Source organism: Neocloeon triangulifer, unplaced genomic scaffold (genome assembly GCF_031216515.1).
Source record: "Neocloeon triangulifer isolate White Clay Creek 2 clone unplaced genomic scaffold, ASM3121651v1 ptg000017l, whole genome shotgun sequence".
NCBI classification, from domain to species: Eukaryota; Metazoa; Arthropoda; class Insecta; order Ephemeroptera; family Baetidae; genus Neocloeon; species Neocloeon triangulifer.
The window spans coordinates 214,983-681,742 of NW_026775559.1; the positions used below are offsets into that span (position 1 = coordinate 214,983).

General features: G+C 37.4%; 5 protein-coding genes and 1 long non-coding RNA gene across 12 annotated transcripts; 3 read left to right on the top strand and 3 right to left on the bottom strand.

Annotated features, from left to right (window-relative positions):
• Positions 1-38,544: 38,544 nt before the first annotated feature.
• Positions 38,545-40,404, bottom strand: LOC132203502 (uncharacterized). Its single transcript, XR_009442443.1, has 4 exons — positions 40,228-40,404; positions 40,022-40,170; positions 38,914-39,071; positions 38,545-38,848 (listed from the first exon to the last, which is right to left on the bottom strand). It is a non-coding gene; the product is annotated as an uncharacterized LOC132203502 (long non-coding RNA).
• A 99,244-nt stretch (positions 40,405-139,648) lies between these two features.
• On the top strand, positions 139,649-266,850 carry LOC132202997 (ephrin type-A receptor 4-A). Of its 3 annotated transcripts, XM_059630402.1 has the most exons (17): positions 139,649-139,904; positions 199,302-199,490; positions 229,460-229,539; positions 250,108-250,533; positions 250,904-251,192; positions 253,871-254,026; positions 257,707-257,867; positions 258,484-258,735; positions 258,848-259,043; positions 259,106-259,217; positions 259,278-259,348; positions 260,059-260,109; positions 260,509-260,900; positions 261,386-261,595; positions 261,646-261,824; positions 261,882-262,040; positions 263,130-266,850. In XM_059630402.1, exons 2-17 carry the CDS (start codon positions 199,355-199,357, stop codon positions 263,395-263,397), a joined length of 3,138 nt encoding a protein of 1,045 aa, XP_059486385.1. In that variant the 5' UTR covers positions 139,649-139,904; positions 199,302-199,354; the 3' UTR covers positions 263,398-266,850. The 3 variants fall into 3 exon arrangements, with proteins under 3 accessions (XP_059486385.1, XP_059486386.1, XP_059486387.1); XM_059630403.1 differs by lacking the exon at positions 260,059-260,109; XM_059630404.1 differs by lacking the exon at positions 253,871-254,026.
• Positions 266,851-267,206: 356 nt separating this feature from the next.
• Positions 267,207-271,237, top strand: LOC132203012 (chitooligosaccharidolytic beta-N-acetylglucosaminidase-like). Of its 2 annotated transcripts, none has more exons than XM_059630428.1 (6): positions 267,207-267,359; positions 268,035-268,131; positions 268,609-269,056; positions 269,105-269,257; positions 269,634-270,097; positions 270,331-271,237. In XM_059630428.1, exons 2-6 carry the CDS (start codon positions 268,049-268,051, stop codon positions 271,031-271,033), a joined length of 1,851 nt encoding a protein of 616 aa, XP_059486411.1. In that variant the 5' UTR covers positions 267,207-267,359; positions 268,035-268,048; the 3' UTR covers positions 271,034-271,237. The 2 variants fall into 2 exon arrangements, with proteins under 2 accessions (XP_059486411.1, XP_059486410.1); XM_059630427.1 differs by lacking the exon at positions 267,207-267,359 and adding an exon at positions 267,875-267,922.
• Positions 268,228-272,020, bottom strand: LOC132203013 (UPF0235 protein C15orf40 homolog). Of its 2 annotated transcripts, none has more exons than XM_059630430.1 (5): positions 271,699-272,020; positions 271,474-271,601; positions 271,289-271,407; positions 269,094-269,264; positions 268,228-268,543 (listed from the first exon to the last, which is right to left on the bottom strand). In XM_059630430.1, the coding sequence occupies exons 1-3, from the start codon at positions 271,910-271,912 to the stop codon at positions 271,312-271,314; spliced, it is 438 nt and encodes a 145-aa protein (XP_059486413.1). In that variant the 5' UTR covers positions 271,913-272,020; the 3' UTR covers positions 268,228-268,543; positions 269,094-269,264; positions 271,289-271,311. The 2 variants fall into 2 exon arrangements, with proteins under 2 accessions (XP_059486413.1, XP_059486412.1); XM_059630429.1 differs by having other exon boundaries at positions 268,229-268,548.
• Positions 272,021-272,203: 183 nt separating this feature from the next.
• LOC132203014 (RNA polymerase I-specific transcription initiation factor RRN3) lies at positions 272,204-274,457 on the top strand. The gene is made up of 2 exons (XM_059630432.1): positions 272,204-272,361; positions 272,446-274,457. Exon 2 carries the CDS (start codon positions 272,496-272,498, stop codon positions 274,284-274,286), a length of 1,791 nt encoding a protein of 596 aa, XP_059486415.1. The 5' UTR covers positions 272,204-272,361; positions 272,446-272,495; the 3' UTR covers positions 274,287-274,457.
• Positions 274,458-276,796: 2,339 nt separating this feature from the next.
• Positions 276,797-466,455, bottom strand: LOC132203252 (zwei Ig domain protein zig-8-like). Of its 3 annotated transcripts, XM_059630891.1 has the most exons (8): positions 466,342-466,455; positions 466,070-466,136; positions 433,746-433,817; positions 342,933-343,099; positions 304,561-304,638; positions 304,080-304,212; positions 282,986-283,282; positions 276,797-276,932 (listed from the first exon to the last, which is right to left on the bottom strand). In XM_059630891.1, exons 3-8 carry the CDS (start codon positions 433,780-433,782, stop codon positions 276,814-276,816), a joined length of 831 nt encoding a protein of 276 aa, XP_059486874.1. In that variant the 5' UTR covers positions 433,783-433,817; positions 466,070-466,136; positions 466,342-466,455; the 3' UTR covers positions 276,797-276,813. The 3 variants fall into 3 exon arrangements, with proteins under 3 accessions (XP_059486874.1, XP_059486873.1, XP_059486875.1); XM_059630890.1 differs by lacking the exons at positions 433,746-433,817; positions 466,070-466,136; positions 466,342-466,455 and adding an exon at positions 458,051-458,787; XM_059630892.1 differs by lacking the exons at positions 433,746-433,817; positions 466,070-466,136; positions 466,342-466,455 and adding an exon at positions 416,580-416,706.
• Positions 466,456-466,760: the final 305 nt, after the last annotated feature.

Here is a 466,760-nt window from a genome sequence, read left to right on the forward strand (position 1 = left end):
TCTCTCCGGCTTTCTTTATTTTCCTTTCACGCTGCGTGTGCGATTGATTTTATTGCGTCAATTGTTGATTGCGGCATTTTCGGCCTGGATGCAGGCGGGGAGCGGAAGAAACTAAGGAGAGCGAGCTAGGGTGCCTCTTCTCGCACCGACTGCTGCGAATAAAGCATTTATTTAGCTGCTTTATTTTGTTTCTATGAGCGTGAAGAAGAGGAAGCGAGGCTGGAACTAACTTGGCCGGAGTGTAAAAAAGGCTTTTCAACCAGGGTCGGACTGCCAACTGAAGCAGAAGAGGAAGGAATTATAAAAAAAAAAATCGAGTTTAAAAGCAAGGTTTGAGTGTAACTTTAAAATTTGTGTTCCAAATTTATTTTCAATATGGGCATTTTTTCAACAAAAATTTTAGTGTTTGAAAAAAAATTACAACATTTACCCACAGTGATTCAATGCATAAATTCCACAATAATTTCACATAAAATTTCACAAAAACACGACTTTATGTTTCTTCATAAACGTTACTTTGTGTTTATTAATAAACACAACTTAGTTTTTTTTTATACACGCTCCGATTAAAAAATGATTCTGTAAAATTTTTTTGTCGAGATTTCTTTCTCCTACTCTATTTTTTCCCCAATGACATGCAATTTTTCAATTTCAAAGAAAATCGTCTTTAATTTAATCAGTCTGGAAATAGCCTAGGGATTTGAAATGAATATCCGTTCCTACAAGCGTATTATGTACTGTGGAAGACAAAGTTCGAGTTTACGGTTTGGATCAGGAAGGTCGAGTTTTCCGAAGGCAGTAGAAGAAAAAAGATGGGCATTAAGGTTGGCGTGGGGTGTAAAAGGCGAGGCCAATTTCCGCTGCAAAGACCTCTGATGATGCTGCTGAAGTAGCGAAGCAAAGCAGGCTGAGGCACAAACAGGGTGGCCTCTAGCCCTTGTCAGAATCCGGGGATAAGTCGAGAAAGCCGTGACTGGGCTGATGAAATTCCGCAGCTTAAAAAAGCGGCCCGCTCTGCTCATTGCCATTGATATTCTGCACCCCTTCTCGCTCCAACATTTTGATTTAACCGACCGAGCTGAGCAAATGAATTTTTCGGCTGCTCTCCTTTATATCTGCATATTTTAGCGTCTTTCATAATGGTCCTCTTTTGCTTTCGTATATCGCCTGAGTTTTGTTTGTTATTGATTATTTTCATGAAAAGGAGATGGTATAGCGGTTGAATCATTTTTATTTTCGAGAGAGTAGAAGAAAAGTTCCTTTATATCATCAGTTTTATTGAACGCAAATTTTCTATGCACGCGTTCTTAGAACGCCAAGTGAGAGGGATGGAAATTTCTTCTTCCGTTGCTTGGGATTACGTACCTTTCTCATGCAAATTAATGCAGAATATCAATTTATTTTCGGGAGATGGAATTCTTTTCGTTTCGGCAAAAAGTTAGAGAATCTCCATAACGTTGCAATGTTCATAAAAAAAGTTTGGTGGACTAACGTTTTAGAAAGAAAATTATCCATCCAGCCGAGATTACCTTAAAAGTACGGAGGAGCCGTCGGCAAGTTTTCTTCAAAAATTTCCTCATCGCGATAATGAGGGCGCATTAAACGAGGCTGCACAACATAATACCTCCTCGCCTGCAGCCAATTTCTAACCTGGATATGAAACTTGCTTTATGGAAGCAATTTTTCCGACCACGAGGCGTGTTAATAACTTTGAAAGAAAATCCGAGAGAGGCATTAAGGGATAATATACGTATATTTCCTTGAAATAAGTCCAGCAAAGGAGATGAGAGAATGAGACGCCTAAGTTTCAGAACAATTTTTCTTTCACCCTCAGTGATTCCGAGTTATTTTGCATGCTGATTTTCCAAGGTTATTAGACGCGGAGGGTGTAAAAGAGAGTATCATCATAATAATTTAGTGAGAGCGAAAGGGGGAGCGAAATTTCTACTTTCACTGCCGCACATCAAGGATTCTCGCCTGCCTACCTGCAGCTGGAAATGAGAGCCAGTTTAAACCGAGTTTCCTGCTCGCGCTTGCTGCGTTGTAAAATTAATCGCCGTTTTTAATGAAAGTTTTTCGCCTCTGCATAGCGGGTGCAGGCAGCGGCTAGGGGCTGCGAACGTGCTGCATGTATTATTAACTCGAGTTTTATTATTTCCGTTTACTTTAGATTTTTACACGCGCGCTCGTTGGCATTAATTAAATTAAGCAAATAAAATTTAAACTTCATGAATAAAATTCTGCTGAGAAGATGGGGTTGGGCAAGAGTGTTGTAAAAGTGCACCGTCTAAATATAAGAATAGTTCTACAGTAAATGTTTTTCGCCGAATTAAAAAAAAAAAAATAATAATCAACATGTAATGAAAAAATACGTGATAACAAAGGAATTCTTTTAATTCACAAAGAGAAGTAAAAGATTGTTTTAGCAAAATATTTATTTTGGTGTTAAATTATTTTTTTCATCCACCTTAATTTTTTTTTTAATTTTTTAAAAAGGGAAGTTAAAAAAATATAGTGCCAACAATAATTTTCTTCTCATTGTGTTTTTTAAACAAATTGCTTTATTTGTTTTACCTTGTATTTTATTTTTATTTTGTATTAAGTAAAATTGCCTAATACTTTACATGTTAAATGAATTTTTAAGAATACGTCATCAATGCCCAAATATCATTAAAATTCCATTTTTTGCTATGAATTTATCAGAAATTATCATCATTATTACAACTTTTGTCTGGATAAAATCATCCGTTTAGATGTAGGCATTTCTCAATGCGAGCATGCTCACCGTGTTGCATATCCTTACGTACTGCAGGCGCTCGTGTCTGCATTGAATATAATAGGAGTAATAGGAGTCATTAATATAATGATTTTTTTAGAAAATTATGCTAAAAATACTGTGTAATAAGATGAAGTGTTAATTAAGAACATATCTTTTTTTACCTTTAGACTATTATTTTATTAGATGAAAGAAAAACATTTTAACAATTTCCAGCAATTTTCAGCGATCTTTCTATAAACTCTAGCCAGAGATGAATATAATTCTGATTATAGTTAAACTGCATTAGCCATAAGCAGACGCCCATTAATTACACTATTAGTCTTCACTTACCTTGCAGCGATGAAGAGGTGAGCCTGTTAAGAGGAGAACTTTTCCGCGCAAATATATAGACAAGATTAATTGAAGCTAATGAAGTTGCAATTGGAATGAAATCAACGCGCGCAGAAACCTACAAAGTTTTAACAATAACGAACATGAGCGAGACTAGCTTTGATATTCACGCGCGCTGAAGAAGTTTTCCATTTGCATTAGTTCAGCTGACTAGCTCTAGGAAGGCTCTTTTCAATTGGCGCATCAGCACAGGATTCGCTCAGCAGTCAGTGAGTATCTGTTACACCATCGCAGCCGATTTCTTCAATACGCAACCCCCCGGAGAGAGCGCCTCGAAAAATATAAATTAGTTTAGACTTTGCTGAATGTGCTTCGCAGAGTTGGCGGAGAATAAAGTTAAGGAAGAAGAAGAAGAGAGCGAAGTGAGCGGGTGGGCGGGCGGGCGAGTCAGTCTTAACAAGTCTTGAAGAAAGTAAAGAAGCCGATGCCGGGGTATCACACACGCGTTCTGTTTCTCGGGTTGCGGAAAATATTTCACTATCCTCAATTCGACCAACAGGGTAAAATATTTCCATTTATTGAACGTCGTCCTAAAAAATTAATAAAAAATATTTTTCATTTATTCCCCTTCTGACCAAAAATGAATATTTTTTTCTGATTAGAATCGTAAGATACCCAAATTCAATACAATAAATAAATAAAAACTACATTTAGCCAGGAAGATTAAATATTTAAAATTATATTTACTGAAAAACAATTCACTGATTATATTGATTGCAATGTAAAAATATAATTCACACGAGTGAAAATTAAGATGACCTAAATTCCAACACCCCGTGAAAGCCAGTCTGTGATTGAGTTACCTTTTTGCGCTGATGCAAGTTCCGAGAGAGCCAACTATCCAGATATATGGCTGGGGGGCCAAGGTAAGCTGGCTTTGGTCGGCGCTAGATCAAATTTGTAAGCTGATTTCGAAGGCTGGCGTGGAACGAAAACTCTCGGTGGCGCGCCCGGAGAATTTATCATTTGCCGCTGCGTGATAGATTTACTATTGAATCAACACTCACTCTCGGCTCATTCGTCTTTCGTAGATGGCGGTGAAAAATTTATCCCATTATATTTTATGGCTCATAATAGAAGTAGTGAATTAGACCGCAACGCTTGTAGCGCCGAAATGAATCAACCAATAAAAGGAAAATATCCCACTCCATTTCCTCTACAATTTTTATCGGTGCTGTTGTTTGATAAATATATAGACGTGATAACGGATTGTATTGAGTTTAAGAAGTAAAAAATAAATGGAGTAATAAACTTCACCAAAAATATTTTCATCCTGACCACAATGTGGATTATTTTTCATCATAATAAAAATTACAAAAAGAAAAATTCCAAATTAAACAACTGATTCGCAAACGTAGAGATCATTCAATATGGAGGATGCAAATGATTGAAATTACTTCAACAGACGGCAGAGAATTTTTTTGTGATCGTTTTAATCAGATAGAAACACAAAAATTTAAAGTGTTTTATTGTTATGATATCAAAATTGTATATAAAACTCACTCATCATTCCAAAGTACGTATTTAAAAATTCTTTGCATTCTTTTATATCATAAAGTAAAAAAATGAAACGTTAAAACCCTGTTACAAATTATTCCACCATTTAATAATTTAAAAAATATTAAATACATTAATTTAAAATTTTATCTTTTTCATTTTACGATAATGTAACTATCCACTTAAGACCTTGTAGTACTGAATTCTCAGTAGAATAAATAGTCCCAAACTCGATTTATGCTTCCAACTCGCCGCCCTTTCGCTCTCTTCAGATGGAGAGAGTTTCCTTTTCCCTCGCATTTGAGGGGCAGCAACAGCATTTTAAAGCAATTCTTCTAGCAACAAGAGCGTGCATTATAAATTCCAGCCGTATACGCTTGGTCAATTGTGTTCTGTTGCGCGCGTGGTGTGTAAGCAAGGCTTTTAGTGCGCGGCGGAAAGGAGGGCCATTGTAGCTCGACCGGCCCTTGCAATCGCCCGAAGAAGCAAGGAGCAGAAACACTCGGCGAGAAGAGAAGTGCCACATAGTTGTTCTCTGGACAACAATCGACGGCCGCGCTCCGCTTTCACTGTCGATCAAAATGTGCTCAACAAAGTGGAAGTTGAACAGCTCACTCTGCTGCCTTATTCTCTCCAAAATAATAATGCGTCCTTCTAACGGCGGCCGCCAGACAAAAGCCCAAAACGACCTGTCGCCAACCTCTCTCTCGCTTTCACTTCATCTCCGCAGAACCGATGTTGCCTTTCCAAGTTATTTTATGCCCCTCCTTGCAGACAAATTCCGTGCCTTGATCTCCTTTGACGGCTCTCTTTTTGTCAAAAAGGGAAGACCACTTTGTTCCTAGTCTTTGTCATAAGTCTTAATTTTATCCAATAAGCTTGATTCTCCAGCAATATTTTTTTAATATTATTGTCCTTTGTCAAGTCTAAAAATATTTCTAAATTAAAAAAAAAAAATCTAAAAAAATCTTATACAATAGTATTCGACTTAAATATCAGTTAAGCAATAGGATAAAAGAAATTTCTTTGGAATATAGCATGTCAGCTTCGTTAATTAAAATCAATTTTTCTCACTGAAATAATTCCTAAATCATGATGAAATAATAACTGCTATTTTTATTTCTGACTTTGACCATGTCTCCTAATTTTATAATTTTTTACATTTATTTATTTCAATGGAAAATAAAGGCTCCCGAATAAGAAATTTTTATAATTTAAAAAAAAAACATTATACTTTGAGTCACTTGGCAACGGCGAGCGGCATTTTCATAATAATAATTAATTTTTCTTGCCGTCTGATATTTAGGGTCTCTCAGCTTTCCTCATTTCGCATTTCGTGAGACGAATCTAGGTAAGGTTTCAAAAGAGCGAATTTCCTTACACAGAACTCGAGGGCACAAGTTAAATGTTTAACTAGTGATGCATGTTGATGTTGGCGGCACAAAGTAAAAGCAAGTGAGTGCTCCTTGCCTCCAACTTGGCGAATTGTTCCCCAATGGATATTTAGAGCAAAACTTGCGCCGGCGGCAGCTTTAAGAGAGCCAAAAGTTTACTTGCGCACTGGCTGGCGAGACTAGTTCTTCACCCATTGCGCGTCGCCTTTGTTTTTATTTATTCAGCATCGGGGGAAAATAATAATAATTTATGGCCGTAAGTTAGGAGCGCATAAAGCACTCGTAAAAATCAGTGAGTCGGCGCGGCGCCGCCCGCTCCAGCTAGACCGGCTAATTAAAGAATCCGTCGTAAAAACGCGGCGTTTTTTCACCTGGTCGCTCGTGCAATATTAAAAGGATAATGCCCCCGAGGTTCCGAAAGTGCAATAGGTAATAAAAACGGCGGCAACCGCCTACCGCGTGTCCGCCCCCGAGTAATGCACTAACCTTGCTACGCCACCCCGGTAATATTTCCACCCTCCTCTGTTGTGCAATATTATTGTGTTGGGTGAACGGAGCAGACCCTTTAATAAAGTATCGTAGTACAAGGTATTTTTTGTTTGTTTACCCATTATTTATGGGCTATTTTAATTGGTTTATTATATTTTCCAATGATTAAATGTGTAATCAACGTTGATTTATTGCGTTGTAAAAATTAGATGTAATTAATCCAACTTACATAATGGTTCTCTCATTCAAACTAGAAATACGAGTACATACCTGAAATGAAATTTAGAAAACCAAATTTGAGAAAAGAAGAAGAATGTTAAATTAATATCATACAAGCAAGCCATTTTATTGAAATTCAATTAACAAAAATTAGAAGTATCCAAAAAAATTTATTAATCGAAAATTAATTACAAATAATAAACATAATATTAAATGCTTTTTTTTTACATTTTTTTTCATGAAGATAATTTTTAAGTTCATAAATAAATAATTTTTTTATTATATAATTTGCATTCACATTTTATGAAAAACTAACTTTGCTGACGGTAGCCACAAAAAGTGTATAAGAACAGATGAAAAATTTCACCATTCCACCCACCTAAAAGTAAAAAGCCAGCACGACGCAGGGGAAATTTTGTACTGCGTGCGGTGGTTTTATTGCAAAAATGCAACGCGAGGGCAGAGAATAGACCCATCCGCCCCATCCACTTATCTACCCCCCGCCTGCCGTCTGCACCCTTCCCACCTATGTAATAATATTGCGCGTCTGCATGGCTCTCTCACTCTCTGTGTATTCTTATGTACATTTATCAGCTCTCCAGAAGCTCTCAAGCAGTCTCTACGCCGAGCTGAAAAGTCGAGAGAAGAAGAAGAAGCACTTACCGATAATAACGCAAACCAAAGAGTCTAATAATATTATTAATGCTCCACTCAGTCAGATTTCTCAGAGTAATCTGCGAGGGGAGCATCCGCGAATCCAAACAAATCGGGTTTATCTTCCGCAGCTATGGGGATTTCGCAATTTCACAGGGGAATCAAATGTCATTGCAACAAAAATGAAATAAACCTGATTTTTATATTTGATTGATTTATTCTCATCAAAGGAAAATTTTTCTCAAGCGATTTGAGGTATAAGGAAAGTCGAATTCATTTAAAAAGATATATATTTTTCATTTAAAATTATTGGGATGGGGGAATATTCACGTGCTAATTTAGCATGTGAATATCCCCCATTATTTTTAGCAATGGATAAATTCCAAGGACACACCAAGGAAAGTTTTTTTTTACTTATAGTTTCTAAAAACTCGATGATTCTGTTCAATTGTAACATAAATAAAAATGTAAGTCTTAATGCAATAAGAATAGTTTAGTAATACAAAATTTAATGGAAGGGCTATTATTATTTATAAAATTTAAGGAAATTAACGGCTAGCTTTTTACGATTGTATAATGTAAAGTTTAGAATAATATATTTAAAAAAAAAAATGAATTTTTGATTATAAAAAAAAACATTAATAATAGACAAAGATTATATTACTTTTTTTTAAATTCTTTGTCCATTTTTATCTCAAAGTTATTGGATAAAGTTTTGAACTTGTGCGTAGAACAGACATTTGACTGATTATGAGCAAGAGTTATATTTTCCATTCTTTTATTGACAGAAAGTAACTTTCATAAGCCGCGGTTAGGGTGGAAATCAATTGGGAATGCTCACTTCATACATCACAATTTGACATAATTCTTGACCTCCAACGTTGCGTCGCGGGGATAGCTGCGATTTGGAATTCAGGAAGTGTCTGCAATGCAGCCGAGCGAATACAAAACGCAATATTCGAAACCACCGCGGGGGTGGAGGGATTAGGTCTGGATTCCAATATTAAATGATCAGCCTGACAGAAGTTGACATGCTGTGAAAGAAAAACTGCTCTCTCGTGTCCCCGGCAGGAGAGAGAACAATGAATGAGAAAAGTTATTTTTCCGTTCCGTTCCCGTGAGCGCGTGGCTGTTGTTGCAATTAAAAACTCTTTCCTGCAACTCCAGCAAGCGCAGTCGGCAGCCAATGCGTTCTCTGTCCTTTCTGATGGAAATGGAGTAAGTCTTGAAAAGAAACTTCTGGCCTCGCTAATTGTAACTACGGCAAAATAAAGACGAGAGAGCTTTTTATAATGGCAGATCTCTCTCTGCTCTCCTAATATTATACGCGGCTCCCCCTTTTCCTTGGAATTATACTTGGAAATGAATCATTGCGTTGATTAAAATTCTGTCCATCCGTCACTCGTCTCTGTTGAATCGAGAGGGATGCGTGGCACGTGCTTGCAGCACGTGTGAGAGTTTGCGAGGGTGTGAACTACAAGTGTTAACGCTATTTTAATCATCAGTTTGTCAGAAGGAAGAAATTAAATGTGAAAACAAGAACTTTATAATTAAAGTGAAGTTAATTATACAAAGAAATTTGTATAATTATAATTTTTATTGTTTATTTGCTTGTGCTAAATTGTTTGAATAAATTTACATAAGAAAAAAAATATTGGACAAAGAGGCACCATATGTTTAATAACTTCTAAGAGAAAAAAGATCCCATCAGCAAGTCTCAGTTGACTTAAAATTAGTTGGCAATAAAAATTTAGGGAAAAAATAGATTATATAAAAAAAATTAAAATTTGCAGACAGTTTTAAAATTCGTGTGGGCTCAATTTTTTGAAGAGGTCTTGAAGTACTAGGGTCTGCGTAAAATGAAAAAAACACCATTTTTCTGAATTATTATTTTTCCAGTAATATAGGTTTTCATTTTTCATCAGAAATGTTTATGAACAAACCAATGAATGAAATATAACAATGTTTTCAGCGATGCCGAGTCTTTCATTTTTTTTTAATTTAATTCTTTAAAAAAAATTATATTTGTTATGGCGTGTGCATATATTATGTACTCAAGTAAATACACCACTGCAATCCAGACGCAGACAGGGCAGTCGGTTGAAGTGTTGGAAAAAATAGCCCTTCAGCATACGCAACTCATTTGAATTAATTAAAGAAAAAGCACTTCGTGCTGCAGTGAACAAGTTAGGGTATTATACAAGATTTCTCGCTCTAATTACTCTTCATTCACTTGACTTGCAACATCACCCTCGCTCTCGCGTTTCCACGAGGTTGTATTTTTATTTGAAAAAGCAGCTCAACACATTTCGCCCGGAGAATTTCCGAGCCGCCGGTTATAAAGATTACAAATGGCGCGTCAGCAGGCTGCTGCGGCTCCTTTACTTTATTACGCACACCTACCTTATTCTCGCATTGTCGCCGGGTGATGCATATGAGCACTCAGGCCCACCCTCGGGGGTGAGTCTCACCCTCGTAAAGAGCGAAGGGACGTGTTGTGGTCAGCCATTCCGACTCCAACAAGGCCCGCGCATTTGAATGCGGCGAACTTGTTTTAAAATATAAAAAAAAGAGCAGGGAAAGAAGGGAGAGGCAGAAGAACATCCTGTTGGCGTGCATAAATGTTTTAAAAACACTATTTTCCGGGGGTAGCCTTGTGATATTAGAAAATAACTGAGAGCAGCATAATTATATTCTTCTAGGCTCAAATTAGTTAGTTTAAATTTGAATTATTTTAATAATTTTATTATTTAATAATTGATATTCATTTTTTTTTAACTTACCTCATTGAAGAATATTCAATTAAAAATTTTATAGTACATATTATATTTTTTATATCTTGTTAAACAATATTATTAAGAATCATTTTATTTTATTTTTACTAAAACTTATGAAAATTTTGCAATTCCATATTGATTTTTAATGGTTCAAAAATTTTATAATCAACTATTAATTTACATGCACGGTTCTATCATTTGAATATCAAATTTAGAATTAATTTCAATTATTTTTTTAACCTCAAATATTCATCGTCCAAATGAGTTTCGTCTCAAATCTCAAGTTTTCACCATTCCCATACATCGATCATCAATCATTCTAATATATCCCTCTGAAATATCAATTAATTCCCACTTTGTAGATTTTTGCAAAAGAAGGGATGCCTTGTGTGCCGTTGGCACGGGCGTAAGAGTCGGTGTTTCGCTCACAGCAAACACAGGTCTCAGGAGGTCGCGGCAGCGACTCGCCCGCATTTATATTCATTTGCCGGATAAAGTTGCATCGCCCGTGCTTTTAATGGGGAGCACGGCTAGGTGCAAAGGGGCGCTTGTGAGCCAGAGGTACCCTCATAAACGCATTGATCGCGCCACAGCCAGCCTGCTAATCACTCGACTGGCAAATCTCGGCAATCGCGCCGGATGGATTTGCCGCCGTCGCCCGCGGCCACACACCTTTAACAAGATAGCTCGCTATGGTTATTTAGATTTGTGCTGCTCTGTTTGCAGCACCGTGTTCGCCCTTTTCCGCCCTTGCTGCGAGTGCGACGGCTGGCGTGTCCGTCGCGCGCTAATTTCCCATTACGCCTGCTTTGTGCTGCCAAACGCAATTTGCCGCTCCCATTTGCCGAATTTGCATTTTGCAGTACTGCGACCATTTCGGCCCTGCTGCGGCGAAAAATAGCCATAGCGCTTGACAGTGTACCCTGCTTTCAAAGTTATTTAACTCTTTATTTGTAACTAAAAATAGCCTTTGAAAATAACCAAGAATTAAAATCTTCATGAAAATATTTAAATTATCCAAGAAATACTTAATAGCTTTATACAAAATAATATTTTTTAAATAACCACTTTAATGCCAATTTCACAATTAAATTTTTTTTATGCCAGCAAAATTAATTTGGAAAAAAATAATCGGTAAATTACAAACAAATTTTTAAGAAAGTATAATCGGTTCAGTTTGAGTGGTGAAAAATCTACCAATAAAATATAAATAATTATTCTGCATTTTTTCTTACAAATAATATAAGACATAAATGATATCAAAAGTACATGTAGTTATTTCCACATTGAGCTGATGTAGAAATATATTTCGACATTGAGCTGATTGGGGCTGATGTTGAAATATATTGACGTAACAAGTATATTTTTAATTATTGTAGAATTTTTATTCATTATTTGCTTTATTTTATGAAAAAAAAAAAAACAAAACTAAAACTTTGAATAATATATATTATTGCTTCTATTAAATGAGTCCCTTGTTATGAAAATATATATTTTATAATAGTAAAAATAGATTTCAATAATTACAATTATTTCATTAAATTAGGCAGTGTGAAGACCAAGATAAATGTTATAAACAGGTCATGTAACTCATTATAAATAAAAATTATAAAATATAAAAAATTAAAATTTATTGTGTTTATTAAATCGTTTTAGAATAATGATAAACATTTTGTTTTATATTTTAATTATAAATATAAACAGTTGTAAATCCTGGCCCAGCCTCAAGCAATTTCTTTTGGTGAAGTGGGAAGTAATTAATTTTAAAACACATTTTGTCACAAGGAAAGAACATTTTTTCCGCGTGTCCCTCTTCGCTCGCAATTCTCGCAAATATAAATAACACAAAACTGCTAATAAAGAAACAAAGTGAGAGCAAGTTTGGCGCACACGTTTTCATTTAGACGCGCGACCTGCAAGTATACAGTGGCAATTCCAAGCGAAATATATATAAAGCTCAGTGAGTGAAAATGAAGAAACTTTTCCCATCTTTCAACTTTTTGCTCGCGCCTCGTGCTAACTAACCAACTGGCAGCGCCGTCGGAATGATAAAGCCCTTTGCTTTGCTTTTTCGGTAGATATTCTTTGTTGCGAAAATATAAAAGCGCTCGGCTACAATAACAAAAATTCATTATTCATTTCGGTGAAACGGGTGGGTGGGCGAGTAATGGAAAATAAAAAGCATCTGCCTCCTAAATAGTTCTGCGAGAGAACTCTTTAATTACTGAGAACGCGGGGCTGCGAGTAATTATTGTTATAGCTATTGACGAGAGAGAGAGGGAAAGCGCATTAGGAGATATAAAACGAAACAGACCGTGATGACGGCAATTATTTGCAAGAACATTAATGGCGATTTATCTTTCCAAAGACAAATGATTAATATAGAGCAGAGAGAAAACAAACAAAGAGCTCCATCTTCTTTTGAGCAAAAAAATGGAAAATCAGAATTCTCGACGTACATCTTTCCGAGATAATTTTTGTCCCCCCAAAAGTGAAAGAATCTTCCCCCAGACGTGCAGAGATGAAAAAGAAAATCTCCTCAAAGTGAAGTATAATGCGGAGGTGACGTTGATTTAAGTGTGTAATGCCGTCGTAATGCAATTTAAGCGGCCTAGGTCTGGTTTCACGTCGCAGATTTCTCTCGCAAGAGAAAGAGAAAAATAATAAAAATGCACTCTGCTCTCCCTCCACATAATATGATGATGATGATGGCTGCATACATACAGGGGTTTTGCACACTCTGTCTAGCTCGGCGTAGTGACGGCTAGGGCTGCGGCGGCAACACCAAAATCCCCTGCTTGCTCTCCACACCGCCTTTTTCATATCCATGCAGATCAGCCAATCAAAAGGCAATCTAAATTCCAGACAAATTTCATTCCACCTCGAGGCTTTCTTGACTGGCATTTTTCATCACCATCGGCGTTGAGCATTTCGCACGCCGCGCGGAAATATTGATCTAGATTGCGATTGCCTTCATTAAGCGCTCTTTGTGGCACACACGCCCGTAATTAATCAAGTTCAATTGTAAGAAATTTTTACCACAAATTACAATAATTTAAAAAGACAGAATATTAACAGAAAATTAATGATCGTCAATATGAAAATTCTTACTTGAGATGTTAATAAATATTCAAAGTAATGCAGAAATAAATAGTAAATCTTCAATTTTTTATAAAAGAAGCCCAGAACATGTCAACTATAGATCTCAAACTTAAGACATCAATCGTCGTCTTGGTACGCAGCAGAACTGCGGGCTTTGATAAAAAGTGACTCTTTTTGTGCCAAGTGAAGCGTGCGATAGCTGCATGATCTATTTCTCACGAGTGTCAGAGTGACTGCTATATATTTCACTGACATCTGAATGACGACTCTTGATATTTCTCGTCACTTTCCAGGCACACCACATATCTCATTCTCCGTCCAGTATATTATGAAATCACAAATTTCCCAATTTTCCCCTTGTCCAGTTCCGTCTCTTGAGAAAATAACAGCTTTTCGGCACGAAATTAACCAACGGGCAATGAAATTTTATTATTCCACCCTCTTAATGGCTAGTATGTGTCCTAGTGACCCCCACCATTTGAAACTGACCGTCAAGGAAACCTCAATTTTCCACCAGACTGATCTCGAAACTAATCACTGAATAGTTGCCAAAGTTGTTTCAAAGTACAATTATTTCTAATTAAACCGGCTGAATCCCCAGAACTTACGCACAATAGAGTCAAAGTAACCTCCCCTAAAATTAATGCATCTTTTGTGCACCCCCACGTGCTGAGCGTAATTGCAAGCAGTGGCATATCCTCGCCTAGCCGTGTTACCCCGCGAAATCCATCTCATCTCATCAACTATCTATCATTATTAGAGAAGTTGTCGGCAGCCGAGTTTGCATTACAATTGCTGCGTACTGCGCTACGGAGGTTGCTTTTTATCCAAAGTTCTGCTTTGCCTCACTAAGAGCTCCTTTCTTTGACTTGAGAAAGGAATTGAGTGAGATTAATTCCGCCTTTATGTGCTAACATGGAATAACTTGGCATTACGCCGACCTTTCAATCACGCTCGGCGAGAGAGCAGCTTGCACTGATGGAAACATTTTGACTCGGTGGTCAAGTCGAACCATATGGCTGATGAGAAAAAAAATACAGGAATTCTTGGAGTTTGCTGTGATTATCTAAAGAAACCATTCACTGACAATTTTATTACCATTAATTGCTGTAAATAATTGAATATTTTAAAAGGATCACATGTAATTGAAGCCAAAATCTTAAGGCCATAGAAAGGTAAAAATTTAACTAATTACTAGTAATTTTAATTTTTAATCCATATCAAGATAAGATTTGAAAATAATTAAAACGCATAAAACATCACTCCCTAAAAATTTGAAATTAAAATTTTTATTCAACACTTCTAAAATATTCAATACTATATTCAATGTAATTAATAAATTTTATCTGTAAATGTAAACTGATAATATGTATGTAGCATATTAAAGTGAAACTATGATAAGAAAGACATGCATTTATTTTTTTTATAAATTTTCTGCTTTTGAATTCACTGTTTTATTTTTTGGGTCATTTGAATTGATTACCAAATAAAGAAACTAATTTCCATAAAAACGTGGTTAGCAACTGCGGAGGTAACAAGGGGACCTCATGAATGCAACATTTACTGCGTAGACGCCTCCGCACATTCATTTTAAGACCCCAACTTTTGCAACCGAATTAAGGCACGCAGATAAAACGCAGCCGTTAAGTTGATATTTATTTGCGCGGTTTTCACCCAGCAGGCAAATCCAAATGTGGCGAGACGTCCACTTTTTCCACCGAGAGGGAACACGGACCAAATTAAGAGAGGAGAAGGTCGTTTTAATGTTTCTCTGTGCTGTTGTTGTGGAGATAGAGGAATGCGCGAAAGTAGTCGGGCTAATGCGACGGTTTATGAAATTAGCTTTGCCCGCGTACATGTGCATGTGCACACGGTGTGTTGCTGCTTAATGAAGTAGGGGGTGGTGGATAAAAGAGCACGCGGGGTGCGGTAATGGGTCGCCTTCCGAGAGTAGACGCCGCCGTGCACATTCGCTCTTTGTGCTGCATGTTCCTCTATGCTCTCCGTATGAGAAGAGCGTGTGCCGTAATTACTCTCTATTATCACAACGGCGAGAATTTGAAAGCAGCTCGTCTCAAAGAGTCGCGCAAGATGAGAACTTTTGCACTGGCTAACAAGATGAGTGAATTACCTGCAGGCTGCAGATATTTTTTGAAAATATTAATTTAGTAAAAATTAAATAATTCAAGAACGCAGAGATGAAAACAGCGTATTTTTCCTCTCGCAAGAATTATTGCAGGAAATCTTGAGAAATGTTCTTAGTCAAGTCAAAAAGAAAAGGGGAAAATCTCGTCGCTAAACAGCTTAGCCTAACGAACCGCACAGTGGCGCAGGTTTTACAAGCAGAGAGCTCTCTTTTTTATTATACGCTAGAAGAGAATCTTCTCTGATTTTCCATAATACAGCCGCGGAGACGTGATTAAAAGTTTTCACGAGATTGATCTCGAGGAAGCGCGGGCGGAAGGAAGGTTTTTCTACCTGATGTTGCGGCTGCCTGATTAGAGAGAGCTCAGCCGCGTTCTAGTTCCTCCTAGCCTGCATTATGGAGCCGGTGTACTTCATTATTGATGGAGCAAACGGCGCGGTCGACAAGTTAAATCAGGCCTGTTTGCCGTTGATTAGGGACAGAGGTGGTTTGTGCGGCTTGATTGCAGACCGCTGAACTGACCTGAAATCGGTCCTGAAACCATCTCAATTTATCGAAAACAAGGCGGTGTCTGCGCCGTGTGATGCACCGCCTTTGTCGTCAATTATTGATTTGCGGAGGAATTGGATTATCTGAGAGTTACGATTTATTTTACTTCAACAGGCTGGAAGTTTTATTTGTATCTGTAAAACTTTACAAATTTATTGTGATTCAAGAGAAAAATGTCAACGAGTAAATTAAATTCTATTTTAAAATTCATAATTTTTGTTAAGAAAGGTAATTAATGTTCAAAGAAACATCCTGTAACATAATGAATTCCCATAAACTGCTCATCAACATGGAAAAAAAATAAGGATGTAATATCATGATAATTTGATACGTAAGAAGTAAGTTCACGACTTCAATGTTTATGAACAATTCACATTCATTTGTAAACAATTTAACTAATTTTTTTTGTCAAAAATAGGTAGCCGTCAATAAGTCACAATAGGTTAAAAAATTAATTCCACGGCAGCTCCATAATATGGTTGTTGCAGTCAGTCGGCACTTTACAGAAAACATTCTTTCATGTATTCAAGGCATTTTATTTGTTGGCAAAATTCGATTGAAGAGTAAAAATTAAATTTTCAATCAAATCTTGAAAAAATTATTAAAAATTTATTTTCATTCATAATAATTATCTTAAATTCGACTTCTTCAAAGTTAGCTAAAGAAAATTTTGACGGCATTGCCTTGTAAAAAAAAGAAAGATAATTTAATGGGCGAAAATTTTCTTGTTATGAAACAATAATTAAAAAAAAATCTACAAAATGCATAAAAACTCTGCTCCAAAAATATAAAGTTACGCCACTTTCAACAGGCGCGATGCTATTTTTATTTTTCTGCCTACCTTTCGCGATACATGCGTCTCTCATCTCCGTCCTGACTTGTTCGCTCTGGTCTCTGCAGGTCTTCCAGCACCGCAGAGGCAGCAGCAGCCGCCGCCAGCAGGGTGGAGGGGGACAGTGTGTGCAGTGCAACGATAACAAAAGTCGCCTCTCGCCCGTATCTTGCCGAATTTGAGCCGAAGGAGGACTTTGCCGACCTGCCGAGGACCCCGAATGACCCAGGGACTACCGCCATGACCCCAAGGTAGGGAATTCAATTTTATGAAGCGCGCGCCGGGCTCATTTATTTGGCTTTCCGTGTCGCATCGGCCCGCAGGCACATGTGTGGCCCCTCTGCCCCCTCTGCCCCCTCTCACGCTTCTGCCTGCCGAGGCCTGAGACTGCGTTTGTCTGGTTCACAATTCAATTCGCTTATTCTCTCGCAACAGGTCAAAAAAGGATATTTGCAAAATCACATTCAATGAGAGAATTGCCAATTGGCAGCCAACCCTAGTAAACAACTTACCAAAACTCCTAGACTTAATTTGAAAGAAAAGCCGTAAAATGGGGAGGGGGGAATATCTCAAAGGGTCACATAAGTATTCACTACTCACTACAATATGCAATTTTAAACTGGGGAACCGAACAACTTTTCAACGCAGCTGGCCAGGAAATTCCTCTGATTTGCGATTCTAAAAGAAAAAATTGAGTGGACCAACAGGCGTAACCGCAGAGAAAGTCAAACGCCGATTTTTACAATTTAATTTTGGATTGATGAGCGCCAAATTTTCAGTCTACCAGCTAAATGTTTTGTTTGGACTGCGTTAAAACCATACAAAACTTTGACTTCAGGGTCTCTTTAGAAAAAAAAACAATAACTTATAATGTACTACTATTACAAAAAATTAATTTTTTTTTATTAATTAGAATTATGTGTAAAGCAATAAAAAATTTGAAATGTTACAATAATTTAATAATATTATCCATACTTATGTTTAATAACTTATTTGAATAAATATTTTTGGTTGATAAGACAGTTTACATTGAAATCAAAACTTATTATATTCATTATTGACATTCTCGTTGAATTAAGCTAGTTCTGTATTGTTAATTCATTGGTATTCTAACAAGAATTTTTAAATTATTCCGAAGTAAATCAAAATTAATAATTAAAGAAATACACATTATGAAAAAATCAAGCAACTGTATTGAAAGACATATATTTTCCGTCATGCCAGTGGCTCATGTTTTAATTTTATTCGAAATAAATATTTTCAATAAGCCATAGAAACAAGGTAAGACTTCAATTGATGACAGAACACAAATTTATATTATTAAGACGCATTTTTTTTATTACATTGTATTTATACAAATCCTGAAATCCTACTCAAAAGTCGAATTCCAAACAAATGGTGCCAGATTTTACGGCGCACGTGTTTCTCAGGATTTCAGCTTCAAGGACATCAATAATAATCCTTCCCCGCGACACACAAAGAAACTCTTTCAGAAAGTTTGTCATCACGAAATGAGAAAAAGCTTCAGTGAGAATGTGCCTAGCGCTGCTGCGACACCAGAGCATTTTTTTTCTTATTTATTAATGCGCAGCGCACACATTGAAACGGCCAAGTTATTAACGCAGTGTGAATTCATAAGCAGTTTTTAATTCAGTGCCCACGTATTGTGCCGAAACGCGCAATATTTCTCTCTTTTTCTCTCTCATATTTGCCGGTTGCTCAAATTTTAGCGTCTTTTTTAATGAATAACTACGACGAGAGAGGGAAAGAGCGAGAAGGAAATATAATGGTATAGAAAAAGCGGCGGCGACGACGAAAGCACACGTAGTCCGTCGCCTGCTCTCTTTCAAATTTTTTTCCTCATTTTTTTTATACATATATTTCGCCTTTTAGAAGCAGCGTTGGCTGCGAGCCCTTCGGAGCGTGCTCTATTTATTGAGAGAGCAAAATAATTATATACACCGGCATGTAAGCGCGAGAACGCAAATTAAGGACGGCACAACAGCGCGGATTAAAAGTGGTGCGCGTGGAAAAGCCAGTGGTGCGCTCCCGTCGCCGCGCCACCAAAAAGGCGCGCCTGCCTAGGTCGGACTTTGAGGTAGACGAGGTCACGGTCGACAGGTCAATCCAACCCACCTGCACACAAACACTTCTCATTAATATTGTTCACTCTAGTTCACAAAGACGGACTTTGTGCCCCTGCGTCGGCTAGAACCTAGAAAAAGGAGTTTAATTGCAGAGGGCAAAATGCAAGAGGTGAGCAAGATAATTAAATGATGATTAAAAAAATGATAAATTAATGAATTAAATATTTCGTAATATAGACATATCATGTAAATAATGTAATTATTAAAAAAAATGATCAATTTTGGAAGTCCTTATAGAAAAATAATTTTTTTTATTCCTTTCAATTTCTTCACTTCCATGGTCATCTCTTTGAGTACTAATTTTTTCAATCATAATCAATATTTTATTGATTGATTCATTTAATTATTAAGCTACACTCGGATATATTAAAATAACACAACATCTTACATAAATAATATTTATATTTTATAAAATAATCTGGCCTTTTCGAGATGCTTCCAGCTTCAAATGTTCATTTGGGGAGTGTCACGAGGACTTGAATTAATTTCGAAAATTTAAAAATCAATCCATTAAATTTCCTAACAATTTTGAAACTATTTTGTCTTACAATCAGGAAATTGAAAATTACAAATTTTAATCAAAACTTTAAATATTTTTCTCAAATTTAAAAAAAAAAAAAATAATAATTTGTTTAACGATTACTTTTTTTAAATTATCCGTACCATTCATTTGTAACAGAGGGCACGTCTGTTTGCTTTTTATTCTTCCGTTCTGTTTTATTCCTCATCAGAGCAAGCTAAAGAAAAGTAAATTATGTCCGTTCTTTCTTCCTTTCTGCTCCAGCTCAAGTGGAGCGCTGCAAAAATTCATTACCCCTCTAATTTGTATAAAATATACTTTAATTAAAAGATAAATTTATAAATGCTCGTCGAGAGATAATAACATTAATTAAAGATCTCGCTCTGGCTGGCTGGCTTTTCAGCCAGCATGAATGCAAATGAAGTGCCATTTTCTCCATCTTGTTGATTCAAATAAGGGGCGCTCTCGAAACTAACGTCTCGTCCAGACAGTTGTGATTTGCAGAATAATTCGTTCTGCACCAGATTGTACACGACTCGCTCTCGCTTCCAGCGTAATACTGACAGCCTAAGGAACTCATTAGTGGATACTCCATTTATCACATAAAAATGTGAGACGCAGCATTGAATTTTCTTTCTGGAGCTCTCATTTATATTTTTCCTCCAAAAAGCATTTTTGATAAATACGTCGGATGGGATGAACAAAATAACATTTCTGACATTTAATTTAAGTTCTTCTCTGCAATTTTGGTAAATTTTCATGGATTTGTAATGTAATATTAAAACACAAATTACTTAAAACTTGAATGCTTGAATGTTAAGTTAATAATAATATCTTATTATTTGTTCTTTAAGTTCATGCAATTAACACGATTTTTTATTTTCAGAAAACATGCAACTGACTCAATAGAGCCACTAAATCGTCAATATTATTATTGTGAAAAGTGTTCGGTAAAGCTGGGCAAAGCCAAATAAACAATAACTTTGCTTCATTTTGAATTTTTACATTTAAAAAATATATAAAGACTTGAACGTTGATTAAGCTTATTCCTCCCTGCCAGAAATGTTTGAAGTAGAAGCCATTAAATTATTTTTGGAATTTTCCGGTTCAAGGGATGCTGGCTGAAGTGGGAGAAAAGTGACAAATGCGAGGTGGTATCGGTGCCGAAGGAAGTGAATTAAATCGATGTGCGCACACGTGGGTGAGGCGCTCGCGTGTGAGTGGATTCGGTGCGGTTGCCGGCTTGCTGAGTACGCATAATGAGTGCCGAAGAGTGGCTTGCGACTTTTTAAGAAGCATTCAAGAGAAGCATCAGACTATAGCGAGACGAACGACGTCCGTAATGAATGCACGGCTGAATGCCTGATGAGAGCGCCGAGCGCGCGCGAGTGCTCCACGGTGTTGTTGTTCTCGTCGAGTGTGCCCGCCGAAAAAAAGAGAAGAATAAAAAAGCGAGGCGGGCAGGTGGAGGACTTTAAGCTCCAGAGGGCGCGAAATAAAAGAAAGAAAGGACGAAGGTCGACGAACCGCTGACGTCATCGGCGCGTGGCCTTGATGACACGCGTACACCGAAAAAAATCATCCCGCGTCAGGGGAAATAATGAGGCCGCAGGAGCGGGGGCGTGTGTAATTCAGAAAAATGAACCCCAGCCTAAGAGCGCCCTCGCCGTTTCATTATTCGGTGCACACGCAAATAAATCGCGCCCTTCACGCTCCTGGTGACTAAGGATTTTTTTTATCAATTTGCGACATTGCCCTACCCCCTAGGGAATGAACTTCAACTTGTGGCTCTAGGGCCATATTGTGTCGGTGGGGTTGACAAGCTACAGTGGCAGTAAAACATCTGATTTATATTAAAAAGTATTTAGAACAAAAATAACTATAATCGATAGTTTCAGGTAACTGCTGGTTTAATGTATCAAGGAATCAAATAATAAATAAATAAATAAGGAATCTTGATTTCAACCAAATACTGTTTTAAAAAATTTTGCGTTATAATTACTGTTATCGTTTTTTTTATAAACTATATTTTTATGTTAGAAATATTTTTAACATATTATATAATTATGCTGACAATGAAAGTAGAGCTAGCTTTCAATTTGGAAAAATTTGGAAAATTTAGGACTACATTTTTTAACGTTCAATCCTTAGTCGAGCAGACCTGTTGTTTTAAATATCGATCTTGCATTTTTTTCTGCATCATTTAAAATAATGTAAGCCCATTACATGAATTAGCTTCACATGTATAGATCTACTACTGAAATATTTATTGCATTATGTAAATACAACTATAACTATTTTTGAGTATTATTAAACTAGATAATGCATCAACATGAATTAGATAAAGAAATTAAATATTTTTTTTTTACCAAAAAAGTTGGTTTTACTTTTGAGAAGTTTTGATTGAATTTTGAAATAAAAATGTACAAATGTCAAATTAAAAATTAAATGAACATCTTTATTTCAAAGAAACCGCTTATAAATTTAAATTCAAACGAAAAAAGTGCTAGTTTGAACTTTATCTTATCATTGCCATGCTTGCTATATATTTATGAACACAAATATATGAAAGGATTACATGACCAAGATTATCTCTTAAATCAATGGATATTGTAAATAATTAAAATTTGATCCTTGACCCTTTAACTCAACAATCCATTGGCACCATAGAAATCGTAAATAGTCTCCTCTCCAGCCTATGACCCTCAACCGCCCCTTATGCAAAGCTGGGCCAACCCCAGCAATTTCAATTTGAGAAAAATGAAGAGTGTGCCGAAATTTATATCTGCGGCAACAGCACACGCAGATAGCGCAAATTATTTTCGCCTCACTTCACACGCAGAGAGAGACATTTTTAATAGCGAGAGAGAGAGAGAGAGCAAGCGATGCGATACGGGAAATATAAATCTACAAAAAGGTGTTTTAATGACTGAAAATTCTCTCTGGTGCGTTTGGTAAAAGGCTGCTCGAGAGTAGAACGGCGTCGCTCTCAAAAACTTCATTTCATCATCATTCCGCCCGCTATGTCATACAATACCACGGAGCTGGAAAAGCCGCCACGGCATGGAAGTAATTTTCGCGAATGATTTTAAAAATATATCTCTCTTTCTCTCGACTGTTCTATGTGCTTTTCCTCTGGAGCGCGTATTGTTCGGTGCCACTAGCACGCAGAATTTCGGCTCTTTCCCACTCGGCTTGTATTGTTCTCGTCGTCTTTTTCGCCGAGTAATTTCAGTAATTACAAAAATCTTTAGAAAACGAGCGCAGCCGTCGAAAGCCGCCGGAATTTTTTTCTCGGTCTCGTCACACTCGCTGCTTTTTGTGCGTACACGTGGGCCAAATCCGCGTCTCCGCAATTGCCGTGATCGATATCTGACTGTGAGTGCGCCGCGCGCTAAATGGGATAATTCGCACCGTGTGTGTGACGCTTTGTAAAATATGCAGCAGTTTCAACAGATGTGCTCGACAAAAAGCCTATCTCTCCCTGGCGGCAGATCCGTATCTAAGCAGGGGACGCAGCGGGCGAAGCGGCGAGTGCGAGCCGCCGCCGCGTGACGCTTCGTTGACGGGAATTTAATTAAATCTGAAAGTAAATGTAACTCCGAGGCGGGCGTGAAAAAGCCTCATGTGGAGATATTTCCTCACGCAAATGACAGACGGTCCTATTCAAAAGTAACTGATTAATTCCAGAATTCTAGTAAAAAAATATATATTGACTTTTCTACCTACAATTTTTTTTTATTAAAAATTGATGTCATTTAAAAATTATTAAATAATGTTCTTAAAATATTTCCAAAAGTATAAAATAATATAACAATTTGCATTCTAAAGTTAAATTATTTATATTTACAATAAAATATTATGTTTTAAAAACATAATATTACGTATACAAGCATTGAGGCATATTACAAGTTATAATTTACAACTGACGTTTATACAGAATATATCAAGTGAAATAAAAAAATTAGTTTCAATGGCAAGTTGACAAGTATAAATATTTAGCATTGAAATTGAAATTTAATTAATAATATTAAAAAATAAGTTAATTAATTTCACAGGAAAATTTAAATGTTGGTAAAAAGTTCAAACTGCGATATTTTAATCATCTCGATCTTCGTGAACAAATTACATAAATTTATATTTACTTCAATTGAATTTGGATTAAAAAAATATATATTTTCTTTCCACAAATCCTTAAGCCCTCACTGATATTTAATATCATAAAAAATGTATAAAAAAGTCATTTTAATATTATTAATATAAAAAATTATATTTCTCTCTCTTTCAGTTCGCCGTTTAATTATCCCGCCCCCTTTATTTTTGTGCGAAAAAAGTTGATTAAAATCCAAAGATTTTTAATATTCTGAACATCTTTACGTCAACTTCATCCTTCGAGCATTCTTCCCCTTGAGAAAAATGCACCCTTTCGCTCGCTTTAATAAAAGCCTGTGCGATTTTGAACTCAACCCTGTTAGTCCATAAATCAAAAGGGTGAGGCGAAATTATGCCCCTCAGGCGCCGTAGCTATTAGGAAGTGTATTTAGCCGAAAGTACTTGAAGAATTCAAGAGGAGTAAATGAGCCGCTGCGGCGCTCCGTGCACACAGCAAGGGCCATCATCTTATTGCGGCTAAACTTTGACCTATCATAATAATAACAAATTCACCACGGAGCGGAGAGGAGCGAAAATTTGCCGGCGAGGAATTTCCATCTCGCTCCTGATTATTACCGAGTGAGGGAGAGGAGCGGAGGCAAAACTTTTACTCTGTAGCCATCGCACAACTTCCTTCCTTCACTGCGGTGTCTGAAACCTGCTCATTACGGACGGTGCGGCGAAAAAAAGAGAGTCTTTGGGGTGCGCCGAAAGGAAGGCGAGCGAAATTATGCATAAGACGGAATTCGCGATTCATTGGTTCATTATTTTTTACGAGACGGTCGTTGTCAATTAGAAAATTCCACCTGAACACTTGAGGTTGGCGAAAAGTTTTCTGAGAGAGGCTCAACGTCGTAATTGCAGAGGAGGGCGTTATTTTTATCAATGTGGTGCTGCGGATTTTTGATAATTTACTTTTCATCCGCTCGTAGGAATATCTTTATATTATTTAGTTCCTTTTACATGCATATTTAATAAAATATTGAATTAAACAGGAAGCTAGAAGATCAAGAAAAAGCTTTATTTTAACAATTAAAATCTGGATTCTGGATTGCATGTGATATTTATATAATATGTATATTATTTTATAAAATTTGATTATTTTCCATTTCAGCACATTGCAGTAAAAAAAAATCAGAATCTGTTTATGTAATTTTGTTAAAATGTTGAGACATAAATAAAATTTATTTGTAATATTTTAAATTTGATGGAAAAAAAATTATAGTAAACCAACTATTTAAAACAAATAATTTTTAATTGTGTTTTTTTATACCATTTAAAATGTGTAAATTTGGTTATGGATTTTATATTTACGTCATATTTATTAGTTTAAATTTACTATGATTCAAAAGATTCAAAATCTAAAACTGAAAATTTTCCTCCAACGATTGAACGTCAATTTCTATCGTCCGCACCCCTGCAATTCGATTAGTGAAACTAGAGCAGAGGGAGTATCCACAGAATATAACATTTATACTGAAAACACACACAGCGTTCCGGAGCAAGTTCCACAGAGCTAAGCGCCGTCAGTTTACAATAGGAATTAGACCAAGTTATATTATTTAATCTTCACGTTTGGCTAGCTGCGGCACCAGCCAGATAGTTGGGCACCACTTGAGCCTCATTTGCAGCTCGGATGCACACACTCACTGCAAAGCAGATTTAAAAGTTGTTATTTTGTTTATGGACGCGGAGCGCTCAGCTGAGCCGCGCCAGCGTATTTAGCTCAGTTAAATGGATTAATTCGCCGGTCGTTTGTGCATTTTTTGCGCCACACCCGACAAGGCTGGATAAATAGTATAGGGAGTGGATAGAGCGCTGGCAAAAGGTCGAGCTAACGCGGCTCAACTCGTGCGAGCGAGTGTGTGTTCACAATTAAAAGGCCCTCGGTGCCTGACGAGCGCGCGTTCACGCTCAAAAGTTTTGGCGGCCGATCGGTTTGGAACTTGGTTTTTCCGATCGCAACAGCGCACCGGTCAAGCCTGATTTGCCTTTGTGAGTCGCTCGCGCGGGATCGGTTGATTTTCAACGGCAAAAAGTAATTAAATCCTAGAGTCGCTCCTTTCTGGGGTAGGAAAAGTTTGATTTACTTTTAAAATAGCTCAAAGCAAGAGTTTTCCCAGTTACAAATAAAGTCGTTTTTCAATTAAAACGCGCCTCAATGTGTTTCCTCTGCAATTTGAAAAATTGGTTATAACCAATTTTTATTATTAACATAATTTATAAAATTCTCGAAGAGTGCTTTTTGAACACTCATATTAATTTTTCAAATGAATTTAAATTAGTTAAATAAAACAGTAACCCAATTAGAAAATATTTGTAGTTGATTAATTTTTAAAAAGGCAATTTTTTATTTAATTAAATTACAAATAAATATTGGTTTGTGTTTCTAGCCTCAACATATTTCAGCTTTTTCTGTTTTTATGTATTTGTTTCAAATGGAGAATAAATTAAATGAAATAAATAAATAAAAATTTCCATCTACCCTTTTTTGGGGTGAAACTTTGTCTAGTTACATCAGTTATATTATCAAAGAAAACTGAACTATTATATAAAATTCAATATCCAGAAAATTAAATGTCTTTAGCACTACATTTAATATAATCTTATCTTATTATCCATCAGAAGCCAAAATTCAGTCAGGCATCAAAAGTTATCATCGGTTTTTTTCACGATCATTTTAAGAGATAAAAAGCAATATCCTGGAATAGCTTCAACATTTGCGTAAACAGCGCCATAAACACCATCCTCACTTTGAAGTCCGCCTTCATCTACTTGCGTTGTGGAAAAACGGATCCATTCTGTAAAAACGGTAGGCGCTGCAATAAAATTGGATCTCGTCCATTATCTGCTGTTGCTATGCATGGTATTTCGCCCGACACCAAGACGAGGGCCGCTGGCAAAACTTTGAAGAATGTTTTTAAATAGTTGGCTGTTAATCTCAAATGGCCTATAAAGACAGGGCTGCCGGCGAGCAGAGATAATAGTAGTGTCCCTTGCTCTTTCTTCCTCGCTGAGCCGGCGGAGATTTTCGGTGTTAAAATGAAGTGTCGGGTCCATTTAGCTTTCCTCCCTGCGTCTTGTGTGCGCGCCGCGTTGCACCACCACCACTTTGCGATGCTGCGTTGCAGTATCATAAAGTTTGCAGGTTGCTGCACTACAAAACAGCAAAACGAGTACAATGCTCTTTCCAACTAAATCGAATGGAGATCTGCACAGCCAGAAATTAGTTTCAGCCAAATTTGCTCAGCTAGTTTCATCTGAAAAAATTGTCTAGTATAGTAAAAAAGGAAGTTTAAAATAATTTATTTATTTATTATCATATTATTACACAAGTTTAATAGAAAATAATGCATTATTTCAATGATTTAATTAAATTTTCAAATATTTCTGCTTTATTTATTTTTTTTTGTTCTTAAAAAAAATTATATTAAAAATTCCTACACAGTTTACGAATCATTATACTTGATGTATTACATGGCTACAATAATCATATTAAAATATTAAAGACCATTCTTGCAAATCACAATTTTATGACAAACAAAAACTTTGTAATGCATATATTTTGTGCACATTGGAATGAATAGTGTCTTAATTAATTAAATATGTTTTAAAAAATTAGAATTTTTACCAATTTTTATTACGATTTAGATTTTAGACAATAACTTGTTGTACAGCTATTTATTAGGAACCTACAACAATTATTTGATAGAAAATCTTAATATTATAATCCATGTTCTTGCAGACCTCTACTCAAATGCACAACGCAAGTGCATCGGTTTTCCAAAATAGGAGGGTTCATCTTGCCTTTTCTCACTCGCGCCTATCTTTACTCTTCCCTGAACACTCCTCTAAGCAGATGAGTCTCCGAGGAGGAGGTTTTCTTAAGGGGTCGCGCAGACATCAGAGGGTGGCGGGCCCAATTTCCCCTGGGGCGCCACGTGAAGATACCTCAAGACGACACACAACTTTCGCGCAACTAACTCTCACACCCACACTACACAATGCAGCCCGCATTCGCCATCATCCGCGTGCAGTACCAATCAAAGTGAATTTCGCGTCCGCCGTCGGAATACAAATGGACCTGTTTTCCGCCAGCGACGTGCGGGGGTGGCTTCATTTGCGCCGCGTAATCAAGTTTTAAGGGCATTTGACTAATTAGAGAGCCGCTCGCTTCAAGCCGAGATTGAGCATGAATGTTTTTGTTATTAATTGAAGGCGGCGTTCAATTAGCACGGAGTTCGTATTTAATTAATTTCAAGATGGTTGGTCGGAACTTGTTACGGCATTATTCACAGCAATCGAGTATGATGGCTTTAATTTTTCATCCCAGAGGGATATAATTCCATATATATTTATCTTTTTTCTCATTTTCCTCCAGTGTTGGATAGCTGGCAGTTCGGAGAGCACTTTGATCGACGATCGTAGCGGCGAAACTAATTAGCCACCATCAGCAGGACATCACTGACAATAAACCATTAAAAAAGTGCCGACTGCAGCAATTTGCCGCCGCTCACCGATACGCCCTCATCATCATCTTTCCTTTTATTTGATGGACCGTAATCTGATATTTATTAGACTTTGTATTTAAATATGAGACCAATTTGGGAGGATTTCCAGCTGCTATCAGCGAATTGTGGCGAAAAATATCAGCGCCAGCGTTTTTCTTGTTCGGAACCCTCCTGATAGTATGAATGATAATAATGCGTTGGCGATAGTAAAAAAATATTATCTCCATGAGAAATATACACGCGCAGTAAAACATTTTAATGCCACGACCGTAAAGTGCAGCCTTTTTGTTACTCTCGAATTATATCCACGTGCTCTTTAAAGTTTCATAATCTTTCCTCTCCCACGTGGAGATAATGCAAAATATGAATATAAAGCCCACGGAGAGCTCAAAATGTTCCCTGACAAACAAGGTTTAAATGAAAATTCGCTGTAATTCATTGGCAAAAATATAAAATTTTTGTTCACAGTTTGCAGATTTTTGAATCTTTTAAGTACATTAAATGTAGCTTTAGATTACAATTAATAATTAAAGCACTAAATATGAAAATATTCTTTGAAATTTATTTTCGAATTACAAGTTGCCATTTGAAAATATTTTTTGTGTTTTTACAATAGAAAAAGATAATAAGCCCGTATTAAGAATAAAGCAAAAATAAAAATTTATAATTATTGTAAAAAAATGAAGACTTTTTGGTTCAATCAATTAATTAATAGACTTTTACTAAATTTCATTTTTTTTAAGTTTCAAAAAGACTAACAAAATGAACTTAATCTTGTTTATCATTGAAACCAAATTTCATTGGCTTTACAATTGCATGTGATGCGCTTGACAGACGATTCAAGGATAAAAGTCAGGCATGCCAAAAGTCGAAATTGCATTCAGCGCGAGTAATGAGCTTTGCGCACAAGTCTAGGGGATGATTTGTACATTTCCATCACGTACAACACGCGAAAGGAGGTGTATGTGCGGCACCGAGAGCCAATATTCCTGTCATTGCATTCGCCACCACCCTAATAAAACGCGCAAACCCCTCGCCACCGTCAAGTAGGCAGCGAAGAGTCCGCTGCTGTTTTTTTTTCATTTCCCTGCTCGCCTCTCCCTTTCGTATTTATTAGCGACGTTTGTGCGCCAAGGCGAATTATTCAGCGGCGTAAAAATTTTCTTTCCTCTTTGCATTTTTGTCACACCGCGCCATTATTTGCCCCCGAGGGAATCGCGCCTTTGTTTTATTTTCGTTCTTGCGCGCGCGTGAGGCAGTCGTTATTAACGCGTTCGTGCTTCCCACCAGCGATCTGCTGCGGGGAAGCCTCGATTTTTTTTAATGATCTGCACTCGGGAGTTCTTCTTCCGGAGAAATGCAACTTTAAAAAAATTGAAGTAAAAATGGACATCCTTGTTCAAATTTATCCTCAAATGAAGGAAAAAATACGGCGCTTAAACTTTCAGATAGGGTTTGAAAAATCAGCAAATTTGTAATTCCAAAATTTTTACAAAAAATGATATTGTTTTAGAAAATCAATAAAAATGAATTATTCATTTCTATCTAATCTAGTTGAATAAAATTACTTCTCTCATTATCTTGATTTAGAAAATATTAAGTCTAGAATTGACCCCTATAAATACTCATTTTTTCACAACATTGATGGCAATACAAGATTAACATATTTTCAGAATTTAATATTATGTGCTAATGTTGTCTCAAAAAAAAGTAAACGAATAAAAATTATTAAAAGCATCTAGTATTAAAAAAACTAAATTACTTTTTTTTCCGCTCTTGATATCATTTAATTAATTTTTAGTATTAAGAAAGGAGCTCTGATATTCTATTTTTTTAACTTTCACCAGCAAACTTTCTTCTTTCCGGGTCTTGCCGCATAGATTCTTTTTTTCTTTATACTCTGCTTGCAAGCAGCCAGTCACGTTTTCATATCCGACCTCATAGTGTCTGGGGCAGTTTTTGGTTCAAAGAATTGGATATTTCATTTAGCCTGACAGAGAATAAGAGCGGTGCGGCAACCGCGGCTCCCATTTTTCCGTCTCTGACCCTGCGTCTTTTCCGCGTGTGTGCGCCGCGTGTGTGTTTTTGGTACAAATGAATCTATGCCCTACGTACGTACGAACACACATACAGAGAGCGAGAGAAACGCGGAAGCAAGGAGGAAAACCTCTAACAAGAATAAAACGTGACGGGATTACGAAAATGTCAAATGCGTAATGCCAGCCTTGGCTGTATTAGTTTTTGCTCGGTGTCTCCGTCTTTTTCAATATTGGCCAAAATGATGACAATTTAATATCTTCTCTAATCGCAATGCCATGTCCTGTGTCCTGCGTACATAAATAGTTTTATGAATTTTTTTATCATTTGTGTTTTAAGTATTCAAATATAATTTGATTCGATAAATACCTAAACCACATTATACTACTCACAATTTTTGAATTGGCATCATTTTTTATTTAAAATAATGTGCTAGATGTTTAAAACATGAGGGTGTTCTAGCACAAAATTTTCATGAAAGAACACCCTATATTATGATTTTTGAAATGTTATTGTAGTTGGTTGAGGCAAATAAAACATTAAGCAACATTAAGAAATAAAAATTTTAAATTTTCTTCTAGATTTATACTTATTCATAAGAACTAAAATTAAAAAAAAAAAGTATTAAAAAATTACTTTAAAAAAATTGACAGTTTTTGTAAAGGTTTAGCTTTCAGTTGTAACAATATAACATATAACACTTAAATTCCAGTCAAATTAAAAATGAAAAGAATTTAAAAATTATGCCATATTTTTAAAAACCAATTCCAGTTCATTACTCATTACTTTCTGTTTGACTTTTATTGACTAACTTGAGCATGAAGTAAATAGCGAAATTGAACATCCACCCTAAAGCCTCGTGTGTGCGCAGAAGAAAAATATTTAGTCTGAGATGACCCCATTGAGAGCGACCTGCCTTTCCAGCGACTGCGCGTCCCCTTCTCAATCAGAAGGATATTGGCCAGCAATAAAAAGAAAATCCCGAATTTCTTTCCGTCCGACCGAGAGAGAATCAAATTCGGCACTCCCCTTTTTGCAGACATGCAGGGGAGCCGCCGGTGTCGCAGATCAAACAAACATTACATCTCGGGAAATGTTACACTTGTCTCTTTTCTTGCTAGCTCTCATTACTGCTGGCCCGTCTGCTCAAGTTCAGTGGCGAAGACGTCGATTGGTCGTGTCATGTGTCTGACACTTCTTGTCAGAACGAGCTATTTGCTTTGCCGCGATTAATCAAGGGGTTGAGTCTCGGCGGGGATGCAACTTTGATTCGGAACAAACAAAACTAGCTCTTCCCCGACTGACGAACAAACAATTATTTTTCACCGGGAAAGGTGCGGTTAGCAGCCAGCTGAAGTTGAAAGTGGCAAGTTAGTTGTTGTTAAGGATTAGGGATCATGCAAATGGGCGCGCCCGAAAGCTGTCCGGGACTCCGTGGGGTTTACTCGGGAACAAGCCAGAGACGCGCCCGAGACGCCGTAATGGCCAAGGAAGGAGGAATAATTCAAAAGTGCATTTTTATTACGGTGCGCGCCGCAGCCACGTGTCTCTCATATTTTGATGTATTCCACCACTTCAAAGGTCGGGAAAACGGCGCATGGGGAGACAAAACAGCATTTTTATGCAAACTTTTTTGTGGCGCCGCATTATTTATGACTTCTTGTATAAAGATACCTTCCCGGCCTGTTGTTGTGAGTCACATATATTTTACAGAAAATATAGAAAAGAGGCAAAGGCACCCCGTTTTTTTTTTACTCTTCAGATGGAATTTGTTTGAAAAGCTTGAATTATGTGATTTTTTTATTTTCTTTATAAGACTTATTTACACTTAAGTAGTATTATGTATGTATTTTATATTGTCTTTAGTTGATAATTTAAATTGTTTATAATGCTGTGACATCTCATACAAAAGACCATTGTGATAGAGAGGCAAGAGTGTATTAACTATTTAAAAGAAAGTTGGAAGAATATGAAAAATAATGAAAATTAAGTTCTATATTTACCAATCATTAATTTCATACAATAAAAAAACTATGAAACAGTTCAAAAAGAACTTTATTATTAATAAATTATTATAAATTATAAAATAATTCTAAAGCAGCTATATATAAGTTATTTAATTTTTAATGTTGTTATAAACAAAATTTAACATAAATCTGAAAATCGCGACGGAAAGTTTGCTTTCTTTAGCGTTGAAGCATTTGAACTTTCGTCAATTTGGTCAATATTAATATCCAGAAGTTCATGATGCCTGTGGCTAACATTAGTATGAATAAATGTCTGCTCAATAAACATAATTGGCGAGCACTGCTTCTCTGCCATTTAGAGGTGCAGTTTATGCAAATCGCGGCTTCAAACTTCAAACAAGAGGACAGCCAATTTCCAAGTGTTTGGCTTCCAAATTAGGGCAAACAATCGCGTCAGCTCATTGAGATGTGAGCTGCGACAACACAGGTCTTGCTTCTTGTGTCGGCACTTGTGCTCAGCGCAACAACAACAGCAATAATAGTAATGCACCGCCGTCGTGTTTGAGCAAGGAAGATGAGCCAGCAGCACTCACTGCCTGCCTACACACGGCAAATATGTATCCACCCGCACTGCTCTGCGGGAGGATTTCGTGGGAGGCTGCCGAAGATGCATTTGCGACACACGTGTTTGCGCTGCCTCGCTCGTTGTTTGCCAATTTGTGTGCATCCACTGTTCTGACCCACCTGCTCAACCCCTGTAATGTATGCAGCCCGAACGTGTTTGTCGAATTGACATGCAGTGTCAGCAGCAATATAAGCCCCACCTCGGCAGCACTCCCCGTCTAAATTGATTGAGAGCAATTAGCATAAGTAGTTTGGAATGCTCCCGTTTGATTTCTCTCCCTGCTCTGGTGGTGCTTAGTGAGAGATGTGATGCATTAGGGGTGTTTAATCTTTTGTTACTCAAACCACTTTTGTGGAAATCATTTGAGATTCGCATTAAAATAAATTGGCCTGAATTGGCCTAGAAAGAATTAATTATTTTCCATGCATAATGTTGGGACGAATAGAAGATTTTACTTACAGATGCAAAATGTGTTTCTTAAATTTAGTGTTTTAGGCTGTATAGAGGAAAAATATTTAAAGCACGCATTTGTCCTGAAAATTTGAATTTATGATTTTGGGTGAGCGAAGTTTTATGTTTCGACAAAGGTGCAAATTCGCAGTACATATATTATTTTGGATTATCTACAACCTCAATTTTATCACATTTTTGCGTGTGCTTTATTGGCACATTGAAGTTAATTTATAATAAAATCGCATTATCTACCATGAAATACAACAATGAAAACTTATTCTTTCTGAAGTATTTTTATTGATTTTTTGCACTTGTTTCTTTCCAAAGAGTAAATTTGCTCACCCACCAAAAACCTGGAATTTTACACAGTTAAATGCAACAAAACCTGAAAAATTTATGACTTCCTTTTCATGCATTGATATTTTCATAATTCTGTACCCCTGACAAATTCATGTCGTGAAACATTATTTATAAATTGAAACTTCAGCACTTTTCATTGTCAAGAACTAATTGTAAGTTATTGATTGCTTTGATATGTGGTTTATAATCAGTATTCCATCAACAAGCTGTAAATTTTCCAATCAGATTAAGCAAAACCGCCGACAGCTGAGCCGCCTTTCATGTCCAATTATTAAAATGAGGAGCATGTCAATGAACTTGCGCTCGACTAATTTCAATAATTGATCGTAAAATTTACGACACAAAACGATCATTAAAGTGAAAAGACGAAGAAGCGAGCAGAGATGAAAGGCGCTCGCGTAAGTAGCAGTCGTAAAACAGGGCGTAGATATGAGGAAGGGCGCTCGCGATAAGAAAAGAAAGAAGGACCGTGCGCGTGTGTTTTGCGGTGGCGCCTTTTCTCATCTCGGCCTCCATTCTAGGTGTCGTAAATATCGGTGCACGGCTAGATGAGAAAAGTTGGCAATGCAAAGGTTAATCATGAGAGAGGTGGTGGCATGCACTTTATTACAGCCAGGAAATGATGTAACAGCAGCTGCCGGCAAGCGTTTTTGCATTCGGTCGACAAAGCGGCGGCAGATTGAAGCCGCGCCTTTTATTGGCATCCTCAATCAGACGCGCGGGATTTTCATCGCCGTGGCCGTAAAAAAAACAACTCCCGAGACAAGATTGAATTTTTATAACTCTGTTGATGCTGCTTCCGAATGGAGACGCGACTCTTTGATTATTGCTCGTAGCACTTCAGTTTTTCTTTTGCACACAACCGTCCGTTCACCAGACGCAATTTTCTTTCCTCAAATGATCGCAGCTTTTTTTTTACTTTTTTCTAGGAAAGTTGTATACCTGGAAAATCCAATACGATAACAAAGCGCGAGTGGGAAAACTGGAAAATCCTCCTTTGACATTGCTTGAAGCTCAAACATGATTATTTTTTATATACAATATATTATTTGTTTTCATTGTAGGAGATTTTTTTTTTTAATAAAATTTTCATATTTAAAGGAATCTAACTCAGGATTTTATAACAGTTAAAATTTTAATTAGCTAAATATAAGTAAAGTAAATGAAAGTTTATTTAAATTTCATTGTTTTTATTTCAGAGACTCTCAAACTCCCTTCTGAATTAAAAATTGCAAAACTTTTTTTAAATTTAATAGGTGTACAGAGTCATCAAATAATGCATATTTGAATATAACTGGTATATTTTACAAATAAAGTGTAGAAAATATATTTAAAATTACTTTTAAACTAAAATTAAAAATGAAGTGATTATTGATTTTTTTCCCAAATATAGGAACTTTTTTGAAATTGAAATCTTTCAGTTAAAATTTCCTCTGTCGCTGACTGTTTTGAAACAAACCTGAAGTCACTAAGTGTAACAAATCCCGTTTCGCAAAGTTCTAAATACATAGAGATTGCACTTCAGGATAATGGAACAAAAAAAATCTCCAACGTTTGTATTCACACACAAGGGTTCTCTACGACCGTGCCGTACTACATGTGCCTTGTAAAACAGAGTGCACTGTTCCATTTGCCCCAAGCAAAATATGTGAAAATGCACGCAGAAAAAATGTATAAATATATTTCCTTTCTCTCCGGTCCTATTCTCTGGTGGGAGCTGGGAAAATTGAATTTACATACACATGCACGAGAAGTATTCTCTGCAGCAGTGTGTGTATTTTTATGAAGAGACGCGGCACCGTTACCATAGCACAGCAGCACAGAGGAGACACCCACGGCACACGACTGGCAATTTCCACGTACTGCACGCGAATATCTATATGCCTAGCATAAATACGAACCGCGAGCGCGTTTTCCGGCAGGCCGAAGAGCAATGAGAGAGAGCAGCCGTTTTTTATTGCACTCGCCGGGAAATGGAAAAATAACAGAGCCGGAAAAACGATTCACGAATTGATAGGAAAAACGCAGAAACGTTTCATAGAATCCCCTGCTATAGAAATTTGAATTTAAATTTTAAAAGTTTTTATGTTGCATGAAAATGATAGATATTGGAAATTAACCTGAATTAACTTATCAAATTCATTCAGGCAATTTTACATGCAAAACTAAACTCGCACATCCAAAATCACCACAGAACTGAAAGATTAATTTTTATTTATCTTTATACTGGAACCTTCCGCCTTACATGTCTTTGAATTTTAACTTGTAAAATATAATACAATCATAAAAATTAAGTAATTATATTACAAGATTGGTCACGGCTTTTTATTTTTTTTTTAGCTTCATTTCTCTTCCTACGCACAGAACGTAAAAAATGGTACAATCTACTCAAGAGTTTGATTTATATTCTCCTGCAAAAAAGAAACTTTATTGAATCTGATTGATTACTTTCTTCTTCTGCTCGTGCATATGTTGAGTCAAGCGCGATATTGACACAAAGTGTCTCGGCATCGTTTCCTCTGCACAGTTAGGGAATCTACCCTTCTCGTTGTAGAGCGGGCGCGGCTGTGGAAAACTCCCGAAGAGAAACTCTTGCATTAGACGCGGTTTTCAATTCGGGGTTTCCATTTATTATTCACGACTGCAGCACCAGAACATTTAGGCGAGTGATTTCTTTTTTTAAAGATCGGAAAGCCATTAAATATACTATCTTGAGAGATGCTCCCCTGCAAGCGGAGGAGGAATCCATTAGTCTGAACGCCTTCCGTCTTCGAAGATGCTGTTATTTGGAGCATCTTGACACTGAGTGGCAGCCGCGCAAATAAATTATCGCAGTAATTATTGTCGAGCGATCGTGATTTCGGAGCTTTTCCAATATTTGGCCAACACTCTAGAATTCAGAATGAGCTCCAGTTAATGAAATTTATACAAAATTGAGGCGTTGGAAAGCTTGATATAAAGATTTTGAATATTAAACGAGAAGGTCAAAATTAACATTAGAAAGTTTAGTCAGTCCTTTAACAAAGCATAAATTTTTGAAAAATTGAAATTACGACTCTAAATACGGAAATCTTATTTGCACAAACTCAGGTTACTTTAGTTCAATTAGAGTTCCTTCTGAATTTTAATTATTAAGTGTAATATTTTTTTATTAAATTCTTAGATAAATTTTTTTCTTTAAAAATTTTGAATCAATTAATATCAACTCAGTGACTTAAAGTTGGATAGCAAGTCAAATAAACGTGGTCCCATAAAAATAACATTTTTTTATTGCAGTAAAATAATTGGAATGAAAATTAAATGCTGTGCCCATTATTAATAGGTATTACCATAAATGTGTATCATGATTGAACGATATTTCTGTAAGAGTCATTAAAGACATTCCGAATAAAAAAGTTGTGCGGGATGATGCAAATGAAGTTGGCAACTATGAGCCAAACGAACCTTTTGAACAAACTCCCAAGCTCTCAAACTCTAGCATGAATTTGTAATATCATAGGCGGCAGTCATTGCTCGCCTCTGCTATATGCAAATAGATACAAATCCCTGCAGAGTAGACACTCGGCCTCTTTCTAATATCAAAAGTAAGTACAGTGGATAATTCCAGCCAAGTATAGTTATACAAGCGTCTGCTTTGATTAAAGCCGGCCCGGACGTGGATTGCATACGCCGTTGAATAATTCAAGAAGCATCTTCTATGATTTATTGCAATTTCCTATGTTTGCAAAAAGAAAGTTTGCCTCGTCGGTTGAAACCTGTTCAAACATTATTTCTATAGGTCATAGATTATTGTCACTGGATTTTTGCCCTTTCTCGGTTTATAAATAATACAAAACTATGTTGGTCCCGTGCCAGATTAAATTATAATTTCTGGGCTCGTACATCCGAATTGTTCAAAACTTATGCAGCCAAAGTTTGGATTTACTCTGCAGATTTCTCCTGAGATCAAATAATAATCCCAATATCCAACCCACGTGCATATTTGAAGCGCATTTGCCGAGAAGATTCCAAAGTTTGTCGGAAGACCAACAAAACAAAAAGCACGCTTCATTTGGACGTGAGTAAACACAAATATTTCCCTTGCAATGCAAATGCGGCCGCGTTCTTTCCAAAGCCAAATTGTTCTCTTTTCCACAGTCCAAACAAAGCTCTCGCGCGGTGTATAAAAATTTGCTTTCGCCGCAGCAGTTTAGAATAAATATTTATCCAGCTCCGGCCGCCGCTGACGAAATGATTAAATTGCAACTTTTCGAGTTGCGCGGCGCATTGTTAAGACCGACGCCGCTCATCTGGTATGCTCGGATGGTTTTCGGCGGGTGTGTGACGAATAAGAATTTGAGAGTGAGTGCAAGTCGAACACGCGGAGCCTTGGGAAATCGGTCGCGCTGCAGAGCAAATTTAATCCAGCGAACTGCTGAGCTCTCGAAAGTAAGCAATTGCATTTCTCTTGCTTGCAGTCTTTCTACGGAAATTGCACTTCCGAAGAGAGAAGTGAGCGACGAATGCAAGCAGACACGTGATCACAATCTATTATTTTTACCGACAAAAAAGATGAAAAAGTCTGCTCTGCTGCTTATCTAAAGATTATTTTATTTTTTTATCATAATAAAAATATACAATGAAAATGATTGAATTTATGATCGACGTATTTGGGCCGGTATAAATATCATTAAATATAATATGAAAAAAAACCTCTTGCTCTTAAATACTGTCTAAGTTGTTCATGAAAAATTTTAAATTTTCAATTGTTCCTTATATAAACTATTTTGTTGAATTTTTATAATTTTCGTTTCAAGTCAATGGAAAATACGTCTCGAATTTGATTGATGTAAATTCAAAAAAATTCACAAATTTTATAATAAAATATTAGTCATAACTCATAACCGGAATTTGAAAATTCTTAAAACGGAATGAAAATACACAAATCTTGGTATTCTTTGGGCGTCGAATATCATTTTTATTTCTTGGACACCGAATTGTGATTTTTAATTTTATTTATTTGCAGAAAAGTGGCAGAGCATAATTTCAAACGCAAACATTTGACAGGGTGCGCGTGTTGGATGCAAATTGCGCTGCGACAGGTTCCGGGACAAATCCGCGCTAATTCACGCGCGGGGCTGTGACCGGGCTAGAATAATATGCAAATTGCTCGGCAGCACCAGCGGCATGTTAATGGATCAACATCATCATCAGCCGCGGCGGCGGCAGCGCGGTCGCGGCCGGCACACACGATGAAATCTCTGGTGCGCTGTAAAGAATTAAAAATTTATATTGGAGGGACATACATAGCGAATGTGCTCGGTGAGTTATTACCGTGTTCACCGCACTTTCTGCCTGATACATCATGAATGAGCCATCGAAAATATTCCGCAGCGCCACTTTTTGAGGGGTTGACATAAATTGAGCTCGCGTTGATGGCCGCGCGCTCAATTTGCGGTTGAGTCGCGTGACCAAAATTGCAAATAGTAAAGCTGTGGAATAAAGGGAGATGTGATTGCATTTTCGTCTCTAAATAAGATAGTTTCTTCCATTCCAAACATCATGTTAAATGACGCTTTAACTTTTTAAATAAAAATCTTTTAACAAGATAAATTAGAATTTTTGGTGGAAAATCCTTCATTTTGTACCAATTAATTAAAAAGCAAATGGAAAATTATATTTGAAATAAGTTCAGTTACCAGGTAATATCATAAACAAATGATTGACGAAACTATAATAATTTAACATGAAATTTTTCTGATCTCTGCGGCTGTGGAAAATTATACTAAAAACTGATTTTGTTGTTAAAATATTGATATAAATACTAAGGTAACTTAAAAATATATCATTTCTTAAATTTCTGATTATTAAATCAATAATGAATGATATTCACGCTAGCAATTTGAATCAAAATCCAAGGGATAATAAAGAGAACTATTTGATCTAAAATGTATTAGTTTAGAAACAAAAAATACCTCATTAGTCTGCATTTTTCCTCAGACAAATTTGCAGCTAGAGGAAAATCTAAAAATAATAAATGAAATTTAAAAAGAAATGCAGATATCATCGATTTATGTTTTTTTTTTAAAATCCATGAAGAATTAAAAAAAAAATCATAGGCCAACCAACTGTATCTTGTCCTGGCCTTAAAAGTACCCTTGGAAAAACCTCTCAGCTTCTAACAATTATACTTCCATATACGCCAAATTTCAAGTGTGGCAAGAGTGTAAATTAGGTTCCAAATTAATATCATTTTTCAGAGGGGAGCCTTCAAAATTAATTCAAAACGGACCTCTCGGAGAGAAAAATAAACACCACACCTTCTGTACAATCGTGAAATGCACACTGGTGGGTGAATGAGCGCCCGGCCAGTTTCGTCGAAATAATTATGAAACAAGGGTCTCATTTGGCTGGCGCTCTTGTCCACTTGGTGCGTACGTACCTGCAATTCGTACGACGCGGTCGGGCAAACATGCAAATAGGCTCATTGTTGACTCAAGAGTCGGCGGCGCCGTGTAACGAAATTCCTGCTGCTGCTGCTGCTGCTGCTGCTGAGAGAGAGCGAGCGAGCAGTTTCAATGACTCCTTTTCCTGCGAATAATAAAATATAGTAGAATGCAAACCTGCGATGAGGGGTTGAGTAATTACTCAGACTCAACAATAGCAAGCCGCGGAGTATAATTATGAATTCCTGCCGGTTCCAGAGTCGCGGATGAAAAATTGCTCGGGAGAGTGAGTGCCTGGCTCGTATTGTTTTAACTTTTTAATTAGAGCACGTTGCTCACAATCGGTTGGGCTGGATTGATGATGGCCCTCGTCTCTCCTTTTCACTGCCTGTTTTCAAAAAAATCCTACTCCTCAATTGTGATTAATTGCAAAAAACGCAGACTGTTGCAAAATTGTTTAATAACAACGATGTTTGGAAAATTTGATACACTATACAAGCAAAGTTTATTGTTTATTATTTATTCATTTTGGTCGATACCAAGTTTGTGATATTTGGCATGATTATTTTCAAATATTGTTTTATTAAACTGTAAATTATTTTCATTGTAATACCTCAGGCTTGCTAGCACTCGATATGAAGCAAAATTTAACTATTCAAAATTTAATAATAAATCAATATTTACCTTTCAAAAATTTAAAATTTATCGTTTTTCAAATACGTAAAAAGTTTTGCAACAAATGTAAAACAACAACATAATAATGAAATTATTCAATTTCGCAGAGCCCATGCCAAGAAATATTGAATTTATTAGGTCTGTTTGCAAATGTATAATTGATGTTAAAATACATTGAATGATGGAAAGGAAAGGACATTCTTGCTAGTTGTTAAGTGCAAATGCAATTAGTTTTATGGCGTAATATTTGAAAGAAACTGTCCTCTTTTGACCACATTTTAATTGGTGTCTTTTTCTGCGGAATTCTTTCTTCCCCCTCAGTGGAAACGAAGTTAATTCCAACTAACCCCTTCGCCTCTCTCTCACCACGCCATGAATTTTGAATGAGGCGTTGCAGCAGAGGACGGTGAATAATCAAATGAGAGAGTGTTGGTCGGCCTTAAAACTCGACGAGCTCGGGGAGTGTGCGGTGAGTTCTTCGCAGCAAAGAAAGACCCCGTTTTAATTGGGCTGTTGATGAGTGGCTGGAATGTCAATGAATGAGTGAATGGCGCCGGGGAAAAATAAATAACAGCAAGCCAAGCGGAGAGTGGACCCGACGGAGCGAGCGGCTTATTTTCTCAGTCAAAAATTAATTAAAACTTTCACCCTTGAGATTTGGCTGTTGGCTGCTGCGACGGAATTAGATAAGCAGGCCTTTCTTTCACACGCCCTCTCGCAAGTTTTCCGCTCTTTTTTAGAAAAAAAAGAAACGCAAAACTGCACTCTCTTGCGTCAAGCTTCGTTCGTTCCGCGGCAACAAACACAAAAACACACACGCCGCGGAGCTGAGAGAAGAATTGCATTTGTGAGCGGCGCACAATACTCACATACATTACATGCGCTACATTTCTTTCTGCTTGCGTTTAATGCATTTTCTTATTTATGTGCTCGCCTTTTCTCTCTCTGGCTGTGCAATAAAACAACCCTGCTCTCTGCGAATGTGAATAAAATGTATACGACAGTTCGCTGAGGAGGAATAAGGAGCAAAAAGCACCGAGGCGGGCAATTTGTTGCCAACTTGAGACTCTTGAATCAGATTGATGAGGTATAGTGATACAAATTGTCTTTGAAAGCTTCAACGAGATCAAAAACCTCAACAACGTGAATAAATCCAGACAGTGTTATATTAGAATTGTCTATTCCAATCATTAATTTAATCATTTTTAATTAATTTTAAGCTATTTAGATGAAGCTGAACTAATATTAAAATTTAATTTTTCTGAATTACTTGAATGCATAAATTTTATATAGCTTTCAAAGTTGAAAATAATCTGGTTATGCGCAGTATTTGTATTATTTGTAGTTGTTAATTTATAAAAAAATTCCATTTCAGTCAGCCGGAAATATGCAAAAATTGTTTATTATTTATGTTAATAATAAAATAGATAGATTTAGGTCGCGAATCTCGGCCCTATGGACAAAATCGACTTTTCTTTGTAATGTATGCAACCTGGTGGACACATATATAAAGCCAGTTGCCTACTTCGGAACGTAGACCCATAAAATTTAACACTTTTCTTTTTAGAACTGTATTTGCCGCGACACATAAAATAAATCCGTGCGTATTTGAAAGATCAGGATTCGATACAAATGGATCCCCTCGACGCAGCACGTGCAAGAAACTGCTACTGTTCCCCATGTGGCCTGTTTAAAGAAATCTGCAGCTCAACAGTTTCCTCCGCTGATTTCCTTTCACTAAAGAAACAAACGCGATGCTCCTCTTGAACTCGCAATAAATCTAATGCACGCTGGAAAAACACACCCTAAAAATGGCTGTTTCCTCAGTGCCGGGCGGGCGGACGGCGACCCCGATTCCGCTCCGAAGAGAAGGGTTAGGGCTGCTTGCTACCAGTTTCTTTCGAGGACCTCGCTCGCTCGCCTCTCTTTCTCTCCTTTTCTATATCACACATTGCCATAAATTTCAGGTCCGCCCGTTTTTATTGACTTCTATGTGTTACGTTCTCTCCATTACTCTCTTAAGCCGGCACCATATATATTCAAAACCCCTTAATGTCCTCTCCACTGGCTCGTTCTCTTTCTTGCACTCTCGCATTTTTGCCCTCTTTATCTATGCGCGCGCGTGCAATTTACAACTTTTTTCACCGCCGTAATATCTAATCACAATTGATGCGAAAAGAGTTTCGGCACCAAGCGCATATAATTTCGCCAATCTCCCCCACGCCATAAAAGTCTGCTGACTCAAATTCTGGCACCAAAGTGCTCCATCTATTTTGCTCCTTCGTCTTTCAACACTTCCAACACTTGCGATAGATTAATGCATTTCTTGCTATATTTCAAAGAAATTGAGTTATTTCTGAAAATCTAAAATAAGAAGGAATAATATAATAAAAAAGTTCCCGACACTAAATGTTAAACTAAAGATTTTATTTTCTATACTGCCCTGATACTATCCTCCGCTATTTTTTTTTAATATATCATTATAAAACTATTAAAAAATTTAAATTTAACTATATAACTACTAAATTAAATTCAGAAAAATAAATGTTTTATTGATTAAATTTGGATTACTAAATTTAAAACTGTAGCAAGCATAAAAAATTGATAGGAAAGTACTAAAATTTAATATAATAAAAATTAATTAATTGAAATACTAAGTTGTGTATAGAAAATACCATAATAATAGAAACAGATTTGTTGTATTATTATCAGAATTAGTTGTATTTTGCTGAAAATTTTAAACAAAAATTTTATGTTGAAGTGCTGTCGTTCAACTAAAGTGCCCATCGTAATTTATATTCCGCTTTCATCAGCATTTATCACGCTTTCAAATGGCCTCTCTGCTGATGAAAATTCAAAATCCCGCCAAAAAAGCTTTTGCTCTTTGCAATTCCATCAGAGGAAGTGGGACGAAATTTCGCAAGGGCAATTCCGCTCGCTTGTTTTGCCTGGTAAACATTTCAAAATCTCATATCGCACCCAGTTTATCGCGAAATGCAAAGTCTGATATGAAATATTTGCATAAAAACGACACTGAAGACGTTTGGTAAACAGTTTTGTCGCAGGAAAAAAATGTGTTTCGCAGGCTGCCTCTCTCTGTCTCTTCCTCCACCAGTTCTCTTGATGTTTTCCTCTCTCTCTCACTCTTGCAGAGAGATGCCGCGCTCAAAAATAATATTCATAGAGTTGTTTAAGTAGTTGTGTCTGTCTTATCATTTCTTGCTTGTAGCACGCGGCGTCGGCGGCACCAGCTTTTTTATTAAATAGCCCGAGGCGCACTCTGGAGTTTGTATGTAAATTCGCCGAATGGAATCCAAGTTAAATATTAATAAAGCGGCGCAAGAAGTTGAAGCTCGCTCTCTCACTTTTGTTGTTATTGTACGTCTGCAAAACATTTTTTAGTGTGAAACTTTCTGACGCCGGCGTATGCGAATATTCAAAATCAGTTTCTATTTGATTGGATGTGTTGTCCTGGTTGATTACTTGGAGTGTAAATTCATTCCACCAACTATACACGATGGTGGAGTGCGATCACCGATAGTTTGCAAGTGCCCTTGTCTGCCGGAGCTTACACATACGCAATTATGAGTCGGGCACATACTTTGGCCGCATCGGGCTTAACACAATTTGCATGCGGATCGTCATGGAGTGTCGCATTCAATCTGGTGCATTTCAAAACCAACCTCTTACATTTTGCCTGGGGCAGCGTAAAGTTGCATAAATAGAACTTTACATGATTTTTAAATTGAAAATTAATTCTTGAAATTTGAAACTTAATTTTTATACATAGTTTTAAAATAATTTATCATTTAAACTCAATAATTCACTATGATATGATGTATTAAACATTTTAATTTTAAAGATCTGTTAGTAAAAAGCATTTTTTTTTTTAACTTCTTCACTATAAGTTTTACTCTAGTCTTTTACACTTTTAATTTTAAATTGTCTTGATTTTTTTTTTAAATATGGATTATAAAACAAAATCATAAATTATCAGAAAGAAATAATTGATCAATAATTGAATAATTAATTAAATTTTAATATTGAGATTATATCCAGCGGTCTATTTTTACAATTTGAGGAAATATTATTGAGACTATGTTCAATTTAAACTTGTAATTTAAATTGGCAAGGTGTGAATTATGGTAACCGGTGACCCAACTGAAAGCTGAAAGTAAATTAGTGTGTAATTAATTGATTAAATATTTTACAAGGTTGTTGAGTTCTTTTGCTGAAGTCCATTTAATTCTGAAAATATTATGCCAAAATTGGCTACGAAATTATGTTATTCTATCTTCCTGTCATTATATTTACATTACAGAGAAAATATTATAAAAATGGAATTATTGATTAAAAATAACACCGTATGATTAATAATTTAATTAATATTATAAATCATCTAGCGATCTTTAATACTGCTTTAAAATTTTATTTGAAACTGTTTGAAGAGTGGCAATCCAGCTGAAATGAGTGATTGCTCACTGCCCCCGCTTGTTTCACGCTGCGTTTCGCAACCAGCACTACATTATTCTGTCTGAGTGTATTACAGCACTCGTCACCCAGCGAGCCGCCCCTGCGAGGGTAGGCAATGCAGCGCAGAGGCGCAGCACCGCCACCGGTGATAAATTGTGCGCCGGCTAACATAATTCATAATAAAATCAACTGCAAAGAGCAAATAATTTATGGCTGCTCGGCGAAATCTAATTAATGCATCCGAGGTGCTTTAACTCGCGGTAATTAGATTTCGCCCTCGAGTTTGGCTAATTGGCGAGACGATTGTCTCGCCCGCTCGTGCTGCACGCGCGCTCGCAAACGAGCACCACACTGCTCCGTTGATTTCCATCGGATTTGTTTGCTGGCTTCGCTAGACCGATGCACTTCTGTTGTGCAGCGTTTTGGTAATACTTATCATAAATTCAAATTTCAAACAGGTGTAATGCAAAATTTGAATATAATATTATAAATCCAAGCATAAATTAAATTAGTAAAAATATATTTTTATAAATCTTATTTGTGCAGTGCTCATTGTAGGATTGTTTAAAATACTTCAGTTTTTATTCGTAATATTTATTTCCTGCGCACTGGTATTTGGGCAGATAATAATCATAGAATGTCTCTTTCAATCTAAAATATGAGCAGGTGTGAGAAGAAAAATGGCTGATGTTTGCAAAGCACTTGGTGCAAATGACGTGATTCCCGTCGCTGCCACGAATATACCGGGCCCTTGTCTTTTTTGAACAAGCAATGGCAGCAATAAGGCACTCTTTTCGCAACAAATATGGCGTCCGTTGCAACAATAAAAAAATCAAAGGTAATTTCAATGCCGGAGAATAAAGCGGCGCACTTTATTATGTACGCAATGGCTTATTAACTCGAAGGAGCGAGCGAGATTTATGTTTACGAGCCACTTGTTCCCGATTCCAATAAACAGCACGATTTATTGAGCAGCGTCGATAGTAAATTTATAATTAAACGCGGAGAAATGAGTGAAAAATTCCAAACTGCATCGTTGGTTGGTATTATATGTGCGAGTCGTGATCGATGATTTGTTCTTTGGAGAGGCGTGAGAGGAGATGGCGCAACGCAAATTGCCCTCGATGCAATTCTGTGAGAAACTTATATTTCGCACTCGGAAAAAAAATTAAATGCATCCTCGCCAAATAAACATCTAAATGCGAAACCCACGACGGAATTCTCCTTTGGAAATTGGAAGAATTAATTAAAGTTTATCGCAAACAGCACATTATTATCGCAACACAGCAGCTGTGGAATTTTCGGCGGCGGTCGCCACTTTGAATTTATGTCCTTTGCTGGATTCCTGCGCCTGCCGCCGAGTGTGTAATTTAATTTCAATTTGGCCCGAATAATTTGGCGAGGAATGCGAGTGGCAAGAGCAGGCGCGTGCACCACATTAGACGCCACCGAATAAACATAATAAACAAACACAGCCACTCGCATTTTGAGGAAAGTAACTAGTTTGCATTTGCATATTCCTGATCACATTCCTTATAAAAATTTCACTGAAATAAATTAAAACCCTGACTTAATGTTTTCTTAAATATAAATGAGTTATAATTTTTATAATCTTGGAAACGTTATATAACTTTGTTAATTATTACTTAATAATTGTTTTTATCAATTGACTTTAAACAATATATTTGTAGCAATGTGGACAAACAAGCAACATTAATATTTAATTATTTAATCTATGTTTGAAAGTTAAATATGAAATAAAATATTATTTTTTCTAAATTAATATTAAACTTTATTAGTTTCATTTAAATATAATTAATTGAATTAATAGTATTAATTTTTTTAATGCAAATTAATGTTTTACTTATCATATGAAATATTATTATCTAGAAAATCAATACAAGTGCGTAATGCTATTTAAATTACAGAAGCACCTGTTCAAGCATCATAAATTTCTTAATAGAGACTGTATGCTTCTTTTTTCCTGGGTGGATGGTTATTATCCATGAAATTTATAAGATACCCTTAAAATTGAAATTACTTATTGCAGACTTAAGTTTCCTCTAATATTAAATAACACATTTTTGGTCGGTAAACAAAATTTTCTTAAAAAATGTCAGGTTTAAATCCTAAGACCTAAAGTTTGCATATTCCGCACCCTTGAAATCCAAGCCAATCTAGCTAGGCCTCGCCTTTCATCCCCCGGGCGCGACGCTTGACTGACTCGTCTGACTGACAGGCGACGTCGAGAGGGTGGTGCGAATCAATTGTTATGGTAATAGCTAATATCAAGGTCGAACTATTTCCCGATAGTGCCAAAAGTAATTACAAGGAGATTTCGGGCTCTAGGGGTGAAAGGATAAATATTTGGGGGCGGTCGTGGGTCTGCGACACGTCGCTGCTGAAATTCATGATCGAGTGGAGAGGCGGAAAGGATGCGAGCGAGATAAGATCGAGAGTGTCTGCAGGCTAGTCAGACCGTCTGTCTCTCGTTCTGAATGCAAGGGGTGTCGCGGGAGTCAATATTTGTGAGAATGAATACACTCGACTGCGAGCGAAACATGCATGGGTTGATGAGAGAAGACGAGCACACCAGTTCATCATCCAATCTCGATTTTCAACAGACACGTCTGCATACATTCTTACAAAAAATATTATCAAATCAGAAATTTCATATTTTTTACTCAGTTTCATATGAAAATAATAATAAGAAAATCCTCTTTGTGCCAAATTAATTATTATTGTTTTTTTCTTTCTACTTTTTTATAAGCCCACATTGTTTCAAAATGTTTTAAACAAATTAGAACATTAATTTTATTCATTTCTTAAAAGGACACCACCAATAGAATAAATTGTTCCAAAAATTCCGTGATTCTGAAACTTTTGCAACATAATTATTCAGGTACCTCTTATTTAATTAGTTTTAATTTTATTTTTTAGAGCATAATATGCCATATTATGGCTTCTTTTACTTGCTAGAATAATGCAAAATCTTATCGTTTTCCTAAACTTTAAAATTGTTATTAATAATTCCATTAATAAATTGTCTAAATTCATGAAACCTTGAGGTTTTTGGAAAATCACCAATTATATAATGAGAAATAATTGCATGTAATGCAGTTTAAAAAGTGATAATATATTATGCAGCATTACCATCTTTCTTGTTTTTTTGCCCTACAACTCAACGCCTTTTATTGATACCAAGAAATAAGAATAATTTTTTTAATTCAAAATTCCGCCAACGTTCAGAGGCAAGGTACATTTTAATTGCATGTAAAAACAAGCTCATTAAACGTATTTCACCTCTCGTTATAAGATTTAAATGATTATGCATTGAGCAAGCGGGTGTTCACTTTAAACTGCGTGACCTTCGCCGGAGATTTTATTTCCTTGCCCAGAATGAAGGAGGAGTTCTCTCTCTTTTTTACGGCAAAACGAGAAGAATTTACGAGCTTCTCAACAATTTACTTGAAATTTATGTTCATTATCTATTTACTTTGTGCTTACTTTTCAATCCACTACATAAATCTAGCAGCAGTCCTTTTTATTCTGCACGTTTAAAAGTAAATATCAACTAATTAAATAATTCCGAGTGTGCGAGAAAACACGACATAAATTTTCCCTGGGAAATGTGTAACAGTGCGCGACAAATAATTTTGCAACAACTCTCTTGGCGTTGACGAGCAGAGTGTTTATTTTGTTGTTTTCGAACCAAACAAGCGAGTCTTCCAGGAAAGCATTAACGCGCCGGAGAGTGGCAAGTGCATAAAATGAAAAGCAAAGCTCGCCTGCAGACAAAACTCTGTTGGAAGAAAAAATAAAAAAGCTCATCGCCGAGCTTCATCTCGCGGACGCCGCACTCGTCTGCGGATTTTTTTTTTGCAGGCAAACTTATTTTTCTCAGAAATCTCTCACGAGTTGTTGCACTCGCGAGTTTTCTTAATGCAAGGTGAGCGATTGCGAAATGCTTTTTGACGCAAATGCACTGCGAGGCTGCAACTTTGAAAGATGACACAACGATTCGTAGAACATTTTAACTACTGAAACCTTGTGCACTAAAAATTAATGAATATTGATTCTGAAAATTGAATTTTTATAATTATTTACATCTTAAGTGCAGATGATAATTTCATTTACTTATAGTTTTTTACACCAGTTATTTGAACTTAAAACATAAAATAAGATTAAAGTTGAGCAATACATAATTATTTTAATTACTACAATCTAATTTTAATTTAAAACTGCATAATAAAGTTAAAATTCTATCTCTCCTCCGTATTCCTTCCTTTCCCTCTAATTGAGATAACAAATCTGGACTTTTTAGGTGATAAAGAGAAAATAAACGTTGAAAATTTTACATTTTGTTAGTAGTAGTTTTCACTAATTTTCCATTTTTTCCTGCAAACCAATAGGGCAGTTTTATCCAATAGTAAAAAAAATGTTTTAAAGAAATTAATTCTACAAATAATCCGTCCATAAACTTAGGTTCTTATTTTAAAGATCACAGATAGAATGAGACACAGTAAAAAGTAAAAAGACGTGGAAAAATTGTGATGTTAGTTTGGTTTCTCTGGTCTCTGCCGACCAGTAGTGCACAATGACAATGTTACCCAAGGGTTGGCCCAACCGAGGCCATCTCTCGCTGTGAATAAATATTGCCGTCCGCAAACACGCACAGTTTCCGTCCCTCGAGTAATGCGCTTTGCAAAGTCTTTTAAAGCTGGCGCCTTTACCTTTATGTATTAGGCATAAAAGTGTCCAAAGTCGCATGGCTGCAGACTCAGGTATTTGAAATAAGTATCTAACGTAAATTTTACTGGCAGTAAATACTGACAAACAAAAATAAATTTGTTATTAAATTTTACTTGTTTATAATCATTTTTTTTTAAATTTACTTGATTAGTTAAATTTAATTTTATGTTATTTAAAACAATTGTCGCGAAACGGTTCATGTTATTAAAACAGTGAGAGGCAATTTCCAAATTATTTGTGTAATGTAATGACAATACAAATTAGTGCTTTATTATATTTGAAGTGACTCAATTTACTTAAATCAGCTTTGATCCCATCTAATATAAGTATAAATACTTTTCACGATTTTGACGTTATTTACTGTAATAATTATAATAGATATGCAGGAATTTGTTACAAATAAAACATAAAAAAAAATAATCAAATTGCTCTTTAAAGTTGTAACTTATTTAATTTTTGGCGTGTCGCAAATTCAAGGGCATTAAAATCAAACACCTTCCCACCTCCAAACAAGTTTCTGCACCCTAAAATTAGAGTTCCGAGAGTTTGGTTGAGCTTTATCGGGGCAACTTTCGGCCAACCTGTCTGCCCTTTGCAAACTTTCAAATAACTTTACGAGGCAAAGTGTCGCACAACGCGCGGTGTGGACTTGCAGAACAAAACTTGTTGCTCGGATGGAAATTTTCGGCCGGACCTTCTACAAAGATCAACGATGCGAGGAGGAAAAGTGCCGGTTTTTGGCCAAATACTTTGCTGGTGTGGTGTTTCGAGCGATATTCAGTTAATATACCCATCACACCAGGCGCGCCTGTCAAAATCTATTTTGGCGCAAGGCTAAGTTCAATCATCAAGATATAATCGCATCACATGCAATATGATCGCTCTCATTCTCTCTCTCTCTCTCGCTGCCAAAGGTATTTGATTACACGGACTGGGGGAGGCGATTGGGTAATGCAACTACATTGTAGGCGGGACACTTGCAAATTGCCCGCTTCCTCTCGAATTACCTGCCCGCCTTCCCGAGCGGGGTTTTTTTCTCGCATGTGTTCCGGCCGCTGACGGGTTTGCGAATCAATTTTGCTCGCCTGAATTTCGCAGTGGAGTTTTCCACCCTAAAAGAAGTATTCTATTTTAGCTGTCACCATCTTGCAACAGAAAATGTTTGACAGTTTTGGTGTGCAATGATTAAACTGTCATTGAAGTATAAATTAAAATGAAAGCAATAAGAACTATCAACGATGTATATATTTAATTAGCATATCATCAGGCACTAGTCCTTTCCTCTTGCACTCTTTGAAGAAAGTTGATGCTGGCTAGTCCTAGTTATTTGAATTTAAATTAATACGGAAAAATTATTTCGCAACTGTAAATTCAAATTTGGTCTAGGAATCTGTTTCTTATTGATAGTGGTACTGAAAATAGTGTTTGAAATTTGTTGGCTTTGTTTGGTAAGGGGCAGTAAAGGATTGGCAAAATCCCGTTTTAGCATTTATTATTATTATTTTTAATAGCAAATGTGAGCAAAATTAGTCGGCATAACAAAATTGTGATATTTACTAACAATAAGCAGAAATCAATGCAAAATAAATGTATGGATTAAAAGATGAATATTTAAGAGATTTTTTAAATTAATTTCCGATTCTAGCAACTCTCATTGCCACAATAAACTAGATATAAAATGCTTTTCATATAAAATTTTATCTCTTTTTATTTGCAGTCTGTACACCTCCAGAAAATAAATAATATTACCATGAAAGTTTGGTAAAAAGCAATTTTCCTGTCTTGTATAGTTCCGAAGCCATCTCCAAAGCAATATTTCAATTCTCCAGAAAACTCCCCTTGCCTTTGCGTACCATTTTTTTTCCGTCAAATTTTTTCCGCTTGTACGCCAGTTCAATTTTGAGCGCTTTTTATGGCAAGTCGTGAATTCTACCCGATCCATTCGAGGGTGTGAATTGAATTATGGGCAACAAAAATGAAACAATGCCGCTCGAGAGAGATACGTCGCAAGTATAAAATTCTGTACAGTAACAATGCCGCATGCTGGAGTTGAGAAGTTTTATGAGGTGTCGAAATTGCATTGTGGTGTTTCGCCAGTTTTCCGTCAACACAAGATAATTTATTTTCGCGGGGCATAACTTCTTATTAAAATTTCCATGATTTCTTATCTTCCAACCCTCCAGGAAATATAAATTTACTTTGGATTGACTCGATAATTTATACTTTTATATTAAATTAAAAGTCAAACCTAGAAATTATAAATTCTCAATTTTTTTTAAAATTTTTTCCACCTTTTGTTTCAGTGGTGATTTGTCAATTCACGGTTTCCCTTGGGGCAAATTCAGCATCCGGCAAATTGCGCCAGCCAAGTAACCGCAGCTTCGTTTTTCATCTACACCGACAGTCACAAGGTAGGAATATAAAGTTTTTACCACTTTGTCTGTTGTCGGCTGTTTTTTTGCGCGCGTCCAAATTATGCGGTCGGTGTTTGAGTGCAAAAAAGGCGAGCGATTTGCGCAGTGAGCCCTCCAAGGTGGGGTCCTGCGCCGCGAGTGCAAATGATGCACGTTTTCCTGCGGATTCGCCTGCGGAAGTCGCGCAAAGTGAGTTAGTTCTGCCGGAGGATTCTCCGGTCACGCTTGGCGGCGACTGACCGCACCACTCGCCCGCAAGAAAGTTGCCAGCCTCCCGCTAAAGCGCCGCAAGAAAGCTCATATAGCTCTATTTTCTGGGTTTGGCCTTTGTTTTAGGTGGAATTTATGGTTGATGGCCCTTTTTAACACTGTTAGAGCCCGATGAAGAAACATTCAACGCGTTCAAAGTTCAAACATTATTAATCAATACTCATCAACATTTATATAGAGCTTTGTCCCTATAAAATAGTACAAACTAAAATCTCTTTATTTAGTTCTGGTTTTAAAGTAATTTAATATGTATTAAAAATTGATTTTAAACATTAGAAATTAATATAAAATATTGTGTGCGTTAATTTTTTTAATATTTAATTTTTTTACTGTTATATCCATTTTTAATTTTTTTAGAGATTTTTATTGTTTTATTTGATGTATCTTATTTTCAATTCATCAAATTTTTCTTAAAAAAAAAATTTGCTATTAATTATTTTTTATATTTATATTTAACAGTTTGCATTGTTTGTTAAAATCTGCAAATATATGTTTACTCAAAAGTTTACTTGATACGAAATACGGAATTGTAATTATATACCAATTTTAATTTATATTTTATTCTGAATTCATATCCTTTGTCATTTTGAAGTTAATGTGTATTAATATGTAAGAATATTAATATTCAGCTGATAGATCAGTCTATGGCATCAATTGCAAAAAGTAAGAGGTCCAAACCTCCCGTGAATTTAAGCTGGTTTCCAGTTATTTTGCAGAGCACGGATCGAATGTGAACTCGAAAGAAGATCAATTAAACTGTTATAAATTAACACTTTGAAAAAAAAATTCTTTTACTCTGAAAATTTCAAATTAATTGAAAGTATGTGATAAAATTAAGCTAATATAAGATTTTCTGCGATGCGATTTGATTCTGTTAATTAATTTTAGAGAATTTTAATTTGTTCTTGCCCTCTCCCCCCCCCCCCTCCAAATTTGATAAAAAAAAAGCTTTTGGAACAAAAGTTTAAAGATAATAATAGCATTGCCTATTTTCTATATTATACTCGTGGAAAAATTTTGTCAACCGATTCTTCCCACAGTACATTTGACAGTCGTTTCCGTTTCGCGACATTTTGCGCCGGGTGAAAATCTCGTCACCACGGTGTGACTTGCAAGTTTTAGTTTTGGTCGCGACAACCTGTTACGCTTAACTTGCGGACGATTTGTCACTTTTTTGGACGCATCCCTAATTGAGCAGCCCCAAAAACTCGTGACTAATGTTTGTTTGCGTTGGACGGCAGTTTGTTTCTAGCTCAAATCAAGTGGCCGATTGGCTCTGCTTGTCAATACAGCAACTCCAATATACTGCCTTTTAAATAATAAAATGCCAGCGGCGCGTCACAAGAGAGTGAGAGTGAAAAAATTGATGGTTATTGAGAGAAATTGTTTCCCATGACGATTTTCTCTGCTCGTCTCGTGCACATGCAATATAATTTTGCTTTTTGTTAACATCGATAAAATTGGATGTGCAGACATGGAATGCATGAAACATCTGGAATATCTGTTTAAAAAATTTTCATTGCTAATTTTTTAGGATGAAAATTATAATTTGTTGATTTAATAGATGACAAGAACAAAAACTTATGAGGCGGCTACGGTCTTTTTGATTTCAGATGTTCTAGATAGTATGGCCAAAAATTTCATATTTCCCTTCCAAATATTTCTTATTTTTCAATAAATAAAATGTTTTGGAAAATTAAAAAAAAAATGGGAATAAAATATTTACATAAATCAATGTTATGTACTACTTTAAATAAAGATGATTAAAAATGAGGATGAGTTGGTTAGTTTATGAAAAATAAAACGAATCAGGGAAAAGCAGCGTGACTTTTTTAATTTTCTTTTAATGTTCCACTTGCATAAATAATTCTATGCGCATGATTTATGATGAATATAGAAATAAAAAATTAATCAATAATTAAAAATGACGAAATGTTTATATGTACAACAGGTTCTAAAACAAATTTTCAGAATAAATTGCAAACTCAAACTTTGGCTTTTGCTTTTTCTAGCCATTAGGTGATGGTAAATATAATCTCCTTTAAAATTTGAATATTTGAAATGATGCTAATTCTATGAAAAGTTTGTTTAAATTCATATCTCTGCTTTTTATTCCTCGTGACACTTTAATTCGCATTTTCACATTTCCATGTCAACGCACATCACGGAAATGCCATCGCAGGACGAACAGTCTCGCAACCTGCCCAAAACAATAACGAAACTGAGCCTCGCGCATATAAATATAATGTGTAAGCGGACAAAGTAATGCGAATGTCACCCCGTGGCACGTCGTCCAGGCGGAAAGGATAAAAAGCAGCGAGCAGATTTCGCGGAGCTGCAGCAGCGGCAGAAAGGGAGCACTTTGCGAAATGCGGAGAGAAGGAACTTCTCTTTTTATTTATCTGCCAAGACAATTGAAAACAAAGGCGCAGTCATAAATCTAAATACTCGGCGACAAGTGTAGGGATAAGTGCGCCTAAACCGTCATGCATAAAATATGCATGCACGCGCCTCGTGTCGCGTGTGTGTGTGTTTGTGAAAAATATCCCCATAAAAATTTTCGATTTTTCCTTTTCTCCAGCGTAAGGATGATTAATCTGCTCATTTGCACCAAGAGTTGCCGAGAATTCACACAGCAGCAGCGACTGCACGACGTGTACGCTGCTTTAGTATGCACAAATTACTGCTTCATTTGCATGCCGGCAAAATAACTTTGTCCCATTCTGGCTGCGCACAGTGAGAAAGTGCCTCTAACGTTTCACAGAGAGATGGATGATGCTCCTCTATTATTAACCAGGCGTGATAAAACCTTTGACGAGTTATTTGACGTGTTGCACAGTTTTCTTTTCATAAATTAATAAGTAACCTGTTTAAATTATATAAAGTTTAATTCTTAAAAAGAAGGAACAATTTATATTCCTTAAAGAAATAGCAAATATAATAATTGTGTGATATAGTCAACAAATTAAATATTTAAATTTATTTATGTAATATTTTTTAATAATTGTGATACATTTATTTTTAAGAATATTTTGATATTATTTTGCATAATGAGTATTTAAAGTAAAACATAAAAATATAACATGGTAAATATTTTTAAAATTAATTTTATTTTAATTAAATACAAAAATACACATTAATTGTAATAAGCAGTAATAATTTATCAATAAATAAACTTCCTAATATCGAAATTGCAATTCTTCATATATGCAGAAAGAAAATTGTAAAAAAAAATATATTATTTAGAAAAAATAATTAATGGATTTTACGGAAAAGCTGCACGTGCTCATTCCACGCACGTTGTTCATTAAAGTACAAAGGCTAGGAAATTGCAAACAGGAAACAAGAACTTTCAGAAAGGCCAGCCAGCCGCGTGTTTCGAAGGAGCTTGTCTTTGCCAGCAACCGCCACGTTTGCTCTCTGTGTTGGGGATTAAGGATTAAATGTTGTAATTATGCACGCAACACACTCTGGCAGCCGGGAAAGTGGCGGCGGGTGCGATACTTTATGGTGTGGTGCTGTTTTCTCAGGAGAATATTGCCTAATCTTACAAGAGCGAGATTCCGCGGAAGACGCAGCACCACCTTTTGTAGCCTCCGAGAGGGACCGACAGCACAGAAAGTCGAGTCGAAACCAACCAAGGGGTAGAAAATTTAACGCATGATTGCAAAACTCGTTAAGACACACAAAACGCAGTCGCGACCTAGATCCCCAAACAATAAAGTTTGTTTTGGGAAAGACGGAGAGATCCTAGAAGCGACCCCTGAGGAAATCTTCAGATCAAATTTCAAGATTTAGTAACTTTTACAAATGTTATTTGCAGAAGATATTTCATTTCAGCAACAAAGAAATTATTGCATAGAAAGTTATAACATTAAGGAATATATTAAAAATTTAGCTCTGATATTTAAAAAAGGTAATACATATTAACGGGAATTGTCATAAAATATTTTGTTATCCCCAACATTTTTTTGCCAAAATATTTTTTTTAAATCTACATTTTCTGCATATACCTGTTTGATTGATCATCTTGATCCTCCTTTTTTAATATCCATAATAGTCAATAAATAATGCAAAAAGTTACCTGTAACCCCCTCCTTTACTTTGATTGCTTTTTGAATAAATATAGGCATCATATTCTTTATGCATTATATGTCTCGGGTTTTAATATTACAATCGTAACAAGGCACGAATCTAACAAGCATTTTGCGTTGTTAACATTTGCAGGAGCCGTGGCTACACTTTCCTCGCGGCCAGGGATGACTTTTTTATTATGAAAAAAGTCCCCTTTCATATTTCATGAGGCTCGCGGAATAAAAGACGGGCGTGTGTATCCTTTTATTTCCTAGTCTGCTCCTCTAAAACTACTTGCTCTTGTCTCTCTCGCTTTCTGCTCCTCGACATGCAGCCAAGCAGCAGCCCGAGTGGGCCCAAAGTCGAAAAAAAATATAAAAAGACGAAGAAGAAGAAGGGAACCCTCTTGAAGAAGCAAACTCCGTCGCCGTCGTAATAGAGCGAAAGCGAAACGCAAAGAAACACGTCCCTGCTGATAATGCACCATTCCTGAAAGAGAGACACTATCGCTTAAAAGCACCACCATCGCCTTCTTTGCGAAAGAGAAACCTCGGCGAGGCAAAATTGGAGAGGAGCCTCTGTTCGAACGAAATTTATTAATTGACCTTTCACAGCTACAGGCTATAGCTGCTGACTTTGTTATCTTGTGCCTCAAACTATTGAACGCATACTGAAGTTGGCAAAAAATTATTTTAATTTTATTAAAGAGCCTGAAAACTTTTAATTGATTGGAGTCTAAGATTTTTTAATAAGTTTAATTCTAAAATTGTTGGAGGGACCATTTTTTATTCTATACTTCACTATATATTTTTCTAAGTTTACATCCATTTAATTGGCATACATCTTGTAACCGTAATAACAGATCTCGTATAGAATTTTCAAGTAAATAAAAATCGAATTAAACAGATTCTACAACAATGGCGGATGGACTTTGTGAGGTGTATTGAGGATAGGGAGCGTCGCATACGCTTTCTGTAGTTTGAAACGTATTTGACTTTATCTAACTTTGAGATCTGCAATCGAAAGAGACGTAAAAGTTATCTGCAAGCCCTGTTTTGCACCCAATCGCACCATTACACTCACTGGCCGGCGTCCATCCGAGCCGCAAAACGGGGTTAACTCGGCAAACACATGAAATGGAATTAGAAATTACTTTTTACTGCGCTCGGCCCATATATCTGTTTGGTTTTTATTATTTTGCAGCGGCGTCGTAAAACGCGACGATTTTTATTATCCGCGGAAAAGTAGCCGGTCGACGAATATATCCAATGCTGTTAGTGACTGACTGCATGAGTATGGAGAGTTTGGTTAAAGCTGAAGTTGTTGAACAGACAGTTTTCTAATTTGATTGAATGTAGAGCAAAGTTGATTATATTCATTACACATCCATAACTTTTTAATGTCCTGCATTTGCAGTTGCCCATTTTGTACAAAGAGATAAGTGCTAGACTTTTTCAATTATAATGTACCAAAAAGTTGGAAACTAGGAGGAAATCAATTTAATGACTAGATTTGTTTCATATAAAATTTATTAACCTAAAATCAGCCTAATCTCTTACAATTAGGCAAAGGAAAAGTTCGAGAATTAAATTAAAAAAAATAATAATAATAATAATATAAATTTTGGAAATGATCCTTGAGTTGTTCCCTAAAAATCTAAAGAAATAAAAAACCAATTAGGAAACGATAAATATTTCCTTTTTTTAATAAAAAAAACTCACTTGTAATTAAAGCTTTGATAAAAAAATTTCTAGTTGATTTGAATTTGAAAATTAAATAAAATTAAAAAAAAAAACGTCAAAATGGCCAAATTTATTCAGAATAGTGGGGTTCAATTATCGTTGAGTTTTTATCGTTCATGAATATCTTTTTATTAATGTCCAAATTCAATTTGCTTTCTGTATATGTCACCCGCATTGTTATTTAGCCCTCGGCAATACAACCAGCCATTATAAGGCTGCTATAGCCACCGACGCTGCAATAATTTCTACCTCTTTTGTTTGTAATTAACTATACAGGTGCACGAAATACTAAATATGTTTTGTCCAGCACGTTCAAAATGAAATATTATTGCAAAATGAACAGCGGTTGACGGACCGACCGGCGGCGGTGATGAATACAACGTTCGGCAAATCAGTGGACGACCTGCTTTTGAATTCATCTCGACCCGCAGCGAAATAATGTACACCGCTTGCGCCTGCTAATAAATAAAACCAACTGAATAATGGCGTGGGCGCGCGATGGCATGTTTATTATTCACAATATCCAGCACCAATATCGGCGTCATCATCACCGCGAGTGCGCTCCATATTTCGTCGCCACCGCTGCGGTTTATTGCTCGGCGCTCGTTCGAGAGCGAAAAAATTTGTACCACCCCTGCCAGCGCGCTCTTGATTGAGGTGTGTTCCATTTGCACATGCAAATCGCTCCGTGTTTCTCTCTGCACTCGAATGGATTGGAGTGCCGTGCGATGCCGATGCTCATCAGTAATTTCAAGATTGGACTCTCGCGATTTATTGCAAATTTTATCTCTGTGATCTGCCAAGCGCGACCGGATTTCACCGGGTGCACTTCCATTTCAAACGTGATGAAATTTTGCAATGACTGACGACTGAGAATATATTTTTTAAATGATAGATATATAGAGAGTATTACAAATTTAATGAAATTTAACATATTTGATATTTCCTTTTAAAGCATTGAATGTAAATGCTTCTTTATTTATATTTCATCGTATTTTATTTTTACATTTTTTAAATGAGTATTGAAGTGAAGGGAACAACAAACAATTATTTAATTGCAATTTCTTATCAAATTTTAAAAACTTTTTTGTTAGTTAAAATTTTCAATACGAGTTAGTAAAACAAAGAATACGAAGATAAGTGTCATATCACTATTATACAATGAAGCATCTTAATTTATAATTTTCATATTTGCAATTCAAGAGTACTGGAAATTTATATTAATTTATTAATTATCTTGAAATACTATTTGGTAAACTAAGGTAACTGTCCAGGCCCAGAGCAACGCAATAAATAAAATGCCATATTAAAACCAATAATTTTATTTAGCAGAGTTAAAATTTAAATATCCAAAATATTTCCATTAATATTGAGAAAAAATTGAATAATAATAGTTGCTTTAATTTCTTCGAAAAACTTTCAAAATTTTTGTAAATTTTAGAAAATTTTTGAACATTTTAAATACTAAACATAAATATCAAATCACTTTTTTTTTAAAATAAAAATCGGATTGCTTTGAATCAAGGAATTTTGTGTGATTAATGAACTCCTTCACACCTGCCCGCCGCCGCCGCTTCCGCCTGTAAAAGTTCATTCTCAAGATGATCATTTTCAAGCAAAAAGTTTCCTTTGAGGCGGTGTTTTACTCGCTCTCGCCAAACTTTTCGCCACCACCAAATTTTGTAAGTCTTCTACTTTGTCGATGGAACTGAAAATCCCGAAGTGGCAAATCGCAAGTTTGCTCATCTTTTCGGTGGCTTCGGCGCGGATTATGCGAGATAGCAAGCTGTCGTTTTGAGAGATTTTCCAATCACCACCCCATCAAGCGAACCGTCATTGTACACACGACTGACTTGCTCTGTCTGTTTAAATACGCACGCCGGGTTAACTTTCTTAAGCAGTTCCAGGCGCAATGTCTTAGCTGCATCGATCTCTGCAGTTGAGCGCCCTCATCTCACGTTTCTTCTGCTCCCTCCGAGCACCATGAGAAAGAGCTCGTTTGCCAACTTCAATGAAAAATCTAGAATTACTCACTCATTTTGCAGAAACAAAGCTGAGAGAAATAGAGAAATTTTTATACAACCCTTGTGAAGGAAATCAGAAAATCTCTTTTTTTTTGTATAAAACGAGGATAAAAACGAAGGCGGATCACATCCACTTTAAAAGCAGCAAGGTACAAAGGCAATAGTGGAGCTGGAAAGACACAAGAGGTGCCTATCCAAACACACACAGTGGAGGATTCCTCTCGACGGGCTTAAAGGAAAAGCCAAAGGTCGTTTGCCTCTCGCCAGAATTCGATTTATTTTCAGCAAATCTGAACAGAGATGAATATCCGAAACAATGTTTATTAATTACTTTCGACGTTTGGAACAAAGCACCCTTTAATTAACACCCAGACTGCCGTTGAAATTAACACTCGGCTAAACAGAGCAAAAATTGCAGGTATCGGTGGCGGTAATTAATTGTCTCTTACCCCTCGATCACCTTCGCCCTCCGCATTTTGCTCATTATATCATCATTTATCCGTGTGCACGGTGGTGTCGCAGTTATTAAACACGCCTCGCGTCGCTTCCGCCTCACTTTCCGTATTCACTTATTATTATTCGCATGCGATACTCTCTCGCTCTTGCTTCGGCACTCATTCACATTCATGCCGTGCAATTATCGCAAATATGTACACACATGTGCGCTCGTTAAAATTGTCGTCAATATCTTCCGCGGCGATGAATACCTCTGATTAAAACCGGGGTGATGCAAATTCGAAGCAACATGCATGCTTTTTGTGGTGTTGTTGCGAAACAGGAGCCGCGGTGTGAATTGGCGTGACATTATTTGAGAGCAGTGCGCATTTTTATCGCTGATTGTGAAATTGCACATTAATCAAAACAAAACTGCTCACCACTGCTCACAAACAGGAATGTTTTATTTTTTTTATTTTTTTTTCCTCTCAACGGGAAGAGATTTTTAAAATAATGATCATTTTTTCCATGATGGAATAATTGAAACTTCATTAGTGCACAAGCAACTGTCTTATTAAAATATAATGTTTTCAGACTTGATTATTAAGAGTGAATCAAAGAGTATCTTTAGACTTTATTTTTATATTTTTTATTAAATCGTAAAAAATTAATAAATCTAGTAGAACTTTTTTTTGTAATTGCGGTGCTGAATTTAGATTAACAATAAAAAGGTTTAGCTTGGTCCAGTAGTCTTTCAAATCTTTTGTAAATATTTGAGGACAAATTTAAGAAAATCAATTCATGAAAAGATGAAATTAAAATTTAACATGAAAATTGTTGAGTGAAACAGGACTGTGAAGTTTTTTAATGCAATTAAAATCATTTGCATAATAATAAGTGCAAATAATAAACATTCAGATATTGGTTAATAAGAAAGGAAAGACAAAACTGCATGTGCAAAAAATAAATTTATTAACAAAAGGGTCCAAAAGTCACAGTAGCTTTATTTACCAGAAATGTGGTAGGTATTAGGACAATTTGATTGTTAAAATATTGTGTCTATAATAATTTTTCAGGATTCCAGATATTATTTGAGTTAACTTTGAAGGAATAATTTATAATTATTGTTTTTTGATCTTCACCATCATTAAAGCACCAAATGCACTAATTTGAAATAAATAAGTGAGGTTATGCAACGTGAATGCAGATATGCTATGCGGGAAGTCTATCTACGCGATTTGACTTCTCAATTTTTCCTCGTGATTTGGGAATAAATCAGGAGCAAACAAAAACTGTCCAGCTATCAATGCGGAGCCGATCGAAAAGTTAAATTCGGTCGAAAATGATTGAAACGGGATCCAATTTTTCCAGTCTGGCGGTCTTTTTCATCCTCGCGGGATTAACTCGATCGTGCAGTGTGTCCATTGCGCATACATTGTCGGCAATCGGACCCGGCGAGCAAGCGAGAGAGCAAATCCCGGTGCTATTGGCGCCAGCAAAAACACTCTCAAACCGCTTTTGATGGCCGACAGTCCATATTGGACACATTGCGAGGGATGAATTGTCAAGAGATAGAATGAAAGCTGGACAAGAAAAAGCTGAATCCATTTATTATACGCAGGGGGCACAATCAGAGCGGAGCCATTTCCTGAGAGTTTATGCACCGAAAGCAACTCGGCCTATAGTCAGGGCGTCTCTCTCTCTGCGTGCACGCGGCGACCACCCTATCTCTCTCGGAATAAATATCGCGCTCAATAAATCACGGGCCATTTATGGCCAATGATTTGTTGCTGCGCCCGCGAAATGCGCCCGAGGACCACTGCTGTAAGGGCTGCAAAGGTATTATGAACGGCGTAATGAATAATTTATTACACGCCCCGTGACCACCTAGTTTGGATTAATAATTCAGCAGGGCTCCCAACAAATTCTTTGGCATCTAGTGCACAAGATTTTGACTCTGGCTCAAATATCCTTTAAATCTCTATAAAGAAAAGAGGACAATATGAATGTGTATATCATGCCTCAAAATTTAAATTTAGGTATGCAAATTAACGACTATTGATCGATCAAATTTCAATAACTGCTTAATTAATTAGAAACTAAATTAATTGAAAGAAGAAGAAAAACGATGATCAAATATAATAGCGCATAATTCAACTTAATTTATAATAATAGTTTAATAAAAAATATTAACTTTTTTTACTTTTCAGTAAATCTAGTAACCATTTTTAATGTATATTATGCTATAAATAATTGATTTTTTTTATATTGAATAATTATTTATTTTTTTATATTGAACAATTATTTAGTTATTTTTAATCTTTATTTTAATTAATCAAAAACACATTAAATTTACTATGACCAATATAAAAATGTAAACTTTGACTAAATTTGTTTAAATATTGTCTAAGCAGCATTACAATATATATTTTTACAATATAAAACTTTTCCTTTAGGCTTAGTGGATGTCAGAATTTATAGAAATTACTAATTTAAAGTAAATATAATGTAAATATATTAATTGAAAACAGTCAAGCTTACGTGTGCACACATCACAGTTTGGTACTTCTACATAATACCTCAATTTTGGAGTTTATTTTATTTGAATCATATAATTATCATTGCCTAGTGATATTAGGGATGGAAAAAGTATGCTGTCAAGTTGTTGAAGTAATTGATTATAAAATTAACTAAAATGTGACAGTTGAAATAGAGGTGCTTAAAGCCCCAAAACCTCACGTTGAATAAAAAAAATTACCTGTTATTCTTTTATTTTGTACGTGCCCAAAATTGCCTATTTTGAGGTTTTTCATCTTTTAAAGCTTTTTTTTTTAATATCAGCCTAATAACCTTATTTTTGTAGAAAGCTCCATTTATTCCCCATTTAAAAAAAAAATTATAATCTAAAAATCTGAGCAAACAAGAAAAAAAATTAAGAAGAGAGACACCAAATTGGCTTATTTTTTTCATTTTTTTATATAATATCACCTAGTTTCTCATTTTTATCTGGAAAAATCTAGGCGTTAATTAAAAAAAATTCACAAGCAGATTCTAGTTTGCAAACTTAAACGATAAATTTTTCATATCCCAGAATTTTCAAGCAAAACGAGTAGATTTGTATTTTTTTATTATGTGTTTCAGTTTTCTTGCCAGCACGTTTTTTTTTTTTTGTACACCACCAGCTAACTGCGGGGGCTGCTCCTGCAAAATTAAAAAGAGCCCAGGGAGCAATAACGCAGAGCAGCCGCGTGCGCGATTCCCAGTCGGGATTGGCCCAAGTCGGTTTTGTTCATGCAACGCGAGCAATAATAACTATCTGCACGTAAAGCACGTGTGCAGAATGAAATGTTGCTGGTGTAGTTTTTGCCGAGGGTCAGGACGACGAGTGGAGACTTCTGACATTATTTTTTTTTACCGCCGCTCACCGAGTCAATATTATTTACCTCCAGTGGGCAATAAACGAAGTCGCTGACTTACTGCAGCGCGAGTCTGATTTGAATTTTATAGCAGGCCCTTTCCGGACCACCCCCATTTTTATTAGTTTTTATTTGGCCCACGACGCGTCCCTGCGCAATTACATTTAAAAACGAGGGAGGTGAAAATCATCCAAAAGGGAATTTTGCACAACTTACCCAATGTTTTGCCTAAAATTCCATAATTTATGAATCTGAATTGCCACTCACTGCATTTATAATTGTCACGAGGATGCTCAAAATATTAAAGCCCGATTCGATTTTAATTCAAATTTGATTACAGCCACTCCGCGGGAAACAAGGCCGACATTGAAGTGAAAATCGCTTTATGTGACAGCCGGTAATTTGATTAAAATCCTCTCTCTCGCTGCGCAGAGTGCCATAACAATCAGAGGTATACGTGGAATGATTTTTCATCCGCGCGGAGTGCGGCGGCAGTTTCTCTCTCTGATTCGATTTTTTAGATTCACAAGAGCGTAAATTTTGCACAACACCACCCAAGAGCGGCAAAACTCGGCACGTAGTCTCTGCTCGGGTTAAATTCAGATGCATGTTCATTTGCACATTCGCGCCTTTTCACTCCGCTCGTGACTGATCTCCGTGAATGCATAAATAAGGCTGGTGTACGCCGGGGAATAAAAAATACTTTATAAAATTAAATATGATGAAGCGCACCGCTAACTTAATTTTACACAGGGAAGTGAAAGACTGAAACAATAATTAATGTCGTCATAATGTCTCAATAAAATCAAATAAAGTTTTTCATCTTAAGTTTTTTCATAATATTTTCCTTATATATTTCTTATATTCGTCAAGTGTTATCTAACAATCCAAGTTTCCAACATTTAAAAAGATCTTAGAAATATATATGGACTTTTCAAACTTTTATTTTTTATTTTTCATAAATTGAATTTTATTCTTGAAAATCTATTGATTTTTTTAGGAATCTCTGCGAAAAAAAATTAGGCATAGTTATGACTTAAACATCATGAATTTTGAGTTATTACAAGAATATGGCTAGGTAAATAGAAAAAGCTAAAATTGTTCTGATATTATATTAATTAATAAAACAAACTTAAAAATTACTCGCAATTAAAATTATTGTCCAATAAAAGTGAAACCTATTTATTTTTTTTCCAAGATTTTGAGTTTCCTCAAAATATGCGTTGAATATTATTTATTAAGATTGTATTTGCATAGTAAATTTATGGGATCCATTTTTCACTGTCCTTCAAATGAACGTCTAAAGTGAGCTTCGCTGGATTGGACGAGAACAAAGTTAATGTCGTTAAGTTAAATGGCACGGCCACAATATTCTGGCTTAATTAACAATCACTGGTAAACGACGACTTTGAATTCGAAGCACGCCCGTCGCACCGCGTTCAGTGTACGTCGGCCTACTTTGTTAATACACCCGTGTAATAATATTTATGCAGCACCATATTTAAGCGAAAAGCCACCACTCTACACACAGGGCGTAATGTTTGACAGGTGACACTGATTTTGCTCTGGCGCGCTGATGGATTTGGCGTTTCAAATATTTCACTTAGCGACAGCGTTGCTGCTGCGGTCTGTTTTGTTTTCGCTGTTGCGGCCGTGTAATTATTATCATTTATCGCGCAAACATACAGGCGAAATTCTGTGGTGGTTAAATTGACTAATTCATGGTTCACTTGTATCGTAATGAGCATAAATTTTTAATGATCAGATTTGAAAAAATAATTTTGATTTAAAAAAGAAATTTAATTGAATAAAAACATACTGAAGAGAAAATTTTCAAGAAAATTTTTAACCAAACTTAGTCTCGTCAAAAAAGCTTATTTAACAGCAGAGAGTGAATTTGCCAGAAAAGAAGCTTCTTTTTTAAAAAATTAAATTAATTAAGAAATAAATTCAAAAGATTAAATTTAAAAAATCTTTGTGCTTTAATAAACTATATCTTTTATGTCAAATAAAAATATAACATAATTTAAAAAAATTCTTAATTTTTATGAATTCAAATAAAAATCCTTGTAACAACAAATGTTGTTTTATTATAAATTTATGTAATTAATTGTATGGCTAATTAATTTAAAACAATATATCCAAAGTTAATGTGGTGTATTTACAATTTTAATCACACAAATCAAATTACTGAAACAGAATTAATTTAATCATCCGTGTAACTGTTGTTTCATACATCATTCCTATAATTTGCACCACAACTAGTTTTTATGGAAATGAACGCGTTACGATACAAGTTAATCAGCCGGTCATTGCGTTCTCCGGAATAATTCAACGCACTGCACCATTTTCCAATTAGTTTAATCCCGCGCGCACAATGGGAATCGACGAGGATTGCTCGCTCTCCCATCTTGGGCGCACCGGTGCTGTGTGCGGCGATCGTAATTAAAATCAAATTACATAAACAAGCGGCCCACATTACGCGTATGCCATGTACAACCACACGCATATTAACAACAGTTCACCAAATTGCGAAACACTGCACAGAGAGTTGTGACAGCTGAACGCAGCCAATTATAATTTCCAATTAAAGCGACGGGGAGGTGTGAGAAATTATCGCACATGTGTATCGAGTCTGTCTGCCGTCGGATTATTGTTATATTCAGTTTCATTCAATTTCAATCACAATGCACCTCGTCGCCAACCAGGGAGGAGACGCGCACGGATTAATATTTATTCAACGCGATCAGAGAGATGCACCCATATCCAGTTTCTCCTTTTTTATGTCCACATTGTTATTGCAAGTGTGCGAGACGCGCCGACGGACGATGACTCTTGTGTGTGTTCAATCACGGCTCCCGTTTATCCCATCACGCCGGACCTTTGTTTGGGGATTAAATGCAGCAGCGCAGCGACCGACTTGTTATCATTTGATTAGCATCAATACGCACATTCACACAATATAATGTGCTGCGGGGAAAGCAAATAATGTCTGATGTTGCTTGGTTGAATTCCATTCAGCAAAAAAAAAATGAAATTAAATTCATGAATTATATTAAGAAACTAATATCAAAAATTCTAGTGTAGATGTAGAGGATTCATTTTAAAACATAATTTACCAAATCCAACATATTTTAACGGTAAAATGACTTGAAAATTCTATATTTTTTTTTCTTAGAAAAAAATGAGAAGTTTTATATTTTTTGGAATATTTAAAAATAAATAAGGGAAAAGCCCGTTTTTAGTTTATACATCGCCTATTCCGGCTGTCACTATTCCTATAAAATCGCTGTTTAATATTTTTAATTAATGCTTCACTTTTAAATGATTAATAATTACAATCAATAAATACAATAAATAATTAACTGGAATACTTTTATTACAGCATAACTTGCATGACTTGCATAATAGTTTCTATTTTTCTCAAACTTATTATTCATATATAATAATTTCAATTAATATACTAGTTTATTTTAATCAAAGTAAAGTGTACAGTCATTCCACTGACATTACAGTCTCATCAGATAATTATTTCTTTAACCATGCGGTTATTTATACATTAAATAATTATTGTTTAGAAATTGTAAGTTCTAAATATGCACGCATAATTTTGATTAAAACTGTTGCATAATAAATGTCTATTAATTTAAAAATTAAATCATACAAAATGAATTTATTAAAACATAGAAATATAAAAATCTATATTATTAAATTGTCAAATATTTGGCAGTAAAAAGTTTTAATAATTTTTATTTTTTAACTAGCGGTAAATTATAAATTTTCCTAAACGGATCAGCATGCAGCACGTGCAGACAAATTACGAGACTAGCTGAATTAATTGAGCCTGTGATTAAATCTCGGTGTGTGTGCAGCGATAATATTTTGAAAGGGCCCGGCCAAATAAGCCTCGTGGCATCGCAATAACCTTTTCCTTCCATATCACCGGCGCTCGCTCGCGCTGCAAAACACATGCTGCCGATGAGACGCCGCCTGCTTTATTGCCACGCCGGAAGAATAATGGATCCGGAGGGGGGCGGACCAGCCAGGGGGCGGCTGTGCAGTTTCCGTGCCTGCTTCAATGGCTCGCGAAATTATCAAATTACACGAACACAATTAAAAAAGAGACAGCCGGCGTTTTATCCAATGGAGAGAAAGATGTGCATTATGTTCTCTACATCTTTTGAAGACTGGAAAAAAAATTCGCAAAGAAAGAAAAGGAATTAATAAAATCGGCAATGACAAAAAAAGAAGAAGAAAACATCAAGCTTTCGGAAAGAAGATAAAGAGCATCAGATAGAGAGAGAAAAAGACCGTGATTATTATTTGATAAGTTGTCCCTTTGATGTTGCTCATCTCCGGAGAGGGAAAGACACAAACGCCGATTTAAAAATTCAGGAGACGAGCGTTTACTCGCATACTTTGGGCATTCTCGAGCACAAATATTGTGCAAAACACATACGCGATGCACATTCTATTCGGTGGCTAATTAGGATTGTTGAGGGAGGAGGCGGCGGCCGCGGCTGCTTTTTTTAAAGCATGCACACAATGGGGCTGCGGCTCATCAAATAAACCCTTGCTTCTCCCCAGCTCCTTTGTGCGCCGCGAATAATAATGAATCGCATCATGTGCGCATCAAAAGGGAGTTTACCCTTTGATATATGCAGCCATGGTCATCAGAAAAAATGAGAGATGCAGCAAACAATGTGCATTCTCTGGGCACTGCATTATTATTTCGGACACGAGCATCTTCTGGGAAATTCGGTGGACAAAGTAGGGAAATTCCTCATTTGCTTGTAAAACGGCAAGGGTGCATTTTTAAAATGTTGGCTCAGCCGCCCTCTAATGTGCATTCATAATATAACTCTTTGCTCAAGTATTCATAGAAAATGTCGCGTGCTACCGGATTGCAGACATTTTCAAGTATGCTATTTACCTTTTTAATGCACCGTATTGTGCTGCGGAGGGCTCGCGAGGACAAAGAATGAAAGAGTCTTGCCAGTCGAAAATTTTATGTGCTCAGCGGAGATGCTTGAATTTGATTTAAAAGTTACTTGATGACGAAATAATAAGACACTCAGACGGTATTATTTCCGAAAGCTCGTTCACTTGAAAATGCACAATTTTTTACCGTTTTCTTTTAAAAGCAGTCATGCGCTCTTCGAACTAATTGAAATGTCAACTACGCTATGAAAAACTTACTTTTCTGTGAACATATCTCAACAAATGAATGAATGAACTTATCATAAGCTTTCTGAAAAGATTTGATTGAAGAATTGAACTCTGCAACTGATGAACTTTTGTTAAAGATTTCAGACCAAATACAAAAATATTACTTGGAAAAATAAATATTCCAAAACAATATATTCTAGAATTTTAACCCTTACGATATGTTTCTTATTTGTAAATTAGATTTAGTCTTAATTTTCAAGAGTGTAATTATTGTTTTGTCCTCTCTATGACCATAAAATTTAGAATAATTTTTGGAGTATTAAGTAAACAAATTGTAGAGAAATTGTTTATGTCTGTGATTGAATACAGAAGAAATGTTACAAAAATATTAATTTTGAGTCTTTTGGGACGGTCCCTCAATCATGGAACATACCCCTTAAAGGCAGGTTGCATAATGCCAGGATAATTTGTAATTTTGATCACAAACTATTGGCCCTGAACGATTTATAGGTAGAAATTCCATACCATGAACTCTAAAAATAGATATGAATGAGAAATGATATTCACACCATTGAAGAAATATATTTTTTAAACATATTTTTGATCTAGAAACCAATGAAAAATAATTAGATAAGCAATGTTAATTGTAAACATTAGATCTGTATGAGATATGAATTATGAATGTTATAGCGAAATTAAAACAATCCCTTTATTGATCTTTTTATTGGGTTGCGATAATTGGAACATAAGTCGTGGGATAAAAGAAGAAAACTGCAGCTTCCAAAACAAAACTGTTTAAGGCACTTTTCCCTGAAAGGATTTGCTCTCGGTAGAGGCAGCTAAGAGGCTTTGTTGCTGATCCCAAAGGAAAAATAATGGGCCGGGGAAATTGGCCGGACAGGAGCAATTTTAATTCCTCATTAAATCGGTTGTTTTGAAAAACGCTCAGTGGCAAAAGAAGGATCAGGAAAGGCGCGCGCTCGCGGTCTGCTCTTTCATCTTATCAAGAGAGAGCAGAATAATAAAAATAAAAAGCATCTCTTGAAAATACGCTGATTGTTGTCCTGGCCGCCGCTTTGAAAAGGAGCATAATGCCTGTGAACGTACGTGGTCTGCATGCCAAATGAGGCCGTGCTCGCGAAATGGTCCTTGAGTGTGTGTGTGTGCGATTTTTTAAATTGCATTTATTTCGGATGTACCCTCGCTCTTACTCAATATAACATTTAATTTGTCATCAGCGGCTAAACAAACTGCACATGCACGTCGTCTCGGTTCGGCGGCAGTGGATTTTAAGTGAGTGAATAGACTCCCTCGCCGAGATCAAAGAAATCTCGAGCCGCTCACTCTCGGCTCAATGGAAATAAAAAGGGCCAATAAGGCAGACGTCCACTACTAGCTTGGCTCGAATGACTGCTTGGAGCACCACTCGAGACACTCGAGAGAAAGAATTATTTCGATTGGCAATGTTTATGGCGAGGCAAACTAAAACTATCGCCGAGGAAGATGTAATGCGTGATATATTTATTTGGCAGGTCAGAGAGAAAAGTGGAGCGATTTCGGCCTCAAAGACTTTTCGGCTGCTCGAGCGCCCGCAGACAGGAATTAATCATAGACTAAAAGGGTTTACTGCCTTTTGAAGTGATGGGCTTATCGCGATTTCTTTGATTTTTCAGGCCATTTTCTGCCGAGCTCCTGTTCCAAAAAGATTAAAGGTTCGAATTTCTAAAATTCTTTTTAAGGCGATGGAAGTTCGTCAGATTTTATTCCGCCTCGAGAGATAGAAACTCTCTTGGCAATAATAAAGGAAATGGAAAAGTTTGGACCTTCCTAATAGTCTTGGAAAATAGTTCCAATATTGAAAATTTCGCCCCATGAAGGACGAAAGCATCCTTGCGTGGATCCGCGAGCACTTTGCCTAGACCGAAAATGGTGCTTGCAAAGTTCGCTCTGGATCATTTCAATGTTTTTGCATCGACGAGAAAACGCTGACTGGGTTGCCTTCGTAACACATAAAAGTAGCAATAAAATCCAATATTCAATATAAAGTAGGGTATTTTTTATATATTGGCATTACGAGGCAGCCAGAGAGGACGTTAAAGTGGCCGAGCGCGCCGACTCTCCGACAGAATGCTTTTTTCCTCCTGGAATGGCGAAACGGCGTGCAGAAATAACAACAATCATGTTTTAGTGCATCTTTTTGAAAGGGCCGTTGTAATATTCTCTCACTCGCGCGCGCGGTATGTGCATTTTCTTTTTACGATAGCGAGCAAGAGCTTTTTATTAGTGAACACCGGTCGGGAATAAAAACAAGCGGCGAAATAAATGCAACCACCATCAACTGCCGTTTTGAATCGCATTCTCTTCCCAAGTCCATTTGAAAAGTTCCCTTTAAACATTGCAACAGAAAGAGCAGCAGAGTGCATTTGGAATTCTTGAGATACTCACTGTTCAATGATTTTTTTCCCAGCCGTAGGAAGTTGCAGGAAATTGGAATGAGTCCATTTATTAATGGCGTCTCTGCAAAAAGTAGCATTTCTTCAGTCTCATCTAGATATAGATATTTATTATTACTTACTATCATATTTCGTGTCATTGTTGCTTATTTTTTTTTCTGTCTAGTTGGAATCAATATTAAGAATTACTAAATGTATCCTACAAATTCTGTTAATTAGAACGATCACCCATTGAAAACTACCAAATTATAAACGTACTTAAATTTAATTTAATGAGCTTTTCAGGTTGCTTAATTAATATTTCAATAAAACACAATATTATTGATTTCGTTAAATAAATAAAAAAATTGTACATTGTCTAAGCTGTTAAAATTGCCTTACGTAATTTAAAATTTTTAGAGATAACTTTAATTATTTTTTATCCTGAATTTAAAATTGATAGCTTCTGATAAATCACCAAGTTGTATTTTTTTTTAATTTAATGCAAAGGTTTAAGTGTGTTTTATGAATCTTCATGTAAAGTCATGTTCAAGTTTAAACGCGGCTACTTCTTGATTTATATATGTATATATTCTTTTAAATTAATTTACAATAACCTTAAAAGTCAACTTCATTTAAAATATTCTAATTGTATTCATTTTTTTCTTACTCTTGAGTAAATTTAATATCTAACGCAATTTGATCAGAATTTTTTAATTGAATTTTTTAATTATAACCCCAATCTTATCATAACGCCGGACTTATCGACCGATTCAAACGATACCGCTTCGACCTGAGTACATGTAAAGTGTCAGAGACACATTGACATTGGCGCAGCATCAGAATAATTGCGTCTGCTGGGGTGCGTGCAATTGTGCAAATGCACACGTCTGCTGGCGTCTGGTGCAGCCGCCAGCGTTTGCTGCAAACCGACCTCTCGCCGCACTCGCTGCATCACAAAGAGCACGCTCTGCATAAATGTACATATACGAGAGAACAAATAAATAAAGACAGACATACAACACAGGTCGGCTCGGTGGCGAATGCGGTTTTGTGCAGTGCGCGAATCTTATTAAAACCAGACAGAAGGAAAACCTCGGCGAGAAGCAGGGGGCGTGAGAGGGATTATTGTCACAGTAATTACGCGTCTGGGTGCGAGTGCGCTAGCTCTGTTGATAATTCAATTATTACCAGCGTGCTCTGGGAAAAATATTATATATTTTATGTTGTAGACGAGAAGCAGCTCGTGGACGAAGCTTGACCAAAATCACTTGGACTAGAGGCAATTAACTCAGCCTTTTAGCCAAAGTTGTTTTGATCCATGGTTTTACTTATTCAAATCTAGAACTTGCTCTGGGATATTTAATTTTTCATATTAGTTTAGATCTATGTCAAATTTAAAATACAAAAGTTAATACCATTGAAGATAAATTAAAAATAAATTAGCTAAATATATTTAAAAAAATTCATTTATCTGAATCAATCAACTTAAAAAAACACATCCTAATTCATAAATGTCACCACACTCACCACCAATTTCAGTTTAGTTGCCTTTTGACCAAAAACACGGCAGAAGTTGCTTCTTGCTAACAACATAATATTGTAACGCACACGGCAGGTTTTTGTGTGAAACGAGCCGCTTCAATAATTTTTTTCCTCGCACCACCGATGGACGTTCCGAGGAATCTGGCTGTCTCGGTTTGTCCGCGTGGTTAGCACATCACTGGTAATGACGACATCACGCCGACAAGTCGAACCTCCGCCTGACTCGCCAGATAGCAGAATTATATTTGCTCTCCAGGCGCAGAGCATTAGCCTCTTTGACAAGGGAAAACCGCACGATTCGATTCCAGGGAATAAGTGCGGCGCCGGTTGAAAAATTTACTTAAACGCTTGTCGCCTCCAATGCTGTACGGATACACATCGATTTTGTTTTCAAATTCTATTACTCATATTAAATTGAGCATAAAATGATGTTAATTAATATTTTACTCTCTTTCTTCATCTTTCCCTCAATTGTATTACCATTGGATGATTTTATAAATAATTTTTGTTACAAAAAAATGCTAATTAATTTTTATAAACCGGCTTATAAATTGATTTTCAACATAATTGAAAATCATAATTCATTGTCAGTTGGTTCAGTTAACACAAATATTTCAATGCAAACAGTTTCTAAACATATTTAAGTGTTCCATCTGTATTCTTTAAATCTTTTAATTTTGAACAGCTCAATTGAATCTTTAAAACTTTGCATGGTTCTTTCTGCTTTGCCGTATTTAAATAGAAATCTTTTTATTTAAAAAAAAAGTTTGAACCCAAAAAAAAGGATGCGCTTATAGAGAACATTGAAAGTTTTAACATGAGAAAAGCAACACAGGCATAATTAGCACCTACATGTTCATAAGCTCCATGGCTCGATTTCGGGGCCGGATACGTGGCGCCGTTAAAATTTTCAAAACAGGTATTACAAATTTTAATTTCCAGAAATTATCCACCCCGTTTTTAACTTTTATGTAGAAATTGTGTTAATTTTTATCAGCGAGCGCGATTGAGTGACACTGGAAATTATTCATAATGGCATGTGGCATAGAAACGATATGGTAACACGCCAGCAGCAGTTATGATTATCGCCACATAAAAAGAACGGCCGGGTACGTTAAGACTTGCTTTTTGTGCCGATAACTCTGGCCACTAAACGCATTAAGTGCACACGTGAATACACACGTGTGGGCATTGCAAGGGCGGAGGGAGAGCGACGGGGAGGAATTATGCAGCCCGCCGAACGCCACGTCCAATAAAGAAAGAGCTGCGGAGGGTGTCGACACGTCAAACGTTCTTATATTGCAGAGGTGGATGACTCATGTCTGCCGGGTCACTACTTGCATTCATTGCGTCGAAGGGACGAAATTTACTCTCTCGGTACTTACTTTTGGGGGCCCGCACCAAATCCAATAAAGCATTTTCAATTAAGACTGCTGCTGTCCACCCTGGCCAAAAGTAAACATTACTGGTAGAAGGATTTGTTCAAAATAATCTTATTGTCAAAGATGGTTGCGTGCAATATACATAAAAATTTGTCAGCATTATCTGCTAAATTCTTCAAACAAGAAATATAAGAGGGATTTTGTTTCTTAAGTATACATCTAATTTTGATGAATTTGAATTTTAAATTCACTATCTTAACTGAATTAGATGATGTTTCAAAAGTAATTTTTTTTACAGGCGATTAGTTGAAAATTAACTAATTTAATAATTTTTTAATTTTCTTAGGCAGAGTCAGTGCAGAGGCTAACTATTTAATTATCATATTCAATAATTGATATTGAAGATTTAGGCATGTGCATATTAATTTTTATTACCATATTCTTGGTACAAAACATTATCAAAACGTGATAGACCTTCCAGAGTTATCATATTGCATGATTTGACATTCTAGTGATTAAAGAATGTTCAATAAATATTTAAAAAATAATTGAAATAATTTTTTATGTAAGATATACAACTCTAAACATCATTAGAGCTTTGAGATGTTTTGATTCTGAATTATTTATTCTTTTTTACAATGTTAAAAATAATTTCATTCAATTTAAAATTTAAATAAAAGAGTAAGATAATATTAAACTTTGACGATGATAAAAAAAAACATGTTAACTGTATTTTCAAAAATCTTTTGCAATTGAGACAGCTTAAGCTACTTGGAATAAATAATTAGTTTTTGTCCCGTTCGTTCACTCGCTCACTTGATCTGTTCGCCCGCTTTGATTTATAATAATGTTGCAGTCAAAAACCAACAACGAAAAGTCAGTAATTTGCATATAGATATTTATTTCATTTCCACCGCCCATGTTCGGTCGGAGAACAAACACGAGATGCCCTCCCTAAATCGCGCTGCAGGCCGCTCGTCGGCACAAACACAACTGCCATAATACCTTTTTGCGTTAACAATTTTTTCATCATCATCGCTCTCGCGTCTCGTTATATGATTTGCTGTCAAGAGATTTAATATACCTTGCGCGGTGTAAGTTTTAATTGGCCCGTCGTTTTCATATTTCCCACAGTTTTACCTGCCGGCCGTGCTTGAATCAGCGTCGCTGAATAAATAAATAATAACCTCGCTAATGCCGCGTTATATGAAGACATATCGTCTGCCCAAGCAGCCGGATCGTGATGGATTTCTGCAGCTGGGCATCTCTCGGAATGACCCCGAGATTCGTATTAGAATCGCTCATCGGCGATTTTAATTACCATTCGACAGGCCGACGGAAAATTATATGTTTTTGTATTTGAACACGCAGGCTGTCGTGCGCAAATAATTTTGAGTCGTTCTTAGTGTTTTTTGTGTGGCAATTGCGTGCTTTCTTTCTTATCGCGTCGCACTCTGTGGAGTTGATTAATGAATGAGCTGCTTGTGTCGCTCCACCAGATTCTTATCGGAATTGAAATTGAGTGCCACTGCTCGCCGGTTGAGGCTTGGTGAGAAATTATAGCTCAATTTGCAGTTGGAAATATGACATGTTTTCCGAGTAGAAATTTTGTTACTTTTTAAATGTATAGTTCAAATTACTCATTTATAATCAAACCAATCCCGATTTGCAGAAGCTCAGAGCTCAGAACCTCGATTTGTTACATTAAATGTAGCGGTTTATAAAAAAACTCTGATAATAAAATTAAAAAAAAATGTTCATTTGGTTTGAAAGCTGTGAAAGCCATTCAAAAGTTTCTTATTTTTTACTGTGCTAATGGTGTTACGAATGAGAACTAGAATGAGAAAAAAATTGCACTCGGAATAAAAAAAAAATTAGAGATAATGAATATTTAACTGAAATAAATTTTATGCAATAGAACAAAAATTGTTTTCGCAATAACAAGTTGAATTTATAAAGCTATAGTTTAATTTGAACTAAAAAGTGTTCTTATTTTATTAAAAAAAAAAAACCATTTCAAAAGCTACAAGAGGTATTTTCCCTTTTTTATGAATAGTTAATTTCAAATATTATTAATTCTGATTTATTTTTCAGTCATAGCAATCTTTTGCAAGAGGTGTAAATGGCTCAAACGAGATCGAGGGAATTTAAGGCGAAACGTTGCTCGCAGTCCATATAATTTTTTATTCAAGGTGATCGGACACTTAGGTGAATCGTTTAGCTAAATTTAGACGCGATAGACAGATGTGCTCTGGCGGATGGAAACTCTGCTGCGGGCACACCATCAACATTGTCAGGAATTGTGAGGAGATCAAAGGCGTGATGCCAGCGCGGGTTATCATAAAAATCAAGGGACCGTGACCATTCACCTGTCCGGTATGCATAAACGTATGCTGTTATTATTGTAAAACTCACTTTGTGCAGAGCCGGCAGCCGGCTAGAAATTGATTTCCTCTCGACACATGCATGCACGGACTGCTAGAACAAAGAAATTTGTGTATTGCCTCTATTCGCAATTTATCGCGCTTCCATGCAGCCGCGAGAAGCGAAGGCGCTTTGTGTTTGCTGCAAAAATCTCGACTCGGCACGTCTCTGACTTGGGAGAAAGAAGACGGCAATCTCTGCATTCGTATATACAACCAATACATTTTGCAACACTATTTTCTTGTGATCAATACAAAAATTTCAACATCAAATTGCTCCTTTTCTTATAAATTTGAAATATAGAAATGCAGTCTTATTTTTCTTTGTATTTTCTCAATTGAAACATAATTAATCAATTTGCAAAAATCCAATGTCAGGATAAATTTTAAGCAAATTCAAAAACACAAAACAATTATACTTTTTTCTAGTAAAGGTAGCAGTTTTTTTTTGCATAATTCAAAACATGAGCAATTCCCTCTAAATTTTCATTAGTGGGCCTAGTGGACTCGCCGCACAAAGGGAATAATTACGAATAGAGTGACACATTTCTCATTCCGTCATCTGCAAACAAAAACACGTGCGCGTGCCCGCCGGTTTATTTAACGTGCACTCGCACTAATAACCGGCCTGCATTATTCACAAGCGACAATGAAGCCGCGCGTCGGTCACAAGCACGCGGGATTATTATATCCGACTATTAGAGAAATTTGCGCCGATCCCGTCCTCGCCGCTTTGATCTATGATGCAACCGACCCCTGGCAACCGCCCTGCACCCCCGCGAAACGTGGCCACGGCGCACCCAGCATCTGGATTCGCCGCCGGCGATATTTCGTTAAACGCGTGTGTGGATGTGATCATGATGGCTCCGTAACCTGAAGCTGAATTCCCCATGACGAGCGAACCAGAGCCGCACACTGACTCATCCCTTTTTTAGATTTAATTGGCCAACTGAGCAAGTGCACTCGTTGATCGACACGATTTGATTTTTTTTCTGTCCATGTGGAAAAATAAAAATGAGGAAATGTGTAGAAAACATAAATAAATCATTAAAAATGTTTGAATATAGCTTAAAATTGAAAAAAAATATCTTAATTAATCCAATACATTTTATTGATAAAATTTTATGATGTTTATTGTATTGAATTCAGGGAAACATATAATTTTTGTAAAATTTATCACCTTGAAATTCTTAAGTATTGTTTGAAAAACTTCAATCAATGAAAAATGCAATGTATTTTGCAAGTGGCAGATTTATTGAGGACTGTGGAAAATTTTATATGAAAAATAATTCAATCTTTTATTAAACTAATTGTCCCGTCGTCTGTTTATGATTAATTCACTTTATTATAAAGGTAAAAAGTATTTTGATTTGTAAAAATTACATACCAACTTTTTTTTGCTATTTTTAAAAAAAAAAAAAAATCTTTTGTATTCTTACGAATTTCAAAGTCAAATAAAAAAACATTTAAACTACACGATTTTGCTAAATACGTCTACATTTTGTTAAAACTTGTAGAGAGTAATGAGTGAGATCAATATCATTCCAATTAATTTTATGTAATATTTTTGTAGTTAGAATTGTGCAAAGGAATAACCATTTTTTTACATTCTTGAATGTTCAAACTTATTTCAAAAATTATATTGGCGGAAAATCAACACTTCTCCCAGCTCAAAAAAATTTGCTTCGACACCTTCAAATCTTGGTGTGATATATTTTAGAATGTAACTCAAACAGGTTCACGCAAAATTTTTAGTGCTATGGCGTCTCGGAGCCAAAATTTGCTTCAATGCTTGGTAGTTGCCCTTGTGTTTGCGTTCCTACACATAAATTTATCTCATCATCACATCTTCATGAGCATAAAACCCAACTAATGAGACAGATGAGATAAAATGCGAACCTCGTTTGCTGGCCTAGGCGGGCGGCGAGAGAGCGCCCAGGCGAAATTATTTTTTATTTTCGTTTTAAGTGTTCAACTTTTCTTGAGGAGCCGCGCGCGTTGTTGCTCGTTTTTCTCCGCGAACTGTTGTTTTATGTGCGACATGACTTCTTTTTATGGCCATTTAATAAATAAAAACCAACATGGTACCACGAGTGCAATAAAAGTGAATTATTATTTTCGCCGAAATTAACTTGGTAATTATTTCTGCCTTTCGTCGCTGCGCCACACCAGCCTCTCATATACATAATTTGCCGGTCTATGATCGTAATGAAGCGACCACTTAATGCAGAGTCCACTTTTTTTTACGAACAATCATGCGTATAATCTACATCTGGCTTTGGAGATTCCTTAATTAGACCACACGAGTTGCCAAAAACCTATTTGTTATTTACTGAGAGACGAACATTGTTTTACCCCGGCGATGACGTAATACCTGAGCAATGGCCCGTTGTTCGTTTCGTGGAGATGATTTTAAATTTTCTTGAATTTTGAAGAATGAAAGAAACGTTTTTACGCTAATTGAGGAAAGCATAAATAAAAATAATGCGAAAGTCGTTTTAAGTCTTCAATTTACCGGAGAGGATAACCAAAAATTTGGGACTAATGAGGAAAGTATATTATTTTGCAGTATTTTAATGGGCGAGGGAAATATTACAAATGCAGCGCACGGTCTCATGTATTTTTATCCACTTTGTTGGATGAATCTATCGGAGCCGAGTGAGTAATTATTGGAGAGTATCCAAGTTGCTTCAATTAGCGTGGCGAATACTTTATTATTCTACATGGTGCATTTCCTTTTTGTTATTCACCGTGCATACTTTTGCTTTGCTGAATAGCGACAGACAACCTGTTGTGAGTCACACAAGGTTTGTCTCGGGTGCGCATAAATCATACAAGACAGCTGGAGCACCGAGGAATTTGAATAAAATAATATTCTCAGGGATCTGCGAGAGGTGTTGGTTGATTGAATTCTGAGAAAATCAAAACGTGCCGCAAAGAATATAAAAAATATTTTTTTCATGTGATGTTTTCCTTTCAATATAAAAAATTCCTTCAAAGTAAAATAAATTAATAATATTTCTAATGTGGAAATCTGGAAAAATAATTTCAAAGATAAGTGAATTTAAATTATTCGGTGGTTATGAACAAAAATTGTATAATTATTCACCATAGTAAACTTTTAAAAGTAATTTTTACAAAGTAAAAAATTCAACATATATATGCATTTTTTTTTTTAAATATAATATATTAAATTTTTTTTTATTTTAATTTCATTTTTAATATATAATTAAATTATTTATTTTGTTGGAAATTTTACTTTGCAATTTTACTATAAAAGTGGAATGTTTGAAAATTATAGCTTTCGAGGCACAACAAAAATGAAATAAATTTTATACTTGTAAGACCATGAGTTTATTATCAATGGATCTCTCGATTATTTTCTTCATCCTCATTTGTCACTTGTAGTGAATTTCAAACGCATATTTCTTTTTTTTGTGGGCTATATCAACAATTTCTCAAATCCCTGCCTCACTCTAGAAGCCTCGTGCCATAGATTTCACGGGGTGGCGACGTCACCGGAATATAATCTGCTTTTGTGCGCACCAGGACAAATTCAATTTGTGTTGCGAGGCGCTCCCTTTTGGAATTCAAACAGGTATAAACTCACTTAATATCAAATCACACGCCACGCTTACCACACATAATACAAAAGTGAGAGCGCCGAAAAATATCAATTTTATTATTTGGCGGGTGCTTCGCTCCGCCGCTTGGACGGAAAGCAGAGAAATTCACAAAGCGAATTTCTGCGACTGACGAGAGAGGCGACGAGACCGCTGGCTGGAAGGAAAATTTGACTTCTCCAGCCGCACCTGCCTGGAATAAAACGTGCCCCTGAGGAAACCAATAGTGCAGTCTCGCTCGTGATAGAACTCGGTGATGTGGGTTTGCCAATCTTGTGGTGCGGGTTGTCGTGGGTGGCACAAACCGAATCGAGCAACAAAAACTTGACAAATCAAAAGAAAACTAAGCACAAAGAGCGAACAAATTTTTTCCCTTTTTAATTAAATGATAATATAACGCAGCATTTCATTGTTTTAATTATTTTCGGCCAAAAAAATTATATTTTATTCAATTATCTCTATAGATTGGTTTTAGAAATAATTATAAATAATTTTCATTGAAATCTTGTTCAAAAATAAAGCAAATCATCAACAACAAATGTTTTTAAATTCACTATAACTTACATTTACTTAATAATACAAGGTTATAAGATTAGATTGACAATCAATCCAGGATGCAAATAAATCTATAATTTCTTGGTCCATAATATCTTTAATATTGCATATAATTATTTAAAATATTTGCCCTTTCTTCAGCAGAAACTAAAAATTAATTTGTATTTCAGTTGTTCCTCTGGCGTATGCATACAGTGAGATAATAAACTATTCAGTGATTTTTTAAGTGAAGAACCAATGAAAAGAGGCCGTTCCAATGAGCTAATTAAAATTGGAAGAAACAATTCATTATTATTTGCATTATTTTTTAAAAATTGTAAAATATTATTTGAACTCTGCAAGATTTTTGCACCGATTTTTGTAGGTGCTTTTTTTCCAACCCTCCGCCACAGTCAAAGTGAGGAGCGGCAACGGCAATTTTCCTCCGATCAGGCCTCCATCATTTTCGCCTCAACAAGTTCAAAGTCGAAAATCCAGTCAATTTTCCGGCCGGAGGCCGCGTACGTTATTTCGATGGTGGCAGGAGGCTTAATGTTTCTTTTTAGTATTCCAGTGGTGCTAACACCATTCCAGAGATTCCGCTTTATATAAAAAAAGGGGCCGGCTGGCGAGCTCAATATCCAGAGCCGACCATCCATCCACTCGCCGGGCGTTCAATCGGCGGAGTCGAGAGCGATCTTTCTCCCTGGAATAAATATGCAGCGGCTGGTGTTACATTGCAATGGCCGGTTTGACGCGCAGTGTCACGCTTTAGTGATTTATGCCTCGACTGTCAGCTTTTGCAACGCGTGAGAGCGAAAGAGGAAACACTGCTGGAGGAATGAGAGTCAAAGGGAGATGCGAAATTCCGCTCTCTGCGGAAACTTTTTAAACGGAAAATGCGATGGGTGAACGCGGATTTAAAACTTTCTGTTGACGAGAACTAGAGAAATAAAGCAACTTTTGAATAAGAGTAAAAACTTCACAAAGAGAGCTTGGAGAATAAGTTAAACCCATTTTCTAGATTAAAATTTTGCTGCAAGGATACCTATTCTCTAACAAAATTAAACGTTTTTTACTGGCGTATAGCGTGGTGAGCATGATTATGTGATTAAATTTTAATTGGCCGTAGACTTAATACAGCAGGTGGAATTTATATTGTTGAAATGAATCAAAATGCTCAAAATTTTATACATTTTTTTTGTAATTTTTATAGAATTTTGGATCAAATTGACGTTTCTGAAAAATATTTGTTTGGCCTTTTTGTTTAACAACTCAATTTTTCCCTCTCAACAATTATTTACATTCAATATAAACTAAACTATAATAGACTAATCTCCAGTAAAAATCTTTCAAAAATAAAATAAGTAATGATTATTACAGTTTATGATTTCATATCTTTATCTCTAATATGAAATTCTATTAAATAATTACTGTTAAAGTTTCTTCATATTCAAAAACTTTAAACTACTTCAAACTTTAAGTCAGAAAGTTTTAAACTAGAAAGAAAATTTTGGTTTATTAGAATGGAAATTTAAATTATTGATTCTGATTGATTAAAAAAAAGAAAAAAAGGAGTATTAAAAGTTAAAAACATCAAAGTCAACAAAGGGCGAACAAGATTTAGAGAAAATTATAATTTTGTAAGGCACGTCTGTGCAAATATAAAACGGTCTCGACTCGTTTCCTGCGCGCCTGATCCAATAATTTGAATTGACAGATTTTCATTAAAACTTTGAACCCCTCAGCCAGCCGTGAATTATTGCGATTTATCCTTTTCCGACTCGCGGGGCTTAAAAAGAAACTTTTCTCCTTTTATGTTCTGGATTTTGCACAAGGAGAGAAAGAAAGAAAGTCCCTCCTCCTCGATTGAAAATGCAGCGGCGGCGCAATGCGGCGGCACACGCTTGGAAAAACCCGCCAGGAGGGGTTTTGCCGCGCACACGGTAGGCTGATTTTTCCGCTTTTCCACGTTTGCCATATTATTGGAGCTGTGTGGAGAATTGCCAGCAATCATTACATCAGAATTGATTTGATATTTATGCTGAACTCTCCAGAGAGTGAGAAATAAATTTTACTTCATAGTTCATACTCTACAATAAAAAAATATTCTAAAATTTTTGGTTAAAAATTAGCTGATATCATGATAAAAATTACACAAATTTCAATTAGTTCCTAATAATAATCAATCAATCATACTTTTCATTGGCTTCCTTAAAATGGATTATTTAAATTCAATAATATATATATTTTTATCTATTATATGAGGGCCTCCATAAGAGTTAATTTTGGCATAATACTCTCAAATTAAATATAATTAGTATTTTACTGCTCTTCAATTTGAATTGATCAAGGGAAGTTGAAGAAATATTTTTGATGCTGAGCAGATGCTGAGAATGGAAGTGTTGCTCCTTTTGACGTGTCTCTGCACCACTTTTTTTCCATACTAATTCCTGTTTTAAATTCATTTTCTCCCCACCGGCATCTTCTCTCTGTGCTAACTTTTTCATTCCTTTTTTCTCTTTTCCGCGGTTCGCCCACCAGCTCTCTCCGTTTTGATTTCTCGTCATCTTCCATGTAAATGAGCAAAAATTTATGCAGATTGAACTCCACTTTGCGCAAATCTGCCTCAAGACCGCAACGCGACGAACATTGGCCGGAATAAGAGTGCTCTTGCCGCGCGCGTATATATATTTGCAGCCAGACTACTTTGCTTTTTATCAGATTAATATAAGACTTTAAAATTACACAGCTGCACGCTGCGGAATTTAAAAATCCAACCCTGCATAGTGTGCCAACTTATGTGAAACGAATGCAAATTTGTGTTATAGGATGACTTTCTCCCCTGCTTCCCTTTATCTTTTGGAATAAAAAGAAAAAGCAAAGAAAGAGGGACGCACGGTTTGAATTTTTTGACAGGGGTTTCCTCTTTCTCGGCGTGCTAATTAAGGGCATTAATCTTCGCTTTCGAAAGAGAGAGAATGAGAGCGGTTCAGTTTCCAACAAAAATTGTCAAAAACAGCTCCCCTTCAGAATTCAAAACAGATTATTATTGTCTGCTGGCTATAAAGTGCTTAAAATGTTGTCGCACAAAAAAAAAAAAATCAAAAATCAAAATTTTACTCTCGGAGGATAGGAGATCAAAACTGTCTTTTATTAAAATGCTTATATGCATCTAAGCGTTTTCTAAAATTTCAAATAAAAATGGTTAATATTTATTAGATTAATTATTTTATTTAATGCATGATAATAATTCTGTCATGTTGCATACAGCTGATTGTGCAAAAACATTGAAATGAGTGACATAAATAAAAATCCCTGAACTCGTAATCTATTTTAATATTTTGCTGTTATTACACACGCATATCAAATTTGTTTATTCTACACAGAAGAAATTATGAATACAAAAAGTAATACATTAGAAGAAAAAAAATTAAGCTATTATTGGCAGGGTATTAGAATTAATAAAATAATAATTAAATATATATTAGAAACAGCGAATAAATTTAAATAAATAAAATTATGTAACCAAAATTTTATTATTCATTCAGTTTTTTTTTTTTTTTTTTAAATGTGTAATATTTGAATTGTTATTTATTGTCTTCTCTCTGGCGAGATAAAGAACGATCTCATGATTCGGACGGGACAAATTCATTGCAACAACAGGCCAGCAGCTTAATGTGACCAACCACCTCTGCGGCCATACATTAAGTGATAAATGCTCGGAAAGCTGCGCACCATCAGTCAGTGGAGAGCGAACTGACTAAGTAAAATATATTAAGGCTGGCCGGGTGCCATCTCAATAATGACGAAATAAAAAAGTGCCCCGCGATAATATATTAGTGTCACTCTCACGTTGAATTCAGCGGCGAGTACGAGAGCCACCTACCTGCCTGCTACACTTTTATTTGTGTGGTCTCGGAAATAAATTCCGATTTTATTAGCAGTCGTCGGGCAGCGTCTCTCATCGCGTAATTTAAACACGTCTCCCAGGCTGGCCACAGTTAAGTCCGAGAGGAAGATCATTAATTTGGGATGCTTATTTTGTCTCTGCGGCGACGCTTTTTGTGACGATTTTTCATGACCGGCAAAAGAGTTGCGCCGTTGATGAAAAATTACTGGCCCCAGTTTTAAATTTCACAGAGCCAAGAGAGACTCGCTGCTTTTCGATTAATATGTAAATGAAGCGCCGCGAGGATAAAAATTGAATTGTTGATATTGAGAGAGACAAATAATTATGAGCAAGTCTGAAGCGGAAATCTGTGGTAGAGACGCAAATATAATACAAAAGGATTGAATTTTTTGCTCGCTTCCCTCCCTCGCGTGTTGTGATTCACGCGCTTAGCAATCGGCATGTGTTTCGTTATTAATGATTCCTTTTCGAGAGGGAGAGTTTTTTCCGCATTTAATCCCAGATTAGAATTCTTTGTCATGCAGTGAATGTCATATTTCATAGATGATGTAGTAGCAATTTACCGAGCAGTCTGGAAATAAACAATTTTTTTCAGCGACGCGACAAGTTAGAGAGTGTTGGATTAAATTTCGTGTCTCCGTCGTCGCCGAACGCAATTAATATGGATTAATATTTCAAAGTCAAAATAATTAACAGCTGGTTTTATGTGTGTGGTGCGCGCCCCTCCACGTAGGAGAGCTGTCAATTAACAGGCAGTCTTCATTTCGGAGCGATAAATTATAAAATCTGATGTACGCTCTCTCTCCACGCTGAGACGCCTAATTATTCTCATAAAATGTGTACAAGCTTCTCGGCCACCCTTTGTTAATGACCTTCATTTATTTATGTGTGTATATAATCGGACAGAAAGAGAGGCGGCACCGAAACAAGTCGCCTTTTTTACATTTTGATTGGATGGAGATCAGATTTATTATTATTTTGTGGAGGAAAACAACTCCGTCTCATTAATTTCCATTTTAGATTTTATCGAGCCTAATGTGAGAAAAGGTGGCACTGCTCTTAGCTCATCACATTTTTTTATAAATTGAATTTTTATCTAAGGAAACGAATTATAGACTAATTGATGTTCTATGTACGGAATTCTTACATTTTTATTACTCGGAAGCTTCCCATGCGTCTCGTAAATATAAATAAGGTCCGTCATTGTTGTGGCTCAGTGTCTGAAAACAATTAGAGTAACAATTATGAGCCTGCATGTTTCATATAAACCACCCGGCAACTTCCGGTTTCTTCAGAAAAGAGGCGACCGAAATCCAATTATGTCTCCCAACCAGAGCTCAATTTCCTTATCGCCACTTTGGTTTGAAAGAAGAAAGGACCGATTTTGTTCATTCCCACAGAAATTACGAAATTAGACACCAGTAGCAGAACTAATCAGAGGACAAACTGTGGTATTATTCTTTGCTATAAATTAGCCCTCCGCCCTCTCACGCGACGGAAAAAAATATTAATGAGAGACGCGGAACAGCCCTGACTTTGTCCTGGCTTAATCAGCTGTTTTAGTTTACAGTGGCATAACTAATGGAGACAAAAAATGTGTTTTTACGTCTCCCGAGTGCGTGGATGATGCGAGGGTGGCTAAGTAAGCCGAATGGAAAGACGTCTCCAGAGAAATTAGGGAGGAAAATTAAACACACACACGACGGAGAGCGCACGGCGTTTACAAAAAAGATATTTATTACATCAAGTGATATACACGGAGGGTGTGAGTGAAAAATTAATGTGCATCGCCACTGTGAAACACGAAATGACAACCGAGATGTTTCCTCGACGGTGACTTAACGCATCAACCACTGGCGGAAATGCAGTTTTTGAAATATAGGAGAGAGGCGCCGAAAAATGGTTTGCAATTGAGATTTATTCTCTTGAAAGGGTACTTATTTAATTCATTATTTCTTTTTATTAAGAGTTTATTACGCTATGCTATTTTCATATTTAACATTTAACTACAAACATTTATTTTAATTATAAATTAAAATGCACAAGACATTGTAGTTTACTTTCAATTTTAAGAAAAACAAGTATTTACACCACAAAGTGTGGTATTATTTTCAACGTAATAAATGAGAAATAAATGCATAAATATGTACTTCGGTAAATACTAGTTGTGTATCTCTTGACTAAGAAATAATTCACCATTCAGTGATTTCAGTGCTTTATTTTGAATTTACTGTGATTTGTAACTAATACTTGAAGAATTTATTTTACCCATTCACCAAAATAATTTTTGGTTACCTGTTAAGTAATTACTATCCAATTTAAATTTTCAATATTTACCATTAAAATAAATGAAATTGTTCATTTCTTAATCAGGAATAAAATTACAGGAAAGTTAGTGTGATGAAATCAACCTCAATTGAAAATTGTGTAATGTAATTGAATACATATTGTAAAATAGAAATTTTCCTTCGATTACATTTGGAAACACTAATATCATATTTATGCATTTCTAGCATTTGACTCTCAAGGCGTCTCTCTTTCTGCTCGACAAACGCAGAGAAATGTAACACCACCCGGGAAATCTCTTCCCGGGGGTGGCAGCAAGCGAGGGATGCAGCTGAGAAGAAAACAAGCTGCTTCACCCAGCCAGTTGTGCGCGCCTTATGTCAACTATTACCAAGCCCCATTTCCAACAAACACACACGACAAGTAGTCTCGTCCGTGTGCACCAAGGGTTGCATATATGTGCACAAAATATTTCTCTCTGGTTGTGCTTCTCCGTCATCTGTACGTTGGCACTCATTTTATCGCCACATAATTTCTGTCTCTTTGCTTCCGAATGAGAAACGCGAGGCTCATGGCACGAATGTGCGAGCATAATAAATACACTCCGCGCCAAGTTTCATTCTGGCACTATACATTTCATGTGTATGGTGTAGAAGAACTTGGTTTATGTATGTCACTCTGTATTATTTCTCGCACACTGCGAGGGCGAGTGAAATTTTCGCTTCTTGCGTCTCTTGAAATTTTAAGACGCTCTGTTGACTTATTTAAGCAATGGCTTCTTTCGCAGTGCCGTTGGCGAATGGATGGAGCGTATGAGCAGGCTTAGCGTACGGAGAGAGAAGATTATTTTGCCTAATCCAAGTGGGTTTGCCGATGTGACGGTTGCTTATATCAAATAACGTACATACACGATGCACATACTCGCATAACATAGCTTTACCGTCTTTTGAAGCGAATGTTTTGACACTTTTACTAAATAAATTTTTTTGACGATATGAATATTTGGAAAATTTAGTTGCACAGTAATTTCAAAGTAACTGATAAAAGCATTAGAAATAAAATCTCTCTTGTAATTCAATCAAATTTAATCACCATTAAAGGCTAACAATTTAGAATAAGCCAAAAGTTTGAGATTTTGAGATTTTGAAAGCAAAAAATGTAAATTATGGCTTCACATTAGACCCCCATTTTAATGAAGTTCATCAATTTTTACTAAAAGAGTCAGACTGGAGTCGGAAAAACATATTCAAATGATAATGTGTTGGTATTTTTTTATTTATTTTTTTTATTTATTTATTTATTTTTTTTTAGTCAAAATTGGATAATGTGATATTTATAAAATTTACCACTATCACAACTTCAACACTAATAATAAAATTCAAACTCTCTCACGATGTATCTCTCTACGAGCATTGTTGTATGTTGTCATTTAAAAAATGATTAAAAGTGATTGTTGTACAATAATAAAATTTTTCATAAAATCTCCATTGTTGGTTACCAAATTCATTTCGTTTTTTGAAAAGTTCCAAGTAAAGGCCGTGATGGCAAATAGGGTAATTAAGAGAATTTTCGAAATTTTGAAATAATTTAAAATTTAAATCTAGTTCAGTGCGACTAGAAATGTGACAGTATTTGTCAGGACAATGATCGTGATGGCAATTACGGCTATCTTCATTGGACTTGCCTGGTTGCCAGACTACTGGACCCTGAGTGCCACCTTTTTGGCTGTGCCAATTTTGATGACCCTCTTCCAGATCTATAAGCAGAAAACTCGCACGGTGAGCCAGTAATTTTTTTAGTGATTTTCCCAAGAGCAGGAGATTTGCCTTGATTTTTTTAGTTCAACCGGAAGAACAAAGTGATCCTCCTTGTCCTCCCCACGATTTTGATGGCAATTCTCAAACACGATATGCTGACAAGTAAGCTAAGATTTTTTAGGAATCAATAATAAGTTCAATCTTTTCTTTCAAAAGCCCCTGGGGCCAGCTTTGACACCAGCAAAGCCATCTACATCATGGGCAGCGTGTTTTTCAGCTCCATATTTGCATTCTTCTTTTATCAGCCCTGATTCACGTTTGTGGCAGGAATATGAATTTACAATAGTTGAACAGTTACACAATTTAATCAGGAATTTTATTATGATTACAAGAAATTTTTGCTATTTTCTGTGATATATCGATAAATATCAATTGCAACTATTTTCACTTTAATTTATTAGCGAATACTGAAGCGTTTAATTTAAGTTTGTCAATATCTTCTCATTATCCATGAAAAGAAGAATTGAATATTTTTGAAAATTTAATGTTTCAAACATATTTAAATAAAAGATTTCAATATTTTATAACGTTTTTCGTTTTCAAATTTTTTCTTACTATTGTATGAATGCAAACAATGTGTTTGTAATAATGTGAACAAGAAACAACAATAGCAAAATGCTGGTTTTCAATTTTATTAAATATTGATTAAATTTGAATATAAAATTTAGATTTACTGTCAATTAAATTGAAGAATAAGTATACTTTTGTTTAAGTTGTGAAATGAAATTCAAACTCAATTAGAAAATTAAAATATTAATATATACTCACCTCAAAATTTAAAAAAAAAAAAGTGCTAATTTGATTCAATGAACACGGCTCTTAATGAAGATTAAAGTCTCTAATTGACTGCTTATCCGCCATAAAACTTTGCCAATCAAACCGAAGCGGGTTAATTAAGTGATCTGGATTCCCAGCGTTTAATTAAGTGCGGTTTGCAGCAGCTCTCCACCGTACCCAATCGAGTTCACACATGCGATGTGAGTGTAAATTACACTTCCAGCAGCACAGACAGGAACTGTATCCTCCCAATAGAATTATCGCCAGCGGTGGCAATAATGAGACGAGGCGGACTAGGAGAGAGATGGAGCCGAAATTGAATTCACATGGGATAAAAATATGCAGCCCGTGAAGTGAATTCGGGCTAGAAGCGGAAGTGGTTTGATAGTAATGAGCACCCACGCGGTCGGAAAAATGCACGAGAGACGTCTGGAATACCAAACGGCAGGACCGTTTCGACCCTTCTTGGCTTCTTCGGCTGCACTTAAAACTTATATGGGGAAGAGCGGCGTGTTTTTTTTTATACTTTTGAAAATGGCCCAAAGTGGAAAGAGCTGCGCTTTTACTTTGCTGCTGAACTTCTCGCTTTTATCTCACGAAAGTATGCACGTGTGGTTTTTATAATGATAATATATTTTAAATTTTACTGACAGCTCTCCCTGCGTTTTTCTACGTGTTCCGACGTGCTCCAAAATTTGATAAAATTTTTGATGGATTTGTGTATTGTGCCCCGCGCGTGTATGTGAGGAGAAACCGTGATGATGCGCGCTGCAGGTTGCGATGCATTTTGGTTATTCATGCATGAGGGGCGACAGACTTTGATGTTTTTTCTATCAAGTAAAAAGTTGTACCTGTGGAAAATTGAGAATTTTTCATGCTGCCTGCACCGACCGGAAATTAATATATCCAAAAGCTGTGTGTACACTTCTCGGAATGAAATTTTATTCTCTTGAAATTTGTGTAAAGTAGAGGCTAATTTTATCATTTCAGAAAATAAGAGCAGATGCTTAAATTTTGTCTGTTGATTTAACTTTTAACTAATTTTCAATAAAAAATTACACACAGTTTTTAATATCAAGGAAAATCTGTTACTGAAAAGGAAAAGATTGAATATTTGATGAAAAATTTATTTTTTTTATAAATTTAGATCTTATAATATTATTGTTTCTTTGAACGTAGGTGCACAAGTATTAAAATTGCATATTAACATAAACTTTTTACAAAGCTACAACTATTATTAAATTAATTTTATTTTTATAAAAATTATAAAAATATAATACAAATTGTTATTTTATATTTTAAGGTTTTTTTTCAATGTTTTTCAATAAAAATAATTTATTGCAACATTTTTTTTTTGCATTGAAAATGGTAGAATTCTCAATATAGGCATAACTATATTTTTATTTTTGCGATATTATATTTGTTCAGTATTTTAAAATTTTTAAAAACAGGTCTGAAGCACAAAAGTGTGTATTATGGTGTATTATTAATTTAAAATTTATATTATCGCGTAAAAACTTTGGCATGCATACAAATTCAATAATATGTTTCAATATAAATAAAAAATATTATACAGTTCGATGTTCTATTTTGATGATATACAATACAGATGTTAATTGAAATAATAATATTAATTAGAACTATTTTTTGCTCCTGCGTATTTATTATTTCTACTTTTACTTACCACTAATTTGGCAATTTTCTCCAAAATTATTGAAGAAGATGCAACAGCTTAGTTAGCCCGATCTAAACCTATCTACAGCACAAGAGCTAGATTTGTTCTTTTTTTTTACTTTGTATTACCCCTTTTGATGCTAAACACATTCATCTTTCGGGGTCCAGGCGGCAAATCAAATTACGCAATCCATAGAACAAATAATTGACTCCGGTCTAGCGTCAAGGTGTTGATTTTAACCTTCAGACCCCCTTTTTGTCTGTTGCCGCCCCAGCTTTTTTGTTAACCCCGCCGTCCAATTTAAATTAATAAAGCGCGAGCGAGGGTAATTGCGGCCATTGTGTTTGTCCGCTGGTCCTGCTCGAGCTACCTGCAGAATGAGATAATAACACACGCAACGTCGACAAAAACCGGGAGGTTGTCGCTTTTAACGTTCAACCTCGCTCAAAGAAAACTAAAGTGCAGCTGCTTCACAAAATAATCCAATCAGCCCTGCTGCTAAAATAAACAGAGCTGCTGAAAATTTCCACCTAAGCCGCCTCGAATACTTGTTAATGATTGGCGTGTTCTGGCGCGGATTTAATCAGGAAGGCGCGAGGAAAGGGTTGCTTTGTCTAATCGGAGCGGAAAGGTGTTTATTCATGGCTTACATTTCACTTGTAATCCTATAATATGCTACGCAGACGTGGAAGTCGTGGGAAGGAAATTTCTCACTAAGGAATGCTGGAAAAAAATGTTAACCTGAATGATCATCAGGAAACTTGCACTTATAAGAAGAAGAAAATTTGATTTTAAACAACCAAGAAGCTATTCATGCGGAACTTTGAGTTACTCAGCTTCTGAGTGAGTCAGAGCACTTTCAGGAAATACTAAAAATTCAATATAAAATATAAATAAATCATACTTTATTTCATATAATAAATATGCCATTTCAGAACATTGTTCTTATTTACATTTAAACAAATCTGTTAATATTTTAGTCACATTTTTATCCTTGGTAAAATTTTATACATTTCTTGGATAAAGCAATTTTTTTCAAAGAAGACGCCTATTTAAAGACCATGAAAATATGTACTGCTTCTTTTCAAATCAATTCTATTAAATTAAGTGAAAATTTAAAAAAGTGCCATTATAATTTTTGAGAGTTTGATTTTGAATATTGCGTCTCGTCCTCATTATGAGTATTAAATTTATTCTTCATTTCTAGAACACGAGTCTCTAAAATACAAAGCCTAAAATAGGTTCTTGATGAGGCGTAAACTTGTTAAAATTCTCAAAAAATTGTGATTTAGAACATTCAAATGCTAAATTAAATAAATAAATTAAATATTTTTCTTATTTAAGAGACTGTAATCAACAAAGCTAAAACCTAAATTTTGCATTGGAATAATCTGAATAATCACTAATATAAATTACATCATAATTTGAAAATTGTTTAATGCCGGTGAATTAATTAATTTACCCAAGAATTTATTCATGCAGGTCCAGAGAAAAATGTTTTGTTTAATATCATTTAATTAATTTTTATGAGTGATTGGATATGGCTTTGAGCGCCATCGGGTGGGGGAAATATATCTTCATCGACCACAGCATAAATAACAATATACAAATCAGCACCTCGCGGAGCCGCAAGTCTAATAAAGCCCTCATGTTTGTTTTATTATTTATCATTTAAATTACCAACCGAATGCAGACGATAAATCAAACTCGGGCAGGCAGCCATCATCTGGCCCGCGCACTCTGACGAAGAAAAAATTAGCCAAGGCCATTCGGAATTAATAGAGCAGCGGGCGAACGCGAGAGCAGTAATCATTTACGAATTCTTCTCAACACCTGCGGAATTGTTTTGCTGTGCCTCATAAAAGAATGATTAAGAAAGGGCAGCAGCCGTTCGCGTGGAAATTATATATTAATTCAAAAGAAGCCAATAATGAGAGCGTCTCGGCTGATCTCTTGGCTAGCCGCAGCCATCCGCGGCCGGGCGTGGTGTTTGTGTTATTAGATTGAAAAGCAGGCAGCTCTTCAAAACGCGACGGAAATGACAGGTCGAGAGGGTCATCCATCATTTCGCGTCCGCATCTCTCGCCGCCGACCGGCCTTCCATCTCGCGCGATGGGAATATCAAAATCGTATAAAACCTTTCTGATCCGCTCGCTCTCTCCAGAGATTGACCTTTCGGGCAGTGTAAAACCCACTCGATCAAAATTATTCTCCACCCAAATCTGCTGGAACTTTGAATTGCAAAAATATATAAGATTGATGTAACATATTTCCAGGTGATTTAAATAAGCTGCACGGTGATAAAAACCGGCAAAGAGCGTGTGTATAAAAATAATTGAGCTCGCACTGCCCTTGAGATTAAGACCCGATTAGTGGCCCTGCTGAGAGACAATGTGCGCCTGGTGCCTTTGAGAAAAGAGAGATGATTGCGTCTGCTTATTGGAGCTGTCTGACCAATTATTGTTTTTAATTTCAATCAGACGCCGCCCGACGGATCCATTACCAAATTAATTTTATTAAAACTGCCCTCGGTCAAACGTGCGCGCCGTGAACATTTTTTGTTTGTTGGATTGAATGACAGCTTACATGGAAATACTTGGAAGAAAAGTTCCTTCATCTTTTGATATACAATTAAGAAAGAATTTATTGATGAGGAACTTAAAAAATGTCTGATTTTCATTATTAAAAAAATATATTTAAAACCAATTTAGTGGTTGATGTAATTATTTCTAAGAAGTGCAACATTAGCGAGAAAAGTGTAAAACTGATTTATTTTATCCTTTTTATTACTACATAAATAATTTCATAAAAACTACCGTTTTTATGCCATTCTAAATATTCAAAATGTAGATTACATTCGCATACGCAGTAAACTTGCACAAAATGTTACCGAAAGCGAAATACCGGCAAAAGTCGGACAGTTCCATGAGATAGAATTTCCCTTTGCAATATCCGTCCGTAGCTTATGGAAGAACAATAATATTCATCCAACACACGACTTCCCGAAAACATATTTCCCACTGTTATCACAGTTGGCATTTGACCAAAAGCGCCATAACTTTCGCGCCACAAAAACAAAGGCTTTTAACCTTAAAGGTGCACCCCATTCGTCTCTTTGCGAGCTGTTTTTGGAGCCGATTGCTCGCTGCAGATTAGGGGAGAACGGTTTCCAAGGAGGCATTTTTTTTATCCATTTCGCAGCCAGCAGACACACGGTCAACAATAAATAAATTTTGATCGTGTGTGATTCTGGCAGCAGTAATAATAAAGCAGCTCTCTTGGTCCTCTTCGCTATCAGTTCCAATCGCGGCCCGAGAAAGGACCAAAGCAAACACCTCTTTTTATACGGAGGCGGTTTTTTCTACTGAAATGGAAAAGAAATTCGTCATTTTATCACTCAATAACGATCGCGGTGCGGATAATTATCTCCGAGTTCTCATCATTAGGGGACTGCCACCCAGCTTGGCAGCCGTCGAAGTGGATTTTTATTAATTACCTTTGTTATTCCTGTCACACACGCACAATTTCCTCTCGCTGCGGTGCTTCGGCGTCTTTGAACCACTAATTAATGAGCAGATAGCAACGCATCTTAAACGATATTTCATGTTTTAAAAATACCCCTTTAATCTGCGATTGCCGGCATGAGTAGCACAGACTGAACTTTTTCCAGCGACGTGGGGTTGTGTGTTGCTGCTGCTGGGAATAATTTTAAGACCACTCGTAAAAAAGCAGCTAAACTTGGAATGAGTTTGTGTATGCGTGTGTATGTTGCGGTCTCGTAAATTATCGGTTCGACCCTTGATATACTGAACAGTAGTCTTCCTTTAAGGGGTTAATTTACCAAGGGAATGAAATCGAGCAGAAAATTTTAAGGAAGGAGAAAAATAAATGAACTGAAAATTCTCTTTACCTATTTAGCAATAAATAGAGCATTTATTTTGAAATTTAGTTTCTGGTTGACTATTTTTTACTGACCTTCTGATCGACTTATATCCATAAAATCTGCAAAAGATTATAAAATTTTCAAGATGATCAACACCCTTTTTGATATCGTGCATCAGCGAAAACCTTTAAAAATAACAGTTTTTGTGAAAAAGCTAAAATTTTCCAAACTTTATCAACCTACCGCGTTTTTGAAGAACAGAGGAAGAACTCCTGATCATTTCTAGCCACTTTATACGAAAATTTTTACTTATTATTTGCATTCCAAACACATCTGGATTTAAAAATGGAGAGAAAATTGATTTCAGCACACAAATTTTTTCATATTTTATTGATTATATTGATGAACTTCTTAAATTACTTGCTTACAAAAAAGACAATTTTTCAAATCATTAGTAATTTAACAAAATCAGATGCTATAATTTAAATTAATTCAACCTGATTCCTCAAAATAATATCCAAACTCTCTGAAATGTATCATCAAAGACGGCAATGTCTAGCAGACAAAATTAATGCAGTAAAAATGCCTGCGCGAGCCAAATTAATTTGCACCCGGAATTCCAGCAGGAGCAGCTGGAAGTTAGCAGGCGCGTTCTCTGCATTTGGCACCTCCAGCGTCAGCACCAAACGTCGGGCGAGTTGCAAATTCGGATGGTTAATTAAAAGTTTAGGCCCATCAAACCGGGCGATACACACGCCCAGTCTGCAGCTCCTCCACGGGAATATATATCTGGAGCAGTCCCGCGTAATTTAATTAATGTAATAGTCGTTTAAGAGCCGTGCACGCGCAAAAGCTAGTTCTACTCTCATCTTGGATAAACGTGTGGGGGGCGCCCTGCGAAAACCGGCGCGCGCGACGAGCGAGGCGAACACACTCACGACACACAGAGGGTATAAAATTTATGTCTCGCCAAAGGGTAATATAACGTTGAGAGAGCGAGCGACGGTCACAATTCTCAATGAGGATGACTGTAATTTAATTACTGCCGACTGAACTGGAGACTCCTCGGTTTAAAGCTGATTGCACTTGTTCTATAAAAATCCGTTCTGATTGGAATTTTGCTTTGTTAATTAAGAATAGGTAAAAAAAAAACATGAATATTGAAAAAAGATGGTTTCTTTTTTGCCGCGTGTTTGTGAGCAAAGCCAAATATATCTGATTAATGCTTAATTTTTTTTCTTTCAATTGAAAATAATTTTGTAACATTCTGGACAATGGACTCTAAAATAGATAATAAGCCCCTTAAAACTGAAACTAGTATGATTAATGATTTATTTTTGCACAAACGGAATTTTGTTTTAATATAATAAAATAATAATGCCAGAGGTGATAACATAAATCAATATTGAAATACAATATAAAAAATTATAAAAATTGAAAATGTATATCAAAGTAAATAAATAATTGTGTCTAATATTTACAACGAAGTTCATTTCCATAATTTTAGATTTAAATTGAACAATAGATTATTTAACCTTTCCTATTACTCTGAATGATAATGTTAAGAAAAAATTATTTTAAAATACAAAAATGTACAAGAATTCATCAAACTCTGTTCCAATTTTTTTTCAAAAGATATAAAATATTTAAAATTATATTTCTGTTGCAGAAATATTAGAAACAGAAGATCCACTTTAAATACACCCAAAATGAGAGATGTGAGAGTGCTTAAAATATTAATATAGTTTTGAGAACAATGAAATTTCCAACTAGTTCTATGCCAGCGTTTGGATGTTCCATGGCAAAAAAATAATCAATGCGAGATCATTTCTGCAAACACGGCTACCTCTCTTTCTCTCAATCGGCTTGAGGTGGAACAAAAGAGAGCTGGAGAGGTGGACTATTTTTCCGTGGTGCGCATTTTCCATTGTTTTCTGGTCGTCGCTGCCTCAATTTGGACTATTTATCTGGCGCTGCTTGAAAAGTGGGTAGTCAGCACGGCACACACACAGACTATTGAGATCTAAAAGCCATAGCAGGACTGGCAGGAATTCAGCGACAACGGCGAGGATGCAGTTTTTTGCAGCGAGAACCATATGTACTCATTACTGAACATCTCCCGCTGCTAGTTTGCGCTCATGTAAGAGTCCAACGTGACTCTCGGTGCCCGTGACTGGTCTTTTATATCAAGCAGCAGGAAAAATATGTTCAACAAACCTAGCTGACTGACTGGTTGAGTTTTCCTTCCACTACCTTTCTTTCTACCTACAATTATATGCGCGCTCGCTTGTACTGAACATTACGGATGGATGCACTGCTCTTATCCGACGACGGTGGAGGTGCATTCTTAAAATAATACACATCTCTCTGCAGCGCTTTTTCGCTGTTTGCTGCTGCACTCGTCGCTTTCTTGTTCTGCACAGAACATGTGCATAAGCGGGCAATGTATGAAGATGGTCTGCCGCTGATGGTGAAATAAATGTCTGCTCTATACCGACCATGCCGCATTGTGCGCCGACAAGTTTCTTGACCCTGACCAAGAAGAGGTGAAATGGCTCAAATTTCTGCACTTTTATTTTTTAGCAGACAAAAAGCTTTTTTTAATAGTTTTTTTAATACAATACAAAATCAATTTTTATCAAACGAAGTTACTTTAAATTAACGAATTCAGCTTGTCCAAATATTTATTTTCTTAAAAAGTTTGATTGGAGCTTTTGTAAAGATACAAAAAAAAGTATGCCATAAGTGATTAAAAATTATTTTGGAAAGGTGAGTGTTTTTAGGGGGAGTTTGAATCAGCACCATACATGAAAGTCGATGACCATAAGTTTTGGTCGACTAGATCCACTTTCCATGAGTGGCGAAGCTGCTTCTTGAGAGGTCGCACTGTCGGTGCCGTGAAATATTTTATTAAAAAAGATAAAAGCGCCTCATTATTTCTATGGGTCCCGCAAAAAGAATAACTGCCGGCTACAGACACATAAATTTTGCGTTGCAGTGGCTTTAATAAGAATGTGACACGGCATATTATATTTCGCAGGCCAGCAGCAGCAGCAGCGTTGAGTGCGGCTTAATGCAGTATAGATAATGGCGGGACTGCCTTACTTTTTACTACTTTACAGCCATAATAGTAACGAGTCTCGGTGGAAATGAGTTTTCCGACCCAGTCGCTCGCCAGAGCTGATCGGCCCTCGTAAACTTGCGGTTTTCATCCGCTGTGGGGATTTTCACCTTCTGCAAACACACAACAGACAAACAAACCAGACCGGCAACTTGTCCCGGGTCACCCAACGTGGGCTCCGAAATTGATTTTAATGCTTGCTTAATTGACTCTTTTTATTTGGTTTGATGCTGACTCGTTGGTAAACAAATGGCGAAACAAATTTTTCTAAAAGCGAGATGTCAGCTGGGACTTCAATTTTTTTTAATCAAGCGCGTGTAACGCAATTCAAATTTGAATGTTATAATTGAAAGCCAATTTTGTCCAAACAAAAATTACAAAAATGATTTAAACTTTTCCCAAACTTAAAAAATTGGATATAGAAATGCTTTAGGTAAATCATTTTGGAAGCTTCTGATAAAATAAAATAAAATGGGGACAATTCTATTATTTAATGATATGATTGTTACTTGTCTTTAAACTTGAGTCAAAACTGCTTTAGTTGCAAATTGTGTTTATTGATCTATTACAAAGGCTTTATTTCATGTCATACTTGAAAAGGGGCACTCAAAATTCCAGGGATCCTTATGAAGTACCGTATGCAATCATCATTTTCAGATCAATTAAATGACAGAAAATAAATCAAACTATTCTTAAGTTTATCTTCTTTAAAGATATTTATTTAAATGATTCAACTAAAAAATTTATCACTACTTTATCAAAAATTATTATGCCTAGAACTTTTTGAATTATAATTTAAGAATATATATTTTTTTTTAATCATGAAGAATCACCTATTTCTATTATAATTATAAGATTATGGCAGAAAATTATATGTAAATTTTGATTATGCTCATTCTCCATTGGAAGTTCCCAAGGGAAAAAATTTCGTGCTGTTATGATTGAAAAAAGTATTGCACGCAGGAAGCGCGGCCGCCGGCGAAATTTGCACCGGAGGCGGTAGCAGCAGCTGGCGGTGAAGGCGGGTTTTATTGCGATTACCAGCGGTGCGGTGACACCAGGGCTCAAAATTCGCTTTGACATTCGAGGTATACGAGCGAGAGAGAGCAGATCACGACCTCATTTGCGACTTTGGCCGCCGCCCGTCGGAACAGGGGCTCGGCTCCGGCAGCAACAACTGTGGTCACTGACCTTTGCAACCTCGTCGCCGTAATTTGCACCCAGGCCAGATGCCGGCCGACCTGCGCGGCTAATTAGCAGATCATCCCTAAGCCGGCCCCACTCGCCACGCTTCTCTGCCCCGGCTTGAAAATAGAGAACTCAAACTTGCTCGCCTATTGTGAAAATGGGCCGTAAACCCTCTTGTGTCGGATGAATCTCGTGGCTTTAGAAATCACAGGGAAATTTAAAAATAGTATCAAATTGATGGTGATGGTAAATCCAAGATGATTGATTAATATTATTTCCAGCTGGAAATATTTTTCTTTGGAAATGTTAACTTAAAATTGCAAGTTTTAATTATTTTCTACTTAATGAACTCTGATTAATATATATACATTTCATTTATTGTACTTACAAACGTAGGATCTGTATTTTTATAAAAAAAATCTAGCTAATTCAGCTGCAGCTTTGCTAATCGAAATTAAAATTGGACAAATAAACAACAATAATAATAATTAAAATAATCTGTTTCGAATAAAATCAGTAGTTATGCAATTCCTAAGCAGCACTGTGGTGCAAGTTGCCTACATGTGTCTACAATAATAGAGATCTAAAATTAAATTTTATTGATTGATCAGTTTCTTTGAATAAACTGCGCTGACTTTTCAACTAATTTTAGCAAGATGTATGTTTAAGTGAAAAAAATTGCTTTAGGAATTCATTGTGACAGGCAAATAACTGCGTTTTCAACACCGTCTCACCTCTCTTTGGCGATGACGGATATTTTCACACAAGAACATTCACGCCTCGCTCTTTCTTTGAGGTTAGCAGTAAATTATGATTTTTCGCCCGCGTCTCGACAACGAGCGGCCTGACAAAATTGACATCGTATATTCACACACATCCAGCTGCGAGAGAAGCACTGAAATTGATTACGGTCCACTGCGTCTTTAATAACAGGCTTAATTATGCTTGACACTCGCTCTCAGCAGAAGCACTCGCGGTGCATTGCTTTCATGCATTATTTGCTCCACGCTCTGAAAAATTGGCTCTCGGTGCCAGTCCATCCATTTGTCTCTTGCGACATTGGTACTGTTAACTTTCGGTCATTCCTCCTGTCGGTGTGCAAATCGAGCGTAATTGCTTCCCATCACCGCCGCCGCGAGATGTTTTGCCAGACAGGAATGTTTACAGATGGGTTGGCAAACAAATTCTTCCTGGAAGTGATGGAATCGATTTTTAAAATGAATTAATTAATAGAAAATGAACACTTTCTCAGAACTTTATTGTCAAAACTTATAAAATTTTAGGAATACGAAATATTTTTAGGTATTTACTTATTTTTTAAAAGCGAATCTGAATTAACTGCAATATAAATAGTTTTTAATGTACTGAAATTAAAATTGCTAGTCTAATATTTTATGTTATATTTTAATTAAAATGATTTGAAATTTTCATATTTATCATACATCTTGAATATCATAATCATTGAAAGAAAAACTAGTCGTTAATACTTAGAAATAAATTATTTGTGTTATATTTGGCGCTATAAAGTCTCTAATTTGATTTCAAGCCAAGGTGAAGGAAACGAGTTGGAGGTGCAGCTCATAGTTTTTTTCACCGTCAGCCAGGATCAACTTTTTCACGTCTAGTTGGGTCGATCGCAACTCTCGGATGCGAGATGTGACGTGAAATGTTCCAAAACAAAGACAAGCGCGAGCATAAAATTGATTTTTGAGTAAATCAGCCGAATAAATTCCACCATCGCGACGTTTGAAGGACAAGCAAGTTTTTGCCACACGTTGCTACATTTGCGCAGGTGTTGTGCAAAAAGCGCCTGGCATTCCCAAAAGTGTGGTTCGTTATTCAATTAGAGCCCGACGAGTTTTTTTTTCGTCCGAATGCTTTACTCGGAATCCCATGTAACAAAATATTTCAAAAGATGAAATGAAATATGGACCCGTCTCGTTCGCTCAATTCGGAATACTTCATTTGATCATATTAAGGTTTTTTTACCCTCAAGCAAAACCAGATTGATTTACTCTGATTAGCCCGAATGGGAAGATTTTTCATTTTAATCCCGGAGTTAGCTTCTTACAGAGCATTTTCAACGCTTTTTGCACACGGGGTGCGAAATTAAACGCACTAAATCAGGTTTAGCCTGGTAGCGAGAAAGGCTGCGAAATTGCTCCACCACATCTCGCGGCAGTCTTTTAAGATAGGCGATTCTGTCTCTCGGGTTAGATTGCATTTGTACGTGCACGACTCGCTTGCTCTCACTGACTCCTCGGTATTAGTGGTCTTGATAGATTAGTCCCATTTATTCCTTTCACAACATATAGGCATGACATTTTGAAAAATTAGCAGAAGCGAACGAGCGGCTCGGCGGCGGTGCGGATCAACATAATAAAGAATAAAAAGCCTAAAGAAGAAGAAGACGAAGAAAAGGAAGCGACGCGCATGCACGCACACCACACACCGAAAGCCCGTCACTAAACGAAATTCCTCTTTAGCTCATTTGTCTCGGTACGGCACATCCTTTAAATTTGTTGCTTTTAACTTAAAAGTGTTTGGGTCCAATGTGTAATTTGAATTTGAAGGAAAGCTGCTTAATAAATTAAATTTTAAAATTTCATATTATTTTATATATTAAATTGCACCTAATTCTTTTAGAATACTGACCATGTTAATCATACTTTTTTGACGTAAATATGCTAGTGAAAAATACATATTTCTATAAAATTGAGGTATTAATACAAGTTGATATTTAGTTTGCGATTGTAAACTGGATTTTATTTAATATTTATTTAATTTTGCTAAACTTGGTGAATGCACTGATTATGTAAAAATTTAATTAACATTAGTTGTTTGTTAATTTCATAGAGCAAATTACAAAAATAATAAAATAATTTATAATGAAGTAAAGTAAATAATGTTATAGTTATTTAAAAATTAGGAGTTTAATAATAAATAAATTCTTACAACAAAATCCGGCATATATATATACTTTGTTTTTGATAATTTTAGAATTTTTAACTAATAAAAGTTTATAACTGATATTCTTTGTTTAGAAACAAAACTGCAGAAAATTCCAAATGAATTTATGCCCTTACTTAATCGTTTTCACCCAAACTCTAACATTATTTTCTAAACTGTTCATTTCCGTCAGAAATCTGGCACACACAAAAATGCGAAGCAAACCAGTGTGTGTGACATTTAGCCGAGGCGGTGTGCTCAGCAGGGTCATTTTTCGTGTGGACAAAAAGACGAGCTGAAAAAAGATAAGCCCTCGGCTAAAAGACCCGGGCACGGCGCGCTTTACCTTCCATCTCTGCGCCGGACCAAATGAAGTAATACACAACTGGATTATGGAAAAAGAAGAAAAAGTGGCTGCTGCCTTTTAGTGGCCTGGAAATGTCCCGCGTCGTGCTTTTAGGTCACTTTTGCTACATTGCAACTTTTTTAATCCCACATAATTTATTTAGACGTCGGAAAAAAGCGTGGCTTTAAAAGAGAGGAGGCCGCGAGCGCACGAAAGAAAGAAAAATAAGGGCCGCCGGTTGCTGCCGAGATGAAATAAATAGCTTCTGAGGTATGGGGCTGATTTATGTAAAAGAAAATCGTAGATCAAAGCGCAGGCGGGCGAGTCTGCATTTCAATTTCTGCAACCACAAAGCGGATCGGCGCGCACGTTCTGCCCCTCGCGTCCGGGAATTTATGTACAGCGCAGTGATATGCCACACACATCCCCTGCAACACATATCTCATTAGAAAAGTTCTTGAGCATGATCAATAACTTCAAATAAATCAATTTTCCCTGAAAACTTTTTCCTCGCAAAGGAAAAAATTGCATTGCTTAACTTTCTTGAGATGTTATCCGCAAGCAAGGGGGCTAGAGATTTTTACAAGACTCATTATTTAAGGATGGAGTATTTTTTTTTTCGTGAAAGTTGATTTATATTTTTTTTCAAATTAATAAATTTCTCAATTATTAATGGAACAATAAGTTTGGGTTAAAATTCTAATTGATTCTAATAATGCACATTTCAATTAAAAAAGTATTTGTACATGAACTTCAGATTGATTGATAAAGAAGGGCAAATTTTTCAATTTTTTGAACTAGGTTTCTTAAATTGTTGAAGATCCAGGTAATTATTTTGCATAAAAAAACGCAAATTTTATAACTTAAATTTGAAATGCAAAGTTATGTACTGTTCTTTTTACCTATCACGTGCTACCAAATTTTATCCTTTCTCTCAAGTTGAACAAGTGAGATTAGTGACAAAGTCTCCGGAGGCTTTTGGCTGGATAATTTTCGGCAATAATAAATCTAGTCAGCCGAAATAACAATTATCTTCAGCACCTTCTAATATGCCCGCCGTTTCTCTCTCTCGCCGCCGTGTCCCAACGCGCTAAGCTCCTGACTCATAATTAAAATTTATTTCTTAAATCTGTTTATAAAGTTTGCGGGAAGTTTGCCAAATTGTTGAAGTTGGTTGGTTGCGCCGAGAGAGAATGGCTCGTCACACGCAAAATTAAGCTCTCTCGCGCGGTACTGGAGCTCTTTCGGGGGCACTTAAAATGCTTTCCAGTATTAATCGTACTACTCCGATTTACTGCCTATTTTTTGCCGACTCGTTAAATTTTAATCCATCGAATAATTTAACAACAGTCTTGGAAATTTTTTCCATCTCATCCGGCTGCGGTCGGCGGGCCATTTAAATTAGGGGGGCCTTCAACGACCACGCGGCCTCTGAAATATTTATCGTGTGCCGTGCGGAGCTGCATATCAAATTAAAATTTTGTTTAATGAAATGCAATGCAAACAGCTGGGAGCGATGGGGTTATAAAATTACACCCCACTAAAACATTCTCATTACCCAGCGCAATGCACATATGTATATGTGTGGGTTGGATGCCTGTGTTTGTTTTTGCAAACATACATTTGAGTGTACACGAACGCAGACTCCTGAGTACACAGAGTGTTTTATGGGCGAAGTGGGTCCGTGTTTTGCAGTGGTAATCAACGGGGTGGCGATACAAATATGCGTGCATTAGAGGTCAGTTAGGGTTGTGCGGACTGTGCGGACAGAATGAAATGGAAGTGTCAATACCGTATGTACATTGAGCAGCACCGAGAAATGAAGGGTGGGAAACGCGAGTAATCAGATTTATAGAACGGGAGAAGCAGAATTAAAAATTTAATACTTAAACACTTCCAAAGTTGCATTATAGAAATTTAGAAAATGAGATTTCAGCAAGCAAGGAGTTTTGTTCATTGCGAATTCTGGAGTAAAATAGGAAGGTGATCAGTTAAAATTCATTGTTTCATTAATTTGGCTCATCACAGTTAATTGCAAATAAGGTTGAAAATATTGAAACTGTGGCTAAACTTACTAGAATTCATTTTAATTTAAGTCATTTTAATTTACTGAAGTTTAAAATTTCACTGCTCGTAACATGGTTGCAGACCTGCTTGAAATAAAGACTTATTTAAATCGAAATTTTTAAGATAAAAGTATTTAATTATTTTTTACAAATATATATTTTACAAATTTTATTTTAATCAAAAATATTTTTGAACAATTAATATTATATTTTATGTTGTTAAATTTTTATTTTATGTAAATTGGGGGTTATATACTATAATTTGTAATGAATGTAGATTATATAGTGTAAATTATTTATTTCCTAACGGAAGTTGTATCAAAAATAATTCTTAATGTTAATAATTATTTCAGCCAATTCATAGTGCGCTAAAATCAATTACTCACGGAAGAACGACGAATTCGTAGAAAAGCGCAGTGCCTTTCTATGGGGCTAAATTTGTCACTGGAGTTGAGTCGGTGCTCTCTCAGGTCGCACACACTGTTCCTCGATCCTCAGTGAGTATAAAATTCGATGCGCTGATAACTAACATCAATCAATTGCAGCTCAATGGTCCGGTAAACTGGCTGCCGTCGCGCTATAACACAGGCTGATCACGCACTTTTATTCAGCCTAACTGAATTAGCGCCGCTGCGATGGTGCGTGGAGGGCCAATCAGAATTGATTTTCGCAATCCGTGTCCTCTGGCAACTCGGCCGTTTTGATGCAAATTTAACTGGGTGCCGACATGGCGTACCGAATTACAAATAGAGCTCGTCTAACGGATTTTGCATTTTAGTTAATTTCTAGAATATTATGTAAATTTTAAAGCTGCTATCATTAAATTTTAAATGTGGCAAAGCTCTCAAATTCATAAAATTTTCATAGAATTTGCACTGTTTAGAAATTTTATCAGAAGAAGCATTTGAAATAAGGATAAAAAATTATTTTCACAATATGAATGAGCTCTGAAATTTGGCACCATTAGTTAATCGACAATTTAGTTATTATTATTATTCTTTTTTTACGAAATAAAAACTTGTTAACTTACAATTAGTGAACATGAGCGAATATATTGTTTCTGCATGAAAATAAATTTTCTGCTCAATACTAGTTTCGGCTAATGTGGATTGAAAACCTCGATTGCCAAAGAAGCCATAGAGAAGAAGTTGTTAGTTATTACGTTTAGTAATATGTGTGCTCATTTTACTGGCATTTGAAGTTTTCTATGTTTTCAATTATTCCTTGAATGTTTGTTAGAATTCAAATCGTCATTTATATAATTGGAAATAAAATTGCACGAGTTTTATTAAAACGATAAAAGGTCGAGAATTAATCGTTTTTCCATCATTCATACCAGCATTTTCCAATGTAATCAAAATTGTTACATGCAGTTCCGCAGCTTGCAAAAATAACTGAAACATACATGTAATCAACCCAGAAAGTCAGCGCAGACATTCATTTATTTAAAACGAGATATCTGTTGATTCAAGCAAACTGTTTGCTCTGCTTTTGCGAGTGCAGAGTTATATTAGAAACGAACACGTACACTCCATATTTTGCCAGCGCACACATACGCTCTGAGGTATAATATTTAGATTTAAGCACATACCCTGCGCAAAGCACATTTATATATAGTCGCAGCAGCTGATGAGAGAAAAGCAACTCGGCGTCGACGAGCAACACAGCAAAGCTCTTGTCGGTCGGAAAATTTCATTTTCTGCCTGCTTACGAGCATCTAACATGTGTGCGTATTAATTATCTAACCATGAATCATATTTTCAGACATGCGATCAATTATTCTTGAAGTGGTTGGTGTGCGCTCCCATGCTCAAAGATATTACACGAGTGGAAGAGAGGCCTGCTCGCTCGCTTGTCATCAGCTTTTCTCCTTGCTAGCTCTTTCTCGTTTCTGTCTCGAGGAGATAACGATTTATAATTGCGAAATAGCTACATGGCAACGTCCTGTGGGTAATTTTGCCCTAAGACAGCCGAGCTCTATGACTATTAAAGCCATTGGGGCTTTAAAGATGAGGCTCTATTAATTTGTATAAGTGCTTGGTTATCACAAAAAAAAAATGGAATTTAAAATTCAGACAAATTTTCAAGTTTTAGTATTTAAATAATTTTATTTAAATAAAATTAAATGGCATGAATAACCTGAAAATCTTGCGAAATATTTGTCTGCCTAATTTCATTTTTTTTTTTTTCATAAATAATGCTACTAAAATTTGAAATAAATGCCAATCTTACTACAAATTAGAGTTTTAAAATTTAACATTAATGACCTTATTTATCTTGAAAGTTTAATTACTAAAAACTTTAATTATAATTTAGCAGTTTCCATTCAATAATTAATTAAAAACAATTACTGTCCTTCAGGCGATCCAACTCGATCGTTTACTTGGTAATTAATAGCACATCTTTTTTAAAAAGGACAAAAATGAAGCTTTCTAAGATATTTATTTATATTTTCATTTCCTTTTGTGGGCTCTGTGTTTTTAATATTATATCCTTTTATAGATATATTTCATCGCAGACATTAAAATAGTGTAGGAAAAAAGCAAATGCACTATAGAAATGTACGTTTCTGTTCCACAAAGGAGTTTAGAAAATATAGCGAGCGTGAATTAGAAAAGTTGCAGGAGAAAATTGTCTTATAAAAATAAAAGCAATATCCGCGGTGGAAAAGTTGAGCGTCCACTTTTAATAAAACAATTCTATTTCCACTATGATGAATATTGCACTAGAAAAACTTTGCTTTTAAAACTTGAACTAATTATATTTTATGAAACTTTGCATAGGACAAATAGAAAGAGTCACATACAAAAAAAATTCTCACGGCCTCTTCTTTTGAAAATTAATTGAGTTGTTTGCCGACTCATACAAATCAATCTTTCCTCTCCGTCTTTAGCAACTTCTTTCTTCATTAATCTGTAATCAATATTGACCTAGCCGAAGCTGCCGATGCGCGCGGAGGAATTTTATATCTGCCTCGGAGCGAAGCAGAGACGCGGAATTTTATTCCCATTCAAAATAGAGCCGCTGATGAACATTATTATATTCGTTATTGACAGGAAGGAGGTACTGGTGGGTGAACAGCCGGTGAAAAATTTTGAGAGAGAATGCACCAAGGCATTTCTTTCGCAATTGATTATCAGTGCCGGATATAGACTATAGACTTATGGAGACTGGCAAAAATAATAATAATAAATTGCCAGCGAGGAAGTGAGCTGAATTGAGCGCCGGGCATGCGGCAAAAAAAGCGGAAATTGCACAAAAGTGACCATTTCCAAGCAGTCACTGCACTAAACTTTGAGAGAGAGCTGGAAACTTTTCTTCCACAAAGCCAGATCATAAATCAGCGCTGCACAAAAGTGAGTGGAAGCCTTTTTGTTGTGCATAGTAGTAGCTGCCTGTGTACTTTTTGATTTCTATGTGGACGCGCAAAGAAAGAGAGGAAATAACTCCGCCCGCCCTGAACTCCCACAGGAATGCACTTTATAAATAGCAATGATAATGATAATCCGCATCTCAGTCCTCCCATCACGCGCACGCACCTTTTGATGCTATGAGAACCGTGAATTGAGAGGAATTTGTCATCAATTCACAGTGGACAGAAAACGCTTTTTGTCAAATCACGTTTCCTTGCACACTAATTTATTTTTATTTTTTTTACAGCGATAACAAAAAATTTAAAAAAAAAAATTATCGTGGTCTCATGACAATTTTATTTTAATTGGATAAAAATATTCAGTGTAAAAGATTTAAATTATATTAAATTTTATTTTTCAATAATACATAGCATATCTTTTTTTGGAAATAAAGAGATAAATATAATTAATGAAAATGGGCTTTTCCTCCTTGGTACTGATAAATAAAATAACAATTAAAATAGCTTAGTGAGATAAAGCCGATATCGAGGTACATTTCACCGAATTAAAAAAAAAAAATAACTGGTTTTTATGTATAATAATAATGAGTCTAAAATTTCTTTTAGGCGGAATCTCAAAATGCGTTATTCAAGTTCATTTTTTTTTGCTGTTTAATTGAAATAACACAATTATTTTACAATAAGTGTTTAAATTTATAATGGATGTGTATGTATACCAATGGTATGTTTAATTAAAAAATAAACCTGTTGGATTATTTCATTCAATATTTTATTTTATCGCAGGAAAGGTATTTTTGCATCGATCTCGCCAATTTATACTCTTGGAATATCATCATTTTCCTCCTTTGCTCTAAAATATTAATCAGATTTTATCAATGCGGATAACTTTAATGTGACGTTTCTATTTCAGAATCTCATTTTGACAATGATCGTGGTTGTTAAGGATTCCAATTTAAAATTTAGCACCCAATTAGGATATAAAAGGCGGATATAAAAATGTCTTGTCCCGCACCCTTTGTGCTCGATGTCCCCAAGCACCTGGAGAAAAAGTGAAAAAGTTTCCCTCTTGACAGCATAGGGGCTGCTTGCAGAGGGGAGCAGCCTCAAGGCCCAGGTGATAACACGTCACTGACTGAGTGAGTGAGCCCGGCTGGAGCCCTCCGCGAATTTCACTTTCAATTACGGCAAGGGTTAATCAAGCACCATTTGTTCTCAGGATGCTCCTCTCTCTTGCTCCCTGCTTTAAACGGTGCGAGCAGAATTTCGCCAAACAAGGCCGATTGTTTTTACCCCGAGACACAAAACACAAAAGGTGGAAAGAGTTATAGAGCGCGTGAGTTTACAGCATAAGTGAGGCTAATTACAAAAATGTGCAGACTTGGGTGCGCGAGCAGAAAAGCAGCAGAGAGTTAATGCACTGTTAGCGAGATTAGCTTCTTGCTTTTGTGAGAAAAGCATTGTCATCAATTCATTATTTTGTTGATACCCCCTCACTCACTCACTCACTCACTCGCCCAGCGCAGCCAGCAGTCGCCACCGTCATTTGCTTGATTGTTTTTCCAGAGAAAATGCAAAAGAGCGTGACTCGGCAGCGCAGCCAGACTCCCACCGCTCAAAAAAATCTGTCAGATGACACTTTCTGGTGTTGTCTTTTGATTTATGGCAGGTTTAACGCGAGGCTGACGTAATGGAAACAAAAATTCATTTAATAATCAATTTTTGCATCAAGATTTGAAAAACTTGGAGCACTAATTTGCTTTGCTGTAGTAAAAACTACAAGTGTTTCTGCACCCTAATTTCATTTTAACTTTTTAAGGTCATTATTAAGATTTTATGAACTGCCCAAGAAAAAGAAACATTTAAAAGTATTTTACATTCAAAATTAATATTTTGATATTCAAAGAAAGATGATATGTATCATTATTAAATGCAAAAGTATTTGATGATTTTTAAACAATTGATTACAATTACAACAATTATGTACATATTTGATGTATTTAATTGAAAATAATACAAAAATTATTATATAAATTTAAAAAAAATAAAAAAATAACTTTGGTTGCAAATAATTACGTGTTTCTGATATTATTTTATAAATTGTTAACTTATCTTTTTAATTTTAACTATATTAAAATTTTGCTTTACTTATTGCAAAATGCAATGCTAAAGAATTATCAGTCTGGGCGTCTGTAGCACCAGAAAAGCGAGTCTTCGTTGATTACACGAATTAGGGGGAAGGAACTGGCACTGATCGCAATTGTGAGAATTGATTCTCGGAAGAATCGGACAATGGGGCTGCTGCTGATGCAAAACGCGCGCATACACACGGATTGTAATTATCTTTGAATAAAAAAGAGCAGAGAAATAGCAGGGCCACCTACATGGTTAGAAATGCGCGAATCACCCACGGCCGCGGTCGTGCGGACACCTGAATTTAACAAACGCAGTGATATATAATAATGGCACTGAATTTCAAATTCGCGCGGCCGTGCTAATTTCGAATAGGGGGTTTGTGCAGTGTACATAGCAGCAGAGGAAAGAAAAGCGAGCGGGCAGACGGACGCGGGACGGATCCGTGGCTGATAATCGTAAAATTAATTTCTCTCCGCTCGGCACAAAGGGTTTGTGTATAAACTGCTTCGTCCTCTTTTCTTCTTGATGCCTCTGCTTTTCTTTGGTCTTTCTTATTCTCCATGCCCTGCAGAGCTGCCGCTCGCTCTCGCATAAAAAATAAAATACAGCCCAGCGTGCTCCTGAGAGAGCTGCCTGCCTGCCTCACTGACTTGAGAGAACAAAAGTTGAAACATAAAGAATGAGAGAAAAATATAATAATGACGCGACTGTGATGATGATGATTCAAGAAAAGCACGGCACAGTCGCCGCCACTGCCGCCGCCGCCGCCGCCGAGACACATTAGTGGAGGTGTACGGCGTTATTAGAGAGCTCATTCCTTCAAAAATTTCTCATCTCCGAGATGGATCTCTTTTCTTTCCGCTTTTTTCCAGGGACGACATTATCCTGCGAGAGTCTGAAAAAAGGAAAGGAGAATTTTTATATGCGACGATGCAAGGCTTTATGTTGTTCCACGTTTAATTGCAATTCCGTTGCACAATTAAGCCTGCAACCCTTGACATTTCTAAGATGTCAAAGGGATGTGCATTGTTATTGTATTTTCTACTTTTTCTTACAGTCTCATGAAATTTAAAAACAATTTATTATTTAATATTTATCTTCTTTAACAGTGATACAAAAATAAGCGTTGAAATATCTCACCCATAATTAGTTATTAATTGTTTTATTTTTCGTTTGAAGAACGTTTGGCATATTGAAAATTCGTAATTGTTTTGAAGGGAAAAAATAAACATTCGTTTCAAGTTAATATTTCAATTTAGATTGTGTTCTTCAACGACCAGATTGGACCAGATGAAATAAAAATAATGAAACTTGCAAAAAATCTCATTTTCTCATTTATTTTGCAGTTTAAAAATTTATAGAAAACTGACAAAGAAAGAATTAGTTTGAAAAAATATCAGAAAATGGTGCTTGTATATTCAAATCTCCTTTTCTTCTTGGAAGTTCTAGCAAAATTTGTGTAATGCTGGTGCCATATTCTCCAAAAATTTCCTTTTTTTTATTATTATTTTTTTTTTGTCAAAATTTAAGTATAATGTTTGGATAAACCTGAATACGCCAGAACAATAATTTTCAGTTCTGAGCTTTTAAAAAAAATTCTGCCTCAATTTTCCCATCTGTGCATACCAGAATGGTCATTTGTCCAAATTAAAAGCAACGATTTTAATGGGAAATGAGCCGCTCTCACAGCACTTTTCATTCCCCAAAGCAATAAATTCGGCCGCGTAATAATTTGTTTGCGCATCAGCCATATGACCCAAATGAATCCCCGGAACAGTAATAAAACGGCGCGATTAAATCGAGCGCAGGAGTTGGCCAAACTTTTGTTTGCGCGCGTATCAATCTGCACGTGCCGGGCTTAATTTGCCGATAAAATACATAGCACCCGATATTATCACTGAATTTATTGCCTGGCGCAAGAAAGATGGGGACAAACATTTACAACCAAAACAATCCTGAATGATTTGTCGTCAGCGAGAGCAAAAGCGTTTATTTTTCTCCAATTCTTCAATATTTGCATTGTGCGGATGTTCGTGACATAAAAAGGGGGAATTTCTGTTCATCTCTTGCAACGGCATTTTCATACAATCGCACAAAAAGGACGATGCGCTCTCTCGCATTGTCAGTTCAAATATGTTCTTTATGTGGAAAGTTATGCTTTATGTAACACATCGGCAGGCGCGTTGGGGTTTAATTTTTAAAAGGCGAACACACCCATTCAGTGCGAGAGCCGTGGAGCAAACAGAAAAAAACTTTAGCGGCGAAAAAGAGGTTGCGTATAAGGAGATGAGGGAGGCATCGGTTGAAACGCGCTCTCCGCCATCGTCCTCGCCGCGAAGAACAAAAAGGCGAAAAGAGAAAAGAAGTCGCGTGCGTGCTTCGAACCGGGGACTGCGAAGAGCATCATATGCTAATTACTCCGCGCTTTAAGAGGAGGCGCGTTGACGGTTAATGGCGGCATCAGGGGCAGTGCAAGAATTTGAGGCGAGTAAATATTTTTTATATAGAGGTCGGAACACAGGAAAAAAGGAAGAAGAAAAACGACAATAAATATTTAAGAAAAAAAGTCTTTGCTTAATTAAGTCTTTAAATAATTTACTCTCTAGCGAATAATAATTGAATTTTTGTTTTTTTTTTAAATCAGTTTTATTTTTGTTCAAACTTAATAAAGTTTTCAATTTTTTTGTAACTTACCAAAAAATACCATGAAAGCAATACATATAATATATTATGCTAAATATGCATCATAACCGCAGAAATAAATTAGTCTGAAGTTAATATTACAACATTTTCGATCATTGCGGATCTGTGGAAAATTCTGTCATAAATTTAATTAGCTAAATCTGTGCCACTGCCACGTATCACTACAAATAAAAAAGTCCTGGAGTCTTTTTTTTAATAAATTTTTCTAACAAAATCTACATTTAATTTTAGTAATTTTTCTAGCTCCACTCAGATCACATTGAGAAAGTTATATTTAAATATTTACATCAACTTGCAGCTATTTTTTCTTATTCAATAATATTTGATGTTTCCACGTCTAAAAAATAGAAAAAAATGAAAGAAAAAAAAGGAGTTTATGCCTGGATTTTATATTCAGCAGCTTGAATTATCAAAGATCAAAGGGTTAATTAGGAAATATTTGCAGAGACAATCAAAGGAATCAAACAAAGCCAAAAAAAATTATCAGTCATTTTCCGAATCCACCGAAGTGTGAATTTGTTGTTTCAATTTGCGCAAAATTTTGAAAGCGCCGTGTGTGCGCGTTTCATAAAAATGATGTGTACATGCGTTGTGCACACAAAAAGTGTTTTTTCATACATACGCCACATCAGGGAGTATGCGTGTGTGTGTTTTTATCTCTTTTTCTTTTCAGCAATTTCCACTCTTGCAGAATATTATCTTTCGCTTTCGCCAGAGTCAAAAAGATTTCCCGCTTTTCTGCTGGTTACGCGCTCGCGTCTGCGTTGATTTTTGTCTGCACGCCAGTGCCGCATCCAACCCTTTTGTCTTCTTCCTTCAAAAGTTGCGTGCATAATCCTCTCTCGTTCTCTCCCGCTGTTGCTTTTCTTTTCTATTTGTTTTTTATACTTTTGCGATACGAGCGGAGACAGAAATACAATTTTTTGCCTGCCTTCTCTGGGTAAACAAAAAAATTGCCGAGCCGTTTTCGTTCGCCTTTGCTGCCTGGAGGATGCATTGTGAGTGACGAGTTTTTGTTTTAGTAAACTCTCTTCTCTCGCGCGCGCCATGAATATTTCAAGCAAACAAATAAACAGTCCGTTTTTGTTCAACGCTTACTTATTCAAATCTGTGTCTTTCGATTTATGGTGCTCTGCGAAATTGGCTGCAGGACAAGTAATTAAATACAATGTTTTGTCAGTCAAAATTAACAAAACTTTCTCTTGTTTGCTGAAGCACCCCTAAAAACAACGATGGATAGTAGTAAAGTTCAGTAAAAAAAGAATAATTGCATTGAACATAGGTGATGACTGTCTGTTTGTAATTAAATTAATTAATTAAATAAAAGTACAAACTTTTTTCCTTCGATTACGAAATTGCTTTCATTTTTATACTTTACTCTGCTTTGCACAAATACTACTTATACTGAAAACTCTGCTCTCAACATGGAAAGAAAATCCCATGCAAGTTGAATTCAAGCAATTTCAGGTAAACCCCAGGAGCATTTTTATTCATCTGTGCAAAAAGCGTAATCGCTGAGCGATCCGCAGCTTTGATAACGCAAAATGGGACCTCCGAATTCCCGCACGGAATTTCAAGCCACAGGCGGAGAGCGAGAAACGCCGGCCACGCAGTTGCGCCTCTCAAGATCGCATGATGCAAAAGCTACCGGCCCCGTAGAAAAGACATATTGCACAGTTGGGCTGCTCCTTTTTCCAATTTGTGAGCATTTCTGCGGGCAACGTATGGAAGTTTTGGCGTGCGAGCGATCGCGTATGGCATGCGAGGAAAAATGACGGGCGCACGCAACCTCACCGAAAAAGAGGTTTACACATTTGTGATTATTGTACGACGTTATGATTTTGATGGCCACTCGAGGCGTTAAAAGGTACTAAATGTATAAAATAATTGTTGAAAGTAATGTAATAATCCACAAAAATTTCACTATTGTGCGATGAATAAAATAAAAATGAATAATAAAATTCAATACACAATTCATTGTACTTTTTCTGCTTTTTGTTTTAACAGAAACTTTAAAAAAAATTGATCCGGTCTGGAAAATTAAAATCAAATGGAATCAAAATCCTTTTTAATGGAAATTTTATCAGGTACATAATATTTTATGCGAAATTAGAAAACACTTTAAAATTGTTATTTATAATTTATAATTTTAACCTTTATATTATGTTTTTGCATACTTTAATTAATATTTACCATAAACAAAATAAACAAGAAATCAGAAACAGCCACACACTTAAAATAAAAATTGAAAGTTTATCGGAGGTGTAATAATTTCAATTTGAAAGCGTCGCAAGTCCAATTCATCTGATTAGGAGAAGTGTGGTGGAGCTGCGGGTGATTTTTTGAAGCATTATATTGCGTTTGCGTGTATTGGGCCCACGTAAGCGGAGAATGATAATTGCGCTCGCAACGCCACACACAAGTACACGTAGCATAAATATTCCGTACACAGCGCACGTCTGTATAATACCAAAATACGCCTTGCGGGATGTTAAAAGGGCGTCTTGGTGGAGCCATCGCGTGTAACAAGATCCCTCTGCGTACCTCGTTGGCTCGCCAGCTGGGCAGCATTTTATATGTTAAGTATTTACCTTGGGAAAAGAAACTGACTGCCAGCTGCAGTGCATGCAGCGCATGCATTCTTTTGCAGACGGTACGTGTGCCAAACCCTTTCCACTCTGCGGAAAGGAAACGTTTGCGAGGGTGTCTATTTTAACCAACGTGCAAAGTGAGTAAAAACATTGACAGCTAAAGAGTACGTGCTGCCAAGAAAAACAACTCTTTATTTTATTTATTTCATTTTGTGGGCTGAAATTTTTTCCTTTCATTTTAGTTTTAAGGTACAGGAAATTTTATATTAAATAAATTAAAATGCCAGTAAGAAAACTTGGTCCAGGTGTATAAACTAGGATGCATAGAAAATTATTCTTTATTGTAAAATCCAACGTTAAAAATATTTGATTCTTTAGAACCGAGGACTAAGTTTTTCAAAACCTTTTCCGAAAAGCAAACATGAAAATCAAGCGATCGCTTTCTTTTTTTTTTGTAAATTCAACGTCTAAAAATGTTTCGTCCTTTTGAACCCAGGTTTAAGTTTCACAAAAACCTTTCCGAAAAAGCAGATTTATACATTATTGATTTAGATTGTTGTGGGTAGTAATAATTTGTTCTGTGATATATCAATAAATATCATAAATTATAAGATTTTTAAGAATGGATATTATGTATTTAGGCCGTAATTGTATGATGGTGGTAGTGTATATCATTACAGAAACTTTGCAATTTTAATTTTGATAGTGATTTGAATTTAATGTCAGATTTTCCTCGATGGGTTTTGTGAGTTGTTTATTCCTTAAGAAAAACAATATCCTACTCTACAATACGTTTCAGCTGCAGCCATTGAGGAAAGGCTGACTTTAAATTCAAATCCCCATGAATCAACCCTTGATCGTGAAATTCTACTAAAAAAAATTAATTTTGATGTCAATAGCTTTAGAATAGTGAAACAATTTGAAAAGTACCAGCTAATAATCGTCATCAAACAAGAATACAACTGTGAGGATGGTATTTTTTTTCTTAACAAATTTCCTGGAAAATTGAAAGTTTCCTGGTGAGAAGCTTTGTATGTAGGAGCAAAATGTATTTCTTGCATCTAGACTCTAATTTATTTATCCCGCTTTTAAGCCTGCCGAGTTTAACATACTTGAGAATCGTGATATTCTAAGAACGCTCTTGGTGCGATTTGTTTTTTTATTTGAGAAGGTAAAAATTTGCCAAGCAAAGCAGCTCGTCCGAAATATGAATCTCTTGGCTGGTGTGTATAAATAAAACTCATGCTTAAATTAATCAAAAGCGAAGGCGCAGCTCAGCCTTAATAAATCCGTCGGCGTGAGAAGCTCCAAAAACAGATGTCAGTGAGGCAAAAAGGAGATTTTTGTCATTAAAGGCACGGAACACGCGTGATAAATAAAGTAAGCAGCGGGGTTTTTGAATAACTGTGCGCGCGGATCTCATTTCACAGAGTGGAAAAAAGGAGAAAAATGTGCGAGAGCGAGCGGTGGCGGCATATTTTTATATGTAAAAATATATCACTTTATCGCGCGGCAAGCTAGGCTAAAAGTAAAAAAGCGGCACCACCGGCAGCAACGAGTTTCATACTTCATTGTTTAAGTCTCGCACACATTCAGTTTTCGCGTTTTTATTTTTTGCACGGTGCAAAAAAAGGCAGCCCGCTCATTCTCTGCCGAGCGCTGAATTATTATGTGTACGAACAAACACAAAACAGATATACACACGCCGAGCTGGAGATGTTTTAAATAAATTATTTTTATGTTTTTGATAATGTAAGCAAGCTTTTCCAATGTACGTGGCGGCAGAAGCAGTCCTGCTCCTGCTGCTGCTGCGTTTTCGCCAGATGATTATCACGGCGCTGGACAAAAAATTTAGACAATAGATGCATAAATAATATCATCTGCCAAAATTGTCTGGCACGCGGGTCAAAGAACTGTGCCCATCGCACCACAAAGTCCAGACTCAACTTTCTGAAATATTAATTCACTGAGAATTAAGCTCTTTTGCATTATTGTGCAAATTGATATAAATTTTTAAAAATAAATTTAACTTTTACATTTTTTTTACTCTGCATAATTAATCTTATTTTAATAAACACTATTTGTGAGTTATTTTATTAAAAACAATAATTATTCTTTTTTGCTCTAATATACTAACTAGGGATAAATATTTATCATTTATATCAAACTTTACATCTTTTTATTACTATATAAATTTTGAATTTAAAATTTTAAGATAAATCATTCGTTGTGACAATTTGAATGACAGTGTTGTATATTATATAAAATATAAAATAACATTCCTGAAGTTGCATTTGATGCGTTCTAGAGTGGTAGTTTGTGATAATTAGAATGAAATAAAATTAATATTTTTATAAGCGAGAAAAAATTGTAAAAATTATAATAATAAAATAATGAAACTTTCAATTGCATTATTAGCGCAATAAAAAAGAGTTTAATCTAAAAAATCAAAAATCTTAAATATGAATTAAAATAGCATTGATTTCTTTGTTTTGCTTGGATCTTTATGAATTCGGAATTTTAGCGGTGGTGCCATTTTGTACTACAATTCCTTTTTTTAATTTAAATTTTTGTAAACAAGTGAATGTAAACAATGTATTATAACAATGCTGACAATAAACAATAGTAATGAGCCCATTATTAAATTTCTATAGTAGATGTATTGATAAATTATAGGCAGCCCAAATGACCCTAAATTAGCTCAATGAAAATATACAGTAATGTTTTGCGAGACTGTTGAATTTCTTAGAAACAATAATATACTTATATGGATTTTGATAAATCCATAAATTATGAAAATAAATAAATTATCAAAAGATAAATTGCAGTGTATAATTGGAATTTTTGTTTCATTGAAATGTTTTGCCTCAAAAGCCCCTGAATCAAATTTCTTTTGACGAAAGTGTATGCATATTCTGATGGACGCAGGAATTTGAAGCTTGAAACGCTTTACGGCCGCTCATCCATTGGATTGTAGTTACCCTATGTGTGCTAGAGATTCCATTTCAAATTCGCCGAGTTCCACTCTCGACCGACATAAATGCATATCATAAGCGGAGCGAAATATTTATTTCTCGGCTGCGAGTGCGAGATTTATGTTCAATACGCTGCAATTGCCCGCGCGGATTGAATTACCCAGGCAAGGCTTTTCCAACAACCACACACCAAGCACAACGCTTTTCTCCGCAGCTCACTCTGGCAATTTATTTCACACCACTTGCGCGCCTCAGTCCGCTGCAATAATGCGGCGTAATAATATGTATAAGAAAATGTAAAAACGGAGCGCGTCTCACTGCGGTCCATAACCTGCGAGTATGTTTTAAAATTTATATTATGCCAATGTTTTGATTTATCCTCGGAGATTAACAATTTTCTCTCGTGCGAACCGTGTAAATTTCCAAAGTGTTCACCACAGTGGCCGTTGACTCTCTCTCGAAAACCGCAAATTGCCGTGCGCACCTTGAGCAAACAACGTTGAATCCGCCTTTTAAAGAGGAAAACAATGGCTAAATAAATAATTGGATGGCTTTGCGCAGATGAAAGCAGGTATTTTTTTCGGAATTGCAGTGAGAAAAAATTGGGCTGTTCTAGTAAGTTTTTATGTTTAATTGAAAAAAATTAATATTTTAGTTCTATCCTATATTTCTTTTATCGTCATTTTGTTTATTTTTTTTATTTATAGAATTTTAATTTACTAGATTTTTCTTTTTTTATATTAGATTTGTCTAATAATAAGGTTTTGTGTTTATTTTTTATATTGTATATTAATATTATACATGCCGAATTTATATTCTAATTTTATGCATTAAAAATTGCAGAAAAGTTTTAGAATTATAATATTTATCATTAAGAATAATCAAAAGCAAAAAAAAATGAAGATATTTAAAATACTTAAATGAAAAATGTAATTTACAACTACCAATTCCTGCGCAATTGTTTGCAGTAGAGTTATAAAATTTTTTGCGTGATCACAACGTCCTGGGCTTGTGTAAAACGGTTCATAAATCTGCGAGCTCTGGAAATTAAATTCAATAATACATATCAATCGTTGGCGAGCAGCTGCAATAATTCACTGGCCGCGAGATGCGGGCTCGATATATAATTATCGTGCCAGATATCTATTTTGTCGTGACTCGCGATCGGTTTTATTCTTGCAAAGCAAAGCCAAATTGTGGCTAAGTGTTTTATACATTGCACTCTTTTTATGCTTATCCCGTGAGATAGTGCGCCGCCGCGATTTCTTTCCTCTCGAACGAGGTTGATGTCATAATGGAGCCTGGCAATAATCTTTCGTATAAGAGCAGCCGTCGTGCGTTGTGTGTTTAGCGGCGTTTCTCAAAGCCCTGCTCAACCTCAAGAGGGAAATACGAAGAATTATGATCAAGTGTGCGTTCTCATGGACCGAGCAAAGCTCTGCACCTTTTGTTTAGTGTTAAATTTTTCAATTATTCATGTTTGCGATTTGGTGAGGGAAATTTTTATAAGAAAGATTTAATGAAAATGGCATATTTTTTAAAGCGTCCGTCTGCGTGCAAATCGGATCTGCGTTCGAGCGAGACATTTTTTTTTCGTGTCAGAGCATGTAAAAATAAAAAGTTTCGCTGCTCTCTCGGCGCGCGAATTATTCGATTCACACATGAACGCCTCTGCGCCATTGACAGTGAAAAAGCGTTTGATGAGCGTGCGCGCACACACATGACACTAACAATATTTTGAAAGAACAAACGGATTTTATGATAAAATTCGCCATCGCGATGTTTTCATCCAAAACATAAATTTCATTGGGCTCACACGCTTCGAATGATCCGACTCGCAATGCAATCGACTGATTTAATTAAATCAAAATGGTATGAAACAGGATGTTGGACTGTTGTGAATAATGGAAGTAAATAAAATATGAAATATCGAACCATGATTATAAATTAATTCCTGTTCAGTATTCCTAATTTTTATTTTAAACATCGATTATTGCAGATTGAATTAAAACCAGAGCATTTTATGAATTATCATTTTGCATTTTGATAACGAACCAATGCCTACAATGAGATGAGACACAATATATCAATAAAAAAGAAATTATAAATAAACAAATAGTCAAAATTACTGAACCAATTGTCACACCATAAATAAAGCATAGTACATTTCAATTAAAATAAATTTATACAATAAGTGTAAAAGAAACCATATAAAAACATTTGTAAAATGTAAATTATTGATCTGATTTATTAATAGAATTTTCATATTGTATTAATTTTTATTTTTGAAGCACACAATTTTAAAAGTGTCAATTTTTTAAATTATATAATATGTTGCCTATCATTATATTTGTGCAATTTTAATGCTATCTAAATTAGCAAAATTTCTGTCCAATTTTTTTTTACCATTATTTGACTATCACTATTTGCAATGGTCTATAGTCTCTCATGCTCTCTGTTACTTTTCAATTTGAAAGTACACTTAACACTTCAAGGCTGACAATCGAAGAAATATGTTTTTCTTGGCTTTCTTTCAATCTTTAGTAGAAATATAAAGTCAATGGGAGATGGACTCGTCGAGAATGAGTTATTCAGGAATCCGCGTACGGTTCAGCGTCATCATTTTTGATGGTGTTTTTCATTAAGCGGAGTATTTCTTTCAGCGCAGCGGGGCATTTATTAAAAATTCATTTTATTAACTGAAATATAAATCTATGTCAAAGCGGCGTGTGCAATATTTTAATTTTTACAATCACTCTTCGGCCGCGCCGCGCGCACCGTAACTAGGTGTAATTTATTATTACGCCGCTCTCTCAGCTCGCTCGGGCAGGCAACTTAATATTTTGATAGGTCGTCCGTTTTTCCAACTGTGCATGACTTCATACCATACTCTCCATTATTCGAGAAAGAGCACGTTTTTATAAATAAATTTTATTTGCCAGAGACAACATAATTCTTGGCAAAGAAGGCAACTGATGCAGGTGATTTTGTGGCCACCGCTCGGACAATTTAATGCCCCGACCTGCTCGTAAAGTAAAAACAATTTTTTAATTGGTCGACGTGTACACCTTTTAGCCGCAAGCTCAATGAGGAATGCTCTTGTGAGAAAATGAGTAAAAATAAAGTTAAGTGCCAGGCAAGTATATACCCAATATTGAAAGTACTGTAAGAGAAAGAAATTTATGCTCATTTCACAAGAAGACGGGTATCATTTACATAAAATGTTTAAAATTTTATGTTATTATTCTCCGTATAGACGAATTTCCTTTTATGATCACACAGGATAAAAATAAAAAATCGGTCGCTGGCCAAGATTCAAAACGGATGTGGGTCCTCTTGAATAAAGAGAGATGCTGCTGCGCAAAATTGGCGCTGAAAAATTGTCTGTTTAATACGCTCTGCTCGTCTCCTCTGCCATACATATCGAGCATATGTTATTGTAATATTTATGGGGCGCAGGAAAAGGTTCAATGAAGCTCTCGTCTGATATGAATGGATAAAACGGGCTTCCTCTCCGGCGCGTTTCTCTTTCTCGCAATATGGTCATTTTTACTATCGCTTTATTGCCACTTAAATTCTCTTTCTCCCTTTTATGCACGTGATTTATGCGGCGTTCTGCGAGATTATACACTCGAGATATGGATGTAGTCCTTTTACTATCTAATAATAATACATTATGCCCAGTTAATTCCGGCGCGCAGTGATGAGCGAGCGGCGTTGACCTTTTCTTCTATGATCATAACCTGCCTCTCTCCCCTTTCGGCTGGTGCACACACCTTGTGCACATATTATATACGCCGGCCGCCGGTGTGTGGGAATATTAAATTTCACTATTTCCTCCCGCGTTTCACATGCCTAGACCATAAAGATGAGGTTTAACAATAGATAGTACTGAACGTTTGAAAGGGAATCTGTGGAATTACAATGAATTAAGACGTTGAATAAATTTAAATTTTTTTGTCAATCCTTTCACCTCATTTCGTGTAAAAAGAAAAAAATTTAATAATTTAAAAAAAAAATTGCACGAGTATTTTTTTTTACTTAAATCACTGAAATAAAGAACAATTCTATCATTGCGAAACACAAATGAATTTGGCAAAACGTTTCAATGTAATATTGGTTAATGTCTATTTGTCCAAATAGTGACAAAAAATTAAGTAAAGACAAACTAGCAAATTGTATGGAAGTATTAGAAGTGGATCATTGAATTGTTGCACAAACACAAAAGTATAAAACCACTAGCAAAAATGACGCTTGAAAACTTTCAATATCAAAATGAGCAGTCAACACAGTCATCCTTTCATGTCCCAATTAAAAAGATAGTAAAAATTAATAAAAAATTTCTAAATTTTGTCTTTTTATTTATACTGGAATTTTGATATTTTAGAAAAAAGCTTTTTTCTTGGTTTTTTCTATATAATAATCTCTCCATGTTTTTATAAGGGCGTTCACGTGAATTAGCAAGGTTTGATTCTTCCCTTGGTTAGTTCTCGACTCGTGTCGCTATAGGAGGCTATGTAAATAACAAGCGGATAGCCATTAACAGTTTAAAGAGGTCTATTTATTATGATGATGGCAGGATGGCGTGCACACACACACACTGTTTCGCTTGCTTTTTGGCCCGGCGTGCGATTTATATAATAGAGAAGCACACTATCTATACAAACATACATAAAACACACTACACAAGACATGGGCGATTTTATTCTCCGGGCCTGTGGAGCTCTGGTCATGAGGGTCAAACCTCAAACTCCGCTGCGGCAACAGCGGCGGCGGCCTGGCCACCTAGAGACTTTGCAGGATGCTGCTTTTGTTTACAAATTACTCTTTCGTATTGTTCGACCAGCGTTATAAAACACACGGAAAATATTAATCGTGATGTCTTATGAGATTCTGTGCGCTTTCAAGCGAAAAGACACGTGTTTTTTTAATGACGTGCTTAATGTTTTCGATTCATAAAAAAAAAACTATAATTTATTTTTTATAATAATTTTCTTTATATACATTTTAATTACAATTGTTAGCGGTAAAATTGTTTTTAGGATCAAATTTTATAATATAAAACCTCAGTACACTGTAGTTTTTCCAGCAACATATTCCCAGAAAAAGGTTTTTATCAAGTCTATAAAAAAAAAAAATTGAAAATAAATTAAGATTCTTGTATTTTATTGAAATATTGAGACGTTGATGTTACAAAGCAAAAAATTCTACCTTCCGTAATTCTTTAAATTTTTAGTAAATTTTCTTTTGCAATCATCTTTCATTTTCAATGATGAGCTTTTAACTGTTTATGGGAAAAAAATTGAAACTCGCGATCTATGGTGCGCTATAAATTTCTCTTTTGACTTCGATCGCGTGCGCCCGCGAGCTCTCAGCGGAAAATTCGCCAGTGTTAAACCATAGAACCGCAACAGAGCGCGCTGCCACTCGCATCACGACACGCATTCTCTCGCCGCTTGTGAAATTTTCCGCTGCCCCATCTAGTGAATACACTGCAGCATTCATATAATACTTCTCCAGTCTCTACGGGCGAAATCATACAAAAATCCCTTTGTTGGTGGTAAAAAAAAAAATGTACTCAAAACAATAATCAGATAATAAATATTAAAATAAACGCACACACAGTATAAAACAATAGACATCATATAAAGCTGTAAAGCGGAAGTTCATTTAAGGGGAATGATAAAATAATTGTTGTGTAATTTTTCATTTTCATTATTTTCTATTAAATTTCCCACACAATGATTATTAAAAATTAAAATATTTTTTAAGTAAGTGTCCCCGCGAAAATGAATAGATATATTTTAAGGCTATATAGTTTATAGTCCCCTGTATATCATCAGATTCAACAAGGAATCAGTTTTTTGTTTTTGTCCTGCTAATATTCCCTAGCAGATGTAGGCAACTTAACAAAATAAAAACGCTGTAAAGTTTATAATTTGGCCATTTTTTGAAACCAAGATTGATTTAATTTAGTTTTAACAATTTTCTGCAATTTAAGAAACTGGAAATCAAAGTTATTTCAACACCTAGCGGAATTAATTTCAAATTTAAATTTGCAAATTTGTTTTGTTGGTACGTCATTATTGTTGTTCCAGCTTCCAGCTTCCAGCCCAGTCTGGCCTAAGTGGCCCAACCTTGAACCTTCTCGCTCCCGTCCCGCGTCCCGCGTCACTCCAATCAATCCAGTCCAGTTCAATCAGGAATCAGGTGAATCTTTCTTTGTGTGTGTTCGTTCACGGTTTCTCTTGAAATTTAAGACTTTCCCCCCAAGAAGTGTTTGCGGACCAAGATATTGTCCTCCCAGACCATTGGAGGTCCTTAAGCCACGGCCGTAGACGGGGTTTTGGGCCTCAAACGTTCCCAAATTCGACCAGTATCCCCCACGAGGTACATAAAAATTAATGTATGCATGACTATACATGACACAAATGAAACATGACATAAAACATTTTTGTTTTCATGGCGAAGCAAAACATTACTAATTGCGAGCCATTTAATTTCCTAGGAAGGAAAGCTGCCCCCGCAAAGCCAAACGCTGAACACCAGATGCCACAACCACAGCACATCATGCATTTATGCTAACTATATTAACTCACAATTCCTCTTGATAAATTAATTAAAATTTCGGTTTTAGTCTGTGGAGGTGCAGAGGCCTGAGGGACCAAGAGACCACGACCAAGGCAAGACTGAAGAAATCAAAGGGAACATTTTGAAGACAGCCCCCAATGAGGAACGCAAACCCCATTATCATCAGCAAGTCGGACATCAAGGAGTCGCCCTTCTCAACGTGCTCAAGACCATCCAACGCTTGACCTTCAATAAGGTCAGTCTTTTAATTCTTTTACCTATCTTTTGCACATACGATATAATATCATTTATACCGGGAGAGCTAAGTTTATTGAATCCCCCCCATTTTTCTTAACTTTTTTTCCAATCGAATTGATAAGTAATAATTTGTTAGTACATTTTTTATGTTTCTAAGAAAGACACAATTACGATACCAATAAATTATAAAAATACAGAGGTATAAAAAATCATATATATATAAATATTTAGAATTCAGGTCTGCAAATTTGTTTCTTTAATTAGAAAATTTACAGAAAAAAATTCTAATTCAAATTTTGCGCTGCCCTTCTACTTGAAATCCCACTGCGCGTAAGGCGAGGGCTGCTGCTGCATTCACGTCAAATAACTGCTTTTTGGTTGATATTCAGTGAAAACAAAACCGTGCCTGCTGCTGCGTATGCTAATGAGTTGGGCTCATATTCAAGAGCTGCGTCTGCGTTCCCCGAAATTCTGGTGCCGCGGAGAAAGAAAGAAAGCAGCGAGTTCCCTCTCGAGATATTGCGCGGCCCTTTCCGCGCGTACACTCTTTTTTGCATTACCCGCGCAGCCTCCACTCGGCGGGCGCAAGAAGAAAAGTTTCTTCTCTGGCCCGGCCGGCGTGCTATAACAGTGATTCATGTTTTAGGATACGCATTTGTTATTATTATGGCAAGAGAGAGAAGGAGAAAGAGCGAGCCGCGGCCCCGGTACTACTTATACGACGTGCTATACAAAAATGTAATTTACATAACCTTGTGGCATGTGTCTTCCTCCCGTGCTGGCCCTTTTAAACAATGCCCATAAAATCTGCGCGCAGATTGCGCTGCCGAGGCGCCTTGAATTTTTTATTAAAAAGCAGGTATTTGGGCACCGAGACACGCCGAGATCCACGCCGCTTTTGTCCCAAAGTTCACGGCCCAAAAGTGCCTGCCGTGCATGTATTTTTCATTTTTTACGTCCCTTGTTTATAATACTAATTAATTCCAAGTGGGGTACCTCATACATATTTTTGTGTACATTTTTTTTTTTTTTAAGTTTTGAAGGCTTGGGAGAATGAATTTTTGTTTTTAATAGCAGCCGTTTCTGTCAAGAACTTATTTTAAGGCAGAGTCAATTTAGATAAAAAAAAAAAAAAAAATAAGAGGCATTAATAAAAAAAATACATAAATTCCAAAATTATGTCACTGCATTGGTTTACAATTTTATCGTTGCAATTATCACTGCGTACAGAAATAATTTTCTGATTAAAGCGCAGGAAAATTATAAAGCATTTAAGTTTGTGGAATCTGGAGCAAAAATTGATCAGACCCGTTTTGCAGTGCATCAATAAAGCCAAGTTTTGAAAGCTATTAGAAGGCAATTAGAAATTCTAAAAATATATTGTTGTATGGAAAATAATTGAATAATAATGAAAGTCAATAAGTGGAAATTATCAATGATCATGAAACTTTAAACAAAAAACTTATTATGTAAAATGACAAAATATAAACATGTATAATTTTGTAATCAACAAATTATTAGAGATTTTTGACAAATTATTACATAGAATGATTAAATTTTTTATAATAACAAATTACTGAAATTAGTTAACTATAAGCTTAGGTCAATCAGTTATCAAATTTTATCAATGATTTATAAAATCTCACACAAACGAGGAAGTAGTCCTTCTCAAAGTGAAGAGGATTTCGTGGAAAATTCGTATCTTACCACAAGCAAGAAGCCATAAAACAAAAGGAAAGAGAGAAAATCCCCCACTCTCCCTCGCATCTGAACGCTTTTCGGCCAATAAATCCAATCTGGAAGGCACATAATAGAAGACACAGAGAACATAAATCTGGCCAGTAATCCCGGCACTGCTGCAATGCAAATCCAATCCAGAGCGGCGGCCGACGGTGGGCTAAGACAATGAATAATAGAAGCAAGGGCCGTCATGCAACAGCACAGCATTATTCTCAAAATCAAAGCGCACCCCAGTTCTCTGATCCGCAGCTAATGCCTGCTGCTGCATTTAATGCTCAATGGCGAAGGACAGAGGAGGTGCGCGGGACAAATAGGAGTTGTTGGGAGGGTTTGCCGTGTGGAATTGCGCCTCATTGTATTCTCTCACCCAACTTTGTAATAGATTCTAATTGGACGTCTCTGGTGGTGACAAGTCCGACCGCGCGCCTTGTGTCCTGACCACATGCAAAATCATTTGCCGGCGACCTTCCAAGATTTGTATTTCGTTCTAGGAATATTTAACGAAGCATAAAATATACAATGCATTATATTATTTATTCTTCTCAGTCATTGTGGAGCATTGAGGATGCCATGCGAATCTGAATAGTTTAAGTATTTTGAATAATGAAATAAATTAAGCAATAATATCCTTTTTCTAGAGCTAAATGCTTAAAATAATTCAGAATAAAATTTAAGCTGAAAAAATGGGGTAATTAGAAAAATGGGCAAAACTGAACATCATTTAATTCCTTATAAACATGAAAGATTTGATAAACGTTTGCTGCATTTACTGAATAATATTTCTATAACTGAATAAAATTGAAAATCTCTGCTGGATTAAACTTCATTCAAAAGACATGCCAAAAAATGAAATACTTCTTGGTTTTATTTTTCGGTTTCTTTTCAATTTTTTCTTTAATTTTGTTGTATTTAGCTACATTTGAATGAATTGCTTCTACCTTCATGAAACTCGATTAATTAATTTTATTTCCCACAACAAACCGTGGAATTTACATATAAATGTCACAGGCAAACTAATTTGTGGCCACGGTAATAAAGTCTCTCGTCATCGATTTCAGATTAGTAATGGCCATTTGAGCAGCAGAAGCATTCACGACAAACCCGGAACGTATCGCTTGAATGGTAGCCGCTTCCGAAAGGTCGGAAAATTTTATGGGAAAAGGTGATTAAAAATTTGTCTCCGCGAGCTTGGTCGCTCTCTTCAAGGCCGAACTTAATGTTCCTCCTCGGCGAAGCACTTTTCTTTTTTCCTCCGCACGTCTTTGGCTCTCTCTTATATCTACTTTTTTTCAGCACAAAAAAGACTTTCAAACCGTAACACCATCATGCAGTCCTTCTCTCTCTCGCGCGCTCACACTTTATTTACCTTGGCCGTTTTTTATCAGAAGTTATTTTCCCCGCCGCCTAATGACTGTTGGTATTAAAAAAGAATAATTTAAGGTGGTATAGCATGCAGTTCTGTGTGTGTGTATCATTACACGGACATCATTGTCCGAGCTTATCGCGTTTTGCGGTCGGCACATATGAAAGGAAAAAATGCCTATGGCTTTTCCATAGAAAAAGATCAGCATTAGTCACTCATCCCGAGGTATCGTCAATGAGTAATGAGCGGAGCAAAACAAAAAGGCGCAGCTGCGCCGATGCAACCGCGACCAGATTCGGACCGGTAATGCATTCTGATGTGGAACCACCCACGTCGAATGGATCCCTGCCTGCTCTTTTTCTTCGATTTCTTATTGCTCCGTTTTTAAATGCGCCGCGATGCAAACTGTTAACATGGAAAACAACGCCGCGCTGCTCATGCATGTATTCACCGTGATTTCACCGCTCTCTCTGTCACTTTTTACATGTATTCCGTTTTTAAAAAGGATAAAACCATCGCTCTATTTACCTGAGATTCGCTGATTTGAAGTCCATGGAGATTAAAATTATCTTGATTAAAGCTTTTTGTCGTATATGATAAAATCAATTACGTTTTTAAAAGACATGTAGAGATAAACTGATTATTCGTTCCATTCGAACAACTCAGAATTACACAAAATTGAATCTAGAGAAAAATTGTGTTCAAATAATTATGACACTGGCAGACGATGTCATCAATCATTGAAAATGTATTATGCATACTGTTTTATTCACAATATACTCATAAAATATTTAAACCAAATTTAAAAAATTATGCTATACTGAAGTTAAGTTTATTAATCGTTTCAAAGATAAGCCAATGGAATAAAGGCACAATTTACCAAGAAATTAAAATTGACTACTGTATAAAGGGTGCGTCCAGGAAAGATTTGAGGGTAAATGTTAAAAATTTTTCTTGAAAACATGCCATTCCAATTTTCAAGTATGTTGTTGGGGTGGTCAAGAGGCCTCGCTCACCAAATTTTCAAGTCAAAATAAGGGGTGCTTTTCCGGGAAATCAGATTTTTCCAAAAACAAAAAATATGGAATATCTTTGCTCCTATTGAGAAATTATTAATGATCTTTTCACTTCCAGACGTAACTTTTTACGCCCGACAACTTTTCTGTTGACAACTTTTGCGTAGGTCAAAGGTCAAGGTCACTAAATTGCAAATTTCACTTTCTGACGCAATTTTCGCAAAGAAGCACCCCTCAGAAATTTTTCGCAGTATAGGAAAAAATGTAGCCCCAAGTGTGTAGAACAACATCCTTGATTTCCAGAATGGCATTATTTTTAGCTTTTTAATTAATTTTAAATGAATATTAAAAAACAGTGAAAAATCGCTTTTCCGCAATAGAAAGTAATTTTCAAACAGCGATAACTCATTTTCTGTTAGAGATACGCAAAAATGTTATAGAACAAAAAGGATTTGTTTTGACTTTTTGCATCCAGCCATGTATTGTTTATAAAGGTCAGGTCACTTGGGGTCATTGACCTCGGTGACCTGTGACCTCTAAAAATAATTTGTAGGAAATGAGCTTATTAAAACCATTCCATAAAATAGTTCTTTTTAACTATGTGCCAAATATTCAGTAAACTGCTCTTTAAGGTCACAGGTCACTGAGGTCAATGACCCCAAGTGATCTGACCTGTATAAACAATACATGGCTGGATGCAAAAAGTCAAAACAAATCCTTTTTGTTCTATAACATTTTTGCGTATCTCTAACAGAAAATGAGTTATCGCTGTTTGAAAATTACTTTCTATTGCGGAAAAGCGATTTTTCACTGTTTTTTAATATCCATTTAAAATTAATTAAAAAACTAAAAATAATGCCATTCTGGAAATCAAGGATGTTGTTCTACACACTTGGGGCTACATTTTTTCTTATACTGCGAAAAACTTCTGAGGGGTGCTTCTTTGCGAAAATTGCGTCAGAAAGTGAAATTTGCAATTTAGTGACCTTGACCTTTGACCTATGCAAAAGTTGTCAACAGAAAAGTTGTCGGGCATAAAAAGTTACGGTTGGAAGTGAAAAGATCATTAATAATTTCTCAATAGGAGCAAAGATATTCCATATTTTTTGTTTTTGGAAAAATCTGATTTCCCGGAAAAGCACCCCTTATTTTGACTTGAAAATTTGGTGAGCGAGGCCTCTTGACCACCCCAACAACATACTTGAAAATTGGAATGGCATGTTTTCAAGAAAAATTTTTAACATTTACCCTCAAATCTTTCCTGGACGCACCCTAAAAGTAATTGTTGAGTAATTTTAAGATTATAAAATAAAGCCTAGGACGATAATGGTATATCGTCTGATGATTGGTCAAATTAGTCTCATTTATTCGATCAAGATTGAAAGACTAAATGCTAAAACTCAAGGAAGATTTCATGAAAAATTTAAGAACCTCGTACAAAATTGTTTTTTTTCCAATACTGGGAAACTTTGAACGCTTTTGATAAAAGTCATCAAATTTAAAAGTGACACAAATTGTCCTAAATTGTAAGACTTGTTTTCACTTTTCAGTCTTCTACTGCAATTTTAATTAAGAAGCCCGTCTTGCTATATACATATCAATTTTTGTACATTTTCACTGCTAATTGTTGGTTATATTTTTTTTTATAAATTGATTCAAAATTAATATAGAAATCTATTTTGATATTCATACTGCTCTGCAAGAAAAATTACAGTTTAATATTTATTTTTATTCATTGCTTCCTCATACTTCCCAAAGATAGGGTATGAAAGCCTCAAAGTCCGACAATATCAAGTGGCCGTCCAATAATCGCACCTTTTATATTCTGCGCATTTAAAAATTAGTTGGAATATGAAATGGACCACTTAATTTTCTGCTCACATGTGCATAAATTCAGAACAAGAGCCGTCTCTATTCTCTAAATTTTTTGCTCCAGTGCTCGTGGTTGAAGCTTATAACGCACCAGCCGCAGTCTGAACGTACAAAATTGTATTATGTATTTTTGATCTGATAAACTTTTTATTCAACGTGCAGTGGCGGTGCTCCGGGGATAAATATCCCTTACAGGGGCAGTTGGAGCGCACATTTCTGCCCCTGTAAAATAATGTAAAATAAGAGTATAATAATAATGGCGTGGCTGCAATTTGATATAAAGCATGGCAGCCACTCGTGATACGTGCGGAGGGCTGCTGTGCCGCCCCGCGCGCAGTTGCAGCACCAACCAAGTATTTTGTTTTCCCAGTGGGCAGTGAAGCACTACAAAATTGTTTGCTTTATGCAAATTTAAATTCGCTCGCCAAAGCACCGACGCTTTAAAATTCAAATTTCATGATAATTCCAGCAAAAGTATACAATTTTTATAAAAATACCTCATTTATGAGTACATTGTTTATAAAATTTTAAACAATATATCACAGAAATTAAAATTCCTTTATGAAGCGAATTATTTAATCAAAATTTCATTCACTGCCCTTTAGAAAAACACAAGTGGAGTGATAAAACGTAAATAGTAATCACTCAACAGCATGTGAAATTAAGTCATTATTGTTGGACTGGCGGTGGCGCGGGTCATAATGGGGTTTGCCTCTCGTTGATAGCGTTCACGCGCGGGTCTCTAATTTTTGTACCGTGTGTGTGCAGCGCAACTTAATAAGATTACATATACACAAAAGCAAAATCGATGCGTGCCGTATACTTCGTGAAGTTATTCGTTTCTTGGTTACCATTACACACCAAGCTATATGGACACAATTAATCGCGCGGTCGTGAAGAAAATTACTTTTAATTTATCAACGCCTTTCATTGCACGCAGAGTAGACAAATAAGCGCGTGATTTTCACCTCATGCTTTGTAACCTGAGAAGAAACATAAATTAATAAGCTCGGAGAGAAATTAAATTTAAAATGATATTTCTATTATAAATAAATTAGCTGGCTTTTGAGATGTGTAATTTATAAAAAAAAAATCACTTTATCTATTTGAACTCGTCAAACGTGCAGCAAATTTTGATCAAATCTGTGGTTTCACATTAAATGTGAAGATTTGAAATGGATCAAGAAATGAGAGTTTTCTATTGCCATCGAAAAAAGAGGCCATAAACGCCACGATTGACACGGTTTTGGTTGATGGAAATTTCAAGATAACCTTTAGATAGAATAGATTTTACTTTCATAATATTAAAAATCAACGCTTGAGAAAAAGAAATGAAGAATCGTTTTAATTAGAGTGTTCCTATAAATGATACATTTGGAAAAAAGATCTTCACATTTATTCCGATAAGAAACCATGCGATTTAAAATAGTAGAGGGAATTTTTTATGATTATTGTTTTGAAAAATACTCTGTGGAAAAACAATCAGTAAAATCTTGTATTTCAAATTAGCAAAAATGGACTTTGGCCACTTTGTTTTCCTAATGGCTTCATTTGCAAAAACAAATTTGCTATGCACGATGATTTTTGCGATTATGTTGCGTTGAGTGGTCCAAGCAACAACAACAAACTTAATGTAAGAATATCTATGAATACAGCATTAAGTTATGCATTAATTTGCATAATATCGGTGCACCTGATCTATGGCAGGTGGTCATATTTCCTGCGTCCTACAAAATTCCCACCAAGCTGGTAGTCAGAGAGTGAATTTTTATCCAAAATAAGGACTATAGTTTTTCTCCTTTCAGCGTTTTTAACCTAGAGTGGCATTTTTAAAATTAATAAAATTAAATTATTATAAAATATTAAATAAAAAATAACAAATTGTGCTAATATGTCATGTTTGTGTGAAGAGCGCTCATCATACTTGGGTATGCAAAATTTATATCCCCTATTTTGTGAAGAAAAATCACAAAAATTTTCTCACTTTTGTCCCCGAAATTTGATACTCTAGTTATTTCTAGCTGTTAATTAGGCATCAAGTTCATTGAATTTCACAGTTTTTAATCAGCGAGGGCCATAGTCTTTCCAAATGAAGGGCCAAAATAAATTTTTATGTGATATTCCCACATAAAATAATTTCACCAACATGCTCATTTAAGCGAGAGGATACATTATATCAAGAAGCACATAATGAGCTTTGACATATTTATAAGGGGTCAGTCGAAAGTTTTCGGGGGCGGCCATATCCTGTGCGCATGAGACACGGCGAGCAAATCCCATCGCATTATTCTTATTAAGTCATTTGCATAATAAATTAGCCAGTGTCACCGTGAAGGAGCAGGAGAGCAGAAAAACATTTCCATCCATTTGTACGTTTGTAAACGCGGCCTGTGTTTGTGCGCACGCCATGATGAAGTTGTTGTTATTATTTCTGTGAGAGAACAAAAGAACGGTTTGTACCTCTTTTGCAGCGCAGCAGCTTGGTTGCGGCATCAGAGAGTCTCGCATGTATGTATGTGTGTGTGTACGGGTTATATATATTTAAAAATTATTGCAGTGTCATAGCGATCAAATTATAAAGATGTATAAAAGTCAGTGAAATGAAACATTTCAAGACAAAGAAGCCAGTCAGATAATAAAACAATGCCAAATAATGCGAGCCGACAGGCAGACAACTGCTGCCTTTTGCAACACTTGCCCTCCACCACGGTTATGGAAAATTGACCTACATGTGGGAAAAAACTACATATTGAACTTGATTTAATAATTAGGCAGTGAACACAATTACAAAGTTGTTAACTAATAAATTTATTATAAGATAAATGTATTTTGTAAATTTTTACAAAATTTTTACAAGGATCAAAACAAGCAAATTTTTTTATATTAAAATATATATTAATTAAACTGCTTATTTTACATATTATTCAAATTAATTTTTAATTATTCTATATCGTTTTCAATTGTACCAAGGAATGATTTAAAAAAAAAATCATCTTTTTAACTACACCAATAATCTAAAATGATGAATTTACCTAAATAGGCAACTTTTTGGTTAGCTTAATGTATTTATTTATATTTTTTTTTTGCAAGCGTGCATAATTTATACTGTTCTTGCAAAAAATTAATTTCAAAATTGAAATAGAATTTGTTTTTGAAGTGGTACTAATTTACAATCAACATCAATGTTAAAAAATCTGGCCATGCCACATAAATGTGTATTTTAAGTATTGGAATTCATAAACTTTCCTCTTTGCTGAAAATTCTGTTTCTCGTAGGAAAAAAAATTATCTCCCTTGCTCCCGAAATGCTCGTTGTCACTATCGCCAGCCGCAAAGTTAATATTACACTTGAGATCGCCACTTTGCTGAAAATATTGTTCAAATAAAGGCAAAAATCTGCGGCGCAGTAGTCGATTTTGCTTGTTCTCCCTCGGCGCCGTCGTTTCCGAAAGGCCGCTTCTAATGGGACACACACGAAATAAGCTTTTGCAGCCAAGACGCGGCAGCGGCTGCCGCCTCGTATCGGCTTATATAACCCTTATAAGTGAGAATTTTTGCCGCCGCCTGACACCCTCCTTCCCACGCCTAACCGAGTATTAAAGGAAATCTAGCAGAATTGTTGCTTTCTGCCGTTGCGTCGCGTTATTATTTTCTTTCGTCTTATGAGAAATGTTTTGGAAGGGATAAACTTTGACAGGGTGCGAGTGAGCCGAGCTACTGCCGCTGGATTTTCGCTCCAAATCCCGCAACACGGCTCAGCTTGTTTGCTCATCCAGATTTCGATAATTGCCAATTATATGAGTGAGAATAAACTTTGATCGATATTTAAAAATTGACAAACAATGTGTTTAGGGAAAAAAATTATCTGAGAAAATTTTGTCCGATTTCATATAATTAAATTATTAAAAACTAAATTTGATCTTTTTGAAGAAAAGAAATTTTAGCTTTATACCTCATTTTTTTAATAATACACGGTATTTATTTTTTGCAAGTGCTACATTATTTTAGCTAATTTGTAATAAAATAAATTGCATTATTCTTCAAAAGTGGAATTATTTTTTGTATCAATATTAGTAGGATAGGAATCTAAAAAGAACTTAAAAGCGTCCAATTTATGTAATTATAATTACCAAAATTGCTTATTTTCTGACAGTCTGCGCGTCGGCCCGTCCCTTTCATATCTCTCTTCCCTCAAAGTACCCTCATTTTCCCATACCCTGCTCTTCTTTCTCGTACGTGGCATTGGATCCATATTGGCCTAACGTTTTCACACTAAAGTTTCTCTCTCATATCACGCCGATACTCGCTCTCAGGTGGCTACCTTTCATTATTATTTTTGGGCGGATGTGGCCCATTATCGGAGTGGTAGCGCTCTCTTGTGTTTCTTCTTCTTCATTTTGCCGCCGAATCGTAGAATTATATTACTTTGTGTGTGTGCGGCTTGCCCGAGAGCGAAAAGAGCGGCCCCTTTTTCTCTAATTCGGTCTCTCTGTATCACGCATTAGGCCGCGCGCATGGAGCATTTGCTTTCCACCATAGAATAAGAGTAAGTTATTTTCGTGCTGGACTAGGTAATGGCTTGGTTCGAACCTTCCATCATCATCATGTGCACTCTGGGGCTGACCACTTCCGAAATTGCTCACTTTTGAGTGAGCGCACAAAAAGCAGCAGAGGGCATGCTATGTGTGCTGTGACTAGTGCGGTTTTACATTGAATGTAGAAAAAAAAACGGAGGGGTACAAAGGATCGCTAAAACTGGTGTTTTTCCTGAGTGCCTTTCCTGGCTCCCATGAGAAAATAAATTATCTATTTTATTTAAAGACAAGCAATGATAATTTTTCTATACAATTTAAAGAGGAACAAAGTTTTATTGTAAAATTAAGCTCAAAATAATATACAACAAACAGCTTTAATACTTAATATTTTTATCGAGCCATCTGAATTTTACGGTGACAAAGTTCGTGCGGCTAAATTATTATTATCATTTTTTTTTACTGATTTGGAACCAATGATTATTCTGTTCATAATTTCTAATTTTCTAAAATAAAACTTTTGCGATTAAGCTTGGTTTTTATATAAGGAATCCAATGTGAAGCGTATAAAGTCAATTCAAAAGTAGATTATCAGCTAATATTAGGTTAATTACGTCAACACAGAGAGCCATATCCGATATTACTGAGGTATAATTGTCAATTCATAAATTTCTACAAAATATTTTAAGCCACATACAGAAAAAAAAATTAATATGCTTCTTAATTATTGCCCTTACATCAAGAAAATCGTGCACCTTCACCAATTTTAAATATTTTTACAGCACAACTTGCAACATGTTGATATAGACTTTGATAGTTTTGCCAATGGCGTCGGGTTTGATAATCGATCGGCCGTTGAAAGGGAGCCTCGGTGCTCATACATATGTATATGCTCATGTGTGGCGCTAATCTGACGGATCATTGTCATCTCTGGAGACGTCTTTTGCTCCACACCCAGCAGCCACACCATCCATCCATCCTGACTCCATTTATGAACGGAATGCTCACTTACTTAGCCCGAAACGTTGGTACATAATAGAGAGGAGCGCAGTGAATTGAGCCGGGGTTGAGAGATGACGGGGTATACCTTTATAGACGAAGAGCTCCTCTCGTTCTCATTACAAGGTTAGCCCGGCGTGTCAGCGCGTTTTGTCGCCGATGACAACCTGGGTGACACATCACCCGAGATGGTGCTCGTAGATAGCGTACACCTGCGGCCATTCCGAGTCCGCACACCAAATTGGCCGCTCTTTCTGAATTGCCACATCACGCACTTTTCCACCGCGATAATTGGGCAGGGCTACGGAATAAAACAATGGGCCATACGCACCGGTGCGTGAGCTTCGGTTCAAAGTGCAGGTGCATACAAGTGTAATTATTTTTTGAATCCCACCTTGCAATCATGCAGACATAATGACTTTATTTTTGTTTTGGAATTTTTTCTCGCTTTTTTCTTGGAATTATCCAAAGAGGATATTAAAATTTTGATAATCTATTTTATTTCCCCTGCAAAAATCTAATTAAATTGATGTTTTTATTTTGAAATTGTCATATTTTGGCCATTTGGGTAAAAAAAGAAAAAAAATATTTATAAATTAAAGCAGTTTTGATTATATTTTAATAATCATAATTTTTTTTCTACTCTATTATTATAATGTGCAAAAAATATTTTTTGTATTACATATCTGCGAGAAAATAATCATTGCAAGGTTTAATTTACATATTACCATCAAAATAATGAGATTGAAGTAAAAGATTTTTTTGGATTTGCTCCCCACGCGAATTTGTGCAAGTGTGAAACATACACTCTATACTCGCATAGCCTCCTGTGTCTCTGAGCTGGTTTTGATCTCCTCCCTCCCTTTGCTTTTGCTCTTTTTGCTTTTTCTTGCCTCACTTCTCCATACGTATATTTATTTTATCCGGCTCAAACTCGCATATCCTCATTAGCATATAGATAGTACACATAGTACCTTTCAGACTCACTTTGCTGCTTGTTGGTGGGGCACTTTCATTTGATGATCCTTTTCATGCTGGTATACGTGCGATTATTGCGCGTCTGTGTGGTATCACAGACGAAAAGTTTCAAATTAGATATGCCGTCTTATTGCTCCTGCCCCCAAAGTCGGTTTAATTTACAACAGAGGAATCCAGATAGACACAACAAATCTTTTTATATCTTTATATGCTAATAACAGCGAATTTTCATCATTGGAGAGCGGTTATAGTTTGATTTTTTTTTGTGAGTAATATAAATATTAAGATTCTCGAAAGTCGTATTGAAAGGAAATTGACCCATCTCCTCCTCCTTTTTTTATAAATAGAATCATAATCCACTTGTACGATAAATTGATAAAAATTTTGTAATTTTTGCACCGTAATATATTTTGAATTTAAATGATAATTAAACAGTATAATTAATAGAACGAAACAATTTTATACAAAATATTGCACTGCTTATTTCTAAACGCTTATCAACATAATTTATATTGGATTGTGATTACTAACGATACAAAAAAAATTAGCAAATAAAAATAAAAGACAATTAAAAAATATTTGTAATCAAACATTTAAACTTTTGTAATTAATATTTTGACAAATTACTAGAAGTAGAGTGTTCTTTTATTAAAGATAATAATTTTTAAGCGATTTTGTTACACTTGATTAGTGGCTTAATTATATAATTTCATGTATTACAATCAATACAGTTAAAAAAATTAAGTAATAAATACATTTTTCAAGAACAACTTTAACACGCCAGCATTATAGTCATTACCAGTCTCAAGCTTATCGTAGCATCACAAAAATAGCTTCCCTCGCATCAAATATCAATTTCGCGAGTTTTAATTTCGGTGTAACGAGGCATTAGTTTCGCGCGGCCATTGTTTCTGCACGGGCGAAAATGGAAAATATTCGGCAACAAAAGAGGAGGCACGGCTGAGCGGACAGGTAAATGAGAAGAAGTCGTAGATGGCTGTCTGGAGAGGAGGCAAGCAAGGTGTTCGGTCGCGACCGCGCTAGGCAGAGCAGAGGGGCACACGAAGCCCACCGAGCCGAGAGCCGAGCCGCGACCACCGACTGAGCGCTTCAGTCGCTCTCGCATTGCATGTTGAGAGATCGGCCGAGCAACATCGCATCCGCGTCTCTCCGCCTCTGAACGCCGGTGTTGTTGTGACTGAAGACGGTGTGCTTCATTTTTTTACCCCGTGTCCACGGATTTGTGTCCTTGAAAATCGAGTGCGGTTCAATCCCGATTGATTCTCGCCCAGTGAATTTTTTATCGTGTCCAGGCAAGATTTGTGCGTCTATCTGTCCGAACGGATATAACCTGCCAGCCATCATTACTCGAGGTACGAAAATTTAAAAATTGAATTTTTATTTCTATTAATTTTTTTTTTTTTTTATTTAATTACTATTGCACGCGTGCAATTCTATTGTAAATCGGCGAGCAGCCGGTTTGGCGCGTTAATAAATGTGCATAAAAAATGAGGAATGCCGGGCCCAAGTTCGGCATGCAAACCTGAAGAACGGGCGCTATTTTTCTTAATATTCAGAGCAAAAAGTTAATCGGTCGTAAGGCAAACAGACCCATCAAGCCAGAGGCTAATACTTAGATAAAATTTCACAAACTGGATTGCAATCCAAAAATTTATTCAAATAAAAATTAAATAAATATAAAGTTACAAATATCATTTTCACAAATTATAAATAAAAAATTGTATTGAAATCGGAAGGAAATAATAATAATTGAACATTTTTATTACAAAATATAAAAGAACGTTCATTGCACCTCGATAAACACATTTTTTTCTTTTCACCTTTATACTTTTTTAAACACCCAGACATCTCTGTGCTAAAAAATCCCCCTCGTTCAAAGATTGATTCTCTTTCTTTCTTGCTTCATTCCCTCTTTCAGGAGGGATGTTGGAGCAGAAACATTCACCTGCAGCCGATCCAAAAACAGAAAGGTCTTTTCCATTTTTCATTCTGGCGGCCAGGGGTTGTTCTTTCTTGCCGGCCCGTCGGAGCGTGGTGGTGTGAACAGACGCACAATGATAATAGAATCTAATTACGATCATTTTTATCACCGCCGCCGCGGCCGAGGAATTCTTTCTGCTTTCCAAGCCCAGGAATAAATTTTTTATTAACTTCCGTCAGCGGCTGAAATAAAAATGCGCTGCGCGTTATTAAAGGTCTCATTACCCCTGCCGCTGCGCCGAGGATGCTTCCCTATAATTATATTTCCACACAACACCTTGCGCCACTTATTTACATAAATATTTCGGGTCGTTTTAATCTGAATTTCGGTCTCGCCTGCGACGAATATGGACTTCGATTAAAATTCCTCAGAATTGGGTCTGTTCCTAAAATTACATTAGATTTTTATTTGATGCTACGCGGAGCGAAATTTCTCTTTTTCCTCAAAAATTTATTTTGAATCAAATTAACCGTGGGGGTGTCGTTAAGTCATTAGTGCAGGTGAAACTTTTTAAACTCAAAGCAATCTTGAGATTCCTAATGAGCTGTGTTTGCTTTGGCACGACTCTAAAACGGCTTAATGAAAATTCCTCCGATCTGAATGGAAATTCGCGTCACCACGTGTTTCTTAAGCCTCTTTGAAAGTATATTTTTTTTTTATATCTTTTTAGTGGTTCGTCTGTCGCACGAGAAACGAAAAGCGCGAGTAGCTTCTTCCTTTGTGTTGTTTAAATTAAAATAAATCTCATTTGGCTGACGAAAGCTGCTGCGTGTGCGTCGCCCGGTGTTTTATTTTTTGCCGCCGCCGTGCTCACTTGGTGGAAATTAGTCGGCGTTTCTCTCTGGCTGGACGTGAAATATGCATATTTCATGCGCGTCGGGCGGTTGCTTCTTCCTCCTTAATGCTGGCCGTGCTCTCTTTTTGCCCGAGAACAAGGGGCGGCCGCGCGTAATTTACTTACAAAAATTGCTACAATTTATGGCAGCATTCCAGCAGCTGCTTTGTTTTTTAATGGTGCTGCCAAAAGGGCTGCGAGAAGCATATTTTCACGCCAAAAAGAAAACCCAAAACCTGCAGCACTGACCAAACAAAATTCCTCAGAGGAAAAAAATCTCTCGCCTCCTTCCTGCCGCATTGTATTGTTGGCCACTTTGGAGAAGAAGAGTCGTTTATTTTGGGGTGCAGAAGTTTCTTTTCTCATATACAATTGACGGATTCAAATAGAAGGGAAACGTAAAGAAAAGAGGCACTAAAATGGTCAGCCTCCAGGCTTCGACTTGCTGGCTTTCTGCTGCGAAAACACGGCGTGACTAATTTTTTCCGCTGCAGAGAGGAAATGACGATCACTCAGGGCATTCAATTGAACTGCTCAAATTCACCACACTCCCTGGAAACGTTAAATTTCAATTAGGCCAGGGAGGAATTTAAATTAATTTTACACATGGACTCTAAAAAATATTTTTTTTATTCCATTTATTTTCCTAAAATAAATTTTATGCAACGTTCTAATTATTTTATTAACTAATTTTTTAATTTTGTTAGTAAATCAATTTCTAAAATTTACAAAATGTTATTGTTTATCCATTTTTCCTGCATCATTGCATCATTGTGCTCAACAAAAGCTTCACAGAGAAACGTAGATGTTTTTGAAAGATTTTTTAATACTAAAGCATCAAGCATATTATCATTATTTCACTTTTTGGGAACATAATGGTTTTATTTCCTCGCAGCATTGAAACCCTTTTGCCCTCTTTGATGATAAATGCCAAAAGTAATTTTTTAAATTGAATAAAGCCACGCACGTATATATCTGGTGTTCTCCGCAAGTGCGGAAAATTGATTGCTTTTTTTCACTATGGATTTTCATCGCAACTGACAGAGCGGAAATTAACCAAAACGGTCCAATCGGCGGTCGTCAATATCAAAGGACCGCCGGCCAAATTTGACATTAAACGAGCTCGCCTTTGTTAAATAAAAGCAGCGGCGGCGCGCGCGGTGGAATTTCATAATTTGAGGGAGGCACAGGGAGGAAGTCAACACCAACTGGTATCAATATTAGCCGAGGAGGGTGGCGCAGGAGATGACTCCCGGCTTTTCCTCTTCCACCCTCGAACTAATGACACGTTTGAGGTGAAAAATGATGAAAAGGAACAGCCTTCATGCTGCCAGCCAGGTATTAGGCCTGAGCACATAATGGAGGCCAGTCGGGGGAAACGAATGCTTTCTGTGCCGGGGCACACGATTGTGAAATAGAATAAAAGTTTCAGGCATGAATAGGCGCGTTTAAGCAGCGAGGGATGATATGCAGCATCGCCATATGGCGACTAAACATTCACGCTGAAGAGCTGAAACGATTTCATGCTGGATATGGGTGCAAATAGTTGGGTTTGAGCCGAAATTGCAATATTTGAGCAGCTGACCTTTAATAACAATGGCCCATGAGTATTCCCGGCTTTATATTCCCGTGGTTGTAATGTGTCCGGTACATAAAATATTTACAGCTTATGTGAATGTTTACTAGGAATGCGCACATTAAATTGTAGTGGACTGTAATTTTTTTTTTTTTTAGGCCACCTTATAAAAAAAGTTTTACTTTAGAAAAACTGTACTTTTTAAAATTTATTATGCCATGACTTGAATAGAATAATATAGTTATTGTTAATAATTTTTTTTCTTAATATATTTAGAAATATGAGAGTGGCAGGATAACAATTTAATAACGTGGTCTCAAATTTAAATCCCAGTTTCATGATGTTTTCTTCCGCACGTTTAAACATCTATGGAGTGACAGACGATCTCGGTCTTATTATTGTCTTGTAATAGGCTGGCAATTTGTCAGGGGAAGGAGAAAAACGCTACAGCTGCGCCTACATTTGGGGTATGCTAACAAATAAATAAGTTTTCATGGTCTGTTTGGAAAACTTAAAAGAATGCACCTTTAGCTGGAGCAACTGGGGTGCTGTTGTACAATGGCAACATTGAAGCATGCGCGTGTCCATGAAAATAAATTTCTAAGCATTTAGCGGTAGCTATTTTTCTGCACCGGGATAGCAGATCCGTCAGGGGAGCGCAGCTTTTTGTTCAGTCTAGTTTTGAGGAAAACTTGCGCTAAATAAAAGCTGAAAAGCATCAGTTGTGTATAATATCGCTCATTGAATGGCCGGATTGAATAGGCCCCGGCGACAATCTCCTCTCCTCAACATTCAATGAAACACCTTCCCTTTATACCAAGGTGTCGCCCCGGCAAGGGATCAAATAAACTTTTGATACCAAAGCAGGGGACAAATCGCATATTGCTTTCAAAAACCCAAAACTGCTTCACAATTTGTTGATAGGCGTCAGAGATTATGATATTTTTTGCGCTCTGCAAGCTCGGAAGCAAAAAAGAGCTGGACGTGTCGTGTTTAGCTCTATTTTTCTCTCTTTCTCTCTCACACGTATACACAGAGAGAGAACGCTTGGCTGGTTTGCTGGTGGAACAAAAATTTCCCATCTCCTCCTGTTTTTTCATCAGAGCGCTTTATCCCCGAGGATTTTACCGCAGCAGCAACTTTTGCCACTGCAGTATTGGTTGGTTGGTGTTGGGCCAGCGCTGTTTATGACAACTCTGCGATGTGGCCCCCAAGGTTCGAAAAAATGGCAGCCATGCGAAAGGAAAAGAAATGTCGATTTCTGATTTGACGCTCGTTTCATCTGTTTTGAGACAAAAAATGCAGTAAAAGAAAAATATAAAATATTTGTAAAAATTCTCCTACCTCCAATGTTCTTTTCTATTTCTCCGAACCAGTATTTTTATGCGTAGGAAATATTTTTAAATGATTGAACATAGAACTAAATTCAAAGTTTATTTTTTATCACATAGTTTATCATTGGAAATTTCATATTTTTTATGATTTTTTTGGGCAGAAAAACACATTGAGGCCCTTCAGGCAAATGTAAAATAAAATAAAAAAATGGAAAAGGAAACAGAAACAAGTTCTGGGAAAATGCTTTTCTTCCGTGTCTGCTTCATTCTCTTTCTTTCCCTCAAGCCCAGCTGTGAAAAAGCAACGAGCCAAGAGTAGTACAATGCCACGTGTTGAGCAAAAAAGGAAGGAAAGTTAGTAAACTTGGCATTGCTGGGAAATTTTGAACCGTCTTTTTGTGGTCTTGAACGACCTTACAAGACAGACATCATTTTTTATAGAGCACCGCGCAGCTCTCGAGAGCTGTTGTGGAGTTTTCAGGAAACGGCCGCTTTTTCTTATTTTTAAAAAGAACTAGGAGAATAAAAGAAACACATTTTCTCATTCCGTCCTGTGCTCATTAACATGCAGCGCGTACCCGAATTGCGTGATTATATAAAGATGAATCACATCTCCGTCATCACGAAAAGGTTTTGTTTGTTTTTAAAGAGGTCTTTTCAAAAACCTCTCCTCTTTTTTCGCGTGCCATGATCGATGTTTCGCCGGGCAGCCTCCGAATTAATTCCAACGACGTTGGCGGATTATATTTTAGTATTCAGCTGCGGGTGCATGAACTGCAAAATTGCGCCGAGCCATAAAAATTTTCATTTGCGCTCGGATGATATGGACGCGTCTCCCCGCCGTTCATTGATTGAATACAAATTCACGCAGTTAACTGGATTATGTGGTTTTGCCCCCCGTCGGATAAAATTTAGAGCCGGAGCATAATAGGAATTTGTGTTCGGGGCGCAGAGCATGCAGGGGCCTGACCGGAATCAAAATGCACTCGGGCTGCCTTGTAAGGTAAATTTTAATGATGCACAAAAGGCTGCGTTTAAAATTATATTTTACAGAAACAATGTAAAAGAAAATGCACACATTGTTCCCTGATTTTTCAAACAAAGGAGACTTTACTCTTTATTATGTATTTTGAAACAAAAAAATTCGAGCAGATCCGTGTTCTTTCCACAAAAGCACATTTAAGAAAGAGTCGCTCTTTTTCCTTTTATTATCAATTGCGACAGTCTGAAACAATTACACGTTCCCTTCTTTCATCTCGTCGCGAAATTTACGATGCATTTAATAAAGCGGCGGATCTTGAAATATATCTTTCCACTCTCTCGGTACGCCGAGAGCAAGAGCAAAATATGCAAATAATATAAGCAAATGCAGAGGTGATGTGGAACTAAAGCGGAGGAATGCGTCTGAAAACTCGTTTTTCACGTTTGTGCTCCTGTTGTGCCGGCTACCTGCACTACAAACCTTGAAAGCTCGCAGACAATAAATTTCGCCGCGCGCTTAATTTATTATTTAATTTTTAATTTAGTGCTTTTGGCACGGAAAAGTTTTCTGACGGAGTTCGTTGATCTCCGTGAGGCTTTTGAATTTAAAAATTGTGTCTGGATTGCACGCGGGGGCGTCAAAAGGGTGGCCCACAATGCTCGGCGCGAGCGACCAGATTAGCCATCTCGTCTTTCTTTCTTCTTATTTGCATGAATAAATAAAGGCCGCGACCCCGAGAGTGCGATGATACTCTCGTAATGTTCGGTGCATGTCGGCAGCACCACCTTCGAGAGAGACCGCGCACAGTGCAGAGGAGTTGGGAGTTGGAGGTGCGCGATTAAAATCTCAATTGTTTCCAGCCAGCCTGTTTTGGGCTTGAGGAAATTCCAATGCTCTGTAGTATGAGATTCACCAGAATATTGGAAATAAATTTTAAATATAATATTATAAATGGAATAAAAAAAGGAAAATTTTCAAAATCAAAATAGCAAAAATAATATGTTTTAATTGTTGAAAGAGGAAAATTTATAAATCACAAAAAAAATCGTCCTTGTTATCTAGGGACAGCAAAATTTAAATAATCTTATATCATATCATTCTAGTTGTATAGTTTTTAAATGGATACCAATATTTTTAGTTTTTTTAATCATAAATAAAAGTTGTAGCGTTTGCAGTTATTGAATTGAAAAAAACCTTCGTCAGCTGAATTTAATTAAACCATTAATGCAGCAGGTTTTATTGAATGCACCAGCAACTTTTGCATACATTCACCAATCGCACATTTGCAATCACGGTTTACCCGGCCGGCGCCATGCTATTAATATCAACATATACCAAATGCAAATAGTTTTTTCTCCTCGCTGAGCTGCTGCTGCGGCTATCGCTCTCGGTGCACTCATTGAGAGATGCTCAATGGGCGATAACAATAATAATTCCATGCCAACAGTGCATGGCCCTTTACATGCATAATGAATTAGAAAATAAAGATGCACAAGCTGCAGCCCGCCTGCCCATTACATTACAGCCTCGGCAGCATACAACATGCACTTGCATTGTTTTATGCAGATTTCGCGCGAAACGCCCTGCGCTATGGTGATACGGCACCACCATAATAATGTGTTTATTTTGCGGCCTTAATTGCCGAGCAAATAATGGGCGTACGCCTTTAACGCGTAATTGACTGGAGAGACGCTTATTTTTTTCTCATTTTATTTCTCGAGAGAGTCTTTCGCATTCCTCGAAGGATATATCCGAGGCGCACGCTTCATTCTTCTAGCGTGTGGCCCTGAATTTGTAATAAGGGGTTGAGAAGAGAACATTATCCTGCTGCGGGAAAATGCATGCGATCATAATTCGAGGTTTCCTGCCGCTTTTTATTCGATCCCGAAATCCACCCCGAGGGCGCATTTTAATTGAAAGCGGCGGCTCATGAATTCGGCTAACGCCAAGCGGGGCATTCTTTGGATATTTTTTTTTCTCCCAGCAGCAATTGGTCCAATTTTCGACCTTCGGGTGTTGATCGCATGCAATATGGTGTGTTGTGGATTTTTGAGGAAGGAAAAGAAGGGTCTTGGCTAGAAAGAGCGAACATGCAACACAAAAGTAATTCGGTTTTATACGAAGATTTTCCATATCGCCCCGAGTGCTGCTGGCCTCTCTTTGCTTTGATTGCTTCCATATAAATGTACAAGAGCAGTTCAGAGCTCCACTCATTCCGAAAATTTTAAGCTGCTGTCTATAGAGGAGCGGGAACAATCGCCCGGGGACACAAATCATCTCGCTCTCTTCTCTTGATACACATATTCAGAGAGATTTTCCCGTACACATAAATCCATCCAAGTTTTATTCTTTTGCGCCAAATGATTCGCTGCGATCATTTCAATTCATTGCACGCGGATATTTTGTCTGGAGCTGAGAGATAACAAAATAAAATGTGGCTGCTGAGGTGTGGCGTATCAAAATTATTATTCTGTTTGCCTTGCTCCATTCATGAAAGATGAGGAGTGGTGTTATCACTTTGTTTGACTTCCGTGTTTTCGCCGATAAGACTTGCATGGGAAAAGGAATCGGACGGCTAAACGTGGTAGCCAAACGTGGGTATTTAATAAATGGTGCCTCTCGGTATTGAGCATTGTTAAAATTATCAACCGGCGATCGGAGCCATCCTGATTTATGGGCCTGGGCAGTCACATGGGCATACTGTAGCCAAATGTGGGCGGTGAATTTTTTAATGGTCTCTCAGCTGTTGATTCTTTAATAATATATGCATTCCAGCGAGTAAAAATGAAACTAAATTCAACAAAATTTTTATTTTAAATCAGTTTTTTTACAAAAGGAATGTTTTTTTCCTGGAATTCTCCGCTTCCAGATTTCTCAACGTGAGATAATTTTCTTTCCTTCCCTTTTTCTCTCTCGGACCTCGAAAACTATTCAAGCAAAGGGAAAATGATTCGACATTCTTTGGGCGCATCGCAGTCAAACGCAAAGAGAAACGAGACCACCTTCCTTTCCTAGAGATGTTGTTTGTTGCTTCTCCCCGCAGCAGCAGCAGCAGAAGCTACCTGCCAAAGCTCTTTTCTCAAATTTTCTGTGTGAATGCCCAGTGAGTCTCCATACCTGCCAGTCAGCCGGGCCACCGTCTATCTGTACTTACATTTCTTTCTTTTGTGCCTTCCTCCTCCTCCTCGCCGCTTTTTCTCTTCGCCAGCCAGCAGCAGTGGCTGCGGCGTCGGCAGGAGCAACAACAATCTAATGCCGTGGCCTTGAAAGTAAGAAGCATAGCTGTGGTCTCTGAGCGCGGACTAGTGAATAAAAAACGTACATCACAGTGTATATATTACCTGAGCTTGCTGTTAAAAATTATTAATAGCTCTTTTGCTAAATGCATTTTCAGATGCACTTGCTTGGGTAAATAAATATGCACACACGCTCTCTTTCCCTCTCAGTCATGCATGCACGCCTTCGCAGTAACAATGGATTAGTATGTGTGTGGGTTAGTCAGAGAAACAATAATTGAATTTAAAATCGCTGGCCAGTCACTCATTGTCAGTCAATCAGAGGGCACAAGACGCGCTTTTATTGACTTTAAAAGGCAGGAAATCCTCCTCTCCTCTCTCACTTTTAGCTGGAAATAATAAAATTTGTTCTGACCTTGCGACCGAAAATGATTGTGTTAAGATCACGACGCATTTTTATTTCGGGGGAATGATAAAAGAAATGCGCGAGCAGCACCTCCGTCCCGTTATTATGCGCCACGGATGGTCACAATTTACGAGTTCCTTTCATGGAAAAAGTCAAAGTTGTACACAAAGGCGACGGACTTTGTAAGAATAAAAGGCTTATGCTCTGATAACAGCGAAAAACGCTCTCTAGGTCAGCGTGCTCGCGACATAATAGCGGGAGAAATTGGAATCTCTGGAAAAAATTGGATGCCATAAATTTCGTGTTGGAGCCATTTGTCAGCGGGCGTCTTTTTGTTTAATAGCTCCTAAAATATCACATAATGGCGCGTTCAGCAGCAGAGAAGAGAGAGAGAGAATAATTCCGTGAAAAGAAAACTGTTGCTTGGCTGCGCTGCTTTTCTGCTGGAGAGTAACAGCGGTAGTTGTGAAAATGGCCAATAAAATTTTATTATTGTGCCATACTGCTCTGCCACATTCGAGCAATATCTTAATGGAATATCTTTGTGCAGCTCCTTATCCGGTTGAATTAATTTTATGCAGCACGTTTGTGACAAATTAATTCGCGCCAGCTGATCAGAGTAAATATTGGCATTAACGGTATTGGCAAATTGCATTTGGCGCAAATTGCGAAATTCTCCTTACACCATATTCTGTAATTAGGTAACAGTACTTCTTGATAAAATAACAATGGCCCGGCGAAGAGAGGAAGAAGCCCGAGAAGTTTCTTCTCCTTTGCTGTATACTTTCGTATATAATTTCCACGGCAGCTTTAATTTGTTTTTATTGCACCTCTCGCTGTGTCGGCAGCAATTTCTAGCCGATCTGCTGTGCTGCATCTTTTTGTGCGCGAAGAGAGAAAGAAGCTTTTCTTCCAACTTGAAACTTCTAACGGCTCCGAATTGGGCCAAAAGTTTTGAAAGAAAATAAACTCCTCGCGAAATTTCCCGTATTGAATTTCGTTCCCCCTTCATTAGCATTTAGACGTCAAATTCAAAATTCGCGTGCACGGTCCGATGCAATTATCTTGTGCACGTCGAGATGGTTTTTGCTGCTGCGCTGCACAGACGTCGTTTTGCGCCATTACCGCGTCGTTTCTCATTCTGCACGATGGGAATGTTGCTCATTACACAAAACAAACCGAGTCGAAACAACGAAAGCAACAAGTTCGAGAAAGGGAGAATAATGCATGCCGACCTCTGACATTATAAATTACATTATCACGATTGAACTCTGCCGTGGTGCAATATTAAAGAAATAATTTACCGGCCGGTCGTGGCAACAGATTGAAAACGACGCGTGCACCCGAGTATGAAGAGTGCATGTTTTTTTCGGACGCGTCGAATTTATACATAATGAAAAAAAAATTGTAATCAAAAACGTAAGCAACAAAAAAGATAGCCGAGCGAGCGAGTGAGCTCGCCAGCCAAGAGAAAGAGAAGATAAATTAAGGAGAAGGTAAAGGTTGTCCTGCCTAGAGCCATTTTCTCTGTATTATTCAAGTTCGGGGGACTGCAGCTCCGAGCAGCAGCAGCAGCCATGATACATTCAACAAAACCAATGAACTTGTGGTGCCCGCTATCAAAGCGTCGCTACTGACGTTTTTCTGGCAGCTTGTCTTCGACTACAACAGCCACATCGAATAAATCAGATTATTTTCCTCGGACACTTTCAATTTTTATTGCCGCCGGACACGAAACGTGAAATTTGTCGGTTGAGAGACCTATAAATTTATGAAAAAATTAATTTTTAGCTCCGATGTATTCAATTAAGTCTGATTAATTTTTTTTCATTTTTTGATAATTCAAAACCAAAAGAAACCACTCGAATTGGGAAATAATTTAATTTGTAATTTTTGAATAATTGCCTTTACTTGGAATTACGTTCCGAGACGCGAGATATTTGAGACAAAACCGGTGTAAAAAAGTTAGGAAATTCCTGATGTGATAATAACAAAAGTGAATTGAGGACGAAAATATCCCAAAAATTTTTTTACACCGGTTTTGTCTCAAATATCTCGCATCTCGGAACGTAATTCCATAAGTAAAGGCGATAAGTCAAAAGTGACTAATTTAATATAATAATATTTCTGTTCAGAGTTCAATCAAATTACTTCACAGTGCAGAATAAATTTACATCTTTTTCTGTATTTTTTTTTCTGACAACTCGTGATAACGATTTCCGATACCATCAATACCCCAGTTTCTATTGACACAGCGTCGTTCTCTCTCTCAACACATTATTTTGATCAAAAAGGCAGCAGCTTTTAATAAAACATAAAATGCATGTTTTGTGTGTGCGAGCGTTGTTGCTCAGTGAACCACGTCGCTGGGGCTCGCATCACAGGCTGGATGCTCTGCCTGACTGGCTGCATATATATCCAGTGCTGCTTTTATATCGGCTGCGTCCACTCACACACAAAGGTTCACCACCAAGGCTGAAACAAAACCACCTTCTTATGTATAAAATATACGATCGGCGCGGCAGCATTATTTTTAAACCTCACAGTCTCGCTGTCACATTCACCTTGCTGGACCGCTTGTTTGGTTGTGTATTTAAAACAATAATGTAAAAAGTTAAAGAGAGAGAATATATATAAGAATAAGCGTGGTGGTTGGTGTGCATCAAAGAGATCTCGTTTTGATACTCTGCGGTTAGGGCAGTGAATATTTTTAATTTTGTTTGTCCACATTTCAAATTAAAAAAAAGGAGATAGAATTAAAATATGTCAAGTAACATATTTCTTGCCTAAAAATTTTTTCTATTTTTTTAATTCATGTTTTTGATCGTTTATTTCTAAACAAAATTAACTTTACTCCTTTCAACTTCGCTGTATTTCATACAATCCATACTTCAATGTGCCATTTGGGAAGGTTCAATTCAATGCATAATATAATTTTATGGCCTCTTGGCTTGAACGTGGTTGCAAGTACCTCTTGCGCACTGCCCCGTAAATATTACTGCTCCGCTTGTCTCACTGCTCACCCAGTACTGTATAAGATGCCCGGTTTTGCTGTGTGATGAGAAGAGCAGCTTACGAGTTAAAAAAAAAACATCACACAGCATTCTTCTGTGTTGTATTGTATTCAAAGGAGCAAGTGATTTGTATGTATATGTAGTCTGTGCACTCGCATTTCTGTGTGTGTGACTCTCTCTGCTCTGCTCTCGGCGAACACAACCATGCGAATTTTGCACTGTCTGACTCTCGCGTTTTATTGGATTTTTTGCACACTCAGGCAACGCTCTCGTGTATATATATGTATTAAAAAAAAACGCGTTGCGCTCGCACGCCGGATTTGAATATAAAAACACGCCAGAGAGAAAAGAGTGAAGAAATTGCCTGGAAGGTTGAGATTACAAAAACTCCGGGAGATTTGGAAAACGTTCAAATTCGGTGGAGCAATTTCCTCAAATGGGGCGCCAATTTTTTTTAGTAATAGAAAATAAATTGCTGCAGTACAGTAACCCACTTTGATGAAAATAAAAAGCAATTTTGAATTTACAGTTTGATCGACGCGGCCCTCTCGTCATTTCTGTAACTGTATTGACAGAATGGCCCAATATAGATTATTGAATGGTGTATGTGTGAAACGCGCTATTGTTAGCCTTTTTTTCCATTTCTCGCGCCGGCTGAGTGGAGCAGAAGGAGCGATGGCCTTGCCGAGGTCTCGACCGAAAAGTAATAATGTCCGGCCTGTTGAACTCGATCTTTACAGCTCACCATGCCGTACTGCGCATTACGCGCGAGGCAATTTTTGGCCGGCGCGATAATACCCGTTCAATTATCCCATTGTCAGCGCGGAAGAGGGACCGAGTAACTCCCACTTCGTTATGACACCCGTTTTAATTTAAAGCCCGCCGCTTGATGGGTCAATGCCTGCCACCAGAGGTGATGCTGCACCATCTGCCCTTTGTGCCTGCATGAAAATTTGGGCGAAATAAGCCGCAGTGGAAATTGGGGCTTTTGCGGTGTGATAGGAAAAGGGATGGGAATTAACAATGACGCGCGTGACTCAATTAAAACAAAATTGTGCCTCACTTTAAATTAATAAGATTTAATAATAAATAATAATATACATTTTTCAATTTCAAAAATTATATTTACTAAAAAAAAAGATAAAATCTTGCTGAAGTTTGAAATTAAACATTAATGTATTTTTCATGTTAAGGAAATTAAGCATACCATTCAGTTATTTTAAAATGAATATTAACAAAAATCTGTCTTTTTGTTGAAAGTTCATGGAAGTCTTGAAGGCTTTTGGTGCGAGTTGACATTATAAACTTTTTTAAGTCCCACTTTGCCTGCTCCTTCAAGTTTCTGATAGATATGCGGCGTTGTATATATTTATTTTTCTCCTTTTTTGGCGCCAAGTGCCGTCCATCTGCCTTGAGTTATGAGTTTATAGGCTTTCACTCACTCACAGGGGAAGCGTTAGAGGGGCAAAAAGCGCATATCGCAAAATACCATTCCGCCGTATAGTGGTGGCGGCAGCGGGGCGGAATATCTCTCGGGCGGAGATGAACCAGTCGGATGACCTCCGTTGACACATGAAAAATTTTTGCGCCTTCGCCTCTATTTTTACAAGCCACAATGGGCCAGCAGGAGCAATTTCGCCGCCGCGTTATGAGCGGCGTGTTGGTTGTCGCCGCGCCGCAAAGTAAATATATCAGAGGTTTGGTCTGGAATAAGTAACTAGGCTGCGCCGCCTTTTCCCATTTGCCCGCCGCGTCATTCCGGAATGGAAATAACAGCACCAGAGAGCGAGCGACCCCTGCCTGCGACACCGTTCATATACCGGGTTCATTTTTATGACAGCCCTATAGTCCACGTCTCGTGTACGACATACCAAAAACAAATTGTGCAATTTCCCCTTACTTGGCAGTCTCGGTGCCCACCGACCATTACATTAAAATGGGATTTGTTAACAACTTGCTAAAAGCATATTTCTTTTTTCCTCCAAAACTCCAAATTGAAGCGGTAACTCACATAAAGTTCTGCAAAGGAATTTCCTGTGACTCACCATAAAAAAACACTGTGCAGAATTTAACTTTTTAACATAAATTGCTGTCAATCATAAGTGGTAATTTCAAATCTAACCAAAATTTTACTGTATAAAATTAACATTTTTATATTTATTAATTTTTATCATTCATTATGTAGTTAAAAAAATAAAAAAAACTCTGGTCTTGTAAGTCAGAAGAGGTTGAAGCCCGGAATCTTTAAAATAATTATAATCAAAATTTTCTAAAATTTAAAATTCATTAATCAGTAATTTTTATATTCCCCGTTCCAATTTTGAGATGAAAAATGAAGTTTGCTCATCTGGCCCTTGGGCGAAAACCCAATAAAAATACTGTTTGACCCGGTCGCTGTATCTGGTGCCTGAAATACACATGATCATATATATGGGTCTTTCATGCAGGACCTTTAATATGACAGAAAAATAGAGCCCCTCTCGGTCGGGTCGGCGCACGCAGTGGCCTCTCCTTTGGCATGATTGGCACGTCGTTCGAGGTGCCGACTGCAGCACGTGAGAAAACTCGCCAAAAAAGTTTTTCCAGAGCACCACTCTCGGGCACCGAGGCGAGCGAAAGGGCGCCGCCTTCGTCAGGAAAAATGAGAGTTGATGTCTGCAGCGTTCGTTTTCCAAGCAAGTGTTGCTTTTATCCTGTTTTATCGGGCGACAGCGGCAGCTAGGGATGTGCGCCTCTTCCGCGAGTGGCAGTGAAGAATTGGCTGCTCACCAAGCAAATAACATTATTCACTCGTTTTGACGTTTCATTAAATGCTACAAACAGACGCGAGTAATTGAAAGAAGGTGTACGCTGGCAAGAAGAAAATATTGTGTTTGACTAATCGATTTTCTTCAAGCTCAGAATGTCATTGGCCGACGCGGCCTTGATTGCTGATTCCCATGAATTTTTCATAGTTTTTTAATGCGTCTTCCTTCGGCGCATCTCTCTTTTTTTTTAACAGTGCCGAAAGGAGTTTCTTTTTCGCGAGAGGTGCTCATAAAATTTTTTGCTCGGCGCGTTGAATGATGGTGGCAGCAGCCCAAATGAAACCCTATAGCAGTGCAAAGCAATTAGGCAGACACCTCCTCCGCAAACAGAAACAAATGTAAAAAAGAACAAACTGCAGAGCCGAAACGGAGCGCGCGCGGAGAGTCGTCAGAAGAAAATAACGGACAGAACAGCCCGGCTCTTTTCTTTCGTTTCTTTTTCCTGGTTTCCCCTAATGATAATGAGAATTGCTGCTCACAAAGTAGCTATTTGTACATCAATGGGTCCATTACCAGGGTATTTAACGCTATTTTCAGCCGCGAGCTTTTGAAATAATGTAAATTTAGGACTCTTGTTCTCTGTTGATGAAATGCACACACAAAACGAATTTTCATTTTAAAAATCTCTTTTAATTAAGTCCTGTGCCCGCAGCTCAGTGGCCCTTTTTTAATTTTATAGCTTCTGATTAGAGGTTGCAGCGGCACACACATGACGACGGCGCGAAGATGCATGAGGGCATGGAAATTACGGCCCTAATTTATATACAGGAACCTCAGGTCCATTTGAATACTATTATATGCGCGGCGAGAGGAAATTGTGTTTTAGATTAAAGAAGAATCTATCAGAATATATTTATCAAAAGTAGCTCAAGCAGTGTCGTTAAATAGAATATGACGTTCGTGTGAAAACTCCATTTTTGTCTAGCTCGTAAAATTGAAAAAATTAATGTATAATACAAAATCGTGCGCTTTCTCAGGATTTATGACCAGTTAATGTTTGTTTTCATCTAATTTTTTTAATACAAATTGAAAATTAATGAAAATTAGGCAGGCAATTTGCAGTGCAAAGATTTTATCTGCCCCTCTCTTGCTCCGTTTCCAATTAATGGACGAGGAAAATTCTGTGTGAAAAATAGTATATAAACGCGCGAGCGGCTGATCCGACCTTTTTATGATGATACACGGTGCGCGCACGCTGTATAAAACAGCAATTTCCTGTCGCCGCCGCCGCGTGTATGGTTGAGGGCTGGCAAATTGAGCGCTAACTATAAGCGCGGAGCCGGCTGGTGCGCCACTTAATGTAGCGCTTAATCATTTATCGTATCACATGTCGATAATAATTGGTCTCGGCCGATAAAGTGAGCAGAGAGGCGAGATCAAAATTAAAAGTACATACATACATGGCTGCGGCGAAAAATTTTATTTTATATTACCATCAGCAGAGCACGCGGTGGTCAGCGGGCATTAAAATACAATATGCAGCAGCGGAAGAGCCGAGGCGAAAAAAGCAAAGCAGCTCGGGGATTAAACGTGTTTGACCTGTAAGTTATGATGATAACCTTTTATATAATGGCAGCGTGCTCTCGCTCACTCGCTCGCTGCTTTTATAAAAGCAGACTCCTTATTTTCCGTGCAGTGCGCTGGTGTTATACGAGGTGATAAAGCGACTGCAACACCTCTCAAGCCTGCCTGGGAACACGAGACGAGAGGATTTTACGCTTTTACTTTTTTCGTCGTCGTTGTGCAAACCCCGATGAGGATAAAGTGGCAGCCAAAGGACGCTGCTCGCCGAGTGTTTTGTCCCGATGTGGACGTGAAATAAATGATCGCGCCAATAATCGAATTACTTTGGTAACAAGAAAGAGTGAACGGTTCACACCAGAGTGAAAAGTCGCAGCACTTGTTGCCGTCCAGAGATTTTTGACAAAAGCTCTTGACTGATTGTAATTTATAACTTCAGAATAGTTAACTGATAAAATTATTTGATAAAAAAAAAATGGGGCTTAAATTTATATTATTTCTTTATTTAGTGAGTTTAAGTGATCGAAAAAAAGAAGATTCCAATTATTATGGAACATGTTTTTTCGTCCTCCACTCTCAGCCAGGGTAGCCAACAATCTATTTGTGCAATAACCAATAACAAATCGCAGACTTGACCATTATCTCTGACAGCAAAGCTTCAATCATCACGTGTGCTTGTTTTGCACATTTGCTAGCTCGGCTCGATCGTTGCGAGTTGAGCGGACTGTTTTGAAATGGTTCACATATCACCGCGCCATCGACTCGGTGAATGAAGGAAGAGTGAGCGAGCGTGCGGAATAAGCAAGTTCGCACTTGCTGTTAGGCCAAGAGCCTTGCCAGCGCGTATATAGTTTGTATATTATAAACTTTATTACATCACACACACGTACATTGTATCACATCATATATTGTATACATACGTCTGCTCTTGTGTGGGTAGTTGTTTCGGTTCGCCTCGTGCTCTCTTGTACGTGTACATATATTTGTTTATATTCCGACGAACCTTAAATTGTGCATGCCGGGATCACTTTTCAGCTTCATTTCCGACAGAAGGGATGCCGAGTCGTAAAAGCCGCTCGTATAAAATTACGACTCGCAATTTTTCTCGTGAATTGTCAAATTAGCCCGAGGGATGAATTTATACACACATATTTGTGCATTTTTTTCCTCGTCGCGCGCCCATCACGCGAAATATTAAATTCACCAACAACGGCTGTAAAATTTGTGACGTTTGCCTGCCTGCTCGGTTATTTGGTTATTTGGAGAGGAATTTGGAGGACCGCAGCACCGCACGGATTATAAAACTGCGTTTAATTATGTACACAAAAATTATTACTTTTTTACGTCCGGACATAAAACCCCGGACAGGCGTGTGCATGTATTGAAAATTCCTCCCTTTTTTCCACTGGAGAGAACTTTTTTTTGGTCAGGATTAGCCGAAGTTAATTCACTTTGCCGTCGAATTCATTTTGCACTCACGTTTCTCGTCCCATGGTAATTTGGGCAAACTTTTTTTATCAAGATTTAAGCTTATGCGCCGAGTAATAAAAAGTCATTTCCACGACGCGGGGCGAAGTTTATAAAAAAATCTTTCTTTTTCTCGTCATGTTTTCTGTTGCTGTACAAACATAGCACATGCATAGGGACGAGAATAATAAAAAGCAGCGAAATCTCAAGCTTGAGTTGTGTAGGTGTAAAAGAAACGAGCTGGACGGACGGGGGAGTCGCAGAATTTTCACACAAACTCTCTCACAGAACAAACGTGCTGTTATGTTGGTAAGCTCATAGTGTGCTGTTTGTGTGTGATGAGAATGAAGAGAGCCTCTCGGCAAAAGCTAGGGTGGTTTTTGCAGATCGATCCGCCCTCCCGCTCAGCACGGCGCGCGTGCTAAAGACAAAAGTAGTGGTGCACATACATAAAGTATAAGAAGTGAGTGTGTGTTCCATAACGCACAGGCGGACATTTTCGACTAAACCCCATTCTGTCCCTTGTCACTGACCTCACAAAGCAGAGAGTATATTTTTGTCTCTAATTTTACGGCGCAAATTTATATATTTCGTAATTAAACTTCCCGCTCTCTTGTTTCTCCTCGCATCTTTATGGCGGAATGTAAATTTCGACGCCGTGCTTTATTGCCCTTTAATATCATGCCGGCGGCTATGATTGTCTTCACCCCAACCCTTTTTTATATGCCCCCTGCTCGTATAATCTGTGTGTATTTATCTTTTCCGGCCGGCGTCTTTATACATACGCGTGTCTTCGCCGTGGCAACTTTATGGCAGTCGTTGAAATTTTATCATATAAAGCATGAAAATGTTTTATGCAGTTTATTTACATATCACATCTGTGCTGCATTCTGCTTTGCATTAAAATTGTGTTGAGAGACGTCTGGCACCAAGAATACTATTTGCTCTTGCTGCGGGAGATCTTGAGGAAAAACAAAAAGAAAATAAAGACGGAGAACATAAAAGAGCCCATGAAATTTAACTGGCATTTTAAACACCTAAATTGTAGAGAAGGCAAATGAACGTATAAATATAAAATCATCTTCTCATTTCTTTAATGCTAGAGCCTTCAGAGGAAATTTATAATAAAAAAATATTTATTAGGTAAATAAGTAACAATTTTTTTTATTTGATAATAAGAGTAAGATTAATTCCATTGATAATTTATAGAGACAGAACAAAATCGCGACGGAAATATAGTAAGATAAAAAATGTTTCATAATTACAGTAAACAAAATTGTTTTCAAAACTTTTATTCGTTATTTAAAATTGCTATACTTATTGCGAAGCTAACAAATAACAATGCTCCAGTGAAAAATTCCAAGTTCCAACAAAATATTTATGTTGTATCAATACTGCAATATAATTTTTTTTTTTTTTTAATTTTTAAATTGCAATAAAAATTTTTTTCTGCTGTCAAATAATGTATAGTGTGCAGCTCAGTTTATTTAATTTTAGCAATTCAAGTCTCAATGATCAAATTGTCTCATATAAATTAATCATCCTCGCATTGCGCAATTCGGTGAGAGAACAATTATGTGATTCGCGCTTGAGAAATTTTGCTATGGAAAATTCCGTGCGAAGAACAAAAAGCAAAAGTACTTTTTATTGAATGTGTACGCGATTTGATTGCGCACAGGCAGAACTGAGGAGCAGCATTCCAATGCTGTGAGAAGTGAACAGCGCCTGCAGGGTGTGTTTCTTTCGCGTCCACCGTAATAGAGAAATAAATCATGCATATAGACCGCTAAGGATCAGTTGACCCGCGCTCCATATATTTGTCTGCGCAGAGCAAAGACCGAACGAGCAAAACCAGTACGGATGCGACTTCCATTTAAGCAACGGCAGATCGTAAAATAATTTTAATATAATGCGCCTATTTTTCTTTCTCTCCGCAGCCGCACGCCCACCAGTGATAGATTCGTGAAATCGATACCACATTATTGAAACTGTATCTCTGCTGCTCATATATTATATTCGCGCGCCCCCAGCAGCGCACATAGCAGGCGAAATTAATTTGATTTTCCAACGTGCGCGCGGCTACCGTTATTCTGCGTTTTCTTGCGCCCGAATTTTGTGTGTATCCGAATATATGCGGCATTAGCAATTCAAATTTCGGCACTGCTTTTGGCATTTGAACGCACTCGCCGGCTTCTCTCTCGTGTGTGCATGCATATTGCGCCTTGGATTTTGAGGGGGCAAAAAAGGTTTCCATACGTCAACAGTCACTTAAACATTTCATCGCCACGTAATTTTATGCAAGCTGAATAATATAGCAACCCTTCCCAGCAACTTGTCGTAGGGTGAATGGTGTCTGGCCCAGCTCGTTTCTAGGGTGGTTTTTAAAAATTGAGGCACAAAAGTCCATCTTCAGGCAAAATAAAAAGGGGTTGAAGTTATAAAAATGCTTTTGATTCAAAGCTAAAAGATTTTTAATACAAGAATTCAATGGGTTCAAATTTAAAAAAAAAAAATATTATTAAAAAATGTTGAAAACTGCCAATTAATATTATTTTCACATTTTTTTATTTAAATAATAATCCTCACTGAAATAGATTGTGATAATATTTAGGAAAAAAAATTGTAATGAAATTTTGAGTGTATTTGCAAGTTAGGATGTTTCTTGTCACAATTTATTTTGTAAGGCCGTCAAACACCCCCTGCTTGGCGGGTCATTGTATTTCTCAAAACGCTCTCTGGCTCTCTCGCATTTTTGGCTTCGCCCTTTTTAATTTCCAAACTACACGTTTGTAACCTTAAAAGTACCCCACGCGCAGTCCTCCTAAGAAGCTTAATCCCTCGCCGTGTTTCGCCGCCACCCCGTATAGTTGCGCCGCGCGTTCTCCCTGCGCTTGCTTATTAGTCGTAAAAACATTCGTAATGTCTCCGCCGCAGTAATAACGCCGCGCTGCTGCGAAATATGTCGCCGAAAAGTGCACACACTGGAATGCTTTTAGCGCCAAAACCACACTTTTGTTCACCGCGATTGATTTTTTTTCTGCAAAAATGAGCACTTTTCGATGCGGCGGTCGGGCAAAGTCAATTTTGAAATCGGCCATCTCCGTCGGTGTGTGTACAAGTTCAATTAACTTGCCTCCCTGCCAAAGGCTGATACGAATTTAATCCCTCCTTTATTCGGGCGCCGCTTTCCTCTCTCTCGTCTCTTTTTGCAAGCAGCTTTCATCGCTACACATCCACACGCGCGCTCAACTGAATGGTCGACTTAAAAACTGACTCGCCAGTTCTCTCTCTCGCCTGCTGCTTTTTCTCCAAATATTGATCCGGCGGCAATCCTTTCGGTCCCCGTGCACATACAGTGTTTATACCTTCGCAAGAGCAGCGCGCACGCATTACCACCACTTGGAAAATAAATTGGCGCTAAAAACTAACACGAATCCCATCTGTGCGCGCGGCCTCCTGCACAGCCCTTCCGCCCTTCGTTCCACCGACACGGCGAATCTTTCCCCAAATCCCCGCGCTAAAGTCAGACCGGCGTGCACCACACAAACACACAACAACCGCATTTTAATCGATCCGAGAGAGAACCAACTCGGCTTAACAATTTCTCAACCGTAAAATTCGGTTGCAATTATTTAAAGACTCGAGCTAAAGTTAGCGTGGCCAGTCAAAATAAAATATTCAGAGCTCCTAATTTGAGAACGATTCTAAATTATTTAATGGTATGATATTATTTTATAATTATAGAATAAATATTTTCACATCAAGCTATTTTAAATATTGCAAAAACCTAAACTTTCAAATTGAATTTTCTTGCTTTATATTATGCTCCATTAAGTCACTTTTTCCATTCTTATCAATTACACACTCTTTAAAAGTCGGCTTATTTATATACCTGTTTGCAGTAATTTGTATTGCTCTGTTATGATATTATAGTTTTCACGCTGCGAGTGTAAACTTGGGTCCATAGCCAGGGGTTACGTGTTGGACTAAAAAGACATGCACGACTGAGCTCGGCTTTTAACAACAATCGCATGCATGATGCTAATTCATAAAATATTTCTCCGTAAAAGGCTGTTTGTGCGCCGCATGATCTAACTCATTGCATAATACAAAATAATCCGACTTTCAAATTTCATTCTCCCTTTCAACCGGAGAGGGACGAACCTAATTACGCCATTTGCATGTCAGAGCCGAATAAAACAGACACACATACGGCTCTAATGGATGCGTTATAGCCATAATTTTTGAGTACCCCTGGCGAGTTAAACGCCATACACGCGCATTCGGAACAAAAGGGTGGATCTATCTTTTTTTGATTAATTTTCCCCCGTGAAAAGCTGAAACCATCCCTATCTGAAATTTATAATATAGATCCGAGCTCTCAATATCATTAAGCAAACAGATTTCCGTCATTTGATGATTGTATTTACGCAGGGGGCTTGGGGGAGCATCTCGAAGACACGAACTTATCCTCTTTGCGTTGCTCTCAAAGGAAATCTCTCCACGGAACGTATGTATTATATATCAAAGTGCACGCCGCGCTTTGCCGCTTTATGCATTGGAATCCCACTCGAGTGCTCGGATACATTTTGGTTATTCGCGTAATACTCGATCGTACTCGTCGGATTATTATCTTGTTTAAATATTTGCGCTCGGCGAAGTTTCAATCATTTTTTGCATTGCTCCCCCCGCGGCAGCAGCGGTTTTTAAACTTTGGCGGCATATACGGGTTGGAAATTATGACTTAATCGCCGCGAGGGCATCAAAAGCTCTCATATTTTTAATATATTCCTCCTTTTTGCAAAACGTATTACACTTTAAGGCTGATATTTGCGAACATTCGAGAGAGTGGCTTTGGATTCACCTCTTCCTACCTGGGGTATTTTTTCTATATCAAAAAGAGAAAATAATTTTGAATATCCATAAAATTAAAATTACCAGTTAAAAAAAATTCTGGGCCATAACATTGCGATTATTTTAAATTGCCTCTATAAAAAATCATGAAACAAAACTTTGTTAAGTGGAGGATAAATTTTTTCGCCCATTTGTTTTTTACAGCAACATTTTGCAGTGCCAATATATTATTTTGACTTTATTTATAAATTTAAAAATTTAATTTTTGTGGAATTCAAATATAATGGTGGTAATTTTGCTTTTGAATTTACCTCAGAGTCGAATTTAGCGCCTCCCTGGTGCAAGAATTTCGGTCGTAAAAGGTTCTGGCAAGTCTCAAGATTGCGCTTGCTCTTCAGCTTTAAAGCTTTACTCGCGGCAGTCGATAAATTTGGGATGTCAACGTTTCAGCGAAATAATGGTTTGATGAAATAATCTCATCGCTGTTTAAAAGGTTTTGCGTGAATTTATCGCCGGCACACAACGTCCTCCGTCGTCGCTCGACGCAAACCGCAAGATTTGCGAAGTTGGAGCCGCCTGCTAATCAAATGCGAACGGCGGCAGCTCCGTCCGAACGCAAATAAGAGAGAGGGAAGGGTGCACAAGAGAAATGCTGATGTGATTAAGCCGCCCTAGCTGCACTACTGAGAACGTTCCAACGTACCCCAATATATTCCAGGATATTGGAAATTGCGCACCCCCACCGCAGAGATGAAATATAAACCCAGAGCTCGCTCTCTTGAGGCTGCCGTCGGTTTGGGGCCGTTTTAAAGTAAGTGTAACCGGCGCTGAAAGACTCTCTTTTGATTTTGCTGAAGGGACACGCCAGTGAATAGGAGCCATTAGCGTAGGCCAAAATCCACAAACGCTCTCGCTATTTGCGAAACCATCATCAAGCGGCTGAGTTTTGGTTTTTCACAAACTTTCGGACGAATTTCAATAGTTCCTCTACCGCCAAGTTAAGAGTAACCAAATTCAAAAGCTGCTTTGTATTAAATTTATAATAAATGAGAATTCATTTGGTTTTTAAAAATTGAAGGTAAAAAGTGAGTTCATTGCAAAATTGGACTAATTTTTTTTGTTATGTTAAAAAAATATAAAAATAAACTGTCCACTTTGAATTGAAATTTACTAACCCTTTTTGTGGATTTTCTGCCAAAAAACAGACATTGATGTTGCCAATTTGGATTAAATATTTGTTCAGCGCAATCAAATTTCCCATATGTATTTTTTCGTTCGTCAAATGCTCGGCGTTGAATTTGATTTTTCGCTAGAGCACCTCTGCCAACGTTTTAACACGCCACTCCCCAGGGCATATGAGCGTAATTAAAACTTGGCCAAATTGCCGCAATATAAAAATTATTTAATTGGCAGCTGGTCTCGCGCTGACCAAACAATTGGAGCACAAACGCCGCATCTCCATTTGTATCCACAATTTGGCCGGCGCAGCTGAAAACGTTGGTTCTGGAGTTGGCGCTTAAATTACTTGGGAGTTGCGACTTAATGGTTCACAAAACCAGCAAACAGCATCAGAACGAAATAAACTCGGACTGTGTATTAGTAGTGCAGCAAGCTGGTGTCCGTCGCCGTTGTGGCCAGCATAATATGCTAAAATGCTTTTGTTGCTCTGCACTGAAATGAACAAAGCTATACACCCGACCCCTGGCGCGTATGCAGCACAGAAATTTTTATATACATCGGCGGACGGGAAAGCGGCGGTCGTGGCCAAATTACACGGAAAGTCGTTAGCGGCTGCCTCGAACCGCCCTACCAATATGCACACAAGCCTCCAACTTTGTAAATGAGAATGAATTACATTTTTTCGGCCGGTCGTAATTCACTGTTATAGGCTGGAGAAAAAGGAAAATGCGAATGTTTTCGCCACCATAACATACCACTCTCAACTCTCAAAAGAAAATTCAAAGGCTGCCGGCGGAAGCGAAAAACCAAAACCCATTTTGAAGCCAAATGAATAAGAAAAATATTTCAAATGCAGAGAACTTTTAATAAGAATAGTAAAATATTCCATTAAAAATAAGAAAATTAGAAATTATTTAAAAAAAAAAAATTATAAATTAAATAAATGATTCTTACTATAAAATTTTGTTTCCCATTTCTAAATCTAATACAATGGCTTTTGAATTGCCCCCAATGTCGTTTCTTTCCACGGCTGGCTTCATTTCTTTCTTTCACTCGTTTGATGGTGATGCGAGTTCGCGGGCGAAATTGTGTCACACAAGCAAGACAAAGCGCCATTAAGAGTTATGCCGGAATTATGCGTGCGGATCCAGAGAGATAGGCCGCTGCCAAGAGGAAAAGTGGATATAACTGTTTCTCTCTTGAATTCCTCCGAAGGCGCAGCACTCGTTCATATAAAAAGAGAGCCGGAGAGATATTTAAATTGAATCGGTGCGGATTGCGATTTTGGCATCGGTTCCTTTAGATGTTTGCCTACATACACGAGAGAGTGAGTGACTTTGAAATGCCTGATACATTTATGATAATATGTATGAGAAAGAGATCCGCCACTGCTTTTATACGGCTCGCACACACACATACAGATCCAACAGAAGCACTTACACACATAAAGTATGGGCTTATGGCACCTTTTCAAAAAGAAGGAGCCTCCAGATTTATATTATTTATGCGAGTGTTTTGTATCAAGGCAGGTATTCCACACCCTTGGCGGCGTTTTCGCCGATGATTACAGTTGACAAGAAGGCATATCTAAACGGCGTGACGAATATTTTTCAGACTTACTCAAAGTAATTTTAATGTGGGTCTACTTATTTGGCCATACACACCACGTGCACGAACGTGAATTACGACCGAGAGTATAAATTTCGGACAAATTCGATGTCATTTTTAAACGTCAAGACCGATTTTCGTACCGAATGTTTAATGCGATCCGTCCGCAATTAAATAATATATGAGGCAGAAAAAGGACCAATTAGCATATTTGTGCGCGCGCGTGGTAATTTATATTACAATGTCAGCCGGACTCGTTCCGAATTGTCAACACCGATCAATATAAACGGCTTCAAAAGCGGACTCATTACTCCGATTTGGGCACAGAATAAATCAAGTGCACACTCACGGCTAGCTTGAATTGAGGTCCATGAGACCGACAACGCAGCATTTGTATACAATAATTTTTCCTGTATATAAAAAACCTGCGTCAACTCGCGGAATTTTAAGAATAAATTACATTGTTTCGCAGGTTGCCTACAATTTCAATTAAGACTTAAAGATTCCAGATTTAATAATTTTGCTTAAAAATTTCATCAATAATTCTTGAAGTATGACCAATTAACATTATTTTTCCACTAAAAAACATATCTTAATTTTTACGGTGAGCAGCCTGCATGTCCGAGTACGTTGGTTTTTGTATTTCATCAAAGGTGAAAGATCAACCTAGCACGTCACTTTTGAAATACATCTTGTTTTTGTGGGCCACCTTATACAAAAATGGATATAATTTATTCCTGCGGAGCGTCCGTCCGGCCGAGGCGAGCGTGTGTGCGTGTAAATAATTTCATTTTCACTATGTAGGGCTTGTGCGTGATGAAATTTCCCTCACGTCTCTCTGCTGCATTTAAATTTTAAATCATCCCAAAACACTCTCTGTTGCTACTGCCCAGTCTATATAATTTACGTTTTTCTCGGGTGTAGAAAAGAGATCAGCGCGGCTGCGTTTCTTTTCTAGTTGTAATTTAACCGACGTGGGATAATAAAATCGGGCCTAATTAAAATAATGAAGCCCCTGCCTGAATTCAGAGCTCCTGAAAGAGAGGAAATAACGAAACGCACAGCTCGAGGTGATATATTTCGGGGATCGGTCTCGAGAAAACGAGTCTGATTGCGGCCGCGACAGAAAAAGCGCCGAGCCTGGCACGCCACTTTTGTGGACCGGCTTAATTTTTTCCACATAAGTGCCTATTATCGTTAATATTGTCATTCATAGAGGCAAAAGAACGGCCCCATTGTCTCGCAAGCGAGCAACCAAATAAAATTACGCCACAAGCCGCACCAACAATAACAATTTACAATTAAAATTCTTCCAGTTTGAAAAAGCAGCAGCATTCTCTCGGCCCTTTTTGTTGGCTCGTTACTCGGCCCGATTCGGCAGCCGGCTTGGAAATAATAAATTAGACTCTGTCTCCGAGGGTTACTTGTCGATTTTGTATACGTTGGGAAAAAGTAGCAGTGGCCCGGTGTGAGAGAAAAGGACCGTCGCACACACGCGCTAAGCTCTGTTTGGTTTGACGCTGCCAGGGTTTTCGTTTGGTGCTCTGTAATTATACACGCTTACCGATCATTACATTGTCTATCTGCACTGCACATTAAGCGCTTCAATATACAACGAACCGGAGTGCGACAAAAACGAATATATAGATCCGTGTAAAAAGCGACCATTGTACACAAGTATTTGGCTTCTTGTTTAATTAAAAACAGTGCTATAGGGCGCGTCGATATCAACACCCATATAAAACCCCCGTGCCAATTGAAACTTGCAAAAAGCGTAACAAAGAGTTAAATTATAAGCGTGTAACAAACTTTTATTTGTTGTAAGATTTATTTTAATAGGATTTTTTAAATTTTATTTAACTATTTTCATTATTTTTATAAAAATATTTTCAATAAATTTTTTTTATTCTTATTTATCATATGTTGAAACTCTGCATAACAATATTAAAAATTTTTTATACCATCTACAATATACTCAATATAACAACGCGGGTGATATTAAAAAATAAATATATAAAGATCGATATCATATTTATGTATAATGAAATTGAGTTAATTAATTTTTGGTTTTTATGTGGGTTGATTATTTTATGTTCCAACATTCATCCATATATTTTATCAAATTGTTATTGATTGATAATAAAACTATGAACTTAGAAAAAAAAGATAATAAATTTAATGTAGTATTAAGTGCAGTCTTAATTCATTTGACAGGTCTCTCCGCATGCACTCGGCAGTGAATCTGAATTCCACTTTGATAATTGGCTCGTAATTTTCCAGAAGCTATTTTCTCTCGGCTGGATGCTCCTCTTTCTCTCTTACTTATTTTTCTGTTTGTTTTCCCAGCGGTATCGAGCTGGAAGCCTTTGCTGCACATGTGGCTGCTGCGCTCTTCGTGTAAATAAATTTCAACCGCCTTATTATACGCACACGGCGGGCCGACCAGCAAAGGCTGCATCGATTTGGCGCGTGACATATTTATAACATAATAATCATAAAAAGCAGCGTACACCTTGGTGTGCCGCACCGAAAATTACATTCATAGTAAGGGAGGCTCTATATCTGCAATAACTATCTCTGCGTGGGGTTGATGAATAGAATAGAGAAGGAGGGAAATAACAATATTCCAACACAGGCGTGATGTAAAAGGAAAAGTTGGAGCTCAAAGGCTTTTGCCGGGATTTTCATAAAATTCCATTTATTTGTAATAAGTTTTCCTCGGCAGAAATTGTGTTACTCGTGAAAAGCGGTATTTTAGCTGCCCATTTTGCCGGTGCATGTGTGTTTACATAGTAACAATGTAATGTAACGCAATGAGCGAGAGCAATTTGGTGCCTTCTCTCTTTATTCTCGGCGCATAAGAGAGAAGGAAGGTTCTTTCTCCCTTTACTGCCATTTTTATGGTTTCATTAAAAGACGCACGCCAAGCTGCGTAACAAGACGTATACAATTTCCCAGCTTTTGCACGGCATTCCTCATTATACTCCCATTGTCCACTTCTTGATTTTATATTTTATTATTGAATTGTTATTTTGGCAATTTTTTAATGACTCCTTTTGTATGTTTCAGGTGAGTGCGTGTACATCTGCAAAGCTCTATACTGGTGTCACTCCCCGCATTCCGCGGTAAGTAACGCGCGCGTGTAATTGCAATCCGGCCGGACTGGATTTTTCATCTCGTTGACGAACACCGGCAGAAAAGCTCTCAGTCATTTTTTTGCCAAACTCTCTTTGCTTTTTTTGAATATACAAAAGCGACACTTTGCTGCAAAAGGTCACGTTTTAATTGCAATCTCTGCTCCGCCGACACACCGCGCAGATTTTATATATACATTCCGTTTTTATCTCCATCGCACCATATTCGTATATAAATTTATAGCAAGGCCGGGTCGCTTTCATTTCGCTCACATATTTTATTACTTCAACTTTTGAAAATCCAATGAACTTGCTACTCTTTAAATTGAGCCGATGCGCTCCGAGATATAAAAAATTTTACGAGTTCTAATGTTGAAATCTTAATTGTCTCTTTGTGAGTTTTATATTCGTATGAAATGACATTCCGCCGAATGAAATAAGAAGAGTAGCACGCTCTCAGCGACGACGACGCTTTTCGGACGCGTCTTCTCTCATCTCAACTCTGCAGTATTAAATACTTTGATATACCGTACGAGAGCAGCGCGGCGGCTCCTCTTTTCCGACCGGCGAGTGAGTATATATTGATTAGGCTGAGTGGACCACCTTTTTAAACTTGCCAGCGCGGCGCTTAAAATCATAAAATAAGAAAAAGAGCACGCAAGATTAAATATTTAAAGGCATCTCTCTCGCTCGCTCGCTCGGCTTGGGAGAAGCTCTCGTAAAATTACTCTTGCTGCTCCGTGAGTCTGTGAGGTGGGCAATAAAACGAATTTCTAAGAAAAAACGGGAAGAAACGAGATCACATTCCTGTAAAAGAAAAATTTTGAAAGACCATTTTGGGCCGATGCCCTGCCGAATCTGCACCAACGGCCACCATTTGAATAGGAAATATTTTAACCTTTTTTATCGCACCAATGATGAATAGAGTATTTTTATTCGAGAGGAGAAATTCCTGGCGTTGACCTCCTGCTTGGGCGCCTTAATTTCGGTAATGGAATCCGCTCCAGAAACCTTCCCCTTTCCTTTTTATAATGGAAAAGTAGCATAGTATAATAGAGATTGCGAAATAAAAGACTTTATGAGCCATTCTATATATCTTTCTTCCATTCTCTCTGGCGGCAAATCGATAAGTGGGAAATAAAAGTTGCTGACCTTTTAATACCTTTGTGCTTCCTCTGCAGCGGCAATAAGAAAAGTGAGCACCACAGCCTTCGAGCGGGGCAGGGAAGGGTGGCTGCGGTGCGTGTTTGGTGCCAGTCAGTTGACCATCATCTCTCGTGAAAAAGCTCTCGAGTCGAGCGCCGACGACTAAGCGAGTGGGCAAAAGAGATTTACAAAGCTGAGGCCAAGCCACTATATCATCTCTTCAGCGACCGTGTTACATGGAATGGATTGGATATTTACAGAGTAAAGGAGAGAGAGAGGTGCAGTAGCAACCCCTTTGTATCGCATGGTGTGGCTTTTATCGATTGCCGATACACCACAAGGCGAGTGCAGTGGTGCTGTTCGCGGACTTGGAAAAAAAGATGAGCATACCCGACAAAAGGACAGACTAAAGTTGACAGGAATGTGAAAAATCAGGAACAAATTGATCAATCCAAAAACCAAAAGGATAATTCAATCATTTGTCCTTATTATTCTTGCGCATTTTGAATTTAAAAAAAAATAACTGCGTGAAAAATCGTAAAATAATTTAAGCTTATTGTTGCTTACTTAACATCAGAATACCAAAAAACAGATTATTCAAATTTTATAAAATATAAAAATATTTCGGCATTTTTTTATAATCAAAACTGAAAAGCAAAGGCTCTCAATAAAATTAAATATTGAATTATTCTAATTTAAATAATATGCAATGTAATAATTTTTAGTTTCTTTTGTAGATTTTTAATAGTGAACTTAAAATCATACGCACTGGCTCGGTATTTCATAAATAAGGGATAGGATTAAAACAATATAAAGGCCCTTTCTCATTTTCCATCCCTGTCCCTCGCTCTGAAAATTAATTGAGGGGATTCCAGCGCTCCTATGAAAAGACAACGCATCGCTGACCTGCCGTCCCCGTCGAAACAAATGCATGCGATTTAACATCGGGAGGGCACATATCAAAGGTTGCGGCTACTTAACCGCACACGCACAAGAAGTGCACAAGGTAAAGGGTCATGCAGGCAGCCGACACGGTCATTAGTCAGCCGCGCCACCATGGGGGTCAGCTTGGTGTATATTTTATACAAGCGGCGTATCCGAACGAGCCCTTGTTGTACTTAACTGATATTAACCCCCGCGCTCTTTGCTCGCACACGTTAATGGTTTCCTCAAAATATATTTTATGTACAACCGTCTCCTCTTAAAATGCGCGGCGCTGATTATTTATACATGCGTGTGTATAAAGCAGGCGCGGCTTTTGTGTCGGCGCCAAAACAAACCGTGTGTGCATGCCATCGGACAATCAGGCCGATCGACGAGCGCTCTGCAAATAAAGAAGGGTCGCGCTTCCCTGCATGTGCCGCTGCTGCTTAAACACTCGAATTAATCACGCAGATTGGAGGTGATAATCAACATCGATTTTCCAGCACTGTACACATACAACTCTTAATGGCTCGGGTGCTAAAACAAATCGATACAAAAGCAACTGAAAGAGTTGAAATTAATTAATCCACGACTTGTTTGAAGTGTGACAAAATTTTCAGAAAATTAAAATTAATATATTTTTATTAAATTTATTGTTATTGCAGCATAAATTATTACAATATTATTCAATTGAAATTAAATTGAAGTATTTTAATACTCAAAGTCGGAAGTTAATAGGTGATAAAAAGAGAAATTAATTTTTTTTTTTTAAATTTTATACCAGCTTCATTCCAATCCATTGATGTTAGCCTTTAAATTTTCATCTGGAATATTCTTTGAAGTATTTAAATGTACCCAGAATGGAAATTAATTTATAGTTCATGTTGCAGAGTCTAAGGATTCATATATTCTAATATTTTAAAATAGAAAAATGTTAACAAGCGCGTATGGACGCAGCTGCCGCTAAATTTGAAGGTGACTTCACCGCACATCAGACTTTTTATCTACATAAATTTTGGAATATATGTGTGATCCTCAGCCGTGCACCGAGCAAATTAAGATTTTAACCGCCAAATTACTACCTCCGTCACACAATTTATGTGACATTTATAGAGCCACGAGCCGACAAAAAAGAAATGCCTGCGACCCAAACTGCTGCAAAAACGCCTTCTGCGTTCGCCGAGGGAAAAAGCAGGCGTAAATGAGATTTGCAAATCCATTCTAATAAATTGAATTTTTATGCTCAAACTAATGAGATTGCTGAGCGGATTAAAATTTCATCCTGCATTCTACACAGTGTGTTGAAAAATAACTCTTTCGCCGTGTTGGCTCAAAAGAATTCACGTGGCTTCGCATATGAGCGCCGAATTAAGCTGCGTTTGATGTTGAAAGTGTGCGAGTAATTTGCGAAAATGAGATATGGTCATTAGCGAAAGTGGCGCCGGGCGAAATTTGCCTAAAATAAATATATCTTTATACATGAAAGCAAGTGTGCAGGGCGTGAACCCCTCGCTGCGCCTCCAATTAGAGCACCGTGAGAAGATTGGGAAATTGTTTTATTTTTAACAACTCTCGAGCCTTAATTATTGTCATTTAAAAATACCTCTACTTAATGGAAGCTGCAGAGAGACGCGAGTTTGACACGAATTTGTCTGATAATTTTAAAGTAAAAAGCTTATTCACCTCCCCGTTTCGCCGGACGCAGCACGCCAGAAAATGAAGGTGGAAGGGACTATACGCTTTTAATACGAAAAAGAAAAAGGGTCCGAGAAAATGTGGAGTATATTATATATGAGATGAGGCTAGATAAAATCTTAGTGTGAGGTCCTCGACTCATTTGATGATGATGGTAGGCAGCCAAACCAGTCAAGAAGAAAGAGAACTTTTTTGGCTAAAGGCGAAGAAGTCATCTCAAGTTCAGCACCGCCAGCCTCTTGCTTGATAGGCTATAGGCAGCAGCTCAGCTCAGGCAGGTGCTTATTACAACAACACCGCCAGCCTGCATGCGCCAAACCATTAATGGAAATTAATCGGCCCTCGCGTAAATGGAGAAACAACGAAAACAAACTTGTATAGAGAAAGTTTGTTTTTTGTCGATAGGAGACGATTTAAGATTTATGGCGAAAGGGCAGCTGTTGTTCGTTTGGCTGTGTTTCGTTAGTTTTTCTCTATCAAAATGCAAATTTGGAGACAACGATCGTCTAGCGTGCGGGTTAATTGACTTCATCAGCATCGCCGAGGCTCGCTGATATAATTGCTTAATTAAAATCTGGCTTGATAAAACCGTGAGAATAAATATAAAATGCATCGCGGGATTTGCCTGCTGATAAAAACGTACCTGGTAATTAAGCCCTGCCCGAGAGCGTATGCGCGACGTAATTAGCAGTGCAAAATAAGTGCACTCGCGCAAGCAAACAATATCTCGCGAGCATCTAAATGGGAAGTCTGCAGCAATTTATTCATTGTCAAGAGAAGTTTTATTAACTCCTGTGTGTTCCATTTGCACCGGAGAGCGCTCCTCATTTCCATTTGCAGCAAATGAATTATTAAAAAAAGAAATAAAACCTTGGAGACGGAAAATTGAAATTCTCGGCTGCGCTTTCTCGTATAAAAACAATTATGCAAATATACTCCAAAGAATTTCAAAACTAAACAAACACTTAAAAATTATCCCAGGCATATACCTTTTGATGGCCGCGGGCTGCGACTTTTTAATGATCAGGGTCTCGTCGGTTGATTTGAATTATTTTTTTTTTATCCGAAGGGCGTACTTTCTGCCTGCTCTCTTTGCATTTCAACGAGTGCATTTCCACCGGCGGAGACAACCGCGCGTTTTTAATTAGAGAGCACATACAGGAAATAAAAAGTAAGCCGTGCGAGCATGCGGCGAACATTTTAATCATCATCTAACTTGCAGCGTGCTCAACCCCGGCGACCTTGTTGAATTATAATTTTCGTCCTCTCCGGCAGCTCAGAACCGCCGAGTGTATGTGCAAAGAGGGCTCCGTACTTGGCTGCTGGCGCAAGATCTGAATTTTAAATTGTCGTGACATTTGCCGCGCGGTGCCGACTGCCGAGAGTTATTCTGATCATGGAGCGATTTTTACTCATTAATTCTTCATGAGCCGAGACGCGCCACCCATGACAACAGCCAACCGTCAAAGATGTTGAGTTCGCCAGCACTAATCTATCTATCGATCTTGAGTAGAGCAAAAATACGGTCAAAGAGTCCTGAATTATTATAACAATAATATATAAATATATGAATTTTAAATTTTACTGCTTATACTAAAAATTACAATATTTAAATATTCGCGTTAAAATTCAAATCATTGCTTTGATTTTCAAAAGAATTCCATATTAGTATTTTAATAGTTAATCTAGTTTCAGTTTATTTATTAATATAATTCAGCGGCAGAATGATAAATCGCCTGCCTAATAAGGCTAATAACTTTGCAGTGGCATCATATTGCATTAAATCTACGCGCAGGGCACTAATTTATTGGACGCGATCGTGATGAGGGTCACCGAGGTTACATCCATGTTTTATAAGCTCGCGGGGTCAAGTCGTCCGCACTTGAAACCTTCGTCATCCGCGCCAAATCCCCTTGGATGGCGGCGCCACATAGCCTCGTTCGCCGGCTCGTAGCTTCTTGCTCGGCGAGTTTGTGCATAAATTTGGGCCAGCGCCCTGCCGGGGACTAATTTATGAAAGTTCTTCCCCCAGTTTTTGTGTGTGTTGTTCTCGGCGACCGGGATCGCGCCACCCTGGAGGAAAAGTGGCGCAAATTAGATAAACAAACTTTTTAAATATTTTCACATCCGAGACGAAATTGTAAATTTTATTTTCGCACTCAAAATTGCGCTGTTCTTTTCAATAAAAAAGAAAATACTGCATGTGAACTTCGAAAAGTTTATTAAAAGTAATATTTTATTATTCATTTTTATTTATGTGAATTTTTAGTTATAAATTCAATTTTAAAAATTGAATATTTAAACGCTTTTTATTATTGTTATCGAAATAAAAATTCTCAATTTCAGAGCGAGACGTATAAATCTGCTGTATTGGACATGCCTAATTTTATTCCGTATCGCATTTTCAGATTCCCACGGGAGATAATTTCATACCAGATTGACGTTTGAATAATCAATCACTTTTGCACCACCCGTGTTTTAGTTTGGTTTCGCCGGCAAAAGTGCGAGAACCGCTTCTCCTATTGCACAAATATTATTCGGCGAGAAAACACACAGCGCCCGTCGTGCCTTTTTTTGCGTATATCCTATTTGTGGGTGGCTAACAATTAACCTGAGCTGCTCCTCTCGATCCAAAAAGAGCACGGTTGCGCTATTATATTGGGCCCTGCTGCACATCTCGAGAGGATAAAAATGAGCTAAAGATTATCCAGGGTCATCAACTCTTGAAATAAAATATCCATATTTTTGCACGTCGAGAATTTTCCCTCTGTGTCGGGGTTTTTTTCTAGAGAATTTTGAGGTAGGATAAAATGTTACATCTCACGTCTAACTTTATGACAGAAATAAAAACATTCCGAAAAAGAAGAGAACCCAATAAATTTCGCCTCCAAAGGAGATGATGTTCCATTTGGGCGCCGTAAATTGTGGAAAATTCTGTGGAACTCCTTCAGCAGGTTATACGTCTGAGGAATATAAAATATTTTACAGCTACGTTGACATCTCGGCGGGTTTAATTTATTTTTATTTTGTAATCAGCATCTTCTCTCTCCATTATTTCATCTTCATTATTATTGCTTATGATTATGATTGTTCTGTCCTGTTTGATGTATTTGATTTATGCTCGTTGGCTACTTTTGCCTTACACTTGATGCAGAGAGACTTATGTACCTGTGTGTAATGCAGCTCTCGCTAGTTTTATTGAAGCAGAGGTGTGTTTTATGACGTAATCGCTCACAATTTGCTGCTGCGGCCAATAAACCGGCGGAATTTACAACTCGTTGCTCGATTGATAGTTCATCATTATAATACAAGAAAGTTCTTGTTAAATTAGATTTCTCTATGGCATCACAAATTGCCAGCCGATATGTGTGCCTAGAATTATTGATGCAGCCTTGGAGCCGAAGAGGTCGTCGGATCATGTGCGAGAGTAATTATTCACGACGGGATGAGAATTATTTATAAAGAAAAAAAAGAATGGAAGAGATGCGACTCGAATTGGCCGAGAGCGCAACCAGTTTTGCGGCGACACTTGATCAGCGCTGCATTTTGTCCCGAGCGACGCTAAGGGCCTTATTATGATAAATTCAGAGTGAAAATGGATAACAGCTCATTCCGCTCGCGCAGAATTGGAAAAACAACCAGCGGCGGTTGAGTGTGCGAATATTAATGGATACGCACGCTCTTAAGAGTAATCAGCAGACGAGGCACTCTCTATGTTATATGTTATGTTTTTTTTTCTTTAATTCAAAACCCTGGTCCTGTTTAGCAAAGGAAGTCTCGCCAGCTGCAATCTCTGGAGAGCTCAACGACCACGAAATTTCAGACATTAACGTCGAGTTTCGAGGATAATTTATTTTATATCTATACCAAAAAACAGATTGTTTGCAGAATACACACGAATTTCCGTGCGTAAATTTTATTTTTACATAACAGTAACTTTTATCTTTATTGTCAGGAATTTGCAATTTTAATTAGAATGCCAAAATTCTTGGCACTTTGGGAACTTTCCTAATTAATTTTTCACCCAGTAAAAAATTGCCAGCTCGGCTATACTTATGTTTAATTAACAAAGTTTTCGGAGGAGAAAAAGCGTCCCCTTGTTGACTTGGTGTTCCTTTTTGGAAAAAATGCCTCTCTCTCTCTCTCTGTCTTTGGGAATTTTTAATTGACATCAATTAAGCGGCTTTCAGGCGTTGTGTCATCCTTTTATCTTTGGGAAAAATGTGAAGTGCTCCTGAGCACCGACCTGACTGAGCATACAATAAACAGTTAGCCCATTAAAATTGAACGATCATCTACTCATTCGGAGCCAGGGTTCTGATTGATGCTGCGCCGCACATTATTTATATAATCGGGCGCCATAATTCCCGCTGGAATAAGTGCCGAGGAGACCTGCTGCAGTGCGTGTTTGAAAGACGAAACCATTCCGAGAGAGGCTAAATAAATATTTCGGTCGGAACCCCCGGCAGAAATGCAGCGTGACACCATTCTAAGCTAAAAGGAAAACAAAGACAGATGGTATTTATGACGACTGCCCGAGTGCATTTTATTTTCTATTTGAGATGCACCTTTTTTCGGGGACTCCCGCCGCGGTGCAGCCCAAACGATTTGATACGATAGCCCCCTCGAGATGATGATGATTCTGAAAAAATATTCCGTGATAAACACGGAGAGATAACAAACAAGCCCGAAAAGGTATTAATTTCCCGGCGCTCGAGTGACATGTGTATGAAAAAGGTCACCTTTCGTGCGTGCTGCAGGTACAAAAAGCCAAGGGATTTAAACCTCAAACCCACATATTCGTGTGTTATCTAATTTCTTCATTTGACGCCGCGTGCATAACTATCGTATGTGCAGGAAAAGGAAGTCGGCCGAAAATTAATGATGCGACTGAGGACAAGAAAAATGCATCATCTTAAGTGAATTGGGGGATAAATGTCTTTTGATTGTTATCAAAAAGTGCGGGCAGCGCCAATTTTTCGGGAAAAAGGTGCTTGTTAGCTGGATGGAAAACAATGAATGGTGGTTTGTAAAATTCCAGGATGCCATCTAAATTATTTTACTATATAAATAATTTTTAAATTTTTTCTTACTTGAGGAATGAAAATTATATTTTAATGAACTTTTCACTTCATAAAAAATATTATTAGTTTAAATTTTCACTTGCGGCTTTTTATAAAATTTTATAATTACTTTTAATCCTCTCTAGGGTAGTTAAACACCTCTTGAGGGTAAGCTGGAGGAAACCTGTGGCAATAGAGATTAAACAAACACAAGTGTTCCACGAATGCATATAACCACCAGCTGGAAATCCGATACAATTTTTGCCCCAAATTGCTCCTTAAGTGCACCATCCGTCCTCACCCCACATTGGGAAACACTTATACCCAGAAAAACGTTTGAGCAGCGCCCATCAATCGCCGGCCGGTGGGTCTGCAACCGGCCTGACACACACACCAAGTCATCTTGCAAGCTGCGAGGAAAAAATGTGTGTTTGACAATTATCTCGTGACAGCTGCATTGCGCTGATAAAATTGAGGATGCTGCGTACATACTTAGGATCGGTGTACACACGCAGCACATGCGAGCGCAATATGTTTATGCATCGTCGGCCGATCAGGTTACCGCAGCACTTTCGACAGGCACCTAGTTCTCGTCCATAAAACCGGCGAACATGTGACCCTCTGCATGTGCTCAAATTATTATCTTGATCGGCGTGTGTGTGTGTATACCTGTTTTAATAATAATAATGGTAATATTGTGGCCGGTTAATAACATCCATAATGAGAGTCTGCCTGCGTTGCTGTTAAATGATGTGTAAATTACGATATTCAATCACAATTACCCTGATGTGCGCTTGTTCGTGTACAAGAAGAGCAAGCAGCCCTGGCTCGGGTCGCCGCCAATAAATCAAGTTATTAAGCAAAGAGGACACGTACGTGGTTATTGGTCAACGAAGCCGCAAAGTTTCTGCTTTTTGGCCGGCCACTCGAGCACTTGAGACGATGAGTACTAGTGACGGGACAGAAAATAAAAATAATAATAAAATTAAAAATTTATTTGGAGGAAAATATTGTGTTAAAAAATGCTCTAGTTTTTGATAAAGTGTCAGCAAAATTCTTGCCATTAATAGCACCATTTTGTCTAACAAATCAATATTTTACTCTCAATAATAAAATTATTTTTCATTTTTTTTTTTAACAATTGGGCAAATACTGTTGCTCTTTGCAAGCGAATCATTTAATATCTATAATTTTCTGAATTAAAAAATATGAATAGTTTATTATACATTTTTTTTTTTAATTTAAATCAATGTCCCCTCTATATAATGTGCTAGATATAGTCACAGTATCTGGTTGAAAGTCCATCTTGAAGAAATATACAAAAATGGCAAACCACAGCAAAAACGGAGTTATGAAGTTTCTATATTAATTTTGATTGATTTCACAGGTGGCATGAGACATTCCTCGCGGCGTACTCGTGAAATGATATATAAATTCCAGTCTCGGCGATACTGGTTTGTCAATTTGATCGTGAAATCCGAGCCGCCGTCCGCGCAATAAATAATTCTCTACATTCACGGTCAGGCTGACTGGTCGAATCAGAAGTGGAATTAATTACCATTACTCGAGCGGTCGAGCATTCATTTGAGGCTTTTTGCCGAATCTAATTCGCGAAACACACGCGGGCTCCTTTCTCAGGAATATTAAATTAACGCACAACCTGATTTGTTGAATAATGACAAGACAAAAAGCGAGCGAGTCCCCTGTCGCGGTGTGCACACACACCAAAACCTACCACAGCACTACAACTGTACACAACAACTAAAAAAATATATATTATTAAACGCGAATCTCGAGTTACTTTTCAGGAGGAGCCGAACAAAAAAAAAGACACGGCTACGGATAATAGCGGACAGACATGTTTGCAAATAAACGCAAAAAATTTAATACACATAACCTCTCGCTGGGCGGAATACTGAGTTATAATATTACATGCGGTTTTCGGATTTTATTCCAATCTTTTTTTCGGCTCGCTGTCATTTTGCGGTCAGCGGATGCAATTTTCTCTAAGGTCCTGCCGTATTTCTTTCTGTCGCTTTTTTGGTCCACGCTTGCGAGTTGAGAGACCCGAGAAGGATTTTTCTTTCCTTCTCTCTTTTGCGGCCTTGATGGCCGAAGGTACACGCCGGCTGCCTCCCCTCCCTGCCCCTCCACACCCACCAAAAAGGAGCACCTCTGTGTATTTTTTACCTGTCTCGCCTCTCCTCCGCTCCTCGTCGGCCTGAAAAATGCATAGCACGGGCATAAGCACAGCTGACACCATAAAATTTTACACCTAACTCACCGGAGATGGAGCTCCGCCGGCCGGTGCTGCTGCTTCTTTGCAATTTCGCCAGCCAGACCGCAGAGCAATTTCAAAAACAAAAGTGAATCATGCGCTTGGCAAATTACGGTTCGCAATTTTCCGAAAGCAATTTTATGGTTTCTAGGACGCGCTTATATATTTTCCTTGTTCGCAGTGACAGACTCTCATTCTGACCCAGATAGAACAAACAAAAGCGACAAAAATGGTCCATTATCGACGAAACAATACGCCACTTTTATATCCAAGTGGAAAACCATGACTGGATCTTTTTCGGAAAGGTCATGCTGGGTGTAGTGAGAGGCGTTTAAAGTGGCGTTTATTGATTCGGCTCACAATCGACAATTATAAATTTCACCCTTTCCTCACAGATTTCACACCGTAATTGATCGTATTGTTTTTTAAGAGATACAGAGAGAGAGTTCATCAATCGGCGTTTAATTTTTATTATTGCACACATAAGAAGAAGGCCGTCGAACTGAAGTGTGAATCGTGCCGTGATCTCCAATTATAAATCACACTCGGCAACGAGCTGATAGGTCAGAAATCTGGTCATGCACTTGCAATAAATTACACTTTCTCTTCACTGACAATTTCAATTTTTCGCGCCCTCTAAACAAAATAAATCTGCCAGGCATGAACAAAAAAATAAATAATCCTGAGATTGCCGCCTCTGATGCGTGCGAATAAAGCCCATTTTTTATTGCTGGCGTGTGTAGACAGGTGTGAGTTGCTCTCCGACGGAGAAAGTCATGCGACTGCACTTCATGATTTTAATCAAAGCGCCTCAGCACGTGCGTACATGTACCAGTAAATTTTAAACATTTAAAAATCCCATTTTTTTGTTGGAGTTTTTATAAATTTATATTTTCCCATTTCAATTTGTTTTGCTTTCACTCGTGTATTTCAGGTTTTCTGCCTTTTCCGCAGAATTTAACACAAGTGGATTTGCCGCCGTTGCTCGTTAATGTTTTTAAAAAACGCTGACAGGCGGATTTTCCCGTGCGAACATGAAAGGGCCCCCGCTTTTTATAGAAACTGCCAGAAATAATTTTGCCTTTTCCACGTCTGCATTTAAATGCAAAAGTTAAGTGCGAGAAATGCTAAAATAAGCTGAAAGGTTGCAATAAATGTGCAGTTTTAAATTATATACTCCGGAGTTTTCCGGCGAAACACCTTTAAAGTATTACTCGGTATGTACTGAAAGTGCTTTCAGCACTGATTCACATATATGCACTCTACAATAAACAGCATAAAGTTTTACCGGAGCAGCTCCAGCAATTATGATTTTGCCGTGAAAGGAAAAAGCGGTTGGTGCTCTCTTGCAAAAGCAAAGCTAAAAGGCTCACTATACCTATATATAATTTACTGGCAGCCTTGTGAAGCCTTTTTGCCATGTTGAAATAGGTCAATATTTTTGCAAACCTTTCTTTCCAAATGGAATGAATTTAAAAGTGAGCATTTTTCATCATCATTACCGCTGAGAAATATTATTTCCGCGGGGAGCTGCAATTTGATATCAATTGAGCCGGAGATTGTGTCGCTTTAATTTAATGCGCGACGCATTCAGATGTCATACACAATTTCTCTTTGCAGTATTTCACTTTTATTTATTCATGCAGCGCTGCTCGGTCATCTTGATGCTTGTTGTGTACACGCTCGTACATTAACTCAGCAGGCATGCTGAAATTAAATTTACCCGATTATTCGTTATATTCGCAACGAGAGAGAGTGAAAAAAACAAGCTCCGATTGCGTTGTAAAATAACTGGCTAGCAATCGTAAATAAAAGAAACGATTTAAAAACAAAGAGCGAGCCGTGTTCTTATTATAATACATAATAAATTGGACGCACCCTTTGTGCAGAAAAAGTTGCTTGCTGTTTATTATAATGCAAGAATTTTCCTCACCAGAGAATTTAATTCTTCGGTGAAATCGGTTTTTGCTCAATTAACTGGACGCATCTCCTACCGGCACTTTGTCATTGCGCTTTACGACGCGCCATATTAAAGCGTGGAAATTAATTACAATAATAAACAAGCCGCGCAATTTCGCGTCCAGCACGTAGGCATGTAATTTTCTCTCCGGCCGCTGACGCTCATTAAATCATAATCTCATTGAATTAACCTAATGTACCAACGTTGGTGGAAAGAAAGTCTTTTACTTCTCATTGTTGCAATTTATTTTAGAGTCCATTGTCATTGTTGGAATTTTTAATTTTGAAGCCAAAGGGAATATCATTTTAGTCAGATTCGATGCTCTGGTTGATTGAAAGCCGCGGCCAACGTCAGGAGTTAATATTAATCTTTTCAGTTGGAATGGAAAAATTATATGATGTATTTTTTCAGTGACACGGCACACATGCTATATTTCCTCGCCACTTGATGATGCCTGCGGGTTAACTCGCTTTTCTATCATGTTCCGTGATTGATCACCTAAACCCTTTCCTCTCTCTGGCAAAGGCGCGTGCAAATATGGAACCGAAATTATTTTTTACCCAAAGCCTAGGCTGCGTAACTGATTACGTGCCGAAATTATTGTAATCAAGTATTCCGAGTGAGCAGCTCGAAAATAAGCATCATAAATTTCGACGTCAGTTTCCACAACATTTATTAATAACGTCGGTATATGCGTGTAAAAGAAGAAACGCGGCAACGCAGGAAAACGAGGCCTTTTCTTTGTTCGTCTGGCAGTGCAGAATTAATTGAAGATTAGCGCAAGTCGGGCCCTCTGCTGTTATTATTTTTCTATTAACATTTTCCTGCCTAATAATTTTTTAAATTAATCACTCGCGGCTGCGTGGGCTCTGAAGAAGCTCACTCGCTACTTGAACACAAGACAAAATATACACCAGAAGGATTTCAAGATACAAATCCATTAGGCATTGATTATTAATTAGCATACACTGTATAATTACATGACTCATTCATTGCGTGAATTACATGATTTATTCTCTCATCGAAATTGAAATTTGACGGAAGAAAAATAATAGTTTTTCTTCAATATTTTTCCCGGGGTTCTTCGCTCAATTTAAAATGATAAATAGCCGATGCAATATATATTTGACGGGAATTTCCCCCGGCGTTTTTGTACTGAAATCAAGTTCACAACCTGCCCCGAACATGAGCTATAAGGGATTCCTCCTCCTCCTCTCTCTGCGCATTATTATTTTTGTTACCGAGCAAAACAACTACTCTGAAATGCACTTTCCCGGTCCATCTGAGCGCAGGCAGTCCATCATGCCCGTGTCCGAGAGGCTAATGTTTTGGCTGTCAAAACGCATCTCGCTGCTTTTTACCCCCTGGCAGATATCGGAGCGAGCAACCCCTCTGTTTTAATAGGCCCGCTCGCTCGTCCGATGGGTTTTTTGCCGTGTGGCCAGTTCGACGTGAATAATTCAGCTCGAATCGTCGTTTATAACGAATGCGGCGACGCGTTCACGTTTTCACCAGCACATAAATTATGCTTTAGCCGAGTATTTGTTGTAATATGTCCGGCCGGATGATGGCTCGGATTATGGCCAGCGCCGAGCCGGTATCAAACCGCATCATTTAAATCCCTCTCGGCTCATTTCAAAGCGGCCGCGCAGCAGCGTCTACCAAGTATAGGATTAAGCTGCGAACTTATGGAATTGATTTTTTGCCTCCTTTTGTTGTGTGTAAAAAGGCCGTGCCTTTTTTTCTTCCGTTTAAATTTTACACTCGATTTCTTTGCGCGGAAATTTGTTACTACTTTAATTCCTCTGTGCAGAGGCGCAGATGAAAGGGTTGCAAAGGCCAGCGTTACAATTTGTGGTTTGGAATTAGTTTCGACTTTGGGCATAGGCATGCCGCATCGGCCTGCCTTGATGCGTCTCTGCAAGATGATGAATTTCTCGTGCGCATTCACGAAGCCTTAATCCAATTCTCTGCTCCCGAGACCTGTCAAAGCCCCTGCGGAATCTGCCGCAATTCCGCCGCACTAATTGGCACACTTAACCATCGAAATTGCACGGCATTAGCTTTACCTGAAGTAATTGGCAATGCTGCCCAAATAACTTGCTAAATTTGGCCAAAATTTCGGCACAGACAAATAAGCTCTTTAAATAATATTTTTTACAACACATATATAAATTATTAAAAAATTTAAATTAATCTGAAAATTTTCTTAGTTTTTCTTTATTTTAAGTGCACAATATTTTTTTAATTTAATAAAAAAACTTTTCATTAAAATTACTTTAACTGCTGTACAGGCAAAGTAAATTAATTTGGATAGATAAATGGTCGTTTAAATTAATTTATATATTTCATCTTTGCAAGGAAAAACGATATGCTGAAACTTAAAAGTTTATTTTTTTTTTAATGTGTGACTGTGAAATCTAGTTTTCATTTTTTATTTAAAAACTTAAATAATTTAATAGATTTTATTTCTCCTTATGGTTTTGACCACACTGATGGCCATCGGGGAGCACGTTCTCCTGTTTTTATCCAGCGTTTTTTTTTTCGTTTTTGGCTCCGGTCTAGAAAAAAGTTAATTTCCTAGTCCTTTTGTGAAGGAAATAAGGTTTTTATGTGGCCACCGGACGTGCTGATATACTCGGTTGAGTTTTAATCTTGTGTCGTCCCATTCTCTCTGCGCCCAGAGTTGAATGATTGACCCTGAGGAGATGCCGCCGCAGCAGCAGCGCCGCCACCTCATTCCGAGCAGTATCATCTGCAGGCGAGGAGCTAGGGTCAGTCTATCAGAAAATACACAAGACCACTGGAAAATAATAATAATTTCTCCACGCGTTATTGGGCCTTGTTTTTCTCCTCTCGATATTATTTCTTCACTGCAGCCTCGGGCCACTCGGATCCCCCCAATATTTGGATGAGTATTACGGGCCCATTATATATCAAACGTAATTTTGACTCATCACCGACGGACCGGGCGGCCGATGAAAAAGAATACGGCATTAAAGGGCCGATGCATAATTTATATACAAAGAAAATAAACTACCCTCTAATGCACAACGCCATAATTACAAAGGAATAAAAGTATAAAAGGCGCCGAGCCTGATTTGCATATTAAATAGTTTTCATCTCTCTGCACGCTAGGAATTTTTGTTTGGAATAAATAAAATTAATTAACCAGAGGTTTTTCCTTGAAGCAGGAATTCAAAAGAAAAATGCAAATATTCTTGAAAAATTATAATTTTTTTTATTTTTTTTGTAGATAGCAGTTTTCTCACAGAAATTCGCAAACAGGGAAACTAGACAAAGGATTTTCGCTTAGAGCAAGCTGGTTTTTTTTACATCAAAATTGATTTTATCAGGTGATTAGCACCTATTATGAGAGTTGGGGGAAGAAGCACGCAGAATGAAGCCGAAACGCGTCGGTCGCGTACACACACATAAAATTTATCAAGGCCAGCAGCAACAGAGCGGTCGTATAATGCAAAATTCATTATGAAAGTTTATATGGAGTCGGACGGAGCTGCGCGTTTTTTAAAGTCTCATCTTTGTCTCATACTATAGAATAATGAAGAATATAAACTGAGGCTGGCTGCGGCTGCTGCCGCTCTTTTTGGTCCATTCTCTGTGCTGGTCGACGGGCTGGCTGGGTCTCTTTGTATAAGGAGCAGCAGCACGATGGATGATTATATACGCGCTTTTTCTAAACCAGTTTTTAGCTTTTACAGCAGCGAACGAGCAAAGCTAACCACCTCTGCCGAGAGAGAGAGAAAGAAAGAAAGATGGTTCGTTTTATCCTCACAATGCTCTCCTGGCTGGTCACTATCGTTTAATAAAATAAAATAGGATGTAAAGAGATAAGAAGGCGAATCACCGCGGTATAATCCTTATCTCAAACACGGCGCTGCTCTTTTCTCATTGTTCATCAAGCGGACCGGCCGCCCAGCTTTTTTCCGAGTCGAAAAGATGATTTTTAAGTGGCTTTCAGCTCCTCCTCGAGAGAGAGGTGAATCTGGTGCTTTCTTTTCTCGCTCGCTCGCTCGGCGGTGGTATGTTTGCGCTTGGGATCTTCTCCGGGATTATGTGCTCATATAGCGTCATGGGAAAATGGGAATTCGAAAAGGAAGCCTTATCTGCGGTGGCTCCTCGGGAAATCGTCTCTGCGCAAATAGGATGCAAAAAATATGCTGATCCCTCGTTCTCGTCACAGCCGAAAATTTCACTGGCATCCCTGGAAATTACTTTTCTTTGTGCCAAGAAAGCTTTTCTGTTATTATTGGAATAGAATTTTATAATAAAAGTCTTATCAAATTTCTCTTTTATTATTTTTCAGCGAATAAATTTAAATGATATCTTTTGATTAAAAAAAATCCTGTCATCATTTAATTTATTTTTTGCAAGCTTTATTAAAATTAATTAATTTCAATTGAGGCAAACTCATGACCGAAACAGCTCATAAGCGGAGATAGAATCTTCTTTTCCTCAAATGAATAAAAGTCTCGCAGGCAAATTTTATCACGATTTCCGCTCAACTTATCTCGTCATTTAATGCCATTAAAATTGCACGGTCGGTGCTGGAAAAAAATTCTCATCAAACTGGAATGCGCACAAAAATGGCAAAGCGCCGCGCGCGCGACACCAGCAATTCATTAGCATCAAAAGACAACACACATACACTCGGAGCTTTTCGCCCGGCTACAAACACACACGCCGTTTTTAATTCTCACCATTAGCGCAAGCAGCGTGCACAGAGAACGAAGTTGCGAGTGAGAGAGGAAAAAATCAACATTTATATACACAGAAGCCAGCGGTGCTCGCTATTCACAAACACAAATAAACACGAAACCATCTCATTACAACTTTGCAGTACATTCTGCTGGAATTAAAAATAAAAAGGCGAATAATGAAAAAGCCGTGCTGGGAGAGAGACAACAAGTAGCGGGCTGGGTATATGGAGCAGTTACAAGCAAACACACCAAGGGTGTAATTTCGCGCAGTGAGCACCACCATCAAGCATAGCGGCGCCGCTGCGAGTATGTGTTAATGTGTCGCTCGGCAACGACCCGAAAGGAGATTTTTTTTTATTTGCGGCGAAAAAAGCGGACGAATGTCTCCGTGGCATCTTTTAATGACTCGAGATTCCCAATAAGTGATAAGCGCGTCGAGCAACATAGCGAGCTGCTTTTTAATTATTGCCATGCAACAAAGGCACAAATCTCCGAGTTCGCCTCTTCTTATCGCTGATTTAAAGTTCAATGACAATCCCGAGACTTTTATTTGTGTCTGCGGTAATGAGAAATGGTAGTTTTTCCTGCACATCTGTACCTTGTGTGCTGGGAGATGGGACGATAATTAATTTTTGGTGCTTTGATTAATGCTCGTCCTGACATTTTTATGTATGCCTCGAAAATAAATCTCCAGCCGTAAAATCGTGCCATCGGACTACAAATCTGTTGTGTGGATAAAATAAAATATAAAAAAAATTGCCCGAGCTTGGGTTTACTTTTGCATTTACATACTCGCCCGGTTGAGTGCCGATTCCACGAGATATTTGTACCGAGGGTCATCAATAAAAGGGAGGGATTCGCACGCATGAAAATCCAAATAATTTAAATGAACGAGAGAAATAATTTTTTTTACGTTACGTTTAAAAAGACATTTTTTAAGTTGGAATTAAAATTATAAAATAGATTCCAGTATTTGAAAATAACCATAAAATTATTAATTTCTTAGCTTCATTTCAAAAATTTAGAAAAAAAATAAATTCTTATCAATTTCAAATGGGAATTTATAATTTTTTTTTTTTAATTAATCTAATTTTTTTCCACAAAACTGATGAGCTTTGAAAGCCAAAGTGAAATTCAATATTGGTCGGAAAATATCACTTTTTTGTTCCGAGTGTCGTTTACGCTGTAAATTGAAGACGAGTCGAAGTAGCTCTTTGTAAATAATATCTATGGTGTCGTGATCCTTTAGTGATGGTTCACTACTATCATTCTTCCTCCTACTCTTGGCGCTCCACTGTTATTGTTGTTGCTTCTGGCCGCGTCTCTCGATGCTTCATTTTTAATGCAGTGAGACATTAGAAAGGCGCGACTAATTTCATGTTGCCACCGCCTCTCGTGAATAAAAAAAAACCAAAACGAAAATGCGCTACTGCGTGCGGCACAAAAAAGTGTAAGATTTCGGTGGGAAAAATGCTTCCTTTCTTCCCTGGACGCGAAGGCACACCGTGAACTATTATACAATTATTGTATTGTTTCACACTGGTCGTTCCCATCTCCGGCTGTGATAAAATCCTGATGGCGCTTTTCGTTCCTAATGACACTTATGCTTATAATCTGCGAGCGGCGCGACGTTAAATAATGAGCGGTGCGGACAAATGCAATTTTTATGCGCTTCGTAAACGCGTACATCGCATAACTCAACATCACACGTTGCGGCTAATGCATCGTGAAATATTGCAACGTTTTGAGTAATGCGTCATATTAGTAAGAATCCGTTTGCGTATACAATGAAAAATTGCCACACATTTCTTGTTGCAATTGCGACGCAGAATTAAAAAGTTGTTGGAGATTTTTGCCTGTCAGGTATTATTCGTTTGATGTAAGCTTGAAGAGAGATTTTTATCTTCATTAAGAAATGAAGTGGCTTTGAGTATGTGATTTTTTAAATTTTATTTTTATTGAGCAAGACTTGGCTGCCAGAATTGAATTAATTTGTATTCGCGGCCGGATAACTCTGAGAGCGACCGGCCGGCCTCAGCAAGCTTTTGGTTTTTATTCGAATTTGCCAAATTTGGGGAGCGGACGGAGAGTTCAGTTTTTTGCCAGACACATTCAAACTCAATGGAATGGATATGACAAATATTCCACATATTGCCTTTTTGGGCGCGCGCACTGTTGCCAAAATCTGCTGATGCCAAGAAGCGCCAATAAAACGAAGCAATTTATAGAGTTTCTTCTACGCGAAACAAGTCAGTATATTTTATCCGTTCGGATGCGCGCAGTGATTTAAAACGTTCCTCTATATTTTTAATGATCTCAATAATTTTTCAATAATGAGAGGAAAAATACATTTTGGCCGCGCGCACATAATTTTTTAAGACCTCGATTGATCATTAAAATGTGGCATCACGTGGACTATCTAGAGAGAATTTATATTTCCACCTTTGCTTTGTAGGCGAATTTAACGCTGGCCCTCTCCTTTATAGACTGCGGCCAGTTTGTTTAAGTTTTCGTCCGTACACACACAACACTTGCAAAATATCAAGTGGGCTTATGGTCGTCTTTAGATCATATATTACACAGTGCTTGCGGCTCGCGTGCTCGTGAAATTCCGCCTGCGAGAATTAGGGCCGCCTAGAAACGACGTCCAAAAGTTTCATAAATAACACATGAACAGGCCCAAACTTCTTGATATTAATATTTAGGCAATCTAACTATTTGCAACACAAAGAAATTTGCAATTGCTTTAAAATATTAATAAATTTATATTTTTATTAAATTTAAAATTTTTTTAAGCAACTTTAAAATTATTCATTTATTTATTTGTAATAAAAATTTAATTGATGAAATAAATTTTATTAAACTTTATTTATGCGCTTATATTTTAGATTCAATATACAATAGATTGCAATATCTTGATATTCATATTTTAATTTTAATTAAAATGTTTTACTTCACTTCCAACAATGCAGAGAAATATGTAGCTGTAGATTCTTGAATTGTGTTGTGTCTTGAAATACATTAATATCAATCAATATAATAATAATTTATGTTAAAAAAAAATATTTTACCTAATTTAATTTCATTATTGACATTGAGGCACTCTTTAAATAATAATAATAATCATGCCCGCCTATCAGACGGCTCTGGCTGTCAGAAGTGAGGATGACTTTTGGAAAAATGGGCATGCATGTGTGTCTGTGTATACAGGTGTGTACGAAAATAATTTATTGCGCAAGCAACCACCGCTCGACGCGCGCGAGTGTGTTTTTATTGGAGAGGAGTAATTTTTAATAATGTAAGCGAAGGGTGGAGCGAAATTATTATTGTTGCCGCACAATGCACGCCGGGATTTTTTCCATCAGCCTAGCTCGTGTCTTCGCCGCATGAAAGAGGGTGCGGTACGTAACCTCACGTGTGCTGTGTATCTTCTCTCTCGCACCTAAATAATCACCGCGTACTTGTACATACACTTACCGAGCCGGAATATTTCTATATACGTTGCTCAATGAAATAGTGTGAGAATGACGCTCATTGTTGGCCCGCGATGTGGCTTATTATTCAACTTCAAATATTTATTTAACTGATTACCGGCCGTGTGTGTATTTGCTCAGAGCTCGCGGTTATACGGTGCGTACAGACCGTAATGGACCCTTTTGTTCAGGTGAATGAGCATGTAAAGATGTATGGGTATTGATAGTTTGCCATTAAGCTAAGGAGATTTAATCGGCCGTAAAAAATGAGCCGGGGAATTTAACAAGCCGAAAATCATCGTCCACTCCGGCTCGAGGATTTTTTGTTTGCAATTTGCTTTTTGCAAAAAAATCTCAAGAGAACAATTAGTATTTAAATGGACGTGTCAACTGCCGACCGATTCTTCCAAAACTAGGCCATCAATAAATAAAAGGAGTTTGTCTTTCTCTCACACTCTGCACTCAGTCAGTGTCGGCGAAAAGATTGAGAAAGCCTTTGTGCAATTGATACCACCGGCCAAGCACAAGTGCATTTCTTTCTTCTCTCTCAGAACTTGTCCTCAGCCGCTATTATTCCATCTGGACTCACTCTCTCGAAGCCGAAAGTACATTTCACATTATGCAAAAACGTGAGGTTGCATAATTGAATTTCTCGTGCGCCGCTTGTATATGAAAGTAAGAAATCAGCCTGATTTGACAGATAGGTGGTTCCGATGAATATTTATTTGGCGCGCCTACCGCATGCAACCCGGCTAGCATTTCTGGAAAAACAAAGCCGGCGGCTTGATCGAATTTTAATTTACCTGTCAGCTGGCTGAGCAGCAGTTTTTCAAGCCGACACGCCGTCAGCCCGGCCACATACAGAGACCCGCACTCGAGTTTTGAAGAGCAGTCTTTTGAATAGCTAATTTTCATATTAAGCCAATAATTCATGGTGGATCGTGTTTTCTTTAAAATAGGAGTAGGCTTAAAATTATTAATATTTTATTTATTTCTATAAATTGAATTTTATCAAATAATTTTTACGAAATATATATTTTTATAAATAATATTTATTAAAACAATTGACCTAATTATTGGAATTTGATTTAATTACTTTATTTTACATGCAAAAGTGAGATGAATTTGAACAATTGTTTAGATAAAGTTACAAGAATATATTTTTACTAAATTATGAAAGGTATTCACTGTGACACTAATAACTCTTCTAATCAGTTACCTATAATATGCACATTTTGACTATTTCAAAGTTACTTCTCTGCTCCATTTCATAATAATATTCCATAATTCACAATAATATAATGTATAGGATATGATGTAAATAAATTTTTATCGCCTCTTTTCTAATTTGGAGCAAAATTATGTCACTTAAAAAATACTGGGCTGTCTGTTTCCATAGCCATTCATGTTCATAGAGCGCATAAGGTGAAAATCGAGCTGCCTCCGCCTTCTTTCTGTCTCTCATTGCAAAATAGATGTGCACCATCTGCGGCTAACAACCCCATTCCAACCCCTATCAGCGGGTTTATGGTGTTTTCACGGGTAATGGAGAACATAAATGTGGATTGCGAGCAGCGGGTGAGTGAGCAGCCGGTCGGGTTGGCTCGCCTCTCGCACCTTTCCTATCACCCCGACTTATACACAAATATTTCCTAATTAAAAGCAATTTTGCCGACTGTTTATTCAATACAGGTCGATACAGCACCGCTGCTAATTGCAAGTGATGTGCGGCACCCAATAAAAATTAATATGCAGTCGGAGGAGCTTCTCCTTCTAATCCAATTACACTCTGCCAGCCAGGTAGGTGTAATGGTAACTATTAATTTGCGAGAGAGGACGTAATAATGTTTCTAATCATCAAAATGGGCACACGTCCGCCCCAGGGTGCATAAATTCGCGGTATTAGGGAACGACCCTGCTCAATTAGCAATTCGCTAATTGGACCGTTTGTTTACAACAATGCAAATATTATACTGAATGAAAGGAGAGGAGAAGAAGAATCAATGCGCCGTAAAATTTTATTATCCACTCTAACGGTTCAAAAACAAAAAATGATGCACACAGAGAAGAGAAATTCGTGTGTGGTCAAGTCAGAAGCCAAACTCATCTGGAAGTACTTTTTTTTTTGTATATATGCCTCCCCTTTCAGGTCAAGCCTCACTCAACCCAAAACAAAAATTATTATTCATCTGAATTATGATTTTAAATTACTTTTTAATCAGAAGTTGAAGCTTTTCCAACCTAGTCGATGTCGATATAAAATTCTGAGCAAAAAGTAGTGTGGCCAAGTAGGTTAAGAGGCTTTTTATTGAAAATGCACTCTGTGTGCATTTCTCCTCCTTCACCCAACAATGAATTTATAAACCTCCCATTTGCCAAGCCCGGAGGAAAAACCCTGCCGTTTTTTCATCCTTGTTCTTTTTAGTCGCCAACCGTTCACGATTATGTATTATTCGGTGCAATGAAGGGCGTTCGATTTAATTATTCGCACCTTTCGATATACTCTGTGTAATTGTTATTTAATGGTTCTTTCACAAACGAAACAAAATGCCCAAGGTCGGAAATCTCATTTCGAATATATGTATCATTACACAGCGCACTACTACACTTGCCATACTTACTTGCATTATGTATTAAACACGCAGAGCCAAGGTAAATAATTATGAATTTCAAATTAGGTCTCAGGTTTTGTAGTCTAACAATGGGAACGGTTGTACTACACGGAATACAAAATTATACCTGATGCTTCTATTCTCTTTTCCACTTGCATTAGAGATGTTTCTTTATTTCACGGGCAAATGCACTGCGCTCTCAAGAGAAATAAATATACGAGTTTGATAATTGAATTTGAGCTCCTCAAATAAAAAATTGAGTCTTCCTCCGAGACGAGCCATTTTGTACAATGACATTGTATTAATTCGTCAGCCAGATTCACGGCGCAGATAATTTTCTATATACGAAAGTGAGGAAAGGAAGACAGAGAGCCCCATTATCGATGCTGCGCCACTAATGAGAGCAAGAAGTGCAGCGGCTCGTCGTTTCCCAGAAAACTGCGAGATCTCTCAATTTGCACATACGCGTTACGTCACACTTCGTCTTGTGCAGAGACGCGCGCAAAATATAGTAATAATAAATAGTCCGGCGTGCATATAGTGGGGCCATTCTTTTTCGTATATAAGTTCATTTGGCAGTGAGTCAGCGCTTTATTAATATGGATAGCAATAATGAGTGGAGGGACCTCTTTGAACTCGGTCGGTGAGGCTATCCGCATGTGAAAAGAAACCTCATCTCCCTCGCTGGCTGACCGACCAGCAACACAATGAAATAGGAGGAGTTTTGTATGCAAAAGCATGAGGCCTATGCTGATCACTACATTCATCTTGGCTGGAGAATTTGGCAGCCGGCCGGCAAAACATGCAGAGCCTCAAGCCGACGTGGAAATTTTATGCTCGGTGAAAGCCATAAAAAAGTATATAGATGCTTTAAGCAAGAAAATTCCAAAATTGCAAAACAAAATCCACTACAATTTAATTGGTAAAAGATAAATTTAAAAAAAAAAACTGTTAAACAAGATTCAACTTGAATATGTTTTTAATATTTGTATTGTTAAATATACATCATTGTCATGGTGCAATTAAAATAAACAAAAATAAATATATTGCAGTTTAAAATTCATAATTTTCTCTTTTAATCAAATTCATGTCAATATGAACATGAACCATCTGCAAAATTCAATCTCTGATTTAGAGTTAGATCTCAAGATAATTGCTTGTAATTGTTAAAGAATTTTAATTTAATCTTTGCTTACCGTGCAGCTGTAAATCTTAAGCTAACATCCAAGATCCCAGAGATCGTCATTTGTCAGAAATTCCTTATTATGCTTGTCTCCAATTAATTACAACAACATCTAATATGCACCGAGGGCAAGATTCATTCCTCAATTATAAAATCATCGGCTGGAAAATGTGACGTGTGATGGATTTATGGGACGCCGATCGATTTTCTACTCGGCGTGTGCAATTTCCACAAGTACACTTCAACGAAGCGTTCATAATTAATGCTGGCGCGCACGGGAAATTAATTAATAATTTAAATTAAAATTCAGCCAGAGTGAAAGTGGATGTATTATTTGTATGTGTTTATATACAAACTGGCCAGAGTGCATGATTATTTAATGTAGGTATTGTGGTTGCTCATATGTGTGGAGTTTCCTATAACTAACCCAACACAAAACCGGCGTCGAAAGGCCGCGTGCACCGCAGTTAATTATTTAAGAGGCGCTGCCGTTGTAATGAGAGTTGTTCCTGCCGTTTAGCCGAGCTGGGGATTCGTTGTGTGACGCGGAAGAGCTATGGAAATGCAGTCTCTCTCAGCTTTTAGTGCAGCTTGGGAGGATACACCTACCTAAAGATTTTCACGCATCGTTAAATTTATCCACAGAGAGCACAATGAGCGGAGGCGTTTGGAACCTGATTTTGTTTTGCTTGTGAAATGCACCAACGGAACTCCGGGAAAGGATTAAATTTAGAAATCGATGGGAAACAAACAATGCCACTTTTTATAACAAAGTGAAACAACGCAAGCGAAATCAAGGGGAAATGGTAAAATAAAATATTTAAATTTTAGTATTCTTATCTTTTTCAATGAAAAATATCTATTAATTGAGTTTAAACTAAAAAAAAAAAAAAAAAAAAGGTTTCCTGTAAAACACCAACTTTTGTAATTTTAAATTTAAAAGTGAATCTACTTTGATTTCACATTTCACACACTATACTTCTTGCATTTGGCACTGGGTGAGTCTTTCCACGAAAGCCAGACGATAAATCAGCCTTAAAAGGATATTGCATAAGCTCTGAATTGAAAATTAAACCGTCTCTCTCGGTGCTTTTTGTGCACGCGAAAAGTCCTGGCTGGGTGTTTGTATAATAAAATTCAACGAGGTAGGTCGAGTGGATATTTCAAAATAAACGTGAAAACCGTCGCAGAATGCACGAGTGCGATTGGCTGAGCTGATAAAAGCAGGCAGCTCGGAATAAATTTGCCTTGTTAGCCGCAACAAAAACAGCGTTGGCTTTTCATATTAAACTGCCATTGAGATGAATCTGCGCCGTTTGTTGCTCCATTCCTGGCCGGTGTAATGGCCAAATGAGCCGCCCTAAATAACTCGAGATAAGTTGGAAATGATGCGTAATTGGAATAAAAATAAAAGGGGCAAATAAATGAATTAATCCGAAGCGCGTTTCACTTTGTTGAGAACTGAAATTTCTCTTTCGCGGGAATTCAAACGTAAATATTGAGTGCCGGGCGTCGAATTCAATAAATCAGGCAGGCGCGGTGGCGCACAGCAGCTAATAAATAACTTTCATTCGAGGATAAATTCGAGCCCGGAGAAAGAGCGCTACTTACATAATGACGTGGGAATGAGCCGTACCTTTTATTCAGCGGCGCATTATCTGCTGCAGTATCAAGACACCATTAGATCCTACACGGCCGGGGAAAAAATAAGTGAGTGCGTCGTCGTATACGATGATGTACAGCAGCCGGAGAAAATGAGATATAATGACATTTCCATCCCATTAACTCGGCAGCATTCTTTTATTTTAAGCATTTTTTTTGTCCTCGCGGCACTCACTTATACCTTTCCTTAAAAATCTCCTCCTCGCCCAGTGATATAAATGAGTATATTTTTGGAGAGCATATTAAAACGCAGCATTTCTTATTATTCAACCGAATCAAAATTTCAGCAGCTCTCGAGTGCTCGAAGTGGATTTTTTTTAATTGGATACGTGTGTAGCGTGCTAAAAACGTGAGACGGAGCTTTAATGAAATTTCGCTTTTTGGCGAGACGTAATACGCAGGCAGCACAGACAGGAACGACAACCAAACGGGTGCATGAGCCCAATTGGAAAAAAGATCAATCCTTGGGGGTAAATGAAGTTTTTTTTACGTATCAGCAGTGGCCAAATTTAATTCATTTTATGATATATCTTGGATAACTTACATTTCACATAACTATATTTATTAATAATATATCATTAAGGCCAATTTCAATATAATTAATAATTTTGTTAATTTATTTTAGTCTCTTTCAAATTTCACACTAGATAGTTAAATTACATTTTTTCATGTTTAGCAATAAATCTTCCAAGGATTGTGGCATTTACATAATTTTGCGCAATTTAAAATCATTTAATAAACCAAATTTAAAAATCTAATTAGATTTAATATAAAAAAGTAATATTTCAACACTTTTTTTGATTAATATTTGAAAGAAATCTTCATCTTTTAAAGTTTTTAGTTAAATTTAATTGTTTCTATTATTTTGTATTCTGAAAAAAACTTCATTTACGTTAGAATTTTTAGATCGGCTTCTTTCCAGTGATTGATTTCGACACCTCTACCTCTAAATTTTTTCGCACGGTTTGCTTGTGAGCATGAAGATTCAAGAATGTATCACTGTGTACATACTTGTCTTGTTGGTGCGCAATAACAACCTGCGGAGAAAGTGCGCGCGAGAGAGAAAGAAACGTACAAAAACCAGACATTATTGATGCCTCATCGCAGGCGTTATTACAATAATAAACACGCAGCTGCAAAAGCCAATATTTTTTCGCACCTCTCTTGAAATTGCCTTTCTCGCGAGCAGGCACTCTGTATTTTAGCAATTTGCTGAGGGCCTCACGCTCAATCGACGCCCATCATCAGCATCTCTTTCGCCGAAAAATATTTGAATTTTCTCTTCCTCTCGTGCCAAATTTCTTTTCAGCCAAGCAGAGAGAGAAAAGCGGCATATTGCCTCGATTCAAAGGGAATATATGAAGATTGCCACCTCTAACGCTACCGTGCGCCGACGAAAACGGTCCTCTCATAAATCATCGAAACGGCTTTTGATATAAAAGTATAGAGGGAGGTTAAAGGACGAATATAATAATCATTTCCAGTCGGCCGGCCACAATGGCGGCATACGTCTCGAAATGTATTAATATTTATCCTGTTTTGACGTCGAGCCAAATTGAAAAATGATCCCCAGTTAATCCTGCAGCAGCGAAAAAAGATACACACGCAGATGCGTTGCCAATTAATGCGAGAGAGAGAAGAGGAATCTCGATTCATCTCTCGCGCCGCGCGGGGGCAAGTTGCCTTATAAGTTTAATGAGGATGGAGGAAAAAATTAGCGAGTGTGTGGAAACACGCCTCGTCTCGGCGGTCACGAGTGAGTAAATATATATAAAATCGGCGGTTTATATTGTGGCTCACTGGGCTTTGCTCTTTTTATGTCACGCCGCTGCTGTGTTCTTTAATTCGATACCCTTTTATATTTATTCAGATCGGCCGAAATCAGCCAATTAGGGTCAATACTCGAATGGGTAATGAGAGAAAGTATGTGCGCGCATATTATAAACAACAGCTGCTGTCGATTTTTTGAAAAGCGGTTCCAGACCAGAGAGATTCTTTCGTCGCCCCGCTGCGCCTTTGTGAATACTCACGATTTACAAATCGGATTCGGCAAAGTGTTTTGTAATCAAAAAGTAATTTTGCTATATCCGAGCTCGCGATCATTTGTTAATTTTGTGTATATCAAATATCTAGAGCTAATCGGGACCATGTGATATATCAAGTGAGTGACTTCGCTTTCCAATTGACCCGGGTCGACCTTCCTTTTCGTTTCTGCACATCCATAAGTCAGGTTAATGGCTGTTTATAATGAGTACGGCACCTCACCCAAAAGAGAAATGCCGCCGGTTCTTTCTCTCCAATAACGTATTGATTGGTGCCCATTATTAAATTGCATTATTTAATAATACCAACAACAACAAAGAAAGACGCCGGAAAAGATCTAAACAAATGACTCGGCAGTGCGAAAACAATCGCGAGTCATGCTCATAGAAATCGAAGGTGTTCCGCCGAACAATTATTGCCACAATGGGGCCGCAGCCGCGGGCACCTCCACCTCTTTAATTCCTGCTCGCGCCGCCGACGATCTTGATCCATCTCGATGCGAGAAAGTTGTGTTCGTCAGTCAATCAAAATTCAACAAAAAATATAAATGTACACCGTCGGGGTCACAGGTGGGGCCTGGCAAAGATGAACTTTGCGTTTCGCAAGGAGATGAGAAAATCGAAATTAACCTTATCCGAAACTGTTGCTTGTGTTGCCTAATGAGAGAGGAGATTGAATTTGCTCACTTCGCAAATTCCTTTCTTAAACTTGTAGTGCATGAAGTGGCTTACTTCAATAAGCCAAAAAATGTGTTTAAATAATATGTAAATTATTTAATGTTAGTGTAGATTGCAATGAGGTTATTTCGTTTGGATTAATAAATGATTAATGTAGCACAGAAGATTCGACAAATAATGCTTTTGTTAAACAATACTTTCCAATTTTATTTGGCTCTTCATGCTCAGCTGATGCTCAATATATTTTAATACATTTAATTACAAATTACATTTCGTTTATTTTTTTGATATTTCAAAGCTAGCAAAGATTTTTGGTGCTTTAATTAAATAAATTAAACTGAAAATATTAAATTGAAATAAATTATATTTATTTAAAATGAAACAAATTAATTCATAAATAAATATTATGTTAATTTTAGTGTTTTAAAAAATTTAAATTTGTTAAATATATGCATTATTTATTACGCATCAAAAAAGTATGTATGGTGGGTGTTGTGAGGACTGATTCGAAAAGAATCAGCCCCGGCAACAAATCAAACGCGCAAGGATCAAGATGCCCGATACCGATCGGCGACGACGAGAGCTCTGAAATCGCATTTTAATTAATTAATTAAGCAGTCTAATTTCCTGAAGGCGGCGCGTATAAATTATGCAGTGGTCGGTCGTTGTGTCGGTCCGTTGGTCGGCAGGGATCTCGATTCCATCTCTCGGGAGTAACTAACTAGCGGCGCGGCGGCGGCGGCATCACATTTTTATCTGCTTAAATATTCTACGCCATGCCCAAGTCGGCCGTGTCACAGCCAGATGCTGCCGCTTGTTGTGTGTTGTAGGAGCTTTTTGAGAGATGCTGCTTGTTTCAGGTATCTTTCGTGTAAATTAGATATGCGCGATGAAGAGACCCGCCATGCATAATATTAAGAGTGATGAGAGGACGAAGCGAACGTGCAGGCCTCGGTTTTTCCTGCCCGCGCTCTTTTTGCGCGCTAATTAAATTAATAAAGATGGACGCGACTGGTTTTAATTTCGGCGTGTTATCCGGCTTGACTCTCCTCATTAGGCCGAAATTTGTCCCACCGCTTGCAAGAAGCATAAATCTTAACTGCGGGCTAAATTGAAAGTGACTTTCTATCCTTAATCCCAACTGTTTTATTATTAAATTGAAGTTTATTTGTCCACGGTTACAAAAAAAATTATTGAATAATAATTAATTTTGGACAAAAGGCAAAGGATAGCAAAGATTTTGCTAAAAAAAAACCTTTGAGATCAAAATATTGATTCATTTTTATTGAGTGTCAATTCACAGGTTTTGTTTTATCATAATAAATTATTAATTATCATTATCTAAATTCTGAATTTACAATATATATTTGTGTTGCAGGTCCTACGACACGTGAGAATGTCTCGAGAGGCGCCCCACTAGAGCAGCAGGAAATGCAGACAACGGGTCCCCTCCGGGTCCGCCGGACAACTGTGATACACCCAGCGAGGAAGATGGCCCTCGTTTTCAAGACTTGCATCGTCTACAGCATCCTAGTCCTTTCGGCGCGTCCGACCGTAGCTGATGAAGGTAAGGACCATTCTTTTTTTTAATAAGGGCTTCTCAAAATTTTTCCGCACGAACCTTGCAGCAAAGAGAATGTGCAATGCAAAATAATAACTATCAAAAGTAAAAATAATAGATAATATTAATTAGTTTTTATTTTAAAATCCTTGTATAACAAAATACATAATTACTTTTGATGTTTTTGAAATATATTATAATATTTAAAACATTTTACTGCAATTAATTTCACTTATTAAATATATGATATTTAACAATGTATATAAAATTATCGTTTTAACATTTATTATGAAAAGTCTTCATCACAAGCAATCAGAAGCAAAATATTTGTAATTTTAAATTTAAAAAAAAATATATATATATTTATTCTTACAATTAGTTACCTGATGAATTCGCATTAATAGTTACATTAATCCTACCATACTGCGTTCTTTGTTAATTATTTTATTAAGAAAATATTTTCATTTGTAGTACTCATTACAAATTTGTAAATTATTAATTAAACAGTGCCAAAAACACGCTGAAAGAACAATGAATTAATGTGCGGTTGGAGTATCTGGACCGAAAAACGCACGCAGTGCTGCGGTTTGCTCTCTACGCGGCAGAATAATAATAATCAGCTTAATAAGTCGGCGGGTACATACATGTATATATAATAAAATTTTACCTACAGGCCCATGAATGCGAAATCGCGGCGGAGGTCGGCCGGTGAAAATAATACCGCGTGTGGTGATGCGTTTTGTAAAATTTCTATTCCCACGAATAAAGCCGCTTTTTATTATACGCGAATTTTTTTGCGCACACACAAGGTAATTTGATAAGCCCACTTGTCTTCTTTTACCAATATATAGTTAAGAGTGGGGGAGTGAGCGAGTCTCTTTTATGTAAGGAAAAAGGGGTATAGCCCACGTCAAGCGGGTTCAGTCTGTCTTGTTTTCGGACAATATATAAATATATCCGAGCAGACGATGCAAATAGGCTTGATGCGATCCGAGATAGCGAATTATTATATTACTTTAATAATGACGCCGAAAAAAGGGTAAAACACCGACCGGCTGCAGCGGAGAACGAGTCTCTCGGTTGGAATTTATTTTATTGATTTCGCATCGGCATTTAAAATTATACACACACCTATGTACATCGGCGGGCCGGAGAAAAATTATAATCGGCGTGGTAATACAAACAAGGTTGTGGTGTGTGTTGGACTAACTCGCTCACTATTATATCATACGCCCTACACGACCGGCAAAAGGCAAAATGCTCGCTCTCTCGCTGGTCGCCCGTCCGTCCGAACGAAAGAGAGACGAGCAGGAGGTAGTTTACTACCGTTATAAGAAGCAGAGCGGCGCAAAGGTGGAAGGCATAAGTTTATTTCCAGATGAAGAAACGCGATAGCGAATACCAATAACCGTGCGCCTTTCAATATACTCGCACACAGGATCGCAACACCACCAGAACAAATAATAAAATGAGCTGCCGCTACATACATCTAGCCGCGCTCGGCCATAAATCGTGCGCGCTGCTGATGGAATTTGAACTCATTAAGAAATTCCCCGGATGGCTTTTTGCTCCGGTCATTAAAATGAGACCGTGCTGAATTAACTTTGATCTATTGTGCATCCACTTTTTAGCACAGAAATAAGAAATAGAAGCATAAATAAATTCCTCTCGGAAGACAGAAATCAATTCCAGTATAATTTGCAGGAAATTCCAAAGATTTTTTTAAATACTTTGGTCATAAAATTTTTTTCTACTGAAAAAAAACAAGGGAAAATTGAAGAAAATGTATCCTGTGAATATGAATAATATTTTTTGCAATATTCTTTTTAATTCAAACTGTTAATTTGCATCCAGCACACCAATAAGATATCTTTTTTATTAAATTTTTAGTTAATTCAATTGATTTTTATTAAAATTGTGTTCAAAATTCCTTTGAACTTACAAATTTCATAATTTAATGGAACGATTCAAAATTTTAATAAATGTAAATATTGCTCTCCAACATCAGCTTTTTTGCTGTGTCTATGTATACGAATTGAAAAGTTCACAATTTTAAAGTTTCACGCTCAACGAAACAACCGTACGATATGAACCCCATGCGCATCATCTTTTTTAGAAGCGTGATTTTCCGCATCTTGACAGCACATCTTATACATATATAGGCTCCTCTCTTTATTTCTTATAATATCGCAAGGAGAGAAAAATGAGGCGCGGTTCGACTTAATTTCGGCATTTTTCTTTCCTTTGGAAGCATTTTTGACACTTTCCAAATGATATGAAACGGCGCGGCGTCTCTCGCGCGAGCATATCTGACGGTCGCTCACCAAGTTAGGCGGGCGAAAAATGATGGATGGCGACTTGGAATCAATATTAAAATAACTCAATATCATCTTCGAACCGAGGAAACCAGTATGAGCAGCCGGCTTTTGCCTCGCCTCCCACTCTCCCTGTCGATTTTTTCCTGCCGCTCAAACGGGTTTCCTATGCCCGGCGCAATATTGATATGCATGCGAATATGACAATGAGTTATAATGGCCTTAATGGCTATTCTTCATCGCGTCGTAAAGTTTATGCCCACACGGCTCTCTGGCGATAGCGATCTACCGTTTTGAAATGACGGTGATGGACTCTTTAATAACAATATGTGTGCGTTTTTTACTAAATTAAACGCCATTGACGATCAAGCCGACTTTCACTAAAGTGCCAATTGGTAATTCTTCGGCGAGCACTTGACGTCTCCGGGCACACACGCCGTTTAGAATATTATTTCGCCTCAGCTGCCAGATCAAAGGTCGCGAGAGCCGAGTGAAAGTTTCTCAAGATTTTATTTTTTGCGAGGGTGGGCGCCTTTTCGGTTTCTTGCCCGGCCGAACGCCCATAGTGAACCGTTCCGATAATGAAAAATGAGGCAAAACCTCATGCCAGGTATGTTATGAAAATTGTAAGGCACAGATCACTTTTAATTTTATTTTAACATTTTAGTGGCAAACACGAATATTCAAAAATATAGCAAATTGTAACAAGCACATTGTAAATTAAACTAACGAATTATAATTTTTTTTTTTGGTATTGTTTTCCTATGATTATTTCAATTTAAAAATCCATTTCAGTTAGTAATCAATTCAGCGTTTGATTTGATTAACTTTTGATGATGTATCTGTCGGAGTGCTAAGCAAAAAATTAATTGGATCTCTGCTTGTTTGAAATCATTCCCAGTGGAAAAGTGTGGTTTTCAAAGCAGCATCGCTCTCTGTGTTTGGTGGATGTGATTTGAAAAATCGTCGAGCTCCTCCCTACAAAAGGAAAAACTTCCACAATGTAATAAGTTGCGAGTTATTTCAACTCTGTGCCTCCTCGCTTGTCGGCAAAGCCACTCGCTCTTTCGCCGCTTTTCCACCAATGATAATTCCGAATTCACTTTGATGTATTTTTAATTTCATTGTCTGTCATTTTAGAAAGCCTGTTTCATTTGATGCCGGGTGCGTTTTGGAGTGTTTAATCAGGATTATACATAAACGAGTATAATATTTTTTTCCTCTTTCGCCCGTAACGCAAAAATTATAACCTTTTGCAGCCGCGTGTGCATGTTTTATTCATGTGCAATATTAATTATGACTGCTTTTGATGCTCACAACACGCCATTACTCAAGGACACACGGGTAATAAGAGACGAAATCTCTTGAATTTTGACATTAATTACGGAAGACAAAAGCAATAGTTCATTTTTAATTCTCTGTGCGGCTGTAAATTACCTGTATTTTCCCGCAACTAATTGCTTTACGGTGGAGGGCGAGAGTGATTGTTAATCTGCCAAGATATGGCAGATTGTGACAGAAAACAAGATTAGTGCGCAGGATTTACTCTGGGAAAGATGCTTGAATTATATTTCAGAGGCTGCACATGCACTCTCTCTGGAGAGGTTCTCTCTCATCTCGGCCAAGCATGGCATAGGATTAGACTGCAGCTGAATTAATGCTCTTGTAACAGCTTCGTTCTTAATCACTTTGCATTAAATTCTGGTGCATATTCACATACCAAAGGCGTCGGACTAAGAGATTATGAGTTAGCAAGCGACCTGAATAATTTATGGCCATAGACAGAGCATCTCTCTCTAACATAAAAGACTGCTCACCTGCAGATCGAATTTTGATCTTCTCAGCCACTCTCTCGCCTGTTTTATGGCTAATTAGCATTATGTACATACCTCGCGCTTGCGTAATTCGATAAACGAATATCTTTACGAGCTGACTGAGAGGGCAAGAATAAATAAATATCTCCGGCGGACATCTGATGCTCGCATTGAAATAAATTACCACTTTGACAATTACACCGTAGGCGTCATTATTATATTGCATTACATATGCTGGAGTTAGTTTTGAAATAACCCTGTGCGGTTTATGATCGAGCGAGTAGCCACTGATGCAGATGAAGTCATTGTACGACCGAGGGTATTATTAATAATAACCCGATAATCAGAAGGCTATTGTCAGCAGTAAAAATGCAACTACTGCCATTATGGGTTTATTGTCGCGAAGGTACCGCTACTTGCAAGAATGTTCTCGGCACTTTACTCTTAAATTAATATTCCGTGTCAGCGTGAATGAATAAATTCTGCATTTTTTATTACGGTTGGTAAAAATTCAGAGTGCAGAGATTATTTTTATATTTCTTTTTATCTCGAACAAAACACGACTTGTAAATTAGCCGGTCGTGCAAAAATGAGAGTTTCGTCCACTTTTTCACCTCCTTTTGCGCAACGAATGTCCTCTCAGCCTAATTACTTGACCTCTAATTAGCAAGACGGTCTGCTTTATATTATAATGCAAAGGCGTGGCGGCGGAGGTAGCACGGCTTTTTATATGAAAAAGTGGTCTCAGACTTGCTTCTTCTCATTCGGCGAGTGATATTTTTAATGGGCGGTTTGTCAATTAAAATCATCGTTTTATTGCATGGGCCGGGTTTGTCCGCTCCTTAAAAGGATTTTAAAACGGTTAATTTATATTGCATCGATCTGTTGCTCCTTATATTTCGCAATCGCCTCTATTTTGATTCCATTTGGATATAGAACAAATTTATCCAGAAATCACAACGAGTTTGTATTTCAAAATCAAACATTTATTAAACACGTCCGTTGTTTACTTTAACCGGCAGCGCGTTGATTGCTCAGTTGTGCCAGGAATAAATTTTAAAATTTGCCTCCATCCACTCTCGCGGTTGGTGCTGATGAGTTATGAATTATTGAGGGCGACTAATTAATTACAGTAATACGCGCCGCCGACTGATAGTGCGACCGACATCATTTGAATATTTGATCCAGCTGACTATACGTACATGTATATGTATAATTATTTATTTTACCTGTGGGGATTAATTAAAATTCACATATAAATGCCTTTGGTGGCAGCACATGCACACACATCAAAGCCTAACGCGTTCGTTTGTTATTATTTGTGTTTCGGACCATCGCTTATTTATTTATTTATTTATCTGTGAATAAAACAAACACATGCTTCAGCAGAGAAACTAATTACGGCGCGCCGATTTAATTAAAAAGCCAGCTAGACTGCCGGAAAATATAAATACGAATTTATAAATAAATTAAATTTTCCTCGCTGCGAAAATATAATAAATCATCTCGGCACATTTCAATCCTCTTGGTTGTTTGTTTCTGTGCGCTTTTATACCATGATGTAGCAGATGGTCTTTAGTGATAAAGTTTTTACGTCATTAAGTCTACATTATGAGCGGGAATAAAGTTTGTTCTTAATATTTCCCGTGTTTTATTGCAGCGCCTCTATTTTTCTAGTTGAAAGCTCGGAGGCCAATGCACCTCTCTGACGGCTTATCGCGTTATGGATGGCGCGACATTTCATATTTTTGTTGTGTCTCCATCCCGGTGCGCTGGATATAGGATTCGAGCAATCAGATTAAAGTGTCACATCGCGTTTGTCTATTTCTTCGATATGCGAAATGAAAAAGGAGCTTCTGGAGTTGTCTATTTTTCGCAATATATTCTGACATCTCGGAACGAGTTAAAATTCCGCGAAAGTATACACGGAAAAGAAATAGTCACGTCTTCCGATATTGCTGAAGTGGCATCTTGCACGAGTGGCACATTTGTGACAGATTTCTATATTAAACTCGGAATGGCGACTAACAAGAAAATTTCTAACTCGCACGCAGCACTCTCTGGAAACAAATCTATTCCATCACGAACTTCAGCTTGATATATTTTGGTCAAAAAAATACAAATATAAATGTCTTTGAAGTGGAAAAATAATCTTTTTTTCTCGCGCATACAAAGACGGCAAATTTTTCTCACAAAAAATAAATATCAGTTGCATGTTTCTCGCCGCTCGAATGAATATAAACGCCATTTTTCTCCGCTTTATTCATCGGTATATATGACACGTTTACATAGCGGCGGTGGCAATTTGTCAGTCTCAAAATTCATGACAAGTTGTGAGAACGAAAATTATTACGGCGCACCGGAGGTGTACATTTCAAGGTGTGGAAATTCGAAATTTCATCAAGATAGCGCCGCGGTAAGGTGGAAAGAACGCAGCCAGCACGTGACGAAATGAGATTTTCCTGTGGCCAGAACAGCAATTTTTGCGCAGCGTCGGTTAATGACTCGCCAACATTAGCGCAGACCAAGTAAATTTCTATATAATAACCGTGTGAGCTTTGCTGGAAAGGATGTACCTGCTGGTGTGTGTGTTTGCCGTGAGTCGGCGCGGCTCAAAAAGAACCACGGAGAAAAAAGCAAGAGACGCGGCTGGCGAAAAAAAAGCGCACACCTTGCTTAATCCCTTTGTTATTAGAAATAACACAGTTTATTATCTTTGCATCAAGGAATTACAAGCGGGCGAACTGGTCGTCGGCACAAATTTAGCTGCATCATCATTGACAATCGGCGCGAAAGGCGACGAGAGAAGAAGAAGTGTATATTCATTAAATTAACGCCACAATTACGCCGATGAATTGAGACCATGGGTGGGTTTTTGCTCATTGTCTGAGACTGGGGGCTTTTTGCGCGACTCGCAGCCGCGGCAAATCCTGGATGCGAAATTATTTCTGCAGCTTTAATTACCAGACGAGAAAACGTTTCGTGCGCTCGCGAAATTGAATTAGTGTGACGAGAGGGAGAAGAACGCTTTGTCTTTGTGGATTGAGATCGACGAGATATATTCTCCAAATTGAAATTTAACAATCTATTTTTTTTTTATTCCCTGTGTTTGATAAATCAAGTTGATTTGTCGATATCATTTTTTATTGATTAATAAATTTTAAAAATGAACTTTAATAATTTTCTTTCCACTGAAAATTGGTTTCCTATTTTCCTATTCCAATGGCAATAAGAAATGTAATTAATTTTAAATCCTGCTCAAGATGGCACTAATATGAACATAACTATTTTATACTTTTAAACCATCGTGTTCATAAAAAATATTTCTTAAATAAAAAAAAATGCAAAGTTTTTAAAATTAAAAAATTAATTAATTAAATTCTGCCCGTCTTGAATAATTATACATTTTAAAAGAAGTAAAAAATTATCATAAATTGATAAAACAAAATATTAATAAAGAGCTTTGAAGTTTATTAAGAATTATTAATATACAAACTTAAAAAATGTTCATTAACATATTTTTTAAAAAATCCGCTTACATATTTACAATTTTTATACAGTGGGCAATGTCAAAATTAAAACAGTCGAGATTAATTATTCCAATTTTGGTATAGTGCTATTTAAAATGTGGATCGATATTTGCGACGTTGGTCAGAGAGCGTGGTGAATTTTGGCACAGGGGTTCCTGTGCTTTCAAATCTCGCCCCTGAAATCGCGCAGTTAGCGCTTTTTTTCATGAGCGTGTGCGATTTTTGCTCTCGGTAAAATGGCCGATGCTTTTGAATACATATCACGGTGGAGTGGCTGCTGTGCACGGCATAAAAGGCTGCTACTTATCCCCGAAAAAACAATGCTCTTCCACGTGAAAGCGCACAGCAGCCAGCGCGAATATAATACTCGCCAGCAGCCAGCCAGCTCCTCCCTTAAAGCAAGGAGATATAGCCACTTAGAAGGCTTAGGGTTCGATGCTGGTCGGTGCCCCCGTGCGCTGAAGGGTGAGCAATGTTCATGACTAACTAATTAAGCATGATGATTCAAGCAGAAGGGTGTCTGCGTAGCTCATGTGTCTGCACTTCGGTTGCACCCCCGCTTGAATTTTTCCTCTCGCTTTTTCCGAGGCGTGCCTGGTAATCTCTCGAAAGCCACGCTTGATCACTTTGGCAACTAACTTTTCTGTTAAACTTTGGCGACGAGAACGAACCTCGAGAAGTCGCCGAGTTTATTAGCAGAAAAATCTGGCCTGGCAAACGGCAGCTCGTACAACTTGATCTGTGACGACTGCTGCCCTGGATTTGCTGCTAATGACTCACAACTTTTCCAGCTGGAAGTTTTTTTTCTTCATTAATACAATTTTCCTCAAATTTTACAAAATATTACCTCTGAGAATATTGCAAAAATTCAATCGTGGAATTGTGAGGTCCTTTGGTTGCCAATATAAATTTTTTATTCACATTCAATCATTTTCCAGCACTTAAAAATATTGCTGGCGCGCTTTTTAATCGCGATTCGCAAATTCTCTCTCGCTCTCCCCTCTGGACGGATGAATGTTTTCATCACGTGCATGCTCACGTCTACTTAAACTGCAATTGCACTCAAGTGCACCTCATGCTCATGTATAGTATCATCGCAATCATCTCGTCGACGACGTTCTTGTGCAGACGCAAAGAGCGTGTGCATGTGTGTGTGTACTCGGCGGTACTTTCGCCGTCGCTTTTTTCCTCGGCTCCCCCACAGCATAATTTTTTACCCAGTCAGAGGTGCTTCAGCAGTTTTTGTGTATGTTTAAATGAAAGCGAACGCGGTCGTTGTCGAGCATTGAAAGGGAAAATGAACTGCAGTTGTGCCGATTCAAAATGCATTTCATTTAGCATGCCCCGCGTTTTATTCGTCAGGGACCTGTATGTGTGTTGGTTGATAGAAAGAGACATCATTCCAAGAAAACTCATCTGCCTGCGTGCATTCAAATGATCATGCTCCCCCAAGCATGGGAAAAACTGTCGCGCAAGTTGGGTAAAAAGACGCGTTCGCTTTCAAAATGATCTTGGGAACGCTCCTTTTTCATTACGTTTCATGAAACCAACAAGAGAAATGCTGACAACACAGTTTTCTGTTTACTCTGTTGCAAATGTATTTTGTTAATTTCAAGACGATTTTTCCAGTAGAAAATTTTGCAATAAATACAACCAAAAATATTTACAGACGAGAAGATTTTTTTGCAAAAAAGGATAAATCGACAGAACTTTTTCATTTATTGAAATGACTAACTTTAAAGATGATTTTTATAAATGTATTTATCACCGATTAAAAAAATTTGACTGAAAAACAAAATTTTTGTACTTAACCAGAAAGGTAAAAATTTCAATGTTTAATTTAAAGCATTAAATTTTTTAAATCCGTTATTACAAAAAATTTCATGAATGAAATTGACGCATCATGCTTAGTCTTACTTCAAAATATAATAAAAGGTTGGAAAAAAAATTGCAAGCAAAAATGGCTTTTTGAACTTACATTTGAGACAAAGGTTCTCCTTTTTTTTCCGCTTGAAATAATTGTTGCAATATTCGTGTCAGGATCATTTTACTAGCGTGCCCATTTAAAAGCACTAAACAGCCCCAGATGCAGTAAAGTGGGCAGCCTTATTTATTTTTTTAATTAAACTCAGGAGCTGCTGCCTCTTTTATTATTCTCCCTGCTTTTTCGCAACACGGAATTCGGCGGATGTGTTGAATTGCGCAAAGTGGTATTTAACACGGCCGTTTACATGCACATTTCGCCTGCTTATTGCCCCTGCTTGAGACGGAGAGCAAAAGAGCCCGCAGCCAAGTCGGCGTGCGGAATGAAAGTTTTGCTGCCTTTTCCGTGCGATATTACAAGCCGAGGAAAGAACTCGCCGCCAAATTGGAAGCGGGAGGTGTGCGGCAAACGTCTCTCGGCAAATCTCTCGCTGCAGAAGAAGAAAAATATAAGAGAAGGGAAAAATTCGTCTTGGGTCTCCTCACGTGTTCACCGTTGGGGGTGCGATTTTTTATTTCACCCCAAGGTGCCATTGTCTGCATTGTTCAAAACGCCACAGAGACGCAACGTTAAAAATAAACAAGAGAATTCGCTGAACGTGCGCGCGGAGGGAAAATGCATTGCAAATTTTCCGCACTTCAATTTTCATAATTCACATATGGGCGCTGATTATCACAATGGATTCTGTGTATATTGATCGTCATTATTCAGTTGAAAACAAAGGGATGACGCGAGATAATTATGCGCACATATAAAACGATGAAAACGCGTTCTGATCATCCGCAGTCAATAGAAGTCGACCGCTTTTTGCTTTATTGAACACAGAACAATTAAATTTCTGTTGGTATAAATAAACCTGCTGACAATTCATTTTAATATATTAATATTGCAAATGGGGCCGTTATTATTATTAAAGTAATAGAGGCGGAGTGGGCTGGCTTACTGCGGTATAATTATAATAAAGAAATTATATGCGCAGGGTTTGTGTTACAACATGCAATTATCATTCATCGACGCAGAAAGTTTTATTACATTTTATTACTTTGCGATGAATAATTTTTTGGGCATAAATCGGCATTAAAATTTTATCGTCGCGGCCGATAGTGATCTCGGGGGGCAATTAGCGATGCACTTGTGTAAAATGCGCCGCTCTCTCTCAATTTATATCTCGTCGGCGGGCGCGCTCTTTCTTGTAATTGCAGCACCGGGAGTTTGTCTTCATTGTCGGGGGCAGTTTGCGCCTGAGAATATCGAGCGTAATTATTATTAATTGCACACTTGCAGCGGCAATTACGGCCGTCGTGTGTTATTATTATAATATAGTTGTCGCCTCGGAGGTGCAAGAAGTTGTGATTTATTTTACGACGAGCTCAAATTGATTTTGTAACAGGCAGCGCAATGAAAACATCAAACTGCAATTTCACGGCTCTCATTGCATTGTATTTTTTATTTATTTATTTGTGCTGAAATGATTTTGATATTGAATTTGAATTGGTTGTCTGGGTGAGTCCAATCTTTGTTCGATCTCCAGACGTAAATTGCCGATAGATTTTTTTCCAGAGTAAATAGCAACACGGCCAGACTAGCTGACTGATGTGATTATTCACGTTGGCAAAAAAAGAACGACATTGCGAATAAAATTTTATTCACGGCTGGATGAATAATATTTTTTGTGCCGGTTGCCTACACGTAAGGGGCGTTTGGCTTCGTAGAGTAAAAATTATCAGCGCTCGGGAGTGCGAGAGAGACAAATTGTGGCCATAAACCAGCAAGCAAATAATCCCCTCCTTTTAAATGTCACTGCAGATTTCGGACGCCGTACGATTTTTTACACGCGCCACTCCACTCACTCGATAAATAGTCGGAGGCAGACATAGCTGATGGTGATTCCATTATCCAATATATCAGTTTTTTATCTATCCAGACAATAATTGCTACAGTCACACTTAATGGTGGGCACATATTTCTCAACTCGTCTGTTCCCTACATTGGTGCAATCAAACCGTTTTATCACCCCAAATGCATAACATCTGAATTGAAGGGAAAAGGAGCAGAGAATTGAAGGGGAGAATATTTTTGCTATAGCTGAATTTGCGAATTCTGGTTGGAAAAATTACTAAAGAAATTTAAAGATTAAATAATTTGTTCACCTCTTGATCTTTTGCCAAGCTTTTTTTTCAGTGAAATTTTAACAAAAATAATAGAACAGATTGGAAAAATTAATTCTAAAAATATATTACAGTAGAGGATGAATTTAAAATACTATAAAATCGGTTGTTTTCATAATTTTTTGCCTGCTATATAATCGATTTCAATTTTTTATGCACTGCCTACACCTTTCCTTCCCAATACAAAAGGGAGATTCGATTCAAGTGTGGATGAATAATTTTTCTCTCCCTTTTTGTGTGATTAAAAGGTCGAAGGCCCCTGTATTTCATTCAATTCGAAATCAAGAGGTCAAATTTCGGCTAAGCCTTTCAGCCTTTTGTGCGGCCAATTTTTCCGCTCCACACGCGCAGCTCGGCACAAAAGAAGTGGTGCCAATTTTTTCAGCTGGTGAAAGGCGAAGGGGGCGAAAACCGAATTTTTCGATTGTGGGCCACAAAAGGGATCGGCGAAATTTATTTAAATCTCGCTCTTGCGTGTTTGTTCAGGGAAGAAAAGCAGGCAGCGCAATGAAATTTTCTCCGTTTCGAACAGCAGCAGTTGAGGTTTTGAATAGCACAGCCGCCGCATCGACGAGTTTTATGCAGGCTGGCCGCCGCCGCCGCCGAACCTACTGTTTCCTCTTTTGTTTTTGAAGGGCACTCGTGTGCACGCTAATGGGGCTATTTCACTGCTTCTTTTCCCCGCTGCTCGTGTGGAGTATTAGCTCTATTACAAACAATGCACGCGGCGGGCGAAGCAGCGGCGGAACGCAGCGTGAATCGGAAAAAAAATAAAATGCAGAGTAAATAGGAATTGTAAATGATCGGCTGCGAAACGCATGCATTGATCAGCAAAAAGGGAGTGATGAAAAAATTAGCCCTTAACAGCGAGCAGAGCATGGAAAGTTATTTAAGGATGCGTGTGGGGTGCGTGTGCCGATGGGGATTAGCACAATGGTCGCGAGCAAGGATGTGGCGGCAGCAGCACTCTCCCGCGAGAGAGAGAGGAGGTCTTTGTGCCCCGCGACAAATAAATTTTATTTGCACTTACTTAAAACACATTAATTCACTCGGCACTGAACTACCACGCTCTGCGCCACGAGATTTATGCGCTCGCCGAGTTTAATAGACGCGATAAATCTTCACCGGCACATTAAAAAGTTTGAAATTTTCATTAGTGTGGGAACTGCGTCGACGAGACGGAGCGGACAGCCGATCTAGAGGAGTGAGTGGTTTCGGAAGTGAATGGCATGAAAAAAAACCAAAAGCTTTTAATAGGAAGGGCGATTTATGCAACCTGCATGTGCAGCGTGCGTGCATCCGAGAGATTTTGCATACGCTGCAGGGGCTCTCAATGCAGATGGCAAATAACATAATATCTAACGAAATATACTTTTTACGTGTTTAAAAGTGAATAAAGTTAATAGTTGGATTGAATATTATTTAGTTGGTTTATTAATTCTACTATCATTTTTTTAAGACCAAATTTCCTCGTGTTGATTTATTTTATCCATTTTCATTGACATAACATAAGGCAAATAGAATACTTATATAATTTTTTACAAAAGTCTTACCATAAAAAAAAATAGGAATAATTACCTCTACAAATAAAATTATTGATTTTAAAAATGGGTTTATTCATGAAAAAAATAATTAAAAAAATATAAAATTAAATTTTTGAAGGAAATATTAAAAGTTAAAAAATTTAATACAAATTAATTACTATTTTTTCTTATTTTCTTACTACAAAACTATAAACAAAAATAAATATCACCTTGCCACTCGCCCCCCTTATTTACGGCGCCATTGAAGTCTGGAGAGCCTGAATGTATCCTGGACCCGAAACTTAACACAAAGAATGGAATTCCGTCTGCGCGCATTAGAATGCAAAGTAATTCTCCTCTCCAGGTACCGTTCGTATATACGTATAAGCTGTACACGCACACATACTTTTGTGCCAACTTTATATATTTACACTGTATATAAATAATTCCGAGCGGGGCTCTCGGTATTTAAGGCACGAGAGAGTGATTGCAAAAAATAAATCACGTGTGCGTTTCTCATTTCAACTTGCCGCTGCTTTGTAAAAATAAAAAATAAAAATAATATATATTTGACCCGTGAATAGCAATAATAATAGCAATAATAAAAGACCCTTGTGGCAGGCATTGTTTGATGGCGGCGGCGCGCAAGCAAGAGGGCCGGCAAGCAGCAGTCTGGCTCATTCAAATCAGACGAGGTCGGAGGTTCACAATGAAAATCACAAGCCCTGTGCTCGATGGCGATAATTACTCGAGTCTGCGGCGCGGATATCTTGTTTTCGCAGCTCTATATATTGTGAAAAAAAAATTGAGAAGGAACATTTTTGTGCAATTTTTTCTTGATTAAAATCGAGACAAAAAAAAACATTTACTTTTTAATTTCGGGAAAAACAAAGCCGACCTTGAGAGACCTTTTGCCTTTTTATGTATATATAGACGAGAGTTACTCCATTTCGTTTGGTTAAATTTGAGGCCGAGTTTAAACCTTAATTATCTTTTGTTTCGGTGCCCACCGCGCGCAGAGCATCTATACGTGCAACGCATTATAATGTATAATAATGATGTACACTCATCATCATTAAGCGGAAATGCAATCTTGCGCAGCTACTCGCTCGCTGCCGCCGTGGAAACAACTTCATAAACATAATTTGAACGTGCGCGCAATACACGTTAGAAAGGTCCGCGCGCGTTTAATGGACATCATTTGGACGAGAGAAAGAGCGGAGCATAATTTAGGAAGTCGATGATGACTTGGCGTGCCGGCTGCGCTCATCTTGTCATTCTCACGACCTCTCGCTCGGAATAGCTCGCAATCAAAGGTGCAGAACGAGAACATGCACTGTGTGAGAGCAAAATTGAATACAAAAATAATGACACAAACAAAATCTCACATTAAAATTGAATACAAAAAAATTTAAAAAAAAAGTGCGTGAATATTACACAATAATTATTACGTGTATCAAAGTTCTCGTTGTAAAACTGAGATTATTACAAATTTTTTAATTTTAAACTTTCTAACAACTTTACTAACAATTTTCAATATTTGCTCACTTTATTTCTAATTTTTTTAAATTAATTTTTATTTTCTTAATTGTTTTGAAGGCCGGTTATTTTTTAGCCTAATTGGGTGACCCTGGATCGAGTTAGAAAAAGTGTCGCCTCCCCCGGGTGCGCTCCCGCCGCCACCGGCTCACTCTTATATATTTTAACGATGCAGAATTGCTTCCTTTGTATAATATTTTGCATATGTAATACGGTCCTATGGCGGCTGTCGGGGCATATCAAAGGCTTCTCTGTGCTCGCCAAAAGGGAAGGGTTACGCGAGCGAACGCTGTGTACGCGAAAGAGAGAGATAGAGGAATACAAACGACGACACAGCAGTCGAGTGAGAGGAGGATGGGCAAAATGGTCGGTCGCGTTACATTCTAGTTGCACAAGATAATGTGCGCCGCGCTCTCTACTTTCTGCACAAAGCCCGTCCAACTTTTGCTCTTTCATGCATCAACGTCATAATTGGTTACCGTTTAATCGATACAAGCGTCTGGCTGCTGCTTTTTGCCTCTCACACGTTGACACCAATGAGACGTTCTTCCAATTAATTATCGCAAAAATGAATGCCTGCAAGTATGATTATTTGTAAGTGAATAGAGGGCTTTCAGCAGCTCAGGTTTTCACGGTCTGGAGATTTGTTATTCAAATAAAGTGAATGCGATGTGTCGTCCGCGTGATTCATACAAAATGGGCGACTTATTTGAAGCTCGGCGAATGCATTATGCATGTACCACGAGTCGCAAATGGAAAATTAATTAACTATACTCGTATGCAGGCAGCCAGCCAAGTTTACTTTTGAATCGACACTTTATTCACTCGGTTTAAAACGAAAAGCATATTCACTATTTTGCCATTCAAGTTTCAGCTCAGGCCTAGTTGTAAATTAGTGCATAATTAAATATTCATCATCAAAGTATAACTACCAGAGTATAAATTACTGAATCATTACATGAATGAGGATAACGAAAGCAAAGTAAATTATTACAAGCATCAAAGAGATATAATTATACTGATTTAAATTTTTTTTTAATTCTATAGAAAATTTTTAATTAATGGCAAAAATAATCAGAGAAGTTGAAAATTGAATCTTACACGGTATATGTCTGACATAAAGGTAAAATTTAATTTATTAACGAGATATATAATTGTTTGAATTTTTCCTACATGGATTTATAATACCGAGCTTTCTCTACAGTTAAAATGCAATTCAGTAGAGTTGCCAAAGGGAGCTAAATTAATTTATCGGAGGATATTCTCGGCCCAATCTCCCCACTTAAGCTAAATATCCTATTCCGATAAATTCTCCAGGACAAAGCCATTCTTCTTTCCTTCTCATCATACGTTACATCATCAGCATTATTAGACGAGAATGCACCGGTAGAGACAAAGGGTGCTTCGTGCACACGTTTGCATATTATGGCTTGCGGCCATTAGAGCAGAGACGTGCGCGCAGTAATTGGACCTTAAGTCCTCCGCCGCAGCCGCGAAGCACCACCGTGCCCCGGCCTCCTAATGACAAGGATGGGCGTCTTTTGCATCATACTAGCCTCTCTTTGTGGCAGGTACAGTACTTGCATGCATAGACAAGGCACGCATAGAGAATGCCAATAATAACGCGCACAGTCTCTTATTTTCAACGAGATGAGAGAAGCGAGACGGAGCACAAAGGGGTGGATAATGAAATTTCAGCATCCGACTGCACGCACTGCTTTTCGCACAGGGGTGTACTTTGTGCGGCGAACTGCATTGCACGCTTGGCTATTTTTCGGGCGCCGCCGGCGAATCGCTCTGTACGGTTCCGCGCAAATTGGATTTTTGGAGGGATGATGGAAATTTGTTGATTTTAATTTCCCCAAAGAGGGATGTTGTGACTCATCTGCAAGTTGGATTTTCTCTCTGAAGGGGAAATTTTGCTTACTAAATTGATATTTAAATACTGAGAGATTTCGTATGCGAAATTGGCCAAAGGGCGTTCAGACAACGTAAAGCCAACTATTTCTCTCTGCAGTTTCAGCATAAAATTGTTAAAAAAAAAATTAAAAAAAAAAGATAAGAGTGCATACTTTGAAATGATAAATTAGTATTACTGATGTTTTTAGTCAACATTGTTACAAATTCATTGTTTACATTCTATTGTTGGAAACAATTTATTTAAAAAAAAATCATTGTTGGACAAAACGGCACCACCACAAGCAAGAATTTTGCTAAACTTTCAAGACCAAAAAGACCCATTCCGCCGGAGTGAGCCTCGGTTGACCAAGTTTTTTCTTATCATGTATCACAAATTTTGCCATAGATAAGCCTTGCAGAGGGTGGGAAACTGTTCCACCATGGGCATGAAGATTATTCCAGGGCCCGTCGATCCTAACTTTGACAGACACAATTTCGATGATAGAACAATGAACGTTTCTATCAAAACCCTTTGTTGGCGGTTTATCTGTTTGGTCGTCGCAGTCGTAATAAAATAACCGCTAATTTCCAATATACCAATTTTATTGACTGCAAAACAAAAGGCGGAGACAAAGGGTACTGCTGGAAATTTCACATCGCAGAGAGGTATACAAAGTCTGCACAAGCCGGTTTATACGTTCGCGAGCCGCCACAACAAAAGATATATAATTTCTGTGTCCTGGCAAAGCTCGGCGCGAATGTGCAAAATTTAATCCGATTTGCCTGCGCGAAATTTGTTAGTTAAAACGAAAAATGGTGTTGCGGCGCGAGGCGACACAGGAGCACACTGCAGCACAAATAAAGCAGTACACAGCGAGCGGCGGCGGTTTTTGATGACTTTTCCAACCCGCTTCTGTACAATATAAATATGCAGCAGCCCCGGTGAATGTGTATATTCGCGCCAGCGAGACGTGCTTGAAAATGTGATGTCATTAGTTTGACGTGGTGTAACTTAAAATGTAAATAAAGCGAGAGGGAAATGTTCGGGGAGACGCGGAATTTCAACTTTGACAGACGGCTTTAATATGCAAATTCGGCGCACGAAGCAAGAGAGGAAAAAAAATCAAATATTTCACGCGCTCAGCAAGGGAAACATCACAAGACAAAGAGACAAGGAGAGACTCGGTCTGGGGTGTGTTTCGCTCGGAGACATTTTCTACTTCTTTTTTATTTTAAATTTCTTTTTTCAAATTACCACCACCGAGCTTTGCGCTAAGCCCTGCCGCGATCCACTCGGACAATGCAATTTTATCAGCGCACGCAAATTTATTCAAGCTGGCGTGTATTAAATCTCTCCTAATCGGATTAAGTTATTATAAAACGCAAGTGCTGCCTGAGAATAATATATGAATTATGCTGCAAACTAAAATATAATATGATGCCCGGAATGCACCCCTATGTACAGCACAATTCAATCTCCCGTTTTTTTCCTGGGTCAAAAAGTAGACATTTTTATTCCTCCCAAAAAAGGAATTCAAAACATTCTGTCAGTGCCGGAGAAATTCAATCTGGCCTATCTCACCGAAGTTGACATTTAGTTCTTCTGGAATTAAATGAGAAAACGGCCACTCCAGTCAAAGAACGAGCAGCGTGTGTTTGACTGTCAGACGAATGTATTTGTATAAAAACGCAGCCGCCTCTCCTGAGTCGATAACCACATGTATCTTTGTTCTTTTCTCATCATGATGTTTTATCCGTCGAGGTGTTCGGATCTCTCAGTCGCTTGTAGTCGAAAAGAAATATCAGAAATTCCAACCATAATGTTGTCTGCTGTGTATGTGCAACACGGAGCAAGCCCGAGAGGTACGGAAAAAAAGAAACCAACGCGTTCACAAACACACACCTTAAAACATTTGCACCCCTGCTGCGTGCAACTTCAGTTACATCTTAAGATCTTCTTTATCTGTAATTTATTAATGTTATAAGGCGAGTTTGCTTATTTATAATATCGCTTAACGTGTTTGGCGTGTTGGCTTCACTTTTCTTTGCCATAATCTTGTGCACGGTAATTATTCACTCAGGTTAATTGGCTACAAAGTACTTTCCGAGCAAGATGCACAACTTCACGCGATTTTGCAATTTGATAAGGAAATTTACAGAAATACTATTTTAATAATAATTTAAAAGAAGTTACGACGGCTAACATTAAATCATAATTATTGCAATTAGCTGCGCAATAAAAGTTCATAAAGTGGTATCCTGAGCTAACTTAAAAGTTTTCCGTTTTATTTACTTGATTTGCAGCTCTCCAGGAATTTTGATTTTATATTTTTACAAAATTCACTAAAAATTTTTTCTAACCAATGTAAATCAAATATTAGCAATTCATATTTCTTAAAAATGAATTTCCTACCGGTCAGTGGAATGACTTGGAAATTCAAAATCCGTATCAAGGGTTCAGCGAGCAAACAGACGGAGAGTGCCTATTTGACTTTGTTGTCACGCAAAGCTAATTTAACATAGCAGAGTACACACGTTGAGCACTTTGGCCCGGGCGTATGAACACGCGGAATTACCTTCAAGAGTAAATTCCTATTAGCGAAAACAACTCTGGCAAGCGGAGCAAAACCAACAAACTAACGCTGCGTGAATACTGTGCACTCTCTCTCACATATTCACGTACGTACAACAGCAGAAGCAATTTATTATATACCCTCGCGCCTCGTCTCCGCCGCATTATAGTTCCAAAGCATAGACTATTATCGTCATCGCGGAATATTATTATGCACATAAGCATGCCCATAAACAAATCATACAAACACACACAATATCGAACAACGCCCAGGCGGCTCTGCTGGCGAATATTTTATCACCTGGGACGTAATAATAATTACACTTATACTTCTTTTTTTATTATTATTATACACATCCCTCGTTTGTATGTTTTATTATTATAAGTGCCCAGCTCGCAATAGCACATAATGAGGACTTATTTACTGCCCGGGAGAGAGAATTTTTCTTTCTCTCCTCGGCACCGGCGGCCGAACGATAAGACGCCGGCTTTTAAGTGATATAAATCTTTTGTGCTGCTGCAGCAGCAACTGTAAATGGCTTGACTATATTATGGCTGAGTGCATCCTGCGCCATTATTGCAAGCACTCCTATATGTGCATGCTCTCGTTTAAGTTTGAAACTTTTTTTTCCGAGAGACACTACACCGATCATGAAATAATTGCCTCTTAGAAAGAAATAATATCAACGTTCTGCTTCGCATATTAAAAATTGTATCATCCAGACGGAAAGGATTTATTGAAACGGGAGGAAATTGATTGAGAAATCATTTCAAAGTGCCATAAAACTTGAGAGAGATAATATTATGCAAATGACTCTGCAGTAATTAAATTTTATTTTATTTTCCTAGAGATAAATATAGAGAGAAATTATAACAAGTGGGCAAGAATTTTAATGCAAATTAAAAAAAAACGAGTTGATTAATTTTTATTTCGTTTTGAGTTTACAAAAATTAAAAATATTTACCTAAACAGAGAACTACAAGAAATGGTTAGAAGTTTCCTCTATAGCAAATCCATTTCGATCGAATAAACATCAAAAGTACAGTGCGCCCACCTTTATCGAATAAACTCCTTATTGATTTGCAGCGTTGGCAGTTTTACCGTCCGGATGACGAATTCGCCAAGCACTCTTTTTTTTCCTCTCTCGATCCAATGCTGACCAGAGGTCAAATCTCTCCAAGCAATAAATTCGTGATGCGCCGTGTTGAGTTCTGTGGAGGAATAGGTTGGAAAACGTCGATCGTTCGGTGCAATATAGCCATAAAATAATCAAGCCCTTAAGGATCTATCTCGTTGTTAATCTCTTAAACGCTGGCCGCACAAAAGCATATAATATATGTCCACACGCACCTTCCTTGGTCTAGGTGGATTATTGTAAAACACTAAAAAACATGGCGTTTTATGACTGGGGCTTTTTATCACGCTGTCCTCCCGGTGCATTTATATACACGTGATTTGTATAAAATAAAATACACCGGCATCTTCATTAAAAGTACAATGGATTGAGAGAGAGAGGAAGTTGACTGAGTGGAAAACAAACTGCGCCGAAATTGGGCCTGCCTGCTATCGGATTGTGGAGAGATGATTGCTTCTTGCGGAGACTCGCTCTCGCATTTTGTATGTATAAGCCCTCGAAGCTCTCCGCGTTCTGTCTGGGTAAATATTATTTCATCGCGAGTACATTGATTTTACATCAAGCTGATGGCTGGCAAATGTTATATCCTCCTAACAAGTGAGCCCTTCAAATTTGATTTATTATGTCATCATCATCATCATCACGAGTGAAAATAAACCCTTCTCGGCCGGAGAGTACACACGTAGTACCGAACTAGCTGCAAATTTATTAATGAAATTCATATCGGGGGTAATAAAGTGGTGGTGCCGAGGCAGCGATTTCGCATCCACTGCCAATGGGAATGGCACTGGGGCCAGACAATTGCGCCTGATTATTTATGACCCGGCCCAAATACTCGGTGACTCGTGAACGCTCCGTCGATTTGCTGCGAGAGGGAGAAAAAGATGCACCACGAAAAATAAATATGGTCTCTGAAAATTGCTTCTTTTTCTTTCGATGTGGAGCGCATACATTAACACAGACTTGGACTGAATAATAAGACGAGACAAATTGTGAATGGAGCTAGGTGGCTCCATTTAAGATGGTGCCGCGGTGACTTTTGTTGCGGGACGGATGATGGAACACATCAGACGTCAGCCTGCCTGCACACGGAAAAAGAAGAAAGAATAAGAAGCAGTTTTGATGAGCTGATGGTATCAGTTAATGTTGACTAAGGCGACATTTATATTATACAAGACGACTCTCGGGCTCAAAATATACACCTGAAGATGATATAGATGCTATCTGAGTGATAACACTCGCTCTCGCATGCAAAGGCATCTTTACGAGAGAGTACGGCACAGTAGCCGGCTCTCTCGCGCGCGCTCTTTCTTCTGGCGCGAAATAAAAGCGGCCGGGAGATGAGGCGGCGGCCGCCTGTGTGCCAACAATAATATCAGAATAATGCCCCGCTGCTGTCTGAATTCATTTTTATGATGTGTATGTAGCGAGTAATGGGAAACGAAGTGGGTTCTTTTTGTGCTGATACGATATGAATCACGATACAAATCCTGCCTCTTTCTCGCGCCAGCGCGCGTGCTGTGTATTTACCAGCAGTAATAAAAATATCGCTGCTTGCTCCTCTCCACTCTTGCAGACTCTGACTGGAATTATTATTTTTACTCGCAACAATAGTGAGCAAAAATGCCAAAAATTTTAAATACAAAACTAGAGAAATGAAAAAAATTAAGGTAAATAGTTTATTTAAAAAATATATTTATATTTTCTATATAATATATATTTCATCTAATTGTAAGATTTATCATTTAGTTAAAATTTTTCATTGGATTTTCGTACGATCGTAAATTTTAATTTACTAGAGTTGATTTCCATTATTCTATAGTCTTCTCAAATCAAAATAAAATTACTTCACAAACTGTATTTTTTTTAAATTTTATTGATTCGTTCTTTTGTTTTTGCGTCCATTGCCTCTGTCTACCTCAGCATTTATGTTTAATTTCAAATTCAAACTAAATCATGCCTGACTTCTTTCGATTCCACGAACTTTCACAAATAATCACACGGCGATCTGCAATTCGCTCTCGTAATTAATTACCTAGTGTCTATGGTTGTAATCAATTAGTTCAAGTACAAACTGCCGGGCATTAATAAAAGATTTCCTAAGCTTGTCACGACGGACGGACGAGCGGACTTTTACGATTTACGCGAGGCGTGAAGGATTTATACAAATCCGCGCTGATGCAAGTGAGAAAAAGAAAAAACGCCGCTGAGAAAGAAAGATACATTACATAGGGCTGGCATTTATTTCCAATGGCGGCAGCTCTCCAGAGATCTTATCACCACTCTCGCCGACTGCACCGCGAGAGAAATAAAATGTAATCATGCCCTTCGTGATTGTGGTGCAAGTATGTCATGGAAGTGACGTCACCGGTCGCTTATCAGTGAGAAGGGTCAGGTGCTAAGCCAAATGTTTCGCTCACCCCGACGTCCAAAAACCACACACCTCTTATCTGCGAGACACTGAACCTGAATTTTTCGCCTATAAATAATCTGGACCGCTGATAAATGGTGACAGACTTTTGTTTCTTCTTACTTTTTGCTGAAACCATACGAGCTGAAGTTTTTGGGAGGAATGCCAAAATAAATGGTTTTCCTGTGAACAATGATATTCAAAGTTGAAATTATTTGTTTTTTTATTATTTTTTCTTTTTTGCGTTGGAAATAGGGAAGTAAAAAATTCAATTTGTTCTCAAAGAAAATATATACTCTGCCCTCCGATTTTTATTAAAAAGGAAATTTTTCAGCAACTGCTGACAACGAAATTGCACTTTTTGCGATGGAGAGCCTTTCTGTTTTTGTGCCGCGACTGGAAATTTGCCCTTTTGTGTTCCTGTTGCTCGCGTTTTCTGCTGATCTCTTAGCTAGCTGCTCGCCGACGTGCACCCAGAGAGAGGAAATTCGAATTTCCCCTGGCAGTTCATGAAGACGCGGCAATAAAATTACTCCGTTCGGAAGCACCGCGCGCAGAAATATGTCGCTGCGCGAAATATTTGCAGGATAAGAAAAAGTGTCAAGAAATAAATTGCTCGACGGCGCAGAAATAAATCAAGCGGCAAAGCGGAAGGAGATATTTCTCCCCTTTTCCACCGTCTGCACCAGACGGTGGCAATTGTTTGCGGAATTTCCAAATTAAACTTTTTCTATAATATTTCCTCTCGTCTGATCCATCTCTGCGGCGAAATACGCCAACATCAGCACAGTGAAAGAGACGGAATATTATTGAAGTGCCGGCAAAACTTTCTTGGCACCAACTTGAAAACGAATATAAATTTTTTTCCGTCGCGAGAAGAAAAATAATTCGCTCGCCCAACTTGGCCACAGGATTTGTGGCCCTTTGCAGAATTTGACACGAGTGGAATAATTACGGTGGAATGTAATTTATAATCGGGGCGGGTAACACTTGCGAGCGAAATTAGGTTAGCTCCGGAATATATAAATTTCCACCGGCGGTTCGCAATCGGCGGTGACAGATTGCGCCCTAATAAGTTATTGTTCGGTGTGCTATCCTATCTCCCTCTGCAAAGTTTGCCAATGGCGTCCGCGCGTTGTCGACGCGAGCACGCGTGAATTATCATATTATCAAATCAAAATTCAGCGCGGAGAACATGTCAAATATAATGAACAATGCAATCCCCGGTACACACACAAACGCACACATGCGGCAGAATTCGCTCCTGCGTTTTATGCTGTGGAGCGCCGACACGCTGCTGCGGTTTGGGAAACGTAACATCTGTAAATGAAGTTCGCTGGAATTATTAAATAATAAATTTTAAACCCCTTGAGCACACAATGGGGGCATAATAAAGCTTTGAGTGCGGAGGAACGCTTTAGTTTCTTGATTCTGTTGACTTCATTTTATATGTTTGTATTATAAGTGCTTAATATAATTGTTGTTTAAACACTAAATATTAAAAAAAAAATGCTGATTTTAATGTATTAAAAATTAATTAAGTACTTTTATTTTTTCCAACAATTTTTTATTTTAAATTATTTAATAACTAAAGTAATGACTGAATCATTGATGGAATAATTTTTTTTATTAAATTAAAAACAAGTATAAAATGTATGCTGGAGTAAAGCCACATTATTAAACAAAATTATCGTTTTATATATCTGGCTCGTCCTTGTGTTTAAATTTTAACTTAAATACTAGATTCTTTAGCTCGCTGATTAGCATGGCATGAGAATGATTAAATTTATTTAAAAAAAAATAACAATAATAATTATTATTATTTATTAATAAAATGTAAATATCAAATTTTATACGCATTTTATTTTGTGGAGTGATCACTGGTGGATTAAATTCCCTAGAACATGTCATGATCTACGGCCTTAATCTGTCTCTTCTCTGTGACGGGAAAATTAAACGTCTGCTGAAAGTGCAGACCCTCTCTGCTCTTTGTGTCTCGTTTTGCGAGGTCAATTGTCGGAACAGTCAGTGCATGCGCGGCGATTTTGCTTTGTCGGCGGAACGAAGCGGAGAAGAGAGTCAAAAAGATCAAATGCACGCGGCGTCGAGAATACTCGCTGCAATATTTCAGCACCCACGCACTTTTCTCCCCACGGTTGTATGGAGCTAATTTGCGAAAGTCATCTGCGAAAGGGCATTGTTCGCGAAAAAAAGGGTGCATGGATATCCTTGAAAAAGCAGGGGAGTGCAGCACATACTTAACGCACGTGAGTTTTTTCAACAACGCTGCGTACGGAGCCAAGAAAAAAAAATAGAGTTGCGTGCATGCCGCCGAACTTGAAAGAGAGGGTTCAATCATCTCTCGCTCAATATCCAGATTGATTTTCAAGAGACTTTTGTATAGTTGTATAATGCAGAAATCTCGGGCGCATATCATTACAATCGCTCTCCGACAAATGCATATACTCGAAAAAGGCGCGGGGGTGAATGATGAAAGAAAAAATCTCTCTCGTCTGCTGCGGCACACATGCAAAAACCACTCGATCGCAGCGAGATATATTTTTCATCAAAATAAAACGGCTTCGTGCCGGTGCTAAAAAAAAATCAAGGATGGGCCACCTCGAGGAGCATCACCTTTGTGTTGGCCTGTCAGTCAAATCTACTGCACGGGCAAACAATTTTACTTGTATTGTGTTTCGCGTGTGCTTATGCAAATATTATTTCTTTCCAAACAACGCCTCCTCCCATTCGCGAAGCGTGTACATACGCGAATATAATGAATTATTTCCAGGACGTTGACAAGGAGCGAGCCTGCACGGTTAAATGTTCCGAATTTAAATAAATAAATATATAAATGTACGGACCCGGCGCCGAGACGAAATGAGAATACAGAAAACCTGAATAAATGCCGCGCTTAATCTTGAACATCACGACAGACTAACGGTTCCCTTTGAATAAATAGAGTGAGTTAGTGACCAGCATTACGGAGCACAAACACAATCTGACTCACCACGCGTATCGCCTTTTTATATTTGGTTGAAATCGCACGGTGATGGTCCACAATTTGAATGGAAAGAAAGGTCCGCGAAAATATTTTCCTTCTAATCGCCGCGGTTTTTTGTCAGACGCGCTCAATCTTTTGTGTTGGCAAAAAAGGGTTCCCTTTTTATCGTCACTTTGGTTTTTGTTCCGTGTCAATAGGGGTCAAAAACCCTGCAGCAGTTTTATATAGTCGAATGTGTTCCTCTCATAATGCAGATGTTGTCACCCGAATTGTAGCAAATCACTCGCGGCTCGTGCCTCTGAAAAGTGTGAAATAATTGGCAAGATCGTATTTATGTAAAGCATTCAATCCATTGTGAATGTAAAAAATTATGTTGCCCCGGGCGCTAGCACAATATGTTGCACAATTTATTATTAGCTCTATTTGTAAAAAGAGAAGTGCAGCCCCTTTTTCCCAGCAGCTCCCCTTTCTGTCATCATTTGTCAGAAGTGTATAATTTCTTTCTCTCTCGCTCAGCTGCACCGGCCTTTTTATATTACTATGCACCAAATTAGAGCCCCCTGTGTTAAATATAAAAAAAAACTTGAAGCGTTTATTTTAGCCCCTGGTGAGCCCTAAAGGCGTGAAATGCGGACCGTGTCTGTTGAGCACGTTCATGTCCAACTCGACCGACGTCAAGTTGAAAGTCCAGCCCCGGCCAGCACGAGCAGCTTTTAGCAAAAAAGGCTCTTTCCGCGACTCAATGCCAGCTTTTCCACATTTAAACGTTATTTTGCTGCAGCACAAGCGGAGTGGGGATAAAAATTTTTGTCCGCTTGCCACCGATGGAAAAGAGTGCAGCCCGCAAAAATGCCAATTAAAAGACGGACGAGTTTTGTAATTGAAAATGTTGGACACTTTGGAAAGAGGGGAGGGAGAAGCTTTTAATTAAAAATTGTACGCGTGTAGCCGAAATGTCACACGACCTCCGGCGAGAGAGGAATGTTGATTTCCACAACCCAAAAACTGAAACAAACTTTTCCAGCTAATTTGAATTCTGCTTTTTATCCATTAATAGTCAACCTGAAAACAAATGGATAAAAAATTTGCATAAATTTAATAAAAGAAAAATATTCAAAATATAGAAAATATTTAGATATAAATAATTAAATTATATTAGTTTTGATTTTTATTTATCGAATTATTGTGGGTAGATTTGCCGTTTCAAAGGAAATTTTGTTTTAATAAATAGCAAGGCAATCACAGCGTCAGTGGTGCATAAAGAGACACGTTAGTCGCGTTCAAATGATTTAATATTGCTGGAAATATACCGCGGAAAAATGTGTCACTGCTTTTCATATTATTTGTTTATGACTGATGCAATCAGTTTGCCTCTGTTGGATATTATTTCATTCAGTCTGATTTTGTGAAGTAGCTCCAGTTATTCTGCGCTTTACTTCAATCCGCCTCTGAAATAGATGTGCGCTCATGTTTCATTCAGGCTGCACACGTAGCTCGCAAACAGACGGGAAAATAAGGCAGCGGGGTATGATTGACGTGCAATGGTACAAAATTTCACAATATTAGTGCCGCCTCATTTCATATTCAACGTGCGCTCGACTAACAACAAATAAATGTGCCAGCTGGCTCTTTTGCATAGACGGGGGAAAGAGTGAAGAAGACAGGTGTGTTTAATTCAATTTTGACCTAAATCGGCGGTCGGGAAAATCGTCATGTGGGAAGTTAAAAAAAAGGGTTTAAATAATTAAATATGATTAGAAAATTAAATCAACAGCCAATCGAGGCTCCCAGGGTTATTTTTAATGCAAGTCTTTACCTTTTTGTCCAAGAATTTGATATTTCCTTCCCAACAAAGAGCTTTTCTCTAATTTTTTTTTTTTTCTGGAAAACCAATAAAATGGACAATAATAATGATAGAAATTAAATATTTGAAGCTTTTAAATTAATTAAATAATAATTATTTGTATGCAACTGGAGTTTAATTTTCATACGACAAAAAAATTTACCATATTTACATGTCAAAAATTTTCATTGAACTTGGCTTTTTAAGCAAAATTCTTATATCAATATGCGCTTCATGGAGTCTGAGATGATTCTGGGTCACATAACATAGAAAATCTGGCTCTTGGAACGACTTTTCTTGTATTTCTCTCCATTCTTTTCCACAAATAGAAAAACTGGCTTTTTCGCCAACGGAGCCAAAGCCGCAGATTGTAGGGCAGCAGGACGATACTTTTTTCGCCTGCAGACACTTCTTCTCTCCTCCATTAACCGACGGAACACAATGCAAGCAATAAAACAATTACACCCGCGGAATGTGTAACTGTTGATTCCGACGAGGAGACAAGACGCGATAAAAAAATCTCTTGTTGGCGTGACGGGGAAATATTTTAATTTTACGTCCTTTTATGAGTGAATTACAGCACGAGTTTTATACGGCCTACTTGAAACTTAATATTCAACACTAAAATTCTGCCAAAAAGGAAGACTACAGCATTAAGAATAAATTACCATGCATGAGAGTGTTCCCCGCCGCTAGCTTAATGTGCGAAAATGATTATAATAAAAAAGATGTGCACATACCTGCTGCTCGCCTCGTCTATGGGCTTTTAAATGGGGATAAACTGGTCTATGCCGAGATTTTTTTCTTTCTTTATTTTAATATCATTGTGGTCGTTCGGAAGAGCGACCTCTTGCCTTCTTCCACCAGGGCTTGCTGCGTTTTGAAACTAAATCCGGATTTTTGTCACGAGCGCATGGCCTGATTCAATGTGATACTTGGCCTGTTTTATCGCGAGTTCCCATCTCGAAGGCGGTCCTTTCCAAAATAAGGTTACTCTATACGCACAATACATCTGATTAAATATAAAAATAGTCCTAAATTAAGCAATCAGCCTCTTGAAAAATAGCATTCGCTATATTTCCTGTTCCCCCCAAATATAGTGAATTCTATATTTTTTTGCAAAAAACAGGTCAAAATAGAAATATAGTCCAATAATTTCATAAATCATTTCAGAACTACCATAAATAAAAGCAGAAAAATATAATCACAAAACACAAAACGTTTTTCCTATGTGTATAAAATGAAGGATTTTATTGAAACTTTTCTGTGCCAAATAATAAAATTCTTTGTTATTTCAATACATAATTTGTCGTGTTTGAATAGCCCTGTAGCTATTTCCCAACAGCACACAAAATTTAAATATCACCGACTAGGCGTCCGTTTCCCATTCCGTTGTGTGTTATTAATTTTTCTCCGTGGTGGGCGAATTTAGAGGAAACGCAGATGACAAGATAGCAGAGCTGTCGTGCGCGAAATTAAAATTCGCACGGCCTTTTAGAAATACTTCGGCCGGAATATAACCCGGGCGCTCGCGCGACTTTTGGAATTAATGCATAAATTTACATGCCAGTGGCGCGCTTAATATAAACAGCGGCGCTGCTCTTATCAGCCGGATTATTTCAAACATCTGAAAAGGTCTTGTTTACTTTGGAGCGGAGGTTTTTAAAATTTCCGCCGAATAAGCAGCCTCGCTCTCGGGAAAAGTCAATTTGCTTTGTTGCGCGAGTTTGAAATTATACGATTGCAAATTTTGAATGTTTATTTTTCTGTACAAAAAAAAAAAAATCTAAACAAAATCCACACGGAAAATTGACTTTCAAATCTGCCGGATTTACTCTCTGCGAAAACTCTCAAAATACAAAACGGATAGGCGTGCAGGAACAAAGGCGAGGGAAATTTATGATTACTACTTTCCATATTCTGTTGAATAATTTGTCAAAAGTCGCGGCGATAAAGGGTAAATTTATGGCCGGCAGCATCTCTAAATGAAATAATACGCTCCTAGAAAAGTCTCGTGATATCTGCAATCTGGCGCTAATTTGCATTTGAATGCCGGAGCAGCACCCAAAAATGATAAATTCCCTTTTAAACGTTGGAACAATTAACATTTAATTACCTCTCTCCACCGTAATTGAAATTCAAAACTTGGCGTGCTAATTATGGGGGTCTCTCTTTCTTCTTTCACAGCAGTTTTGTCCGTGTTTGTTCTAATTGAAAATTTCCTTCTCTCTGTTTCAGTGGTCCTGATGGACTCGACCAAAATGTCGCCTCCGCTGGATTGGGACACCTACTCCTACAGCACACCAACCACTCAGGGGGTAAGTACACGGCCGACCTTAGCAACCCTTACTTTCATCACATCGGCAGCTAATGCTCTCACGTAGCCAATTTATTAATACGCAGCGTGCGGCTAAATTAATCATAACCCCGCCATTCTGTGATAAACAATGCGGCCAACAACTCGCCTCTCTAAGGATTTTCCGGCGCCGTAACCCTCTGCGAAAGCCCGTATATTCATGCGGAATATATTTTAAAAATGGCTATGGTGAAGCTTGCCGGCCGTATTTTATTTATTATTCGCCAAAGTCCTGCAGAGGAAATTAAATTTTCATCACATTTGGGAATTATGTTAGATGATGAAGCTGCTGGCCTCGGCATTATTCTGCATCGTAAAAATGGCAATGTGCTTTGCTCTCTGGCCACCGTTTTATGGGCTTAGCTCTCGCACTTGCGGATATTTCGCTGATGGCCCTCTGGGTTTAACTGCTGCTGAATTGAGTCTGGAACGTTTTAAGGAAGTCTTTGAATGAATTAAAATGAAATAAAAGTATTTCAACTTTTAAACTTTTATGCTTCTATATTAATAAAAAAGTGTTATTTAAACAATATTTTATTTTAATAATTTCTCAATTTCGAGTCTCATAATTAAAATATTTTGTTACGTTTTATTTTTTTTTTTTTTTTTTTTTTACGTATTGCAATGAAAAACATAAATCAACTTTGAAAAAGTCACTCCTAGTCTAAAACTAATATTGCTAAATTTCATCGGATTATTTTTAAATCCTGAACTCTTCCAACAAATTATTTTTATTGAAAAATGAAAACATTAATTCTGGTGATTGACTTCTGACTTTTGATGTCTTGCCATACATATTATATCTCCATTAAAAAAAGTCATATTATAGTACTGCAAGAAGTGGTGCTCACTCTTCATTCTTTTTGCAATCAGCATTGAAACGTATTTAGTTCATTCTCATTTCTCGAGAAAAATGAATGGAATTGAAATATCAATTCTATGCATCCGATGGAGATCAATCTATCCGAATGTAAACTTCAAAAGGAGTTGCGCGCTCTTTTGTCTTGTCAACTGATGGCCTCGGGGACTTTTATGTGGAATGAATTTATTCGTTGCACTTGCTTTAGCTGGCATTAGCATTGCATAGATGTAACGATTGTACATGTAAATGCCATCAAAAACATAAAAGCTTCCTTTCATCCTCGAAAGTGGCGAGTTAGTGCATTTCAGAGTTCATTATGAGGAGGAGAAAAGTAGCGCGTATAATAAAATTATTTGATGCATATTTTCAGCTCCAGCAGCTTCATTGTTTATGGGAGATGAGCATGGAAAGTCTTGATAAGCCGGCTTGCATAATAATTTTCCACGGGCGTGCGCAAACTTTTATTATTATAAGAATAATAAAATGCATCACGTAGCGCGGCGGCGGCGACAATTGCAGGAGCAGAATTGCTCAATTTGTAGCGTGCAAGTGCGCTGTAAATCATGCAGTCCGGTTGCACCAGCGAGTGATTTACTTTGGCCGCAGAGAGAAAAGATGAGAAGGAAAATTAATGAATATAAAAAGCAGCCCCGGGGTTACGAAGAAGTTATTAAAAAGTAATCGTCCGCGCACAATTTATTATTTAAATTATTTTTGCCCCGGCCGACTATACATAACTTGACAATTCAATTAAACTGCCGAGGGAATAAACGCGCTTCTGGCGCGAAATTTATGTGCGTTTGGGAATATCTGATGCGCGAAAATACCACAACTTATTATTTATACACACGCTCTCGGCGGCAACATTATATTGGTCGGGGATTTTTATACCCAATGTGAACTCTGCTGGCGGAACGGCGGCGGCGATATTCGCAGACACACGCGCTCCAATATTGCAGGAATTGATTTTTCAATACATTTTCATATTGGTTTAGACACAAGACGTTAGTCGTAATGGTGCGCTCGAGACTTGCAGCAGCAGGATCGATTGCGCCCGCAAATTGCCACACTTGCCAAGTTATGAATCTTGAAATAATGCGCTCGCAACGGGAAATCGGAAAGTTCGGTCGCATGGGGAATAACGCGAAAATAATATAAATCCTCTCTCGAAGGGGAGAATATTTTTCACCTCCATGCATTAAAGCAAAGATAAAGTTTCATTTTGATTTTATTTTGTTTAACTCTTGAAATTTTATTACACACCTTTGTAGATTGAAATTGTTCAAAATGCAAATTTTTAAGAATCATTATAATTTAAAAATTAATTGTCCCTATCATCCTATCCAAATTTATCTTTTTTCAATAAAACAATTTTGGTTGCTTGTAATCTATATAAAAATTAATTGAAATATTTATACGTTTTGATGAATAAATAGCGTAAAGCTGATTCACATTACATTGCGAAATAGCATTGAAGCGTATGATGTGATTTAATTTGAAAATTTTAATCAAAATGCTAATTTGGCAGACATTTATGAAACATTCATCGCCATCCATTTAAACTCCCACTATGATTACATTTCAAAACGAGCGGAGATCAAACATTGCTAGGTCTTTTCAGAGAGCTTAAATGGTTTCTAAATGCATACGTAGAGTAATAATAATCAGCACAGGAGTGGCTCAGCTTTTCCCTCTGTGAACCAGACTGGTATGTACAATCCGTGCATCTGCCAAGAATGATATAAATTTTATTCAGCGAGCGAGAAAGTCGCATTGGAAAAGCGATGCACCGCTGCCATGCTCGATGGTGTGAGGCTGTGTGTCTAATTGGAAACGGTCTGAGCAGCTGCTGAATAATGCAGCAGAATTAACGATTTCCATAATTGAAGGAGGCTTATCTCTGGCTCCGGGTATAAAGCCAGAGATGCAATATAAGCGACGAATCGCTCCTCGGTGGCGGCACCCTTCATGAAACTTTTATAAGGTTACGAAATGGCTGGTCATTAGAGAAGAGAAATACCTGCGCTAAATGAGCCGTGATTCCGATGGGAAGCGCAGTAGGCTTTCGTGCAAAGTTGAGCGCCTGGAAAATTCGTAAAAACAAATAGAGTTTGATCAACATAAGCGAAGCGCAATGACTCGGAAAGGGAAGGGCTTGGATAATTTTCAAATTATCCGGTTTCATCACTTATGGGTGTTGGATCTGCAGTCTGAAATTGAAAAAGGAAGTGAGATCAAAAAAAGGCTAGAAATCGCAGTTCAATATTATTTTTATGAGAATTGCACGGCCAAGGTTTGGAGGTTTGCTTTTGTGATTAAATTTAAATTCAGCTTTTTTTAATCGTTTCTAGTTTTGTAGGAAAAAATGGCAGAATATTTTTTTTTTTTGCGAAACAAGGAACTGATCACAAAACCCATTGAGGAAATCCGATTTTAAACTCAAACACCAAAAAAACCGAATGCTTAATCTGCACGATGGGAAAATAAATAGAGACATTATAAATTGAAGAATAAAAGTAAGAAGTAAAATTCAACAAATATGATGTAGACTGGTCGTCAGATCTTCAATTGGAGTGGAACTTAAATACTTTCCAACAAAATCGCCTCGTTTGAACGTTTTACAAATTTAGTTTTTCATACATATTATATTATCAATTCGCCTAATTACTGGCAGAGAAAACGTTATGACAGGTCGCAAGAAGAAAAAATTGGTTTCCAAAATTTATCAAATTGCACTGCATAGCGTAAAATTTAATTGATTGAAATAATTTTTAGAAAACTTGAAATGCAATGAATATACTTATAAAATATCATTATTTTATTCAATATCAATACATATTAAAAAATATTTATAATTATTAAAAATTTATTGTAGTAAAAAGTTAGAATAAATGAAAACACAAAACGTTATATTCATATATTCATAAATATTTTGCCTAATTTCATTTTTATTTTTTGATAATATTTCATTTGTCTCCACCGTGTTAACAGTTTGATTTGAAATTCAACTTTGATTTCCCCATTTCCACATTTTTCATCAAAGCATTTCGATTATTCAGGAAGCGGACGCCGCTTTTTCACCATTTATCCTCAGCGTATGCAGGCGCGATTTCGATCCATAAATAATATTCTCCAAAGGGTGACCGGACCAACACAGCAGAGACGTGCGGTCGGCGCTCGCAGAATTGAATTATCCGCACGCAGCAATTTCTCTTCTCTCTCGGCACATTGCATCCATCATTCATTTGCATGAAAAAAGGGAGGTTTGATTGTGTGTAGTGGCGGCGGCGAGTCGGCCCTCAATGCGCGCTGTAATTGGTACACAAACGGCCCGGGTGAGCGTTGCATTTCTATACATTTCGGGCGAAATATATAATTTTATTCCCGGTCCGAACCCTCGCTCTGATTGCGGCCGTGATTCAACCCCTGCGGCCCCACCCACTCGCTAGATAATGTGCTGCGTGCATGCTTCCTAGCAATTTCGGCGCATTATAACACCGAGAGGGAAGCTGTGCTCTCTGTACCATGGGGTAATTGGCAGGAAAAATAATAGGGGGTGATTTCGCGCCGGCTAGCTCGCTCACCCCCTCCGCGTGATATTTTTGCAGCGAGCACAATTTTCTGTTTCGGGGCAGGGAGACGATCTAAAGAGACTAAGTCTCCGGAAATTTCACCCTCCCGAAAAAGAACCCCTAGTATTTTTATTTTGTCTTTGAAGTAAATTCTTCTTAAAATGGCGTGCGTTTTTTTTTCAGCAGAAAGTGCACTAAATTAAATAGATGATGGCGAAACGCCTCTCTTTTGATCCTTGCTTGTGTTGATGATGAAAGTTGCTCATTTTTATTTATACATATTCATGCGCCTTTTCTTTCTTATTTATGTATAAATTCTCTCGTTAAAAACGCAGCCACTCCCATGAGTGTGATTCAAATTATTTCCACGGCAATGAAAATAAATTGTTAAGTAACACCAAGGTTGCGTACACACGCACTTAGTCACTCTATTGTACGCGGCATGACTCGGATATAAAATAAATAATCTGGGCAGGCATCAACCGACAGTATTGGCCCTTTGTTGCGCGTATTTATCATCGTTTGCAGAAATGATTATGATGTGTAGCCAAGCGCGTGTGCGAGCTCAAACACACACACGCTCGCAATTCCAATGAATGTCTTTTGACAGATTGTGGGCTGTGAAATGAGGAAATATGTACCCCAGCAGCATCTGAAATTAAATCTGCCGCTCACAATCCGATACATTTCAATCAAATGAAATGAGAAACTTGGCTATTATCATCACATCTATAAAATATTTTACAAAACCGGCAAATAAAATCATAGTTATTAATGCGATGTAATTATAATTATTATTGTCCAATTATTTCAAAGCTTTTTAATATTGTTTAAAAATAAATAATTGATAAGAGGGAATCAAAGAAATTTTGGACAGAAGAGCATCATTTTCCTGAAAACATTGCTATTTAGAACCAACCTGGAACCAACCAAAAACAATTCTAAGATATTAACTATTTTGTTTTAATTAATTTTAATTGAATTGGAAATTTGAAACAAACTTTAAATAATTCATCCTCGCGCATAGATAAAAATAAAAGAGTTAGAGTTAATGAAATTTGCTAATTCAGGTTGACACATCTTATGGTTCATTCATTTTCCAGCAGCTTTGCCACGATTAGAATTCAACTCGCCGAAAATTGTTTGTTTAGGTTAAACATGTATGGGAGCAGCAGCAGCCTCTCTCCTTCTAGTTTGCAGCTTAATAATATTTAAATCCTCTACACCGCTTCTTGGAGAATCAAATTTGCCGTCTGCCCGTGTTTCGAGCATGTTTATCTTTCCGTCCACGTAGCTTCATATGTCAACCTAAATGAATTGTATTATTTTATACGCACGACTTACGGCATCCACAACTAACAGCGCCGGGGATTATTTTGGCAGCAAGAGTTGATACACCTTCCTTATTCAGCTGCCGCCACCGTAAAGTTAGTTAGTTTGTTACACGCTCGGCATTTTGAATCTTAAACACTGCAGGTTTGCCGGGCGCGCTCTCGGCACACAATGTAACTCGGTTAGCAGTCGGTTTATTTATTCATTTGCAGTGGCGATGGGAAAAAGGGCTGAGAAGCCTTTTTGCACACCGCCCACAAAATTAAACAAAAACACCTTGGCGCCGGCAAAAATATCATTTTGAATGGGCCGCAGCATATACTGTAATAAAAGTTGAAAGTTGGCTGGCTCGCGTGGAAAGTGGCCCTTCTCGTGAAATATTTCATTATCATTACTGCGCAAAACTGCTGGATTTCCGAGCAAACAAAGGGAAGAAAATTACTCTCTGAAAAATGGGAGTGAGTTTAAAAATACAAATAAAGTAAAAACCTTCTCTTCTTTTTGGGAAAAATTAAAAAATTGGAATAAAAATCATAAAATTCCTACGATGCAGAATATAAATTAGTGAACAAATCTATTGAACTACAATATTTTAAGTTCAATACATTCATTTTGAATCAAAACTTGGCAAAAATGAATTCCATCTTTTATGTGGACTTTTTTTAACAATTTAAAATAACATGACTTTCATATATAATATACAAAACATTGAACGGAAAAGAGTTTTTTGTATGTTGACGGCGGACCAAATTTGCGTGTAGTGCCGATTTCCCGTCGCCGCCGGCGTTATCTATACCCCTCGTTATCCGGCCGGAGGCAAGGGTGAAAAGAGGGGTGCATCTGCGAAGGACGTGTCTTATTGGCCACCGCTGTCGCACCTTATGATATTCCGGCTCACAGCCCAGTCAGAACTGCCTGCTTTCCATATACATAATACAAATAAACGCTAAAAACAGGCTCTAGCGTTTGTCAGCCGTGGCCCATTCGCATGCACACATGTACAATTTATCCATAAACGTGAGAGAGAGAAAGAGCGACACAACCCACCCCAATCTAATGTTTTATTCCGTATGATAAATCCTCTCGCTCGCTTTTATATTTCGCAACAATGTAACGGCGCAGTATTTCTCTTGTTGTTTTCGTGCGCCTCCTTGCGAGTGTGTGTTGCATACATTCCCGGGGTGCCATCTGCTCTCCGCTATTATATCCGTCTTGCTTGCACCCTTTCACGTGGTGCCCGCCCATATATCCCCCGAAACTCGCTCTTCATTTATCATTTTGCATCCTTTTTCTTGCGCGCTGGCTCCGAACAGTTTTGCTAAAAGCTTAAGTTTCCTCTTCTCTTTCTCTCTCGGCTGTAAAAAAGAATTACTACGTGTGTGTGTGCAGTCTGCGGCGTCATATATCTGCCGCTGTCAGCCTGATGGAAGTTTCGGTGTTAGAGACGAAATTTAATATTTGCTGGCTTTGCCTTGTTTTTTAGTAAATTGCACCGGCAAGCTGCCACAATAAATCTGCCCACGCGGCGAGACCCATTTCCCGTGCAGGAGTACAACAAGGATTGCATACGGTGCGTGCAGATTTCCTGGAAAAGGCGAGCTGCTGCTACCCAAGCTGATTCTCTCTACTTTAAATTGACAACTTGTTAAAGAGAGTGAAAACAGGGCAACCAGTTCCTTCAGAACAGAAAATTCAATAGATATTTCGCAATAATTTCCACAACTATTTCACCCTTTTAATTGGATAGTTCCGCTTTGATTTCAGTGTCTTCACAGCTGCCCAATTGCCTTGATCAAATTACTTTTACAAATAATAATCATTAACTAGCTGCGCTGCACATATCATTATTTATATAATTTTTACAACGCTGTTCTGTTTTGACAAATGCATAATCACAGTTACTTTTAATATCATTTTGTGCCAATTTTTTAAGAAAAACTATATCAATAAATTTATTTTTAAAAAACTATGAAAATATAAATAAAATAGTATGAAATGATTACCCAATATTTAAATATATATTTTGTTGTAAATTAGATAATTTAAAAAATAGCTAAAACAAACTTTTCTATTTTTAAAATTTAGTTTTGTTAATTTTTGGCACATTATTTCTAGCTCATATTTTTAAAACGATAAAAATCATACATGAAAAGCGCAGCAACAATGAAGTCTGATTTAAAATCAGTCTGTGGACCGAAATGAAAAATTGCACCAAGCTTGAGTGACACAATCTACCCCCTTGTTCGCCGTCGCTGCTTTCTTTTGGCGTTCGGTGCCGCTTGGCCGGTGGGTGGGTGGGCGAGCAAATTCGGATATGATCTCGTTACATTAGGCTAACGAGAGAGGCGCACACACACATACACCACGGCAGTGAGGCGAGCGAGCAATATCGACCAGGTAATCACACAGCACACAAAGAGCTTACGGCCATAAATTTGTAAGTGTTGGCAAAAAAGCTGCGTCTTTCTGGCCCCCGCAAGCGAGTCGCCCTCAAAGGGCACATAATTTAGCGCAATGAATAAAAAAGCCACCGGTGTGTGTAAGCCATTGTTCGCAGCCCGGCGCGCACACCCCTCTGCCTCACTAAATTATGTGGTATTATCTCATTTCGAGGTGGCAATCAGCAATTATCACTGCAGAGACGCATCTATCTATTTTACGTCCGCCACCTTCTCTTTCGCATCCCTTCGGATATGGAGCGGATTATGTTCCCCAAGGGAGTATCCTTGGCTCGTGTTGTTATACGTTCCTCCCTCTGCAGCCAGAGTAAACCAGATAGATTCGCGCATATGAGTCTCAATAGTATCACGCATGACATCACACGCGCAGGTTGCTGCAGCTTTTGTGTTTGTACACCTTTATGGGGCCAAATATAGCGCGCGCCGAGTGCAGTTTGGCCTCGCCACACACAACCCTAGCTGGCGGAAAATTGACCGATTTCCCGCTCGGTCCGCTTTCGTGCATGAACTTTCAACCGGGGATTTTCCGTTCAGGTCTCGCTTTTCCCAGCGGTGCCTTCTAGAAAGCGTTGAAGCGACAAACAGTCTTACATTTGCTTTTCTTCATTCAGATAAAAATAAACCATGTTACAAGTCAGAGTATTCTCAATTTGAAGGAAATGTTTTGTTTCTCCTAAATGTGTAAATAAAAACACAAAAAAATTAGCATTTATGTCCCTGAAAATTTTCAATTGATTTATAAAACTTCAAGTTTCCGGCACACTTTTAAAAGCTAATTAAAGCATATAACTTATTGATTTGTTCAATCGAATTGTATCTTATTTTTACAACTAATTAATGTTAAGGTTATTAATGTTCTTTATTATTTAGTTTACATTTTAGTATATTTTTTTTATCTAAAGGTTGGTACCAGTCACATGATCAGTCTATTTTTTTAACAAAAGTAAATGCAGTTCATGTCAGCACGAATTAAAAAGTTTCACTGACAAAAGTAAGCACAGGCAGGCTCACGTCGTTTTGTTAAAATGTTATTTTTATCCCGTCGGTCGGTGAAACCGACGAAGCTTTGCTATATATATTATCCTGTGACTCCTCAAGCAGCAAAAGGCTATGCGTGACCCGTCGGTTTTGTCAAGTCATCCCTCGTACCAGATGACATTCCACTTTGCACTTTAGCCAGAGCAGGTATATTATATAAATAATGAATTTTTGTGTGGAAGCCTGCTCAACACTCTGCGGGCTAAACTGAGTGGGTGAAGCACAATAATTCATCATCCGATGGGAAAAAAACAGTGAAAAATGTTATCAATCTGAATAAATTATACCTGTTGGACGGACGTCTGGTGCGTACACGAAAAGTGTCTGCGGTGCATCTCTCAGGTGGACCGTGCAGGAAGATGAATGATTGTAAAACACACAAGGCATAAATCTCTGTTTGATGAATTCATGTGCCGTTGATTAATCGCCGCACGATGACTGGAATTAATAATACGAAAGATTCGTCACGAAAAAATAGCTCTTAATTTCTGAAAACAAAATTATCTATGGTCGCTTCATTTATGTATGCTAATCGGCCTATTTGTCAAACAGGTGTTAAAAAACAAAACAAAGGCAGCACCTTGTTTCTTCGACTGGTTTATTGACCCTCGAGGACATTGTCGTCAGGCGCCGTGTGACCAACTGAGCGCTCGACCATGAACGCGAGTGGGCGTGAAATTTAAACACTTTTTTCCTCGCAGAGAATCTATTTGAACGGAGACGATCATGCATGCATGGTGTCGCAATGCCACAATGGCACACCTGTTCCGAGCGCGTCCGTTCAATGGAGTTTCGGGAAAACTCAATTAACTTAGTGTATGTATGCGAGTGCGGAAATAATATCTCTGTGGCAGGTTTGTTTCTTCTCCTTTTTTTTTTTGTATTTCTCCAGAAACGGCCATTAGGCATAGAGCAGCGCGCTTGCAATTTGAGCTGCATTATTTTTTGATTAAGCTCGTGTGCATTGGTGCATAAGATAATATAACGGCACAGCCCGGCGGCGGCTTCTGAAAGGCTAATTCACAAGAGCAAAGGGTTCTTCTTGTGCTAACATGAAATATCATGGTCGGTAATGAATTTCTCCCGCGCTCCGCCATACAGGCTGGCTTGAAAATTGCCTAACGGATTCTCTCGACGGGAAATTAATGCGAATTTATTGTAATTTTAGTTTAGTTACCCAAATATTAATAAAAAAAAACCTTTCCCTATTACCTAGCATTTTGGACAGAAAATTAAAATTAAAAGATTTTTAATTATTATCAAAAATTTTTATTGCCATTTTTAATAGAATTTATTCATTAAATTAAATATTTTTAAAAGTATTATTTTTACTGATTTTTACATACTCCTATTTTCCAGCGAAATATTTTTATATTCTCCGAAATTGCACAATATGCATTGATAAAAATATAATTGGTTACTCATGACATGCTCTAATATAATACATCCCGATTCTGGAACTAGTAGTTTTGTATTTAAAAGTGTACCTGATAATTCTAAAATTATTGAATATAATGAAATAATGCTTGGACAATTATGAATGAATATAAGAGGAAATGCTATCATTTAATTATTATTGTTATAAACTTTGAGATTTTTTTCTAACATCACAAAATTCCAAATCCTACAGATTCATTAATTTTACAGTAACCAAAATCAAATATGCTTTCCCAAGCCTAATCAGCATACATAACGATACTAAAATTTACACAATTAATTATCCCACGTGCACATTATGCCAGATGGAATTTATGCGTGTTTGTTTCTGGCCCGTGGAAGAGACCCCTGCTGCTCTCTCGAGAGGAAGCACAAAGCGCACAGCATCTTCTCTCTCTTTCCATTTCTCTCTCGCTGCGTTGAAAAATAATACGCGCCGAGTTGTTTGTTTTCGGGACGGATTAAGCATTCCTTTTGTGATAAATTATTATCAAGGTTGGCGCGCGCGCGCGTATGCGTCTGTGGAAGTAAAGTAATTGAAATTTATTCTTGATGCAAGAAGAAGTGCGAGCAGCTTTATTAGAGCCCTAGCGCGGCGTGCAACACCCTCTCTCACGCGCGCACCCGCCAACTTTTTATCCCAGACATGAAACTTTCATGAGTTTTTTGCGTAATAAAATTCTTTTTGTTTCAATGCACCCGGCGGCTCCCAGCCCGCTGCTGGTGGTCGTAAAATTTAACAGCGCCCTTTTCCTGCCTCTGCTCACCTTTTGCAATTTGGCTTCATGCATTATTTCGTGCAAATTCGCCCCCTAAAGGTGTGAGCTCTTTTAAATGCGTCCTTTACCCTGCCGGCTATTAATTTTTTATAAAATATTTTACGAAGAAAGTGAATTATTTCACAATTGAAATAAAAATGAGGTAATGATTGAAATTTTGGGGTGTGTGAGAAAATGCTCCAACTTTGAAATTTTCTTGAGATGAATTAAATCTGTAATTGAGGAGTATGTGATTCTTTTTTCTCAGAAACAAATTTGTATTAATTTACCAGTTTCTTGATAGAACAGATATTTTACAAAAGCATCTGAGAAGATTTGCCTGGGGTTTTTTTGCGCCTTTTTTGCTGAAAAGAATCTCTTGCTTTCGTCTTTAATGGGAGACGCGCAGGAAGGTCCCCATCGTTCAAAGGAGCGAGTAATTTCACGTGTGAATAACTCCCAAAGATGCGCGATACTTTTCCTTTTCTCTCAATAAATCCGCTTCTCCCCTTCTGCCGATAGGGAAAAGGGGCCGAGCAGCATCTTTGATGAAAAATTTATAAATTTCTCTCCGTAACTGCACTTTCATCTCTTGCAGCCGGTCGCGGTGATCGTTTAATTCAGCAGCCCACACCAGAGGTCAAATTATCATCGCGCGAGATCATTATTTTTATGGACTGCCGAAATTGCTGCGTCTCCCTATTGTTGTGCATTAAAAGCACATACCGTACGGTAAATTTTTCGTGTTAATAAAATGCCCGCCGCGTGTGTTATAGTAATTCAAGTCGGGCCGTCGTAAAGTATGAAATTGGCAAAGAATCGGATTATGGTGTTCGGTGCCGGAGAGTGTATTACACTATTTTTTAATGCATCGGTACATGAGTGAGTGAGATAAGAGCGAGTCATGATCTCCCGTTACACAAACGCGCTGCACATGTTCGCCGAAACTAAAATAAAGAAATAAAGAGCAAATTTTATGGACGTGCTCCAATAAAATGCCCAATTTCATCCCTCGCCCGCTTTGTTTAGCCAATTTAGAAAAAAAAATAAGAACGAGTTTTTAACTTTCCTTCTGCAGAGAGTAATCGAAGACTAGTTTCGTGCTGCGCTCAGAGTTGAAGGACCGTATGATTTTCAAGGTTCCGGGTTCGATTGCAACCATAAATCAGCCAGACGAGAGCAACAAAAGCGGCGAAGATAACCAAGGGAAATATTTGGGATGCTCAGGCGTGCGTTTGCACATAAAAGTAGTGTGTCGAGTGTAACGCCGCCGAAACCATGAACTTTTACACGCATTCTTACACATACATAAAATATATGTGTGCATTTTCCATCCATATCTCGCTGCTATCCGCTCACATTCCGCCCTGGCTTTTACAAATGGCGAGAGAGCAGCTCGGCAAGAAAGATGAGAGCGTTTTCGTTTTACGCACCACTTTTGAAAAATGATTGGCACCCTCATTGGAGCGCAGGAATTTTTCAGCGCTCTCCCTATCGATGTCAAGATAATATTTTTATATCTTACAAACTCGCAGACTCCTGAAAAATCTCATTCTTAAGCAAGAATTTCCGAATCCAAACAATTTATAATTTTTTTTAACTTCCAAAGTTTTCAATTTTCCAATGATCACAAATTGAAAAAAAAAGAAACCTGCATTAGGAAAAAATTATCATAATGAATAAAAAATATTTAAAATAATTACCATGCAGTTTTTGAATGATCCAGAAAGCTTTTTATGATTTTTCAGCAGGAAATAAGATATAAACTTTGGATGAGGTGGTAAATTTTGTGTCCGTTTGCCCTGGCGACTTTGGCGACATTTCATTTACACTAGCAGCTAATAGACCTGAAAGTTTATTTAGTAACTTGCGCTCTCCTCCAGCATCTCAACGCTCTCTGCCTTCCGGTGGCAGAAAGTTTTCTTGTTTGGTCGTGCGAAAAAATGTGGGATAAGACGAAAATCACAGAGCGAAAAGAAGCGCCCGGAAAACTCCGCTTAACGTCGCTTTAGTTGCAGGAAAAAAATCTAGCGCGGGACAAACTTAAAGTTCAGGTCGCTCAGAGTTCAGGTCTTGTGGGAATTTTTCCCGACGGCAGCTGTAAAGGAAAAGAAGAAAAGTAGAGTGTTCTCGGGACGAAAACGCAACTCGGGCGCGGGAGACAAGAAAAAGTTTTGTTGTTGTTTGGTTGGTCCGTCGGCTTGCTTTACAATGCATAGTGCAGCCAAGATACGCACACTTTTTGCACTCTTGAGGGAAGACTTTCTTTAATAAAATATCGCGTCCCTTGCATAAACTCTCGGCGCCTCTGCTGCAGCATCATCTTTTTCGTAGATGTTCTACACAAGCCACCCTCAGCCTCTTGAGAGGGAAACAAAACGCTCGCTGCTTCTCTCTCAAAATATCGATTGCTGCTGAACACGTGGGCCTCCTGCTCTCTCGAAAATCAATTTCCCCGCTTAATTAATTGCCTCCTCGAGGGAGTCTTATTATTTTTTGGTTCCTTGTTTCGCACACATTTTTAATCAAGGACCTGAGAGGTTATTATGACAAGGAAGTGAAAGAGGATCAGCTCAGAACAAACATGAAGACCCTATTCAGAACGATTTCATTCCTGAATACGCGAACACCTGCGCTGATTGAAGGCTTTGGCAGCATCCCTATGCAGCTTTTCTTTCTCATTTGATTGAGAGATGATCAAAAGCGAAGACAGGGTGAAATCGATCGGTTTTGGGTGGCTAATTGTTATCCGGCTGTGGAATTCCCTTGTGGTTCTCTCTTCATTTGTCTCTCACCCAGAACGAATCTAGAGTTTCATTTTAGATTAATAAAGGGCTCGAGAAAGAGTTTGTGCACGGCGGTGTATGATTTCAACCCTTATACAATGCAATTTTTATAGTCGGCGCGCACATGGAACGGGGGTGCAGATGGGTGTACTCTGTGCACGTACTCTCCTCTCTCGTTTGCTTTGAGTTAAAGGTGCAGCCGCCTCCTTATTCTCTGATGATGACGGCTCGTAGGAACATCAAAGAAAATGAAAGAGAGCTGCTTATGTGTCCCAGTGATAAGCTCAACTCGCTTAACAAACGCTGCTCTGCGCAAATATGCAGTCGGAAGTACACACATTTCGGCCTATCTGTGGCGCTTCAACTGTGTAAATTTGGCAATATCTCTTCCCGCCACTGCGCAGTTCCTTTTTTAGGCCTCTGTAAAAAGCTTTAAAAGCATAATGTTCTTGACTCCAATTTTATAAAAATAATTGAAGTAGAACAAAAAATTTATTTCAAATTTTTGTTATAAATTATAGTCAAATATTTATGGGAATTAAAAATAATAATCCATTACCTTAATGTAAGTTAAAATCTTTAAAAACACCATCTTTGTTTAAATAAAGACAAAATTGTCTTAATATTTCACTACTTTCCAGCTGACTTTTAAGTATTCTCAAATTTTCAGAGTCTTAAGTATTTTGGCTGATTTGCCATGCAAGCTTCAAGCAAAATAGGTTTTGAGCATCTCACTTTCCCGCCCGACTTGCATGTTGTATGCTTTGCGAAATTATCCTCCAAAGTGTACGCACGCGGGATGGAAGTAGAATTTTAATAATCTGATAAACTGACAAGATGAGGACGGTGTCAAGTTTACTCTGAGCCATGTGTCGCCAGCAAAGCCTGCGAATTTTCGATCCTCTCGACACCATTTTCGCGGCACTTGCCGTTCTCGCGGAAGTGTGCCTAGCTTTCGGTGGCGTATAATAAAACAGTGTCGCGCTCGCGTATCTCCGCGGAGGCAGCAGCAGCAGCACAACCGAGTACACATACCGTATGTGCATACAGTGCTCTTGTCAACTCATCACGTCTCAAGCGTCTCCCAGCCAACCCCGTTCATGCTCTTCATTGCACCCCACACCTCAAGAGCAGTCGGTGCCCCCGAACAATGTATAACGGAGGCGGCAGGCACCACCCTTCCACCGGTGCAAGTAAAAAGAAAGGGGCTTATTGATTCTTTTTATTTTGTGAGGTGAAACACGTGGCCATGCACACACCTCCAAATTTGAAACTTTTGAAAAATGTACAATTGGAAATTTTTAAATTTAATAATATCTCAAATTTTTATAAGCAAATAGAAATTTTCAGAACCAAAACTTGGTAATTTCCAAAGCTTATGTTTGCCAAAGGACTGAATTTTCTTTTGAAGGTAAAAATTCACCGACTCAGGGGCGAACTTTCCTCGGAAATAATAACATGTTTCAACTTGAATCAACTCCTTTCTCTGACTTTGCAAAACGGTTCTTTGGAAAGAGTTTTTGCCGGGGCGCGGCACACAAAAGGAATCAAAGATTATAGGAGAGCGCCGGTGGAGAGGAGAGAGAGAGAGAGAGGAGCTGTCAAGGGCTTAATACTGAATTCAGCTTGAGTCAATGTTTTTTTCACTTTCAATTCCTTTTCGCCTTCATTTCGTTCGTCCCCGTACATGCATCGTCGCAGCAGTCCGGCGCCGCGTACGTAGTTTCCTCCCTCGCGCGCGCGCTCCCTCGGCGTCTGCCCGTAATTTATGCAACCCTTCTGTTCAGCGGGAGAAACTTTTTAATTCCCGGTGCACGACTCGAGTTTCCGCAGCGCCTATAAATTAGACAAATTACACGCACCGCTCGCAGAAATCTGCACCTAAAAAGCAGCCCAAGTTGAATGTATGTGAACCAACCGGGTCGCTTCGATTAATAATCCAGAGGCACTGCAGCAGTGATTCAGATAAATTACACGGTATTAAATCACAGTTTGAGTTTTTTTCTCTCACAATGTGAGTAGTCGAGTATGAAATTACAGACGTGTAAGTCTCTCTGCAGCCTGAACGGATTATCATACAATGTATCAAAAAGGAGGAATATTTTTCTAAATTTTTTCTCCTTGTCTTTGATTTGCATTCGGGGTCTATAAAAGTAAATTACTACGGGCGAACGAGCGTAATAATAGATTAAAACTCATCATCGCGAGCCGGTTATTATCCGGTAGTACATTTGAGACGGCGATGAATATAAATTCATGCTCGCCCTTTACTTTGAGTAAATATTTTGCCGCGGGCCACACGGTCAAAAAAGGTTGGTCTTTATATGTGAATTTCTCCCGGAAAATGCGTCATCTTGGGCTGGGACTTCATCTCTCGGCAGCTGCTGATGCGATGATGGTCCGGCGGCACAGCTTTCCCTAGAGACGTGCCGTGCGGGATGCATGCTTGCACTTGGTCTCTCTTTCTCGCCCCCGACCGACCGACTTCCTCTCTTTGTAAAATAACGCCGGCCCTCCCTTTTTATATCTCCGGGGACCTGGGAAAAAACCACTACGACTGCTGTTACTTCCTTTTTTACTTTCCATTTAGGTCCTTTACGTGACATCCACCTTGTTAGAAAACTGCTCGAATGCACCGGTCTTATAACTCGCGATAAGGGCCAGCAGCCTCTCTGGGCACCAGGGACGCAGCCCGGAATGGCTCCTTCAACGCGCGCTTATTGAAATTTATCTTGGGCCAAAGCCACCCGACTGCTCAGATCCGTCCTCCGGAATTGATTCTTGAATTGGCTTAAGCAGGAGTATTTTTCTCCAGATGGTGGTTCCGACTTTTTTCATAAATTCAAAATGTGTCAGTATTATTATTTTTTTTTTCTATTCCAATAAATAATAAAACGAGGCAAAGCCGACTTTAAATTTAAATCACTGTGAATTAAAAATAGATTATGAGAAATTTTTTAAACATATCATTTGCACAGCTAAACAGGAGAAGAAATAAATTATATATAAGTAGCACATTACTTAATTAAAATAATAATAAAAAATAATAATTTACAACCTATCTCATATTTTTAATTCAAAATAAATTCTAGCCGATTTTAGATTATTTTCTCTCTCTTTTGCTAAATTTAACTTGGAGCTTTCTTAAAAGAAGTTTCATTTTCCCTCAGTCTACCTTTCCTCAAGCTGTGACGCTGGAAATTTAATCTCAAATGCTGCATTCCTCCATTTCCTCCGTTCCCGTCAGCTAGGCAAACAGACCAAATGTTACGTGCTTGAATTTTATCGATCAAAGACGCACAGACAAAAAGCGGCGTTTTGGTCCAAGGTAGCCAAAAGCGCATTCACGTCTGCCTCCCTTATATGTGCCCACTGACTGCTGCTATCTGTCTCTTGGTACACACCACACACATTTCCATAAACGATTTATAATTTGAGTTCCGGCCTGTCTCTCTCTGCTCGCTTGTTAGATACCAAGAATCATCATAATAATCCAGCCAGCAGGCAACCAGCCGCGGCAGCAATTCTCTTTTTGTATGAAAATCTCGTTCTGCTGCACCCTCGTCTTCCAGATCAAAGTCAAAGATATAAATTCTCTCTTATACACGAACTTTCGGTCCAGATGGAGGTTGCGAGAATTTAATCCACCGTGTGGCAGCAGCACTCACGCACCGATAATCCATTATTATTGCTCTGTCAAAAGCAAAGAGTTCGGAAATTTCTCAACGTGAATTAATCCTTTAACGGTCTAATGCGTTGCTTAAAAGTTGAAAGAATGATTAATTCAAGATAACAGCAGAGGCGGCTGTGCATTTTTAAGAAGCACTTAACATCGATACTTTTTTGCCGTCAGCTGCCTCATTTTTTCAATTTATTTTATTCCATTTCAAATGCCATGTGTATGCTTCAAAGATAGACTTGATGAAACCCTCAGCACGTTTCATGCCAAATCGCAAACCTCCCCGATTAGACTGCAAACTGCAAACAGAAGCCGCCCGCATAAATATCCCTGGTTTGTGCGGTGTATTTAGATGGAGTAGCACTTCATTTGCACTGCACCCGATATACACACAATCAGTTGAATAAATCCAGGAGCGGCTGCGGCTAAATTGATATATATGCTCTGACAGTAGTTCTCAGTGCCTCGTTTGCGGTACCAGCTGCCGGTGAACTTCTGGTTGGCCAACTTTGAGAAAATCACGTGAATATAAATATAAACATTTGAACTAACTGCAGTTGAATGAGTTGTGCAAGCAGAACGTTATTTATTTATTTGCCAGAGTAGCGAAGAGCTTGATGCGATTATAATTTGCTTGAACGGGAGCAAAAACTCCCGCACCAGTATTTTCTTTTATTTTCCGAGACGAGTCCGTAATTAATGATGACATACACAGCGAGTTGTAATAAAAACAAATACCATTAGGAAGAACAAATATGACATAATGATGAAGCAGCAGATTCATTAAGGGAAATTCTGCGAGCGCCATTATATTTGCCGTAGTGATTTTGCAGCGCGGCGGTAGCGCACTAACAATGAGCCCGGTTCTCACACAGATAATAGACGCCGGGCACAGTCGTCAGATCAAATACAAACGGCGGACGGATGAGAGAACGAGGGGAAAGCTAGAGTTCAACTGAAGGTAATCATCCTTTATGAGACGCCGTCGTGGCATAACTTGCCATTGCAATCAGCCCCCGAGAAATATATGGACTTTTTGCGTCGTCACTTTTTATTATCTTGATATTATTTGCACAAGCGGTTGACGTACGTTTTTTTTTCTTTCCACAAAATCTAATTAATTAAATTCCTATCCGTCGAGGAAGTTTCTAGTGGGAAATTAGTTTCGCCACCTGATTTGCATATTACGGAGCAGTCTGTGGCACCCGTGTGTCCAAATCGGGAAGGCCTTGCTCCTTGATTGAACTATTAGAGTGCAAGTAATTTGATTAATTCCATGGCCACCGGTATCGCCGCCGTTGAGCGTTTGTATCTCACCTGGCGCACTGCGAGTTTGTAGACGGATTTGCTCTCTTGTGTTGCCATGTGTACCAAATCGTATAAGAGATGGCCACCCACAGTGAATAATAATAATGTAAGCAAAGCAATCCAACTCAACCAGCCTCCCCTCCGTACTGCGTCTACCTTTTTAACTCTGATCAGTCTATAAACGTTGCAAGCAATAAGCGATATGTGATGAAAATAATGCAAGTTTTTAGTATATCAATTATATTTAAATTAAAAAAAAAAATGAACTCGATTTCTAATAAGGCTGATGTTATAAAAAAATAACCAAAAAGTATATAACAGGCTTCTAATCGAATTGAAATTGTTCCCATTCTTTGATGGCTACTCTTTTAAGTTTAATTTATATTCAAGATCATTAATATTAAATCATCATTAGAATTTTTTAAGAAAAAATATTATTCAAATAAAAAAATCATTTTGTTATTTTTATTTAAACATCAAATAATTATATAAATCTAATATAATATGAACATTTTGTATTTAATTTCAAATTGTAAGATTTCATGTTCACCCTTTTTCGTTTATTGGTCTTAACAAGTGTGGCAGTCTATGATTAGCTCAACAAATTGTAAGATTCCATTTGATCGTTTTTTTCTTTCTTCCTTAACGGCGTGTATATTTAATAAAGGTACTTACTCGCTAAACGCTGTGTTTGCTCTGCATGAGATTTTGCCATAAAACTGAAATGATAATAGTGGCCCAAATGTAAGGCCCAGCGTCAATCACGCTGATTTAATAACACGCTGCCGATCTCGTCTCGTGTACCGGCAAAAGCAGCAAACTGGCTGCGAATTTGAAATTGCAGACAAGACTGTGCGCAAATAAATTATAGGAGTTGATTGCATCGCGCTTTAAGCTAATTGTCGGGAGATCTCTAAGAGGAATCAATCATTGTGCGCACAAAAAAAGGCCGAGAGCACGGAAACCAGGATGTTTTATTGGCAGAGTATAAATTATTTGATTTATATCTGTCAGTCTATTATACCGTCTTTTTCGCTGATATCCTTAGCAGATAAATATTTTTCGGCGATATAATGAGGAATTTCACGATTGATGTTGTTTTGGCGAGGGAATGCGAATAATTGACAAAAATTGCATTGCGGTATAAACCAATTAGCGCTATCTTGATATGTCGTTTTCCTGGAATAGAACCAATTTGTTATTTTCAAGATTGGAAGGTTGATTTTTCTTGACACGTTTGAATTTACCGGTTTTAAAAATTTGAAATAAACTAACGATTGCATTATTTTCTGATTTCAGTGGTTGCAGGAGACCTACAACAATTTCCAAAGGGATATCACGTGGCAGTCGTTCAGCGTCTGTGACGTGGCTTTTGACAACGTCAACAACTTTTTGGTGACGCCCTTCATCCAGCGCGGCACCGCAAATCGACTCTATGTGGAGATTAAATTTTCCATCCGCGACTGTAAGGGCTTTCCGAACAGGGCTCGTTCGTGCAAGGAGACCTTCAGTCTGTTGTACTACGAATTTGACGTGGCCGCTAGCAAGCCTCAGCCAAGCCTAGATGACTACAAGATGGTCGGCAAAATTGCTGCCAGGGAAGGCAACAGCCACGGCACCGACGCCATCATCAACACTGAAATCAGGTCCATCCCTGTTTCCAAGAACGGCGTCTACTTCGCCTTCAGAGACCAGGGTGGCTGCATCTCCCTTCTTGCATTCAAGGTAATTTTCAAGTTTCTGAATGGATAAGAATTTTTATTCAAAATGAAATATTTTTTTAAGATTTTCAAGTTTTATAAGCACTGGTGGATTTTGTTGCTTTTTTATTCGTTTTCTGAGGAAAAACATATCCTACTCCAAATGTTTTACTGAAGCATGCAGGCTGGGAAATTATTTTGACAAGAATATGCACGCATAAGTAATTTTAAATTTTCGAAAAAAAAAATCAATGTCAAGTTACTATTTTAAACGAAATATTTTTAACAAAAAAATAACTTTTTAAAACATTATTTAAAAATAAGTTTGCATTATAACAACCTTCTCAGTTGCAAAAAATTTATTTTACAAAGTATTTATAAATTTTTATTTTCAGGTCTACTACCACACCTGTCCGGAGGTTTCCGTCAACTTTGCCAAATTCCCTGCAACCCCCACAAGTCGCGAGGCCACGCAGGTTGAGCAAGCCAAGGGTGTGTGCGTGGCCAACTCGCAGTTCATCGACCTCAACTCGGCTGCATCTGGCAATTCAATGAGCAACACGACCGCCGCTGCCACAGGACCTACCTATCTGTGCACAGGTGACGGAAAATGGTTCCTGGCCACCGGATTCTGCAAGTGCAAAGCTGGCTTCGAACCCGACTTCCAACAGCAAAAGTGCATTGGTGAGTTTATTTTTATTTTAAATAACTTGGGCTTACATTATTCCATTAGAAACAAATAAGATTTCACACACAAAAACATAATATTTAAAAAAAAAATTTTTTGAAAGAAAAATAGATTTTTGACTAAAAAAAAAAATGCAAAATTTACAAAAAAAAAATCTTCTTTCGGGCTTTCTGAATTTCATTTACTTTCAAATTGACCGTTAAGAATCGGAAATCAGTAGTGATCTGATTATGATTTTGACTACGCCGCACTTGATACCCCTGTAGTTTGGTTAACGCCATTAACTTCATCCCTCTTAAGCTTGACTAGTACTTGTGCGGCTTCTCGCTTAGACTGTCAGACAGACTGGTTTCCCCTGTGTACGCTCGAGCTGCCTGGCTCTCTAACAAACCATCAAAATATTTTCGGTGGCAGTGGGTGGTTTTGGTGGTGCTGCTGCTTATTTGCACACTGAATATTTACTTGTTTCGCCCAAAGCGCTCACAGGCACGTGGCAGGAACCCACCGCGTCCATCAATCGACACTTCAATGACGCCCGAACGAGGCCTATGGAAATATTAATGAAAAAAAAAACGAAATACTTCCAATTATATATAAATTTAACTTTTTATGCCAGGAATTGCACAAAATGAGATTATAATTTAATTTGCAACCTTAAATATTTATGAAGATTTTTTTTTCATTAAAATATTAGATTCTATCAAATGCTAAAAAGATACACACTCACAATAAAATTATAATTCAATAATTGGCTTGCATTAAATTAGATATCTACGTTAAAATTTTTAATTAAATTAATAAAAACTCCTTCTTGTTTTTTAACGATTTCGCTTTTTTCTCCAAGTCATTTACTCAGAATTTTCGTTTGTATTTGTTTACATGCCGATTCGTTTTGCAAACCAGTCAAAATCGTCATAAATAGCCAACTAACTGTTTACACGTTTTTTACAAGACAAAACATCACGAGTTTCTAAAAAGAGGAAGCAAGGCGTGACCGGAACAATAATACGTTTTGCACAAGGTTGAGCTCGGACGCTCTGCTTTTAGAAAAAAATCCCCAACGGCCCTCTGATGCAATAATTCCACTTTTAGGACGAGCATTATTTTATTTTATGCAAACTTTCGCGCGCGGCATCCGAGTTTAATCGATGAAAATTCGAGACGAAAATCTGCTTCCTCATTTTTTTGGGAAGGGGAAGGAACATAATCGTGACGGGAGATTGGAAACAAAACAAGTGATGATTGTGAGCGCGGCCGTGTGTGTGCGCAAAGGCAATCAAAGAGCATGTCCCGTTGTCTAAATGGCGTTCTCCTCTTTCGTATTCGATCCAATAATAATTTACGATACCGAAAATCAAACCTGCCGGTAATAACAAGCCGAGCTGCGCCGCGGCCGTTTTTATCGCATCCTCCAAATCTCGTTTTGGCAAATATGCCTTTGTTCCGAACAGATGTTCCCCGAAAACTTTATTAATGGCAGCCCTCTATGATATTTACGATGACAATATTTCCTCGGGCTTCTATCTCAATTTGTTCCAATACCGCCCAGATTAAATCTGCTCTGCTGCTCGCGTTAATGAAAAGATACTTTTTCTTGCCATAAATATTTCTAAAAAAAATTAATCCTTTGTCCAAAAGTGTGTAATTCTGCAGCTTCAATTAATGCCAAAGTTTCATCAGTATGCTCGGGCAAAAAACTAATCATTTAAACCGAGCCTTTTTATACATTTTAATTTATTATGGAAATCAGCTCGGAGCTTTTTTCTCTCATTTGAGGAGTGGTTTTCTGATGAGAGAGAGAGACCGGGCCGCGAGCATACCTCGACGATTATAATATTCTGGTTAGCCTTGCCTAATTAAAAATTGAACTCGTGTATATAAGTCTGTCGTTTTTCCTTCTCCGTCAGCGAAGGGCACGTATAAAGTCTTCGTTAAAAGAGTATTATGCAAATTTCCCTGCTCCTTTTTAATTTTCATACGGCAAACTTTCCGAGCACAGGGGGAAATAAAGGCAATGTAAAGTAAGCTTGTTAATCAGTGAAAAAATGCTGTTCGCTTTTCTCCGTTTTGTAGCATTCTGTCATCAGCAGCGGAGCGAAAGAGCATAATATTAAAAATTCCACCGCCAACTTTTTATTCTCTACACAAAACCTTTTTTTTATATTCCAAGTCGGCAGCTAGCAAAAGTTTTTTCGTGAAATAATACTATTCACAAAGCAAAGGAGTCAAGTACCCTGCCTGAGCGCCTCATACATTTTGTTTTTCGAGTTTCTCGGAAGGAATTTTATTTGCCTCGTTCTTGACAAAAGCACTCGCATGAATGAGCGCCCGAATTAGTAGCTCGCTCCAGTCAACTTTTTCTTCCAGCGGAGACACGGCATCTCTGAATGGGTCTCGTAAAATTTGCATAACTGTTCTCATTAGTCAGTGCATTCCTGCGCACAATAACAATGCCCTCTGCTAAGCAGATAAGAAATACCGACAGCCAGTTTTTGAACAAAGTTCTCGGTTCAAAGAAAAGCTAAACAAATAATGGTGCCTGTCAAAGAGATTCCAGCGAGTTTGAAGAAAATTAATTTTGCAAAAATCAACAATTTTTCGTTCTTTTTTTTTTTCAAATTATTTTTGGGAGACTAGAAAAAAAATTACAACCTGCTTGGGGGTGATGTTTCAGCTTGTCAACCCGGCACGTACAAAGCAGACACCGACAAAGTGAGTTGCTCACCGTGTCCGGAACACAGCACGGCCAACAAGGAGGGACAGAGGGAGTGCAAGTGCAACCCTGGCTATCACAGATTGCCCAACGACCCCAAGTCTATGCCATGCACCCGTAAGTGTTTCTGCATCCTGCACGCTGCTTTTGCTTTACTTTTTTTCCTGCTTCACTTCACAATTCTGTTGACAAACCTTTACTGACTGACTACATAATTAACCAAACAATGTGTACAATTAGTGTCTTGAAGCCAATTTAAACAAAGTAAAAATATTTCCTGAAAATATTGCCAAATTTTAGGTGAAAAAAGTTTACTGTTTCTCATCGGTCCCATTGAAAATTATCAAACTATTTCCAGAATTAAAAAATTTCATATTACGTTCGCTTTTTTGTAATTTTCGAGTTATTCAGTTAGGAATATTACTCAGAGTTTAGCAACTCGAAGTCTTCTTAGACAGTGACTCATGTAGACTTGCATGAATATAATTGTTCTTTTTGTCTGATCTGCTAATCAAGTATGTAAACACAGTCCAATTTTCACTTTCCTGCTCGTCGTCGAACAATCGCATAAAGAGCAGCCGTGTGTTTGCGTTAATTATTCACCGCATAATCCATTGTGCGTCTGGTGCGCATTAGGCTAATCAGGCGCGCTCTTTTTGTCTTAAACCAATTAGACCGGCCGACTTCCTCCTCCTCTCTTTATTCTCCTTTGTATTTTTCGCTGCATAATGGAGATGTCAAGCATTGTTCTGGCCCCGGGAACAAGTAAATTGCCTAAAACAATTCTTTTTTTCCCTTCCTCCCCGTTCGTTCGTACGTTCGTTTGAACCAGAGTGTGCACACACTCGTCGCCTTTTCACCGAGAGCGGCTGGTTTTCCTAGCCCCTCTTTTCATATATATCCTTTCATTATATAATCCGTTTGCGAATTTCTATTTAATTGCACTCGATTTTCACCAGCGTCAAAACAAAACAACCAAGTTGATTTCTCATTCCACAGCAGAGATTCGAATTCAAAGTCAACAAAATAATATATATATTTCCTTCTCTCCCTTTGTCTCGTCAGGCGCCGGGATAATTTAATTTTCATAATTGAAATGTGATGATGACGAAATACTAATTACAGCTCGCGAAATGGCAGCGAAACGAATTTTCAGAGGGGAAAGACTTTCTGTCCTCTCTTTTTACTTTTGCGTCGAGTGCGATGACGTTGGGGAAAACGATGGATGGTTTTTCCACAGCCGTGCGCGAGAAAGAGAGACGGAAAGTCTTTTAAGAGAATTAAGCAGTGCTGTAACGCCAGCACGTCCTCGACAAAATTTTGTGCAGGAGACAAAATTCGTTTAAGACTTTGTGCCTGCCCGGCCCTATTGCTCCTTTTCTCTCTCCGAGATATACTCTCTATAATATTGTAGAGTTTTCTTGTTCCTCCGCCGACGTCTTGCCCCTCTCTCGCTTGCATACTCTCTCGCAGAAGATTCATTTTCCACACGAGTGCTCGCAGTGCAAATAACCCTATTACCAGCAAGACCTACAGTCTCTTTTATAATGGCTACATTTTTTCAGCCCACCAAACTTCTCCGTCGCGGCTGTTGATGGAAAAAAAATCGAAAGCCTCGGCTAAGCAGTTTTTGCAAAGTGATTTCAACTTTGCAAACTTGCCCGCTTCTTGCAAAATATTCTCTAGAACTTGGATATAAAGAAGGCTTTCATCTTTTATCGGTGGAAAATTAATTTTACTTAATAGCATTAATTAGTATTTAATATAGGTGTAACATTTAGATAAAGTTTTCTGTTTTCTTTCTTTTTTTTTTTTTTCAATTTTATGCCTGACATATGAAAATTCTTATAAATCCCCGTTGCTTTTAAAAATAATTCGATTTGCATTTTGGCAACGTACCAGGACTTTTTGTTATTTCGTTTTTCATAGCGATGCGAATTCCGTTATCGATATATCGGGCGGTGAAATTTACGGCACGGATTACACGCTTCTCATCTTTTGAGCCGAGGTGTCAATTCGTCGCCAGAGTGTCCTGACCAGTACAACTCACTCGCTTTGCGCATATAAAAATTTATAATCCTGTAAGTTTTTATGTTACATGGTCTTGAAACATCTACACACAAATATGACACGCCCATGCGGTCTCCAAAATATATATTTATTGTCATAGTGAAGGAGCTGAACAAATCGAGTCCCCATGCGAGCGACGTCTCTCTTTGCAATTTTTCCCTTCACATTTTACATATACACACGCGTATAATGTAGCACGCGGATAAATTTGCCCAGCCGCTTCATTACTTTGGGTTTTTATTCGTCTCCCTTTAAATACACAACGACTACCCACATTGATTCCCATCCTATATTTGGCTATCCATGTAATCTCATCAGACACTTTATGCTAATTCTTTTTTAACTAATCCTTGAGGTTTATAATATATCGCTGCGAACAAAAATGCTAAACCAACTCAGATATGGAAATAAAGTAAATTTTAAACTTTTTATTATTCTTTTCAAATTCTTCCTTAAAGAATTTTACTCGTGCCTTCATAATTTCGATCCTCTGTGACACATCCCCTTGCTGCAACATTGTAAGGTGTGGGCGCGAGAATTCATTTCGCGACTTCTTCTTGCCCCCACACCTGTGTAATAATTTCGTTTCTTATTATGGAAGGGGTCCTTCTAGGTTTTGTATGATTCTTTTTTTGTGCAGAACAATGCGCAGCGCGACTTCTCCTTTTCTTCGTGCCCATGTAATTGTGACGTCATTCCATTTAATCTGAAGAAGCCAAAATGTTTTGTATAACACCAAGGAGTTTTTCTTTTGTTCAAGAAATTTTTCGTACCCTCTCACACTCGTTTTTCTTCACCTTTTTTTGTTATTCCAAAACATGTCACATAATATTATTCTGGAAACCTTACCTTTCTTTCCAACTAAATATAAGGTCACTGCCACGTGCTGGAATTTAACAACGCAAAGAAAAATTATTCCATTATTGCCAGAGTTCTGAGCTTTATTCCATTTTGTCTGAAGTGGCAAACAAAGGAAATACAAGAGAAAAAGGCACTTGCAAGACTTCCAATCTGCTCACATTAGATTTGAGCAGACTGTCTGCAGACGCTGCCGAACAGAGGCAGGGGAATTTAATGCAGTCTGCTATATAACATAAGTGCATGACGATCTCGTAGGCTTGTATGAATATTATTAACCGAGTGCGGCTGTGATTGTATGTGTGCTTGGATTTTTCATTTTGAATCGTAAAATCCAGCCGTACACACACGGAAAGAGCGAGATGCAAAAGGCACGCTTTGTTGGAGAGTTTTTACATGCCAATTAAAACGGAATATCTTAAAATACTACCGCACATAAATGTTCTTCCCGGCCGACACATAAATAAAATTAAATACATATCCACGGCATGAGAGAATCGCTGGCTCGACTTGCGCACTTGAAAAAGCAAGTCTTAAGTAAATTAAATTTAAAATAAATATGGATTCGAATTGTTCTTTTATGCTAAACAAATAAAATATTTATATTAATTTTCCATTAAAAATTTAATTTATTGGTACTGCATGATTTTTTATCAAATTTTTGCTTTTAGAGATTAATAAATATTATATATACCATTAAAAAATTTATGTGTTCTCTTCATCTTTGCGAAATATTTCTAAATGCCAATTTATAGTTATGGAGCTGCTAAAGCGCTTGATTTATGTTCTGTGTTCCACTATTCCTAGTCTCTGTGGATTGGTAATTAAAATGGCACATAATATTCATCCCTCTCTATGTATGTTCACAGAACCACCAACGGCGCCGCAGAACCTGACAGTAATATTCGTGGATCAGTCAACCGTCAGCCTGGCCTGGGAGCCGCCGTTTTTCCTAGGTGGACGCGGCGACACTGTGTACCGAGTCGTCTGCGACGCCTGTGGTCTCGGGGTCTCATACAACCCCAGCTCGGTGAGTCCGCTTTCCGCTCATTGCCTTGGACCGCTCAACTGTGGTTCCCCCATAAAATCAATAATTAATCCCACCATTATGCTCCCGTGAATTATGCATGACTGTTAAATCGATCCTCTCTCATGAGTGGCACTCGCAGTCCAATTGTTATTCAATTGAATTCAATAATTGCCAGCAATGTTGAAAATTGTTTATTTATTCAGTTTGATTGATATCTTATTGATTCAAATATTTCCTATGACAAAGAGTAATAAAAATAATTGCCACTAAAGAAAAAAAATTGCAAAGCATTCAATGCTAATTTTAAATATAAATGTTATAAAAGTTTCACAAAATTTATATAAATTGTTAAGGTAACAAATAATTTTAAGGTATAAAAAGAATTAAAACGATAAATTTAGAAGCTAATTACTAACATTATAAGTAGTTGGAAAATCTAAATCTATTTAAATTGATTTAAATTTTTTTATTACCAAAAATAGTGGATTTTTATAAGAGATATTTTTTTGTATAATAAATTTATATTGTTTTCATTTGAGGAAAACACTTAGGCAGCTGGATCTCATTAGTGCAAATTGAGGTGCTAGACTAATTGGCTGTGACCCTCCCATTGCAGGAAACTTTCAACGAGACGCGCGTTACGATATCTGGATTAAACCCCGTCACCACGTATCGCTTCCAAATTTTCTCCGAGAACGGCGTCACCGTACAATCGGGCGAGAAGGATTACGCAGACATCAGAGTCACAACAGAAGCCTCTGTGCCGTCATCAGTCGCTAATGTCAGAGCCACTGGTGTCAAGTCAACCGAGGTCTCATTAGCATGGGACGCACCTGAGGATGATCTGGCAGACATCGAAATGTTCGAGGTGAGCCCAATCAATTTGCATTTAGATTAGTCCGACTTGCAAATCGCGCTCTGTGAAAATTATTTCGCTTGCCCGTTTCTACAAAGTTCATTTTTTTTCTGTCGCGTTTCAGGTGCGCTATTTTATTAGGGGAGAGGCCAACAACAACGCTTCGGTGCAGAGCGTTGTCACTTCGGATACGGCAATTCCTTTCACAAACCTCAGGCAGAGGACGGAATATGGCTTCCAAGTCAGAGCGAAAACTACGCACGGTTGGGGAGAGTTCAGCCCGCCCGTCTTCAAGACCACTGGACAGGTTTTGGGCACCCGTAAGTTTCTAATCAAACGTGACTGACCCGTTTTCATACTAAAACGATAAAATCAAAATTAGCCTACGTCGGAGAGGAGGATAACGTACAAATGCGGATTCTTGCCGGCGCAATTGTGGGAACCGTCGTGGTCGTCGTCCTTGTCATAGTGCTGGTCGTTCTCTTCTTCAAGAGGTACATAACCGATTCGGGCTATTTTTTTAGGGTTGGCTAATAATTCGCGTCTAATTTTAGCCGAGGTTCCGACGACTGCAACAAAAAGCAGCCGAGCGATTGCGACACTTTGGAGTACAGAAACGGCGAAGGTAAGCATCTTAACACAAGAGCTTAAGGACTTTTTATCTCAATGGCTATTTAATGCATCTTGAAGACCCGTTACTAACCAGCAGTACTTTTTCTCTCTCAGTAATTTTGCTACTTCTTGTTGATATAGCCCTGCAGTACTTTAATAACCCGGCAATTTTGGTTGGCAGAAAACTATTTATGGGCTACCAGCTATAATGCCTAGACCTCTTTTTTTATGCAACACCTAAAGTGGATTTTTTCTCCACGCAAAACGCAATCGGAAGTTGAAACCAGATAATTTTGAAAAAATAAAATCCCCAGGATTAATTTTCGGCTTATCTATCTCAAAACTGATTTCAACTAAATGAAACAAAAAACCCTCAAAGCATTTCAATCCTCTGATCCTAATCAAATGTATGAACTAACCATGAGTGTTTCCCCTTATTTGCTCCCTCAAAAGGATTAGTTGTCACCTACAGTAAGTTGGTTCTGTAAAAATTTAAAAACAAATTCAATCGTTTTTTGCAAGTCTGGAATGTGTATGGCAAATTCAAACGTGCATGCATATACCTGAAATGAACCTTTCAATAATTTTTAGAAAAAAAAAAGTAATGCATCTCTAGAAATTTTCATTTCTCTCGGAAAGATTCCATTTTCAAATCTTGAAATTTTCAAAATTTTTATTTTGACTTGATTTTTTATTTGCTTGTTGTTTGTGACCCCGTTACAGTGCACTGCAATTTGGACAGCCCTCCAATTGTTACCACCCATACAAACGGCAGTAAGTATTGCGCCCCTTTCTTTTTTTTAGTATTACAATCCGTACAAATCATTCTCACCCTGCTTTTGCTTCATGGTCATTAGTCGAGCTTATTTGTGAGTAGTTTGTAAATCGCTTTTCATTCACGCAGTTGGCTTAAATTGAATGAATCGTCCATTTTATATGTCAATATACTATTTTGGCTCAGATTCGAGTTTTTAGACCACAATTTTGGCTAATGCTTTTGGTCACCACTTTGATATAATTCACGCTAGAAATTTTTATATTTTACTATTTATTATTATTAATTAAAAGCTTCAAAATTATTCACCCCTCCGTTAGTGTGATTCTCTAATCAGAATAAAAATTCATTCAATGGTCGCTTTGTGCTTTCTGACATGAGACAACTTGAATTAACAGTGACAACTCCACTTTTCACCCAAGTCGGCGCCTCCCGCACTTACATCGACCCCCACACCTACGAAGACCCGAACCAGGCCGTCCGCGAGTTTGCCCGCGAGATCGACGCCTCGTGCATCACCATCGAGGCCATCATTGGCGGCGGCGAGTTCGGCGACGTCTGCAGAGGGAAACTGCGTCTGGCCGGTCGCGCCGAGTCGGACGTGGCTATCAAGACTCTCAAACCAGGCAGCTCGGACAAGGCGCGCATGGACTTCCTGACAGAAGCAAGCATCATGGGCCAGTTTGAGCACCCGAACGTCATATTCCTGCAGGGTGTGGTCACCAAATCAAACCCTGTGATGATCATCACCGAGTACATGGAGAACGGTTCCCTGGACACATTTTTAAGAGTAAACTTTTTTTTATTTTACATAAATTTAATTAATAAAGAATATTAAAATTCATAATTTTATAAGCAGAATTTTCTCAATAATTTTTTATAAATTTTAATTTTTAATAAATATAATTTATAAAAGTTTTTTAAATAAAATTAAATTTTAAATATTAATTTTTTAACATTTTTTTACATATTACTGTACCTGTATGTTAGGATTTATGATATGATTTAATCTAGATATTAATTAATCAATGGATTGCGGGGGTCAAATTTTGTTTTTAATAATTGCCAATGAATAAATTATACGAAATGACTCTTAAAGTCAATCATAATTTTCATCATGTGCGGTAGTAGTCAATTTTATTGAATTTTGTAAAATTGTTCAAATTATTATTTGTAAGCGTGAGTTCGTTATGAAACCTCCTGGTAAATCGATTGTTTTTTAGACATACTTGATTCCCAATTTAAAGAGTACAATTTTATTTTATCTATTTTTAGGCAAACGACGGTCAATTCCAAGTCCTGCAACTGGCAGGTATGCTCCGTGGGATTGCTGCTGGAATGCAGTACTTGTCCGAAATGAACTACGTTCACCGAGACTTAGCTGCCCGCAACGTTTTGGTCAACGCGCAGCTGGTTTGCAAAATTGCCGACTTTGGTCTGAGCCGGGAAATCGAGAGCACCACTGAAGGAGCTTATACGACTAGGGTAAGTTCAAAATTAATTCAAAGGTGACAATTTTAAAGTGAAAATTTCAGGGTGGAAAAATTCCTGTGCGGTGGACGGCCCCAGAGGCAATCGCCTTCCGGAAATTCACCTCCGCGTCCGACGTTTGGAGCTTCGGCATTGTGTGTTGGGAGGTCATGTCATATGGAGAGCGGCCATACTGGAACTGGAGTAACCAGGACGTCATCAAGTCCATTGAGAAGGGTTATAGGTAATTTGTAGTTATTCAATAAAAAGGACAACAATTTATTTTGGATTTATATTTTAGACTCCCTGCTCCGATGGACTGTCCTGAGGCTGTGTATCAGCTTATGTTAGACTGCTGGCAAAAGGAGCGAACCCACAGACCAACATTTGCCTCCATTGTCAAAACGCTGGACAAACTCATCCGCTGTCCAGACACCCTTCGCAAGATTGCACAAAATAGGTATGCACACGCTTTCGCTTTTGTTTAAAACTTTTTATTTTTTTACTCAAAGTCATCTCGTTGCTGTGTCTATGTAAAGTTAGAGGAATATATTATATTAGTTGTGATTTGTTTTTGAGATAGCCTTTGAAAATCGTGGCATAGACACTACTTCTCATTTAAAAAGTTTCTGCTTATAAGGGCAGCAAGTTTTTTGTTCAGTTTTTGCACAGAACTTTCCACGAAGGCTCGGAGATTTTGATGACATCTTCTTGCTCTTCTTAAGCATGGGATAAATTACATTATGCATTATTTACCTTATTTAATGAACATCACAACATGTTTCCATAATTTTGTACATTTCTAAAAATTAAAATCAAAGTAATTTTCATATAATTGAGTGAAATAACATTTTGGAAGGGTTATCTTAAGACCAAATTTTGATGATAATCGCCTTATCGGGTTGTTGTTGGTTGTGTGTACGCAGGAGGCAGCCTCCCCACAATCCTTATTACGTCCCTGCAATGTTAAGGCAACCACAGTGGGTCACGTTTAACCAGCTTGGATAAATCTCCTCTCTGTCGAGCTTAAATGTTGAATTGATTGGTGGTGGTGGTTTTAATAAAGTTCAAAGGTAGAGTATTTCAGTTCCACCCACCTTGTAACTAAGTAAGAGTAGAGCATTCACTCAAGATCATGAATATTACATATTTTTTGAACGGGGTATCTGTGATATATTCAAATGTAACTCGAAAGCTTTTTTGAGACAACAGTAGTTGTGATTTTGAGTGAATTTTCTCGATTAAATGTCAAACTGCCTCTTGGTAAAAAATTAATCAAAGTAATTAATTGAACGATTTAATTGAGTTAATACCACAAAGCACTGTAATTTTTTATACATATAAATAACATAAAACAAAATACCTTCTCAAATTAAAATCACAAAACCTGCATGCCGAGTCAATAAAATTTTGCTTTTCAGTGTTTTGTTTCTCGCTCACAAACACAGCACGCTGTTTGCTTTTGTAAATAATAATCCGTCTAAAAAAGCTCAAAAAGTAGTGTCTTTCGCAAAGACCATCGATTGAGTAGGCGATTTATTTTTCGCAGAACCGCCAACCCTTTGGCCGCGGACGCCCCCGACATGACCCAGTTCACCAGTGTGGAAGAGTGGTTATCCTCGATAAAAATGGCGCGCTACATGGACAATTTCCAGAGGGCTGGTATTTGCAGTATGGACGCAGTGGTGCGATTGACAGTGAAAGAACTGACCGCGTTGGGCATCACCCTAGTGGGTCACCAGAAGAAAATTATGAACAGTGTGCAAGCGATGCGAGCGCAAATTTCAGCCAACCTCTCCGAAGGCTTCCTCGTCTAGTGTGCAAAAATTAACAGAAATGAAGCAGAGGCGCGATTTGTTTCTCTCGTAAATATTTGAAATGGTTCCTGATCTAAGCATTATATAGAGGACTATCATAAAAAATAATTCAACATCTGAATTAAAAACAAGTGAACGGCAACTGTGTGGCGAAGAGACTCGACTTCGTGGAGGCGCAGAGAATGTGATGACGAAAGGTGTACATAGTATTGAGAAGAGAGACTCTCGGAAAGCTGCATCTGCTATTTTTGAATGTGACCGTGAATCTTTCGGTAGGAAAGAAGGACTCAAATATTGATTATCCGCTGTTCAATAATTCATGGTGGTTCAAATATGTATTGCTTTTTAGTCAGTCGGGCGTTTTCGACAAACATTCCTCCCCGACGGGGGACGGATTTAAGTATATTTGCAGCGACTTCATTAGGTTTATCACTTTGTTGATTTGTGTAAATTAATTGATTCTTCCGCTCGAAAGACTACCCCAATGCGAAATTTCGAATTCAAATCACCAAACTGCCAACGAGAAGATTTTATTTGCATGGGAACAATAATAATAATATTATATTATATGTAATCTGTAATTACAACGAGGACATTTCAAACCCACAACTTAATTGTGAATTTAAACGGTCCTCGTTATTGATCATTTTGAGCGTCGCGTAATTAATTAACTCTACACCATTTTCTTAGCATGGACTCTAGGGTGTATTTTTTAAATAGATTCGATCTGATTTCCCAAAGACTTTTTGCAAATAAAATGGAGATTTTAATTTTTAGCGTTCGTATGCGCGCCCTCCCTTTTGTCAAAAAGGTGTCAAATCACTCGAGACCCGTCCCTACTTTAATATAAATAGCGAGGGTGTGTGACTGCAAAATCAAATTCTCAAAAGTAATGTCCATGCCTGCGTGAACTTAAATAAATGTGCTGAGCAAGTGCTTCTATCGTTTTTCTGCTGACATATCAATGTTTTTGTGTACAAGTTTCGATTGCACACTACTTTTCACGTGCATCCATATATATGTGTTGAATGAGTTGCGCAAGTGAGGAAAACAGACTACCATGCCAGCCATTCGAACATTACAAGTTTTTACCTGATTCCTCTCTTTTTTTTAAATACTTTGCCATCTCTTTTATTTGCAACGACTAAAGCTTAATGTAATTTTATCGCTTTTTTATACTTTTCAAGTGGCCAATATTTGAACATTTGACGCACCGAACAAACTCAATACGAAAAAAATACACACATACATTTGTACAGTTATACAGTAGCATACTACTTTACGTTTATAAACTTGCAACCGAGCTAATAATTATGTATAATTGAGCATCAAAGAGACGTGCGGAGAAGAAAGAACCCTCTTAATGCATATAAGGTTACTGCCGCCACTATTTAAAAGAATATTATAATATTTATATTAAAAGAAAACCCAGACGACCCGTGCATTTGAGAAAATAAATCCATTCACTCTTTGATAGGGATACTTATAAATGTCAAGTGTTACGACATCTCATAAATATTGCGTGTATTGATTACAACAGCTATTTGCAATGTGATAAAAGCTCTATACTTTTTATTGAGAAAAAGCTGCAAAAAGATATGCATCAGGGTTATTTTTGACAACAGTGAAACGAAAGAGGACTTCTTGCAATTCTAACCACATAACTTGATACACGTTACGAGATTTAAGTAAAATTAAAAACAAAATGCTGTAAATTTCCCGCTTTATGATGTTATACGTGTGCAATTCTGCGGCCAGGGGAGATGCACCGAGAGGAACTTTCGACTTAAAATCATTCAGCCCAAAGGAACGAAATCTTTGGCGTTGGGTTAGTGATTTTTAAGTTCCTCGGAGCATCTCTTTTCGGTCGTGAAAAATTACTTTGCAGTCACAAAATGAGACAAAAGTTTGAGCGAATGACAAGTTTCTCGCTGGATTTCACCGAGAATGCAAATTATTATAATCTTAATTGACAGGAAAAAAAACACACACACTACATATTTATAAACATTCCTTTGTTTGACAGCGCAATTTTGATTTTCTCAACGGTATCAACAGGTTCCTAACTGAAATAATCAAGACATTGACACAAACCTTGGTTGCATTTTTCTATAATTTACAGCGAGTTCTACTTTTTCACTACTTTTTTTACAGGATACAATAACTCACTAAATAATTCTGCATTTCTGAAACAAGATTAAATCAGATTCTTATACTGTCAAGTCTCTTGATTAGCCTCTACTGCTGCCATATTAATGTAACTGCATAAAATGACACGTCCGTAAAGAATTATAACAAAGCAAAACACTGGGTTAATTTTTATACCGAACTACAACCAATTAACATCAAATTGTGCTCGCGTTTGTACATTTTCAATTACAGGCAAATACATACACGTTTTTCTCTCTCAATTTCTTCCGCGGATATGATTTCCAAGGTTAGTGTTTCGAAGCGAGTTACAGATAAATGATTAAAAATAACCGTTCAATAAGATTCTGGAGAAACGAGCTTTTGAGTATATAAGTAAGATGATGAGTTAGATAATTATTTCAAATGGTGAATATAAGTATATATACTTGCTTATCGAAACGAAAAATTAATTTCTTTGCTGTTGTGAACAATTTGAATGATGCATTTAATTAAATTTTTGTAAAAAGAACAAGAAAATCCTCAATCGACTCGGCCGCAGTTTGGCCGGTCGATTATAAAAGATGCAATAGCCCACTGCACTGATGTTCCTTTTAAATAATAATGAAAATGATTAGGTGTTACAATATCGACGATACGGAAAAAATTATATTCTTCAGCAAAGCAATTAATTTTATTTTTGTCGCCCGGGCTGCCCAAACTGTCGGGGCAGTGTTTGGAACAGGCCTATACAAAGACAAGCAATAATCAGCGTTTTTATGACGAAAGAGAAATCGCGAACTAAGTGTGGAGAGGAGAAATAAATAAAATAAATGGTCTCGTGTTATTTGAGAATTGAAACAAAAGTAATGAAAAGCAAATCAAATCTACTTGTTAATGTATTCGGCAATTGTTTAGTTAATCTTCATTTTTTTAGTAAAAATCGACGATTAACCAGGATGGCAAATTTGGAATCTTCTCTTTGATCTGTGATTTATGTAAAAAGTATTGATTAAAATATTGAAAGCGAAAATTTTTGTTATGACGCGCAGGAGATTGTATTTTAAATTATTTATTTCATTTTGAACGATGGAATGTATCTGCATGTTTTAAGAGGAAAAGAAACGGAAATTATCGAAGATTTTAGGAAGAAAAAAAAACAAACGAAACTGATTATTTGTATAACACATTTGATTGAGGCATAATGAGCGAGCAGAGAAAAAGTTAAGGATCATGTTTTTTATGCATTAGTTGATGTAAAATATGTATGATATTTGTAAAGATGACAAAAACAAAAATGCATTGGTTTGTATGTGATGAAACTAAGCTGTTGAATTTTATTTACCACAAAACCTCTAATAGAATTAACAAATTTATAATGAATTTTAAAAATATGAAATCAAACAAAGAAAGGATCCAGGCTAACAATTTAACAGTTTTTCAGCAGTGGAAATTAAATTAACCACTCCACCTATAAATACAAAGCCAGGATTTGTTTTAAAAAACGAGAGATAAATATTTTTAGTAAAAACACGTTTTTATCCAAACCCTCCCGTTGTTCGCTGCTGTGATTTGAATATTATCATCTTATTCAAATTTCCATGCTGGCTGCATATGCACGTAACGCTCCACCCATATAGAATTTATCTCCAGAAAATTTTGTATTGTTGTATTACCTCTGTGGGGTTCAAAGACACCATCAATATTGGTGGAGTGACACCAGCGAACAATTTCACTCCTCTGCACCTGAGCCTTGAATATAAATCGGAGGTGGAGTTTTTTCAAGAGGCCACTTCTTCCGCAGCATCTGTCCATTGTGCGTCCCTTTGGAAACCGTAAGTTTATTCTCTAGCTCATTCCTAGCAATAAGTAATATTGAAAATTGAAACTGAATCAGAAATAGTGTCTAGAAAATATTTAATTTTTATCTCGTCGGAGCAAATAAAAATGAGCAATATTCGAACAAACAATAATTTGTCGGAGCAAATAAAAATGAGCAATATTCGAATAAACAATAATTTAGCTATTTGAATTCTTTTATGCTTCAAATTTTGGTTAACCTTACTTAGAACAAAATGTACTTTTTAAATCCAGTTATAGATAAAAAAAAAATTTGCATACTATCTAAATAAGTATTAAGAAAAAAAATTAATTAACTGCATATTTTTGTAATCTTCATAATTAGTTTTTTCCCTACAAAAAAATATTATTAAATATTTACCATGATACTAAAATTTAAATACAACTTCGCAATGGAAGGGCTAAAAGAAAATCATTGGAGTACTTGTTGGTGAATTATTTTACCGGAAACCAGATAGCGAAGACATGCAAACATTTATACAGCCAGTCAGCATAATCATGCGCTGTTGAAAGAAGGAAATGATTCAACCTCAATTAAGTAACGAGTATAGCTCTAATCAACAACGACGCACACAGAAGATCATATAAATAACTCTTCTGAACGTTTCTCTTATTTTCCTTTTGTAAAAATGAATTTTTTCCTGTTTTAGAGATATTTTTCAATATGGCATCTTTACTCTTGATGGTCTCAATTTTGGCGTTTGGCTGCCAAAAAGCCGTTGAAGCAACAACTCTGGTTGTCAGTGGGTAAGAAAATAAAGTTTAAATATAATTAGCCAAGATAAAACAAATTGTTTACAAAACTTAAACTTTGAATAGAGGTTTCAGGTTGGAGTAAAATTATCAGTTTGAAAATATTTTTTATACACAAGTAGATTTATTAAATACACCAAAGTGCACTGTGAGAAGTATAATGTATACGTATACTGCAGTTTCATCCTTTAAAACATTTATAAAATCAACATCAGGAAGGAAATGATGTCAAATATTATTTTAATTAATTCCAAATCAAGTCCAGAACATTTTGATTCGACGTCCGATCAAAGGGATCGGAATTTTCAAGGAATGTTGTAAATTCAGTCTTAAGGGTGATTTTGTTTCTTAAAGTTTTCCTATACAAACTTGGAGCTTCTTCTTGGAATTTTCCGTAAAGTGAATTCTATTCTGAAACGAGACCTGCATTAACACTCGAAGTTCACTTTCTAATTAAAAATTTAAATCTAGGGAAGTTTCGGAAAAGACGCACGACCCCCCATGGGTTTGGAGGTGCACCTTTGGCAATTGCGTCCGATTGAGCGCCAACTCGTCCGTGCCCACAATCGGCACCACCTACCACACTCAGGACGAGTGCTCCTTAATGTGCGGCCGCCCCCTCGGGCCACTGTGGCCGCGGCCCAACGGCCAAGTCCGTCTCGGCCATTTGCTACTTGTTATCGACGTGACCACGATCACTTTCCTGCCCACCCCTTATTCCAAATCCACGGCCCTGCTGTCCCAAATGGAGGGGGTGTTCAGGGAGGAGGTCAGTCTGCTGGCGTGCAACGAACTCAGTTGCTTGGTTTGCGATCGACCGGCCAACTACCGATCCCTCCTGCTCAAAGTGCAAATCAACCTCGACTACCCCAACATTGACCACCTCGAGTGGAACACGGACGAGTCTTACTCCCTTAACGTAAGAAACAAAATAATGGGTATCATTTGGCACTCACCATTTGTGCAGATCAACAGCGATGCAGCAGACAGGGGTTCGGTGACGGCGCAGATCAGCGCGGCCACCGTTTTTGGTGCTCGACACGGACTGGAGACTTTGGCACAACTCATGACTAAGGGTGAACATGGCAGTGGGTATCTCTATCTCCTTAGTGATGCTGAGGTAGGTTCTGAAAAGAGAAAAATATTTAGAATATTTGACTAGAAAAAAGAAATGAGGACAAAAAATAAATATAAATAAAATTGTTCAAACATAAATTTTTGTGCCAATTTTTAAAAGTTTAGAGATCCAGTAAGAGTGATTTGATATAAAAGGAATATGGAATCCCATATTTTCGGGAATGTAAAATTCAAAATAAGTTTTCCTTAATTGTGAATAAAACATAAAAATTTCATTTAATTTTAAAACTTATTTTAAACCCTATAAAAAAAATTCATACTCAATACTTCCTAATTCAAATTACAAATTCTGAAAACTAAAAAGAATAATCGTATTTATTTTTAATGTTAAGATTTATAATTCCAAATTCTCATTTCAGGTCCTGGCTGACAAGCCCAAGTTTACCCATCGAGGCATCACACTGGACACGTCCCGCCACTTCATCCCCTTGCCGGCGATTAAAAGAACCCTCGACATAATGTCAACATGCAAACTGAATGTTCTCCATCTGCATCTGACCGACTCGCACAGCTTCCCATTTGTGTCTGAGGCGGTGCCGGAAATGTCCGAGTGGGGCGCCTACTCGGACCAGGAGACCTACACCATCGAGCAGCTGGTGGAGCTTTCGAACTACGCCCTGGTGAGAGGCATCAGGATCATCCCGGAACTTGACGCCCCAGCCCACGCCGGACAGGGTTGGCAGTGGGGCCGCAGCAAGGGCAAAGGCGAACTGGCCGTCTGCGTAAATCAGCAGCCGTGGAGGGAGCTGTGCATCCAGCCACCCTGCGGTCAACTCCACCCAGGCAACGACAACGTCTATGCAATTTTGGGACAACTTTACAAGTAAAGCATTAATTTTCTTTCTAATTAACAACATTTTAATTTAAAAAAGTAATAACATTTATTTATTTTATATTAATTGAGCTTGAAAAGCAAAATTCGGAAAAAATCTATCACTTGAGGATTTTAATTTAAATAGTTAAAATTAATTCAGACACCAGAAATGAGGATCATTACAATAAATTCTAGTTCTTAATTAATTAAAATAAAAAAATTAATGATTAAATGATTTTTAGGGAGTTTAAGGACACCTTTGCCCCACACGCGAACTCAGTTTTCCACATGGGCGGTGACGAAGTTTTTCTTGAGTGCTGGAAAGCCACCTACACAGTCAGCGACTGGTTGGCGACGCAAAGGACGCACGGCCAGCTGACGGACGAGGACTTCATGTGGGCTTGGAAGTACTTCCAGTCAAAGGCCCTGCAAGAGTTGGACAAGGCGTACAACCACAGCAGCCCCGACGTCATCCTCTGGTCCAGCCACCTGACGGACACAAACACCATCATGAGCACCCTTGACCCTCACCGCTACGTCATTCAGACCTGGGTGCCTGAAAATGAGACCCTGCCACAGGACTTGATCAACTTAGGCTACAGGGTCATCGTGAGCACCAAGGACGCTTGGTACTTGGATCACGGATTCTGGGGCCAGACCAAGTACGCCAACTGGAAGAGGGTGTACAACGCGAAACTGCCGCAGGGGGCCTTGGGCGGAGAAGTGGCCCTTTGGTCTGAACTGATTGATGAACTGACCATGGACTCCATTCTGTGGCCGAGGGCGGCCGCCCTGGCTGAGAGACTTTGGTCGAATCCGTCGAGCATTTCCGGAGCTGAGAACAGACTGCTGCGGTGGAGAAGGCGAATCGTCGGCACCAGAGGAATCAAGGCCGCCACTGTCACCCCAGGCTGGTGTGAAATGCACGAGGGGCAGTGCGACTGAGCAGCATTGAGCTAAATAACCAATGTATTCTGCAGCAATTTATACATTTGATAAAAAATTCAGCACAATAATAATGTTTACATGTTGAAAAAGATAGAATTTCAATAACCATTAGATTTTTAAGCAAGAGAATAAATATCTGAATTAAATATGTAATTGACTTCCAATAAAATATTTCACAAGACTATTAAAAAATATGGTATAATTTTCTGCTTGTTTTTTTGCACTATATTAATTGATAACCAACGATTTTACCTGTACAATAGGGAGCAGCCGAATCATGAACCGATCTGCTTCTGGATGAGCTCTTTAACTTGGCCCACTGTCAGCTTTCCACCAGTAACAACCAGCACTTTTTGCCTTGATCTGGAACCCTGTTGAAACATGAAAGGATGTAAATCATAACCTTCTTGCCAATTATGTATGTATTTACGTCATACCCTGTCCAAGGTGACATCACTTTTCCGCAGTCCGAGGATAGAAGCGACGTACTTGACTATTTCAATGTTCGCCTCGCCATCAACTGGAGGCGCAGCAATTTGAATTCCGATGCCCTCCGAGCTTATATCTAGAACAGAGAAATTTAATCAATAAATTGTAACTTTATTTTTAATTTCACTAAAAATATTGCGAATATGTAATTCCATTGTATTAATTCAACAAACCTGTAATTGAGTTCATTTTGGCCCCAGGTTTGGCGTGAACTTTGAGGCAAATATTTCCCGGTTTGTCCACGGAAATAGATTCCTCTTCGTTTTTGATATCCTGCTTTGTGGGCTCGACCTTTCTGGAGTCCTTCTTTGGCATCTTGGACGCAGCGGAGTTGTGGACTTGCTTTCTTTGTCTCCGCACGGCTTTCGTGAGCGTGGACAACAGCATTAAACGGGTTGGAAAACGATGAAAAATGAAGAGAAACTAAAATTAAGAGCGAAAAACGAGCACATCAAGTGCATGGAAGAGAATTTGTTTCTATTTTTAAACATCTGTGATGGAAATTTCGAAATCAAACCAGAAGCGTCTGTGATTGGAGAATCGCTAGAGGGCCTCTTTTGATTGGCCGGCGCTGCTTCCGTGAGTTACGCAAAGTCGACACCAGATCTCGCTCAAACCTGTTCGTTCAGCGGCCATTAAATTCAACTCGCGACAGCGCCTTTAGTGTTCACCGCCTGAACTTTTTCAAGAAAAGAAAGCCAAAAGCTAAAGCAAAGCAACGATGGGCGATTGACCACGCGACCGAAATCAAAACGTCAAAATTTTCAAATTTCCTGATTGAAAACTCGCTTACCGGCTGATAGAAACCTGTAATCCTCATTCAGCAACATTGAAAGGTAACTTAAATGCAAATTCACCATTAAATGGTATGAAATTCGGTTTAAATTTAGTATTTTAATTGTACGCATATGTGTGTGTAGAGCTGTTACAACGCGGAAGGACCGAGGAAAACTCCATGTGAAACTCAATCATGTCGATTCTGAGATTGGAAGGCACGCCGCGGCGGGCCAGCCTCTCCAGTTTGGCCACGCCGAAGGTCCGGTTCGCCCTTCCGACAGAAGTGGAGAGCATCGTGACCAACTTCATCAATGGCACCAACGTTGAGGCGTACCAAGAACTGCTCATGGCACTCAAATCGGGCGACCATCCTGACGAGAACCTCGGCAAGCTCCTGCACAGTTGCTACAGTTGCATCAACCTGCTCGACCAGAGGGTTCATGCCCTCGTCTCGGCCCTGATCGGTCTCAACTGGAACACTTCCTCGGAAGCATTGGCCCTGATGTACCAACGCTTCATACTCGAATTAGTCGCCACCCATAGTTATTACACTAAGACTGTTCTAGAAAATTTGCTGAAAAAATTCTACTCGTCTGGAGATCCTTGGCCGGGCACGAGACCGAGCAAAGAAGAAGAGCAGTCCTTCAAAAGAGTTCACATTGCCATCGAGCAGGTATTGAAAATCGTCCCCATGTCCAGCAGCGTCCTTGTCCACGCCTGCACCGTTTGCTTCCCTTTCATGAAAAGAGGTGCCAAGATGAACCAGAGCTACATTTACAACCTTTTCAAAATCTGCGAGTACCACCCTGAAATCCGACCGCAGATCCTGTCGCTGATTATCAACAAAACCATCGCCCTGGATGTCCAGTTGCCGAGGCAGGCCCTTGAAGATATGGACGAGGATGAGATGGAGACGGAGGAAAATATGGATGACACAAACACCGTCTTCACCATGGATGACGTTTCCCAGTCGGCATCCAAGGTCACCCAGAGCATTAGCGTGGACATGCAGAAGCAGCTGGCGCAAACCCTGGACCTTCTGATGGAGCAAATTTTCAGCTACATCCAGGAATTTATTACGCGGGGCGAGGATGGGCAGCAGTGGAAGATTTTCAAAGAGCTGTTGGCCATTTTTGAGCAGCAGATGCTCCTCGTTCATGGCAGCCACCACGTGCAGTTCTTCATGTTTTACCTTTGCACCCTCCAGTTGCCCTTGGCAGAGCTCTTCGTGGCCGCCCTGTGGACCAAGGTCACGCAGCTGGGCGAAATTGTCACTGTCCGGCAGTCGGCAGCCCATTATCTGGCTAGTTTGGTGGCTCGAGGGCGTTTTTTGACTGTCAACGCCACTCGCTGCATCATTGCCCAGATGTGCGAGTGGTGCCACGCATACCTGGCCATGCATGACGTGCCATCCTGCGACGTCAAAGCCCACGGCGTTTTCTACTCAGTCTGCCAGAGCCTTTTCTACATCATTGCCTTCAGACACGCCGAACTTCTGCGGACGGAAAAGGGCGTGGCCTGGATGCAGAGCCTCGGACTGGCCAAGTTGGTCACCTCGAGGCTCAACCCGCTCAAGCCCTGTTTGTCTGCGGTGGCCCAAAACTTTGCTGCCGTCATGAGGACTTATCAGATCGCCTATTGCTACACAGTCCTGGAGAGAAACGCCCGAATGCACTTGCCCACTGTGGACCAGTCCGGCCAGCAAATCTGCTCAAATCTCAACAGCTTTTTCCCGTTCGACCCGTACCTTCTACCCAGGTCAGCGCCTTTTGTTGTCGGACACTACCAGGAGTACAGGGCGCTGGAGCAGGACGATGACTCGGAAAGTGAAGAGGACGAGGAGGAAGAAGAAATGGCAGTCACGCCCAAAAAGGACAGCCTGTTTATAGGCTCAGGAAGTTTCGGCGAACTTGTGTCACCGAAGTCCAAATCTTCCTTGGAAAGATTCAGCTACAGCTCCACTCCCGGCTTCAAACACATATGAAGAAGGAATGAGGGTGTCCCTGGACTAAAAATGTGATCTAATGTTAATCCACATCCAATATTTTTCAAGCGACTGAACGAAGGCGTTGGTTGTAATGGGAGAGCAACAAAACTCCAGTTACTCAAATTAAAAAATTCAAAAATAAGAAAACTAAATAAAAATGTTTCTTTTATTAAACCTTAAAAAAAAGTATATATAACTTAAACTGTGTTGAAAAGTTTAGCGACTTGAAATGAAATACAATTATATTAATGTTAATTAATATGAACTAGCAAATTATTTTTTGATCAGAAATTTATGAAACTATTTAATTTGCATAATTGTAGAAATTTAAACTTCGGCATAAAAGATCAATTCAGTTAATATTTGTGATCTTACAGATGAGTCGGCACGTTCGAAGTCTCTATCAGACTCCTCGCTACAGAGAAGAGTGGGAAGAGTTGTCTGTTTTTAAAGACTGGCTGACCAAGGGTCCTGAAGTGATCATGAATCAAAGGTCTGCTCCGACCACCAAGGCGTACTGCATGCTCTGCGAGGATGTCATTGAGCCTCTCTATGATGCCCTGATGGACCACTCGGAACTTGGAAAGCACAAGGCAATAGTCAGGGCAAGATCAAATGCTGTGGAAAATGGTGCCCGGGACAAATCACTTGCCCTCACCGTAGACGACTACTTCAGACTGAGGAGCGAATTCTCACTCATCTCCTCACAGGTTAAACAATATTTTGAAACATTTTTTTTTCAAGTTAGAATATTAAAAAAAAATCCCACTATATTTTGAAGCAAATAAATCAAAATTATGTTAAAAACATTCCAATTAATTTTCATATAAAGAACATGGTTGGTAATTTTTGTTTATAATTTCAGGTAATTGATTCGTTGACTGGACAACCTGCTGAAGGCTTGGACATCAGACTGTACAAGCAAAGCAACGATCCTCTCGAAGAGTGGGAACTTTTGTCGCAAGGCGACACAGACGTGGACGGCTACTTAGACAGTCTGATTTTCCACACAACCCAGTTGCCTGCTGGTGTGTACAAGATGGAGTACATGCTGCAGGAGTACTATTTCAACGGACGAAGACTGAAAACCACCTATCCGATGGTCCAGCCGACCTTCGAGGTTCTGGACAACATGGTTCACTACCATTTCAAATTGTTGATTGCCCCGCATTTCCACCAGGTTTACATTGAAACCGAAAAGGTCAAGCCGAATGGGGTGATGGCCGATGAAAATCTTCACTCAGTGAGGGTGCTAATGAACAATTGAATGAATACTAATTTTAAATGTGTGTAAAAATTTTACTTCATTAATGCTCTTAAATTTTAAAATTAAAATTATAAGACAATGTAATTTAACTAGAAAATTATTATCATGATTGGAATCTGAGTTTTCTTAACAAGAATTGACAAGAATTAAGAAATAAATCTAATTTTCTTCAAAAGAATTGTAAAATTGTAGGTTTTTGCATTTTTATATATTGAAAATAAAAAGATTAAAGAATTTGATAATTGTAATTAAAAAAGATAATAAAACAGGAAATAACTTATTAGATTCAACAATCCCAAATTAATTTTATTTGATTAAACATTTATACTATCCACGCTGATTACACTTCTAAACTTTCCAAAACTCAAATAAGGGTCCTAGAACGAAATTTTCCTGTCTTGAAGGCGCCACTTCAAATTCCTTTGTCAAAGACATCAATAATTACTACAATAATTAATTATAAATTAATCAGTCAGAAGCAAAAAATCCACCAAACTATCTAGAGTGAATGGGTCGTAGACGTGCACTATTATTTGAAGAGGCTTTGTTGCGTGGAAGGCGATCACAGATAATATAAAGAGAGACTCCTTTGATCCCAACCCAGGTGAAAATCAGTTGCACCATTTCTGGTACTAAAATCAAATGATATTAGATTGATACTAATCTTTTCGTACTTAGTAATACCCATAATAGTACTAAATGATACTAAATTCATAGTGTACCAAATTAAATTTTTAATTTTTAGTTTAAAATAAGCATATATTTATTAAAAAAAAAAAAAAAACAAGAGGATATTATTTTTCACAGCTCTCAAGTTCCTGTAATTATTTATTTACAAATTTTGGGCACACCAATTTTCCAAACTTGATCCCTTCAGGCCCTCTTTCCATTAGCACATACAACGTTTCCGATGCTGTTGAGCATATTAGTAGCAAATTCCGCTCCAGCTTGTTTCGCCTCCTGAAACGGGCACCTTTGCACGCAGCTCTGCAGCGGCGTTTAATAATGAAGTTTCCGAGCAAGATATTCATTTTGCATAAAGGCAGCTTTTTGTGTTTACTCGTCAAGGGGAGCTTTTGCGAATCGCAAATAATGTTTGCTTAACAGGGCAATTTCCCGCTTTTGTATAAAGCTCCATATAATATTAGCTGCAAAAACTAATTTTCTTACAATGGGGATTTCAGCTGAAATAAAACTCATCCTGGTACTCAAAAAATCATCTTTTTACTTTATTGTTGGAATGTAAAATGTTCACTCTCATCTCAACCATTTTATTAAGAAAACTGTAAAACTATGTACAAGAAGGAGTGATAGGTTGTTCAAAAGTCCGTTTGAGTGATTCTTGTTTCCGTGCTGCATGGCTGCTGGGTGCTCACCTGAAACAAAGACAGAAAATTTTTAATTTTGGCTTCAAGCTGATATTAATATAATATTTTTTTAATTATGTGCTCCTAGAAATTATTAAAATGTATTTTATTTGGGAAATTTGTTTCATAATATAAATATAATGAGTTATAAGTTATAAAATTAAAAAAATGTAAACCATCAAAACCAATAAATTTTATTTTACGCTTATTTTTTTTTAACATAATTATTTTTCAATAATTTGTTATTTCACAACAATGAAAAAATAATCAGTATTTTTTCTTCTTTCAAATTTTATTATATTCAATGTCAAAAATTACTATTAAACTATTCCATTTTGATCACTAAAAAGAAAGCTGCAATCTCTCAGCATTTGTTTTTATTAAATTTTAATCTTGATTTAGTGAGCGCCTGGGAGAATCGCGCAGTCTACACGCTCAACACCTCTGTCGTGCATGTTGCATAAGTGCATTTTCACACTTGATGAGAGTGTGATGGTATCATGCGCTCAAAAAACTGCTCGGTCGGCTTGGCAGAATGAATACCGCGCAGATAGGCATTTGAATAAATTTGAATGCAATTATTATTCATACAGATTTTTACAGTCGCGCGTTCTCCTGCTGCAAGCGCTCTTTAGCACTTCTGCTCATATGTGTGCGAGTCGACGTGCAGGGGTGTGTTTTTATATAATTTTCCCACAGCTCCATTATTATTTAATCCGTTTCAAATCCCTCTCTGCGGGATGCTCAAAAGTACTGGGATTTTTAAACGCGCGACGTTTTCTGTGTAATTGAATGTTTCCCCTAACCCTTTTTCCGTTTTGCATGATCCCCAGCCCGTGTCACAGCGTATGAACTAATTATTTTCTTCAATGCTTGGGATGGTACGGGTGTTATTTAAGATCAGCGTTACTTACTCCTCTTGAAATTTTATTTAATTAAATGAAACGTTGAATATCAATCACTAAATAAAAACTCCGTTTAAGCACTGTAAGCTTTAAGATTTCAATTTGTAAGCAAAATATCATTAATTGTTATTTTAAATATATTTTTCGTATGTGAAAACCCGGTTTATAGGGGTTTTAATTTTCTGATTATCTTTTTTCGAATTTTAAAAATTTATAGTAGGATTAAATTTGGAAAAATGCAGAAAATAACGAATAAAAAGTCCATAAAAAGTCTCAAGATATTCCGGAAATTTAAAATAAATTGCACTGTGAAAATAAGAAAAGTTGTTGTTATAATATAATATTATTTTCTCACATATTTGATGAAAAACAAAAATAGCAAAGATCCATTTTTACAATGATCTTCACATGGACGAAAATTATACTAAAATCTACACAAATTTTCAATAATATTTAACATTTTAAAATTAGGCAGTCCATGAATTTAATTATTGAATCGCTTATCAATTGCGAGTAAAGCTGTTAATTTTGGTGGAAAAATGATCTGTCCTTGAATCCAAGATAATGCTGAGCATTTTCTGTCTGCTATATTAGGAGTGGTCAGCTTTTGATGTATTTCTCACAATTCTCACATTTGCAGTATAGTTACTTTCGTTTCACGCTTTCGCGCCGCGAAGAGCTTTTCTCCGCAGTCATTCATCTTAAAACCTTTGCCGTGACAATCAATCTTAAAAAAGCTGTCAAACATAATGCAGCTCAGCTTCACTTGGGAGAGACAAAAACCCAGCAGCAGATGAAGATAGTGTCAGCGGGCAAAAGTGCAAAAAATATTACGAGAGCCGCGTGTGCCACTCTCACCATCAGCAGCGGTTACTTGTCATCCGTGTGATTCACCGAGATTCGAGCTTGCTGAGAGCTACTCTCGATTCTTGCCGAACAAAATCGCATTTAATTCCTCCTTTTTCCCCCAACAGAGACACTCACAATGGAATCAGGGTAGCCGTCATTTTCCCTATATTAAAAAAAAAAAAATATGATGATTGAAGAAATTCATAAAGACGAGTTATTAGTTGAAAAAAAAATCAATCGGAAATGTGAATTTTTTATTCCTTTGAAAAATAGAAAATAATGCCCTCAGCCAAGTTGCATTGATATAATCTTACTTGGAAAATCATTTATAAAGCTCTAGAAAGATCAAATAAAATCTTCTTTTGTGACTTTGATTAATTTACACTTTGTATAGGAGAAACCTATTTACAAAATTAAACAATGTTTATTTAGGGGAAATAAAAGTGCGGACAAGTATTTAGCTTTCAGGGATAATTCTCGTCGGAACTTTCAGGAAGTTTGGACTTTGGGGAAATAAGGGGCTCCCGGAAAAGAGAGGACGGTGGCGCGAAAAAAAATGTGTCGGTGGTATAATCCTTTGTGGAGCCGAGCAGAAGCAAACTTGGTGCACACAATGGGGGATCCGAGAGAGAGAGAGAGAGAGAGAGAGGAGATGAGGGAGGCTCACAAGATAAAATCACTGGAGCGGCCAGAGTGTAATTGATTCCAGCGCTACAAAAAAGGACCCGGGGATATACACGGCGGCGAGTGAGGCTACTAATGCCCTGGTCACCGTCGGTCCGCTGCAAAATCTCCGCCAGGGCTAAATCAGATTGGCGTAAAATTGCATCTCGACGAATATGCCGCGCCGCCTCTGCCGGCTCGCAATGAAAATGGATGGTAATAGAAATACATTGTGGAGCAGCGGAGAGAGCAGTGCAAAGCGCTCGCACCCTCTCGGCCACGCCGACCTGGCATAATCACATTACACTTACACGCCCCTGATGAACCCTATTTGGCCAATTTTTTCACTGATCAGGATTTACGGCCGTGAATTTTTTCCCTCGCTGGGCAGGGCGTGTGTAGTCGAGCGAGTGAGCGGATCGGCAAAATTGATAATTCCGGCGATATTCTGGATGGAAAACATGAAATTCTTATTTCATCACAGGCTCATGCGGCGGATTGGGGTGCAATCTCGTTTGTTTGTATTAGGCAGTATTCGGATGGATAAGCAAACAATCCCATGTTTTGATGGAACTGATTTTTGCATGAATGAAAACTAGATCAAAGTTTTCATTAATTTTTAGTTTGATGAAAAATAAACAAAATTCATGTAATAATTATTGGAAATAGTCTAATTGATAGAAATTGTAAAATTTGGCATTTTAAAGGTGCACGTTTTTGTTTGCTACTTTATTTTTTATTTGGAAAAAAAATAATCCAAAATAATAATCTACATTAAGAATAACAAGTGGGAAAATTATCAGACAATGAGTAAGAAATAAAATGTAATAAAGTCTAGATTATGCTATTTATAGCAAAACTTGCAAAAGCACAGAGTTGATGAAAAAACATATTTTTCCTATTTGAGAACATAATAAAATTATCAACCTGTTTTCCCTAATTTTAAGATTTATCTCCTTTTATCAAATATTTTATTATTTATCTCACTTCAGCCCCACAAAGCAACTTGTTGGTGGGGATATTATCGTTTCTTCACATTTTGTTACTTTATTATTTGTTGAAAATAAACTACAATAAGAAATTTAACTCTAATATTTTGTTTAAAAAAAATTGCTGTTATAAAATGCTAACTTTTGAAATTTTCTATTTTAATAAAAAAAAAATCACAATAATCACAAACTTTTTTACACTATACCTTTTTATTTAAAACTCGCCTATGTATTTCAGCTGAATCCCTTGCTTTACCCATGCCTAATGCACATTTATTTTTTTGAAAGCGTACTTAAATATTGATCGCTTGACAAAATAGTCAACATAAGGAGAAGTTATTTCTGTTTTCAATTCGTTCACGCCTGATGACGCACATTCTTGTCTTTTGTCAAAATTGTACAAAACATTGATACACATTTAAATTTCACTTGCGAGTGCATTTGAAAGCGAGGAGGAGCGATATCACTCCACAAAATTGCGTCTTCTGCTTCCTCTTGATTTCGCTCAATTCGACAGAGAGAGATAGAATTCTCTCTCGCATCCATTTATATCAAAGTTAATTGATCGGCGCGCGCGCTCGCAAACGCACTTCGGCGAATTGCGAAGGAGCGAGACGCGTCTCATATTTGAAAACGCAATTTCGCTAATGACAAGGCGCGCACGGCAGAAACTCAATTTTCACGCGCCACAAGATGTGAATCAACACGATTTGGGCGACGCGCAATAAAATTCTCACCCATTCAATATCAGGAATGATTGCCTTGGCTGCGGTGACAGAGAGAAAGGGGTGCTGCAGATTCTTCTCTCTTTAGGGTGAGGCGTGAAATTCCGAGCGTGCACTTTCCTCAGCCACACGCACGCAACTTGGCTCGGTGCTTTCGAAAGTTGGTCGCTCTCGTCGAGCAACTTTGTGCTGCGTAAGCCTGGATATTTTTCTGCCGTTTCGTGCCAAAGGTGGGCAAATCGCGTTAAACTTGGCGCGATTGAAATTTGATGACATCAGCTGGCAAACTTCACCCGCTCATTTTTCGCGTCGAGCCACCAGAATCGAATTTCTATAAAAAACTCGTCGCTTAATTTCAATCTGCGAGAAGATTCGAGTGGGTTGATGCACCAGTGTAGGCAAAAGTTTTGCCCGTAATTAAAAAGTTTTGGCTCATTGTCATTGCTGCCTAGCCTGGCCGACATAAATTATTAAGTTATATTACAAAAGATATTCAATACCGTAGAATAACATTATAGAAAAATCACTAAATAAAAATAATAAGAAACGGTTAAAGTGATATTAAAATGAAAAGAAAATCGTGTTTTTTTTTTTATTTGAGATATTTCTTTTGGGGTCAGGCCAAGACAAAGTGTCTAATCGGCCTATTCCTTTTTTAGACGCTTGTGAAAGGCAAGCTCCAATATTATAACTATTAGAGTATTATCAGTAATATAATTTAATAATTAATTTTTATTTTTATTGTTTTGAATGAGTCTGCGAGAAGCAGCAAACTGTAATGCCATTGCCAAGTGAATTGGGAGGTTATATTGTTAGAGTTAATTTGTGGCACGCCTACGGCGTTCATTTCAATAAATTACATTTTTATTGTTTTTTAGTTGTATCATCGTCAATCAATCATTTAATTGCGACGAAAAGAATACAGGATGAAAATTTTATCACAGCAAGTTCTTTTGATAAAATATGCATCAAAAATTCAAGAGGCTACATTCTGCATTGAATTAAATTTACATTAGAGACGAAAAAGGCATTTCCAAGTGCCTGAAGGGCATTTAGACGGTGATTGTAATTTCTAATTTGACATCTGACTTGTTTTTACTGATTTGCCTCTGCGAGACGATTCTTAATTAAAATAGAATCAACGAGGCAGTCACGTCGCCTGCTGCCATGTCAACCGAGCTAGCGCATTGCAATTTGCGCCGAGGACACTCTCAGGCAGAAAATTGCTAATTATTGCTGCTGAAGCTTTCTGCTTTGTCTCTCTTGCCTCTTCTACCTTTGCGTGCTTATTCAATGCAAAGAGATAATTACTCGTGCAAATTGCCAAATGCCAACGATTTCGTTGAATTCGGCTCAGGCAAATTAATAGGTTGTTTCATCTCCCACGTGTGTGCAAATTTGTTTCAAGCAACACAACATGCTATGGGTAATTTAAATTATTTAATTGAAAGTAAAAATTTATTCTGAAATATGCTAATACTAAAGTGTATAAATAAAATGGTCTTTATCCCATTTCAGACCAGAAACTTCAAACTTGTTGTGGAATTGATTTACTTTTGGGTCTCTGTATGTCGTGGGGCACAAATTATTGTTCTCCCCTAATTTTGAAATCATAGTTTCTAATGCAGAAATTATTTTAATGAATTATTTTAAAAACATTACTTTCATTTTTCGTAACTTTATTTCTTTTTTATCGTCCACACCTTAAAAAAAATGCAGTTAAAAAATCTTTCGAAGCAATTAATTGAGAAAATATCTGGTTTATTATTCACTTCAAATCCCATTATTTAGGTTAAATATTTTTATGATCAATGATTAAATTTTTGGAGAACATTGAAATAAAATAAATTATATACCCCTTTTTATTTCTTTCAAAAATTTTTAAAGTTATTTCATTATTTGGTTTAGATAGCGTGGTCGAAATAACTTACCATTAATGACATGAACCATGACGCTTGCGGGCGCCGCAATCGTGGGGATGCATGTGTAATTGCCAGAGTCGGTGATGCGGGCGTTGGTGATCCTGAGGCGGCTGGTCAACGCGTCCGTCCACTCGGTCTCAATCTTGACGCCGCCTCGAGGAGAATCGTAGTCGACGATGGTGGCCCCGTGGTACCAGAACACGGTGCCTAAGTCATGTGGTCCTTGGCTGATCAAGCACGACAAACTGATGGTGCTACCTGTCTTGACGTACAGGTCTGCCGGGCCCAGAATCCGAGCCTTGGCCTCTGAGGACAGAAAGGAATTGTTCGAATTTGAGTGAAAATTCATTAGTATAGCTCAAAATCATAGAAAAGTTTAAAAAAAAAACTGGTTTAATTGATTTTTGTAAAATTCCTATTTTTAGTTAATCATAAAAGATATATTTTTGTTCATAATTCAATTCTTAAAATTCATGGCACATAATGTTTGAAGCACACCAGCCTTAAATTGATATTGATTATTATTGTTTAGAAATTTGATTAGAAGAATGTAACTTTTCTCTTTTTTTGCAACATTAAAAAGTAAATATTGTTCAAATAATTTGAAATTCTATGTGCTGATTATAGAATAATCATTATGCATAGAATTATATTTTAAGGTTTCTTATCCACAACAATTTAATTGATTTGCGGATCTGTTTTTGACTCAATACGTGAAATGCTACCAAAGGTAATAAAGTTAATTGAATTTGCCGGAAATTCAATTCACATACAACCGCACTCAATTTTGTTAATATAAATTCATTGCTGATTGAATTGCCAGAAATTCAATGGCACCTTTGACAGCAGAAATTTGCGTTTTAAGTTATTAATTTCATCACTCTTGTTTTGTCGACAGAGCTGAAACGTGATCGTCAATTGCCAAACATCTGATTCAAAAATGAAAAAAATAATCCTCTTTTGCTTGAAATAAATAGGAGGCTAAAAAATAATATTTGAGCGTGACGATCTGCTTTGAAATTAAACAAAGGAATTGCAGGATTAAATGTTTAATGTAGCATTAAAAATATTGCGCTTCAATCTGTGCTCTGGCCAAGCCAAATGGATTAAAAAGGCATTGTTTGTTTGTAAGCGGATTATTTAACCAATAATGTATTGTGTTGGACAAAACCAGTTTCAGATTTTTCGCGTGTGCTTCAATCGAACAAAGTAATTCCACAGAGTCGATGAGCACTCTTCAAAATTTCACGAGCAGAGCCATTCAATTTGAAAAATTGCATTGCCGCGTGGTGATCGATTTAGTAGGAAAGTTCGGTCTTTTTCAATCAGGAAAAGTCAGTCGACTCCAGGGGTGCCGTCAAAAGATGTTTCTGCTTGTCTTTGAAAGAGAAAACCAACGCGCAAAGGAACACAAAAGCGCGGGGGCAAAAAATTTCTAATGCGCGGCGCCCCTGATGTATGTGCAAAGGCGCTTCCTTTGGAACTTGTGCTGCTGCAGCAGAAAAGAGAGGTTCCCATCCACCAGGCGTGCATTCACATCAAGGAAAGAGATGATAAAAAATGAGAGAAGACGCGCGACGCACGGTCCTGTTACTCTTTTCAAACAAATAAAAATGTCACTTATGTTTTGAGACGTTGAGATCAAAAGTGTAATAAAATGCAATCAATTGATTAAATAGCTCGCTCACATCTGACGCAAGTGTAATTTGACAGAATATATGAAATCATTCCACAACGATTTCAGCAAAGGTCTGACCCTATAAAGTGAAAAAAAATATTTGCTCAATCTATTATCAAATTATTAACGCAGTGATATAAAAAAATTCAATTTTGCTAATAACAATGTTACATATTATATTTGGAACCCAAGTATCAATAATCACATTCTCTTAATCCACCATCAAATTAAAATTTTCGTTTTCGTCATTGAAGATGATTAGTGAATGTTGCTACATAGTCTATAAATATTATATGACAGACAGCAACTTTACAGAACTTACAAAAAAATGCAACTGAAATACACTGAAATTTGTAAATGCATTTAATTAAAGTATAATAAATAAAATAAAATTTAAAAAAAAATAATAATAAATATATAATATGGATAAAATTTTAAGTTAATAGTTTTTAAAAATGTTAGAATTGTTCAATTTGAATTTTTTAGTGAAATAAATTAAAAAAAAACTTAAATTAACTAGTCTTTTCTCGTGACATTAACACTTCTAAATTTTGATTTTTTTTGGCAGTTTTTGCACAAAATGTGTAATTAAAATTATGTAATAAAAAGGAACAAGCATTTCTAACATTTAGTAAATATTTTGAAGTGTGTAAAAGAAATAATTATTATTTTTTATGAATGCACCTCTTCATTTTTAATTTTATTGCAGGATATAATAAAAATTAAAACCTTTTTGAAATGGATTGAATTAACAAACGATATAAGTATAAAAATATCTTAAACTTTGATTTCTTAATTCTATGATATTATATAGCAAAACAGATTTACAATTAGTATTATCAATTTTTTATTTGATAAAATTTTATTTTGATCTACCCAATACACCCAATGGAGCTTAACAATGTAAATTTCTGGTGATCGTCCAGCAGGGCAACTTTGTTTAGAAAAAAGTAAAACCATTTATAAAGTTGGGAAAGGCCAAGTAATTTGATGATCTGCAAATAAAAGCCATCAAATCGCCGCGCTCCCTGGAGGTAATTGAAGCGAGTTGGTCGCGATAAGCCGCAGGGTGCGAGATTGATGGCGAATTTTATGTCTTTACAAGTGGTAACATAAAACGGCGTGTGTAAATAAACGGGCCTCCATTCAGCATGACAGTATAGTGGGCATAGAATTTGATCATTGAATGGCGGAAAAAGTGAGCCGAATGTTTTTGCCGCGTGGTCGGGCGATGCAGGAATCGGAGAAAGGGGGACCGAAATTGGTGTCCCCTGAGATGTAATGAAAAAGCACGGGAAAGATGGGGCCAGCGTGTGACACAACGAGGGAAAACGTCAAGAGCGAGAAATATGTCAAGCTAGGAAAGGAAAAATGCTGCGAGTGAGTTTTCAGTGGATTGCCTCTTTGCCTTGTGTGTAAAAAGGGAACACCGCGCAGCAAAAGTGAAAAATTGCGCAACCCCCTCACAGCAAGCCTGATTCCCTAAAGTCCTGTTTACGGCGAGATTTCATCCCTTAAACTGATTCTTATGACCTGCGGTAAACTGAAGTGAAAAGAGATTTAAAACCTAAGCAAACATAATATAATATGTGAAATTTAGGTACAATTTTAAATCAATAAATATTAAAATTCATTTCAATGTTTGGGCTGGTGAAAAAATCCTCTTTATTCTTCGTAAAATAGGCGACTCATACTTTCAACTTTTCAAAGAAAATCCTTTCAGATAAAGATCCATAATTTTTATCAATAATATTAAAAAAAAAAAAAAAAAAAAAAAAAAAAAAAACGGAAATTGTATTTTGTTTTTGTTTTTTTGTGCCAAATAGTTGCAAAATTGTGTTTATTGATCTATCACAAAGGCAATTCCTGTCCATAAATAGCATGAAAATAAAAAAATTTCATTATGTATAAATGTAAGTAGTTGTGTTTAATTGTCTTGCGTATATGTATTTAGAATCAGTAAGTCACAAAAAATATAAGCAAAGAACCACTGTGGCAAGTGTCGCAACTGAAATAAAAATATATCGTTAAATTTTTCACTTTCCCATTTGTGGTTTACAGTGGATGCGATATTTGGAATCTTGGAAGTTTTTAGCTCAAAATTCTTGATGTTCCGGGTGCTGTTTTTCTTTCCAGCAGTTCAACGTTTGCCTCCCGACAATTGATTATTTTTCTATAAGACATGCAAAGTTATGTAAAATAATAATTTAGTAATTAATTTATAAAAAAAAATTTGAAATAAAATAATTTAGCCGATACCTTTCGTTTCTTCCATCACGCTATGTAGTTTTTTTAGGTGAATTTTCGCCCCGTTTCGCCCGAAAAAAGTATGTCAAACTATCAAACTATCTTAAAAAAAAGCTCTCAACTCAAAGTAAACTTTATCATGTTGTTAACCGGATTTAGGTTGAGCAAACAAAGTATCATTATTGATTACAGCAAGCCAGTGCTTTTCCTCTCCAGTTAGCAGTTTGAATTATCTCATAATTCCTTTCCACCGAAATATCTGTTCTCTCCTTTTGATAACTTCTAAAGACTCATTTGCAAGTTATTGAAAGCATTTACGGCACGATGCTTTTGAGAATCATCCTCTTTATTAGCATTGTAAAATGCTTTTCTCGGAGAGAGGACACGTTATTACTGCATGAAGGGGTGTACTTTCCTGGTAGGTACAACATCGCAAACATAGACTCTCTCGTCATCTTGATGTGTCTTTGAGAGACTCAAAATTATAATAATATTTCAAGCCGTAGCAACTTCTTCTTGTACCGCGAGTTAGTTCTCATCTCGCTCGGAGAGTGCACGCCTCGCTAAATTCCGCTCGAGTCGGCTCTGCATCTATAAAGAATTAATGTGCACATATCATCGACAACATGCTACTTTCTTGATGGCAGCGCCGGCAGTAAAGAGTAAAAGAGGAGAAGAAGCGCCCACCCGCCCACTTTAATGCTCTTTCTCTCTCGCTCACATATACTTTTTATGGGCTACTTCTCTCCGATGCTATCGCGAATTCATGCCGTTTGGTAATTCGCCGCGCTGCACAGAGGACTTGCTGCCGGCACTCGTCAAGAGGCTATGATGGTTAATGAAAGTGAATGCGCCCTATTTATACACACGGCAGCAGTTTACCCCTTTATCTGTAAACGCCACTTCACCGAGCACTACCCGTGGTCGCCCTAAGTGTTCTTCAGGAAAAATTGACTCGGGCAGTTTCACGTACTTTCTTTGTCACGCGGATAAACTGAGGGAGACGCAATTTGTTGTACGTACAGCTACATCATTTTGTTGCTTATGAGGTGTGAGTATCATGCTGTCAATAATGTCACCGGAAATTTCTACTACAAACTCATGAAGATGTCAGGTTTGTTACTGCCAGAGAAAATAAAAATATAAAGTAGTTTGTTGTTTTAATAGTATTTAATTTTTATTTAGAAAATGCAGAAATTTGGCTTAAAAATTTTACTTGGGTAAAAGCAAGTAAAAATATTATTTGTGTTGATAAAATTATAATTATATTTTATAATTTTCATTTCAAAGTCGATTTTATAACATTTTGATACTAAACAATAGGGTGGCTCAAAACCCTAATCTGGGTTACGCTAACTTGATCCACAATTCAAATTGCAGTGAGTTGAGTTAACCTGGGCTACATTAAGCTATTGGATTGCTCTAAATAATTTTTCAAAACTTATAATAATAAGTATACGTATTTCCATATTGTTCTTTTTACCGCAAAATTACAAAAAAAAAATCATGATTTCATAAATAATAATAAATTATTTTGCATATAAGTTTATCGCATTGAAAATATTTAAAATGATGTATTTATGCAGAAAAAAAGATTACCCGATATGCCATCCAAATTAAAGTAGTATAAAAACTAAACTCTCCAATTAATAGAGTGATCCATTTTTATTTTTAATTTAGAAAAAAAGTTATTTTAAGCTTCAGTTGTAGGCTGTAATTTCTCATTTTGCTTTGTTATTCATTATAAAAAACGTTAAAAAATTTCAGAATAAAATAATTTTTAATATTTTACTTTGAAACTTGTTCTTGGTTTCCTCTACAATTAGCTTAATGAATTTTTAAAACTAATGACCGTCCAGCTAGGTCAAACTAATTTAAGCTTCTGCGCACTTTTCTGTCTATGGCGAGAGACAATATCCCTGCGCAACATTTTGTAGCGGCTGCTGTAACGACTTTTTAAATTATAATGTGCGAGATGCGCGCTTTACGTATATATTTTGAAATGCACGCCGTGTCACCTACAAAAGTGCGGCAGCACTGACTGCCATTTAATAACGCACCGTTGGCCTGTGTTCGCCAGTTTCATACTTTCGCAGCAGTTTTTGCAGAACGAAAAATGAGCTTATCCGTCTCGTTTGCTACTTTGGCCATTTTTCGCATTATAATCCGGCAGCGCAGCAGCGCTTCATGTAATTTATACAACTCGGCCGGTGTTTTAAAACCGGTGGGCGCCTCTTTTATAGAAAATAATGAGCTATCGCATTATACGAGAAAGGGAGAACGGACGGACGGGTCACAGTTTTGTAAGCAGTTTTTTAATGAAGCCATTATAAAAAAAGCAGGGCATGTTGTCATATACATACTCACTCGTGAAATAGTGCCTGTGTACGACAAAGTTGCCTCAAAGTTTGAAAGGGGATGCTTTATTCCACATTTTTAAGCGCGTTAGCCACCCAGGCGGAGGAGGCGACGGCTGTTGCGAGCTCGCGAAAGCAACATTAAAGAGCAATTTCGCACCGATTTGCAACTGGCACTGCTCCGACCGCCGCAAAATTGTTTAAGTGCAAAGGTAAGCACTCCAACAGTAAATATATTTTCATATAGAAGATTATTATAACACAAGGCCAATGAATAGTAAAAATGAATTAAAATGCAAATTGAAATTTTTAATATTTGCTACTTATGTCTATTGTTTAAATCATTGACTTATTGTTAGAAAAAACTAAAAACACTGATAAGAATTGCTACATTTTTACTAGTTTTTTTGTTTGTTTATGGGGCATTCTTAAAGAGAAATACAAAAGCAAATTAATAATCTCAAAAACTTTTTGAAAACTGACCGATTTTGAAAAATATGATGTAGTCAACTTTAATACTTTACTGACGTTCTTTAAATTCTGGAAAAATAAAGATTGAAACTAATTTTTTTTAATTGAACAAATTAGCCTTACATATGAAACAAAAAAATTAAACTTTACAATTTAATAAAAAAAAAAAAAATAGCTCCAAGAATAAAATTTATTTAAAACAAAACTAGTTCTCAAGTAATTTCATTAACTGATGGAAAATGAAATTTACATCATTCAATGCACTGAGAATATTGAAGTATGTACGTTTATCTTAAATGCACTGATTTATCCAGGATTTCATTGATTTTTAAAGTGTAAAAGGATGACATCAAGGTTTATTTTAATGAATTTTTTTTTAATTATCTGTATTATTGATCAGTTTCAAATCGCCCTCAAATATTTATATCAAGACGATTGGCGCATCCTGTGAACGCCAATAATTGAAGTGCTCTCTGGCGGGTGATGCTAGTTCACCTTGGTAAATGACGGCAGAATTTCGGTGTCGTTAATTTAATTAAGCCTCCATTAGGGGGGATCGCGAAATAAATTACTGGGAAAACTTAAAACGACGGCGCGCTGTATATACTCGAAAACTTCGCGCCGCCGAGGGCACGAGGGGGTCTATCCATCAATCCTTAAGCTTATTCACGCGGACCACGCTCAGTCTTTTCCTGCGCCACCCCTTTGACCAAAATTGCGCTGCCTCTTGCCTCTACCTAATCTGTTCTGATTGAGGAGATGCGTAAGTCGAACGGGCACAAAGTTTTGGTTCCTATCGTGTATTTGTAAATGCAGAGATCAAAATCCAAATTGAAGCAGGAAGTTAAAAAAAACATGTATTGAAAAAAAAATTCTGTACAGAGTGAAAAACCAAACAAGATTTTTCAAGATAAATTATTTATCTCCTTTCTGAAAATACTGAGGCATCTAATGATTCACTAATTAAGAATTTAAGTGAGTACTGCAGCCAGAGCGTTCAAGTTTTAATGAACAGAATAATTTATATATTTATTGTATTGCTAAATCTTTTTATTTCAGGAGCCATGGAAAACTTTTGAATATTGGGAATTGTGTCAGAAGATACACGACAGAAATATATTATTTGTTGTTTGGCGTGTTGCGCAAGTTTCAATGTAATCAATCTAGAACTTCTGCAACAGTATAAATTATCTTTCTTTCGTCTATTTTGTAGAAACGCACATCTTCGCAAGTTTACATCACAAGATCAATTTCAGCCAAGGCAAGAAATACTTCTCGGTAAGGATATAATACTAATTGTAAGTTTGTTTTCGTATAATTTCTGCAATTTTTTAGTTATCTTGGTGTAGTTGGGAAAAGTAAGACAGTAAAATAAGCTGAGCTGGAAAATTTGTGGAAAATTGCAAAGTCTTCTATTTTCTCTTTAAGTGTAGTAAGAACTACGATTATTGCAACATTTCTCAACTTTGAGCCAACAAATATCCAAGACATGAGCTTCAGCTACCGATAAATAAATACTATCATCCTGAAGGAAATGAAATGGAATATTAGAATTCAATAAAGAGAAACGGAATGTAAGCTGGATGCTGGAAAACAAGAATAATCGATTTCAAGGAAGCGTTTAACTTAATTGCCTCAACTCTACTCATTCAAGTGAATTTTAAGCAGCCCACGCAAGCAAGTCAAGTCAACTCGACAGGAGGATGGCTTAATTTTTGAGCAAGTTGTCCTCATTTTATGCAAGAAAGACGCGCGAAGAATTAGTGGTTGAAAGAGCGCTCGCGGGGCACACGTTAAATTTTAAAGTAGCGCCAAATATGAATGTATGCTCACGTGCACACTAACGCGGGGATTGATTAAGATTTCGTAGAGAAGATAAATCTCGTCAAGCTCCTTTAAACTGGTTGGAGGCAAATCCGCCGCGCTTAATCCGATTTATAATGTATTCCTGTCACAAGGCCGATCAATTTAGAGGTGCTCAGATGAGGGTGAGAGACGCATCAATTGAGAGCTGTTGATCCATTGCGCTCATTCAATTGGGAATTTCTTCTTAAGCGAAGTCTAGAGACGACGATAAATTTTATTATTTGGATGCTGAAGGAAAATTCCACGCGATAAATAATGATTTCTCACTATCCAATTTTAGCGCTTAAATATTTATAATCAATATCTAATATTTCAATTCTTGGAATCAATCAATTTATTTGTTTTAATCCATCTTTTTATGCAGAAAATTCTTGTATCAATGGAAAATGTTAACCTTCAGCTCAATTATTTAAAATAATAATAATTCATTTTGATATAAATGATCATTTTGAAGTCAAAATATTTTATTTATTATTATGTATAAAACAAATATTATATTTGCCATTTAAAAAAACGTACGATTAAATTCCATGATGATTTTTATATGCATTAGCAACAGTTTGTAGATGACATTGTCAAAGAGAAATCATAAAGAAAATTGAAAGAATCGGGAGAGCTGCATTTTTGAAAAATAATATTGCATTTAGGTGCAACTGTCCAAATATTTTTTACTTCCAAAAATATGTCCGACTAAAATCGATTAAAATTTCAGCAAATCATCTGCATATATTATCACCCCAATCAAGTAGGGATAAGATTGAGTAAAAACTTTCCTCGGTGTACCCAAGCTCCTTCAATATGAAACTGATAATATAGCTTTGGGTTTTTGAAAAATGCTTACCATTTTGAACTTTGCTGAGATTGTTCTAGAATAAATTATTTACATTTCCAATGTTGAAATTTGTGAATGTATGATGACAAAAAAAAAGATAATCAAAACTTTTTTAACATGGTGGCAGAAGAACGTAGCATAAAAAGTTGACTCTGTGCTTGCTACTCGCGTGTCACTAGACTTCATTAAATTCGGCGTAAATGGCTTCATTTTTAATGCCACACTATTCTCTCATTACTTTTGTGTTGGTGTGCGCCAGAGCTCGTGAATAAAATAATATCCAAGCTCGGTTGGGCACAGAGCAAAGTTTTCTGAAACCATTTTTATTTAATACCGACGGGAGGCCAGGCCGAGCTGGCACACACGGTGTGTTGTTTTGCAACACGGCGGTGGCCTCTATTATATAGAGAGTCAACATCATTTTGTGGTACCACCGTGTCGACATTTATTGCCCCCCAGATAATTACAAAACTGACCGAACGGCGTAAACAATGCATTTTACATTGTAAAGCTGGGCCGTAATGTCGCTCGCATTAGCCGCTCGCGCCACACTCGTGCCGTCTGATAAGTTTGTTTGCGCGGTTTCGTGGTGGACTGGCTGTGACGTGTTGCCATCGGAAAAAATAAATATAAAAAATTTTAATAACGCACCCGCGCAAGTCTGAAGAGCCAGACTCGACCTGGCTTCATGATTCGGGCCTGTAAATAATTCAATTTCACCAAGCAAATATTTGCTTCCAGTATACCCATGTAAATTCAGGCGACGCTGCCAGTTTTGTATTTCGCTGTTGTTAGATAGAGCTGCGGTTATTGAGTTTCCATAACGCGCAAGAGAGAAAGAAAGCTACGAGAATTATTTATGAAAGAGCTTGGTCTTGGTGCTTTTACAAGACTCTTCTTTTTGAAAGGCAAAATTGTCTCTTCCAGATATATCCCTTCAATAAAACTCGGAACTAGAAAACCCAAGTAATTTATGGAATTCAAAAGATATGAATTGTAAAAAATAAATTTACTATAAAATTAAACAATTGTAAAAAAAACAGTTTATTTTAACGATTTTGGATTAAAGGGTAATAGAAATTTGAGGAAATATAATAGTCTTTTAAGTATAAAAAAGGTGACTTTTTTATATCAATTTTCAATTAAAAAAGGTTCAAGAAAAATTTAAACGAAAGCACCAGCTGTTTTTGATTTTTTTTTTGTAAACACAGCAGGTGTAGAACATTAAGATATTGAAGATTAATTAATTTTTAATTGTGGCGGCTTTTACAAAAATCTGTTTTAACAGTATTTAGTGCCGTGAAATGATATGAACGGTAATAATTATAGTTTTTTGTTACAAATGTTGGATTTTTTGTAAGAAAATTTTGTTACACATAAATATTGAATTTGCCACCCTCAAAAATTATAACATTAAAATTGAAATACTGCAAAAAAAAAATTACAAATACAGCTAATAAAAGTGTACCAAATATTATATTAATTTTTAACACAAATAATTTTTTTTTAAATTTAATACAAAATCGAAATTGTTTTTTAGGTTTTAAAAATTTTGAATCAGCATTGGCAAAGATCCATTTCCGGAATCACAATTTTACCAGTCTTAGTAAAGTGACACATTCGGTGAGAGAATAAATAAATGTCCCTCGGCTGTCAAATTATTAATTTTATTTGTAGACTCGAGGATTTTTAAATCAAATTAAAAACACACTGGGTCAATCTAATTGATTTTACTTTATAATGCAACACAAAGAGATATTTTGAAAAAAAAAAAAAATGTTGAAAAGGCAAGACGGACTCAAAGTGGGGCAATGTAGGGTAGAAATGTAACCACTGAATAATATTTCATGTCAATTTACATATATAGTGTTACTGTAATTTATTATAGACTAGTAGCTCTATATCTTTTTTTGCGTTATGATTTTCCATCACAATTCCAGGAAAACCTGAGCTACTAATTACTTTTCTTGGTTTGCAATTTCAATTCATATTTTGATTTTCACCCCGTGCAATGCATTTAATTTTGCGACATAAATTATCAGCAAATTGCAAGTGGATTTCATTTACGTCTGCGGTAACGCTGGTTCACAGTCAGCAGAGCGTGTAATCTAAAATTAATATCGCGCGCAGACTGTGTTGCAATTCGAGTGAGCTGCGAAAAGAGAAATAAAATATTAGCTTCGCACCGTGCTCATTAATCCTAATTGAACCTGCATCAAAGGGTTTAAGTGCAACACCACAAATATTATACAGTAATTTCCAGGCACTTGAAATGCCTCACTAATGAGCAAAAAACGGAGTTTGACAACGCACCGGGTCATGAAATTACAGCTTTGTTTAAAGACTCTCTGCGCCTACTAATTAATTTATGCACCGACAAAACCCGAGAAAAGCTCCCGTACGGAGAAAAATGAATAATCATAAAAATTTTCCTCAGAGAAAAGAATAAAAAAATAATAAAGTATGTCAGCGGGCGCATAATCATTCTCATCATCACCGAGAGAGGAGACCAAAGTGAAAAGTAGTGTGGTAGAGCTACATTAATATTAAAAAGAAGACTCGGGTAGAGAAACGCCATAAAATTTCATATTTATGCCATCGAGTCTGAGCCGCGACGGGCTCGAATAAATTCCACGGAGGAAGAAGAAAGAAAGAAAGATTGAAATATACATGGGAAAGCGAGAGCCGTCTTTTCTTTTTTCCGCTCAAGACAACTGATTAGCTACAACTTGCCAGCGCCCGATGATAATATTCCTCCCTTTTCTCAAAGTGTTGGAGATATAAATTGGGAGCGAGAATATTGGGCAAATGGAGCGGAATAAGAAGACAGAGAGGGAAAGAAAGAAAAAGGAAGCTCGAATGAATTTACACAAAAAAGTATATAATATAGAAGCGGGCAAAAGGAGAGAAATTCGAGAGACAAGGCAAACTTTCTTTCTGTATAATTTGCGTCGAAGAGATGGTCGTGATCATTTTCAGCTGCAAGACAAAAGGCCTGGTCAAATGAACACGCCGCGCCGATATATATTCGGCACCGCACCAACTTTTATGCCCACGGCCTCTTCCTCCTCTCTTTTGTATGCGGTTAAATGAAGCGTGCACTTTTCCGCTGGTGTATTACGCCGGCACACTCCATACGTCTATATAATACACGTTGGCGAAAAAGCGATGTCTGCGAAATGGGCGATAGAAATTTCCGTCGTCGATGCTGATGTGCCAAAAAAGAAGAGCTTTCTCTGCCGCTCGATATTTCACCTGCATCTCATTTTTATTTTTTATCTCCGAGGCTGGCGGCGTGATGACACTTTTTGACATTCTAATCGCATTGTGATTAAAAAGATGAAGTCGTCTTTCTAAACCCTCGCCTTCTTAATGAGGTTAGACGCTCCGGCGCTCCTTCTCCCCAATCCAATCAAGAGAAAAAGAGAGGAGAGGCGCCTCCTACAAGCCACTTAAGCGCTTGCTCCAAGATTAAATGAAAAAAATACGTGTCATGGAGCAACATTAATTATCTGTTGAAAAATTTAGTTTCGTCCATGGGCTAGGTCAAGACTCGTTTGTTTTATACGAGTGTCAGGGGGAAATAAACTACCTTCTAACAAAATTTAAATTAAAGTTGAAGTTAATTTTTGAATTTTATATTAAAATCATTTGAATTTCAAACTACAATGTGCACAAATCTCAAAATAGGCTTTTTTGGTGAAAATTGATAATACTTCTGACATTGATGATTTAATTTAAAGGTTAAAGCATAAAAAAAGGTTTGTTGAGCTATAAGCAGGTTTACATTAATTTTCAAGAAACAAGTTAAAGAAGGTGTTTATACTCAATTTTGCTTACCTCTCAAACGATAAAAGATAAAAGTGAATCACTTCTCAAATAAAATGAAATCATTGGCTTCTTTGCTGAAAACAAGTACACCTTTTAAAAACATTTCTTAACTCTTTTGTCTTTATTATTCAGCTGTGCAGTGGCATAAGTTATTTGAGTGCCAGGCAGTATAGAGGTGAGTAAACAGAAGCAAAATTTTATTTGCAGAATTACACGTCCAAAATGGGGTTACGACGTGCCCCTGAGCAGCGTCTAATTCAGGCTGAGTGGCCATCGGAATTTCGCAAAGTGACGTTAACGCAGAATGTACACATTTTATTTTGTCCCCAGCCGGCTACAAACCGCGCGCGCGCTTTCCCAGTATAAATCTTTTATGTGTTTCTCTTTTTGCGCCATAAATTCTGACCTTTTGCAATATTTATGAAGTCATGCACCTCCTTTTGGGCGATACGTGGTCATAAAAAAGCAGATTCCTTTTCTTCCCTCTGCACAAAAATTTGTACCAAAACATACACAAAATCTGTTTCCTCTGAAAAAATTTAAAAATTATACTCCAGAAACAAAAGAGACGTACTATTTTGGTGCAGAGCAAGCGATTATTTTGCTACTCCCGACACAACTGTATATACTTTGTTGCAGACGAAGAAAAAGCGTTGTTTCTCTCTCACAGACGCGAACAACACGTGATAGCAGAAGCCTAGGCAGGTGGAGGATGAGAAAACGTCTACGGGCCTATATATCCAGATAAAAAAGAGGAGCACTTGTTGTGCAGGAAGGAGGTCCTTTCTTTTGGGTGCTGCTGTTTGCATGCAAGTTCGCTACTTTGGCGAACATGCCACGTTCATTTTATTTATTCTCCCTCAAAATAAGGCACCTGCGTGAACTTTTTTTCGCATCAATAAAAACACAATACGTTCGAACGCTGAGGGAAGGAAGAAGTTCGGATTGCCCCGGGAGAAGATTTTCCTAACAACCGACTTTAAGACGTCTCGAGTGGAAGCCAAACACGTATGCTGAATTTATAACAAGTACACTCGGAGAAAACACAATACGGCTCGAGTTAGCGGGGGAACAAGTGCTACGGAACTTCAACTTCAAGATCACTTGAAAGTTCATCTTCCGATTGAAAACATAACAATTGCAAAAATTTAATTCTCAAAGAGAAACTGTACGCTAAATATTTAATCATATTATTTTTGTGTTATTTGTCTGATTGAAACAAAATATGATTAATTAAAAAAAAATGTTTGAAGGGGAATCATTGAATTTTTGAACAAAGATTCTAAGCTAACCTATATTTTTGTTTTAGTTACTACATCAGTTACTATATGGGATGCAATAAAATATATTTTTTACAATATTTTTTTTGAACAAATAGCGCCGTTTTATATTTTTTAAGACTTTTAGGAGCATCATTAAAGAAGAAAGTATTTCACTTTTGATGTGAAGGAACAATGGAGTTATTGTTCGTAACTGTAATCAAATCTTGCTAATTAAAAACTAGAAGCCTTTCTGCGTTGGAAAATCTTCTTAAAAGGTCAACCCAAATACGATTTCCCTTAAAATTTTAATATGAGCGTGAAGCCTTTCGCTGAAGGCGCAAAGCTCTAAAGCAAAAGGAATTATAAAGAAGACATTCCCGAGAAGAGTGGGGGCGATGATTAAAATTTTAATTACACTTTTCAAGAAGCCGTCTGATGGTGATTAAACTCGGATTGAGAGGCCGCAGAGAAAAGAAAGTGATCAACTCTCATTTCCCTTCTAATGAACGGATTTTATTGGGATCCGATGGTGCCGCCGGGAAGACAAAGCGAGTCGATCCCCTCGCATTTTCCAAGCAATAATGAATTGCCTGCACGAGTCGCCTCCATTTTCTCGAAACTTTTCAGTTTGGCAGAAAAGAAGCAGGTGATTTTTTTAAATATACGTCACGCGCTTACATTTGTTAATCCCTTTAGATGGAGATGCGGAAATTTGCATATCTGGCAGTCGTAAATTAAGCGGCGTAAATGAGTTTGAACACGGTCGAGTGGAGCATATAATTTACCGCCGCGGCAAGAAATTTGTCACGAAAGTGCATGTAGGGAGATTGTTGAGAAATATTTGCGCCTCGCTTTATATGGACGTGGAGCCAACTTTGCATATTACAAGCGAGGACAAAAAGTTTGGTGCTTCTTTTTGGCATCGGGACGTAAGTTTAAAAGTTGGCGTTTTACGGCAGACGAAATTTCATGAAATATTTATTATGGAAAAAAACGACGAGCGAGAGAGCAAATTGCCCGGGCATAGCCGGAGCACAAAACGTCTCTTTCTCGACGAGGCGGGGTTATTTACCAAGCGCACGATATTGAGACTCAATATTTATTGGCAGACGTTGGCCAAAATTCATTCCTACAATGAAATCATCGAGCATGAATATTTCATCGGGATTTACATTTAAGCAGCAGTTATCAATAAAACTTTTTCTCTCTCTCTCCGTGCAATAAAAAGGCGAAGTATAGTAGTGAACAAGTTACACACATACATTTGAATAAAAAATTCGCGCGCGCGCATCTTGTGCCGCTACTTGAATATTTATCATATCTCTTATAAACTTCTTCCGCAGCCATGTAATGTTATTGAGTCGTAAAACTTGCTTGTTTGGAATGCTGTGTAAATTTTTAGGCGCAAAATATCCGCCTACCAACTTTGCTTTCAGGCCTACGGATGAGATTTTTATTTCTGCAGCGACTCATCGTTATGCAACCTGCGAATCACGCGTGCGTCCCAAAAGAAGCTTTTCTTGTTTTTTATTGGGAATAAATTTTGTCGGAAAAGTAGGCCAAGCGTTTTATGCACCCTTCCCTGATTATGAGTTCGTCTTCTTGCTGCGCCGTCCGTCTCGGAGGCAAATTTATGTTTATTGCAGCTCAGCTGGAGCGATTTGCATTGCGAATAAATTGCAGTGTGCACGGCGAGAATCAGTTGAATGGATGGAAAATACTACGCAAGCTTCTGCTGGATGTGGACACTTTATGGTGGAGCCGGTGGAGGTGTTCTCGTCGTGCAGATGGGTTTTCAAACGAGTTATCACTTTTGTTCAAAAGCATTACAAGTTGCAAACGAAGCCAACGCATTTCGCAATTCAGCTTGCAGAAAGAAGAAAAAATTCGACTTTGAATGATTTTTTTTTAACAAAAGTTAATCATCATCGTAATGCAAGAAATAAGTTAACATAATTTATCATAGGTAAAAACTAAGAAATTTACGGCATCAGAAACGTCTCAATATCTAAATGGAATTTCAAAAAGAAATTTAAAGATAAAAAAATTACATCCACATTTTTGCTTTTCAAAAATTTGATAAATGTTATGTAAGATGAAATGAAAAAGATTCACGATAAAAAAATTATTAATTTATGGAGGGAAAATAAACAACAAGCGAAAATAATTTGCAACCTGATTTAGTTCTTCAGAATAAGTATATCGCTCAAAAAGATCTGAAAATTCGTCTCCACTTGTTTAAATGTACTATTTTGATTATTTTAAGTTACAGTTTCACGCTATAAAATTATTTAAAAAAGTCAAATCAACCTGCTGATCAGTGCACGCGATACTTCCATACTTGCATAATAAAAAATAAAAATTGTTTATCAAAGAAGAAAAGAATTTACAACTTCAATTACATAGTAAAATGCAAGATATATTGCATTGCTCCACGAATCTCAACAAATTTGATACTAAAAGATTTTCAATCATCACCCAAATCAATGTGATCTTCTTAAATGAGCTGTTGTTTTTAATTATTTGATTCTCAATTTCTTGGTCAGCTAAAATTTGATACTCTTTAAAGATGTAAAAAAAGGCTAAACCAGAAAGCGCTTCAATTTTGTATAGCTTTACTGCCAGGAAGATTGAATCAATTTAACCTCTGAAGTTCATTATTAATTAGTAGAAACTGAATGCAAAGGAAAGTCTTTGCCAATTCACTGCTTGAATGTTAGCTTTTTTTGTTGACAAAATTCAGCAGTATCGACATTTCGGGTCAGTCTCGAAGGCAATCTTCGAGCATCTCCATAAAGCGAGTCGCAGACACCGTGTGGGTGTCTGTCGTCGTCCTAACGTGGCTCTCTCGCGCACAAACACACATCCTTGACGCCGGGCGCAAACTTTTCCATTTCCTGCACGTCAAACAGGCGGCAACTTGGGGTCGTAGGTAAACTGACGATCAGGAGCCGCCAAACCGAGAGAGTACAAATCTTTCCAACGAAAATACTACGCAAGAGAAGTTTCCCGACCGGTGCATAATAATAAAACGGCGACCCTTTTTGGTAATAGACGGACACAATATTGGATTTACGAGACGGAATTACCATGCAGGGGTCGCATTGAATTCCGACCGACCTGTGTTGCCCCCGCCCTGCAGCCGCAATCGTATGTACCAGAGGTGGGCACCGAAAGCAATTATTGCGTAGGCCGCACCAAACGGGAAGGAAGCACTCATGAGAGTGAAATACTTGCCGCAACCCTGTTTATCATTGCTCCATCGTCATCGAGTTATCCGCTGCCTCGGCGGAGTGATCATGAGGGCAGTGCAACACACGAAAATTGTATGGTTTCATTTACAAATACACGAATGAATGATTGAAAGCTATTTTTTAATAATTTGTTCCTACTGCAGCGTCATTAAATATAAAAATTCTGATCATCATATATTAGGGAATAATTAAAATTTAATTTTTTTTGGCAGTTTTTGTGAATAAGAAGTTGCTCAAAGTAATTTATAAGCAGCAGTGATATTAATTAATAACAAGTTTCAAATTGAAGACCTATTCAATAAAATTGATCAGTTTTCATAGGAATAAGATGTTTTTAGAGGCTATGTATTCCTTATTACAATTGAAAAAGAAGAACAGTTATTGTAATAAAAACATTAAAAAAATCTAGTTGTAAATTTAGAGTTAATAATGATAATACTTAAGGTTAATAATAATGTATTTGAAGTAATAATAAATATACTAAAATAATTACTGTTTTTTTTTAAATTTTGTAATATTTCTGTACTTTAATTTAAAATTTTAATATTATACATTTAATTTGGCATAGTAAAAAAACTAAACCTTTTTTAAAATTGCCAACAAATATAAAAAGTGGTATACTTCATAATATCAGCATCCGATTAGAAAAAATACTCTTTGTTGTCTTCCGAGTCCTTATAAATTCATTTACTTATAATTGAATTAATCTATTTTTTGTAATTAAATTTTGTATGGTTCACTACATTAATATTAAATCAAATAAAAAAAATCAACACCTAAATATTGAATCAAAGTGCTCATGTTCTTGTCTCTGGTAAATTTCTTTGCACTGCCCGCTGAATATGACATTGTCATCTCTCTCTATGCAAAAGGCACCGACCGGGTGGACATGGTATTCATGAAATATGCATTACCCATCACTGTCCGCGTGCAAGTGCCCACCGACAATGCGTGGAATTTTACTTGCGGGGCTCTCTCCGCAGTGCTCTCGCTAGTCTCAATCATTCCGCATTGTCTGTCTGATGAATATTGTATTGTCTGTCTCTGGTTTCTCCGTTTGCCGGCCTCAATAAGACTAATTTGATTATCATTGCCAGGACTAAATAGATTTTATATTTTTTACAATATAAATATTTATTTTTTTTGGAAAGTATTTTGAAAAAATGTTCATACTTGCACTACACAATTAATCCAGGTTTTGAATTCATGAATTTTTAGAAAATTGGAAAAAAATAATATTTCGTTTTTGAATAAGTTAAGTAAAATCCACAGCTTCTTTTTGTTTATTCATATTTCTTGTTTTTTGCGAATTAGCCAAACAGAATGAAAAAAACTTTTCAAGATTATTCCACTTTTGAAGAAAACTTTCATTAAAATAGAGGAACATCTTTTCGTGACCCACAAAGCAAATCTCCTCTTACGAGCAAAGTCAAACAAAGAGCTTTGGAAAATCTGCGAAGCGTGTAACCGTTATTTCAGGTATGCAAATAATAACTCTCTCAGTCGGCGAAAAAGGGAATATAAGCTGGCGGCGATATGCAAGTGCGGCAGAAGTGCACAAGACACTTTTATTGCCTTGGCCGCCGCCTGCAATGCAAATGATATGCAACCCGCAATATCTCTCAGCGCCCGGGAAATATATCCGAGCAGCTCCAGCTCTTGTCGTCAAGGGCTGCAATTTAGCGTAATAAAATTTTAATTTGCCCGGCTCTGAATTAATTTGGCATATTTTCCGTGGACTTTTGAGAAACACAAGCGGCGAGAGAGACCCGTCAACTTGCAAGACTTTCCGGCTTAATTTAATTTGGCTGCTAATTAAAAAGTTTCTCGTACCAAACGAGGCGAAAATGCGTCTTTCGCGCTCTTTTGATTCAGCGTGACACTCGCGTGGTTTCGCTACTCAAATTAATATCTCGCCGTCAGTGTATGAAAGACGCCGCGCCCTCTCTTGATGAACTTTGCGGTCGGGGAGAAAAATCGGCGGTGCTCATTTGCATATACGCGTTTCCGGGGCCAAAGGGGCGCACCGAATACACACACTACGCAAAGTAGCTTTCTCTCTGCGTCCGCATCACGTATATCCATCTCCGCAAATTAGGTGCCGACATATGCAAACAATACAACATCCTCAAGCCCGCTGAATAACTAATTGCCAATAAGGGTGGTGGGTTCGGAAGTGCGACTCAAACAGTTTCTAGAGCAGATTGACAGGCTAAGCACCCTATTTAATAAATATCTAGTTGTTTTAAGAATTAAATTTAAAAAAAAATATATTGATTTCAATGAGGAATTTGTAAATTCAAAACTTAAAAGCTAAAACCAGTTAAAGAATTTTGATTTCATAGTTAATATTTTATAACCAAATAAATTATATTTTAACCTGCTTGAGTCTTTAAAAAAATTAATCTCATGGTTGTCATAAAAATAATCTATTTTAAGATTAATTTTACCAATAATGTTGATTTTCTTACATAAAAATAACAATTTATGGACAAAAAACCTCTTTCGCAGCAGCAATGGGTGGAAAACTTCAAGAACTTTGCATAATTAACAGGGCGGCCTTTTTTATCACTCAGCCACTCTTTTTTCTTTGAATTTGCTAAAGAGATCGTTCAAAAGCTTTTCATACCGATCAAGACTGTTCTTTCAAAAGAAATTCACGTCAGAACGGCGGCTTTAAACACGCGCTCTCCCCCTAGGGCACTTGCACGCATCTATCTCAGTTGAAAGGGCGTATTGAAATCGCGATAGCGACGTGTTTGCGGTTTAATTTCCTTGCGTTTGCCAACAAATCATGCGTTAGCGTATATTTTGATATATGTATTTACTCGCGCATATGAGCAAAATCCGATGTACCACGCTCGCGAATATAACGTACAGCAGAATTTCACGAGTGGAATTCCAAACAATGCATACCACGTACAACAAACTAATTTGCTTCGGCAATTATTTTCCCAGCATGCCAGGAACGTACGTTTTTGATTGAATTTCGAGTGAGCTTTTTGGACATTTTCAAAGAAAAATACATATATAAACGCTCACGTATTTATATCAACTTAACTCTCACTAATCAAGTTATTAATTGTGGATCTAAGTTAAGAAGCTCTGCATAACTTGGATTTAAATTTGTTTGATTGAAAAAAAATTAAAAAACTATAAGAAAATACCGAAATAATTTATTTGATTATATAATCTGATTTAGCTGATATATAATTTTTTTTTAATAATTTATTTTAAACATCTTAAAATTCAAACATTTAATTTCCTGAAAGGAAAAAATGACAAAACGTTGTAAATTTACTCACCAATTACGTTGAGCCTAAAAGCCAAGCTGAGCTTCGGTTCTGTGTTGACTTGGCATTCGTAGATGCCGGCGTCTCTTTGTTGCGGAAACTTGACTTGCAGGGTCCAATTTTCCGATCTTTCCGGTCTCATGACCTAAAAGCACGCCGAGCATGAAAATCTCGTCTTTGCAAAGTGGAAAAAATTTAATGCGAAACAAAAAGGAGTCTTTGAGTCGGGAGGGTGAAGAGGGGTGCAATAAAAGTTTTGCGGTGTTCCTTTCAAATTAATAAAAATTCATGGCCAGCGTGCGGGAGCAGTGCTGTGGATTATAAAGCTGCCGCCGCTTTTTGTGCATGTGCGGGCTCTTTTGAAAACATTAGGAAAAAAAGAGCGAAAACCGTAGCAAACAGCAGACGCGGTCGGGGCCCTCCCTGATGAATTATTCAAAAGAGCCGCGGCGCAAAAGTTGCCGGCGTGTAATTAAACATTTTTTGTCCTTACCTGAAAGCGGGCGTCGCTCGTGTACGTGTAAATGCCTGCAGTCAGGATGTGCAAGTCACGTTTGCGGATCCATGACACCTGTGGAAAATAACAAAACATGCGAGATCAGCACTTTGCAGGCATAAATTTAACCGCTGCCTCTTTCCTTTTTGGAAAGGCAGCTTTTTGTTGGAGGAAAGTGAAACTTCATTTGATAATTTATATAATTTTATAAGAAAATTTCGGCGATAATTTATCAAAGTCTACAGTTTTTTTCTATTAAATCCTCTGAAATGGTCTGCCTAGCTGTTAAATAAAACAACTACACAAACCCCTGATGAGCATTTTATCATTTATTTGTTATTTGGTTTTTTAATTACAACTTTACAATTTATTTTTTGAAATTTTCCCATTTCAATAATTTATCGAGTTGGTGAGAAAAGGAAATCTATGACGATATTTACAGACAAAAAGATCTAACAAAAAATAAATCGCTTTAAAGAAGGTGTGGCAAATTTTTCTGCACTCTGAATCCTTTTCTCTCCTTCAAAAGAACATCACGACTCACGATTTGAGACGTTACCGCACTCACTGACATTAGAGACAACCCCCAAGAGAAAGCAAAGTTCACATGTGACCAAGGTTATTTCGTCCCCTCGCTTTCTCTGTCGCGCGCGCCTGCCGCTCCACTATGGCGAGATAGCTCTAATTCTGACGCCTAACAAGTTCAAGTGTGAGAGATCATGTTCTAGCTCCACTTTCGCCGGCGAAATGCGCGCGTCGAGCAGCAGTCATCACAAAGTTTGGCGAGTGTCAGCCAAATTGCGAGGCGAGATATGAGAGTGAGAGAAGCGCAGCATCCCGACTAACGAGCTTTCGCACCCGCGCCACCTCAAACTTCGCATGTGATACTGAATTTTTAGCATGTGTACTTTGCCCAAGACCACGATGGGTGATCATTTTCAAGGAAACTTTGCTAGGCATGCACTTGGGAGCGGGATTTTTTAATAAATCCGCGACTGAGATGTCTCAAATTGAGTGCGAATATACTGAAGAACGTTCTTATCTAAGGTGGTTTTGAAGAAAGAAATTATAATGAAAAATATCAAAACATATTTTGATAGAAAATCTAAGGCCGTTGAAGTTGATACATCATGTAAAAAATTCCTGTAGCTCATTTGACAGAGCCTCAAAAAAGTAAAAAATATTTAAAATTTTTGAAAGCCTTAAACCTTTAATATTTTTATTGTCAATTTTAGATTAGAAGGTGTTGTTTGAGGTTTAGAAACGAGCAATTAATTAATATATTTAGCTAAACTTTCTTTTCAAAGCAGATTAAAGTATTTAGTTAGTAATAGCTGCGGATTTCTAGCAAAATAACAGATATCAGCACATATGTATATACGTAAATGTGTTTTAGGGTATTTTTAAATTCAAAAGGTTTGAAAAACATCATGAAAATATTTTTACCAAAAATCTTCGAATTAAAAAAGAACAAAATATACCAAACATATAAGTTTTTGTGCAAATTATTGTCAATGTAAAATTTATTTGAAAGTTTTGTTCAATTTTTTAACAATAATTTTTTATAAGCATGGCTATTTTACCAATTACAAAATTACCATTTTTTTATCACATTATACGGCCATTTCAGCTCTGCGTTATATTCATCGATTGAGTTGGCAAGAAATTTCTTAAATTCATATTTCTTTAAAAGCGTCAAGAGCGATATGAAAGGGAGCTAATTAGCACGAGCCTCGGGGGCAGTGCAGGCGGCGCCTCGTTCTCGCAGCGCAAATATTAATTTGAGCAAACAATTAATTGAAAAGGGAAAGGGTGCGTCCTTGGCTGCGAGAAGATAAACTGTCGGCTAATAAAGTCGAGAGCACGCTGAAGACCAGTCATAAAGCGCGTGCGGCAATACCACCGTCACTTCTTGAACTCATAAACCTTGGGGCGCCCCGAGAAAGCTCTCTGCGATATTAACATACAAGTACATAGCGCAGGGGGCAGTGTGTTTGTGTATCATACACCATTGCATTATGAGAGAGAGAGAGAGCGCCAGTGGCCAAGACGCGGCAATTGATGTACGCGCGGCAAACTTACATCAGCAATTTGTCTGCTGTGCTACATAAATACAAACGTAGACACTGCGGCAGCTGGATGGAAACTCCTCCAGAGCAAAGATAAACATGACCATCAACGGTCATGTTTCAACCTTTCACATATTCAAATGCAAACTTCTCCTTTGCATACAAGATCGCAAGTCAAATCAAATATTCCCATAGAAGAGCAGGACGATGAAAATAGGATAATAAATTTGTCTTCCAAACTACTCAGCGAACCATCAATTCAACCAAATTTATAGGAAAATGATTTCTTAGCTAATGTTGATTTTTTTATGCCCCAATTTTATTATGCCTGGAATAACATTGTATTTTCAAACGTTTACGGTCTGGGTTGGAGGTTTTCATTATCTGAATGGGTTATTAATTATTAAACTTCTTTTCCAACACAATCAGGTTAAGAGGTGGGAATAAAAATGTATAAAAATTTTCACATTGAAATGATACTTTTCTTGTACCTTATACATTGTTGCAGAAATAAAATTAATTTAAAAAAAAATACATTTTTTTTAATTGCTGTAATTCAAAGTATGCACAGCCTTCAATACAACTTAAAAATGATAATTTCATAATTTTAATATTTAAATTTGGGAAGAGTAAACCAAAATAATTTTATTTTTGGATCTTCATGATCTTGGAAATTTTAGCAATGTTTTCTTTAGTGGTGCTACCGTTTTCTCCAAAAATTTTGTTTCCTTTCCAACAATTGTTTTTATTCAATGCATTTTTTTTTATCACTGGGGTAGAAAAGATCAATGATAATAAAATTAACCATCAGTTTTCTTTTTTAGAGTGGCCGATCTAATTATTAAAATTTATGGCTCAATTATTCTAGTTTTAAAATGTAAATAACGTGAAAAAAAAATTTAAATTAATCATTGTAGTTGTTTAAAAAATTTATGCAATTATATAAGTTATGCTGTAAAGTTAAATATTAATCATTTGCATAAAAAATGAAGCCATAAAACCGCCAGCGTTATTGCTGCAAGCGGAAATAATCGCCTTTTGATTGGAAAAAAATACGGATTTTGCTATATAAAAAGCCACGACGGAACTAAAAAAGCAACAAAACGCTCTCAATACAGGGAGAAGATGTAAAAATAAAAGTGAGCTGAAAATCCGAAGCGAAATGTGACGAGTGAGTGACAAGCGGGCGCAAATCTGCAGCAGTCACGCGACAAAACGGAGCAAATCCCCGACAGACAGTCACTCGCTTGCTCTCTCCGCGCCGGCTTTGGCGCAAAGCCGTAATCAGAATCCGCCTTAACCGTGTGCACGGCGGCGGCGGCCAAATTAAGCCGGCAAACACCGGTTTCATTATCGCTCACCCAGGTACGTGCACGAGACTGTTTGGCTCGCACAGAGAAACTCTGCGACAATAATCCTGCGAGTATTTAAGGGCAATTTGCTGATGTAATAATGCGTTGACGCGCACCACGCGTGCTTTATGACACACTAGCGCCAATTTAGTTTCGGCCCTTGTATAATTTTACTGCCCTCATTTGCATAATACGGGTGCGAAGCGGCGACGCCCGCGTGACCTCAGAGCAGCAGTGGCCGCCAGTTAATAATATTAGTATCATTGCGGTCAGCTCTGGAGGCGGCTTATGGCTTTGATCAAATGATACAACATGTGCGTCGAGCGAGAGGACTTTTTGGCTTTCGGCCTGATTTTGCACTCGACGCACAGCACAGAGCATTTTCTCTGCTGCTTTTGATACATGCACGAGAAAAAGACCCTTGGAAAGAGAGCGGAAATTAATTTCTGCCTTTGCTCTCGCAGGAAACGTGTGCTGTTTGTTGTCTCTTTGTGACTCGATGACGAGAGACGGTTCTTTTCATTTTTAAAGGAAGAATTTCTTGGCTCTAAAGAGATGGTGAAGCTCGAGATCTTTTAAGAATTGCCAATTTATTTTATAAGGATATACTATTTATAATATTATTTTTTTTTTAAATCTTAACAAAAATCATAAAGTCATTGTGAGAATAACTACGATAATAGAAACTGAAATGTTTTCAAAACTAATATTATAATTATAACATAAGGATTAGTTTAAAAAAGTCTTATTTTTTTTCTAATTTTTCTTATAAAATGTTAATTTTATTTTAAGCTTGATTATAAGCCTTTTTTATTAAATGCATCTCAATTGTAACTTTGAAATTAATTAAAAAAAAATTTTGTTACAGATAAAATAGAATTTACAAGTCTTGTAAAATTTTAAAAAAATCATAAATGTATTTAATTCATTCTTACTTTTAAACGACGACTATAAATTTAAAAAAAAATATTTACTGCGAGGTTCAATTATGGCAAAACCTTTGATCGTTGCCAGTTTGTTCTTGAGAACAAAAACTTAAAGTCAAACGAGGCTAACTGCGGCGGAAGGAGTATTTTGGAAGTTAATTAATCAGAATGCAAATTTCTTAAGGTGCCGTATTGTTTTCAATTAATTCGATGTTTTCCTCCTCCATCAATGGATTACTTTTTGCCACATGAAAAATATTTCTTAACAATTAGACGAATAAATTACAATAATAAATAATTTTCATTTTATCTTCTTTAAAAAATTAAATAAAGGAACTAAAGTAACCACTGATAAACAAATTTTATTTACAATCAGAACAATGAAATTTGGTTTGTCACAAAACTAGCATTTGATATCAGTTTAACACAACATAGCACTTTGATATTTGAAGCTTAATCACTAATGCGAAATGGCCATATTGACCTCACCAAACCACACTTTTGTTACCGCAAAAAGCATCCGAAATATTTTGACTGCGAAACCTACAACTGCTGCGAGCCCCAGCTGAAATAAATTTCCACCGAACATGAACCTTTCCTGGTAAAGTTTAAGCGCTCGGATATATCAGAGTATTAAATTGTTCTCGTTTGCGACTGCCTATTTCTGCCACCGATGTATAATTTCAATAAAACACGATTTGCCAGCTTTATCTAGGGCCGTACAATGCTCTCGTACGTCGCTGGTACACGGAGGGAATGAATCAAATTCGAGTAAAATTTAATATTCACCGGGGAAAGAGAGCTTCTTATCGATTTTGAAGGTAATAAAGGTCGCATTAAAAGCTAAGCACGCACACCAAGACTCGGGTCTTGGCAAGCAGTAAAAAATTTGCGATTGACGAAATTATTCAGTGCAAGTGCCAGCAGTTGGCGATGAGTTATGGCCAGTCCGGCGACGGCAAAGGTGGCGCAAACACTGGAAGATTTATGCGAATAATAGAGCGATAAATTATAGGCCCACGGACCAAATTGTATTTTAAAGCCATCGAGCCGTAGATCACGGGAGCGAAAGACGTCGCCTCCGTCCTATACACACGCTCTTTCGTTCGGGAGACTTGTTGAAAAATATTCGGCCGAGACGCAAAGACGCCCGCCCAGTCGTTCATTATTTTACAACATCAATTCTATTCTGCACGGGGCGGCCGACACCCTGATTAAATTTCACTCGCCTGTCTGCCGACGGGTCCAAAAGAAAGGTCGTTAGCAATATATATGAAAAAAAAAACGGTCAGAGAGAGTCGCGAGGATTAAAATAGTTGTTGAGGCCAAGGGTTGGAAAAGTTTGCGAGACGGCCAGACACCCTCAGACTCTCTTAAGTGACGCGCAAGAAAATAGAGCCGACTGCAGTTGGTGAGAAAAAGTCCACTACATGTTGACAGAAAAATTTATAGGGCTTCCGTAGCCGGAAAATAAATTTTGCGCTAAAAACACGTCTCCGGCGGCCCCGGCTAATGGGAGAAGGCATTTTCTCTACATTCTAAAAATGACCATTTTCTCTGGAATAAAAGTGCTTTTTATTACTGTTTCATCTCACAAAAGTTTTCTTACAATTTTCACTAGATTGAATACAGAATTTAAGATAAAAAAAAAATTGATAACAGGGTATTTTAAATTTGAAAAAAGCTGTAATAAATGAAAAAGTGAGAATTTCAAACGAGATAAAATAAAGCCTGTAAATATAAATTCGCCCAAAGCAGCAAAAAGTGCTTGGCCTTGTGTAGCGTAGTATCGTATTTGATAGGGCGGTGCGAAAGAGCTTTGCTCGGCAATAAACAGGTTTTTAAAGAAATTCCGATAAATAATTTCCGCACAAATTTATTGATTTTCGCGCCGGGCGTTTTGTAATACATGACAGCGGATGAGCGAGCGAGAGATTCTAAAAGATAATCCGGTGAAAAAAGAAATATACGACTTACATTGGCAGCCATAATTTAACCTTTCCCGGGCATGCACGTGGATACAGAGTGCTGCGGCTTTTTGCTCACCCGAGCAAGTGGGCGTGCTGCTGATATACATAATTTGCGGTTCGCCTTTTTGCACCTAGATAAAATATTGCAATCTGAATCTCCCACTATAATTTCAAAAGGAACTATATTTTGTACAAAGGTAAATAAACTTAATGTTGGAAATTAATTTCAGGCATTCAATCAAGACAATTTAGTCTTTTAGGAAATGTAAAACTGGGCAATTATGATCAAACGCACATTAGTGGGGATCAGCGTGATTTATAGTTTACCTAGTAAAAGTCTTATAAAAAGATCTAGAGACACTTTTGGTTCGGTGCCGCGTCTGCAGATTTTTTCCCCCGCCGCCCTAAAAGAGTAGAACGTCGCATTTATATGAAAGATTTCTTCCCGATGCCCTCTCGGCTTTATGCACCTGTCAGAAAACGAAGTTTTACTTCTTTTTTACTGTACATGCCGGCAGAGCTATTTCCCTCGTCCTTTCAATCTTCGGCTTTTTATGTGGCGCACTGTGTCATCATCAACTCGAATCTCATACCCGCCGCTTTCTTGCTCGCTCGCCGCTTAGATCAATACACCACTTGTGTATTTTCACTCGCGACGACGACCGGTCATTGGTCGGCGAAGCATTTCTAATTTCAAGCCCGGCAATATTTCTTCAAGAAAATGACGTGAATCTAGATAAGGACCGTTTGCTGCTCATAAAAAGAGAAGCTCAGACGCCTGCAACTTTTGACAAGAGGCAATAAGCCGTGCACGTTTGCTACGCAGGTTGCATACTTATAATAATCGTGCAAGAAGGACAAGTAGATTGTTAATTTGACTTCTTAAATTTTTAGGTAATTATTAAGAATAAAAGTTGAACAGTAGTAAGGGCTGTAAAAGTTGCATTATAGCTTAAATCTTAACTTTCTAGACTTTCAAAGCGGTGAGAATAAATTTTTTGTTTTAAAATTGTATTGCAAATTTATTCATCTAATGTAAGAGAGTAGTTTATTTATAAATTGGTGCTACAGGTTTAATAATGAAAAATTTATTAAAATTTTTATAAGAATAAAATTATACTAAAAAAAGGTAAAAACACTTGTTATAAATTGAATTGTAGTTTATTAAATTTAATTAAATAATTTTTTTCTTCTTTACAATTTTTGAGCCCGCCCACGCTTAATTTGATTTTCAAAGGACTAGCGTAGCTAATTTGGAAAAGCCTGTCGGTCTCTTTGTTCTTCCGGAACTTTCACACGAAACGAGGCGCAGAGGCGACCGGCTCTCTTTATATCAGCAGCTATCTTTTGCAGCTTAGGTGCTAGTCAAAGAGCCCACATCCCTCGAGCGCACACCAGCCAGCCTTTTGGCTGATCCACATACACACGCTTATTATAGGCCAATTTGACAAAGCTCCAGCCGACGAGTTGCCTTTCGCCCCAGTCAGATGCACTAGCCCTCGTCTTTTCCCGTTGCTAGGGTGTGAGAGAGATAGCCTCTCTCTCTCTCTTTTAAGGAGAAGTGCCGAGTGAGTGAGACATCTGCTACAAGTTCATTCATCAAGCGCCCCGGGCAGCCCAGCCACTTTTCAAATTTCTTCCACCAGCACCAACAGCTAATTTTTAGCTCGCCGCAAAACTAATTAACCCTGAAGAAATATTGATCAACCAGTTAATTGGAAAATAACTTTTCCAATGTTATTTTCACTCGCTCGAATTCCCCGACGTTCAATTTACTTTCGCTTATAAATTGTACAAAAAAAATTCCGTCTCGAGACGCTGATTAAATATTTGTGGACTCTTCCTTATTCTCTTGCGGCGAATGTAAGGAGCATTAAACGCACTTCTTAGCCGTCGGCAAGAATAAAAGTAAAAATCAATGCCTGTCTCCTTCGCCCAGCAGGCCAATCAAAGATCACGGCAGTTTTTCTTCCGAACAATCCAACCTTTCCGCGTCACTTTCGACGTGGTGGTGTAAAAAAGAATCCCCACCGCCAGAAAGAGAGAGTGGATTTTTCAAGTGTGTTCGGTTGCGGTGATCGCATCAAAAAAACACCATGTGAAAATCCCAGATGGAACACGAAATCACTTAAGATACTTGGAGAGGCTTTGGAAAAACACACACACCATTCCCACTTTTGGCTCGCGTAAAATCGATTACAAAAAGATTAGGGAAAGTAACCGAGCGGAAGAGCGCGCTAAATACGGAGATAAGGGAAAAAGGGAAAAGTGAGGTGTCAGTGTCAGACGGATCGGTTTTAACACGCTTATGCCGATTCAGTGTATTTTATTCTTTTTTTGGGCGTGCATCGGTGAATATAGGGGCGGCCGAATAGTTGTGTATTTTTGGCACGGTGCCACGGCAGGGTCATCGCGCCGAACCGTGGTGCCTTCCTAATCAATACACAGTGAGGCTCGTTTCCTCTCAACCGCCGCGCGACGACATAGACGAAATATCGCTCATGGCCATGTCGAGCGAGCGAGGCCCCCAATCTTTTCGCCATCGAAAGAGAGAAAGGCACCACCAACAAAGGCGGCAGGAAAACACCTTTCGGCTTTATGGGCTTGTGTTGTCATGTGTGTGCACGCGCGATATTGGTCTCCGCAAGGTGCTGCTGTCGCACTTAATTTGCCCCCTCAGGCGTGCACTTGGAAATTGCCGCTGCCGCATCGTAAAAAAGAGAGAAGAGAGAGAGAGAGAGAAAGGGTTCGCTATTTGATTGAAAGGCAGCCTATCTAGATTCAGATTCATCTATCGGAATCAATTAAAATCCGCGAGAGGGGAGCGCAAGATACCCATCGGGCTACTTAAGAACGTTTCCTTTCAGAAGGGAACGGTGTCAAATTTCGCATAAGAAAAGTATTTAACAACAAACATGTTCATCGAAAATAAAATTTTTATTTCATTTCTTCATAATTTACAGTAATTTTATGGATTTATCGTTAATTAATTACCAAGAGAAATAAAACTAAAAAAAAAAATTGTTTAGAGGAGAAGTATTTTTAGTATTTGTTTGAAAATGATGCATTATTTTTATTGGGTTTATTGTCATTTTAATAATTTTCAACTTATCGCTTTATTGTACTGTTTTTTTTAATTGCACACTATTTTATAAATTCCTTAAATTATCTTAATTATGTGCATTAATTTATTTCCACACGAGGGCGATCCAAATGCTTCACTGGGAATTGCATCAATGCAAGACAGAGAAGATAAATTCATATTTTCAATCTTACAAATTTTGATTTAAAAAAAACCCTTTTTTTTAGCCTAGATAAATGTTTTTAATGGGCGCACATGAAGGTTCTACATGAGGCATTTTTAAGGGTGTTGAAATGAGCGTTACAGTTTGACCCTCACAGAAATAAAACGAAATTTTCACTAACCGCGGCAGCGAGCAAACGCAATTAGCTTCCCTCTCTGGTCGAAATGAGAGAGTTGTTCGATGCAGCGGAACACATGTTTTGTTTCCCAGTCTGTGCGCTCCGAAACCACCTAATTGAGTGCGAACAAGACCAATTATCCGAAACAGACTTAGCGTCGGGTGAGCGAAGTAACCCTAGCTGTATGTGTGTGTATCACGGAAGCCGACCCCAAAACAGAGCACCCTTTGACCGGGGGGCAATGACACGCACAAATGTCTCTTTTATCGAATTCATAAATAAATTGCTCGGCAGACACCTCTCACTTCTGAAAGGGTCTCTCTGTATCCATATTTTGACTGGGCCGGACACTTTTATTTTCGCACCCCGGCCATTGAGGATAGCGAGACTCTGACAGGCGTCTTGTTAGCGTCATCGACTTCGCCAGCGGCCAGTTTGATGGGTAGGTTGGAAGCACCAGGGCCGGACAGGTGCTTTATCGCCTTTGCCAAAATCCGGTGCTTTTTTTTGGGTTGAAAAATAAACCAAAGAAAATTTATTGTACCCAAAGGCAATTTGGTATTCCGTGATTGATGGCTGTGCAATAATTCACACTGTTCTTTGTTATTTTTCTTTTCAATAATTTATTTTAGCTTAATTAATATTATTTCTTACAATTTTACGAGACTGATAAAATTACATGACGTGGAATCCTCGAGGGATTTGGTCTACTTATTATTTCGCAGGGAAAGATGCGAAGTTAAAAAAGAAGGTAAGTGTATCAAATTTGACTAATATAACATATTTTGGGCTGCAATAAAGTGCACCTCAAACATGAGACGAGATATATTTTCAATTTTACCTGCTTACTATTGTTTAGAAATCTAATATTTAAATTCATAATTTCATCCGAAACTTTAAAAATTAAAATATTCTTTTTACTGATTTTTTTTTTCACATTACGAAATTATTTTCTTCTTCTACATTTTGGTCTTTCAATGGATGAATTATATAATATTAATTTGTCTGATCCAGTCCGTGTCTAGGCCGGAATCGCAATTTTTGGACGTTAGCTAGTCGACTCCTTTGGCCGTCACGCGCACACCCACCGCTATCACAACTACACGCGCGCGCTATCGAATCGCCAGCGGCTGACAGGGCGGAATCTCTTTTTGATCCCTTTTGCCCAGCTGTCTCGCCCTCAAATCAGACTAATAATACGCGCGGCCAAGTCACTTTTGATGGCCGCGTTCAAAATCAAATTCGCCGATGCTTAAAATGTTGATTCGATTATCATTCAAACTTTTTCTGCATAAAATGCTCAGCCACTCTTCCGCGTGGGCGGGTGCGGTTTGGAGTGTAATTAGCTGGCTGGCTGCGCGTTTTGCCGCGCAAATTGCCCTTTGCCAACATAAGAGGGCGCGACTTGCAGCCGGTGGCGCGGCCAATTTACACGCCCTATAATTTTCTGTGCCGCTGCTCTCTTTATTTAAGATGAGAGTGCGCGTATATTATTTAGAAAGAGCTGGAAGAAGACGAGGAAAAAGCACAAGAAGTCTGCTTTCTGCTGGCAGTGCATTAAATTATAATAAACTAGTTTGCATAAATTAGTCATGCAAATCGAGGCCTCGACGTTGCAATAAAGTTTGTCGGGCGTGTACCTTTGGTGCATTTAATTAAGAAACTCCCGTGCTGCGGTTGATCTCCACGCCGCAATGCACTCCACTATAACGAGATTTCTTTTTGCGCTTTTTCTTTTGATGAAGTTTATTATCAAAAAACCTAAAGCTATATATCTAATCTTACTTTTTCCCATAAAAATCAACCGTTTCCTGATCAGATGGGAAATTAATGTAATTTTCTTATGACGTAAATGCAATAAATCGGTAATAAGCTCTCTGCATTTTTACGATTGTATGATTTCATTAATAAAACATTTGATCTGATCTCGTCGCTCATTTGCATTGCTAGTTGATGAAATACGAGAAAATAAATCGATAAGAGGGTGCAGTGGCAGAAGCAATTAAAGCGGAGGGAATAATGCAGCAAGAAAGAACAAACTCCCATCTGAACAACAAACGGCACAAACGTAATGAAGTTCTCGACTGCATCAGCACGCTGTGGTATTTTCACCTGAATGAGCAAAGAGAGCTGGAAAATTAGCAGCGAGAGTCTGCATTGTGTTGCATTCAATTAGCCGCTAAACAAACTGCCAACTTGTTCTCTGCGTCGCATTAAAACTTCCATGCAGGGAAACTGCGTTTGTAGGAAAGAAATGTAATTGAAAAATAAATAAATTAAGAATTGATTAACGGTAATATTTACATTTAACATGAAATTTCATCTCCTATTCCTGAGCTTCATGATGTTATTTTTTAAATTATAAATTAGAATATTTTAAAGTTATTTGTAGGAAAAAATGTTCTAATTTTGTTTTTAAATAAAATTATCTCCTTATTATACTTTTTTAATAGATTTTCAAGCATTTAAAAATGCTTAAATGCTTGGAGTTTTAACAAATTTCCTCTTATTCTTTTTTCTCATATGCCGAAGGATATTAATTGAAACTTTGTATAAATTAGTTTGAAATAATCTATTACAATACTAGAAATATACATATGAGAAATTTTACATCCGGCAAGCTTTGGCGACCTTGTCAGTGCACGGATCGTTCTCCGCATTCCATTACTCCACATAGAGGTCCTCAGGTGTGCCGAGCTCTACTTTCCAAAGTTGCGCAGTCTTTCCACTCAGGGTGAAAACCTCAAGGCGTTCCGGGCAATGGATGGCGTATAAATCACATTTCATTGTTTATTTTCTTTTGGAATTACATTACAACCACGCGTGCGGTGCGCGCACAGTTGAACACCCTTCAGCCAAGTGAGCAAAGAGCGCTTTTCACGTGTGTGAGTGTCGGCAAACTTTGACTACTGCGTTGCTTTCAAACGCTCAAGTTCACAATGGGAAAGCGGAGACAAAGGGATCAAATAATTTAAAAGCACAACATAATTAGCTAAGCAGTGCGTGCGGTTTCACTTTAAAACTTTCCGCCCAACCAGAGCTAGCGGATCCTAAGTTTAAAGGAAGGTGCAGATGAAATAAGACCTTCCAATGTCTTGAGTGTAAATTCTTGTAATATAAGTCACACCCTGGTTTCTGCGAATTAAAATATTAAAAAACTTTTTTAATTCAATACATTAATGAATCATTAAAAGTTCTTTACGTAGTAGTTTTCATGTATTTATTTTTTAACTATAATAATTAACAAAACTGGTAAAGTGTTGCTTTTCCCATCAGACTTTTTCTTCTTCTGTTATTGAAAAAGTTTTTTTATAAGCAGAAAAGTAAAAAGTATATAAAATAATTTTGTTTAATCAAGGTGATTTGACTCTAAAATTGGAATTAAAATAAAATTAAGCACAATTTGATTAATTTTCTAATTTTGGTAGATGTATTGATGACGGCACGGATTTTCAAAACAATGACATAATTTTTGTCCATATTAAGGAACATCAGATTCTTGTTTAATAATGAAATAGGCGAAAATTTATAGTACAAATTATAGTGGAAAAAATTAAAATATTGCAAAATAAATTCCATGAAATCTCTCAACAAAATATGTTTCAAAATTTAAAAAAATTATATTTGTTAAAAGTGTTAGATAAACTCCTTTCCTTTTTTAATTTTTCATCTTGAACCACTATATCAAAACTTGCTAAAATCCATTGTCAGAATGCATTTGAGCCAATTAAAATAATCAAAATGACCTTTTCAACATAGTTTAATTAATTAATTGAAAAAAAATTATCAGCGATCTACTGCTCAAAAATCAACCAAGCGAAATCAGCACATTTTTAATTAAAACGGTCACCAGTGCCGTGGAATCGCGCAAAGTCAGATGGTGAAAAAAGTAGTCGGTTCAGGTCAGGTGTATAATTACATTTAAAAAGCGGACGGGAAGAAAAAAGCGGTGGCATTAAAGTTAATATATAATGTACTTGCTACGAGGGCAAAGGCCACATTTCATTTTAATTAAATCCGGCGGCCGCGCCTTTAATCATCAAAAATAATGACACGAGCTTAACGACTAACAAAAAAGAGCTTGCTTGTTATCCGCGCGGGCGAATCGCGACATAACAATTACACCGCCGGTTTCTTTCATCTCTCGTCTGGTCGTAATCAGCGACGGTGCCGCGCAGCATTTCTCCATTTGTAAAGAGCTAATACGATACATCATCCTTTTGTGCCAGCATAATGATTGCATACATTTATTTTACTCGGGTCTTTAACGAAACTCGGAGAGACTTCTCTTGCCAACCACGAAACGCCACATGAATATGCATCGAGTTATTAATAATAACGCCGCTCCGGTCGGTCGTTCTTCTTTGCAGAAAGAAAGGAAGGGTCTGTACTAGTTCTCGGAGCGATGGAGACATCTCAGCCTTCACGGTCGTGTACTTCTTCATTTTAATTGGCTCTCCCTTTCGGTGAGCGCCCGCCAGAGACGACGACGCGAATCTAATTTGCATTTTAACCTGCACAGCACAGATCACGTTGGTCGCCTCCTTTATTATTGCATTAGTCGCGGGTATGTGTCGGTGCGGTGTTCCCGGCCTCGTTCTGACCCGCTAACTCCATAAATCATTCATCCGCCGCGAGATGCAAAATCAATGCGAGTTCAGCAGAGCCTGCGATCGCTAACTAAGTAAGCCGCCTGCACGACTCACTGCTCAAGTGATATCTGTTTATCCTGGGCAATCATTTGCAAATCTCGACACCGATTATAACACGCAGCTGTAAAAATCTGAAAGAGGATGAGAACTTAAATAATATATGAACGGAAAATGTATCGATATCTATCGCTCTCAAAATAATTCAAGACATGTAAAGTGTCAAAAAAATCGTATTAAATTGAATTCCCAGAATGTGTATTTTTCATTAAAAAAAGAAGAAAAGGCGGAATTATTATTACTTCGTGTATTTAAAATGAGCATTGTCAAGATCCATTGCCAGAAATAAATTAATTTGAAAAAAAAAGAAATAAAATAAAGTTCTCAAGGACTCTGCAATTCTAGCCTGACGGACAAAATTTATAAGAGTTTAACAAAAAATATAAATTCAAAATATTGGAAAAAGCTTTAAACATTATCCTAAGCTTTAAACAGTATGCTGACAGCTTCAATTGACTGATGATAAAAAAATTAATTATCAACTAAATATAATTGGCTAAAATAAGTAGTATTTTATGCCCTGGCTTTGTTTTCATAATTTGAATTAAATCAATATTCCTTAGTTTGAATTGATCCTAAGAAATTAATGTACATTAACATGGTTAAAAAATTTTGAAACCATATTTTCTAATAAAAATGACTAATAATTAGAAGTAAAGCTGCGAGAGTAGCATTGATTGAGTTATTGAATAGCAAATCAACGACCATCTGACCATTTTAAGAGTATTTAAACAAGTATATAGTGAATCTGTTGATTAATGGTTTACATTATTAATTAATATAAATGTTGGGGCCAAATTAATTTCAATAAAATAACATTGAATGGATTGAACCTAAAGTTTCCTCGGGGTGGCCTCATCATAATTTTGATAAGTGCGAGCGTTCGCATGTCAACGCGGCAAAAACCGCAATTACTCAAAATATCGTTGGCTGCCTCTTGACAAGGCGCCGTTAATTTATTAATGCAGTGTTCGTGTATACAAATAACGCGGTTAAAAGGTTGACAAATACGCCTGAATTAGTTATAAAGTTCACTCACTGCCTGCCGTGACTGCTCGCGGTCTCTTCAAGTTTCATTTGGTTTTTGTGCCTCTAGGGGTATCTTTTTCTCTGAATGTCAACAAGACGCTTAAAAATAATGGACTTTTCATACGGCGTTCATTCCGACTTTGCGTAAGTGCACGTTTAATAAAGAAAGAAAGGTCTGCTGGCTCCCCCTTCCTTTTTTTTTTTTGATATCGTTTCCAAGTTTTCAAATAAAAGCAGCTAGACATTTCATGTATGACGAGTGCTGGCTTTGGAAAAATGACACCACCAATGTTTAGAAGGAACATAATTACACTCTTGCTACGCACATTTGAATAATGGTCGGCGTTCAAGGTGGTTTTAAAATTTATGCACTTTGACTGCAAAGTTCCCTCCGTGCAGAAAATGCACAGGCTGATCTTAAGTGTCGGCAAGTGCAGTATTATCCGTCATTTTTCCAGCAACTCGGCGAAGGGGAGCAAAGCTCGCTCGTGACTTTTAACGTTTTCTCCCTCGGCAGTAAATTTTAAGCTTCTCCTCTGGCCAATAATAACAAGCGGCAGCACCCACTTGGCGCAGCAGTGAGCCGGCAAATTTTATTATTATTCACACCGGGTCTCATTGAGAGCAGAGCCTGCAAATGCTCCTGGCTGAGATTCTCAACACGTCTCTGCTCTGCTCGCGCACCTTGTGAAAACAGCAGGGAATCCTCCCTGTTCGCCATCGACAGTGTTCCCTGGTATGTGTGTAATGCTGATTCGGATGAGGAGAGATGCATCGTCATCCGAAGTGAATTTGCATAGTACATTTGGCTAGGACCCTCTAGCTGAATATGGGCCCTGACCATTTAAATGGTGGTGGGTTTTTTTTTTTAACAATAAAAACATTAATAGTTAAAAAACTTAAACAACAAAATACATTTCAATATAATTTATTTTAAAATTTAATAATTTTTTTATATTCCTTTTTGAATAGTAAAAATATTATTATATTTTTTTTAAACAAATACATTTGTACAAATACATTTGTTTTGTTACAATTGTTCAACTTTTTTCTGTTAAGAATGAACACCGTAAAATTGATTTTTCAAGAGGGAAGAATTATTATGTTATTAAAATATTTATAGTGCTACTTGTCCCATGGAAGTGAAGGAATAGAACTGTAATATAAAAATAAATTTACTGACGCATTTTTTTTGGTAATTTTACGTTATATGAACCGAGACATAGAGTGTCCATTATAACAAAAATTTATAATTGTCAGCAAATTATTCAATTATATGTCTTGATAATCGAAAAATAATAATTCAAACGTAAAAATATCTAAGGTAAAAATTTTACAACACTATCAATGCTTTAGCTGACATTAATCAAGGAGATTTCCGTTTTGGTCTCTTTTATGATAATTAATTTGTTTGACAAATCAGGACCAAACGAACGCCCTACTCAAGCATGTCCCGAATGCAAATCCATGTAGCAGAGGATTATACGGCCCAATGTGCAGTTGGACGTAACTCGGAGATATTGCCGGTGAAATGAATCTTGGCAAATATTTGCATGTCGAGTTAGTGACATTTGCATGATAATGCAGTTTTGGCTGCGCACAACCATGATGTATAGGCAGACCCTTGTTTCGTGCCAGTCAGCCTCGACGGAGCAACGTCTCATGAAATTCGCCAACGACCTGAGACGCACGGATTTGCAGCTGGGAATGGACACGACACTTGCACTAATTGCAATCGAAACGGCAGGTGCGCGAGCTGTTCGGGTTGCCTTAGGGCATTACCTACCCGTCGACGTCAGCTGGAGAACTTACGGCTGTATTATGAGAAAATTAAGGGCAAATGGTTTAGGGCTGCGCTCGTGCTAAATTAGCAGCACACGGATTAAGCAAAGGGGTTTGAGGGTAAAAAAAGTAACATTCAAGTATTTTGCAACCAGTAATATTTATGTAATCTCAGTTATTTGGTCATGCAGGTCAGTTTACTGAGCAGCGTAAAAATTATTTCTAACAAAGCTAATAAAAATTTGGTTGATTGATTTTAAAGATTCGGTTTGATAAGATATTGTGTTGGAATTTTGTATGACATTTTTTTATAAATATAATGAAAAATTATCTGTTGGTTAAAAATAATGATAAAGAAAATTTCCCCTGCAAACACTTTAAAATTAATAATTTTTATGAGCAGCATCTATTCTTTTGATAATGTTTGAAAATACTTTAACCATCAAAATTCAAATCCGACAACTTTTAGTAGATTTAGTGGAAGAACAAACGAGGCGTTTGCTCTGTAAAATGAGGTGCTTCTACTTGAACAGCAACTCTCACACAAGAAAAAAAAGGCACCACCGGCGAATTCACAGCAGAAATATGATTATTAGCATAGGCGCTATTATTCTTCAGCGGAATACTTTGGGAGAGCGAGTTTTATCTTGGTTGTTTTTGCGTCGGCTCGTGTGGCGTATATATTTATTTTCATACAAAAAAGCAGAGCACCATTTCCGAGAGTTAACGCAGAAATAGCCGAGCATAATGGGTTTATGCATGCATTCACGAAATCTTCCCCGGCGAGATTTATCTCGTTCTCTCACACACAACATTTTTTGCAAAGAGAGAAAGGGAACTTTTATTTGCACAAAGGTGGAAGATAGAGAGAGGAGGAACCATGGAAACGAGCAGCATTTCGTGTTTTCGTGTCTGGGCATCGGAATTGTTGCTCGCCGAAGAAGGAAAGAAAAAGCACAGGGGTGTGTATGGGGATGAGAAGGTACTATTTGATGATGGGACGCGTGCATCGCAATTGCCTTCCGAGAGAGAGACGAAATGGTCCGCAAAAGAAATTCCTATTATGGTAACAGAAAAGAATCTCTGCCGCTCTTTTGTAGTAATAAAAGAGATTTCACTTTCTTCCATACCTCGGCAGTTGAGCAGATAAAGTAAATAGCCTGCGAGAGAAAAGGAAAGAAATATTATACATTTTTTTGGCCAGATTTCCAGAGAGTCCAATAAAAGGCAAGGGCTTGTCATTATTTTTATTTATCTCGTCATTACATTTTCAATTTTGGCTGGATTTCCTGCCAGAAGTTATCAATTAAACCTCACGAACAAAACGAGTTCTTGCTGTAGATATTTCGCTTTTTTTCTTTCAGCCAACGTGTGTGTGCAGCCTTTTTTATTGCGAGGCAAAAAAGGGCTGCGAACTTTTAGGGTTTCCCTCATTCCGCACGGGTTCGAGGTTGGAATACAAATTAGTTTCGCGAAATGCAGCAAAAGAGGAAAGAAGTCAAAGTTCGAGGAGTGGAAAAAAATAAGAAATATTATCGCTCGCGACAGGTTTTTTTTTGCAATGGAGAGGTGAAATAGATTGCATGGAGTAATATGTGACATGGCTCGACAATTTGCTGTAAAAAAATAGAGCAAAAGTTTTCCTACTCTTCTATAATCGAACAGAAATTGCCTCGTAAAAATTTGTTTATTTACTATGCAATCGATTCAAACTCATTATTTAAATTAACAAAAACGGTTTATATGAAATTGTGCAGAAAATGCTGAAAGCCAAAATTGACTAGTCTATAATGTACATGAGAAAATATTAGAATTAAAAAAAAATGGAAATTAAAAACAATAATTATGTTTTCTATTTTAATTGATATATTTATTTTTGTAAAAATTTCTTTAATAAGATTAGCAAATTATTTTAGTGAGAGGTAGTTGTGAAAAGTTTCTGAATGTTTGCAAAGTAATAAAAAGGGAAAGAATGTGAGCGTTTTTGAGATAAAAAGAATACATTAAATTTGGTCGAAAGCATTTTAAATTACTCAAGAAAAACGTTCGGTTTATTTCTAGTCCTTCACTCGTTTTAAAATTTATTTTAAAAATCGGTGTTTCAAATATGATTCGGTTAATTTTTACTTTTCTACCAAACCCTTTTACACTTGTAGGTGTGAGTGAATTTCTCGCGGTTTGGATTTCCCAAAATAGCTGCACAATAAATAAAACGAGGTATAAGCCGAAATATTTCTCTCCGCCACAAACATGCATTTTTCAGGCCGCAAAGGCTGAAGTAGGGACATTTAGCACTGCACCAACTAGTGTTTACATTTGTTTGCATTATCATTATTATTCATCGTGACGTTTTTATTTCGCAGCACCTGCGTTTTGTGAATAATGCCCGACGCCGCCGTTGAACCGCAAGGTGGTTGCGGTGCATGTGTGGGTTAGTCGAGCAACACAAAAGCAAACTTTGCATTTAGGTTGATTGCGAAAGTTGCTGTTTCGCCGCTGCCGCGAGTGGCTCAACGCGAATTATGTGCGTGCCCGCCCGCGAGCATAAATACCAGGTCATAACTCAATCGCCCACCATCTCATAACTGTCACATTAAAATAATTTATCGGCCTAATGGACGCGAGATAGCGGCGGCGAGCTCCTCCTCGTCGGCGGCGAAAAAAAAATGAGCGAAAAAAAATACACGGGTGGGAACGAGTCTGGCGCGTGCAATAGCGAAACTGGCGGAAAATCAATTTCGCCTCATCCCCTCCCCCAAATATTTGCCAAAGGTTGGAGGTTTTGCTTGCTTTAACGGGGTATGATGCTGAAGGGAAATCTCATATATGTGAGATTAAAGAACTCTTATAAACCGGCTGGCACCCCCTTTTAAAAAAGACGAGCGTCTTTATGAGCCGCCGTGAAATATGAGCGAAGCATGCAGCGAAAGAGCGGAGCCATTTTGGCAAGTTTCAGATTTTGTGCCGTGATTTATTTCGACGCCACGGATATACTCATTCAAACGCTCGAGATTAGCCATTTGCCAATTTATTTCAGTCGATAAAACTGCTGCTGTCATCAATCAATTCTGGCAAGCACGTAAATATTTATACCAACAATGGGGGCATTCAGACCTTGTAAACGGAGCACTCGGCCTTAATTCAACACTGCAATGTCAAATGGAAATTTACTCAGATTTTCGGAGTAATTTGGCCCTCCAACAACTGCTAATATTTTATAAATGATACTCATTATAAATATTTATAAAATTTAATTATTTGTTCGCACTTAATTTGCTCCAAAATTAATGCTGACAATGACTTTCGTGAATTATGTCATTCTTATTCAAAATAAAGCTAATTTGGCAATTTTTCAGTAAAAAATACTGATTTGAAACTCGCAGACAATTTTTTAAATTTTTTGCTGGATTAGATTTGTATGCATTCCCATAGAGGCTTTTTTCATTTTATATTCCACTTATTAACTAATTTTTTAAAATAATTGTACAGATTTTGTCAGAAGCTTGATTCAAAATAATTGTCTCTTACTTAAACAAAGGAAGTAAATGTTTAATTAAAATTAAAGTGCCTTGTCTTCATTGAAAATGTAAACAAAATTGAGGTGAAAATAAATCTAGTTTGATGTACCTTCGTGGAATTAAAAAACAAAATGACTCCTTAAAAGTTTGCGTACCCCTGTTAAATATTTCTTATATGAATAACTATAACTGGATAATTTTTTAGTAAATTCAAGTCAAAATGTTTATCTATTTTCACCAAGAACTAATTTTAATTAAATTGAAATTTCAAAATGGTGCTGCATTAATTTTCATATATGAAAGGAAAATGAAAAATAATCAATCTCGTGATTGCACACGTGTCCTCGGTTCCATCAGAAAGTTTTCATTTTTCAGCGTCGTTGAAAAAATATGATTTTCTGTGTCACGCGTGTCATTTTTTGAGGTCCGCTTTCATCAGATTGAATTGCTTCCCTTTTCCCTCAGCCAGCGCTGCTGCTTTTTGCAACCCGTGAGAAGGATGTGGTGCGTGTCTACGTGGGTATTTCTCTATTTTTTTTTTCTATCTTTCTTTCTTCTTCCTCTCGCTCATTTTCACATGAAATACGTGCATCAGATCTCGACGGCTAAAAATGTACACGATCGTCTCTCTCGCTATATATCTGTTGAGAAATAAAGGGAAAAAAGGCGCCGGGTTTTCTCGCTCAAGGCCGAGTTAGTTTCATCCGCTCCAGCCGGGTCGGTCGGACGGGCGGCTCGGGAAATAGACGATCAGATAAGATTGGAAAAGAAGCACCTTTTTTCTTCCCCTGTGAGAAATTACCACCCCATACTCGGATGGTAAATATACGTCATTTCGCACCAACTCGAACAATCAAAATTGCACCTCAGGGTGCAGTTTGTGTGCGTTAAACATGCACTGGTGGGCTAGCCAACTTTTCCTCACTTCTACAAATTACTTTCATATCCGCAACTAGCCAGGTAGCTATTGTTACAGATATTTTAATAGTTTTCTAAACTCAAACTTTACCAATCATATTCATTCATAAAGCTGCTGAAAATGAGTCCAATCATTTTATCTGTTAAAGACGGCGATTAGCTTACAGAGAAAATATTTGTGTACTAATATAACGTTTATCATTGTTGCTTATTTATCAAATTTAAAAAAAAAAAAACACAATCGTATATTTTTTATTTTACTTTATAAAAATAAGCATAACAAAGTGTGTCCCTAGAATAAGAATACTTATTTGGATAATAAATTTAATACATAATTTTAAATATTTCTTCTCCTTTTTAACGAAATTGTAACAGATACATTTTATGACATTGATATTTAGAAAAAAAAAGAAAAAATTGGCAAGTAGGTTATATTTGCCGAAAGATAAGTTTCTGCTTTTCAATTTGAAAAGAGATTTAAATAATCATAAATAAAAAAATGTATGATTTTAAATTAAATGTGTTGAGGTATATTTCCATCTTTCAGAATTTCTACACACGTCCTTTTTAAACATTTGCTGATTACACCAATGATGATTTACATAACTCTTTCAGCATAAAACCGCTTTCAGTGGTTATTAAACTAGAAAATTGCTATTTACATTTGTGAGCAAATTGCAAACAACTGCAAAGAGAGCTTGCTATTCAATTTTTATAATTTCCCCAAGCCCTCATTTCCATTATTTCCTCCTACTCCGCATTACCTGCAATTGCAGGTGTTGCAGTTCAAAGAACATTACTTGTATAAAGTATTTTTACGTTGCACGTCTTTGTGATGCGCTCTCTGTGTTAAAGGTAAGTGGAAAATTCAAAACAGGGCTTGGCGCAAACACGGTGCACATAATGCAGACGGCTGGCGTGTGTACGCTAATTATTTATTCCGGCTGCTTTCATAGTGAGTTCTGCGGTCGCTCGTTAGATAATTGTGTATCGCAGCAGTTTGCCCCGGCTCATTCATTATGCAGACCTAAATAACATAATGTGTGTAGGCAACTTGAAACAATAAAGGCTTGACGGTCGTTATGCTGAAACCATTATTGCAATTAAAAGTGTGCCAAATAGGCTGAACCTGTAAAAAAATCCAAATCCTCAAGTGAGAGAGGGCAAGGGCTGAAAATCCCATTTCATTTTTTCATCAGCAGCTCGCAAAATCCCCTTAAAATTAAAATGGCGTCTTTGAAAGAAAACGGTGCTTTCATAACTGGAATGAGAAACAGGCGGAACAAAGTGAATACTTAATTTCTTTTTAAACCCTCTTCTGAAAAGATGGAAAATTTTTGCCCGTCTCATCTCGCAAACAAGACGCGCATAACCGCACACTCTGGAGCTCGAAAACAAAATATGTACAGCTAGGGGAGCAGTTTGGTTTAGTTTCAGGACTCTCTCGGGCTTGATTATGCTGCGCTTTATGATTATTACATGAGAACGCCACTGGCTTAGGCGCTAATGCAAGTTTAAAGTCTGTCGACTAAAGCCAACGCCTTCAAGCGATGCACAACAATTAACATTCCTTGGTCTTCAAACGAAGAGACGAAGGCAAATGACGAGAATCAGTGGGTGTGAAAAGGTAAATAAAGTGCTCATTCTAGCGTGAAATACCAAATTTAGAGGAATATTATAAATTGCTGGAGAAGTTCAAATGTCAAACATATATATTTTAAATTAATTATTTTTAAATTTTGTGAAAGTATGCAATTCGTACAAAAAGAGAGATATTTTTTAAACCATGAGAATAATCTTCGATTTTAAATGTTTAATGAATGAACATTAAATCCAAAGTTATTAATATTGAATCAGTTTTGCATTGGAATTTTAAAATTAACAGAATGTAACATTGAATAATATATTAAAAACAAAATTTTTTTTTTATTTAAATATTCATCAGTATCATTTCTTGATATGAAATTGAAATCCTGGAAAGTGAAATTATAGGAAAAGAAAATTAAAATCATTTTTAGCAAAGAATAAAACAATATCAATACAATTCCTCTTTTTTTTTGTTATAGAAAAAAAATTAGCTGAGAAAAGAGTTTTTAAAATTTTTCGCTAGAATATTAGTTTTCAAAATCCGTAAGAATAAACTGTTTGTGAAACAAAGCTCATTAAGTAATAAGTTTGTGAAATTCTTGATCGGCATCTGCCGAGCAGCTCCTCCTCCTCTCAGCGCGGCAAACTTTGCAAACCGCATCAAATTTCCCATCTTGTGTTCATTTTCCGCTTGGCAAGCGCCAGATATTGGCGCCTCGATTGTGTTTCTCCCAACTTTCTCATTATTCTGCAGCCAGTGAAAATTTTCTATATTGAGAGCAAAAGACGGCCGGTCATCGAAATGGACGACCTCTCGAGGTGACCCAGATTCCGGCTCAATGTCAGCTTCTTGAATTCTTTTTTCTAGGGTCGCTCGCACTCAATATAAGAAGAAAAAACGAGGCATGCGGTGCATTACTGTATTGAATAACGGAGGTCGAGCGGGGTGACAATTTTCCCATCGTATTCACGCTCTGGTAAATAAAGCAGCGATTTGGAGACGAATCTTGGAAGCAGAGGACGTCGCCAGATGAAATACGAGAGGGGCTTCCGCCGTGTGTTGTGTGTGTATTTAAATTCAATCAAGTGTTAACGAAATGGCTTTGCAAGGGAGAGAACTAAGATGCAGCCGCACAAATACGCCAACAAAGAGCTGCCTGATTGGATTTTCACCTTGCAATTTTTTTCCTTATTCTACAGCTTAAGTACGTTCAAGGTTGCCGCGATTGATTTTTGAGTGGGCTTTAGTTGGATTTGGCAGAGATTCGAATTTCTTCTTTTTTACTCGTCAAAAATCGCACGTCGATAAATTTGAACCTGCCAGTGGATTTATATTCGCAACTGGTGTGTCAATGCGATCTGACACCATCAATTATGATAATCCATCACAATTATCCAGAGGGCGAATGGCTGGCTGTCTGTCTGCAATCCCGCCTGCTGAGAGAGATTTTTATTCCCCTTTGGTAGAGTGTGTGCCTCGTGGGTCAATAAAATTTGATGGGTCTTCACATTGTGTTCCGGCTCCCGGAAGAGGAGTCGTTTTTTCCCTGCTCTTCTCTGTAACAGCAGCTTTGTCCTAGTTTTAAAGACATAAATTCCATAAATTGCCGTCAAAGTAGTTTTTCTCCCGCTACTGCATTTTATCGTTTAACATTTCATTAATTCAAATTACTATGCTAACTTCGTCAACATTAACTCCATCATGGGATAAACTCTGCGAATGAATTAAAAACAGATTATCTCTGTGATGTGTGACCGGGACATGGAATGCTCTTAAATTGCTTGGAAATCAAATTCCTCACTCCTGTTTTAGTCTTTAGCAAGAATATTTTTTCAGCTTGAAATAATTAGGTGATTATAAGAAGTAACAGTTTTAACTATAAAAGCCAAAAAATATAATGTGAGATGTTTAATTTTCATCCTCCTCTAAAACCTAGCTTCAAAATTATCTCACGAGTTAAAAAAAATATATCTGATTTATGTTTGAATCCTTGATCAACAAAAAAGGTGTTAAAACGTTAGACACGGTATCTGCAATTAAACCCTTCAGATATAATTTACAACTTTTAAACATTAAAAATAATATATTTTAGTTTCCTTTTCATACATTTTTCCAAGTTAATTTGGAACGTTTTAAATTCTTGGCATCTAGAAGTTAATATTTTCAAGTGGAAAAACGGACGATGCATAAATTTCATCCCTCTGCGATGCGCAATATGCTTGAAACTAGACCACTCTTGCTTTCGCCTTGAAAATTTTTAAGCAAAATCAGCAGAAATCCGGCGGCAGCATGTATTTGCGTCGAAAAGCGATATTAAATAAAGATCTTGGCCGATACGGAGATCGCACCAATATCGAGTGGCAGCTCAATATTACGCAACAATGACGAAGCACCGAGAGGCTCCTTTGGCAAAAACTGCTGATGATACAATGGTCTCTGGAGAAATTTCATGATGGTGCAGAATTCGTGTAGAAGAAGAAGGGTCCGAACCGTGTTTTCGATGGCCGGCCGCCGAGAGATAGAGGGAAAAGGGTTTCTTCTTTCCCGCATGCATGTGTACTTCCGAAGAAGGGCATCACCTGCAGTCCACTCAGCTACAATTTCCAAGCCACATCTGCATTCAGGAGCCCATTCCCGGCAGGGTCGAAACATAAATCACTTCATCAGGAGCTGACAAAGGCGAAATTGGACCGGGACGAAGCAACGGCTGGCCCGATCCTTTCCTGAAATTATTTCATCTGATTTGTTCAAGTGGAACAAACGCCGCCGTAATAAAGTTTGTGTCATCACTTTGACGGTTGGAATTGAAATAGTAATTCGCCACCAAACACCACTGTGTGTCGCTTTAATATGTCTGTCGTGTTTGCTCTCGGCGATATCAATTTGCTGGTTTAATTATGCTGTAATTTATTTACCTGCTGTTTATTTAGCTTTTGCATGCACACAAGCTCGGCTGCTTTTTCAAATCGCGCACAACCGTGTATGATTTATGGCCAAGCTGCACGGCCTGCCGAGCTTTGGATCACAAGCAAATGACTGTGTGTTTATGCAGTATTCATTGCAAATCACAACTATAATGCTGTTGTGACAAAGCTCTATAAATAATATGATTATTAATTTTTGTCATCATTAGAATAGAGACACACGGAATAATTTTCAATTAATACTACAAAACTACAAAAAGTGTTAAAAGTACTCTATATTTTTCAAATTTTAACTTCTTTGTTATGATCCGTGTACAATAAACGATATTAATTTAAAATTATTCAAAATTACCATATTACTCTTATTTAGTGATTTTTTTACCCACTAGCTTAAAATAGTTGAAATTTAGGAATTGGACTTCGTTTTTATTTTTACTCCTTATTGAACTTGTCTCTAGCATGTTTAAAATAATTAAAAATGTAATTGCACTGAGAGTGTAATTGAGAACCTTCGTACTTCCTTTGATATATAAATATCGCAGTTTTTTATGCTTGTGGAGGGAAATTGGAGCAGTGATATCGATCCACCAATAGTTATTTGATAACCTTCCAATTTAGATGCCGAGGTTCACCTAAAGCTGTGTGTCGCTCACCAGGTCGGGTTCGTGTTTCCATTTTCAAGTGCCTTTGTTCAACACCTTGCCAAAAGGTTAAAGGTGTTTGGCGTGTGGAAAATTTCCCACCTTTTCCACATGACGAAAAACGCTTGCCAAGCATCAGCGCGACATTTTAATTCAAAGCAGTAAAAAATTGCGCGACAAACAATGGAAATAATAAAAAGAGCATCAAGCGCTACGACATTTGCGCACCAGGCGCGTCCGTTTTTTATGCAAAGATTCCGCTACGCTTGTCTGCAAATGAGCCCAGCTAGCGACGGTGCGCGCTGTTAAAAGGTAGATAGCGGCGGTGGCACAGCTGCTCCGCAATTTGTCTCTCTGCTGCGTAAAAATACAGCCGTCATTATGAAAAATTGAGCAAAAAGTTGCATTACCTCTCGCGTTGCGGGCCCAAAAAAAATTAGTGTGCGTGGTTGAAATCTTTATTATTTCATCCGGGGGTTTGTCTGCTTTCATGCGCATTTTCGTAACTGCCTTCAAAGCGGATTAACGTGCTCAATGTGCACGACAGGTTTGTTACAGATGATGAATCGTAAAAGTTTTGTTTTATGTGAAATAGCAATCTGCACTCATAAATTTAGAATCGTTTTAGGGCTATAAATAACATTAATTCACATACTTAATTATTCATTAGTAACTCGTAATTAATTTGGAAATATTTTATCAGATTTAATTAAGTGAAAACAGTATTAATTCCGTTTTCCAACTTTTGACTAAAAAAATAAACGATTAAAACAAATTGTTTACATTGTCTCATGTAATTATTTATAGAGAAAGAGTTATTATTTTGTTTAATTTAAATTTATGTGTAAAAAGAAGTGAAAATTAAAAGTTTATGCTTGCCTGATGTTATAAAATAATGAGAAATAACTTGGAAGACGAAATTAGAATTAATTTAATGCATAATAAATAAGTTAACATTAGGCGCCGATGTAAAAAAAAAAACAAGTTTCATTCGGTCGATGTAAAGATAAAAGAATAGATCTTTCTGGTAGATCAATTTATACCAAAAAAGTTTCATTAAAAAAAATAATACTAAATCGCTGATTTTGGTCTTTGTTATATTTTTAATATCATAACGATTAATAATTATTTTAATCATCACTTTTCTCATATATTAAAATTTAAAAGTCACTTCAAGGCAAGATTATAAAACTTTAAATAAATTTGAGGGGCGATACATCAGCGTAACAAAACCCTAGCTAAGGAAACCCGCCACTGAATTTAAAAATCAGACACCCTAATTTTTTTAGAAAATGTTTCAAGAATTAATCATGGATATTGCTCGCTGAGATTCAGATGCCTTTCCATCGATAATCAACATTAATTATGAATTAAAAATTTTGCTGCATATTGAGCTGTTAATAAATTAATGATTGAAAATTGTGCATTTATATTGAAAAGCAAAATCGCAAAAACCAATTGGAAAATTCACTCCATTTTGCAAAGAAACTTGTTTTTCTGGTGATATATGGCATTGGATATGTAGGCTAACAGTAGCGGGAGTATTACCAGTATGACTCGGGGAAGCAGTCGCCCTAGTAATATCTGGACAAAGTCACCGCTGGGACAGAAATCAAGGCTGATAAAAAGTCCTTTTTTGCTTCTCCGATCCGCCTTCATTTGCTTCGTTCCAATAAAGAATCGAACGTTGGCGCAGAGAAGAGAGAGAGAGAAAAAAGTGAAATAAAACAAGCGGCGTGCATGCGGTGCTGAATTCAATAAAATTGCGCGCAACATTGTCATTTCGCAGAAACTCTCCGGAGAGGCATTTGATTTGAAATTGCTTCGGCACGGCCATTGCAGCGAAACACAAACACGCCTATTTTATTATTTTTATTTACAACCGCTGACGAAACTTGATAAACGCGCCTCGCTGACAATTGGCGCGGCAATTTTTCATGCAAATAAACTCGCAAATCCCCAGGCTGCGATGATGATTCAAGGTGCAGTGTATTAGGCACTTGACTGATTCGCTGCCGCGCCGAAACGCCATGAATAATGCACACGCCTCTCCGCTGTGGCCCATTTGCAGTCTTATATACTTGCAGGGTCACTTGCCGGCAAACAAAACCGCGCGTACCTCCCCGGGCGCTCCGAGTTTCGCCGTTTGCTCGATCCTACCTGCATTATGCAGAGACAAATTGTTCTGAGAATACGCGCAGGTGATGAGCAGCCGAGGTGGTTTGTTATTTTGCGTGGTAATGGGTTCAACCGGAGTAAAATAACTCGAGGCGTAAAGCGTGAACGAGAGCGCAAAACAGCCGCAGCTCTCGCTGCATTGGCTGGTCGCCGCTGCTTCGAAAATAGAAAATACAAGTTAGGCAACCTGCGCAACACATGTGATTAGAGAAGACGTTCAATTGTCTGAAATAATCTTGGTGAAAAAGAAGACGGAAATTTTAAATTAAAATTAAAATTCATTTTGATTTTTAAATCTTTTTTCTTTGTAAATTAAATAGAAGCAATACTGAATATTGAAATTTAATTTTGTTCTCAATTTTATAATAGCTTTTATAATCAAGAAACAAATATTTATTGCTTGAAGTTTGCAGTGAAATTTTGAATAATTATTGCCAAAATTTAAATTTTCTGCAATAAATGTTGAATAAAATATTTGGAACGACAAAAACAATTTGTAATTTGTATTTTTTTCTGTGAAAATTTGAATAAAAAAGTTTTAGTTATACATAATAACATAATAAGTACGTTGAATCTGAATCAGAAAGACACAGTCAGAAAATTTCTGAATTCATTTTTGTGGAAACAACAAAATCAAGTGAACCTATTTCATATTAAGCCAAGGCACGTAAAAAATTGCATTTTGAATTGAAGTAAATATTTGCATTTCTAGATTCCTAGAATATATTTTCTTTTTTGCTCTTTTTAAAAGAGCTATAATGATTATTTTACTTGAATAATATGAAGTGATGATGAGTACAATTAATTTTTGTTATATTGTACTATCTGGTGAGCACGCATTTTGAAAAATTAATTTGAATTATTTTAAATGTTCATTTTTCAATTTTAATTAAGATATTTTATCGGCTCGTTTAGTAGTGAGTTCTGTTTCAAGTCGATTTATAGAACATTTTGAACAGACAAGCCCAAGCGGCTCCAGTTATTTCAAGAAATGATAGCGAGAGTAGCTTTGTGGTTTGTCCAATTGAATAATTCAGCAAGGCGGCGACGGACTGCGGTTACATAGATATACCTTCTTATCATTAGCATTGTGCAACACGATACTGTCGTCTCCAAGCATCGCAAACTATCTCACTTTCCAGCTGCGCGCGTTTCAATGGAGAGGAGCTTCTTTCCGGACGTATATTTCCCAGAACAACTGCATTTCCTATCATCCTGGCTAGATCCCATTTTATTTTCTAATGTTATTCGCACGCGATCCAATGCATTCCAGGCCGAGCATAAAGAGCGCATCTCATATGGCAGCCTCATAAGATAAATAAGATCCAACCCATATGGTGCCTCCCTAGCACCTAGCAACGAGCGAGTCAACAGGTCGCCCACCTCATTTTCATTATTATGCATTTGTTCCACTTGCACACATTGTTGCAGCCGGCGGGGTGTGCAATTGACAGCATTTTTCGCTGCAGTAAAAACGGTGTGCATTGTTATGCCAGCGAATTTGAATCACAATGCTAACTCGGAAACTCCTTGAATGAAACTCATTCAGCCACATTCAGGTTAAACTAAGTGGAAGGAACATTTTTTCCTGCTCCCCGCACGCAGAGGAAGAAAGAGTAACTGACCAGAAAATTTTTACAACTCGGGCGATAAAGTTCGCCCGGCCGGTTAAGTTGGTGCGGAATTTTATGGGTTTATTTTCATTCCGACTTTTGAAGCTGTCTGCGTATGCGAACAATCCGTTTTAACAAGTTTATGAAGCGCATTATTTGGCGGAATAATTCAAAAACCCGTCCGCCCGTCAGCCCGAGAGAAAATGTGTATTCAATATGGAAAAATAGACACTCTAAAAAAGGCGGATCTGTTTCAGAATGGAAATGAACGGCCGTGTTTTTTATTTAGTCTAGCGAGAGGCGAATGAGAGGGATGGGAGTTTCCATATTTAACTCTTCTACTGGCACTCGACGCATTTGAAATTCTTTTGTACACACGCACAGAGTAGGCCGCCGCCGCCGAGTTGAATTTTCCTCTCGCTTCACAGAGGCACTCATAATCTAATAACATTGCTGCTGCTTGCCTTTGTGCTTCAAGCTCAACATTTTTGGTGCCCTCTCAGCTGGTCTCGCTGAATTGAGTCAGACTCTGTCATTATTCGTTTTGGGTTTCTGTCATTTTGCAAATAAACACGACCTTTTTAACTTGCACGCGTTGTTATCAAGTTGAATTCTGTGGGGGGGGGGGGGGGAAAACTTGTCCTTTTCAATGCTGTTGAAGAAGCATGTTTCTTCAGATGAATGAACAATTATAATTTTTGAGCCAGATATCATTTTTATTACTTATTTTTAATTCGAGCAAGGAAAATTAAATAAACATAAATAATTACAACAAAATTATTATTATTACGAATTATTTTGCTTATAATATTTATTCTTTAAAACAAATAAAAGTTACTTTGTATATAAAATTAATTTATTTTTTTTTCTTTTATTTTTTATCCGGTGCTTCTTTATTTTAATTTAGGTGCAGAATTTCAAAAGAAAAAAAAGTATAAATGAATCAGCTTTTCCCCTCCAATCGATATAAAAAAGTAACGGAAATAATTTTCTTAGCAAAGATGACAAATCATTTTGTATTGCTAGCCTGCTCTTTAATAATATTGAATAAATTAAACTTGTGTCAGAAATTTGTCAGCTTCCAACCTACTTGTAAGAGAATTTTGATTAATGAAAATGATCCAAAAGTGATATAGAAATGAACCCCAGCACCTGAAGTGGTTTTTGCAGCTCTGCGCGCACCTCTCCACTTTTACTGTACCGAATCGGCTTTTTACGTGCGTCACCGATGACACTCGCTCTCAACCAAATTGAATTATTTTCATGTCGCCGGATTAGATACTGTATGTGTGTAATAGTGTGCACTAAAATGCAAATATTCCTACAGAGCGGGCGAACGAGCCGCCGGGTGGAATCGTAAAATTCAATTCATATCGAGCGTTTTGAGAGCTCATATCAGCCAGACACATCGGGATAAATATTCATTCAGCCCTCGCATGGATTGCTTTATAATACCATTCATAAAAAAGCTACAAATCCAATATATGTATGCACTCAAAAAAAGCGCTCCTTTGTTCTGGCGGGGCTTTTTATGCGACTTTCTGTTTACGTTAATGCTGAATAAATAAAATTTTATTCCTTCTTTCGACAGAGAGAGTGGAGTAAAAAATGAATGGAACGAGAGAAAAAAAAGAGAATCGTTTTTGACAAAAGAAGAGTCTCAAAGAGCGACGCAATATTGGCCTTATCTGCTTTACTTCAACCCGATTGACTTCGTCTTCTTTAATCTCGAAGAGTTGGAATAATTTTATTTTTTCTTTATTCTGTCTGCAGTTTTAACGACGCAGCAGCCGCGTGCCGCAGCGTGTCTTTTCAAAGGGATTTCCGAGCCAGTGAAGGAGAGAAGTGCAACGCCACTTACTTAGCAAACTATGCTTCGCAGACTGTTGAAGCAACCGGGTTCGATGCACCCTGCAAAGCCATTATGTGGCGTAATAAGTATGCTGATGGTCGGAGACGCGCCCGGGCATTTTCTTCAGCTCGATTGCTCCAAAACACCCTCATTAACTTGTAACCTAATCAGGAGTGCCGACAAATGAAAGAGCGAGAGAAGCACCACTGGAGTATACGCGCCACCCTCGCGGAAATTTTCTGCTAAATTTACCCGGATGAAACGAGCCGAGCGTCAACTGCGATTAGCTTAGGGATTCTTTGTTTATCATTTTGCAACGCAATAAAATATGTTCGTAATATAGTAAATTAAATCCAATCGTTTGATGGTTGTGCGAAAAGCTAATTTAAGGTGCTTTGACACGGAAAATTTATGATTGTTTTTTATTTTGTAATATTAATTAATTATAAATAAATTGATGAAGATAAAATTCACTGAGACATCTCAAGTAAGGAGTACAAGTAGGATTAACTTGTTAAATGATAAACATTATGTAAATAGGGTAGATTTCGCTTGAATTTATTTATATTATATTTAAGAACACATAAAACTGCTAAAAATTGCCTTTGTGATAGATCAATAAACACAATTTGCAACTAAAACTTAAATAGAGACGTCTATAAAAATTTATTAAAAAAATATTTTGTTCATGTTCATATAACTAATTACTTAAAATTTAAAATATTGTAAAAATATAATTACAATCGACACAAAATAAATGATATTTTTTTACAATGCTTTTTTTAATGTACTAAGAATTTAATAATAAAAAGAAATAATAATAATAAGGTTTTAATACGAATTTATGATTTGAAAAATTCCTTCTTGTTCCATTAAATATCGGAAAGATTAACCCATGTATAAAAAAATTCAGCAATTGTAAATTTTCAGCTGGATGTCCAAAGAGTTGGTTAAGGTTCTCAGTTTATTAAAAAGAAGTATAAATTAGTCTCAAAAATTTCTCATAGTATACTTCTTGGTAAATAACAATTTTGAGCAACTTCATTCAAATAAAATCAAGTCCTATTATAATTTGTTTTGATTTTTACATTTGTTATCAATCTAGCACGATGTCGATTAAAAAAAGTGCGCCATCAACTTGCTAACCTGCTGTATATTCTACAGCACTAACGATTTGCTTTTTTAATGAATTGCTGCGTCATTACGGTCAAATGTCACGGCGAACAGCAATTTGTATGATTTGCAAAATTGCACGCTGCACTGCACTTATATGAAATGAAAATTGCTGGAACATCATTCACGAGTGCTGTTTGCTCGTTATAAATTATTTTGCACGTGGATCTCGTCATCATTTCCGTTTAGCAATCGTCCAACCCACACCCACCGACATTTCTTTGGCTTGCTTTGCGAGGTGTAATTATCATTGCGTGCGCTGATGGTTACGACTGTAATTAGCGCCTCGTGCCTGCCGAGGAGCTTCTCGCCATTAGGCAGCCGAGTGGAGCAAAATTCCCACCCCACTTTGGCCCTCACCCACCCACACACACACACCCTTTTCCAACGCTTTGACAGACGCATATGACTTGCCTGCCACCACCGCGCTCACCGAGGGTCAACATTGTCATTTGGCCATCACGGGAGGCTGACAAAATGTCGTAATTGCCCGGCGCTCCCTCGCCCCAGGGCATAATTCTCTCAACTCAAGTGGATTGAATATTTGCCTTCAACATAAATTTCCTAGAGAAATGTCAAGTGTTTCTTCAAGGCTTCTTGATTCACAATAAGATAAATCTTAATTAGAGAAAGATTTTTACTTAAAAACTTACTTTTCTGTCAATGAATCTCAATACAAAAGAATTATGGAACTTGATCACCGATAATACTTATTGAGTGCTAATTTGAGGACATCTGGAAATGCTGTAGATTCAGATATATTTTTTAGCTGCAAATAAAATAAAAGAATTTTTCCCTCTCCGAAACAGTTTTTGTAGAGATTAAATTCAAAAATTTCAGAGCTTTCTTCCTTCATTCAAAACCGCTTTTCTATTATCAACATGGCATTATTTGTTTTTTAATTTTCAAATAAATCGTCTGAATATTGCTTTCAGCGTCATGTTGAGCATGACATTTCAAACAGTGAACGTGAAGAGGAAAGTGATTAGCAGAGTGACAAGGAAAATGGATATTCGTCGAAATGAATAATCCATAGAATTTCTCCAAATTTTCCATTAGGATGAAAACAAAACAGTTATTCGCCTCGTTGTGAACATAAAACGTAATCATTTAGAGGAAATAAACAATTTGAGAAACAATAAGTTTTCTTCTGTTTATGCCGACTGTAATGAAAAATTTAAGTAAACACGAGAGGGAGAATTCTGGATAGAAGCGGCACGGAAATGAGGAAAAGAGGCAACTAGCAATAATGGCGTCCCGCAGATAGAGAGGAAACCACTTCCCGAAGAGGAACATTTCAAGATAATGGCTCGGCTCGCGTTAAAACTCACGTCAAGGCACACACACGCGAAAAGGTCGACAGCATTTTATATAAGTTAATTAAGAGTGAGAGTATGTAACGGGTCTGTTTTACAACCGTGCAAGAGTCAGCAGTGCTCTCTGGAACCGACAAGACTGCAGAGGAAAGCGGTGGCGTTGTTTTATTTCCAGCTCTCGCCGAATTACACCACGTCACGACTCTGAATTTTACGGCTGCCTTATCTCAAAATTTACACGAGACGAACAATTTCAGCCACAACTCGGACGTGTAACAAACTTTTCTCGCATTTATTTTTAGAAAGAGAAAAAAAGCCAAGTGGAATTGCATCTACAATATATGAACATTCCGTCTTGATTGTTTTTAACGCCGGAAACATTTTTCAAGCACCAAAATTGTTTTTCGTGAGTTGCCACTTTTTGATTTGATGACAGCTGGATAAGAATTTTCATTCCGTGGCTGAAATAATAGAGCAATTACGATGCAGATAGCGGCTGGCGAACTTTCAGAGCAGGAAGAGATAAAATTCAGCTTGGAATTTATCTCGAAATTATGCAGTTAGCAAAGACACACGGAATTAAAATAAATCGATATAGTCTCACTGCAGGTCTATTTTCTGAACGGTGAATATTTTTTTCGTTTCTAAATCCTGCATTAAAATCATAACGGCCGAACGGCACGTCACTTTAAAATATCCATTTCCTTTGCCGGCGCCTTAATTCCAGGCGAGTATAATTATTTTTATCGCCAAGCAGAGAGACTTCGGGGGTGCGTATCGCTGTCAAAACTCAATTAACCCCGTAAATTACACGGCCGGCTTCACGGTGGGGCAGTAAATAAATGCAACGCTTCAGATACTGCGCCATTAAATCCCAACATGTGCTCGCCGCTCGACGCGTGCTGCAATAAATCAGCCGAGCCGCTGCTAATGTTCGTTACTCGCGTATGCCTTTCTTATGTAAATATTAGCCGGTTATAAATAGCGAGCGTCCCTTGTTCGAGCAGCACACGTGATTTTATTGCGTGACCACCGCTATATTTTTGTCACATTAGAGACTAGAGAGAAGGGAAGGATTGCCCCCCGCAAGTTTCGCTCACGGTCCCTTGCGAGTTCGCGCGACCGATTTAGTTGGACAGGTGCGTGTTCGTCCCCTGCCCCATAGTTTAGGCCACACGTTAAGCTGCAATCTGCCGCAGCATTCATTGCTGCTGAATTCTGTTTCATTAAGTTGCTCTATAAACATCATGGTATACAGATGAATAAAAATTTATTTACATTTTACAATTCAATATTATAAAAAGCAATTTATAATTTGTTTTCATATTTTTATTTTTCTTTTAAATGGCATTTTTTTTTTAATTATTATTTAAATAAAATTCTAAAATTTTTCGGATTTATTTGAATTAAAGCAACATTTTTTCCTCAATGTAAATGAAAAATTTCAAAACATTCAAAATAATATGATAAAATTCTAAATAATTTTCATTTTCTCCAAGCATCAGATTCACAGAATCATGGATATTAATGTTTCCTTCATTTCAATTAACAGAGTTGGTTTCCTTTAAAATTCATTAATGTATAATATCTACCACTTCTCATATACATATATATGCAAAAAAACAGCAACCATGACTCGAATTAAGAAAAAAAACTCAATTTTTTACCTACGATCGTTGACCCTAGAACTTTTCAAGAATAATTTAATTGAATATGATCAAATTATTGTCAAATTCATTATCATTTCATTGATGTTTTAATAAACTGTTTGTTATGTTTCATTACAATCAAATATTGTCTAAAATATATTTTTCTCTCATTTCAAAGTAGGAATGTGTATTTCATGGGACTTAATATCACTAACTAAAAATAATAATTTATTCTTTAGAATTACCGCACAATTAATTAATATTGTGCAAAAATAGTTGGCTAAGAAAAGTTATTTACTCAATTTTAATTTTCAGAGTAATTTTCACAAAGTGCATTACTAAGTTTTATGTGCGCACTTGCAGTTTGATAATATGGCAAATTCCTTGTGCATACATGCAGCAAATTCCCAACACCCATTAATTAGAGCGATGCAAAGCCAAGAAACGCTACGGGACACTTCTCTTGCAGCTGCGAGAGCATCGGAAACCGCGAAGCTATTAACATAATTATTCAAATACACCCGACTAGTCTGGCGTCGTGTGACACAATTTCATTTGCAAAAGAAAATCAAATTTTCTGTCGTCGAACAGAGGAATGAAAATGCATTTGCATTCGCAAGCAACAGAGTTATCAGCAAATTCGAGTTCGCTGATAAAGACAACAAAAAAGTTGTTTCGTTGGAAAAAAAGACTTTTCTTTCATTTGTCTGTGAACCGTGAGAGCAGCTGCTTGCAAGACTGGATTTTTTCAGCGGTACAAAAAGTTAGATAATGTGGAGGCATGAATCACGCACGTTGCCATTATCTCTTGTGATGAGCAAAAGTTTTCCCGGGAAAAAAGTTGGCCCGAATATAAACAAAACTACACAAGAGAGAGCTCACAGACAGAAAAATATCTAAATAATTCATCACCGGCAACGCCGGGGGAAAGTTTTTTCGCGTCATGATGAGGCGAAAAAAATAAAAGGAATTCATCCGAGGCTGTCTCTAAAAATTAGGGCGACGCTTTTAAAGAGTTTTTAATTTTGATTCACGATTTTCGTACGAGTACGAGAAAAAGAGGGAATTTATTTCGCACAGAGTATAAAACTCCGGCTGCTTTTGCGGAGGAGAATATATTTTTTTCATATTTAAATGTGGATTAATGCGCTTTTGAAGTGGCGGCGCCTGGCAAAAAAAAAGTAAAAAAACAAAGCACTCGGTGGTAATGGGCAAAAATTGCTGTGGCCGTAATTAAAAAATCTCTTACAGAGAACGGATGGGCGAGTTTTATCATTATGAGGCGTAACCTCCAACACTGGAGCGATAAAAATAAAACGGGCGAGTCGGACAAGCGGCGGATATTGGAAAATTAAATTTGGAGCGAAAATTCACAGTTGGCTAAGTCTTTGAAACGCTTGCCAAAATTCACTCCTCCACTTTCAAGGCGAGGGCTTAGGGGGACGCTGCGAATCAATCATTCAGAAAATGCGAAACGAAGAGGGAAATTTCTTTCTTCATTCTTAAACGCGCGCGGTTTTTGATAACGGGCCCGATGAAATTTAGCACGGGAATAAAAAAGAAAGGACGAGCGTATTTTCCTCTTTCGCTGTTTTCGTTCTCGCGTTCGTATCTTTGTTCCGCTTCGCAGGTTCGGGAAAAAGAGAGGAAAAAAGTGCTGCTGGAAAATTTGCGTATATACGGAAAAGGCAGCCGGCGGTGCGGAGGAAATTGTGTCGGGGCGGTCGCAGAGTACTTACCGCTTTGTCGCCCAGTTGCTCAACTCGGCAGTGCAAAAATGCGGTCTGTCCGACGGCGGTTGTCACATTTCTCGGCACGTTGAAGTCGAAATATGGGTATGAGCTATCGTTGCCGTGGTTCAATTCCTCCACTGTGTATTCGATGCTGTTCTCTGGCTGCAGCAGCCCTGCAACATTCAATCAGAAAACAAGCCATTACTTCTCTGCATTGAAAGAGTTTGATTTATGATGAACTATTTCAAAGCAAAACGGCCAATTTTTATTATTAATGTCATTTGTTAGCATTAGCAACATTCAAGTTGAGTTTGATTGAACTTCGATCAGGAAAAATAATGAAATTTTTCCAGGAAAATGTTTTGTTTCAATGTAATTTATTTAAAAGTTTTTTTACTCTTCAAAACAGCAAATCATTGAATATTCTTCACAACACTAAAAATATTTAATTTTTCAAGCATTTATGATCAACTTTTTATTTTTATTTTACTAAAACAAATTTACATTGCATTTCCAAAGGGATGCAATGAAGAGGATATGTAATTTTTTATTCAAAAAAATTCGTGAATTTTGTTTTATTTGTTGAATAAGTAAGAAAAAACAGAGGATGAAAGATTTATTGTAAAATTATAAATTCGTTTGTAGGCAATTAAGTCAGACACATTATTTACGTTCAATACTCTTTAATTTATACCTTTGATTATCTTCCAAGTGGCAACTTTTTCATAATAAGGTATCCATCCAAAAAAAAAAAAAAAATTAAAATTAAAAAAAAAAATAATAATAATTTTAAACGTTAATGAAATGAAACATTAAAAAACCTGAATAATTAAAAATATTAAACTTTTTTAATTATTTTCATTACTTATTTTCTATAAATTATTTGGTCACAATATGATAAAACTTCTTATTGACAATTTTATTTAAAGAATTGAAATTAAAGCTGATATCGTCACATGTAATACACAGAGCAAAACTCTAACAAATATCAAATTGAATTTTGCAGCTCGTGAAAAAGCTACTGCTTTTTCCTTCATAAATTAACAAAATGCTTTGTAAGTTGCTAACTTTTGTCACTCAAAGCAAAGAACCGTCAAAGGAAAAGTTTCGATGACAAAGTGCATTAAAAGTCTTAAGCTGCTGATTTATTTACGCGAAAGATTGTTTCTTGGAAGCACTTTGAGTGAAACCTCTTGAGAGAGTGCAACAGCGGCCGTGTGACAAATTGCGGCAAAGAGCACCAAGACCATTACCGCGCATTCTGCGCCGCAGCCGTGCGCGCGAATCAAGCCAGAATCCAACGGAGCGAACGACTAACTGATTACACGCGAGCAACCACTGCGTGCACTTGCTCTGATCAAAGGCAATAATAATTACTTTCATGCAAAATTTCCCCGGGAATATGCTTGGATTCGTCTTCAGCGCCTCATCAGCTAGATAGCGAGACTTGTACACATAAAAGCGGCAACGACACAGCATCATGCCAAGCTCAAAGCCGCACCTCGTTAACGCGGTTGTGATAGGCAAACAAGCTTGAACAACAACAACTTATCATCAAACATGAGGCCCACCTCAACGCCGAAAAGATGCAACAATGAAAACAGCAATCTCTAAAATTTGGAACAACCCAAAATTGAAGAAAATGAAGAAATCTTTAATGCAATTTTGAAAATAAGAAAACTATATATAATAATTTTACTTTTTTCCAAGAATTCCATAATAAATGGTACTTAAAACAAGAGTTGACAGAAAAAATGCATTAGTTCTAACATGGCGTGAGGACAATAATTTTTTCTTAAATTATTTGAAATAAGAAAACTATTTGAGAGTTTACTCAAATTATTTTATATCATTGTTGTTAATTTGTCCAAATTGTTACATCACATTGTTTGAATTCAATTGTTGAAAACAATTTATTTGAAAAAAAAAATCAATTGTTGGACAAAACGGCACCACCACAAGCAAGAATTTTAAGCTAAAACTTCCGAAATTCAATAATTTATTTTTGTTTTAAATATTAATCTATAGCTTTGAATGGCGGTTAGGCTCCCGTATCGCCCTCATTTATTTTTTATAATATGGGCAATTTTATTCTTTTTTTTTTTTGTAAATTTCAGAACTTTCAATTGAAACCACGACTGATAAAAGGATGGATTTTCGTTTGAAGTGCGGATAATTTTTTGCATTCGTAGCAATGCTGGTCGCCCTTGATGGCAACCGACGTGTGCCGTCTGTCAGAGCGCTCGTCGCTAATTTGAGGCAAGTGCGAAACGCGCCCCGCGGTTTGCTCATTCGTGTTCGTTCCTGTGCATCAGGTAGAAGAACAGATGATGATGATGTGACTGCCGGGTGGTTTTTGGGGTCACTTTGATCAGTGGCGCGTGTAACAAGAATGTGCAGCGCGCGAGAGCACACAACGAGCGATGACCAATCTAACGGCAGGAAACAACACACCGGTGGAAAGAGACCTGAAGTCGCCCCCACACTGACCGTATTATTCACCACACATAAGGAAAAGCCCTTCCTCCAGCCATCCGAGCGAACACCCTCTCGACCCTTTTGTTTGTCTTTCATCTCCAGCCAAGTGTCAGGAGAAATAACCTGGCGGAAAAAGAAAAAGAAGAGCTTGGGCTTTGACACCGCCAATTTTCCAAAAATGCATGCAGCGGAAGAGCAAGGAAAGGCGCCTAATCAGAGTTTATTTTATATTTCTGGAATAATTCAACATAGTGTTTTATAATTGTATCTAAAATGCATTTTCAGAAATTTGAAAATATGTTTTCACAAAATTTTTCAATCGTATTCTGATTGAAAGTAAGATGAATTGTATATTTTTAACATAGTTTTAAAATCTGCAGTGCCATAAGTTTTAGAACAAAAACATAGTTTCCAAAAATATCCTCAGCTGTTTTTTTCCGGTTAAGTATTTGAAACAATGGCTTATGGCAGTTATGGCTTGCTTTTACTATAATAAATAATAATTTAAGCTATGTAACATTTCAGAATAATTTCAACCTAAAAATTCATCATTTTCAAAGGTACTGTTTTTATAACCCACCCGTTTTATTTTTAGTGGTTTGCTCGTTTTTTCAGCAAAAAGCCTTTACTTTTTTTGTTCATTCGCCACAAAAATTTATATTTTGCTCAACGTGTACATATTTGTTTTTCATTGAATGAAAGTTGCCAACACACAAGTCTCGGCTGATGACGTTGCTATCGATCTGAATGATAATGTTGGCAAAGTGTCATATGTATATTTATTTTGAAAACAGCAGTCGGGCTGGCTTGCAGATTTCGCGCTGCTGCGCTGATCGTATTATAATATTTGCAAGCTGCTGGATATTAAATTTTAGGTCGTAAAAATGAGAAGCAGGGAAGAGAAAAGGAGCGGAACGGTCGCCGGCGGCGGCGGCGCTCTTGCGCTTTTCAATATTAAGCGGAGTGGAATCGGAATTACTTTTTCGTATATAAAAATGGCATAGAGAGAGTGAGAGAGTCGCGCTCGCGCCGCCTCTTTGGTCGCATTAAAAAGTTTTCGTATTAAAAGCAAAACAACGTCGCGTGCCAGAGTGGTCGCCGACTTTTCCGGCTTTATGCCCTGAGTTTTATTCATATTTCATAATTTAACAAAATACACACAGTTAAGCCCATTTTATACAGGTGCGTTGCGGTTTCTATTAAGATTAGAAACAAAAGTGGATTTTAGGGATTTTATGCCTTTCGTAATTCGAAAATTTCATTTTCAATAGTGATAATAAATTTTTCACTACGGAAAATTTAAAAATAAAAAACCTATTTTTTTCTCATATTCCAACATGAAATTTTAGAAACTTTTAAAACGAATCTTTGATTTCAGTATAAAAAAGAATAAATGAAAAAAATGAACTCACACTCACTAGTGCCACTGGCAAATAGACCTCAACTTAAAAATCTTATTCAATTCAATTCTTATTGAGGAAAAATGCAACTGGGCAGTTATTATCGCATGCAATGAGTGCCTAATTATTTTTTAAAGTGCAAGAACCTTGTTATTTTGAACAGCACCAATTTGAATAGCATGATAATTGGCATGAAAAGCTGTGAAATATTTTGAATTTATTAATTATTTATATAAATATTATTGATGCCGAAAGTTCTGAGTAGTGTTTGCATTATTCATAGTGAATTTCAAATTGAGCAAATTACGCAAGAGCTTTGCAAACAAATACGCACGTAGTCCTCGTGTGCATTTGAATAACATGTTTAAATTGTCCAAATTATACATCGGACCGGTGAAAATGTAAAACCATAATTAGCAGCCGTAGAAAATTTCGCTGCCTTGCTCGTTGTGGCGCACGTGTTGGATGTCTCGCATTAAATAAATTGCCTTTTGCAGTCGTTCCAATTGCGAGCGCGGCGCCCCAACACTGGGACACACTTCTATACCCCGAGGGTAATAATCATTATATTGCTAAATATTTGAGGCCATTACCGTGAAATATCGACAAAGTTTAAATTGCTGCAATTCGGATAGGCTAATTTTGGACCTCGCAAATGGTTGCAAAGGTGGGCCGATTAAAGGTACATATCGGTTTTGTGTGGGAGCCAAATGAGGTGTGCTGCACAGACTTAATTTAATTAATCGGCCAATTTCGTCAGAGTAAAAAAGTATACGCAGAAATTTCCATTTGAATTCACATTGTTCAATAATTTGTCTTATTAAACGAAAAATTGTGTGTTTATACATCTGTAAATACGAAAAAAGAAAAATATATTCAAAGCCATGGATTTTTTAATAAACAGAATTAATATACACATAATATGTGTGCAAAAAATTTATTGAAATAATATGTTTGTGACGTAGATTACATAATTATATTTGGGCTACCAAAGCATAAAGTGAAATTTTGCAACTGACAGAATCGTATAAACGTTATTTATGACTTTCCTAAACTGGGATTTCCATTTACCATCATGTCAGATTAATTTAATTCAAAACGAAACAATCCACGCATGCATCGCATCAGATTTTCAAATGTAACCCAGGTTCATTATGAGTCATGTCAGATTTAATTACGTTTGCTCTGTCAGCAAAACAGTAAGGTTGCAACTTGTTTGAGAATATGGCGTTTGTTTGACAAAGTCGCGAAAACAATTATCACATCCGAGCGCAATAGTCGACAAGTGTAGAATTGCGGAGCCGTGTGCAATTATCATTATCTGCGAGCTTGATGATGAGAAAACTCAGACGTCTTACTATCTCGTCGGTGCTTGGTTCTATGTGCGCGCTATACTGCCGGGTATTTAATTAAATATGGAGTGATATAGCTTCTAAATGCCAATTAAAAGTGGCTTCACGTCTTGAGCCTTGGTAAGGCTCGAGCAGTTATTATTATGTAGCGGCAATTAAAGTATGCCTGTGTATAATGACACAACTAACTATCGTGCTAATTGTAATTAGAAAATAATTAGCAAGTGTCTTCTCTTTGAAATTAGAAATACACAAAAAATATACAGCTATTTCGGTACTTTGCATCAAGCTTATAAAGAAATGAATTGGAAGAAGTTCATAAATTATTTTGGCTTGATTTTATGTTTTATTCTGATGTATTTTCTGAATGAAGAATAAATTTAAAAAAAAGGTTACATGTTAGTGATAAGAATATCTTGAAAAAGGAAAATTGTGAAATTTAAATTCAAAATGGAGCCGTAGATCACCGTAGATGTAAATTATGAAGAGGAAAAGGCTGCAAGATTGGAAGACAAGAATAGACTTTTGTGATTATCAGCTTTGACCTCAAAACAAGGCCAATAACTCTTTTCACTTTTGGTAAGAGCGGAAGGAGGAAGGTAGCTGAAAACGGAAATTAAAAATGGGTGATCCGATGGAAAAAGGAAGCGCAGAAGAAAGACGAAAATTGTTTCCAGCGAGCGTGTCGACGCAAAATTCCGTTTCTCTCGCGAGCTGTAAAATAGCAAAACTAGGCGGCAATTATTGCGCTGGTTGCCAGAAGTGGAGTGGAAAAATGCTGCAGTTTCGAAAAATAGGACGACTTCAATATCTCACTTCCATCCATAAATGAAATGCAGCAGCAATTGCGCGACTGCATTGGAGGAAAAGTTGCGCTCTGCATTTCTCCGAGTTCATTTCCGTGCTGCCAGAGTTCCGCCGTCGTTACTTACCAATTGCAAGAAAGAGCGAGGCAGGCGGGATGATTAAAATGGAACGGGGCAGTAAAATTTCGCTCGCCCCCGCTGCACTCTGCCAGCTTCTCTTCTCCGCAAGAAAATGGTAATTCGGGACACACTGCTATCTTCGAGCCAGCAGCGAAAACGACACTCGTAGCAATAAAACGACACAGAAGCGCACATTTGAATTCTGCTCGAAATTATGAGTAATTAATGTACTTTAATTTCACTTGCAGTCGTTAAATAATGGAAAGGGTTGACTGTAAAAGTGTATGCAGAAAGCACTTAACAAGATCGGTGGAACGAATCTTGGAATTTTCGGTATGCAAATTTATTCCGCTGAAAATCTCCATCAAAAATATAGTATTTACACCGCGGTTGGCTTTAAATGCACTTAACATTGTATATTATCACGTTGGAACGTATGTCTCACCTTGAAAAGCACAAAAGCGGCAGAGAGAGATATGAAACACGCATTTAAAGAGGAAGAAAGCCGTATACTGACGTAATAAACCACCCTATTATTGTGCAGCGCACACACACACATACCTTTATTTCGCTTTTTAATATCCCCTTCACTTGAATATAAATCTCTCTGGCTGCTGCTTGCTTTATGAAATACGACCGCCATAAAGCGAGAGAAATCTCATTTCCAATTTTGCGACAAAAATGCATAAAAAGCACAGTGGGGCGATCCGTAATAAGATGGAGCTTATAAACTAAATACACACCGAGCCACAATGCCGGCCATACATTATCTGCCTCTTATACCGGATTTTATGTGTTGATCAAAAATATATGAGGCAAAACTAATCGAAGTGTTCGCTTCGAACGGGGTATATTCGCATATTTCACTGGAAATTGTCCTCCCGTATGGGACCATTAGGATACCCTCCAGCTCATCCAGAACGTGTACTCGTGACGCAGCACGCAGCCAGGAGATTATGGCAAACGCATAAAACACCGGCCGCCTCTGTGCTGGAAATTGCCGACGCGTTCGCTTTAAATTGGATATCCCACGCACCAGATCGAGCAAAATTGTATATTCAGGGAATCTCACGCCGCTGCTCTGTTTTTGTGGAGATTTAGGCGAATGGAGTATTTTTATTTTCTCTCGTTGATTTTAAATTCAGTCACGCTATTAGCAATGTGTTAATTATTCGTCATTGCTTCTATTTAAATAGTCAAATATTAAATTGGTACATCATTAATTAACCAAAAACCAACTATTGAAATAACACTAAAAAATGAGTTAAAATTTATTAATTAAAATAAACAGAAAATGAATACCGCGCTATCACATAAAGGATTTAACTTAACCCTGTTATTTTTTTAATCTACTCTAATAAAATTTAACCTTGCCTGTAAAATCACAATAGTAAATATTTATACCTACTTATTTCTCACGAACCAATGGAGGCTCCTAAGTAATTGTAATTAATTTATATTTAGAGATAGACTCAGAATTAATTTTTTTTAAAGACTTAATGAAGCACAATTATTTTATGTTTTAATAATTGGCTAATTTTTTAAGTACTCAGTAGGAAAAAAATACTGCTTCCCTGTCTGCATGAGTATCTTAAGGTAAATTAGTTGATGCATTTTAAATGTGTAACTCTAAAATTTTTACCTCTACCCTATTCTTTTTTTACAATTCAATTACGACAATTTCATGCATGCAGGGAATTAGCAATTTAATTGGATTATCTCCAAAGCGAAGAGCAGTTTATTTGTATTCATATCTGCCCCCATCACGCATAATTATATTACACACATTTTTTTGGAGTGGGTCCCGTCGCCAAATTCCAATTCCCTTGACGAGCCACCGCTTTCATAAAAGTAATTTTGCAAATGTAGGTTGGCGGAGGCGGAAAAAGTGCGCGAGAAATACATGCATGTGCGCAGTTGCTCGCGCTTGATATTAACAGCGATAAAAATTAAGCATCCAATATTCTAAAACAACGTCCCGGTGGGAAAAAAATTCAGATCCCGTCCGTCGGCCGGTCTAATTTAATGAAACTCTTTTTTTTCAGAGTAGCTTTCAGCACGGTTGCATTATCCCGAATAGGTTTCGCTCCCTCTCAATTTATCTGGACTGCATCAAAAAATGTCCAGGCTAAGATAGGTTTACGATGCAAGTAGATGGAGTTTTGGTGAAGATAGCTCTCAGTGCAATTCGCCCCAAAAGTGTATTAACCCTAAGGGACCGCAACCCCGCACGTCCGGCAGGGTCCTTTGGAGAGAACCTTTCCTGGTCAGGCCAAAGTGAATCAACCGCTCTTCCCTCCAAATCGTTTGTCTCCAAAGCACCACATACGGCCTGAATGGAAAATCTCATTCCATTAGAACTCTTTTTACAGAAAAATTTTCTGATTATGGTTGTTTATTTGTCCAAATTGTAACAACACATTGTTTACATTCAATTGTTGAAAAAGATTTATTTGCAAAAAAAAAAAAAAAAAAAAAATGAAGTGTTGGACGAAGCGGCACAACCATTAGCAAGAATTTTTACTAAAACTTCCGAGTTCAAAAAGACCATCCGCCGCAGTGAGCCTTTTTTAAATTTTAAAGCCTCAGGTTAAAAACAAAGATCAGCGTATTTTTATTTGAGCTGTGCAAATTCTTGTGTGTGAAACCATTTTCACCAAGACCTCCACATGCATCACACGCTCCCCCAAAATTAAGGAGCGCCCAGAGGTGTTTGGCAAAGTTCTCGCTCGACAAATGGCACTTCCAAGTTAGTACCAAAAAACACACCTGGCTACGCAAGTACATGCACACGGCGCGCGAGTCACATTGCCACGGCACAGTAAAGGGAAGCCCCGCAGGCCAAATACATTTTATCCCAGACATAATTCAATCTACGTGCAGCTTTGCAAAGCACGCCGCCAGGGCCGACGTCACGTTCGGGTTCGGCTGCTGCTGGATTTTTTTCTAGCACCGGAATTTGGCGTTCAGGTAAAGTGTTATCGGAAGAGCCCCCGGTTTTCGGCACAGCGCAACTTGCGAAACCCATATTTCACCGCAGCCAAATTAAATTAGACACGGCGCCCTAGTTTCCACTGTGAGAGAATGTAACTTCGTTTGCATTCATTCTCGCGCTTGTTTGAACCGAAACTTTGGGCAAACGTGCGTTTTCTCCTGCTTTTAAGGAAATTACGTCAACGCATTTCTCCAAGTGTGAAAATGAAACGGAGAGAGAAGGAAGACTCGACAGCGGTGGCATTTCCAGGCCATACATCAATGTTAAAAGAGATGCCAGGAAAAAAATTCACCCTGCCTGAAGGGAACGAATTGAGGTTAATTTGTCACGGCTGCTTTATCGTTTTGATTAATGCCTGATGGACCACCAGGAAAGATGAAATGTGGTCGGTTCAGATTAAAATTGAGCCTCGATTTTTCAATATATTGGATGGAGATTGCGATAATATTTCACTAGAGTTACTGCGCTAGACAAAGATATAACTCATTTTTACATAATATCAATAACATATTAGAGATGGTTTTAAACAAAATGAAGAGTAAAAAATAAGAATTAAAATACAAGACACAACAATTTATTTATTATGTTCAATAAATATTATTTTGTGTGTAAGTCAATTTACTTATTGTTAGGCTTTTTATGTGGCGAAAGAGGTATTTTTGAACTCTGAAGTTTTAGCGAAATCATTTTTTACAAGTGGTGTTTTCTGTCAAACAATTAAATTCGTGTGAAATGAAATTAGTAAATTATTTAATGATTTTGGAGAAAATAAAAACAATAGAAATATTTGTATATAATAAATTAGCAAAATAACTATTTTCTACAATTTATTTTGTTTACCACTACTCAAGAAATTCTCCCGTGTTCTCATTTCTTCAAGCAAACACATTTGTGGCCACAGAAAGAAAAAGGCGTGTATCAATTTTGCGTAGAATGGCTCCAGCACGCGAATCGAGGATTTCCTGCAGGCGATTTTTTTCTCGCTTTTCGAGTTGCATTACAGGTGCGTGTGAGCTTCATGAAAAAAGGCTCTGGCGCGCGCAGTATCCGCAGGTCCATCAGCGAGACGTGGCTGGAAACACTGATGCCCATGAATTGGGGCGGCGAAACAGATAACGGCGGCGCAGCATCCATTTGTCTTGGCGGAAAGGAGCCGATTACAAAACCTCTCTTTCTCTTTCGCCGCCGCAAACATTCATCCGTCAAACGTCAGAAATATTCAGAAACACCGCTCATCTCCTTTTCCTCATCTCGGAAAACGTGAAAGGAGAACCAAAGAAAGAAAGAGAGATACAGCCCTTGAATATCAAAAGCGGCAGCTGCCGCAAGAACCTTCTTTTATTGAATTAGACTTTCATTCGCGTTGAATTGCTCGGGGCTGCGCTGCACGGAATATTGTAAAAATTAAAAATAAGCTTCTCTCCGTTTCGTCTGCGGCGTATATTCGCGGAAAGTTGTAATTTTTTCACGAGAGTTGAGCGCAGGTGTACACGTTTTTCCATTCTTTTTGGCTTTTCCAACAGAGCGTTTACAACTTTCGGCCGCTGTGGGTCTCAACTATTCATTTCCCAGGTGGAGCACCTAAGCAAACTTCCGAACCTTTTTCGCCTGTCCCGTGCACTGATATGACCGACGTGGGAACAACTAGTTCGAGTTAGTTACCTTCACAAGTTAAATATTTAATTTGCTGCACGGATATTTCGCCTCATTGATACAAGCTAAAGCAATTCAGACACTATGTATGTGTCTATGAACCGAATTGTTGTTGAAAATATGTAATCGACTTAAACCACTGCAATAATATAACAAATAAATAATATGGTTTTAGGGCGTTTCGCTGGAATTGACGACTTTTACGATTAGTTTTACAGACAGTTTAACTTTGTTTTACAAGAAGGTAAAATTAATTTCTACGTGTTTGTTAGAAATCTAAATTTCTGAGAATCTAAAATCATTTATCATTATTTTTTTAACTTTTTATAACATTAATTTAGTTCCAGTTGATAATTTTCCATTCTTCATCCCCGTAAACCTTCATCCTGAATATACAAACAATTTTATATAATTATTAACTATACTTTTTTACTGTAAAAAAAACGGCAACTTGGCGGGAAGCGTCGATAAACATCGATTGTGCCATGCTTTGTTGTCTGCTCTTTTGTTTTGTGTCGAAAGAGAGCGGATAGAAGCTCTCTAATCCGCATAAAAGAACAATTTTTCGCCTTTGTAAAATGATTCATTTCCAGGCAACTCTCATTTTCTTGCGAAAACGAGCGCCCGGCTTGACAAATTGCGCACAAGATTGCGTTTCGCAAAACAAAAGGACCTCTGTCGAGCGCGGAGGAGAAGAGCCAAGAAGGCAAAAGCACGCCGCTCTGAATTCTTTAATGTCCCATTGTGCTCGGGTGTCTCTGGCAAATTAACAAAGAAATGCAAACTGTTTTACCTCGTCGCGCCGGCACACTATTTTATTCTAAGCAAACAGCATTGAGGAGGAACATGGACGCTTTTTCCTACCAGAGCGAGCAGTTGTTCCTCCTTTGCTGTGTTTTTGCTGACGTTCATTTAGAACGGCGGAAGAGACCCTTGACTTTTGGCCGTGCCACTTTTTGTCCTGCTTTCCTAAAATTCAAATACAATTCATAAATCGTTGCCTTTTGTCCGATGATGATCTCATTGTTTGCAGAGAAACTTGGAGGCGGTGCCCTGCTGCTAATTCATTATCTCCTGTTTTGACGTAGGCGTTGCGCGGAATTTGATCCACTTTGCAAACTCCCGCGGCGGGCTCACCTAATCTTCGATATGCGCCGTTATATGCGCCAAATATAACTACACAGCAAACAAATAAAAAAGAAATCCGAATAATGATGCTGAACTTTTCCCCGAAGCAGGTCTTCTTATGAAATTCAATACTCCGTCGGCAGCGCAATTTTCCAAAGCCACTCGATGGGAAACAATTTGGTTATGTTACGGGAAAAGTCTAAACAAAAGTTTGAATGATGGAAAAAAGTTAAGCTGCCAAGATTGAACCTGTACGCCGCATCTTCAGGTGCTCATATCAGACTACACAAATACAAATTTTTTCTGAAGATAGGAATATATATATAAAATTCTCTCTTTTTTTTATTTTTGTGAATCCATGAAGTTTTGATTTAAGAGTATTTTTGATCAAAATTCATTGAAAAAAATTCAAACGCTAAAACAAATTGACAGAAAAGATTTGGAAAAATTGAAATTATTATGTAACGTGAATTTGATAAAAAAAAGCAGTAATTAAATTTTGCGGTTAAAAATTATTTTGATTTGGTATCAGAAATAAATAGGATTTAAGTTTTCAAAAGTTGTACGATCTTCTAGTCTAAATTCTCACTCAAGTTTTATAGAAGAAAAGATAAAGAAGAAATATTAAAATTCTGCGACTTCTTAATATTTCTCGGAATTTAATTATAAACAAAATTAAATTAAAATTTTTAACATTTCATCCTTTGTATCGAACTACATATACAATTTACAATGCTTTGAAAATCATGTCATTGCTGTAAATTCTAATTCTTATGCTTTATGCTGCAGATTTTTTATTTATATTTTTAATTAGAAAGAAATGTTGATAGAAAGAATAAGAAAATTCCAAAAATTAATGTGGATTGAATACCTAATTTCTATAATTCGTGACTCAAACATTTCAGTTAATAGAAACACAAAAGATCTAAACTTTCATAAAATCAAAAATGATGCCGGTTCCTTTTTTAATATAAAATTATGAAAATTATGTGCCAAAGTTCAAAAAAATCGTTAATTAAATTAAAGACGCTCACAAGCGTTTAAAAATATTCCAAACAGATAAAAAAGTTGCAGATTTAGTTCAGTAGAATAAAAACACTGCTAGTTTAAGTGCAGAGCAAAGGAGGCCATTGGCGCAGGACAGGTTTTGGTTGCTTTTTTTACATAGTTGGCTAGTGCTTCAGTGGGAGAGAGAGAAGAGCTGCTGTACTGTACATTCGGAGAGACCATAAAACATCCATTATATCAGTAAATTTTATGTTGTTTCTCGTGATGGTAATGGCGAGTGAGAGCAGAGGCCCTCTGTGCTAAAAATCCTTGCTGCCTCCTGGCAGTCGCACGCGGGCCAGTTAAACATCAACGAGCTCCTCCAAACAAAAGACGAAGCCACCGGCGCTCGGCAATAACACAAACACAGCTCCCAAAACAAAATGACCGCAATACTGTTTAAACTCACATACAATATTGCGTCACTAAAAAACAAGTAAAATTTTTCATGCCCTGGGCGTGCAGAAATATCATAAAAACCTGGTCCAGAGCGTCGTAAAATTCCCCCGGCCGGCGCGAGGTTCAAATTTTTTGCCGGACCCACACAAGGAGCAGAGCAGAAAAAAAATACACGCAGCAACCTAAAAAACTCATAACATCAACAACAGCTGCCATTTTATAAGGCTGTGTGTACTCTGAATTAAAATCTCAGACACCAACCGACCAGCCTGCCTTATTAATAACCATTAAAAATGTGATGAGGTCGACCAGATTATAAAGTTAACATACTTTGCAGAAAGGTTTTATGCGTAATTTTTTATGCAATTTCCTGAAAACTGTATGAAATATCCTGCTTAAGCATTGAAGGATGTGTTTACCGTTTAAATATTGACCCTGGTGCTCAGAGGAATTTACTCCTGAGGATTTTGCTTGCGTCAATTTTTCTACTGTATTCTTTAATTTAATTTAATTCCTTCAAAAATTTACATCAAATGTGAAAGAGGTAGAGTTTCGTTTTTTACTTCAAGATATAGGTGAAAAAAAATAAAAAAAATTTCCTTGTGAAGTATTCAAGATTTCATGAATCACAATCAACCAAAATTAATATTTGATCTATTATAATGAAATTTTATCGAGCGCTGTAGATTCCCTTGATTTGTGAATTATTATTGATTTCTGCAAGCATGGAACAATTATGGTGCACGAGATTGCATTTTTTTTTTTTGGCAACTTTTCATGCCAGCAGCCGTTGCACTCGCTGGCTAGCCGGTGGTTCTGTCTGGCACCCGAGCTAGTTTTGGTCAATGGCCTATTTTGCAGTTCACATATTGCACATAGATCGGGCGGCATGCATGAGTGGGAGATCAGGTCAGCCTGTTTTAATGGTGTGGTTGGCTTTTTTATGTTTGTTTTTCAATGCAATCAGCAGCCGGCTGGGGTGAATTTGAACGAACGAACGGTGAGCAGCCAGACGTGCATCTCTGCAGCCAGTCAGTCGGAAGAGCAACAATTTGGCTGACCGCTCAACCTTACTTAATTTGACGCCGACTATACTACACTATTTACACGTGAAAAGCCATTAATTTTTGAAAAACAATAATATAAAAATAAAAATATTTTTAATCTTTTCCCAAATTTCTTTTAATGACCTAATTTTAGTTCTATTTTTATTAAATTTAATCATCAATAAGTTCTAATTTTTTACTGTATCCATTTAAAGATTTTTTTATGAAATTAAATTAAATTAATGTAGACTCTTGAAATTATAGAAAATTATAGAAGATGCGAAATTAAATTGTCAGCTTTTGTTAAAAAGTCATTACTTCAAAACGGAGGCTTTGTTTGTGATAAACAGCTTAAAGGGAGCCCCCTTTTGTCCCTAAATTTATTTCCCCTAATGGATTTTTTCTGTATTTCCCTTAAATTATTTCCCCTAAATTATTATCCCTAAAATCTTTTTTTTATTTCCCCTAAACTCCATTTCCCCTAAATTTCATTGCCCCTAAATCATAACAGAATGCAGGATTCAGGGCTGTTTAAGGGGTTTTGATTTTAGGGGAAATGAAGAAATTGGTTTTAGGGGAAAAAAATTTAGGGACAAAAACGGCGACTCAGCTTAAAATATTTGATTTTACATAATTGAACGGGTAGAGGAAATTTTATGATACAGGAAGATGAAATGATCAAATTATTTAACAGTAATTAATCTTTTTATACTTTGTTACAAAGACAAGTGTTTTAATTTAAAATATTGAATTTAAAATGATATTTTTAACTTCATGCAACATTCTATCTAATTTTTTAGTTACTTGTCGGTGCATTTAGATTCCGCAAATCCACATCAAGGGGCGAAATATTTGCTCCACTTATTGCCGGCAGCTGTGAAAAGTACCACAATATGTGTCGACCGTCTGATGGAATCTGCAAAGGGCGCGCCGACAAATTAAGGCAGCGACGGAGCGGCGTGGCAGAAACGTAACTAATGCACTGTATGTATGGATTTATTTACATATATACACTGTACGTCCGCGCGTATTTACACCAACAGAGCTGACTTGCGAATGCCAATCAGTGTTTGCAGGCTGCATTATGACACGGCGGCAGAAGAGCATGGCCGGCAGCGCGCATTAGAAATGCATTGGATGGCCTGGTGGAGTTTGCAAGCGGAATGGAGCCCAGCCGCGCCCGCCAGCTACACCAGAATCATATTGAATTACCAACAACACACATGATGCTCAACTGGCCGTTCGCTTCACTCACTTTTATTGCCCGGCTTGTTGCAAATTCCTCTGCACCTGGCCTTACAGTGAACGCATTTTTTATTTTTATCCCCGGGATAGTTTATTTGCTTTTACAAAGTGATCAAACAATTCAATTGTTTCTGAATACAATCGTTATTTGTGCATCAAATAGTTTTGCACTCAATAAACGGATATTAACTTCACTTCAACAGCTATCACGAAAAATGGAAATAAAATAGCCAGTTCACTTTTCCTAGCTTACTTAAAATAATGTAACTAAATTTTGAGTTTCTATTATTTAATACTTTATCAGTAATTTAAGTTTGAATGATTTTCAGCATTGCTTATTTATCAAATTATAAGAAATCTGTAACAACCTACTTACAAAATTAAGATTTTAAAACTTATTCCAACATTTTTATTGATAAACTTTGCTTTGAATGGGATAAAATAAATTTTTATTTAAAAATTAATCCCTCTTTTGCCTGTTAATCCTTTCAATCATCACCATTTTATTTACATTTCTAGGTATTTTTTAATTGAACCAATGCTCAGAAGCTTGTGGTATTAAATTGCTTGAATTTTCACATTAATTATCAAAACTACATAATATAGTGCAGTTTGTTGAAAACTTTGAAGTTCCCCAGACCGGCACTAATACGCGTCGTGCGCTTCACTTTTTCCTGTGAAAAGCTCATTCTGCTTATATTTTCGCAAGTGAATGAATTCACAGCCGCACGTTAAAGTGGTTTTCTTTTTGTTCCAAACAGTTCATACTCGCACGCCAATGATTTATCATCGATTTTCCATTCCAATTAACTGCGACAATGGAAGTTGTTGTGTGCGCTTACCGCGTAAACAGAGCGGATAGAAAAGTTCCAATGTGCGCCACTGAGTAATTAAAAAGGAGGCAACGATGCAGCTGAAAATTGAAATATTGCTCGTCAGGTTTTGTAGCTTTGGGCGGGGGGAAACTGACATCTAATTTCCAAAAATAGACTGTGCAAAATTGATTACAATTAGCAAACAAGAACCTTCAAAATTTATGCACCATTGATATCATGCATTTTTTTAATTTTAAATTTTCTAATTGTTTTACGTAACAATTTTTATGCAATTTAATTTATCCACACCATCTGGAGAACATCCTTTCCATCAAACGTTTGCAGTTATCAAAATCCATTTAATTAATAAAAAAGGACTCTTTCCAACAAAAAGCTTTTGAATCAAGTGGATCTGAAGAAATCGCAAATTTCATTCACCAAAGGGAAGCCACCAAAAGCAGTGGCGTGTCTGAGAAGAGAGAATAAACGCCATAAATCGACTATTGACAAGTTCGGTGCAAGAAGGAGAAAAAAATCGTCACGACGACGAGAAGTCTCGTGCAGACAGTCAATAGGCGGGCGGAGCTTTTTGCTCCATGGATTTGCAATGATGATATTTACGGATAAGGTCGGTCGTATATTTTTAGGCGGCCGCTTTAACTGATTTAAGGCCTACTTTCTCGATTCGCAGGGGCAATCGTGCGTGCCGCCAGAGTCACGTAGCAAATTAAACTTGGGCTGTGTGCGAATCTCGCGCGCCATTTAAGGACGGTATTTTGTAATGCCGAGGTTGCTTTTGTATCGAGCGGCGTTTTATTTACAGACTCCGCTCCTCTCAAGACCTTTCATACTCAATTAAGCACACGCTTCTTCAGTTAGTTGCCATCAGTGAACGAGAAAAAATTGGCAATTTCGCCGAGATCCTTTATTATTGTGGGAATTACATTGCAAATTGTGGTGTTGAAACAAGTGGGAAATGAAAGTTTTTTTCCTTTTTTTATGATTTCATATTTCTTTCCACTTCTTAAACAAGCATAAAATGTTGATTACTTTCCAATTTAAGATGTTAATTAATTAAAAAAAATTCCTTTTTTTATATAATAATATTAAATTTTTCCAAAAATTCATTTTTTTTTCAAAATTGTTTTCAACAATTGCATAATAACAATGTGACGGACAAATATAACAACAAAAGTAAAAATTCAATATTATTGTAATTTTTAAAGGATTTTAGTTAATTCTCAGAAAAGCTTCAAAATAAATTAAGAGATCCTAATAGTTTTCCATATTTAATGCAATTAGACACAAATTGCAATAAAAAATGAAGACTTTCTTTAGCTATTTCATAATTAATGGATAATTTTTATGATTGAATTTACACCTAGATACGCTTGATCAGTGGGGATTTAAACATTCATTAGCCAATTGAGATGCTATTCAGAGTGGAAAATCAGGAAAATTTTGCAATGAGATGCATTTGCCACTTTGAGATTGGAAATCGAATTTGCATTTTGCGCTCAGTGTTTATTGAGCTTAATTGCATGCTAGTGCTTTCCTCACCGTCTCTCTCGTGCTGTGCAGTGTTTGCTCAGCACCCTTATCATTTACCGATGAGTTGCCCCCGCTCCTCGATAATGCAATTTCCACACCGCAGCAGCAGCCGATCTCTACCCCTTTCGCGACGTGTCCAGAATATGTGCTTAACGCTGCTGCACTTCACCATACACACGCAGCTAAATAGCTTTCGCGCGTTCTCAAAGGAAGTCGCGTATGCTCGTGGGGCGTTTTGGAAATTTATGATGAGTGTGGCAATTTTCTTTCGTCCCACTTTGTATAATCTAGAGCAGCGGGGAACACACTTTTCACCCACTATCGTGATCGAATCTTTGGCAAAAATGAAGAAAACTGGGCTGCCATCTCAACAGATGAGACTTTTTAAGGCGAAGGAAACATTTTCCTTTCAACCAATAGCCATTGCAGGCTGTTTAAGTTTATTGAGCATATCAGTAATATAATACTTAATGAGCACAGATTTTTTTTATTGCGAATATCAAAACAAAAAACATTTCTATTTTAGAATAACGAACGAATGAGCTAATTTTTTTGAGAATTTCAAAACAAGACCAATTGATACTGAATTTTTATGTATTTTTAGTTCATCCTATGTCAGCAAACAGAGCAAGAAAAGCGAATTCATCTGTGAAACAAATTAGAATAATATTTATAAACTTTTTGGGCGTCAGTCATTTTCAATTTTTGAGGACATTAAGCTATTCCACACGTTTCAGCTGTACTACTGAAGATTTTAAAATTCATCAGCCAAGCGTGTTAAAATGTTTTATTAACACCAATAAAAAAAATCAGCCCAAACGAGGAATTTTAACTGAGCAATCTTGGCTTTCCATAATTAATTATATATAAAAAAAATTTTAATTGCGTTGGTTTTGTGGTTGTAAAATAGGTAAAATAATATCAGTCGTTTCAATTAGTGCAGGAATTTATCCAACGTAATATTGATTTTATATTATGCTACACAGCAACACAATGAAGCTGATGAAAAATAATGATGATAACAAGGTATAATTAATTAGAGTAAAAAAATCCACGATGCATTGTGTGAAGTATAAAATCAATCAGCGATTTCAATCAGTGCTCAAGCAATCAGAGCCGCCGAGAGTGCATAGCGCGGACGAAATGCATCAGGCCATTTATCACAGCAAGCTCGCGAATATTGGATTATGAACGACCATAAAATAATTATCCACAATTTATATATACGAGCGGTGGCGGCAACACGGCGCTGCTAAAAGAGCTGCCTGCAAATTCTATTATTTCATTTTTGTCGCTAGGCGCGCGGTTTTATTTATGGCCCCGGAGCAGCGCCGGCCGCAAATTGTGTTTTATAGCTACACGCGGCGGAACACAATAAATTGTGATATTTCTCTGCCATTGTTTTTCGCCAGAGATGAGTGGCGACTGCACATAGACTCTCCTCCTCTCCTTCTTCTTCTTGTTCGCAGTCATTAATTAAGAAATTATGGCGGCAGAATTTCAGGCCGAGTGACGCGCACCCTCTGTTCGTTGTCGCCGCGTGTGCGTTCCCTCGCGCTCTCGCAGGTATTCAGCCCGCCTCAGGCATTGTCTCCGTGAAAAATTATTACCTGCTCATAAATCGCCGGTAGCACTCGAGAGAGGCACCCTTTCCGACTTGCGCTCAGCAGGAAAATATTTAGCGCTCATTTTTTGCCAACAAGCCTTTCTCAGAAAAAGCTAGGGCTGGAATTCTGCCAGCCTCAAAGTTTCCTCGAGTCAATTTGGAAAACTTTCTACAAACTAACTTGCAAAAAGATGATGATTTATTAATTGAATTACAAGGAAATTGACTTTCAACGGAAATTGATTTTACTAATAAATTTTCATTAAAATGTTCCATCAAGACCAACCCCTCATATTTTGATAGCAGCGTTTTCAGTTTGTAAAATAGTTGCAAAAATTTATAAACACTTATGCAAAAGAGATTATACTTCTTCATTGGTTTTTAAAAAAAAAGAAAAACAATTGTTTCTAATTTAAAGATTGGTGCAATTTTCTAATTCTGAAGTCTCAAGTGCATAAAACTCTTTAATTAAAACAACATTAAAATTAAGCCTCTCCATTTTTCACCCTATCTTACTTTTTAGGACAAGGGTTTAAATTTTTTTTCAGAATATCTAATTATTTTAAATTATTGAGTCTAATTGATTAAAGGAATTGAAACAATTCCCATCTCCAAGTATCCCAAATTTATCAAAAGCTTTGCATGATAAATGAATTGCATCTTGCGAACGTGTATAATTATAATCTGGCAAAGCGCCGGCGGCTGCGACAGGTAAACTATGAGGAGAGAATTATTTTCCTAATTGGTCCCAAGTGTTTGAAATGGTACCTCGAAGCGGTCGTGGGACGGGCGCGAGAAAGCGAGAGCGACTGCTAAGCTCCCTCTGTGTGTTTGCCATGCACCGAGCTTTAAAAGTGAGGGCAGGGAGAACAAGGCTCCGTGACTAATCCCCAGCGCCCAGGGGGCGGAACAGGTCTCCCTCTCTCAAAGACGATCAAAACGAGTCTTGAATATCAAATTCGCCGGTTTGCCAAACTAAGTAGGTAGCCTGCATGGCAGCGTGTTTTACTTTTAAACTTTTCTTTACTCTTCGAGTTAATGAACTCGCACCAAGTTTGCCTCTCATTTTGTATGAGCTTTCGCTTCCGCCCCGCCTAGCGCCGTATGGGTCGACCAAGTTCCAAATCCCACACACCGCCTCCCGCAGAATTGAGTTACGAGAAGCGTTTTTCCACTGCGCACAGACTGATGTTTGAAAATTTGACCTTTGAGACGGACAAGTTCCCGAGAGCAGGGGGATATGTTTGCTAAGCTTTCCTGGACGCTCAGGACCAGCTATTATTAAATTTAATTTCTGGCAACTAAATACGTCAAAAGCTAATTTGAATAGACTGAAATTAAAACAACAAGTTAAATTACTTGTAAATTGAGAATGCATTTAATTTTATTAAAGAGAAAATAGTTTTTTTAGGTATTGGGTTCAACACAGGGCATATTTACCCCCTACAAAAAACTCGGCAAAATACAATGAAACAAGTTAATGAAAATCAGAGAGAGTTGGTATTGTGCAAATAATTGGTTTTTCGGCTTTAATTTTAAATTTGAAAATAAGAAAAAAATGTTATTGGAATGTTATCTGGAGATAAATATTCATAATTTAATTTGTCAAAGAGCAATTATACATACACATTAAAATTTTGAAATCGAATGAAGTTTGGATTTTTACTTGTTAATCAGCACAAATCTAATTATAAAAGAACTTCCATGGCCTTTTTGCGAGGGCTCGTGTGGTTCATTGTTGCTGGTGTACACATTTTTTTATCTTAGCACTTCATTTAATGAGCACGCGAGTGAGTTTGCAATTACAAGTACCAAGCAATAGCGGGTTCGACGCGCAATATAGAAACAATGCACCGCTCGTCAGAAAGGAAACCGAACTAGATAAATAATGAGGGAAGTGCTGGCTGGAGCCCCGGAGAGAAATATTTACACAATGAGGCTGCTCTTTGTCCTTCCTCCAATTGTAATTGAAAGTTTGATGTGGCTGCAGCCGACAAGGGGTCTTCATATTTCTGCAGTGAGATGTGCAATCCATGCAGCGACCCGGTAGGCTATCCGGGAAGCAATTAAAGCCGGAGTTGCTGACGTGCTCAACAAGTGCACGGACCTAATTGTGACAGCTCGGGCTGATCAATAATGGGAAGCAGCTCTCGCTCGCCAGCCTGCTCAGTCGTGTTCACTCGCTGGTGAACGTATCGGCGGTCAGGAGAGATTAATCTTTCTATTTATATCTCAATTACGACTCAAACAACTGTAAAGAACAGATAGTTTCAGAGTGCACTGGAGGAGAGAGACGTCTTGCCTCTCAATATAACTTCATTTTGCTACAAGTAGTTTGTTCATTGTTGCAACATTTTGCCCTATTTTTAACGGTTATTGCAATTTTCAAGTATTATTATATAAGCGGAATCAAGGTAAGGTTATTTATAAATAAAAGACTTGGAAATCTTAAATGACAAAAAAAAATGTTTTTATACTCTCATTGTAAATGAAATTAAAAATCATTTAATTTGAATAGTTTGAGAATTTCTGGATAAATTATATCAAAATTAATTGAAATTTATATCTGCATGACTAGAAATGTAATTTGCAAATTCAATTTCAAAGGAGCGATTCTCGGGAATTCATAGAGATTCCTTGAACGTTTCCATTCAATCGAAATAGACAAAGTGCTAAATTTCAAAGGGCGGCTGAAGACTGAAGAGGCCGCTTATTCAAATTACAAGACGCGGCCGGTTTTGTGTCCTATTCGTTCACACACAATAAACCCGAATTGGCAACGCGTTGTGCAAACAGAATTTAATGGTGATAATGTATCCAAATAATTACACCCCTTGCTCCGACGGACGGGCGCGTTACAGCTTTACGGCCCCCTTTTGTGCAGCTTCCTCGGCGGCTGGAAGAAGAACGGGCGATGGACTGCTATTTTATTGTGTTACAAAACAAGCCGGCAGTTCTCCGACCCATACATAACAGCCAACCTCTAACTCTCTCTCTCTGCGTACGGCGGAGCACATTTGGACGCCTATTGTGTCATTACAATGGCTTACAAACCTCTGAAACATTCTTGCTCCCCGCGAACAGACAAAGAGCGAAGCCGAAGAAGATTGTGTACCCTGTGATAAACACCGGTGCGCAGGTACAATTTCGGCCCGTCTTTCCACCCTTCCATGTCTGCGAACGACACTCCTCGAAATTGCACCCTTCTGATGTGCTAATGAGCCGCCCGCCCACGAGGCCACCAGAGACAATGCCTCTCATTAATAATCAGAACGCTCCTTCGAGATGACGATCAGGCGGATAGGCAATTTTTTGAGCGCGCCTTCTCGGCGGGTTGCATACGCAGCTGAACGGCAGGCGCCCGAGCGAACGGTGAAAATGGTCGGGCCATTTGGATGCCGATCGATGAGGGAAATTTATGCCGTGGGCGGTGATGGGTAAAAAAACAAGTTTCAGTGCTTTGTCGAGCTGGTAGATATCACGATACTTCTTTTTTTTTAAATAGAGACCATTTATATAATTATCTTACATTACATAATAAATGTTTTTTTAATATTAAAATTTTAAATTACTCCAATGAAAGGAGGAAATTTAGGAACGAAATTTATGTGTGAACTTAAACTGGTAGAAAAATGTCATGTTTCCAAACAAATTGGAAATCAACAATGAAGAAGGAAATTGTAATAATAATATTTGCACATTAAATATTAATCAATTAATCTGAATGGAGATTAAATAGATAAACGAATAAAGTAAGAAATTATTTAGTTAGAACTATTATAGAAATTGCTATTTTCTTTTATAGCATTCAATTTCCCAAAAGGGAATAAACTTTATGCAAATGCATCCTAGGGAACATCTAAATTTTACAGAAATACCCTACAAAAATTACCAACTTACGAATTTAAGTGACAACTTTATAACTTTAAAAAAAAGATACTGATAAAACAATACTTATTAAATTCCCGATGACGTACTCGTGCAAGCCTTTCATAATGTATTTTGTGGTAATGCTGTTAGAAAACCAAAGTGCACGTGAGCATTGCGAAGTACCGGCTGAGTGCCTTTTGCATTTTGCATCCGCTTAACGCTGTCATGAATACTTGATGAACTCTGGTCTCGCTGACGAGTAAAAAGTGGCCACGCCTCAACACTCTTCCATTTAATCATTCCGATTTCCATTTATAAACGGGGGGAAATTAATCTTGCCTTCAAATGCAAATTCCTTGGGTGCAAACAAAACAATTTCAACTCCACTTCTTCGCGGAAAAGCCAGCTGCTGCGCTCGATTGAAATGATAGCGGACGGGGAGATGCACTTGTCAGAGAATCTGCTGATAAAAAGCTGCGAATACGCTTTTAATTTTTTTGAAAACCTTCCCCCACCGTTTCGTTCACGTCCCCCTTGCGTTCTTTCTCAGATAAGAAACGCACAAAGACGTGGAAGGGACGGGAAGCAAGATAAAATTAATGAACGAATTCAACATTAGGTGACTTAAGCTCAGACATTTTTTTGATGGAAAAAGGGATTTTTAGTACATACGAAAATTTATTAAAGGAAACTTAGGATATTCAAAATTAATTTGAATGCATATTGTTAATTACATTTTTTTGACTAGCTTGAAAATAACTTCTCAAGAAGTTAATGATTAAAAAGTTGTGAGAAGGGAAGCCAAGTTAAAAAAAAAAAAAAATTCTTTTGGAAAAAATTTACTTTGTTCTCAAAGGGCAAAATTTTCGCCTAATTAGGCAAGGCGTTGTTTTCTTCCGTAGAAACGATTTAAAATACATCTTGAAAGCGACATATATTTAGTTACAAAAGTTACAAGAATAAATTTCTGAGGTGCAAGCACGAAAAATTTAATTAGCTTTTTTTTTGTCCCTAGGTCCTTTCTACCAGAGTTAATTAAAAATTTTTGTTTTTCCTCCTCGGTGGAAATCCGAAGCAGCTGTATTCGCACACTGCAAAGTTTGCCGCCGTAAACCAAACAAGTTGTGCAAACACATTAATATTGACTGCGCTTCGAGGCACACTACATCAACAGCACCTTTCCTCTGAGGACGTGCCGGATTTTTTCATGTGCTCCTACCAGGTACATTCACGTTTCGCAAGCAATTTTCACTGACAAGCGCACGGCACAACCGAGATAATCGAGGGAAATTCAAGAGAGTCGTGGGCCGCACACTCTCAACTTCACCATTTAAATCTAAATGTCGTTCCGTCTTGGACGCGCCCATTCTGCCGTCTTTACAGAATTGACTGCGCACCTCCCTAGACTTGACACACAATAAAAATAAAAATTCTAGAGAGCTTTCGTTTGTGTACTGAATTTTCTTTGAACTCAAAGCTGGGTACATTTTCCTTATGCTTCATTTTTGGAAGTGTGTTGTTTTTGTTGAAAACTTGGGTTTTTGAAAACTTGAGTTTATTAACGACTTAATCATAAAATGAGGGCAAATCATTAAAATAATTTTAAATAAGAAATATCACTGTTCAATATACCCAATTATACAATTTTCGTAGAACAAACAACAAATTATTGAGATATAGTTGAAGAATTGCAATTATGTGTGAAATGTTAAGGATCAAATTGAGAAATACCCAATGGAATTTTTGAGTCTAAAAATTTCTGATTTTAAAATATTTTTCTGAAATCTAAAAAACAATTAATTTAACTTTCTAAACCAGGGGTCAAATTTTTTAAGGCTGATATAAGATGATAGATTCCCTAAAAAAATGCGGAGTTCATCCTTTAGCTAACACTTCAAATTAATTTTATAAAATGCAATTTATAAGGTAAGGAAAGAGTGAAAGCTGGAAAATAAATAGTATATTTATATTTTTTGTGTTATTAATAATATTGTATTCCGTTGAAAATTTAATAACATTCAAAATACTTTATGAGTTTTGATATATAAAAATATTTCCAGAATTTTTAAATCACCTTTCCGGGAAAACTATATTACGTTTGAAAGGAACGTCATGCGGAGCAGTTTTTAACGAGTTATTTAATAATTTTTGCAAAAGGTGAAGCACGTTTTAATGGTGAACTCGTAATGCGAAATGTCTGCATACTTGCGCAATGTACGTACAATATTTAATATCACATCACATGATGCAAAAAGGATGTCAGGCGAGACGCTACACGCGCAATAATAAAGCGTGTCTACTTTTATACAGAACAACCAAGCGAAACGTTGAATAATTTGTGTTATTTTTTTCAATATCGGAAACGCGTTAAACATGCAAATGCGCGCATTAGTCGCCATAAATAAAGAGACCTTTCGAAACGACACACAATTGGAGTGGGTGGCTTAACGAATTAGTCGGTCTGCCGGGAATCGGGCGTCGAGCAAAATACTGATGATGTGTGCGAATTTCCGAGCTGCGGTTTGGTGGAAGCGGCCGGACGGCCCTTTGTGCAAATCCCCGAACCATTTGCGGCATTCAGCATTGCAGGCTGGTAAAAATCCACGCAGAAATTTCCACTCGCACAGTTTTCATTCGACACTACAGGCAGGCGCTTTGATCTGCCCTCTTTTGATGAATCACGGCTGACTAATTTGGTAATTGATTGGCCCTTTGTCCGAAAGATCTCAGAGCAAAAGACACACTTTAAATCAGTTAGGGAAAAAAACATAATAAAAAAGGCTCGATTCTATCCGCAGGCCAAACGCGCCTCCTTTGTGTTCTAGTTAACAAGGAGGCTTATTGGACCGCGTCCAATCGGTCTGAATGCCGAAGGCACCGCCGGCATCAAAATTTTGCCCCAGCCTCCACCACTCGACCACTAACTGACGCTCAGCTTTGATTTTGCCAATCGCATTTGCCACGGGTCATGGAGTTACAAGAAAACGATCTTTTCGGCAGAGTGGCAGTTGACTTTTGTCTGTGGTATATAAATGTAAAAGGGAAAAGAGTGCTATCGATATTAATTTGCATCGCAGGAAAGTGGGTAATTTTGTGTCAAAACATGATTGTTGTGGGATAAAAACAGCTAGAGATCGAAGAAACAGTTTGAATTAATCTGGGACAGAAATCCTATTAAATTTTAATTTGAGAGTTTTAAAATTTAATAGTTCAAATTGTTTGAACCGTCAAATTTAATGACGAATCCAATCAGAGTTAAATCCTAAATAAATCACGAGCGTGTTCTTAAGTTTTTTTAAACGTGTTTTTTTATCATCAACGGGCATTTACGTTCATTTCAAAATTTAAATAGGGCTTCTTTCTTGAATTCAAATTTATAATACCTTTCATGACATAAATAAATAAATTTAAAAAAGGTTGTGCAACTGAAGTTTGTATATTTATTTGTTTGCTCATTTATTTAACTCTTTTACCTGATAAATTGAAATTAAACTTTATTAAAAATTATATAAAGAATAGATCCCAAAATTCCAATTGTGCTATTCAATGTAAATGAAACTGAGCAAGGTCAATCGTCAGATAATGTCTTTCGTTACACTTAGTGGATCTCTTAAGTCAGCACCAGCAACTGCATTTTATTTGAACTGGAGAGTAAATTATCTCTTTACTTGCAGGTGAAACGCAGCAGCAATCACTGTCGCCTCGGAAAACAAACGACCCGCCGTGTGCCAAGTGCAAAGGACTCGCCGTTTGCAGTAAGTAAGACGCGCGCGTGCAATTAAAATTTATCGATGTGCACACACGGCTCTGGTGTTTTTACAAGAGATAGAGAGGCGCGCACGTATATAAGAAAGAGAATTATGCAGAGGCATTCCAAGGGCTGAGCGCAAGTAAGACGTTAAGGCGCCACTTCTCTTCCAAGTTACACCGTCAGCAGCGCGTCATTTGGGCGTTTTGAATGTGCATGCAAGTGACACGCTTGCTGCTTAATATGCACATTCCTGAGAGCGCGTTTTAGAACGGCGGATGTGAGTGTGCATTCTCCTTTCTTGCATGTACGAGAGAGGAAAACACATTCGAAGGCGAGCAAACCAGCTCCAGAACGAATTCACAAGTATTAACAACGTCAGCCAGCCTGCCGAGTGCCCCTTCTTTGTGCGTTCGGCACGCGCGCCACTTTAATAAATCCGCAGCCGACCTCTTTCTCCTGTTAATTGCTGGCGAAACGGTGCAAAATTAACAATAGAGACGGCTTAATGGTTCCAGGAAGTGCGTGAAAACTTACTGACGTGAGTATGAATTGCGGGGCTGAAAATTTTCATAATTGCCATGGAAGGACAATAAATTTTTATAAAAAATTGAATTTTATGAGGTAGTTATAGCGCTATTTTTATATTTGAATAATTGCTATTAATTAATAGAATAAATTTTTTTTATAATATTCATACTAAACTAATAAGATAATTCCTTTCAACGTCAAGAAGATATTGAAAAAAAATATGGTGTAACGGGTATTCCAGATGTATTACTTTTACAGCAAAATAAGTCAACTGAGGCTCTATACACGGCTTTTCGAGCCTTTAATTGTGCAGAATCCATTAAATTAATGCGAGGAGCAGCGTGGTGCGGTTTTCAAACACAACACATTTCAGTGGTTGTCGCTTTTGCACACGCGAATGTGCTTCAATTCCGCTGCTCTCGCACTGGTGTTTCTGCAACGCCTTATCCATTAAGGAGACGATTTTCTTTTCCGTTGCGAGCCCCACTCGGATGGGTCTCTTGTGGCCCACTTTTAGTGTAATCATGCCGTCGATTTCTCCTTGCACTCAAATTATTCCCCACCATCTTTCGGTCCGCGTGTGTGATGAAACAAGACTTCGGCAAAACGGAAGCCCGCTCAGTGCAAACTTCCTCCGCCGCCTCTCATCCGACTGATTATAATAATCCGCAAAATTTCAAGAGGGTGTTTATGTTTCAGCGCGAAGAAGGGTGGCAACACGAAATCTGCACATAATAAAATCTGGCCTGGGAGTTCCTTTTGTGAAAAGAGTCCCGGCGCTGAATTTGCCGAGATAAGAGAGCCGTGCAAGATTAAGACCCGCCCGCCGACTCAGTTTGTGTAAAACTCAAGTTTCGGCGTCTGCGAGTTTCAGTGAATATAATTGGAGTAAACTATCTTTGCAGATGTTACGCTTGATGTTCACGTCTAGATGAGACTAATTGAGAATAATCATCTACATATACTTGCTTGTTTGCATCTATTATTCAATATAAAACTTTTGCAATGGAAAATCAAATTTGTTAAAAAAAATCATAAATCATTAATGTTGCAGTTTCACGATAATCTATATATGTATTTTATGCGTCAAATTTTCATTGTTCCTGCCACGCCAATTATATTTTGGTTTGAAAATCGTTTCCACAAGGATAATTTTATTTTCAAGTAAAAAATTTTATGATGAAAGCACAAAATTAAAAAAAGCGGCCAATAGGAGCACATACATTCATATTTTTAAAAAGGAATTTCATACCAAAAGAGATTGAACGTATCATGATGATTTCCTTTTTTTATATTTCCTTTGCTAATTTATTTTCCAGCTCTCCTCTGCATACCTATTAAAAACAAAATTTGCCTAGAATTTGTTAAATTTACTTAAATTCTCAGTGGATTAATTTAGAGTATTTCAACTCTTCAGTAGCTTAATTATTTTCTTTCACATACTATTGCCATCAGACGGTACAAATTAGAAGCTAACCAAGCATTTAATTACCATAAAAGGAGGAATTGTCAGGCATTACATCATCCAATCAACCCTCTTTATACATTCCTGTATTTGCCTGAACGAAACGCAATGTTTACCAACTGAGTTTATCAACACTGTTTGGAGCGTAAATAATTTGGAAAAAAATGCAGTCGAGAATTTTCTAGAGTTTTTTGCAGGTTCTCTTTTTTAAATCGAATAAAGACGTCTTTCTTCCATCCGCCTCGGCGTAAATTAAATCATGCTTCATGCTCTGGAGCTTTGCAAAAATTCAATTTGCAAACTTCCATTAAGACTGGATATGCAACTCTGGCTGTGCCGTTGCTATGATTTATTCATGTTTGCTCCGACTGCTTTATATTCAAGGAGATTTTCCATCAAAATAAGCACATTATTTATTTCCAGGCGCTGCTTCTTTTTCTGCATATTATTTCAATGGCATGAAACCCGTACATATCTGGGCAAGCAAAGCCACAGCGCGCGGAGGCGGCGGCGGCTGCTCTCTGTTGACACACTTACTTTTTCTATCCGTTTTATATACAAACAGATGTGGAAATAGCAGGCAGCCGTTTTTCCTTTTTCCTCTCTCCCTCCGACTACATCAAAACATGCACGTCGGACAAAAAAATGTATTCATGGTGTACGGCGTGGCGAGCATTTGCTCGCCAGTCACGGGAGAAAGGACCACACTCTGCGTGCAGGCGGCGCCGACGACAACAAAAATATATCCGAAAGAGAGCAGCCGTGTAAAAGGCTTATTCGGCCCCAAAGAGGCTGCTGGCCGCCGCTTCAGCGTATCAACGCGGCGAATCTATTTAGAATGTTTGCGGCAGGGATTTGCGAAACCCTAAAATTTGCTCTGGGTTTTAGGGAGGTGTCGTTTTTCACCAAACTTTTTACTCCACTCTCACCTATGTAATTGAAATCGACCCTCCTGCGGGAATAAAAAAGGAAATGTTAATGCTGCGGGTTAATTAAGTATAACTGGTATTTTCAACAGATATATTTGGATTAAAATGAGGCATTTCTTTATTCATGCAGTTGTTGGTAAAATACTTTTTTTATTTTCAAATGAAAAAGTATAAAACGTGAGGATTTTTTCAAATGAATAAGAGCAATTTGCAACTAATTTAATTAAAACTATTAATTTTGAATATAAGAAAATAAAAATATTATTAAAGCACATTTTAATTGATAATCTAAGTACATAAAATCATTTTCCTGTACCAAATTATTATTACTTATTGAAATTTAATAGTTTATTTAATTAATATCATTTTGCTACGTATTTTATTTAGAAATATGCTCTTATTTGAATAAATAATTCAAATTTGGACTAAAAAAATTTCTGCCCCCCAATTCTATCGTTTAATTTCACTTCAAAAAGAAGAACCTCATTGGTCAGAATCACAAAGAGAAAAGGAAAGTTATTAAAGAATGAGCATTTAATAATTTATCTGTAAGATTAAAAAATAAATTGCTTACTTTACAATACTTCCGCAGGTGACAATTGCGTCAAATTGATATTATTTTTCAATGAAAATTTACCCAGTCCATTTTAAAATGGCAAGAAAAGTACTGGAGCTCCACTCTTTAGTTTTCTGTCACGCCAGAGGATCGATTGCCAAGAACTTGTTCTGCACGCGTCGTTACAGAAACAATTTTACTTTGGAGGGCAGTAGCAGCTGCTTCTGCATTACGGCACTCTGATTTATTTACTGGCACTAATGCCGTCGGAATAAATCTTGATATCGAGAGATGTTTCCCGTGAATACACACGCAGCGAGCGAGCGGCACTCTTGCGCTTCCATTCAACTGATTGTGCGAAAAGAAAAGATGCCCAGCGAACAGCAAATGAATACATCACGGGTACATATTCCATGTGCCTGCCCACGCCTGATGACACACTCCTCTCGATTCTTGCCGTGTATAACGACGTCTTTTCACCGACCATGTAACAACCGTGTTTAATGACACTGTGTATCCAAGCGGAGCTTTCTTCTCGTTGAATATCAACACGCTTGCTTGATGAAGCACAAATGCGGCAGAAATTTATATTTTAAAAGCAACGGCGACGGCACGTCCTTAGAAACACGGGAAACGTGAATGGGAAGCTTAGGTGCACCGCTTTTTTAACGAGACGTGGATGTATCGTGGTGCATGAGGAAAGTGCAAAAATGGAATTAATTACTGCCGTAGCTATAGAGACAGAAAATTTTTTAAATATAGAGTGAGAAAAATATAAAGAAATCAAATAAAATAATAATCAGGTATGATTTTCTGCTGCTGAATTTTTAAAGTAAATATAAATTATTTTCTACATTACATGTTAGAAGCATTAAGTTTGTGAAAATCTCTTTTCAAAGATTAGTTTGGTTGATAATATTAATTTGGAAATCTCATGAAGCATACAAATTTGGACGCAATCTATGAATTAAAGCAAACTTTCTTCAAAATCTTCATAGCTTTCAAATTTTGACATTCAATGAATTCAAGGTTTTCATCAAATGTAACATTTTAGGAATTTATTTTAATTCCGAAATTTTTTCCACTCATCTTATTACTGTTTCTGTTGAGATGCGCACTCATGAGTGGCTGAGGAATATTTCATGGTCCTTAAGTGGTTTCCCTCGGCGAGCAGCGTGAGAACGTGGCGGGCGGGCTGGATTTTATGGCATGTTTTTAAATAATAAATATATAAGTTTCAGGAGCTGCGATGATGTAGTGGCTCTTGAGGGCGGCAAAAAGAGGGCAGAGGAGGAGAAACTTTTCCGTTTGCAAAAAGTCCTCAAAACATTGTTTCACTCGCGGATCCGTTTGGATTTGGAGAACATTAATCTTACCGCGCCCGAATATAGATTGAATTATTGCAGCTCGCGAAAGAATAAAGTTTTGCAAGCGCAAATCAATAAGGAGGCAAAGTGCCTGCTCAACAAACTCCAGCCACGCACACATTACTCCCGAGGTGGATTTTCGCGTCTGCGGAAAAATTTCGCGGTACATTTGTTGCGTCGCTTTAAGGAAAAGTAATTAAATTCTCAGCCGCGCCTCTCAATGGGAAATAATAATTAACAGTTTAAAAGTGCCCGGCAGCGAGTGTGCAGCGAAGAAAATTGCTTTCGCTCATTTCATAATTATACAATCCCACATACACTGCGGCAAAGGCAGCAGCAGCGGAAGCACAGGATAATGGATGGGCGCGGAAATTGAATTTGCTCTCGCTCCGAGATCCTTTTTTGTATATTATGCCATCCATTATAATGACTGAAACTGAGCTACCACTGGCTGAATCGTAATTGAATCTTTTCTTTTTGCCACTGCGAATAGACATTTTCCTCATACATATTTGTTGCGTGCTTCCATAAAGGAAACAATTTGTTAAAAATGTTTTATTTTTTTTTAATATCGTAAGAGAAAAGATATTTTCATTGCAATTTTTAAAATTGAAAATTAAAAGAGTTAAGTAATTTGACTTAGTTTATTAAATTAGTGTTGTTGATTAAATTTTTGCAGTTAAGAGTCAATTCTTGGGCTCAAGAAACAATTTTAAAAAAAAATATATGATTTATTCAAACAATATTCTACAATTCTCTTTTCCTTTATCAGTGAATGGAATAGTCGTGATTTTCAAAGTGATTCTAGCTAATTTGATTTTCACCGACCACTCCCACAAATTAATTACTGCGAGAGCTCCATTCTTTTCTCCCTTCTGCCGGTGAGCTATTGATCTGCAGGTCGATCGGAGCCGCAAAGACACAGCACAAGATTTGCTTCCGGGAGAAAGTCAGCTTCGGGGCTGATAATGACTTTCTTGCGGGGAACAGGTGGGGACGAACGAACTATTCCCTTGGCCGAGAGAGCATCAATTAATGGCGCAAGGGTTCCGTGAGAAATTCGATCAGCTCTTAATTCGCACGACGCGCGCATATCAGCCCAAAGATCTGCTCACCCCTTGTGCGGCAGGCGATCATTAACACTGCGTATATCTCGCAAATTATGAGGGGCGGAAAGCGCAAATTATCGCCCACGTCCTCGCTTTTCATCAGCGGCAAAGCGCGCGTGCCCGCCAATATCCGTGAATTTATTCGCCCCCGTCAACTTGCGCCTCTTGAGAAGGGACAAGGGTTAAAACAAGAATTAATACAAAACTTTTTATTTAATTATAAAAGCAACAAAAAATTTTAAGAAGCAAAGTTAATTAATATTGATGAGGGAATATTTGAAGTTTTTACATTTTCTGTGAGTACTTGCATAACGAAAATTTTTGAAAGTATTAAATTAAAATGAAACCAAGCGGATTTTACAGAAAGTTTGAATACTCATAACGCTCACGAAATTTTAATATTATATTTTGAGCAATAACTCATGAAAATAATCATTAGATACGATTTTTTAAAGGTACATAATAATTTTGTAGACAAGAGCAAATCAAAGTAATTGTATTAAAAGTTATTTAAATTTGTAATTCTTTTGTTCAAAATAGAAATAAATATATATTTTTTGTTCTTACAAAGTGAGCTATGTATTATTTTGTTTCTTAGCTTATGTCATACATTTTGAATTTTTGAAATTGAAAAAAATGAGCTATATAATTATATAAACTTTATAATTACGGAAAATGATTATTTAAATCTTTAAACACCATAAATTAATTTAATACGTTAAATAAATCACTGTAATATTAAATTGGTAGTTTCAAAGTTGTACTTTCCATAATTACTAGAAGTCAATCTCTTATATTTGACCTATGATTGTTACCAGGCTGATAAAGACACCTTATATCAAAACTTTCCCCTTCAGAGCAATATACCGTTGCACTCTGTTAACAGTAATTTAGATTAATTTAACAATGATCAATCTTTTGAAAGAGACTAGGGCATGTTATTATCAGAACTAATATTGGAGCATGCATACGCGAGAAACTCTGTGTGCATTTCCTCCCTGCGCCGCCACGGCCAAACGCCCCTAATTAAAGCAATAAATTGCCGACCGGGCATATTTTGCCCAAACTTTGGTACCCCACATTCGAACGTGCAGAATTAATATCACCATTCAATAGCATGCGAAGTTTCTCCGAGAGAGAGCGTGCAGTTAGTTTTGCCAGGCCCAACTTTGTTCGTATACCAACCATACTCGACTACTTCTTCTTCATCCGAGACTGGTACTCTACACACTGCACAAACGTACGTGTATAATAAAGAGGAGAAAGAGGCCAGCAGTCTGCTGCCATAACTTCATATGCATTGTTCTTGGGCATGTGCGGTCGGTCGGTCTGCTCTTTAAAACTGGGAGGTGTACGAATGTTCGTGCGAACAGGGGCCGGCGCAAATGTGCCGGGGAATTCCATTTATTCGCCGCCACCTCAGGTAGAATATAAAACAGGGTGGGCACCCTGCTCGCAATAATTACCCCCGGAGAGCAGCTTCCAAACTGAATTGGCGTAGTGCATGAATGTGACCCACTTGGCAGCGCGCCCTCGAATCCAAATAGTGACTAATGGCTTGGAATGTGGTTTCAAGCGTCGACCATCGATTTTCAAATTGCGAGTTGGCAAGAGGACACCGTCGAATTCATCACCAGCCAGACAGTCTAAACCAGACAATTAATATATATTTTGGATTTCATATAATCTAGGTTGACGAATCGATCTTGAAATTATGTTGAACGTGAAATTTGATAATTTCCAAGAGACTTTTCGTAACGTCAAATTAGGCGGTTGAATTTTTGACTCAAAACTGCGCCCTTTTAACAGGACTTTAATGGGTAAAAAATTGAACTTGATCTTAATAAATATTGTATTTTTTTTATTCAGAATGTGTAATATTGAGTTAAGCTGATCGCGTAAACAAAAAAGGGCAACTTGATAGTATCAGAAGCTCTTATTGAAATGTCACTGAATTTCAAAAGCTGTTAGAATATGATGGCACTAAATTAGCTACATATTGTATTTTGAAATTTAATCTGGAATAATAGTTTATACTGAAGCTATAATGTTTCCCGGAGGGCATTCATTAACTTTCAGTGATAAATTTACTTTGTCAACGTTGTTTCAATATTCCCAATTTAGCAGGAAGAGCTGTTTATGAAAATTAAAATTCTTGGCAAAACTAATTAAATATTAAACCAGAGCCGCAGATTTTGTAGTTCAGCATCAACCAGCAACCAATTTTCATTTCGTTAAAATTGCTTGTGGCACCCTCGTAACGCTAATTGACTGCTCCACTGCAGTAAAGGGTAATGCGTCTGATTACGAGCCATTCGGCTCCGAGCGGCTTTACTGCATTGGCCTTTTGTGCGTTAAATATGCAAGCCGAGCTTCCTATAAACACACGTACAGCAAGTACATAACTGGGCAGCACCGCAGGAGGTTAGGCGGATTATATTGATTCAAAGTCCACTTGAACGATACCCCGATGTGCTTCGAGGGGAATAAATAGCAGCGAAATTCTCGCTTGATGGAGCCCTAAATCATTCAAATTTAGAGAGGTTGCGGGATTACACGCTCGCATCTCCGCACAGCAGAGCTCCGTGTGTGTGGATATGTGCCTCGTTTGGCCCCTAAGGAATGCAACTCGCTTCTCTCTCAAGCAAAGAAACACTCGCCTCTCTGCCTGTTTGTACCTGAGCATGAACAACCCATTCACGCACCTGATGTTTTATTTATTTTCCAGAGAGCACTTTCAGCCGAGTGAGTTTCGTGCTGCTGAGAAATCAAGAAGGCCACCGCGAGACGTCTGCAAAGCTGTCTGCTTGATTTTGGAAAAGAGTGAAGGCAAGAAAATATTGAACGAAAATTTGGTTATTCCTTTTTTTAGAAACATTATTTGAATGAATGAACCTGATGTATTAAAATCTCTCTTGAATTCAAATTTAATTTTATAACTAGGCTAGAAAAATTTTTACTGATTTTTTTTTTTTTTTTTTTTTTTGCAAAATTCTTTCACGTAATTGCCATTTTGCCCCAAAATTCCTGTAAAAAAATAGCTCAATTCCTTAATTAAGTGGCATTATATAGTTGTTATTCTTTTATTTCCTTTTTTTTGCATTCAAACAGGATTTTCAGTTTTATTTTCATGAGTAAACAACGTTCGTTTTTTCCTTTTCATGTTCAACCAATTTGATTGAAAATAATTCTTATTCAAACTCAACAGTTCGTTTTGATCTCTTATTGCTAGGGGCGAGCAATATATAAATAATAGTCTTCCACAACTGCACTCTTCTGCGCTCCATAACTCAGTCTCCGAAATTGGATTTTTTGTTTATTTCCTTGTTTGTTTGCTTGACTGACTCAATAGATGTGTGTGTGCGCCGAGTCAATATCGGAGAGAGAGCGAGCGAGAGATGCATGTCTGCAAGAATTGACATAAACACTGCTTTGTTGGGTCAACTTTCGTGCGAGGGTTGGTCACTCACAACATGCGGGGAATCCAATTCTGCTTTTGCGAGTGGAAAATGAGACGCTGATGTTGAGTCAATAAATATGGGGAAACTTGAGTGGACAAGAAACTCGTGTGTGCCATTTCCTGCGCCAATGAGAGCGATTGGGAAAAAAGAAAGTTTTCCACCTAGGAAAAAATCCAAATATAACTTGAACACATTATTTGAGCTGACATGGAAACCACCTACGCTTTAGAAGGAAACTGGCCTACTTTTGTTGAAGTCTTGCGTGCAAAGTGCGTAACAGGCAAAGTGGAACTTCATTTTCTAGCTGTCCAATAACTTATTCCTCTGTGGAACTGACGAAGTTATTGAGCGCGTGTGCATTTAATAAGTTTGCTGCAGTTTCTGCTCGGGAGTAATTTTATCTCGGTTCACAAGCCGCCTGGCTTATGTAGCGAGAGAGTTGGCCGCGGGCGTTATTGTTGCCGATGCAACATCAGCAATTCCGGGCATTCTTCTGAGCAGCGCAGATAAATAAAATAAAACGCCTGCAGTCAAAGGATTACGCTGTACGGATGTTCACTTGTTTTATTATGTAGATTGGCGTCTTTGAGGATGCATTACGACGTGCACGGCCGTTCCAAGCAACAAAACAAATCAAATCGGCTCTTCTTCCTCGTCACGGCTGTTGCTAGATAATAGGAAAAAAAGTTAAAGGATAAGTGAAGAAGCAATTTTGTTGTCTTTTTCTCCTATTCTTTCTCCATTATAAGGGATAGGTCAATTTCTATGATTGTATAACAGATCTTTTCAAATTACTAAGTAAGAGAGATGAAGAAACAATTTAAATTCCTCGGGGGATTGCTTTATTTTCTTGAATAGAATAATGAGAAAAATTTTGAATTTATTCCCACATTTTGTTCTAAAACTACTTTAAGAAGCTTGTGTTCCTATATGATTGGATGAAATTCCAAGTTTTTTTTTTACCAAATTTGACTTCTGAGAAGGCCCGCGTAATTGAAAATCTCTTCTTTGACTTGGCACAAAAGGTACTAACAGCGCGTAACAGACCTCATTTCTTCTCTCATTTGGTCCTTTGTGTTGGGCAAACAGGCAAACCTCAAAATGGGATAAAAACCCTCTCAGATAATCAAAAGTCTTTGCACAAGAAACGGAAAAAAATTGAAAACGTGCCAATTTCTGTTGACAGCTCAAAGCATTTGCATTTTTACTCTCGAGCGCAACATCAAAGTGGGCGGCCGCTTTTTCTCTTTCATTTGCTTCCGTGCGACTCTCACACTTTGTTCGTGCGTTCCACGTTCCAAGAAAGTGCCACGCATCTGGCAGATGAATATATGGAGCCGGCAGCTTTTCCACGCGCGCCGTTTGATCCCTCGTTATTCTGCTCGCCGGGCTAAGAAGAAGTTGGAACGCCGCGACTAGGCTGGCCGAGATCAAATGCAAGCCGCCCTGAATGGTCCTGACAACAAAAAGAAAAAATCGAGGGTGCAGGAGACAAGACGACTCCCTTTTCTTATCTTGCGTTTTCAACATGGAATACGGATTTAATTAAATCTCCTTTGTCGTGCCTGGTTTTCTGCGTGCATTGGTTTCGAGCGGGCTTGCTTTGCAATTGGACTGATCAGTGATTAGCGCTGCCATTGCCCTCGGTGATTCTCTTTTACGACTGCCGGCAGACAGACACACGATTTGTTCGCGGGGCCGAATTTATTGTAAGCCGACTGCGTCACTGTGGGAAAAGAGGGCGTGTGTGTGCATCATAAAATTTTAGCCCCACCGCCGCAGTTTTGGGATTATTTTATTGGCCTAATCTATTTAATCGGGGAAACAATGAGCGCCATTAACGAGATTTGTTGCCGATTTGATCGGGCTGGGGGAATTTCCCGCTGACACTCGTATAAAATTGTCACCTACTCGCAGTGGAAATTTGTGGGAAAATGAGGCGTGTTTTTCCATAAAACGTTTGAATTTCTGATTGCGCGAATTCGAGCAGATTTAAAAGTTTATCTTTTTTGAATGTATTAACTAATAATATTCATTCCAAGTTATAAATTGCTAAAAGCTGTTAAATAATAATAGTATCATGCACAATCCTGCACTTTTTTGGATAAAAAAATATTAACTTTTTATACAAGTTTTTATTAAACAGTAAAAAAGCAAGTTTAAAAGTACAATAATGCTATGTAAAGAACGATAACGTATTTCAGAGTTTAGCATATTATTTTTTATTAAATTAAAAGTTCAATAAATTGAAAATTTAAAAAAAAAAATTTAAATAATGTAAATAATTAATAAAAACTATTAAAATTTAAGTCACAAATTCCTGCCTAAGAGTTTAATTAGCTGAAACGTTGAAAGGAGATTAATTACAAGGCATCCAAGCTGATATGTTTCTGGGATATAATTAAAGCTAAAGCTCTATCATTAAACTCATCTATACAATCTTATATTTAGAATTTGAATTTTACAATAGAAGTTACTAAATTATTTCTTAACATCTTTAAAATTTCAAAAGGAAACTTTTTTGGTTCTGGGACTCATTAAAATCAAATTATTGGAATCTTTTCTGTTGGAAATCACTCTAATTGGCAATTGGCATGGCTTTGATTTGAGAATCTAAAAAACGAAATGACGATGAAGTGCCTAACAAGTTCACTTCAACGATCGCTAACTCAAAGGAATAAAATCCAAAAAGAGGCTAATACAAATCGTTTAACGAGAAAATAATCCAATAAGAAATCCACGCGCGAGTAATTTCTCGTTCTCACACAAAGCGACACAATTACGCATTTTCCAATCGCGATCGAGAAGCTCTTGAGATTTGCGCCCTTTGACTTTTGAGGCAAAAGACATTCAGAATCAATTTCCGGCGACGTGCGAAAGAATTGACTTTTCCGAAGGCAACTTCAAAGGCGGCGACGCCGGCGGAATTTGTCGCTCTCGGTTTGCAAAAACCGCACCAAAATAATTCCATTCCAGTCGCTTTCGCACCGTGTGTGTATAAATTTCCATGTGCAGCCGAGGGGATTTGCACACCTCAAAAATTTCATCGAAGAGAGCAGCTAGGGGAGTTGCCCGCGGCTTGACGAGCTCCGCAAAAGGAAGCAGTCGTTTAGCACGCTTGGGCAAAACTTTTCATCCCACGCAACGTTGATTATCATTCCGCGGAACGCCGGGGAAAGGCGCAATATTCGTGTAGATTGCAGAAGAGGGAAAGAAAGTTAGTTTCGGACTGAATAAATACATAGCACGCGAGAAAGTCGGAATTCGTTTCCGAAACGAAATTCAAATGAGGCGGCGAAATTCACCACATCACGCAACAACCGCCGATGAATTTTAATTTTCCAGACCGGCCGCTGCTTTCGCGCCGTAATCACACACACTAGATTGTCGGTGTCAAAGCGCTTGAGCCAATTTGCGGCCGAGGAAAAGTATATTATTTTCCAAACAGGGTGCGGTAACTATTAATTAATTACATCTGCCACCGCCGCACGTTGATGAATATTCACTTTGACTTTGTTTATTGCCAGACTTATTCATGACGTGCTGTGCGAATGAATAATTTATGGTCTAAATGCGGTCGCCAGCAGCAGACACACTCGCATTAACCTTTACAATATGTGATGTGATTTTGTTTTGAAAATTTAGCCCTGGAGTTATTTATATAAATATATTGCCTGGAAATCGTGTTTCGTGCTGTGTCGTTAAATTAAAAAAATTGATTAATTATTGGATAATATTTTTTTAATCATTTTACATAATTTATCATCAACTAAAAATTTTATCTTCTATGAAGCCAATTTAAGCTCATCTCATATTTGTTTGTATCAGTTCTTATAAGAAAAAGTGATTCCTTAGACTTTTTAGACATTCAATAGTTTTTAAATACTTTTCAATTAAATACCCGTGTTTACTAAGCGTAATCAGAAAAAAAGTAAATAATATCGACGAGAGTACGTAGATATATAAAATTTCAATTCAACTTCGTGAATAAATTCTTTCTTAGAGTTAAATAAATAATCACATCAACTTACTAACTTTGAATAAACTGAAAGCTTTCATACAGAACTAAAATTTGTTTAAAATGCGACTTTGCAGCACAACTTTCTTAACTTACTTTTGCACTGCAAAGTAAGAGATTGCAAGAGTGGAGTAGTACAAGCGGAAATTCATTAATTACGACCGTCAGTTTTAATTTTTCAACCCTGGAAGCACTCACGAGTTAAATAAGTCTGGCAGACAAAAGGCCGGCGCTGGATTTCGATATATAAATGCAAAAGCATTATAACTGCCGGGGAGTAAATACACGCTCGGGTTCGTTCATTTGGCCGCCGCGTGTAGAATGTACATACAAGTTAGAGAGCATGCGGCGTGCTCATAATATTATTTCAAAATGGCATATTGCCAGGGCTACATTATAGTTGTACGATAAAGTAAATCCGTATTGTAATGTGCTTAAATATATGGGGTGCAGTGGTTTAAGCACGGCGGGCGCAGTTACGACCTGACTGCTCTCGACTGTACACTTTATTACCGCCTCTCCCAAGGCATTACTCATATTAAAAATGTGAAAAGATTTGCCAGCGGAAAATAAAGCTCGGTCTCGTTCCAGGCACACTCCGCGTTCGGCATTTTTCGACTGCACATCCATGTACGAGCGACAACCGATGATAAATTAATCCCGTCGCTCGAATTTAATGCTCCCTTGACCTCTGACAACCATAATAGATTATGTCACGACGGGCGGCTCTCCATGTTTAATTAGCAAATGAAGCGCGCCGATGTGATTGTCATCAATCACGCCGCGTGCTATTTAATACCCTGCAAAAGATAAACAAACAAAAAGGCAGGCAGTGCTCAAAACGCCGGGATCATCTCGTCTGATTTAGTTAATTTTAATATAGATCTTAGCCTCACTGTGGAAAATGGGATCTGTTTTATCTAGAAGATTTTAGCAAACTTTTTACAATCGATTGGCACTGTTTTATCCAAAATTGTATTTTGTAACTCCCAGAAATTTACTATTTTCCATTGTAAAGAGTTTCATATAGAATAATTGCATAAAACTTATAACTTACAATTCAACAACAATAATAATACTTAATAAAATAAAAATTTTATTTTAAATTATGTTCAATTGACACCTGAAATTATTAAGCAATATATAGATTAATAAAATTTGGCATTTTTGCAAATCCTTTAATAATTTGCAATCGGGGTGAATTCATATATTTGTTCAATAATCCAAGCTAAGCATGAATTCAATGATTTATATATTAATTTTGATACTCTATTGTGTATTCTGCAGGCAGAGAAGGGTTTGTTTTTCTGTAACTAAAAAAACAAGCAAAAATTTTTATGATGAACCTCACAATACTTTAACATAGAGTTAACTTTGATTTTAACAAACCGTCTATTAAAAGCAATTAAATTTCAGAAAAAACTTAATTATTGACTTGTTTACGGATCATATGAAATTATTGTTTGAAAAAATGCTTTATGCTTTGCATTGTGGGCCAAATTCAAATGTCTCTCTCAATTGTGAATTATGCCAGCGGCGTGTCACGGTTGGGGTGAATTCACTGTCGCTCTAATAATTTTGCATTATTTTCGGATTATTGTTTCTGCAGAAGCGCGATTTGTGGCCGGTTTTTGCGGCCGCGGTTCCGCGCTATGATTTACAATAATGCGGTTGTTCGCGGCCGGCGTTAATGATTTAGATCGCGAATAATGCAGTAATCCAGCCACAGTAATGCAGTAATGCGTGACGCAATTTTCTCTCTGCCCGATGATTGATGAATCTATGTGCAGCGTGGTCGTACACCAGCTATTAATTTGGAACACCCGCGCGCGCCCCCATAGCGGTCGACATGTGTGCGAAAATATTTAGCGACATGTGCTGGTGACAAATGAATAAGTGTACATCGCTTCGGTTATGCGTTGTGTATCAAATCAAGTGGGCTGGCCGGGACGTACCGTGGGCGAATAACCCTGCAGTGAATATATTTGATTGATTTTAGATTATTACAAGAGAAGAATAGGAAGACGTTTTGTCCAGTTTCAACACAATTAAAATGTTCTACTCAAAGATCAGAAAATAATTACAATTAATTTGATGATTTTATCCAAAAAAATTTAATTAAATATCTCGTTTATAACCTAAGCAAGCACATTGTTGATCATTTTCTACTATTTTTGCATCATGGAAACTGTTCAAAATGCTTTTAATTTTGTATTTGTCGGCCAGATTCAGAATTATATAAATTGTGAATTATGCAACGGGACGGTGATGGTTGTGATTAATTTATCAGCCAATAATATCATACAATTTATAGCAAAAATATCCTTAAATTTTTTCACTTGGTGGACATGGTAGTTTGAAAATAATTTCACATTTATCTACAATGATATGTTAAGCTTAAACATTCGCTTCTTTCGTTGTTGAAAAAATAGACTTGTTTTATATTTCTCATCCCATTATTTATAATATTTGTGGAGCATCAAAAAAATAATAATAATAATGATTCCAGAAAATTGTCAAATTACCATTTTACTCAATTCATGAATACATAAAATATTCATAATCACAATTAATTAAAAGATATAGAAATCTGTTGGTAAATAAATATTTTTTAATTGTTATTAATTTTAATTAAATTTTATTTTGTAAAAGTGTAATTTAGTTTGAAGATTACTTAGATCAATTTTTCATTTGAAATTGTTCAATACATTTGTACATCACGGACTGTTCTTTTACAATGTAACGTTGAAAGCAAGACCAGCCATCTAGAGAAAATCTGAGCCGAGAGAACGGCGGTGGCAGCTGAGCCGAAATTTGCGCAGCTCTCATGTTTAAACAGAAGCCATCTGATTAGGCGAAATGACAGCAACGCCGCAGAGTCCTAATTATAATCTGGAAAGTCGGCGGCGCCGTTACGCTCAAACCTCATCCCTTATTAGCCGGGCGCACTATCATCTTTGCTTGCTAGTTAGCTCCCCAGACTGCTCGACATTCGGAGCTAATTCTTGTCAAAAATGACAACGACACGTGCACACAAAGTGAATCGCTTGATTTGACCTCCCTCTTTGGTAATATTAAACATTCGCTGCTCGTTTTCCGCCTCTCTAATTAACGCGCTGATTTGTATGCCCGCGAGAGAGAAAAAGAATAACGGCTCCGATTCTTTTTCGCCCAATTTATAATTAAAACTCGATAACAAAAGCATAACTACGTCACTTTTAACAAGGCGCGCGCAGCGAGTGCTCCGGCGGGGAAGCCGAGTTTCGCATTTTCCCGGGATTTTTTCCTCACAATGCACGTCAAAAACAACAGCTTTATTATTAAAATAATGACATTCGCTCCTGACGTGTATTCTTTCTTGTTTACATTCATTTTGCGTTTGAAATTTCCATTATTAATTTTTCTCCGCTGTCACACTTTCCAGTCCTGAGAGCTTTTTTTCACTCACTGGAGCAAAATTTATGGCCTGTAAATTCTCCCTTGCCATTCTATGAATAATAAAATGTTAAAATACAGAAGGATTTAGTAATTTTAGTACCAATACCATTTAATTTTAATTATCTATTTATTTTAGAATTATTCGTTTGTTATATTTTCAATCCTTTCATTTCCCTCCAGCCCACCCCCTCTAAAATTTATAACAAAATTAATAATCACTTGCTACAATCTTATTGAGTGCTTTTTTTACTTATTATTATAACTTTTGAATTACATAAATATTGTGGAAGGTTTTATGCTTCATTCATATTTATTTTTTTATAAATATAAAGCAGAAATATTGGAGCTACAAAAATATTCTTATTTTAAATTTAACCGATCAAAATGAGGTACAAATTTTAGGGTCTTATTCATCGATCAGCTTCTGATTGTGAGTGCAATCAGTGTGAATTTGTACGTTAATTGCATCTCTCATTAAAAAGTCATGGGAGCGAAACTGCTTTAGGCGGTGCGCGCAGACCCAGCAGACAAGTCTTAATTTGGCCGGCTTATCTCGCCCTCTTTTCTTTCTTTTCACCCAGAAGAAGGGCAATCAAAGTGCGATCTAATTCTGCAGAAACGAACCTGCGCGGCCGCGCCCCCCGTCATCCCTTTCCATCCGGTCTGGAGGGCGCCAAAGAGAAACTGATTTCGCAAACTGACAATGACAGTGGTAATTCTGCAGCTTACGTACTTTAATCCTCTTTGCCTGGCCTTAAATTGTACATAGCCCGGCCTGCATGGGCACAAGTATGTGCTGTGAATGAATATGACTTGATGGCTAATGAGCTGCATCCCTCCGTACGCCACCCCAAAGTGTCACACGCCTCAAGGGGCTTATGTATCGCGAAATTTGAGCAAAGACAAACATCTCGCAAAACAAACCAGACGTCTGCACATGCGAGTGCCATCTAATTATCTCTCTCCGCCTGTGTTTGTTTTCTAGAGGCGCGTTTGTACCCAAAAACATATTCAAAGGGTTGAAGTTGGCAAAACCAGAGATTTTCAATTTATCTGGAACTAAGAATAGGTTTTACGTTCAAAGGGCTGCTGAGGAGTTAGAAATTATGGCAACGAAAGTTTTTAACAAGCTCCTTTTAATGAGCTCTTGATGAATTTTGAAATGTGAGGGGTGAAGTTTATTTTGTAATTAATTGAAAATATATTAAATATCTTGATCTTATGGAATTCCATATTGGCTTCTTGGGGGTAATTTCTGTGCGCATTTCTGTAGCTTAGATTTTTTATTAGGTCAATGAATTGAAGTTAAATGTGGAAGGTATAAATTTAGGAACTTTTGGCAAATAAGTGAGAAAATTGAAACTATAAATAATACCACGTCTACTCTGAAAAGTCTTAATGTAGTCCAGTTATCAATATAGTCTCATAATCTAGAAAGAGAAGCAATATTTATTTGTTGTTATTCTTACAATTAGAATCTTTTAAATTAAAATTAAGATCCATTAGCTGCAGTTTATGAGGAAAAACCAACAATTATATAAACTTTTTTCGACATCAAGAACAATTATTGAGAAATGACACATTAATGCAAATTTCCTAACTTTGAATCAAAAACATTTTTTTTTCAAAATTTTTATTAACATATATTTGTTTTATGTCATTAGGTGACTTAAAAATTAATATAATATGTAACAGCTCTATAATAACATAGATTTACATAAAATGTAAACTATCCTGATTAGTTATTATTGTTTTTCTAATTTTTTACAAAACTTTTTTCTCATAAAACTAGAGATGAAAATCATACTCGTGGTAAGTGTTTGCAGTTAATAGAAAATCACTGCTTCCGTGCGACATAAATTTGCTTATTTCCTCGTTTACGGCAAATTCAATTTCACTGCTTTTCTCAGCAGCAATTCAATCAAACAACAACCGACTCAACATCTTGCTCGGCAGTAAAGCTCTTTGTGCACAATAAAGGTCACGGGATGCAGCCAATTTGTTAGCGACGAAGAACTCGTCTTGCACAGCCCGAGGTGGGTGAAATTTGTTTACGCGCGTGACTGTCGAGAGGTGGAACGGGCGACCGCCTTAAGTGACTTCCAATACAGAAGCAAGTGTGTGTCTCTCTCTCCCTAGTGCGGTCTGCTTACGTGACTCAAGATATCTCGCCACCGCCCCAGGTGATGAATGCTCTGAGAGGCGGCCACGTCTCGCAAAAGGAACTCGAGATGAAAAAGCCCCGGCAGAAACTCATATACCCTGGGCCTTTGCCGAAATTAATAATATTATTTGCTCCACAGAACTCTGCGGCTAAAAATCCAATTAATTTCGCTGCAGAGAGAGATAATTCCCCGTAATTCAATAAATGCTTTCGCACAGGTGATTTTTCCTCCCTCCAGCATCAAAAAATAAAAATGTGTGATCCCGAGCGAAAAACGAACCCTGTGCTAATTGAACATTTTCTGCCCTGCTGATTAATGAACCCAATCAACTAATGAGTGAATATTGTGCCGAGTTTTTAAATTGCCAGATTGATGATTTTTTTTTTTTTTAAATTTTCAACATTTTTTTAAAACTTACCTGCTCTCTGTGAGAAAATTCAGCACATTTCCCTACGTTTCCAAGGAGGGTTCTCTTACCTGGAACAAAAGAACAAACGCAAGGGATTAAACACAAGGCCTAAAGTTTGAGATCCTCATGAGCTGGTTCTAGTGGCAGCTTTGAAAGCACCGAGCGAGCAGTTTTCCATCTCTGTAATGACTTTGAGCAGTAAAGGCGGGACGTTGACGAGTTATTTTGATGAGGAAAGAAATAACAAGATGTGATGAGGGTAGATGATGCTCAAGCTGTATAATTAAACAACCAACACAGAGAAGAATGAGCCAACTTTTCGTGAGAGCGCATCATCCGCCGTTAAAAAAGCTAGCCTGATGCCGTAAAGTTTTAGGGCAGCACGTGGCAGGCCATCCAAATTATTTAGTGTCTCAAAAGGGTTAGGAAAATAATCAAGTTTTTAATAAAAACCTACCCGAGGCTCTAAAGTTCTTGTGGAATTTGCAAGTCAGAAGAGTTTTCGAGTTTATGACTGCGTTTTGAGCTAAATTTGGGCCGTTTAAGTGGATTTGCAGACTTTTGAGTGACACCGCCCAGTGACACATATTATTCTCAAATCTTGTATGCCACGCCTTTTGCTTAAGACGCTTGTATAACAGTCTTGAAAAATTCTTTTTATCAAATAGATGGATCAGGGAAAAATTATTTTAGAAATCAATTTGATGGAACTTTAAATAATATAAGCTACATCCTTATGAAATAATAAGTTTCAATTTTTCAAAGTATTTATTTATTTCACCTGTTTATTTTCCCTTGTTTGTTAAGAGATCAATTCTGAAAAAAGTTTTAAATTTTTTTAACTACAATAATTTAATTTAACACCCAAATAACAGTTGTAAGTAAAATATCATATTTTTTTGTGATTTGAATTACAATAATTAAAAAAAAAATTGCTGGAAAACTTCCCAATCCCACAGATCGGTATGACTCGCTTCTTTCTTAATTTGAACACTCGTTATTTTTTTTTCAAATCTGCTGCTTGAGAAAGCATTTAAAAGTATGATGAGCGGGTGCATAATTAGCCTCCTTGCACCGGAGAGTAAGATAACGATTTTCAATGTAAATAACAATTTGAACTGCGTGTACTTAAACATCAGATGGTGAAAGATGGAAGTTGTGATTGCACAATGCAAAGTCCCTTTTGTATTTGATCATCATACGAGATTGTTAGTGAACCATAAATATCATGGGAGTTAACTTGATTTTCCGACAACAAACATGCTTCAAACAAATTTCTTCCTCCCGCTGATAAATTATGAATCAGAATCAACGGGGTTTCACTCAAACACTTGACGCTTTCGAACCATACACTTGCTGTCTAGTTCGTATAGACAGCAAGTGAGAACACCTTTCATTGTCAATCAGCGCGAACCCGATCTCTTGCATGCGTAATTTGATCGAAAACTGTGTGATGAATATTCACAAGGGCTCGACTCTCTCTTGGTGCGAATCATCGGGCGTAAACAAAGTGCGCGTTTGTGCAGACGGAAGAATGGCTTTTGTGATGCGGTGTTGCATTATTTGTATTGACAAATCGCACCCACATGCCTCTGGCGGGTCCATATACATCACACAGCCCGTCCGCCCAACAATACAAATGAATCCGCCCGCCCGCCTGCACAGTGCGAGAGAGAATCCTTCACGCGTGAGCCGCGGCACAGTTTGCTCCTCTCCGCTCTGCAACAACGAGTGATCTTGCCATGAATCAATATTCAATCTGAAAGTTTGATTTCTCCAAAAGAAAATCCCTCTCCCGTTCGCCACCCATGTTGCATGGAAATTCAGTTTCGCTTCGCCGGCGGCTCTTTTGCGGTGGCGCGGAAATTGTTTTAAAGTGGTTGCCTGGTATTTGTTTATTATAGTAGACTCCGCTCTCTCCCTCCCTCTTTCGCACTTTTGTCAGTGCCTTCCGACTAGAAGGGGTATCGGCTGCCGGCTTTTCCGATGGTGTTGGTGTTAAGCCTGCTCAAGGAGAGTCTCAACCTGCTCTTGTTTGGACAATTTGATGAGAGCGTTTCTTTTCTGAATTGATGTAAAAAAAAGGGTAAACAAGTAATCAAAATTTATATATGAACATTAATTTTGATAAATTTGAATTTTTTTGTAAATAAATCAACAGTAACTTAAAGAGAGAATAAATAGAGTTGTAAGAAACATGATAAGTTCAAATTGACTTTCCCTTGACGGGCTTATTATTAAATCTTTTATTGTTTCACCGAAAAAAGGTTGATTACTTTTTTATGGTGAAACAATAAGCGGCTCAAATAATATCCAAGGAAAAGCCAATTTTTATTTCTGGCCAAATTTAGAGCAGGATAATTTAGCAAAAAACCGGATTCAAGCTATTTTTTCTGTTTATATAACAGACGAACAAAATGCTGCAAGAAATATTCGTTCAGTAAAAATAACAAATGAAAATGACTCGATCATTTGAAAAATAAAGATATAGATTTTTTACGGTGAATGTTTTTATTCGACCTGATAAATCGAATTTTCAAATTTCGCAGTTCAGTTATTTTCTTCCGGCAAACTAAAACATTTATGATTTTTGCTGCTTCATTAATGATAAATTTCGTTTATCTTTTATACATCTGCTATTAATAGCTTTTGCCCTTAAATTCCGCACAGCTAAACGTTTCTGTAAGATCTTCTTGTTGAGATGTTTCCATATAAATAAAAGATGAAGAGCTGCAGAGGAGTTCACTGGTAGTTTCAGGATACATGCATTGGCATTAAAACAAGCTGAAAAAGTGGCGATAATTGGCATAAATCTTGTGAAACAAAAGGGAAAGTTAGGGGCATAACTCAAATTTGCAATCGAAGCTCCTCTTACTGACCCCATTCCGGATTTGGCTGAAAAAGGTCATAAATACGGCTCGAAAACTGTGGCTGAACCTCTCGACGAGAGAAATGGAAAATTGCGGTGGATAAAAGATTTTGGCATAAAACAACAAAGAGGGGCCGAGAGATCCTTAATAGCAACAGCGGCTGTTTAAAATAAAATAAATGTGCCGCGTGTCTCTCGACGTGAATTATTGGTGCCTGTAATTGGGGCCGGGGAGGCCTCGCGAGAGAGGCGCGCGCGCGTTTAAGCCAAAAATGTATGAATATATGCGCGCCCTTCGAAAAATTATTATGATGAGAGGGAAAAAGGGAAAATCCGGCACGAAATCTCTTCCAACGCGAGCTAATATTTCACAATTCACATTCACGCCTCGCAAATTATTCCGACTAAGGCCAAAAAATATGTCAGCCTGGCGGTGATAAATTTAGGCTTGTGTGTTGTTTTGTGCTCGTTTTTCCCTATCTTCGGAAAACAGAGTGAAAGCTCTCCGGCGGAAAAACGACAGAATCTGCATTTCTTTCTTTCTTTCTCCGTGCATGGCGAGGCCCTTCTTCCCACTGCACTTTGTCTTGGTTTCCGTTGTCAGCACAAAGACGGCCGTGTGTTGTTATGTATGGCCACGAGAGTGGGTACTTCCTTAAGCGGCACGCTCGCTTGCGTGGCGCTCTCATTTATTTTGGCGTTTCCTTGCTGCACGGCAGGATCATCAGCGGATGAGATCCAGTCTTAATCGCTATGCTTGTTTACCTTTCTTGAAAGCAACCGTGTACTCGACAAGCCTGCGGCGCAAAATTAAGCTGTGCATGGTTTTTATTTCGGAGCCTCTTCTGTTAAAATTCAACGAAAAATTAATAACGGTCTCTAATTTTAAAATTGTGAATTTTTTTTTTTGCTCTAGTTTATTTTTTCACTGTGCACGAAGCGGGTAATTTGTATTTACGATGCAGACTCATGCCCCTGATGTTGTTTCAGTTCGGAGAACAATTCTCTCACTGTTGAATATTCATAGTGCAATCAAGATACAGGGCATGACCAGACTATTGACGACTCGTCCATTGTGGAGTAACTAGAAAATCAAGATGAACCTGTAGTAAAAAAGCACCGTTGTGAATCGATGTAACCAACCACCAAGATTTGATTATCGATTGAACCATTTGAGCAAGAAAAGTTTTTGCCGCGTAATAATTTGTTATTTTTTTCAAGGCCCTGCTTTATATTTTATTAATTATTCTACGTTCTTTTACAACTTAAAGTATTAAAAAAATGTAAATATAAAAAAAGAAAGGAAGCAAAATCTACCAAATTTAAAAGAGTGACGGAGAATGGAAAAAAATTACATATTAAAACCAATTCCCAAGGAACTGCTTAATGCTTGCGTTGCTTTTAAATATCTGCTCTCTCATTTTCCTGCTTTCAAAATTACAAATCACTCAAATATCTACGTGTTATTTTCTCAGGAAAACGGTAGCTAACTTGATATGCTCAGTTGCTGGCAAAAATATCACCTACATCAAATATAGCTTTGCCTCAATACATCTGAAGTTACGTAACCGAAGAGCTCAAATTTTTGGCTTCCATGCTGCCATATTCGGTGAATATCCTCAAAGAATCATCCTTCCAGCAGTTCTGCCCACGCCAAGGAAAAATGTCAAGGATTTCTCAACCAAATCCTTCTACGAAATAGGAATGAAGTTTCAGCCACAAGTTTTCTGGCAGATCTGTTTAGCCAAACTTATTAATGTAGAGAGATGGGGAGCAACTTTTCACCCTACGGCCTGGCCTTTAATCTTCAACATCATTATACACATGCAAAGCCAACCGACCATATCAAGCCAAAGTTAAATTTGCTGAAAGGTGCATCAAGGTGAACTTTGACTTCCACTGACCTCAAATGAATGCCAAATTGATTACAACCGATGCCTTTCATGGCTTCACATAAATTTTATAACTAAAAAGAAAAGAAAAATAATAATAACAACTGTGGGGGGACAAGTATTTTTTTTTTAATTAAATTAAAACTATTACAATAATATAACAAAATTTTCGTTGTGAAAAATTAAATAAAAAATGAATTGCATACCTGGATGACTTTTACATGCTAAAGAAAAAACAGCATTTTTGCATGCCTTCAAATTTAAGTAGCTTTGCTCAATTCAAACTTTAGCACTGATTTTTCAATCTGCTTAAAAAAAGCCCACACAATAATCTATCAGTTTTAATTATTTCTGTGAATGGGTTCAAGTGGATGAATAATACTTTCTCCGGCCGCCACTTTCCGCATCTGATTTGCAATTTCAAGATGTACGAAAATGAGAAGTCGAAAATAATTTCCTTTGAGGAGGTAAAAGAGACTTTCAAGCGAAAGAGCATACACAGTTTTCATTTCGACGTTGAGAGCTCGCCTCATAGAGAACCACCCACACACATATGGAATGAGAGCGAGCATGTGAAGAGCTGCTTTTATTCAAACCCACGATATTAAGGCGCAAAAAAGCAAACGTTTGAAGGCGGCAAAATGAGAAAGCTCGCAATTCTCGAGACGCCTTTGCACGCGCGGGGCAATCGCTCAGGAATCCAGACGCGTCCGTGACGTCTCTTTATTTTGCAAGATTAAATAAGGGAATGGCATCTGATGAAAAGTCTCCTCGTATCAACAGGAAGAAAACAATGGCTCCACATCTACCACGAGAGCCGGGTCGATATCGTTTTGTTGTTTACAGACTCTTGGGCAGAGAAAAAAAGTAACACAATCGGTCTTTGACGTCTCGCTTTTGAATGAATTCTCATGTGTAATTCATTGTAACTAATGTAACACTCAAAAGTTTTCTTAAAAATGAAAAGAAATTTTTTTGAAACAAAAGAAGTGAAAAATAAATACGGTCCTTCTTTTTTACCCTTTCCTTCCGTCGAGCAGTTATTTCTCATTCAGAGAACAAACTTGTTTTCTGGTTGAATGAAAAAAGTTCTGTTCCCCTAAACACATTAGAAATTAACTTCTCATAATACTCAAGACATAATGAAAAATACATTTTGCAAAGCCCACTCGCGCGCAGCGGGACAACTGAAGAGGCCCCCAAAGTCTTAGAGTACATTATTAGTGCGTGGCCTCGACTCTTGTTTTCCACTTATAAACGGGGCGAGTCGAGAGTTTTCTTTTGTCTTATATGTGGAGCACATAATAGCTTGGCTCGCGTTTTCGAGTTTTGTTCTTCTCTTGTGGAAAAAAGAGCCTGCCCAGTGGCTAGGCACGGAATATTAAATGCAGAACACAAAAACTTCCATTTTTTTTTGTCTTACCAAATGAAAGCCATCCGAAAATAATAATCGAGCTTCGTATAATGGGAACGAAAATAAAACATTAGAATGTAATCATCACTGCCGTCGTTCGCGCAGATTGCTACCGGCGTGTGTAATAATGCTCCACTGGCCGAGTGACTGCGGCTGAAAGAGTCTTCAGTGTGAATGCGATTTTATAAATGAAAAGGTCTAAAATAATAGGGCGTTGTTCACGACTATATTAATTCATCTCGCTTCAGTAATTATAAAAATATTATTGTCACTGCTCATTTCTAGCTGAATTATATTATTAAAGTTACAACTGAATTTAGTTTATCATTTAAAAACTAATTTAAGGTGTAAATACAGGAATGAATTGATTATTATAGTCAATTATAGTAGGAGTTTCACTATAAATATCATAACATTTTTAATTTTGAAAGGTTGTCTTGGAATATAATGTTTAAAATTATAAATATATAATTCAAAATAAATAATAATTAAAATTGATTTTATAATGATATCAACAATTATTTGATTACTATAAAAAAATACTACTTGAAGCAATAATTAATAATTGTAGAATAATTTAATTTTCATATATTTTATTATTTAATTTTAATTGTTACTTAAAAACATTTTGAGTTATATCCAGAATTAATTTATAAAGCGGATTGTTCCCAGTGTTTCCATCAAAATGCTGAGCACATGAGCTTAACTAACGAATTATTTGAACACCCCATTGTGCTGTTTAATGAGAAACTCGAAACACAAAACCTCGCGAGTGTTTTTCATCTCGTCAGCATAATATTCAGCATCCAATTAGGCGCGGCACACACGTCGAACTCTCGTTAATGAATGCAAGCGGCGGTGGTTGACTAAATTTCCGTTTGCCGGCGCGCAGCTAGCGCAGGTAGCGGAGAACACTTCGCCTTGATGTGATTATGCGGTACATAATTGAAAGCGCGCCATTAATACTTGATCATTATGGATGCCAGTCAGCCTCTTGAAAGCTGCAAAATGGTTGCGCTCACCCTGTTAATTAGAACCTCCGCTTGCCCAATCTCGGGCCGCCGTAACACCGCACCATACGTGCGATGTGCGTTTAACCCTGGCCTGTGCGAAGATGCGTTTAGCCTTTGCACGGTAAAAGGGTAATTGTAATCATCGTCGTCGTAACACACTATCATCTTCATTACTCTGTACATACAGTTACAAAGCAACTACAAAGGCATATTTGATGAAAATTTATTGCTATTTGACTTCCTGAAATTTGAAATATAATTAATATGATGTGAATGAATTTTTTAAGCTGTAAACAATCCTTCTGCATCTAAAATAAAAAATATAGATATAAATATGCAGATTACTCTATCATGGTATTCTAAGTTAATGATTTTACACTTTATTGCAGTTTTAGCATTTGTGATTTTAAAGAATAAGTTTTGCTGTAAAAACAAGTCTTGTAATTTAAAATCCTATCTCCTTGAATAAATTTGATTTCCATCACAGACTTTTGTATATTTGTGAGGTCATTATTCGTGAAATTTTTTTGCATGATTAATTTTAAATAATATTTGCAACAAATTTGTTTTCACTTAATGTGAACAAGAAGAAAGTAAGAGCATTAAATTTCATTAAATATGAGTAGGAAATTTTAACTCAAGATAAATGCAATCTTGATAAACCTTTAATTTTTTTATCATTACAATACATAAGATAAACAGAAAATTTTGATGATAACTGAAAAAATTAAGGAATTTCCTACTTAAACAACATATATTTGATATTTCATCGTAATGTTGGTTAATATCTGGTAAAATACAGATGGCCGTCCTGTGGCCGGGGAGGCACAAAAACGCCGAAAATAGAGCTGGAGGCGGGCCATTGTTATTGTGTCCTGGGCAATAATAACTGAGGGTGAACATTCCACGGCTGACAGAGAGAAAGGCCATCATGCAAAGTAGCCAGGCTTGGGGAAATGCAAACTTTAATTCATATACGGGCCGCGTGCCAAAATTTGACAGCGATGAAAAAGGAACAAAAATGAGTGCCACGCAGACGGAGGTTCCGAAGCTTGCAGGACGAGAGTGGGCCAAGGGACCACAGCCTTCCGGGAAAAGTAATCAGTGAATTATTGACGTGTTCGCCGCGCCGAGAATAGCGTGACTTGCATAGCGCCGCTAATAATAAAACGATATTACTGCCAGTGGCACAAAAACTGCCCGAGGAATATTAGATTTTATTTTGCTGTAGCGTTTGGAAGTTGCAGCGACTGAAAAAAAAATACAATAGCTGTGCTCCCCTCGGAAAACTCCCGCATTACGAGGAAAGGGAGCCGCCGTCCGTAATCGAGAAGTTCTTGAATGGAAATCTCAAATGCGCCAGTTTTTGTTTGGAATATTTCAAGTAAAAAAAGCGCTGCTGATTTTTATCAGGGAAGGAACAAATGGCTACAATAATAATGACCTTTGTTGTAAACTCGGCGCAATCTCGACGAGTTGAAATAAATTAAAAAGGCTAATTAGCGCGGCAGCACACATCGTCGGCGCCGCACAATCTTTACAGCATCTTTTATTATTTGTTTGCAGAGGGCGGCGCGAGCAGAGCAAGAATGGATTTTTTACTGCATGTCGACCTCTTTCAGCGCGTGTTGGCTGCTTGAATATTTTAATGAGATTCCAAGGGTTGCGTGGAAAGACAGGAGCAGAAGGGCGCGCGCCGGCGGTGGCAGAATTGAATGAGAAGGAGGAAGAAAGCAGCCTTCAGGGTACTATATTTTTTATATTGCCGGCAGTCGCGAAAAGCGTCGGGATGAAAGAAGAAGAAGGCGCGGCAAATATCTTGCTTGCTCCGTTTCGTCGAGAGGCGGACAAACTGTCAGCTCGCGCACACCGACGGGAATTTAATCAAAGTATTCAGCTCAACAACTTCATTCTTTTTTGAGCGACCTTTCATTTCGAGAAATGCTCCAAAATTGAACTGCTTGATTTTTCATTTTTTTGCGGTTCACGTTTTTCCTTCATGATTTTAGCTGAATCCAACGCCCACATTATTTGACTGTTTAGTGCTGGGAAAATTAGACCTAATTCTCAAAAAATTTGTGATCAAAATGCAGGAAATAAATACCACTTTCCATTTATTTTAAACAATAAGAAACGCGAATGTTTTCACAAATTGTTCGTCTTCTGTTTATTACCTCTCAAAGTAAGATATGTTAATTATTTATAATTAAACCAAGTTCATGGATTGCTGAAAACTTTAATTACGAAACGTTCATTAATATTTGATTTTTATTTTGATGGCGAGAGCTTTGAAAACTGAAAATAATTTTTTGTGCTGCATTTTCCACTTCAGCGATGATAAGATATTCTGCAATATTCATTTTCTATAGAGTATTCAGCCTTTTTTGTTCAGCACGACGGCGGCGGTGGCGGCGTAATGGTAATTGTAATACATGCCATGTTTGAGCACGACCGCAGGGTGTATAAATATTTAAAAGCATTCACACTCTAATATCGCTGCTTCAGCTAGTAATGAGATTCAGCCTAGACGGTTGGTTCTCTTCCAGCCTGCAACACTGAGCAAGCCCGAGCGCACCCGCTCGCTACACTTCTTCTTCTTCTCTGCTCGGTTTTTTTCCATTTAAAATTAAGCAGCTTAAGAGAGGAAAGTTTATTAGCGTGTTGAATATTTAACATTTGCAGCGTCTTATCTGTAAGCCAAAAGCTATATTCCGGCGGAATGAAAAAAAAAAAAAATTCCGCCTTTTCTTGATTTTTTATTTCTGGGGAAAAAGAAAAACTCCCAGTCTAGATTTCTCTGCAGCTTAAAAAGACCAGCCATGAGCCATTTTTGCACAGAGGTAAATTACTCCTTCTGAGAAATGCAAGGCTTGAAACAGTTCCAGAAAATGAGTAGCCTAACAAAAGCTGGAAAATGTAAGCAACACGCTTCACAAAAAGAACGGGCAGGTTGCATACATCGCCATATTTGTTATCCGAGAGGTGCACCTAATAAAGCTAATGTTGCTCTTTACGTCACTCCCTTTTTAAGCTCAAGAAAAAGAAGCTTCTTGTTGCATCGTTAATAGTTCAAAAACAGTGTATTTCAAGGAAAAGAAAAGATGATACACAATCCAATTTGGAACAGGCTCCCTTATTGACGGTGAAAGAATCCTAGGCTATATTTTATAAAATAATTGCACATTAAAGACTTATTCAGAAAACGCTAAATCAAAATCAGTAAACACGCCATTTAGATAAAATTCAATTTCAAGATTAAATTCTGGCGTCACTCAATTTAATTTTCCATTTTCAAGACACCAGGAAATTGCGAGTATAATAGCAACTCCGTCGCGCGTTTTGAAAACACATTCCACGCCAGGGGGGAGAACACAAAAATTGCTTTAAAAAGTCTGATGTTTTTATCGAGCGCAAACTTTTCGAGAAACCTGCATTTTACTCTCCTGCACACACACAAAAAGCAATTTGCTGCGTTCATTTATCAGCAAACTTTTCGCTAACAATATGCCGCGGCGAGAGCGGAAAAGAGCAGTCTCGCCGTGGCGGCGGCGGCGGCGAATTTTCCATCCACTTGTGCCGGCTTTGTTTCCTTTTAATAATTTGCCGACCGCAGTGCACAAACACAAATACGCACACTAATACAAACAGCACAAAAGGGGGAAACCGAGTTTTATGTGCAAATCGATACGTAATTTCGTTAGTCTGTTGTCCGCATGATTTCGCTTTGTGTGCGGCCGGATGTCCATGCCATCAGTAATTGAGCCGGGGCCGTTCTTTTCCACAGCTGCATAAAACTGACGAGAGATGCCCGCGCCGATTTATTTATACAACATGGTCAGCGAGCCGAGTTTTCGATTGACGCGCGCCAAACGACGTATCGTTAAAGATAACGAGAGAGAGTCCGCCCTTCTCGTTTGTACCGACGAGCGTGCTAGTTTTCTTTCCTTTTTTTGCAGCCGCCTCCATTAACGCCGGGCGGCTCGTGCAAATTTATCGCGTGACTCGACGAATATTCGTCCCACTTCGGAGGTGTAATCAGCGTGTAATTAACTCTGATTCACAGCTCCGTGGTTAATTCGGTCGCGGGCGAATTAAGAGTTCACTTTTGCATTAGGAGTACGAACTATAGAGCGACTTCAAAGTTAGTTGTGTTGTAATTTTCCACGAGACGTAATTCTGATCTAGGAAGGGGATTAATTAATTCGGCGCTGCTCCCTTTGTGACTCCCCTGTACATCAATGTGACACTGAATGAGCATTAAATTTTCTACACTTGATTGCTTTGCGAGAGATTGACACGAATCTAATTAGTTTCCTTACCTACAATAGCACCATAATAATATTCATGGCAGTTGTTATATTTGTTTTAAACATTTTATTATTATTTCAGCAATTAAATGCTTTTTTTATTCAAAATTTATTGTTTTAGGCTGTGCTTTTCAATGTTGAATATCTTTTAACTCTGACTGGTGATAAGTAATATTTAATATTTCCAATATGTGATTAAAGGTAAAAAATATTAAAGTAGATCTTAGTACGTTATAATTTATTTTCAACAATTACGATTTTAAAGGTTAATATATGTATTTCTCACCCCCAATTTTAGTAATTGGTATATCTAAAATTTGAAAAGCAATAAACTAAATTCTTCTTTAAACGTGATAAATTGCTAATAAAACTTTGCATCGTAATTTAAAAAAAGACCATTAGAACTTTTCAATATGGAAGTTTTTTTCTTTAAAAAATACGTTTCCAAACATCTTTATTTGAATTCGTATATAAATCTCTGTCGCAGGCTACAAAAAAGCGCAAAATTAATATTAAATTTTATGGAATGTTTTTTTTTTAATTCCAGTAAACAATGATTACGGAGCTCCATCAAAAGCACTCTCGCTTCTCTCACTCCATTGCCCCAATGATGCCATTTCTCAGAAATGGAATTTTCTCATCGACTGGCCAAAATGAATGTGGCCATAAAAATGTTAGTGGGCGCACGCACTCCATCATTGCAGCCTCCATTCTGTAAAAACACACAGCAGCAGCACCCTTTCGGCACAAAGTTTTCTCAAGGCAACTCTTTGAAATCACTTATTTTCCCATCGAGAGCCCAAAAGAGCTGGGTGGGCGCGTTCTGTACATAAACGCCTCTCCATCGTACATATCGATTCCCAGGAGCCAAATAGGACGGCAGAAGTGGTCTCATTGAAAGTTGTTCTTTTTCCGCCACTATTTACGATTTGATAGGGAGAACAGCATTAAAGAAAGCAGCTCGCCAGCATAAAAAGGATCAAGTGGGGCAATATTTTTATTGACTCGCGCGCAGTGGCAACTTCTTGCCGCGGTGCTCAAGGGTGGCTTCGCCGCCGTCTTGTATTCTTAATCCCGGCACACACACAAATGCCTCTTGTCTCTGCAGTATTGACTGGGCGTGCTCCGAGTACAAACAACACCTCAGCCACATTATTGCGGCGCGAGAATACGGCAGAGAAGACTCTCTTTCTCGGATGGAAACAAAACAACTTTTGCGAATCGTGCGTGGGCTTTTAGACTGATTTCGTTTTCGTTGCCGGAAGGAAACTACGCAGCTCATTTGAAATTCTAAAAGAAAGTCTGAAGCGAAAGTAATCAGCGTAATTGAAAAGGCGTACCTCAAGCGAGAAAAATATTCGCCAAAAAGTTATAATATGACATTCAGAGCATCTCTTTTTGTGACGGCAAAAGTTAAAATCTACATTGATTGCGTGTTTGATCAAAGGAGACCGACCGTTTTCATCAACACGTTCCCAATTAAAAGAAAAAAACAAAGAGCGTGAATTTCCATATTTCTCATCAGCATAAAGGCTGCAGCAGTGTGACAGACACATCTTTGAAGCAACAAAGGCTGATACAGCGAGTGTGGTGCGGGTTCAACGCCTCTGCACAAAAGGCGGCCGACCAAGTATCAATATCTGAAAACACAATAAAACCGAGACAGAGCCAGTTGTGTGGCAAGCAGAGATAAAATCACCTTTGTTATTCTTTATTATTTGCTCTCTCGTCTCCCACAGGCTGGGCAAGAAAGCGTGTCACACACTGATGCCACCGCTGTGAGTCAGTCGCATGCAGTCAGCCCTGTTACGACACCCAGCGCTAAAGTTACTGCATCAGCGTTCAGTCGTCCTAGCTCTCTCTGTGCATCGCATATTATTACATATGAACGCGATAATAATCCGATATAAAAATATAAGCCTGAGCGGCACCAAGTCTGTGACAAGTACGTTTTTCTGCCCTGTTTGTGTGAGAGAGTGTACGTAGCTAATTCTATTTCAGATTGTGTCATCCTGTCGCCGACAACATTGATATGTGCACCGCCGAGGGAAATTTCATTTTCGTCTCGTTTTATTTTGCTTGCAGCTCCAACTGACTGACTGAGCTCAACTCACAGCAGCCCCAGCTGCGATCGTAAAAACGTTGCGCATTCTTTTCAAAATGTTCCACATAATGCGGGCGTAATAAGATATTGATAAGATTGCCATGTTTGATGTTAATTTTAATTTGGATATACCAACTATTGCATAAATTTTTTAAATTACATTTGCAGTCTAAAAAAATTTTAAAATACAAATTTAAGAATTTAAAACTTTCAAAATTAATTATTTTTAACAAAGTACCTGATCAGATCATTGACCCAATTATTTGTGGAATTTTATTTAATTTCAGTTTCAATTTTAATCTTTAAAAATCAAAGTACAGTTAATTTTTAAATATTTATTTGGTTAGAGAATAGCTTTGATATCCCCTCAAAAATTTGTCCTAAAATGTCAAAAATTTTATATAATATCTTACTTCCTATGTAGCATTGTTGATTCAATCCTATTAATAAATAAACCTTGTTATCAAAAAAATCTTTTCTCTGCAAATAAAATTTTGATTAAATTTGAAATCATTCATCGCCATAGATTAAGTTCTGTTTACTCCTATGTCACTGATTTTAATTAAATCAAAAAACCATTGCTTTAGGTAGCCATTTACTTGCAACTGCGTTGCATGCACGATTTTAATTTAAATTTGAACATCGTCCAGTTAGAGTAAGAGAGTTCAAATTGCTTCATAATAGCCCTTACTTTTGTATCACACATGAATTTTTAATTTACACTGAATCGTGTTGTATTCATGGTGAGCCCAACAATAGCCTAAGTGGGAGAGTGCTACGTGGCATTTTGCAGGTTTGAACGCGTATTTCCTCGCACTCAACGTGCTAAAAGCAGGATAATAATGTTTCAAATGAAATTCAAAATTTTACGCAGAAAGGTGCGTAATACATATTATATTACTATGAAACGAGGCCTGGCAGCAATAGCAACAAGTCGTGCTTTTTTTCAGTCGCTCTTGAGAATATATAATTAATTATGAAAAAAGGATGTAACATTTCTTGTTGCATATACTCGTGAAGCAGAAAGAATAAAATTTAATTGCGAAAGTGCTGTGCCATTCAAGCGCAATTTCGCTTCTCTTGCGGCGAGAAAACTCGGCAAGCTCGATCACGTAGTCCATAATCGGCAAAAAATTCGCTGCTTCATTTGCGCTCCCCTGCGGGCAAAGTGCTCGACTTCTGCACAACTTTCCTCTCTATTCACAGAGAGGATGATTAATTAATAACATCGCATCAAGTTCGACGCTCCGACTTCTTTCGCAGCAAAAAAAAAATGAGAGAATGCCGGTCGGTCGCAGGCTGGAAAAATGAGAAAGAGAGCAGACGATTTGCTTGGGGCAAAAGTCAAGGGGAGTCAAGTAGCTGTGTAATAATAATAAAGGCTGGGGAAAAGGCTCAAACTTTCGTGCCACTGCCAAACTGTGGAAAAGAAAAAAGAAATACCACAAGTGCACGGCGGCGACTAGTTTGTGTCGTGGTGGCAAATTTATTTAATAAACTTGGGACTTTGGCAGCCTTTGAGGCGTTGTTGCATTGTGTGTTGTTGAGAAAAGGCGAAAAGTATAGAGAGAAATTTTTTATGCCTTGCCTCCAAGATTTGCAATTAATCTAAGTTTACTTTTTTATATTCCTTTACTGTTAAAAAAAACTTCCTGTTTGGATAGTAATACAAAAATAAATTATGAGTTTATCAATGAAAGCTATTGAATGAATGAAGATTAACATGGCTTTGGTGAAAGTTTTAAGTTAATAGTCATAATTATAATAGGCTTGGAGGCATTGAATAAATTTTATTTCGCAGAAATTTCCCCGAAATTTCAAAATTATAAGTTTATTTGCCATCGTCATTTGCAAAAAATACATGTATCTAAAATATTCCTGACAGTATTTAAATATAAAAAAATATTTGCTTGCAAAAATCTGTCGCGTTGATCGAAGCGCAACACTTTTTCATATTAAACTGGTCATGCGAGAATTTCACCAAATCCTCTTTGCGGTCAGGACAGGAACGGCCGTGTTATTTCGTTAATCAGCCAAATCCATCGCAAACCAGCACCGATTGCAAAAACAACAAATTTCGAAACGCGATACTCAGCAAAAAAGGCCTGCAGGATTTGGGAGTGTCAATCACAACGTCGGCAAAAATGCGAAATTGCTACGGGTATTCCCCGGTGCGATGCGCGAAAAAGCTGCAGAGTGAGCTTTTTCTCTCTCTCTGGCCGTGTTTCAAAACTTTGAATCGCAGCCCAAACAAAGTTTTTCTCCCTTGATGACACCCGGACGGATGAGTAATAATGATAAATGGCTCCTAATACAATTTCCAGCAGGTGCGGCGTGGCGTACGTTTTTTTTTTATTTTGAATAATTAGAGGCGAGGGGCGGCCAGTGCGTGGTCCTCTTTGGAATTCAACCGGGCCAAGATTAATGGGTCAGCGGCAACGATGACAGAGACGCCGTTTCAAGGGGTGACACCAGCTCATTTTTCCGGCTTGGTTATTAAAAAATATATGTCCGAGGTCCGAGCAGGATGAAATTCCCCATTTCGGAACAAATGGAAGGCAAACAAGATGCGAACAATTACGTTTTTGAGGCGTGACCACAGCCGGAATATTTTTCAAATTCCATTCCATAGGAACCACAACTTCCATTTTTTTGACAAGCAAATTTTCCTTCTGCTTGTTACGACATTGTGATTCATTTTTTTTTTTTAATTGAAATGGATATTCATAACATTTAATTAAAAATAAGTTTCGCAATATCCAGGTGCCCTTTAAGAATGCTCAAATAATTAAACACTTTTAGGATCAATTAAGGAAAAAAATTCGCTTTTGCTTGTGATAGATTTTCAAAGTGAGATCTATAAAAATTAAAAGAAAATAAATTATTTTATAATGAATTTTTCAATAAAGCTTCCCTTTGTTTTAATGCTTATTATTATTGTTTATTCTATACAAATTAGCCTTAAATAAAATGGAAAATTAAGCTATTTTATTTTATATAAAAAAAATTTATTTGTTTTTCATTTTTTATTCACCGTCGTTTAAACACTGAATGCAATCCTATTAAGTTTTCATTTTAATGCCCTACATTGCGTTTCAAAAGGTTTCATTTTTTGCAAATCAAAACCTTGTTCACATATATGTAATTAAGCCATGTTCTACCGCACGAGTAGCAACGCTTTTACGTGCTCACCAAAGAAGCAATTTGTCGCGAAATGCATTTTTTTGCTGCTGTCGGGAAAGATTTCTTTCGCCTGCAGCACTCGGGCGGGTGAGCTGCTACTGTGCAGGGCAAAAGTAGGTTCCGCAAACACGCCACAAAGTGATACGCTGGCCGGGCTCGACATCTTTATTGGCGCAGCACTGCACTTTATGCTGCAAGGCATGACAAGTGCTCAAATATGTATGAGCGTCCTTAAGGGTGCAATATACCCCGAGTGTGACACAACATCGGCCAGACCGACCGACCGACCGCCCGCGACATAAATAACTAACTCGCAGGTGAGAGACCGCAACATCGTCAGGGGGAAGACGAGATCTCGTTTCATCCCCTGTGATGGGGTTGGTTGATGTAACAATGATTTGAGTTAGTGCCCACTAGTGACGCATAATCTACTGCGTTGAGATTCCAACCGATAATGTTAAATTTAATATTTAAATTCCCGCCACGCGGTTTTCAAAATGTACGATATATTCAGGATATATGTTTAAAATGCGTAATTACTGAAGTTCATTTTTCTTTTATATTGACAAATTCGTAATTAAATTATTGAAAAAACTAAATAATTCTTCCCATATTTATTATTTTCTATATTAAGTTAAGCAGAGACATTTTCAGCAGTAATAAATTATTTTTATGTATTTTTTTTGTTACACTTTTAGAATATCAAAGGTTTAATGATATAAAAAGAAAAATATTAAAAAGAAGAAAATTTAAGAAAAGGTTTTTCATCTTACATTTCGAACAATTTATATGGAAATTTTTCTTTTTTTCTAGCTCACCATTTTTCGTCGTCTTATCATTATTATTTTACATTTTTTTTTCAATTTCGCCATTAAATGAATTAAATTTTTATTTAGTATAGTATGATTTTTAATGTTAATACGTTCTGGCAATAGTTCATATCCACAAGTAGAGAATTCGACTTCGCTGAACCGCTTCGGCCGATTAACCACACATTTTCTGGTCCAAAAGTCAAAGCAAGAATTTCTCCACTGCATCCGAGTCTCTCACTCGCTCAGAAATATAGTGCGCTCGCGTGAATAGAGCATGAATGTATTTCCTCTAAACAGCTTGCTTTTGCAAATCGCGCATACAAAACACTTCCACCCACGCAGCTCTCTCGAAAATCGCACGTGAATGTGGGGAAAAAAGGGCGAAGCCTTTGAGCCGGCTCAACAGTCAGTCACTGGCACGCACGACTTATCTTTGCATGCCTAGTTACAGTTCTGAAATCCATACTAGACTTTCATTTTTATGATGTTAATGAACTAGTTTGGTGTAAAGTTTTATTTGAGGCAAAATTTGAGACTCCTTTTATATATTTAAAAGTCTCAAACATATCGCTATGCTTATTGACAAAGTCTTAATAATTGCGGCACGTCTCTTTCCTGAAGGTCTGACTGCTTTAATATAATTAGTCGGCTTTTTGCTATCATTTTAAAGCGAGCGCCTTAATTTCAGGTCTTTCAGCTTGTGGCTGATGAGCAAATAAGGATGTAAATATTTCACCAACCACTCGCTTTGCCGCAAGAACTCGGAATGCAGGAGGTCATCCGCGGGATTTATCACTCATGGACAAAATAATGGCTGGTATAGCTGGCGGGGAATGTTTGCCAAGAGGACTCTCGAAGCGGAATATTGAAATCCAATATGTGTGCGTCCTGCCGTCATCAACGTCCAAGAGCCGCAAATATTTAGAAGTGCACTGCACTCATCATGAACTCGAGCGCTTCCAAGTGAGAGAGAATCGGCAAAGTTTGCGGATGAATGAAATTTTAAGGCACTTTACAGGCGGACGTTCGTTTTTATTGCTGGGCCCAGACAAGAGTTAACAAATTCATTACACCCAGTGCGCAATTTGCGGTCTCATTTTCCACCTTGCGAGAATTATGGCTCGGTCCTTGTTGCGTGAATTCCGCACGCCGCCTTCTGAACTCCTTTGATAATTTAAAAGTCTGGTGCCAGCGAGCTGGTTGTAATTTTTGAAAGCACACCCCGGCTGCCGCTCATTATATAATATATGTATCGCCTTTTGAGTTTTGCATTTGTTCATGCGTTGACATTTCCTTAAGGCTAGCAAAAAAAGTTAAGTTAAATAGCAGGAACTGGGAAAAAAATTAAATAAAAAAAGTGTGCTTAAAATAAAAATTATTTACATAGAGCACAGACGAAACGGAAACCAAAAGCTACAAATTGCATTGTTTCCATTTAGTGCTCCAGGGAAAAGTGCATTTTCCTCCCACATTGCAAACAAACTGCTGCACTTCCTGCCGACTGTAATTATCACGCCTCGCAGTGCTAGATATAAATTGTTGGCGTTTCCATCTCTTTTTTCAACCCCTTTTTATCACACAATGCACGATCCCACACGGTGCACAATAACAGGGAAAAGTAACACAGACGTGCAGAAAGTCAATGGAAAGAATTGTGTGCTCTCAGGGCAAAGACGCATGGAGGGTTTTTTCGTGTGACTCGCAAGTACCTCGGAGCAAGCGGCGCTCCATTCATGCAGCAATCACTTTCAGCCGATACATTTTTGCTGCGGTGAGCCATTGTGAGCGTAAGAAGTGTGCGATTGGACGTGTGTGACGTGAGCACCAAAAGAGCCGAAAGACTTTTAGCTCTTTCTCTCGATTTGGCGGTGCACCGCGGTATTATTGGATTCGGAATCAATGAAGCGATGATTTCATGTCAAAATTTTCCCTCGCTCTAATTTAGCCACGTCGGAAAATTTATTGCTTCGCTGAGTTTTCACGTGAATAAAAAAACTAAAAGGTATATGAAAGTCAAGCGCACCACTTTTCCCTCTTGACTGGCATATATGAAAATGAAAACCGATATTTTTGACAACTCTCCCGTTGTCAAATTTTATTTGAACGCCAAAATTCTATGGGGAAGCTTTGAAAAGGGATTTTATATTTTCAATCTCTTTTTAGCAATATTTGTTCTTGTGAATTTTCTATGGTGAAAATGGAACTTTTTTAAACTGTACCTGCTTTTGAGAGCAAAATTATTAACCTGCTGATTTTTTTCTTTTAATTGTGGCAAGTAGATTGAAATATAGAAATACGCCTTTCTTCAAGTCTTTTCACCAGAACAGAGATTTTGGAGCAAAAGTAAAACTTTATTAAAGTTCGGAACTTTCAAGATTTTTTATAAATTTTCTTTATAGATCTCTTTTGTAGAACCATTTTGTGTGTACAATTTTAATTTTTTCCCGCCTGGAGACGACTTAACCTGAGGCTTTTTGACATAAAATTTGAGCCTAAAATATGTCATCTATTCCGGAGAAACTTTTTTTAGCCATTTAAATTTTACAATTTGTAAACACTTGAAACTTTTAATATGACTCATATTTGTATTCACAAGTTTATAATAACATGTTTATTGATTGTTATTTCTCACGAGTCGTTGGCAAAAGGCACGCAAATATTTAGAACGCAGGAGTTATAAAAAATAATATCCGCTCGCTCGGCATCGACCGGTCGTTTGATATCATCGCGACGGCCCGACACGTAGCTCACTGTTGATGGACGATATAAATAACTTGGTGAAAGAAGAAGTGCGTGATCGGCCCGCTGTCCCGTCTCCCGTGAGCAAAAATATGACGGCGGAATATATGATATTTATAATAAATCGCAGTCCTAATGATTGATCAATACTACTGACAAGTCACGTGAATGTTGCGCCAAAACTGGCTCCATCCACTTTAATGTTGCCTACTAGCATAACACACGCGCCGCTCAATCATTCATGATGCGAATCCGTGCAATCCCCGCCGTACTCGCGCGCTATCTTGGAAATCGTGCTCTTGGCTCGCAGCCTCCACCACTCGCTACTTTCCCAGCGTGTATTTTGTTCTCGCTGTAGCACGAGGGATTGAACCAATCGCACACCATGATCTGTCGCAGTGCCGCTTTCGTTCGGGCGACACTACTTATTTGCCAAGTGAGGAATTCCACGCTCTGTCTCTCCGTCTGTTTTTAAAGTGGCCCAACTAAACTGTTTACAGAAAGCTCGCTGTGAAAGGCTCCAATGTACACGATTATATATTCACTAGAAAACATTTGAGAGTCGAACAGAAATTCTGCTTCACATTCAAAGAATGGCCGCGGAGAATTACCTGTTTTCATTAACTTGTAAATAAATAAAATGTCTGAAATGAATTTGTCTCGACAAAACATACCATTTAAAAAAAAAATCGTTTTTCATCCTCTGTAAATCAATTAAGATCGATTGATATAAATTCTTCTGAATCATTCTGAATATAATTTGAAATTAAAATATGGCTCGTGAGAAAAATTTAATGTATATGAAATTATAAAATTATTAGCAAGAAGACAGTATTTTTGCATTGAAATACCAGGTCTTAATAAATTGAAGTTACTTGTAACATTATTAAAAGTTAAAATGAAGACGATCACAAATGCTAACTTAACTATAGCCATGCAATTTGAATGGAGGACGCAATTTGCCATTGTCTTTACACTATAGTTTTATTTACAGAAAACAGAACTTCGAAAAAATTTATATTCTTGGTTTAAATTAATCTTTTTATATTTTTCTAGCGATTACTAACATACTTTTCAAAAACATTTACTTTTTTCAATCAAGATAATTGAATTAAAAAACAACCAAAAAACGTAAAGAATAAAAATTGTTAACTGGGGTTTTTTTTTTTTTGCTTTATAAATTATCCTAATGCGTATCTTGCATTATGCAAGAATTTAATAATAAACAACACTCAACGCACTTAAGCTTTATTCTATAGAGTCCATTTTGCACAAATTTATGCTCGGAAATCTCTGCCTTGAAGCGAAAATGCTTGGAAAATTTCTAACAGGAGCAGCAATAAATAATACGCAAATTCCAATCTCCTGTCTTTTTATACCTCGTCTTGTGCACTTTGAAACAATTTCGCATGCGAGAGAAAGAGACTCGGCATGATTTATACAACAGGCACGGAGATAATGCACAAAATTGCTGAGCGCATATCTTGTGCCGCCGCCTCTGTTTTATACTGCCTGCTTTTTTGCTCCAAAGAAGCAAAATAATCTCTTTATACTAAAAATTCCGTAAGACGACGTGTATGTGTTTGCAGCAGCTCACATGAACGCGTGTATATATGGACGGTATTATACACATGCAGAGAGATAGTGTCGCCGTAAAATATCACCTTCTTGTTTTTTGCGCCGCTGGCAATTCCTGCAGCAGCGAGACGACGCAAGTTTGGCTCCACGAGTGACTCGATGCGTGCTCGCAATATTGAAAATTAATCTGAATTATTGTATTGCGTGTTGTTTTTCTCAGTGTGGAGGGTAATTTGTTGGACCGCAAAAAGTAGGCCTGTCGCTGCTTGAGTGTGCGGCAAAAAGGCTGAAGTGGGGAGATGGAATTTCGCCAAAAATAATTTCCACCCATTTTAAACAGTAAAATATTATTTTATTAATAAATTGTGGAGACAACTCGAAAATGATTTGAAATTTTATCAAATTACTGAAATATTAGGAGAAGTAGTAGCATTATTTTTATGTTAATTGCATTGTGAAACACTAGAATAACTTATTTTTTTTATGCTTCTGATCCTTTCAAATTTCCAATGGAATTTGGTACCCGAATTTGGGAAGTTTGGAATTTAAATTAATGACATTGAGGGCGATCCAAAAGCCTAACCTGGCCTAGGCTAACTTGACTTAGCCCCGGGCTAACTTAGCCCACCAGCAAAATTGAATGGCGGGTTAAATTAGCCCAGGCCAGGTTAATTTAGCCTGGGCCAAGTTAGCCTTTTGGATCGCCCTCATTAATTCCTTGAATGCTATATTTTTAAGCCGGTTTTTTAAAAAAAGCTTGGAGACTAAAAGTCATTATTTATTTTCACTTTGTAAACAAATTTTTTTTTATTTAAATCATCAGAAATTTCACGGTGCGAAGGAAAAATTGAACTTTAAAAAAAATAAGCTGAATTAAAATTTCATTTTATTTATTTTTTTTTTAGTTCATATATTTTTTTCTGCAACACGTCAAACAATCTATTCAGAAAAGAAAATTGGAAGAAGATTAAAACTTTACTTCAAGTTGGCTCGTATGGAATTTCACTAGGAATATCCGAGGCACCAATCTTGGTGCGCATCTCCCTTTCGAGATATACCCTTGAACAAAAACAAGCAACACACCCGTCGCAGCGATAAATCCACTCTCAACAGCTCTGAGCTGCGATTTAATTTGCACGCGGCAGACATGTTGAGGCACTCGCGAAAATCGCAATCGCCGACAAATTGCCCGTCATATTTTACGGGGTGGCAAAAAAGTTGGCGGCCGGGACAAAAGGGTCGTAAAAAGCAGCCAAGGTAAGAGGGGAAAAACACACGCACGTGCCGGCACACTGTGTGCAGTCGTCTGAAGAGATTTCGCCCATTCGTCCTCCCTCACGTTCTCATAAAAAAGATTATGTCTAACAAATGAGGGATAAGGCCTGCTAAGATTTAATATCCGGTTTCAAAGAAGAGAGAAAGAAAGAAAGGAATCCGAATAGTGTGTGTGTTTTAACGTGCGCTTTATTAAAAGGACGCCGGCAAGCAAAGAGTCGCTTGTGCGGTAATGCTGCCCGCTCGTTTTCATTCTTTTGTGCCGCTATCTGGATTACACACTACCTCTGTAGGTCCCTTTTTATTTGCATATACCTTAAATACGAGCGGCGGACCAACTGCAGCAGCCTCCAAATTAAGCCCGGACCGCTCTGCTGAAAAATGCTTTCCCTCCCTCACTTCATGGTCGTCGTTAATTAATTTTAGTCTGCAGGCCGGAAAAAAAAATGCGAGTCGACTTTTGTAGTTCGTGGAAAGTGCTGGGCGAGATTTTCGGGTGCTTTGCTGTTCTTAACACGCCATTCCGTATTTAAAGCGTGAGTCATGTTGGAGGAATAAGGATTAAATACAAGAGCGAGCTGTTAGTGCACGAGATTGCGGCAAAAGATCTCTTACTTCAAAGAAAAACTTCCTGGGCCAAGGGTGTAGTTAAATCTTACTCCATTCAGTAACTCACCTGAAACAAGCAAGAGCGAAATATTAGATTGCTAGAGAGTTATTTGCAATTTTGTTGAGAAATTAATAATATTTTTATACGAAAAGACTGGAGATTAATTAAATAATATATTATATTATCAATCAAAAATAAAAATATGTGAGGACTGTTTTATTTTTATTATTCAAATATCTTGCAATTTAACGCTCAAAATGAAAGGTATAGTTTAATAACACCCAATATCATGTACAAATTTTATAAATGCCATAAGGAAAATATTTCATGCCTTTTTTCACAACAGTACAATTATATGAAGTGGGAATTTTTTTTACTTAATTCTCTCTTGTAACCGGTCCAAAAATTATAATATTGCATTTATGGATGATGTATTTGGGCACAAAATTAAATTTGTTTGATTAATATAAATAATTTATAAATTTGTTCTTGTAATGACAGGCCTACGATTAAAGGCATTTTTAACATTTTTTTCAATGATAAGCACATTTTTACAATTCTATCAAGATTTTCGTGCAATTTGAAATTGTTTCCATGCAAACTTGGCATTAACACTTCTTAAATGAGCGACAATATCGCGTCACTAACCACTTATCGCATAATCTAAAAACTGCGCACACCATTAAAATACCAGTCAAATTTGTACCAATTAAAGTTTTCTACCTGCTACGAAAAAATCAAATACGTTAATTACTTGCTTTTTTACTTTAAACACGAACTTTTTGCGCACCTAAAATCGTAATTCAGCCTGGTATGAAAATACCGCTTCAAGAAGTAAAAAAAAAGAGAGGGATACAAATTTGCGCCAAGTTGGTATCGTTCTTCTGACGCAGGGTGCAATTTGACAGTTCCTTTCCTCGCTCAGTTATAATGGCGTGGCAGTGTTTACCGCCGTGTCTCTTTCGCGCCACCGGCTAATTTCCGCGATGCAAATGTCGGAAAGCGGCACGTGCGTTTCACGTAACACTTGGCGCACACGGAGCTAGTTTAATCCCCAATGGAGACATCAATAGCGCCAAGCTTTGAGACGGCAGACCGACTGGCTTGCGTCTTCCTCCAAATTAAAAGGCAATTTACATTCGGCGCACCGACTTGACGCAAAATCCCTCAAGTGAGAAAAACCCCTCATGGGATTCCGGTGAGCGCCGATTTTCTCGCTACTTTTGTGTTGCTTGGCAGCGATTTAGCCGGAGAAGGGGATTTTCGTGCCACAGGCAGTCTGGGTTAGTCAAACGCTTTTAGCATTAAAGTATTTTCAATAAATCAACTTAGAAATTCCACTGTAAGGCTATAAATTGAGTTGTTAACAAAATAAACAGAAACAAAATGTTATGAAACAAAAAAGTTACTTATTTAATTTTATATTTTTGTGTGAAGATTTTAGGAAATGTTTTTACTTATATTAGGGAAAAAAACTATCTTACTTTATTTTGTTTATATTTTTAGGAAACGACGATACAACAAATATTTTTAATTCTGATCTTAATTTGAAAAAATTGTGTTCATTATATTTTATTATAATTAATTCGAAATTACATTGAAGCACCCACCGTATTTGGAATTCCTCTGGGAGGCCTATTGTGTGGGATATGACGCGGAAAGCTTCAGAATTAAAAATTCATATTCGGTTGAAAAATCGTGACATTTTAAATTTTCCGCTAACACAAAGTACCTTTCAAATGATTTTAGCGTTGGCGGATATTTACCATTTCCCACCATTTGTATTGCTGAGAGCTTAACGGAAATAATAATCAACAAAAGATTTGTCGTTTACCTGCGATTTGAATGAAAACAAAACGGAAACTTTTACCAATTTTATCGCCAACATTCAATCAAGAGGAAACTTTCGATTGAAATGAACATTCCGCAAAAAAGTCATCAGGCCAACAAAAGCTTTCGATCGATTTCCTATACCAATAGCCGTGTGCAGGCAAAGCTCTTTTCCAGCTCCTGGCAAAAATTAATCATCCAAATGGAGTTGCGCTGCCGCCGGATTCAAATCTCCCTGGAGCATAGACGCACCACTGCGGATACCGTGCACTCTATGCAGGTCGCTCTCTATTGTTCTGCTTCTCATCGGATGAAGAGAGGAAGAACGCGCGAGAGAGTACTTACATGGGACGTGTAATGTGTGCAAGAAGATTCCGACTCGCAGCAGCTTTTTGTTTGCCGATGATCATTCTTGTTCAAGTGCACGGTCTACAGCTTGGGCATTCATCATTGCATTTTATGCCTCATTTGGCACTGACCAGCGAGACCATTTTTATCCGCTACCCGAGCAGATGAAGAAGTGGTACTTCTCGAGCGTGCTTCTGTCAGCTTGGCAGAGAAAAAAATCCACCTCTGTCCGTGGCGCTTTAATTAAAAGACGGCCGTCTGATTAAAAATAAGTTAATGAGCATGCTCTAGTTTTCACCCAACACGTGTCCCTTGCAGCAAAATGTCACAATTTCAAACTTATATGAAATTGCAAACTTATTCTGGTTTGACACAAAAAGAGCATTCAAATATAAAACTAGAGAAATCCAATACAACTTCAAAAAATTTTACCTCGGATTTTAAATTTTCATGAATATAAAATTAAGCAACCCATTTGGATTGTAATTTATGTCACACATTTCCCAACACACCAGCACATTCAAATTATCAAAATTATTCGTAGTGATAATTATTTCCAAAAGAGAAGCCAGCTTGTTGCATTAACACTTCAGGAATTCAGCCAACTCGTATAGGGTGCATTTAGTGCTGCAAAGTTTGTTTCCCTGCTCCAAATTCAATGAGCGAACAGCAATCCAGCTTGAAAATAAATTTAGGTTACGCTGTTTTCAACAAACTGTATGATTGAATTTTATTTTAATATTGTGCAACTCTTTATAGTGATAATTATTTTAAATGCAATTAGAAAAAATAATTATTTCAACTGAAATTTTTCCACGAAGGTCGTATTATGTATACCATTTACATACTTACGTTAGTATTGGCCACGTGAATTAATTTTTTCAAAGAAACTGGATACATTAATTGTGGCGTCAGAAAATCTCAGAATGGAGAAACAAACGAAACAAGCGCAAACTGTTCAATTATACAAACCTAGCGTCGGCATCGCGTCAAATCGTGGCCTAACTGACCAGCCGGCGGTGTCCTCCGTTGCGGCCACGATTTTCGGCCAAAATCAGCATGCATCACCAATAACCACCATGCATGATGCAACTCTTATAGTCCAACTGATACTGGTCATATGGTTTGCATATGGCGCAGCGCAAGCTTCATTTGTTTTTAATGAAAAAGGCGGCAACAATTGTCGAATTGGATCTCTTGCTGCCGCCTTTCTCATTAAAATCATGTGGTAATTGAGCCATATTATTGAGACCATATATGATCAGTATCAGCTGGAGGCTGGAGTGTTTCATCATGCATGGTGATTTTGGCCAAAAGTGCCAAAGTGACGACCGCCGCGAGAGAGGACATGATTCAATACGTTAAAAGGTGTGTATCATTGAATAATGAGTGCATTTTTTTTTCTTTCTTTTGCTGTTTTGGCATGATTGACGAACTGTTATAATAGTGAGTGTTATTTTTAATTGAATTTTACATAAATTATTGAATCATTCAAATTCACTGCTGAAATGCAATTTTCTTATTTTCTTTCCACCATCCCGCTCCAAATTTTTTCCTCCCCCATTCGCACAATATTCTGCTCTTTTTAACACCGCAAATGGAAATTGAAGTGCTTCGCCAGATTTATTTATCAACTGTGCAGGCAGCGGTGAATTTATCCACTTGAAGTGGTGAGCAAATAAATGACAAAGAGCTTCCTCTCTACACACTCACTCAATATACGCAGAGCCCTTGTTTCTAAATGTTTGTTTGTGAGCTGGCAAGTGCTTCAGTTACGCGTGCCTAAATTCTGGATAATAAATTTTTCAAAATCTGCCACACTAATATTATCAAGAAAATGTGAAAAATGATCAGAAGGATTGCAGCTCTTGAGTTTAAGTTTTATAATATAATTCTAAAAATTAATGAACAGATTTCATCCAAAAACTGAATAAAATAAACCTAACTTGCAATTAAAATTTCCACCTTAAAAAAATGCCGCCATTATTGTCGCAAACTCAAAATATTTAATCAAATAATCACGATTAATGATCTAATCAGGAAATATAAGGCATAATGCATAATTTTCTTCTTTTCGTTAACTTTTGAAATGTGAAATTTATCTGCGGGTAATTAATGTGCATATCAAAAAAATAAAACGTTATTGAGTAGAGAGAAAAAATAATATATGGAACATTCCTTCAAACGTATGAAGTGAAATATGAAAAGACTTTTCAGTTATGTCTGATTAGAACCTGCGATGCAATGCTCCTGCAGCTGCCACTGATGTTTGCTAATGGTTTCTGTTCAAAACCCAATAACGTGTAAACGGAAAGAGGTGGCGTGGGAGGAGATTTCATGGGGTGTCAGCAAGAGCACCGCAGCTGCAAATTGGTGCTGCATAAATACGACTGGGCTTTAACGTCTGATTATTACTGCAAACAACAAACAGTCAGCCGAGACCAATAACGCGCAAATTCTATGATAATCATGTCATTTGTCGCCGACGAACTGCTGTCTGGTCGCAAGCCGAGTAAAATTAGAATAAATACAGGATTGTTTTGTTTTCCTAGTGTGTAATTTATCGCTTCCCGATATACCGCATGAATTTAATTCGCCTCTGTCTTTTATGATGACTATCTGCCCGCCATAAAACTAACCACATTTCAGAGGCCGTGGCGTAAAATAAAAATGGCCGAATAAAAAAAAAGAAAAATAACGCGTGTCTGCTGAAAGGCATATTGTGCGAGGTTATAAATGGCGTTTTAGTGCTGCCTGTTTAGGACACACACACATTCGAACTGTTCCATTTGCAGCCTATAAAAAGTTTTGAATATTTTTCCAACTTGTCCACGGCACAAAAAGCCTTTCTGCGGCTTAACGTTTTGAATTCGGCCAAGTCACAAATCCCTGCGAATTGTACATTAACGCTACGATTCAAATTGAAATATTTTTCATTCATTTCCACAGACGCAAATCAGTCTTGCGGGAATTCCGAGAGAGAGCGAAAGGGCTTACGGACGTTGCAAGATTCAATTTGGTCGGGCTTTGCTCGATTTTATTCATCGCAGATTTATGAAGCTGGTAAATGGGTCCATTCATCATTACGTTTGATAAATGAAATCTCGTAACTTGATATAAAGAGGGGTCAGAGAGGCTGCCAGAAACAGGGTTGCGAGATAGAGCTCGCACAAGCTGCGGGAGGCTTTTTGATGAAGATGATGCCAATAACACGCGATTTTTTTTTAATTTTCTGCATTCGTCCTTTGGAAATTTATTTTAATTAGATTTTTTTGCAGCAAAAAAGGAGTAAGAAAAAAAGGAATTTCCCTCTGAATAGAGTTGTAACGAGGCGGAGTTTGATAAATCGCCTCTTGAAAGTCTCTCAGACGAGTCGAGGGGGAGCACTCAAAATGAGATATTTATATATTTTTTTTCTTTCTAAAATTTACGAGTCTGCTATTGCAAAGAAAAAATAAGCTTCAGATTGGATGAGCTAATTAAAATTGCAGCTCTATACAGGTAAGTTTCTCAAATTAAAAGCTACATTTTATTCAAGGGTACCAACCACTGACATTCATCAAAATTGGATTGACAGAGTGAATAAAAATAATTCCGCTGTAAACTGAATTTGAAAATCAAGAGAACAATTTCAAAATTTAAATTCTTTTTATAATTTTATGATTGTCAATCAATTTTTTATTATAATATGTAATATTTCAAAATTCATTTGGTTTCTTATCCAACTCTCAATATTATTTAAATGGAAATCTAAATGAATTAACAAGCCTCTTTAGCATCGCCATATAATCCATTGAGCTTTTCAAAACAGGGCTGAAGAGAGAGCGTCAAAATTCAATTAAAGACTGACACTTAATTAATGTGCGCCATCAAGGCGCTCAAAATCTGACGATTTTGGCGTAGGCTGCTGCTGGGTGGTGCGTCGGCGGCGATATTTAATAAACGAGGCCCCGGCACATCGAGCTCTCTGCTGATGGCATTGTGCATTAAGCCCCTAATATAGGTGTTATATCTTAGAGCTAACCCCATGATGGATGTGTCTCCGTGCAAGAACGCGCGCTTGGTGGTTGCTTTCGTCCGGGGACGTTCCACACACTTTCGTAATAAAACTCGGGCTGGTTGGTCGGAGCGCCCGACGCCGCCGCCGCTCACCTTTCGCCGCCTATCAATCATGCTCACTTGACACATCACGGCCCGCCGGCGGTGCTCTCTCTCGCACACTCACATTATATCAGCCACTTTATCCGCGGAAAACGCATGACCCTCTGCCTAGTGCACACTCTCGCACAATGCCCCCGGTGGATTTGCATTTGCGTGACGCGGCAGGTGACAAAACGCACTTTGCTGCGCCGGCTTCTCAAGAGCAGGGGATTTGCAAAATGACGCACCTTGGGAAGTGAAAAATGCACTTGAAATTTAGGTCGTCTGCATTTCTCAAAACTGCCACGATTCAGTTCAGAAGTCATGATAAAAATGCGCTGAAAATTTTAAAACACAAATGAACCTATAAATTTTTCAAAATTTTTTGTGATTATAATTTTTGTTTTCGTCTCAAGTCAATGTCTTCTATTATATAAAATTTAATTGCAAGTATGTATGAAGGACGGTTAATAAGAAAAATTTGTAATTATACACTTAATTATTATTTACTTCAAATTGAACCAAGTGAAACATATAAGTAGAAAATAAGTTAATGAAAATAAAGTCAAGTTTGTGTATTCCATGGCATAATCCAAAAAATTAAATCAATTTAGCTTTAAAAATAAAATTCTCAGATACATATAAATTATATTTAAAAATTTATTTACAATTATTGAACTTATAAAAATAATACAAATTTCAAAAAATTAATTTGTATAAAAGACATGAAAAAAAATATTTAAGATTTCTAGTAGACTTAAAAGCATGATATTTAATTAAACAACAACACATAACGGCGTTTCAATTTCCTAAATTGGATATAACGATTTAAATTAAAACAGTACAAAGTATTAATTAAACAAATTTTAAAATTTAAAAAGCTACAAACTGCTACTTTCGAAGCGTAGCACCTTCATTTTTCACTTCCCCTAGGGGTCTGCATAAATCAACTGATGAATGCAAGCTCCTCAATTGAAAGTTGGAATGATAGTGCAGACTCACTTTTTATTACCAGGGGAATTGATTTTCGGGCGGAGCTGCCGTTTGATTGATGAAACAGCGAATGCACTTTATTGACGCCCGCGTTTCACTTTCCAGCTGCATATAGTGCAGCCACCGGTGTAATGTGTAAAGACCCTTTTTCGGTGGCGAACTGGTGCATCTGTGTACAAGAGATTGATCTCACCTCAGAAATGCAGTGAGGGTTGCTGCAAACCGCGGTAATTTCGGGGCGCGTGTGTTCGGAATGGGGTGCATCGGTCCCTGCGTCTGTTTGTTTGGAAATAGAAAACCAGAATATTATTCATGGCGGAGCAAACAGGCGCGTGCAGTGGTTTCCCAACATGGTTTTTCTTGCTGAATCACTTTGGTCGGAATTCTCAAGAGAGAGGAAAAGAACTCCTCCCTATCAAATCTAATGGCGAGTGAAATATAGCGAACTGAAGAGGGTTTTAAAAGAGGAAAATGCATCTTAGCGTGAACTTGAGGAGCGAATCGAATCGAAAGGTAGAACAAAGATTGAGAGGGGGCAAACTTTTCATGTTTACACTGGAAAGAGAGGAAAATCTTTGTGCTTCTGCTTCACCAATCAATCCACTGAACGGATGAAATTTTTCCAAGAGGCAAAATCCAGACCACAAGAGTCTCTCCATGTTAAAATGTATTTAATCTTTAGGAGCACATTCTCGCAATTAATGCTCCTGGAAAGTCTGTCTCTCTATAGTCCATACACAAACTTGGGTAATTGGAGCCGAACGAACTTTTAATTAACGCTTCGATCGGCGGTGGTTTCAATTTTTTTGCGGCCAGAAAGTAAATTGGGCAGTTTTGAACAGCTCGTGAGTGAGAGAATTTTCCGCACCTCTCGAAAAAGTTCACCTACACACACACGTACGCCAAATATGGGTGTTTGTTCGAGCAAATAAAGCTTCTCATCGAGCCAACCGTATAAAATAATCCCATCACAAGTTGGCCGTGCGCTAAAAGGGATAACACCCCGCTGCTCTTTGTGCAGTTTTATTAAAATACATACACACGGCCGAGTACCGACAGTTTAGTGCCGCGCTGAAAGCTTTAATTATTATTATCCCCGGGAGACGAGGAATTTTAAAACATACGCATCATTATATCGCGTGATCCGAAAGGCAGCTCGGGGACCTGCGTCGCTAATATTGCCTTTCGGAAACGCCCACCCCTCAGCTTTTCCGCTCTTTAATTTCATTGATAACCCTTTCACCCCGCACGGACGAGCACGTCTTTTTTATATAAAACGTTTCCTCCAGCATCCCTCCAATATATATGTATGCTGTGTATATTGTAACTCTCCGTGAGAGAGGGCATATTGCAGTGCCGGTCATGTCCCCGCTGTCATTGATTTCCCAAAAGAATTCTCTCTCTCTCTCCCACCAATGCCGGCGAGCGATGTATAAAATATGTACAATTTGCCGCAACATTTTTCAATTGTCCTCTTCGAAACAATACGGTTGATTTTTCCGCGGCACGACTGCGGGGTGTTTAGGAATAATGAGCATTTGCAAAAAGTTATTGTTCGGCGGCGCGGCTTTCGCTCCCGGGATTGGGGGAATTTCCTCGCGGCGGCTTTTGCGGTCGCGCTCGCCATCGCCGAGCTTGATGAAAATAATGTTGGTGTGTGTTTGTATTGATTAACTATGCATGAGCAGTTCTTCCCCCCCGGCGTTGGATTTTGTGTTTCATATTAATAGGTTTTCCTGGAGCAAAATAAAAAAAATCGGCTCGTATTCTCTCCGGCTCAACGTGGAAGGTCGATATGTCAATGAGACACGTGTGCGTTCTGATATTCACCGACGCGTGTCAATACCAGTCGCCGTCGGTTTAATTTATTCTGTTTGCTGATATCAATCAGTCGATTAATTAATATTCAAGGAAGGAAAAATTTAATATAATTTTCAAAAATCATTTTAATTTCCATGGTTCTTTTAAAATAATGTTAAAATTTTAGACTGATTGCGACTAGAGTCAAAAACCTTGATTTGCTTAGCTTGAATTATAGTTGAAAAATTATGAATAAATGCAATGAAAAAATCACCATGGATGGAGACCAGCTGAAGTTTTCCGGTCCAGAAATTTATTCATGATTAATAATCTTTCTTGTCTATAATGAACTTTTTAAAGAATTACAAAAACCTCATTGTTTATTGTTGATGTTTCAAATATTAAAAGTAATATTATGTGTTTCATGAACGATGTGAAATAATAATGAAAAAAAACAGTGCTAAACCTAGGGTGAAATTAAATACATTGAAAAAAAAATTGAAAAATTTAAACTTTGCTCAAACTGACTAGAGTTTAATGTTTTTCAATAAACTATTATATATTTAACAAAACGGAGAAATTCAAATTAAATTAATTAAATATAAATAAAAATTAATAAATTAATTAATAATTATTATAAATTATTGTATGCATAGACAATTTATATGATTTATATTCATGTATGCGTCTGTATACTGTTGGTATTTAATAAAAAGAATTAATTAATTAATGAAACAAAACAGCAAAATTTAGCATCATTCGCGCTTATTAGCAAGACCGACAAGTAGCGTACCTGCCATCCACGCCATTGTCACAATTTCGAGCCAGTTGCGAGCCGTGCTAAATGACGCTCCACGAGAGTCAACGAGCCGCGACACAAACAAAAGTGCTTGAAATTTACCGCGATAAATTTGCAACTTTATGTCCGCAAACAATCTCGACACAAACACGCCGATGTAAATATGAAAACGGGCGCGATTGCTGAGCAAACAACAAAATAGTCGGCAATAAAAACAATAAATAAATTTTATTAGCGTACGTGTCCGGCAAATCTCCTCACTTGAAAATCCATATTATACGCGGCGGGTGCGACGATAAATTCATTGGCGTGTATCATGGAAGTGACTGGCGCGAGTAATTTATCGTCCCGTGCCAAACCAAGCACTGCAACTCTCTGTGTCTCATTTCCAGAGCTCACGACTGTTGTTGTTGTGCTCAGTCAGTGTGCGGGCGGATTTCGTTTTCGCTACTCTCGGAACGCCCAAACGCCGGCTGGCAATCTTTCATACACACGTAGAGAGGGCCGCTCGCAGGAAATACACACAAGAAGTGCGCGCGGCGAGGAAAGAAAATTGTATCATACAATTTCCTCCACCATTTATCTTAACTCGCCTTGAGAAAGACAAAGATTTATGGAAAAACGCCTCGCCTTATGATACGAAATCGTCAATGGCAGGCACAGAGTTGGAGGAAAAAAAATTGAAAGACGATTTCTTTATGCCGTTTGCTTTTATGGCCAGTCGAACGTGCCGCATTATTTTTACATAGAGCTTGTTGACTTCGCATCAATTGCGTGTCAAATTAGATTACTTTGTGTGTTTTGTTGCGCTCCTGATCGCAACCGGCGATAAATTGAATTCCAATTTTGCACGGGCTTTTGCGTCGATTGTTTGCGGCCCTTTCACTTTATGGACGCGCCAATTAAACTTAAAATTGCTCGTCAGTGCATTGTTTGCCGAATTCCAATTAGCGCGACATTTTAATAATTTTCCGACTGTCAACCGGGAAATGGCAGTGATGAGTGCCAAATTAATGCTGCCACATCCAGACTTTAAAACTTCATTAATGGCCCCGTTTCTGCCGTTTGCCAATTAAACGGAATTACTTCAAAAAATATCCTTTTGATCTTGAATTTTTTTTAATTTTTAGGATTGAAATCGAAGGTAAATGACGCTGTTGGAGTTTTCGAAACGGCCATGAAAAGGAACCTGCATTTCAAAGGCAAATCAGAACTTTGTGCACAAAGCGGTCAAATTAATCGAGTCTGGAGTCTCGGAGGGACCATTCCTTGTTTGCCAAATTGTTTAGCGGCCGGCCTTTGTTTTCCAAAGGCAAGCGAACGCAGTTTGCCTCCAGTTAGGGCCGGATCGCTTATCGTACTAACGGAGCTGTTGAAAAGAAAAACTTGGTATGCAAATTTTGGATTGCTTTGCAGAGATGAAGCAAGAGGATAGATGGGAAATATGGTTTTGTCGTTTAATAAGTCAATTTAAAAGAAATGTTTACATTTAAATGTAGTTTTATGTTTTTAAACATTTTTTTTGCATAAGAAAATGCTCATATTTTTTAAAATTTAAAATAAAGTTAAATTAACAAATAAAATGGATTAATTCAATTTTTTTCTTTTCAGTAAAATTAATTAAGCATTTCTAAATTAGGTTCATTTTAAGTGAAAAATGATGGGTATAAGCCACATTTTTTAAATAATATTTTTAAATTTAAGCAAACGATTTTTTCCGTTTTAAACTTTGGAGGCCATGAAAAGTAATAATTTTGTAAATTCACCGTTAAAATATTTTAAATTTGAAATATTATTATTATTGTTGTTTATTCTCGTTCAAACAATTACATTTACATACATGTTGGAATTGGAGAAAATACATATAATATAATATAAATTTTGTTTACAAGGCACCATATCACCAAAACCTATTTCTGGCATTCTACTGTCGCACGTTCCGCTAACAAGTGGCGGTGATTGACAGTCCGTGCCTACGCTAGCGAAATCTTGGTTCTGACGGCGTGATTCGCCAAGTGTGTGTCTAGGCAACCGGGCGGACAGGCGAGGCGTGCGGCGCAGTGCAGGCCTGCTTGCGGCCGGCTGACTGCATACGTGATACCGTAGCAGAGACCACGGGGGAGTCGAAAAGAGCGAGCGGCTTCTTTTCACAATACATCGGGGCCGAGAGGAGCATCAGTCTTGCCGCTGCTAAAATGTGTGTTATCCCGAGAGGATTTCGCAGATCTCGGAACATCAACGAGTGCTGGTGGAAATACCTTGACAGTTCCACCGGGGATATGGTTAGACGGAGAGCGAGCGAGCCCTGCTAACCAATTTGCGATATAGACTCTGATCAATATAATGGGGGTAGAGCGACTCCTCGGCAATTCTTCATTTATATACTGGAGATGGGGCTGATCAACAACGATGTTGCGGCCTGATTCGATGTGATGCCTCCACTCGGCGAAAATGACTCCTGGGCCGCGCACAAAGAGCTTCTGCTCTCACATCGGATGTGAGCGCCGCTTTGAGATTGAAATGACCCGCTTTTGTATATTTATTGCAAATAAAGCGCATTGAATTCCGATATTGTGCGTGTAAGTATAGGATATCAATTTCCCTCGAGGCCAGTGTTTTGGTCTCGTCAGGCTTTGTTTCCGTTTTTAACGGCAAGAAGCCGATGAAATGTAGCGATTTTGTTTGCTTCTGAGAATTTTGAATTCAGTTATCAACGATGTGCGCACGAGAGAAATTAATAATGGAAACCCATTACTACATTTCAATTACTGATTATACCAGGAGAACAACATATTTTTATAATGTAAGCTCAATTTTTCCGTTAAAAGTTTTGGTGTGACCTTTTGACCTACATATCTTTTGGATAAGCCATTTTTTTTAACTTTCGGAGAGTTCTTTTTTCTAGAAAAAATTATTAAAATATGGCGCTGAATCAAAAGAACCAATAGAAACTTTATTTTAATTTCTATTTCAATTTACTTCAATTAAAATTTATTTGGTTTCATAAGTTTTTGATTATTCATCAGACTATTTACATGCAATTGAATAATGATTTTATTTTCCATTTCAGAAGTAAAAATTTAGTTATTTTGACAAAAAAATCCATCTATTAGTTACAGTACGACCAGCTTTACCACCTGAAAAATACTCATTTTTATAGCGAAGCAGAAAGATAACGTAAAAATGCATCTAGTTGATTTAGTTTTTATATATGTGGGCTGATTTTGAGATTAATTTTGACCAAATCAACTAAAAATTCCTTTTAAAATGTGGGATTTTTTTTAGTTTCTTCATTTTTAAAAGAAAGGTTTTTGTAATTTTTAATAAAGTTTTCTAAGAAACTTTATAAAAAATTACAAATTCATCTTCTTAATATCTTGAACAAAATTTTAGCTAATTTTTAAGATCTAACTAAGGGACACAGGTAAGCTTCCATTGCCATTTGCTTAAAATGTATTTTGATAGCAGCATAATTGGTTCAAAAGGCAATACAATTTCCTAATACCAATTTCATTTCAGTAGCTCAGGGATCAAAATTGTGCAAAAATAATTTCTTCCCATTTGAAAAATAAATATGTATAACTCGGCTCGTTCAAAGACTTCTTTTGATAAGGCACACACACTCGAACCATCTGCCTACACGCACAGAGACGCACGGATTTTGAAAGCAAATCTGACTGAACGGGAGAAAAGAAGCGACTACACAGTATACACTGCGCCCAAATCAATTTGAGAAGCGAAAGCTTCTGACGGAATAAAGTGCCTACATAAAAATTGATCGCGCCGGCACAAAAAGAGCAGCGGCGGAAAATTCATGGCGCGGCTCTTCTCTCTCTCGCGCGCGCGATCTACAATTGAAAGCGGCGCCAGAACGCACGCATCCGTCCTCCGTCGGTCGGTCTCATCATGGCTTGATGGCCGTGTCCACACGTAGCCGCCCATTTTTTTGCGCTCGGATCCGCGCATCGTTGGATTCGGGGGTGATCTTTCACGACGTCGGATGCTGCCGAGGATACAAGTGGCACATGTGCGGGCTTCTTTAAATTTATGCCGCCGGCAAAAAGCAACTTCTCATTCTCTGTGCCCGTTGAAAGCAACAAGCCAATCCACTTTGCCAGCCGGGGATTTTTTAATTCCCTTCATTTATTTGAAGCTCGCTGGCTCAGAAAATTGACCGCAACCGCGCATAATATTTATTCTGCACATTATTTCGGCGCAGCCTGTTCACGAGTGTTTGCAATTTTCATATTTCCAGAAGTGGAAATAAAAAGAGCCTTTTCCTTTTTGCAGCTAGGAGAGGTCTCGTCGGATGATAAAAGGGTTGCCGCTGCGTGCAGAGAGCGGTCGGACAAACGTCGCCGCATTCATATTGCTTTTCGTGGAATTCAACTCGGCTTTTCAAGTTATTGCGACGAGCGCTGCCTCTTCGTTTCGCAAAGCAAAATTCAACGTGCTCCTCCACCGGGTAAATATTGTCCTGAAATTAAAGCGGTTGTTGTCAAGAGACTCATGAGACAGCAAAGCAAAACAGGAGCTAATTTTCATGTCTCCCTATTCCTTCTCAAACAGACGCTGAAAGTGAATTTTGTCAAAGAAAGACGCAGAAAATGGGAAAATCTTCAGTGTGCGAGTTGAGAGTTTTATTATTCTTATCCTTGCAACATTCAGGTACCTTTTGGAATGAAAAATATGAGCATGTTGAATATATTGAAGCATGGCAATTTCTGGTAATTCCGTGGGTTTTTTTTAAATCAGTGATTTTGGGAGTAAATTTTGAAGTTATTGATTGTATTTATGGTTTGAATAAACCAATTCAAAGATTGCAATAATCAAATAATTTCAAGTATAGCAAATAGGTTGAGCTGTTCAGAACCTACCTAACCCAATTTTTCCTGGTTAATTTTAACATAAATAATATATCTTAATAAATCTTAAATTCCAATGATTATGATTGGCTAATTTATTTAAACTTTAAATCTTAAAATGAATATGTAAATTGATTTACCTGTAGAAATATCACGTAAATCATTTCATTTTTTGAATTTTTGGTCCAAAATTACCTAATTTTTGCCAAAAGAGATCCCCTGAAACATTCCATTTTTTATAGAAAAGAAAAACTTTGACTCTTGGATCTAAAGCTTTGAAAGTTTTGCAAGGACATAGTGCAGCAGTCTCGCTCTTTGGGAGGAATAAACGTAAAATTCTTTATCACTCGTACATACATAAATTTAGTCAAATTCTTGGCCTCGCCTTTCTTTCTTTTTGCAGAGAGACGACGTGATTTTGGCCTTTTTTACACTTTAGTGCCTCCTCGCCGGTCTCTCTGATGATGAACAAGTTGAAGGAGTAAAAAGTCGGCATTGCGCGCGCGAGAAGAGTTGCTTGCTCATTGTGGCCCGGCGCTCTAACAAGACCTGCTTTTGTTAATAAAACATTCGTGCCAAAAAGTTAGCCCTCTTCTGCGCTCTCTCTAGCTCGCGCACTTTATGCTCGCAAAAAGGAATATAAAATTTCGGAATTTTCATAGACAGTGGCAGGGTGAGCACCACTGTTGCCGCCGCTAACAATGGAAGCGTAATTTCGCGATGGAGCCGAGCGAGCGGCAACTTGCGTGATAATAAAAAGCGTTTTATTGAAACAACAAACGCGTTTTATGAATTCGTTTTGAAGAAAGTGGCTGTGCCTTCGTCCTCCGAGAAAATTCTTCCTCGGGTTTATGTTTTGCATCCCGGGCGAGTGCTCTCCTTTGTTTCCGTGTTAAGAGCTTGTCTCTTGGTGCGCGCCAATTTTATCTCAGCGCTTGGGATTCGTCGCGCTTGATTGAAATTCCAGGAGCAAAAGTGCACCACTCGGAGTCAAGAGGGCTCTGTTAATGCCTTATTTTCCTTCAATAAAGCATAGTTATTGCAATTCTGCATGTTTACGTAAAGTTACTTCACATCAACAATTAATCATATTTGCGTTTGTAAATTTCTGTAGTATTTTCTGAGGAAAATATACTTGGCTCATTCTTTTTTCAAGGTAATTCAATGCGACTGCCATTAGTAAAATTTGAATTAAGGTATAAAAACTATAATTAAAGTATCATCATTTTTGTGTTAACGGTTACATGATCAGAGAAGTAAAAAAATACTTTAATCCGCGCACACAATCCACGGTCGATATATACCGCACTTGTTTGTTGTTTTTGTTTACTGTCACCATTGGAGCATTTTTACGGCTTCATTCGAACTCATTTTGGCTTAATCATGCGCATGATTACAAAACAAAACGACGAGGGATAAAATTTTACTCGCAAAAATTATCGTAATTGATGCATGAAAAGTGTACGTATCGCTCTCATTTGCATATAACCAAACGTGCGCAATTACTACAGACTCTCGAACCAGAACGAGTGAGCCAGCGTTATTTTCCGCACTCATAAATAATGCAAATCTTTGCATCAGCACCGGAATATCTATCAGCCATTACATTAAAATTGCTAAATGGTGCGTACAATTTTGCACTATTTGCATGCAACGTGGACTACTTTTGGCCTCATTACAGGAGTGAGTAAGGGGGTTGAACATAATACCGGAGGAGAACAAAATAATAATGAAGCCCCGAGTGGAATTGACGTGGTGCCTAAGGGACCCACGTGTCTAGGTGAGCAATACATTTAAGTGGTGGAAACTCTCTCGCATGTATGGGATGTGTGTTCGCACCGCAAACACGGCTCAGTACGAACACGGCGCTGCCGCATGAAAAGCAACATCAAATTATCTCCCTTGATGCCTTCGCCACTCTCATAACCCATCCTAGAAACGTCGGCACCGAGAGGATATTTCAGTTTTGGTAAAAGGCTCAAACAACCTCTTTCATGGGAGGAGGCACGGGGAATAGAGAGTGTGTGTGCCTCTGCAAATGAGATTCGTGGCCTGGGTTTCTTCAGGAGAGATGCGGAAAAGCGGCGAATTCAATCATTTTCATTGGATTTCGAGTGCTGAAAATATATTGGATTCCAATTTTGTTTATACAATATGAAAAGCAATGAATTACTATAATTGGAATTTGGAAAAAATTAACTTCATAGGTTTCAAATCCCCATATTTCCTATCTATACGCTAAAAATTTATAAAAATATAAATTTAGATCCAGCAAAGATTTTATTTAGCTTGAATAATGTGGTCATTTTTGTCTCAGAATTGTAGACAGAATAAATATTTGATATTTTTTCTCTCAACCAATTGTTTAATCTGGGGGATATTCTATTTTTTCTTGGATATCCAATAAATCAGAATTAAAATTTACATTTCATTATACATTATGATTCTCATTTTTTTATTTTTGAAACTTGATTTCAAAAAAATTTAATGGCACTGAATGACAGTTTTATTTAAATTGACGGAAAATATATTTTGATAAAAAGCAGAAATTCATTTAGATGTAAATTAAAATAATTTAATAAAAAAAATATGATATGTTTATGGAAAGAAAATCGTTTTGATTGTTGCTTGGGAACGTTCCAACAAACACACTGAGGCCTTGTTGAGTTGCTCTCACTAACTTTGCGGTAGACGAAATCCTCAGGAGGCTTCATGAATAAATACCGAGATTTCCGAGTGCGCGTGTTAGACAAACAAACGTGCGTTGGCGGCGGCGGATTCTGCAAACGGCGTCGGCCGGCCGACTCCCCAGCTGATTGATAGTTTCGCGGCTCATTGCTTTTGGAGAGCTGGTCGGACTAACCCGCAGGAGAGAGTGTAAGGCTTCGAGAGCACAGAGATATTTACAAACAGCAGTGATAATAGAGCAGCAAAGTGGGATACATGGCACGTAGCTCACACAATTGCCGGTGCTGGTAGCATCCCTTTCGGTACTAATCCGGCCCACTTTCAGGCTCGCGCACACACACATTATCACTCTCAACTTAGGTACCGGCGCGTTTCTCTGCTCGACCTTGCGTGGAATAATAATGATTGGGTTTCAAATTTAATAAACAGCTCTGCGTTATTTAATCTGAGAGCCTGCGAGCGAAACGAAATTAATTAAAACCTCTCTCTGACCGTGTTTTTAGTTTGTTTGTGTTTGTTTGCTGGTGGAAAAATATTTATATACAAAATTTTGCAGCGGCTGCGGATCAAAGCGACTGCGTCCGAGTGCGGTCGCTAATTTGCAGCTCGCGTTTTGTACTTTAATGAATTTGTTTGGAGCACCCTTCCATGCATGCCATTTAATTTGCAGGAGTATTGTGTTCACAGCTTTGGTTGCATAACATGCAATTAGTACTGCAACCCACGCGAAAATATGCAATTATCTCTAGTTTTATTCCAGTTATTAATCAAATGCAGAAAATTAAAAAGGCCCTTGAAAATCTACTAAAGTGGAAAATTCTTTTGATCGGAACCTGTAATCATGTTTTATTCATAATCTCTGCAACCCCTTTGATTTCCCTATGCAGAAGTATAAAAAAAATGGAAAACCTCATTATTCACCAGCGCTCTTTTTTATCAATCGTATTTTCTTCCTTTTTTTTAATATTCCCTGCGGCAGTCGAGATTAGACATGAGTTTGCAACATCTTTTGCTTTTCAATCTGACTTGCTGATGTAATTGTCAAAAGGGAAAAGGTTTATTAATATCGGAAGGAGCAGAGCTGCAGATTAAAAAGTTCAATATGAAAGAGGAAATTAGAAAAGTCGCGGCTGAGATTCGCCTCTCTGATGCAAGATGAGGAAAAACAACTCATTTGTTATTTGAACTTGCGCTCTGCTCAGCGCCGTCTTTCATCTTTCAATTGTGAGCAGTTTCCATTGTGCACACAGAAGAAAGGGAGGCAGCAGGTTGAGCGGCGTTTGACTGTAGCAGCAGGAAAAATGCTCAACTCTCTCAAAGAGAAAGAATATACACTCACAGCCAATTCATCAATACCAAAAAGCATCTGCGCTACGAGCTGAGTGTGTATATTTGTTTGTTTGACGTACTTGTTTAGCTCTACACTTTTGACGGCACAGGATAAATCACAAAGACTTTGAATCACTACGGCGCCATGCAGGGGAGTGATAAATGTTTCCATAATTTATCTCATTTTCAAACAAAATCCTTGCCTCGCATCGAGAAAGAAAATAATTAAAAGTATAAAGCAGAATTGATTATAATTTAATTTTATTGATTTTTCTCTGTAGACACGTTATGGTGATTTACGGTGATTTATACGTTTTTAATTTCATTTCAATTAGGTTCATTGTCTTGATTCATGTATATTGTAGTTTTTATTTCATTTTAAAGCACGCAAAAATAAAAAATTGAAATTTGTTTCAATTCCATAATATGTTATATTTTGAGTTCAACGTGTAACGCTTGAAATTAATTTGTAAATTTATTTTCAAATTAATTAAAATGGAATAACCAAAATTCCAAAATATCGATTTATTAGATTTGTTCCACGGCATCATTCACGTCTCCGGAAGAGAGTCAAAAGTTAATGGCGCCATTACCGGAGTCAAACAGGGATTTTCCTGTCCACGTGTGCATATATACTTTGTAAGACTTATTTTTTGGAGAGTTTTCCGTGTAGATTTAACATGTTTGTGTACAAAAGCAGTTTCTTTCACCTTCTTCAGCGCGACGCGAAAAACCTGCTTCCGCTGCACAAACTTCTCAACTTCAAAAATCGGATAAGGATGTTGATAAAAAGTGTTGGGCCCGCTTTTCCACTTACAGACACACAAAAAGTTTGTAAAACACTTGAAAACACCTGCCATCGCTAGCGGGCAGAAACGTAATCGATAAATATCCACCGATGTGTAATTTTTCACTGCCCCGAAGTGAAACAAAGCGTTCGGGCACACAATACGGTTGCTTTCTCGCGGCGACTAATGGTCAGCGGAGTATGAGCGAACGTAATTAATTACAGCTTGTCACACGTAAATGCAGCTGCTCGGCGCTTATATCAAGAAAATGGTTCGCCTCCCCTTCGCCCCCGCCGCAATCAGTTATTTTGATTGGATTTCCTTTATTTCTCAGCCGACCCTTGGCCCCAGAGGAAGGAAACGGCAATAACAGTGAATCGAGTTAATTCTGCGGCGTAACGCGGGTGCGGAAATTAATTTTCGGCTTGTATGGATCACGCCGCCGAAACAGCTTCCAACACAGCATTCAGCAATCAAATCCTTGTTTGAAGCCACTCAAAGGAAACCCTTGATATTTGGTTATGACATGATTAATTTGATTGTCCTCGTGATTAATTCCATCTTCAATAAATTCATAAAAGTTATAAAACATTTTTTTTTTATTGCTTTGTTTTAAAATATAATTTAGAAATGAAGATTTTGATCAAATAAACGTTCTAATTTTATAAACCCAATTTATATAAAAATTAAAATTTTTCATCCTGCACAGTATGATTAATTTTTTTTATGCACTCACCTTTCTCTGCACCCACATGAAATGAGTCCCTCATCATGGAAAATTAACTAAAATTTGCGTCCACGGACTCACCTGTGAACAGAGAAAAACACATTATTTGAAATAAGGTTGATGCAGTGATTCATTATTATTATTTTATCTAAATTAGAAGATGCAAAATAAAAAAAGTGTAAAATAAAATTATAGAATTTTTCTAACTAAAGGCGTTGCTTGAATCTTTTATTTAAATTAAATAATTTTCATTTAAATAAAATTAAGCAAAATGCCAGCGTGTATTTTCTGTCTGCTGATAGCGAATTGTAAACATTATATGGTTTAAATTGATTTTGGAATTTGTGCTTTTCTGATATTTTAACTGATATTAAGCTACATAATTAAAAGTTTTGCTGTAAATTTTAACACATGATATAAGTTCAATATTTTTTATCTATTTATATTTTAGTTTTTATTGCAGTCTTTCAATATGAAAGTTAAAATGGGAAGGTCGTGGATATGATTATCTTAGGATGTTGATAAAAAACACAATATATCAGAAGAAATTTCAACATAGGTTGAATTTAAAGTCAATACCACTTATTTTTCCATTCTAGTAAAAAAAATTACTGCCCCGACATGAACAAAATCGTCTCTCCTTCTCATTTTCTACCAATTTTCACCCTGCTCGCAACACGTCATCATCTTGCCATCCAGCAAGAAATTGTACTGCAAATCCAATCTAACATAAATAATGGAGGTTTCATCGATTTTGTTGTAAAAAGTAATGCTCAAGTCAGTGTAATGAGCGCCGGCAGCGGCAGCAATTTGCCAGCAGCCGGGTCGCGCAGATAGCTGCTTTTTCTCGCGTGCTGTCGCCGTCCCGGTCGCGACAAATTAATGCATAAAGCGGAGGCATAAGAGGCGGCGGCGGCATCATCGTCGGTGTTGCCGGTCGAAAATAGGTGTGGGCTGGAGTTTGGCAGACTGCCCTGCCGATTCATGTGCGCCCAAATGAGTCGGCCCATTATCAGCAGTCTGCCGGGCGAAAATAATCAGCCCATCTTTCAATTCAATTTGGCAGCGTATTATTATTCTACCTTCTCACTAGCAGAATGAGGGCCAGAAAGAAACTCTCGAGATTAGGCGTGCATTACTTTCAATGGGCTTATCTGCGCAGCCCGTTCTTTCATATAATTCGCTCTCTCGCTCGCTCTTTGCAATTATATTCTATTGCGAGCTCTCCTTCTCTCTGGATTTGTGCTGGCAAAAAAAACCAGTCCCGATGTTATAGAATTAAATCTGTTTTTGAGAGAGCGAGCGCACGAGAGCAAACTACAGCGAGAGCGTGAATGAGCAAAAAAGAAACGCGAGTTGAATAATTATTCGCTCGTTTTTGCAGCCCTCCCCCAACTATTGTTTACCCCAATTTGTGAATTCTGGGTCATTGCCTCAACGAGGGGGCTGTAAAAATCCAGCACAGCGGGGAAGTAAACAATTGATTGCTATGACGTTGGCCTGGCAATCGCAAATGGTTAAGTGCTAAACGCTCTATTCCAGAATATATAAAATAATTGATACTTTTTTTATAGTAATTTTAGACCAAAAAATTTTATAAAAAATTAAATTTATTCTACATGTTTTGATAATATCAAAAATAAACTAGCTATCTTAAAACTCATTAAAACTGTAAAAATAATGAAAAATGCATAGTTTTATTAATTTTTAAATTATTTTATTGAATCAATATTTAATCAAATAAATTTTTTGTTTCTGTAATTCTTTGAGATAAAATATCACAATATATCGCATGTATAATAGCATGAATCTGCATCTTTTATAAAATAATTTGTAATTGCTAGTCTCTAAAACAATTAATTCCTTAGAAATGAATCTCCTGATCCTCTTCCTGCACATTCCTGCTCATCCTTTATAAATAAACTGATAGCTAGATCTATAATTATAGTTCAATATTCAGAAGGAAAGAAAGGATTGCGCCGTTGGAAGTACATCCCAAATTTAATGCCAAACACAGAACTGTTTCTACTTTCTAGGCAAAAACTTAAATAACCTTTAATTATCCATTGAAATCTGCAACAATGTTTTGCATCTTTTATGAACCCATTCTTTGACTAAACTTGATCCTCATATTTATTTTCTTTTATTAATTTGCTTCCTTTAAACACTGCCCTGCTACAAACGAATGTTTTTTTTCCAGTTGCGTTTTGTGAACGTTTCACGAGCAATTATTATCAAGGAAGTCATTTCGCGTCCCCATCTCTCGACGGCATAAGCCACTGTTTACGAGAATCGCGCGCAAAGCACGAGAGCACAAACCTAATGCAACATTGACATAATTTTTATACGGCTGCGCTTTTATCGCCGCCATAAATCAAAGCGGCCACGTCTTAATTCGCGACTGCTGCTGCTGCTGGAAATTATACAGCTTTCTTGTATGTGTAATTAGCATCCATCCTTATTAACTGCGCGCACGCCGCATTTTTATATGGCACACGCGCTCACTAGCTCGCTCGCTGCTGGAAAGTTTAATCCTATTAAAATCCCTTGGCAGTTTTTGCAAAAGGAGCTCATTTTCATATTTATTTCAATATCTGCGCTTACTCTGTTTTCTCCCCGTGCGAAGTGGAGCGTTTCCCGCGCCCAACCCGCAGATGTGGAAACTTATTTTTTATCTCTTCCGCGAGCTCTTTTTTGCATTTTTATCTTTGAAGCTGCTGGCTGCCGTTTGTTTATGCCCAACACACAAACATACAAGCGGGTGTTTGTTGCTCTATGTGTTCGCTCTTTCTCTCTCTCTCGCGGCAACGGTTGCGGTATTAAACAGAATTACTGGCGGCGCGCTTACTCCAGCTAAATGTTTGGTAATTCAGGTATTAAGTTGTACTGTTTGCTAAAATAGAACGTGTGTTCGCACTGCGCGCACGGAAATTGGAATAAGGCTATAGGGCAGTTAATCAACACGCATGCGGGACCTGGAATATTAATTAATATAACCAAGAGAGAAAGCGGGGAATCCACAAGGTTAAATTATGAATATAGTGCTAATAACAATTGCAGAACTTAGGAATAAATATATTGAAATTCTCAAAATTTGATTTATTTGCAATTTTTTTCAGGTATTTATTCAGATTTATGACAGTAATTATAAATGAATTGAAATTAAAATTTATTGACGCAAGTCAAAATATGAAAGACTAGCCAACATTAAAAAACCCAACTTGTGTCGAGGGAAGCTGCAAGAAAAGCGTTTCAAAAATAATTTAAAAAAATGAAACTCAAAAATTTATCACGCAAAATTAATGAAGCCGATTCAAAGCCTAACCTGGCCCAGGCTAACGTTTGCGCCATTTTCAAGCAGAGTTAATATAAAGAAAATCAAATTAACCTGTTAAACTTTAAAAATAGGGACGACAAAATAATGTTTTCGAACTACAATGTACTAATAACGTCCAAATAAATCGGTTCTAGAATAAACACAACTCTCCTAATTAGTAAAAAAAAAAAAAATACCTTTAATTGACTTAAATAAACTGTATTGAGATTTTTTACATCGTTTTATCCCATTATAAAATATAAAATTTCACCCAAAGCTTTTAATAAATATAAAAATAATCACCTATTTTCAATTCTATCAGCTGAAAAATCACCTATGTAGGCCAAAATAAACACTCAAATTTTTCCAAGCGTACTGAATGCTGAAAAAGTACAATAACCAATTTTTTCAACAATTTGAATGACTTTATATTTCATATTTATGAATCATAAAGCATTGTCAATAATGAAAGTTTGTTCTCTGGGCATGTTGAAGTTTAAAAAATACAATAATGCCTCTAGTAAATTTTATCCATTTATATTTATGACACTGATAAAAGAATAAATAAAAAAATATATATTCTGCAATAAAGCTATAAAGGCAATGCCGTGATATTTTTTGCTGATCAATATCGTTCCGTCGGGAATGAGAATTCCACGAGAAGCAGCCAAAATTAAATGTCGGTCAGCTCAAAAGCTCGGAGGCACGCAACAGAGAGAAGAAACGAAATGTGGGCGGAATGACAACGCAAGGGCACCGCATGAAACATCTCTTTTCCAAACTTTGCAATTTTTCTCCGCACTCATAAGTGGGTCTCATTTCCCGGCTGCCAAGAACACACACACGTGGCCAAAGAAAAGACGAAGGAAAAAGTGACGGCGGGCCCGTTTCGTTTCGCCGGCGTAATGGCGCAAACACGCACAACCAGCAAACTCTCGTCATCCGCCACGCCACAAACGTAAAGTGAAACCCTTGGAACGGAATGGTAGAACGACGTCGCTGCTGGGGTATCACCACGCAAATACAGCGAGCGGCCCGCACTTTGTTTGCCAAAGGTCCACACCGCGAGACGACCAGTGCAATTGCGCCAAACCAGTGGTTTCCATGACGATTTATTATCATGTTATCTGGGTTATTTTGCAGGGGCAGTGCAAAATGTGGATATGTTAAATTTGAAAGGTCATTTTTCCTTTCAATAATTAAGATTAATCTTAAGTTTATGATCAAATTTAAGTTGAAAACGAAAGAGGCAAAGTTGTATAAAAAGACTATTGAGTAAGAAATTTTTTTATTCGTTGGATGTTAAACACAATATATTTATGTTTTTCTCTTTGAATTTTCCTCCAACAAATGACGAAAACAATTTTTCAAAGATAAAAAGCTAAATTAAAAAATTATTTTGTTCCACAACCAATTATTTATCAGTAGAAGTTTTTAATGCGATTTGTTCTAAATTCAAAATTCAGTGTCACACAACAACATTTTAATGAGAGTGAAAATTAAAAAATTATGTAAAATAAATAGTTCAATAAAGGAAAAGAGAATTTCAAAATTTACCAGGATATATTAAATTATCTGAAAAGACCAATGTTCCGAAAAAAGCAGTTTTATAATTTTGATTCAAATAATAAAAAAATAATAATAATAATAATAGCGTGTCACAATCACTTTGCTGTAATAATCAAAATCATCATAATACTATAGTTATATATAGTTAATAAAAATGAATATATGTAAATTGAAGTGATCAAATTTTCAAAATATAATTATTTCACCAATATAACTTTTTGAGGCAGCTATTTGGTAAGTTATTTTATTATATTCAGTTTGTTAATAACTGCAAATAAATTACTTTTGGTCGACAAAATGGGCCTTTAAATTTTGGCAAATATGCAACCTGCTCAACGCGTATGTCAAGAACGTTGCCTAAAATTTAATTCCAAGTTACAAGTAACGCAATTAACGTTGTATGCAAATTCTTATGACCGTTTCGACCGTTTCGAACAGGTTTCACTCTTCTGGTTTAAGGCTTCCTTGGCCACTTTGAGCTGGCTCGAGGCAAACAAACTTTGACACCTATGTACTTTAATGACGACTAAAGATCGTTCAGAAAAGATAATAGTTTTTGATAAAATATTTTAAATTTTCTATACCAGTGTTGGATCACTTTTTTTTCTAGCAAAAAAAAAAACATTATTATTGATGCATGAAATAAGAATTTCTGTTCTATACCAATTGCATGGCTAGATTTATTTTACTGCAATATATTTTTCCAAGGAATGAAAATTAATTTATCATTGGTCGTGACAGGCTCGATTTTCCAGCACTTCCCTCGTCCTCATCAGCCTGAGGGCGTTGCCGTGGCCGCCACTGCGCGACTCTTACAAATCGCTCAATTTATTTGCGAAGTTATCGCTCAACTCTCGGGCACGACTGTTGTAAATCACGCCGGCGAGAGGAAAGGTGCACAAAAGCACAGTGATATGATAATATATTATTTTACGTTGCACTCATGTGTTGCATACCTCGGTGGCAATTCGTTCCTACTTTTGCAGCAAAGTGGATGCAGCGGCGGCAGAAAAAGTCGCGCAGTTCGCTCTCTGCCTGACGTACATTTTGCCGCTGACACTTGAATGGATCACCATATTGATTCCGGAAAGAGCAGGCGAGAGAAAAGTTGTCACCAACGCGTGCTACTTGCAAAGGCCGTCGCGGAGAACGTGGCACGGCAAATACGTATGCGAAAACACGTCATTTGCAGATGATGAGGTGCGGATTTTCCGATTATTAATTAATTTGTTTACAGCGTCACCACCACCGACTGTCATTTGCAGCCAGCCAGCGTGTATTCTCAACACATTTGTCTTCTAGAGGCATCAGACCGTTAATTACTTGCAAACGCACAAGTAACAGCAAAATATGTTCAGGAGGTGATATAAATAAAGATAAGTTCCAAGTATTTCAAATTGAAGAGGTAATATCAAGTGACGCCTTTGCCGTCGAGAAAATTTCTTTTTTCAATTAAATATAATTACGATGAAGTATACATTCAAATAAATATGAGTAAAAATTCTAGAAATTCTGATTTTAAGTTAATCGTATAGACGTATAGGAATGGGTGTAATGTTTGAGAATAGCATAATTAAGATACTTGTTAATTTAATTTATAAATTAAAAAGATATTAAAAAAGAGATTGAATGAGGCGTAACAAATTAACTAACTTTGATTAACTACGTATTTTTTTTTATAATTAAAAATACTAAAAATCCATCTTATACTATAGGCAAACTATTTTGGAGCTTTAAACAACTCAAATTGATATTTTTTCTTGTTCCCTCTTTCTGAAAAAATAGTGTATCAAATGGATACTTGGTTCATAATAAAAAGCTCTCAAAATATCACTCGCAAACAGTACTAAACTTTTTGCAATGGAGGTTGTGAAAAGACTTGTCCCGCCTATGTGTTCGGTGTCGAAAATGGTGATCGAGATGCGGGCAAAAAAGTATTTTTACAAATGCTTTGAGCAGAGGCAAGGGTCCGTGACACTTACAAGCAACTTGGAGGTCCAATGGCAAGCTCAGTGCCATTTTTCCATAATAAAAGCAGGAAGGTCGCGCGTACATATGCAAAAAGAAGACGCCCGATTTGACTACCAACACGTTTGCCAGACGAGCTGGCTCTTTTTATATAACCCTGTGCATTCAAGATGTCTGCCATGAATACTGTGAACTTTAAAAATTATTTAATTATGTTTATGTAACAAACTGGTGATGTTCTCAACAATAAAAAATGCAAATATGGAATACATAAAGAGTAAAGAGATGAAATATTATATAATATTAATTTTAAATAAGCTGTAGTTTTAGTACAATTTTAAGCATTTATCTTCCATGTAATTTTTCTTGCACATTTGCAGCCTTTTTTGAAGTGTAATCATCAAACTCATGAGGTTATTTTATGAAATCGTTGGCTTTGGACTAAAATTCCCCTCTCACTCGACTAGCTCCAAATTGCCGCTGTGCTTGACGAAATGGCCCGATAAAAGTGTTTGGCTTTTTAAGACGTTTTGAAAATGTGACACACACACTGTGGTGGAACTCGAATCAAGATAAAAGCCGCGCGAAGCATTACCACGACGACAATAAAATGGCATGAGAAGGCTGCTGGCCCTGTAGCTCAACACCAAACCAAACACGTTTCCATTATTCGCTGCGCGCAGCACAAGAAAGAAAGTGCGGCCGGGATTTTACGCCGTAAACAACGCGCGCGTCGCCTAATGGAATTTTTTATTACCATCGAGAATCGTTATTTCATTATTCCTGAGACTGCACGCGAGAGAGAACGAGGGGGTTGCGATTAGAGGCGAAGGTTCACGCAACATATCAATTATACGGCTAATTGAAGCCAATCGCTAAGTCTCGGCCGGGGTGCACAAATTGCATTACTCTCTCAGCCGACGCTCCTCGATCGCGTGGCCGCCAATCCGGAAGAGCTCCCCGTCTCTAATTGTCTTTGGATTACTCCGCACGAATCACTTGCGATTATTATTGCCGGCTAATTTGCGAACCTAGAAAGTCATCATCTGCAGATCTGTAATAATTCTAGTGCCGCCCCTTGACAAGGGTGCTGCTGCTTTTTATTGCCTTGGCTGCGGATTAATTGCATGAGTAGATGAGGCGGCAGGGGATGTGAAGCATCCGTTAATTTGTTTAGTACTATACTGGTAAAGCACCGCAAAAACATGCAGAATGCTTAATTGATTAGTCAATAAAGTGAAATGGACTAACAAAACAAGTTAATTTTATAAATTTAAGATGTACTCCCTCTACCTTTATTATATTTGAAATAATAATCCGAATTCTAAATTTTTATACTTTATAGAAACCCAAGTTAAATTTTTCTGGTGGGGTATTTTTTAAATAAATCAAACTTTTTACATTTTTTTCTTTTTATATCATAATTTTTAAAGCGACAGATTGATTTCTTATTGAAATCGTAAAAAAAAATTAACTTTTCTTAATTTTTTAAAGATTGATTTTCTTATGCATTTACAATTTAGAATTCATCAATTTTACATAACAATAGATGTAAATCAATAATTAAATTAAAATAAAGTAAAAAAACACCTTTTGTTTTTTAATTTGCGGTAAATATTTTACTTCAGAATTAATTAATTCAATGAAAATTTCAAAATCAATTTTAATAAATTTAGGATCAAGATACGAGACTAATATTTGAATTAACTTGACGGGCTAAATTTCGCCAACAGCAAATATTGAAGTCGATGCAAAAGGTCCGTCAAACTTTCACAGTCCCTGCTGAATATGAGGCTAGAACGAAATTAATCTCCGGCCGGCAGGGCTTGCCTTTTGCTTGCACAGCCGAAAGTCAAAGCGGAATTGGCGCCCACTGAGTTGATGCAAACCGGTCGGGTGGTGGTGGAGCAGCCCTTACATATCAAAAGGGTCTTTGCAGTCCCTTTTTGCCACCCGCTACTAATTGAGTAACAAATTTGCAGCATCTGCCGTCAATGATGCGGATAGATTGTGATCAAACTGCCGTCGGAACAGGCCGCTGAGTCAAGCCCGTCGTTACAATATAATAAATCCCGATCGAGCGGCCGGAAAATGAGGCTGCACGGTGGAAGCAAATGGCAAGTAATGTAGTTTGATTGCGCGGGTGAACGAGAGGACCTGCCGCTTGTTTGCGCGACACTCTCAGCCATAGGCGCCGGCGAACAAAGTGCGCACGTGAGTTGTTCAGTAAATGCCCACGACTTAATCTAATAACACTCCAGACACGCCTGTTGTTGTGCCCAAAAGAGGGCGAATAACTCAATTTGCGCTTGGGTGTTGTTGCATTGTCTTTTTCCGAGCCGAGCGATCCATTGACGCTGGCCAGAGGATAGAGAAGTCGTCACAAAAGAGCAGGAAAGTGCACTTTTTGTACACTTGAATTGAAAGGCAATCAATTAATCAGCTCTTGACGGATTGTGAAACTTTGGCTTCTCGCCATTTATAGATTTATTAACTATTAAGAAATAATACTTTTACTTATTTAAAGAGAAATCAACATAACAATATCAAAAACAGAAATTAATTATAGCTAAAATTATTCATTTTAAACTTAAAAAATTAAAGCGTCCTTTCATAATCACGATTTTTAAACATTTTTTCCTTATAAAAATGTTATCTTTAAAAATGAAATCAACTTTATTGAGTACAAACAAGAAGCTCCTCATCAAGTTGAACCGTTTTGAACCATTTATGGCATAAGTTTTTTTTCTGGATGGAATTTATATTAAATTCATTTTTATAACAATCAAAATTTTGTAAATTTATTTAAAACTCAGTTTGATCAGTTTCATGTTAATCTTTCTCCTCTGCCCATTTAGTCAGCTATTTTCTATGAAATATTTAGTCAACAATCTTAACATTGATGAATTTAATTTGAAGCCTATATTATCTCTGACAATAAGAGTTTTCTTTTATTTTTTTTATAGTTTCATTGATATATTCTGGTTTAATTATGAATAATCCACGATATTGATCATAAAATTATTTTTTTTATAAATAATTATATAAAATAGTTTTTCTGGCTTGCAATTGCATGGCCAGTGCACCATTTGCGTTTTTTTTTATATAAATAATTTAAGGAAAAAAATAAAATTTTAAGCACAAACATTTCACCGTTCACATGCAATTTGTGATCCCGGTCCCTGTGAATAAATAAACTTTACAGGGCTCACGAGTCATGACCCAGTTTGGTTTTGAGCTTAAATAAAGAATAATTAAATGCGATGTCCACAAGCTTTTGGTGTGGAAAACACTCTCCCCGATTCGAAACAGAGGCTGGCCATTCGACCGACGAAATTCTTTGGGTCGTTTGTTTTGCAAGGCAAAGCTGCTTGAATATTCATTTTCAACACACGCCCAGCATCAGAGAACGAACGAAATTCGGGGCCGAATTTCCAAAGGCACGCGCGTGGGCTGCACCCCGAATAAGATCTCTGCGATTTTGTGCGACAAAACAGTGAGCTATAGCATTACATATTAATATGCGGCGCTCGGCGAATTTGTTCAGGCACGGCGCAGGCAGAGCGCGCCGCGTACTTCTGAATAATAAAGTCATACGAAGTTGGTGAGCAGAGGCTAAATTATTGCATTAGCAGAAGAACGTCGTGCGCAGAGGCTAATTTCCAACATTTATTCAGAGCCGCACGCGCGCGCACTTTCCGCCCGAAAGTGCTCCAAGAAAGGGCGGCCTGGGGGTAGTTAGTATTTAAATTAGCGGCATTTGTGAGCACATTAATGCTGCGTTTGAATGGATCGCAGAATTTCGGCCCCAAACGAATCGGGGATGCAAAAAAGAACGAGTTCAAAAACTGGCGAGATTCACCAGCGACGTCCAGAGAATTTGTAATGCCCCAATAAATTACACTATTGTGCCAGCAGTCTAATTGCGTCTCCTTATCAGCGGAAACGTAAGGAAAAAAGCTGCAGAGAGACGAAAAGTAATGAATAAAGCATTATTTTTTGCAAAAAGACAAGCGTGTCTGCTTTCGTCTGGACAGCGAAATGTTATTTCATCCGTCTCCGCGCTCTCCCCATTCAGTTTTTTGCTGCTGCCTCTGAATCGCATCTTAAATAAGATTTATTAGCAGCAGCAGCAGTGCCGGCCGGGACTGCTTTAAAAAAGTCATTTATGAGATTTGCTGCTTTATGACGTCGGGCCTGCTTACTTTTCGCTCCCCCTGCTCTAAACATGCATTCGCGCATTATTTTATTCATTACCTTAATGGATGGACTGGCTTTTGAAGATGATTGTCGCCGCCGGAGCCGTAGCTCTGCTCAAGCAAATCTTCGCTGATGCGCGTCGCTCGGCTTTATTAAAAGCGAGGGCCGCTCTGCTGCCCCACATTTATCCTTTTATATAATATTTCACCACGGCAACTCCCTCCGGCTCTTATTTTCGCTCTTTGCGTCCGTCGAGTAAATAATACGTAATGTTCAGCTCGCAAATGTTGTGCTCTTCACCCCACGCGTTCTTACATACACAAGGAAGTGAGGGGTAGATTGGGCCTGACGTCGCCCAAATTAGCGAGACACACGCCCTGGCCTGACACAAGCGCAAAAGATAATCCGCCCAATCCTACCCTTCAAACAGCTCATTTTTGCGCCGCCGGAGCTCATTCTCGTTTAGAGGATTTATTGCCAGCTCTTGTTGTGTCTCTAAATTCTTGATATTATTCCGCAGATTTGCCTTCCATAGCAATCCCAAGTAGTTTATAACTGGAGACTTAAAAATGCTCTCAAACTCTCCTTTTTTTGCTATATCGTGTCATTATTTACTATCAACATTTATTTTTATCACATTTTAGCACTTTTATAGCAATCCTAAGGCCTTCATAAAAATTAAGAATATAAAAGCTGATTCTTTTTTTAATTGTGCTGTTTTGTAGATTTGTTATTATTATTATTTTCAGTCAGTTCTCAAATATATTTATGTATATTAATTTTACAGGAAAAACTTGATTTTTAAATTACATAAGGTTTATTATCTGTGCTATTTCGATAATTTTGGATTATTTTTATTTTCACTTATATAACTTTAACAAACTGTATAACTAAAGTTTAAGAGAAAAAAGTTAGTGTTTTCAATACGTTTAATTTTTTAACTAGATATTAATTGAAATTCTCAAAATTAATTTATTTATTAGGTACTTGTGACGTGATTTAGTGCAAAAATTATGTTTCAAACGCGGACGCTTCAAGCGGAACGAAAAAAAGTTCGCGCGACACATCCTTGTTCCTTGTTCACTCAGCGAAGTTCGTTCGCGCGAACTTCAATCTTGGCCTTTGACTGAAGCCTAAGTTTTAAAAATTAAATAAATTGAATTTTTTTAATTTAAGGTTTATGCAGCTTTAGAAATTCTAATTAAATATATATAAATCCAAGTAGCCAAGGAAAAATTTATGTCACTGCAGAGTCGTTTCAATTAAGAGTCTGCGAAAATGAGCTACTTATGCTAAAAAGTGACCACAAATCCAGCTTTAGAGACGAATAACGCGTGCGCTGGGCCAAAAAGCCGGCCGGCTAAGCGAATTTCCTTGCGCTTTGTGAAACGGACACCCTCGGCCATTAAGCAGGATTTGGGCATTAAGATGCAAATGGTGCCCTGGAATTATTGTGCAAGTCCGTTTAATTACGAAAATTCAGGCGAGCATAATTAGTCGCTAACGTTAACGCACCACGGCTTGCTCCGTAGAGAGGGTTATCAATAAATAATTATATATGAAAATGCTGCTCCAAAAGCTGTACACATAGGCACGGATTTGCAGCAGCACTCTCTCGTAAAAGCAAAAAACTTACAGGCTATTTTTGCTAGGCTCTTTTTATCATTCATATCTGCTCTGTAAGCTGACAAACAAGTTGGGATTGCTGCGCAGCCTTTTTATTTCGTACTTTTAGCTTTTTATCGCCAGGCTGTAAACGGAAAAGCGACGATTTTTATGGAGCTCGGAATTATTTTATATTTCTTCGTTGTGTGACTATTGCAAAACATCGTTTTTGCTACGTCTGCCATTCTGAATATATGAATCTGGGGTAGGGGAATTATACTTATAGTCTATTTGTGATTCAAATCCTTTTGGAGGGCAAAAGGCGAAATATTGGTCAATTTCGTTTTGTTGATAAATAAACTAATATGATGAACAATATTTGTTATTAAGAGAGGTTATGAATTGTGATGTATGAAAAAGATTATATTAAAAATAATCTTATGTTTGATCATTTACAATTTTTTTTTTAAAGTTTCAGATTTCTATAAAAATCTAGCATTTTTAGCGTTTTCAGATGTCTACTGTACTTAAGTATGAATTGTGCGTAATTGAATAATGGATGTGTCACACAGAATAAAAAAAGAGTCTGGTTATTGCCAATTTGATGGGAAAGGAGCAAAAGATAAAGCAGACGCAAAAAGGAGCTAATAAAACATCGCCGCGCCCGTTTACATAGACACAATTTTTACAGAGTGAGTGCTTATAATGGAATTCCACGCTCAATCAATCAAGACGTGTCAATCAAGCCGAAAGATGATGCAATTTATTATTACGAAAAAATAGCTTTATGATTCGGCTAAAAAGTTGGGATAATAAATTTGGGCGGAGAGAGGAAGACGAGCGGTTTGAAGCTTCAGAAGGGTTTTGCTCAAGGACCCCTATATACGATTCTAAATGTGAGATGCGGCGTCATAAAACTTTTCCAGAGAAGGATGGGTGTGTTTATGACGAATATTCGCCAGTATGTCAGTTTGAAAGAGGGTATTCCGTATTCCAAAACGAACGGGAAATGTTTTCAATCTTGAGTCTCAAAAGCACCGGATCAAATAAAAAGTAAAAATGCAAAAGAGAAAGTTTAGTGCCAGGGCTATATGTGTAATTTTAGCATGCTTGTTTCTTGGAAATGGTTTGAATTGCTTCAGCTTCGCCGTTAATCATTGTATCAAATTAACACAAACCGCAAACACGCTTGGCAGATTTGGAGAATAATCATAGGGGATTTGGCTGTGTTAATTCAAATTTTAATGAGGTTCGTTTGCTTCTACCTGGGTGTGCACAGAATTCACAAGAAGCACATCCTAAAAGGGGAGCATCAATAAACGTATGCAACAACCCACGGTACAAGGAGGCGGTTATTTTACACGCACAAAGAGCACTTGAGAGACATGAATTACTTCTGCTCCTTGTTTCCACCAGACCGTGTATACACGATGGCCTTGCTGCGAAGATATTAAATGCGGCAAATTCCTCTTTTTGCAGGTCCGCAATGTGAGAAAGCGAAAGTGACACTTCTTGCGGGAGTTGGTTTACGTCTCGCATTCAAAAATAATAAAAAAAAGCTTTAGTTGTGGTTCTTGAAAGGTGTCCAAATTCAGGCTGGTCTGCGCCAGTTACGCCAAAATAAATTGAAAATAACTAATCAAGTAATTCTATATATATTGCAAAGTATTTTGTGCAAAACCTTATTTTTTCAGCCCTTTTTTCCTTTATTAGGCGCATGTTGAAGTGAATTATCTGCTGATTTACACAACAAATAAGTGACTTCAGGGGGAAAGTAACCATTGAATGAAAAAATAGGTGGCTCTTTTTAACAAAATTATATTATATACGTGTTTTATAATGGTTTTACTTATTATTATATGCTTTCATTTTTTTTCTGAAAAAGTAATTATTCAACAAATGGGCTGAGGTGATTCTAAAAGGTTAAATTTAACTTTGAAATAATTTGGTCTCTATTATCATTTTAGTTCATTTTCATTAATTAGGTTTTTCCCATCCTTTATTAATGACCCTTTAATAAATTAATGCTAATTATTAAGAAAAAAAAACTTATATTGCTTGGGAATAATTGTTTTAACGTGGCTCATTTTTCTGTTTCATAATTCAGGTGAAAATTTATTTCCTTTTTGATGAAATCACCTCAAAATCAAATCACTTCATCAAGTTAAAATAATTTATAGAATTGAATGTTTTCACAATAAAAAAGATTTTCCGCTCGCAAACTCGTGCGACTCAAGAGACCGCATAAGCAATATATCAAGGTTCCTTCTTCCGAACTATATAAGTTCACCTAGGCATCTTAAATTTCCAAACTAAAGCCGAGCTGCAAGTTGGTGCCTTGCGAGCGGGCTGCTGGCAGCGATTTTTATGCTCGCATGCAGCGAGGCGCATAAATCTGGCCGCGCGACGCCAGCGAATTAGAGGCAGCGAGGCCATAATTCAGGCCAAATGAGCACGGCGCCCTCAATCACTGCCCAATTTAACGCCACCACACCTTTTTGTTGCGGCCGCAGAGGCCGCACAATTGGCAAACGCGATGAATGGGAGTCCCTTCTTCCCACACGCACGAATTTACAGGGCGGATAATAATTGATATTGGAGAGAGGTTATCTCTCCGACATGCTTTCGCCATCGGGGGCCGCTCAATTTCGCGCCTCTGCCGATAATCGTCATCATCTTGAGTGCTCAAACCACTCACTCGGGGCTGCGACGGTGTATTTGCACATAAACGCGTCGGCTGCGAAATCTCGAGTCAAAAGCAAACTGCGCCCTAATGTATAAATTGTGTGAAGTGGTCGAGTCCCTCAAGTGTGCGAACACACGCACACTCCGACCGCCCGCCAACTGCCCACTTTGCGCCCAAATAAAATTAATTCAGCGCAGATTTAATTACGCGGGTCCTTCTCTACTCTTCTGCACACATTCTCACTTGCTTTCAAACACACACGCCGGATTTGAGAAAGACACGCGGGTGCTGGCCAGTTTGTTTGCTGACGAGTTCATTCACCAGGCCGCGGCTTTCCAGTGCAAGCTGACTTCTGAGGCTCTAACAGAACTAAAATCCAATTTCATCTGCGGCTCTGCTTTTGAGATATCAAAAAGAACATCACTTTCATAACTCATGCGAGGGTAATAAATTCAACAAATTACAAGATCCCAAGCTGGCTGTATGTAAGTTTCAGCCTCACACGATTTGAGTGAAATTTTTTAATTTTTAATTTAATCAGGTTTAAAAAAGTTTCTTCATATACTTAAAAAATTAATTAGGATTTTATAAACTTATGTGGCCTAGGATAACTTCATACACCATGCAATTTGGATGTTGATTTACGTCAGCCAGGCTTTTGGATCAACTTTTTAATTTATTTGTAACAACTTGTCTCTTAACCTTAATTACAAAATAAATTGCAAGATTCATATTTTTAGTTTTTATAATATCATCCTAGCAAAACAGTTAATTAAAAAAAATCATCATCTTCTTCAATTATTTGAATTCACAATTATCACTTATCACTTTCAAATTCACCCCACTCGTGCCACTTAAGAATAATTATTGCAACCTAATTAAGCCACTCTTTCCTCTTGCGACTTATTTGTTTCAATTATTCAGCCGCATTAATTCCTGGAGCACTTCGGAATAAAAACATTTGAATGACGCAGCGAATAGGAAAAACTTTCCCACCTACTTATGTTTCAAAGTTGAATTTTTCCGTCTTTCCTCTCCAAGGAGAAGATTGAAAAGTCAGCAAAAGTAAGTCTTTGTACGTACAAAAAAAACTGCCAACTCTCAATGCACGCTTGACGGAAAAATATTTCTTACAGAGCCAGAGAGGCAAATAAAACATCAAGTCAAGAGCACACAATCCTCGAGAGCTTTACTCGTTTGTGTTGCCACAGTGAGGGAGGTGGCAGAGAAAAATTCCAATTCCACCGCAAATGTCACATGGGTAATTATTTAAGTAGGCCAAAGAAGCCGAAATAAATACCCTTTCGGGCGGAAATTTCGGTTTGCGAGCACGCGAAATCTTTTGTTCCAGACGAAGTGAGCCGCGCTCTGCTTCGCTCTGGTAGCGATTTTGAATTAATGGAGGTTTCATGACGTCACTCGCCTTAACACGTTCGCCGCAGACAAATTGCTCGCACAAACACACACCCCTAGCTCTAATTCCACACTGGCCGGTGTGCGAAAAAGCTTCGAGAATCCACTTTTTTTCTCGTGCTCAGGCTAATTTATACCAGCACGGCCAACTTTGTAACCAACCAAGGAAGTATAATCTCTCATTATTCTTTGACCCGTAGAGAAACTTTTGATATCAATCACGGACCAAGAAAAAATATATATAATATCTTGGTATTTGTGCCAGAGGATCGGCACATTAATTTTTGCTTTTCTGCGCACCAGATCTTGGGAAACAATTTAAACAAATCATTTTAACGTCCCTCCGCAATGGCTTTGTTTGCCGAGAGATTATCCTTCATTGAGGCAACATATTTCATTCGCAGATTATTCTCTCGGGGCAACAGGCATTTTAAAATAAGAAATTAAAGCCAACTGCGAATAAGTATGAATAAGCATTAATCTGCTTGCAACATAAGCCCATGGATAATTTTTTCAGGGAATTTCAAAATTATATAAAAAAGCACCTTATTTATTACTGAATTCCATTCTTTTTTTTTTTAATTGGACCAGACATTCAGTAGTAGTTATAATATATAAAAAAAAGCTGTTTTGATCAAGTTTCCAAGTTAAAAATAAAGGATAACTTTTCATAATTTTTTTCAAAACTTATTACAAACGCAAATTAAAAATAAAAAATTATTTTGATAATGAGAGGCGAATAAATATTGTTATAAAAGTGTTGACTAAGCTCACGTTTTTCGCAATCATAAATTAAGCTATCGCAATGTAGAATATACGAAAGCAACAAATTTGTTTTTTGCAAATCATAATTACGTTAAACTCCCACGAGAATGTCCGTCAAAGTTTTCCCAAACGTAAATAAAAAACATTATCGCCAGAATCAGCAAAAACATTGGCGCTTGTTATTTTTTTTTGCGTTTTGCAGCAAAAGCGGAAAAATCAGTTCATCAACTTTGGAAAAGCTACAAATCAATGGCAGCTGACGCGGGGATACAAGCTCGGGCACTTTATCTGGTTGGCCTACAATGATACATTAGGGTTTGGGCGTGTGTGTGTGAGTATTTATAGGTTGTCATGATTTAAAGTTGAAGCGCACTTGGCGCGACCTCATCATCGGCGGGCGCGCAAATGGTCATTGCACCGCACACTAATGTGCTCCCAGTCGTACGTATTTCATGCCAGTGCACCATAAATTTTTGCCTCTCACGTTTACATAAATAAATAAACGAATATTATGAAAAGTTGTTATAGCGATTTTGTATGATTTCCACGAATAAAGAGCCCCCAGCGCGTGGGAAAAACGAGCTCTGCAAAGTGCACTTTGTTTACGTGTATTTCATTCATTCATTCATTTATTTGTTCGCGTGCTTTGCAACTCCGCAGAATTGCATCGGCACGGAACAGCGCGTCCGCCGTGTGCATTTAGAGTTGGAGAACAAACTTCTATCCTTTGTATTTATGTCTGCTAGCACCATTTTTGCCGACGACGAATCGCGTCGCCAGAGAAGCGGGCAAAAGTTGCCACTTTACCTGAGAGAGCCAAAGCCATGTGGAACGTCGCCTTTGTTGTGGCTTTCGAGCTAGAGAACGGCACTTGGTCGGCAGCAGGTCGGCAGCGAGGGAAAATCCTCAATTAAATTATTATAAATTATTTGCTCTTAAAATTGAATGTTATATTTCAATTGTTTTCAATAATTAATTTAAAGATTTAATTAAAAATGACTCCTTCCTGGCATAGTCAAATCAAGTCTTTACAACAATAGGCGCCAAGATCGCAATTATTGGAAAACAATTAGAAATTTTACTCACCATTGTTGTAAATACTTGATTTGGTTATAATAATTCTTCGCTGTCACTACAAAAAATTGTAAATTGGGAGAGAGAAAAATAAGAAAAATTCTCAAGTTCTTTTGAAAATAATTTTAAGCAAGTATTGCACTACTATTAAATTAAAGAATTATGTAATAATTATTGTATTAATTATTTCACAGTAATTTTAGGATTTTATTTTGCTTAAATATGTCAGAATTACACATATTTCAATACATATAATCTGAATTTAAAGCATTTTACCTACCAATGAAGGCTCAATTAATATTAAATGAAATCGTTGGATCTTCCAATCAAAATTTTTGGCTACTAATTTACATACTTTATACAGCAGCGTAACTAGCTGTTGACAATTCTCTTATTTTAATACCTTCAAAATTACTTTTTCAGAATATAAAATGCTTTTCTGTAAAAACAATGGGTATTTATAGATTCATAATTTACAAGCCCCCAACAGAATTCAATTTACATACCGTTCATTTTGCTGATTTAATTAATTAAAACATCAACCCTAAATGTGAAACTTTGCCTTTGTTAACAATCCACGTGTGAAGACAAAGCTTGATAAAACCAATTAAGGAAGGAGACTCCTTGCAGACCTCTACGTCACCGGGGAATGAAGCAGGCCTTTTGCCCACACTGGTGGCGCGACCCCAGACCAAAAACTTTTTGTTACATATGCCAAAAGGAGGAAAAAACAAGCCGGGACTGAGAAAATAGAAACTTTTCTTCTAGCCCGTCGGCTCACGCGGCATAGTCGTGATGACGACTCTCGCCCGCACAAACAGGATTTCGCTGTGTGTTGACGCGCGCCGCTGCGAGAAGACGTTTCCCCTCATTTTGCAAAAAGGATGTTGTGGTCCCATGCGAAAATAATGTCGGTGTGGTGGCGCAAAAAAATAGCCGGGGTGCGTCCAAAAAAGAAAGCGGAAAGAAAGGAAAATAAACAAAACGCGCGCGCCGGCCTGCGCTTAATACACCCCACTCGCCGCCGCGTCCACATAATGATATAAAATGTTGTTTGTCTGGTGGCTGCTCTTATTTCAATTGTTTCTACTTACGTAATAAAAGATGGCAAACGCACAAAGAAAAAAAGAGCATTTTAGAGCTTGGCTGAACAAACACAAGCGTCGGCATTGTGTGCGAGTTTGTATTTCAAAGGGGGACAGCAGCTAGCGGAGCAACAAAATTTCAATTGGATTTTTACAACACACTCGCTTCTTATATAAGAAAAATAATATTTTTATTTTTATTTGCCAAAAGAGGAAATATTCAATTGGCGCACCCGACCGAGAGTGCCGTTTGCGATTTTCTTTGTCTTCTCGAGCAGCTACATTTTGATAAACTTTTTTTATTACAGTTTTCAGGCCCATCTATCAGTGCGTACGGACAAACACGCAAAGCTCTGCTGATATAAAATACAACTCGGCATTGACGAGAAAGCCGGCAAACACGCAAATGCAATAGCGCAGGAGAAATAATATAAATCATGTTTTTTTTTTATTTATTCGCAACCCGGTCGGCACTTTCTCGAGAAAGTTGTCAGCTGACAACCGCGTGGGTCGATATTCCACAAATATTGGGTAGAGTTGGAGAATCAAAAGATTATTACTTCCTTGTTATTTGAGACTAATTTGCTCTTTTAGAGAGAATTTTACGCTCAGTCTCCCATACAAAGAGGCTTTGCTTATTTTGCGTTGCTCAATTTTCGGCGAGCCTTAATCATAACACCCCACACAGCTGCGGGGAGTTTATCATTTATTGACGCTGCGGTAGCAACAGCAAAAAAAAATATTACGGACAAAGCCGGAACAGCTGGAAAAATAGTTGAAATAAAACAAAACTGTCACGGTGGGACAAAATAATAATTGTTTTGCCGAGTTGCTGCGAGCAATGCGGAGGCGCACACACAAAGGAAGGACAAAAACAAATCATTTTGCGCAACACGATGACGCGGCCGGACTCCAGGATCTCCTTTACTCCTCGGGCGATCAAAGTCCAGACCTGGTCAGGAAAATTGCAAATATTTGCACTAATTTCTGTGGTGAATTTGCGTCCCTCTGTGTATATCAAAGAAAGGTAATTATATCGTACGTGCGTATAAAATTCGTTTCATTATATAGACATATTGCCAGGGATGCTTATAACTATAACCTTAGAGCAAACCATGGTGTCCTGTGTAACACCCGAGATGAAAAACCGCAACAAAGGAAAGACTGGCAGATCGTGGTCGCTTTTCAATATAGAATATTCAAGACTAACAGAAACTTCTTTGTTGTTATCGCAAAAAAAAAAATTTAAAAAAAAATAATAATAATAATAAATAAAAAGTTTGACTTTTTATTATTTATGAACTTTTAAATATTCCAGATTTTCATGAAAGGATGCAAGGTATGCAAACTTAAAAAAAATTTCATTCCTTGAAAATAATAATTAACATCAGATTGTGAGTGCGCTGCAGTGATTTTCATGGAATATTATATTTATTCGCAATTTTTGTAAGCAACTTTTTCAGAAATCTCATTCATCGTTTTCAACAGAGGTCTTGCGTTTGAAGACGCTATAAATGCTATGAAAGCTAGAGCAGGTATAATTGACAGTTCGCTTTGAAATATCACTGTAAAACTTATTATTGCTGTTCAATTTGCGTCCTGAATTTTTTTACAAGGCAAATATTCACCATCATTAACTGATGGACGTCAATATGTATCCCAATTAATTTCATGATTATCAAGGGCCCACATATTGAAAAAATAATCCTCTCTGGTTTGGCCCGTTGATTAATACAAATATCGAGCTGATCCCTTCAAAGCGATTTTAAATAATCACAACATTTTGGAAATTATGAAATATGTGTGTGTTCAATTTTGCATGAAGTAGAAACGCGCCAGGCCGACGAGCGCCGTCGGGCAAAATGGTGATGAAAAAATCGAGCTCAAACTCAATTTCCAGCAGCATGACCCAGCTAATACCCAGAGGCCATTGTTCTTTTGCAGCCGACACACGGGCTGCGCGATGATAATAATAATATTTGTGCGGTGCATATCTAGGCTGGGTCATTGGAGGTCTTTTGGCTGGCCACCAGACTGCAATAAATGGGTCTGCAACACCGACAGACCCGCGCGCAGTATCTGGCCAGCCCCATCTGCGATGCACTCGCTCCAACCTGGCCGCTCCACATAGGCGTAAAACCATATGGCCGCCGATGGTAATTAGCACGAATATGACGCCCTCTGCGAAATGCACCTCCCAGCGCTTCCAATTGCACTCGCAATCAGGTCCATTCAATTATCACAATGTAAATCAATGCTCGCGGTGCAAACGTTTTTTGTAAATTTAATAATGGATGTGCAAAATATTTATCATTATCACCAATCTTATTAAATTACTGTTAATTCTTCACAATTCAATTTGATCAAGTTATACGGAATCTCTGGGAATGTCTAGAAGATTGTCTTTAATAGTAAATCCAACTTCCCTTTAATTTATCAGATTTAGAATAAAATAATTTTTAGCACTTGTTAATATTTAAACAAAATTTGTTTTTAATTTCTTCTTTTTAAGATCAAAGATCCATTAAGTTAAGTTGGAGCCTAGCAGATCAATTTTTTAATTCTTTAGAAGAATTGAGCTTTCGAAATTTGTAAGCCATAGAATGATTTTTAATTTCCATAAGATTTTTATTTCTCTCACTGTATTAATTGGTATAAAGCAGTTTGAAGTTCCCCGTTTAGAAGCTTTTATTCAAGCTTTTATTCAAGCTTCAAGTCAATTTCTTGTGAATTGGGCTGAGGGGAACTTGTTAGGATAGTTAATGGGAAGTTGAAGCACAACTGCTACCCGGCCCGTTTCTTCATGTTGACAGCTTCCCAACAGCAGCCTGTTTGACTCGCAAAGGAACAGGCAGTGAGTGAAGGGCTCGATAGATATAATTAATCAAAAGCAAACAGGCTCTGGGAGCATCGCAAATTTAATTACCGTTATTTATCGAATCGATCTTTCAAAGACTTTGGCCGCCAGCAGTGAAAAGTGCGCGCGACAATCTTGCTTGCAGTCTTATCTGGATGGAGCAAGAGCTGTGTGAAATTGATTCCAGTTAGCACGGTCGTAAAACTGCATATTTAAGGCGGCGGGCGTCTCTCGCAGAGGGTGATACGCGCTCGGCCAACTTCGGCAGTATAAAGTTGGAAAAATTGCGTGTTCCAAAGTACATAAAGGCTTGCGCTTACTCGTACTAAAAGTAAATGAGCGCGCTATACTTTGCAACATTTTTCTTTTCCTCCGCGCTTGAAAATTGTGTTCCACAAAGTTAAGTCTCATCTAGATTGGGAAAAGGAGAATCTTTCGCTCTCTTTATATAATATAGTTTCTATTTACTCTCTCTTTTGAAAAGTAAATTGCGTACTTTTGGAAAACGCTTGTTTGCACAAACCGCGCGGAAAGTTAACTTTTTCGGCCAATTGCTCACGCAGGTGCAAAGCAATAAATTCACGCGATTCCAAACCAATTAGGCTGACGATTTATTTAATGGGCGCGGGAGAGTTTTAAATTCTCACACGCATCAGAGGGGAAAAAGAATCCAAGCCAGTCATTCATCCAATTATGAAAGAAGGGCGAGGGGCTTGCAAAGTATGCTCAAATTAGCCGCCGCCGGGCACGCAACTGCACATTTCTTTTTTACACCCACGACTGCCTAGCGTAGTGCCCGCGGGTAGTCTCGAGTTAAAAAGAAAACAAAGAAAGCAAAGAGCATTAATGCGGACGAGAAGACCTTTAACCTCTGGTCAATAGCTGCCATACAAGGTGCCGGGAAGGGCAGTGATTGTTTGTCTGCATTTTTTTTTTACAAAGGCAACTTTATCAGCGTGGGCAGTGTGAAGTCGACAAAGTGAAAACAGCATCAGACAGAGAGTTTCCTTGTTTGGAAAACATGCATTCTAAGCCGTTCTAAGCCTTTCATAAAATTGTATTAACTTTTTTAGTTTATATTTGATTTTTTGTTAATCAAGTAAGTGCGCATAAGTACAAATTTTAGATACAAAGATTGTTTTCAATTTTTAAAAAAGTCATTAACGTTTCAGTTGTAATAAATAATATTGCCAATTACAAACGTTCAATATAAAAATTGGTATACATTATATTTTGCATATTGATTCATCGTGATGGCATTTTAAGCGCTGGTCTGTCATCAATCTTGCACTGCCCCTTGGGAATCGACGATCGTTAGATGCGCCAACACGGTCGCGATCATATTTCACTAATAAAAAGCAAGCGGATATTTGCCCTTTTGGGAAAGTTTCGGTTCGCATTATGTCGTTCCTGCCGTACTTTACAAACGCAAATCCAAGTGAAGTTTCATGAGGATATACCTCTTGATTGAAGTAACTTGTACAAGGAGGTATCAATTTCAAAGGAGAAAAAACGACCGCCACAGTGGCTTCTACCTGAACTCTATAAAACGAAATTTCAAGCAAAAAGGAGGAAATGAACAACGTTGAATCCTACGCAACACTTTGATTGAGAAAATGCTAACTGCGCAAATTTAAATGCTTATCTCTTGTACCTTTTATAATCTTTTCTAATTTATCAAATCTTAATTTTACGAATTTTTTTAAGAAGAACAAAATTGAGAGGTTGTAAAACAGAGTCCATTGAAATTTTACGATAGAAAGTTATCACCCTTACCTTTGGCTGGTTGACACAAAACGATCAGAAGTCCTAAAAGTCCGGCTACGAATAACATTTTGGAATTGCTGCTGTGAGGTGCGACATCCATGGTTACGTGTAGAGATGAAGGAGACATCGAAGGATCTTACAACGAGGCGGATTCCATTACACTTAACGGTTTCAATAAGGGTGCACAGTTCTTTGAAGAAAAGTTCGGTATTCTCTTCTTCGACGGCGGTGCGGAGTAATTAAATTCTTCCAATTATACACGCGATAACGAATCTCTTCTGTTTGGTCCCGAGATCAGAGTTTTCACATGCAACAATTAATACAATGCGCCACTGAGATTCACGATGAACTACAACTCTTGATAACACTGATAAATGACTAGAAAGAATTCTACACTGTCCGTTTAAAACAACGAGGGTTGATTAGACTATTTAGAGTTCGACAACTAACAAGCAATAGTTTAGACGACGAGTGTTTTTGCACCCTGGGGCGGGCCGGCCACCCACCCCTGTCGATGAATCTTAAGAGCGGAACGATCACTGCAGGAAAAACACATGCCAGCAATACTTAATTGTCTGCACGGCCAATTAAGTCGGATCCATCGCAGCAGGCAACGGAGGTGTGCGTGTGTTTTTTGTTCGGGCAAGAAAGAGCGAACGTGCCGCGAAGCAACTTGTATCAATAAGGGCTGCAGTGAAAGAGGGCCCGAGTCAGAGAGATGGTTGCTGTGTGTGCTGAGTCGGAGCCTTGGCGCTGACGAGTGTGCCGCCGCTCGCTCCTTCCCTCGCAGCGCGCAACCCGCAACACACCGACGACCGGCCCGACCTCTGTCTCCGTCGACGCAATGCTCAGCAGCTCTTGCTTAAAAAAAACTAAAAAATTACACTTTTATTGCCATGCACCTAGTGTTGCGAGTACCAGTTCGCTGTCAATAACATGATAACAAGCAAAAAGGGTGCTATTTTCGAAAGACATTTTCAACTTTTTTGCATTACACATTTGAATTTTCCCCCAGCGTAGAGACTTGAAAATTGGTCTGTGAAAAATGGTCTCGAAAATTTTAAGTGGCAATTTATTTTTGTTTGTGACTCAAAAAATTCATTGCTATTATTCGTCAACCCAACATAATTATAATTATTTTTGTTGTTGAAATAATAGCATACATGTTTTTTTCATTAATTAATCTAGAAGTGTTTATTTGAATTTAAGCAAAATAATAATTAACATTATGGTAAAAGCCAAAAACCGAATGATAGCTTATCATTTTACCAAAAAAAAAAAAAAAAAAAAAATACAGTTCATTCATATTTTGTTTACTGTGAGTGTATTATAGCTGTATTGGTGATTTTTATCAAATTTGTTTTTAAAATAATAGCAACTAGCAATAAGTAATTAGCATACCGTAGCATACGGATACATATGTATTATTTACAATTAAAATCCACGGCGTAAAATTTAAATTATTTGCAATGTATATTCCGAGAATAATAAATGCTTTTGCAAACGATTCATGCAAATATTGCGTGGCGTTTTCTCTACTATATTTCATGCGTTAATTTTAATATCAGAGATAACGAAGTGCTACAGTAAACACTGCATCTGGAAATAATTTAATGAAGGTGCAAAAATGATATTAAACAGCGCATCTGTTTTATCACGCTGCATGATTTTGAGTAACAATGGGATGAACTTAATATAACTTTGCATGCATCCTCTCAAACTGAAATATAACGCATGGCGTGAATCATCGCATATTAAATTTATGGAAAAAATTACAGTTCAAAGTATAGACTGTCCGTCGGACACACGGTTATTCTATAAAAATAATAAAGTCATAATTATTAGGTTATTTGAAGTATGCTAGAAATCAAAATTTAATTGAATATTTCATCTTTGAATCAAAAACTTAATTTTGATGCATTTATGAAATTGAATTATTAACAACTGCACAAATATACAATCAATTAATTGTATACATGCTTGTCTTTTGCATCTACTATGAACCGATGCTTTCACATCCAGGCACTAAACTGCACCGTTAAACCGCACAAAACGTTCTATATATCGATGTGACCTCTATTTAATTTTATATCACATATAACTGGCCTCCTGTGTCCCCCAGGCTCGTTTCATGTATCCAAACAGGCGAGCTTAAATTCTCTCCAGCAGCACTACTTTCCGGCATGCACTTTGATTTACGGGGAAGGACCAAAAGTTACGCTTAGTTTGTTTATAATTGAAATACTCGCCGAACTTACTAAAATGCTTTAGCAAGCTGATTATGTGCATTAAGCAAGTAAGAGGGCAGGATGGGTTTGTATGCTTGCAAAGCTTGATTCAGTTAGTGGTTTGTCTTAGTTAGTCTCTGCTCTGTGAGCGGCACGTATACATGGCACAGACGGTATCGTAATAATTACAAAGTTTTCTATGACAGGTCTCCTTTAGTTTGTTGCTATCAGCGATGCATAATATGCAAGGACGTGATTTTAGTCTGGGGTGAGAATTTGAAAGGCGTGTGCACGCAAATTGAACGGCATTGTACCATGGTTTGAATAGAAGCCTCGCTTTGTAGTCGGCCAGAGTTCTGACACGTAACAAACTTGTAACAATATATAACAAAAAATGTCTCCCAACTTTTTGAAATACCTTTTGCAAGCTCAACAAATTTTACAGGAAAATGAGAACTGCTCTCCTGACCTAACTGTTTAAGCAATACAAAAAACATAATTATGAAAAATATTTTACATCAAACAATTTATTTCATTTGAACTCATTAAATGTTACCTAATTATTAATAAACTGTTAAAAAATGACTCATTGATTTGCTTTGACAAAGAACCTTTGCGAATCGTGCCATGCTAATTTAAATTATGTCATATAGCCACTTTTATCTTTTACGTACTTTAACATAAAGAAATTTATTTAATATTTACTGGTTACTTGCCACTTTTGAAAAGAATTTCTCATTAAATTTAATTTTTTTAAACTTATTTTATTCGACTAAGAATCGTAAGAATAATTATTTCAAATTTGTTTATTATTATTTTAATTTAATTAGAAAATTTTTTAAGTATGTTCCTTTCGTCTTCTTTAAAAGATGAGCATCGGTAAATTTAATAACATGAATACAATAAATTTATTGATTTTTTTTTTTACAAAAAAATGAATGTATCTGTAACTATTTGCAACTAAAAATTGGTACTAAAACATCGCCATTTTTAGAAAAAAATCAGTTCAATATAATTATTTAAAATAAACCGCTCTGTATAATTGGTTCCCTTATATAATAGCTGCAGATAATATAGCATTTGGTAGCAAAGTAATTGGGCACATTTAATCGCAGAGGACAAAGCATTCAAAATTGCATGGCTCTGATTATGTCTTTTACCAAGCAAGAGCTTCCAAATCTAACAAAGCCTCACGATTCAAAGAATTTCCTAGGTGCGTATAATAAAGCTGTGTGCTCTGGCTGAGCAGCTAATGGGGGTTGGGGTGAATAATTGAGGCGCATGCGGGCACAGAGAGTGAAAGCACCGATTCGTCCGTCCGGCTTGGGATTCACTTAAAAAGCAGTTAAAAGGGGCCATTTATGCTTAAGGCTTGGCGAGCATGAAATTTTAACGCGTTCCTCTCTCGTGCAAGAAAAGCAAGCGGGATAAAAAAAGAAGGAGGTCGCGAGGAAGAACACACGTACTTGTAAATAATAGAGGGAATGAATTTTTAACATGGGTCAGCCATCCATACATGCAGATTTGAGTGAGGCTCGTTTTGCTCACAGGAATACACGCTGGCGCCGCACGCTAACGAGCCATCATATCTCTCTCATCACTTATTTCTCAAAAAGCCTATGCATGAAAAGAAGGCCCACTCGTCGCGCGTCAGTGGCTCAAGTACTTAGATTTGGCCATATTACACCGTCACTCGCCCTCAAAAATGTTATTTGAGAAAATGAAAAAATACAAAATACAAAAAAATTATAAATTTTTATAAGATTTATTCAAGAGCTTAATTTTATTGTAATACAAAAGAATTTATTCAACACAATTAAATTTTAATGATGAATTTTAAATTATTTTACAAATATTTCACAACCCATAATTCTGTTTTATGATGGACATGACTTTTAGAAGAAGAAAAGTTTAGGCTGATAGTTTTTCCTTAATGCATGATTATTGTGATCTGCGGTAACTCTTTTGTTGTAAATAGCCTACTTTTCCACTTAGCAAACACGCTTTTGCTCTTTGGCAATAATTATATGAAAGCATCTCGAACAATGAGAGCAATTGGGCTAATGCAAAGTTTTTAATGAACAGCGGTTTTGCAACAATAATAGGTGGAGGAGACTTGAGTTTGTAACGCCACTGAAAACGGCTGCCGCTTGCCTAAACGCAAAAAGAATACAAGCGAACTCTCAAAAGCAGCGTCTCCTTGAAAAGTTTGCGACCTCTTATTGCTCACCAGCGCGACATAACAAGTCGCCACAATGCCATTGAACTTTAAAAAAAAATCCCAATTATTTCTCAAATTGAATTCCTCAAAATTATGGTTATAAAAAGAAAAATGCAGCAACTTTTTTTTTAATTTTGTAAAAATAATCAACATAAAATTGTAAAGAATAAGATTATTTGGCCTGCTCAACTATTGACCCCCTTCCCTTACATCAAATGTTATAATCAACCAGACCCAACAGCTTCCCTCCAAATCCCTGATTTCATCCTTTTCAGTTCATCGTGTTTCTGCATCATTTTGAGTGGCTGCCAAACTAATCGTTAGAATTGATACTTGATTTGCTTGATTTTTAATAAAGTTAAACGCAAAAACAAAAAATAAAAAATTAAGCGAAGCCTTCATCACCATCATCAAAGGGCCTGACCCTAAAAAAATATCGTTTGCAGCCTGCGTTTTAGACAGAGATAAAAAAATCCGTTTTCTTATTTTTTTAAGCTTCAAAATTGAATACTTTCAAACTAAATGTTTAATTGTGCCACATATTTAATATATTTGCATGAGACTAAAAATGACATTATTCTTATAAAAAAGTCTAAAAAAGTACAATTCTTTCTCAAAAAAGACTTTAATTGACTGTGTTTTTTTAAAGAAAAAATTGAGACCAAAGATTTGCCTTCATTTGGAAATAATGAAATATATTCACCAGTCTACAATACAAATGGTAAAATTCAAATTAATGAGACCTTAAAAAAAATCGTGAAAAGAATCCCAGTTGTTTTAATTCAGACTGAAGAATAATTTAATAGTGAACCAAATGCTTTGCCTATATTGAAATTCTTACATATCCAGAAATTTTATATTATTAAAGTTTTTCAAGCGAGCTGAGCAACTTTTGATTGTACCACTCTTTTGTTAATAAAAACTTTAATAATCACAATTTGTAATTAAAAAAGAAATCCCTGCGTAAGCATACTATACAATTTTTAATATTCTGGTTCACTTATTGGTTTCCATATTAATTTTTACAGTGAATAAAATAAATAACTTGTTTCTCAGTATTATTAAGCCCTTGCAAATATTCCACTTTTTAAAGAGGTCGTCGCTACTCTATGTTTATTATTTCTGGAAACAGTTTGCGTCAAAAAAAGGGAATAAATCGGACGCAAGCACTAAATAACCGTTATTATTTATTGGCACAGGTACTTGCACAAAAGCACTGAGCGTAAATTAATCAACTCTGTATACACGTGCGACGGTCAGCAGGGACTGGAGAGTTTGGGGTGGCCAAGCAGGTAAAAAGCAATTAATATGGCGAGCGAATGCAGAATCACGCGCTTCGGAATTGTCTCGCAAGAGAGGAGGGAGTGACCCCAAGACTGGCGCACAGGTGCATGATTCGGCCTAATAAATTACCTCCACAGCATAATAAATTAATCCTCATTCTCGGGGGCCGTAACAATTACCTTTTATTATTACCAAGGCGCCAGTTGGGGTGCTTAATAAGGCGGCCGAGTGTGCGGCCACGCCCACTTTTGCCGCACTTTATTAGCCATGCATCCCCTGGGTTATTAATTCTGGCCTCAAATCTTGGCCGACGCCGGGGATGCGCCGCGTACCTTTTCACCGCCCTTAATTACTCTGGCGATGTGCTATTAATTATTGACATTCAGTTGCGCTGTCACCGTCACGTCAACATCAGGAACATACAGAAAACACCGAGCCGCGCGGTCATCGATCGCTCCCACGGTTTATTATATTATTTTTGGCCGAGATCCAGCCTTAGTGGACGTGGAAAATTAATAAAATTCGTGCACGTTAATGGAACTCGATGATGTCCAATAAACACGCAAGATAAATTAATTTTTCATTTAGTTTTTACATAATAGGTCAAACGATCACATTTGATTGAATATGCTTCCAATGGCTCATTGTAAATTTTGATATAATAATTAATATATGAGCTGCAACGCTTGGGTAACATAATATCCAGATAATATCATCTATTTACTTATTGTGAACGCAATTAGAGATAGAGAAATAGTCTTAAGCTGTGAATAAATACATAAAAAATTTTTGGGTTTTGAAAAGTTGGTTCGGGGTTGAGCATTTAATTTCCACATTCTTAAAAAAAATTAATGAAAAGCACCAATACATCAAAATAAATAATTATTATATTTTTTCGGCTTTTATTTGTGTTTTTCATTTAACCCAATTAAATCATTTTTTCCAGTTTTTTTTCAAATTGCTACTTCTGTGGCTAAGAATAAATTTCAGCAATTGTCATTAAATTATATAAAAACGGAATAAACTGATAGTGAGCAAAAGTAATATTTTGAATTTCATAAAAAAGACTGCAGCTTACAGAACTGGAAAACCAGATTGAAGTTGATTGGAGCAAAACGTGTTTGATTAAAAATAATTGCCTTTAAAAGCACAGTCAGCATGCAGAGATGCACTCTAGCGCACGATTTGCATTCGCACTCACGCGCGCAGTGGTTAAAATTCACTCGATCATCATCAGCGATATAAATTCTCGCGCGTTGGTGTGAGAAAACAGGGTCAGGGAATTAACAACTTTTTACATCAGTCACACCCGGATTAGATTCGCCGCTGATGGCGAGCGAAAAATCCGCCGCCGTCTCTCCGTCCTGGCGCACATTATTTATTGCCACTTGTATTCCTCGATGATCCATCACTCACACCCGCCGCCGCCGCGTGTGTTCATTTATTTTTTTCGCGCTCCTCGCCGACACAGACACCGCCGCCGCGTGCATATCATTAACAAAATGCGGCCCCTGAACTGGCTCTCTTTTCTGACTAATGGTCCTGATCTCTTTACCCACCGATTGATGGCACCTATCGATGCGCAGGGGACGCAAGCCAGTCCAAAGTTTTTGCTAGTTTGTTAAATTACCGTGTTCGTGTGACACTCACTTCGCCCAGCATTTTGGTGCGTAGTCGTTCATGTACAGAAACTACGGAACAAGCTACACTTTTTTGTAATCGGAAAGATTTAAAAAAAAAAATTCTCTACTGGTATTTTTATTATTTCATGAAAAACTTTTCAATTTAGTTGCGACAAGAATATTTAAGTACATTAATACTCAGTTGCTTATTCAAATTTTTTTCCAACAAACTTTTCACATAATTTAAATGCAAATGTTTAATTAGGCCATAAGCTAATTTTTTTCTCAGCTTCAAATCGATCTTCTATCAAATTTAGTAGGGGGGATAGAAACTTCTTAAGTGAAAACTGGCAGTAAAAAAATAAAAAATGGAAGCAAAAGGTGGAGCCAGGGTAATGTGGGGAGGAAATGGGCAGCATCGACACATGATTTGACAGTCCCTAAGGCCAATAATTGGATAAGATGTATCGAAAGTGACCAAGTGCAATGCTAAATTCATGAATTTAACTGCAGATCAAAAATTCATTCATTACATAGCATTATTTTTCTATACGACCTGATAAATCCGACTTGCCGAATAATGTATAGCGCCCTGCACGAATACTAGAGTTTGAAATAATGCCGATTGGAAATTTTAATTATAATAACGTTGAAAAGGAAAAAGTGTACTTACATTTTAGAAGACAGGTTATTGAAAGATCGTCTGGATTTCCCACTTTTCTGGGTGACGCATAAGAATGCTGAAATTATAAAAAAATTTGGTTAGTTTATTTGGGTTTATTTTAAATACTTTGGTAGGAATAATCATGCAAAGAAATCTAAAAATTGTTTGATTGTAATTTCATTCCCTAGTCTTCATTAAAGTTTTTTCACTTGCATCCTAATATTTGATTAAATGAATTAAATCCTTCATTGAAAATAAATTTTTCGCCATTTAAACTATACCTGGAGGTTCAGGGTAGGGTCAGGCCTCGAAATTCATGCGGTGGACAGGTCAGACGAAGTACAAACGTTTCGTCTAGAAGACAGGCCGAGAAAAAGCGATAGCGAAATCATAACAGCACCGGTGCCGCCATGATACACTGTCAAGGCCGCGGCACTGCTGTGGTCAAGCGACGAGAGGGGAGGGGGGCATAGGCGGAGGCGGTGAGGCACGTGCACGTGTGCGTGTGTACATCAGGGTGGCAAGAACTTTGTTAGTCACAGTCACACAGTTACATTCAAAATCAAAAGTCGTTCATAGTCGTTCACTTCTTCACTTACTGTCGTTACACACAACACAAGACACAAAAGTTATGGTCCACCGCCGCGGGCGCCGCGTCAGTGTCTGTCAAGGTGGCAATAAATTTTAGCATAAATATTTC

What these genes read in the sequence shown, in the direction of transcription:
- LOC132203013 (XM_059630430.1), bottom strand. Translation starts at nt 271,912, where the DNA reads ATGCTGTTGTCCACGCTCACGAAAGCCGTGCGGAGACAAAGAAAGCAA. An exon ending in CAAAATGAACTCAATTACAG is followed by an intron (nt 271,602 to 271,698) that starts GTTTGTTGAATT and finishes TCTCTGTTCTAG; the next exon opens with ATATAAGCTCGGAGGGCATC. An exon ending in GTGATGTCACCTTGGACAGG is followed by an intron (nt 271,408 to 271,473) that starts GTATGACGTAAA and finishes ATGTTTCAACAG; the next exon opens with GGTTCCAGATCAAGGCAAAA.
- LOC132203012 (XM_059630427.1), top strand. An exon ending in ACGAGTCTTACTCCCTTAAC is followed by an intron (nt 269,057 to 269,104) that starts GTAAGAAACAAA and finishes CCATTTGTGCAG; the next exon opens with ATCAACAGCGATGCAGCAGA. An exon ending in ATCTCCTTAGTGATGCTGAG is followed by an intron (nt 269,258 to 269,633) that starts GTAGGTTCTGAA and finishes TTCTCATTTCAG; the next exon opens with GTCCTGGCTGACAAGCCCAA.
- LOC132203252 (XM_059630890.1), bottom strand. Translation starts at nt 458,168, where the DNA reads ATGTCTCCTTCATCTCTACACGTAACCATGGATGTCGCACCTCACAGC. An exon ending in CGAGCGACGCCCGCTTTCAG is followed by an intron (nt 304,213 to 304,560) that starts GTAAGGACAAAA and finishes GCGTGCTTTTAG; the next exon opens with GTCATGAGACCGGAAAGATC. An exon ending in TTTTAGGCTCAACGTAATTG is followed by an intron (nt 283,283 to 304,079) that starts GTGAGTAAATTT and finishes TTCTGTCCTCAG; the next exon opens with AGGCCAAGGCTCGGATTCTG.
- LOC132202997 (XM_059630402.1), top strand. Translation starts at nt 199,355, where the DNA reads ATGCAGACAACGGGTCCCCTCCGGGTCCGCCGGACAACTGTGATACAC. An exon ending in TCCGACCGTAGCTGATGAAG is followed by an intron (nt 199,491 to 229,459) that starts GTAAGGACCATT and finishes TCTCTGTTTCAG; the next exon opens with TGGTCCTGATGGACTCGACC. An exon ending in CGCAAGATTGCACAAAATAG is followed by an intron (nt 262,041 to 263,129) that starts GTATGCACACGC and finishes TATTTTTCGCAG; the next exon opens with AACCGCCAACCCTTTGGCCG.
- LOC132203014 (XM_059630432.1), top strand. Translation starts at nt 272,496, where the DNA reads ATGTCGATTCTGAGATTGGAAGGCACGCCGCGGCGGGCCAGCCTCTCC.